General features: G+C 45.8%; 2 protein-coding genes across 2 annotated transcripts in view; one reads left to right on the top strand and one right to left on the bottom strand.

The window, feature by feature from the left end:
* LOC121277725 (dynein heavy chain) overlaps window positions 1-12,495 on the bottom strand; it is a gene marked incomplete at its 5' end in the record, with an annotated part of 12,518 nt that extends 23 nt beyond the window's left edge. Inside the window, 5 exon segments of the mRNA XM_041187361.1 lie at window positions 1-103; window positions 6,186-6,688; window positions 6,753-6,825; window positions 11,940-12,190; window positions 12,276-12,495. The exon segment at window positions 1-103 is cut by the window's left edge and continues 23 nt beyond it. Of these exon segments, the coding sequence (XP_041043295.1) occupies window positions 1-103; window positions 6,186-6,688; window positions 6,753-6,825; window positions 11,940-12,190; window positions 12,276-12,495 (1,150 nt within the window).
* A 218,976-nt stretch (window positions 12,496-231,471) lies between these two features.
* LOC121278230 (regulating synaptic membrane exocytosis protein 1-like) lies at window positions 231,472-564,242 on the top strand. Its single transcript, XM_041188450.1, has 7 exons — window positions 231,472-231,488; window positions 261,102-261,343; window positions 441,375-441,513; window positions 543,031-543,140; window positions 551,491-551,592; window positions 559,113-559,252; window positions 564,024-564,242. Exons 2-7 carry the CDS (start codon window positions 261,118-261,120, stop codon window positions 564,240-564,242), a joined length of 936 nt encoding a protein of 311 aa, XP_041044384.1. The 5' UTR covers window positions 231,472-231,488; window positions 261,102-261,117.
* The last annotated feature ends 12,474 nt before the right edge of the window (window positions 564,243-576,716 follow it).

Genomic DNA, 576,716 nt, shown 5'->3' with positions numbered 1-576,716 from the left:
GAGTCCAGTGTAGTGAGTAGTGAGTCCTGAGTCCTGTGTAGTGAGTCCTGAGTCCTGTTTCCTGAGTCCTGAGTCCTGTGTAGTGAGTCCTGAATCCTGAGTCCTGTGTAGTGAGTAGTGACTTCTGAGTTCTGAGTTCTGAGTCCTGAGTGCTGAGTCCTGTGTAGTGAGTACTATGTACTGAGTATTGAGTACTGTGTACTGAGTACTGTGTACTGTGTACTGAGTAGTGAGTAATGTGTACTGAGTAGTAAGTAGTCAGTACTGTGCACTGAGTCCTGAGTCCTGTGTAGTGAGTAGTGAGTCCTGAGTCCTGTGTAGTGAGTACTGAGTACTGAGTACTGAGTCCTGTGTACTGTGTACTGTGTACTGAGTCCTGTGTAGTGGCTATTGAATACTGTGTACTGAGTAGTGAGAACTGTGTAATGAGTAGTGAGTTCTGTGTCCTGAGTGGTGAGTACTGTGCACTGTGTACTGTGTACTGAGTAGTGAGTTGTGAGTAATGTGTACTGTGCACTGTGTACTGTGTACTGAGTGGTGAGTTGTGAGTACTGTGTACTGAGTAGTGAGTACTGTGTACTGATTATTGCGTACTGTGTACTGAGTACTGTGTAGTGCGTATTGTGTACTATGTACTGAGTGCTGTGCACTGAGTACTGAGTAGTGAGTAATATGTACTGAGTAGTGAGTTGGGTGTAGTGGGTACTGTGTATTGAGTAGTGAGTACTGTGTAATGAGTAGTGAGTACTGAGTAATGAGTAGTGAGTAGCGAGTACTGTGTACTGAGTACTGTGTACTGAGTACTGTGTACTGAGTATTGAGTGCTGTGTAATGAGTACTGAGTACTGTGTACTGAGTACTGTGTACTGTGTACTGAGTACTGTGTACTGAGTACTGTGTACTGAGTAGTGAGTACTGTGTACTGAGTAGTGAGTACTGCCTACTGAGTAGTGAGTAGTGAGTACTGTGTACTGAGTATTGAGTTCTGTGTACTGAGTAGTGAGTACTATGTACTGAGTAGTGAATACTGTGTACTGAGTACTGTGTACTGAGTAGTGAGTACTGTGTCCTGAGTATTGAGTTCTGTGTACTGTGTGGTGAGTACTATGTGCTGAGTAGTGAGTACTGTGTACTGAGTAGTGAGCAGTGAGTAATGTGTACTGAGTAGTGAATAGTGAGTACTGTGTAGTGCAGAGTGAAGACTGTGTACTGAGTAGTGAGTACTGTGTACTGAGTTCTGTGTACTGAGTACTGAGTAGTGAGTAATGTGTACTGAGTAGTGAGTTGTGAGTACTGTGTTGTGAGTAGTGAGTACTGTGTACTCAGTATTGACTACTGTTTACTGAGTACTGAGCATTGAGTTTGTGTACTGAGTGCTGTGTACTGAGTATTTAGTACTGTGTACTGAGTATTGAGTACTGTGTACCGATTACTGTGTACTGTGTACTGTGTACTGTGTACTGTGTAGTTAGTAATGTGTACTGAGTAGTGAGTAGTCAGTACTGTGCACTGAGTCCTGAGTCCTAAGTCCTGAGTCCTGAGTCGTGAGTCCAGTGTAGTGAGTAGTGAGTCCTGAGTCCTGTGTAGTGAGTACTGAGTACTGAGTCCAGAGTACTGAGTCCTGTGTAGTGAGTCCTGAGTCCTGTTTCCTGAGTCCTGAGTCCTGTGTAGTGAGTCCTGAATCCTGAGTCCTGTGTAGTGAGCAGTGACTTCTGAGTTCTGAGTTCTGAGTCCTGAGTGCTGAGTCCTGTGTAGTGAGTACTATGTACTGAGTATTGAGTACTGTGTACTGAGTACTGTGTACTGTGTACTGAGTAGTGAGTTATGTGTACTGAGTAGTAAGTAGTCAGTACTGTGCACTGAGCCCTGAGTCCTGTGTAGTGAGTAGTGAGTCCTGAGTCCTGTGTAGTGAGTACTGAGTACTGAGTACTGAGTACTGAGTCCTGTGTACTGTGTACTGTGTACTGAGTCCTGTGTAGTGACTATTGAATACTGTGTACTGAGTAGTGAGAACTGTGTAATGAGTAGTGAGTTCTGTGTCCTGAGTGGTGAGTACTGTGCACTGTGTACTGTGTACTGAGTAGTGAGTTGTGAGTAATGTGTACTGAGTAGTGAGTAGTGAGTACTGTGTACTGAGTAGTGAGTACTGTGTACTGAGTAGTGAGTACTGTGTACTGAGTATTGCGTACTGTGTACTGAGTACTGTGTACTGCGTATTGAGTATTATGTACTGAGTGCTGTGCACTGAGTACTGAGTAGTGAGTAATATGTACTGAGTAGTGAGTTGGGTGTAGTGGGTACTGTATACTGAGTAGTGAGTACTGAGTAATGAGTAGTGAGTAGCGAGTACTGTGTACTGAGTACTGAGTAGTGAGTACTGTGTACTGAGTATTGAGTATTGAGTACTGTGTACTGGGTAGTGAGTTCTGTGTACCGAGTAGTGAGTACTGTGCACTGTGTACTGTGTACTGAGTGGTGAGTTGTGAGTACTGTGTACTGAGTAGTGAGTACTGTGTACTGATTATTGCGTACTGTGTACTGAGTACTGTGTAGTGCGTATTGAGTACTATGTACTGAGTGCTGTGCACTGAGTACTGAGTAGTGAGTAATATGTACTGAGTAGTGAGTTGCGTGTAGTGGGTACTGTGTATTGAGTATTGAGTGCTGTGTAATGAGTAGTGAGTACTGTGTAATGAGTAGTGAGTAGCGAGTACTGTGTACTGAGTACTGTGTACTGAGTAGTGAGTACTGTGTATTGAGTACTGTGTACTGAGTATTGAGTACTGTGTACTGAGTACTGTGTACTGAGTAGTGAGTAATGTGTACTGAGTAGTGAGTAGTGAGTACTGTGTTGTGCATAGTGAATACTGTGTACTGTTTGCTGAGTATTGTATACTGAGTGTTGAGTTCTGTGTACTGACTACTGTGTACTGAGCCGTGAGTAGTGAGTACTGTGTACTGAGTAGTTAGTAGTGAGTAGTGAGTACTGAGTAGTGAGTAGTGAGTACTGTGTAGTGCGTAGTGAATACTGTGTACTGAGTACTGATTACTGTGTATTTTGAAGTGAGTCCTGTTTCATGTGTAATGAGTCCTGAGTCCTGAGTAGTGAGTACTGTGTACTGAGTAGTTAGTAGTGAGTACTGAGTAGTGAGTACTGTCTACTGAGTAGTGAGTAATGATTACTGTGTACTGAGCATTGAATCATGAGTTCTGTGTAGTGAGTACTGTGTTCTGAGTTGAGAGTACTGTGTTCTGAGTAGTGATTACTGTTTTCTGAGTAGTGAGTACTGTGTAGTGAGTAGTGAGTATTGTGTACTGAGTAGTGAGTACTGCCTACTGAGTAGTGAGTAGTGAGTACTGTGTACTGAGAATTGAGTTCTGTGTACTGAATAGTGAGTACTATGTACTGAGTAGTGAGTACTGTGTACTGAGTAGTGAGTACTGAGTAGTGAGTACTTTGTCCTGAGTATTGAGTTCTGTGTACTGTGTAGTGTGTACTATGTACTGAGTAGTGAGTACTGTGTACTGAGTACTGTGTACTGAGTATTGAGTATTGAGTACTGTGTACTGGGTAGTGAGTTCTGTGTACCGAGTAGTGAGTACTGTGCACTGTGTACTGTGTACTGAGTGGTGAGTTGTGAGTACTGTGTACTGAGTAGTGAGTACTGTGTACTGATTATTGCGTACTGTGTACTGAGTACTGTGTAGTGCGTATTGAGTACTATGTACTGAGTGCTGTGCACTGAGTACTGAGTAGTGAGTAATATGTACTGAGTAGTGAGTTGGGTGTAGTGGGTACTGTGTATTGAGTAGTGAGTACTGTGTAATGAGTAGTGAGTACTGAGTAATGAGTAGTGAGTAGCGAGTACTGTGTACTGAGTACTGTGTACTGAGTACTGTGTACTGAGTATTGAGTGCTGTGTAATGAGTAGTGAGTACTGTGTAATGAGTAGTGAGTAGCGAGTACTGTGTACTGAGTACTGTGTACTGAGTAGTGAGTAGTGAGTACTGTGTTGTGCATAGTGAATACTGTGTACTGTTTGCTGAGTATTGTATACTGAGTGTTGAGTTCTGTGTACTGACTACTGTGTACTGAGCCGTGAGTAGTGAGTACTGTGTACTGAGTAGTTAGTAGTGAGTAGTGAGTACTGAGTAGTGAGTAGTGAGTACTGTGTAGTGCGTAGTGAATACTGTGTACTGAGTACTGATTACTGTGTATTTTGAAGTGAGTCCTGTTTCATGTGTAATGAGTCCTGAGTCCTGAGTAGTGAGTACTGTGTACTGAATAGTTAGTAGTGAGTACTGAGTAGTGAGTACTCTCTACTGAGTAGTGAGTAATGATTACTGTGTACTGAGCATTGAGTCGTGAGTTCTGTGTAGTGAGTACTGTGTTCTGAGTAGAGAGTACTGTGTTCTGAGTAGTGATTACTGTGTTCTGAGTAGTGAGTACTGTGTAGTGAGTAGTGAGTATTGTGTACTGAGTAGTGAGTACTGCCTACTGAGTAGTGAGTAGTGAGTACTGTGTACTGAGACTTGAGTTCTGTGTACTGAATAGTGAGTACTATGTACTGAGTAGTGAGTACTGTGTACTGAGTAGTGAGTACTGAGTAGTGAGTACTTTGTCCTGAGTATTGAGTTCTGTGTACTGTGTAGTGAGTACTATGTACTGAGTAGTGAGTACTGTGTACTGAGTACTGTGTACTGAGTAGTGAGCAGTGAGTAATGTGTACTGTGTAGTGCAGAGTGAAGACTGTGTACTGAGTAGTGAGTACTGTGTACTGAGTTCTGTGTACTGTGTACTGAGTACTGTGTACTGGGTACTGTGTACTGTCTACTTAGCACTGTGTACTGAGTACTGTGTACTGAGTGCTGAGTGCTGAGTGCTGAGTGCTGTGTACTGAGTGCTGAGTACTGAGTACTGTGTACTGAGTACTGTGTACTGAGTACTGAGTACTGTGTACTGAGTACTGAGTACTGAGTACTGTTTACTGAGTACTGTGTACTGACGCTGAGTAATGTGTACTGAGTACTGTGTACTGAATACTGAGTACTGTGTACTGTGTACTGAGTACTGTTTACTGACTACTGAGTACTGTGTATTGAGTGCTGAGTACTCTGTAATGTCTAGTGAGTAATGTGTACTCAGTATTGAGTAGTGAGTACTGTGTACTGAGTAGTGATTATTGCGTACTGTGTACTGAGTAGTGAGTAATGTGTAGTGCATTGTGAATACTGTGTACTGTTTGCTGAGTATTGTATACTGAGTGTTGAGTTCTGTGTACTGACTACTGTGTACTGAGCAGTGAGTAGTGAGTACTGTGTACTGAGTAGTTAGTAGTGAGTACTGAGTAGTGAGTAGTGAGGACTGTGTAGTGCGTAGTGAATACTGTGTACTGAGTGCTGTTTATTTTGAGGTGAGTCCTGTGCCCTGTGTAATGAGTCCTGAATCCTGAGTAGTTAGTACTGTTTACTGAGTAGTTAGTAGTGAGTACTGAGTACTGACTAGTGAGTACTGTCTACTGAGTAGTGAGTAGTGATTACTTTGTACTGAGCATTGAATAGTGAGTTCTGTGTAGTGAGTACTGTGTTCTGAGTAGTGAGTACTGTGTTCTGAGTAGTTATTACTGTGTTCTGAGTAGTGAGTACTGTGTATTGAGTAGTGAGTACTGTGTACTGAGCAGTGAGTACTGTGTACTGTGTACTGAGTACTGTGTACTGAGTAGTTAGTACTGTGTACTGAGTACTGTGTACTGTGTACTGAGTACTGTGTACTGTGTACTGGGTGCTGAGTACTGAGTACTGAGTACTGAGTACTGAATACTGTGTACTGTGTACTGGGAACTGGGTACTGTGTACTGAGTACTGTGTACTGTATACTGAGTACTGATTACTGAGTTCTGAGTACTGTGTACTGTATACTGAGTACTGATTACTGAGTTCTGAGTACTGTGTACTGAGTACTGTGTACTGAGTGCTGACTACTGTGTACTGAGTACTGTGTACTGTGTACTGAGTACTGTGTACTGAGTACTGAGTGCTGTGTACTGTTTACTGTGTACTGGGTACTGAGTACTGTGTACTGAGTACTGTGTACTGAGTAGTGAGCAGTGAGTAATGTGTACTGAGTAGTGAATAGTGAGTACTGTGTAGTGCAGAGTGAAGACTGTGTACTGAGAACTTAGTACTGTGTACTGAGTACTGTGTACTGAGTGCTGAGTACTGTGTACTGAGTACTGTGTACTGTGTACAGTGTACTGTGTACTGAGTACTGAGTACTGAGTACTGTGTCCTGAGTACTGTGTACTGAGTGCTGATTACTGTGTACTGAGTACTGAGTACTGAGTACTGTGTACTGAGTACTGAGTACTGTGTACTGGGTACTGTGTACTGAGTACTGTGTACTGAGTACTGAGTACTGAGTACTGTGTCCTGAGTACTGTGTACTGAGTGCTGAGTACTGTGTACTGAGTACTGTGTACTGAGTACTGTGTACTGAGTATTGTGCACTGAATACTGTGTACTGAGTACTGAGTACTGTGTCCTGAGTGCTGTGTACTGAGTGCTGAGTACTGTGTACTGAGTACAGTGTACTGAATACTGTGTACTGAGTACTGTGTACTGAGTATTGTGTACTGAGTACTGTGTACTGAGTACTGTGTACTGTGTACTGAGTACTGAGTACTGTGTCCTGAATACTGTGTACTGAGTGCTGAGTACTGTGTACTGAGTACTGAGTACTGTGTACTGAGTACTGAGCACTGAGTACTGAGTACTGAGTACTGTGTACTGGGTACTGTGTACTGAGTACTGTGTACTGTGTACTGGGTACTGTGTACTGTGTACTCTGTACTGAGTACTGTGTACTGAGTACTGAGTGCTGTGTACTGAGTACTGTGTACTGAGTGCTGAGTACTGTGTACTGAGTACTGTGTACTGCGTACTGTGTACTGAGTACTGTGTACTGTGTACTGTGTACTGAGTACTGAGTACTGAGTACTGTGTACTGTGTACTGAGTACGGTTTACTGAGTACTGCTTACTGTGTACTGAGTTTTGAGTACTCTGTACTGTCTAGTGAGTAATGTGTACTCAGTATTGAGTAGTGAGTACTGTGTACTGAGTAGTGAGTATTGCGTACTGTGTTCTGTGTAGTGAGTAATGTATACTGAGTAGTGAGTAGTGAGTACTGTGTAGTGCATTGTGAATACTGTGTACTGTTTGCTGAGTATTGTATACTGAGTGTTGAGTTCTGTGTACTGACTACTGTGTACTGAGCCGTGAGTATTGAGTACTGAGTAGTGAGTATTGAGTACTGTGTAGTGCGTAGTGAATACTGTGTACTGAGTACAGTGTATTTTGAGGTGAGTCCTGTGCCCTGTGTAATGAGTCCTGAATCCTGAGTAGTGAGTACTGTGTACTGAGTAGTTTAGTAGTGAGTACTGAGTACTGAGTAGTGAGTACTGTCTACTGAGTAGTGAGTAGTGATTACTTTGTACTGAGCATTGAGTAGTGAGTTCTGTGTAGTGAGTACTGTGTTCTGAGTAGTGAGTACTGTGTTCTGAGTAGTTATTACTGTGTTCTGAGTAGTGAGTACTGTGTATTGAGTAGTGAGTACTGTGTACTGAGTAGTGAGTACTGCCTACTGAGTAGTGAGTAATGTGTACTGAGTAGTGAGTAGTGAGTACTGTGTACTGAGTAGTGAGTACTGTGCACTGAGTAGTGAGTACTGTGTACTGAGTATTGCGTACTGTGTACTGAGTACTGTGTACTGCGTATTGAGTATTATGTACTGAGTGCTGTGCACTGAGTACTGAGTAGTGAGTAATATGTACTGAGTAGTGAGTTGGGTGTAGTGGGTACTGTGTACTGAGTAGTGAGTACTGTGTAATGAGTAGTGAGTACTGAGTAATGAGTAGTGAGTAGCGAGTACTGTGTACTGAGTACTGTGTACTGAGTATTGAGTATTGAGTACTGTGTACTGGGTAGTGAGTTCTGTGTACCGAGTAGTGAGTACTGTGCTCTGTGTACTGTGTACTGAGTGGTGAGTTGTTAGTACTGTGTACTGAGTAGTGAGTACTGTGTACTGATTATTGCGTACTGTGTACTGAGTACTGTGTAGTGCGTATTGAGTACTATGTACTGAGTGCTGTGCACTGAGTACTGAGTAGTGAGTAATATGTACTGAGTAGTGAGTTGGGTGTAGTGGGTACTGTGTATTGAGTAGTGAGTACTGTGTAATGAGTAGTGAGTACTGAGTAATGAGTAGTGTTTAGCGAGTACTGTGTACTGAGTACTGCGTACTGAGTACTGTGTACTGAGTATTGAGTGCTGTGTACTGAGTAGTGAGTAGTGAGTACTGTGTTGTGCATAGTGAATACTGTGTACTGTTTGCTGAGTATTGTATACTGAGTGTTGAGTTCTGTGTACTGACTACTGTGTACTGAGCCGTGAGTAGTGAGTACTGTGTACTGAGTAGTTAGTAGTGAGTAGTGAGTAGTGAGTACTGTGTAGTGCGTAGTGAATACTGTGTACTGAGTACTGATTACTGTGTATTTTGAAGTGAGTCCTGTTTCATGTGTAATGAGTCCTGAGTCCTGAGTAGTGAGTACTGTGTACTGAGTAGTTAGTAGTGAGTACTGAGTAGTGAGTACTGTCTACTGAGTAGTGAGTAATGATTACTGTGTACTGAGCATTGAATCATGAGTTCTGTGTAGTGAGTACTGTGTTCTGAGTTGAGAGTACTGTGTTCTGAGTAGTGATTACTGTTTTCTGAGTAGTGAGTACTGTGTAGTGAGTAGTGAGTATTGTGTACTGAGTAGTGAGTACTGCCTACTGAGTAGTGAGTAGTGAGTACTGTGTACTGAGAATTGAGTTCTGTGTACTGAATAGTGAGTACTATGTACTGAGTAGTGAGTACTGTGTACTGAGTAGTGAGTACTGAGTAGTGAGTACTTTGTCCTGAGTATTGAGTTCTGTGTACTGTGTAGTGTGTACTATGTACTGAGTAGTGAGTACTGTGTACTGAGTACTGTGTACTGAGTATTGAGTATTGAGTACTGTGTACTGGGTAGTGAGTTCTGTGTACCGAGTAGTGAGTACTGTGCACTGTGTACTGTGTACTGAGTGGTGAGTTGTGAGTACTGTGTACTGAGTAGTGAGTACTGTGTACTGATTATTGCGTACTGTGTACTGAGTACTGTGTAGTGCGTATTGAGTACTATGTACTGAGTGCTGTGCACTGAGTACTGAGTAGTGAGTAATATGTACTGAGTAGTGAGTTGGGTGTAGTGGGTACTGTGTATTGAGTAGTGAGTACTGTGTAATGAGTAGTGAGTACTGAGTAATGAGTAGTGAGTAGCGAGTACTGTGTACTGAGTACTGTGTACTGAGTACTGTGTACTGAGTATTGAGTGCTGTGTAATGAGTAGTGAGTACTGTGTAATGAGTAGTGAGTAGCGAGTACTGTGTACTGAGTACTGTGTACTGAGTAGTGAGTAGTGAGTACTGTGTTGTGCATAGTGAATACTGTGTACTGTTTGCTGAGTATTGTATACTGAGTGTTGAGTTCTGTGTACTGACTACTGTGTACTGAGCCGTGAGTAGTGAGTACTGTGTACTGAGTAGTTAGTAGTGAGTAGTGAGTACTGAGTAGTGAGTAGTGAGTACTGTGTAGTGCGTAGTGAATACTGTGTACTGAGTACTGATTACTGTGTATTTTGAAGTGAGTCCTGTTTCATGTGTAATGAGTCCTGAGTCCTGAGTAGTGAGTACTGTGTACTGAATAGTTAGTAGTGAGTACTGAGTAGTGAGTACTCTCTACTGAGTAGTGAGTAATGATTACTGTGTACTGAGCATTGAGTCGTGAGTTCTGTGTAGTGAGTACTGTGTTCTGAGTAGAGAGTACTGTGTTCTGAGTAGTGATTACTGTGTTCTGAGTAGTGAGTACTGTGTAGTGAGTAGTGAGTATTGTGTACTGAGTAGTGAGTACTGCCTACTGAGTAGTGAGTAGTGAGTACTGTGTACTGAGACTTGCGTTCTGTGTACTGAATAGTGAGTACTATGTACTGAGTAGTGAGTACTGTGTACTGAGTAGTGAGTACTGAGTAGTGAGTACTTTGTCCTGAGTATTGAGTTCTGTGTACTGTGTAGTGAGTACTATGTACTGAGTAGTGAGTACTGTGTACTGAGTACTGTGTACTGAGTAGTGAGCAGTGAGTAATGTGTACTGTGTAGTGCAGAGTGAAGACTGTGTACTGAGTAGTGAGTACTGTGTACTGAGTTCTGTGTACTGTGTACTGAGTACTGTGTACTGGGTACTGTGTACTGTCTACTTAGCACTGTGTACTGAGTACTGTGTACTGAGTGCTGAGTGCTGAGTGCTGAGTGCTGTGTACTGAGTGCTGAGTACTGAGTACTGTGTACTGAGTACTGTGTACTGAGTACTGAGTACTGTGTACTGAGTACTGAGTACTGAGTACTGTTTACTGAGTACTGTGTACTGACGCTGAGTAATGTGTACTGAGTACTGTGTACTGAATACTGAGTACTGTGTACTGTGTACTGAGTACTGTTTACTGACTACTGAGTACTGTGTATTGAGTGCTGAGTACTCTGTAATGTCTAGTGAGTAATGTGTACTCAGTATTGAGTAGTGAGTACTGTGTACTGAGTAGTGATTATTGCGTACTGTGTACTGAGTAGTGAGTAATGTGTAGTGCATTGTGAATACTGTGTACTGTTTGCTGAGTATTGTATACTGAGTGTTGAGTTCTGTGTACTGACTACTGTGTACTGAGCAGTGAGCAGTGAGTAGTGAGTACTGTGTACTGAGTAGTTAGTAGTGAGTACTGAGTAGTGAGTAGTGAGGACTGTGTAGTGCGTAGTGAATACTGTGTACTGAGTGCTGTTTATTTTGAGGTGAGTCCTGTGCCCTGTGTAATGAGTCCTGAATCCTGAGTAGTTAGTACTGTTTACTGAGTAGTTAGTAGTGAGTACTGAGTACTGACTAGTGAGTACTGTCTACTGAGTAGTGAGTAGTGATTACTTTGTACTGAGCATTGAATAGTGAGTTCTGTGTAGTGAGTACTGTGTTCTGAGTAGTGAGTACTGTGTTCTGAGTAGTTATTACTGTGTTCTGAGTAGTGAGTACTGTGTATTGAGTAGTGAGTACTGAGTACTGAGCAGTGAGTACTGTGTACTGTGTACTGAGTACTGTGTACTGAGTAGTTAGTACTGTGTACTGAGTACTGTGTACTGTGTACTGAGTACTGTGTACTGTGTACTGGGTGCTGAGTACTGAGTACTGAGTACTGAGTACTGAATACTGTGTACTGTGTACTGGGAACTGGGTACTGTGTACTGAGTACTGTGTACTGTATACTGAGTACTGATTACTGAGTTCTGAGTACTGTGTACTGTATACTGAGTACTGATTACTGAGTTCTGAGTACTGTGTACTGAGTACTGTGTACTGAGTGCTGACTACTGTGTACTGAGTACTGTGTACTGTGTACTGAGTACTGTGTACTGAGTACTGAGTGCTGTGTACTGTTTACTGTGTACTGGGTACTGAGTACTGTGTACTGAGTACTGTGTACTGAGTAGTGAGCAGTGAGTAATGTGTACTGAGTAGTGAATAGTGAGTACTGTGTAGTGCAGAGTGAAGATTGTGTACTGAGAACTTAGTACTGTGTACTGAGTACTGTGTACTGAGTGCTGAGTACTGTGTACTGAGTACTGTGTACTGTGTACAGTGTACTGTGTACTGAGTACTGAGTACTGAGTACTGTGTCCTGAGTACTGTGTACTGAGTGCTGATTACTGTGTACTGAGTACTGAGTACTGAGTACTGTGTACTGAGTACTGAGTACTGTGTACTGGGTACTGTGTACTGAGTACTGTGTACTGAGTACTGAGTACTGAGTACTGTGTCCTGAGTACTGTGTACTGAGTGCTGAGTACTGTGTACTGAGTACTGTGTACTGAGTACTGTGTACTGAGTATTGTGCACTGAATACTGTGTACTGAGTACTGAGTACTGTGTCCTGAGTGCTGTGTACTGAGTGCTGAGTACTGTGTACTGAGTACAGTGTACTGAATACTGTGTACTGAGTACTGTGTACTGAGTATTGTGTACTGAGTACTGTGTACTGAGTACTGTGTACTGTGTACTGAGTACTGAGTACTGTGTCCTGAATACTGTGTACTGAGTGCTGAGTACTGTGTACTGAGTACTGAGTACTGTGTACTGAGTACTGAGCACTGAGTACTGAGTACTGAGTACTGTGTACTGGGTACTGTGTACTGAGTACTGTGTACTGTGTACTGGGTACTGTGTACTGTGTACTCTGTACTGAGTACTGTGTACTGAGTACTGAGTGCTGTGTACTGAGTACTGTGTACTGAGTGCTGAGTACTGTGTACTGAGTACTGTGTACTGCGTACTGTGTACTGAGTACTGTGTACTGTGTACTGTGTACTGAGTACTGAGTACTGAGTACTGTGTACTGTGTACTGAGTACGGTTTACTGAGTACTGCTTACTGTGTACTGAGTTTTGAGTACTCTGTACTGTCTAGTGAGTAATGTGTACTCAGTATTGAGTAGTGAGTACTGTGTACTGAGTAGTGAGTATTGCGTACTGTGTTCTGTGTAGTGAGTAATGTATACTGAGTAGTGAGTAGTGAGTACTGTGTAGTGCATTGTGAATACTGTGTACTGTTTGCTGAGTATTGTATACTGAGTGTTGAGTTCTGTGTACTGACTACTGTGTACTGAGCCGTGAGTATTGAGTACTGAGTAGTGAGTATTGAGTACTGTGTAGTGCGTAGTGAATACTGTGTACTGAGTACAGTGTATTTTGAGGTGAGTCCTGTGCCCTGTGTAATGAGTCCTGAATCCTGAGTAGTGAGTACTGTGTACTGAGTAGTTTAGTAGTGAGTACTGAGTACTGAGTAGTGAGTACTGTCTACTGAGTAGTGAGTAGTGATTACTTTGTACTGAGCATTGAGTAGTGAGTTCTGTGTAGTGAGTACTGTGTTCTGAGTAGTGAGTACTGTGTTCTGAGTAGTTATTACTGTGTTCTGAGTAGTGAGTACTGTGTATTGAGTAGTGAGTACTGTGTACTGAGTAGTGAGTACTGCCTACTGAGTAGTGAGTAATGTGTACTGAGTAGTGAGTAGTGAGTACTGTGTACTGAGTAGTGAGTACTGTGCACTGAGTAGTGAGTACTGTGTACTGAGTATTGCGTACTGTGTACTGAGTACTGTGTACTGCGTATTGAGTATTATGTACTGAGTGCTGTGCACTGAGTACTGAGTAGTGAGTAATATGTACTGAGTAGTGAGTTGGGTGTAGTGGGTACTGTGTACTGAGTAGTGAGTACTGTGTAATGAGTAGTGAGTACTGAGTAATGAGTAGTGAGTAGCGAGTACTGTGTACTGAGTACTGTGTACTGAGTATTGAGTATTGAGTACTGTGTACTGGGTAGTGAGTTCTGTGTACCGAGTAGTGAGTACTGTGCTCTGTGTACTGTGTACTGAGTGGTGAGTTGTTAGTACTGTGTACTGAGTAGTGAGTACTGTGTACTGATTATTGCGTACTGTGTACTGAGTACTGTGTAGTGCGTATTGAGTACTATGTACTGAGTGCTGTGCACTGAGTACTGAGTAGTGAGTAATATGTACTGAGTAGTGAGTTGGGTGTAGTGGGTACTGTGTATTGAGTAGTGAGTACTGTGTAATGAGTAGTGAGTACTGAGTAATGAGTAGTGTTTAGCGAGTACTGTGTACTGAGTACTGCGTACTGAGTACTGTGTACTGAGTATTGAGTGCTGTGTAATGAGTAGTGAGTACTGTGTAATGAGTAGTGAGTAGCGAGTACTGTGTACTGCGTACTGTGTACTGAGTAGTGAGTACTATGTACTGAGTAGTGAGTACTGCCTACTGAGTACTGTGTACTGAGTAGTGAGTACTGTGTCCTGAGTATTGAGTTTTGTGTACTGTGTAGTGAGTACTATGTGCTGAGTAGTGAGTACTGTGTACTGAGTAGTGAGCAGTGAGTAATGTGTACTTAGTGAATAGTGAGTACTGTGTAGTGCAGAGTGAAGACTGTGTACTGAGTAGTGAGTACTGTGTACTGAGTTCTGTGTACTGAGTACTGAGTAGTGAGTTGTGAGTACTGTGTTGTGAGTAGTGAGTACTGTGTACTCAGTATTGACTACTGTTTACTGAGTACTGAGCATTGAGTTTGTGTACTGAGTGCTGTGTACTGAGTATTGAGTACTGTGTACCGATTACTGTGTACTGTGTACTGTGTAGTGAGTAATGTGTACTGAGTAGTGAGTAGTCAGTACTGTGCACTGAGTCCTGAGTCCTGAGTCCTAAGTCCTGAGTCCTGAGTCCTGAGTCGTGAGTCCAGTGTAGTGAGTAGTGAGTCCTGAGTCCTGTGTAGTGAGTACTGAGTACTGAGTCCAGAGTACTGAGTCCTGAGTCCTGTGTAGTGAGTCCTGAGTCCTGTTTCCTGAGTCCTGAGTCCTGTGTAGTGAGTCCTGAATCCTGAGTCCTGTGTAGTGAGTAGTGACTTCTGAGTTCTGAGTTCTGAGTCCTGAGTGCTGAGTCCTGTGTAGTGAGTACTATGTACTGAGTATTGAGTACTGTGTACTGTGTACTGAGTAGTGAGTAATGTGTACTGAGTAGTAAGTAGTCAGTACTGTGCACTGAGTCCTGAGTCCTGTGTAGTGAGTAGTGAGTCCTGAGTCCTGTGTAGTGAGTACTGAGTACTGAGTACTGAGTCCTGTGTACTGTGTACTGTGTACTGAGTCCTGTGTAGTGACTATTGAATACTGTGTACTGAGTAGTGAGAACTGTGTAATGAGTAGTGAGTTCTGTGTCCTGAGTGGTGAGTACTGTGCACTGTGTACTGTGTACTGAGTAGTGAGTTGTGAGTAATGTGTACTGAGTAGCGAGTAGTGAGTACTGTGTACTGAGTAGTGAGTACTGTGTACTGAGTATTGCGTACTGTGTACTGAGTACTGTGTACTGCGTATTGAGTATTATGTACTGAGTGCTGTGCACTGAGTACTGAGTAGTGAGTAATATGTACTGAGTAGTGAGTTGGGTGTAGTGGGTACTGTGTACTGAGTAGTGAGTACTGTGTAATGAGTAGTGAGTACTGAGTAATGAGTAGTGAGTAGCGAGTACTGTGTACTGAGTACTGTGTACTGAGTATTGAGTACTGTGTACTGGGTAGTGAGTTCTGTGTACCGAGTAGTGAGTACTGTGCACTGTGTACTGTGTACTGAGTGGTGAGCTGTGAGTACTGTGTACTGAGTAGTGAGTACTGTGTACTGATTATTGCGTACTGTGTACTGAGTACTGTGTACTGCGTATTGAGTACTATGTACTGAGTGCTGTGCACTGAGTACTGAGTAGTGAGTAATATGTACTGAGTAGTGAGTTGGGTGTAGTGGGTACTGTGTATTGAGTAGCGAGTACTGTGTAATGAGTAGTGAGTACTGAGTAATGAGTAGTGAGTAGCGAGTACTGTGTACTGAGTACTGTGTACTGAGTACTGTGTACTGAGTATTGAGTGCTGTGTAATGAGTAGTGAGTACTGTGTAATGAGTAGTGAGTACTGAGTAATGAGTAGTGAGTAGCGAGTACTGTGTACTGAGTACTGTGTACTGAGTACTGTGTACTGAGTATTGAGTGCTGTGTAATGAGTAGTGAGTACTGTGTAATGAGTAGTGAGTAGCGAGTACTGTGTACTGAGTACTGTGTACTGAGTAGTGAGTACTGTGTATTGAGTACTGTGTACTGAGTATTGAGTACTGTGTACTGAGTACTGTGTACTGAGTAGTGAGTAATGTGTACTGAGTAGTGAGTAGTGAGTACTGTGTACTGGGTAGTGAGTAGTGAGTAGTGAGTACTGTGTTGTGCATAGTGAATACTGTGTACTGTTTGCTGAGTATTGTATACTGAGTGTTGAGTTCTGTGTACTGACTACTGTGTACTGAGCCGTGAGTAGTGAGTACTGTGTACTGAGTAGTTAGTAGTGAGTAGTGAGTACTGAGTAGTGAGTAGTGAGTACTGTGTAGTGCGTAGTGAATACTGTGTACTGAGTACTGATTGCTGTGTATTTTGAAGTGAGTCCTGTTTCATGTGTAATGAGTCCTGAGTCCTGAGTAGTAAGTACTGTGTACTGAGTAGTTAGTAGTGAGTACTGAGTAGTGAGTACTGTCTACTGAGTAGTGAGTAATGATTACTGTGTACTGAGCATTGAATCATGAGTTCTGTGTAGTGAGTACTGTGTTCTGAGTTGAGAGTACTGTGTTCTGAGTAGTGATTACTGTGTTCTGAGTAGTGAGTACTGTGTAGTGAGTAGTGAGTATTGTGTACTGAGTAGTGAGTACTGCCTACTGAGTAGTGAGTAGTGAGTACTGTGTACTGAGAATTGAGTTCTGTGTACTGAATAGTGAGTACTATGTACTGAGTAGTGAGTACTGTGTACTGAGTAGTGAGTACTGAGTAGTGAGTACTTTGTCCTGAGTATTGAGTTCTGTGTACTGTGTAGTGAGTACTATGTACTGAGTAGTGAGTACTGTGTACTGAGTACTGTGTACTGAGTAGTGAGCAGTGAGTAATGTGTACTGTATAGTGCAGAGTGAAGACTGTGTACTGAGTAGTGAGTACTGTGTACTGAGTACTGTGTACTGAGTACTGAGTAGTGAGTAATGTGTTCTGAGTAGTGAGTACTGTGTACTCAGTATTGACTACTGTGTACTGAGTACTGAGCATTGAGTATTGTGTACTGAGTGCTGTGTACTGCGTATTGAGTACTGTGCACTTGTACTGAGTATTGAGTACTGTGTACCGATTACTGTGTACTGTGTAGTGAGTAATGTGTACTGAGTAGTGAGCAGTGAGTAGTCAGTACTGTGCACTGAGTCCTGAGTCCTGAGTCCTGTGTAGTGATTAGTGAGTCCTGAGTCCTGAGTCCTGTGTAGTGAGTACTGAGTACTGAGTACTGAGTCCAGAGTCCTGTGTAGTGAGTCCTGAGTCCTGAGTCCTGTGTACTGAGTCCTGTGTACTGTGAGGTGAGTCCTGAGTCCTGTGTCCTGAGTCCTGAGTCCTGAGTCCTGTGTCCTGAGTCCTGAGTCCTGTGTAGTGAGTCCTGTGTAGTGAGTAGTAAATTCTGAGTTCTGAGTTCTGAGTCCTGAGTCCTGTGTAGTGAGTACTATGTACTGAGTATTGAGTACTGTGTACTGAGTACTGTGTACTGTGTACTGAGTAGTGAGTAATGTGTACTGAGTAGTGAGTAGTCAGTACTGTGCACTGAGTCCTGAGTCCTGTGTAGTGAGTACTGAGTACTGAGTACTGAGTACTGAGTACTGAGTACTGAGTAATGAGTACTGAGTCCTGTGTACTGTGTACTGTGTACTGAGTCCTGTGTACTGTGTACTGAGTCCTGTGTAGTGACTAGTGAATACTGTGTACTGTAGTGAGAACTGTGCAATGAGTAGTGAGTTCTCTGTCCTGAGCACTGTGTACTGAGTAGTGAGTACTGTGCGCTGAGTACTGTGTACTGAGTAGTGAGTTGTGAGTAATGTGTACTGAGTATGAGTACTGTGTACTGAGTAGTGAGTACTGTGTACTGAGTATTGCATTCAGTGTACTGTGTACTGTGTACTGCGTATTGAGTACTATGTACTGAGCGCTGTGCACTGAGTACTGAGTAGTGAGTAATATGTACTGAGTAGTGAGTGAGTAGGGTGTAGTGGGTACTATGTACTGAGTAGTGAGTACTGTGTAATGAGTAGTGAGTACTGTGTAATGCGTAGTGTGTAGCGAGTACTGTGTACTGAGTACTGTGTACTGAGTATTGAGTACTGTGTAATGAGTAGTGAGTACTGTGTAATGCATAGTGAGTAGCGAGTACTGTGTACTGAGTACTGTGTACTGAGCACTGTGTACTGAGTATTGAGTACTGTGTACTGAGTAGTGAGTACTGTGTATTGAGTACTGTGCACTGAGTATTGAATACTGTGTACTGAGTAGTGAGTAATGTGTACTGAGTAGTGAGTAATGTGTACTGAGTAGTGAGTACTGTGTACTGAGTAGTGAGTAGTGAGTACTGTGTAGTGCGTAGTGTATACTGTGTACTGAGTAGTGAGTACTGTGTCCTGAGTAGTGAGTACTGTCTACTAAGTAGTGAGTAGTGAGTACTGTGTACTGAGTATTGAGTAATGAGTTCTGTGTAGTGAGTACTGTGTTCTGAGTAGTGAGTACTGTGTTCTGAGTAGAGAGTACTGTGTTCTGAGTAGTGAGCACTGTGTTCTGAGTAGTGAGTAACTTGTAGTGAGTAGTGAGTTCTGTATACTGAGTATTGAGTTCTGTGTACTGAGTAGTGAGCACTGTGTACTAAGTACTGTCTACTGAGTATTGAGTACTGTGTACTGGGTATTGAGTACTGGGTACTGAGTATTCTGTACTGAGTAGTGAGTAATGTGTACTCAGTATTTTGTAGTGAGTACTATGTACTGAGCAGTGAGTACTGTGTACTGAGTTGTGAGTGCTGTGTACTGAGTACTGTTTACTGAGTACTGAGTATTGAGTACTGAGTACTGAGTACTCTGTACTGACTAGTGAGTAGTCAGTACTGAGCACTGTGTCTTGAGTAGTGAATTCTGTGTACTGAGTACTGTATTCTGAGAAGTGAGTACTGTGTAGTGAGAAATGAGTACTCTGTACTGAGTAGAGAGTACTGTGTACTGAGTAGTGAGTACTGTGTACTGAGTACTTTGTACTGCATATTCAGTAATGTGTACTGAGTTCTGTGTCCTTTGTACTGGGTACTGTGTACTGAGTATTGAGTACTGTGTACTGAGTATAGAGTACTTTGTATTGAGTACTCTGTACTGAGTATTGAGTAATGTGTACTCAGTAGTGAGTAGTGAGTACTGTGTACTGGGTAGTGAGTAGAGAGTACTGTGTAATGAGTTGTGAGTACTGTGTACTGAGTAGTGAGTACTGTTTGCTGACTACTGTGTACTTAGTGTTGAGTTCTGTGTATTGAGTGCCGTGTACTGAGTAGTGACTAGTGAGTATTGTGTACTGAGTAGTGAGTACTGAGTAGTGAGTAGTGAATACTGTGTAGTGCATAGTGAATACTGTGTACTGTGTAGTGAGTACTGTGTACTGAGTACTGTGTACTGAGTAGTGAGTACTGTGTACTGAGTACTGTGTACTGAGTAGTGAGTAGTGAGTACTGTGTACTGAGTAGTGAGTACTGTGTACTGAGTACTGTGTACTGAGTAGTGAGTAGTGAGTACTGTGTACTGAGTAGTGAGTAATGTGTAGTGAGTAGTGAGTAGTGAGTATTGTGTACTGAGTAGTGAGTACTGTTTGCTGAGTGCTGTGTACTGAGTGTTGAGTTCTGTGTACTGACTACTGTGTACTGAGCCGTGAGTAGTGAGTACTGTGTACTGAGTAGTGAGTACTGAGTACTGAGTACTGAGTAGTGAGTAGTGAGTACTGTGTACTGAGTATTGAGTAGTGAGTTCTCTGAAGTGAGTACTGTGTACTGAGTAGTGAGTACTGTGTAGTGAGTAGTGTGTACTGAGTAGTGAGTGCTGTGTACTGAGTAGATTAGTGAGTAATGAGTACTGTGAAATGAGTAGTGAGTACTGTGTACTGAGTAGTGAGTACTGTGTACTGAGTACTTTGTACTGCGTATTGAGTAATGTGTACTGAGTACTGTGACCTGAGTACTGAGTCGTGAGTACTGTGTACTGAGTATTGAGTACTGTGTACTGCGTACCGTGTACTGAGTACTGAGTATTGAGTACTGTGTACTGAGTACTCTGTACTTAGTAGTGAGTAACATGTACTCAGTAGTGTGTAGTGAGTACTGTGTACTGGGTAGTGAGTAGTGAGTACTGTGTAGTGAGTAGTGATTACTGTGTACTGAGTAGTGAGTACTGTTTGCTGACTACTGTGTACTGAGTGTTGAGTTCTGTGTAGTTAGTAGTGAGTACTGTGTACTGTAGTTAGTACTGTGTAATGAGTAGTGAGTAGCGAGTACTGTGCACTGAGTATTGAGTACTGTTTACTGAGTAGTGAGTACTGTTTGCTGACTACTGTGTACTGAGTGTTGAGTGCTGTGTACTGAGTACTGTGTACTGAGAAGTGAGCAAGTTAGTAATGTGTACTGAGTAGTGAGTAGTGAGTACTGTGTACTGAATAGTGAGTAATTAGTACTTTGTACTGAGTACTGTGTACTGAGTAGTGAGTAGAGAGTACTGTGTACTAAGTACTGTGTACTGAGTACTGAGTAGCGAGTACTGTGTACTGAGTACTGTGTATTGTGTACTGAGTACTGTGTACTGAGTACTGTGTATTGAGTAGAGATTAATGTGTACTGAGTAGTGAGTAATGAGTACTGAGTAGTGAGTAATGAGTACTGAGTAGTGAGTAGTGAGTACTGTGTACTGAGTAGTGAGTACTGTGTACTGTGTATTGAGTACTGTGTACTGAGTATTGAGTACTGTGTATTGCGTACTGTGTACTGAGTAGTGAGTAGTGAGTAATGTGTACTGAGTATTGAGTAGTGAGTAGTGTGTACTGAGTAGTGAGTAGTGAGTACTGTTTAGTGAGTAGTGAATACTGTTTACTGAATATTGTGTACTGTGTACTGAGTAGTGAGTACTGTGTACTGAGTACTGTGTACTGCGTATTGAGTACTGTGTACTGAGTATTGTGTACTGAGTAGTGAGTAATGTGTAGTGTGTAGTGAGTACTGTTTACTGAGTACTGTGTACTGATTATTGTGTACCGTGTACTGAGTACTGTGTACTGAGTAGTGAGTAATGTGTACTGAGTAGTGAGTAATGTGTTCTGAGTAGTGAGTACTGTGTATTGAGTACTGTGTACTTAGTATTGAATACTGTGCACTTAGTACTGTGTACTGAGTAGTGAGTTGTGAGTAATGTGTACAGAGTAGTGACTAGTGAGTTCTGTGTACTGAGTATTGAGTATTGTGTAATGAGTATTGAGTATTGTGTACTGCGTATTGAGTACTGTGTACTGAGTATTGTGTACTGAGTAGTGAGTAATGTGTAGTGTGTAGTGAGTACTGTTTACTGAGTACTGTGTACTGATTATTGTGTACCGTGTACTGAGTACTGTGTACTGAGTAGTGAGTAATGTGTACTGAGTAGTGAGTAATGTGTTCTGAGTAGTGAGTACTGTGTATGAGTACTGTGTACTTAGTATTGAATACTGTGCACTTAGTACTGTGTACTGAGTAGTGAGTTGTGAGTAATGTGTACAGAGTAGTGACTAGTGAGTTCTGTGTACTGAGTATTGAGTATTGTGTAATGAGTATTGAGTATTGTGTACTGAGTATTGAGTACTGTGTACTGATTATTTAGTAATGTGTATTGTGTCCTGAGTACTGTGTACTGAGTACTGAGTACTGTGTACTGAGTACTGTGTACTGAGTAGTGAGTAATGTGTACTGAGTAGTGAGTAATGTGTACTGAGTAGTGAGTACTGTGTACTGAGTTGTGAGTACTGTGTACTGAGTATTGATTACTGTGTACTGAGTACTGTGTACTGAGTAGTGAGTAGTGAGTAATGTGTACTGAGTATTGAGTAGTGTGTACTGTGTAGTGAGTAGTGAGTACTGTGTAGTGAGTAGTGAATACTGTTTACTGAATATTGTGTACTGTGTACTGCGTATTGAGTACTGTGTACTGAGTATTGTGTACTGAGTACTGAGTAGTGAGTAATGTGTAGTGAGTAGTGAGTACTGTTTACTGAGTACTGTGTACTGATTATTGAGTACCGTGTGCTGAGTACTGTGTACTGAGTAGTGAGTAATGTGTACTGAGTAGTGAGTAATGTGTTCTGAGTATTGAGTACTGTGTATTGAGTACTGTGTACTTAGTATTGAATACTGTGCACTTAGTACTGTGTACTGAGTAGTGAGTTGTGAGTAATGTGTACAGAGTAGTGACTAGTGAGATCTGTGTACTGAGTATTGAGTATTGTGTACTGAGTATTGAATATTGTGTACTGATTATTGAGTATTGTGTACTGAGTATTGAGTACTGTGTACTGCGTATTGTTTACTGTTTACTGTGTACTGTGTACTGAGTAGTGAGTAATGTGTAGTGAGTAGTCAGTAGTCAGTACTGTGCAGAGTATTGAGTAGTCAGTTCTGTGTACTGAGTACTGTGTTCTGAGTAGTGAGTACTGTGTACTGAGTAGTGAGTAGTGAGTACTGTGTACTGAGTAGTGAGTGGTGAGTACTGTGTACTGAGTAATGAGTACTGTATACTGAGTAGTGAGTACTGTGCACTCAGTATTGAGAACTGTGTACTGAGTACTGTGTACTGCGTATTGAGTACCGTGTACTGAGTACTGAGTAGTGAGTAATGTGTACTGAGTAGTGAGTACTGAGTAGTGAGTACTGAGTAGTGAGTAGCGAGTACTGTGTACTGAGTATTGAGTACTGAATAGTGAGTAATGTGTACTGAATAGTGAGTACTGAGTCCTGAGTATTGAGCACTGAGTACTGTGTACTGTGTACTGAGTAGTGAGTAGCGAGTACTTTGTACTGAGTACTGTGTACTGAGTACTGAGTACTGTGTACTGAGTAGCGAGTACTGTGTACTGAGTACTGTGTACTGAGTACTGAGTAGCGAGTACTGTGTACTGAGTACTGTGTACTGAGTACTGAGTAGCGAGTACTGTGTACTGAGTACTGAGTAGCGAGTACTGTGTACTGAGTACTGTGTACTGAGTACTGAGTACTGAGTACTGTGTACTGAGTACTGAGTACTGTGTACTGAGTAGTGAGTAATGTGTACTGAGTTATGAGTAATGTGTACTGAGTAGTGAGTAGTTAGAACTGTGTACTGAGTAGTGAGTACTGTGTACTGAGTATTGAGTAGTGTGTACTGAGTAGTGAGTAGTGAATACTGTGTCGTGAGTAGTGAATACTGTTTACTGAATAGTGTGTACTGTGTACTGAGTAGTGAGTAGTGAGTACTGTGTACTGAGTATTGAGTAGTGAGTTCTGTGTATTGAATACTGTGTTCTGAGTAGTGAGTATTGTCTACTGAGTAGTGAGTAGTGAGTACTGTGTCCTGTGTAGTGAGTACTGTGTACTGAGTAGTGAGTACTGTGTACTGAGCGCTGTGAAATGTGTACTCTGTACTGCGAACTGCATACTGAGAACTGTGTGCTGAGTACTGAGTGCTGTGTACTTTGTGCTGAGTACAGAATACTGAGTAGTGTTTTGTTCTGCATATCGAATACCTTCTGGAAGTCAATGTACCTAATATCTTCAGACATTCCCTGATCAACAAATTCAACAAGGCCTGTTAAACACAATTTAGTCTTCACAAATCCATGGTTGTCCTCTCTGATCAGATCATATTTGTTCAAATGCCATTCTGTCCCAATGACAATTCCTGAATACTTAACTACAACAAATGATAGATGATAGAATTCTACTTTTCTAGTTTATCTTTCTTTCCCTTCTTAAATAGTGGAGTTCACAATTGTGTCTGTGCATCCAGCAATCTCCTTTTATTGGATGATCTCTAAGGGTTCAGCATCCCTGAACAGCTGATAAGACATGGCATCCTCTGATGGAGACAGTTGTGCCTTCTACCATTCTCTGTACTTACTTGTGTCTTGCTATTCACCAGGTGACACCCACCTGACTTCCTGAAAGAATGCCTGTATTTGCGTTGCTGTCTTTGCTGCATGTGTCCTGCAGTGATGTCTCCTGTAATGGTGTGGCCTTAGCCAGAGTAAGTTGTTCTGGGTAGGGACTTGATATCTTTGCATGATGGTACTGAAGGAGGGAGGAGACTGATAAGTTTTAGGCATGGAACTTTACAAATGTTGAAATACACGTGATTAATAAGTCATCATATGCGAAAAAGTGCCAACGGCAATTTAAGATGACTATGTTGGAGATGTGGGCCTAAAAGATTAATGCTGTCACACTGCTGCAATGCACTATCAATCTCACTATCTCAGATACATATAGGGAGGCTGATATGTCACTTTAGTCCAAATTCGGGTAAAATTTGCCAATAAAGCTCTACAACCTGGAGATGTCCAGTTCCAGTTCTTACCCTCTCCCTAGCATTCTGTGCTCTCTTCTGAACGAGGGCACAACAGACCAGCGAGTGGCAGTAAGCCAAGTGTAATCAAATGGGCAGTGACAATCAAGCGTGAGCATCACGAGGAGCACTGGTATGCATTGAGGAACATGTTGACAGTACCATTTGAGGATGTGTGCTGAGAATTGAGGGAAATCACCGAGGTGTTATCAGATTACATGGACAGCTATGTATGGAGAAAAGGGGATGTAAGGATGTGCATTGAAGGAGATGGGTGCTGCTGACAGTGAATTCAGAGTGAGAAGTGGTGGGACTGGAGTGTGGTTGACGAGAGTGAGAGGCGTTACACAGTAACATATAGATGAATCTGGCAACAACTTTATTCATTTCTCTAGACCTGGTTGGACATTGAATCACTTCCTGCACTGATCCACACTCCAGCTACTCATTTCTTGGTCCACCTCCAACCACGCTGCCTTATTTGTAGCTGCCAATTTCTTTTTTTACCTTACTGAGAAAGAGGATTTCCTGTCTAGCTCTTAATGTACCCAGCAGAGCATCCACAGATAAGCCACTGAACTTGAGTACAGCTTTTTCCCTCTTGGTAGAAACATCCCTCAGTTTGCTCCTTCAAATATCTCATTGTCTATCTCCAGACACCCTCCTCCATTGCACCTGCAAATCGGGTCTTTAAATAGTTGAGGTGAAATGGTGTCATGGGGATCCAATTATTCACAATGGAGACATAAAACCAGGAAGTGTATGATAATAGGGCAATCCTGTTAGAATTAAACATTCTTTCATATCCCACAATATTGTGCATTCGTTACCCCCACAGCTTCAATCCCGTCTTTCCGTTCAGGACCTAGGAACTTCACTGTTTAGTTTAATGGAACTTAATACCTTGAAAATATGCATTTAATTGTACAAATTTTAAAGATAAAATAGGAAAAATAGCATATCAACAGGATTTAAGTATGCCAAACTGTAATTCAATCTGCATCATTGCTGATATCATACTGATATCACATGAAAGCAAATGTTTTTTCTGAAGACTCCCTTTGGCCAGCTAAAGATGCAAAAAAGTTTAAGGCAATAGATTTCCTTGGCAGATTATGGGAATTAAGGCTGGATCAGTGCCAGGGAAATACTATATCCAGTTGATTGGAATTTTTGTATAAGGATTTATTTTTTTCATTGAAATAGAAAAATTAGTTCCTTATGAGATTAGACATTTCCTCTAGATAGGAATCTCTTCATGTGTATACAATTTACATCATTCCATTTAGTTATGCATCAGTGTCAGATTTTATTACTGTTCTTGTTAGTATTTTAGAGTTATCCATTAGTTTCTATAACTTGGTATGTTAAAATATTGCTTTCTGCATATGCAAACTATCAGCTAGCTCAAATGGAGATAGAAGGTAATGCAGAAGAACGTACCAGAAATCAACTTTAATGTCAAGCAAAGTTCAGGGAGCATTGCTAGTACCAGATATGCTCATGTGTAAGTCGATCTCGTGTAAAAGTCAACCACATGACTTTTGGCCGACAAAGCATGATTTTTTCATATACCCCATATAAAAGTCAAATCTAGTTTTTCAGGGATTAATCCACATTTTGATTATTTATTACTTACTGGTAATTACTACAGTTCATTAAAGGTATACGCAGGAACCTTTTGATTTTCCCTCCCATTATTTCTAGTGGCAATCACCCAGCCAAGACTAGGCTAGTGCCACATCATTGTATCATGATGCCTTTGAGAAAGAATCACAAGTATGCTGCTTGATTTAAACCGGAGAAAAAAAGTTTCATAATGTGTTAACGAGCATTGGCAAAATGGTGATGTTATCACCTCCGGAGCCATCTGACTCTATGCCCTCAGAGAAATTAAAAAAGATGGTTTTCACAATTCAAGGCTAGTGCCAGGTGGCTCTTTAGATTCATGAAAAGGCACAACTTAGTACACAAAACAAAAGCTTCACAGCATCTGTCACCTGACCTCAACAAGAAAATCATCAAATTCCACTGTTTTATCATCCAATATTGAGAAAAGAATGCATATCAATTGGCTTGCATTGGACAGCTGGATGAACCACCGATGAACTTCGACATGGTGACCAACAAGATAGTTACATAGAAAACATACATAGAAAATAGGAACAGGAGTAGACCCTTCGGCCCTTCGAACCGTTCTGCCATTCATCATGATCATGGCTGATCATCCAACTCAATAGCCTGCTCCCACTTTCTCCCCATATCCTTTCATCCCTTTCACCCCAAGAGCTATATCTAACTCCTTCTTGAAAACATGCTGAGTGAGATTGGTAGAAAAACTGTCCTTGGAAAGATGACTCACCATGAGAAGATGGGGTTTACAATGGTTCCATCTTGTATGACAGATGGCTGAAAATTAAAATTGATGATGATAATCAAGTGCAAAACTCTCCCCGAAGAGAAATTTCAGAAAAACATTATCGTCCATGTTCACGATGCTGGATGGATGAAAGGGGTTTCAAGAAACGGATCAAAGAACTGTGGAATTTGAGACCAGGAAGACTATTTTGAAGAAAAAGGTTTGCTCAGCTGGGACATGTTCAAATCCCACCTTGTCGACTATGTAATCAGTGATGTGAGATTGATCAACTCCGGCATGTTAGTTATTCACGGCGATCATGCGAGTGTTTAGCCTTGGATGTCTAAATAAACCTCTCAAGGACAGTATCTGAAAGATGTGGAGCAACTAGGCATTGGAAGGCAAAAAAACATTCACTAAAGGTGTAAATATGCCTCACTCGCAGCATTGTGTCAATGGGTCAGAGACACATGGCACAAACTTGATCCCAATATTGTCAAAAAATCATTTCTAAAATGTGGAATATTAAATACACTGGACAGTACAAGGACGATTACTTATGGAATGATGCCGAAGTTACTGGTACTACCGAAAATGATGAAGAAGGTGAGGAAGATCCAAATGATGATGATATTATCCAACCAGGCTATTGGGATGAATTGTTCGGTAATTCAGATAATGATCAGAATGATTTTGAAGGACTTCAAAGTGAAGTGTTGTAATTAATTCAGTTATATTTTTACATTGTATTGGATGAACTGTAAATAGCTTGTTATGTTATAAAATAAATAAGTGTTAAAGAAAATGAATTATTTTGTGTTGTTGGTTTTTACTTTATTCCATTGTGACAGCTTTTTTCAGGCCCAAATCAAGGACACGTGTCAATTCTCAAAAACATTACCATGTGACAGTCGACCCCATTATTTTTGTCCCAAAAAGTTGGTCTCAAAAAATTTGACTTTTATACAAGCATCTACAGTATGCAATATTTTAAGTGTTATAAAGGAAAACCCTCTCCATTGAATGGCCTGAATTTTCTGCTCCCAGTAGCACGGGCGTCATGGCGGGCTTGAGCGGACAATATGGCGAGAACAAAGATCGGTGAAACCAGATTGCAATTGTCCACTACACCTATCAACGGCAGGCTGCATTTCCCACTACCACAAGGAACCTAATTTCAATACTTGAGCATCTCATTATAAGCTCTGCTCACCAGAATCAGCCATGCACGCTGGACCATCCGGGCAAGTAGGCGTGATTGCACACCAACACATTTCACAGCTATACGGAAGCGACCTGCACTTGTGGAGCTGCACTTCGAGATTTGTTTGCCTACCTTGCTTCGGACAGCACTCCGGTCATCAGCGCCAGGCTTCGCAGACAGCACCACATCAATTTTAGGGGGGGCTTCCATACAGAGCAGCCATAAGGTGAGGGTGGCTTTTCAATGGCTGCAGGGCTAGGGCTTGTTTGGGGAATTGGGAGAAGTGGCCTGAGGCAAGGGAAGAGGCTGCAGAGCGAGGGCTGTACTGGGGAAGTGGGGTATCCTAGGGTGTGTGTGGGGGCATGTGTTGATCTGTGTAAGTGATCTCAAGATGATGAGGGCTGAGGACGAAGTCTCCAGAGGAGATGAAGCCAGATGGACATGTGAGGATAAAAACAAAAAAACTGCGGATGCTGTAAATCCAAAAGAAAAACAGAATTACCTGGAAAAACTCAGCAGGTCTGGCAGCATCGGCGGAGAAGAAAAGAGTTGACGTTTCGAGTCCTCATGACCCTTCGACAGAACTTGAGTTCGAGTCCAAGAAAGAGTTGAAATATAAGCTGGTTTAAGGTGTGTGGGGGGTGCGGAGAGAGAGAGAGAGAGAGAGAGAAGTGTGGGGGGGGGTGTGTGGTTGTAGGGACAAACAAGCAATGATATCACTGCTTATTTGTCCCTACAACCACACACCCCCCCCCACTTCTCTCTCTCTCTCTCTCTCCGCACCCCCCACACACCTTAAACCAGCTTATATTTCAACTCTTTCTTGGACTCGAACTCAAGTTCTGTCGAAGGGTCATGAGGACTCGAAACGTCAACTCTTTTCTTCTCCGCCGATGCTGCCAGACCTGCTGAGTTTTTCCAGGTAATTCTGTTTCTCTTTTGGACATTTGAGGATGTGTGTGAGAGAGTGAGTGGTGATATCCCTTGAGCTGGCAGTGAGTGAGATGCCAGTGAATGTGTGATGGACTTGTGAGTTTAAAGTAATAAGATGGTTGCTTTACCCTAACGGCATGGATGAGATCATTCATCCTCTTTCTGCACTGGATGGCCAACCTCTCCTGTGCAGCATTGGCACTGACCATCACTGCTACTGACTCCCAAGCTGTAGTGGCGCGATTGCTGGATCTCCTGTGGCCAGAGCAGTGATGGAGGACATCATGGCAGGCCTCCAAAAGCCATTCCAATGACAGGTCACTGAACTCTTCTTGGTTTTCAGGGCCATGTCTTCACTGGAACAGTCCTGGGCTGCAAGCATTGAGAACTGTGTGCACAGTTGCAGTTTAGTTCTGGCATCCGGAGTGAGAAAGCGGTATGGTAACAGCGTGGTGGGCTATTCAGAGGCTGCCCGCCAGCGAGAAAGCGTGTTTCCTGTGGCTGCATAATTAATGAGGCGGGAAGCAGACAATACAGTACGAAAACCCGCCATTGTGGCCAACGGGTAAAACTTGTAAGTATTATGACCCATGAGTTGTTAAACCATTTTTTTAAACCTCATAAGGACATAGACAGGCTGGTGGAATGGGCAGGCAAGTAGCAGATGAAATTTAATGTAGAGAAGTGGCTAGTGATTCATTTTGGTAGGAAGAACATTTTTTTAAATTCATTCATGGGATGAGGGCATCGCTAGCTAAGACAGCATGAATTGCCCAGCCCTAATTGTCCTTGAGAACTGAGTGCCTTGCTAGACCATTTTAGAGGGCATTTAAGAGCCAAACACATTGCTGTGGGTCTAGAGTAATATGTAGGCCAGTCCAGGTAAGGATGAAAGATTTCCTTTACTAAAGGACATTAGTGAACCCAATGGGTTTTTTCAGCAGTCGACAATGCTTTCATGGTCATCATTTAACTTTTAATTCCAGATTTTTATTGAATTCAAATTTCACCATTTGTCATAGTGGCATTTGAATCCAGGTCCCCAGAGCATTACCCTGGGTCTCTAGATTACTAGTCCCATGACAATAGAAATGGAGATACAATACAAAATAAAGGGCACAGTTCTAAATGGGGTGCAGAAGCAGTGTGACCTGGGAGTATATGTGCACAAAGTTGGCATGACAGGTTGAGTGCAGTTAAAAAAGCAAATGGTATTCTAGACTTTATTAATAGGGGCTTGAGAATAAAATGTTGTTTTTCTGCAGATATGAGTGTCTCACATTCAGAGAGAAGTGCTTTGGTCAAGTCTGTGCTCTTGGAGAAATCCCGGAGGGCACTGAGGCATCATATAAGCCCATCTGAGACAGAATTTAATTCAGGAAATTTGATATATTACAAAAGACAGAATCATAGGAAACCATAAGACTTAGGGCAGAATTTTGCTGTCGGCAAGCAGGGGGCGGGGCCAACGCTTAAAATGACGTGAGATGATGTCGGCCGGAACCATTGATGTCACCCTGCCCCATTTAAATTTTCAGGAAGGCGGGGGCGCAGCAAAATTAGCTGTGTGTCCGCCAACCTGTCAATGGCGGCAAATAAAGAAAACATGAAACCTCATCCACAGATGGGATGAGGTTTCATGCAGGGTTTTAAAAAATTTAATAAAGTTACAGTGTAAATTATGAACATGTCCCATCTCATTTTCACATGAGGGGGACGTGTTGGGGATTTTTTTTTTCTATTTTTAATCTTTTTCAAAGTGTAAGCAATCTCCCTGAGGCTGCACTTAGCCTCAGGGAGATGTGCGCTCTTTAGTGCGCATGCACGAAAGAACGCACTCTCGCTTTTGGGGAATCCCCCCTGCCCACACAGGAAGCGCATAGTGCTTCCCGCCGGGCATCACGCTGGGTGGGCCTTAATTGGCCCGCCCACATATACTGGCGGTGCGGCCTGTTTCTTCGGCGGGGATCATCTCCCCATCCACCGAAGATTGGGTCGGACCTGCCCGCCCGACAGGCAGAGAATTCTGCCCAATGGGATGTGATGGTAAGACAACACTTAAACATGACAATAAAATTAGTAAGGTTCATTCTTCATGATTAGTTAGAGTCAATTACACTGTCTCATACAGGGCAGCTAATAGAAGTAAATGAGACATCTTGCACCTCAAATACTCTGTTTTGTGATGAAGATGCTGAAGAACAGAGTACAGTAGATTAAGATCTGGATAGTGATCGTGACACACAGGACAGAGTTATCATATCCAAATATACATATCACCCAATTACCCTCTCTGGACAAGAAAGCAGAGAGCAAGGATGATAATGAACCCAGAAGTGGTTTTTGTTTCAGAAAACGGTGACGTACCAGAGGAAAACTCTCCAATAGTGCAAGAGGAAGGTCTCGCAGTAGTCGATCTGGAAGACACAGAATTGCATTTCGAGGCTCTGGTTTGAATAGATTAGTCAATGAAATGGATGAAGACCACAGAACCATCTCAAAAGAGAACCAGAAGCAGAAGTCCTCATGATGGTGAAGATTTGTTAACTTCCAATAAACTTGAGGATAAATTAATAAGAAAGGCAAAACAACGGGAATGAGACAGTTGGAAAGAGCGTGGAGTTTATTCTGAAGTACCAGATAGGTGGAAACCAACTTTGTCCTGAAGTTGTTCCTGCAGATGGGACATATAAAACTAAAATCATGCTAGTTACTAGGGATTTTGAAAACTTATTAGATGACACAGATGCTGGAAAAATAACCTTGAAAATCGTGTTAGCTCTTTTGGCTGCACATTCAGGGAAGTGGGAAGGTATTAATGTAAAAGCCAGGTTTCTGCAGGGTGATCACATCAATAATCCTATTTAGAGTGTGCTACCCCCATCTCAGTTAATCATACCAAGTCACCAGAGAAAGATAATGTTATACCTGAAGAAGAATCAGAGCAATTGTGAAGTTGATTTGTCATTTGATCTGGTTGTGCACCCAGACTTGACCAGATGCTAGTTTTAATTTGTTGGAGTTAAGTATTATGATGAAAAACCCAAAATCAAGAATGTTTTAATGGCAAATAAAATATTTTAAAAAATTAAATCGAGAGAAATGCATGCGTAAATCCTCATCCTTAAGTGACCCAAAGAAAATGTGATGCTTTACATGTTAATCTTTCTGATGAGTATTTGAGTGCAGCTGGTTTCATCATATTTTTGATGGGTGAGAATAGGAAATGTTGTCCTTTCGCTTGGGAAGCTGAGAAAGTAAAAAGGGTTGCTCAAAGTACTTTAGCTGCAGAAACACTTGCTTCTCATTATTTATTTAAAATTTGACTGGAGGTACATACAGATATCACTCCTTAAGCTGTTCAATTCAAACCATGAAATCTAACTAGAAGCAATAGTCAGTGATCGAATCTCCAGGTAGGGAAACTAGCTTCTTGATTCTGCTATAAACTGGGTGGCATCACAGCACAGAATATTGAAACATTCATGCGGTGTGGCTGATCAGGATTCCCCTTTCCCCACCCCTGGCAGGACCACTGCTGGCCAATGATTCCCAGCTGCTATGCACAGATGACAATGGGGGAGCATGACATGTGTTACAGCAGATTTCCTATCCTAATCACCATTTCCTGTGCCCCCAGGGAATTGTGCTAAGGTTCAGTGTCATCCTGCTAATGTGGGGAGGACTTCAGCAGACTCTTCACCCTCTAAGCTGCATCAACACTTAGCTCCAAGGTCATGTGTTTGGCTTCCTATCTAGCTGCAATACAAGAGAATCTGCAGAAATTTGCAGTGGAAAACAGAGGAGAGAACCTCTTTCCTTTGGTTAGAGATCACCAGTTAATGGGTAGTACGGCATAGTTTGCTATATTTCAAAGAACATTAAATTAGACTGGCAAACACAAAATCATGGAAAACTGTGCTCTGGCTAGTCAGATCACAGAATCACAGGGTTATAATGGTGAAGAAGGAGGCCATTTGGCCTATTGTGTTTGCACGATGATTAAGAAGGTAAAATAAACCTGCTTGTTGCTTTAAAATGGCATTACCTCAGTAGTATGCTCATCACTTTACCTTCCAGCAAATAAACGAAAGACTTGTGAGTGCACATGCACAATGACAATTTCCAGTGTAGGCTACAATAGGCAACAATAGATTTCATTGTCAAGACTCCCAGTAATTGAGCGTAAAAGGTAAACTTGTTACTGGTGGAGATTCATGTCCATGTGGTGAGACACCATCTGAAAATACATTTCACCATAAAATTTGTAACAGGCCGACTATTGAAATAGAAGGGGGATGTTTATGTTTAAAGAAAAGCAAAATACTGTGGATGCTGAAAATCCATAAGCAAAATAGAAAATGCTGGAATACTCAGTCTGGTAGCATCTGTGGAGAGAGAAACAGCTAATGCTTCAGGTCTGTGATCTTTCATCAGAAGTGAGAAAAGTTAGAAATGTAATAGGTTTTGAGCTAGTGAGGGGGTGGGTAGGAATAAGAACAAAATAAAAGGTCTGTGATAGGGTAGTGGGCAGAAGAGATTAAATGATAAAAGCTGCAAAAGACATGGTGCAAAGCCAAAGGGAATGCACATGGAGTAAGGAAACAAAAGATGTGTCCAGAGAAGGTGTGAATGGCAGGATAGTTTCCATCCAAATGCAAAGCAAAGGAATTCAGAGAGAAATGAGAAATAAAAACAAGGCAGCAAAGGGAGACAAACAAAATAGTTATGATATAAAATGTTTGAGCTCAGTGTTGAGTCTGGAAGGCTGTAATGTGCCTAGTCAAAAGATGAGACAACTATAGCAGATGAAGGACTAAGAGATCAGAGTTGGAGCAAGGTGGAGAATTAAAATGACATGCAACTGGAAGCTTGGGGTCATGTTTGCACACTGAACAGAGGTGTTCCACAAAGAATCACCCAGTCTACATCTGGTCTGTCCTGTGTAGAGGAGACTTAGGGGTTGCCTATTCACAAATCTTTGTCAGGATTTGGTGTTAAGAAAGTGTATGGGATAATTGGCTTTGTGAATATTGGCGTTGAATTCAAAATCAAAAAAAATCAGGCTAAACCTTCACAAATCACTAGCTTGGCCTTAGCCAGGGTGTTGTGTACAATTATGGGCACCTGTCTTTAGGGAAGATATGAAGCCTTTAGAAAGGGTAAAGAGGAAGTTTACCAGGATGGTGCTAGGTTTGAGAAACTTCAGTGAATATGCAGAGGCTGGAGAAGCTGGTGTTGCTCTCCATAGAAGAGATTTAATTACGATGTTGAAAATTGACGGGTTTTCATAGTGTAATTAGGAAGATACTGCTTTCTCTTGTAAGTGGGTCAGCAATCGGAGGGCATAAGTTTAAAATAATTGCCGAAAGAGCTATTGAGGAAATTAGAAGAAATTGCTTCACACAAAATGGGGCCTGGAATTAACAATCTACAATGCTGGTGGAATCAGATTCCATAGGAACTTTTAAAAAGCCATTGGGCATTTACTTGAAGAGAACTAATTTATAGGGTTATGGGGGAAAAGTCAGTGTGTGCAACTGAATTGGACAACTCTTTCAAAGAGCTGACCCAGGCACAATGGGCTGAATTGCTTCATTCTCTCCTGTAAATTGTATGATTCTATAACAGTTCAGACTATAGAAAATACTTCCCAAATGATGTAGTGCAAAGAAAAAAAACTTTCCTATTGGAGAGTTGCTGCAGATCTGGATATTTCACCCCTGAATTCGCCAGCCCTGTGGTTGGTAGATTGCATGGTAGCACCTTGTATGGTAAGTTCTGCTCTGGAAGATTCATCTAGGTCAGCATTAGAAACAAAGAAACATAGGAAATAGGAGTAGGAGTATACCATTCGGCCCTTCGAGTCTGCACCATCATTCATTATGATCTTGGCTGATCATCCAACTCAATAGCCTGTTCCTGTTTTCTCCCCATATCCTTTTTTTCCCTTTTGCCCCAAGAGCTATATCTAACTCCTTCTTGAAAACATACAATGTTTTGGCCTCAACTACTTTCTGTAGTAACGAATTCCACAGGCTCATCACTCTCTGGGGGAAGAAATTTCTCCTCATCTCATTCCTAAATGGTCTACCCCGTATCCTCAGACTGTGACCCCTGGTTCTGGACTCCCCCACCATCGGGAACATCCTTCCTGCATCTACCCTGTCTAGTCCTGTTAGAATTTTGTAGGTTTCTATGAGATCCCCCCTCCTTCTTCTGAACTCCAGTGAATATAATCCTAACCAACTCAATCTCTCCTCATATGTCAGTCCCACCATCCCAGGAATCAGTTTGGTAAACTTTCGATGCACTCCCTCGACAACAAGAACATCCTTCCTCAGATAAGGAGACCAAAACTACACACAACAGTCCAGGTGTGGTCTCACCAAGGCCCTGTAGAATTGCAGCAAAACATCCCTGCTCTTGTACTCGAATCCTCTGGCTGTGAAGGCCAACATACCATTTGCCTTCTTTACCGCCTGCTACACCTGCATACTTACCTTCAGTGGCTGGTGTACGAGGACACCCAGGCCTTGTTGCACATTCCCCTCTCTCAATTTATAGCCATTCAGATAATAATCTGCATTCCTGTTTTTTGCTACCAAAGTTGATGACCTCACATTTATCCACATTATACTGCATCTGCCATGCATTTGCCCACTCACTCAGCTTGTCCAAATCACACTGAAGCATCTCTGAATCCTCCTCACAGCTCACCCTCCCACCCAGCTTTGAGTCATCTGCAAATTTGGAGATATTACATTTAGTTCCCGCATCTAAATCATTAATATATATTGTGAATAGCTGGGGTCCCAGCACCGATCCCTGCGGTACCCCACAAGTCACTGCCTGCCATTCGGAAAAAGATCCGTCTATTCCTACTCTTTGTTCCCTGTCTACCAACCAGTTTTCTATTCATCTCACACTACCCCCAATCCCATGTGCTTTAATTTTACACACTCATCTCTTACGTGGGACTTTTTGAAAGCCTTCTGAAAGTCCAAATCAACCATATCCACTGGCCCCCCCTCATGAACTCTACTAGTTACATCCTCAAAAAATTCCAGTAGATTTGTGAAGCATGATTTCCCTTTCGTAAATCCATGCTGACTCTGTCCAATTCTGCCACTGTTTTCCAAGTGCTCAGCTATTAAATCTTTTATAATGGACTCTAGAATTTTCCCCACTACCGACATCAGGCTGACTGGTCTATAATTCAGTTTTCTCTCTCCCTCCCTTTTTAAATAGTGGGGTTACATTAGCTACCCTCCAATCTGTAGGAACTGTTTCAGAGTCTATAGAATCTCAGAAGATGACCACCAATGCATCCACTATTTCTAGGGCCACTTCCTTAAGTACTCTGGGATGTAGATTATCAGGCCCTGGGGATTTATCGGCCTTTAATCCCATCAATTTCTCCAACACCATTTCCCTACTAATACTGATTTCTTTCAGTTCCTCCCTCTCACAAAACCCTGTGTTCCCCAACATTTCTGGTATGCCATTTGTGTCCTCCTTTGTGAAGACAGAACCAAAGCATGTATTTAGTTGGTCTTTGTTCCTCATTATAAATTCCCCTGTTTCTGACTGTAAGGGACCTACATTTGTCTTCACCAATCTTTTTCTCCACATACCTATAGAAACGTTTACAGTCAGTTTTTATGTTCCCCACAAGCTTATTCTCGCACTCTATTTCCCCTTCTTAATCAATCCCTTGGTCCTCCTTTGCTGAATTCTAAACTGCTTCCAATCCTCAGGTCTGTTGTTTTTTCTGGCCAATTTGTATGCCTCTTCCTTGCATCTAATACTATCTAATTTCCCTTGTAAGCCATGATTTGGCCACCTTTCCTGTTTTACTTTTGCGCCAGACAGGAATAAACAATTGCTGCAGTTCACCCATGCGTTCTTTGAATGTTTGCCATTGCCTATCCACCATCATCCCTTTAAGTAACGTTTCCTAATCCATCATAGCCAACTCGCGCCTCATACCATCGTAGTTTCCTTTTTTAAATTCGGACCCTAGTCTCAAAATCAACTACGTCACTTTCCATCTTGATGAAGAATTCTATCATATTATGGTCGCTCATCCCCAAGGGGATTCGCGCAACTAGATTGCCAATTATTCCTTTCTCATTACACAATACCCAGTCTAAGGTGGCCTGTTCTTTAGTTGGTTCCTCAACGTATTGGTCCAGAAAACCATCCCGGAATTCCTCCTCTACGGTATTGTTACTAATTTAATTTGCCCAATCTATATGCAGATTAAAGTCACCCATAATTACAGATGTTCCTTTATTGCATGCGTCTCTAATTTCCTGTTTAATGCCATTCCCAACATCAGCACTACAGTTTGGGGGTTTATATACAACGTCCACTAACATTTTTTGTCCCTTAGTGTTTCTCAGCTCTACCCAAACAGATTTCACGTTGTCAGAGCTAATATCTTTCCTCACTACTGCGTTAATTTCCTCTTTAACCAGTAATGTAACTCCACCACCTTTTGCTTTTTGCCTGTCCTTCCTAAATACTGAATACCCCTGGATGTTCCGTTCCCATCCCTGGTCACCCTGCAGCCATGTCTCCAGAATCCCAACTATATCATACCTGTTTACATCTTTTTGTGCGGTTAATTAATCCACTTTATTGCAAATGCTCCTCACATTAAGGCACAAAGCCTTAAGGCTTGTCTTTTTAACATTACTTGTCCTGTTCCCAGTATTTTTCACTGAGGCCTTGTTTGATTCTGGCCCTTGATTTCTCTGCCTATCACTTTTCTTATTCCCCTTTCTGTCTTTTGTTCTTGTCCTTGATTCCCCCTCCTCTGACTCCCTGCATTGGTTCCCATCCCCCTTGCCATTTTAGTTTAAACGCTCCCCAACCACTCTAACAAATATTCCCCCAGGGCATCAGTCCCAGTTCTGCCCAGGTGTAACCTGTCCAGTTTGTATTGGGTCCACCTCCCCGAGAACCGGTCCCAATAACCAAGGAATTTGAAACCGTCCCCCTCACATCATCTCTTCAGCCACGTATTCATCTGGTATACTCTGCTATTTCTACTCTGACTAACATGTGGCACTGGTAGTAATCCTGAGATCACTACCTTTGGGATCCTACTTTTCAACTTACTTCCTAACTCCCTATATTCCGCCTTTAGGACCTCATCCTGTTTTTTTACCTATGTCGTTTGTACCAATGTGTACCACGACCACTGGCTGTTCACCCTCCCCCTTCAGAATGTCCTGTAGCCGCTCTGAGACATCCTTGACCCTAGCACCAGGGAGGCAACATACCATCCTGGAGTCTCATTTGCAACCACAGAACCGCCTATCTATTCCTCTTATAATTGAATCCCCTATAACTATTACATTCCCACACTTTTTACTCCTGCCCTGTGCAGCACAGCCAACTGTCGTGCAATGAATTTGGCTGTTCCTGCTTTCCCCGAGTGGCCATTCCCGCCTACAGTATCCAAAGTGGTAAATCTGTTTTGCAAGGGAATAGCCACAGAAGATTCCTGCACTGCATGCCTAGGCTTCTTGCTCTGCCTGGTGGCCACCCATTCCCTTCCTGCCTGTGGACCCATAGCCTGCGGTGTGATCACCTCTCTATACGTGCTATCCACGATACTCTTCGCCTCGCGGATGCTCCAAAGTGTCCCCGGCCACCGCACCAGCTCCGAAACCCGGGTTTCCAGGAGTTGCAGCTGGAGACACCTCCCACACACTTGCTGGCCCCAGGCATTGGAAATGTTCCTGGCTTTCCACATCTATGTGCTCTAGCAGGAGGAGCACACCACGGCTTTGAGTTCTCCTGCCTTTAAATTAAAGTAAACCTTTTGGAAGATACTTAATATCAAATAATATCAATTACTCTAGGGCTTTTCTTCCCTGCTCCTCATTGTTACAGAATATAGCCGTTACAAACGATGAACCTCAAAATAAGACCTTAAAAACTATAAGCAATAAAAGTAGTAAATACTTACCTAACCGTACTCATGGTTCTCAAAGGATCACCTTGTTCCCTTTTCACCGAACTCCCTCAGTCACTAAACCCCGACTTAAGCTCTCTACGGCAGCCCAAAGCAGCACTCCAGTGCAGACAAAACGAGCACTGTAAGATGGCCAGTTTTTATACTCTCTGAATCTAGCCTCTGAAAACCTGTTTAAGCCAGTTATCTAATTAACTAGTTGTAGCTGCAAGCAGAGTCTGTATAAACCCTGATTTAAAGCTGGCCTAAAACTCACCTTCCAACCCAAACAGCAACTTTTAGTTAATTACTAATTTAAAGAAAGACTAGACTTTAGATAGAAATTAACGCTTAAATTTCGTCTGTCAGCAAAATCCAACTTAAGCACTCTACTGCAGCCCAAAGCAGCACTCCAGTGCAGTGCATTGCACAGCTTGGACAGACGGGAAAGTTGCATTACAGCATTCCATTTGTACCTGCAGCCATGATTGAAAATCTTGTGAAACTAGTCACTATCAGACTGTTAAAGAACAGATTTTGAAAGGAAAGAAGGATTTAAGAACATAAGGTGAAATTGCTCTCTTCAATTTTAGTAAAGTTCACGTGAATGGAAGTGGCCAAATGCAGCTCCTAACTCGTGTTACCATGTTTGATAAAATAGTAAATGCAGAAATTTCAAGCTGACTGTACCTGATAGGATTGGGGGTGGGGGGGTGGGGGGGTGGGGTGCAGGGAGTTGGGTTGGGGGTGGCGCTGGGTGGATGTTGGGTGCACATATGATCATTCATAAACCTGTCTAAAACAAAGTGAATGACAAAGACATTACCTAAAGCTGATACTACTGTTCAATGGATCAGAACAGAATCTCAATGTATAAATGTATGGTCTATTTGGATCTGTGAGCCTTCTCTATACTTTTGATCTAGATTTAATGTGAGCTGATTGTGTTATGAAGATGTGTGTATCAGGAGAATTAATTTTACTGTTTTCATGATCTGGAATACATTGCCTGAAGAAGATTAATAATAACTTTCAGAAGGGAATTGGATATATAATTGAAAAGAAAAATCATTTCAGGGCTATGGGGAAAAGAAGAGAATGGAATTAATCCAATTTCTCTTTCAAAGAGCCAGCAGAGAAGATGGGCCTAATGGCCTCCTCTGGGCTGTATATGTATTTGCTTTGTTAAGTATTACAATGCAACAGTATTGAGGCCTGTAAACAACAGTTTCCGCCAATCGTTTGTGCCAATGCTTCTCATTAAAATCCTTCGGGTCTCCCATTTAGATTGTATGGGTGAAGAGACAATATTACAAAGGTTAGCTGATCATATGCTAAGCTTTTTTGAAAGCAGACATATTAATTTAAAATTAATAACAGAACAACATCAGGTTCACACATCCCTCCATCAAACCCAGTCCATTTTCACCTCTAATCATATTTTGTTCTTAACAAGTATGAAGGGGGCAGAAGGGAGTGATCTGTGAGGCACTGAAAGTCTTCTCTTTAAAAGTCAGATTTCAGATTCTCTGGCTTGGCTTGATGGCCACTGTGCTGGTGCTAGATTTCAAATTCTTCACAGTGAGTGCTTCTCTAGTTAACCAGGCAAAGTGACAGAAAACTCCTGATGTAATCCAAATAGCAAACGATTTATAGACTGGATTTGACAGATTTTCTGAAATACAACCTTATTGTCACCAGGTTTATTTCAAATAAAAGGAGGAATAGTTGCTTTTGAAGGTTGAGCTACAATTTATAGCTGAACTTTAATTTTAGTACTGGGATTGAATAAGTGCTGTCCTTTCAAGTCACACCTCTAATATCCGTGTTTCTTTTTCTCAAGTAGAAAACGTAAGGACCAAATTTTATGAATAATGTTTATTCGGCAAATATTGTTTTTTATTATTGTAGGTAAATTGCAATTATGTTACAGTCCATCATCTCAACAGACAAAAGAGGCAAACCATATACTGTAACTGATCTGTTGCCTTGGTGAGGGCATCGGATATTTACACAGCTCCTGTTGAGAGGATGGACTGGTTTAAATGTAGACCTGCGGGTGAATTTACATCAGTGCATTAACTCCTTGCTGTCTCCACACTTACACTGCTGCACTATGTTAGTGATTATTATTTTATTTAAAATTGTTAGGAAATAAATTAACATGCACAATTCTGAGCCTAATGGTTTCCAAAGTGGGACATCCTTTTATTTTGCCCTTGCTTTCTGACCTGGGATGAAAGGTTCCTATAACGTTGGGCCATTTGATTCTTCTGCATGGGAATGGAATGGCTCTAGATGAGCAGTTAAATTAAACAGAACGTTAACTCTTGTTGCTGTTCTGTACTTGGAGCCATGATGCATTTAAATGCATTTTCTCTAGAGCATTAATAAATGTTGGCCTGTTAGTTTTCAGATTTTAAGTGCTTGTATCATATAAAATGAAAAGGTTTTGATTTGTTCACTATCAGTAGCATCTTCATCAGATCTCACTTTCTTTTTCATTGCTCCATCTTTTCTCCTCACTGTATTGCTCCCCACTCATCATGTCTGTGCAGCGAGTTCCTTATGCTGCCCAAGGCAAAGCGAGGAAGGAGTGCAGAGTGCCTGTATACTGCCAGGTAAATATAGCAGCCTAACGACATTCAAGACATTCTTCTCATTCTGTAAGTGAAGGTAATCTGTGAATGAGCTTTTTAACATTGGTTTAGTATTCTTATTGTAATAATGGTTTTCAGTTGCAAAATATGTACAGTTTATTGACGGACATCCTGTTATGTTATAAAAACAGCTACAATTTATGTTTCTGCTATTGTCTTTCATCTTCATGGTGAATAATATTGAGTGGCAATCATTTTCATAGTTTGTATTTGGTGTGCTCAATAGCTTTTACTACTAAGATATAAATTAAGTTTACGAAAACAAAATTTCTGCTACATGATCCACCCTAATCAGCTGTTAGTTTATCACAACATGTACCTGTGATCACCTTCCTGGCATTGCTTCACGTTTAAAGCATTTCCCTGTAAGATGTTAGATCTGACCCTTTATTTAAAAAATCACTGCAATGTAAACACACCATGGCATGCTATGTCCTCTTACATTTAACCCACTGTTAATGGTATCTTCATTAATACAGAATCAGCTGGGCATCGCTGAAAACTGTACTTATGAGTAATTCACAAAAAAGGATGTTTATCTCAAAGTATTTTTATTGAGAAAGTAATCAATTTTCTCTGAACTGTTTCCCTTTAAAAGCAAGATTGATTCCCTTTAAACCAAATAGCTGTTTTGAAAATGTGCAGCAAGAAATAAGTTTTTCTGTTCATGTCATAGACTAAACCAGCTCCTTGCATCAATTCTCAGCCTCTCCGAGCATTGCCATTTGACATTAGTCCTCCCTTTTGGATCTTACCAGGCTGAGTTGAGTTTGTGGCCCATCTGTACAAACTAGAAATGCATCTACAACAGGGCTGAGCTGTACAAGACCTTTATGAATATCAAGGAAGATCATGGCCAGATCCACAAAGCAGCAAGTGTGACTTTACTGGGGCATTTTACTATATTGCATTTAGGGATTGTTCATTATTTGGTCCAAAAGGTATTTTCTTATAATTCTGTTTTGATGTGAAGTTAGGAGTTTTAATTCACAAATAACTGCAATTGCTGAAGCAGTGGTTACAGCAGCTAGGTACTAGGTGCCAACACTGAAAATAGCAACCTACAGTGCCACCTCATATGTGGCACTTGTGGCAGAATCTGCCTCTCGTGGATTAGTCTCTTATGTTTTAAGTCAGATACTATTTCTGGTAAGTCTACACTGCCTTCCCTCCAAGTTCAATATACCCTCCCAATATCAGTTTTCTTGCTGCCATGCCAATCTCTCCCTCTATAGTAACAATTCCATGGAAGGATCAAGGGTGACTAGAGCTAGGTGTCATCAGCAGTCATGTAGAAACTGACTGCATTTTTGCAAATGACATTGTCAAGAGACAAATGATGAGGAACAAGAATGAAAGGTGACTCCAAGACTTTGAAGATCTTGGTTCCCAAAGAGGAGCAGTTTGTAGAAATGTTTTGGCTATAGTTGGTCAATTAGTAAATGTGGAAAAGGCTGTTGAACTGGACAATTGAGGAGAAACCTTCAAGATGGATGATGTGGTCAACCATGTCAGAGGTTGCACAGAAGTGACTGAGGACAGGGAACCATATGCAACATCAACAACAGCAACTTTTATTTGCATAGCACCCTTAGGATGATAAAATGTCCCCAGGAGCATTATCATACAAAATTTGACACTGAACCACATAAGGAGATGACCAAAAACTTGCATAAAGAGGTAGGTTTTAAGAAACATTTTAAAGGAGGAAAGCAAAGCAGAGAGGTTTAGAGAGGGAATTTCAGAGCTTGGGGCCCAGACAGCTGAAGGCAATAACTGAAGGAGCACTGATATCCCAGAGTGGGACTGGAGGAGATTACAGAAATAGGGAGGGGCACGGTCATGGAGGAATTTGAAAACAAGAATGAGAGGCCTCTCACTTTTCTGTGGTTCTAAATTGACCTATTGTTTAATCAAGAGCCAATGTAGGTCAGGAAGAATGGGGGTGATAGGTCAACAGGATTTGGTGTGATTTAGGTCATGGGCAGCAGAGTTTTGGATGTTGGAGGGTAGAACGGGGGATGCCAGCTAGAAGTGTGTTGGAATAGTCAGCTAGTATCAGGACCAGGAATTGAAGTTGGGTGGTCAACAGCTTACTAATAATGGAATCATGGGAGCAGGCAATACTTGAGCTTTCAATGGGCATGGCGAAAAGCTAGAGACAGGGGAACTGAGATTATGACATACAGTTCACATTAGGGATTTTCCTTGTTATTGTCCCTCATATTGTATGACTAGTAATGGACAGTAAAGGCAGACTCCTGATGGTAATTGACAGTGAGCTCACTAACAGGGGAGATTGATGATGGTGAATCTAGGATGGAGTCTCATGCTGACCCAAAATCTGTAAAGGTGGATGAAAATAACAAGGCGCTTTAAGGTTATGCAAAATTTACCCTGTGAAACATGCTGGTAGTTCTTCACATCTCTCCTGTCTCTAGTCTCTGTGCCCTCCAATCTCTCTCTCCGGAACAACTCATTTAGATCCATAAAAACAAAAAATTGCGGATGCTGGAAATCCAAAACAAAAACAGAATTACCTGGAAAAACTCAGCAGGTCTGGCAGCATTGGTGGAGAAGAAAAAAGTTGACGTTTCGAGTCCTCATGATCCTTCCCCAGGACTCGAAACATCAACTCTTTTCTTCATTTAGATCCATCTCATTTAGAATGGGTTTTTCCGTGACTAGGGACCTCCACTGGTGTGATGCTGATTCATGCTGTTTTGTGTGACTGTTTGTATTAAACATATTGATTTGATTCCTGAAAGTTGTTTCCTGCAGTTTATTCTCTCTCTTTCCCTCATGACTTTACAATATAATTAGAATACCCCCGTTATTTCAAATTCAAGCTCATTCTCTTTCTGTATCTTTGCTAATGTTTTTGTCTTGGTACAGTGTTTTAGGTATTTGTAACAACCACAACTCTCCTTTTGTTCACACATGTCCTATGCTTTTCCAATGTTTTTAAACAACTTTTCACATATTTTAACCTAGTATCTGAGGTTAATTCTTTTACATATATGGAAGCTGTTCTCCCTCATACAATGTGCTTGGTTTCTCCATGACTGAGGTCACTGACAAGTGGAAGGCCTTACCATAAATTAATATTGGTATTTTTCCATTGCAATTCAGCCATCAAAATTACACCTGCCACAGTCAAGACAATAAACCTTTTCAAATGTATGCCAATGAAGTAGATTCTACATTGTTTGAAAAGAGTTAAAAGTATTGTTATTGCAGTTACATTCTAATGGGTTGCTAGCGTTATTGTTAACAAAGCTGCAGTCTTAAGAAAAGCACGCTCTAACCCATGTACTCCTGTGATTTCACTAGCTTGTGTGAACTGTAGCAATGAACAAATATTTCCCCAAATCCTGAGAAAAGAGCAGTGTTAGACAAATGGTTTTTATCATATTCCTGTATCATGTCTTAATTTGCATGTATGCTTTCAGCATGATTTCTATGAACGTACATAATAGAGCTTCATGTCTGTTATTAATTCATGTCTATAACTGGTGCAAAAATACATATTTTCACCAGTTGTTAAATCATCCTATTCCATCAGAATCCTGCTGACTGAGAAAGAGACACAAAGCAAGGCTAATATTCAGTCCATCAATTGTATTTTCTTCTACAGAGGTTGCTCTTTCTCTCCCAACTCCAAGTAAGCTGTAGCCAGTCAGCTAATGTTGCTTTGCCACACTGCAGTTCTTGACTTATCTGTAATACTCTTTTGGTGCTTCCTTATGTAAATGCTCCTACCTGTCATGAGCCAACGTTTATTAAGTTTATCCTAGTTACACCTTCACGTCTCCAAGCTCGCTATCCAAACTGTGTGTATTAAGGGGCAAAATAGAGCTTAGTTAAACAAATGGCTGCGACAACATCATTAATTGTCTTTAATTAACATTGTCTCTGGTTAACATAGACTAGGATGCAGAATAAATTAGGTTGCTGCAAGTTACATCCTGTCTCATGATGGATCCTCCACACCGAAGATGTAACCTAGCAAAGGTTAATGCCCAGTTTCTGTAGACATTCCATTAGTCAGGCAGTCGACCATCATTAAAGAAAGAGCTTAGGGAACAATGGGCAGAATTTTCCCAGCCGCATGGAGATGGCTTTGGAGATTGGAGGGAAGGGAATTTGTGAAAGTTGTGAATGTTCTTGCTGGAGGCAGGTTCAGAACGGCAACAGCTACCCAAATGGCAGGGGCGAGCAGCCAATTATTGGTTATTAGTTATTAAATCTTCCCAGTGTTGGACAGGCTCCCCACTGAGGCCATGGATGTCAGATGGCTCCATCTTGAGGCACGTGTCTCTTTCCTACATTGACAGTGTCTAGATCTCTTAGTGGTCATAGAGTCATAGAGGTCTATAGCACAGAGACTCGGCCCATCGAGTCTGCACCGGTCATACAAGTACCAAACTATTCTAATCCCATTTTCCAGCACTAGGCCCATAGCCTTGTTTGCCATGGCATTGCAAGTGCACATCCAAATACTTCTTAAATGTTATGAGGGTTTCTGCCTCTACCACCCTTTCATGCAATGAAAGTGGTGATGCCAGCCGCTCATAGCTTCGGTCGCTCCCACCTGCTTTGTTATTATTCTGATCTGGATGTTTACATGGAACAATATTCCTATTCTGATCGGGATAGTTCACACAGAGCAAGTCTAGCTGTGCCAAGATGAACTTTATTGTGTTCCTCCTGCACCAATCCAAACTACTCTGTTATTCCTTTTGATAAATAAATTATGGAATGGATTACAATAATAACTTACTCAGCTTACGTTGTGTTCTTCACTTTTGTTATATGTTTGATAGGGTTTTTGGTTCTCTTTACACTTTCTGTTTGTTTCTGTCTATTGATATATTCTGCTCGCACCAGAAGGTCAATTAACACCAGTAAAACTTTGCCTCCCAAGATGCCATTACTTGTAAATGGTTTTCACCAAGATACATCCAGGTAAGAAGTTTAGATCACAAATATGACATTGCTCTGCAACAGAGGATTGTGATTCATGTTGTTTCAGTTGGTTTTCAGCCTAGCCTTGCCACAGTACAATAATTCCATATATACTAATAGTTCTGAACATTTTCCTATGGGGGGAAAAGGAAGGCCATCCAAAGATATAGCTCCCTGGGTGATATTGAGATTAAGATGAATCAACAAATGGAGACATGATAAATCAGGTTCATAGTACAATTGAGAGTCAAGCTGCAGGAAGGGCAGAGGAGGACTGAAACAGGAAATAAAAGGGCAAAGAGAGTGTATGGCAGAAGATTATCAGGTAACATAAAAGGGAACACTAGATTCTTTTATAAATATATAACTAGTAAGAGTATAATTAAGGGAAAAGTGGAGCATTTAAGGAGCAAAGAGGAGATAAAATTTGGAGGCAGAGAGCATGACTATGTTAATAAATGAGCACTTTGCATTACAGAAACCAAAATGAATCTGACAAAGGAAGCAATAATATAGAAATGAGGTAGGATAATGATAGATGAGGAAAACATGAGGAAAAGCTTTTTTATGCAGTGAGTGGTTAGAATTTGCAATGCATTGCTTTAGACTGTGGTGGAGGCAGATTCAGTGGTGCCTTTCAAAAACCATTCCCTGAAGACTCCGGGGGAAAGGATGGGCTGTGGGGCTAAATGAGTTGCTCTTATGACAGCCAGCATGATATGACTGCCTACACAGCCCTCCATTTGTGCTGTAACCGTTCTGATCTTATGGACTGGATTTTTCCTACAGAGGCAGGTAGCTAGAATTGGGAAATTCCCAACTCATTGGGCCGGGCTTGGTAGAAAGAATGTCAAGATCTTCACTATAGGGTGTGGCAGTAGTCAGGGAGCAGTTGCCGGTGGAGTTAGGCCTGGAAGCAGAGCATTAGCAGCCAAGGAGGTGGCCCAAGTGCCAAGGTGGGCTGATTACAAGGCTCGCCTCAGTTCTGTGGGACTTCCTTCCAGTTGTATTGAAAGCTGATTGGCCCTTTAGCCTTTCCCTCTCACATCCCCTCTCCCCTCACAACCCACCCACTCCCCATGCTAACTCATGATCCTCTTGGCCACTTTTGCCCCTTTGCCAATTCATGGGGAGCATGAAAGGGACATGGGGTAAGACCTTTTGACCTTACCTTTCAAAAGGTTACTGAATCCAGTTTTTGCTTTATGACACCTCTGAGAGGCTGTGAACCATGTGTCTTCCAGAAGCTAGACTGACTCCACAAAAATTGTGAGGGGCTAGGAGATGCCTACCCTGCAGTGGAGCCGGCCAGTTCAGGAATGCATGGTGCAAGCTCACTACCCAAACCCTTGGGCTCTTCCCAGCAAAAATTAGGGGGCAGGAATTCCAGAATTGGGTCTCGCCCACCATTTTTCAAAGGCTTAAGGCTCTTTGTGAGTCTGCGAAAATCAAGGCTTAGGATGATTCTATCTTATCCACTTGTCCTACTACTTTCAGGGGTCTGTAGATCCTTGAACTTCAAGGTTTCTCTACACTTCTCAGTATCCCACCATTTGTTGTGCATTCTCTTGTCTTGTTAGCCTTCCCCAAATGCATGACCTCACACTTTTCCAGTTTCAACTTTGTCCTTTTTCTGCCCAACTTATAATTCCATTGATAGCTGCCTGCAGTCTGCAGATTTCTTTCTCACTATCAACCGCATGGTCAATTTTTGTATCATCAGCAGACTTCTTAATCATATCCCTTAAATTTCAGTCTAAATCATTGATATAGACCACAAACAGCAGTGACCTCGTAATGAACCCTGCAGAATTCCACTGGAAACAGCCTTCCAGTCACAAACTCACCCATCCACCATTTGCCTTTGCTTCATGCTACTCAGACAATTTTAGATCCAACTTGCCACTTCTCCTTGGATTACATGAGTTTTTAGTTTTCTGATCAGTCTGTAATGTAGGAACTTATCAAAGGCCTTGCTAAAATCCATGTCGACTACATCAAACGTGCAACTTCATCAATTCTTGTGATCCCAGCCTGATTAGTTATGCGTGACTTTCCATTAACAAATTGTTGACTGTCTTTGGTTAATTTGAGAATTTCTCAATCATGATACATACTGTCCCTCAGAATGTTTTCCTGTAACTATGCCCACCACCTACGTTAGGTATTCAGCCTATTTCTTTCTCCCTTTGTAAACAATGGTACGTTGTTAATTAGCTGCTCCCCAGTCCTCTGGCATCATGCCTGTAGCCAGAGCTTGGCCTAACTAGCCAAGTGGTTATGGTACTGGGTTTGTAACCCCAAGATCAAGAGTTCAAATCTCACAATGGTAAACTATGAAACAATGCCTGTAACCAGAGAGGATTGGAAAATGATGGTTAGAGCCTTGGTTATTTCTTCTCTTGGGAGCATATGGTACATTTTGCCCAGGTCTGGGGATTTATCTGCTTTCAAAGATACCAAACACTCTAATATTTCCTCTTATTATGTTTATCTCATCCTATATTTCACACTCCTCCTCTTTAAATACAATATCTGCATCAACCCCCTCTATTGTGAAAACAGACTCAAAGTATTCATTATGAACCATACCAACATCCTCCACTTCCATATATAGGTTTCCCTCATGCTCCCTAATAGACCCCACTCTTTCTTTAGTTATCCTCTTGTTCTTTCTGTATTTATAAGACATAACTAGGATCTATTTGATTTTACATACCAATATTTTTCCTGATATCTGGCTTATCCCACCCTGGAAATAGATGAAGAAAATTACAATAAGATCCAACTGTTAAATTTGGCAGGATCTCTATCTCCCCAGTGCTGCCAGGTTTTTCCTGCACTATCATGCTCTCCCTGTAAATTTTGGGGGACATTTTTCTGTGCTGCTGTACTGCATAGGATGAACATGACACAAGCACCATTTTGAGAATGTTGCACTTTAATGTAGAAAAATCCTTTAAGGTGCTTCACAAGGAAAGAAAATGGAAAGCAAGGAGATATTAGAGGTTAAGCGAGTTGGCCAAATGTCTGGTCAGAGTGGGGCGGGGTGGGGGGGATTGCTTTAAAGGAAGTGGAGAGGCTCTGGAGATTAGGGAGGGAATTCCAGAGTGTGCAGCCTATGGTGCTTGTGGTACAGCCATAATGCTAATGTGAAAGGGTGAGGAATGCCCAGTATGTCAGCATCAGACAGATAAAGAATTCATGGGGATGGGGTGGAGAGGGCTGTCGCACAGGAGGTGGTTACAGAAATTGGGACAAACCATGGAGGGCTCTAAACAACAGCATTAGGCAACATAAGATCCACAACTATTGTTCACCATTTCCCAGCTCCTTACTCCCTCAATCTTTACTTTCTGTTGGAATGCACCATTTTTAAGTGTCAGTTAGTTTACTTTTTGATGTGGCCTGCCTTGCCCTGGGAACTTTTCTTACATTTCTTCATAATTAATAAAAATACTCAGCCCATTTGTATAAGAGGGGCACAGCTGTTAACTATCAATATATCACCATTCCTTCACTGTTACTGGGTCAAAATCCTGGAACTCCCTCCCTAACAGCACTGTGGATGTACCTACACCACAGGGACTGCAGCGGTTCAAGAAGGCAGGTCACCACCACCACACCGATGGCAATTAGAATGGGCAATAAATGCTGACCCAGCCAGTGACACCCACATCCCGTAAATTAATTTTTAAAATCACTTCCTGTTTTATGCTTCAGTTTTATCAGAGTGGAACTATTTCTGATACTCACTTGAAATGAAGCACAGGTTTTATTCCCGGTGAGCTCAGAATTCAAATGATATTTGGTTATTTTAATTTAATGCTTTGTTTTCTGCTGAAATATATTTAAATTTTTTATTACTTTTCTAGATGTTATCATAATTGTTGGTTAATTTTTAAAATTCATTTGATTTTAATTTATGTAACATTATTAAATGTATCTGCATGAATTAATAATTTGCTTGTAACATTTAATTTTCAAACTGCTTCTGAAGTTCTACTTTGCCTGCCCGCAATACATCCAGCATTAGACAGGACAGTTCTCAGACACGGGAATCACGGATACTGTCATTTACAGAACTCTTGGTTAGGTAAGAAGGGTTCCAAAGTGTCTGGATGTCTGTCCAGTCACTTTCCTGGTGCTGCTCTGCAGAATGAAAAACAGAACTTTGTTAGGTTTCTGATAGCTGGGTTTAACTAGAAGATGCCTCTTCAAAGAAATACTACCATCAGTTGATGCATGAACCATCTAATTTATGTTGTATGTCACTCAACTGCACAGACCAAGAAGCTCTATCTTGAAACAGGGAATAGGCCATTCATCCCTTGATCATGGCTTATCTATATCTTAACACCATTTCCATGCCTTGGTTCTGTCAATCTCAGTTTTGAAATTTTTAATTGATACACAGCCTCAACAGCTTTTTGGAGGGGAGAGTTCCAGATTTCCACTCCCCTTTGTGAAGAAGTGCTTCCTGACATCACTCCTAAACACTTGGCTTTAATTTTAAGGTTTTGTCCTCATGTCTGGACTCTCCCACCAGAGGAAACAGTTTGTCTATTCACCCCATCAGCTCCTTTAATCACTAATTATATTAACTCCTTAATCATCGATACTCAAGGGAATGCAAGCCTTGTTTATGCAACTTCTCATCATACTTTAACCCTTTTGGTACCAATATCATTCTGGTTAATCTATGCTGCACCCTCATGAAGAGCAATATATCCTTCCTGAGATACAGTACCCAGAGATGAAAAGGTTCCAGGTAAGGTCAGATCAGAGTTCTGTGCCACTCTAGTGTAACCTCCACCCCATATATTTCAGTCCCTATACGATGAAGACTAAAAAAATCAATTAGACTTTTAAATTATTTTTTGTACCTGTACATTAACTTTTAGTAATTCTGCACTCGGGCACTTAAAGATTTCTGTACATCCTTCTCACCAATTAGAGGAACTCTCAGTCTATGTTGATTTAGTTGATCAATGATGTTAGATTCTGCAACTGATTTCACATACCTTACTTGGAGAAAGAGGAAAATCAGCCAGAAATCCTGATTTCTTATTGCCTAGTGTCTGTTGTTGGGAAACATTGTTGGGCCAGGATTCTATAACAGGTAATTCTATAAATACTCAGCAGGTCTGGCAACATTAGTGGAGAGAAACAAAGTTTATGGGCTTAATTTTCACTCCTGAGGCAGATAGTGTTAGTTAGGAAATTTCCTGACTTGCCGCCCCCGTCTCAGGAAAAAGTGCTTGGTCAGACCCAATTTTCATTCTGGGTAGACGGGTGTGGGATAGACTCAGGCACGCCGCCCCTGCAGGCAGATTGAAGACCACATGCTGCCAGTTGCTGAGGTGAGCTATGTAAAAGGCCCTTGTCGGTTCTCTGGGACTTCATCCCAGTTGTTTTGTTAAATATCGGGCCCACCGACCTCACGCTTCACGTGCCATCATCCTCCCCTTCAATTCTCCAAGCCCCATCCATGCCAACTCACACCAACCCTTGCCTCCCAACGACCACCCTTTGCCTTTACTCGCTCCATGCCAACTCATCCAGTATCTACTATGTGGAAACCTCAGGAGCCATGTTGAGATGGGATAAAACAAAGATCTAAATATGTATTACAACTTTTACTATAGTCAGAAAAAACACTCCCATTCAAGGAAGCCCATTCAAAAATTAAAAAACCCTTCTAGTACTTAATCCTCTATCAAAACAAACTTGTATTAATAAACCCATATCAAAGACAGCTAATCCTTTACTAAACTTTTTAAAGCAAAATACTGCAGATGTTGGAAATCTGAAATAAAAACAGAAAATGCTGGAAAAACTCTGCAGGTCTGGCAGCATCTCTGGAGGGAGGAACAGAGTTGATGTTTCAAGTCCATATGACTTCTTCAAGGCTTTAGTTTTTTGATTTTTAAAGGACTGGGCATTTAAATAACTTAGCTTGAGTTATTTTTAAACCCTCACTGACACTGGCTGGCTATTTTATTTTAATTCTTAAATAGCTGGGGATTTGACTAACTGCACATTTTGGCAGTTCTCCATACCTAACCCACCATTTACAAGCCCTTACATCTCTCCATAAATTTGAACTCACACACTGTGGGTTAAGGCCCTAGCTACAGCAAAATTTAAATCTGTTGGAAATGAGGGCAGGTCATCCGGATCTGGGTCCTGCCCGCCATTTTTAATGATCTGCGGAGTTTCCATGATTCTGTGAAAAACCTGCCCAGTGTTTCATATCGATTGAAAGGGCATCAATAGGAAATATGAACTCTGGTCCTCTCTCCACAGATGCTGAGTATTTTCAGTGTTTTACTGTTTTAGTTTCAGATTTCCAGTTTCAGCAGTGCTTGCTGTTGTAAGGAAATCATAAGGCTCAGTTGCATGTGAGGGTGAATAGCCAACTGAAATTCATTAACCAAACTCACTCAACAATACTGAAAATGTTAGGGCCCTTCAGGGCTGTGGCGAACTCCAAATGACTGATGCTTTTCAGTTGGGGTAACTGTGGAAGAAAATAACTTTGCCAACTTTCATTTTTAACAATATTTTTATTTTATAAGTGTTTTTCCTTAAGTCCAGACTAAGGGAGTTAGACAAGTAATGCTCTATGAGCTATCTGAAATACTACACCTGCTTATATAATACTTAACCTAAACTATTTTGTTAGCTTTGCCATTCTGTGAGTCTCTTAACCCTCGCAAAGTCCAGGCAACCCCTTTCAACCAATTTCCCAATGACTTTAGCAACATGGGCCAGGCTCTTCAAGTCTGTGTGTGGGGGTGGGCCACGCTCACCAACATGTAAAATGACGGTTGGCGATGTCGGGTGTGCGTCCCAACATCACCGTGCGTCATTCAGGTCTTCAGTTCAGCGGGTGCGCACCGGAGTCAGCTGCGCACCCGCCAAACTGTCAATGGCCTGTTAAGGCTATTTAAAAACTAATTAAACTATTTAACTGAGCTGCCCGTCCAACCTTAAGGTGGGCGGGGGGCAGGCGAAGAGCCCAGGCAACTTTCACATTTATCATGAAACCTCATCCACGGGCGGGATGAGGTTTCATGAAGGTTTTTATAAATTGAATAAAACATTTTATTGCAGTTCATTGACATATCCCAGCTCATGTGACACTGTCACATGAGGGGACATATCTTAAAATTTTTTTCTTCATTAAAATTTTTGACAGTTAAACTTATCTCGCTGAGGCAGCTCTGTGCCTCAGGGAGATTTCTGTGCTCTTTTGCGCACATGCATGGAAGAGCACAGGCCCTGACTCAACCTGCTCCCCCCGTCCGCACAGGGAGAGCTCAGCGCTTCCGGATGCGCATCATGCTGGGTGGGCCTTAATTGGCCCGCCCAAGTAAAATAGCGGCGCCCAGCTGATCGCCAGCGGCGATCGGCTGCGCGCCCACTTCCGCTCAGCACCCTAGACAGGGAGAAAATTTTCCCCATGGAATATTTATTAAAGATAAAATAAAAGGTTGAATGTAGAATGCAGACTAGCTCAGTGTCACTCAGAAGGAGGCCATTCAGCCCATTGAGTCTGCGCTAGATCTTTCGAAGAACAATCCAATTAGTTCCTCTCCCCCGATCTTCCCCATATCTCTATGACTTTTTTTCTCCTTCAAATATTTATCTAATTTCCTTTTGAAAGCTACAAGTTAATCTGCTTCCACCATCTGACCAGGAAATGCATTTCAAATCCTAACCACATGCTATAAAAAAAATCGCTGAAAAAAGAGACATGTTGAAGCTTTTCTCCTTGCACTCATCAGGACACTTTGCAAGACTACCAATATAAGAGGAAAACATATGAATGGGCCTAAAGCCATCACTTTTGGCCTAGTCTACCTCAGATTACCCTGGAAAGGCAAGGTGTCTCAAACATTTGAGCAACAGGTGAAGTTAACTGTTTCAGGCTACTACTATGTAATAGTAACACTAGTGATATTCTCCACGAACAGGATGTTGTCATCAAGCCAAAAGAAGTTCTGCCTATCACACAAATGAGTAAGTTGGTATATACTTTCAGTGCCAGTGTGATGCTAGCTTTGTAGGCCATATGTCCTGAAGACTGGAGGATCGTATCAAACAGCATGACCCAGTCTCTATTTGCAACAGGTAAGGTATAGACCATATCCAACCAGCCCGTGCTTGCAAAACTCAAAACACAGTGTCCAACATTAGATGTGATTCCATAATTTGATGACATTTGTTAAATAATCCTCAGTGTGCTGAGAATTACACTGACAACCAAGTTAATATTGTCAGTTGACCTCACAGTGTGGCACATTTGCCTTTACTGGAAGCTACATATATTAATACACAGGGCTCCGTTCTTTGCAGACAGAAAGAACATGTACATACATTATACCAGTTTCAGCTAAACAGAATAAGCGACAGTCATTCACTGGCTCATTTCTTAGGACAATGCCTTAACTAATCAGGGTCAAGCTGCCTGGTTTAAATTTCGAACAATGCTTGGCAGTTAACTGTCGGTCACCATCACTGGTGGATTCCCCATGGCAAGGCCTTTACCAATCAGAGTCCACTTGCCAACCAATCAGCACTCTCTTCTTATACTGTATAAGTTGTTGTTCTCCCCTTATGTTGATATTCTTGTGAAGTATCCTGATGAGTGCAAGACGAAAAGCTTCAACCTGTCTCTTTTTTCAGCAATACTAAAGTTCTGTATTACTAAATGACTAAAACGTCGATCTGGTTTTTCAGCCTATCACATTAAAACTCTGACCCTTCAGCCTTTAGAAGCTGTTTCTCTTTATTTACTCTGTCAAAACTCTCCATGATTTTAAAGTCCTCTATCAAATCTCCACATAACCTTTTTTTTCTCAGAAGAACAATCCAGCTTCTCTATATTTGGAGCCAATTTTCAATCGGATTGTGAAAGTGAAACTCCTTCAAACATTGGGTAGAATCTTCCCCCGTTGGGTGGATTGTGTGTGGGTGGGCACGGACCCAATTGGGTCTGCATCATCATTTTACATGGCCAAGCCAATTAAGGCCTGCCCAGCGCTCCCTGTGTGGGCAGGGGTGCAGGGCTCTCTAAGATGGGGCTTGCGCACTTTCACACATGTGTGCACAGAGCTGCCTCAGGGAGATTAGTTTAAGTGCCAAAAATTTTAATAAAGAAAAATAATTTTTTAAGATGTGTCCCCTCATGTGACAGTGTCACATGAGCTGGGACATGTCAATGAACTTTAATGAAAAAGTTTATTTAATTTATAAGCCCTCCATGAAACCTCATCTCACCCGTGGATGAGGTTCCATGAAAAATGCGAAGGCCCCCTGGGCTTTTCGCCTGCCCGCAAACCTTAAGGTTGGACAGGTAGCTCAGTTAATTACTTTAATTTGTTTTTAAATGGCCTAAATAGGCCTTTGACAGTTTGGCAGGCACGCAGCCGAACTGAAAATCTGAATGACGCTCGCCGAGCCGAAGATTCAGCCCATTGTCATAATTGGTTCTACAGGATGTTTCATCAAATTTGTACTCCCATAAACCTAAATGGTTCAGAATTATTTCCTTCATAAAATGAAGAGGCAATCAGTCATATATGTGACTAGAAAGTAAGTGTGTATTCACAAGGTGTCAGTTAAATATATTTCCTAAATCATTGTTTGAAAGATGATGGGCTGAATCTTCCATGGAGTAATAATCACCATCAGGTTCCCACTCCACTCCCTTTTACTTACCCTACGCTGGAGCTGCCCATTTCTCGCACAGACCTCTGACCCAGGGCTGCTGGGAAATGTGTAGCACAGCTGCTCCTGGAGTCCAGTCAATGCAGGGCAGGATCATTGGGGGGAGTGAAGATATGACCCATTTTTACAGCATGAGCTGCTGTAAAGCAGTAAGTTTAAAGGTCACAGCCACTTTGACAGGAGAGATGGTAAGGGTGTTATGTAAGTGGGTAAGATGGTCGTTGGGAGGGGGTGTGGTCAGGATCAGATGGTTGGGTGTGGAGGGCATGATGGGTGGGGGCTTCACTGGGGAGTCAGGAAGGTAGTTGGCCGTGGGGAGAATTAGTCAGGTGATTAGGGTAGCCGGGTTGGGAGTATTCGGGTGGTCGGGGGCAATTGGGGGATGCTTGGGTGGTGGTCAGGGTGATAATCAGGGGGGTAGTCAGGGAGGTAGCTGAGGGGGGGGGTGGTTAGTTGCATGGTCAGGGGGTAGTCTGGGGTGGGGGCAGTTGGGTGGTCAGCGGGTAGTGGGGATAGGGGTGCAGTCTGGTGGTCGGCAGGTAGAAGGATTGGGGCGCAGTCGGGTGGTTATGGCTGGGTGGACAGGGGGGCAGTAGTATCATTAGTGTCGGATAACTGTTCTGGTAAGAGCTGAAACCATCCAAAGTCCATGGTTTAAATTGGACTATGTGATGATACCCAGTATATGGTAATGCTCAATGGAAGGTGACACTTCCCGAGCAATTCCCATGCTTGGGGACTTCCGTGGTCCCCCAGTACATCTTCCAGGTACCACCAGGGTACAACCCTCCGGAGTGTAGAGAATCTGGGCCCGTGGACCAAAGAAGTTTGCTGAAAGCATTTTTGAGAGAGAAAGAAAGAAGAATGAAAGTTTTTGCATTTATATTGTACCTTTCCCATCCTCAGTGTATCCTGAAGCACTTTCCAGCCACATGACTAGCATTTGAAATATAATCACTGTTGTGATACAGGAACAGAAGTAGACAATCTGAGCTCAGTAAATGGCAGTGAAATGCTGTGTCTTAGTGATGTACATTAAGGGGTAAATAGTTGGACAGTTTGCAGGAGAACTTCATTGCTTTCCTTTGAATTCTGTTGCAGTATCATTTACATCCACCTGAGAAGCTGCTCACAGTTTTGCATCAAGAAGACAGTATCTCCAGCAGGGCCACAATGAAAGGCCAGCCTAGTTTATGCATTAAGGTCCTTGCTGTCAGACATATGCCCATGGCCTTCAGGCTCAGGGACAAAAGTTATGCCACCACATAGTGAGTGATGCAGAGAATACAGTCAGAGTGCGGCCGCTGCACAGTGAGTGACAGAGAGAATACAGTCAGAGTGCTGCCGCTGCACAGTGAGTGACAGAGAGAATACAGTCAGAGTGCTGCCACTGCACAGTGAGTGACGGAGAAAATACAGGCAGAGTGCTACCGCTGCACGGTGAGTGACTGAGAGAATGCAGTCAGAGTGCTGCCACTGCACAGTGAGTGATGGAGAGAATACAGTCACAGTGCTGTGCAACAAAGTGAGTGATGGAGAGAATACAATCAGAGTGCTGCTGCCTCATAGTGAGTGACAGAGAGAATACAGTCAGACAGAATACAGCCAGATTGTTGCCACTGTACAGTGAGTGACGGAGAAAATACAGTCAGAGTGCTGCTGACGCATAGTGAGTAATGGAGGGAATACAGTCATAGAGCTGCCGCTGCATAGTGATTGATGGAGAGAATACTGTCAGAGTGCTGCCACTGCACAGTGAGTGACGTAGAGAATACAGTCAGAGTGCTGCTGCTGTACAGTGAGTGATGGAGAGAATACAGGCAAAGTGCTGCTGCTGCGCAGGGAGTGACAGAGAGAATAAAATTAGTGTGCTGCTGCTGTACAGTGAGTGACAGAGAGAATACAGCCAGAGTGCTGCCGGTGCACAGCGAGTGACAGAGAGAATGTTGTCAGAGTGCTGTTGCTGCACAGTGAGTAACGGTGAGAATACAGTCAGAGTGCTGCCGATGCAAAGTGAGTGATGGAGGCAATACAGTCAGAGTGCTGCTGCTGCATAGTGAGTGATGGAAAGAATACTGACAGAGTGCTGCCACTGCACAGTGAGTGCCGTAGAGAACACCGTCTGTGTGCTGCTCCTGCACAGTGAGTGATGGAAAGAATACAGTAAGAGCGCTGTTGCTGCATAGCGTGTGACGGAGAGAATACAGTCAGAGTGCTGCTGCTGCACAGTGAGTGATGGAGAGAATACATTCAGAGTGCTGCTGCTGCACAGTGAGTGACAGACAGAATACAGTTACAGTGCTGCTGCTGCACAGTGAGTGATGGAGAGAATAAAGTCAGAGTGCTGCCGCTGCATGGTGAGTGACAGAGAGAATACAGTCAGAGTGCTGCTGCTGCACAGTGAGTGACAGACAGAATACAGTTATAGTCCTGCTGCTGCACAGCGCTTGACAGAGAAAATACAGTTAGAGTGCTGCTGCTGCACAGCGAATGACAGAGAGAATGCAGTTAGAGTGCTGCTGCTGCACAGTGAGTAACGGTGAGAATTCAGTCAGAGTGCTGCTATTGCACAGTGAGTGACGCGGAGAATACAGTCAGAGTGCAGCCACTGCATAATGAGTGAAAGACAGAATACCGTCAGAGTGCTGCCACTGCACAGATAGTGACAGAGAGAATACAGTCAGAGTACTGCCACTGCACACTGAGTGACAGGAAGAATCCAGTAAGAGTGCTGCTGCTGTACATAGAGGACAGAGAGAATACAGTCAGAGTGTTGCCACTGCACAGCAAGTGACAGAGAGAATACAGTCAGAGAGCTGCTGCTGCACAGTGAGTAATGGTGAGAATACAGTCAGTGTGGAGCCACTGCACAGTGAGTGAAACACAGAATACAGTCAGAGTGCTGCTGCTGTACAGTGAGTGATGGAGAGAATACAGGCAAAGCGCTGCTGCCGCACAGGGAGTGACAGAGAGAATACAGTCCGAGCGCTGACGCTGCACAGTGAGTGACAGAGAGAATAAAATTAGTGTGCTGCTGCTGTACAGTGAGTGACGGAGAGAATACAGTTAGAGTGCTGCTGCTGTACAGTGAGTGTTGGAGAGAATACAGGCAAAGCACTGCCGCTGCATAATGAGTGATGGAGAGAATACTGACAGAGTGCTATAAAAGCACAGTGAGTGTCAGAGAGAATGCAATTAGTGTGCTGCTGCTGTACAGTGAGTGACTGAGAGAATACAGTCAGAGTGCTGCCACTGCACAGCGATTGACAGAGAAAATACAGTCCGAGTGCTGCCGCTGCACAGTGAGTGATGCAGATAATAGTCAGAGTGCTGCCACTGCACAGTGAAAGAAAGAGATAATACAGTCAAAGTGCTGCTGCTGCACAGTGAGTGATGCAGAGAATACAGTCAGAGTGCTGCCACTGCACAGTGAGTGACAGGGAGAATACAGTAAGAGTGCTGCTGCTGTACATAGAGGACAGAGAGAATACAGTCAGAGTGTTGCCACTGCACAGCAAGTGACAGAGAGAATACAGTTAGAGTGCTGCTGCTGTACAGTAAGTGACAGAGAGAATACAGGCAAAGCGCTGCTGCTGCACAGGGAGTGACAGAGAGAATGCAGTCCGAGTGCTGTCACTGCACAGTGAGTGACAGAGAGAATAAAATTAGTGTGCTGCTGCTGTACAGTGAGTGACAGAGAGAATACCGTCAGAGTGCTGCCACTGCACAGCGATTGACAGAGAAAATACAGTCAGAGTGCTGCCGGTGCACAGCGAGTGACAGAGAGAATATTGTCAGAGTGCTGTTGCTGCACAGTGAGTAAAGGTGAGAATACAGTCAGAGTGCTGCCGATGCAAAGTGAGTGATGGAAGCAATACAGTCAGAGTGCTGCCGCTGCATAGTGATTGATGGAGAAAATGCTGACAGAATGCTGTAAAAGCACAGTGAGTGTCAGAGAGAATACAATTAGTATGCTGCTGCTGTACAGTGATTGACTGAGAGAATACAGTCAGAGTGCTGCCACTGCACGGCGATTGACAGTGAAAATACAGTCCGAGTGCTGCCGCTGCACAGTGAGTGATGCAGATAATAGTCAGAGTGCTGCCACTGCACAGTGAAAGAAAGAGTTAATACAGTCAAAGTGCTGCTGCTGCACAGTGAGTGATGCAGAGAATACAGTCAGAGTGCTGCCACTGCACAGTGAGTGACAGGGAGAATAGAGTAAGAGTGCTGCTGCTGTACATAGAGGACAGAGAGAATACAGTCAGAGTGTTGCCACTGCACAGCAAGTGACAGAGAGAATACAGTTAGAGTGCTGCTGTTGCACAGTAAGTGACAGAGAGAATACAGGCAAAGCGCTGCTGCTGCACAGGGAGTGACAGAGAGAATGCAGTCCGAGTGCTGTTGCTGCACAGTGAGTGACAGAGAGAATAAAATTAGTGTGCTGCTGCTGTACAGTGAGTGACAGAGAGAATACCGTCAGAGTGCTGCCACTGCACAGCGATTGACAGAGAAAGTACAGTCAGAGTGCTGCCGGTGCACAGCGAGTGACAGAGAGAATATTGTCAGAGTGCTGTTGCTGCACAGTGAGTAAAGGTGAGAATACAGTCAGAGTGCTGCCGATGCAAAGTGAGTGATGGAAGCAATACAGTCAGAGTGCTGCCGCTGCATAGTGAGTGATGGAGAGAATGCTGACAGAGTGCTGTAAAAGCACAGTGAGTGTCAGAGAGAATACAATTAGTATGCTGCTGCTGTACAGTGATTGACTGAGAGAATACAGTCAGAGTGCTGCCACTGCACGGCGATTGACAGTGAAAATACAGTCCGAGTGCTGCCACTGCACAGTGAGTGATGCAGCTAATACAGTCAGAGTGCTGTCACTGCACAGTGAAAGAAAGAGATAATACTGTCAGAGTGCTGCTGCTGTACAGTGAGTGATGCAGAGAATACAGTCAGTGTGCTGCCACTGCACAGTGAGTGACAGGGAGAATACAGTAAGAGTGCTGCTGCTGTACATAGAGGACAGAGAGAATACAGTGAGAGTGTTGCCACTGCACAGCAAGTGACAGAGGGAATACAGTTAGAGTGCTGCTGCTGTACAGTGAGTGACGGAGAGAATACAGGCAAAGTGCTGCTGCTGCACAGGGAGTGACAGCGAGAATAATAATTAGTGTGCTGCTGCTGTACAGTGAGTGACAGAGAGAATATAGTCAGAGTGCTGCCGCTGCACAGCGATTGACTGAGAAAATACAGTCAGAGTGCTGCCGGTGCACAGCGAGTGATAGACAAATACTGTCAGAGTGCTGTTGCTGCACAGTAACGGTGAGAATACAGTCAGAGTGCTACCGCTGCATAGTGAGTGATGGAGAGAATACTGACAGAGTGCTGTAAAAGCACAGTGAGTGACAAAGAGAATACAATTAGTGTGCTGCTGCTGTACAGTGAGTGACTGAGTGAATACAGTCAGAGTGCTGCCACTGCATGGCGATTGACAGAGAAAATACAGTCCGAGTGCTGCTGCTGCACAGTGAGTGATGCAGAGAATACAGTCAGAGTGCTGCCACTGCACAGTGAAAGGAAGAGATAATCCAGTCAGATTGCTGCTGGTGCACTGTGAGTGACGGAGTGAACACAGTCAGAGTGTTGCTGCTGCACAGTGAGTGATGGAGAGAATACAGTCAGAGTGCTGCTGCTGCACAGTGAGTGACAGACAGAATACAGTTACAGTGCTGCTGCTGCACAGTGAGTGACGGAGAGAATACAATCAGAGTGCTGCCGCTGCATAGTGAGTGACAGAGAGAATATAGTTTGAGTCCTGTTGCTGCACGGCGCTTGACAGAGAAAATACAGTCAGAGTGCTGGCACTGCAAAGCGAATGACAGAGAGAATGCAGTTAGAGTGCTGCTGCTGCACAGTGAGTAACGGTGAGAATTCAGTCAGAGTGCTGGTGTTGCACAGTGAGTGACGCAGAGAAAACAGTCAGAGTGCTGCCACAGCATAATGAGTGAAAGACAGAATACAGTCAGAGTGCTGCCGCTGCACAGAGAGAATACAGTCAGAGTGCTGCCACTGCACAGTTAGTGACAGGGAGATTCCAGTAAGAGTGCTGCTGCTGTACATTGAGAACAGAGGGAATACAGTCAGATTGTTGCCGCTGCACAGCAACTGACAGAGAGAATAAAGTCAGAGTGCTGCCGCTGCACAGTGAGTGACAGGGAGATTACAGTAGGAGTGCTGCTGCTGTACATAGAGGACAGAGAGAATACAGTCAGAGTGCTGCTGCTGCACAGTAAAGGTGAGAATACAGTCAGAGTGCAGCCGCTGCACAGTGAGTGAAAGAGAGAATACAGTCAGAGTGCTGCTGCTGTACAGTGAGTGATGGAAAGAATACAGGCAAAGCGCTGCCGCTGCACAGGGAGTGATGGAGAGAATACAGTCTGAGTGCTGTAAAAGTACAGTGACTGACAGAGAGAATACAATTAGTGTGCTGCTGCTGTACATTGAGTGACTGAGGGACTACGGTCAGATTGCTGCCACTGCACAGCGATTGACAGAGAAAATACAGTCAGAGTGCTGCAGCTGCACAGCGAGTGACAGACAAAATACTGTCAGAGTGCTGTTGCTGCACAGTAACGATGAGAATACAGTCAGAGTGCTGCCGATGCAAATTGAGTGATGGAGGCAATACAGTCAGAGTGCTGCCGCTGCATAGTGAGTGATGGAGAGAATACAGTCAGAGTGCTGTAAAAGCACAGTGAGTGACAGAGAGGATACAATTAGTGTGCTGCTGCTGTACAGTGAGTGACTGAGAGAATACAGTCAGAGTGCTGCCACTGCATGGCGACTGACAGAGAAAATACAGTCCGAGTGCTGCTGCTGCACAGTGAAAGAAAGAGATAATACAGTCAGAGTGCTGCTGGTGCACAGTGAGTGACGGAGTGAACACAGTCAGAGTGTTGCTGCTGCACAGTGAGTGATGGAGGGAATACTGTCAGAGTGCTGCTGCTGCACAGTGAGTGACAGACAGGATACAGTTACAGTGCTGCTGCTGCACAGTGAGTGACAGAGAGAATACAATCAGAGTGCTGCCACTGCACAGCGAATGACAGAGAGAATGCAGTTAGAGTGCTGCTGCTGCACAGTGAGTAATGGTGAGAATTCAGTCAGAGTGCTGGTGTTGCACAGTGAGTGACGCGGAGAATACAGTCAGAGTGCTGCCACTGCATAATGAGTGAAAGACAGAATAAAGTCAGAGTGCTGCCGCTGCACAGAGAGTGACAGAGAGAATACAGTCAGAGTTCTGCCACTTCACAGTGAGTGACAGGGAGAATCCAGTAAGAGTGCTGCTGCAGTACATAGAGGACAGAGGGAATACAGTCAGAGTGTTGCCAATGCACAGCAACTGACAGAGAGAATACAGTCAGAGTGCTGCTGCTGCACAGTGAGTGACGGACAGATTACAGTCAGAGTGCTGCCACTGCACAGTGAGTGACAGGGAGATTACAGTAAGAGTGCTGCTGATGTACATAGAGGACAGACAGAATACAGTCAGAGTGCTGCTGCGGCACAGTAAAGGTGAGAATACAGTCAGAGTGCAGCCGCTGCACAGTGAGTGAAAGAGAGAATAAAGTCAGAGTGCTGCCACTGCATGGTGAGTGACAGAGAGAATACAGTCAGAGTGCTGCTGCTGCACAGTGAGTGACAGACAGAATACAGTTATAGTCCTGCTGCTGCACAGCGCTTGACAGAGAAAATACAGTTAGAGTGCTGCTGCTGCACAGTGAATGACAGAGAGAATACAGTCAGAGTGCTGCTATTGCACAGTGAGTGACGCGGAGAATACAGTCAGAGTGCAGCCACTGCATAATGAGTGAAAGACAGAATACTGTCAGAGTGCTGCCACTGCACAGATAGTGACAGAGAGAATACAGTCAGAGTACTGCCACTGCACACTGAGTGACAGGGAGAATCCAGTAAGAGTGCTGCTGCTGTACATAGAGGACAGAGAGAATACAGTCAGAGTGCTGCTGCTGCACAGTGAGTGACAGACAGAATACAGTTATAGTCCTGCTGCTGCACAGCGCTTGACAGAGAAAATACAGTTAGAGTGCTGCTGCTGCACAGTGAATGACAGAGAGAATACAGTCAGAGTGCTGCTATTGCACAGTGAGTGACGCGGAGAATACAGTCAGAGTGCAGCCACTGCATAATGAGTGAAAGACAGAATACCGTCAGAGTGCTGCCACTGCACAGATAGTGACAGAGAGAATACAGTCAGAGTACTGCCACTGCACACTGAGTGACAGGGAGAATCCAGTAAGAGTGCTGCTGCTGTACATAGAGGACAGAGAGAATACAGTCAGAGTGTTGCCACTGTACAGCAAGTGACAGAGAGAATACAGTCAGAGAGCTGCTGCTGCACAGTGAGTAATGGTGAGAATACAGTCAGTGTGCAGCCGCTGCACAGTGAGGGAAACACAGAATACAGTCAGAGTGCTGCTGCTGCACAGTGAGTGACGGAGAGAATAGAGTTAGAGTGCTGCCACTGCACAGTGAGTGACGTAGAGAATACAGTCAGAGTGCTGCTGCTGTACAGTGAGTGATGGAGAGAATACAGGCAAAGCGCTGCTGCCGCACAGGGAGTGACGGAGAGAATACAGTCAGAGTGCTGCCGCTGCACAGCGATTGACAGAGAAAATACAGTCAGCGTGCTGCCGGTGCACAGCGAGTGACAGAGAGAATATTGTCAGAGTGCAGTTGCTGCACAGTGAATAACGGTGAGAATACAGTCAGAGTGCTGTCGATGCAAAGTGAGTGATGGAGGCAATACAGTCAGAGTGCTGCCGCTGCATAGTGAGTGATGGAGAGAATACAGTCAGAGTGCTGCTGCTGTACAGTGAGTGATGGAGATAATACAGGCAAAGCGCTGCTGCCGCACAGGGAGTGACAGAGAGAATACAGTCCGAGTGCTGACGCTGCACAGTGAGTGACAGAGAGAATAAAATTAGTGTGCTGCTGCTGTACAGTGAGTGACGGAGAGAATACAGTCAGAGTGCTACCACTGCATAGTGAGTGACAGAGAGAATACAGTTAGAGTGCTGCTGCTGTACAGTGAGTGATGGAGAGAATACAGGCAAAGCACTGCCGCTGCACAGGGAGTGACGGAGAGAATACAGTCAGTGCTGCCGCTGCACAGCGATTGACAGAGAAAATACAGTCAGCGTGCTGCCGGTGCACAGCGAGTGACAGAGAGAATATTGTCAGAGTGCAGTTGCTGCACAGTGAGTAACGGTGAGAATACAGTCAGAGTGCTGTCGATGCAAAGTGAGTGATGGAGGCAATACAGTCAGCGTGCTGCCGCTGCATAGTGAGTGATGGAGAGAATACTGACAGAGTGCTGTAAAAGCACACTGAGTGTCAGAGAGAATGCAATTAGTGTGCTGCTGCTGTACAGTGAGTGACTGAGAGAATACAGTCAGAGTGCTGCCACTGCACAGCGATTGACAGAGAAAATACAGTCCGAGTGCTGCCGCTGCACAGTGAGTGATGCAGAGAATACAGTCAGAGTGCTGCCACTGTACAGTGAAAGAAAGAGATAATACAGTCAAAGTGCTGCTGCTGCACAGTGAGTGATGCAGAGAATACAGTCAGAGTGCTGCCACTGCACAGTGAGTGACAGGGAGAATACAGTAAGAGTGCTGCTGCTGTACATAGAGGACAGAGAGAATACAGTCAGAGTGTTGCCACTGCACAGCAAGTGACAGAGAGAATACAGTTAGAGTGCTGCTGCTGTACAGTAAGTGACAGAGAGAATACAGGCAAAGCACTGCTGCTGCACAGGGAGTGACAGAGAGAATGCAGTCCGAGTGCTGTCGCTGCACAGTGAGTGACGGAGAGAATACAGTTAGTGTGCTGCTGCTGTACAGTGAGTGATGGAGAGAATACAGGCAAAGCACTGCCGCTGCACAGGGAGTGACGGAGAGAATACAGTCAGAGTGCTGCCTTTGCACAACAAGTGACAGAGAGAATATTGTCAGAGTGCTGTTGCTGCACAGTGAGTAAAGGTGAGAATACAGTCAGAGTGCTGCAGCTGCACAGCGATTGACAGAGAGAATACAGTCAGAGTGCTGCCACTGCACCGTGATTGACGGAGAAAATACAGTCAGAGTGCTGCTGCTGCACAGTGAGTGACAGACAGAATACAGTTACAGTGCTGCTGCTGCACAGTGAGTGATGGAGAGAATAAAGTCAGAGTGCTGCCGCTGCATGGTGAGTGACAGAGAGAATACAGTCAGAGTGCTGCTGCTGCACAGTGAGTGACAGACAGAATACAGTTATAGTCCTGCTGCTGCACAGCGCTTGACAGAGAAAATACAGTTAGAGTGCTGCCGCTGCACAGCGAATGACAGAGAGAATGCAGTTAGAGTGCTGCTGCTGCACAGTGAGTAACGGTGAGAATTCAGTCAGAGTGCTGCTATTGCACAGTGAGTGACGCGGAGAATACAGTCAGAGTGCAGCCACTGCATAATGAGTGAAAGACAGAATACCGTCAGAGTGCTGCCGCTGCACAGTGAGTGACAGGGAGAATCCAGTAAGAGTGCTGCTGCTGTACATAGAGGACAGAGAGAATACAGTCAGAGTGTTGCCGCTGCACAGCAACTGACAGAGAGAATACAGTCAGAGTGCTGCTGCTGCATAGTGAGTGACAGACAGAATACAATTAGTTTGCTGTTGCTGCACAGTGAGTGACGGACAGATTACAGTGCTGTTGCTGCACAGTGAGTGACGGAGAGAATACAGTCAGAGTTTTGCTGTTGCACAGAGAGTGACAGACAGAATTCAATTAGTTTGCTGTTGCTGCACAGTGAGTGACGGACAGATTACAGTCAGAGTGCTGCCACTGCACAGTGAGTGACAGGGAGAATACAGTAACAGTGCTGCTGCTGTACATAGAGGACAGAGCGAATACAGTCAGAGTGTTGCCGCTGCACAGCAACTGACAGAGAGAATACAGTCAGAGTGCTGCTGCTGCTGCACAGTGAGTGACAGACAGAATACCGTTACAGTGCTGTTGCTGCACAGTGAGTGACGGACAGATTACAGTCACAGTGCTGCCACTGCACAGTGAGTGACAGGGAGAATACAGTAACAGTGCTGCTGCTGTACATAGAGGACAGAGAGAATACAGTCAGAGTGCTGCTGCTGCAGAGTAAAGGTGAGAATAGAGTCAGAGTGCAGCTGCTGCACATTGAGTGAAAGACAGAATACAGTCAGAGTGCTGCTGCTGTACAGTGAGTGACGGAGAGAATACAGGCAAAGCGCTGCCGCTGCACAGAGTGTGACAGAGAGAATAAAGTCTGAGTGCTGTAAAAGTAGAGTGAGTGTCAGAGAGAATACAATTAGTGTGCTGCTGCTGTACAGTGAGTGACTGAGAGAATACAGTCAGAGTGCTGCCTCTGCACAGCGAGTGACAGGCAAAATACTGTCTGAGTGCTGTTGCTGCACAATAACGGTGAGAATACAGTCGGAGTGCTGCCGACGCATAGTGAGTGATGGAGAGAATACAGTCAGAGTACTGCCACTGCACAGTGAGTGACGTAGAGAATACCGTCAGTGTGCTGCTGCTGTACAGTGAGTGACAGACAGAATACAGTTACAGTGCTGCTGCTGTACAGTGAGTGATAGAGAGAATACAGACAAAGCGCTGCCACTGCACAGCGAGTGACAGAGAGTATACAGTCTGTGTGCTGCTGCTGCATATTGAGTAACGGTGAGAATACAGTCAGAGTGCTGCCGATGCAAAGTGAATGATGGAGGCAATACAGTCAGAGTGCTGCCGCTGCATAGTGAGTGATGGAGAGAATACTGACAGAGTGCTGTAAAAGCACAGTGAGTGACAGAGAGAATACAATTAGTGTGATGCTGCTGTACAGTGAGTGACTGAGAGAATACAGTCAGAGTGCTGCAGCTGCACAGTGAGTGATGCAGATAATACAGTCAGAGTGCTGCCACTGCACAGTGAAAGAAAGAAATAATGCAGTCAGAGTGCTGCTGCTTCGCAGTGAGTGATGCAGAGAATACAGTCAGAGTGCTGCCACTGCATAGTGAGTGACAGAGAGAATACAGTTAGAGTGCTGCTGCTGCACAGTGAGTAACGGTGAGAATTCAGTCAAAGTGCTGCTGCTGCACAGTGAGTGACGCGGAGCATACAGTCAGAGTGCAGCTACTGCATAGTGAGTGAAAGACAGAATACAGACAGAGTGCTGCTGCTGCACATAGAGTGACAGAGAGAATACAGTCAGAGTGCTGCCACTGCATATTGAGTGACAGGGAGAATACGTTAAGAGTGCTGCTGCTGTACATAGAGGACAGAGAGAATACAGTCAGAGTGTTGCCGTTGCACAGCAAGTGACAGAGTGAATACAATCAGAGTGCAGCCGCTGCACAGTGAGTGAAAGACAGAATACAGTCAGAGTGCTGCTGCTGTACAGTGAGTGACAGAGAGAATACAGGCAAAGCGCTGCCGCTGCACTGGGAGTGACAGAGAGAATACGGTCTGAGTGCTGTAAAAGTACAGTGAGTGACAGAGAGAATACAATTAGTGTGCTGCTGCTGTACAGTGAGTGTCTGAGAGCATACAGTCAGAGTGCTGCCACTGCACAGCGAGTGACAGACAGAATACTGTCAGAGTGCTGTTGCTGCACAGTAACATTGAGAATACAGTCAGAGTACTGCCGACGCATAGTGTGTGATGGAGAGAATACAGTCAGAGTGCTGCTGCTACATACTGAGTGATGGAGAGAATACTGTCAGAGTGCTGCCACTGCACAGTGTGTGACATAGAGAATACCGTCAGTGTGCTGCTGCTGCATAGTGATTGACAGACAGAATACAGGCAAAGTGCTGCAACTGCACAGCGAGTGACAGGGATAATGCAGTCAGAGTGCTGCCACTGCATAGTGAGTGACAGAGAGAGTACAGTTAGAGTGCTGCTGCTGCACAGTGAGTAACGGTGAAAATTCAGTCAGAGTGCTGCTGCTGCACAGTGAGTGACGCGGAGCATACAGTCAGAGTGCAGCCAGTGCATAGTGAGTGAAAGACAGAATATAGAAGAGTGCTGCCGCTGCACAGAGAGTGACAGAGAGAATACATTCAGAGTGCTGCCACTGCACAGTGAGTGACAGGGAGAATCCAGTAAGAGTGCTGCTGCTGTACATAGAGGACATAGAGAATACAGTCAGAGTGTTGCCGCTGCACAGCAACTGACATAGAGAATACAGTCAGAGTGCTGCTGCTGCACGGTGAGTGACAGAGAGAATACATTCAGAGTGCTGCCACTGCACAGTGAAAGAAAGACATAATACAGTCAGAGTGCTGCTGCTGCACAGTAAGTGAAGGATTGAATACAGTCAGAGTGTTGCTACTGCACTGTGAGTGATGGAGAGAATACAGTAAGAATGCTACTGCTGCATAGTGAGGGACGGAGAGAATACAGTGAGAGTGCTGCTGCTGCACAGTGAGTGATGGAGAGAATACAGTCAGAGTGCTGCTGCTGCTCAGTGAGTGACAGAGAGAATACAGTGAGAGTGCTGCTGCTGCACAGTGAGTGATGGAGAGAATACAGTCAGAGTGCTGCTGCTGCTCAGTGAGTGACAGAGAGAATACAGTGAGAGTTCTGCTGCTGCACAGTCAGTGACGTAGAGAATACAGTCAGACTGTTGCCGCTGCACAGTGAGTGACATAAGAAATGCCATCAGAGTGCTGCTACTGCACAGTGAGTGACGGAGAGAATACAGTCAGAGTGCTGCTGCTGCACATTGAGTGACAGAGAGAATATAGTCAGAGTGCAGCCGCTGCACAGTGAGTGAAAGACAGAAGACAGTGAGAGTGCAGCCGCTGCACAGTCAGTGATGGAGAGTATACAGTCAGAGTGCTGCCGCTGCATAATGAATCACAGAGAGGATATAGTCAGAGTGCTGCCACTGCACAGTGATTGACGGAGAAAATAGAGTCAGAGTGCTTCCGCTACACACCGAGTGACAGAGGAAATCCTGTCAGAGTGCTGCTGCCGCACAGTGAGTAACGGTGAGAATACAGTCAGAGTGCTGCCGCTGCACAGTGAGTGATGCAGAGAATACAGTCAGAGTGCTGCCACTGCACAGTGAGTGACAGAGAGAATATTGTCAGAGTGCTGTTGCAGCACAGTGAGTAATTTTGAGAATACAGTCAGAGTGCTGCTGATGCAAAGTGAGTGATGGAGAATACAGTCAGAGTGCTGCCACTGCACAGTGAAAGAAAGAGATAATACAGTCAGAGTGTTGCCGCTGTACAGTGAGTGACAGAGAAAATACTGTCAGAGTGCTGCTGCTGCACAGTGAGTAACAGTGAGAATACAGTCAGAGTGCTGCCGACGCATAGTGAGTGATGGAGAGAACACAGAGTGCTGCCGCTGCATAGCAAGTGACAGAGAGAATACTCTCAGAGTGCTGCTGCTGCACAGTGAGTGATGCAGAGAATACAGTCAGAGTGCTGCCACTGCACAGTGAAAGAAAGACATAATACAGTCAGAGTGCTGCTGCTGCACAGTGAGTGAAGGAGTGAATACAGTCAGAGTGTTGCTACTGCACAGTGAGTGACAGAGAGAGTACAGTTAGTGTGCTACTGCTGCATAGTGAGGGACGGAGAGAATACAGTGAGAGTGCTGCTGCTGCACAGTGAGTGATGGAGAGAATACAGTCAGAGTGCTGCTGCTGCACAGTGAGTGACGTAGAGAATACAGTCAGAATGCTGCTGCTGCACAGTGAGTGACATAAGAAATGCCATCAGAGTGCTGCTACTGCACAGTGAGTGACAGAGAGAATATAGTCAGAGTGCAGCCGCTGCACAGTGAGTGAAAGACAGAATACAGTGAGAGTGCAGCCGCTGCACAGTCAATGATGGAGAGTATACAGTCAGAGTGCTGCCGCTGCATAATGAATCACAAAGAGGATATAGTCAGAGTGCTGCTACTGCACAGTGAATGACGGAGTGAATACAGTCAGAGTGCTGGTGCTGCACAGTGAATGAAAGACATAATACAGTCAGAACGCTGCTTCTGCACATGGAGTGTCAGAGAGAATACAGTCAGAGTGCTGCCGACCCATAGTGAGTAATGGAGGGTATACTGTCAGAATGCTGCCACTGCAAAGTGAGTGATGTAGAGAATACAGTAAGAGTGCTGCTGCTGTACAGTGAGTCACGGAGTGAATACAGTCAGAGTGTTGCTACTGCACAGTGAGTGACAGAGAGAGTACAGTTAGTGTGCTACTGCTGCATAGTGAGGGACGGAGAGAATACAGTGAGAGTGCTGCTGCTGCACAGTGAGTGATGGAGAGAATACAGTCAGAGTGCTGCTGCTGCACAGTGAGTGACGTAGAGAATACAGTCAGACTGCTGCTGCTGCACAGTGAGTGACATAAGAAATGCCATCAGAGTGCTGCTACTGCACAGTGAGTGACAGAGAGAATATAGTCAGAGTGCAGCCGCTGCACAGTGAGTGAAAGACAGAATACAGTGAGAGTGCAGCCGCTGCACAGTCAATGATGGAGAGTATACAGTCAGAGTGCTGCCGCTGCATAATGAATCACAAAGAGGATATAGTCAGAGTGCTGCTACTGCACAGTGAATGACGGAGTGAATACAGTCAGAGTGCTGGTGCTGCACAGTGAATGAAAGACATAATACAGTCAGAACGCTGCTTCTGCACATGGAGTGTCAGAGAGAATACAGTCAGAGTGCTGCCGACACATAGTGAGTAATGGAGGGTATACTGTCAGAATGCTGCCACTGCAAAGTGAGTGATGTAGAGAATACAGTAAGAGTGCTGCTGCTGTACAGTGAGTCACGGAGAGAATACAGTTAGAGTGCTGCCGCTGCACATTGAGTGATAGAGAGAATGCAGTAAGAGCGCTGCTGCTGTACAGTGGGAAACAGAGAGAATAGAGTCAGAGTCCTGCCGCTGCACAGCGCTTGACAGAGAAAATACAGCCAGAATGCTGCTGCTGCACAGCGAGTGACAGAGAGAATACAGTCAGCGTGCTGCTGCTGCACAGTGAGTAACGGTGAGAATACAGTCAGAGTGTGTGCCACTGCACAGCGACTATCGCGGAGAATACAGTCAGAGTGTAACTACTGTATAGTGAGTGAAGGTCAGAATACAGTCAGAGTGCTGCTGCTGCACAGTGAGTAATGGTGAGAATACAGTCAGAGTGCAGCCGCTGCACAGTGAGTCAAAGACAGAATACATTCAGAGTGCTGCCAATTCACAGTGAGTGACAGAAAGTATATAGTTAGGGTGCTGCTGCTGCAGAGTGAGTGACGGAGAGAATACAGTCAGAGTGCTGATGCTGCACTGTGAATGACAGAGAGAATGCAGTCAGAGTGCTGCCACTGCATAGTGAGTGACAGAGAGAATAAAGTAAGAGTGCTGCCGCTGCACAGCGCTTGACAGAGAAAATACAGTCAGAGTGCTGCCGCTGAACAGCTGTGACAGAGAGAATACAGTCAGAGTACTGCTGCTGCACAGTGCGTAATGGTGAGAATACAGTCAGAGTGCAGCCGCTTCACAGTGATTCAAAGACAGAATACATTCAGAGTGCTGCCAATTGACAGTGAGTGACAGAAGGTATATAGTTAGGTTGCTGCTGCTGCATAGTGATTGATGGAGAGAATACAATTAGAGTGCTGCTGCTGCACAGTGACTGACAGAGAGAATATAGTAAAAGTGCTGCTGCTGCGCAGTGAATGATGGAGAGAATACAGTCAGAGTGCTGCTGCTGCACATTGAGTGACAGGGAGAATACAGTAAAACTGCTGCTGCTGTACAGAGAGGACAGAGAGAAACAGTCAGAGTGCTTGCCGCTGCACAGTGGTGACAGAGAGAATACTGTCAGTGTGCTGCCGCTACACAGTGAGTGACGGAGAGAATACAGAGTGCTGCCGCTGCACAGTAAATGAAAGACATAATACAGTCCTAGTTCTGCTGCTGCACATTGAGTGTCAGAGGGAATACAGTCAGAGTGCTGCCGACGCATAGTGAGTAATGGAGGGAATACAGTCAGAGTGCTGCCTCTGCATAGTAAGTGATGTAGAAAATACAATAAGAGTGCTGCCGCTGCACAATGAGTGACGGAGAGAATACAGAGTGCTGCCGCTGCACATGGAGTGACAGAGAGAATACAGTAAGAGCGCTGCTGCTGTACAGTGATTGACGGAGAGAATACAGCCAAAGAGCTGCTGCTGCACAGTGAGTAATGGTGATAATACAGTCAGAGTGCTGCCGCTGCCCATGAGTGACAGAGAGTATAAAGTAAGAGTGCTGCTGCTGCACAATGGGAGACGGAGAGAATAGAGTCAGAGTCCTGCCGCTGCACAGCGCTTGACAGAGAAAATACAGTCAGAGTGGTGCTGCTGCACAGTGAGTGACAGAGAGAATACATCAGAGTGCTGGCGCTGCATACTGAGTGACGGAGAGAATACAGTCAGAGTGCTGCTGCTGTACAATGAGTGATGGAGAGAATACAGGCAAAGCGCTGCTGCTGCACAGCGAGTGACAGAGAGAATACAGTCCGAGTGCTGTCGCTCCACAGTGAGTGACAGAGAAAATAAAATTATTGTGCTGCTGCTGTACAGTGAGTGACAAAGAGAATACAGTCAGAGTGCTGCCACTGCACAGCGATTGACAGAGAAAATAAAGTCAGAGTGCTGCTGCTGCACAGTGAGTGACAGACAGAATACAGTTACAGTGCTGCTGCTGTACAGAGTGATGGAGAGAATACAGGCAAAATGCTGCCACTGCATAGTGAGTGACAGAGAGAATACAGTTAGAGTGCTGCTGCTGCACAGTGAGTAACGGTGAGAATTCAGTCAGAGTACTGCTGCTGCACAGTGAGTGACGCGGAGAATACAGTTAGAGTGCAGCCACTGCATAGTGAGTGAAAGACAGAATACAGACAGAGTGCTGCCGCTGCACAGAGTGACAGAGAGAATACAGTCAGAGTGCTGTTGCTGCACAGTAACGGTGAGAATACACTCAGAGTGCTGCCAACACAAAGTGAGTGATGGAGGCAATACAGTCAGAGTGCTGCCGCTGCATAGTGACTGATAGAGAGAATACTGACCGGGTGCTGCCACTGCACTGTGAGTGCCATAGAGAATACCGTCAGTGTGCTGCCACTGTATACTGACTGACTGAGAGTATACAGTCAGAATGTTGCCGCTGTACAGTGAGTGACAGAGAGAATGAAGTCAGAGTGCCATCGACGCATAGTGAGTGATGGAGAGAATACAGTCAGAATGCTGCCACTGCACAGTGAGTGACGTAGGGAATATTTTCAGAGTGCTGCTACTGCACAGTGAGTGAAAGACATAATACAGTGAGAGTGCAGCTGCTGCACAGTGAGTGACGGAGAGTATACAGTCAGAGTGCTGCCACTGCATAATGAGTGACAGAGAGAATATAGTCAGAGTGCTGCTGCTGCAGAGTGAATGACAGAGAGAATACATTCAGAGTGCTGCCGTTGCACAGTGAGTGACAGAGAGAATACAGTTAGACTGCTGCTGCTGTACAGTGAGTGACGTAGAGAATACTGTCAGAGTGCTGCCGCTGCACAGCGAGTGACAGAAAGAATACAGTCAGAGTGCTGCCGCTGCACAGGGAGTGTCAGAAAGAATACAGTCAGAGTGCTGCCGCTACACAGCTAGTGACAGAGAGAATATTCTCAGAGTGCTGCTGCTGCACAGTGAGTGATGCAGAGAATACAGTCAGAGTGCTGCCACTGCACAGTGAAAGAAAGACATAATACAGTCAGAGTGCTGCTGCTGCACAGTGAGTGAAGGATTAAATACAGTCAGAGTGTTGCTATTGCACAGTGAGTGACGGAGAGAATACAGTAAGAGCGCTACTGCTGCATAGTGAGGGACGGAGAGAATACAGTGAGAGTGCTGCTGCTGCACAGTGCCTGATGGAGAGAATACAGTCAGAGTGCTGCCACTGCACAGTGAGTGACAGAGAGAATATTGTCAGAGTGCTGTTGCTGCACAGAGTAATTTTGAGAATACAGTCAGAGTGCTGCTGATGCAAAGTGAGTGATGGAGAATACAGTCAGAGTGCTGCCACTGCACAGTGAAAGAAAGAGATAATACAGTCAGAGTGTTGCCGCTGTACAGTGAGTGACAGAGAAAATACGGTCAGAAAGCTGCTGCTGCACAGTGAAAGAAAGAGATAATACAGTCAGACTGCTGCTGCTGCACAGTGAGTGACATAAGAAATGCCATCAGAGTGCTGCTACTGCACAGTGAGTGACAGAGAGAATATAGTCAGAGTGCAGCCGCTGCACAGTGAGTGAAAGACAGAATACAGTGAGAGTGCAGCCGCTGCACAGTCAATGATGGAGAGTATACAGTCAGAGTGCTGCCGCTGCATAATGAATCACAAAGAGGATATAGTCAGAGTGCTGCTACTGCACAGTGAATGACGGAGTGAATACAGTCAGAGTGCTGGTGCTGCACAGTGAATGAAAGACATAATACAGTCAGAACGCTGCTTCTGCACATGGAGTGTCAGAGAGAATACAGTCAGAGTGCTGCCGACCCATAGTGAGTAATGGAGGGTATACTGTCAGAATGCTGCCACTGCAAAGTGAGTGATGTAGAGAATACAGTAAGAGTGCTGCTGCTGTACAGTGAGTCACGGAGTGAATACAGTCAGAGTGTTGCTACTGCACAGTGAGTGACAGAGAGAGTACAGTTAGTGTGCTACTGCTGCATAGTGAGGGACGGAGAGAATACAGTGAGAGTGCTGCTGCTGCACAGTGAGTGATGGAGAGAATACAGTCAGAGTGCTGCTGCTGCACAGTGAGTGACGTAGAGAATACAGTCAGACTGCTGCTGCTGCACAGTGAGTGACATAAGAAATGCCATCAGAGTGCTGCTACTGCACAGTGAGTGACAGAGAGAATATAGTCAGAGTGCAGCCGCTGCACAGTGAGTGAAAGACAGAATACAGTGAGAGTGCAGCCGCTGCACAGTCAATGATGGAGAGTATACAGTCAGAGTGCTGCCGCTGCATAATGAATCACAAAGAGGATATAGTCAGAGTGCTGCTACTGCACAGTGAATGACGGAGTGAATACAGTCAGAGTGCTGGTGCTGCACAGTGAATGAAAGACATAATACAGTCAGAACGCTGCTTCTGCACATGGAGTGTCAGAGAGAATACAGTCAGAGTGCTGCCGACACATAGTGAGTAATGGAGGGTATACTGTCAGAATGCTGCCACTGCAAAGTGAGTGATGTAGAGAATACAGTAAGAGTGCTGCTGCTGTACAGTGAGTCACGGAGAGAATACAGTTAGAGTGCTGCCGCTGCACATTGAGTGATAGAGAGAATGCAGTAAGAGCGCTGCTGCTGTACAGTGGGAAACAGAGAGAATAGAGTCAGAGTCCTGCCGCTGCACAGCGCTTGACAGAGAAAATACAGCCAGAATGCTGCTGCTGCACAGTGAGTGACAGAGAGAATACAGTCAGCGTGCTGCTGCTGCACAGTGAGTAACGGTGAGAATACAGTCAGAGTGTGTGCCACTGCACAGCGACTATCGCGGAGAATACAGTCAGAGTGTAACTACTGTATAGTGAGTGAAGGTCAGAATACAGTCAGAGTGCTGCTGCTGCACAGTGAGTAATGGTGAGAATACAGTCAGAGTGCAGCCGCTGCACAGTGAGTCAAAGACAGAATACATTCAGAGTGCTGCCAATTCACAGTGAGTGACAGAAAGTATATAGTTAGGGTGCTGCTGCTGCAGAGTGAGTGACGGAGAGAATACAGTCAGAGTGCTGATGCTGCACTGTGAATGACAGAGAGAATGCAGTCAGAGTGCTGCCACTGCATAGTGAGTGACAGAGAGAATAAAGTAAGAGTGCTGCCGCTGCACAGCGCTTGACAGAGAAAATACAGTCAGAGTGCTGCCGCTGAACAGCTGTGACAGAGAGAATACAGTCAGAGTACTGCTGCTGCACAGTGCGTAATGGTGAGAATACAGTCAGAGTGCAGCCGCTTCACAGTGATTCAAAGACAGAATACATTCAGAGTGCTGCCAATTGACAGTGAGTGACAGAAGGTATATAGTTAGGTTGCTGCTGCTGCATAGTGATTGATGGAGAGAATACAATTAGAGTGCTGCTGCTGCACAGTGACTGACAGAGAGAATATAGTAAAAGTGCTGCTGCTGCGCAGTGAATGATGGAGAGAATACAGTCAGAGTGCTGCTGCTGCACATTGAGTGACAGGGAGAATACAGTAAAACTGCTGCTGCTGTACAGAGAGGACAGAGAGAAACAGTCAGAGTGCTTGCCGCTGCACAGTGGTGACAGAGAGAATACTGTCAGTGTGCTGCCGCTACACAGTGAGTGACGGAGAGAATACAGAGTGCTGCCGCTGCACAGTAAATGAAAGACATAATACAGTCCTAGTTCTGCTGCTGCACATTGAGTGTCAGAGGGAATACAGTCAGAGTGCTGCCGACGCATAGTGAGTAATGGAGGGAATACAGTCAGAGTGCTGCCTCTGCATAGTAAGTGATGTAGAAAATACAATAAGAGTGCTGCCGCTGCACAATGAGTGACGGAGAGAATACAGAGTGCTGCCGCTGCACATGGAGTGACAGAGAGAATACAGTAAGAGCGCTGCTGCTGTACAGTGATTGACGGAGAGAATACAGCCAAAGAGCTGCTGCTGCACAGTGAGTAATGGTGATAATACAGTCAGAGTGCTGCCGCTGCCCATGAGTGACAGAGAGTATAAAGTAAGAGTGCTGCTGCTGCACAATGGGAGACGGAGAGAATAGAGTCAGAGTCCTGCCGCTGCACAGCGCTTGACAGAGAAAATACAGTCAGAGTGGTGCTGCTGCACAGTGAGTGACAGAGAGAATACATCAGAGTGCTGGCGCTGCATACTGAGTGACGGAGAGAATACAGTCAGAGTGCTGCTGCTGTACAATGAGTGATGGAGAGAATACAGGCAAAGCGCTGCTGCTGCACAGCGAGTGACAGAGAGAATACAGTCCGAGTGCTGTCGCTCCACAGTGAGTGACAGAGAAAATAAAATTATTGTGCTGCTGCTGTACAGTGAGTGACAAAGAGAATACAGTCAGAGTGCTGCCACTGCACAGCGATTGACAGAGAAAATAAAGTCAGAGTGCTGCTGCTGCACAGTGAGTGACAGACAGAATACAGTTACAGTGCTGCTGCTGTACAGAGTGATGGAGAGAATACAGGCAAAATGCTGCCACTGCATAGTGAGTGACAGAGAGAATACAGTTAGAGTGCTGCTGCTGCACAGTGAGTAACGGTGAGAATTCAGTCAGAGTACTGCTGCTGCACAGTGAGTGACGCGGAGAATACAGTTAGAGTGCAGCCACTGCATAGTGAGTGAAAGACAGAATACAGACAGAGTGCTGCCGCTGCACAGAGTGACAGAGAGAATACAGTCAGAGTGCTGTTGCTGCACAGTAACGGTGAGAATACACTCAGAGTGCTGCCAACACAAAGTGAGTGATGGAGGCAATACAGTCAGAGTGCTGCCGCTGCATAGTGACTGATAGAGAGAATACTGACCGGGTGCTGCCACTGCACTGTGAGTGCCATAGAGAATACCGTCAGTGTGCTGCCACTGTATACTGACTGACTGAGAGTATACAGTCAGAATGTTGCCGCTGTACAGTGAGTGACAGAGAGAATGAAGTCAGAGTGCCATCGACGCATAGTGAGTGATGGAGAGAATACAGTCAGAATGCTGCCACTGCACAGTGAGTGACGTAGGGAATATTTTCAGAGTGCTGCTACTGCACAGTGAGTGAAAGACATAATACAGTGAGAGTGCAGCTGCTGCACAGTGAGTGACGGAGAGTATACAGTCAGAGTGCTGCCACTGCATAATGAGTGACAGAGAGAATATAGTCAGAGTGCTGCTGCTGCAGAGTGAATGACAGAGAGAATACATTCAGAGTGCTGCCGTTGCACAGTGAGTGACAGAGAGAATACAGTTAGACTGCTGCTGCTGTACAGTGAGTGACGTAGAGAATACTGTCAGAGTGCTGCCGCTGCACAGCGAGTGACAGAAAGAATACAGTCAGAGTGCTGCCGCTGCACAGGGAGTGTCAGAAAGAATACAGTCAGAGTGCTGCCGCTACACAGCTAGTGACAGAGAGAATATTCTCAGAGTGCTGCTGCTGCACAGTGAGTGATGCAGAGAATACAGTCAGAGTGCTGCCACTGCACAGTGAAAGAAAGACATAATACAGTCAGAGTGCTGCTGCTGCACAGTGAGTGAAGGATTAAATACAGTCAGAGTGTTGCTATTGCACAGTGAGTGACGGAGAGAATACAGTAAGAGCGCTACTGCTGCATAGTGAGGGACGGAGAGAATACAGTGAGAGTGCTGCTGCTGCACAGTGCCTGATGGAGAGAATACAGTCAGAGTGCTGCCACTGCACAGTGAGTGACAGAGAGAATATTGTCAGAGTGCTGTTGCTGCACAGAGTAATTTTGAGAATACAGTCAGAGTGCTGCTGATGCAAAGTGAGTGATGGAGAATACAGTCAGAGTGCTGCCACTGCACAGTGAAAGAAAGAGATAATACAGTCAGAGTGTTGCCGCTGTACAGTGAGTGACAGAGAAAATACGGTCAGAAAGCTGCTGCTGCACAGTGAAAGAAAGAGATAATACAGTCAGACTGCTGCTGCTGCACAGTGAGTGACATAAGAAATGCCATCAGAGTGCTGCTACTGCACAGTGAGTGACAGAGAGAATATAGTCAGAGTGCAGCCGCTGCACAGTGAGTGAAAGACAGAATACAGTGAGAGTGCAGCCGCTGCACAGTCAATGATGGAGAGTATACAGTCAGAGTGCTGCCGCTGCATAATGAATCACAAAGAGGATATAGTCAGAGTGCTGCTACTGCACAGTGAATGACGGAGTGAATACAGTCAGAGTGCTGGTGCTGCACAGTGAATGAAAGACATAATACAGTCAGAACGCTGCTTCTGCACATGGAGTGTCAGAGAGAATACAGTCAGAGTGCTGCCGACCCATAGTGAGTAATGGAGGGTATACTGTCAGAATGCTGCCACTGCAAAGTGAGTGATGTAGAGAATACAGTAAGAGTGCTGCTGCTGTACAGTGAGTCACGGAGTGAATACAGTCAGAGTGTTGCTACTGCACAGTGAGTGACAGAGAGAGTACAGTTAGTGTGCTACTGCTGCATAGTGAGGGACGGAGAGAATACAGTGAGAGTGCTGCTGCTGCACAGTGAGTGATGGAGAGAATACAGTCAGAGTGCTGCTGCTGCACAGTGAGTGACGTAGAGAATACAGTCAGACTGCTGCTGCTGCACAGTGAGTGACATAAGAAATGCCATCAGAGTGCTGCTACTGCACAGTGAGTGACAGAGAGAATATAGTCAGAGTGCAGCCGCTGCACAGTGAGTGAAAGACAGAATACAGTGAGAGTGCAGCCGCTGCACAGTCAATGATGGAGAGTATACAGTCAGAGTGCTGCCGCTGCATAATGAATCACAAAGAGGATATAGTCAGAGTGCTGCTACTGCACAGTGAATGACGGAGTGAATACAGTCAGAGTGCTGGTGCTGCACAGTGAATGAAAGACATAATACAGTCAGAACGCTGCTTCTGCACATGGAGTGTCAGAGAGAATACAGTCAGAGTGCTGCCGACACATAGTGAGTAATGGAGGGTATACTGTCAGAATGCTGCCACTGCAAAGTGAGTGATGTAGAGAATACAGTAAGAGTGCTGCTGCTGTACAGTGAGTCACGGAGAGAATACAGTTAGAGTGCTGCCGCTGCACATTGAGTGATAGAGAGAATGCAGTAAGAGCGCTGCTGCTGTACAGTGGGAAACAGAGAGAATAGAGTCAGAGTCCTGCCGCTGCACAGCGCTTGACAGAGAAAATACAGCCAGAATGCTGCTGCTGCACAGTGAGTGACAGAGAGAATACAGTCAGCGTGCTGCTGCTGCACAGTGAGTAACGGTGAGAATACAGTCAGAGTGTGTGCCACTGCACAGCGACTATCGCGGAGAATACAGTCAGAGTGTAACTACTGTATAGTGAGTGAAGGTCAGAATACAGTCAGAGTGCTGCTGCTGCACAGTGAGTAATGGTGAGAATAAAGTCAGAGTGCAGCCGCTGCACAGTGAGTCAAAGACAGAATACATTCAGAGTGCTGCCAATTCACAGTGAGTGACAGAAAGTATATAGTTAGGGTGCTGCTGCTGCAGAGTGAGTGACGGAGAGAATACAGTCAGAGTGCTGATGCTGCACTGTGAATGACAGAGAGAATGCAGTCAGAGTGCTGCCACTGCATAGTGAGTGACAGAGAGAATAAAGTAAGAGTGCTGCCGCTGCACAGCGCTTGACAGAGAAAATACAGTCAGAGTGCTGCCGCTGAACAGCTGTGACAGAGAGAATACAGTCAGAGTACTGCTGCTGCACAGTGCGTAATGGTGAGAATACAGTCAGAGTGCAGCCGCTTCACAGTGATTCAAAGACAGAATACATTCAGAGTGCTGCCAATTGACAGTGAGTGACAGAAGGTATATAGTTAGGTTGCTGCTGCTGCATAGTGATTGATGGAGAGAATACAATTAGAGTGCTGCTGCTGCACAGTGACTGACAGAGAGAATATAGTAAAAGTGCTGCTGCTGCGCAGTGAATGATGGAGAGAATACAGTCAGAGTGCTGCTGCTGCACATTGAGTGACAGGGAGAATACAGTAAAACTGCTGCTGCTGTACAGAGAGGACAGAGAGAAACAGTCAGAGTGCTTGCCGCTGCACAGTGGTGACAGAGAGAATACTGTCAGTGTGCTGCCGCTACACAGTGAGTGACGGAGAGAATACAGAGTGCTGCCGCTGCACAGTAAATGAAAGACATAATACAGTCCTAGTTCTGCTGCTGCACATTGAGTGTCAGAGGGAATACAGTCAGAGTGCTGCCGACGCATAGTGAGTAATGGAGGGAATACAGTCAGAGTGCTGCCTCTGCATAGTAAGTGATGTAGAAAATACAATAAGAGTGCTGCCGCTGCACAATGAGTGACGGAGAGAATACAGAGTGCTGCCGCTGCACATGGAGTGACAGAGAGAATACAGTAAGAGCGCTGCTGCTGTACAGTGATTGACGGAGAGAATACAGCCAAAGAGCTGCTGCTGCACAGTGAGTAATGGTGATAATACAGTCAGAGTGCTGCCGCTGCCCATGAGTGACAGAGAGTATAAAGTAAGAGTGCTGCTGCTGCACAATGGGAGACGGAGAGAATAGAGTCAGAGTCCTGCCGCTGCACAGCGCTTGACAGAGAAAATACAGTCAGAGTGGTGCTGCTGCACAGTGAGTGACAGAGAGAATACAGTAAGCGTGCAGCTGCTGCACAGTGAGTAACGGTGAGAATACAGTCAGAGTGCTGCCGCTGCACAGCGAGTGACGCGGAGAATAGTCAGAGTGTAGCAACTGTATAGTGGGTGAAGGTCAGAATACAGTCAGAGTGCTGCCGCTGCATAGTGAGTGACAGAGAGAATAAAGTAAGAGTGCTGCTGCTGCACAGTGGGGGACAGCAAGAATAGAGTCAGAGTGCTGCCGCTGCACAGCACTTGACAGAGAAAATACAGTCAGAGTGCTGCTGCTGAACAGCGAGTGACAGAGAGAATACAGTTAGAGTGCTGCTGCTGCACTGTGAGCAATGGTGAGAATACAGTCAGAGTGCAGCCGCTGCACAGTGATTCAAAGACAGAATACATTCAGAGTGCTGCCAATTCACAGTGAGTGACAGAAAGTATACAGTTATGGTGCTGCTGCTGCAGAGTGAGTGACAGAGAGAATACAGTCAGAGTGCTGCCACTGCACAGTGAGTGAAAGACATAATACAGTCAGAGTGCTGGTGCTGCAAGTGAGTGAGGGAGTGAATACAGTTAGAGTGCTGCCGCTGCACTGTGAGTGATGGAGAGAATACAGTCAGAGTACTGCTGCTTTACAGTGAGTGATGGAGAGAATACAGTCGGAGTGCTGCCGCTGCACAATGAGTGACACAGAAAAAACAGAGTGCTGCCGCTGCACATTGAGTGACAGAGAGAATACAATTAGAGCGCTGCTGCTGTACAGTGATTGACGGAGAGAATACAGCCAAAGTGCTCCTGCTGCACAGTGAGTAACGGTGAGAGTACAGTCAGAGTGCTGCCGCTGCACAGCGAGTGACGCGGAGAATACAGTAAGAGTGCAGCCACTGCATAGTGAGTGACAGAGAGAATATAGTTAGAGAGCTGCTGCTGCACAGTGAATGACGGTGAGAATACAGTCACAGTACTGCTGCTGCACAGTGAGTGACAGAGAGAATAAAGTAAGAGTGCTGCTGTTGCACAGTGGGAGACAGCGAGAATACAGTCAGAGTACTGCCGCTGCACAGTGAGTGACAGAGAGAATACAGTCAGAGTCCTGCTGCTGCACAGTGAGTAATGGTGAGAATACAGTCAGAGTGCTGCCGCTGCACAGCGAGTGACGCACAGAAGACAGTCAGAATGCCGCTGCTGCACAGTGAATGACGGAGAGAATGCACTCAGAGTGCTGCCGCTGCATAGCGAGTGACAGAGAGAATAAATTAGAGTGCTGCTGCTGCACAATGGGGGACAGAGAGAATACAGTCAGCGTGCAGCTGCTGCACACTGAGTCAAAGACAGAATACAGTCAGAGTGCTGCCAATTCACTGTGAGTGAAAGAGAAAATACTGTCAGAGTGCTGCTGCTGCACAGTGTGTGACAGAGAGAATATAGTCAGAGTGCTGCCGCTGCATAGCGAGTTACAGAGAGAATACAGAGTGCTGCCACTGTATACTGACTGACTGAGAGTATACAGTCATAGTGTTGCCGCTGCACAGTGAGTGACAGAGAAAATGAAGTCAGAGTGCCGCCGACGCATAGTGAGTGACGGAGAGAATACAGTCAGAGTGCTGCCCTGCATAGTGATTGATGGAGAGAATACAGTCAGAGTGCTGCCACTGCACAGTGAGTGACAGGGAGAATACAGTCAGAGTGCTGCTGCTGCACAGTGAGTGACAGAGAGAATATAGTCAGAGTGCTGCCACTGCACAGTGAGTGAAAGGCAGAATGCAGTTAGAGCGCAGCCGCTGCGCAGTCAGTGACAGGGAGTATACAGTCAGAGTGCTGCCGCTGCATAATGAGTGACAGAGAGGATATAGTTAGAGTGCTGCTGCTGTACAGTGAAAGATGGAGAGAATACATGCAGAGTGCTGCCCCTGCACAGTGGGTGACAGAGAGAATACAGTCAGAGTACTGGTGCTGCACAGTGAATGAAAGACATAATGCAGTCAGAGTGCTGCTGCTGCTCAGTGAGTGATGGAGAGAATGCAGTTAGTGTGCTGCTGCTGCAGAGCGCTTGACAGAGAAAATACAGTCAGAGTGCTGCCGCTGCACAGTGATTGACAGAGAGAATACAGTCAGAGTGCTGCCGGTGCAGAGTGAGTGTCAGAGAGAATACAGTTAGAGTGCTGCTGCTGCACAGTGATTGACGGAGAGAATACAGTCAGAGTGCTGCCGCTGCATAGTGAGTGACGTAGAGAATACCGTCAGTGTGCTGCTACTGTACAGTGAGTGACAGAGAATACAGTAAGAGCGCTGCTGCTGCATAGTGCGTGATGGAGAGAATAAAGTCAGAGTGCTGCTGCTGCCCACTGAGTGACAGAGAGAATACAATCAGAGTGCTGCCGCAGCACAGCACGTGACAGAGAGAATACAGAGTGCTGCCACTGTATACTGACTGACTGAGAGTATACAGTCATAGTGTTGCCGCTGCACAGTGAGTGACAGAGAAAATGAAGTCAGAGTGCCGCCGACGCATAGTGAGTGACGGAGAGAATACAGTCAGAGTGCTGCCCTGCATAGTGATTGATGGAGAGAATACAGTCAGAGTGCTGCTGCTGCACAGTGATTGACGGAGAGAATACAGTCAGAGTGCTGCCGCTGCATAGTGAGTGACGTAGAGAATACCGTCAGTGTGCTGCTACTGTACAGTGAGTGACAGAGAATACAGTAAGAGCGCTGCTGCTGCATAGTGCGTGATGGAGAGAATAAAGTCAGAGTGCTGCTGCTGCCCACTGAGTGACAGAGAGAATACAATCAGAGTGCTGCCGCAGCACAGCACGTGACAGAGAGAATACAGAGTGCTGCCACTGTATACTGACTGACTGAGAGTATACAGTCATAGTGTTGCCGCTGCACAGTGAGTGACAGAGAAAATGAAGTCAGAGTGCCGCCGACGCATAGTGAGTGACGGAGAGAATACATTCAGAGTGCTGCCCTGCATAGTGATTGATGGAGAGAATACAGTCAGAGTGCTGCTGCTGCACAGTGAGTGACAGAGAGAATATAGTCAGAGTGCTGCGGCGGCACAGTGAGTAACGGTGAGAATACAGTCAGAGTGCTGCCACTGCACAGTGAGTGAAAGGCAGAATGCAGTTAGAGCGCAGCCGCTGCGCAGTCAGTGACGGGGAGTATACAGTCAGAGTGCTGCCGCTGCATAATGAGTGACAGAGAGGATATAGTTAGAGTGCTGCTGCTGTACAGTGAAAGATGGAGAGAATACATGCAGAGTGCTGCCCCTGCACAGTGGGTGACAGAGAGAATACAGTCAGAGTACTGGTGCTGCACAGTGAATGAAAGACATAATGCAGTCAGAGTGCTGCTGCTGCTCAGTGAGTGATGGAGAGAATGCAGTTAGTGTGCTGCTGCTGCAGAGCGCTTGACAGAGAAAATACAGTCAGAGTGCTGCCGCTGCACAGTGATTGACGGAGAGAATACAGTCAGAGTGCTGCCGGTGCAGAGTGAGTGTCAGAGAGAATACAGTTAGAGTGCTGCTGCTGCACAGTGATTGACGGAGAGAATACAGTCAGAGTGCTGCCGGTGCACAGTGAGTGTCAGAGAGAATACAGTCAGAGTGCTGCTACTGCACAGTGAGTGACGGAGAGAATACCCTCAGAGTGCTGCTGCTGCACAGTGAATGATGGAGAGAATACGGTCAGAGAGCTGCTGCTGCATAGTGAGTGACAGAGAAAATAAAGTAAGTGTGGTGCTGCTGCACAGTGGGGGACAGAGACAATAGAGTCAGAGTGCTGCCGCTGCACAGCGCTTGACAGAGAAAATACAGTCAGAGTGCTGCTGCTGCACAGGGAGTGAAAGACAGAATACAGTCAGAGTGCTGCTGCTGCACAGTGAGTGACAGAGAGAATACAGTCAGAGTGCTGCTGCTGCACAGTGAGTAACGGTGAGAATACAGTCAGAGTGCAGCCGCTGCACAGTGAGTGAAAGACAGAATACAGTCATAGTGCTGCCAATGCACAGTGAGTGACAGAGAGATTATAGTTGGTGTGCTACAGCTGCAGAGTGAGTGACGGTGAGAATACAGGCGGAGTGCTGCTGCTGCCCAGTGAGTGACAGAGAGAATACAGTCAGAGTGCTGCCGCTGCACAGAGAGTGACAGAGGGAATACAGTCAGAGTGCTGCTGCTGCACATTGAGTGACGCTGAGAATACAGTCAGAGTGCTGCCGTTGCACAGTGAGTGACAGAGAGAATATAGTTAGAGTGCTGCGGCTGCACAGTGATTGACAGAGAAAATAGAGTCAGAATGCTACTGCTGCGCAGTGGAAGACATAGAGAATAGAGTCAGAGTGCTGCCGCTGCACAGCGCTTGACAGAGAGAATACAGTCAAAGTGTTGCCGCTGCACAGGGAGTGACAGAGAGAATACAGTCAGAGTGCTGCCGCTGCATAGTGAGTGACGTAGAGAATACCGTCAGTGTGCTGCTACTGTACAGTGAGTGACAGAGAATACAGTAAGAGCGCTGCCGCAGCACAGCACGTGACAGAGAGAATAAAGTCAGAGTGCTGCTGCTGCAGAGTGAGTGACGGTGAGAATACAGGCAGAATGCTGCTGCTGCCCAGTGAGTGACAGAAATAATACAGTCAGAGTGCTGCCGCTGCACAGCGCTTGACAGAGAGAATACAGTCAGAGTGCTGCCGCTGCATAGTGAGTGACGTAGAGAATACCGTCAGTGTGCTGCTACTGTACAGTGAGTGACAGAGAATACAGTAAGAGCGCTGCTGCTGCATAGTGCGTGATGGAGAGAATAAAGTCAGAGTGCTGCTGCTGCCCACTGAGTGACAGAGAGAATACAATCAGAGTGCTGCCGCAGCACAGCACGTGACAGAGAGAATACAGAGTGCTGCCACTGTATACTGACTGACTGAGAGTATACAGTCATAGTGTTGCCGCTGCACAGTGAGTGACAGAGAAAATGAAGTCAGAGTGCCGCCGACGCATAGTGAGTGACGGAGAGAATACAGTCAGAGTGCTGCCCTGCATAGTGATTGATGGAGAGAATACAGTCAGAGTGCTGCCACTGCACAGTGAGTGACAGGGAGAATACAGTCAGAGTGCTGCTGCTGCACAGTGAGTGACAGAGAGAATATAGTCAGAGTGCTGCAGCGGCACAGTGAGTAATGGTGAGAATACAGTCAGAGTGCTGCCACTGCACAGTGAGTGAAAGGCAGAATGCAGTTAGAGCGCAGCCGCTGCACAGTCAGTGACGGGGAGTATACAGTCAGAGTGCTGCCGCTGCATAATGAGTGACAGAGAGGATATAGTTAGAGTGCTGCTGCTGTACAGTGAAAGATGGAGAGAATACATTCAGAGTGCTGCCCCTGCACAGTGGGTGACAGAGAGAATACAGTCAGAGTACTGGTGCTGCACAGTGAATGAAAGACATAATGCAGTCAGAGTGCTGCTGCTGCTCAGTGAGTGATGGAGAGAATGCAGTTAGTGTGCTGCTGCTGCAGAGCGCTTGACAGAGAAAATACAGTCAGAGTGCTGCCGCTGCACAGTGATTGACGGAGAGAATACAGTCAGAGTGCTGCCGGTGCAGAGTGAGTGTCAGAGAGAATACAGTTAGAGTGCTGCTGTTGCGCAGTGATTGACGGAGAGAATACAGTCAGAGTGCTGCCGGTGCAGAGTGAGTGTCAGAGAGAATACAGTCAGAGTGCTGCTGCTGCTGCACAGTGATTGACGGAGAGAATACAGTCAGAGTGCTGCCGGTGCACAGTGAGTGTCAGAGAGAATACAGTCAGAGTGCTGCTGCTGCACAGTGAGTGACGGAGAGAATACACTCAGAGTGCTGCTGCTGCACAGTGAATGATGGAGAGAATACGGTCAGAGAGCTGCTGCTGCATAGTGAGTGACAGAGAAAATAAAGTAAGAGTGCTGCTGCTGCACAGTGAGGGACAGAGACAATAGAGTCAGAGTGCTGCCGCTGCACAGCGCTTGACAGAGAAAATACAGTCAGAGTGCTGCTGCTGCACAGGGAGTGAAAGACAGAATACAGTCAGAGTGCTGCTGCTGCACAGTGATTGACAGAGAGAATACAGTCAGAGTGCTGCTGCGGAACAGAGAATGATGGAGAGAATACGGTCAGAGAGCTGCTGCTGCATAGTGAGTGACAGAGAAAATAAAGTAAGAGTGCTGCTGCTGCACAGTGGGGGACAGAGACAATAGAGTCAGAGTGCTGCCGCTGCACAGCGCTTGACAGAGAAAATACAGTCAGAGTGCTGCCGCTGCACAGGGAGTGAAAGACAGAATACAGTCAGAGTGCTGCTGCTGCACAGTGAGTGACAGAGAGAATACAGTCAGAGTGCAGCCGCTGCACAGTGAGTGAAAGACAGAATACAGTCAGAGTGCTGCCGCTGCATAGTGAGTGACAGAGAGAATAAAGTAAGAGTGCTGCTGCTGCACAATGGGAGACAGAGAGAATAGAGTCAGAGTCCTGCTGCTGCACAGCGTTTGACAGAGAAAATACAGTCAGAGTGGTGCTGCTGCACAGTGAGTGACAGAGAGAATACAGTAAGCGTGCAGCTGCTGCACAGTGAGTAACGGTGAGAAAACAGTCAGAGTGCTGCCGCTGCACAGCGAGTGACGCGGAGAATAGTCAGAGTGTAGCAACTGTATAGTGAGTGAAGGTCAGAATACAGTCAGAGTGCTGCCGCTGCATAGTGAGTGACAGAGAGAATAAAGTAGAGTGCTGCTGCTGCACAGTGGGGGACAGCAAGAATAGAGTCAGAGTGCTGCCGCTGCACAGCACTTGACAGAGAAAATACAGTCAGAGTGCTGCCGCTGAACAGCGAGTGACAGAGAGAATACAGTCAGAGTGCTGCTGCGGAACAGAGAATGATGGAGAGAATACGGTCAGAGAGCTGCTGCTGCATAGTGAGTGACAGAGAAAATAAAGTAAGAGTGCTGCTGCTGCACCGTGGGGGACAGAGACAATAGAGTCAGAGTGCTGCCGCTGCACAGCGCTTGACAGAGAAAATACAGTCAGAGTGCTGCCGCTGCACAGGGAGTGAAAGACAGAATACAGTCAGAGTGCTGCTGCTGCACAGTGAGTGACAGAGAGAATACAGTCAGAGTGCAGCCGCTGCACAGTGAGTGAAAGACAGAATACAGTCAGAGTGCTGCCAATGCACAGTGAGTGACAGAGAGATTAAAGTTGGTGTGCTACAGCTGCAGAGTGAGTGATGGTGAGAATACAGGCGGAGTGCTGCTGCTGCCCAGTGAGTGACAGAGAGAATACAGTCAGAGTGCTGCTGCTGCACTGTGAGCAATGGTGAGAATACAGTCAGAGTGCAGCCGCTGCACAGTGATTCAAAGACAGAATACATTCAGAGTGCTGCCAATTCACAGTGAGTGACAGAAAGTATATAGTTATGGTGCTGCTGCTGCAGAGTGAGTGACAGAGAGAATACAGTCAGAGTGCTGCCACTGCACAGTGAGTGAAAGACATAATACAGTCAGAGTGCTGGTGCTGCAAGTGAGTGAGGGAGTGAATACAGTTAGAGTGCTGCCGCTGCACTGTGAGTGACGGAGAGAATACAGTCAGAGTACTGCTGCTTTACAGTGAGTGATGGAGAGAATACAGTCGGAGTGCTGCCGCTGCACAATGAGTGAGACAGAAAAAACAGAGTGCTGCCGCTGCACATTGAGTGACAGAGAAAATACAGTCAGAGTGCTGCTGCTGCACAGGGAGTGAAAGACAGAATACAGTCAGAGTGCTGCTGCTGCACAGTGACTGACAGAGAGAATACAGTCAGAGTGCTGCTGCTGCACAGTGAGTAACGGTGAGAATACAGTCAGAGTGCAGCCGCTGCACAGTGAGTGAAAGACAGAATACAGTCAGAGTGCTGCCAATGCACAGTGAGTGACAGAGAGATTATAGTTGGTGTGCTACAGCTGCAGAGTGAGTGACGGTGAGAATACAGGCGGAGTGCTGCTGCTGCCCAGTGAGTGACAGAGAGAATACAGTCAGAGTGCTGCCGCTGCACAGAGAGTGACAGAGAGAATACAGTTAGAGTGCTGCTGCTGCACAGTGATTGACGGAGAGAATACAGTCAGAGTGCTGCCGGTGCACAGTGAGTGTCAGAGAGAATACAGTCAGAGTGCTGCTGCTGCACAGTGAATGATGGCGAGAATACGGTCAGAGAGCTGCTGCTGCATAGTGAGTGACAGAGAAAATAAAGTAAGAGTGGTGCTGCTGCACAGTGGTGGACAGAGACAATAGAGTCAGAGTGCTGCCGCTGCACAGCGCTTGACAGAGAAAATACAGTCAGAGTGCTGCTGCTGCACAGGGAGTGAAAGACAGAATACAGTCAGAGTGCTGCTGCTGCACAGTGAGTGACAGAGAGAATACAGTCAGAGTGCTGCTGCTGCACAGTGAGTAACGGTGAGAATACAGTCAGAGTGCAGCCGCTGCACAGTGAGTGAAAGACAGAATACAGTCAGAGTGCTGCCAATGCACAGTGAGTGACAGAGAGATTATAGTTGGTGTGCTACAGCTGCAGAGTGAGTGACGGTGAGAATACAGGCGGAGTGCTGCTGCTGCCCAGTGAGTGACAGAGAGAATACAGTCAGAGTGCTGCCGCTGCACAGAGAGTGACAGAGAGAATACAGTCAGAGTGCTGCCGTTGCACAGTGAATGACAGAGAAAATAGTGTCAGAATGCTACTGCTGCGCAGTGGAAGACATAGAGAATAGAGTCAGAGTGCTGCCGCTGCACAGCGCTTGACAGAGAGAATACAGTCAGAGTGTTGCCGCTGCACAGGGAGTGACAGAGAGAATACAGTCAGAGTGCTGCCGCTGCATAGTGAGTGACGTAGAGAATACCGTCAGTGTGCTGCCACTGTACAGTGAGTGACAGAGAATACAGTAAGAGTGCTGCCGCAGCACAGCACGTGACAGAGAGAATAAAGTCAGAGTGATGCTGCTGCAGAGTGAGTGACGGTGAGAATACAGGCAGAATGCTGCTGCTGCCCAGTGAGTGACAGAGAGAATACAGTCAGTGTGCTGCCGCTGCATAGTGAGTGACGTAGAGAATACCGTCAGTGTGCTGCTACTGTACAGTGAGTGACAGAGAATACAGTAAGAGCGCTGCTGCTGCATAGTGCGTGATGGAGAGAATAAAGTCAGAGTGCTGCTGCTGCCCACTGAGTGACAGAGAGATTCCAATCAGAGTGCTGCCGCAGCACAGCACGTGACAGAGAGAATAAAGTCAGAGTGCTGCTGCTGCACAGTGAGTGACGGAGAGAATACATTCAGAGTGCTGCCGCTGCACAGCGATTGATGGAGAGAATACAGTCAGAGTGCAGCTGGTGCACAGTGAGTGTCAGAGAGAATACAGTCAGAGAGCTGCCGCTGCATAGAAAGTGACAGAGAGAAGAAAATAAGAGTGCTGCTGCTGCACAGTGGGGGACAGAGACAATAGAGTCTGAGTGCTGCTGCTGCAGAGCGCTTGACATAGAAAATACAGTCAGAGTGCTGCCGGTGCAGAGTGAGTGTCAGAGAGAATACAGTTAGAGTGCTGCTGCTGCACAGTGATTGACGGAGAGAATACAGTCAGAGTGCTGCCGGTGCACAGTGAGTGTCAGAGAGAATACAGTCAGAGTGCTGCTGCTGCACAGTGAGTGACGGAGAGAATACCCTCAGAGTGCTGCTGCTGCACAGTGAATGATGGAGAGAATACGGTCAGAGAGCTGCTGCTGCATAGTGAGTCACAGAGAAAATAAAGTAAGAGTGCTGCTGCTGCACAGTGGGGGACAGAGACAATAGAGTCAGAGTGCTGCCGCTGCACAGCGCTTGACAGAGAAAATACAGTCAGAGTGCTGCTGCTGCACAGGGAGTGAAAGACAGAATACAGTCAGAGTGCTGCTGCTGCACAGTGAGTGGCAGAGAGAATACAGTCAGAGTGCTGCTGCTGCACAGTGAGTAACGGTGAGAATACAGTCAGAGTGCAGCCGCTGCACAGTGAGTGAAAGACAGAATACAGTCAGAGTGCTGCCAATGCACAGTGAGTGACAGAGAGATTAAAGTTGGTGTGCTACAGCTGCAGAGTGAGTGACGGTGAGAATACAGGCAGAATGCTGCTGCTGCCCAGTGAGTGACAGAGAGAATACAGTCAGAGTGCTGCCGCTGCACAGTGAGTGACAGAGAGAATACAGTCAGAGTGCTGCTGCTGCACAGTGAATGACAGAGAAAATAGATTCAGAATGCTACTGCTGCGCACTGGAAGACATAGAGAATAGAGTCAGAGTGCTGCCGCTGCACAGCGCTTGACAGAGAGAATACAGTCAGAGTGCTGCCGCTGCATAGTGAGTGACGTAGAGAATACCGTCAGTGTGCTGCTACTGTACAGTGAGTGACAGAGAATACAGTAAGAGCGCTGCTGCTGCATAGTGCGTGACGGAGAGAATAAAGTCAGAGTGCTGCTGCTGCCCACTGAGTGACAGAGAGAATACAATCAGAGTGCTGCCGCAGCACAGCACGTGACAGAGAGAATAAAGTCAGAGTGTTGCTGCTGCACAGTGAGTGACGGAGAGAATACATTCAGAGTGCTGCCGCTGCACAGCGATTGTTGGAGAGAATACAGTCAGAGTGCTGCTGGTGCACAGCGCTTGACAGAGAAAATACAGTCAGAGTGCTGCTGCTGTACAGGGAGTGAAAGACAGAATACAGTCAGAGTGCTGCTGCTGCACAGTGAGTGTCAGAGAGAATACAGTCAGAGAGCTGCCACTGCATAGAGAGTGACAGAGAGAAGAAAGTTAGAGTGCTGCTGCTGCACAGTGGGGGACAGAGACAATAGAGTCTGAGTGCTGCTGCTGCAGAGCGCTTGACAGAGAAAATACAGTCAGAGTGCTGCCGCTGCACAGTGATTGACGGAGAGAATACAGTCAGAGTGCTGCCGGTGCAGAGTGAGTGTCAGAGAGAATACAGTTAGAGTGCTGCTGCTGTACAGTGATTGATGAAGTGAATACTGGCAAAATGCTGCTACTGCACAGTGAATGCCGAAGAGAATACAGTCAGAGAGCTGCCGCTGCAGAGTGAGTGACAGAGAAAATAAAGTAAGAGTGCTGCTGCTGCACAGTGGGGGACAGAGACAATATAGTCAGAGTGCTGCTGCTGCACAGTGAGTAACGGTGAGAATACAGTCAGCGTCCTGCCGATGCATAGTGAGTGACCTAGAGAATACCGTCAGTGAGCTGCTACTGTACAGTGAGTGACAGAGAGAATACAGTAAGAGTGCTGCTGCTGCATAGTGAGTGACGGAGAGAATAAAGTCAGAGTGCTGCTGCTGCACAGTGAGTGAAGAAGAGAGTACAGTCAGAATGCTGCTGCTGCACAGTGATTGAGGGGGAGAATACAGTCAGAGTGCTGCCGGTGCACTGTGAGTGACAGAGAGAATACGGTCAGAGCGCTGCCGTTGCACAGGGAGTGATGGAGAGAATAGACTCAGAGTGCTGCTGCTGCACAGTGAATGACAGAGAGAATAGAGTCAGAAAACTGCCCCTGGATATTGAGTGACAGAGAGAATAAAGGAAGAGTGCTGCTGCTGCACAGTGGGGGACAGAGACAATAGAGTCAGAGTACTGCTGCTGCACAGCACATGACAGAGAAAATGCAGACAGAGTTCTGCCACTGCACAGCGAGTGACAGAGAGAATACAGTCAGACTGCTGCTGCTGCACCGTGAGTACTGGTGAGAATACAGTCAGAGTGCAGCCGCTGCACAGTGAGTAAAAGACAGAATACAGTCAGAGTGCTGCCAATGCACAGTGTGTGACAGAGAGATTATAGTTGGGGTGCTACAGCTGCAGAGTGAGTGACGGTGAGAATACAGGCAGATGCCGCCTGCTGCACAATGAATGACAGAGATAATATAGATAGAGTGCTGCTGCTGCACAGAGAGGACAGAGAGAATACAGTCAGAGTGCTGCTTCTGCACAGTGAGTAATGGTGAGAATACAGTCAAAGTGCTCGCTGCACAGTGAATGATGAAGAGAATACAGTCAGAGAACTGCCGCTGCACAGTGAGTGACAGAGAGTATGAAGTAAGAGTGCTGCTGCTGCACCATGAGTAACGGTGAGAATACAGTCAGAGTGCTGCCGATGCACAGTGAGTGTCACGGAGAATACAGTCAGAGCGCAGCCATTGCATAATGAGTGAAAGACAGAATACAGTCAGAGTGCTGCCGCTGAACAGCGAGTGACAGAGAGAATACATTCAGACTGCGGCTGCTGCACCGTGAGTAATGGTGAGAATACAGTCAGAGTGCTGCCGCTGCACAGTGAGTGAAAGACAGAATACAGTCAGAGTGCTGCCGATGCACAGTGTGTGACAGAGAGATTATAGTTGGGGTGCTACAGCTGCAGAGTGAGTGATGGTGAGAATACAGGCAGACTGCCACCTGCTGCACAATGAGTGACAGAGATAATATAGTTAGAGTGCTGCTGCTGCACAGTGAGGACAGAGAGAATACAGTCAGAGTGCTGCTTCTGCACACTGAGTAATGGTGAGAATACAGTCAAAGTGCTCGCTGCACAGTGAATGATGAAGAGAATACAGTCAGAGTACTGCCGCTACACAGTGAGTGACAGAGCGAATGCACTCAGAGTGCTACTACTGCCCAGTGGAAGACAGAGAGAATAGAGTCAGAGTTCTGCCGCTCCACAGTGAATAACGGTGAGAATACAGTCAGAGAATTGCCGACGCATAGTGAGTGATGGAGAGAATACAGTCAGAGTGCTGCCACTGCACAGTGAGTGACAGGGAGAATACAGTAAGAGTGCTGCTGATGCACAGTGAGTGACGGAGAGAATACAGTCAGAGTGCTGCTGCTGCACAGTGAGTGACAGAGAGAATATAGTCAGAGTGCTGCGGCGGCACAGTGAGTAACGGTGAGAATACAGTCAGAGTGCTGCCACTTCACAGTGAGTGAAAGGCAGAATACAGTTAGAGCGCAGCCACTGCGCAGTCAGTGACGGGGAGTATACAGTCAGAGTGCTGCCGCTGCATAATGAGTGACAGAGAGGATATAGTTAGAGTGCTGCTGCTGTACAGTGAAAGATGGAGAGAATACATTCAGAGTGCTGCCCCTGCACAGTGGGTGACAGAGAGAATACAGTCAGAGTACTGGTGCTGCACAGTGAATGAAAGACATAATGCAGTCAGAGTGCTGCTGCTGCTCAGTGAGTAATGGAGAGATTGCAGTTAGTTTGCTGCTGCTGCACAGTGAGTGACATAGCGAATACAGTAAGAGTGCTGCTTCTGCGCAGTGAGTGAGGGAGAGAATACAGTCAGAGTGCTGCCGGTGCACAGTGAATGATGGAGAAAAAACAGTTAGAGTGCAGCCGCTGCACAGTAAGTGACAGAGAGAATACAGTTATAGCGCTGCTGCTGTACAGTGATTAACGGAGAGAATACAGGCAAAGTGCTGCTGCTGCACATTGAGTGACCGAGAGAATACAGTCAGAGTGCTGCCGCTGCACGTGGATGACGGAGAGAATACAGTGAGAGTACTGCCGCTGCACAGTGAGTGACAGGGAGAATACAGTCAGAGTGCTGCTGCTGCACAGCAAGTGACAGAGAGAATACAGTCAGAGTGCTGCTACTGCACAGTGAGTGATGGAGAGAATACTGTAAGAGTGCTGCTGCTGCATAGTGAGTGACAAAGAGAATACAGTCAGAGTGCTGCCATTGCACAGTGTGTGACGGAGAGAATACAGTCAGAGTGCTGGAGCTGCACAGAGAATGACGGAGATAATACATTCAGTGTGCTGCCGCTGCACACTGAGTGACAGAGATAATACTGTCAGTGTGCTGCCGCTACACAGTGAATCACGGAGTGAATGCAGTTAGAGTGCTGGTTCTGCACAGTGAATGAAAGACATAATACAGTCAGAGTGCTGCTGCTGCACATGGAGTGTCAGAGAGAATACAGTCAGAGTGTTGCCGCTGTACAATGAGTGACGGAGAAAATACAGTCAGAGTGGTGCCGATGCATAGTGAGTAATGGCGGGAATACAGTCAGAGTGCTGCTGCTGCACAATGAATGATGGAGAGAATACAGTCTGAGTGCAGCCACTGCATAGTGAGTGAAAGCCAGAATACAGTCGGGCTGCTGCCGATGCACAGGGAGTGACAGGGAGAATACAGTAAGAGTGCTGCTGCTGCACAGTGGGAGAGGAAGAGAGTAGAGTCATAGTGCTGCCACTGCACAGCAATTGACAGAGAAAATACAGTCAGAGTGCTGCTGCTTCATAGCGAGTGAAAGAGAGAAAACAGTCAGAGTCTTGCCGCTCCACAGTGAGTGACGGAGAAAATACAATCAGAGTGCTGCTGATGCACAGTGAGCAATGGAGAGAATTCAGGCAGACTGGTGCCTTGCACGGAGTGACGTAGAGAATACCGTCAGAGTGCTGCTACAGCACAGTGAGTGACAGAGAGATAACAGTAAGAGTGCTGCTTTTGCAAAGTGACTGACAGAGAGAATACAGTTAGAGTACTGCTGCTGTGCAGTGAGTGATGGAGAGAATACAGTCAGAGTGCTGCTGCTGCAAAGTGAGTTACAGAGAGAATACAGTCAGAGTGCTGCTGCTGCACAATGAGTAACAGTGAGAATACAGTCAGAGTCCTGTCGACGCAGAGTGAGCGATTGAGAGAATACAGTCAAAGTGCTGCCACTGCATTGTGAGTGAAATAGAGAATACTGTCAGTGTGCTGCTACTGTACAGTGAGTGACAGAGAGAATTCCGTAAGAGCACTGCTGCTGCATAGTGAGTGACGGAGAGAATAAAGTCATAGTGCTGCTGCTGCACAGTAAGTGACGGAGAGAATCCAGTCAGAGTGCTGCTGCTGCACAGTGATTGACGGAGAGAATACAGTCAGAGTGCTGCCGGTGCACTGTGAGTGACAGAGAGAATACAGTTAGAGTGCTGCTGCTGTACAGTGAGTGACATAGCGAGTACAGTCAGAGTGCTGCTGCTGCACAGTGATTGACAGAGAGAATAGTCAGTGTGCTGCTGCTGCACAGTGAGTGACGGAGAGAATACACTCAGAGTGCTGCTGCTGCACAGTGAATGATGGAGAGAATACGGTCAGAGAGCTGCTGCTGCATAGTGAGTGACAGAGAAAATAAAGTAAGAGTGGTGCTCCTGCACAGTGGGGGACAGAGACAATAGAGTCAGAGTGCTGCCGCTGCACAGCGCTTGACAGAGAAAATACAGTCAGAGTGCTGCTGCTGCACAGGGAGTGAAAGACAGAATACAGTCAGAGTGCTGCTGCTGCACAGTGAGTGACAGAGAGAATACAGTCAGAGTGCTGCTGCTGCACAGTGAGTAACGGTGAGAATACAGTCAGAGTGCAGCCGCTGCACAGTGAGTGAAAGACAGAATACAGTCATAGTGCTGCCAATGCACAGTGAGTGACAGAGAGATTATAGTTGGTGTGCTACAGCTGCAGAGTGAGTGACGGTGAGAATACAGGCGGAGTGCTGCTGCTGCCCAGTGAGTGATAGAGAGAATACAGTCAGAGTGCTGCCGCTGCACAGAGAGTGACAGAGAGAATACAGTCAGAGTGCTGCTGCTGCACATTGAGTGACGCTGAGAATACAGTCAGAGTGCTGCTGCTGCACAGTGAATGACAGAGAAAATAGAGTCAGAATGCTACTGCTGCGCAGTGGAAGACATAGAGAATAGAGTCAGAGTGCTGCCGCTGCATAGTGAGTGACGTAGAGAATACCGTCAGTGTGCTGCTACTGTACAGTGAGTGACAGAGAATACAGTAAGAGTGCTGCTGCAGCACAGCACGTGACAGAGAGAATAAAGTCAGAGTGCTGCTGCTGCATAGTGAGTGACGGAGAGAATACATTCAGAGTGCTGCCGCTGCACAGTGATTGATGGAGAGAATACAGTCAGAGTGCTGCTGGTGCACAGTGAGTGTCAGAGAGAATACAGTCAGAGAGCTGCCGCTACATAGAGAGTGACAGAGAGAAGAAAGTAAGAGTGCCGCTTCTGCACAGTGGGGGACAGAGACAATAGAGTCAGAGTGCTGCTGCTGCACAGCGCTTGACAGAGAAAATACAGTCAGTGTGCTGCCGCTGCACAGTGATTGACGGAGAGAATACAGTCAGAGTGCTGCCGGTGCAGAGTGAGTGTCAGAGAGAATACAGTTAGAGTGCTGCTGCTGTACAGTGAGTGATGAAGTGAATACTGGCAAAATGCTGCTACTGCACAGTGAATGCCGAAGAGAATACAGTCAGAGAGCTGCCGCTGCAGAGTGAGTGACAGAGAAAATAAAGTAATAGTGCTGCTGCTGCACAGTGGGGGACAGAGACAATATAGTCAGAGTGCTGCTGCTGCACAGTGAGTAACGGTGAGAATACAGTCAGCGTCCTGCTGATGCATAGTGAGCGATTGCGAGAATACAGTCAGAATGCTGCCGCTGCATAGTGAGTGACCTAGAGAATACCATCAGTGAGCTGCTACTGTACAGTGAGTGACAGAGAGAATACAGTAAGAGTGCTGCTGCTGCATAGTGAGTGACGGAGAGAATAAAGTCAGAGTGCTGCTGCTGCACAGTGATTGAGGGAGAGAATACAGTCAGAGTGCTGCCGGTGCACTGTGAGTGACAGAGAGAATACGGTCAGAGTGCTGCCGTTGCACAGGGAGTGATGGAGAGAATAGACTCAGAGTGCTACTTCTGCACAGTGAATGACAGAGAGAATAGAGTCAGAAAGTTGCCACTGGATATTGAGTGACAGAGAGAATAAAGGAAGAGTGCTGCTGCTGCACAGTGGGGGACAGAGACAATAGAGTCAGAGTACTGCTGCTGCACAGCACATGACAGAGAAAATGCAGACAGAGTTCTGTCACTGCACAGCGAGTGACAGAGAGAATACAGTCAGACTGCTGCTGCTGCACCGTGAGTGATGGAGAGAATACAGGCAAAGTGCTGCTACTGCACAGCGAGTGACAGATAGAATACAGTCAGAGCGCTGCCGCTGCACAGTGAGTGACAGAGAGAATACAGTCAGAGTGCTGCTGCTGCAAAGTGAGTAACGGTGAGAATACAGTCAGAGTCCTGCCGACGCATAGTGAGCAATTGAGAGAATACAATTAGAGTGCTGCCGTTGCAGAGTGAGGGACGTAGAGAATACCGTCAGTGGGCTGCTACTGTACAGTGAGTGACAGAGAGAATACAGTCAGAGCACTGCTGCTGCACAGTGGGGGACAGAGACAATAGAGTCAGAGTACCTCTGCTGCCCAGCACATGACAGAGAAAATACAGACAGAGTTCTGCCTCTACACAGCGAGTGACAGAGAGAATACAGTCAGAGTACAGCCACTGCATAGTGAGTAAAAGACAGAATAAAGTCAGAGTGCTGCCGCTGCATAGTGAGTGACAGTGAGTATAAAGTAAGAGTGCTGCCGCTGCACAGTGAGTGTCACGGAGAATACAGTCAGAGCGCAGCCACTGCATAGTGAGTGAAAGACAGAATACAGTCAGAGTGCTGCCTCTGAACAGCGAGTGACAGAGAGAATACAGTCAGACTGCTGCTGCTGCACCGTGAATAATGGTGAGAATACAGGGCTTGATAGAGAAAATACAGTCAGAGTGCTGCCGCTGCACAGCGAGTGACAGAGTATAAAGTAAGAGTGCTGCCGCTGCACCATGAGTAACGGTGAGAATGCAGTCATAGTGCTGCCGCTGAACATTGAGTGATGCGGAAAATACAGTCAGAGTGCAGCCACTGCATAGTGAGTGAAAGACAGAATACAGTCAGTGTGCTGCCGCTGAACAGCGAGTGACAGAGAGAATACAGTCAGACTGCTGCTACTGCACAGTGAGTAACGGTGAGAATACAGTCAGAGAGCAGCCGCTGCACAGTGAGTGACAGAGCCAATACAGTAAGAGTGCTGCAGCTGCAGAGTGAGTGACGGAGAGAATACAGTCAGTGTGATGCCACTGCGCAGTGAGTGTCAGACATAATATTGTTAGATTGCTGCTGCTGCACAGTGAGTGACAGAGAGAATATACTGAGAGTGCTGCTGCTGCACAGTGAGTGACAGAGCCAATACAGTAAGAGTGCTGCTGCTGCACAGTGAGTGACAGTGAGAATACAGTCAGAGTTCTGCCGCTGCACAGGGAGTGTCAGAGAGAATACAGTCAGAGCACTGCCGCTGCACAGTGAGTGACGGAGAGGATACAGTCAGAGTGCTGCTGCTGCACAGTGAGAAACAGTGAGAATAGAGTCAGAGTGCTGCCGCTGCATAGCGCTTGACAGAGAAAATATAGTCAGAGTGCTGCCGCTGTGCAGCGAGGGACAGATTGAATACAGTCAGCGTGTTGCTGCTGCACAGCGAGTGACGGAGAGAATACAGTCAGTGTGATGCCACTGCGCAGTGAGTGTCAGACATAATATTGTTAGATTGCTGCTGCTGCACAGTGAGTGACAGAGAGAATATACTGAGAGTGCTGCTGCTGCACAGTGAGTGACAGAGCCAATACAGTAAGAGTGCTGCTGCTGCTGCACAGTGAGTGACAGTGAGAATACAGTCAGAGTTCTGCCGCTGCACAGGGAGTGTCAGAGAGAATACAGTCAGAGCACTGCCGCTGCACAGTGAGTGACGGAGAGGATACAGTCAGAGTGCTGCTGCTGCACAGTGAGAAACAGTGAGAATAGAGTCAGAGTGCTGCCGCTGCATAGCGCTTGACAGAGAAAATATAGTCAGAGTGCTGCCGCTGTGCAGCGAGGGACAGATTGAATACAGTCAGCGTGTTGCTGCTGCACAGCGAGTGACAGAGAGAATACAGTTAGCGTGCTGCTGCTGCACAGTGAGTAACGGTGAGAATACAGTCAGAGAGCTGCCAGTGCACAGTGAGTGACAGGGAGAATTCAGTAGAGTGCTGCTGCTGCACAGAGAGGACAGAGAGAATACAGTCAGAGTGCTGCCACTGCATAATGAGTGAAAGACAGAATACAGTCAGAGTGCTGCCGCTGCATAATGAGTGACAGAGAGTATAAAGTAAGAGTGCTGCCACTACACCGTGAGTAATGGTGAGAATACAGTCAGAGTGCAGCCGCTGCAGATTGAATGACGCGGAGAATACAGTCAGAGCGCAACCACTGCATAGTGAGTGAAAGACAGAATACAGTCAGATTGCTGCCGCTGAACAGCGAGTGACAGAGAGAATACAGTCAGACTGCTGCTGCTGCTGCACAGTGAGTAACGGTGAGAATAGAGAATGCAGCCGCTGCACAGTGAGTGAAAGACAGAATACAGTCAGAGTGCTGCCACTGCACAGCGAGTGACAGAGAGAATACAGTCAGCGTGCTGCCGCTGCACAGGGAGTGACAGAGAGAATACTGTCAGCATGCTGCCACTGCACAGGGGGTGTCAGAGAGAATAACTTCAGAGTGCTGCTGCTGCACAGTGGGAGACAGAGAGAATAGAGTCAGAGTGCTGCTGCTGCACAGTGGGAGACAGAGAAAATACATTCAGAGTGCTCCGCTGCATAGTGAGTGAAAGACAGAATAAAGTCAGAGTGCTGCCGCTGCATAGTGAATGAAAGACAGAATAAAGTCAGAGTGCTGCCACTGCATAGTGAGTGATAGAGAGTATAAAGTAAGAGTGCTGCCGCTGCACCGTGAGTAATGGTGAGAATACAGTCAGAGTGCAGCCGCTGCACATTGAATAACGGTGAGAATACAGTCAGAGTCCTGCCGACACATAGTGAGCGATTGAGAGAATACAGTCGGAGTGCTGCTGCTGCGCAGTGAGTGATGGAGAGAATACAGTCAGAGTGCTGCTGCTGCTGCACAGTGATTGAGGGAGAGAATAAAGTCAGAGTGCTGCCGGTGCACTGTGAGTGACAGAGAGAATACAGTTAGAGTGCTGCTGCTGTACCAGTGAGTGATGGAGAGAATACGGGCAAAGTGCTGCTTCTGCACAGCGAGTGACAGATAGAATACAGTCAGAGCGCTGCCGCTGCACAGGGAGTGATGGAGAGAATAGACTCAGAGTACTGCTGCTGCACAGCACATGACAGAGAAAATACAGACAGAGTTCTGCCTCTGCACAGCGAGTGACAGAGAGAATACAGTCAGAGTACAGCCACTGCATAGTGAGTGAAAGACAGAATACAGTCAGAGTGCTGCTGCTGCACAGTGAGTGATGCAGAGAATATAGTCAGAGTGCTGCCATTGCACAGTGAGGGACAGAGAGAATATAGTTAGAATTTTGCCGCTGCACAGCAAGTGACAGAGAGAATACAGTCAGAGTACAGCCACTGCATAGTGAGTGAAACACAGAATACAGTCAGAATGCTGCCGCTGCATAGTGATTGACAGAGAGTCTGAAGTAAGAGTGCTGCTGCTGCACCATGAGTAACGGTGAGAATACAGTCAGAGTGCTGCCGCTGCACAGTGAGTGTCACGGAGAATACAGTCACAGCGCAGCCTCTGCATAGTGAGTGAAAGACAGAATACAGTCAGGGTGCTGCTGCTCAAAAGCGAGTGACAGAGAGAATACAGTCAGACTGCTGTTGCTGCACCATGAGTACTGGTGAGAATACAGTCAGAGTGCAGCCACAGCACAGTTATTGAAAGACAGAGTACAGTCAGAGTGCTGCCAATGCACAGTAAGTGACAGAGAGAACATAGTTGGGGTGCTACAGCTGCAGAGTGAGTGACGGTGAGAATACAGACAGAGTCCTGCTGCTGCCCAGTGAGTGACAGAGATAATACAGTCAGAGTGCTGCCTCTGCACAGCGAGTGACAGAGAGAATACAGTCAGAGTACAGCCACTGCATAGTGAGTGAAAGACAGAATGCAGTCAGAGTGCTGCTGCTGCATAGTGAGTGACAGAGAGTATAAAGTAAGAGTGCTGCCGCTGCACCATGAGTAACGGTGAAAATGCAGTCATAGTGCTGCCGCTGAACATTGAGTGATGCGGAGAATACAGTCAGAGTGCAGCCACTGCATAGTGAGTGAAAGACAGAATGCAGTCAGTGTGCTGCCGCTGAACAGCGAGTGACAGAGAGAATACAGTCAGACTGCTGCTACTGCACAGTGAGTAACGGTGAGAATACAGTCAGAGAGCAGCCGCTGCACAGTGAGTGACAGAGCCAATACAGTAAGAGTGCTGCAGCTGCAGAGTGAGTGACGGAGAGAATACAGTCAGTGTGATGCCACTGCACATTGAGTGTCAGACATAATATTGTTAGATTGCTGCTGCTGCACAGTGAGTGACAGAGAGAATATACTGAGAGTGCTGCTGCTGCACAGTGAGTGACAGAGCCAATACAGTAAGAGTGCTGCTGCTGCACAGTGAGTGACAGTGAGAATACAGTCAGAGTTCTGCCGCTGCACAGGGAGTGTCAGAGAGAATACAGTCAGAGCACTGCCGCTGAACAGTGAGTGACGGAGAGGATACAGTCAGAGTGCTGCTGCTGCACAGTGAGAAATAGTGAGAATAGAGTCAGAGTGCTGCCGCTGCATAGCGCTTGACAGAGAAAATATAGTCAGAGTGCTGCCGCTGTGCAGCGAGGGACAGATTGAATACAGTCAGCGTGCTGCTGCTGCACAGCGAGTGACAGGGAGAATACAGTTGAGTGCTGCCGCTGAACAGTGAATTACAGATAGAATACAGTCAGGGTGCTGGTGCTTCACAGTGAGTAATGGTGAGAATACAGTCAGAGTGCAGCCGCTGCACAGTGAGTTAAAGACAGAATACAGTCAGAGTACTGCCAATGCAGAGTGAGTGATGGAGAGAATACAGTCAGAGTGCTGCCACTGCACAGTGAGTGACCAGGAGAATAATGTCAGAGTGCTGCACTTCACAGCGAGTGACAGAGAGAATACAGTTAGCGTGCTGCTGCTGCACAGTGAGTAACGGTGAGAATACAGTCAGAGAGCTGCCAGTGCACAGTGAGTGACAGGGAGAATTCAGTAGAGTGCTGCTGCTGCACAGAGAGGACAGAGAGAATACAGTCAGAGTGCTGCCACTGCATAATGAGTGAAAGACAGAATACAGTCAGAGTGCTGCCGCTGCATAATGAGTGACAGAGATTATAAAGTAAGAGTGCTGCCACTGCACCATGAGTAATGGTGGGAATACAGTCAGAGTGCAGCCGCTGCAGATTGAATGACGCGGAGAATACAGTCAGAGCGCAACCACTGCATAGTGAGTGAAAGACAGAATACAGTCAGATTGCTGCCGCTGAACAGCGAGTGACAGAGAGAATACAGTCAGACTGCTGCTGCTGCTGCACAGTGAGTAACGGTGAGAATAGAGAATGCAGCCACTGCACAGTGAGTGAAAGACAGAATACAGTCAGAGTGCTGCCACTGCACAGCGAGTGACAGAGAGAATACAGTCAGCGTGCTGCCGCTGCACAGGGAGTGACAGAGAAAATACTGTCAGCATGCTGCCACTGCACAGGGGGTGTCAGAGAGAATACAGTCAGAGTGCTGCTGCTGCACAGTGGGAGACAGAGAGAATAGAGTCAGAGTGCTGCTGCTGCACCGTGCTTGACAGAGAAAATACATTCAGAGTGCTGCCGCTGCATAGTGAGTGAAAGACAGAATAAAGTCAGAGTGCTGCCGCTGTATAGTGAATGAAAGACAGAATAAAGTCAGAGTGCTGCCACTGCATAGTGAGTGACAAAGAGTATAAAGTAAGAGTGCTGCCGCTAAACCGTGAGTAATGGTGAGAATACAGTCAGAGTTCAGCCGCTGCACATTGAATAACGGTGAGAATACAGTCAGAGTCCTGCCGACACATAGTGAGCGATTGAGAGAATACAGTCGGAGTGCTGCTGCTGCACAGTGAGTGATGGAGAGAATACAGTCAGAGTGCTGCTGCTGCTGCACAGTGATTGAGGGAGAGAATAAAGTCAGAGTGCTGCTGGTGCACTGTGAGTGACAGAGAGAATACAGTTAGAGTGCTGCTGCTGTACCAGTGAGTGATGGAGAGAATACGGGCAAAGTGCTGCTTCTGCACAGCGAGTGACAGATAGAATACAGTCAGAGCGCTGCCGCTGCACAGGGAGTGATGGAGAGAATAGACTCAGAGTACTGCTGCTGCACAGCACATGACAGAGAAAATATAGACAGAGTTCTGCCTCTGCACAGCGAGTGACAGAGAGAATACAGTCAGAGTACAGCCACTGCATAGTGAGTGAAAGACAGAATGAAGTAAGAGTGCTGCCACTGCACCATGAGTAATGGTGAGAATACAGTCAGAGTGCTGCCGCTGCAGATTGAATGACGCGGAGAATACAGTCAGAGCGCAGCCACTGCACAGTGAGTGAAAGGCAGAATACAGTCAGATTGCTGCCGCTGATCAGCGAGTGACAGAGAGAATACAGTCAGACTGCTGCTGCTGCTGCACAGTGACTAACAGTGAGAATACTGAGTGCAGCTGCGGCACAGTGAGTGAAAGACAGAATACAGTCAGATTGCAGCCACTTCACAGGGAGTGACAGAGAGAATACAGTCAGAGTGCTGCTGCTGCACAGTGGGAGACAGGGAGAATAGATTCAGAGTGCTGCTGCTGCACAGTGCTTGACAGAGAAAATACATTCAGAGTGCTGCCGCTGCACAACGAGTGACAGAGAGAATACAGTCAGAGTGCAGCCACTGCATAGCGAGTGAAAGACAGAATAAAGTCAGAGTGCTGCCGCTGCATAGTGAGTGACAGAGAGTATAAAGTAAGAGTGCTGCCGCTGCACAGTGATTAACGGTGAGAATGCAGTCAGAGTGCTGCCACTGCACAGCGAGTGACAGAGAGAATACAGTCAGCGTGCTGCCGCTGCACAGTAAGTGTCAGAGAGAATACTGTCAGAGTGCTGCCGCTGCACTGCGATTGACACATAAAATTCAGTCAGAGTGCTGCCGCTGAACAGCGAGTGACGGAGAGAATACAGTCAGAGTGCTGCTGCTGCACAGTGAGAAACAGTGAGAATAGAGTCAGAGTGCTGCCGCTGCATAGCGCTTGACAGAGAAAATATAGTCAGAGTGCTGCCACTGCGCAGCGAGGGACAGAGTGAATACAGTCAGCGTGCTGCTGCTGCACAGAGAGTGACAGAGAGAATACAGTCGAGTCCTGCCGCTGAACAGTGAATTACAGATAGAATACAGTCAGGGTGCTGGTGCTGCACAGTGAGTAATGCAGAGAATACAGTCAGAGTGCAGCCGCTGCAGAGTGAGTGAAAGACAGAATACAGTCAGAGTACTGCCAATGCAGAGTGAGTGATGGAGAGAATGCCGCCACTGCACAGTGAGTGACAGAGAGAATAAAGTCAGAGTGATGCCACTTCACAGCGAGTGACAGAGAGAATACAGTTAGCGTACTGCTGCTGCACAGTGAGTAATGGTGAGAATACAGTCAGAGAGCTGCCACTGCACAGTGAGTGACAGGGAGAATACAGTAAGTTTGCTGCTGCTGCATCATGAATGAAAGACAGAATACAGTCAGAGTGCTGACACTGTATAATGAGTGAAAGACAGAATACAGTCAGAGTACTGCTGCTGCATAATGAGTGACAGAGAGTATAAAGTAAGAGTGCTGCCGCTGCACCGTGAGTAATGGTGAGAATACAGTCAGAGTGCAGCCACTGCACATTGAATGACGCGGAGAATACAGTCAGAGCGCAGCCACTGCATAGTGAGTGAAAGACAGAAACAGTCAGCTTGCTGCCGCTGAACAGCGAGTGACAGAGAGAATACTGTCAGACTGCTGCGTCTGCTGCACACTGAGTAACAGTGAGAATAAAGAGTGCAGCCACTGCACAGTGAGTGAAAGACAGAATACAGTCAGAGTGCTGCCACTGCACAGCGAGTGACAAAGAGAATACAGTCAGCATGCTGCCGCTGCACAGGGAGTGTCAGAGAGAATACTGTCAGCGTGCTGCCACTGCACAGGGGATGTCAGAGAGAATACAGTCAGAGTGCTGCTGCTGCACAGCGATTGACAGAAAAAATACAGCCAGAGTGCTGCCACTTCACAGCGAGTGACAGAGAGAATACAGTCAGAGTGCTGCTGCTGCACAGTGGGAGACAGAGAGAATAGAGTCAAGGTGCTGCTGCTGAACAGTGAGTGACAGAGAGAATACAGTCGAGTGCAGCCGCAGAACAGTGAATTACAGATAGAATACAGTCAGGGTGCTGATGCTGCACAGTGAGTAACGGTGAGAATACAGTCAGAGTGCAGCCACTGCAGAGTGAGTGAAAGACAGAATACAGTCAGAGTACTGCCACTGCAGAGTGAGAGATGGAGAGAATACAGTCTGAGTGCAGCCGCTGCACATTGAATGACGCGGAGAATACAGTCAGAGCGCAACCACTGCATAGTGAGTGAAAGACAGAATACAGTCAGATTGCTGCCGCTGAACAGCGAGTGACAGAGATAATACAGTCAGACTGCTGCTGCTGCTGCACAGTGAGTAACGATGAGAATAGCGAATGCAGCCGCTGCACAATGAGTGAAAGACAGAATACAGTCAGAGTGCTGCCACTGCATAGCGAGTGACAGAGAGAATACAGTCAGCGTGCTGCCGCTGCACAGGGAGTGACAGAGAGAATACTGTCAGCATGCTGCCACTGCACAGGGGGTGTCAGAGAGAATACAGTCAGAGTGCTGCTGCTGCACAGTGGGAGACAGAGAGAATAGAGTCAGAGTGCTGCTGCTGCACAGTGCTTGACAGAGAAAATACATTCAGAGTGCTGCCGCTGCATAGTGAGTAAAAGACAGAATACAGTCAGAGTGCAGCCGCTGCACATTGAATAACGGTGAGAATACAGTCAGAGTCCTGCCGACACATAGTGAGCGATTGAGAGAATACAGTCGGAGTGCTGCTGCTGCTGCACAGTGATTGAGGGAGAGAATAAAGTCAGAGTGCTGCCGGTGCACTGTGAGTGACAGAGAGAATACATTTAGAGTGCTGCTGCTGTACCAGTGAGTGATGGAGAGAATACGGGCAAAGTGCTGCTTCTGCACAGCGAGTGACAGATAGAATACAGTCAGAGCGCTGCCGCTGCACAGGGAGTGATGGAGAGAATAGACTCAGAGTACTGCTGCTGCACAGCACATGACAGAGAAAATACAGACAGAGTTCTGCCTCTGCACAGCGAGTGACAGAGAGAATACAGTCAGAGTACAGCCACTGCATAGTGAGTGAAAGACAGAATGCAGTCAGAGTGCTGCCGCTGCATAGTGAGTGACAGAGACTATAAAGTAAGAGTGCTGACACTGCACCATGAGTTATGGTGAGAATGCAGTTAGAGTGCTGCCGCTGCACATTGAGTGAAAGACAGAATACAGTCAGATTGCAGCCACTTCACAGGGAGTGACAGAGAGAATACAGTCAGAGTGCTGCTGCTGCACAGTGGGAGACAGGGAGAATAGATTCAGAGTGCTGCTGCTGCACAGTGCTTGACAGAGAAAATACATTCAGAGTGCTGCCGCTGCACAACGAGTGACAGAGAGAATACAGTCAGAGTGCAGCCACTGCATAGCGAGTGAAAGACAGAATAAAGTCAGAGTGCTGCCGCTGCATAGTGAGTGACAGAGAGTATAAAGTAAGAGTGCTGCCGCTGCACAGTGATTAACGGTGAGAATGCAGTCAGAGTGCTGCCACTGCACAGCGAGTGACAGAGAGAATACAGTCAGCGTGCTGCCGCTGCACAGTAAGTGTCAGAGAGAATACTGTCAGAGTGCTGCCACTGCACAGCGATTGACACAAAAAATTCAGTCAGAGTGCTGCCGCTGAACAGCGAGTGACGGAGAGAATACAGTCAGAGTGCTGCTGCTGCACAGTGAGAAACAGTGAGAATAGAGTCAGAGTGCTGCCGCTGCATAGCGCTTGACAGAGAAAATATAGTCAGAGTGCTGCCACTGCGCAGCGAGGGACAGAGAGAATACAGTCGAGTGCTGCCGCTGAACAGTGAATTACAGATAGAATACAGTCAGGGTGCTGGTGCTGCACAGTGAGTGACGGAGAATACAGTAGGTTTGCTGCTGCTGCATAATGAGTGAAAGACAGAATGCAGTCAGAGTGCTGACACTGTATAATGAGTGAAAGACAGAATACAGTCAGAGTGCTGCCACTGCATAATGAGTGACAGAGAGTATAAAGTAAGAGTGCTGCCGCTGCACCGTGAGTAATGGTGAGAATACAGTCAGAGTGCAGCCACTGCACATTGAATGACGCGGAGAATACAGTCAGAGCGCAGCCACTGCATAGTGAGTGAAAGACAGAAACAGTCAGCTTGCTGCCGCTGAACAGCGAGTGACAGAGAGAATACTGTCAGACTGCTGCGGCTGCTGCACACTGAGTAACAGTGAGAATAAAGAGTGCAGCCGCTGCACAGTGAGTGAAAGACAGAATACAGTCAGAGTGCTGCCACTGCACAGCGAGTGACAGAGAGAATACAGTCAGCATGCTGCCGCTGCACAGGGAGTGTCAGAGAGAATACTGTCAGCGTGCTGCCACTGCACAGGGGGTGTCAGAGAGAATACAGTCAGAGTGCTGCTGCTGCACAGCGATTGACAGAAAAAATACAGCCAGAGTGCTGCCACTTCACAGCGAGTGACAGAGAGAATACAGTCAGAGTGCTGCTGCTGCACAGTGGGAGACAGAGAGAATAGAGTCAGAGTGCTGCTGCTGCACAATGCTTGACAGAGAAAATACAGTCAGAGTGCTGCCGCTGCATAGTGAGTGAAAGACAGAATAAAGACAGAGTGCTGATGCTGCATAGTTAGTGAAAGACAGAATAAAGTCAGAGGGCTGCCACTGCATAGTGAGTGACAGAGAGTATAAAGTAAGAGTGCTGCAGCTGCACCGTGAGTAATGGTGAGAATACAGTCAGAGTCCTGCCGACGCATAGTGAGCGATTGAGAGAATACAGTCGGAGTGCTGCTGCGGCGCAGTGAGTGATGGAGAGAATACAGTCAGAGTGCTGCTGCTGCTGCACAGTGATTGAGGGAGAGAATACAGTCAGAGTGCTGCCGGTGCACTGTGAGTGACAGAGAATACAGTTAGAGTGCTGCTGCTGTACAGTGAGTGATGGAGAGAATACGGGCAAAGTGCTGCTACTGCACAGCGAGTGACAGATAGAATACAGACAGAGTTCTGCCTCTGCACAGCGAGTGACAGAGAGAATACAGTCAGAGTACAGCCACTGCATAGTGAGTGAAAGACAGAATGCAGTCAGAGTGCTGCCGCTGCATAGTGAGTGACAGAGAGTATAAAGTAAGAGTGCTGCCACTGCACCATGAGTAACGGTGAGAATACAGTCAGAGTGCTGCCGCTGCAGATTGAATGACGCGGAGAATACAGTCAGAGCGCAGCCACTGCACAGTGAGTGAAAGGCAGAATACAGTCAGATTGCTGCCGCTGATCAGCGAGTGACAGAGAGAATACAGTCAGACTGCTGCTGCTGCTGCACAGTGACTAACAGTGAGAATACTGAGTGCAGCTGCTGCACAGTGAGTGAAAGACAGAATACAGTCAGATTGCAGCCACTTCACAGGGAGTGACAGAGAGAATACAGTCAGAGTGCTGCTCCTGCACAGTGGGAGACAGGGAGAATAGATTCAGAGTGCTGCTGCTGCACAGTGCTTGACAGAGAAAATACATTCAGACTGCTGCCGCTGCACAGCGAGTGACAGAGAGAATACAGCCAGAGTGCAGCCACTGCATAGCGAGTGAAAGACAGAATAAAGTCAGAGTGCTGCCGCTGCATAGTGAGTGACAGAGAGTATAAAGTAAGAGTGCTGCCGCTGCACAGTGATTAACGGTGAGAATGCAGTCAGAGTGCTGCCACTGCACAGCGAGTGACAGAGAGAATACAGTCAGCGTGCTGCCGCTGCACAGTAAGTGTCAGAGAGAATACTGTCAGAGTGCTGCCACTGCACAGCGATTGACACAAAAAATTCAGTCAGAGTGCTGCCGCTGAACAGCGAGTGACGGAGAGAATACAGTCAGAGTGCTGCTGCTGCACAGTGAGAAACAGTGAGAATAGAGTCAGAGTGCTGCCGCTGCATAGCGCTTGACAGAGAAAATATAGTCAGAGTGCTGCCACTGCGCAGCGAGTGACAGAGTGAATACAGTCAGCGTGCTGCTGCTGCACAGCGAGTGACAGAGAGAATACAGTCGAGTGCTGCCGCTGAACAGTGAATTACAGATAGAATACAGTCAGGGTGCTGGTGCTGCACAGTGAGTAATGGAGAGAATACAGTCAGAGTGCAGCCGCTGCAGAGTGAGTGAAAGACAGAATACAGTCAGAGTACTGCCAATGCAGAGTGAGTGATGGAGAGAATACAGTCAGAGTGCCGCCACCGCACAGTGAGTGACAGAGAGAATAAAGTCAGAGTGATGCCACTTCACAGCGAGTGACAGAGAGAATACAGTTAGTGTACTGCTTCTGCACAGTGAGTAATGGTGAGAATACAGTCAGAGAGCTGCCACTGCACAGTGAGTGACAGGGAGAATACAGTAAGTTTGCTGCTGCTGCATAATGAGTGAAAGACAGAATACAGTCAGAGTGCTGACACTGTATAATGAGTGAAAGACAGAATACAGTCAGAGTGCTGCTGCTGCATAATGAGTGACAGAGAGTATAAAGTAAGAGTGCTGCCGCTGCACCGTGAGTAATGGTGAGAATACAGTCAGAGTGCAGCCACTGCACATTGAATGACGCGGAGAATACAGTCAGAGCGCAGCCACTGCATAGTGAGTGAAAGACAGAAACAGTCAGCTTGCTGCCGCTGAACAGCGAGTGACAGAGAGAATACTGTCAGACTGCTGCTGCTGCTGCACACTGAGTAACAGTGAGAATAAAGAGTGCAGCCGCTGCACAGTGAGTGAAAGACAGAATACAGTCAGAGTGCTGCCACTGCACAGCGAGTGACAGAGAAAATACAGTCAGCATGCTGCCGCTGCACAGGGAGTGTCAGAGAGAATACTGTCAGCGTGCTGCCACTGCACAGGGGATGTCAGAGAGAATACAGTCAGAGTGCTGCTGCTGCACAGCGATTGACAGAAAAAATACAGCCAGAGTGCTGCCACTTCACAGCGAGTGACAGAGAGAATACAGTCAGAGTGCTGCTGCTGCACAGTGGGAGACAGAGAGAATAGAGTCAAAGTGCTGCTGCTGAACAGTGAGTGACAGAGAGAATACAGTCGAGTGCAGCCGCAGAACAGTGAATTACAGATAGAATACAGTCAGGGTGCTGATGCTGCACAGTGAGTAACGGTGAGAATACAGTCAGAGTGCAGCCACTGCAGAGTGAGTGAAAGACAGAATACAGTCAGAGTACTGCCACTGCAGAGTGAGAGATGGAGAGAATACAGTCTGAGTGCTGCCACTGCACAGTGAGTGACAGAGAGAATAAAGTCAGAGTGCTGGCACTTCACAGTGAGTGACAGAGAGAATACAGTTAGCGTGCTGCTGCTGCACAGTGAGTAACGGTGAGAATACAGTCAGAGAGCTGCCACTGCACAGTGAGTGACAGGGAGAATACAGTAAGAGTGCTGCTGCTGCACAGAGAGGACAGAGAGAATACAGTCAGAGTGCTGCCACTGCATAATGAGTGAAAGACAGAATACAGTCAGAGTGCTGCTGCTGCATAATGAGTGACAGAGTATAAAGTAAGAGTGCTGCCGCTGCACTGTGAGTAATGGTGAGAATACAGTCAGAGTGCAGCCGCTGCACATTGAATGACGCGGAGAATACAGTCAGAGCGCAGCCACTGCATAGTGAGTGAAAGACAGAATACAGTCAGACTGCTGCTGCTGCTGCACAGTGAGTAACGGTGAGAATAGAGAATGCAGCCGCTGCACAGTGAGTGAAAGACAGAATACAGTCAGAGTGCTGCCACTGCACAGCGAGTGTCAGAGAGAATACAGTTGACTGCTGCCACTGAACAGCGATTTACAGATAGAATACAGTCAGAGTTCTGCTGCTGCACAATGAGTGAGAGAAATAATATAGCTAGCCTGCTGCTGCTGCACATTGAGTGACTGTGAGAATACAGTAAGAGTGCTGCTGCTGCACAGTGAGTGACAGTGAGAATACAGTCAGAGCACTGCCGCTGAACAGCGAGTGACGGAGAGAATACAGTCAGAGTGCTGCTGCTGCACAGTGAGAAACGGTGAGAAAAGAGTCAGAGTGCTGCCGCTGCATAGCGCTTGACAGAGAAAATATAGTCAGAGTGCTGCCGCAGCACAGCGAGGGACAGAGTGAATACAGTTGAGTGCTGCCGCTGAACAGTGAATTACAGATAGAATACAGTCAGGGTGCTGGTGCTGCACAGTGAGTAATGGTGTGAATACAGTCAGAGTGCAGCCGCTGCACAGTGAGTTAAAGACAGAATACAGTCAGAGTACTGCCAATGCAGAGTGAGTGATGGAGAGAATACAGTCAGAGAGCTGCCACTTCACAGTGAGTGACAGAGAGAATAAAGTCAGAGTGCTGCACTTCACAGCGAGTGACAGAGAGAATACAGTTAGCGTGCTGCTGCTGCACAGTGAGTGACAGGGAGAATACAGTAAGAGTGCTGCTGCTGCACAGAGCGGACAGAGAGAATACAGTCAGAGTGCTGCCACTGCATAATGAGTGAAAGACAGAATACAGTCAGAGTGCTGTCCTGCATAATGAGTGACAGAGAGTATAAAGTAAGAGTTCTGCCGCTGCACCATGAGTAACGGTGAGAATACAGTCAGAGTGCTGCCGCTGCAGCGTGAGTAACGGTGAGAATACAGTCAGAGTGCAGCCGCTGCACATTGAATGACGTGGAGAATACCGTCAGAGCGCAGCCACTGCATAGTGAGTGAAAGACAGAATACAGTCAGATTGCTGCTGCTGAACAGCGAGTGACAGAGAGAATACAGTCAGACTGCTGCTGCTGCTGCACAGTGAATAACAGTGAGAATACAGAGTGCAGCCACTGCACAGTGAGTGAAAGACAGAATACAGTCAGAGTGCTGTCCTGCATAATGAGTGACAGAGAGTATAAAGTAAGAGTTCTGCTGCTGCACCATGAGTAACGGTGAGAATACAGTCAGAGTGCTGCCGCTGCAGCATGAGTAACGGTGAGAATACAGTCAGAGTGCAGCCGCTGCACATTGAATGACGTGGAGAATACCGTCAGAGCGCAGCCACTGCATAGTGAGTGAAAGACAGAATACAGTCAGATTGCTGCTGCTGAACAGCGAGTGACAGAGAGAATACAGTCAGACTGCTGCTGCTGCTGCACAGTGAATAACAGTGAGAATACAGAGTGCAGCCACTGCACAGTGAGTGAAAGACAGAATACAGTCAGAGTGCAGCCATTGCACAGCGAGTGACAGAGAGAATACAGTCAGTGTGCTGCCACTGCATAGTGAGTGAAAGACAGAATAAAGTCAGAGTGCTGCCGCTGCACCGTGAGTAACTGTGAGAATGCAGTCAGAGTGCTACCACAGCACAGCGAGTGACTGTGAGAATACAGTCAGCGTGCTGCCACTGCACAGGAAGTGACAGAGAGAATACAGTCAGAGTGCTGCCGCTGCACAGCGATTGATGCAAAAAATTCAGTCAGGGTGCTGCCACTGAACAGCGAGTGACAGTGAGAATACAGTCAGAGTTCTGCCGCTGCAAAGGGAGTGTCAGAGAGAATACAGTCAGAGTGCTGCCGCTGAACAGCGAGTGACGGAGAGAATACAGTCAGAGTGCTGCTGCTGCACAGTGAGAAATGGTGAGAATAGAGTCAGAGTGCTGCCGCTGCATAGCGCTTGACAGAGAAAATACAGTCAGAGTGCTGCCGCTGCACAGCGAGGGACAGAGAGAATACAGTCAGCGTGCTGCTGCTGCACAGCGAGTGACAGAGAGAATACAGTCGAGTGCTGCCGCTGAACAGTGAATTACAGATAGAATACAGTCAGGGTGCTGGTGCTGCACAGTGAGTAATGGTGAGAATACAGTCAGAGTGCAGCCGCTGCACAGTGAGTTAAAGACAGAATACAGTCAGAGTGCTGCCAATGCAGAATGAGTGATGGAGAGAATACAGTCAGAGTGCTGCCACTGCACAGTGAGTGACAGAGAGAATAAAGTCAGAGTGCTGCCACTTCACAGTGAGAATACAGTTAGCGTGCTGCATCTGCACAGTGAGTAATGGTGAGAATACAGTCAGAGAGCTGCCACTGCACAGTGAGTGACAGGGAGAATACAGTAAGAATGCTGCTGCTGCACAGAGAGGACAGAGAGAATACAGTCAGAGTACTGCCACTGCATAATGAGTGAAAGACAGAATACAGTTAGAGTGTTGCCACTGCATAATGAGTGACAGAGAGTATAAAGTAAGAGTGCTGCCGCTGCACCGTGAGTAATGGTGAGAATACAGTCAGAGTGCAGCCGCTGCACATTGAATGACGCAGAGAATACAGTCAGAGCGCAGCCACTGCAGAGTGAGTGAAAGACAGAATACAGTCAGACTGCTGCCGCTGAACAGCGAGTGAAAGAGAGAATACAGTGAGACTGCTGCTGCTGCACATCGATCGACGCAAAAAATACAGTCAGAGAGCTGCCACTTCACAGCCAGTGACAGAGAGAATACAGTCAGAGAGCTGCCACTGCACAGTGAGTGACGCAGAGAATACAGTCAGAGTGCTGCTGCAAAGTTGGAGACGGAGAGAATAGAGTCAGAGTGCTGCTGCTGCACAGAGCTTGACAGAGAAAATACAGTCAGATTGCTGCCGCTGCACAGCGAGTGACAGAGAGAATACAGTCAGAGTGCAGCCACTACATAGTGAGTGAAAGACAGAATATAGTCAGAGTGCTGCCGCTGCATAGTGAGTGACAGAGAGTATAAAGTGAGAGACCTGCCACTGCACCATGAGTAATAGTGAGAATGCAGTCAGAGTGCTGCCGCTGCAGATTGAGTGAGGCGGAGAATACAGTCAGAGTGCAGCCACTGCATAGTGATTGACAGAATACTGTCAGAGTGCTGCCACTGAACAGCGAGTGACAGAGAGAATACAGTCGGACTGCTGCTGCTGCACAGTGAATAACAGTGAGAATACAGTCAGAGTTCAGCTGCGACACAGTGAGTGAAAGACAGAATACAGTCAGAGTGATGCCGCTGCACAGCGAGTGACAGAGAGAATGCAATAAGAGTGCAGCCACTGCATAGTGAGTGAAAGACAGAATACAGGCAGAGCACTACCGCTGCATAGTGAGTGACAGGGAGTATAAAGTAAGAGTGCTGCCGCTGCACCATGAGTAACTGTGAGAATACAGTCAGAGTGCTGCCGCTGCACATTGAATGACGCAGAGAATACAGTCAGACCGCAGCCCTTGAATAGCAAGTGAAAGACAGAATACAGTCAGAGTGCTGCTGCTGAACAGCGAATGACAGAGAGAATACAGTCAGACTGCTGCTGCTGCTGCACAGTGAGTAACAGTGAGAATACAGAGTGCAGCCGCTGCACAGTGAGTGAGAGACAGAATACAGTCAGAGTGCTGCCACTGCACAGTGAGTGTCAGAGAGAGTACAGTCGAGTGCTGCCACTGAACAGCGATTTTAGATAGAATACAGTCAGAGTGCTGCCGCTGCACAATGAGTGAGAGAAATAATATAGCTAGCCTGCTGCAGCTGCACATTGAGTGACTGTGAGAATACACTAAGAGTGCTGCTGCTGCACCGAGAGAATACAGTCAGAGTGCTGCAGCTGCATAGCAATTGAAGGAGAAAATACAGTCAGAGTGCTGCCACTGCACAGCAGGTGACAGAGAGAATACTCTCTGAGTGCTGCTGCTGCACAGTGAATAATGGTGAGAATACAGCCAGAGAGCTGCCGCTGCACAGTGAGTGCAGCAGAGAATACAATCAGAGTGTCGCCACTGCACAGAGAGTGACAGGGAGAATACTATCAGAATGCAGCCACTGCATAGTGAGTGAAAGACAGAATACAGTCAGAGTGCTGCTGCTGAACAGCGAGTGACAGAGAGAATAAAGTTAGAGTGCTGCTGCTGCACAGTGGGAGACAGAGAGAATAGAGTCAGATTGTTGCTGCTGCACAGGGCTTGATAGAGAAAATACAGTCAGAGTGCTGCCACTGCACAGCGAGTGACAGAGAGAATACAGTCAGAATGCAGCCACGGTATAGTGAGTGAAAGACAGAATAAAGTCAGAGTGTTGCCGCTCAACAGTGAGTGAAAGACAGAATACAGTCAGAGTGCTGCCAATATCCAGTGTGTGACAGAGAGAATATAGTTAGTGTGCTGCAGCTGCAGAGTGAGTGATGGAGAGAATACAGTCAGGGTGCTGCCGCTGCGCAGTGACTGTCAGACATAATATTGTTAGATTGCTGCTGCTGCACAGTGAGTGAGAGAGAGAATAGAGGCAGAATGCTGCTGCTGCCCAGTGAGTGACAGAGAGAATACAGGCAGATTGCTGCTCCTGCACAGTGAGTGACAGAGCAAATACAGTAAGAGTGCTGCTGCTGCACAGTGAGTGACAGTGAGAATACAGTCAGAGTTCTGCCGCTGCAAAGGGAGTGTCAGAGAGAATACAGTCAGAGTACTGCCGCTGATCATCGAGTGACAGAGAGAATACAGTCAGAGTGCTGCTGCTGCACAGTGAGAAATGGTGAGAATAGAGTCAGAGTGGTGTCGCTGCATAGCGCTTGACAGAGAAAATACAGTCAGAGTGCTGCCGCTGCACAGCAAGGGACAGAGAGAATACAGTCAGCATGCTGCTGCTGCACAGCGAGTGACAGAGAGAATACAGTCGAGTGCTGCCGCTGAACAGTGAATTACAGATAGAATACAGTCAGGGTGTTGGTGCTGCACAGTGAGTAACGGTGAGAATACAGTCAGAGTGCTGCCGCTGCAGAGTGAGTGACAGAGAGTATACAGTCAGAGTGCTGCTGCTGCATAGTGAGTGACGGAGAGAATACAGTCTGGGTATCTGCCACTGCACAGTGAGTGACAGAGAGAGAATACAGTCAGAGTGCTGCTGCTGCACAGAGTGACAGAGAGAATACTGTCGGAGTGCTGTTACTGCACAGTGAGCAATGGTGAGAATACGGTCAGAGTGCTGCCGCTGCACAGTGAGTGATGCAGAGAATGCGGTCAGAGAGCAGCCGCTGCACAGTGAGTGAAAGACAGAACACAGTCAGAGTGCTGCCGCTGCACAGTGAGCGAAAGAGAGAATACAGTCAGAGTGCTGCCTCTGCTCAGTGAATGACAGAGAGAATACAATTAGTGTGCTGCTGCTGTACAGTGAGTGACGGAGAGAATACCGTCAGAGTGCTGCTGCTGCATAGTGAGTGACAGAGAGAATAGAGGAAGAGTGCTGCTGCTGCTTAGTGATGACAGAGAGAATACAGTCAGAGTGCTGCTGACGCATAGTGAGTGATGGAAAGAATACAGTCAATGTTGTGCCATGCACAGTGAGTAACATAGAGAATACAGTCAGAGTGCTGCTGCTGCACAGTGAGTGACGGAAAGAATAGAGTAAGAGTGCTGCTGCATAGTGAGTGACGAGGAGAATACAATCAGAGTGCTGCCGCTGCACAGTGAGTGAAAGAGAAAATACAGTCCGAGTGCAGTCGCTGCACAATGAGTGACAGAGACTATTTAGTTAGAGTGCTGCTGCTGCACCGTGAGTGATGGGGTGAATACAGTCAGACTGCTGCCACTGGGCAGTGAGTGTCAGAGATAATATATTTAGAGTGCTGCTGCTGCACAGTGAGTGACGGTGAGAATACAGGCAGAATGCTGCTGCTGCACAGTGAGTGATGGAGAGAATAGAGTAAGAGTGCTGCTGCTGCACAGTGGGTGATGGAGGGAATACAGTCAGAGTGCTGCCACTGTATAGTGATTGTCAGAGAGTTTATAGTCAGAATGTTGCAACTATAAATTGTGTGAGAGAGAAAATACAGTCAGAGCACTGCCGTTGCATAGCGAGTGACAGAGGAAATACAATCAGAGTGCTGCCACTGTATAGTGAGTGTCAGAGAGTTTACAGTCAGAATGTTGCCACTATACAGTGCGTGAGAGAGAAAATACATTCAGAGTGCTGACGACGCATGGTGGGGGATGGAGAGAATACAGTCAGAGCGCTGCCGCTGCATACTGAGTGATGGAGAGAATACTGTCAGAGTGCTGCCACTGCTCAGTGAGTGACGTAGAGAATACTGTCAGAGTGCTGCTACTGCACAGTGAGTGACGGAGAGAATACAGTAAGAGCATTGCTGCCGAATAGTGAGTGACAGAGAGAGAACACAGTCAGAGTGCTGCCTCTGCACAGTGAGTGACAGAGAGAATACAATTAGTGTGCTGCTGCTGTACAGTGAGTGACGGAGAGAATACAGTCAGTGTGCTGCCGCTGCATAACGATTGACAGAGAGAATACTGTCAGAGTGCTGCTACTGCACAGTGAGTGACGGAGAGAATACAGTAAGAGCACTGCTGCCGAATAGTGAGTGACAGAGAGAGAACACAGTCAGAGTGCTGCCTCTGCACAGTGAGTGACAGAGTGAATACAATTAGTGTGCTGCTGCTGTACAGTGAGTGACGGAGAGAATACAGTCAGTGTGCTGCCGCTGCATAACGATTGACAGAGAGAATACTGTCAGAGTGCTGCTGCTGCACAGTGAGTGACAGACAGAATAGAGTAAGAGTGCTGCTGCTGCATAGTGTGTGATGGAGAGAATACAGTCAATGTTGCACCCTGCACAGTGAGTGATGTAGAGAATACTGTCAGGGGGCTGCTGCTGCACAGTGAGTGACGGAGAGAATAAGTAAGAGTGCTGCTGCTGCATAGTGTGTGATGGAGAGAATACAGTCAATGTTGCACCCTGCACACTGAGTGATGTAGAGAATACTGTCAGGGGGCTGCTGCTGCACAGTAAGTGACGGAGAGAATAAGTAAGAGTGCTGCTGCTGCATAGTGATTGATGGAGAGATTACAGTCAGAGTGCTGCTGCTGCACATTGAGTGTTGGAGAGAATACAGTCAGAGTGCTGCCGCTGCATAGTGAGTGACAGAGAGAATACAGTCAGTGTGCTGCCGTGCACAGGGAGTGTCAGAGAGAATACAGTCAGAGTGCTGCCACTGCACAGTGAGTGACAGAGTGAATACAGTCAGAGTGCTGCCACGGCACAGTTAATGAAAGAGAGAATTGAGTCAGAGTGCTGCTGATGCACAGGGAGTGTCAGAGAGAAAAGAGTCAGAGTGCTGCCACTGCACGGTAAGTGACGGAGAGAAGACAGAGTGCTACGGCTGCACAGTGGGATACAGACAGAATACAGTCAGAGTGATGACGCTGCACAGTGAGTGACAGAGAGAATACAGTCAGAGTGCTGCCACTGCATAGCGAGTGACAGAGAGAATAAAGTAAGAGTGCTGCCGCTGCACAGGGAGTGTCAGAGAGAATACAGTCAGAGTGCTGCCACGGCACAGTTAAAGACAGAGAGAATACAGTCAGAGTGCTGCTGCTGCACAGGGAGTGTCAGAGAGAATACAGTCAGAGTGCTGCCACAGCACAGTGAGTGACAGCGAGAATACAGCGTGCTGCTGCTGCACAGTGGGATACAGAGAGAACACAGTCAGAGTGATGCCGCTGCACAGTGATTGACAGAGAGAATACAGTCAGAGTGCTGCCACGGCACAGTGAATGACAGAGAGAATACAGTCAGAGTGCTGCTGCTGCACAGTGATTGACAGAGAGAATACAATTAGAGTGCTGCTGCTGAACAGTGAGTGACAGAAAGTATACAGTTATAGTGCTGCTGCTGCACAGTTATTGACAGAGAGAATACAGTTACAGTGCTGCCGCTGCACAATGAATGACAGAGAGAATACAGTCAGAGTACTGCCGCTGCACAATGAATGACAGAGAGGATACATTCAGAGTACTGCCGCTGCACAGTGAGTGACAGAGTGTATATAATGTGTTCCTGCTGCAAAGTGGGTGACAGAGAGATTACAGTTAGAGTTCTGCCACTGCACAGTGAGTGACGGAGAGAATACAGTCACAGTACTGCCACTGCATAGTGATTGATGGAGAGAATACAGTCAGAGTGCTGCTGCTGCACAGTTATTGACAGAGAGAATACAGTTACAGTGCCGCCGCTGCATTTTGAGTGACAGAAAGAATACTCTTAGAGTGCTGCTGCAGCACAGTGAGTGATGGTGAATATAGAGTCAGAGTGTTGCCGCTGCACATTGAGTGACTGAGAGAATACAGTTAGAGTTTTCCACTGCACAGTGTGTCACGGGAAGAATACAGTGATAGTGCTGCCGTGGCACGGTGTGAGACAGAGAGAATACAGTCAGAGTACTGCCTCTGCACAGCGAGTGACGGAGAGAATACAGTTAGAGTCCTGCCACTGCACCGTGAGTGAGGGAGAGAATACGGTCAGAGTGCTGCTGCAGCACAATGAATGACAGAGAGAATACAGTCAGAGTACTGCTGCTGCACATCAAGTAATGGAGAAAATACTGTTAGAGTGCTGCCACTGCACAGTGAGTGACAGAGCCTATACAATCAATGTGCTCCTGCTGCACAGTGGCTGACAGAGAGATTAGTTAGAACACTGATGCTGCACAATGAGTGACGAAGAGAATACATTCAGAGTGCTGCTGCTGCAAAGTGTGTGACAGAGAGAATAAAGACAGAGTGCAGCCGCTGCACAGTGAGTGACAGAAAGAATACAGTCAGAGTGCTACTGCTGCACAGTGTGTGATGGAGAGAATACAGTCAGGGTGCTGCCGCGGCACAGTGAGTGACAGAGAGTATACAGTCAGAGTGCTGCCGCTGCATAGTGAGTGACGGAGAGAATACAGTCTGGGTATCTGCCACTGCACAGTGAGTGACAGAGAGAATAGAGTCAGAGTGCTGCCTCTGCATAGTGAGTGACAGAGAGAATACAGTTAGAGCGCTGCAGCTGCACAGTGAGTGACGCGGAGAATACAGTCAGAGCACTGCTGCTGCACAGTGAGTGACGGGGAGAATACAGTCAGAGTGCTGCCACGGCACAGTGATTGACGGAGAGAATACAGTCAGTGTGCATACACCTCATAGTGAGTGATGGAGAGAATACAGTCAGAGTGCTGCCACTGCACAGTTATTGACAGAGAGAATACAGTCAGAGTGCTGCTGCTGTACTGGGAGTGTCAGAGAGAATACAGTCAGAGTGCTGCCACAGCCCAGTGAATGACAGAGAGAATACAGTCAGAGGGCTGCTGCTGCACAGTGAGTGACAGAGAGTATACAGTTATAGTGCCGCTGCTGCACACAGAGTAATGGAGAGAATACAGTCAGCGTGCTGCTGCTGCACATTGAGTGACGGAAAGACTACAGTTAGTGTTTTCCACTGCACAGTGTGTGACAGGAAGAATACAGTCAGAGTGCTGCCGCTGCATTGTGAGTGACAGAGAGAATACAGTCTGGGTATCTGACACTGCGCAGTGAGTGACGGAGAGAATTGAGTCAGAGTGCTGCCACGGCATAGTGATTGAGGAACAGAATACAGTCAGAGTGCTGCCGCTGCATAGTGAGTGTCAGAGAGAATACAATCAGAGTGCTACCACTGCACAGTGAGTAATGTAGAGAATACAGTCAGAGTGCTGCCACGGCACAGTTATTGACAGAGAGAATACAGTCAGAGTGCTGCTGCTGCACAGGAAGTGCCAGAGAGAATACAGTCAGAGTGCTGCTGCTGCACAGTGAATGACAGAGAGAATACAGTCAGAGTGCTGCCACTGCATAGCGAGTGACAGAGAGAATACAGTCAGAGTGCTGCCGCTGCACAGGGCGTGTCAGAGAGAATACAATCAGAGTGCTACCACTGCACAGTGAGTAACGGAGAGAATACAGTCAGAGTGCTGCCACAGCACAGTTATTGACAGAGAGAATACAGTCAGAGTGCTGCTGCTGCACAGGGAGTGTCAGAGTGAATACACTCAGAGTGCTGCCATGGCACAGTGAATGACAGAGAGAATACAGTCAGAGAGCTGCTGCTGCACAGTGATTGACAGAGAGAATACAATTTGAGTGCTGCTGCTGAACAGTGAGTGACAGAAAGTATACAGTTATAGTGCCGCTGCTGCACACAGAGTAATGGAGAGAAAACAGTCAGACTGCTGCTGCTGCACATTGAGTGACGGAAAGAATACGGTTAGAGTTTTCCACTGCACAGTGTGTGACAGGAAGAATACAGTCAGAGTGCTGCCGCTTCACAGTGTGTGACAGAGAGAATACAGTCGAGTACTGCCGATGCACAGCGAGTGACGGAGAGAACACAGTTAGAGTGCTGCTGCTGCACAGTGAGTGATAGAGAGAATACAGTTAGAGTGCTGCTGCTGAACAGTGAATGACAGAAAGTGTACAGTTTAGTGCTGCTGCTGCTGCACACTGAGTAACGGAGAGTATACAGTCAGAGTGCTACTGCTGCACAGTGGGCGACAGAGAGAATAAAGTTAGAGTGCTGCTGCTGCACATTGAGTGACACGGTGAATACAGTCAGAGTGCTGCCACTGCACAATGAGTGATGGAAAATATACAATCAGAGTGCTGCCTCTGCACGCTGAGTGACGGAGAGAATACAGTTAGAGTTTTGTTGCTGTACAGTGAATGACAGGAAGAATACAGTCAGAGTGAGGCCGCTGCACAGTGTGTGAAAGGGAGAACACAGTCAGAGTGCTGCCGCTGCACAATGAATGACAGAGAGAATACAGTCAGAGTACTGCCGCTGCACAGTGAGTGACAGAGTGCATATAATCAGTGTGTTCCTGCTGCACAGTGGGCGACAGAGAGATTACAGTTAGAGTTCTGCCACTGCACAGTGAGTGACGGAGAGAATACAGTCACAGTACTGCCACTGCATAGTGATCGATGGAGAGAATACAGTCAGAGTGCTGCTGCAGCACAGTTATTGACAGAGAGAATACAGTTACAGTGCCGCCGCTGCATTTTGAGTGACAGAGAGAATACTCTTAGAGTGCTGCTGCAGCACAGTGAGTGATGGTGAATATAGAGTCAGAGTGTTGCCGCTGCACATTGAGTGACTGAGAGAATACAGTTAGAGTTTTCCACTGCACAGTGTGTCACGGGAAGAATACAGTGATAGTGCTGCCGCGGCACGGTGTGAGACAGAGAGAATACAGTCAGAGTACTGCCTCTGCACAGCGAGTGACGGAGAGAATACAGTTAGAGTGCTGCCACTGCACCGTGAGTGAGGGAGAGAATACGGTCAGAGTGCTGCTGCAGCACAATGAATGACAGAGAGAATACAGTCAGAGTACTGCTGCTGCACATCAAGTAATGGAGAAAATACTGTTAGAGTGCTGCCACTGCACAGTGAGTGACAGAGCCTATACAATCAATGTGCTCCTGCTGCACAGTGGCTGACAGAGAGATTAGTTAGAACACTGATGCTGCACAATGAGTGATGAAGAGAATACATTATGAGTGCTGCTGCTGAACAGTGGGTGACAGAGGGAATAAAGTCTGAGTGCAGCCGCTGCACAGTGAGTGACAGAAAGAATACAGACAGAGTGCTGCCACTGCACCGTGAGTGACGGAGAGAATACGGTCAGAGTGCTGCTGCAGCACAATGAATGACAGAGAGAATACAGTCAGAGTACTGCCGCTTCACAGCAAGTAATGGACAAAATACTGTTAGAGTGCTGCCACTGCACAGTGAGTGACAGAGCTTATACAATCAATGTGCTCCTGCTGCACAGTGGCTGAAAGAGAGATTAGTTAGAACACTGATGCTGCACAATGAGTGACGAAGAGAATGCAGTCAGAGTGCTGCTGCTGCAAAGTGTGTGACAGAGAGAATAAAGACAGAGTGCAGCCGCTGCACAGTGAGTGACAGAAAGAATACAGTCAGAGTGCTGCTGCTGCACAGTGTGTGATGGAGAGAATACAGTCAGGGTGCTGCCGCTGCACAGTGAGTGACAGAGAGTATACAGTCAGAGTGCTGCTGCTGCATAGTGAGTGACGGAGAGAATACAGTCTGGGTATCTGCCACTGCACAGTGAGTGACAGAGAGAATACAGTCAGTGTGCTGCTGCTGCACAGTGGGTGAGAGAGAGAATACAGTTAGAGCGCTGCAGCTGCACAGTGAGTGACACGGAGAATACAGTTAGAGCACTGCTGCTGCACAGTGAGTGACGGGGAGAATACAGTCAGAGTGCTGCCACGGCACAGTGATTGACGGAGAGAATACAGTCAGTGTGCTGCCACCTCATAGTGAGTGATGGAGAGAATACAGTCAGAGTGCTGCCACTGCACAGTGAATGATGGCGGATATACAGTCAGAGTGTTGCAACTTCATAGTGAGTGACAGAGAGAATACAGTCAGAGTGCTGCCGTTGCAGCGTGAGTGACATAGAGTAATCAATCAGTGTGCTCCTGCTGCACAGTGGGTGACAGTGAGATTACAGTTAGAGCACTGCTGCTGCACAGTGAGTGACGGAGAGAATACAGAGTGCTGCTGCTGCACAGTGAGATACAGAGAGAACACAGTCAGAGTGCTGCCGCTGCACAGTGAGTGACAGAGAGAATACAGTTAGAGTGCTGCTGCTGCACAGTGAATGATAGAGAGAATACAGTTAGAGTGCTGCTGCTTAACAGTGAATGACAGAAAGTGTACAGTTAATAGTGCTGCTGCTGCACACTGAGTAACGGAGAGTATACAGTCAGAGTGCTGCTGCTGCACAGTGGGCGACAGAGAGAATAAAGTTAGAGTGCTGCAACTGCACATTGAGTGACACGGTGAATACAGTCAGAGTGCTGCCACTGCACAGTGAGTGATGGAAAATATACAATCAGAGTGCTGCCACTGCACGGTGAGTGACGGAGAGAATACAGTTAGAGTTTTGTTGCTGTACAGTGAATGACAGGAAGAATACAGTCAGAGTGAGGCCGCTGCACGGTGTGTGAAAGAGAGATTACAATCAGAGTACTGCCGCTGCACAGTGAGTGACAGAGTGTATATAATCAGTGTGCTCCTGCTGCAAAGTGGGTGGCAGAGAGATTACAGTTAGAGTTCTGCCACTGCACAGTGAGTGACGGAGAGAATACAGTCACAATACTGCCACTGCATAGTGATTGATGGAGAGATTACAGTCAGAGTGCTGCTGCTGCACAGTTATTGACAGAGAGAATACAGTTACAGTGCTGCCGCTGCATATTGAGTGACAGAGAGAATACTATTAGAGTGCTGCTGCAGCTCAGTGAGTGATGGAGAATATAGAGTCAGAGTGTTGCCGCTGCACATTGAGTAACTGACAGAATACAGTTAGAGTTTTCCACTGCACAGTGTGTCACGGCAACAATACAGAGATAGTGCTGCCGCGGCACGGTGTGAGACAAAGAGAATACAGTCAGAGTACTGCCTCTGCACAGCGAGTGACGGAGAGAATACAGTTAGAGTGCTGCCACTGCACCATGAGTGACGGAGAGAATACGGTCAGAGTGCTGCTGCAGCACAATGAATGACAGAGAGAATATTGTCAGACTACTGCTGCTGCACATCAAGTAATGGTGAAAATACTGTTAGAGTGCTGCCACTGCACAGTGAGTGACAGAGCCTATACAATCAATGTGCTCCTGCTGCACAGTGGCTGACAGAGAGATTAGTTAGAACACTGATGCTGCACAATGAGTGACAAAGAGAATACAGTCAGAGTGCTGCTGCTGCACAGTGGGTGACAGAGTAAAGTCTGAGTGCAGCCGCTGCACAGTGAGTGACAGAAAGAATACAGACAGAGTGCTGCTGCTGCAGAGTGAGTGATGGAGAGAATTCAGTCAGAGTGCTGCCGCTGCATAGTGAGTGACAGAGAGAATACAGTCTGGGTATCTGCCACTGCACAGTGAGTGACAGAGAGAATACAGTCAGTGTGCTGCTGCTGCACAGTGGGTGAGAGAGAGAATACAGTTAGAGCGCTGCAGCTGCACAGTGAGTGACGCGGAGAATACAGTCAGAACACTGCTGCTGCACAGTGAGTGACGGGGAGAATACAGTCAGAGTGCTGCCACGGCACAGTGATTGACGGAGAGAATACAGTCAGAGTGCTGCCTCCTCATAGTGAGTGACAGAGAGAATACAGTCAGAGTGCTGCCGTTGCAGAGTGAGTGACATAGAGCAATCAATCAGTGTGCTCCTGCTGCACAGTGGGTGACAGTGAGATTACAGTTAGAGCACTGCTGCTGCACAGTAAGTGACGGAGAGAATACAGAGCGCTGCTGCTGCACAGTGGGATACAGAGAGAACACAGTCAGAGTGCTGCCGCTGCACAGTGAGTGACAGAGAGAACACAGTCAGAGTGCTGAACTGCATTGCGAGTGACAGAGAGAATACAGTCAGAGTGCTGCCGCTACACAGTGAGTGTCAGAGAGAATACAGTCAGAGTGCTGCCACGGCACAATTAATGACAGCGAGAATACAGTCAGAGTGCTGCCGCTGCACATTGATTGACAGAGAGAATACAGTTAGAGTGCTGCTGCTGAACAGTGAGTGACAGAAAGTATACAGTTATAGTGCCGCTGCTGCACACAGAGTAATGGAGAGAATACAGCCAGGGTGCTGCTGCTGCACATTCAGTGACGGAAAGAATACAGTTAGAGTGTTCCACTGCACAGTGTGTGACAGGAAGAAAACAGTCAGATATCTGCCGCTGCACTGTGAGTGATAGAGAGAATACAGTTAGAGTGCTGCTGCTGCACAGGGAGTGATAGAGAGAATACAGTTTAGAGTGCAGCTGCTGAACAGTGAGTGACAGAAAGTGTACTGTTCTACTGCTGCTGCTGCACACTGAGTAACGGAGAGTATACAGTCAGAGTGCTGCTGCTGCACAGTGGGCGACAGAGAGAATAAAGTTAGAGTGCTGCTGCTGCACAGTGAGTGACACGGTCAATACAGTCAGAGTGCTGCCACTGCACAGTAAGTGATAGAAAATATACAATAAGAATAGAGCTAGAGTTTTGCTGCTGTACAGTGAATGACGGGAAGAATACATTCAGAGTGAGGCCGCTGCACGGTGTGTGAAAGAGAGAACACAGTCAGAGTGCTGCCGCTGCACAATGAATGACAGAGAGAATACAGTCAGAGTACTGCCGCTGCACAATGAATGACAGAGAGAATACAGTCAGAGTTCTGCCACTGCACAGTGAGTGACGGAGAGAATACAGTCACAGTACTGCCACTGCATAGTGATTGATGGAGAGAATACAGTCAGAGTGCTGCTGCTGCACAGTTATTGACAGAGAGAATACAGTTACAGTGCCGCCGCTGCATGTTGAGTGACAGAGAGAATACTCTTAGAGTGCTGCTGCAGCACAGTGAGTGATGGTGAATATAGAGTCAGAGTGTTGCCGCTGCACATTGAGTGACTGAGAGAATACAGTTAAATTTTTCCGCTGCACAGTGTGTCACGGGAAGAATACAGTGATAGTGCTGCCGCTGCACGGTGTGTGACAGAAAGAATATAGTCAGAGTACTGCCTCTGCACAGCGAGTGACTTAGAAAATACAGTTAGGGTGCTGCCACTGCACTGTGAGTGACGGAGAGAATACGGTCAGAGTGCTGCTACAGCACAATGAATGACAGAGAGAAGACAGTCAGTGTACTGCCGCTGCACAGCAAGTGATGGACCAAATACAGTTAGAGTGCTGCCACTGCACAGTGAATGACAGAGCCTATACAATCAATGTGCTCCTGCTGCACAGTGGCTGACAGAGAGATTACAGTAAGAGCACTGCTGCTGCACAGTGAGTGACAGAGAGAATACAGTCAGAGTGCTGCTGCTGGACAGTGGGTGACAGAGAGAATACGGTCAGAGTGCTGCCGCTGCACAGTGAGTGACAGAAAGAATACAGTCAGAGTGCTGCTGCTGCAGAGTGAGTGATGGAGAGAATTCAGTCGGAGTGCTGCCGCTGCACAGTGAGTGACAGAGATTATACAGTAAGAGTGCTGCCGCTGCATAGTGAGTGACGGAGAGAATACAGTCTGGGTATCTGCCACTGCACAGTGAGTGATGGAGAGAATAGAGTCAGAGTGCTGCCACTGCATAGTGATTGATGGACAGAATACAGTCAGAGTGCTGATGCTGCATGGTGAGTGACAGAGAGAATACAGTCAGTGTGCTGCTGCACAGTGGGTGACAGAGAGAATACAGTTAGAGCACTGCAGCTGCACAGTGAGTGACGCGGAGAATACAGTCAGAGCACTGCTGCTTCACAGTGAGTGACGGGGAGAATACAGTCAGAATGCTGCCACGGCACAGTGATTGACGGAGAGAATACAGTCAGAGTGCTGCCAGCTCATAGTGAGTGATAGAGAGAAGACAGTCAGCGTGCTGCCAATGCACAGTGAGTGATGGCGAATATACAGTCAGAGTGCTGCCACCTCATAGTGAGTGACAGAGAGAATACAGTCAGAGTGCTGCCGTTGCAGAGTGAGTGACACAGAGTAATCAATCAGTGTGCTCCTGCTGCACAGTGGGTGACAGAGAGATTACAGTTAGAACACTGCTGCTGCACAGTAAATGTCGGAGAGAATACAGAGTGCTGCTGCTGCACAGTGGGATACAGAGAGAACACAGTCAGAGTGCTGCCGCTGCACAGTGAGTGACAGAGAGAATACAGTCAGAGTGCTGGCACTGCATAGCGAGTGACAGAGAGAATGCAGTCAGAGTGCTGCCGCTGCACAGGGAGTGTCAGAGAGAATACAGTCAGTGTGTTGCCACTGCACAGTGAGTGACGGAAAGAATACAGTCAGAGTGCTGCTGCTGCACATTGATTGACAGAGAGAATACAGTTAGAGTGCTGCTGCTGAACAGTGAGTGAAAGAAAGTATACAGTTATAGTGCCGATCCTGCACACAGAGTAATGGAGAGAATACAGCCAGAGTGCTGCTGCTGCACATTGAGTGATGGACAGGATACAGTTAGAGTTTTCCACTGCACAGTGTGTGACAGGTAGAATACAGTCAGAGTGCTGCTGCTGCACGGTGTGTGACAGAGAGAATACAGTTAGAATGCTGCTGCTGCACAGTGAGTGATAGAGAGAATACAGTTAGTGTGCTGCTGCTGAACAGTGAGTGACAGAAAGTGTACAGTTATAGTGCTGCTGCTGCACACTGAGTAATGGAGAGTATACAGTCAGAGTGCTGCTGCTGCACAGTGGGCAAGAGAGAGAATAAAGTTAGAGTGCTGCTGCTGCACAGTGAGTGACACGGTCAATACATTCAGAGTGCTGCCACTGCACAGTGAGTGATGGAAAATATACAATCAGAGTGCTGCCACTGCACGGTGAGTGACGGAGAGAATACAGTTAGACTTTTGTTGCTGTACAGTGAATGACAGGAAGAATACAGTCAGAGTGAGGCCGCTGCACGGTGTGTGAAAGAGAGAACACAGTCAGAGTGCTGCCGCTGCACAATGAATGACAGAGAGAATACAGTCAGAGTACTGCCACTGCACAGTGAGTGACAGAGTGTATATAATCAGTGTGCTCCTGCTGCACAGTGGGGGACAGAGAGATTACAATTAGAGTTCAGCTACTGCACAGTGAGTGACGGAGAAAATACAGTCACAGTACCGCCACTGCATAGTGATTGATGGAGAGTACACAGTCAGAGTGCTGCTGCTGCACAGTTATTGACAGAGAGAATACAGTTACAGTGCTGCCGCTGCATATTGAGTGACAGAGAGAATCCTATTAGAGTGCTGCTGCAGCTCAGTGAGTGATCGAGAATATAGAGTCAGAGTGTTGCCGCTGCACATTGAGTGATTGAGAGAATACAGTTAGAGTTTTCCGCTGCACAGTGTGTCACAGGAAGAATACAGTGATAGTGCTGCCGCTGCACGGTGTGTGACAGAAAGAATACAGTGAGAGTACTGCCTCTGCACAGCGAGTAACGGAGAGAATAAAGTTAGAGTGCTGCCATTGCACTGTGAGTGAGGGAGAGAATATGGTCAGAGTGCTGCTGCAGCACAATTAATGACAGAGAGAATACAGTCAGAGTACTGCCGCTGCACAGCAAGTGATGGAGGTAATATAATTAGAGTGCTGCCACTGCACAGTGAGTGACAGAGCCTATACAATCAATGTGCTCCTGCTGCACAGTGGCTGACAGAGAGATTACAGTTGGAGCACTGCTGCTGCACAGTGAATGACGGAGAGAATACAGTCAGAGTGCTGCTGCTGCACAGTGAGTGATGGTGAATATACAGTCAGAGTGCTGCCTCCTCATAGTGAGTGACACAGAGAATACAGTCAGAGTGCTGCCGTTTCAGAGTGAGTGACATAGAGCAATCAATCAGTGTGCTCCTGCTGCACAGTGGGTGACAGTGAGATTACAGTTAGAGCACTACTGCTGCACAGTAAGTGACGGAGAGAATACAGAGTGCTGCTGCTGCACAGTGGGATACAGAGAGAACACAGTCAGAGTGCTGCTGCTGCACAGTGAGTGACAGAGAGAACCCAGTCAGAGTGCTGAACTGCATAGCGAGTGACAGAGAGAATATAGTCAGAGTGCTGCCGCTGCACAGTGAGTGTCAGAGAGAATACAGTCAGAGTGCTGCCACTGCACAGTGAGTGACGGAGAGAATACAGTCAGAGTGCTGCCACGGCACAGTTAATGACAGCGAGAATGCAGTCAGAGTGCTGCTGCTGCACAGTGATTGACAGAGAGAATACAGTTAGAGTGCTGCTGCTGAACAGTGAGTGACAGAAAGTATACAGTTATAGTGCCGCTGCTGCACACAGAGTAATGGAGAGAATACAGCCAGAGTGCTGCTGCTGCACATTGAGTGACGGAAAGAATATAGTTAGAGTGTTCCACTGCACAGTGCGTGACAGGAAGAATACAGTCAGAGAACTGCCGCTGCACAGTGAGTGACAGAGAGAATACAGTTAGAGTGCTGCTGCTGAACAGTGGGCGACACAGAGAATAAAGTTAGAGTGCTGCTGCTGCACAGTGAGTGACACGGTCAATACAGTCAGAGTGCTGCCACGGCACAGTAAGTGATAGAAAATATACAATAAGAATAGAGCTAGAGTTTTGCTGCTGTACAGTGAATGACGGGAAGAATACATTCAGAGTGAGGCCGCTGCACGGTGTGTGAAAGAGAGAACACAGTCAGAGTGCTGCCGCTGCACAATGAATGACAGAGAGAATGCAGTCAGAGTACTGCCGCTGCACAATGAATGACAGAGAGGATACATTCAGAGTACTGCCGCTGCACAGTGAGTGACAGAGTGTATATAATGTGTGCTCCTGCTGCAAAGTGGGTGACAGACAGTTAGAGTTCTGCCACTGCACAGTGAGTGACGGAGAGAATACAGTCACAGTACTGCCACTGCATAGTGATTGATGGAGAGAATACAGTCAGAGTGCTGCTGCTGCACAGTTATTGACAGAGAGAATACAGTTACAGTGCCGCCGCTGCATGTTGAGTGACAGAGAGAATACTCTTAGAGTGCTGCTGCAGCACAGTGAGTGATGGTGAATATAGAGTCAGAGTGTTGCCGCTGCACATTTAGTGACTGAGAGGATACAGTTAAATTTTACCGCTGCACAGTGTGTCACGGGAAGAATACAGTGATAGTGCTGCCGCTGCACGGTGTGTGACAGAAAGAATATAGTCAGAGTACTGCCTCTGCACAGCGAGTGACTTAGAAAATACAGTTAGGGTGCTGCCACTGCACTGTGAGTGACGGAGAGAATACGGTCAGATGCTGCTGCAGCACAATGAATGACAGAGAGAAGACAGTCAGTGTACTGCCACTGCACAGTGAGTGACAGAGCCTATACAATCATTGTGCTCCTGCTGCACAGTGGCTGACAGAGAGATTACAGTAAGAGCACTGCTGCTGCACAGTGAGTGACAGAGAGAATACAGTCAGAGTGCTGCTGCTGGACAGTGGGTGACAGAGAGAATACGGTCAGAGTGCTGCCGCTGCACAGTGAGTGACAGAAAGAATACAGTCAGAGTGCTGCTGCTGCAGAGTGAGTGATGGAGAGAATTCAGTCGGAGTGCTGCCGCTGCACAGTGAGTGACAGAGATTATACAGTCAGAGTGCTGCCGCTGCATAGTGAGTGACGGAGAGAATACAGTCTGGGTATCTGCCACTGCACAGTGAGCGATGGAGAGAATAGAGTCAGAGTGCTGCCACTGCATAGTGATTGATGGACAGAATACAGTCAGAGTGCTGATGCTGCATGGTGAGTGACAGAGAGAATACAGTCAGTGTGCTGCTGCACAGTGGGTGACAGAGAGAATACAGTCAGAGCACTGCTGCTTCACAGTGAGTGACGGGGAGAATACAGTCAGAATGCTGCCACGGCACAGTGATTGACGGAGAGAATACAGAGTGCTGCTGCTACACAGTGGGTGACAGACAGAATTCAGTCAGAGTGCTGCCGAAGCACAGTGAGTGACAGAAACAATACAGTCAGAGTGCTGCTGCTGCAGAGTGAGTGATGGAGAGAATTCAGTCTGGGTATCTGCCACTGCACAGTGAGTGACGGAGAGAATAGAGTCAGAGTGCTGCCACTGCATAGTGATTGTGGAACAGAATACAGGCAGAGTGCTGCTGCTGCATAGTGAGTGACAGAGAGAATACAGTCAGTGTGCTGCTGCACAGTGGGTGACAGAGAGAATACAATTAGAGCGCTGCAGCTGCACAGTTAGTGATGCGGAGAATACAATCAGAGCACTGCTGCTGCACAGTGAGTGACGGGGAGAATACAGTCAGATTGCTGCCACCTCATAGTGAGTGATGGAGAGAATAAAGTCAGAGTGCTGCCACTGCACAGTGAGTGATGGTGAATATACAGTCAGAGTGCTGCCACCTCATAGTGAGTGACAGAGAGAATACAGTCAGAGTGCTGCCGTTGCAGAGTGAGTGACACAGAGTAATCAATCAGTGTGCTCCTGCTGCACAGTGGGTGACAGAGAGATTACATTTAGAGCACTGCTGCTGCACAGTAAGTGATGGAGAGAATACAGAGTTCTGCTGCTGCACAGTGGGATACAGAGAGAACACAGTCAGAGTGCTGTCGCTGCACAGTGAGTGACAGAGAGAACACAGTCAGAGTGCTGAACTGCATAGCGAGTGACAGAGAGAATATAGTCAGAGTGCTGCTGCTACACAGTGAGTGTCAGAGAGAATACAGTCAGAGTGCTGCCACTGCACAGTGAGTGACGGAGAGAATACAGTCAGAGTGCTGCCACGGCACAGTTAATGACAGCGAGAATACAGTCAGAGTGCTGCTGCTGCACAGTGATTGACAGAGAGAATACAGTTAGAGTGCTGCTGCTGAACAGTGAGTGACAGAAAATATACAGTTATAGTGCCGCTGCTGCACACAGAGTAATGGAGAGAATACAGCCAGAGTGCTGCTGCTGCACATTGAGTGACGGAAAGAATACAGTTAGAGTGTTCCACTGCACAGTGCGTGACAGGAAGAATACAGTCAGAGAACTGCCGCTGCACAGTGAGTGACAGAGAGAATACAGTTAGAGTGCTGCTGCTGAACAGTGGGCGACACAGAGAATAAAGTTAGAGTGCTGCTGCTGCACAGTGAGTGACACGGTCAATACAGTCAGAGTGCTGCCACTGCACAGTAAGTGATAGAAAATATACAATAAGAATAGAGCTAGAGTTTTGCTGCTGTACAGTGAATGACGGGAAGAATACATTCAGAGTGAGGCCGCTGCACGGTGTGTGAAAGAGAGAACACAGTCAGAGTGCTGCCGCTGCACAATGAATGACAGAGAGAATGCAGTCAGAGTACTGCCGCTGCACAATGAATGACAAAGAGGATACATTCAGAGTACTGCCGCTGCACAGTGAGTGACAGAGTGTATATAATGTGTGCTCCTGCTGCAAAGTGGGTGACAGAGAGATTACAGTTAGAGTTCTGCCACTGCACAGTGAGTGACGGAGAGAATACAGTCACAGTACTGCCACTGCATAGTGATTGATGGAGAGAATACAGTCAGAGTGCTGCTGCTGCACAGTTATTGACAGAGAGAATACAGTTACAGTGCCGCCGCTGCATGTTGAGTGACAGAGAGAATACTCTTAGAGTGCTGCTGCAGCACAGTGAGTGATGGTGAATATAGAGTCAGAGTGTTGCCGCTGCACATTTAGTGACTGAGAGGATACAGTTAAATTTTTCCGCTGCACAGTGTGTCACGGGAAGAATACAGTGATAGTGCTGCCGCTGCACGGTGTGTGACAGAAAGAATATAGTCAGAGTACTGCCTCTGCACAGCGAGTGACTTAGAAAATACAGTTAGGGTGCTGCCACTGCACTGTGAGTGACGGAGAGAATACGGTCAGATGCTGCTGCAGCACAATGAATGACAGAGAGAAGACAGTCAGTGTACTGCCGCTGCACAGCAAGTGATGGAGCAAATACAGTTAGAGTGCTGCCACTGCACAGTGAGTGACAGAGCCTATACAATCATTGTGCTCCTGCTGCACAGTGGCTGACAGAGAGATTACAGTAAGAGCACTGCTGCTGCACAGTGAGTGACAGAGAGAATACAGTCAGAGTGCTGCTGCTGGACAGTGGGTGACAGAGAGAAACGGTCAGAGTGCTGCCGCTGCACAGTGAGTGACAGAAAGAATACAGTCAGAGTGCTGCTGCTGCAGAGTGAGTGATAGAGAGAATTCAGTCGGAGTGCTGCCGCTGCACAGTGAGTGACAGAGATTATACAGTCAGAGTGCTGCCGCTGCATAGTGAGTGACGGAGAGAATACAGTCAGAGTGCTGCCACTGCATAGCGAGTGACAGAGAGAATAGAGACAGAGTGCTGCCTCTGCACAGGGAGTGTCAGAGAGAATACAGTCAGTGTGCTGCCACTGCACAGTGAGTGACGGAAAGAATACAGTCAGAGTGCTGCTGCTGCATATCGATTGACAGAGAGAATACAGTTAGAGTGCTGCTGCTGAACAGTGAGTGAAAGAAAGTATACAGTTATAGTGCCGATCCTGCACACAGAGTAATGGAGAGAATACAGCCAGAGTGCTGCTGCTGCACATTGAGTGATGGACAGGATACAGTTAGAGTTTTCCACTGCACAGTGTGTGACAGGTAGAATACAGTCAGAGTGCTGCTGCTGCACGGTGTGTGACAGAGAGAATACAGTTAGAGTGCTGCTTTTGCACAGTGAGTGATAGAGAGAATACAGTTAGTGTGCTGCTGCTGAACAGTGAGTGACAGAAAGTGTACAGTTATAGTGCTGCTGCTGCACACTGAGTAATGGAGAGTATACAGTCAGAGTGCTGCTGCTGCACAGTGGGCAAGAGAGAGAATAAAGTTAGAGTGCTGCTGCTGCACAGTGAGTGACACGGTCAATACATTCAGAGTGCTGCCACTGCACAGTGAGTGATGGAAAATATACAATCAGAGTGCTGCCACTGCACGGTGAGTGACGGAGAGAATACAGTTAGAGTTTTGCTGCTGTACGGTGAATGACAGGAAGAATACAGTCAGAGTGAGGCCGCTGCACGGTGTGTGAATGAGAGAACACAGTCAGAGTGCTGCCGCTGCACAATGAATGACAGAGAGAATACAGTCAGAGTACTGCCACTGCACAGTGAGTGACAGAGTGTATATAATCAGTGTGCTCCTGCTGCACAGTGGGGGACAGAGAGATTACAGTTAGAGTTCAGCTACTGCACAGTGAGTGACGGAGAAAATACAGTCACAGTACCGCCACTGCATAGTGATTGATGGAGAGAACACAGTCAGAGTGCTGCTGCTGCACAGTTATTGACAGAGAGAATACAGTTACAGTGCTGCCGCTGCATATTGAGTGACAGAGAGAATACAGTTAGAGTGCAGCTGCTGAACAGTGAGTGATGGAGAATATAGAGTCAGAGTGTTGCCACTGCACATTGAGTGACTGAGAGGATACAGTTAGAGTTTTCCGCTGCACAGTGTGTCACGGGAAGAATACAGTGATAGTGCTGCCGCTGCACGGTGTGTGACAGAAAGAATACAGTGAGAGTACTGCCTCTGCACAACGAGTGATGTAGAGAATACAGTTAGAGTGCTGCCACTGCACCGTGAGTGAGGGAGAGAATATGGTCAGAGTGCTGCTGCAGCACAATTAATGACAGAGAGAATACAGTCAGAGTACTGCCGCTGCACAGCAAGTGATGGAGGTAATATAATTAGAGTGCTGCCACTGCACAGTGAGTGACAGAGCCTATACAATCAATGTGCTCCTGCTGCACAGTGGCTGACAGAGAGATTACAGTTGGAGCACTGCTGCTGCACAGTGAATGACGGAGAGAATACAGTCAGAGTGCTGCTGCTGCACAGTGGGTGACAGACAGACTTCAGTCAGAGTGCTGCCGCTGCACAGTGAGTGACAGAAACAATACAGTCAGAGTGCTGCTGCTGCAGAGTGAGTGATGGAGAGAATTCAGTCTGGGTATCTGCCACTGCACAGTGAGTGACGGAGAGAATAGAGTCAGAGTGCTGCCACTGCATAGTGATTGATGGACAGAATACAGTCAGAGTGCTGCTGCTGCATAGTGAGTGACAGAGAGAATACAATTAGAGCGCTGCAGCTGCACAGTTAGTGACGCGGAGAATACAGTCAGATTGCTGCCACCTCATAGTGAGTGATGGAGAGAATAAAATCAGAGTGCTGCCACTGCACAGTGAGTGATGGCGAATATACAGTCAGAGTGCTGCCACCTCATAGTGAGTGACAGAGAGAATACAGTCAGAGTGCTGCCGTTGCAGAGTGAGTGACACAGAGTAATCAATCAGTGTGCTCCTGCTGCACAGTGGGTGACAGAGAGATTACATTTAGAGCACTGCTGCTGCACAGTAAGTGACGGAGAGAATACAGAGTTCTGCTGCTGCACAGTGGGATACAGAGAGAACACAGTCAGAGTGCTGTCGCTGCACAGTGAGTGACAGAGCGAATACAGTCAGAGTGCTGACACTGCATAGCGAGTGACAGAGAGAATACAATCGGAGTGCTGCTGCTGCACAGGGAGTGTCAGAGAGAATACAGTCAGAGTGCTGCCGCTGCACAGTGAGTGACAGAGAGAATACAGTCAGAGTGCTGCCAATGCATAGCGAGTGACAAAGAGAATACAGTCAGAGTGCTGCCGCTGCACAGGGAGTGTCAGAGAGAATACAGTCAGAGTGCTGCCGTTGCAGAGTGAGTGACACAGAGTAATCAATCAGTGTGCTCTTGCTGCACAGTGGGTGACAGAGAGATTACATTTAGAGCACTGCTGCTGCACAGTAAGTGACGGAGAGAATACAGAGTTCTGCTGCTGCACAGTGGGATACAGAGAGAACACAGTCAGAGTGCTGTCGCTGCACAGTGAGTGACAGAGCGAATACAGTCAGAGTGCTGACACTGCATAGCGAGTGACAGAGAGAATATAATCGGAGTGCTGCTGCTGCACAGGGAGTGTCAGAGAGAATACAGTCAGAGTGCTGCCGCTGCACAGTGAGTGACAGAGAGAATACAGTCAGAGTGCTGCCAATGAATAGCGAGTGACAAAGAGAATACAGTCAGAGTGCTGCCGCTGCACAGGGAGTGTCAGAGAGAATACAGTCAGAGTGCTGCCCCGGCAGAGTGAATGGCAGAGAGAATACAGTCATAATGCTACTGCTGAACAGTGAGTGACAGAAAGTATACATTTATAGTGCCGCTGCTGCACACAGAGTAATGGAGAGAATACAGTCAGAGTGCTGCTGCTGCACATTGAGTGATGGAAAGAATACAGTTAGTGTTTTCCACTGCACAGTGTGTGACAGGAAGAATACAGTCAGAGTGCTGCCGCTGCGCAGTGTATGATAGAGGGAATACAGTCAGATTGCTGCCGCTGCACAGTGAGTGACAGAGAGTATACATTCAGAGTGCTGCCGCTGCACAGTGAGTGACAGAGAGAATACAGTCTGGGTATCTGCCACTGCACAGTGAGTGACGGAGAGAATAGAGTCAGAGTGCTGCCACTGCATAGTGATTGTGGAACAGAATACAGTCAGAGTGCTGCCGCTGCATAGTGAGTGACAGAGAGAATACAGTCAGTGTGCTGCTGCTGCACAGTGAGTGACAGAGAGAATACAGTTAGAGCGCTGCAGCTGCACAGTGAGTGACTCGGAGAATACAGTCAGAGCACTGCTGCTGCACAGTGAGTGATGGGGAGAATGCAGTCAGAGAGCTGCCACGGCACAGTGATTAATGGAGAGAATACAGTAAGAGTGCTGCCACCTCATAGTGAGTGATGGAGAGAATAAAGTCAGAGTGCTGCCACTGCACAGTGAGTGATGGCGAATATACAGTCAGAGTGCTGCCACCTCATAGTGAGTGACAGAGAGAATACAGTCAGAGTGCTGCCGTTGCAGAGTGAGTGACACAGAGTAATCAATCAGTGTGGTCCTGCTGCACAGTGGGTGACAGAGAGATTACATTTAGAGCACTGCTGCTGCACAGTAAGTGACGGAGAGAATACAGAGTTCTGCTGCTGCACAGTGGGATACAGAGAGAACACAGTCAGAGTGCTGTCGCTGCACAGTGAGTGACAGAGCGAATACAGTCAGAGTGCTGACACTGCATAGCGAGTGACAGAGGGAATACAATCGGAGTGCTGCTGCTGCACAGGGAGTGTCAGAGAGAATACAGTCAGAGTGCTGCCGCTGCACAGTGAGTGACAGAGAGAATACAGTCAGAGTGCTGCCAATGCATAGCGAGTGACAAAGATAATACAGTCAGAGTGCTGCCGCTGCACAGGGAGTGTCAGAGAGAATACAGTCAGAGTGCTGCACTGCACAGTCAGTGACGGAGAGAATACAGTCAGAGTGCTGCCCCGGCAGAGTGAATGGCAGAGAGAATACAGTCATAATGCTACTGCTGAACAGTGAGTGACAGAAAGTATACAGTTATAGTGCCGCTGCTGCACACAGAGTAATGGAGAGAATACAGTCAGAGTGCTGCTGCTGCACATTGAGTGACGGAAAGAATACAGTTAGTGTTTTCCACTGCACAGTGTGTGACAGGAAGAATACAGTCAGAGTGCTGCCGCTGCGCAGTGTATGATGGAGGGAATACAGTCAGATTGCTGCCGCTGCACAGTGAGTGACAGAGAGTATACATTCAGAGTGCTGCCGCTGCATAGTGAGTGACAGAGAGAATACAGTCTGGGTATCTGCCACTGCACAGTGAGTGACGGAGAGAATAGAGTCAGAGTGCTGCCACTGCATAGTGATTGTGGAACAGAATACAGTCAGAGTGCTACCGCTGCATAGTGAGTGACAGAGAGAATACAGTCAGTGTGCTGCTGCTGCACAGTGAGTGACAGAGAGAATACAGTTAGAGCACTGCTGCTGCACAGTGAGTGATGGGGAGAATGCAGTCAGAAAGCTGCCACGGCACAGTGATTAATGTAGAGAATACAGTAAGAGTGCTGCCACCTCATAGTGAGTGATGGAGAGAATAAAGTCAGAGTGCTGCCACTGCACAGTGAGTGATGGCGAATATACAGTCAGAGTGCTGCCACCTCATAGTGAGTGACAGAGAGAATACAGTCAGAGTGCTGCCGTTGCAGAGTGAGTGACACAGAGTAATCAATCAGTGTGCTCCTGCTGCACAGTGGGTGACAGAGAGATTACATTTAGAGCACTGCTGCTGCACAGTAAGTGACGGAGAGAATACAGAGTTCTGCTGCTGAATAGTGGGATACAGAGAGAAAACAGTCAGAGTGCTGTCGCTGCACAGTGAGTGACAGAGCGAATACAGTCAGAGTGCTGACACTGCATAGCGAGTGACAGAGAGAATACAATCGGAGTGCTGCTGCTGCACAGGGAGTGTCAGAGAGAATACAGTCAGAGTGCTGCACTGCACAGTCAGTGACGGAGAGAATACAGTCAGAGTGCTGCCCCGGCAGAGTGAATGACAGAGAGAATACAGTCATAATGCTACTGCTGAACAGTGAGTGACAGAAAGTATACAGTTATAGTGCCGCTGCTGCACACAGAGTAATGGAGAGAATACAGTCAGAGTGCTGCTGCTGCACATTGAGTGACGGAAAGAATACAGTTAGTGTTTTCCACTGCACAGTGTGTGACAGGAAGAATACAGTCAGAGTGCTGCCGCTGCGCAGTGTATGATGGAGGGAATACAGTCAGATTGCTGCCGCTGCACAGTGAGTGACAGAGAGTATACAGTCAGAGTGCTGCTGCTGCATAGTGAGTGACAGAGAGAATACAGTCTGGGTATCTGCCACTGCACAGTGAGTGACGGAGAGAATAGAGTCAGAGTGCTGCCACTGCATTGTGATTGTGGAACAGAATACAGTCAGAGTGCTGCCGCTGCATAGTGAGTGACAGAGAGAATACAGTCAGTGTGCTGCTGCTGCACAGTGAGTGACAGAGAGAATACAGTTAGAGCGCTGCAGCTGCACAGTGAGTGACTCAGAGAATACACTCAGAGCACTGCTGCTGCACAGTGAGTGATGGGGAGAATGCAGTCAGAGTGCTGCCACGGCACAGTGATTAATGGAGAGAATACAGTAAGAGTGCTGCCACCTCATAGTGAGTGAGAGAGAGAATACAGTCAGAGTGCTGCCATTGCAGCATGAGTGACATAGAGTAATCAATCAGTGTGCTCCTGCTGCACAGTGGGTGACAGAGAGATTACAGTTAGAGCACTGCTGCTGCACAGTAAGTGACGGAGAGAATACAGAGTGCTGCTGCTGCACAGTGGGATACAGAGAGAACACAGTAAGAGTGCTGCCGCTGCACAGTGAGTGACAGAGTGAATACAGTCAGAGTGCTGCCGCTGCACAGGGAGTGTCAGAGAGAACACAGTCAGAGTGCTGCCACTGCACAGTGAGTGACGGAGAGAATAGAGTCAGAGTGCTGCCACAGCACAGTTAATGACAGAGAGAATACAGTCAGAGTGCTGCTGCTGCACAGGGAGTGTCAGAGAGACTACAGTCAGAGTGCTGCCACTGCACAGTAAGTGACGGAGAGAACACAGAGTGCTGCTGATGCACAGTGGATACAGAGAGAACACAACCAGAGTGCTGCCGTTGCACAGTGGGTGACAGAGCGAATACAATTAGAGCGCTGCAGTTGCACAGTGAGTGACTCAGAGAATACAGTCAGCACGCTGCTGCTGCACAGTGCATGAGGGGGAGAATACAGTCAGAGTGCTGCCACGGCACAGTGATTGATGGAGAGAATACAGTAAGAGTGCTGTCACCTCAAAGTGAGTGATGGAGAGAATACAGTCAGAGTGCTGCCGTTGCAGAGTGAGTGACACAGAGTAATCAATCAGTGTGCTCCTGCTGCACAGTGGGTGACAGTGAGTTACAGTTAGAGCACTGCTGCTGCACAGTAAGTGACGGAGAGAATACAGAGTGCTGTTGCTGCACAGTGGGATACAGAGAGAATACAGTCAGAGTGCTGCCACTGCATAGCGAGTGACAGAGAGAATACAGTAAGAGTGCTGCCGCTGCACAGTGGGATACAGAGAGAACACAGTCAGAGTGCTGCTGCTGCACAGTGAGTGATGGAGAGAATACAGTTAGAGCGCTGCAGCTGCACAGTGAGTGACTCGGAGAATACAGTCAGAGCACAGCTGCTGCACAGTGAGTGATGGGGAGAATACAGTCAGAGTGAGGCCACGGCACAGTGATTGATGGAGAGAATAGAGTAAGAGTGCTGCCGCTGCACAGGGAGTTTCAGAGAGAATAGAGTCAGAGTGCTGCCACGACACAGTTAATGACAGAGAGAATACAGTCAGAGTGCTGCTGCTGCACAGGGGGTGTCAGAGAGAATACAGTCAAAGTGCTGCCACTGCACAGTAAGTGACGGAGAGAATACAGAGTGCTGCTGCTGCACAGTTGGATACAGAGAGAACACAACCAGAGTGCTGCCGCTGCAGAGTGGGTGACAGAGAGAATACAATTAGAGCGCTGCAGCTGCACAGTGAGTGACTCAGAGAATACAGTTAGAGCACTGCTGCTGCACAGTAAGTGACGGAGAGAATACAGAGTGCTGCTGCTGCACAGTGGGATACAGAGAGAACACAGTCAGAGTGCTGCCGCTGCACAGTGAGTGACAGAGAGAATACAGTCAGAGTGCTGCCACTGCATAGCGAGTGACAGAGAGAATACATTCAGAGTGCTGCCTCTGCACAGGGAGTGTCAGAGAGAATACAGTCGGTGTGCTGCCACTGCACAGTGAGTGACGGAAAGAATACAGTCAGAGTGCTGCTGCTGCATATCGATTGACAGAGAGAATAAAGTTAGAGTGCTGCTGCTGAACAGTGAGTGAAAGAAAGTATACGGTTATAGTGCCGATCCTGCACACAGAGTAATGGAGGGAATACAGCCAGAGTGCTGCTGCTGCACTTTGAGTGATGGACAGGATACAGTTAGAGTTTTCCACCGCACAGTGTGTGACAGGTAGAATACAGTCAGAGTGCTGCTGCTGCACGGTGTGTGACAGAGAGAATACAGTTAGAGTGCTGCTGCTGCACAGTGAGTGATAGAGAGAATACAGTTAGTGTGCTGCTGCTGAACAGTGAGTGACAGAAAGTGTACAGTTATAGTGCTGCTGCACACTGAGTAATGGAGAGTATACAGTCAGAGTGCTGCTGCTGCACAGTGAGTGATAGAGAGAATACAGTTAGTGTGCTGCTGCTGAACAGTGAGTGACAGAAAGTGTACAGTTATAGTGCTGCTGCTGCACACTGAGTAATGGAGAGTATACAGTCAGAGTGCTGCTGCTGCACAGTGGGCAAGAGAGAGAATAAAGTTAGAGTGCTGCTGCTGCACAGTGAGTGACACGGTCAATACATTCAGAGTGCTGCCACTGCACAGTGAGTGATGGAAAATATACAATCAGACTGCTGCCACTGCACGGTGAGTGACGGAGAGAATACAGTTAGAGTTTTGCTGCTGTACAGTGAATGACAGGAAGAATACAGTCAGAGTGAGGCCGCTGCACGGTGTGTGAATAAGAGAACACAGTCAGAGTGCTGCCGCTGCACAATGAATGACAGAGAGAATACAGTCAGAGTACTGCCACTGCACAGTGAGTGACAGAGTGTATATAATCAGTGTGCTCCTGCTGCACAGTGGGGGACAGAGAGATTACAGTTAGAGTTCAGCTACTGCACAGTGAGTGACGGAGAAAATACAGTCACAGTACCGCCACTGCATAGTGATTGATGGAGAGAACACAGTCAGAGTGCTGCTGCTGCACAGTTATTGACAGAGAGAATACAGTTACAGTGCTGCCGCTGCATATTGAGTGACAGAGAGAATACAGTTAGAATGCAGCTGCTGAACAGTGAGTGATGGAGAATATAGAGTCAGAGTGTTGCCGCTGCACATTGAGTGACTGAGAGAATACAGTTAGAGTTTTCCGCTGCACAGTGTGTCACGGGAAGAATACAGTGATAGTGCTGCCGCTGCACGGTGTGTGACAGAAAGAATACAGTGAGAGTACTGCCTCTGCACAGCGAGTGATGTAGAGAATACAGTTAGAGTGCTGCCACTGCACCGTGAGTGAGGGAGAGAATATGGTCAGAGTGCTGCTGCAGCACAATTAATGACAGAGAGAATACAGTCAGAGTACTGCCGCTGCACAGCAAGTGATGGAGGTAATATAATTAGAGTGCTGCCACTGCACAGTGAGTGACAGAGCCTATACAATCAATGTGCTCCTGCTGCACAGTGGCTGACAGAGAGATTACAGTTGGAGCACTGCTGCTGCACAGTGAATGACGGAGAGAATACAGTCAGAGTGCTGCTGCTGCACAGTGGGTGACAGACAGAATTCAGTCAGAGTGCTGCCGCTGCACAGTGAGTGACAGAAACAATACAGTCAGAGTGCTGCTGCTGCAGAGTGAGTGATGGAGAGAATTCAGTCTGGGTATCTGCCACTGCACAGTGAGTGACGGAGAGAATAGAGTCAGAGTGCTGCCACTGCATAGTGATTGTGGAACAGAATACAGTCAGAGTGCTGCTGCTGCACAGTGGGTGACAGAGAGAATACAATTAGAGCGCTGCAGCTGCACAGTTAGTGACGCGGAGAATACAATCAGAGCACTGCTGCTGCACAGTGAGTGACGGGGAGAATACAGTCAGATTGCTGCCACCTCATAGTGAGTGATGGAGAGAATAAAGTCAGAGTGCTGCCACTGCACAGTGAGTGATGGCGAATATACAGTCAGAGTGCTGCCACCTCATAGTGAGTGACAGAGAGAATACAGTCAGAGTGCTGCCGTTGCAGAGTGAGTGACACAGAGTAATCAATCAGTGTGTTGCTGCTGCACAGTGGGTGACAGAGAGATTACATTTAGAGCACTGCTGCTGCACAGTAAGTGACGGAGAGAATACAGAGTTCTGCTGCTGCACAGTGGGATACAGAGAGAACACAGTCAGAGTGCTGTCGCTGCACAGTGAGTGACAGAGCGAATACAGTCAGAGTGCTGACACTGCATAGCGAGTGACAGAGAGAATACAATCGGAGTGCTGCTGCTGCACAGGGAGTGTCAGAGAGAATACAGTCAGAGTGCTGCCGCTGCACAGTGAGTGACAGAGAGAATACAGTCAGAGTGCTGCCAATGCATAGCGAGTGACAAAGAGAATACAGTCAGAGTGCTGCCGCTGCACAGGGAGTGTCAGAGAGAATACAGTCAGAGTGCTGCACTGCACAGTCAGTGACGGAGAGAATACAGTCAGAGTGCTGCCCCGGCAGAGTGAATGGCAGAGAGAATACAGTCATAATGCTACTGCTGAACAGTGAGTGACAGAAAGTATACAGTTATAGTGCCGCTGCTGCACACAGAGTAATGGAGAGAATACAGTCAGAGTGCTGCTGCTGCACATTGAGTGACGGAAAGAATACAGTTAGTCTTTTCCACTGCACAGTGTGTGATAGGAAGAATACAGTCAGAGTGCTGCCGCTGCGCAGTGTATGATGGAGGGAATACAGTCAGAGTGCTGCCGCTGCACAGTGAGTGACAGAGAGTATACAGTCAGAGTGCTGCCGCTGCATAGTGAGTGACAGAGAGAATACAGTCTGGGTATCTGCCACTGCACAGTGAGTGACGGAGAGAATAGAATCAGAGTGCTGCCACTGCATAGTGATTGTGGAACAGAATACAGTCAGAGTGCTGCCGCTGCATAGTGAGTGACAGAGAGAATACATTTAGAGCGCTGCTGCTGCACAGTGAGTGACCCGGAGAATACAGTCAGAGCACTGCTGCTGCGCAGTGAGTGATGGGGAGAATGCAGTCAGAGTGCTGCCACGGCACAGTGATTAATGGAGAGAATACAGTAAGAGTGCTGCCACCTCATAGTGAGTGACAGAGAGAATACAGTCAGAGTGCTGCCGTTGCAGAGTGAGTGACATAGAGTAATCAATCAGTGTGCTCCTGCTGCACAGTGGGTGACAGAGAGAGTACAGTTAGAGCACTGCTGCTGCACAGTAAGTGACGGAGAGAATACAGAGTGCTGCTGCTGCACAGTGGGATACAGAGAGAACACAGTAAGAGTGCTGCCGCTGCACAGTGAGTGACAGAGAGAATACAGTCAGAGTGCTGCCACTGCATAGCAAGTGACAGAGAGAATACAGTAAGAGTGCTGCCGCTGCACAGGGAGTGTCAGAGAGAATACAGTCAGAGTGCTGCCACTGCACAGTGAGTGATGGAGAGAATAGAGTCAGAGTGCTGCCACTGCACAGTGCGTGATGGGGAGAATACAGTCAGAGTGCTGCCACGGCACAGTGATTGATGGAGAGAATACAGTAAGAGTGCTGCCACCTCATAGTGAGTGATGGAGAGAATACAGTCAGAGTGCTGCCAAGGCAGAGTGATTGGCAGAGAGAATACAGTCAGAGTGCTGCCATTGCAGAGTGAGTGACACAGAGTAATCAATCAGTGTGCTCCTGCTGCACAGTGGGTGACAGTGAGATTACAGTTAGAGCACTGCTGCTTCACAGTAAGTGACGGAGAGAATACAGAGTGCTGTTGCTGCACAGAGGGATACAGAGAGAATACAGTCAGAGTGCTGCCACTGCATAGCGAGTGACAGAGATAATACAGTAAGAGTGCTGCCGCTGCACAGTGGGATACAGAGAGAACACAGTCAGAGTGCTGCTGCTGCACAGTGAGTGATGGAGAGAATACAGTTAGAGAGCTGCAGCTGCTCAGTGAGTGACTCGGAGAATACAGTCAGAGCACTGCTGCTGCACAGTGAGTGATGGGGAGAATACAGTCAGAGTGAGGCCACGGCACAGTGATTGATGGAGAGAATACAGTCAGAGTGCTGCCACCTCATAGTGAGTGATGGAGAGAATACAGTCAGAGTGCTGCCACTGCACAGTGAGTGATGGCGAATATACAGTCAGAGTGCTGCCACCTCATATTGAGTGACAGAGAGAATACAGTCAGAGTGCTGCCGTTGCAGAGTGAGTGACATAGAGTAATCAATCAGTGTGCTCCTGCTGCACAGTGAGTGACAGAGAGATTACAGTTAGAGCACTGCTGCTGTACAGTAAGTGACGGAGAGAATACAGAGTGCTGCTGCTGCACAGTGGGATACAGAGAGAACACAGTCAGAGTGCTGTTGCTGCACAGTAAGTCACGGAGAGAATACAGAGTGCTACTGCTGCACAGTGGGATACAGAGAGAACACAGTCAGAGTGCTGCTGCTGCAAAGTCAGTGATGGAGAGAATACAGTCAGAGAACTGCTGCTGCACAGTGACTAATGGGGAGAATCAAGTCAGAGTGAGGCCATGGCACAGTGATTGATGGAGAGAATACAGTAAGAGTGCTGCCACCTCATAGTGGGTGACAGAGAGAATACAGTCAGAGTGCTGCTGTTGCAGAGTGAGTGACATAGAGTAATCAATCAGTGTGCTCCTGCTGCAGAGAGACAGAGAGAATACAGTTAGAGTGCTGCCACTGCATAGCAAGTGACATGGAGAATACAGTAAGAGTGCTGCCGCTGCACAGTGAGTGACGGAGAGAATAGAGTCAGAGTGCTGCCACGGCACAGTTAATGACAGAGAGAATACAGTCAGAGTGCTGCCACTGCACAGTGAGTGACGGAGAGAATAGAGTCAGAGTGCTGCCACGGCACAGTTAATGACAGAGAGAATACAGTCAGAGTGCTGCTGCTGCACAGGGAGTGTCAGAGAGAATAGAGCCAGAGCGCTGCCACTGCACAGTAAGTGACGGAGAGAATACAGAGTGCTGCTGCTGCACAGTGGGATACAGAGAGAACACAGCCAGAGTGATGCCGCTGCACAGTGGGTGACAGAGAGAATACAATTAGAGCGCTGCAGCTGCACAGTGAGTGACTCGGAGAATACAACCAGAGCGCTGCTGCTGCACAGTGATTGATGGAGAGAATACAGTAAGAGTGCTGCCACCTCATAGTGAGTGATGGAGAGAATACAGTCAGTGTGCTGCTGCTGCACAGTGGGTGACAGTGAGATTACAGTTAGAGCACTGCTGCTGCACAGTAAGTGACGGAGAGAAGACAGAGTGCTGTTGCTGCACAGTGGGATACAGAGAGAATACAGTCAGAGTGCTGCCACTGCATAGCGAGTGACAGAGAGAATACAGTAAGAGTGCTGCTGCTGCACAGTGGGATACAGAGAGAACACAACCAGAGTGCTGCCACTGCATAGCGAGTGACAGAGAGGATACAGTCAGAGTGCTGCCGCTGCACAGGGTGTTTCAGAGAGAATACAGTTAGAGTGCTGCCACTGCACAGTGATTGACGGAGAGAATACAGTCAGAGTGCTGCCACGGCACAGTGAATGACAGAGAGAATACAGTCAGAGTGCTGCACAGTTATTGACAGAGAGAATACAGTTAGAGTGCAGCTGCTGAACAGTGAGTGATGGAGAATATAGAGTCAGAGTGTTGCCGCTGCACATTGAGTGACTGAGAGAATACAGTTAGAGTTTTCCACTGCACAGTGTGTCACCGGAAGAATGCAGTGATAGTGCTGCCACTGCACGGTGTGTGACAGAAAGAATACAGTGAGGGTACTGCCTCTGCACAGCGAGTGATGTAGAGAATACAGTTAGAGTCCTGCCACTGCACCGTGAGTGAGGGAGAGAATACGGTCAGAGTGCTGCTGCAGCACAATGAATGACAGAGAGAATACAGTCAGAGTACTGCCACTGCTTAGCAAGTGATGGAAGTAATACAGTTAGAGTGCTGCAACTGCACAGTGAGTGACAGAGCCTATACAATCAATGTGCTCCTGCTGCACAGTGGCTGACAGAGAGATTACAGTTGGAGCACTGCTGCTGCACAGTGAGTGACGGAGAGAATACAGTCAGAGTGCTGCTGCTGCATAGTGAGTGATGGAGGGAATTCAGTCTGGGTATCTGCCAATGCACAGTGAGTGACGGAGAGAATACAGTCAGAGTGCTGCCACTGCATAGTGATTGTGGAACAGAATACAGTCAGTGTGCTGCTGCTGCACAGTGGGTGACAGAGAGAATACAGTTAGAGCACTGCAGCTGCACAGTTAGTGACGCGGAGAATACAGTCAAAGCACTGCTGCTGCACAGTGAGTGACGGGGAGAATACAGTCAGAGTGCTGCCACGGCACAGTGATTGACAGAGAGAATACAGACAGAGTGCTGCCACCTCATAGTGAGTGATGGAGAGAATACAGTCAGAGTGCTGCCACTGCACAGTTAGTGATGGCGAATATACAGTCAGAGTGCTGCCGTTGCAGAGTGAGTGAAATAGAGTAATCAATCAGTGTGCTCCTGCTGCACAGTGGGTGACAGAGAGATTACAGTTAGAGCACTGCTGCTGCACAGTAAGTGACGGAGAGAATACAGAGTGCTGCTGCTGCACAATGGGATACAGAGAGAAGACAGTCAGAGTGCTGCCGCTGAACAGTGAGTGTCAGAGAAAATACAGTCAGAGTGCTGCCACCGCACAGCGAGTGACAGAGAGAATACAGTCAGAGTGCTGCTGCTGCACAGTGATTGACAGAGAGAATACAATTTGAGTGCTGCTGCTGAACAGTGAGTGACAGAAAGTGTACAGTTATAGTGCTGCTGCTGCACACTGAGTAATGGAGAGTATACAGTCAGAGTGCTGCTGCTGCACATTGAGTGACGGAAAGAATACAGTTAGAGTTTTCCACTGCACAGTGTGTGACAGGAAGAATACAGTCAGCGTGCTGCCGCTGCACAGTGTGTGACAGAGAGAATACAGTCAGAGTACTGCCGATGCACAGCGAATGACCGGGAGAATACAGTTAGAGTGCTGCTGCTGCACAGTGAGTGATAGAGAGAATACAGTTAGAGTGCTGCTGCTGAACAGTGAGTGACAGAAAGTGTACAGTTATAGTGCTGCTGCTGCACACTGAGTAATGGAGAGTATACAGTCAGAGTGCTGCTGCTGCACAGAGTGACACGGTGAATACAGTCAGAGTACTGCCACTGCACAGTGAGTGATGGAAAATATACAATCAGAGTGCTGCCACTGCACAGTGAGTGACGGAGAGAATACAGTTAGAATTTTGCTGCTGTACAGTGAATGACGGGAAGAATACAGTCAGAGTGAGGCCGCTGCATGGTGTGTGAAAGAGAGAACACAGTCAGAGTGCTGCCGCTGCACAATGAATGACAGAGAGTAAACAATCAGAGTACTGCCGCTGCACAGCGAGTGACAGAGTGTATATAATCAGGATGCCCCTGCTGCACAGTGGGTGACAGAGAGATTACAGTTAGAGTTCTGCCACTGCACAGTGAGTGACGAAGAAAATACAGTCACAGTACTGCCACTGCATAGTGATTGATGGAGAGAATAAAGTCAGAGTGCTGCTGCTGCACAGTTATTGACTGAGAGAATACAGTTAGAGTGCTGCCGCTGCAGAGTGACTGACGGAGAGAATTCCGTCAGAGTGCTGCCGCTGCACAGTGTGTGATGGAGAGAATACAGTCAGGGTGCTGCTGCTACACAGTGAGCCACAGAGAGTTTACAGTCAGAGTGCTGCCGCTGCATAATGAGTGACAGAGAGAATACAGTCTGGGTGTCTGCCACTGCAGAGTGATGATGGACAGAATACAGTCAGAGTGCTGCCGCTACATAGTGAGTGACAGAGAAAATACAGTCAGTGTGCTGCTGCTGCACAGTGGGTGACACAGAGAATACAGTTAGAGCGCTGCAGCTGGACAGTGAGTGACGCGGAGAATACAATCAGAGCACGGCTGCTGCACAGTGAGTGACGGGGAGAATACAGTCAGAGTGCTGCCGCTGCATAGCGAGTGACAGAGAGAATACAGTCAGAGTGCTGCCACTGCACAGTGATTGACAGAGAGAATACAGTCAGACTGCTGCCACGGCACAGTTAATGACAGAGAGAATGCAGTCAGAGTGCTGCTGCTGCACAGGGAGTGTCAGAGAGAATACAGTCAGAGTGCTGCCACTGCACAGTAAGTGACGGAGAGAATACAGAGTGCTGCTGCTGCACAGTGGGATACAGAGAGAACATGGTCAGAGTGATGCCGCTGCACAGTGAGTGACAAAGAGAATACAATTAGAGTGCTGCTGCTGAACAGTGAGTGACAGAAAGTATACAGTTATGGTGCTGCTGCTGCACACAGAGTAATGGAGAGAATACAGTCAGAGTGCTGCTGCTGCACATTGAGTGACGGAAAGAATACAGTTAGAGTTTTCCACTACACAGTGTGTGACAGGAAGAATACAGTCAGAGTGCTGCTGCTGCAATGTGTGTGACAGAGAGAATGCAGTCAGAGTACTGCCGCTGCACAGCAAGTGACGGAGAGAATACAGTCAGATTGCTGCTGCAGCACAATGGGCGACAGAGAGAATAAAGTTAGATTGCTGCTGCTGCACATTGAGTGACACGGTGAATACAGTCAGAGTGCTGCCACTGCACAGTGAGTGATGGAAAATATACAATCAGAGTGCTGCCACTGCATGGTGAGTGATGGAGAGAATACAGTTAGAGTTTTGCTGCTGTACAGTGAATGACGGGAAGAATACAGTCAGAGTGAGGCCGCTGCACAGTGTGTGAAAGTGAGAACACAGTCAGAGTGCTGCCGCTGCACAATGAATGACAGAGAGAATACAGTCAGAGTACTGCCGCTGCACAGAGTGACAGAGAGATTACAGTTAGAGTTCTGCCACTGCACCGTGAGTGACAGAGAGAATACAGTCAGAGTACTGCCGCTGCACAGCAAGTGATGGAGAAAATACTGTTTGTGTGCTGCCGCTGCATAGTGAGTGACAGAGAGAATACAGTCAGAGCACTGCTGCTGCACAGTGAGTGATGTGGAGAATGCAGTCAGAGTGCTGCCACGGCACAGTGATTAATGGAGAGAATACAGTAAGAGTGCTGCCACCTCATAGTGAGTGAGAGAGAGAATACAGTCAGAGTGCTGCCATTGCAGCGTGAGTGACACAGAGTAATCAATCAGTGTGCTCCTGCTGCACAGTGGGTGACAGAGAGATTACAGTTAGAGCACTGCTGCTGCACAGTAAGTGACGGAGAGAATACAGAGTGCTGCTGCTGCACAGTGGGATACAGAGAGAACACAGTAAGAGTGCTGCCGCTGCACAGAGTGACAGAGAGAATACAGTCAGAGTGCTGCCACTGCATAGCAAGTGACAGAGAGAATACAGTAAGAGTGCTGCCGCTGCACAGGGAGTGTCAGAGAGAATACAGTCAGAGTGCTGCCACTGCACAGTGAGTGACGGAGAGAATAGAGTCAGAGTGCTGCCACGGCACAGTTAATGACAGAGAGAATACAGTCAGAGTGCTGCTGCTGCACAGGGAGTGTCAGAGAGAATACAGTCAGAGTGCTGCCACTGCACAGTAAGTGATGGAGAGAACACAGAGTGCTGCTGCTGCACAGTGGATACAGAGAGAACACAACCAGAGTGCTGCCGTTGCACAGTGGGTGACAGAGAGAATACAATTAGAGCGCTGCAGTTGCACAGTGAGTGACTCAGAGAATACAGTCAGCACGCTGCTGCTGCACAGTGCGTGATGGGGAGAATACAGTCAGAGTGCTGCCACGGCACAGTGATTGATGGAGAGAATACAGTAAGAGTGCTGTCACCACATAGTGAGTGATGGAGAGAATACAGTCAGAGTGCTGCCACTGCACAGAGTGATGGCGAATATACAGTCAGAGTGCTGTCACCTCATAGTGAGTGACAGAGAGAATACAGTCAGAGTGCTGCCGTTGCAGAGTGAGTGACACAGAGTAATCAATCAGCGTGCTCCTGCTGCACAGTGGGTGACAGTGAGTTACAGTTAGAGCACTGCTGCTGCACAGTAAGTGACGGAGAGAATACAGTGTGCTGTTGCTGCACAGTGGGATACAGAGAGAATACAGTCAGAGTGCTGCTGCTGCACAGTGAGTGATGGAGAGAATACAGTTAGAGAGCTGCAGCTGCACAGTGAGTGACTCGGAGAATACAGTCAGAGCACTGCTGCTGCACAGTGAGTGATGGGGAGAATACAGTCAGAGTGAGGCCACGGCACAGTGATTGATGGAGAGAATAGAGTAAGAGTGCTGCCGCTGCACAGGGAGTTTCAGAGAGAATACAGTGAGAGTGCTGCCACTGCACAGTTAATGACAGAGAGAATACAGTCAGAGTGCTGCTGCTGCTGCACAGAGAGTGTCAGAGAGAATACAGTCAAAGTGCTGCCACTGCACAGTAAGTGACGGAGAGAATACAGAGTGCTGCTGCTGCACAGTTGGATACAGAGAGAACACAACCAGAGTGCTGCCGCTGCAGAGTGGGTGACAGAGAGAATACAATTAGAGCGCTGCAGCTGCACAGTGAGTGACTCGGTGAATACAGTCAGAGCGCTGCTGCTGCACAGTGAGTGATGGGGAGAATACAGTCAGAGTGCTGCCACGGCACAGTGATTGATGGAGAGAATACAGTAAGAGTGCTGCCACCTCATAGTGAGTGATGGAGAGAATACAGTCAGAGTGCTGCCACCTCATAGTGAGTGACAGAGAGAATACAGTCAGAGTGCTGCCGTTGCAGAGTGAGTGACACGGATTAATCAATCAGCGTACTCCTGCTGCACAGTGGGTGACAGAGAGAGTACAGTTAGAGCACTGCTGCTGCACAGTAAGTGACGGAGAGAATACAGAGTGCTGCTGCTGCACAGTGGGATACAGAGAGAACACAGTCAGAGTGCTGCTGCTGCACAGTGAGTGATGGAGAGAATACAGTTAGAGCACTGCAGCTGCACAGTGAGTGACTCGGAGAATACAGTCAGAGCACTGCGGCTGCAAAGTGAGTGATGGGGAGAATACAGTCAGAGTGAGGCCACTGCACAGTGATTAATGGAGAGAATAGAGTAAGAGTGCTGACGCTGCACAGGGAGTGTCAGAGAGAATACAATCAGAGTGCTGCCACTGCACAGTGAGTGACAGAGAGAATAGAGTCAGAGTGCTGCCACGACACAGTTAATGACAGAGAGAATACAGTCAGAGTGCTGCTGCTGTACAGGGAGTGTCAGAGAGAATACAGTCAGAGTGCTGCCACTGCACAGTAAGTGACGGAGAGAATAGAGAGTGCTGCTGCTGCACAGTGGGATACAGAGAGAACACAACCAGAGTGCTGCCGCTGCACAGTGGGTGACAGAGAGAATACAATTAGAGCGCTGCAGCTGCACAGTGAGTGACTCAGAGAATACAGTTAGAGCACTGCTGCTGCACAGTAAGTGACGGAGAGAATACAGAGTGCTGCTGCTGCACAGTGGGATACAGAGAGAACACAGTCAGAGTGCTGCCGCTGCACAGTGAGTGACAGAGAGAATACAGTCAGAGTGCTGCCACTGCATAGCGAGTGACAGAGAGAATACATTCAGAATGCTGCCTCTGCACAGGGAGTGTCAGAGAGAATACAGTCGGTGTGCTGCCACTGCACAGTGAGTGACGGAAAGAATACAGTCAGAGTGCTGCTGCTGCATATCGATTGACAGAGAGAATAAAGTTAGAGTACTGCTGCTGAACAGTGAGTGAAAGAAAGTATACGGTTATAGTGCCGATCCTGCACACAGAGTAATGGAGGGAATACAGCCAGAGTGCTGCTGCTGCACTTTGAGTGATGGACAGGATACAGTTAGAGTTTTCCACCGCACAGTGTGTGACAGGTAGAATACAGTCAGAGTGCTGCTGCTGCACGGTGTGTGACAGAGAGAATACAGTTAGAGTGCTGCTGCTGCACAGTGAGTGATAGAGAGAATACAGTTAGTGTGCTGCTGCTGAACAGTGAGTGACAGAAAGTGTACAGTTATAGTGCTGCTGCACACTGAGTAATGGAGAGTATACAGTCAGAGTGCTGCTGCTGCACAGTGAGTGATAGAGAGAATACAGTTAGTGTGCTGCTGCTGAACAGTGAGTGACAGAAAGTGTACAGTTATAGTGCTGCTGCTGCACACTGAGTAATGGAGAGTATACAGTCAGAGTGCTGCTGCTGCACAGTGGGCAAGAGAGAGAATAAAGTTAGAGTGCTGCTGCTGCACAGTGAGTGACACGGTCAATACATTCAGAGTGCTGCCACTGCACAGTGAGTGATGGAAAATATACAATCAGAGTGCTGCCACTGCACGGTGAGTGACGGAGAGAATACAGTTAGAGTTTTGCTGCTGTACAGTGAATGACAGGAAGAATACAGTCAGAGTGAGGCCGCTGCACGGTGTGTGAATGAGAGAACACAGTCAGAGTGCTGCCGCTGCACAATGAATGACAGAGAGAATACAGTCAGAGTACTGCCACTGCACAGTGAGTGACAGAGTGTATATAATCAGTGTGCTCCTGCTGCACAGTGGGGGACAGAGAGATTACAGTTAGAGTTCAGCTACTGCACAGTGAGTGACGGAGAAAATACAGTCACAGTACCGCCACTGCATAGTGATTGATGGAGAGAACACAGTCAGAGTGCTGCTGCTGCACAGTTATTGACAGAGAGAATACAGTTACAGTGCTGCCGCTGCATATTGAGTGACAGAGAGAATACAGTTAGAGTGCAGCTGCTGAACAGTGAGTGATGGAGAATATAGAGTCAGAGTGTTGCCGCTGCACATTGAGTGACTGAGAGAATACAGTTAGAGTTTTCCGCTGCACAGTGTGTCACGGGAAGAATACAGTGATAGTGCTGCCGCTGCACGGTGTGTGACAGAAAGAATACAGTGAGAGTACTGCCTCTGCACAGCGAGTGATGTAGAGAATACAGTTAGAGTGCTGCCACTGCACCGTGAGTGAGGGAGAGAATATGGTCAGAGTGCTGCTGCAGCACAATTAATGACAGAGAGAATACAGTCAGAGTACTGCCGCTGCACAGCAAGTGATGGAGGTAATATAATTAGAGTGCTGCCACTGCACAGTGAGTGACAGAGCCTATACAATCAATGTGCTCCTGCTGCACAGTGGCTGACAGAGAGATTACAGTTGGAGCACTGCTGCTGCACAGTGAATGACGGAGAGAATACAGTCAGAGTGCTGCTGCTGCACAGTGGGTGACAGACAGAATTCAGTCAGAGTGCTGCCGCTGCACAGTGAGTGACAGAAACAATACAGTCAGAGTGCTGCTGCTGCAGAGTGAGTGATGGAGAGAATTCAGTCTGGGTATCTGCCACTGCACAGTGAGTGACGGAGAGAATAGAGTCAGAGTGCTGCCACTGCATAGTGATTGTGGAACAGAATACAGTCAGAGTGCTGCTGCTGCACAGTGGGTGACAGAGAGAATACAATTAGAGCGCTGCAGCTGCACAGTTAGTGACGCGGAGAATACAATCAGAGCACTGCTGCTGCACAGTGAGTGACGGGGAGAATACAGTCAGATTGCTGCCACCTCATAGTGAGTGATGGAGAGAATAAAGTCAGAGTGCTGCCACTGCAGAGTAATCAATCAGTGTGGTGCTGCTGCACAGTGAGTGACAGAGAGAATACAGTTAGAGCGCTGCTGCTGCACAGTGAGTGACCCGGAGAATACAGCACAGTGAGTGACGGGGAGAATACAGTCAGATTGCTGCCACCTCATAGTGAGTGATGGAGAGAATAAAGTCAGAGTGCTGCCACTGCAGAGTAATCAATCAGTGTGGTGCTGCTGCACAGTGAGTGACAGAGAGAATACAGTTAGAGCGCTGCTGCTGCACAGTGAGTGACCCGGAGAATACAGTCAGAGCACTGCTGCTGCGCAGTGAGTGATGGGGAGAATGCAGTCAGAGTGCTGCCACGGCACAGTGATTAATGGAGAGAATACAGTAAGAGTGCTGCCACCTCATAGTGAGTGACAGAGAGAATACAGTCAGAGTGCTGCCGTTGCAGAGTGAGTGACATAGAGTAATCAATCAATGTGCTCCTGCTGCACAGTGGGTGACAGAGAGAGTACAGTTAGAGCACTGCTGCTGCACAGTAAGTGACGGAGAGAATACAGAGTGCTGCTGCTGCACAGTGGGATACAGAGAGAACACAGTAAGAGTGCTGCCGCTGCACAGTGAGTGACAGAGAGAATACAGTCAGAGTGCTGCCACTGCACAGGGAGTGTCAGAGAGAATACAGTCAGAGTGCTGCCACTGCACAGTGAGTGACGGAGAGAATAGAGTCAGAGTGCTGCCACTGCACAGTGCGTGATGGGGAGAATACAGTCAGAGTGCTGCCACGGCACAGTGATTGATGGAGAGAATACAGTAAGAGTGCTGCCACCTCATAGTGAGTGATGGAGAGAATACAGTCAGAGTGCTGCCACGGCAGAGTGATTGACAGAGAGAATACAGTTAGAGCACTGCAGCTGCACAGTGAGTGACGCGGAGAATACAGTCAGAGCACTGCTGCTGCACAGTGAGTGATGGGGAGAATACAGTAAGTGTTCTGCCACGGCACAGTGATTGACGGAGAGAATACAGAGTGCTGCCACCTCATAGTGAGTGATGGAGAGAATACAGTCAGAGTGCTGCCACTGCACAGTGAGTGATGGCGTATATACAGTCAGATTGCTGCCGCCTCATAGTGAGTGACAGAGAGAATACAGTCAGAGTGCTGCCGTTGCAGAGTGTGACATAGAGTAATCAATCAGTGTGCTCCTGCTGCACCGTGGGTGACAGAGAGATTACAGTTAGAGCACTGCTGCTGCACAGTAAGTGACGGAGAGAATACAGAGCGCTGCCGCTGCACAGTGAGTGTCAGAGAGAATACAGTCAGAGTGCTGCCACTGCACAGTGAGTGACGGAGAGAATACAGTCAGAGTGCTGCCACGGTACAATGATTGACAGAGAGAATACAGTTAGAGTGCTGCCGCTGCACAGTGAGTGATGGAGAGAATACAGTCAGAGTTGGAAACTGTTTTGCAGTTAGTTATGGGTGGCACAGTCAGTTGTGGAGTGTGTGCAGTCAGGAACGGATCGAATAGTGTCAGGGTCAGAGGCTTCGCCACCACAGTCAGAGGTGTCACTGTCAGGCTGGAGGGGGCGCGGTCAGGGCTGGAGCCGGCACGGTCAGGGTCAGAGGGGGCGCGATCAGGGTCAGAGTGGGCGCGATCAGGGCCAGATGTGCTGCTGTCAGGTTCAGAAGTGGCACGGTCAGTGTCAGAGGTGACGCGGTCAAGGCTGGAGGGTCGCGGTCAGGAGCGGGCGCGGTCATTGTCAGAGGTGACGCGGTCAAGGTCGGAGGGGACGCGGTCAAGGCTGGAGGGGACGCGATCAGGGTCGGAGGGGACGCGGTCAAGGCTGGAGGGGACGCGATCAGGGTCGGAGGGGACGCGGTCAAGGCTGGAGGGGACGCGGTCAGGGTCGGAGGGGGCGCGGTCAGTGTAGGAGGGGGTGTGGTCAGGGTCGGAGGGGGCGCGGTCTGGGTCAGATATGCCGTCAGTGTCGGAGGGGGCGCGGTCTGGGACGGAAGAGCTGCGGTTATTTATAAAGTATGTGTTTCCTTTGAAACTCAATCACAAGATTACATCTTTGTTATGGGACAGTCTGAAGAATTATTCGACTGTCAGTTTCAGGACTAGCATTTGCTATTTTCTTCAATTTGCTATCAGCCATTTGGTTGTGTTATTCACCTGTCATTGCAGTGTTTCATTAGAAAAGGGGTTGACCTAATATAATCAATTCATTTGTTAATCCACAGATCTGGGTGAGCAGAAATTTACTCCAAATATATATTGGGAAGACTGAAGGCACAAATTTCTGTCCACATCACCAACTGCATTGCATAGCTATCGATTCCATTCCTCTCCCTGGCAACAGACTGAGATTAAGGCATTCTATCTGCAACCTTGTTGTCACATTTGATCCTAGGGTTTGTTTCCGACCATCTGCTTCCAGCTCTGTAACATCTCCTGACCTTGCCCTGTCTCAGCTTATCTGATGCTGAAACCTTCATGCATGACTTTGTTATCTCTAGACTTGACTATTCCAACGCACTCCTGGCTGCTCTCCCACACACTACTCTCTGTCATTTTGAGGTCATCCAAAACTCTACTGTCCATGTGTTAACTCACAGCAAGTCCCATTCATCTATCACCCCTGTGCTCACTGACCTACATTAGCTCCTGGTCAAGCAACGTCTTGATTTTAAAATCCTTGTTTTCAAATCCCTCCATGGCCTTGTCTCTCTCTATCTCTGTAATTTCCTCCAGCCCCACAATCCTCCAAGATATATGTGCTCCTCCAATTCTGGTCCCTTGAACCTCCGTGATTTTAATGTTGTCCGTGTTGTCCCCAAGCCTTGGAATTCCCTCCCTACACCTCTCTGCCTCTCTACCTCACTTTCCTCCTTTAAGACACTCATTAAACTCATTTGACTAAGCTTTTGGTCACCTGCCCTATCTCCTTATGTGACTCACTGGCATACTTTGTTTTATAATGTTCCTCTGAAGTTCCCTGGGACATTTCGTTATGTTTAAGGTGTTATATAAATAAGCTGTTGTTGTTGAAAGAATAGGCTTCAGATTGTGTGCTCATCTTAGGACACTGTTCGTTAACCCATTGTAAGCTGTGTTATAGTGAAGTTGATGGCCTGTTTTAAAGTAAATGCGTTAATGATGCTCAAATGGGAACACATTAACTACTGTGCCTGGGAGATTTGCCTTGAGAGAAATTATGCAAACAATAGTTCTATAAAGGATGAATGTAAAATGCAGGTACAATACCTACACATGACAAAATTGATACTCGAACGAAAAGCAAGATGCGTGAATACTGTAATGTTTTTAATACATAAAGCATAAAGATGTTGTTGATGTTTAAATCTTGATGCTTGATATTTTGCAGTAATCTGTTCAATTGATACGTTGATGAACAAATTGTACAAACTATATTTAACTTTCCAAATGCCTGGCTGAATTGGTTCTGCCCTCTCAGCAGACCCTGTGTTTCTGTAACTCCCAAGAAGGTCAGCAGCCTGATACTCAGCATGTCTTGAAATAGGGGTTGAACAAAGACTGACATTTTTCAACATTAAAATCACCCAAATCAAACTTTGATGATTTGCTCCTGCAGCTTGCGCAGTCACACACAGAAATCATCAGCATGTCGATCATTAACCATGTAACCATGCCAACACTTTCACACTCCACCAAACACAGACCATCTCCTGCTTGTTATATTGATCTGTGCTAATGAAAGCGTTTATCCTGCTGTGTATAACATTAGTAAATAATTGTAAAATATTTAATATTTAACAGTATCATGGCTTTTTTTTGGTTGAATTGTTTTAACATTCATCCAGCCAACTTTCCAGCATTTTTGAATGGTTGAAATCATTAACTGTTTTCTGATTCATGTTTTTAAGAATGCATTGCTCTTATGATTTACAATCTAACATTATATTCCTTCTTTGTTTTCCTTTTCTGTCCTCTTTCTCTTCCACCATTGGATACCATGTACTGGCATTAGTGAAATACAGCACTCTCTTGACAGGGCTAGGAGTGCTAGCACCAACTGTTTGAGACCAGATACTAGTTTACAGTCACCAGAACGAGACAGGTATATCCAACCCTTTATTATCGTTGTCACCTGTGCTGATGATTCCATGTTTCTTTCGATATGACCCTGTAGGATTCTGGATTTGTGTCATGTTCACACGATAACAGTGTTTGCAATGTTTTCTGCCCTGTTGCTTAGACCAATCCTCAGGCCTGAACCATTTAACCTCTTGCCGTTTGTTTGTATTGAATGCTTGTCATTCCAGTAGTTTGACTTTCCTTGCTCACCCTTCCTTCTTCCAGTTCTGTGATTGTGCCTTTGGAGAGCCTTTCATATGTTGACAGTGCTACTGTTTATCATATCTCAATGACTGGAGTTTAAAAATCAAAATAGGAATTGGAAATTGAATCTTATTTTTAACCATGTTCTATCATCTTATTACCCTGATAGTTCTCTTAAAAGAGAAAGTAAATCCTTCCTGTTACTGCCCCAACATATTTAACCAACTTTCTGAGACATGTTTTGAAAAGATTTGATGTATAATTGTTCTTAGGCTCATTGAGTTAACTAGCCACTGTGTTACTGAACTAAACAAAGTCCCAGCTCCATTCTCGGTCTGTACTTAGCTGACCTCAGCTGAGGCAACACAGGGAAATAGTCAGGTTTCCAGCTCCTGATTATTATCTGTTCACCCCTGCTGGAGAGTGTTTGTGTGCCTGGGGATCAGGTGAAGACAGAATAGGAGTGTGCAGAATGTGCAGTCGTTCAATTTCGCACAACCACTCATGGTGATTGTGTAGCCTCGCAAATTCAGAATGGCCATTTAGTTGTCACACCAGAGAGTGTTTAGTACCATGACCGGGGCCCAGTGACAGGCACAAACCCTGCAGAAATAGCATAAAAGTTTGATGATGCAACTGGCTGTTTCCCAACTGTGGGTAGGATCACTATTTCTTGTTGGATGTAATCCAGGAGATTTTATCACATGATCTCCCACTGTCTTGCCCCCATATTCCTGCCATTGGTTGCTTAATATGTCCATTCTCATCGTTTTCCACCTGCACAAGCCAATTGGAAAGCAAGCATACACTTCCTTAGCCAGTAGGATGATCCGGGAATGTCCCATCTGCAACATTTTTGTATAAACAACAACGTTCATAAAATGCTACTGCCAAAAAAGATGATGTTGTTTAAGAATTAATCTTTAATTGCTGGGGCTGGACATGAATCCTGAAGGATTGGCAATCTTACTGAATGGGATAGGTCAGAAGTACCCTTACATACTCAATTATCTAGAAGAATCATTAAAACATTTCTGTCTTTCTGCTGATTGGTGGAAATACTGCAATTTTGTGAATACTTCCAATATTTAAACACTGCAACTTAAACACCTTAACAGCCATCCAGTATTTTGAAACACAAAGAGGGTCATGAATAAAATCACTTTGTCAAGAATCCCCCCTTACGCTGAAGATGAAACACAAAATTGACTTTGTTTCGCATGTCACGTTTATTTGAGGGAATGTTTGTATATTGAGGAGTTTTTTCAGTTGATTCTCTTTGGGGATTGACTTTTGTACATTGACCTTTCACCTTGTGTGGTGTGAGTTTGATTCCAGCTTTGTTTAATGATCCAGTGGTCTCCGTTCCCCAATCCCTGGGAATGTTTAATGATCCAGTGGTCTCTGTTTCCTGATCCCTGGGAATGTTTAATGATCCAATGATCTTTGTTCCCTAATCCCTGGGAATGTTCCATGTAAAATAATTTTGGGCAGCCTGATTCCAGGGTCAAGATTTTTGGACCCCAACAAGATTAGGAATGGAGGCAGACAGGGCGTGAAAATACGGGCACTAGTAGGCATGTCGATTTCCTGCCTCCTACAGGGTGGGCAGTAAGGCTCATGAGAAGCCTTAAGTTAAGGAGGCCAACTGGGGTTTCCAATTGGCCTCCAGTTTGCCAATGCAGCAAGAGGCAGTTCAGCTGCTTGGGTGTGGGTGCTCAGCAGCGGGCTGGTGTGGGGAGGGGGCATTGTTCTTGGCAGGTCCTCTTTGCCTGCTTGGGTAGGGGTGTACCAAGAGCCTCCCTTTTCAGTAGTTCCACCCCCATCTACTCCACAGTGGTGGCCTGGCAGTTTTTTTTTAAATTAAATGCTTTTAAAAAGTTGCTGAGCGGGCACTCTCATGCTGAAGTACTCTGTCAGTTACTTGCAGCCAGCTGCTCCTCTCAAGCTGAAGGACAGGGTAGAGGGAGTTTTTTTCGGATCTAATACTGCGCTGTAGCTGGTTTGGGAGTGTTTGACAGGGACAGTATAGAAGGAGCTTTATCCTGTATCTAACCCTGTGCTGCGGCTTATTCCAGCAGAAGGCAGCTGGTTCCTGTAAGTTTCAAATAGTTGAAGTGAACTGGGAAAGTGGAATCACAATTGGTTTTCCACTGTAGGTGCCAGTTATTCCAGTTATATTCAGTTTAACTAGTAAACCAGTCATAAAAACAAAAAACTGCGGATGCTGGAAATCCAAGAACAAAATTTCTTCTCCGCCGATGCTGCTGAGTTTTTCCAGGTATTTCTGTTTTTGTTGTAGTAAACCAGTCAACTGGTTCCACTAAGATTCCAGTGCCCCTACCAAAGCCAGCTGGGCGAGTGGGGATGCCAACTGGTTCCCAGTTATAATCTTCAGTTATCCCAGCTGCATTCAATTAAAGCCAGTTGTGACCTGTTATTTCCAGTGGGACCAGCTGGTATTCATGACTGGCTCCAACTGATTTTTCCTTGAGGGAGATCTCTGATTGACCCTCCAGCTTCCAGAGCCTACCCACCACCCTTAAATGGACAGGGAACCTGTCTCCATGACAGTTAACTCAACACCTCAATCAAAATTCCAGATCAGTGACTGGAGGAGAGTTTGAGTTCCAGAAAGAGTCTCAGCTCCTATTTCTGCCCCACCTCTTCAATTACCGCCTCCCACCCCAAAGTGAAAGTTCAGCTCCAGAGGTCAGAGTAGGCTTGTATTCCAACACAATGCACGTAAGGGCAGTTATTACATTTGCAGCTGTCAGGATTGGTGTTCTGAAGTTGAGGTGATCACAAGTCTTCATTGCGCATTGAGTCACCATATCCTAATGTCAACTCAGTTCCCAAAACACACAACATTTTCCAGCTCTTATCACTCATCATCTTGCCGATCACAATGGTTTAAGTATTTTGACCCACAACACCTAGATCAAACTTGGAAATAAGCCCAGTGGATCCAGATTAGTCTAATTTGAAATTTTTCAAACTTTGGTAGTCTTCCTCCTCCCAGAAATTCTCAAGCAATGTCCAATAAATCTATGTTACTCCCTCAGATTGCTTCAAGTGGCTGAAATTTCAGTCTCGAAAGTCAGCATATTTGTGCTCATGGTATGGAACATGGCGTGGTATTTGTACAGCACAGTTTGAAGACACGGGTATGGGGCTGTTAGCATTGATTGTTATTCGTACTGTACGAACAGACTGATTTCACTATCTGTACTCAAACAAAGGGTAGAGTGGCTGCACATGTCAGCAGGAGTGCAAACAGTGATTATCTTCAGCCTGTATCCACTAATTTGGAATTTTAAAAATGGTACAAAAGCCACTTGATCCCCAAGCGTATGCACGTTTCAATAAAGTGAATGAAAATGTTAAAAGAGCATTACCAGCTGAGCATCACTATGATTAAAATTCAGTGGAATGTCATTAATGGTGATTACCATCTCTTCATCATTGATTATTTTAATCAGGCTGCCCAAACTTATTTTACATGGAACATGCCCAGGAATTAGGGAACAAAGATCATTGGATCATTAAACATTCCCAGGAACTGCTGCTGTGTAACAGAACGAATCAGAGGGAGGTATCCCTTGTTCAACATTTCTCAACTTTGACAGTGCTGCATGTAATTTTCAAATCATAGGTCAGGTTTAATCTTCCGGATTCATGTATGGTGGTACACACATGTATCTTAAATCTGTATCATGCATCATGATGCCAAATCCAAATTAAGACCAGATAGGTAACAAGTTAAATAATCAATGATACATAACCCTACATAGCAGGATAATTTCTCGTTGGGACTTGGAAAAATTTATTAATTTTGCTTCCAATCTCCACCCCTCCATCATTTTCATGTGGTCCATCTCTGACACTTCCCTTCCCTTCCTTGACCTCTCTGTCTCAATCTCTGGTGAAAGACTGTCCACCAATATCCATTACAAGCCTACCAACTCCCACAGCTACCTCGACTACAACTCCTCACACCCCGCTTCCTGTAAGGACTCCATCCCATTCTCTCAGTTCCTTTGCCTCCGTTGCATCTGTTCTGATGATGCTACCTTCAAAAACAGTTCCTCTGACATGTCCTCCTTTCCCTTAACCGAGGTTTTCCACCCACGGTCGTTGACAGGGCCCTCAACTGTGTCCCGCCCATCTCCCGCGCATCCGCCCTCAAGCCTTCTCCTCCCTCCCAGAAACATGATAGGGTCCACCTTGTCCTCACTTATCACCCCACCAGCCTCCGCATTCAAAGAATCATCCTCCGCCATTTCCGCCAACTCCAGCATGATGCCACCACCAAACACATCTTCCCTTCACCCCCCCGGCGGCATTCCGTAGGGATCGTTCCCTCCGGGACACCCTGGTCCACTCCTCCATCACCCCCTACTCCTCAACCCCCACCTATGGCACCTCCCCATGCCCACGCAAAAGATGTAACACCTGCCCCTTCACTTCCTCTCTCCTCACCGTCCAAGAGCCCAAACACTCCTTTCAAGTGAAGCAGTATTTCACTTGCATTTCCCCCAACTTAGTCTACTGCATTCGTTGCTCCCAATGCGGTCTCCTCTACATTGGAGAGACCAAACGTAAACTGGGCGACCGCTTTGCAGAACACCTGCGGTCTGTCCGCAAGAATGACCCAAACCTCCCTGTCGCTTGCCATTTTAACACTCCACCCTGCTCTCTTGCCCACATGTCTGTCCTTGGCTTGCTGCATTGTTCCAGTGAAGCCCAACGCAAACTGGAGGAACAGCACCTCATCTTCCGACTAGGCACTTTACAGCCTTCCGGACTGAATATTGAATTCAACAACTTTAGGTCTTGAACTCCTTCCTCCATCCCCACCCCCTTTCTGTTTCTCCCCCCTTCCTTTTGTTTTTTCCAATAATTTATATAGATTTTTCTTTTCCCACCTATTTCCATTATTTTTAAATCTTTTATGCCCCCTGACCCCCCACTAGAGCTATACCTTGAGTGCCCTATCATCCATTCTTAATTAGCACATTCATTTAGATAATATCATCAACTTCAACACCTGTGTTCTTTTGTTCTTTTGTCTGTGACATCTTTTGATTATCTGCTCCTATCACTGCTTGCTTGTCCCTACACCCACACCCACCCCTCCACTTCTCTCCCCCCACCCACCTCCCTCCCACCTCCCCCCACCCACCTTAAACCAGCTTATATTTCACTCCTCTCCTTGGATTCACCTAGTTCTGTTGAAGGGTCATGAGGATTCGAAACATCAACTCTTTTCTTTGCCGATGCTGCCAGACCTGCTGAGTTTTTCCAGGTAATTCTGTTTTTGTTGTAGCAGGATAATCCCTTGTGGTGGATCTGGCTCAGGGCAGACTTAGAGGACTGCAGTTAACTTTTTTTTAATTTATCCATGGGATATGGGCGTTGCTGGCTAGGCCAGCATTTATTGCCCATCCCTAATTGCCCTTGTTCAGAGGGCATTCAAGAGTCAACCACATTGCTGTGGGTCTGGAGTCACCTGTAGGCCAGACCAGATAAGGACGGCAGATTTCCTTTCATCAAGGACATTATGAAAGGGTTAGAGGAAGAATCAAAAAGGTATTACCTATTGCACTGAACAGCATCAGACTCCACCATGATACCTTCCCATTGTTAAATAGACAGCTGACACTTATTGCCATAGAATGAGGCACTGGAAGAGCAATATCCTGTGCCCAGCAACCTCAAGATACAAGGGGAAGTAATTATCAAAAATAAATTCAAATCGGTATTTACTTTGTGACATGTAAGTACAGTGATATCTTCCAAAAGTAACAAACTCTAATCTCCTTGTACAGGAGAATAATGTCACCAAGAGATAAGCAAAATATGCATTGAAAATATAAGTAAGTTCCCATGAATGCATTAATTGCAATCTGTCATCATAGTAAAGGCTTCTCTTCCTCCATGTTCTGTGGAGTTTTTATTCTACGTTGGCTGTGCTTGATCCTTGAACAGAGCAATTCAGAAGCAATGAGCATTTGAAGGGCAACATTTGGCTTTAATCTGAACAGGTGAAATGCATGGAAGCCATCCAGCACTTTCTGAGCACTGAACAAGGTACAGGCACCATGGCAGCTTCCTCCTCCCTCACTCTCAGCTGCTTTAACTTGATCACTATTATTATGCTTTGCAAGGTTGACAGCACCTTGATGTTTTCTTGTATCGCTCAGCGGTAAACAGCCAACTGGAACAATGCCCCAGCTAGAGAGTGGTTTTGTAACATGTGTTGGTGATCTGTTTAGACGCAATCTATCTACTGACAAGAACAACTCAATGTTAAACAATAACAATGCCAAGCTAACAGTTCCATTCTGAATGTTTTCCTTGTTACTTGACTGCATTCCCTGGCATCTGTTACTTTTGGCCAGCCAGTATTTTTGGGCCAATTTTTGCTGCCAGCCTGACCCAGGACCTTGACTTGCTCAGAGTGGTTACCAGTAGAACCAAGTTTTCCAAGACCTTTTCTATTGCATAACCCATAGTCTCCTTTAATCCTTATATTCTTGCCCAGTAACCATTGAACACAAGACCAAATTCCCACTGATTTACTCACCCAACAATCACACTTACATTCTTTCAATACAGACAAACAGGTACCTACACAACATAGGTTAGGCATAGTTTATTTGAAGGAATAACAATTATATTTGCATTTGAAAAAAAGTAAAACAGAATCTGGCGATGGAAAAAGCTGCTGTAGTGGAATTGAATCCCTGTTGCCAGCTTGGGCCTCTGGGTTACTAATCCAATGACATTACAACTTTGCCACTGTCTTCCCTCTGGAGCTACACACCATAACTAAAGAACTGCTGGGAGGCTTCTGCGGTTGGGCAGAGTGGTGGGACCCTTACTCTGTATCTAACTGGGTTGAATGTTGACATTGGGTGATAGAAATAAAAAGTGCTTCATCCCGTATCATTGGCATCCTTGGTCAAATTTCAGAACAAAAAGCTTTAGGATACCAATAGTTCATTGTGCTGTCCCTTCCTGAAATGTCAGAACCTTAACTAGGATCACAATATTGGAATCCAAATTCCAAGCAGTGCTACGATTTATAGACACTTTAAAGCAAATTCAGATTCTCTTATGGCTAAGCTGATTAAGGCAGTGAATAGCTGAATCACGTGAAGCTGGAAACATAGGTGCGTCATCTCCAGCCTGTGCTGATGATGCTGATTTGTTATTGGGTTAGTTGTAAAAATCTTCAGCAGGGTTTAGGATTCCTGAGAGCGAGATAGGAGATCAGCAAGAGACCTATTCCTGATCTCTCTCGAGTGGCCTGCTTGGTATGTGTGTGTGTGTGTGCATGTGAATTGCAGGGAGAAACGGGATCAGGTTCAACTGTGACGCCCACGTGTTAGAATAGCTGCTCACATCCATATCAAGATATCATGATGGATCATGATTTGTGTGAGATAATGAACAATGATTGACCCCAGCAAGGAATCAATGGCCCTGAATATCCTTGAGATCTGAGAGGGTGGGATGATAAAAGTCCTGGCAAGGGAGGAAATTCCAAGTTTCCAAGTGAAAGAGTGCCTTCTGGCAGTACTGGATGGAGCCAGAGGCTGTTGCAGCTTCTGTTTGCCTCATAACAGGTCACAAGAAGACAGGGCTGGAATTCCCAATTCCCGCTCCCACTCCACCACACATCCACCGCTGAACACAATGAAAGAGCATGAAGGGAGAGAAATGTGCAGGCTTTATTTTAAAAACAGCATTCCAATAATTCATTTAGCTTTGATTTCTTGTAATTCTTTTATGAGATGTGTGCATCACTGGCAAGGCCAGTATTTGTTGCCCTTGAACTGAGTGACTTGCTAGACCATTTTAAAGGGCAGTTAAGAGTCATCCACATTGCTGTGGGTCTAGAGTCACATGTGGGCCAAACATGGCAGATTTCCTTCCCGAACAGGCTATCAGTGGACCAGATGGGTTTTTACAATAATCAATGTTATTGACTATTTTTATATTTCAGATCTATTAACTGAATTTAAATCCCACCAGCTGCTGTGTTGGGATTTGAACCCATGTCCCCAGGGCATTAGCCTGGGCCTCAGGCCCAGCCTAGGCCTCTGGCCTAGCCTGGGCCTCAGGATTACTAAGCCAGTGACATTACCACTATGCCATCATCATTTCTGGCATTCTTCATGGGAAACCATAGCTTTGCAGAGATTCTGCATGTCCTGTAAATTTATAACCCTAGCTAATTAATCTGCATAGTTGGTAGAAATATATATATAATATGTATATATATATAAATATATGATATATGCACCAAGTGGAACCAGTTCTGTGAGCACAGGTGCACTGACTCACCTATCCAACTTGCATGCCACTGCTAAAGAAAAGTTGTAGCCGTCAATTGTTTTTTTTACCCCATTTACACATTAAGTGTTTATATTCAGAAGGATTTCAACAGTTTCCATACCACATTTCAAACTCGCTTCATTCCTGTTCCGTCACTATTGTTTTCACCAGCATCACACATAGCTGACTCGCAATGGCGACAGCAATGGCAATTCCACAGATCATTATTCTGAAATGAGATTAATCCTGAGCATGTGCTGGCAAATTGATTAAAAAGATTGGAAGTTTGCAGTTGTGACCTGTGTCACTGGGCAGGCATGGAAGGTTAATTCTACCACTGGTAGCACAATAAAACACTTTAAAAATAGTACACAGGTCTCTTCAACCTCTCACTGGTAAACTGCCCCAATTTACATGATTCTGTGTTCAATAGAGCAGAGGATTCTCATGTTTCATCCTTGGTCTATGAAGAGTCAGGTCCACAGAAGGAGTTTAATAGGTGGCCTCACCATACATCAGACAAGCAACATTGTGCATGTGCAGTGGGTAACACAGAGATAGATCAGGCAAATCATACCTTACATGTGGAGGAGATAACACAGATATACTGGACAAACATCTTCAGACATGTGCAGCTCACCAGCTTTTCCCCTACTGTGTACTGAAACTTTGACCTTTGACCCTAAAACAATATAGATTTGAACAAAACATGTTCAGGATATTATATTACAAATGTTCAATAGTGCAAGTGGATTTGCCATCACCATTCTCCAACTCTGGATCATTGTCACATGTGCAGCATTATCATTCTAAGATCTGGATCAAGTTAATCTCCCTGTTACTTGTGTTTAGACACCTGGGGTACACTCCGAGTCAGCCATCTACCGCTAAGCCAATTCTAGCAGTTCCTGGCTCCCAGTCTCTGCTTAACTTGTCTATGTATCTTCCTGTTTCATTGGTGGGACAGGTGGTTTCACTCCCTAGATAGGAAACGGCCTACTAGTCCCAGGATTCACATCCAGCATGCCTCTCCAGAGGATGACAGGTACTGACTAATTGAAAGAGTACGTGAAATTTTACAATGTGTGCAGGCTCAATTGGAACAGTTAAATATATTTAGCTTGAATAGTGTTTTCCAATAACAAATATATTTGGTTTTTCTGATACTTTTAGCATGATCCATAGTAATATTATTTCCAATTTACATACAGCTTTTTAGATGTCACAGTCTGTTTTAGCTTATGGTACCATAAAGATGGAATTTCATCATCAGTTTAAAAATTAAACTTCTGATATTAACATGCTTTTGGTTTGTTTCATATATTGCCGCTGATTTGAATATTGAATGCAAATCATCCCCGCAGCAGTTCAAATAAAGAGGAAACTGAGTCCAAAAAGCGAAAAAAAGCTGAATCTCTTGCAGGACTGTTCTGTCTTAAGCATTTTAATCCAAGGTTCAACATTAATTATCTCCCAGCAAAGGGCATAGCGTGCCCAGTGATTTCATCACTTGTGTAGAAACAAAATTATTTTGAAAAACACCAAGGGCAGAATTTTCTGTTTGGCGTGGGAGAGGGGGGGGTGCAAAGCAGGACTGGGCCTGGGCAGGCGCTGCCCATGATTGGGTCCGTGCTGCCATTTTACGCGGGCAGGCCAATTAAGGCTCGTCCAGCGCTTATCCCGACTCCCGAGGATAGGGGGAGTGCATGGGCGCGGGAGGGCATGCACAGACGACCAGGTCCAATGGCAACCCTGTGGTTTAAAAGAAGGCCTGGCAGATGCTCACAATGGGCAGGGCTAGGCCACAGCAGAGGGGTTCGGGTGAGCAGGCCGGGCTGGAGGGTAGGCCAGTGCGCCCCTCACTTTTGTGATGACTGCCTCACTGCCCTCCTAGAGGAGGTGGCAGCACAGCAGGAGGTGTTGGTCCCCGAGGATGAGAGGAGACCACCCCCCTCCCCACCACCACATGACGAAACGTGCCTGGGAGGAGGTGGCGGAGGTGGTGAGCTCTCGCGACGTGGTGCGGCGCACCTGGATCCAGTGTCGCAAGTGCTTCAAAGACTTGTTGCGCTCTGGCAGGGTGAGTACCATGTTGGCATTGGGCATTTAACCCAGCAGGTAGCCTTGCGGCCCCCCCCACCCCTCCAAGTCTAAGTGTCATGACTGCATTGAATCATTGATGGCATTTTCCCTTTGCTGGGTGGGCAAGCAGATAGTGCCCATGCTGAGGTCAGCCTGAGTGGGTCATGAGGAGATGAGTTATCCTCCGCAGCATGTGTTGATCTGAGTCCCACATGACTGGTTTGGGGGTAACCTGGAGGAGCTGCACCTAGGCGCAGCCTCAGAACTCCAGGACATGTCCTAGTCAGGGTGATGAGAGGGTGGAAGGGGAGCTTCAAGGTCGCATGGCAACAAACCATCTGCTGCCCTCTATGCTGCTCAAGCGTGCACACCCTTGCTATACCGTGTGATTCCTAATGTGATGCAGGCAGCATGTGTCCAAGGGTGGGTGAGTGGGGAGCAGGCCTAGCATCTTTGTCTGAGTGTTCGGCAGCAGCGTGGTGAGGAGGCACTGGAGGCCTGATATGTCCCACTCTGGTTGGCACTCATGCACAGAGTCCATGTACAATTTGCCCTAATCAATGCTCTTCTCTCTTTTTCAGGAGAAGAATGCCCATAACGCGGCCGAGTGTGAGGACTGGAGGCGGCCAGGCACAGCTTTCCATACTAACCTGCTTCAAGCAGGATGCCCTTGAACTGGAGAGGCACCAGGCACTCAGGTCTACTGGTGTCGGTGAGGCTGGGGTGCCACGGCCAGGTATTTAAGGCCAACAGTGAGGTCCGCATTGTCATCCCAACATCCATAGCACTGATGATTGTTAAATTAGTTATTGTTGCAGCATTGCTGGGCCATTGGTTATGGAAGGTTGAGCACATAATGAGCTGGGGGAACAGGGATGAATTTTGTAATTGCCTGCACGCTAACTGATCCATTGTCCTTGTTCTTCCTTTCAGCATCATCAGAGCACGGCTGGGAAGACAGACACCCCCCTCTCACACCTGAGGGGCCTGAAGTCTCACCAGCATCACACCATTTCTGCGAGGCAGGCACAAGCACAGATACTAGCACCTCGGTGGGAATTCAAACAACGGCTAGTGTCCCAGGGCACAGTGGTGAGGTGGCGAGGGCATTTCACAGTCACTGGAGGATCTGGCAGAGACAGAGTGCCCAGGGTGCCAGAAGTTGGAGGACTGCAAGGCTCAACCTCTGGAGTTATCTGCAATGCAGCAGGCGCAGGAAATGCGGCCAGGTGTCCAGGAGCATCTCGGGGAGATAAATGAGGCTATGCTTGGCTATGGTGGAGGAGTCCATGTGGACGCTTGCCAAAGCAATGAACCACATGTCCGAGCACCATGTTTCCTCCATGGAGAGAGTGGCATTCTCATGGAGAACCTACTCCAGGAGACCTGCCAGGGCTTCCTGGGGATGTGCTCTGACCAGCAAGCCCTCGCATCGGCAATGACCTCAGCTGGTCACTGCCAGTGTGGGAGATGGTGTGGACATCAAGTTTGCCAGCTCAGTGCCCATCCATCCATGGTGAACAGGGAGGTCCGAAGTGACCTCACACCGCTGCTCCTCCGCCTCTCTCCCAGTGACCGTAGCATCCAGTGAGGCCGTGACGACTGGGGAGACGACTGGCAGCTCCCTCCCAGGCGGGGCCAGCACAGGTTCCACAGGCCAGAAGACGACCACCAAGATCACCAAGGCCAACAGGACAGCAGAGTCAGCAGGCTGGTTCAGATGCCACTCCAAGCGATGGGGCAGCATCAAGATATAGCACCCATAAACAAAAGCATGGGGCATCTTAGGCACAGCACCGGTTTTTCACTGGTGTTTTTGTGTTGGCCCGAGATGAGGTCCTTATGATTTCTTTTTGATTGTTAACACTATTGTTTTCCTTTGTGGTAAGTTCTTTTGCTTCATTCATTAAATGCAGATGTGTGACCATGGCTAAGGGTGCCTCATTTCTTCTGCATGTGTATGGTTGACAAAAGTGTAATGAGTGATTTGTTGGACATTCAGCTTTATTTACAAGGCTCTTAGTTTAGTGCTGCTGACCTGGCAGATTTTGCACTTAGGTGTCACGTATCGAGGTGGCAGCCCAGGCTTGTCCTGGAGATCCATCTGCGTTGTGCTAGCTGAAGATTTGTTAGATTAAAGCATCCCGGGTGTCCCTACTTCCTAGGAGTAGTCCCGGGTCAGCGACTACCCCCTCAGCATCTCCTGGTGCATGCTCATCCTTGGACTCACTGCTGGACTCATCGTGTGCAGCTGCAGCCACTGCGTCGACGTCTTCAGCATCCACTGCGTCCCCCCTTTCCATTGCCAAATTGCAGAGAGCGCAGCATGCAACCACTATCAGTGACACCTGATCTGGGGGGGGCACTGGAGTGTGACCGCTAAATGGTCCAGGCACCGGAAGCGCATCTTGAGAAGACCGATGGCTCTCACAATGCAGAGATCACCCACCGACCCCTGGAAGGAGCCAGAGGCATAAAAGTCGAGGGCAGCTGTGACCTTCAGAGCTGGGATGGGATGTCCACCCACACAGTTAGGGGATATCTCAGGCCCAATCATCTGATATAGTTGACTGTCTCCCTTGAGAGACGGAGCCTCCTTTGGCACTGCACCTCAGCTTTGCTGCCTCTAAACCCTGGCAGCAGGATAGTGGTGTCTTCTGCAGCCCCTTGGACTACCTCTTGGCCCAGCGCCCCTTGTACCTGTGCCTGTACTCCCAAAGGAGTACTCCCTGGAGGCTGAATGTGCACTCCTGGCCTCCCCCTTATTCTAGCCCTCCCTTCCTCCTCAGAGGAGCTGCCTCCAGTGGACAGTTCAGCTCCCATTCCCAGGCAAAGGGAAGGCTTCCTGAAACCTGCAGGCCCAGAAAAGATTCCTCACTGTAGAGTGCTGACCTGATGGTTAAGAGTCCAGAAAAAGCTGCTGGGATGTGTTCTGAAGTACTGCAGATCACACAGGCAAGTTTGAAAAACTTTCATCAATAAATACTTCACAGAGTAGATTCACGACCCCATTGAGCCCCATTATCCTGCCCATGGATGAGGTTAATACAAACGTCTCCGACCCGCCTGCCCGTTATGCTGTTGCGCCTACCCGAAGATCACACGGGTGCCGAAAAATCGGTGTTAATTGAAGACTAAAGGGCCTTAAAGTGACCCGTTAATTAATGGTGGGTGCATGTCAGACTTTATTGCGCGCACGCCCAGCAAAATATTGCAATGGCGCACGGTGACGTCGGGACGCTCCTCTGACGTTACTGCGTGTCATTTTATGCGCGGATGTGCATGCATGCCAAACAGAAAATTCTGCCCCAAATTGGATTCACCATACACAAGGCAGTTCTCATTATTTATAATGGAATCTGACTATTTGATGTTTTGGGAGGGGTTATACCCTCCATGAAATAAGTGTTTGAATCCTTTTTTTTCATTTTGTTACACAGATGTACATCCCAAGAATTAATGCAAAAGATGAAATCCATCTGTGCTTCACCTACACATGAGTAGTAAGCACAGCGCCCCTTTATCTGCAAATAAAATGTTTTCAGGGCACTGTGGGGAATGTGGCTTTTACAGGAGGTTGTCCAGTAAGACATGCCCTTTCACTTCAGGTTCCTATAAAAGCTATTTTGTTTTAATAACCCAATCTAATGTTCCTAGAATCTGAATTTTAGTGATATACAATAAACAATTTTAATTAACATATCCTCAAGTCAAACATGGATTAAAGTGACCAGGTAAAGATGTGTTACATGTTTCAGAAGCACCTTTTTAAATCATTAAAACTATTGTCCTGACCTACTGTAAAATCATATCAGAAATGAAATCAGATTGAAATATCTTTTCACAATTATGGAAAAAGCTTTCTTGTAGAAGACAATTGTAGAAGATGATGGGGGAAGTAAGGGCTGAGTTAAGAGCTACTCTGTATTAACTGCCCCAGTACCTAGATGACATAGATTCATTACCTGATGCTTGCATTGCAATGTGCTTGCCACCAAAGAGACACTTACTCCATTGTCCATTTTCCTTGTGTGTTGTTTGTCTTTCTGTCCATCACTTATACAGATGCTTCTCTTAGCTTTCCATTCTATTCCAAAATTTTTTCCTCTGCAATATCTACACATTATTGTAATTCATGCATGGGCAGAGTAATTTTTAAAAAAGGGTTAATGTTGATGTGTTTAATGATGACACACTTTAATTTTAATTGTGTTTCTGCCTGCTCAGGGCATTTGGTCCCACAATGCTCTTTCGCTTCTGGGGCTGTTGGGCTGAATCCAAGACAGACTGATTGGATGACTGATCACATGAAAAACACTCCTGGAGCAGCTTTGTCCAATTCTCAGTGTGCGTGGATAACATTACACTTAAACTGGAAATTTCAGTTTGACCAATCTCAAAAATTGAAAGTGCCAAACAGTTACAGGTGCTATTCCCAGACAATGGTTCAAGCAAATTATTGAGGCAGAGTAGAGGGAGCTTTATTGTGCTTCAAACTGTGTTGTACCTCATCTGGGGAGAAATTGATACTGATATTGGTTGGGTTGCACTCTCATCCTGACCTTAATAAACAAAAGTCACAAATTTTTTTGAAATCTTACTTAGTAGATAATATTGACAAGTAAATAGTATTCACAAGTAGACAATATTCACGAGTAGGTAATATTCATGAGAACATGATGGGGGACATATTTATTTTTTTAACTGGATGAAAAAGATTTCATCATCCTTTTTCTAACCTGCCTGATTTTCTTTTCCATTGACGCCACTGGAAAAGAAGATGAGGGAAGATGTACAATGGGCGGCTGATTTTAACAACTGTTAAAATTCCCCCAGTGTCCCCAAATTACTGTGTTGCTTTCTGGTTTGTTGTAGCTACAATTCTGAGTCACACCTTTTCTCTGGAGCTTACTTCCTTTACTTTGTCAAACTTTGACCTACCCTTCGCTGCATGTGACTTTCTTTTTTCTCTCTCTTTTCTTCTGTCTGGTCACACTGTTCCTTCCCACTTCATGTGTCTCGTTGATTGTTATTTTGAAGAACCAGGACGCTGGAGTCTGTCATACCTAAACAGGACAGCAAAAACCATCTGAGTGCTAAAGCCAAAGCAGCACAGAGGTATTTGAATGAGAGACTGACAATTATCGATTAATACAGTGGAAACACAGTAAGAAATAAGTTAATGTTAAAATCGCAACCAGCAACTGATTGATGGCAATAAAGCAATTTTTTCTTCTTTGCCTACAGTTTAAATCTCTCAAGTGTAGGCAGGGGTAGATTTGGGGTGTTGTAAATTACAATGTCTGCACTTTATTCTGCAAAATATTTTTCTGATGTCTGTTGTATTTATGGCACGTTCCCATTACAGTGCCATTTCCTGATAGTTTAAAAACAAAAAACTGCGGATGCTGGAAATCCAAAACAAAAACAGAATTAACTGGAAAAACTCAGCAGGTCTGGCAGCATCGGCGGAGAAGAAAAGAGTTGACGTTTCGAGTCCTCATGACCATTCGACAGAACTAGGTGAATCCCAGGAAGGGGTGAAATATAAGCTGGTTTAAGGTGGTGGTGGTGGTGGGGTGGGGGGGGGTGGGGGGGGTGGGGGGGTGGGGGCGGTGGCGGGGGGCGGTTGGGTGGGGGGAGAGAAGTGGAGGGGGGGATGTGGTTGTAGGCAAAAGCAGTGCTAGAAGCAGATCATCAAAAGATGTCACAGACAACAGAACAAAAGAACACATAGGTGTCGAAGTTGGTGATATTATCTAAACGAATGTGCTAATTAAGAATGGATGGTAGGGCACTCAAGGTATAACTCTAGTCGGGGTGGGGGGAGCATAAAAGATCTAAAAATTTTTAAAACAATGGAAATAGGTGGGAAAAAGAAAAATCTATATAATTTATTGGAAAAAAACAAAAGGAAGGGGCAAGAAACAGAAAGGGGGTGGGGATGGAGGAGGGAGGTCAAGACCTACCTAAAGTTGTTGAATTCAATATTCAGTCCGGAAGGCTGTAAAGTGCCTAGTCGGAAGATGAGGTGTTGTTCCTCCATTTTGCGTTGGGCTTCACTGGAACAATGCAGCAAGCCAAGGACAGACATGTGGGCAAGAGAGCAGGGTGGAGTGTTGAAATGGCAAGCGACAGGGAGGTTTGGGTCATTCTTGCGGACAGACCGCAGGTGTTATGCAAAGCGGTCGCCCAGTTTACGTTTGGTCTCTCCAATGTAGAGGAGACCGCATTGGGAGCAATGAATGCAGTAGACTAAGTTGGGGGAAATGCAAGTGAAATGTTGCTTCAATTGAAAGGAGAGTTTGGGCCCTTGGACAGTGAGGAGAGAGGAAGCGAAGGGGCAGGTGTTACATCTTTTGCGTGGGCATGGGGTGGTGCCATAGGTGGGGGTTGGGGAGTAGGGGGTGATGGAGGAGTGGACCAGGGTGTCCCGGAGGGAACGATCCCTACGGAATGCCAACAGTGAGGGTGAAGGGAAGATGTGTTTGGTAGTGGCATCATGCTGGAGTTGGCGGAAATGGCGGAGGATGATCCTTTGAATGCGGAGGCTGGTGGGGTGATCAGTGAGGACAAGGAGGACCCTATCATGTTTTTGGGAGTGGGAGGAAGGTGTGAGGGCAGATGCGTGGGAGATGGGCCGGACACGGTTGAGGGTCCTGTCAACGACCGTGGGTGGAAAACCTCGATTAAGGAAGAAGGAGGACATGTCAGAGGAACTGTTTTTGAAGGTAGCATCATCAGAACAGATGCGACGGAACAGATGCTGACATGTCCTCCTTCTTCCTTAACCGAGGTTTTCCACCCACGGTCGTTGACAGGGCCCTCAACCGTGTCCGGCCCATCTCCCGCGCATCCGCCCTCACACCTTCCTCCCTCTCCCAGAAACATGATAGGGTCCCCCTTGTCCTCACTTATCACCCCACCAGCCTCAGCATTCAAAGGATCATCCTCCGCCATTTCCGCCAACTCCAGCATGATGCCACTACCAAACACATCTTCCCTTCACCCCCACTGTCGGCATTCCGTAGGGATCATTCCCTCCGGGACACCCTGGTCCACTCCTCCATCACCCCCTACTCCCCAACCCCCACCTATGGCACCACCCCATGCCCATGCAAAAGATGTAACACCTGCCCCTTCACTTCCTCTCTCCTCACCGTCCAAGGGCCCAAACAGTCCTTTCAAGTGAAGCAACATTTCACTTGCATTTCCCCCAACTTAGTCTACTGCATTCATTGCTCCCAATGCGGTCTCCTCTACATTGGAGAGACCAAACGTAAACTGGGCGACCGCTTTGCAGAACACCTGCGGTCTGTCCGCAAGAATGACCCAAACCTCCCTGTTGCTTGCCATTTTAACACTCCACCCTGCTCTCTTGTCCACTTGTCTGTCCTTGGCTTGCTGCATTGTTCCAGTGAAGCCCAACGCAAAATGGAGGAACAACACCTCATCTTCCGACTAGGCACTTTACAGCCTTCCGGACTGAATATTGAATTCAACAACTTTAGGTAGGTCTTGACCTCCCTCCTCCATCCCCACCCCCTTTCTGTTTCTTGCCCCTTTCTTTTGTTTTTTTCCAATAAATTATATAGATTTTTCTTTTTCCCACCTATTTCCATTGTTTTAAAATATTTTTAAATCTTTTATGCTCTCCCCACCCCCACCAGAGCTACACCTTGAGTGCCCTACCATCCATTCTTAATTAGCACATTCGTTTAGATAATATCACCAACTTCGACACCTATGTGTTCTTTTGTTCTGCTGTCTGTGACATCTTTTGATGATCTGCTTCTAGCACTGCTTTTGCCTACAACCACATCCCCCCCTCCACTTCTCTCCCCCCACCCAACCGCCCCCCGCCACCGCCCCCACCCCCCCACCCCCCCCACCCCCCCCCCCCCCACCCCCCCCCCCACCCCACCACCACCACCACCTTAAACCAGCTTATATTTCACCCCTTCCTGGGATTCACCTAGTTCTGTCGTAGGGTCATGAAGACTCGAAACGTCAACTTCTGATAGTTTATATGGTAGTGATATGGTTTATAAAAGCTGCTTTGTGCTTTCATTTATGTCTAGTATAGTATGCAGCCAGGATAATCCCTGGTTCAATCCTTGACCTATGCTGAGTTAGCCATGAGACACTGTAATTGCCCAGAGCTCCCCTGAACTAGAGAGGGCAATAATCAGCAAGGGCTCCAACTCCTGATTATTATCAGGTGGCTACGATTGTAAAGGATGCACATGTAGCTATCAGGTGAACACAGGTTGAACTTGACTGTGATCTTCCTAGTGCATAAGTTTGGTTTTCACAGAAAATGGCAGTAAAAAAATCACAGTTTCCCTGTAAATGTCCTCCAGCATTAAAGCAACTGAGTTCTGTTGAAGGGTCACGAGGACTCGAAACATCAACTGTACTTTTCTCCGCTGATGCTGCCAGACCTGCTGAGTTCCTCCAGCATTGGTTATGTTCTGCGAGTGCGGCAGAAAGTAATGCAATAAAGAACAATTAAAAGACTATTTCAAGCTCAATAGTGAATGTGAGACAGCCACCTCATCACAGACTTACACAACGTTAGATTAAAAACAAATGTTCAAATAACGAAAAAAATTATAAATTGCAACTCATAAATTACTGTTCTAACTGTCACATCTGAAATGAATGAGAGATGCTTAAAAGCCTGCCAAATGTCTCTTTTCAAAATGTGTTGCTTTTTTAATTTTAATGAATGTATAATAAAATAACAACTGCCAGGCAGTGGTGAATACTAGACTCATTTATGAGAAGGTCCTCAATATTCAGCCCTGTCTGGCAAAGATAAGAAGCTTTTTCACAATGAACTAAACTCAGCAAGCACTTCATCACCAATGCAATATCCTCCCTAAACCCATGTAATTTTCTCACTAAATCCAATGCAATTTCCTCACTAAATCCAATGCAATTTTCGCACTAAATCCATGTAATTTCCTCACTAATTCCATGCAATTTCCTCACTAATTCCATGCAATTTCCTCACTAATTCCAATGCAATTTCCTCACTAAATCATATAATTTCCTCACTAATTACAATGCAATTTCCTCACTAAATCCAATGCAATTTGCTCACTAAATCCAATACAATTTTCACACTAAATCCATGCAATTTCCTCACTATTCCAATGCAATTTACTCACTAAATCCATGCAATTTCCTCACTAATTCTAATGCAATTTCCTCACTAAATCCATGCAATTTCCCCACTAAATCCATGCAATTTCTTTACTAAATCCGTGCAATTTCCTCACTAAATCCGATGAAATTTCCTCACTAAATCCATGCAATTTCCTCTCTAAATCCAATGCAATTTCCTCAATAAAACCATGCAATTTCCTCACTAAATCCATGCATTGATTTGAATTCTCTCCTGTTAATGTACAGATTCATGAGGTTTCACTGCCCAAATGTGTCATTTCATTTTTATTAATTACCATTGCTCAATACAATTTTATTTTTTTATTCATTCATGGTATGTGGGCATCTCTGGCTCAGCTAGCATTTATTGCCCATCCCTAATTGCCCTTGAGAAGGTGGTGGTGAGCTGCCTTCTTGAACCACTGCATTCCATGTGCTGTGGGTACGATTGAGATGCCTTAGGTATTTGTGCCCTGAAATTCTTCTGTTCTCTTATTGTTTCTCCTTGTTGGTCCTTGTCTTTCAAATAAGATTTGATCACATAACTTTTTCTACTAAATCACTATAAGTTGCAATTTGAAAATCATTAACATCTTTCCAGAGGTATTGATTCTTTCAGTTGGTTTGTGACTTATTTTCTATTTCTACAGCTGTATTTGATGAATTACAGAAGATAGAAGGCCATGTGTATATATTTGGCCACCCAGCTGCTCTTGCCTGTAATTACTACAGGGTGATTCATAACTAATTAAAGACTTGTTCTCTACAGGAAACTTTGAAAACCTAGTCATCACCTTTTCCGTAATTTGTTGGAATGCTGCTTTTTCTAAGTTACAGAAAAAAAGCTTTTATCAAATTTAAGAAAACCTCAGAGTTTTGCACAGTCATAGGGCTTTTTTTAAAACAAAATGGCTATTAAGTAGAATTGCTTATTTAGAGTAACTTTCTTAACTGAGGACAGGGTAGATTTTTATCTTCACTTGGACAAAGCTGAATCTATCCAATTATAAAATATAAATCAGGTAGGTTTGATAAAAAGCAGGAAATCCTTTTCACTGGATTACAACCCAGATGGTGTAAGACAGATGTCTATCCTGTAGTGAAAGAGTACTACTATCAGTACCACTTCTCAATTTAATTTTCTCATGAGGCAACTTGGAATGCTTTCTATTGTTAAGGCACTATGTATATGCAAGTTGTTGTGAAGTTTTTTACTCACCCATATTTAAAGGTACTAACTGATTTTGAAGACCATGCACACAAGCAGTGGTTGGTCACCAAACTTCACCAAAAAGGGAAACTTCAACCTTGCCTATCTGACTGAACTTAAGTTAGTGCATAGTTAAAACTGATTTCCCCCTCCCACATTTCTGAGACTGATTTCCCCTGTCCCCACCTCTCCATTTTGCAGATTTCCTGAGGCCAATTGATCTCTTTCTGATGACATTCACATGAGTTCTGCTAACTCAGCATGGGTCAGGAAGCAAGCCATTCATCATGCCTCAGTAATACCCTCCATCATGCATTTATAATACAGGTCTATAATTTGTACCCCCTCCTCACCCAAAGCCCCACCTTTGATTAGAGTACACATCTGTTGGGGTGGCATTCCCACCTGCCCCGCACAAACCTAGGGCAGAATTTTCTCCCCATCAACGGGGTTGTGCGGGAGCGGGTGCGAGTGGGCAGGTTCCCAATTGGCACCCCCAGTCAGGGGCATGCTGCCATTTTACATGGGCGGGCCAATTAAGGCCCATCCAGCGTGACGTGCACCAGGAAGCGCTGAGCCCTCCCTGTGTGGGCGGGGGTGGGGAGATTCCCCACGCTCATATCTCCCTGAGGCAAAGTGCTGCCTCAGGGAGATCAGTGTTACTTTTAAAAAGATAATAAACAATGAGGAATGTTTTACTGACATGTCCCCTCATGTGACACTGTCACATGAGCTGGGACATGTCAATTACTTTTATTTAAAAATGTAACACAAATTTTAAATCCCCCATGAAACCTCATCCCGCCCGTGGATGAGGTTTCATGTTATTTTTGAAGGCCGCCTGGGCTCTTTGCCTGCCCGCCAACCTTAAGGTTGGACAGGCAGCTCCTTCAACTGTTAATTATTTTTCAGTAGGCCTTAATAGGCCTTTGACCGGCTGCACGCCTGCCGAACTGAAAATCTAAATGATGCACGGTAATGTTGGGACATCTGCTTGACGTCACCACACGTCATTTTGTGTGTCGGCAAGTGGGCCCCACCCCGCTCGCTGACGGGAGAATTCTGCCCATAGTCTTCAGGACAACAGCATTATGTAGTCAGATTCAATCAGACCTCGATATCTACTATTTCGAAAGAGCTGGTTTAAAACAGTGATTAGGTTTCTGTAAGTAAACTTTGTTAACTAATTTATACTTTATGGTGATTTTAAACATCATTACGGGGCTAATATTTGAAAACAGATAAAGCCATTTTGAACTTTGCCCTGGTTGATCTTTTAAACAGCTTGATGTGCTAAAACAGTGCTTTCAAAACACAAACAAAACAACCACTTCCTTTAACACTACTATCAGGAATATTATAAACTGAAGGGATATGGAGCTGTGGTTGCGATTCCCAAGACAGAGAGTTTCTGATTTCAATCCTTCAACTGTGGGCTCCTACCAAATGGAGGGCAGGCAATTTCCCACAGGAACTGAATAAAACTGCGACCAATAGTCCTGTTTAATTTCACTTGATAAGACCCTTTCATTTGGGATAACTGCAAGTTTAAGGGAGACTCTTATTAATATATGAAGCAAGCTAATAATTACATATGGCAGGGTCTGCCAGTTGGCAAGCGGGGGCGGGGCCCACTTGCCGACACATTAAATGATGCAGGATGATGACGGGTGGAACTCCCAACGTTACCCCGCATCATTTCCATTTTCAGATCGGCAGGGGCACAGCCAAGTCAGCTGTGTACCCACCGACCAGTCAATGGCCTATTGAGGCCATTGAGAAACTAATTAAAATCATTAATAGACCTTAAGGTTGGCGGGCAGGCCGGGAGCCCTGGCGGGCCTCAGAAAAAGCATGAAACCTGATCCACGAGAGGGATGAGGTTTCATGAGGGTATTTAAATTTTTAATAAAGGTTTCAATAAAAGTTATGGACATGTCCAAACTCATGTGACAGTGTCAGGGAAATTTTGCTATCATTTGTATTGCAAACTTTAATTTAGAGCCAATCTCTTTGAGGTAGCACTTAGCATCAGGAAGATCTGTGCGCTCTTTCACACACATGCATGAAAGAGCGCACTCCCGGCTGAGGGAATTCCCCCCGCCCACACAGGGAGCACATAGCGCTTCCTGGCAGATGTCACGCAGGGCTGGCATTAATGGGCCCTCCCACATAAAATGGCGGCGCACCCCTGATTGGATGTGCTGATCGGAGGCATGCCGGCTCCCGCACTTCACCCCCAATGGGGGGAAAATTTTTCCCATAAAATTCCTTTAACTGAAATAGCTAAAATTCTGCTTCATTGTTATTTTTAAAAATATTCAGACAAATTATTCTTTGTACAACAAACTCCAAATTTGTGTCTGGGGAATTCTTTACACAGGGTCATATTAATCAACATTTACACTCTTCCTGTAGCTATTCCATATGTGAGGGATAGTTTTACAAAGTTTTGCTCTCACGATTGAGTGTTTTATGAAAAATGATCCTCATGATGTGCACGTGGGTGAATTCAGTTTATTGCAAATAACAGATTAGAGGTTATATTGGGGTAAGGCTCAAAGGACCAGCACTTCTGGCACAAAGTCCTGAGCAGTAAAAGTGCTTATTGAGAAGTCAGGTGCAAATCTTTAAATTCATAAGCTGCATGGCTTCCTATCCATTAAAAGGAATAACCAGGACGTTGTGTAGATTGTAAATTGGGTGTACAAAGCTCCAGCCCAAATTTGTGATGTACCCTTCTATCACAGGATGATCTCTGCTGAGAGTATTAAGTCATAATGTACCTAGCTGATAAAGACATGTTGATTTTGCCATGTTATATTTAGATTTATAACAGAAGTCATTGAAGAAGTTAAACTAAAGCTTGTGGTGTCAACATTTTGCCTAATCTAAAACTGGCATTGTATCTAACATGTTGCATCATGATAGGCTACTAGTTGTAATATTTTAATCCCAATAGATTTGTTCTTTTTGTTTCATGATGAATTCATTCTATTTTCTCCCCATATCCCTGTTCTTTCTTTTCATTCTTGAATCATATTCAGGACCTTGGAGAGGTCTGGCAACCACAAGCAGGGTAGAAAAAACATTGCATCGGGGACTGAAAGGTAGGACAGAATCTGACCAATGTGATTCAAATCACAATCAGGATATGTTCCCCCACTGAAAACAAAGAAGGGCTTTGAAAAACAGCCAGTCTCCACCATAGACCCCCTACCACACTGCATACCCAACCTCTGCCAATCAACACCATCTCCCCAAGATAGTTTAATATTCACATCCCCTATCATACTCCTGTTGTTTTCAGTGGAAAATCAGTGGAACCTACAGCTTAATATACATTAATAATTTGAAGACATGTTTAAAGTATTAAATCAAGAAAACAAAATCCATAATGTATATTGCAAGCAGCTTTAAACTATGCCCTGCATTCAATGTTGTGATGTATCTTTCTATTGTAAGTTGCCTTTTTCTTGTGCTATAAGTGGCTAAGTAATTTGTATAATGCCACTAGAATATAATTTAGTAATAGCTGGATGGCCTGTGCCTAATGGGGATGTGTGTAATGTGACTGAAATTTAGGAGGTGTTTTGAGGATGGTGCTAAAATTAAAGGGTTGGGAAATTAAGCAATGAGAGCCATACTTCTTCTCATGAAGTAGAGTGTCACTTAACACATGAAATAGTGAATGAGATCAATAACAACAACTGCAGCTTACATTTATATAGATCATAAAGAGACGACAGAGTGATGCAAATTAGACATATAAGCAAGGGAAGTTGAAAATGGAAATGGTATAAAAGTTTATATAGGATTAAAATACACTTCAGACACCCTTCTGGTACTGTCTATGCACTGCAAGATCTCCAAGAAAAGGATATTGTTGAACAATGTATGATATCCCATGGCTAAATTCTAGCAGTTTATATTACAGTGTACAATGCAGGATCCTCCCAGACAAGACATTGTGCAGACAAACTTCCTGCTGCCCAGGCATTGTGTACAAAACAAGCAGATGTATATCCCTTGTCCTTTCACTCCTCTTTCTGCTCTGTACCCTCCCTCCTCCATCTCTCCAACCCTTCCATCTGGTCCCTCACTCTCATCTGCTCCCTCCCTCTCCCTCTCCCTCTCCCTCCCACTGCCTCACTCCTCCTGTTCTCATCCTCTCCCTCCCTCCCTCCCTTCCCATCCGCTCACTCCCTGCCTGATTCCCTCCACTCTGCTCCCTGCCTCCCTCCCTTCTGTTCCCTCCTGCCACTCTGTTTCCTCCATTCCCTCCCACTCCCTCCCACTCACTCCCGCACCCTCCCACTTGCTCCCATTCCCTCCCACCCTTCTACTCCCTCCTTCCCACTTCCTCCCATACATACCCTCTCTCCCGCTTCTTACCTCACTCGCTGGCCCCTCCTACCTCATGTTCCCTCCCCCTGATCAGCTCCCTCCTTCCCACCTGCCACTCCCTCCCACCCTTCCTCCTAAACCCTCCCGCTCCCTCCCATTGCTCCCTGTCTCTGTCCCTCCCATTTCCTCCAGCTCCTACCTCGCCTCCACTTCACGTCTCCCTCCCTCCATTTTGCTCCCTTCTCTGCCTCCCTCCCATCCTCTCCTTCCCCTTTCTCCCATCCTCCCACCCTCTCCCTACCTCCCTCCCTCCTGCTCCAACCCATCTTGTTCCTCCCTCCCTCCAATCCGCTCCTTCTCTCCCTCCCTTCCACTCCCATTTCCTCCGTCCTTCTGCCTTCCACTCCCGACCTTGCTTCAGCTCGCTCCCTCCCTCCTGTTCCTTCCTGCCCTTCTGCTCACTACCTTCCAACTCCCCCCTTCCCTGCCATTTGCTCCTGCTCCCTGCCTCGCTCGCTTCAGCTCCTCCTCCTGTCCTGCTCCGTCCTTTCCATTCCCTCCCTCTGTCCTTCCCTCACTCTCATCCTCTCCACCCCTCCCATATTCTCCCTCCTATCAGTTTCCTCCCTTCCTCTCCTTCCCATCAGCTTCCTCCCTCACTCCCATTCCCTTCTCCCAAATCCTCCCTCCCTCCTTCCCTTGGCCTCCCATCTGCTCCATCCTTCCATCGCTCCCTTCCCTCCCTGGCCCCTCCATCCTTCCAATTTGCTCCCGTTCCCTCGCACACTCCCTTCTGTTCCCCCGCTCCAGTACACACCCTCCTTCCCGCTCTCTCCCATCCACTACCCCTTCTCCTTCCCTTCCATTCTCTCCCTCCCTTGCATCCTTTGCCTCCATCACTCGCTCACTTCCATCCTTTCCAACACTCCCATCCTTTTCACCTCTCCCATCTTCTCCCTCCCATCTGCTCCCTCCCACCCGCTACCTTCCTCCCTCTCCCTCCCATCTGCTCCCTTCCATTCAATCCCTCCTATCCATTCCCTTCTATACACACTCTTCCTCCTGCTCCTTCCCATCTTTACCCCCGCTCCCTCCTACCCGCTCCCTCCCTCCCATCCTCTCCCTCCCTTTCCCACTCCCTCCCTTCCTACCTTACTCTCTCCCTCCCCTCCCGCTCACTCCCTTCTGCTCCCACTTTCCTTCCCACTCACACTCCCACTCCCTTCTTCCCCCTGCTCCCTCCATCTCATCCTCCCTCCCTCCCTTCCATTGTCTCCTTCCCATCCATCCCCTCCCTCCCATCCTCTCCCTACCTCCCTCCTCTCCATTCCCTGCCTCCCTCCATCTCTCCCATCCTCTCCCTCCTATCCACTCCTTCCCTCTCTCCGTTTCCCTCCCATCCTCCCTCTTTCACCTTCCCTCCCATCAAAATCCTCCCTCCCTTCAAAGTCCTCTCTCCCTTCCTCCCATCCTCTCCATCCCTCCCTCTCCCTCCCATCAACTCCCACCCACCCTTCCCCCTCCATACCACCATCGCCTTCCCCTCCCTCCCATAGAAACATAGAAAATAGGAGCAGGAGTCGGCCACTCGTCTCTTCGAGCCTGCTTGATAGAGACCATCAACAGTAAATGAGCGAATCTGCTAAAAGATCTGTGGGAGCATTTCAAAAATTATTTCCTATAATAAAGAATCAGCTTATAACCCTGAGAGCCAAGAGCTGATTTAAATGTAGGCAAATGTGGTCATCCACTTTGGACCTGAAAAGGTGGTAACAAGGACTTTGTAAATGGTGAAAAGCTAGAAACAGTGGAGATCCAAAGGGACATCACATACACAGATTGTTAAAATGCCGTGTAACTCTTTCGAGTACAAACCCGTTTCCATCTGTTTCAGATGAAGTTACATTGTTTCATAGTTTGCCATTGTGAGATTTGAACTCTTGATCTTGGGGTTACAAGCCCAGTACCATAACCACTTAGGTACAGAAAAGAATCAAAAAGTCTGATGGAATCCTGGCCTTTATATCGAGAGGACTAGAATACGACAGTGGGAGAAGTCAGGCTTCAATTATACAAAGATAAAAGCAAAAAACTGCGGATGCTGGAAATCTAAAACAAAAACAAAAATAAAAATACCTGGATAAACTCAGCAGGTCTGACAGCATCTGCAGAGGGGAACACAGTTAACGTTTCGAGTCTGTATGACTCTTCAACTGAACTAAGGAAAAATAGAAAAGAGGTGAAATATAAGCTGGTTTAAGGGGGGGTGGGACAGGTAGAGCTGGCCAGTGGTAGGTGGAGATTGCCAAAAGATGTCACAGACAAAAGGACAAAGAGGTGTTAACAGAGGCAATATTAGCTAAGAAATGTGCTAATGGTGACATTAAGGTTAGAAAGCAGGACGAGCAAGGTACAGATAGCCCTAGTGGGGGTGGGGTGGAGGGAAGGGATCGAAATAGGCTAAAAGGTAGAGATAAAACATTGGATGGAAATACATTTAAAAACAATGGAAACAGGTGGGAAAAGAAAAATATATATAAATTATTGGAAAAGTGGGGATCGGAAAGGGGGTGGGGATGGAGGAGAGAGTTCATGATCTAAAGTTGTTGAACTCAATATTCAGTCTGGAAGGCTGCAAAGTATCCATTGCATCTGTTCTGATGATGCCACTTCCCAAAACAGTTCTTCTGGCATATCTTCCTTCTTCCTTAACCGAGGTTTTCCACCCACGGTGGTTGACAGGGCCTTCAACCGTGTCCGGCCCATCTCCACATCCGCGCTCACACCTTCCTCTCCCTCCCAGAACTATGATAGGCTCCCCTTTGTCCTCACTTATTACCCCACCAGCCTCCTCATTCAAAGGATCATCCTCTGCCATTTCCGCCAACTCCAGCATGACGCAACCACCAAACACATCTTCCCTTTGCCCCCCCGGCGGCATTCTGCAGGGATCATTCCCTCCGGGATACCCTGGTCCACTCTTCCATCACCTCCTACACCTCAACCCCCTCCCACGGCACCTTCCCATGTAACACCTGCCCCTTTACTTCCACCATCCTCACTGTCCAAGGGCCCAAACACTCCTTTCAAATGAAGCAGCATTTCACTTGCAATTCCCTCAATTTAGTAACTGCATTTGCTGCTCCCAATGTGGTTTCCTCTACACTGGAGAGACCAAATGCAGACTGGGTGACCACTTTGCGGAACACCTTCGATCTGTCTACAAGCATGATCTTTCCTGTCGCTTGTTATTTCAACACAACACCCTGCTCTTATGTTCACAAGACCGTCCTTGGCCTGCTGCAATGTGCCAGTGAAGCTCAATGCAAACTGGCAGAACAGCATATCATCTTCTGACTAGGCACTTTACAGCCTTCCAGACTGAATATTGAGTTCAACAACGTTAGATCATGAACTCTCTCCTCCATCCCCAACCCCTTTCCGATCCCCCCTTTTCCAATAATTTATATATATTTTTCTTTTCCCACCTATTTCCATTATTTTTAAATGTATTTCCATCCATTGTTTTATCTCTACCCTTCAGCCTATTTCGATCCCTTCCCCCCACCCCACCCCACCCCACCGCCACTAGGGCTATCTGTACCTTGCTCGTCCTGCTTTCTACCCCTAATGTCACCATTAGCACATTTCTTAGATAATATCACCACCGTCAACACCTCTTTGTCCTTTTGTCTATGACATCTTTTGGCAATCTCCACCTATCACTGGCCCTCTATCCAGCTCTACCTGTCCCACCGCTCCCCCCTCTCCCCCCACCCCCCCAACCCTTAAACCAGCTTATATTTCACCTCTCTTCTATTTCTCCTTAGTTCTCTTGAAGAGTCATACGGACTCAAAATGTTAACTGTATTCCTCTCTGCAGATGCTGTCAGACCTGCTGAGTTTTTCCAGGTATTTTTGTTTTTGTTTTCAATTATACAAAGCCCTGGTTAGACCAACACCTGGAGACACTGAGGATTTCTGGGCACCACACCTTCGGAAGGATATGTTGGCCTTGGGGGTGGGGGTGCAGTGTAGAATCGCCAGAATGATAGCTGGACTGCAAAGGTTAAATCACAAGAAGGGATTACACAAACTTGGGTGGTATAATATGGAATTTAGAATGTTAAGGGTGATTTGATCAAATTTTTCAGAAAATTAAGGGGAATGAACAGGGTAGATAAAGAGAAACTATTTCTGCTGACTGCGGAGTTTGGGGTTTGGCAGCAATAGTCTATAAATTGAAACCAGATCTTTCAGGAGTGAAATTTGGAAACTCTTCGACACAAAAGACTGGTAGAAGTTTGGAACTCTTTTCAGCAGCAGCAATTGATGCTTGATCAATTGTCAATTTTAAATCACTGGTTGTTGGATTTTAGTTAACTCAGGACATTAAGGTATATGGGGAAAAGAAGAGTTCTCGGAGTTAGGTACCAGATCAGCCATGATCTAACCGAATGCAAAACAGATTTGAGGGACCAACTGGCTACTCCTGTTGCTATGTTTCTCACCCCCTCCCTTCCCTCTCCAACATCTCTTACATTTCCCCATTTCTACTTCCTTCTCCCCTTCTTCTCTCAGCCTCCTCCAAATGCCATTTTTGCTGACTGGCAGTTCATGGCCAGAATAAATTGCTTTTCTTATTTTGAGATGGAACTGCACAAGCATCTTATAAGATCTTTGTCTGTGAAGCGGCAATAATGTTAAAATCACTTCAGTACAGTCCCATAAATGTGAATGTTACACAAATTCAAGCTTTGTGCTTGTGTTTATTTGTTTATATAGAAAAGCAGTCTCAAGCAGCCCCATATGGACTTTTTCTTTTCAAAGTGAAACAGTTGCAGTCAACAACAACTTATATTTATGTAGTGCCATTAACATAATAAAACGCCCAGGGTAGAGGTATTAGGTCCGAGGTCCACCAGCCTGGTCAACAAGGTAATTTTTAAGGAGCTTTTTAAAGGAAGAAAGACGGGCAGAGATGGAGAGGTTTTGGGAGGGAATTCCAGAGTTTGGAGCCCAGGCACCTGAAGATATGGCCATCAAAATGAGTAAAATTGGAGATACTCCAATTAGAAGCCAAAATTAAAGGAGAACAATTATCTCAGAGAGTTGTGGTGTTTGAGGAGAATGGAGAGATAGAGGAATGGGCAAAGCCATGGAGGAATTTGAAAACAAGATTGAACATTTTAAATTCGGGATGTTGTTTAATTGGGAGTCAATGAGGTTCAGCAAGCAATGAAATATTATGGTCTTGTAAGGCAAAATTCAATGCAAAGCAGCAGGATTAGGATCAGTGGATAGTCATCTACACAGAGTGCTACAGCAATCTTTTAATTCAAAGATGCATGTTCATTCAATCAACTCACCCTTCAGTGTAATTAGCACTAACCATTTAAAATAAATAACCTTATTAATGAGTAAATTCACCAGGTGGTATAATAACAAACCATTGACTGGTCTCTGTTATATTAGCTGATCTCAATTTGGATGCATCTCTAATCCTGGAGAAGGACAATCAATGACTTTCCCAATCCTGACTACAATCTAATTGTTCCTACTAGAAGTTGCACATTATGGATGTTAGATGAGAACAGGATCCAGGTGTGACTCAAATGTCCTATTAGCAATCACTCTCTAAAGCTCATTCATGGACGATAGGCATATGGATGAGATCATGCAGGGGGTGAGAAAAACTGAAACTCTACCTTAGCAAGGAGAAGCAGATTCTGGTGGGAATGAAAGATAACTAGAATTAAACAACATCACTATCTATCTGCCTTTGTTTGCTGGTTTAACTTTGGTTTGTTCCCACCTAATTTTTTGATATTTGAAGATGCCTCAGACCTTTGGAAAAACGATGTGGTCTACACAGAGCTTTGATTGCGAGTCTGGTTCGGGAAGGAATGGGGATTGGGGTCTGTGACGCTGAAGTAATTTTCTTTTTCTCTGGTCAGATTTCAAGCATCAGCTTTTCTGTGGTGTGTAGAAAGCCTTAAGGCTGTAATCCTAGTGGAGGCAAGACTGCTGGTGAAATGTGGAGAGGGAAGGAATGGGTCTCTGTACTAGTAGCGTTAAAAGTTTGCTTTTAAATGAGGTGATCTTTGATTAGTCAAAAAGAAACCCAAAGTGGGGGAAAATAGTTTGCCTTTCCTTGACTGCTTTATTTATTCACTTTGAAAAATATGCTTTTAAAAAATATTTTGTGGTTGTGACCATGGCCTTGCGTGTAAGTGAGACTTGTTGTCTTTTGCCTCCCTGTGTTTTTTCTTTGGGTTTTGTTGTGGATTCGAGTGAAGTAATAATGCTGCCAAATGCTCAAATTGTGGAAATCAAGGTGTCCTTTTGCTTCTGGCTGCAGTCAGCTACTCGTTGCTTAATGTAGAAAGATGAAAAGTTCTGGCCATTCATTATATAATCGAAGACCTGGAAAGACTATCTCAGCAGGATAGCGACATGTTGACAAGCTACAGTTCTGTGACAGCATCCATCCAAGAATAAGTTATTTACTCTTTAATCAGTTTTGGGGGTGAGAGAATCTAGACAAGTTTTCTTTTCAGGTTTAAGAGCATTTTGCAACAATGAATCATGGACCAGCATTGGTGTCTGTCCCCCAGATATTTGACAGGATATCCTATTAATTAGCAAGAAATGAAAGTGTTTTTTAATTCAACATCAATACCAAAGATGCCATTCAGTGGTTCTCTGGCAATCTATATTCCTGAATGGTACCAAGTAACATAATTAATAGAGATATGCAGAAGGGCTTCAGGAATGGCATTAGGTAGAACAGTGTAGCAAGTTATGTTGTTGATTTACATCAAATTAAAATTTACATTTTTATACTAGCTGTGACCATTAATTTGTTTTTACTCTTTCATTCTGTTTCACTGGATCTATTTTTCAACTTAATCAACCCTCATGCCCCGACCCCTCAAAAGCTGAGGTACTTGTTTGTGATCTTTAACCTGTGCTCCCTGTGTTCTGTTTGTCACAGTATGCCAGAACTAAGCCGCACTGGAATTCGGGAAAGGAAAGCTGGACAACAAACATCAAGGTAATGTAAAGCTAGTCCTGCTTGCTGAAAGTTTGCTTTTCTCAGTGTGTACTGAATTATCGTATCATAGCAACAGGAGGAGGCCATTTAGTTCCTTCAGCCTGTTCCACCATTCAATGAGATAATTGCTGATCTGTTTCTTAACTCCATCTACCTGTTCTGACTTGGCTTGGCCTAAATAGCCAAGTGGTTATGGTACTGGGTTTGTAACCCTAAGATCAAGAGTTCAAATCTCACAATGGCAAACTATGAAACAATGTAACTTCATCTGAAACAGATGGAAACAGGTTTACTCAAAAAGAGTATCAAGAGTTCAAATCTCACAATGGCAAACTATGAAACAATGTAACTTCATCTGAAACAGATGGAAACAGGTTTACTCAAAAGAGTATCAAGAGTTCAAATCTCACAATGGCAAACTATGAAACAATGTAACTTCATCTGAAACAGATGGAAACAGGTTTACTCAAAAGAGTATCAAGAGTTCAAATCTCACAATGGCAAACTATGAAACAATGTAACTTCATCTGAAACAGATGGAAACAGGTTTACTCAAAAGAGTATCAAGAGTTCAAATCTCACAATGGCAGACTATGAAACAATGTAACATCATCTAAAACAGATGGAAACGGGTTTGTACCCAAAAGAGTATTGAAAAGATTATCAAGAGTTCAAATCTCACAATGGCAAACTATGAAACAATGTAACTTCATCTGAATAGGAACAGATAGAAACGGGTTTGTACAAGAAAGAGTTACCTGCTCTGACTCCCTTGCTGAACTGCAATTTATCAACCTCAGTTTGGAAATTTTCAATTGACACTCAGCCTCAACAGCTTCTTGTGGGGGAGAGAGTTTGAGATTTATTTTTTGTGACATTACCTCAAATTTTAAGGTGATGACCCCTTGCCCTGGACTCTGTAGCCACAGGAAATAGTTTCTCTTTATCTGCCCGATGAAATGTGTTTAAACACCTCAATTAGATCACTCTTTAATCTTAAATATTCCAGCCTGGTCTATGCAGTCACTTCAGAATTCACCCTTTCAGCTTTCATATCATTCTGGTGATATAGGCACTTGTATTCTCCAGTTTGGATTATGAGACTCACCCTTTTCAAACGTGCATATTCCTGTAATGGGTCAGTAAATCATGGGTGAAAAATAGATTCCCATCTGTTTTCACAAAAGGGGAAATTTCTGGCTGCATGAGACTAAATATTTTTTAAAAACCTTTGTTACCATAATGATGCTACTTTTTGATTCTTCAAATATATCAATATTTCATGTAAATTTAGATCTAAAAGTATGACAAATCCTTCACAAATGTGATACAGTAAATGCTATTTTATGATGCTTCATGCAGCATTATTCCACTTTAATGCTGTGGATATAATGTGGCCAGTACATGCACTTATCATCGGCAACTCTGTTCTTGGTGTTGTTTCCCTCTAGGGCCAACATGGCATCGGTGCCATTTTGGAGCGAGTGTGGGAAGAGCCATTCAATCACTCTGAAAGCAGCAATGACTTTTTCTGCACCACAATTTTGTGTGAAGAAAATGTATATACCAGTTGTTTTCATTACACCTGTCTTTCCTGTGAGCCCACCCCACTAGCTGAACCCCTCCACTTACCGAACCGCCCCTTGCTGAACACCTCCCCATTTGCTGAACATCCCCCCCCACCCCCCCGCCCCACTGGCCGAACACCCTGCCCCACCGGCTGAACCCCCCATCCCTGAACCTGCCCCCCTCCTTGAACCCCCCCCTACTCACAGAACCCAATCACTCACTGTGCCTGTCCTGCTCATCGGGCTCCTCCCGTGTGCTAAGCCCCTCTCATTCCCTGAGCCCCTTCCTCTCCCCTGGCTGTGATTTTCCACATGTGCTGCCTCTGCAATGTTCCCCTCTGCAAATGTCAGATTGTGAGCTCTATTATATCATAACTGTCAAAAATTATTTCATTTCTCCCCTGTGATACCCTCATTTCATGAATGCAAGTCTTAAAGTGTAAAATACAAAGTGTGAAGTGATTTGTTTAAAACGAAGCCTGGTTGCTGTTTATTGAGCTGCTCTCGATTATGAGACAATTTTCCAGATTGGCTTTACACAGAGCATGGCTGAAAAGTTCTCCCGCTCCCTCCAGGAACCTGGACTCAGCACAAAATATCAGCCATTCAAATCTTCCAGCAGTGTGCCTGAGACCCCTCCCACAGCATGACATCAACAAACCATCACCACAGAGTGACAATTCGCTGGAGGAGAGTGGAAGGTGTCCATGGTGGGGAGCGGGAGAGGGGTCTGTGCTGGTGGAAAGGGGAATCTGCTGGAGGGAATGGGGTCGTCTGCTGGTGATGGGGGAAGAGCAGGAGGACGGATCTGCTCTGGGATGGTGGAGGGGTGTGCTGTGGTCTGTAACAACACCTGCCAGAGCAATCCCCAAGGGATTACAGTTCTTTTAAAAATGTTTGAAAGAAATCTGTAAATTAAGACTTTCTGTTGGCAAAAACCCTGGTTGTGTAGTGAAAGGAATCTTTGGGGTGCCATACATCAGCTTGCATTTCTATAGTCCCTCCAGGAAAACATCACCAATCACCTCACTTCAGAGTTGGTCAGTCAGCAGCAGTGGGCATTCACATTCTGGAACTTTGCAGAAAGAGCAAAGTTTTGTCAAAAAAGGCCAACCAGAGCGAACAAACTTGGTGGATCTCAAGGAAGAATTGATGGCAGCATTTTTGGAAGCCAAGAATGGCATGGGAATCTTGAAAGGCGAAAGGTATGGCTGTGGGTGGAGAGAATCGGTGTTTAGCTGTTGTTCTATTTTGACAGAGTGCACCAACAAGGAAGCCCAGTTCAGTCATCACCAATAGGAATACCACTGTCTGGTCGGAGGGGTAGACAGCTTCCACAGGTCCCAGTTAAAAGCTACGGTGTGGAACAAGGTAGGAACATTGTCTGTATCTTGCTCAGTACCCGTGTTGCTGTGATTTAGTAATGAAGCTTGCATTGAACACCATCAGAAAGGAACATTTTTATTGTTTCTGTAAGTGGCAGTACCACCTCAAGCTGCTTCTGCCATCGAGTGTCTGAAATTTGTAGCTACATATTCTCGAATGTTTCTTGCTTTGTCTGTTAATTTTGCAAGTATTTGAGATTGGAACTTTGAAACTATGTTTGTTTTCTTGGTTCCCCAATGGATTATAAATGAACATATGGATGCCCAGGCTGAACTCACACGATGTGGCAAAATGCAATGATTGACCAGTCTTGCAGAATAATGATGTGTTGAATCTTCCTGGAATGAATGGAGAATTTACAAGACATGGTGTTATTAATACACAAACTGGCCTGCAAGCCTGAGGGGAAAAAGAGCTGTACCATGACCAGAATTTTCCTGTTGGCATGTGGGGGATGGGCCCCGCACATTGACATGTAAAATGACGCGGATGTCGGGCGAGTGTCCTGACGTCACCGCGCACCATCGTGATATTTAGGTGGGCGGGTGCGTGATGTTCTCTGATGTGCCCCGCCATTATTCATGTACTTAAGGCCATTGAAGCAGCAATTGACTGCAATTTTTCGAGGCCCATGCGATCTTCAGGACGTTGCACAAGTGCAATGGGCAGGCGGGTAGGAGACATTTGTGTAAACCTCACGTGGGTGGGATAAGAGGGGTCAGTGGGGTTGCAAATGTTATCTGCCAGATAATTAATTGTGGAAGTTACTGATATTTGCTTGTGTGAGCAGCAATACTTCAAAACTCTTCACAGCTGCTTGGACAGGAGTGAAAGCCTTGGTCAGGAATCTGCAATAAAGATCATTTTTGGGGCCTGCAGCTTTCATGAAGCCTTCCCTTAGCCTGGGAATGGGAGTTGTGCCCTCCACTGGAGGGGCCCTCTGCCTCCTCCTCCCAGCCCTGCTCTGGTGATGCTGAAAGGAAGGAAAAGGACATTCGATTAGTTGCAGTGCAGACAATGTCAACTTGCATGCCGCTCCCCCGGAGCATTATGCACTCATCCTTCAATGATCAATGGTCAACCTATGTTGCTAAGTTCAATCACGGAGCATTCAGCAGTGCCATGGCTTCTGGGACATACATGGTGTCCCAGAGTGCTCGCCAAACATACCTCCCTGTGGCACCCCAGCCTCACTGCCACTGATGGACCTGGGGGCATGACACCTCTCCAGATCCATGGCCTGCTGCTCAAATGGAGTCAAGATGGCCAACTGGGCCCATCGTATCTCTGCCAACCCAGCCAGAGTGGGACATTGCAGGACTTCAGTTCTTCATCACCCTGCAGCTGCTGCACACTCACCCAAACAAGCCAGGGCTGAGCAACCACTGCCCCCCGCCATTGCCCAAATGCTGCCGCCTTCACATGTGACACTTTGCTAAGCAAGGAGGGACAAGTGCATGGAGCGCAAACACCAGAGGATGGATTGGTGCCCCACCAACTGGAAGCTTCCCTCCCAGTATTTTAGCACCCTGATCCCAACATTCTGCTCAATTCCAGCACTCTGCCTGGTTGCAGAATCTTGACTTTCAACCCCGTTCTATACGCTGGGTGTTAGTGTCACACATGCTGCGGATGCAGAACACATCCTAGCTCAACCCTCTTCAGGGTGAACTGGACATGGGCAATCTCTGCAGGCCCACCCAGCGAGGGATGCATGCTATGAGGGATTCAATGACGTTACTGTACTCAGTTTCCCGGGTGTGGTGGTGGGGGTGTGGTTGGGGGGGAAAGGGTGACGGCTGCATTAAGTGACTTGAGGCAACATGGTACTCAACTTTCCCGAGCGCAGGAGATCATTGAATCTTTTGTGGCACTGGAGCCATGTGCACCACACCACATCATGGGAGCTCACACTCTCGGCCACTTCCTCCCACACACGTTTGGTCAGGTTGGGGGGCCGCCGCCTCCCGTCCCTCGGAATCAGGACCTCACACTGCCCTGCCACCTCCTCCAGGAGGGCAGCTAGGCACTCATTGGAGAAACATAGAAATACAGAAAATAGGAGCAGGAGTAGGCCATTCAGCCCTTTGAGCCTGCTCTGCCATGCATTATGATCATGGCTGATAATCTAACTCAACAGCCGACTCTCGCTTTCTCTCCATATCCTTTGATCCCTTTTGCTCCAAAAGCTATATCTAACTCCTTCTTGAAAACATACAATGTTTTTTCCTCAACTACTTTCTGTGGAAGCGAATTCCACAGCCTCATCACTCTCTGGGTGAAGAAATTTCTCTTCATCTCAGTCCTAAATGGTCTTCCCCATTTCTTCTACTGTGCTCCCTGGTTCTGGACTCCCCCCACCATCGGGAACATCCTTCCTGCATCTACCCTGTCTAGTCCTGTTAGAATTTTATAGGTTTCTGAGATCCCCCCTCATTTTTCTGAACTCCAATGAATATAATACCGACTCAATCTCTCCTCATATGTCAGTTCCGCCATTCCAGGAATCAGTCTGGAAACCTTCGCTGCACTCCCTCTATAGCAAGAACATCCTTCCTCAGATAAGGAGGCCAAAACTGCACACAATATTCCAGGTGTGATCTCACCAGGGCCCTGTATAATTGCAGCAAGGCATCCCTGCTCCTGTACTCGAATCCTCTGGCTATGAAGGCCAACATACCATTTGCCTTCTCCACTGCTTGCTGCTCTGCATGCTTACCTTCAGCGACTGGTGTACGAGGACACCCAGGTCTCGTACGTTCCCCTCTCTCAATTTATAGCCATTCAGATAATCTGCCTCAACAAAAATAAAAATATCTGGAAAAACTCAGATCTGACAGCATCTGTGGAGAGGAATACAGTTAGCGTTTCGCATCTGTATGACTCTTCAACAGAACTAACGAAAAATAAGAGAGGTGAAATATAAGCTGGTTTAAGGTGGGTGGGACAGGTAGAGCTGGATAGAGGGCCAGTGATAAGTGGAGATTGCCAAAAGGACAAAGATGTGTTGACGGTGTGATATTAGCTAAGAAATGTACTAATAGGTGACGTTAAAGGTAAGCAGGGCGAGCAAGGTACAGTGGGGGTGGGGCGAGGGGAAGGGATCAAAATAGGCCAGAAGGTAGAGATAAAACAATGGATGGAAATACCATTAAAAATAATGGAAGTAGGTGGGATCGGAAAGGGGGTGGGGATGTAGGATAGAGTTCATGGTCTAAAATTGTTGAACACAATATTCAGACTGGAAGGCTGTAAAGTGCCTAGTCGGAAGATGAGGTGCTGTTCCTCCAGTTTGTGTTGAGCTTCACTGGAACAATGCAGCAGGCCAAGGATGGACCTGTGGGCATGAGAGCAGGGTGGAGTGTTAAAATGGCAAGCGACAGGGAGGTCTGGGTAATGCTTGCGGATAGACCGAAGGTGTTTTACAAAGCAGTCACCCAGTCTGCGTTTGGTCTCTCCAATGTAGACGAGACCACATTGGGAACAGCGAATGCAGTAGACTAAGTTGAGGGAAGTGCAAGTGAAATGCTGCTTCACTTGAAAGGAATGTTTGGGCCCTTGGACTGTGAGGAGAGAGGAAGTAAAGGGGCAGGTGTTGCACCTTCTGTGGTTGCATGGGAAGGTGCCATGGGAGGGGTTTGAGGTGTAGGGGGTGGAGGAGTGGTCCAGGGTGACCCGGAGGGAACGATCTCTGCAGAACGCCGCCAGGAGAGGTGAAGGGAAGATGTGTTTGGTGGTGGCATCATGCTGGAGTTGGCAGAAATGGTGGAGGATGACCATTTAGGGACCCTATCATGGTTCTGGGAGGGAGAGGAAGGTGTGAGGGCGGATGAGCAGGAGATGGGCCGGACACGGTTGAGGGCCCTGTCAACCACCGTGAGTGGAAAACCACGGTTAAGGAAGAAAGAAGACATGAAGACCGAAGGAAGGAACTGTGTTGGAAAGTGGCATCATCGGAACAGATGCGACGGAGGTGAAGGATCTGAGAGAATGGGATGTAGTCCTTACAGGAAGCGGGGTGAGGAGCTGTAGTCGAGGTAGCTGTGGGAGTCGGTAGGCTTGTAATGAATATTGGTGAACAGTTTATCACCAGAAATTGAGACAAAGGTCAATGTAGGGAAAGGAAGTATCAGAGATGGACCATGTGAAAATGATGGAGGGGTGGAGATTAGAAGCAAAATTAATAAATGTTTCCAGGTCCAGCGAGAGTATGAAGCAGCACTGAAGCAGTCATCGACTTACCGGAGAAAGAGTTATGGGACAGGGCCGGAGTAGGACTGGAACAAGGAATGTTCCACATACCCCATAAAAAGACAGGCATAACTGGGACCCATGCGGGTACCCATAGGGTAATAATAATCTGTCTTCCTGTTCTTGCTACCAAAGTGGATAACCACACATTTATCCACATTATACTGCATCTGCTATGCATTTGTCCACTCACTCAGCTTGTCCAAATCACAATGAAGCATCTCTGCATCCTCCTCACAGCTCACCCTCCCACCCAGCTTTGTGTAATCTGCAAATTTAGAGATATTACATTTAATTCCCTCATCTAAATCATTAATATATATTGTAAATAGCTGGGGTCCCAGCACTAATCCCTGTGGTACCCCATTAGTCACTGCCTGCTATTCAGAAAAAGACCCGTTTATTCCGACACTTTGTTTCCGGTCTGTCAACCGGTTTTCTATCCATCTCAATACACTACCCCCAATCCCATGTGCTTTAATTTTACACGCTAATCTATGTGGGACTTTGTTGAAAGCCTTCTGAAAGTCCAAATAAACCATATCCACTGGCCGTCATCAATTCTACTAGTTACATCCTCAAAATTCCAGTAAATTTGTCAAACGTGATTTCCCTTTCCTAAATCCATGCTGACTTTGTCCGGTTCTGCCTCTATTTTCCAAGTGCTCAGCTATTAAATATTTTATAATGTACTCTAGAATTTTCTCCACTACTGACGTCAGGCTGAGTGGTCTATAATTCCCTGTTTTCTCTCTACTTGCCTTTTTAAATAGTGGGGTTACATTAGCTGTAGGAACTGTTCTTGAGTCTATAGAATCTCAAGACCACTATTTCTAGAGCCACTTCCTTAAGTACTCTGGGATGTAGATTATCAGGCCCTGGGGATTTATCGACCTTCAATCCCATCAATTTCTCCAACACCTTTTCCCTACTAATACTGATTTCTTTCAGTTCCTCCATCTCACTAAACCCTGTGATAAAAACAAAAAAACTGCGGATGCTGGAAATCCAAAACAAAAACAGAATTACCTGGAAAAACTCAGCAGGTCTGGCAGCATCGGCGGAGAAGAAAAGAGTTGACGTTTCGAGTCCTCATGACCCTTCGACAGAACTTGAACTCCGTCGAAGGGTCATGAGGACTCGAAACGTCAACTCTTTTTTTTCTCCGCCGATGCTGCCAGACCTGAGTTTTTCCAGGTAATTCTGTTTTTGTCACTAAACACTGTGTTCCCCAACATTTCTGGTATGTTATTTGTGTCCTCTTTTGTGAAGACAGAACCAAAGTATGCATTTAGTTGGTCAGCCATTTCCTTGTTCCCCATTACAAATTCCCCTGTTTCTGATGGTAAGAGACCTACATTTGTCTTCACCAATCTTTTTCTCCGAGGGGGATACTGCCCCGCTGGCCCTCCTTCCGGCCCAGCCTGCTCACCAGAAGCCCTCTGCTGTGTTCTTTTCCTGGCCATTGTGAGCAGCCTTGCAAAGGCTGCCAGTCCTTCTTTTAAACAGGCCTCTAGGTTGCCATTGGACCCGGCGGTCTGTACACGCCTGCCACCTGCCCACTCCCGCTATCCTCAGGAGTCGAGAAATATGCTGGACAGGCCTTAATTGGCCTGCCTGTGCAAAAATGGCGGTGAGGACCCAATCACGGGCGGCGATCGGGTCTGTGCTCGCCCACACCCACTCTCGCTCAGCCCACCCGACATGGAGAAAATTCTCCCCCATGAGTAGCAAATCTCCAAAGGTCACTGATGAGTAAGATAAGACAATAAGAAATATTAGCAGGAGTAGACCATTCAGCCCATCGAACCAGCTGTATCATTCAATAAAATTATGGCTGATCCTTCACCTCATTCCCCATATCCCTTGATTCTCTGAGACACCAAAAACTATTCCAGCCTTAGATATCTTCAACAATGAAGCATCCATAACCACTGGGGTAGTGAATTCCAAAGATTATCAATCCTCCAAGTGAAGAAATGTTTCCTCATCTGAATCCTAAAAGATCCGTCCCTTATCCAGAGACTGCCCCGTATTCTAAAATCTCCATAGAGTCATAGGCCAGAATTTTCCATGCCCTTTGGCGCAGGTGTCATGGTGGGTATGAGTGGACAATGTGGTGAGGTGGCCAAAAATTGGTTTCATAACATTGTGAAACCCGGTTTGCCATCGTCTGCTCCCCCTGTCAATGGTGGGCAATGTTTCCCACTGCTGCATGTCAGGAACTTAATATTAGATTCTCATTATAAGCCCAGCTCACCGGAATCGTTCCCCCATGCTAGGTTGCCTGAGCATGTCGCCGTGATTGTACACTGTTTCACAACTGTACATAAGTGACATGCACCTGGAGAGCTGCTCTTCGCTTGGGTCTTCAAGGTTTGTTTGCCTACCTTGCCTCAGTCAGCACTAACGGTCATCAGTGCCAGGATTTGTAGGCAGCAGCACATCACCTTTAGGGGGGGCTCATGGGCAGGTCTCTACCTACCAGACCAACCGTAAGGTGGTGACTTTTCAACAGTTGCAGGGCTAGGGCTTGCTTGGTGAAATGGGAGAAGAGGCTGCAGGGTGAGGGCTGTACTGGAGGAGAAGTGGCCTCAGGCAAGGGAAGAGGCTGCAGGGCAAGGGCTGTACTGGGGAAGGGGGGTATCCCAGGGCATGTGTGGGGGGGCACAAGTTGATCTATGCAAGTGGCCTCAAGATGGTGAAGACTGAGGAGGCAGTCCCTGGTGGAGATGAGGCCAAATGCAGAGGGTGTGTAAGAGAGAGTGAGTGGTAATGTCCTTTGACTGGCAGTGAGTGAGATGCCAATTAACATGTGATGGGCTTGTGTGAGAGTTTAGGATGATGAGATAGTCGCCTTACCCTGGAGGCACGGATGAGATCATTCATCCTCTATCTGCACTGGATGGCCAACCTCTTGTGTGCGTCATTGGCATGGACCACCACTGCCATTGCCTCCCAAGCTGGAGTGATGACACTGATGGGCCTCCTACAGCCAGGGCGGAGGTAGAGGACATTGTGGTGGGCATTCACAGCGTCCCAAGGCTGCATCACTAAATCGGGGAGGGGAGGGCTGCACACTTCTTGGCTTTTGGGGCCATGTCTTCACCGGAGCAGTCCTCGGCTGCAAGCACTGAGAAGTGTGCATGCGGCTGCCATTTAAATATGGCGACCTGCGTGAGGAAGCGGCGAGGTAATGCAGTGGCAGGCAATCGGAGGCTGCCTGCCAGCAAGATGGTGTGTTTCCTGTGGCTTCATGATTAATGAGGCAGAAATGGGATGATACAACGCCAAAACCTGCCCTTGCAGCCGGCGGGTGAAACAACCTTTTCGTGCCTGCTACTGCACTTTGGGCAGAATTGTCCCAGATTTGCACAGTCATTTTACAACACAGTATGAGGCCATTCGGCTCAGAGTCAATGCTGGCTGCCCATGGAGCAATCTAGTCAGTCCCAGACCCTGACTCAATTCCTGTAACCCTGCAAATTTACTTCAAGTGCCCATCAATTTCCTTTTTGAAGTCTTTGAGCTGGGGTAACAACCTCAGTGTCTATATTACAAGCAAAAAACTACAGATGCTGGAAATCCAAAACAAAAACAAAAATACCTGAAAAAACTCAGCAGGTCTGGCAGCATCTGCGGAGAGGAGCACAGTTAACATTTCGAGTCTGCATGACTCTTCAACAGAACTAAGCAAAAATAGAAAAGAAGTGAAATATAAGCTGGTTTAAGGGGGGTGGGGGGGGTGGGTTGGGTGGGACAAGAAGAGCTGGATAGAGGGCCAGTGATAGGTGGAGATAACCAAAAGATGTCAGACAAAAGGACAAAGGTGTTGAAGGTGGTGATATCTAAAGGAATGTGCTAATTAAAGGTAGAAAGCAGGACGAGCAAGGTACAGATAGCCCTAGTAGGGGTGGGGTGGAGTGAAGGAATCGAAAAAGGCTAAAAGGTAGAGATAAAACAATGGATGGAAATACATTTAAAAATAATGGAAATAGGTGGGAAAAGAAAAATATATATTGGAAAGGGGGGGATCGGAAAGGGGGTGGGGATGGAGGAGAGAGTTCATGATCTAACGTTGTTGAACTCAATATTCAGTCCGGAAGGCTGAAAAGTGCCTAGTCGGAAGATGAGGTTTTGTTCCTCCAGTTTGCATTGGGCTTCACTGGAACAATGCAGCAAGCCAAGGACAGACATGTGGGCATGAGAGCAGGGTGGAGTGTTGAAATGGCAAACGACAGGAAGGTCTGGGTAATGCTTGCAGATAGACTGAAGGTGTTCTGCAAAGCAGTCACCCCGTCTGTGTTTGGCCTCTCCAATGTAGAGGAAACCGCATTGGGAGCAACGAATGCAGTAGACTAAATTGAGCGAAGTGCAAGTGAAATGCTGCTTCACTTGAAAGGAGTGTTTGGGTCCTTGGACAGTGAGGAGAGGGGAAGTAAAGGGGCTGGTGTTGCACCTTCTGTGGTTGCATGGTAAGGTGCCTTGGGAGGGGTTTGAGGTGTAGAGGATGATGGAGGAGTGGACCAGGTTGTCACGGAGGGAACGATCCCTTCAGAATGCCGCCAGGGTGGGTCAAGGGCAGATGTGTTTGGTGGTGGCATCATGCTGGAGTTGGCTGACATGCTGACACCTCAGTGTCTACCTTGTCAAGCCTTTTCAGTATCTTAAATGCTTCAATGAGATCACCTCTTATTCTTCTAAACTCCAGAGAATATACACTCAATTTACTCAGCCTGTCATCACAGGGACAATTCTTTCATCCCAGGGACCAATCCAGTGAACCTTCTCTGTACTGCCTCCAATGCAAGTATATCCTTTCTTAAATATGGAGACCAAAACTGCACACAGTATTCCAGATGTGGTTTCACTAAAACCCCTGTACTATTGTAGTACGACTTCTTTATTCTTGTACCCCAATGCAATGAAGGTCAACATGCCATTTACCTTCCTAATTTTTTTGCTGCACCTGCATGCTAACTTTCTGTGCTCCTTGTACAGGCACACCCAACATCAAAATTTACAAGTTTCACACCTTTTGAAATATATTCTGCTTCACTTTTTTAACAAAAGTGAATAACCTCATGCTTCTCCACATTATACTCCATCTGCTATCTTGTTTCCCACTCACTTAACCTACCTGCATCTCTTTGCAGCTTCTGTGTCTCCTTCAAAGCTTGAATTTACATCAAGCTTTGTCTCATCAGTAAATGTAGGTACATTACTCTCTTTTGTCTAAGTCATTAATAAAGATTGTAAATAGCTGAGGCCCCGGCACCGATGTTTGCAACTCTTCATTAGTCACAGCCTCTCGACTTAAAAATGCCTCGTTTATGTCCACTTGCTGTTTCCTATCCATTAACCGATCCTCTTTTCCATGAGTCTTTATCTGTGTATTAGATTTTTGTGTGGGAATGAATGTCTTTTGGAAATGCAGGTGTCCTCTAAATACCGTTTCCCTTCTAACTAAATCCTCAAAAAACTCCTTGCATTCTTGAATAGTGGAGTAACATTTGCTAACTTCCAATCCACTGGGACTATTTTGGAGCCTAGGGAAGTTTAGCAAATCATAGCCTGTGTATCCATTCTCTCTGCAGATACCTCTTTTAGAACTCTAGGATGTCGACCATCAGGTCCTGGAGATTTGTTGGCGTTTAGTCCCTTAAGTTTCTGTAATACTTTTTCTCTGCTGATATCAATTACCTCCAGTTTCCTACTCTTATTAGCCCTTTGGTTACCCTCAATTTCTGGTATTTAATTCTATTAAAGGTGGACACAATATTTATTCAACGTCTGCCATTTCCTCATTCCCCATGATAATTTCTCCTCGCTCCTTCTCCAAGGGACCAATGTTTACTTTAGCTATTCTCTTTTTTACACACTGTATACTCTGAAGAAAACAACAAAATGACACACCCAGATGGCATCTTGCTCAGTCTCCGTCATTTTTAAGAACTTGGTGTCCATTTAACTCCCCACTGAACGTTAGGGTTCATAATTAACAGCATAAATACATCTTTGCTGACATCATTACTAATGTAATCTCTTTGGTCCAGAAAGGGAACAATTTAAACATTGACCCTCATGTTGCATGTTTGAGATTTTAAAATCTAAAAATTAATTTCCTTTTACTTTTCCATGCAGTCTCTTTGCTCCCTGAATCCAATTATTCTTTCCTCCTTTTTCATGTACTTGATTTGACTCTGCTTCACAACTTTATCCATCTTTCCCTCTCTTCTTGAGTTTTAAATCTTGTTTAGTTAAGGAGATAGATCGTTTGTCCCGTTGGTTACTCAGCTCCCAGATGCTCCATCCTCAGCTGTCCAGTTATTAGGACACACATTTCTGCTGCACACTTTATGGTGAAAATTAGTGTTGTAACTGAAGGATATAGAAAAAAATTAACAGCACTGGTAGAAGGAGCCTATTCTTGTAAGCTATGGTCTAATGCTGGAGTTTAGCACACTAGTATTGAGTGCTGCAGGCATAGGGGTTGAAAAATATAGCCAAATTTAGCTTGCTTCTGGTGAGCAGGATTGATGGAAGAAACTGTTACAAACATGCTGTGCTTTGAGGATTCAAAGACAATCTATTTAAATAGGGCAAAGAAGCACAATAGGAACTGTTACACTGCCAGGTGTTCACTAGAGATGAGGATAGATCTGATTCTGGGAAAAAATTGGGGCAAGTAGAGAATATTTCAGTGGGAGGGCATTTGGGAAACAGTGATCACTATCATTTAGTCATACAGAACAGGAGGCCATTTGGTTCATGGGACCTGTACTGGCTCTTTAAACAGGTTATCCAATTAGTCCCATTTCCCTACTCTTTTCTGATAGCCCTGCAGTTTGGTTCCTTGGAGGCTGTCACTGAGCCACATTGTGACCTGTGACAATCAAGGTCATTGTGATCCTTAACTTGTAAGAGTGTGTTTACAGGCTGCAGCAGATGATACCAGTCACATCTCATTTGCTGTATCAGAGAGGTCACCAAGGTTCCCCACACCAACAGTAAAAAGAACTTGCACTGACCACCAGAAGCCTTAGAGCACTTTACAGCCAAATGAAGTATTTTTGAAATGTCGTCACTGTTGCAGTGTAGAAAAACATGGCAGCCAATTTGTGTACAGCAAGCTCCACACAGCAATGTGAAAATGAGCCTTAATTGACCATTTAAGGATCTCAATTTGCAGCAGGGAGGGAAGGTTATCCACGGGCCTTCTCATCCCGGACTTAATGGGGGTGGATGCGATGAGATGCCCATCAGGCACCCTCCTATCTGGTTAACTGCTCCCTCCCCATGCCACCAAACCTGCCATGGGGGAGGGCACAAGATTCCACCCATTGTTAATGACATCTTTGAGAGGTGTTTGAACAATGTGCCCTGTCCAGGTTGAATAGCTTGTTTGAAGTGTACCAGATGTGAGCTGTGGGGAAATGAGTGAGCCAGTGAGCCAATCTGTGGAGTGGAAGTACCAAATGGTAAACAGGCTCAAGGAGTTGAAAGGCCTATTCCTTTTTCGAATGTTTCTAAGTGAAAACCAAATGAGAGAGAAGATGATAGAAGGTGAAGATGAGCTTGAAAAGAATGTGGAGTATCCAGAGTGGGGGAATGGAATAGTGAACCAGGCAGACCAAAATAGTTGAACCCAATAAAATAGCAATTGAAAGAATGCCTGGTCCCTGGGCGGAGATGATTTTCATTAGTAGAATAGGCAAGGACGTCTTGTAGTTCAGTGGGTAGTGTCCCCACCTCTGGGCCAGAAGCTCTTTTTGAGTCCCATTTCAGGATTTGAATGGCCACAGAAGATTAGTTCATAATGTGGCCAAATAGGTTAATTATCAGCCTGTAAATCCATCCAATACACCTGATGGCAGGTGGTAAGAGTGGGACAGTTTCCTGGTCAGCCATACTGCAGAAGGCAATGGCTAACTGCTGCAGTGCCTTGCCAAGTATAACCAAGTGGATTGTGTTTCGAAGTCAAAAGAGCACAATGACAAATTAACTCTGACATTAGTGTTTGTGAGAGGAAAGGAGCAGACTAAGGAACCTTCAGACAGTAGACCTCATAATTATCTCCTAACTAACAAATTTGATTGAATTTTTTGAACAGGTGACCAGGTGGGTAGATGAGGGTAAAGCGGTTGATGTAATTTATATAGATTTCAACAAAGCCTTTGACAAGGTCCCACATTGGTGACTTTTAAAGAAGACAAAGGCACATGGGAGACAGGGCAATTTGATAATGTGGATTCAAAATTGGCTTAGTTGTAGGAGGCAGAGGGTGATGACAGAAGGATGCTTTAGTGACTGGAAGCCAGTGTCCAGTGGCATACCACAGGGATCTGTGCTCGGTCCCCTATTATTTGTCATTTATATGAACGACCTAGATGGCTCTGGGGGGTAGGCTTAGTAAGTTGCAGATGACACCAAGATTGGCCGGGTGGTTAACAGTGAGGTTGAGTGTCTTGGGCTACAGGAAGACATCGGCGGGATGATCAAACAGGCAGATAAATGGCAGATGGAATTTAGCCCTGAAAAGTGTGAGGAGATGCACTTTGGAAGGAGTAATTTGACAAGGAAGTATTCAATGAATGGCATGGCACTAGGAAGTTCTGAGGAACAAAGGGACCTTGGCGTGTGTCCAGAGATCTCTGAAGGTGGAGAGGCATGTTAGTGGGACACTTGCCTTTAATAATTGAGGCATGGATTACAAAAGTAGGGCGATCATGTTGGAGTTGGAAAGAACCTTGGTGAGGCCACAGGAGGAGTACTGTGTGCAGTTTTGGTCGCCACATTATAGAAAGGATGTGATTGCACTGGAGGGGGTGTAGAGGAGATTTACTAGGATGTTGCCTGGGATGAAACATTGAAGTTCTGAAGAGAGGTTGGATAGACTTGGGTTGTTTTTGTTGGAGCAGAGAAGACTGAGGGGTGACCTGATCGAGGTGTACAAGATTGAGGGGCATGGACAGGGTGGATAGGCAGCAGCTGTTCCCCTTAGTTGAAGGGTCATTCACAAGGGGGCATAAGTTCAAGGTGAGGGGCAGGAGGTTTAGTGGGGATGTGAGGAAAAACCTTTTTACCCAGAGAGTGGTGATGGTCTGGAATGCACTGCCTGGGAGGGTGGTGGGGGCGGGTTGCCTCTCATCCTTTTAAAAAGTACCTGGATGAGCACTTGGCACGTCATAATATTCAAGGCTATGGGCCAAGTACTGGTAAATGGGATTAGGTAAGTAGGAAGGTAGGTCAGGTGTTTCTCACGTGTCGGTGCAGACTCAATGGGCCGAAGGGCCTCTTCTGCACTGATTCTGTGCACTCATTCAGAATGGATGATTAGAAGATGTTAATAATCTGCCATAGCAAAGGAAGTTATGATTTAAATCCTCTACGAATTCTGGCGGGTTGCTCCACTATTCGTTACCAACTTAATCCCACTGTTCAAGATGGGGGAGAGGGATAAACCAGGGAACTGCAGGACAGTCAGTTTAATGTCAACATCTTTTTCATTCGTTGATGGGATGTGGGCTTGGCTGGCAAGGCCAGCATTTATTGTCCATCCCTAATTGTCCTTCATTGAGGGCTGTTAAGAGTCAACCTTATTGTGGTTTGGAGTCACATGTAGGCCAAACCAGGTAAGGGCGGCAGATTTCCTTGCCTGAAGGACATTAGTGAACCAGATGGGTTTTTACAACACTTGATGGTCACCATTACTGAAACTAGCTTTATTTTCCAGATTTATTAATTGAATTTAAGTTCTACCAGCTGCTGTGGTAGGATTTGAACCCATGACCCCAGAGCATTAGCCTGGACCTCTGGATTACTAGGAAGTTAATAAACTTTCATTTGGAAAGGCATGGGTTAATCAAGAAGAGCCGGCATGGATTTAGTAAAGGAGAATCATGTCTGACTGACTTGAGTTGTTGGAGCAGAGAAGACTAAGGGGCGACCTGATCGAGGTGTACAAGATTGAGGGGCATGGACAGGGTGGATAGGGAGCAACTGTTCCCCTGAGTTGAAGGGTCAGTCACGAAGGGTCATAAGTTCAAGGGGAGGGGAAGGAGATTTAGTGGGGATGTAAGGAAAAACTTTTTTACCCAGAGGGTGGTGACGGTCTGGAATGCACTGCCTGGGAGGGTGGTGGAGGCAGGTTGCCTCACATCTTTTAAAAAGTACCTGGATGAGCACTTGGCGTGTCATAACATTCAAGGCTATGGGCCAAGTGCTGGCAAATGGGACTAGGTAGGTAGGTCAGGTGTTTCTCATGTGATGGTGCAGACTAAATGGGCTGAAGGGCCTCTTCTGCACTGATTCTGTGATTTAATTGATGTGGTACCAGAAAAGGTTGACCTAGATGGTGTAGTAGATATTGTATATATAGACTTTGGAAAGGTACTTGACACAGTACCATACTGAGACTTGTTAAGAAGTGGAGCAAATGGAATTAAGGGGAAATGGATATGGAATTGGTTCATTGACAGGAAGCAGAGGCTGGTGATAGATGAATGTTTTTCAGACTGGGACTGAGACCAGATTTATTAACTGAATTTAAATTCCACTAGCTGCCATGGTAGAATTTGAATCTGGGTCCCCAGAACATTACTCTGGGTCTCTGGATTATTGTTTGGTGACAATAACACTATACCACCCCTCCCCCAGGTGTCCAGCTGTACCTGGAATGCTCGACTTGAAAAGATGACAGAAGCTGATTCCATAAATAGTTTCTAAGGGAGCTGAACAGATTTGGAACAACATTATAAAATTTGTAGATAATATGAAACTAGACAGTGTTGTTGATAGTGACAATGATAGTTGTGGTTGTAAGGATAACATAGGATAGTTAAATGGGCAGATGGAGTTCAGTATGGTGAAGTTTGAAGTGGTTAATAAACCATGAATACCATGATTATAAGAAGTGTTGATGTGCAGACAGGCTTTTGTGTCCATATACACAAATCCTTAAAGGTGGCAGGACAAGGTGATAAGGTGGGGTAAACAAAACACAAATGTTGAGTTTATAAATAGAGGAGGAGAATACGAAAGCAAAAAGATCCTGCTAAAACTTTATAAATCACTGGTTAGGCCTCAGCCTGAGTATTGTGGACAATTCCGGGCACCACACTGCAGGAAAGATGTAAACAGGAGGCTTATCAGTTTGTTACCGGGGATGAGACTTTAGGAAAGGGTGGAAAGTTAAGCATGTTCTGCTTGGAAAAGGGAAGGTTAAGAGGTGACTGGTCGAGGTTTTCAAGATGATGACATGTTTTAATTTAGTATTTAGAAGAAAACGGGAAGCGGGTCAATAACCAAAGATTCAAAATCATTGGCAATTTTTTTTTATTCATTCATGGAATGTGGCTGTCACTGGCTAGGCCAGGATTTATTGCCCATCCCTAGTTGCCCTTGAGAAGGCGGTGGTGAGCTGCCTTCTTGAACCGCTGCTATCCATGTGGTGTAGGTATACCCACAGTGCTGTTAGGGAAGGAGTTCCAGGATTTTGACCCAGCAACAGTGAAGAAACGGCAATATATTTCCCATATCAGGATGGCGAGTGGCTTGGAGAGGACCTTCCAGGTGGTGGTGTTCCCATCTATCTGCTGCCCTTGTCCTTCTAGATGGTAGTGGTCATGGATTTGGAAGGTACTGTCGAAGGAACATTGGTCAGTTCCTGCAGTGCATCTTGTCAATGGTACACACTGCTGCCAAGTGATCTAGAGGGGAGCTGAGGAGATTTATTTTCCACTTGATTTGTCAGGATCAGAAATGCTCCACCTGAAAAGATGCTGGAAGCTGATTCCATAATTTTTAAGGGAGCTGGACAGACTCTTACATAAAACATAGAAACAAGGAGCAGGAGTAGGCCATTCGGCCCATCGAGCCTGCTGCACCATTCATTATGATCACGGCTGATCATCCAACTCAATAGCCTGCTCCCGCTTTCTCACCATATCTTTTGATCCCTTTCACCCCAGGAGCTATATCTAACTCCTTCTTGAAAGCATACAATGTTTTGGTCTCAACTACTTTCTGTGGTAACGAATTCCACAGGCTCACTGCACTCTGGGTGAAGAAATTTCTCCTCATCTTGGTCCTAAATGGTCTACCCCATATCCTCAGACTGTGACCCCTGGTTCTGGGCTCGCGCACCATCAGGAGCTTCCTTCCTGCATCTATCCCATCTAGTCCTGTTAGAATTTTATAGGTTTCTGAGATCCCCCTCATTCTTCTGAACTCCAGTGAATATAATCCTAACTCAATCTCTCCTCAAATGTCAGTCCCGCCATCCCAGGAATCAGTCCGATAAACCTTTGCTGCACTCCCTCTATAGCAAGAACATCTTTCCTCAGATAAGGAGACCAAAACTGCACACACTGTTCCAGGTGTGTTCTCACCAAGGCCCTGTACAATTGCAGCAAGACATCCCTGTTCCTGTACTCGAATCCTCTTGCTATGAAGGCCAACATGCCATTTGCCTTCTTTACTGCCTGCTGCACCTGCATGCTTACCTTCAGCGACTGGTATACAAGGATACCCAGGCCTTGTTGCACATTCCTCTCTCTCAACTTATAGCCATTCTGATAACCTGCCTTCCTGTTTTTGCTATCAAAATGGATAACCTCACATTTATTCACATTAGATTGCATCTGCCATGCATTTGCCCACTCACTCAGCTTGTCCAAATCACACTGAAGCATCTCTGCATCCTCCTCACAGCTCACCCTCCCACCCAGCTTTGTGTCATCTGCAAATTTGGAGATATTACATTTAATTCCCTCATTGAAATCATTAATATATATTGTGAATAACTGGGGTCCCAGCACCAATCCCTGCGGTACCCCACTCGTCACTGCCTGCCATTTGGAAAAAGACCCATTTCTTCCTACTGTGTTTCCTGTCTGCCAACCAGTTTTCTATCCATCTCAATACACTGCCACCTCCCCGCCCAAATCCCATATGCTTTAACTTTACACGCCCATCTCTTATGTGGGATTTTGTCGAAAGCCTTCTGAAAGTCCAAATAAACCACATCCACTGGCTCCCCCTCATCAACTCTACTAGTTACATCCTCTAAAAATTCCAGTAGATTTGTCAAGCATGATTTCCCTTTCACAAATCCATGATGACTCTGCCTGATTCTGCCACTGTTTTCCACCTGCTCAGCTATTAAATCTTTTATAATGGACTCTTGAGGAGGAGGAAGAACTTACAGGGTTACGGAAAAAAAAGTGATGTGGAATGAGCATGACTGATATTTCATTGAGACATGGATGGCCAAATTGCTGCCTCCTGTGTTCTAAGTTTCTGTAATTCTATAATCAAATAACCGAGAAAGTAATTTTAAGGCAGCTTTAATTTTGTTCAATATAACTTTTCCTTTGAATAGTCAAAAACATCTTGTTCCTACAGGAAGCCGAGCAGCGGAAGAGCGAACAAAACAGATGAAGGGAAAAGTGCACTCCAGCAAACAGTCTGTGGGATCAGTAACCAGTTTGGAACAGGAACGTGAGCAATATACAAAGGTAAGAATTATACAATGTATAGCACATGAGCCTCCTCCCACTGTTCATCCAATCTTATCAACGCCTGATCCAATTCTTGCTACGAGCAGAATAGTCTATGTCCTGAATACCAGGTGCTTACCCTGAGGTCTTTGTAAATATTCTTAAGTTGTTTGATAAACTATACCGACTGTCACAAGCCTGTCATAGGGAAGCAAAGCCTCATCAAGATTGGGTAACTCTAGAAAGCATGATATTAGTAACACCTCCGTAAAACTCGGCAATGACATTGAAACATAGTGGCAGCGCTCGAGGCCACAGTCTAGCAAGCTGTGGCCACAGATGACAAGTGAAGACCGGTGAAAGAAGAAAATTTGCTTCACGGCAATGACGATCGGACCCTGAAAGCACAACAGTGAGATATATCATGTTGATGACCAGTGAGCAGCCACTATCCCTTCCACAGCCTTTCCAACACATTGAGGATCCACAGCAAGGACAACGATAGGAGCTCTGGAAGGGACAGTTTGAAAGGTACTAAACGCCTTTGGGGTTACCAGGGAAAACTTAGAAACATCAGGTCTGTGCACTTCAATACCCTATGGGAGCCATGGATTTGCTACAGTCCAAAGAGGATCTAGAGAATGCTGAACAGAGCACCAGGCAGGCCGAGTTGAGATGCCAAAATCGGGTGTAATTTGGGGTGAAGTCGAGGCTTGGGAGGGGTTTGTCCAGCAAATTGGCCCAAGATCGGAATCTCCGACCACCAAAAGCTCCATGAAAAAGTCTGTCAAAACCATGAAAGGGGCTTCCATCTCCAGTCAGGCACTATAGATGTGGAACAAAAACAGAATTACCTGGAAAAACTCAGCAGGTCTGGCAGCATCGGCGAAGAAGAAAAGAGTTGACGTTTCGAGTCCTCATGACCCTTCGACAGAACTTGCGAAGATCGAAGGGTCATGAGGACTCGAAACGTCAACTCTTCTTCTCCGCCGATGCTGCCAGACCTGCTGAGTTTTTCCAGGTAATTCTGTTTTTACTATAGATGTGGTGCTAATAACAGTGCCGGGAAGATTTTCCAGCAGGGGAAGCTGAATGCATTCTCTCTAGCAGTACTAGTCATTTTAAACAGTTTTTTGTAAATCAAAAACAACATTCAAGGGAAGAAAATTAAAACATGTTCCCTGCAATTTTGAGGTCCAGAAAATAGGAGATATACATTTCCAATCTGATAATTGCCTAGGAGAGGTCAAAGAAGCCGATAAACACTTCTGCTCTGTGCAGTTGGAAGTACAAAGCTGCAGAATTCAGTTTAAACTGAACACTTGAGGCAGGAGTCTGTCTTACCAGGCAGATTGGACTGGCTTCCAAACTGACTTAAGCAGAGTCTTTGAATATTTTTAAGGCAAAGCTAGATAGATTCTTGATTAACAAGGGGTGAAAGGTTATTGGGGTAGGCAGGAACATGGGAGGGGGTGTTGATGTTACATTCAGATCCGCTGCGTTTGGCGCAGGCAGTGTTGTCGCTGCGTTTGGCGCAGGCAGTGTTGTCGCTGCGTTTGGCGCAGGCAGTGTTGTCGCTGCGTTTGGCGCAGGCAGTGTTGTCGCTGCGTTTGGCGCAGGCAGTGTTGTCGCTGCGTTTGGCGCAGGCAGTGTTGTCGCTGCGTTTGGCGCAGGCAGTGTTGTCGCTGCGTTTGGCGCAGGCAGTGTTGTCGCTGCGTTTGGCGCAGGCAGTGTTGTCGCTGCGTTTGGCGCAGGCAGTGTTGTCGCTGCGTTTGGCGCAGGCAGTGTTGTCGCTGCGTTTGGCGCAGGCAGTGTTGTCGCTGCGTTTGGCGCAGGCAGTGTTGTCGCTGCGTTTGGCGCAGGCAGTGTTGTCGCTGCGTTTGGCGCAGGCAGTGTTGTCGCGTGTCACTGGGAGCTTCTCAAAAGAAATAGTTTGAGCGTGTATTTATTTAGGAAAATAGACTGCTTTAACTGATACTGTATTACAGTGAAGCATAGAATCGAAAAACACTGGTAGATTTGAAATTAACAAAAAGATAGATTTCTATCTATATGTTGGAGCAATATTGCTGAGACAGTGGGATTTGTTTTCGTTGTACTGCTGGAAATGTAGCTTGGGATACCATTTGATCACCTTCGCTGCATCTGAAAATCCACCTATTACCAGAATTTCCTTCCCTATCCTTAATGAAAAGCCTTCATTTGAAGGCATTGCAATAGTTAGTATTTGACAGCAACTTGTCACAAGGGTTGTGTCATCGAGTCACTGCTTAAGTGATTCAATGTGATATTTTCCACTTTTTTTTGGTGAGCTTTCTGCTTGTTTAGGGACATTAGCACTGGGAAGTGAAATTTCCCCCTTTTCAATGTTACTTCAGTGTCGGAGTTTAAGTATTCCCAGGTCAGACATTAAATAGCTAATTGTACAAAACTGCTCCTACTTTTGATTAACATTCATTAACTCATTCACGATGCACACTTACTGTTCCAATCTCATTATTCCATTGCATTATTCCCCTCACTTCCAACCTTTCATCTATTAATTTCTGTTAGATTTGAACTGTATGAATCTCATCCCCAAGTTTACTTTTTTTGTTGTGAATATTTTATGAAGGAAATGCAAATCTGTCTCCGAATCACTGGCTTGGTGAGGGAATATGCAGCTTTCCGCTGCCTGCTCACAAGCCAACAAATCCTGTTGCACAGTGTAGTTGCTGGGTGAGAGCAGTGTTGGATGTAACGATTTGTACAGTTTCAGACATAAGCTAATGAAACTCACAACAAATGATCTTGATTAGCAGCATTGGGGAAAAGGATATTAGTACCTCCAATTTGGAGAGCAGAAGTGCAGTAGCTTCAACACATCATTTCAACAGCTGCCTGTACCTATCCTGAAGTCATTTACAACATTTGTGCCCCAACTTTGACTAAACCATAAACACAAACATCCGTGCAATATTCCAAGTTTGACCATCAGTTTTGTTATCATGCACAGGTACCCTTCTTTCTGGTCAATTTTAACAGACATGAGCAATAATTCCAATAATTGTATGTTGAGGGAGAATGAATCTGAAGCTAGCCTGTATCTTAAAACAGGTTTATTTCCAAGACAGTAAAATAAAGTCAGACTCTGTTTCCACCAACCCCTCAGTGTCCCAGCTGTCCCCATTTATTCTCTTTTGAGTAAACAATTAAAATAAATTAACAAATAAAGGATTAATTAAAAGGCAGCCCTATAAAGGGAGACTACAAAAATAAAGACAAAATGTTAAAGGAAACTTAAGAAACTCAAATCAAAATTTGATTAAGGGGGTTGATAGAGCACCCCAGCCCCTGTGGTGCCCACCGTGCACAGAAGGCCCCGATCGTGCCAGGAGACACCACTAGTCTAGCTTTAGCCTTATACGTGCCATCAGGAAGTACCATTTCTGTGCATAATCCACCTGTGTGCTGAGGCTGGCTGTTCCCTGTATGGTATTTCAGTGTATACACCAAATTCTTTCCAACTCTTTTTGTTATCTTTTATCAACTTCTAATTTGTTACCAGCTACTAAAACTTCTCGATCATGAGGACTTGTACTTCTAATGGGATTCCTAGCCTGCCCAATGCTCCGTGTTCTTGTCAAACTACGACCTCTACTCACCCTCCTCTCTCTTTCTGAACCACTGTTACAAGATCCCTCCCCCTTATGACCAGGGCTCCTTTTACAAGCCTTCCAAAGGCCATTACCACTTTCCATTCATTTTCAGAACTCACATTGCATTTTCTGGCCTTCCACATCTTTATCCCATTTTGCCAGTCCATGGGTCTTACCTCCTGTCCCTCATCCTGCACATTCAGCCAACATTTGTATTTGCCAGAGGCTTTTCCTGCACTCACTGTAAAGGTGGCATCCCTCCACATACTGGCCCCTACTGGCATATGTTACACTCATGTCAACTTTGGGTAATTGCCTTTTTGGATGAATAGCCTCCTGTGCTGCACTGTTACTTCATTCATATTCAGTCATCCCTCTATTTGCAGTAGTTTTTATTCATTCATGGGATGTGGGTGTCACTGGCTAGGATGGTGAATGACTTGGAGGGGAACTTTCAGGTGTTCCCATGTATCTGCTGCCCTTGCCCTTCTAGATGGTAGTGGCCGTGGGTTTGGAAGTTGCTGATTAAGCAGCCTTAGTGAGTTCCTGCAGTGCATCTCATAGATGGTGCACACTGCTGCCACTGAGAGTCGGTGGTGGAGGGAGTGAATGAGGTGGCAATCAAGCGGGCTGCTTTGTCCTGGACCTTGTCAAGCTTCTTGACTGTTGTTGGAGCTGCGCTTATCCAGGACAGTGTTTCATCACACTCCTGACTTGTGCCTTGTAGATGGTGGACAGGCTTTGGGGAATCAGGAGGTGAGTTACTCTCTGCCATATCCCCAGTGTCTGACCTGCTCTTGTAGCCACAATATTTATATGGCTAGTTTAGTTCAGTTTCTGCTCAATGGAAACCCCCAGGTTGTTGATAGTGGGGGATTCAGGGATTCAGTGATGGTAATGCCATTGAATGTCAAAGGGAGTTATGGCAATCACCATCATCGTTTTCAGCCTTGGCTGTTTCGTGTGTTCATTCAAAAACAGTTCTTTCACTGTGGCAATTCATTGTGTAATGATACTTATACCGATAACACAGATTAACCATGACTTGGGTTCAAGTGCCTACGGTCGCCATCCCTGACCTGCTTTTTGTCTCGACTCTCAAATTGGCTAAGAGTATGAGCAACTTCAGCAAACCGTCCTTGTATTGGAATCTGCATCTAATATTTTGTTGATCTCAGAATTCAGTCACCATGGAATCTTCCATCCTTTTGCTTTACTGTAGAATTGTCTTTTTTTGATAGAGTAGCTATTTTCCCAAAATTTTTTTAGGGCTGCAACCATTTGGTCTAAGAAAGTCTTTCCCATGGAATTGAACCCCCATCAATACTAAAGGTCTATCGACATGAGAAATGCATGCACAACTGAGGAACCTAAATGCCAGTAAAGACTCTAGGATTTCAAGTTTGAACTTTTCCAGTCTTTTGTACCATCTATCAAAGTCCATAACATATTCCTGCTTGGATTGATCACCTGTTTTCTTAAATTGATCAATGGTTGACCATATTTTGTAAGCTTCTAACAAATTTAGTGAGGGAGATGGTGGCATAGTGATATTGTCGCTAGACTGGTAATCCAGAGACTCAGGGTAATGCTCTGGGGACCTGGGTTTGAATCCCAGCACTACAGATGGTGGAATTTGAATTCAATAAAAATCTGGAATTAAAAGTCTACTGACCATGAAATCATTGCCGATTGTTGTAAAAACCCATCTGGTTCACTAATGTCCTTTAGGGGAGGAAATCTGCAGTCCTTACCTGGTCTGGCCTACACGTGACTCCAGGCCTACACGTGACTCCAGACCTACAGCAATGTGCTTAACTCTTGCCATCTGAACAAGGGCAATTAGAGAGAGGCAATAAATGTGATGCCCACTTCCCATTAATGAATAATAAATAAATACATAGTTCCTCAATAAAAAAACTATCACAAAATATAAAGTGTTGCTCTGCAATGACTTTCCTGAGTTGTGGTATTCAGTGACTTAATATGCCTAAGTTTGAAAATAAATCACATACTAAACAGCCAAGAATGTTTATTGAGGCTTTGCTGAAAACCCAGACATCCATTAGTGTTGAAACAGCTAAGCCCCAGGGAAAACATTGCTTGATTGACAGCTAATGAATCTTTCACAGGGAAGTCACAATTACACTAGCGTGGATTCTATGGGCCGAATGTCCTTCTTCTGCACTGTAAAGATACTGTGGAATGCGCATCCCTGACAAGGGAGAAATATGGCTGAGACCATCACTGTCATAACCATTGACTTCATTGCAAACACACAGCGTGAGAAGCCCTTCACAGCCTGGACCCTTCACTTAACCATTAGTGACTGACAATTAGTGTCCAAAGCTGCTACCTTGTGCCTACTCAAACCACGCCCGCAATGCTGAGCATGCCAATAGGAAGCATGACTTCACCCTCGATACCAGTTGATATGATTGTACTTTTAAGAGACATGTAGATAATGAGTGAGACATAATCGAGCCGGACCAGCTCTTTGAATTACCTTCAGCATTACCCATTTGCCCCAGTGGTTCAGAATGAGGACTTTGTGACATATGCAACATGCATTGCTCCCATTAACCTCGAATCCCTCAAAAGCCACAGCCTCTGCCACCTGGAATCCAAAGGCAGCCGAAGTGATGGGGACAGCAGACAAGCAATCTTCCCTGGAGCTCACATTGGCATCTCGACCTGTGTTGCCTACACTAAGGTCACTGAGGTGCAGGTGGCCGTCTCGCACCCAGTACTCATGCTTGAGATACGCTTCCATCTGATCGTGGAGTCTGAACATTGAGCCTCCTTTAACATCAAGCATGGATGGGCACTGAATGATGCAAGGAGCATCTCAGTCCTTGAACCTTTGTTCACTACTAGCTTATATGAAATACCAGAGAAGGGGGGAACCTTCCACTGCCTCACAAATGTGGTCACAGCCATGTTCCTGATGAACTCAATGTGAGATGGACCTCAGCATGCTGCCTTCAGTGTCACTGCCAAGAACATCCTTTTATTATGATAACATTTCCATTGAGATTTGAAGTGCACAAAGATACATCAAGGCAACTGAGTGTGTTTACACACATTCAAAAAGTACTCAAATGTGCTGTATACAATGTGAAAAGTGTAATCATGGTGAACCCATCAGTGCTGTAGGCGAGACAGCGCCTCTCTCTCTCTCTCTCTCCTACGAAGTGCCCCCATGTTGCCTCAGAGCAGGTGGGGGCAGGCTGCTCACCTCTCGGTCTAAACGGCAATGAGGAGCGTGCTGGCCTGCATCATTGTGCACACATGTTGGGACTTTCCTCAGAGTGTGGCCTCTGCATCTCTGCTTGGTCAGCTGTGGTCACTGGTACTTGTGCAGCAGACAAAGGGCTGGGGAGGTAGAGGAAGATGAGGGTGCTGAGGATATCTTGGTGCCTTCACCCTCAGCTATCTGCACAGCTCTGGGTTGGCCTTCAGGTGGGATTGATGGGGCTGGCTGCTGGTGAGCAGCAGTCGTCCATTCCAGAAACCACTGGACCAACAGTGTGACCGTCCTATTAAGGGTGCGCAGCTCCTCATGTACTCCATGGATGTCAGTCTTCACACTGAGTGGACTGATTAAGGTTACTGAAGGAGGCTTGCGCTCTTTCCTGGCCGACACAGTGCTCTTGCATCCATTCTGAGTGTTGCTGCATATGTGTCTCCATGAGATTGGCCAATCTCTCTTGGTCAAAGCTCATGCGGCTGATCCCCCATGACAATGTGGAGCTTATGTTAGTGATTGACTCCTCCGTTCACAATCCAAGAGCTCCCATTGCCTCAGGGAACTCTGTCAGATGTCCGCACATCTGCTCCTGATTGGCCCCAAAATGTGACTCCCTAGACTCCACATTCCTGCTCAGTGGAGCATCATCATGACTTTTCTGCCGCCTCTGAAGAGGGCAGTGCACAGATGTCTCTCACTCTGACACCTGCTCCTGCACTTTGGTGCGGAGACTTTCACCTTGTGCCACTGACTCTGCACACGTGCGACATCCCTCTGAAGTGCTTGTATCTGAGTTGGCAGAGTGTGGGCTGGACAGATGTGATGCTGCGCCCTCGTAGATCTCTTCCTCCTCTTGCTGCCTGAGAGATCATCTGGCCCGGGGTTGGGGGGAATTGGGGATGAGGGAGCAGAGCTGGGACCTGAGTGACTCACAGGAGTGTAAACCTTCTCATTGTGAAAGCACACCTTTAACCATGCTTGCGCTGCCCGTATGAGGCAACTGCATCCTTACACTCCCTATCGTCCCATTGTACTCAGTGAGCTGAGAGCATGACCTTCACCATACCACCATGTTCCAAAGTGCGTTTACCTCTGCTCCTATCACCTGCTACAGGCAATTTGCCATCAATTTCAGCCAGCTGGACAGGCACCCTGGCTACTTCTATGGCTGTCTGCTCCACAGAACCAATGGGCTGCAGCCTTGCTGAGCCAGGCCATTCCCCTGAAATATTAGCTTGATATATAGTGCATGTAAGAAAGCCAGACCAGGCAAGAACAGCAGATTTCCTTCCCTAAAAGACATTAGTGAATTAGATGGGTTTTTACAACGATCGACAATGATTTCATTGTCACCATTAGGCTTTTAATTCCAGATTTTTATTGAATTCAAATTCCACCATCTGCCATGGCAGGATTCGAACCCAGGTCTCCAGAGCATTACCCTGGGTCTCTGGATTACTAGTTCAACAACAATAATGTCGCCTCCCCCAAATTTATTAATTTTTTAATAAATTTATTAATGTAAATAAAACATATAAATTTTATTAGTAAAAACGAAAGTGCATGGAATTAGAGGCAGCCTATTCATGTGGGCAGAGGATTACTTCAGAGATTGGAAACAGAATAAGTAAATTAGGTATCTACTCAACTTGGCAGGATGTAACAGACAGTGTCCACAGGCATCTGTAGTGGGGCCACAGCTTTTGACTATTTATGAAGGAATGGTGAGCCATATATCTAAGTTTGCTGACAACACTTACTTAGGTGCTGCAGTACGTAGATGGGAGCAGAAAGTTGCAAAATGACACTGGCAGATTAAGTAAGTGGACAAAACAGTGGCAGTTGGAGTTCAACATGAGAAACATGCAAAGTCATCCACTTTGGATCTAAGAGGGATCAGGGCATTTTTCTATATAAGCTGGAAACTGTGGAGAGATTTAGAGTCCTATGGGCAGAAATCACTAAAAACCAGTGGAAAGGCACAAAAAATCAATTTAAAAAAAATAAATAAATAATGAAATTATGGCAGGCTAGAATACAAAGGGGTGGAATTTCTACAACTGCGTCTAGTCAGACTCTCATCTGGAGTAACTGTGTTTAGTTCTGAGCACTGCATCTCAGGAATGATATATTGGTCTTGAAGCGGGTGCAGTGCAGATTCATCAGAATGATAGTGGGGTTAAATCATGAGCAGGCTGTATTAACTTTTCTTTGAGTATGGAGTATCATAGTATAGTTAGTGCAAACGAGGATGGACCCAAAATGCTTTTCTAAACAAAAAGGCTGAAATGTTATGCCCATTCCTGGGCTAGGGTGACAGGTGGGGATTAGGAAGGGTGGGGAGCTGTAAAATTGGGTGCCATGACAGTGGCGTTGTGCCCACCACCTGCGATTTTACCAGCAGCAGGGGAGGAGTTGGGCAGCCTGCTTTGACCAATTAATGGCCACTTAAGGGCCACCTCCTATACTGCTGGAATTTGACATGGGATGGGGGAAGCCAGTGCTCAGTGTCCAGGGTGCCAAATGAAATTTGGTGGCCCAGTGGCCAGGAAAGAGGAAATGCCTCCTTTTCAGGACTCCACTCCCTATGGCCACTCTTGCCAAGCTATAACTCTTCATGCCTGTTCACCAATGGGTGGGGGAGCTTAACCTGGCATGAGGAGGACATTTTGAACTTACCTTTCAAAATGTTCCTTGTGCAGCCTCCTCTGAGGTGCCGAGAATCATGATTCTTTAAAAACCTAGCCTGAATCCAAGAAAACTGTGGAGGAGTAGGACATGCCTATTCTGGCAATGGAGCCAGGAATGAAGGATGTGGGCTCACCTTTAACTAGCCCGCACCTTTAAAAGGCACTCATGAAAATCAGAATCCCTGGGAATGGGGTGGGAATGCCAAAATCAGTTTGCAGCTACCATGTTCACCCATCCATAGTCTCCCCAGCTCCAAGCAAATCTAGCCCAAACTATTTGAGCTTTGGCATTTTAGCATCATTCTGACCTCTGAGGAGCTGATCACGTTTCGTCACCAACTTTCATTTAGCGAAGAAGAAAAATCTTTCCACTTAGATAGTTATAACAATTACGAAATAATTTCAAGGGACACAAGTCAGCATTAACATTAATGTAAACACCAGGGTGAAGTTTTCTGATTTAGGATGTAATCAGGCCTTTGTGCCTCACTAGAACATCAAATGGGAAAGAAAGGGGTTGCACCTTCCGTGGCTAACTAAGGAAGTCCAGAACGGTATCTAATTAAAAGAAAAGGTAAAGATTAGTGGTAGGGCAGAAGATTGGGAAAGTTTTAAAAGCCTGCAAAGGATGACTGGAAAAAATAATAAAGAGGGAGACATTGGAGTGTCAGAGAAAACTAGCAAGCAATATAAAAAATAAAAGCTTCTACAAGTATGTAAAATGGAAAAGAGGAGCTAAAATGAGCATTGATCCTTTAGAGGGTGAGACTGGGGAATTAATAATGGGAAACGAGGAGATGGCAGAGACTTTGAGACTATCTGTCTCCACAGTAGAAAACGCAAAAAGCATAGGGGGCAAGATGGAGAGAGGAACTTAAAACAATCTGGATCACTAGAGAAAAAGTACGGGGAAAACTAATGGAACTTCAGGCTGACAAGTCCCCTGGAACTGATGGGCTGGATCCTAGGGTCTTTTGCTGCAGAGATAGAGGATACATTATTTGTAATCTTCCAAAATTCCTTTAGGTTCTGGAAAGGTCCCAGCAGATTGGAAAACCACAAATGTAACACGTCTTCAAGGAGGGAGACAGAAAGCAGGAAACTATCGGCCAGTTAGCCTAATGTCTATTGGGAAAATACTAGAATCCATTATTAAGGAGGTAGAAAGAGGACATTTAGAAAATCATAATATAACCAGGCAGAGTCAACATGGTTTTGTGAAAAGAAAATCATGTTTGACAAATTTATCAGTTCTTTGAGGATGTCCCTCTTCAGGATGTGTCTCTTTGAGGATGTCCGACACTGGACGCCATGAAGTCTCATGGCATCAGGTCAGACATGGGCTGATTACCACATACCACAACATCCCCCGCACTCAGCTGATGAATCAGTACTCCTTCATGTTGAACACCACTTGGAGGAAGCACTGAGGGTGGCAAGGGTGCAGAATGTACTCTGGGTGGGGGACATCCATGTCCCATTACCAGGAGTGGCTCGAGCACGACCGCTGGCCGAGTCCTAAAGGACATAGCTACTAGACTGGGTCTGCAGCAGGTGGTGGGGGAACCAAGAAGAGGGGAAAGCATAATTGATCTCATCCTCACTGACCTGCCTGATCTGTCCATGACAGTATCAGTAGGAGTGACCACCGCAAGGTCCTTGTGAAAACGCTGTCCTGTCTTCACATTGAGGCTATGCTCCACCGTGCTAAATGGGATAGATTTCAAACAGATCTAGCAACTCAAGACTGGACAACCATGAGGCGATGTGGGGCATCAGCAGCAACAGAATTCTACTCAACCACAACCTGTAACCTCATATCCTGGCATAACCCCCACTCTACCATTAACACTAAGCCAGGGGATCAACCCTGGTTCAGTGAAGAGTGCAGGAGGGCATACCAGGAGCAGCACCAGGCAAACCTAAAAATGAGGTGTCAACCTGGTTGAAGCTGCAACACAGGACTATTTGCATGCTAACTAGCTTAAGCAGCAAGTGATACAGAGCTAAGCAATTCCACAACCAATTGATCAGATCTCAGCTCTGCAGTCCTGCCACATCCAGTTGTGAATGTTGGTGGACAATTAAACAACTCACTGCAGGAGGAGGCGCCACAATTATCCCCACCCTCAATGATGGAGGAGCCCAGCATACCAGTACAAAAAATAAGGCTGCAGCATTTGTAACAATCTTCAGCCAGAAGTGCTGAGTGGATGATCCATCTTGGCCTCCTCCTGAGGTCCCCAGTATCATGGATGCCAGTCTTCAGCCAATTCAATTCACTCCACCTGATATCAAACAGCTGAAGGCATTGGATACTACAAAGGCTATGGGTCCTGACAATATTCTGGCAATACTACTGAGGACTTGTGCTCCAGAACTTGCCGCACCCTTAGCCAAGCTGTTCCAGTACAACTACAACATTAGCATCAATGCAGCTATGTGGAAAATTGCTGTGGTATGTACTGCAACTCCCTCCCGACCCCATACCACTGTGATGCCACCTCTGCCAGGGCCACTCAGCTCCTGACCTCATTACAGCCTTGGTTCTAAAATGGACAAAAAGCTGAACTCGTGAGGTGAGAGTAACTGTCCTTGACATCAAGGCTGCATTTGACAGTGTGGCATCAAGGAGCCCTAGCAAAACTGAAGCCAATGGGAATCAGGTGGAAAACTCTCCACTGGTTGGAGTTATACCTAGCACAAAGGAAGATGATTGTGGCTGTTGGAGGTCAATCATCTCAGCTCCAGGATATCACTGCAGGAGTTCCTCAGGGTAGTGTCTGAGGCCCAACCATCTTCAGCTGCTTCATTAATGACCTTCCTTCCATCATTAGGTCAGAGGTGGGGATGTACAATCATCAGTGAACAATGTCCAGCACCCTTTGCGACCCCTCAGATACTGAAACAGTCCATGTCCAAATGCAGCAAGACCTGGACAATATCCAAGCTTGGGCAGACAAGTGACAAGTAACATTCACATCACACAAGTGCCAGGCAATGACCATTTTCAACAAGAGAGAATCTAAATATCACCCCATGACATTCAATGGCATTACCATCACTGAATCCCTCACTATCAACATCTTTGGGATTATCATTGACCAGAAACTGGACTAGTCAGAGGCTAGGAATCCTGTGGTGAGTATCTCACCTTCTGACTCCCGAAAGCCAGTCCACCATCTACAAGGCACAAGTCAGAAGTGTGATGGAATACTTTCCATTTGCCTGGAAGAGAGCAGCTCTAACAACACTCAAAAAGCTTGACACCATCCAGGATGAAGCAGTACGCTTGATTGTCATACCTTCCGCAACCATGTACAAGATGCACTGCAGGAGCTCACCAAGTCTCCTTAGCGCCTTCCAAACCCACGACCACTGCCATCTGGAAAGACAATGGCAGCAGATATATAGGAACACCACCACCTGCAAGTTCCCTCCAAGCCACTCACCATCCTGACTTGGAATATATTGCCGTTCCTTCATTGTCACTGGGTCAAAATCCTGGAACTCTCTCCCTAACAGCACTGTGGGTGTACCTACATCACATGGACTGCAGCAGTTCAACAAGGCAGCTCATCACCACCTTCTCGATGGGCAATAAGTGCTGGCTTAAAAAGTAACAAGTTGAGTGGGTAAAGGGGAACCTGTAGATGTAGTGTATATAGGTTTCCACAAGGCATTTGATAAGGTGTCATATAAAAGGTTACTGTACAAGATAAGAGAGCTCATGGTGTTGGTGGTGACATATTAGCATGGCTAGACAATTGACTAGCAGAGAGCTGAGATAAATGGGCCAATTTCAGGTTGTCAAATTGTAAGTAGTGCAGTGCTACAGAGATCAATGCTGAGGGTTCAACTATTTGATTTATATTAAAGACTTGGATGAAGGGACCGACTGTATTGTAGCCAAATTTGCTGCTGATATGAAGATAGCTGGAAAGCAGAGTGTGAGGATGAAACAAAGGAGTGGACAAAGGGATATAGGTAGGTTCAGTGACTGGGCAACAATTTGACAGGTGAAGTATAATGTGGGAAAATGTGAGGTTGTCCACTTTGCCAGGAAGAATAGAAAAGCAGAATATTATTTAAATGGAGAGAGACAGCAGAAAGCTGCCATACAGAGGGATCTGGGTGTCCTTGTACATGAATCACAAAACATTAGCATGCAAGTCCAGCAAGTAATTAGGAAAGCAAATAGAATGTTGGCCTTTATTGCAAGGGAGATGGAGTATGAAAGTAGGGAAATTTTTCTACAACTTTAGAGGCCATTGGTGAGACCGCACTTATGTATGACTGCGCAGTTTTGGCCTCCTTAGTTGAAGAACATACTTGCATTTGAGACAGTTCAGAGAAGGCTCACTCGGCTGATTCCTGGGATGAAGGGGTTTGTCTTATGATGAAAGGTTGAGCAAGATGGACCTCTACCCATTGGAGTTTACAAGAATGAGAGGTGATCTTATTGACACATAAGATTCTGAGGGGGCTTGACAGGGTGGATGCTGAGAGGATGTTTCCCCCTCATGGGGAATGTAGAACTAGGAGACACAGTTTAAAAATAAGGGGTTCCCCAGTTAATAGAGGTGAGGAGGAATTTCTTCTCAAAGGATCGTTAGTCTGTTTTGATTCCAGAGAGCTGTGGAGGCTGGGTCATTGAATTTATTCAACTCTGAGTTAGATAGGTTTTTGATCCACAAGGGAGCCAAGAGTTATGGGAGACAGGCAGGAAAGTGGAGCTTATAACGTGGCTCATTTACATTTGCCATAATCAAATCAACCATGACCTTATTGAATGGCAGAGCAGACTCAAGGGGCTGAATGGCCTACTCCAGTTCATATTCCCTATGTTCTTATGTTGTGCCCTTTTTGAGCAGTGTTCAATTTCCTTCCTGTTCAAACTTATATCACCAGATGCAAAATCTGCCATTGACGAGCACAATCAGGCAGAGTTTTAAAATGTCTTTTTTTTTAAACAAAATTTTTCTTTCAAAATATTCCTTGCTATAGTAAACAGTGATAATTTGGTGCAGCTGGTTAGATTCAGCTGAAAATAAGTTTAGCATTTTTCATCAGTCTCAATCCACCACCTATAATTTACCTGATTCCAAATTAGTGAAAATGGCTTTTCACACAACATACAGAACCATTTGTATTGGGGTTCAGTAGTCAGTTGGTTAGTTTATTTTAAAAGTTGCACTCAAAAGCTTTTAAAATGCACCTATTAGTATCCTTGCGTCAAACAAACCAGCTTCATTTGTACAGTCTTTGGAGAGCCTACATATGAGAGTAATGAGTGAAAAATCCCAATCGTGATTAACCTCTTCCAAGAGGTGTGGCCAGTCTTGTTGATGTGGCCAACTTCTTGCACAATGCTTTTTGAACTAGCTGAAAGGACCAAGCAAAGTATCATTGTCAAAAATGTTTCCATTCATCCTGAAGCTATAGTTCTGTAAAAGTTGGCAGAGCATCTTGAACATTGACACAGTGCAACCCCTAAAAGAACCATTTTAAAGATTCTCATTTGTTTGTAATAAGGAATACTGACCATTTGTTACAGTTACATTATCAAAACAAGCATGACAGTTGAGTAAATAATTATGCAGGTAACTGGTGAGGATAGTGCCAGGTTCTTGGAATTATGTAAAATATAGAGAGAATCAAAAGAAAAACCTGAATATTGCTGAAAAGAGAGACACGTTGCCAAAGCTTTTCATCTTGTACTCATCGGGACAGTGCAAGAATGCCGAATTTCAGAAGATCACAACAATTTGTACTACAGCAGAAAAGGGTGTTGGTTAGTTGGCAACTTAACTCTGGCTTAGGCATTGCCCTGGCGAATGCACAGGGAATTATAGCCTTCTCAACCTTCGGGTAATTCAAAAAAGGCACAAGGCTTGAACTTATTCCTTTTGTTTGCAGAGAACTGGCCCCTGCCAATGAATGTATGTCACTTCTAGCAAATGTCAATGAGCCACGTTATGAGCTCAACTTAAATTGGTTGTTAGTGTAGCTATTAGCACACTCAGGATATTTCAGCAAGTATTGCCTAATTGCAGAATCACATCTAACAGAGACATTTTGGGTTTTGCAAGCGCAGGCTGACTGAGTATGGTCAGTTCTCTGCTTATTCTGAAGAGCCAAAGGAACATGTTGTTTGATTCGATCAGCTAATTGTTGGGGCATAAGGCATACATACCTGACATTGCATCGGCACTGAAATTCAGACACAACGTTGCTCAATTGTGTGATAGTCAGAATGTTGTGTTGGTACTTTGCCAGAAGGGTTAATGATGTTCTACCACTTTCTTCATTTCCAGCATCTACCATACAAAGATCAGAATAGAAGCATTGATAATGTTTCAATCAAGTCATCGGACAGTGATGCCAGTGACGTTTCAGCCATCTCCCGAACCAGCAGTGCCTCACGCCTCAGCAGCACAAGCTACATGTCAGTACAGTCAGAGCGGCCGAGGGGCAGTCGCAAGATCAGGTGAGTTCCAGCTCTGGACAATGTACAATACAGTTTATGCAGCTTTAAATTTCATGCACAGTGGCATTTAATATCAGTCATCAGATGCAGTGCCCTGAAAATAAATAATCCTTGAATAACAAGTTGCACACAGAATTTCAGCAGGTAAAAGTCAAGAAACATATTTTGGAAAAGCCACTTCCTTTAAAAATCAAAAAGAGAAGGAAGAATCTATTTGACAGTGCTGTTGTCTTTGACAAAAACTGTTCAACCCTAACAATCTGATATTTGGTTATTCTGCAGTGTCTCAATACAGCTCCACTGGTTGTATTTTTATTTTTCGCTTCGTGTTGATGTTTGGGAACCCAATAAGAACATTTTTTCGGATTTTGGCAAAAAGAGCTGTTGTGTTCGCAGTATGAGCAGTGTTTTCAGTTCCATGTATACAGGCATTAAGCTGTGGTTAAACTTGCTTTTTTTGGATAAAATTAGCATGTGTATTAAGAGTTTAGAATGGGTAAGCAGAAGAAGTTCTTTCATCAGCTTGTGAAGTGAGCTGTTTATCATATTGTGCTCAATTAGTTAGGTTCCATTTAAGTTGTTTTAATTTTATTTTGCATGCTATGATTGTGGAAAAGGTCGAAATCCTTAGAAAACAACAGGGATGTGGCAAATAAAAAGGAGAGGAGGATATCGTGGGTGTTAGTAGACGAGGGAGAAAAAGAGACGGGGCATACTGAAAAGAAGCCAGGAAAAGAAGATCTGAAAAGGAGACGGCACTCAGCATCTGGTGACTTGAGGTAAAGCTCAGCTGCCTTACCCTGTTGCCTCTTCCCCGATACCCTTACTCCCCATAGTTCCATTGAAACATTGGCCCGCATCCTTTACATTTAGTAATTCCTGGTCTTCCTTGATGCTGTGTATCCTGTTACAATAATAGCCTATGGGAATTAGAAGCTCCACTTTGTGATACATGTTTCAATATAAATATTGCTCACCAATTAAACACTGTACCTCAAGAATGTGGGAACAAATTGGTCACATGGCTTTCATTTATCAATATGCAGATTATATTCTGCATATGAGTGACTCTTGTGTTAGAGTTATGTGCACCTTTGGACGAACTGGAGTGCAATGTGTGCCCGTACCAGTTTTAATGAGTGCGAATAATGTCCATGTAGTTCTTGAAGGGATAATAGCCAGGATTCTGTGACCATTCTCTTCTGGCAAAAATATATTAGGAAATCATTGGCCAGATGTTATCCCTGTTGAGTGGTGCTAACTACAGGGAGTTGAGATTACACAAACATTAGGTAATAAAAAAAACATGTTTAAGAGAAGCAGCAAGCCTCAGTGGTTGTAATACCAATAGAACACCCACAGCAAGCACAGATTTATTGAAGGCAAGCTGTATTTCATTAACTTGATCATATTTCTTTGATATGTAACGGAGATCATTGTTGACTGCTCTTCATGTTGTGCCTGTGAACTTTCAAAAGGCATTTGACAAAGTACCATCTCAATGACTTGGTAGTAAAATTAAAGCTCATGGTATTGAAGTGGACAGTGGCAGCATTGACCTAAAATTGGTTAAGGGACAGGAAGCAGAAGTGAAGAGTTAGCAGAGGGAAGTACATGATGGTGTTGAGACAAAGAGTAAGGTTAATGGGCAGGTACTCTGATTCACAGAATTTGACCAGTGACATCCCACAAAGTTGTTTGTTGGGACCTATTCACTGTATTCGCTGTATTTAATAATGATTTAGATGATGAGATAGAAAGCCACATACCCAAACTTGCCGATGACACAAAGAGAGGCAGCATGTAACAGCACTGGGAGTTTGTGGAGAAAATTGCAGTGCAGGGCAACTATATCCGCAGTAAGAGTTTGCAGCTTGAGCAACTTCTGCTTAGAATTGCTGAGCTGGAGTCTGAATTGTGACGCTGTGTGGCAATGGGGAGGGGGTAGGGTTACTTGGACATTTTGTTCTAGGAGGCAGTCACAACCCTTAGTTAAGCAAAACTTTAGAGTTGTTCAATTGTCAGGGCCAGGAGGCTGTCTGTGACTGAGAATCAGGTAGGTATGGGGATCCTGCATATAGTGATGGAGTAGTCTCAGCCCTTGACTTTGACTAACAGGTACAAGTTTTGTTAGCTGTGTGGATGAGAACAAAGTCTGCAGGGTGGATGGACGACCATGGCACCATGGTGCGGGGAGTGTGGTAAAGAATGAGTTAGTGTTAGAGGACAGTATATTCAGGGATAGACATTGTTCTTTTGTGGCCATCAACAGGAGCTCTGAAGATTGTGTTTCCTGTCTGGTGGTAGGGTTAAGGACATCTCACAGCTGGGTTGAAACTTGGAGGGGGAGGATCCAGTTGTCGTGGCCCACATAGGAACCAATGACAGTTAAAACTAGGAATGATATTCTGCTGAGAGAGTTTGAAGAGTTAGTCCAATTTAAAACACAGGACATCAAAAGATAATCATCTCGAGACTGTTACCTGAACCAAGCGCCAATTGGCATAGGATCAAGCAGATTAGAAAACTAAGTGTGTTGCTCAAAGAGTGGTGTGGGAAGAAGGGATTTTGATTCATGGGTCACTGGAACCAGGAATAGGCAAAGAGGGAGCTGTTCCCTTGGGATGTACTCCAAATAAACTGGGCTGGGACCAGTGTCCTGATCAATCATATAACTGTGGTTCTGAATAGGGTTTTAAACCCAGAGAAGGGGAAGGGTGCATTTGAGGGAAATTTAAAAATCTAAAAAGAAAGGTTGAGGCAATACATCATTGTAGCAATTTAGGTAAAGACAAGCAGAGTGGGACAGGTAGAGACATAAGTCTAACTAATAGTGCATCAGCAAATAAGTTCCATGCAAAGCATAGTGAGAAAAAAATGAAGCACCTGCAATAAGAAAGATGAACTGTTGGTACTGCTGACCTGGTCAATTCCATTGCAGGGATAGGCATCTAGTCTTCTATAATTTTCATGGAGCCAAGCCAGGTTTTATACCTCAGGTGTCATGAACCATACTTTGCATGAGAGGACCTTTTAAAAGGTAAGTTCAAAAGATGCTCCTCATGCCCCCATGTCAAGGTATGCACGCCCCCCAAACAACCCCTCATGGTCCCCATGCCAAGGTGTACCCCCACCACCCTCTATGGCCCTCATGCCAGATGTTTCAACAAGCTAATGAAATTCTGGGCTCTCAGCTAAGCCTTATGTATTTTTGCCTGAGAGCCAAGACATCCATTAGAGTACTAAAACACCTTAGCCCCAGAGAGAACATTGCTTGATTGATAGCTCTGGCTGATATCTGCTGTCAACTTCACAACGTGTATTTACACAAAGTTGAGGTTTCAAGTGCTTACAATTTCAACTATTGAAACTTCAAAGGGTCTGGATGATTGACACCTTTATTGCCCAGTGGTAAATATGGTTTTATTTTTGAAAGTGGAAAGTTATCAACAAATGATTTTTTTAAAAAAAGCTTTTTATGCACCCTATTGCCACAATAGGGTTCATTGGTTCTACACACTGTATAGTGGGTGAATGGGCATGGAGGTACCATTAGCTTGGCATGGGGGGCATTAGAAGCCATAGGGGTTTTGTGGGGGGCATGAGGTGGCTTGGATAGGACATGGGAAGTGTGTGGGGGATGAGGGGGTGTGAGTGTTGAGGGCTGGAGTGCCTTAATTTTTTCATTATAACTGGGATGAAGTCCCACAGCAGGGAGGTGGGCATTTTAACTAGTCCACCTTGGCACCCAGCATGCCCTCAAATTTTTCCCAAGTCAGCTCACCTGACTCCACCTCACATCAGCGCCCAGCACCCACCCCCAAATCAGAATGAAAATCAAGTCTTTCCTGCTGCTTTCTCAGTCCACCTGCCTGGTGAGACAGCAATTTCCCTGACTCCTGCTACCACATCAAGGATGAAAGTCCAGGCGAGCTTCTAAAAATTGGCAACCTCGGGACTGAGGCTTTGCTGGATTTTAGGCCAAGCAGCCCGGTCTATGGGTGGTTTGGGCCAAGCCTGACTGGTGGGGTCAAGAGTTGTTCAGAGAGTGGGAATAGATTTGCATGCAGGTGGTGAAGAGGATAATTAGTCCTGTGTCACACTGTACCAAGTTGTCCAGGTATATTTTTTTTATTTTATTCAATAATAATTGATACATGGTGCATTCTAAAAATATGCGGTTTTTGGACAGCTTAATTTGAGACACTGTGTTGTACAACTGAATTCCATTTTGAGTTATAAAGTGACCTAATCCAGTCCCAAACAAGAATCTGAAACTTAAAAGCTAATTACATATGTATATGGGGAGAACTGGCTAAGATTGATTGGGTAAATGTACTAAAAGATATTGCAGAAAATAAACAGTGGGAAACATTTTAAAAAATCAAAACCTGCATCAAAAATATATTCCATTAAACAACAAAAGCTCGGCAAGAAATCTTTGTGGCTTACGAGGTAAGTTAAGGATAATTTTAGATTCAAAGAAGAAGTTTAGAATGTTGCAAATAATAGCAGTAAGCCTGGGGATTTAGAGAATTTTCAAAACCAGCAAAGGATGGTCAAAATGTTGATTAAAACATGAAAAGAGAGCATACGAGAATAAGCCAGCCATGAATATAAAAACAGATTGTAAGAGCTTTGACAAGTATATAAAAAGAGGAGTGCAGGTAAAGTAAACATTGGTCTCTTAGAGGCAAAGACAGGAGAAATTATCTTTGGGGAATGAAGAAATGGCAGAGGCATTGAACATAAGTTACATACCAGGGATAGAGGGTAACTAAGGGGCTAACAAGAATGGAAGGTAATTGATATCAGAAAAATATTGGAGAAACTTTAGGGGCTAAAAGCCAACAAATCCCCAGAACCTGATGGTCTACATCCTAGAGTGCTAAAAGAGGTGGCTGCAGAGAGAGTGGATGCACTGGTTATGATTTTCCAAACTTCCCTAAACTCTAGAATGGCTCCAGTGAATCAGGAGTTAGCAAATGTAACTCTGCTACTCAAGAAGAAGGGAGAGACAAAATGGGGCACTACAGGCCAGTTAGCCTGACACCAGTTCATCAGGAAAATGCTGGAATCTATTATGAAGGAGATTGTAACAATGCACTTAGAAAAGCATAGTATTGTCAGAGAAAATCCAAAATTCCAAATTTCAAAAGGTGTTTGAAACGGTGTCACTCAAAAGGCTAATATGCAAATATGGGTGCATGGAGTTGGGGAGAATATATTAGCATGGAAAAGGCCACCATTGGTGAGAAGATCCAACACTGGATCAGCTGTGCCTATTCAGCCTCCTATAAACTACGATAGCGAGCGTTTGACTTACACTTCTGTAAGTCAACAAAATCTTAGTGTTTAGAGCAGTTTTCATCATCACGCTCCTGTAAGCAGTGAGTCCTAGACTGTGTATCAGTTACATAAAAGTGCTAGAGAAATTCCATCAGCAATATGTCTGCCACGTCCTCTGGGAGGACCATCAATCAAATGCTCGTCTCCTTCTTGAAGCCAGCTCCAAGCATTCAGGCAAAAGTCCTGTAAAATCAACCTCAGTAGACAGTGGGCGGTGTATGGCTGGGCAATAATCTGTCGGCCCCACTGGGTCCTATTCTCTAAACTCTCAAATGGCCAATGTTCCAGGGAAGGACAAAGGCAACACTTCACATAGACTCTGAAGCTCTCCCTGAGGTACGGCAGCATGGACATTAATAACTGGGAGGTGCTTGCTACCAGCTGTTCAAAATGGCAACAGCTTGTCCATCAAGCTCCATCACACTTTGAGTCTCAACGTCTTAATGATGAGGCAGAGTGACAGCAGAGAAGGAAAGAAAAGGAAACAAATCCTGCACTCTGGATCCCAATAACCCAGCTTGCCCCGTGTGCCCAAAGATCAGTGTGTCAAGAATCGGCCTATTCAGTCACATGAAGGCCCATGGCAGAAACTCGGGAACTCGAGTAGATGTCACCTTTGAAATGAGGGACAGCCGAAGATGATTGGTATAGATAGAAGATTAAATAACAGACATGCAGTTGGCAGTCTGAAAGCAGTGGAGTGCTGCAAGGAACAGTGCTGTGGCCTCAGCTATTTACAATCTATATTCATGACTTAGACAAAGAGACAGAGAATAATGTATCTAATGGCTGATTATACAAAGCCAGGTGGCAATGTAAATTGTAAATGGCATGTTAGCCTTTATTACAAGGGAATTGGAGGATAAGCATACCTAGCTACAATTGTACAGGGTTTTGGCGAGACCACACCTGGAATATTGTGTGTAGTTTTGATCTCCATATTTAAGGAATTATATACTTGCCTTGAGGTGGTACAGCGAAGGCTCACTAGATTAGTAACTGGGGTGAGAGGGTTGTCCTAGGATGAGATGCTGAGTAAATTGGGCTTATATTTTCTGGAGTGTAGTCGAATGAAAGGTGATCTCACTGAAACATGAAAGATTCTGAATGGGCTTGATAGGACAAACATGGACAGGTAGTTTCCCCTAGCTGTGGAATCTAGAGCACCACCACACAGCTTTAGAATAAGGGGTCAATCATTTAGAAATGAGATGAGTTCACTGAAAGGGTTGTGAATCTTTGGAATTCTCTATCCCAGAGGATTGTAGATGCTCCATCGTTGAACATGTCAAGGTGGGATAGACAGATTTTTTGTGTCTCAGGAAATCAAGAGATATGGGGAGTGGGTGGGAAAGTGAATTTGAGGCAGATTAACCATAATTATATTGAATTGTGGAGCAGGCTCAAGGGACCTTATGGTCCAGTCCTGCTCCTATTTCTTATGCTCTTATTGTAAGCAATGTAGATGGGAGCATAAGATTACAATAAAAAATATCACTGGATTAAGTGAATGGACAAAACTCTGGTGAATAGATTTCAGTGTTGGCAAAAGTGAAATCACCCACTTTGGAGTTGAAAAGGTGGTAACAAGGACTTTGTAAATGGTGAAAAGCTAGAAACAGTGGAGATCCAAAGGGACATCACATACACAGATTGTTAAAATGCTATGTATAGGTACAGAAAAGAATCAAAAAGGCCAATGGAATTCTGGCCTTTATATCTAGAGGACTAGAATACGACAGGGGAGAAGTCAGGCTTCAATTATACAAAGCCCTGGTTAGACCAACACCTGGAGACACTGTGAGCATTTCTGGGTACCACACCTTAGGAAGGATATGTTGGCCTTGGGGGGGAGTGCAGTGTAGAATCGCCAGAATGATAGCTGGACTGCAAAGGTTAAATCACAAGATTACGCAAATGAGGGTTGCATTCACAGGAATTTATAAGGATAAGGTGTGATTTACCAAAGCTGTCAAGATACTTATGAGAACAGATGAGGTAGATAGAGAGTAACTCTTTCCGCTGGTTGGTGAGCCTAAGACTTGGGGTTCCACCTACAAATGGGGCCAGTGAAATTAGGGGCAGAATTTAATGCCCTCCCCATGGCAAGTTGGTAGTGGGGGCATTTAATTGGACAAGAGGAAGATGGGTGGGGATGCTATCATGTTCCTGCCTCCACCCCAATTATGTCCATGATGGGAAGGCCTGTGGATGGCCTTATAATTGAAACACTTAAGTGGCAAATTAATGGACACTTAAGGGTTTCTTCGCACCACTGCTGTTATTAATCGAGTGACAGGTGGGGACTTGCCATATGGGAAGCCTGAAAAGTAAACACTGGCGTGTTTGATTGAGGGCTCCCGGGGGCTCCCTCATTCAAAGGCACTCAGCGCCTGATCGAGTGCATAGCATTGGGAAGGTGTGGGGTGAAATGAGGACTGCCTCCTGCCCTTGCTGCTGACCCTTCTCCATATGACACCTACTCCGCCACCCTGCTCCTGCCATCACTCACCTCTGGCCTGGGATTCAGTGACGATACTACTGGCAGCAGCTACCTTTTCCCTGGTGGTGTTACCATTCAATAGAGGCCAGCAGCTCTTGGCAGGCAGGAGTTCTGCCCTGGGATCCTTGATCCCTGTGCAATTATCAGGGCCCATAGCACTTGCAGTATCCAGTGCCAGAAGCCATTTCTTGATATCACATGGAGTGAATAGAAATGGCTGAAGACTGGCATCTGTGATGCTGGGGACTTCCAGAAGAGGCTGAGATGGATCATCCACTCTGCACCTCTGGCTGAAGATTGTAGGAAATGCTTTAGCCTTTTGCTCTGGTGCTGATATTTGGGGATATTTGTGGAGCCTCCTCCTCCTCCAGTGAGTTGGTTAATTGTCCAGCTCCGTTCACAACTGGATATGGCAGGACTGCAGAGCTTAGATAATTCCGTTGGTTGTGGAATCACCTAGCTCTCTCTATCATTTGCTGCTTCTGCTGTTTGGCATGCAAGTAGTCCTGTGTTGTAGCTTCACCAGGTTGACTGGTATGTATGCCTGGTGCTGCTCCTGGCATGCCTTCCTGCACTCTTCATTGAACCAGGGTTGATCCCCTGGCTTGATGGTGATGGTAGAGTGGGGGATATGCCGGGCCATGTGGTTACAATTGTGGTTCAATACAATGCTGCTGCTGATGGCCCACAGCGCCTCATGGATACCCAGTCTCAAGTTGCTTTATCTGTTCAAAATCTAACCCATTTAGCACGGTGGTAAATAACATGATGGAGGGTATTGTCAATGTGCAGATGGGAAATTGTCTCCAGAAGGAATATGCGGTAGTCACTCTGCTGAGACTGTCATGGACAGATGCATCTGCGGCAGGCAGGTTGGTGAGAATGAGGTCAAGTATGTTTTTCCCTCGTGTTGGTTCATTCCCTCATCATCTGCCACAGACCCTGTCTAGCAGCTGTGTCCTTTTGGACTCGGCCAGCTCAGTCTATAGTGGTGCTACCGGGCCACTCCTGGTGATGGACGTTGATGTCCCCCACCCAGAGAACATTCTGCACCCTTGCCACCCTCAGTGCTTCCTCCAAGAGGTGTTCAACATGGAGGAGCATTAATTCATCAGCTGAGGAAGGGTGGTACATGGTAATCAGCAGGAGGCTTCTTTGCCCATGTTTGACCTGATGCCATGAGACTTCATGGGGTCTGGAGACAATGTTGAGGACTCCCAGGGCAACTACTTCCTGACTATATACTACTGTGCTGCCACTTCTGCCAGGGCCACTCGGCTCCTGACCTCATTATAGCCTTGGTTCAAATATGGACAAAAGAGCTGAACTCCAGAGGTGAGGTGAGAGTGACTGCCCTTGACATCAAGGCAGCATTTAACTGAGTGTGGCATCAAGGAGCCCCAGCAAAACTGAAGTCAATGGAAATCAGGGTAAAAGCTCTCCACTGACTGGAGTCATACGTAGAACAAAGGAAAATAGTTGTGCTTGTTGAAGGTCAATCATTTCAGCTCCAGGACATCACTGCAGGAGTTCCTTACAGTGTCTTTGGCCCAATCATTTTCAGCTGCTTCATCAATGACCTTTCTTCCATCATAAGGTCGGAAGTGGGGATGGTCACTGATGATTGCGCAATGTTCAGCACCATTCGCGACTCCTCAGATACTGAAGCAGTCCATGTCCAAATGCAGCAAGACCTGGACATTATCCAAACTGATAAGTGACGAGTAACATTTGCGCCACACAAACACCAGACAATGATCATCTCCAACAAGAGAGAATCTCACCATCGTCCCTTGGCGTTCAATGGCATTACCATCACTGAATGCCCCACTATCAACCTCCTGGTGGTTACCATTGACCAGAAACTGAACTGGACTAGCCATATAAATACTGTGGCTACAAGAGCAGGCCAGAGGCTGGGAATTCTGCAGCAAGTAACTCACCACCTAACTCCCCAAAGTCTGTCCACCGTCTACAAGGCACAAGTCAGGAGTGTGATGGAATGCTTGCCAATTGCCTGGATGAGTGCAGTCCAACAACACTCAAGAAGCTTGACACCATTCAGGACAAAGCAGCCTGCTTGATTGGCGGCCCTGCCACAAACATTCACTCCCATTACCTCTGATTAACAATAGCAGCTGTGTGTACTATCTACAAGATGTACTGCACAGCCTCACCTAGGCTCCTTAGCACCTTTCAAATCCATGACCTCTACCAACTAGAAGGACTAGTGCAGCAGATGCATGGGAACACCACCACCTCTAAGTCACTCGCATCCCAACTTTGAAATATACCACCGTTCTTTCACTGTCGCTAGGTCAAAATACTGGAACTCCTCCCGAACAGTGGGTCTACCTACACCACATGGACTGACACAGCTCATCACCACCTTCTCGAGGGCAATAAGGGATGGGCAATAACTGCTGGCCTAGCCAGTGATGATCACATCCCATGAAAGAATTCTTAAAAACAACCGCGGCTGTCCAGTTAAGTGCCTGAGGGGCACCAGTGGATCTTCCATAAAAGAGGCAACGCAGGGTCGAGACCAATGTCAACTCCATTAAATACCACCTTGAGAAACATGTCAATATGCAAAAGCTGGTAGAAGTCTAGAACTCTCCTTTGGCAATCAGAGTAGAATCATAGAAGTACCACAGCGCAAAAGGAAGCCATTCTAGCCGACATGTCCATTGGAATCCCTGGAAGAGCAGCTCACCAAGCCTCACTCCTCACCTTTTCACTGTGGCTCTGCAACTTTCCCGCCCACAATCTTAGTGCTTACAAATCCTAACCACTCGATTGAGCCTGTCTCCACCACACTCTCAGGCAGTGCATTCCAGACCCAAACCACTTGATTGACTCTGTCTGCCCACAATCTTAGGCAGTGCATTCCAGACACTAAACACTCGATTGATCCTGTCTCCACCACACTTCAGGAAGTTCATTCCAGATCCTAACCACTTGATTGACCGTGTCTCCACCACATGATCACGCTGTGCATTCCAGACCCTAACAATTCAATTGACCCTGTCTCCACCACATTGTCAGCGCATTCCAGACCGTAACCACTCTTCTGACCCTGTCTCCACCACACTCTCAGGGAGTGCATTCCTGATCCTAAACACTTGATTGACCCTGTCTCCACCACACTCTCAGGCAGTGCATTCCATATCCTGACCACAAGATTGACCATGTCTCCAACACATTGTCAGTGCATTCCAGATTGTAACCACTCTACTGACCCTGTCTCCTCCACACTCTTAGGGAGTGCATTCGAGACCCCAACCAGTTGATTGACCCTGTCTCCACCACGCTCTCAGGGAGTGCATTCCTGATCCTAAACACTCGATTGACCCTGTCTCCACCACACTCTCAGGCAGTGCATGCCAGATCCTAACCACTCAATTGACCCTGTCTCCACCACACACTCAGTGCATTCTAAACCCTAACCAATCGTTTTACCCTGCCTTCACCACATTCTCATGAAGTAGAATATAGATCCTTACCATTTGTTTCACCCAGTCTCCTCCATAATTTCAGGCAGTGCATTACAAATCCTAACCGCTCGACAGATCCTGTCTCCACCACACTCTCGGTGCATTTCAGATCCTAACCACTCGATTGACCCTGCCACCACCTCATTCTCAGGCAGTGCATTCCATGTCCTATTAGATTGACCTTCTCTCCTCCACACGTTATGTATTCCAGACATTAACCACTTGATTGACCCTATCTCCACAACACAGTCAGTGCATACCAGCCACTCAATTGGAGCAGGTGAAGCTGCATAGAAGGCCAGCAATAAACTGGGATAAAGGAGAGATTGCCAGTGATGTCATGAGCAAAAGGACAAAGGAGTGTTAATGGTAGTGGCACTTTCTAAAGGAATTGCTGATGATGACCTTTTTTCAATATTCATTTTAATTTTTGTATTTTGTCCACTTTATTTTTATTTATTTTCAACTTTATTCATTGTTTTATCCCCACCTTATATCCTGTTTCTATATTTTTTTCCACCATTGCCCGCTCCCCCCGCCCCATCCCTACAAGGGCCATCTGTTCACGTTGTTCTTTTCAGAGCGCTTACCCTTGTCCTGTTGTTATCACGTTTTGCTTTCTGACCTTAGTGCCACCATCAGCACCTCCTCTAGCCAGCACCACTATCATTAACACCCCTTTGTTCTTTTATCCATGACATATTTGTCAATCTTTCCTTTGCCCCCACCTATCGCTGGCCTTCTATTGAGCTTCAGCTGGTCCACCCCGCTTAAACAGTATAAACTTCATCACATTTTTACTTCTCTTTAGCTGTGAAGGAGAGTCATATGTACTCAAAACGTTAACTCTTTCTTTCAGACCTGATGAGTTTTTCCAGCATTTTCTGTTTTTGTTTCAGATTTCCAGCATCCGCAGTATTTTGCTTTTAACCTTTGGTATGGATGGGTAGTGGTGGGAATTAAGATTGAACACGATTCAATAGGTTCCCATTCCTTTTTAGCTAGCTGATACTCAGCGTTTAATGTATTAAACATTACCTCTTTGCTTTGTTTCGTGCTAGCCAGTCAACATTTCCTCCCCACTCGGGGTGGGGAGTGGATGATACGACCTAAGCAGTGTTGAGCGCAAAGCAGGCAGGATAATTGTGGTAATTGCTGTACAGAAAGCAGCTCAAAAGTAAGAGGCATCTTTACATTTGTAACTTCAGGTGAGTGCTTTTTGCCTATAACAAGGCCCCAATGGATATTTTGTGAGGCATGTCTCCTATTATTGTGTTAATACTGCAGGTACTCATTTCATGCGTACAAATACCCTGACTGAAACAAAGGGGATCAGTCATTTCAATTAATTTGCACAGAACTGTAAATCATGCGAACAACTCCAACTCCAAGGGAATAGTCTAGGAACTTCCTGTACCTATCTAGAAAGTTACAGGCATTATACCTGGAAACTAATGGCACAGAAATGGATGGAAGAAATGAGCCTTCATTTTCAAAGGCAAAGGAATGCCTTTTGGTTTGCATTTGAGAAATTTCCAGACAACTCTTTCAAAAATCACATTGTCTTCCTCCTGGCTTTGAAGTTGACAATTCTACATGATATGTTTCTCATTCCAGATAACAAACAATATATTTATTATATACACTTAAGAAAGAAAGGGAAGCAATCTAAAATAGAGACATGCCGTCAAAGCTTTTCATCTTGTACTCATCAGGACAGAAAAAAGAATACCAGAATACCAGAACAACCATTTATACTGCATGAGAAATTGTGGTTCCCTTTGAGTTTTAATATTCTTGTGATTCTGTCCTGATGAGTGCAAGACGAAACACTTCGACAGCATGTCTCTTTTTTCAGCAATACTCAGGTTCTGTATTACCAAACAACTAAAAGAATTAATGTTCCCCGTCACTCCTGTACTCCCTGCCTACAGTGCCTTCCAGCTGAGCAGTGCCTCGACTTTTAAAATTCTCATCCTTGTTTGCAAGTCCCTCCATGGCCTCACCCCACTGTATCTCTGTGATCTCCACTAGCCCCACAACCCTCCAAGATCTTTGCACTCACCTAATACCACCTCTTCAGAACTCCCAATTTTAATCACTCCAACACTGGTGGCCATGCTTTCAGCATCCTGAGCCCTAAGCTCTGGAATTCTCCCCTAAACCTCGCTGCCTCGCTTGTCCTATTTAAGACACTGCTTAAAATCTACCTCTTGGACCGGGCTTTTGGTCACCTGGTCTTTTTATGTGGCTGTGTCATATTTAGTTTGATAGCAGTCCTGTGAAATGTCTTCGGGCGTTTTATTCTGTTAAAGCTGTTATATAAATACAGGTTGTTTTTATTGTACCAGTAGAGGCATTACCAGCTGTTGATCATAGGTCTCTGATATGCTATGTGGTGTGAACGTCCTCCCATTTCAGCTGAATCCCTCAGATAAGTCCATTTCTGTGTCCTTTTTCCCATCTGGTTGCAGCTTATCAGTCTGAACATTTCAGCATGGGCACAAATATTTCCCACATGCTATGCTGCACGAAAACGTTTGCACTCATCACTGAAGGAGATCAAATAAAATTCACTAATATGAACACCATTTTGTTCAAAGTTATCTGGATTTCTTTGAATACCGAATATCAAATTAAGTAAAGGCTGAATAATCCTTTCAAAATGATGTTCAGTTGCCAGCATACTTCTGGCTCATATTGGTTTTATGTTAGTCTTATTTGCATCTAACCATGGTTTTCATTTGTTTTGTTAACCTTCATGTGTGAAACATTTATTTCTTTCCCTTCATTGGCCTTTTTGTGTTGCTTGCATTTACATTAATTTCCTGTCAGTATTATTTGGATTTTCTTTTACTTTGCACCTCTCCCGTTTATGTTTTAGTTAATCATTCATTCGCGAGCTTGTGTGTGTCAGCTGTATGAATGGGGAGGATGAGGAGGAACAGAGATCTAAAGCTAAGCCTGTGAAACCCAAAAACCTGCCTAACCAACAGATCATAGTTACAGACACACGACCACTGCCTAAGACCATTGAGAAGGAGGTCAATGATTACTGCACCTTTGACATAGTGCACTCTGAGAGAGTTGGAAGCATAGAAACTGTTAGCATCACAAGTACATGCAGTGATGCACTTTCAGAAAAGAAGGGTAAAAAAGGTTAAAAAGGTTAATCAAAAGACAACATAAAGTACCTAAAACATTTTAAAAGCTTTTCAGATTTCAATGTATCTATAGTTTCATAATAAAATTTAAATTGCTTAGTAAAAAGCAACTTTTTTTAAAGTCTGAAAGTTTGTTTTGTGACAAACTGAGGTTACTGTGGCATTAAAAGGGGCACTGTCATCACACGACTTTGCAGTTCATTAACAAAGAAATGCACATCATTGGGACAATTACCTGACCATGATATTAGTCCTATCCGCCACCAAAAAATGATTTCTATAGATCGACATACCAACCTGGAAAATCACACTGCAAGGGCAGCAATGGGAGTGTGCAGGCTATGGTTGAAAACTAATCTGGATTTTAGATCTATCCTTTTGGGCAAAACAGTTTACATAACAAAATTAAATGTCCCAAATGCAGCAACAGTGCCCCTTGGAACAATGTGAGCATTTTCCTTCAAGTAAATATGTTTTTAAAGAAAGCTGTATGTAGTTTCTTTCTCTCTCAGACTTGGAAATCTGTTTTTCAACATCCATTAATTTAGATAAACTTCACATGTTTCAACATAGTTTGCATTGTTGGTTCACCTTTTATATTGGATTGCACACTTCAATATCCAAGTAAAATAGTTTTCCTATCCATTGCCATTGCAATTTGTGAGGGGCATTTATTTCACAGTTTGACGGTTATTCATTTGACATTCAACTCCCTTTAGTATATTCTCCTGAAACTGGTTGTAAGCATCAATAATACTTTTTATATTGGTTGATTTGTAAATTGGCTCACCTATATTTATAAACATTTTGAACTTTCTCCATTTGTACATTGTGAAAAAATCTAATCAAATGTGTTAATACCGTTTTCCTTACCCTGCTTATTTTTGGTGAATTTTGTATTCTGTTATGATAAAGAATTTTAGCATTGAGAAATGGATCATGTTCTTACAGGCACCCTGTGTCAGCACCAAGTAAGGCAAGGTTAGATGAAGAATAGAGTTTGGTTACAACTCCAGGCCTCTTAATCCAGCAGTGTGACATTTTTCTGCCCCAAACCTGTAATTCTGTGGCATTTTTACTCCAGTGGAAGTGCTTGTTATTCAAAATCCTCCACTTTCCATTGAGAATACATACATTGATTAAAATGAGGGATTTAAAAGAAAAAAAAAACAAATCCTGTAACTAAAGGAAGCTCTGAATCAGATTTTCTCATGATTTCACCAGCCCTGTAAGTACAATGAGGGAGGCGTACCATATAATAACTCCATTGAAAGAAATGGACTCATGACAGACCAGCTGAACTGGAATCATCCAGTCTAAACAAAGCATGACTTGACATTAACTGCTTTTCTGCCAAAAATATGTGAAAATATGAATTATATTTTAATGTGAGCTTTCTTTGAAGCAAAAGCGTAGCCTGACCAGAACAAAACACTGCAGATGCTGGAAATCTGAAAGAAAAATGGAGAGTGCTGGAAACACTCAGCAATTCTGGCAGTGTTTGTGGGGAGAGAAACAGAGGTAACAGCCAGAATCTTCTGTTCTGGAGCTTAAGTTCAGTAGGGAGTGTGGAAATGCAGTGATTTCTGCTGGGGGATGGATAGCTGACCATGCGCGATCTTGCGCTGTTCAGCTCATTAATTAGGTATCCGTGAAGTGCTCGCCGATTCTCACAGGGTTAGGCAGGATGTCGCTGTCCCTGCCACTACCTCATGGGGTCGCAGGTCTGGCCACCAATTTAAAGGACACCTGGACAGCCTGCATTATCCCTTCTAGCTTTGCCTGGCCTCTGCTCTACCCTTCCCCACTAACCCTTGGTCACTCTCCATGCAACCTCTCTCATGTCTTAATAAAAATGGCACCAGAGCCCTGTTTCCAGAAATTCTTCCCCTCCCCATCGAACCTGGCACCCACCATTTTTGCCGGGGTTAGGGGAAATCGGGTGTGGGTTGCAGTTTCCATATATCCATAATTCATGGAGGCAGCTGCACGTGTAAATGTTCAGCTGCCTTCAAACAAATCCAATTTTCATTAGTGGGATGTACAAAACACAATTTGTGGGATTTTACTTTTCGGGTGAATGTCTAAGCTTACTGGAGATCTTTGGAAACTTAGGGTACCTTTTTGGTTGGGTCCAGGGACACCTTTGGGAGAGATCAGGTGCCCTTTGGAATTATTAATGAATTTTTACACACATGAATGTGCGTAAATTGTTAATGAATTCTTACACAAACTCATTGGAGCTGTCAAGTTGTCAAGGCATTAAATCTCATTGGAATCGTCAAGCTGCCAAGACATCTCCTGCCCTTTAAATTTAAAGAAACTGAATCAGCAGTTTAAAAAAAAATTGTACTTAATATTTTGAATATTAAAAAAAACTCCAATTACTTAATCCCTTATAGAACAGACATTTCCTTCAAATACTATCTGCTGACATAAGCCAAGCCAGGGGGTTATCATTATGGGATTTATGCTGTTTGACTGATGCAACTTATCATTATCAGAGTAGGGTCCCTGTCAGTTCACAGTTTGACAGCTCCAAGCTGTTATAAAGTCTTTGATGTGGGGTTGTGAATACAAATGTTTGTATTTATAAGAGTTTAAGTAGTTGAAAGAAATGTTTGTTTTTTTAAGAAATTAAGTACTTGAAGGAGTTTTAAAAAATATATTCAATCATGGGATGTGGGCACCGCTGGCCAGGTCAGCATTTATTGCCTATCCTTAATTGCTCTTGAGAAGGCGAAGGTGTGGTGCTGCCTTGAACTGCTATAGTCCATGTGGTGTCAGAACATCCATAGTAGTAAGGGAGTTCCAGGTTTTGGAAGCAGTGATAGTGAAGGAACGGCAATATATTGCCATGTCAGGATGATGTGTGACTTTAAGTAGAACTTGCAAGTGGTGGTGTTCCCATGTGTCTGCTGCCCTTGTCCTTTTGAGTGGTACAGGTTGTGGGTTCAGAAGGTGCTATCAGAAGATAAGTGATTAAGTAGTTCACGGAATTGAAATGTAGTGAATGGGCTTTTATTCAACGGAGTGTTTTATTTTTATATAATGAAGTCATCAATAGACATACATTTAATTTATTTCATCTCAGCATGGCTTCAGAGGTCTGCCCCTGGTGAGTTGGAGGGTATAAGGTCAAAGGGTGATGGGTGTGGGGGGCATGGGTTGGCATGAGTTTACACTAAATTGACATAGGGGCTATAAAGGGTCATGGGGGTGGGTAGAGGGGCATAGGTTGTCATGGAGGGTACATGGGGTGGGTTTGGGGCATGAGTTGGCATGGAAAGGGCATGGGGAGTGTCTGAAGGGGTAAGGGGGTGTGAGGGGTGAAGGCTAAAAGGCTGTTTTGTTTTATTTTTTCTTCCAAATCCTGGAACACTGAGGTGGGCCTTTCATGCACGCTGCCTCTGCACTGTTTCTGGGGGGTGGTGGGCCAGACCCTTGTTAATCCCATCCCCCAGCCCCCTAGAATAAAAATTAGAGACATCTGGGGCAGTTTTTCAGGAGTCATGTTTGCAGAGTCAGCACTTCCTGAACTCTGAGCTCCTGGCGCAAGAGTGTTTGTTTTCATTTTGAATCTTTGAAATTAATTATCATTGAATAATCTGATTCTATAGTTTAATAAATCCAGGAATGAATAAATTAAATTAAAGTTTTGATGTCCAGAATTCTCAGTTTCTAAGTCTTTCTCAAAACCTCATAACTGTGGATATTACTTGCCTCACTTACTCTTCTGTTCCCTCTACAATGTGCAGCTTTTGCAAAGTTGATCCATTGTCTAACCTTTTCAACCTTGACACTTTGTAGCATGAACTTTCACATTGGCTTTTTTTTTTGCAAAAAGAGATTATCTCATTTCCTCTTCCCCAAACCCCTCTTGACTTGGTCATGAACAACAATAACCATTGAATTGCAATCCATTAAACTCAGGAATGGAAAGTAAAGATATTGTGAGATACTTGGTACTTGAACCAGAATTATGTTTTGAGGTATTTGTAAGTATAACTCAGCTGGGCAGCTGGAGTGAAATTTCTATCGCAAAGCCAGATCAAACACTTGGGGCAATGTTTAATTATATAGCTGTTGATGTTTTTGCACAGAGACATTTTCCACTAACTAGTTAAAACAGCACTAATAACTTTAAAGTATCAGCGACAGAACTTTACCCGAATATAATGCTAGTTTTTGCAATAAGGCATTTATGATCAACAATTTTACATTCTTAGTGATTCGTTTTGCAATATGTAATTAATGAAAAGTATTAAAGGTGGTACATTGGGCCATGATCTGAGGAGGAATTTACCATAGTTAATATTCACAACACATTTTTGAAAACAAAACATTGCTGCCATGAATTTGCTTGTATTCTCCTAGCTGGTCACTATAGCTTTGTATCATTTACAAAGCATAAACAGGGTTTTTACCTATCTTGCACTGGAATCAGCCAGTTTGGAGAACTTGAGAGGAAATTTGTAATGGTTGCATTAGTCCTAAATTATTGAGTTAATGGAATAAAAGGCCTCCAATTTCATTCTTACCTGGAGTCAAGGGAGCAGCTCGCATTTGGGCTGCTACAATTGGATTCAGCACATGTCGATGAGAGAAAGGAAAACTCAGCCAGGGATCCGAGTCCTAGTCAGATTCTTCATCTTCGTTGTCATTTTTGTCGTCTTCATCTTCTTCCATCTGCAGCTTTATAACTCTAAGTCTAAGTTGAACAGCCAAGTCAAGGATTGCCATGAATCCTGTGACAAATTTTCATCGGCCACATCCATTTAGAATGTGTGAACAGCCTGATCTGGGTGAACACAATCACAAGCTGGGCTGTCCTTGAAATTCCACTTGTGGAGGAAATCTGTTGTCCTCACTTACAGAGTGCAGATCCTAGTGAGGATGAACCACTGTTTTTGAGGGAGGTCAAACCCTGGAGGCTGTACTGTCGAATTACTCACCAGATCTTTATTGGTGATATAGGTGTCAGCCCAGAGGTTATACCATTTGAACATTTTTTTTTGACAAAATCTGCATTGCAGAAAGCACTCATGGGCTCCAGATAGGTTAGCATGATTTGAAATGCTGATTCAATGGGTTCCAAAGGTCTTCATGGATTGGCAGTTCTGGGTTGGCTTCAATGTGGACACATTCTTTCAGCATTCCTGTCCTCCAGAACTTGCTGAGAGGTGGAATATTTGACAGGACTGGGAGCCATTGTACGGATGTTGATTGATGTGTTGAGGGCAGTGACTTCTGCTGCAAAGTGTATTTATGTAAACATTGGGAGGGGGCAGGGTTAAGCCTCATACTGATAGCTTTCAAAGTTGAATAGTTTACTGAAGAAATAGTCCAGAATTACACATTGAGAACTGCCATATGGATGAGTTACGAGAATCCTGTTAGTACCAGTGGCACTGGATCCCATGAAGTGTTACTATCTTCAGGAAAGAGGAAAAACAAATCACCAATTTTAGAAGACAGAAAATGTGATCCATCATGCTACACAGCCAAATGCCATTAACTTCAGCAGATGCTCAATTCTCCCTGGTCAGAGTGAGTCTGTTGAATTCATGAGATATAGGAAATTCAGATTACAAAGGAAGTGATTGTTAACTTTCCCATCATTCATTCATTTTAGTGAAAAATAGACACGTAAAGGAGGCCTTGTGATGCTGTGGGTAGTGTCCCTGCCTCTAAGCCAGAAGCTCTGGGTTCAAGTCCCACTCCAGGAATTGATGGGTGAGGAAGGTACTTCATAATGTGGTCAGCCAGAGCCTCCTGAGGGCAACAGCACTCCCTTGCCAAGTGTAACCCTGTACCGACACAGAAATCAGCACCCTCTTAGGGCATAGTACCTAAAGAGAGCGACACATATTAAATTAATAGAAGTTGACTAAAATATTAACTAAAAACATGGTTTCAATATGTTTCATAAAGTGATCTTGGATCAAGGCACTTGAAAATGCTTCAGATTTCAAGCAATTCTCCATCTCCCATCTGAACAGAAAATTTGCTACAATATTTATTATGTTAATGAAATAACTGCAAAATATATTAATCTTTTTCTGTAGTAACTGCTGTGTAGTTTTGTAGAAGTTCTTAATTACATTCCTAGCTCATGACAATTCTAAGCAGTATAACAAAACTGCAATAATAGAGTAGCAGGCCACAAAATATTAGTCCAGAACAGTAAATAAAAACAGAAAATGCTGGAGACACTTAGCAGCTCTGGCAGCGTCTGTGGAGAGAGAAACAGAATTAACATTTCAGGTCAATGACCTTCAGAACTAGAAGATGTTAAGAGATTTAAGGCCATGGAGCTTGATAAGGCCTGAAAACAGGCATGAGTTAATTGTGCAGTGCTTATTGCTTCCCATGTAAGCAACTTCATGCTGCCATCTTGTTCACAATGCTCTCTGTGTGCAACTATCCCTATGCATGCTGCTGAGTAGCTGCACTCCAAAGCAGAGAATGCAAAATCATGAGAGGCTAGTACTTAAAGCTGGCCTATAGAACTTAGCATCAGCCTGCACCACTTAAAGAGGAGGTGCTAGAACTTGCAAAAGGGAGTGTGAACTTGAAGAACAACATGGCAGAGAGTGGGCTCCAAGATTTTCAGATACTGCACTGGAAGTGTTCAGGAGGAGAGATGTCATTCTCAGCAGGAGGCCACAAGAACCTTCAGACGTATGCACAGAAGGCAGTGGGATAGGTAACTGTGATGCTCAATGCCACAAGTGTAGCCCCAAGGCCCTGGATGCAGTGCTGCCAAAAGTTCAATGACCTCACACAAGTGGTCAAGATCATCTTCAAATGCCACATGCACCAACTGCACTATAGCCTCAGACACTGCGTGATTCACCACACCCCCATCGCTCACCTACCAGCAACTCTATCAATCACAACCCATACCTAACATTCATAGTTTCAAAACAAAAACAGAATTACCTGGAAAAACTCAGCAGGTCTGGCAGCATCGGCGGAGAAGAAAAGAGTTGACATTTCGAGTCCTCATGACCATTCGACAGAACTTGAGTTCGTTGGACTCGAACTTGAAATTATGGCCAGCCCAGCCAGAACGAGGCCATGTTTGTTGTCTCTATGTTCTCTTTTTCTTAGTCCTCAGCTGATTGTCATTTCCCTGGGGATAAGGGCTGTGCTCTCATGATGGCGAGGTTATGCAGGATACAGAAAAACATGAATCATGACATACACCGATAGAGAGAACTGCAGGGCTCCTCTAGAGTGGTCCACACAGCAAACATGATGCTTAACCACCTCAGTGAGCTACTCAGTAACGTTTTTTGCTGCAGCATGGCTGTCATTATATGTAAGCTGCCCATGTGTGTGTGTGAGTTGTTATTGATATTAGGGGACAGGTGGTCAGTGGATAGCCTGTGTTGCCCAGTCGTTGCCCTCTGGTTTGTCGTGGTGCTTCAAATATTGATGGGACAGAAGCCCTCCACTGGCATATTTGCTGCCAGGACAGTGGACACTGATGTGTTACAGCACTGGCATCTACCTGACAATATGAGCAGCTATGTCTTGTCCACAAAAAGCAAGCCAAATCCAACCCAGCCAATTACCACCCTATCAGTCTACTCTTGATCATCATTAAACTGATAGAAGGTGTCAACAGTGCTGCCAAGTTACTACACGACAATCGCCTGCTCGCTGAGGTTCAGTTTGGGTTCTGCCTGGGCCATTCACCTCTGGACCTTATTACAGCCTTGGTGGAAACATGGACAAAGGAGCTGAACTCAAGAAATGAGATGAGAGTGGCTGCCGTTTGCATCAAGGCAGTATTTGCCACCACAAAACAAACATTCCAACTTTAATCAATGACCCATCCAATATTCCAGACAAAAGTCAACTAATCAGCCAAATGCATTCCTTTAGTATGTCTCCTGGGTGCAAACTCCTTTTCATTACAACATACTTTCCTACCTATCTTTGTATCATCTACAATTTTAGCTACCATGCCTTCACTCCCCTCATCTAAGTCATTGATGTAAATTGTAAAATGTTGAGGCCCCAGCACAGACCCTTGTGGGACTCTACTTGTCACATCCTGCCAATCCGAAAAAGACCCATTTTTGCATGCTCTGTTTTCTGCCTGCCAGCTAGCCAACCTTCCATCCATGCTAATATGTCACCCTCTACACTATGAGCTTTCATTTTGCACAATAACCCCCTATTCTGCTATCACCCCTCTGCCTACTCACCCCCATGGCCTCTCATGCCATCAATGTGCCCCACATGCTTTGAAAGTTTTTTGACAGCTTTTTGGCAGCTCTGACTGTTCTTTGGCAACTTTGACAACTTTGACAGTACTTTGGCACTTTTGACAGTTTTATGACAGCTTTGGTAGTTCTATGACAGACTTGACTGTTCTCTGACAGCTTTGATAGATATTTGACAGTGCGTCAGTTCTTAGATAGCTTTGACAGTTCCAATGAGTTTATGCACCTTTTACACACAATCATGTTTTCTTTTAACAATCCCAAAATGTGCCTTACCTCTTCCAAAGGTGTCTCAGGACCATATCCAAAAGTGTACCTTACCTCTCCAAAGGGGTTATCCTAATGAATCCACCAAGTTTGGACCAGCTCTTACCTGGTCTATTCATCAAAATGGGTTTCACACTCCTGGCCTACAAGAATCTCATGTCATTGGAGGAGCTGGTGATTTAAATGGCCAGCTGCCTTCATAAAACACGCATGCATGATCCACAGCCCGAGTCCAGTCCCACCCCAGTGAAAATAGGAGAGGCTGTTTTCAGGGAGAGGATTTTGTCCAGAGGCAGTCTATCGTGCTGAAAGTCTGGGGCATTAACTCTGTTTCTCTCTCCCCAAAATATGCCTAACTGCTGAGTATTTCCAACATTTTGTGTTTTTATTTCAGATTTCCAGTATCTGCTATATTTTGCTTCTGTGTGCCATTTATAGCCTTGCTAATCTATAGATCCCATTCTAAACTGTTGTCCCAAACATCAGAGTGGTCTTTTATTTATCTTTTGTTTCTTATTGGTCATCACTCCTTTACTGGACACAAACTTCTTACATGTAACAACTTTTTATAAACTGTCGCATAAAAACATATTGCAAACTTATTTCCACGGTATCCCCTTTGCCTAAATCTCATCATTAAGCAACAATATTGAGCGGAAATTTGTGCTGATGTGAATTTTCATCATTACCTGAGTAATTCATCTATGTTTTCACCGCTCCACTCCTCCAGTTGCAAGACCTCATTTTCCCTTCGACTGACTCGAGCCTCTTGTGCATCCCCCCTCCTCTCATTGGCAGAGCACCCTCAACTACACAGGCCCTATTCCCTGGAGCTCCTTCCCTGAACCTGTCCAACTCTGCAGTTCCCTCTCCTCAGTTAAAATCCTCTGCTCAACCCATCTCTTTCACTAAGCTTTTCATCATCCCTTCTCATGTCTCTTTGGACTTGTTTTCGGAACACAAAGCTATAGGGCTATGCCACACCTGGAGAACTGTGAGCAGTTCAGAGCACTGACATTAAGATGGATATATTGGTGTTGAAGGGAGTGCTACACAGATTTACCAGAATGATAGCTGAACTCCAAGGGTGAACATATGGGGAGAAATTAAACAAGCTAGGGATGCATTCCCCAGGATTTAGAAGGTTAAGGGGTGATCTGATAAAAGTTTTCCATATATTAAGGGGACATAATGGGGAGATAGAGATAAATTATTTCCACTGGTTGGAGAGGTGGATTAGGGTGTATAGTCCAAAGGTTAGATCCGGACATTTGAGGAGTAAAATTAAGAAACACTTGTACACACAAAGTGTGGTAGAAGTCTGCAACTCTCTCTGCAAATGGAAATTAATGCTAGATTAATTATTAATCAGAGATTGATATTTCTGTTAATCCAAGATATTAATGTGTGTGCACGACACACTCGATCATAAAATAGCGCGTGATGACGTCGAGTGAGGGCCTCGACGTCATTACACATTCGCGTGATATTTCAGTCAGTGGGCACGCGCAGGTACCGGAGCTGTACCCATCATTAATTAAAAGCCCATTTAAGGCCATTGAAAAGGCAATTGAAGGTGATTTTTCATTGCCTGTGCAATTTCGTGCTCATCACACAGACAAAACGGGCAGGTGGGCAGCCGACATTTTCAGAGACCTCATCCATGGGCGGGATAAAAAGGGTTAGCAGCATTGCTAGTGTGAGTAGAGAGGAGTTTGGTAGGTAGTTTGCTGTTGGTGACATATTGGTATATGGCAGCTACATCTCTGTTTAGGGCTTCATTGTTAGCTTTTCCAGGCTTCATTTCAGAACTCCTTGGTGTCTTCAAGGACCCTGGAGAATCCAAACCGTGTGGAACCTTCCATATATCAGAGAGCCTTCCCTTACCCTGGTATTGGGGATTGTGGTCTTTGCTGGTGGCACCTCCACTTTGGAGGAAGAGAGGGGCAGGAGGAAGAGGAGGCCATGTGTCCCACTGCAGCTTCCATGGGAGGAGAGGCGCAGGTGTAGGGCCAGCAGGTAGTCCAAAACGCAAGGGGTCACTGAAGACGCCACTATCCTGTCAGGATTTACAGGTAGCGATGCAGCTGCCTCAATATGTCCAAGGTGCAATGCCGAAGGAGGCTCTGCCTCTCAAGGGAGACCGTGACCTACAGTTGTCAGATGCTTGGGCCTGAAATCACCTCAGATTGTGTGCATGGGCTCCCTTTGCCAGTGGCTCTGAAGGTCATAACGGCCCTCAACTTCTCTTTCTTGGGGTCAATGGGGTATCGGTATGGAGCCTCCCAATCACTGTCCACAGTTGCGTCAAGCTGGTGACAGAAGCTCTGTTCAGGTGGGCATTGACTTTCATTCATTTTCGTACAGACGAGACCAGCCATGCTGAGTGAGCCAGAAGCTATGCAGCGATTGCTGGGTTCCCCCACATCCAGGGTGCCATCGACTGCACACATGTGGCCATCAAGGGGCCAGTGGGTCAGCTGGGTGCCTTTGTCAACAGGAAGGGATTCCACTCCATGAATGTGCATTTACTGTGTGACCATAGGATGCCGATTCTGCAAGTCTGTGCAAGGTACCCTGGCAGGTCCCATGACACTTACATCCTGAGACACTCCCAGGTGCCAAGGCTATTCAGTGCTCCAGCCCAACTTGATGGATGGCTGCTGGGTGACAAGGGCTATCCCTTGAAAAGGTGGCTCATGACGCCTCTCTGCCATCCAAGAACAGAAGCAGAACAGCGGTACAACAGGAGCCATGCCTCCACGAGGGCGGTGACAGAGAGGACCACAGGTCTTCTGAAGATGTGCTTCCGATGCCTGGACCGTTCAGGGGGAACACTACAATACCCCCCAGAGTGGGTGTCACTGATAGTGGTCACAGGCTGCGTTTTCCACAATCTGGCACAGGCAAGGGGGGACCCACTGGAGGAAGAGGATGCAGCTTCACAGGCCAATGATGATGAGTCCAGTAGGGAGTCCAAAGAGGAGCACAATGAGCAGAATGCTGAAGGCATAGAGTTAGACCTCGGTAACCTCCAGGGAGGCAGGGACACCAGAGATGCCTTGATCCAATATTCCTTAAGCTAGGCCGTCAAATAACCGCGACCACCTCATGCCAGGGCTGTTGCCTCCATCCTGGATGTCTGAAATGATCCTTTCCTTTGACCCCAAAGTCCACTCAGTGCCTGTGCAATTAAGTTTCGAGCCCACGTCCAGCATTACATACTGGCATACCCTGCACCACATTAAATAAAAAAGATGAAGCATACTCAGGCCATTGTGACAAAAGAAAATATATCTCATGTTGACATTCAAAACAAATTAACAGAAACTTCTCTGGTCTTCAACCCCAGACCAGTTGAACATAAACAAAATATTACAGACCAGAAGACCACCTGACCAGCCCCTCTTGTGCTCATGGTCCCTTAAACGTACCTTTATGGGTGCTACATCTTTGTGCCCCCTGCACCCACCCCCCCTTCGCTGGTACCGGCAATGGGGACAGCCTACTGACTCTTCTGTCTTGTTGACCTTGATGACCTTTGCGGTCATCCGCTGGAGCCTGTGCTGGCCCCGCCTGAGAGGGAGCAGCCAGCTCCACAGCTGGAATCTCCCCAGTCACCGTAGCCTCATTGGATGCAACGGTCATTGGCAGAGGGGCAGAGAAGCTGCTGCTATCATCCAGAGCGCCTTGACAGCAGCCCGCAGAGACGACAAGCAGCTCGCGGATATGAGGTCACTCTGGATCTCCCTGCTCACCATTGATGGATGGTCACCTAGCTGGGATACTGGGTGCCTCATCCATCTCCCACACATACACTGACCACCAGAGGTTCGTGCCTGTGTGAGGGCTTATAGGTCCAAGCACAATCCCAGGAACCCCTGATTCTGTTCCTGGAGCTGCCTCTCCATGAGAGTTGCCACTCTCTCAATGGAGGAGCCAGTGTGCTTGGCCTTGAGGGTCAACGCAGTGCTTGTGCTCCACATGGACTCCACAACAGATATCATGGCACGCATACCCTCATACCCACATGGATCTCCACCAGATTCTCCCGGACATCCCTCTGGACATCCAGCATCTGTTGCCTAATGGACGACTCCAGAGGTTCATCGTCAGCATTCGAGTGAGTATCATCCTGGTCTCCAGCAGTCCTCCCACTACCGGCGCCCTGGGCGGTCTCTGCCTGCTCCTGCTCACCAAAGCGCACCAAGATACTAGCTGCCGATCTAATGCCCACCAAGGTGCTGGTATCTGTGCTGGTTCCTGGTTCAGAGAGCGGTTGTGATGCAGGTGCATCTGGAGCCTGGCGGTCCTCTTGTGTCAGGGGTGGGTCTTTGGGATGCTGCAATTGGGTGCATGGTGGCAAACCTAAGGGAGAACCACAACATGTCATTAGTTTAAGTCATCACACTGTTACTGTGCCTGCCAGGCACCCTGGTGAGACAATAGAGATCTGCATCATGGTGCCATTGTCTTCCAATGATCAATGGGGACCCAGTTTTGAGGCTCTTATCAATGATGAGACTACACAAGAATGACTGCAGCATCCGACTTTTTCACCTCTGTGCACTGCACTTCGTCTGACACAACAGTCTCTACACGGTCGGTTGATCGAGGTGCATGGTGCCTCCAGCTCCAAGGTGATCTGCCCGTATCTGGATAAGATCTGGAGGTTCCACCAGTCCATGGCCTTTCAATGTTGTTATGGGTCGTCTTTTCCTGAAAGGACAGAGAAGCATTGATTAGTCCACTCTGTACCTGCAGCGCCATTGTAGCCCGGCCAACCCCAGTTCAGGAGCACCTTGCAGGGCACATCCAAGTCGTGGCCCTCGAGCCACAAGGCACTCAGCCCAAGCAGCCAGGGCTCACCCCCTGGATCAGCTCCGGCCTCAATGACTCAGATTCAAACACCCTGAGCTCCACGGGGAGACAGCCAGCCCTTATCATTTCAACACACTGACCCATGCCGGCACGGTACTCATCCTTCCTGAATGCCGCAGGTCCTTAAACCTCTTGTGGCACTGGACCCAGGTGCGCTGCACAACATCATGGCTGCTGACCAGCGCTGCCATCTCTTCCCAAGCTCTTTCTGTCAGGTGCAGTGGCTCCTCCTTCCATCTCTGGGGACAAGGGTGTCCCTCCTGGCAGCCACCTCCTCCAGGAGCATGTGAGGCACTCATCAGAAAGCCGGGGGCCAAGTGCCCACCTGACCTGTCCTCCTGCCTGGTGTTAGCACCCGCATTTTTCGCCATAATTTTCACTCACCTGCTGAAAACACTGGAGCTGTCCTTGTCACTGGTAGCCTTCCAGGGCCTGACTGTGCCGGTTTTAAACCAGCTGCCGGGTTACCATTGGACCTGGCATTCAACAGGCCCCTGCCCACCATTCCCCAACCATTGGAACACTGCCTTTCACACTCGGTGGGCCTTAATTGGCCTGCCAGTGTGAAACTACCGTTTCCTGGCTGCTCCCGCCCACCACGCCCGCCCAACAACCTCAAAATCCTGCCTATGGAGTGAGGCCACAGATCAGCCATGATCTTACTGAATGGTGGAACAGGCTCGAGAAGCTAAATAGCTTCCTCCTGTTCACATGTTCCAATGTATACTGGGTGATGGAAGTAGATTCTATGATAACTGTCAAAAGAGAATTGGATAATACTCGAAAAGGAAAAAAAAATTACATGGCGAATCATAGAAAGTTTACGGCTCAGAAAGAGGCCACTTGGCCCATCGTGTCTGTGCCGGCTGAAAAATGAACCACCCAGCTTGATCCCACATTCCAGCATTTGGTCTGTAGCCCTGCAGTTTACGGCACTTCAGGCGCATATCCAGGCACCTTTATAATGAGTTGAGGGTTTCTGCCTCTACTGCCCTTTCAGACAGTGAGTTTCAGATCCCCACAACCCTCTGGGTGTAAAATGTTTTCCTCATTTCCCCTCTAATCTTTCTACCAATCACTTTAAATCTACACCCCTGAGCTCTCTCTTAAAGTAAATTGGCCCTTCCCATCCACTCCAATCGGGTGCCTCACAATTTTGTACATCTCAGTCAAATAGTTAGTTAACTCTTTTAAAGAGCCAGCACGAATACAATGGCTGGATCCCCCCCTTCTGTGATGTATTATTCAATGATTCTCTGTAGTCTTCATTATGTCAAAGTTACAGAATGGGAAATCATAATCCGCACAGGGATGAGTAACAAACTACCCATAATGACAATTTCATATTTACACTTCTAGAATTGCATGAACTCCATTACATAGCTTATTTTTGGTCCATTACCCTAACTAGACAGGGTAGACATCTAAAATTAAAGAGTGTAAGATTTTCCACGATGTCAATTTTGGAAATGAAATCACTGACCCATTTCCAGTTGGACTAAACAGTAACTGTCACAGGTTGGAATAAACTTATTTCCTCTTTTTTCATGAGAAATCTGGGCCATACTGTTTAGTATTAGGTCATTGACTAGAAAGTTAGATATCACGATCACAGTGCACAGTCACCTTTTCATCCTTAATACTGGTTCCAATATATAGAGAATATTCCCTATTATTGATGTCTAGATGAACAAAGTATGGAGTCAGATAGAAATATTGAAGTAGTGTATTTGGTCAAATGGTCATTCCAACACCTGACAATTGCTTTTGTCATCACCAATTTCCAGAAAATATCTCAACAGTAATTGAGTTAATGTAATCGTGGTTTCAAGCTGTTGATGAGTTGTGGATGTTACATTTGAATGTGCCACCTGTGAAGTTGTTCTCTACTCTCCTGAGGGAGCTGATTCATGCTGGGTATGGTTCTCATATACCTGCTGATGCCAGTCTTTGAGCCTTGGCAGAGTACCCAACATGAGGAACATCACAGCCATGCCTAATCCTCACCCACTGTCCAAGGCTCCTGTTGGAGGCATTAATAGTGATCTGGAGTGGGAACCTTGACACTGTTTTTCCCTTCCCAGTCTGAGTAACACTGCAAGCCAGCTGGGAGCAACTAACTCACTCAGCATAGACTTGGGTTGAATGGAGAAACTGGCTCATCTGTGTGGCTACATCCCAGAATGAGCAACATTTCAACCTTTCAAATAGAGGGCGTCTTGAAGTGTCTTTCAGTTTTATTATCAGGCTGTAAATTCAGAATCAAGACTCATTGAGTTAAAACTCTCCATCCCATCAAACTCAGTGTTAATAAGAAATCTCAGCAAATCAGACCCATGCAGAACCAAGGTCCACAGAAACTTGGGGGTATAAAAGCTTTGTTTTTATTTCAATGCAGGATTATGATTTAAGGCAAAGTGTACCAATTTATTTTTAATTTGTTTTTTTCCCTTTTCATGTTTTCCCATGATGAATTGGTTGTGGAAAAAAGTGCATTTACCTCTAAAATGCAAAGCAGACAAATGGGGACGTCAGGGCGAAATATTATGAAGAGCACAAGTGTAAGTGAGGAGATGTATAGCCTGGAAAATAACGATGGCAGTCAGTCGGATACTGCTGTGGGAACAATAGGATCAGGAGGCAAAAAGCGAAGGTCAAGCCTGGGTGCCAAAATGGTAGCTATTGTTGGATTGACAAGAAGGAGTAGAAGCACATCTCAGCTCAGCCAGACTGGTGAGTGTTCAATTTTGTGGTCACACATTATTATTTCCCATTTTACAAGCTGAAAAGTAACAGCTGAAAACAGTCACATTGTAAATTACAATGTTTTATTCATCTGAATACATTTTTTGAAGGTGATAGTTATGTCTGATTTTAGCAGAGCTTGTGTGTAACACAAGTTCATATTTGAATTGTTATGTCTACTTCTATAATGTTACAATGGAAATAAACTGAAAACTTTGTCAGATCACATCTTTAGGGCAGGTTAAGCTGAAAGTCATTGTGTTGATCCTCCATTGATACCCCTGTTTTAATTGATTAACTAAATAAGCACAGGGATCTAACCTGGATCACCTGCCTTGGTCTGTATCATTGAATTCCAATTGAGTTCTAATCTTTATAGTCTAAAGCCCTAATCTCTCTGATAGTGCATGAGACCTCCCTGGTTTTAATGAATAGTTCTTTAGTTTGGCAATGAACTGTCCTCTTATGCATTTAACAGTAAAATGGATTTATTACAAAAGAAATGTTATGCCTCAGGATTTATATTTTGAAACCTGAAAAGTGATGAAGGGAAATTTTTGTGATGTAGCCTCGTTAGATAGGAGTGCAGATTGCAGAGCAGCATAATGAGAACACAAACCAGGAAAGGAGCATAGCAAAATATTATAAGCAAGATCTAGTTGTAGCCTTTTATTTAGTAGTAATATTCATGCAACCAAACCCATTCATCATTTTTACAATAAGTATGTTTTGAAAGAATCTCCAAGTTGGCACCTTTTAATTTCATTTTACAAACACGATTTTCTGTCTTGTGAGCCATAACATGGCAATCAAGTACAGGACATGATCAGGGTCCACTGTAATCCCTTTCATAATCTTCTAAATGTTGGAAAGCTAGAAACAATGGAGGTCAAGGTTCACAGATCATTTAAAATATCATGAACAGGCACGGGAAGTAACCAAGAAGGCTAATGGAATGCTGCCCTTTATATTTAGAAAACTAGAATACAGGGCCATGGTTTTCATGCTTCAGCCTTATAGCTGTGGTTAGACCACACCTGGAGCACTGGGAGCTCTTGAGAGGCCTCGCTTTAATTTTTAGACTACACCCCCAATTTGTAGACTCCCCAACTAGAAGGCCACATTTTAGGGAGGATGTATTGGCCTCAGAGTGAACACAGCATAGATTTCCCAGAAAGGCTGAAGCATGTATTTCTTTTGTTGCTTCAGTCTTTCATGAATAACATAGTATCACAGAATCTTTACAGAGCAGAAGGAGGCATTTCAGCCCATTGAGTCTGCACTGGCTCTCTGAAACAGCCTTCTACCTAGCCCCACTCCCCTGCCTTATCCCTATAACCTTGCCCATTCTCTCTTTTCAGATAGCAATCCACTTCCCTTTTGAACAGCTTGATTGGACCTGCCTCCACCACCCTTTCAGGAAGTTTGTTCCAGATTCCAACCACCCTCTGGCTGAAAAGATTTTTCCTCACATCACGTGTACTCCTTTTGCCAATTATTTTGAATCTGTGCCCTCTAGTTCTCTTGAGTGGGAAAAGTTTCTCACTATTTACCCTGGCAATAACCCTCAGGACCTTGAATACCTCTATCAAGTCTCTCCTCAGCCCCCTTTTCTCAGAGGAAAAGAGTCCCAACCTCTCCAATCTATACTCATAGCTATAGGTCTTGATCTCTGAAATCGTTCTTGTGAATTTTTTCTGTACTCTCTCCAGTGCCTTCACATCCTTCCTCAATTATGGCGCCCAGAGCTGTATGCAGTACTCCAGATGAGGCCTAACTAGTGTCTTATACAAGTTCAACATGACCTCCTTACTCTTGTACTAAATGCCCCTATTAATAAAGCCTAAGATACTATATGTTTTATTAACTGCTCTCTCAACATGCCCTGCCACCTTCAAAGACCTATGCACATACACACTGAGGTACCTCTATTTCTGCACCTCCTCTGGAGGCTCTCGCTTTATTTTATACTGTCTCATCATATCTTTCCTGCCAAAGCAAATCACTTCACACTTCTCTGCATTGAATTTCATCTGCCACTTATCTGCCCAATCCACCAACATGTCTATGTTCTTTTGAAGTTCAAGAATATCCCCATCACAGTTGACAACATTTTCAATCTTCCTATCATCTGCAAATTTTGAAATCATGTTCTGCACACCACAGTCAAGGCCATTAATATATATCAGGAAGAGCCAAGGTCCCAACACTGACCCCTGGGGAACTCCATTTCAAACCTTCTTCCAATCTGAAAAAACAACCATTTATCACTATTCTCTGTTTCCTGTCATTCAGCCAATTTCTTCTCTAAGTGCCGACTTTCCCTTTTATTCCATGACCTAGAATTTTGCTCACAAATTTGTTGTTTGGCACTGTATCAAAAGCCTTTTGAAAATCCATATACACCGCATCAACAGTGTTTCCCTTATCAACCTTCTCTGTTACCTCCTCAAAAGACTCCAGCAAGTTAGTTAAACATTATTTTCCTTGATGAATCCATGCTGGCTTTCCTTAATTATCCTGCACTTGTCTAAGTGGTTACTGATTTTATCCCATACTATAGTTTCCAGAAGTTTCACTACCACTGAGGTCAAACTGACTGGTCTGTAGTTGCCGGCTTTATCCTTGCATCCCTTTCTCCAGCCCTCTGGTACTGCCACTGTGTTTGAGGAAGATTGGAAGATTATCATGAGTGCTGCTGCAATTTCCACTCTCATTTCCCTCAGTACTCTTGGATGCATCTCATCCGGTACTGGTACCTCATCTATTTTAAGGAAAGATAGCCTTTCTAAAATCTCCGCCATCTCAATTGCATATTCTCTGAGTGTACCAGTTACCTTCTCCCTCACCTCGGCCTGGGTAGCATCTTCTTCCTTTTTAAAGACGGATCCAAAGTTCTCGTTCAATACCTCTGCTATTTCTCCAGCCTCCACATGCAAGTCCCCTTTTTTGGCCCTAATCGGCCCTACTCTTTCTTTACCACCCTTTTATTTTTTACATGCTTATAGAAGATATTGGGATTCCCTTTTATATTAGCTGCCAGCCTCTCTTCATGCTCTCTCCTTGCTTTTCTTATTAATTTCTTCACTTCCCCTCTGGTCCTTCTATATACAGTCTGATTTTCCATTGTATTTTCTACTTGACATTGTACACATACTTCTTCCTTTTCATCTTTACCTCTATTTCTCTCCTGATCCAGGGTGCTCTGGATTTATGTGTCCAACCTTTCCCCTTCAAGGGAATATACCTTGACATTGCCTGCAATACTTTATCTTTGAAGGTAGCCCATTGTTCAGCCACTGTCTTTTCTGCCAACATTTGATTCCCACTCACTCGACTCAGATGCATTCTCATCCCGTAGAAGTTGGCTTTCCCCCAATTAATTATCCCTGTTCTGGACTGTTTCTTGTCCTTTTCCATAGCCAACCTAAACCTGATGATATAATGGCCACTGTTCCCTAGAGCCTCTCCCACTGATATTTGATCCACTTGGACCAACTTATTCCCCAGAACCAGGTCCAAAAGTGCATGTCCTCTCGTTGGACTGGAACCACAGGGCAGGATTTTCCCATCAGTGAGAAGGGCCAGGTTCTGCTCGCCGACACATAAAATGATGTGCAGTGATGTCGGGTGGAACTCCTGACGTCACCACGCCCCGTTTAAATTTTCAGCTCAGCGGGGGCTCAGCAAAATCAACCAACTGAGGCCATTGACAGAGTCATAGAACTAATTAATGGACCTGCCCGTCCAACCTTAACTGGGGCAGGCAGGCCAGGAGCTCTGGCAGGAATTAGAAAAAGCATGAAACCTCATCCACGGTAGGTTTTAAAAAATTTAATTAAAGTTTTTAAAAAAGTTATGGACATGCCCCAACTCATGTGACAGTGTCAGGGAATTTTTTTGTCTTTTTTAAATAATTTGTACATTAGAGCTGATCTCCCTGAGCCTCAGGGAAATGAGTTCGCTCTTCCTTGTGCATACTCAAAAAAGCACACTCTCAGGTTTAGGGATTCCCCCCACCCCCGTCACCCGCACAGGGAGCAGGGAGCATGTAGCGCTCTTGTGCAGACATCACGCTGGGTGGGTCTTAATTGACCTGCCCACATAAAATGGCGGCATGCCCCCAATTCGGGGTGCCGATACTGCTGCAGAAAATTATCTCAAACACATTCCAGGAAGCCTTGTCCCTCTTGTTCTTTGGCACTATCCCTATCCCAGTCTGTATTTGGATTATTGAAGTCCTCCGTTATGATTATTCTATAATTCCTGCACTTCACCGTAATTTCTTTGCAAATTTGTTTCTCTACATACACCAATCAATGTTATTGCACCTTTCTCATTCCTTGCCTCCAGCAAGTTCTCACAGTGATAACTGCTGATCCTAAATGGGTTCAACATTGTCTCTGCCCTTTAATTACTTACTATACTGTCTGCTGTAAATGATTTATTACACAAACTGGTCCTGATGGGACTCCTACAGGAAGGGAACTCCAGAATATTGACTCAATGCTGATGGAGGAACTGTAATTATATATGAAGGATGATAAATGTGTTTCACTTTCTGATTTGCAGTCTGTGAGAATTCTTTAATATTATTGGCTGCTCAGCCTGCTTGATGATTTCACTCTTCCGGGACACCTGAGAACCCCAGTTTGGAACTGATGTTGTAAGAGGGGAATCAATGCTATAAAGTTCACTAGACCTTTGTGAACAGCTTTCTTCGAGGCCAGTGGCTGGCTCATAAATTTTGGGCTAAAGCTTTTACTTTGTGGTATACTAGTTTTTCTTCAAATTGGGGTATTTTCCCTGTTTTTTGCACATTTTTTTTTTAATGAAATTTCATATTGAGGTATGATGAAACTTTTTGAGGAACGCAACAACAGGAGGAGGCTCTTCAGCCCCTTAAGCCTGTATTGCCACTTAATGAGATCATGGCTGACCTGTGACCTAACTCCATACACCTTTGTGGCACATCCATTAGTACTTTTGATTAACAAACCTCTATTAATCTCGGATTTAAAATTAACTATTGATCTAACATCAATTGCTGCGTGTGCAGAAGAGAGTTCCAAACTTCTGTCAACCTGTAGAAGTGTTTCCTCATTTTATTCTTGAGCGGCCTGGATCTTATTTTTAAACTATAGCCCCTAGTTCTTGATTCACCAACTAGTGAAAAGGTTTCCCCTTATCTATTCTATCTGTTCCCCTAACATCTTGAAAACTTCAATCAACTTATCCCTTAACTTCTGTATTCTAGGGAAAACATTCCTAGTTGGTGTAATCCCTGTACAAAGGGCAAAATTTTTAGCTTGGCAGGCGAGCGCGCGCCCGACCCGCTCGAGCGTGGAATGACACGTGTTGACGTCGGGCAAGCGTCCGACATCAATGCACAGTTACGCGATAGTTTGGTCAGCAGGTGCCCATCAGAGTTGGCAGCGCACCCACTGACAATTGAAAGGCCTGTTAAGACCCTTAAAGGATCAATTAAGTTAAATTTTTCACAGCCCGTCCATCCTTTGCATTTTTTTGGAAATCTTGTTCATGGACGGGATGAGGTTTCCAAAAGCAAATAAAAATCAAATAAATGTTTTAAAATTTAATTCATAACATGTCCCTGCTCATGTGACAAAGTCACAGGGGGGAACATGTTTTGTTACGTTTTTCAATTCTTAATTTTTATTTTAAAAACACGTGCAGCATAGAGCTGCCTCAGGGAGATTCTGCAGCACGCACTTGTGAAGCTCGCACTCACCCTTTCGTCCAACCCCCCCAGCCCTCATGTGTTTCATGCTGGGTGGGCCTTAATTGGCTTGCCAGCATGAAATTGCGTTCTGGCCCTGATCGTGGGCGGCGGTTGGCTTGCCGACCCACCCGACATGGGCTAAATTCTGCCCATAATTTAACCTTGGAGTCCAGGTATCATTTTGGTAAATCTAAGCTGCACGCTTCCCCGAGGTCCTTCAGAAAATATGGTGCTCTAGTTGGGGAGTCCAGAACTAGGGGGTATAATTTTAAAATTAGACCCAGGCTACTAAAGAGCTCCAAAAGCTCCTGGTGTGGTCTAACCAGTACTTTGAATTGTGAAGGATAAAATTGTATTGCAGAAGCATTCAAGTCCTCTGGAAATAAAGGCCAGCATTCCATTAGCCTTTTTGATATTTTTCTGTACCTGTTCAGGACATTTTAATAATCTATGCACCTGTGCCTCTAAGTCTCTTTGGGCCTCCACTATTTCTAGCTTTTCACCATTTCAAAAGTTCCTTGTTTAACCTTTTTAGGTTCAAACTGGATGACCTTACATTTGCCTACATTGAAATCCATTTGCTACAGTTTTGCTCATTCACTCAACCATCAATATTTTTGTAATTTTACACTTCTACCTCCACTATTTACGATGTCACCTATCTTTGTGTCATGGACAAATTTAGATATGTGTCTTTCTAATCCAACATCTAAGTTGTTAGTAAATAGTTGGGGGCCCCAACACAGATCATTGGGGGAGCTATTTGTCTCAACCTGCCAATTAGAGTACCTGCCCATTATCTTTACTTTGTCTCATGCCGCTCAGCCCATTTCCTAATCAGGCCAATAATTTACCTAAATCCCATGAAATTTAGCTAATAGTCTCTTATGAGGAATTTTATCAAATGCCGACTGAAAGTCCATATAAATTACGTGTAGAAATTCTTTAGTCCAATGCTTAGTCACCTCTTCAAAATAAAGCTACCCTTTATAAATCCATGCTGGGCCTCTCTATTGAATAAGGGCAACATTTTCCCCCTGTTGGGGGTGGTGGGGGGGAGTGCCGGAGCGGGCACGAGCGGGCGGGCTTCCGATCGGCGCCCCCCCCCAGTTGGGGCGCACCACCATTTTACAAGGGTGGGCCAATTAAACATGACGTGCAGCAGAAAGCGCTATGCACTCCCGGGGCGGGGTGGGATTCCCTCAGCCGGGAGTGCGCTCTTCTGCGCGTGCACGCAAAAAAGCGCGCAGATCTCCCTGAGGCTAAGTGCTACCTCAGCGAGATCGGCTTTGATTTAAAACTTTGAATAAAGATTAAGATAAAATTTCCCCTGCCATGTCCATAACTTCATGCCCGTGGATGAGGTTTCATGTTTCTTCACAAGTCCGCCTGGGCTCCCAGCTTGCCCGCCAACCTTAAGGTTGGATCGGCAGGTCCATTAATGAGCCCAGTTGGTTTTTTAATGGCCATAATAGACCATTGACAGGTTGGCGGGCCTGCAGCTGAGTCAGATGCGTGCCTGCCAAACTGACAATCTAAGTGACATCAAGGAGCATGCCCGACGTATCCCCGTGTCATTTTATGCATCAGTGAGCAGGACCCGCCCCTGCTTGCCGAACGGAAGATGCTGGCCTAAAAATTTTCAAGAGGTTCTATTAATTCTAGTCTAGTGAGTTTTTGACAAAGATTAACGTCTATAATTCTCTATTTTCCCCTGTTCTCACCTCTCTAAAATAGCAAAGTAACATGGCACAGCTTTTGAATCTAATTGCTGAATCAGGAGAACTTTGGAATATTAAATTTAGAGCATCTGCAATGCTCTCACTCTACGTCCTTTGAAATTTTCTTCATTGCTAGTACTGCTCAGAGGTTTTGGTCAAATTCTGATTATTTTGAAGAAAACCATATTACACCGACGACACACAAAGTATCATTATAAATCTTCCCACTGTTCTTATTGCACTGATGACACACAATGACCAGACAAAATATTCCCTCTGTGTGTGTTACACTGACGACTCATACAGTGACCAGTGTAAATCTTTCCGCTGTGTTTTTTACACCGACGACACACACACAGTGACCAGAAGAAATCTTCCTGCTGTGTTTGTTACACTGGTGACACATATAGTGACCAGCGTAAATCTTCCCGCTGTGTTCATTATACTGATGACACACACAGTGACCAGAGGAAATCTTTCCTTGTTTTTGTTACACTGACGACTCACACATTGACCAGAGGAAATCATCCAGCTGTGGTTGTAATGCTGATGACACACACTGACCAGAGGAAATCCTCCCGCCGTGTTTTTTTTCCTTGACGACACACACAGTGACAAAATGAAATGTTCCCTCAGTGTTTATTACACTGATGCCATATACAGTGACCATAGGAAATATTCCCACTGTGTTTGTTAGACTGACGACACATGTAGGGACCAGCAGAAATGTTCCCATTGTGTTTGTAATGCTGCCGACACACACATTGACGAAATGAAATGTTCCCTCTGTGTTTGGTAAAGTGATGCCATATACAGTGACCAGAGGAAATCTTCCCGCTGTGTTTGTTGCACTGATTTCAAACACAGTGACCAGTGTAAATCTTCCCACTGTGTTTATTACACTGACGGCACGTACAGTGGCCAGAGGAAATCTTCCCACTGTGTTTGTTACACTGACGACACACATAGAGACCAGAGGAAATCTTCCCACTGTGTTTGTTACGCTGACGACACACACATGACACAATGAAATCTTCCTGCTGTGTGTTTTACACTGAAGACACACACAGTGAGCAGATGAAATCTTCCCCCTGTGTTTATTACAGTGACGACTCACGCAGTGACCAGATGAAAACTTCCCACTGTATGTTACAGTGATACCACACACGGTGACCAGACGAAATCTTCCCACTGTGTTGTACACTGATCACAGACACATTGACCAGAGGAAATCTACCCCCCTGTGTTTGTTACACTGATAACAGACACAGTGTCCATCGGAAATCTTCCAGCTGTGTTTGTTACAATGACAACACACACAGTGACCAGAGGAAATCTTCCCACTGTATTTGTTTTGCTGACGACATATACAGAAACCAGTGGAAATATTCTTCCTACGTTTGTTGCAGTGACGACTCACACGGTGACCAGTGGAATACTTCCCGCTGTGTTTGTAACACTGATGATAGAGCCCGTGGTCAGAGGAAAGCTTCCCGCAGTTTGTTACACTAATGTAACATACAATGACCAGAGGAAATTTTTGCACTGTGTTTATTGACTGACGACACATACAGTGAGCAGAGGGAATCTTCCCGCTCTGTTTGTTATGATTATGACACACACAGAGACCAGATGAAAACTTCCCCCTGTATTTGTAACAGTGATACCCCACACAGTGACGAGAGGAAATCTTTCCGCTGTGTTTGTTATGCTGACAACACACACAGATACCAGAGGAAATCTTCCCCTTTTGTTTGCTACACTGACAACATACACAATGACCAGAGGAAATCCTCCCGCTGTGTTTGTTACACTGCCGACACATACAGTGACCAGCGGAAATCTTCCCGCTGTGTTTCTTACACTGACGACACACACAGATACCAGAGGAAATCTTCCCCTTGTGTTTGTTACACTGACAATACACATGGAGACCAGGGGAAATCTTCCCGCTCTGTTTGTTACACTGACCACACATACAGTGACCAGAGAAAATCTTCCCGCTGTGTTTGTCATGCTGATGTCCGATACAGTGACCAGAGGAAATCTTCTCACTGTGCTTGTTCCACTGACAATAAACCCCGTGGCCAGAGGAAAGCTTCGCACTGTGTTTATTGACTGACGACACATACAGTGAGCAGAGGGAATCTTTCCACTGTGTTTGTTACGATTACGACACACACAGTGACCAGATGAAAACTTCCCCTTGTGTTTGTAACTGTGATACCACACACAGTGAGCAGAGAAAATCTTCCCGCTGTGTTTGTTATGCTGACAACATACACAGATACCAGAGGACATCTTCCCCTTGTGTTTGTTACACTGCCGACACAAACAGTGACCAGCGGAAATCTTCCCGCTGTGTTTCTTACGCTGACAACACACACAGTGACCAGAGGAAATCTTTCTTCTGTTTTTGTTACCTTGACAACACACAAAGTGACAAGGTGAAATCTTCCTTCTGTGTTTGTTACAGTGATGCCACATACAATGACCAGAGGAAATCTTCCCTCTGTGTTTGTTACACTGGTGACACATATAGTGACCAGTGTAAATCTTCCCACTGTGTTTATTACACTGACGACACATACAGTGGACAGAGGAAATCTTCCTGTTGTATTTGTTACATTGATGACATACACAATTACCAGAGGAAATCGTCCTGTTTTGTTTGTTGCACTGATGAATCACACAGTGACCTTCCCACTATGTTTGTTAGACTGACGACACATACAGTGACCAATGTAAACCTACCACCGTGTTTGTTGCACTAACAGCACATAGAATGACCTGAGGAAATCTTCCCCCGTGTTTGTTGCAGTAACGACTCACGCAATGACTAGAGGAAATCTTCCCGCTGTGTACGTTACACTGACGACACAAACAGTGATGAGAGGAAATCTTTCCGCTCTGTTTGTAACATGACCACACATACAGTGAGCAGAGGAATCCTTCACACTGTGTTTGTTATACTGACGTTACATACAGTGACCAGAGGAAATCTTCCCGCTGTGTTCGTTACACTGACGACACACACAGAGACCAGAGGAAATCTTTCCACTGTGTTTGTTACACTGACCACACATACACTGACCAAATGATACCTTCCCGCTGTGTTTGTAATGCTGACGACAGATACAGTGACCAGAGGAAATCTCCCCACTGTGTTTGTCATGCTGACATCCGATACAATGACCAGAGGAAATCTTCCCGCTATGTTTGTTACACTGACGACATGTACAGTGACCAGTGTAAATCTACCGCTTTGCTTATTGCACTGACGACACACAGAGTGAACAGAGGAAATCTTCCCCATGTGTTTGTTTTGCTGATGACATACACAGAAACCAGTGGAAATATTTTTGCTACATTTGTTGCAGTGACGACACACACAGTGACCAGTGGAATACTTCCCGCTGTGTTAGTTACACTGCTGGCACATACAGTGACCAGCTGAAATCTTCCCGCTGTGTTTCTTACACTGATGACACACACAGAGACCAGAGGAAATCTTCCCTCTATTTTTGTGACACTGACGATTCGCACAGTGACCAGAGGAAATCCTCCAGCTGTGTTTGTTATCTTGACGACAGACACAGCGACCAGAGGAAATCCTCCCGCTGTGTTTGTTACCTAGACGACACACACAGTGACGTGATGAAATCTTCCTTCTGTGTTTGTAATGCTGACTGCACACACAGTGACCGGAGGAAATCCTCCTGCTGTGTTTGTTAACTTGACGACACACACAGTGACGAGATGAAATCTTCCTTCTGTGTTTGTAATGCTGACTGCACACACAGTGACCGGAGGAAATCCTCCTGTTGTGTTTGTTACCTTGATGACGGACACAGTGATGAGATGAAATCTTCCTTCTGAGTTTGTTACAGTGATGTCACATACAGTGACCAGAGGATATCTTCCCTCTCTGTTTGTTACACTGACGACACATATCAGTGACTAGTGTAAACCTACCACCATGTTTATTGCACTGACATCACACAGAATGACCAGAGGAAATCTGCCCTCTGTGTTTGTTGCAGTAACGACTCACGCAGTGACCAGAGGAAATCTTCCCGCTGCGTTCGTTAAACTGACCACACACACAGTGACCAGAGGAAATCTGTCCGCTGTGTTTTTCATGCTGATGACAGATATAGTGACGAGAGGAAACCTTCCCATTGTGTTTGTTACACTGACGACACAAACAGTGATCAGAGGAAATCTTCCCACTCTGTTTGTAACATGACCACACATACAGTGGCCAGAGGATAGCTGCCCGCTGTGTTTGTAATGCTGACGACATATACAGTGACCAGAGGAAATCTTCTCACTGTGTTTGTTACATTGACGATACACCCCGTGGCCAGAGGAAAGCTTCCTGCCGTTTGTTACACTAATGTAACATACAATGACCAGAGGAAATTTTCGCACTGTGTTTATTGACTGACGACACAGAAACCACTGGAAATATTCTCGCTATGTTTGTTGCAGTGACGACACACACAGTGACCAGTGGACTACTTCCTGCTGTGTTTTTTACACTGGCGATAAAGACCGCGGCCAGAGGAAAGCTTCCCGCTGTTTGTTACACTAATGTAACATAGAATGACCAGTGGAAATTTTCGCACAGTGTTTATTGACTGACAACACGTACAGTGAGCAGAGGGAATCCCCTCGCTGTGTTTGTTGTGATTACGACACACACAGTGACCAGATGAAAACTTCCCCTTGTGTTTGTAACTGTGATACCACACACAGTGAGCAGAGGAAATCTTCCTGCTGTGTTTGTTATGCTGACAACACGCATAGATACCAGAGGACATCTTCCTCTTGTGTTTGTTACACTGCCGACACAAACAGTGACCAGCGGAAATCTTCCCTCTGTGTTCGTTACACTGACGACTCGCACAGTGACCCCAGGAAATCCTCCTGCTGTGCTTGTTACCTTGAAGACTCACACAGTGACGAGATGAAATCTTCCTTCTGTGTTTGTTACAGTGATGCCACATACAGTGACCAGAGGAAATCTTCCCTGTGTTTGTTACACTGGCGACACATATCGGGACCAGCGGAAATATTCCTGTTATGTTTGTTGGAATGATTACAAACACAGTGACCAGAGGATATCTTCCCGCTGTGTTTGTTAAACTAACGACACATACAGTGACCAGTGTAAATCTTCCCACTGTGTTTATTACACTGACGACACATACAGTGGACAGAGGAAATCCTCCTGTTGTGTTTGTTACATTGCCGACATACACCATTACCAGAGGATATCTTCCCGCTGTGTTTGTAATGCTGACGTCAGATACAGTGACCAGAGGAAATCTCCCCACTGTGTTTGTCATGCTGCTGACACAAACAGTGACCAGAGGAAACCTTCCCGCTGTGCTTATTACAATGACGACACTTAACGAGACCAGTGTAAATCTACCGCTGTGGTTTTGCACTGCCGACACATAGAGTGACCAGAGGAATTCTTGCCCCTTTGTTTGTTACAGTGACGACTCACGCAGTGACCAGAGGAAATCTTCTCACTGTGTTGTTACACTGATGACAGACACACTGACCAGAGGAAATCTTCCGTCTGTGTTTGTTACACTGATGACAGACAAAGTGTTCATTGGAAATCTTCCAGCTGTGCTTGTTACAATGACAACACACACAGTGACCAGAGGAAATCTTCCCACTGCATTTGTTTTGCTGACGACATACACAGAAACCAGTGGAAATATTCTTGTTATGTTTGTTGCAGTGACGACACACACAGTGACCAGAGAAAATCTTCCCACTGTGTTTGTTAAACTAACGACACATACAGTGACTAGTGTAAATCTTCCCACTGTGTTTATTACACTGACGACACCTACAGTGGACAGAGGAAATCCTCCTGTTGTGTTTGTTACATTGCCGACATACACCATTACCAGAGGATATCTTCCCCCTGTGTTTGTAATGCTGACAACAGATACAGTGACCAGAGGAAATCTCCCCACTGTGTTTGTCATGCTGATGTCCGATACAGTGACCAGAAGAAATCTTCTTGCTGTGTTTGTTACATGACCACACATACATTTAGAAGAGGAAATCTTCCCGCTTTGTTTGTAGTGCTGATGGCACACATAGTGACCGGAGGAAATCTTTGCACTGTGTTTATTGCACTGATGACACATAGAGTGACCAGACAAAATCTTCCCCCTGTGTTTGTTATGCTGCCGACACAAACAGTGACCAGAGGAAACCTTCCCGCTGTGCTTATTACAATGACGACACTTAACGAGACCAGTGTAAATCTACCGCTGTGGTTATTGCACTGCCGACACATAGAGTGACCAGAGGAATTCTTGCCCCTTTGTTTGTTACAGTGACGACTCACGCAGTGCCAGGGGAAATCTTCCCTCTGTGTTGTTACACTGATGACAGACACATTGACAAGAGGGAATCTTCCGTCTGTGTTTGTTACACTGATGACAGACAAAGTGTCCATTGGAAATCTTCCAGCTGTGCTTGTTACAATGACAACACACACAGTGACCAGAGGAAATCTTCCCACTGCATTTGTTTTGCTGACGACATACACAGAAACCAGTGGAAATATTCTCGCTATGTTTGTTGCAGTGACGACACACACAGTGACCAGAGAAAATCTTCCCACTGTGTTTGCTACACTGACAACACACACAGAGAACAGAGGAAATCTTCCCGTTCTGTTTGTTACACTGATGACACACACAGAGACCAGAGGAAATCTTCCTGCTGTGTTTGTGACATGACCACACATACAGTGACCAGAGGAAATCTTCCTGCCACGTTTGTTACACTGACGACACACGCAGTGACCAGAGGAAATCCTCCCTCTGTGTTTGTTACTCTGACGACACACAGTAACCAGAGGAAATCTTCCTGCCATGTTTGTTGCACTGACAAAACCCGCGATGACCAGAGGAAATCCTCCCTCTGTGTTTGTTACACTGATGACACACACACAAAACAGAGGAAATCTTCCCTGTGTGTTTGTTACACTGACGACACATACAGTGACCAGCGTAAATCTTCCTGCTGGGTTTCGTACACTGACGACACATACAGTGACCAGATAAAATCATCTCCACGTGTTTGTTGCAGTGATGGCACATAACAGTGTCCAGTGGAAATCATCCCGCTGTGTTTTTTACACTGATGACACACACAATGAAAAGAGGAAACCTTACCTCTGTGTTTGTTACAGTGATGACACATACAGTGACCCAATGAAATCTTCCCAATGTGTTTGTTTCACTGATAATACGTACAGTGACCAGAGGAAATCTTCCCGCTATGTTTGTTACATGACCACACAGACAATTAGTAGAGGAAATCTACCCGCTGTGTTTGTAGTGCTGACGGCACACACAGTGACTGGAGGAAATCTTTGCACAGTGTTTATTGCACTGACAACACAAACAGTGAGCAGAGGAAATCTTGCCGCCGTGTTTGTTACGCTGATGACACACACAGTGACCAGAGGAAACCTTCCTGCTATGTTTGTTACACTGACAACACTTACAGTGACCAGTGTAAATCTACCACTGTGGTTATTGCACTGACGACACATAGAGTGAGCAGAGGATATCTTCCCCCTGTGTTTGCTACAGTGACGACTCACACAGTGACCAGAGAAAATCTTCCCGCTGTGTTGTTACACTGATGATAGACACAGTGACCAGAGGAAATCTTCCCACTGTATTTGTTTTGCTGACGACATACTCAGAAACCACTGGAAATATTCTCGCTATGTTTGTTGCAGTGACGACACACACAGTGACCAGTGGAATACTTCCTGCTGTGTTTTTTACACTGGCGATAAAGACCGCGGCCAGAGGAAAGCTTCCCGCTGTTTGTTACACTAATGTAACATAGAATGACCAGAGGAAATTTTCGCACAGTGTTTATTGACTGACAACACGTACAGTGAGCAGAGGGAATATCCTCGCTGTGTTTGTTATGATTACGACACACACAGTGACCAGATGAAAACTTCCCCCTGTGTTTGTTACAGTGATGACACACACAGTGACCAGTGCAATAGTTCCCGCTGTGTTTGTTACTCTGACGATACACCCGGTGGCCAGCGGAAACCTTCACGCTGTTTGTTACACTAATGTAACATACAATAACCAGAGGAAATTTTTGCACTGTGTTTATTGACTGACGACACATACAGTAAGCAGAGGGAACCTTCCCGCTGTGTTTGTTACACTGACAACACTTACAGTGACCAGTGTAAATCTACCACTGTGGTTATTGCACTGACGACACATAGAGTGAGCAGAGGATATCTTCCCCCTGTGTTTGCTACAGTGACGACTCACACAGTGACCAGAGAAAATCTTCCCGCTGTGTTGTTACACTGATGATAGACACAGTGAACAGAGGAAATCTTCCCACTGTATTTGTTTTGCTGACGACATACTCAGAAACCACTGGAAATATTCTCGCTATGTTTGTTGCAGTGACGACACACACAGTGACCAGTGGAATACTTCCTGCTGTGTTTTTTACACTGGCGATAAAGACCGCGGCCAGAGGAAAGCTTCCCGCTGTTTGTTACACTAATGTAACATAGAATGACCAGAGGAAATTTTCGCACAGTGTTTATTGACTGACAACACGTACAGTGAGCAGAGGGAATATCCTCGCTGTGTTTGTCATGATTACGACACACACAGTGACCAGATGAAAACTTCCCCCTGTGTTTGTTACAGTGACGACACACACAGTGACCAGTGCAATAGTTCCCGCTGTGTTTGTTACTCTGACGATACACCCGGTGGCCAGCGGAAACCTTCACGCTGTTTGTTACACTAATGTAACATACAATAACCAGAGGAAATTTTTGCATTGTGTTTATTGACTGACGACACATACAGTAAGCAGAGGGAACCTTCCCGCTGTGTTTGTTACGATTATGACACACACACAGACCAGATGAAAACTTCCCCCTGTGTTTGTTACAGTGATACCACACACAGTGACCAGAGGAAATCTTCCTACTGTGTTTGTTACACTGACGACACACACAATGACCTGAGAAAATCCTACCGCTGTGTTTGTTACACTGCCGACACATAATGACCAGGGGAAATCTTCCCGCTGTGTTTCTTACATTCACGACACACCCAGTGACCAGAGGAAATCTTTCCACTGTTTTTGTAACACTGACGACTCACACAGTGACCAGAGGAAATTCTCCTGCTGTGTTTGTTACCTTGACGACACACAGAGTGACCAGAGGAAATCCTCCTGCTGTTTTTGTTACCTTGATGACACACACAGTGACAAGATGAAATCTTCCTTCTGTGTTTGTTACAGTGATGTCGCACATAGTGAACAGAGGAAATCTTACCTCTGTGTTTGTTACACTGGCGACACATATATCGGGACCAGAGGAAATGTTCCTATTATGTTTATTGCACTGATTACAAACACAGTGACCAGAGGATATCTTCCCACTGTGTTTATTACGCTGATGACACATACAGTGGACAGTGGAAATCTTCCTGTTGTATTTGTTACAATGATGACATACACAATTACCAGAGGAAATCGTCCCGTTGTGTTTGTTGCACTGGTGAATCACACAGTGACCAGAGGAAATCTTCTTGCTCTGTTTGTTAGACTGACGACACATACAGAGACCAGTGTAAACCTATCACTGCGTTTATTGGACTGACATTACATAGAATGACCAGAGGAAATCTTGCCCCTGTGGTTGTTGCAGCAACGACTCACGCAATGACTAGAGGAAATCTTTCCGCTGTGTTCGTTACACTGACCACATGCACAGTGACCAGAGGAATTCTGTGTGCTGTGTTTTTCAGGCTGACGACAGATACAGTGACCAGATGAAAGCTTCCCATGTGCTTGTTACACTGACAACATACACAGTGACCAGAGGAAATCTTCCCTCTGTGTTTGTTACACTGACGACACATGTTGGGACCAGAGGCAATGTTCCCGTTATGTTTGTTGCACTGATTACACACATACTGACCTGAGGAAATCTGTCCGCTGTGTCTGTCATGCTGACGACAGATACAGTGACCAGAGGAAACCTTCCCATTGTGTTTGTTATGCTGATGACACAAAGAGTGACCAGAGGAAATCTTCCCACTCTGTTTGTAACATGACCACTCATACAGTGAGCAGAGGAATCCTTCCCACTGTGTTCGATACACTGACGACACACACAGAGACCAGAGGAAATCTTCGCCCTCTGTTTGTTACACTGACCAGGCGTACAGTGACCAGAGGATATCTGCCCGCTGTGTTTGTAATGCTGATGATAGATACAGTGACTAGAGGAAATCTTCTCGCTGTGCTTGTTACACTGACGATACACCACGTTACCAGAGGAAAGCTTCCCACCGTTTGTTACACTAATGTAACATACAATGATGAGGAAATTTTCGCACTGTGTTTATTGACTGACGACACATACAGTGTCTTCCCTCTGTGTTTGTTACGATTACGACCACAGAGTGACCAGATGAAAACCTCCCCCTATATTTGTTAGGGTGATACCACACACAGTGACCTGAGGAAATCTCCCTGCTGTGTTTGTTACTCTGGCGACACATATCGGGACCAGAGGAAATGTTCCCGTTATGCTTGTGGCACTGATTACAAACACAGTGACCAGAGGATATCTTCCCACTGTGTTTATTACACTGACAACACTTAGAGTGTACAGAGGAAATCGTCTCGTTGTGTTTGTTGCACTGATGAATCACACAGTGACTAGAGGAAACCTTCCCGCTATGTTTGTTATACTGACGACACATACAGTGACCAGTGTAAACCTACCACTGTGTTTATTGCACTGACATCACATAGAATGACCAGAGGAAATCTTCCCCCTGTGTTTGTTGCAGTAGCGACTCACGCAATGAGTCGAGGAAATCTTCCCACTGTGTTCGTTACACTCACTACACGCTGTGTTTTTCATGCTGATGACTGATACAGTGACCAGAGGAAACATTCCCATGTGTTTGTTACACTGACAACATACACAGTGACCAGAGGAAATCTTCCCGCTGTGTTACACTGATGACTGACACATTGACCAGAGGAAATCTTCCCCCTGTGTTCGTTATACTGATGACAGACACAGTGTCGATCGGAACTCTTCCATCTGTGCTTGTTACAATGACAACATACACATTGACCAGAGGAAATCTTCCCATTGTGAGTAGAGGGAATCTTCCCGCTATGTTTGTTACGATTACGACACGCACAGTGACCAGATGAAAACTTCCCCCTGTGTTTGTTAGTGATACCACACACATGAGCAGAGGAAATCTTCCCGCTGTGTTTGTTACACCAGCGGCACATACAGTGACCAGCGGAAATCTTCCCACTGTGTTTCTTACACTGACGATTCGCACGGTGACCATAGGAAATCCTCCTGCTGTGTTTGTCACCTTGACGACACACACAGTGACCGGAGGAAAGCCTGCTGCTGTGTTTGTTACCTTGACGACACACAGTGATGAGATGAAATCTTCCTTCTGTGTTTGTTACAGTGATGCCACCTACAGAGACCAGAGGAAATTTTCCCTGTGTGTTTGTTACTCTGGCGACACATATCGGGACCAGAGGAAATTTTCCCGTTATGCTTGTTGCACTGATTACAAACACAGTGACCAGAGGATATCTTCCTGCTGTGTTTGTTACACTGACGACACATACAGTGACCAGTGTAAATCTTTCCACTGTGTTTATTACACTGACGACACATAGAGTGGACAGAGGAAATCATCCCGTTGTGTTTGTTGCACTGATGAATCACACAGTGACCAGAGGAAACCTTCCCGCTATGTTTGTTAGACTGACGACATACAGTGACCAGTGTAAACCTACCACGGTGTTTATTGCACTGACATCACATAGAATGACCAGAGGAAAACTTGCCCCTGTGTTTGTTGCAATAACAACTCACGCAATGACTAGAGGAAATCTTCCTGCTGTGTTCGTTACACTGACCACAAGCACAGTAACCAGAGAAATTCTGGCCGCTGTGTTTTTCATGGTGATGACAGATACAGTGACCAGAGGAAACCTTCCCATGTGCTTGTTACACTGACAACATATACAGTGACCAGAGGAAATCTTCCCGCTGTGTTGTTACACTGATGACAGACACAGTGTCCATCGGAAATCTTCCAGCTGTGCTTGTTACAATGACAACATACACAGTGACCAGAGGAACTCTTCCCACTGTATTTGTTTTGCTGACGACATACACAGAAACCAGTGGAAATATTCTCGCTATGTTTGTTGCAGTGTCGACATACACAGTGACCAGTGGAATACTTCCTGCTGTGTTTGTTACACTGACGGTACAGCCCGTGGGCCGAGGAAAGCTTCTCGCCGTTTGTTACACTAATGTAATATACAATGACCAGAGGAAATTTTCTCACAGTGTTTATTGACTGATGACACATACAGTGAGCAGAGGGAATCTTCCAGCTATGTTTGTTACGATTACGACACACACAGTGACCAGATGAAAACTTCCCCCTGTGTTTGTTACAGTGATACCACACACATGAGCAGAGGAAATCTTCCCGCTGTGTTTGTTACACCAGCGACACATAGAGTGACCAGAGGAAATCTTCCCACTGTATTTGTTTTGCTGGCGACACACACATAGAAACCAGTGGAAATATTCACACTATGTTTGTTGCAGTGACGACACACACAGTGACCAGTGGAATACTTCCTGCTGTGTTTGTTACACTGACGATACAGCCCATGGCCAGAGGAAAGCTTTCTGCCGTTTGTAACACTAATGTAACATACATTGACCAGAAGAAATTTTCACACGGTGTTTATTGACTGACGACACATCCAGTGAGTAGCGGGAATCTTCCCGCTGTGTTTGTTACGATTGCGACACGCACAGTGACCAGATGAAAACTTTCCCCTCTATTTGTTACATTGATACCACACACAGTGATGAGAGGAAATCTCCCCACTGTGTTTGTCATGCTTCCGTCCAATACAGTGACGAGAGGAAATCTTCTCGTTGTGTTTGTTACACTGACAACACACACACTGACCAGAGGAAATTTTCCTGCTCTGTTTGTTATTTGCCCACACATACAATGAGCAGAGGAAATCTTCCCGCTTTGTTTGTAGTGCTGACAGCACACATAGCGACCGGAGGAAATCCTCCCGCTGTGTTTGTAACATGACCACACACACAGTGACCAGAGGAAACCTTCCCACTATGTTTCTTACACTGACGACAGTTACAGTGACTTGTGTAAATCTACCGCTGTGGTTATTGCACTGACAACACATAGAGTGACCAGACGAAATCTTCCCCCTGTGTTTGTTATGCTGACGACACAAACAGAGACCAGAGGAAACCTTCCCGCTATTTTTGTTACATTGACAACACTTACAGTGACCAGTGTAAATCTACTGCTGTGGTTATTGCAATGACGACACATAGAGTGACCAGGGGAAATCTTGCCCCTGTGTTTGTTACACTGATGGCAGACACAGTGTCCATCGGAAATCTTCCAGCTGTGCTTGTTACAATGACAACACACACAGTGACCAGAGGAAATCTTCCCACTGTATTTGTTTTGCTGATGACATACTCAGTGACCAGAGGAAATTCTCCTGCTGTATTTGTCTCCTTGACGCCACACACAGTGACGAGATGAAATCTTCCCACTGTGTTTGTAATGCTGACGGCACACACAGTGACTGGAGGAAATCCTCCTGCTGTGTTATTTACCTTGACGATGTGATGAGATGAAATCTTCCTTCTGAGTTTGTTACAGTGATGTCACATACAGTGACCAGGGGAAATCTTCCCTCTGTGTTTATTACACTGACGACACATACAGTGGACAGAGGAAATCTTCCTGTTGTGTTTGTTACATTGACAACATACAAATTTACCAGAGGAAATCGTCCCGTAGTGTTTGTTGCACTGATCGCTCACTCAGTGACCAGAGGAAACCTTCCCGCTATGTTTGTTAGACTGACGACACATACAGTGACCAGTGTAAACCTACCACGGTGTTTATTGCACTGACATCACATAGAATGACCAGAGGAAATCTTCCCCCTGTGTTAGTTGCAGTAACAACTCAAGCAATGACTGGAGGAAATCTTCCTGCTGTGTTCGTTACACTGACCACACGCACAGTGACCAGAGGAATTCTGTCCGCTGTGTTTTTCATGGTGATGACAGATACAGTGACCAGAGGAATCCTTCCCATGTGCTTTTTACACTGACAACATACACAGTGACCAGAGGAAATCTTCCCGCTGTGTTGTTACACTGATGACAGACACAGTGTCCATCGGAAATCTTCCAGCTGTGCTTGTTACAATGACAACATACACAGTGACCAGAGGAAATCTTCCCACTTTATTTGTAAACCTCCTGCTGTCTTTGTTACCTTGACGACACACACAGTGATGAGATGAAATCTTCCTTCTGTGTTTGTTACAGTGATGCCACCTATAGTGACCAGAGGAAATTTTCCCTCTGTGTTTGTTACTCTGGCGACACATATCAGGACCAGAGGAAATTTTCCCGTTATGCTTGTTGCACTGATTACAAACACAGTGACCAGAGGAAATCTTCCTGCTGTGTTTGTTACACTGACGACACACACAACGACGAGAGGAAATCCAACCGCTGTGTTTGTTACACTGCCGACACATAAAGTGACCAGCAGAAATCTTCCTGCTGTGTTTGTTACACTGATAAATCACACAGTGACCAGAGGAAACCTTCCCGCTATGTTTGTTAGACTGATGACCCATACAGTGACCAGTGTAAACCAGTGTTTATTGCCCTGACATCACATAGAATGACCAGACGAAATCTTCCCCCTGTGTTTGTTGCAGTAACGACTCACGCAATGACTAGAGGAAATCTGCCCGCTGTGTTCATTATACTGACCACACGCACAGTGACCAGAGGAAACCTTCCCATGTGTTTGTTACATTGACAACATACGCAGTGACCAGAGGAAATCTTCCCCCTGTGTTTGTTACACTGATGACAGACGTGTCCATCGGAAATCTTCCAGCTGTGCTTGTTACAATGACAACATACACAGTGACCAGAGGAAATCTTCCCACTGTATTTGTTTTGCTGGCGACACACATAGAAACCAGTGGAAATATTCACACTATGTTTGTTGCAGTGACGACACACACAGTGACCAGTGGAATACTTCCTGCTGTGTTTGTTACACTGACGATACAGCCCATGGCCAGAGGAAAGCTTTCTGCCGTTTGTAACACTAATGTAACATACATTGACCAGAAGAAATTTTCACACGGTGTTTATTGACTGACGACACATCCAGTGAGTAGAGGGAATCTTCCCGCTGTGTTTGTTACGATTGCGACACGCACAGTGACCAGATGAAAACTTCCCCCTCTATTTGTTACAGTGATACCACACACAGTGACGAGAGGAAATCTCCCCCCTGTGTTTGTCATGCTTCCGTCCAATACAGTGATGAGAGGAAATCTTCTCGTTGTGTTTGTTACACTGACAACACACACACTGACCAGAGGAAATTTTCCTGCTCTGTTTGTTGTATGCCCACACATACAATGAGCAGAGGAAATCTTCCCGCTTTGTTTGTAGTGCTGACGGCACACATAGTGACCGGAGGAAATCCTCCCGCTGTGTTTGTAACATGACCACACACACAGTGACCAGAGGAAATCTTTCCTCTGTTGTTGTTACACTGACGACTCGCACAGTGACCAGAGGAAATCCTCCTGCAGTGTTTGTTATCTTGACGACACATACAGTGACCGGAGGAAATCCTCCTGCTGTGTTTGTTACCTTGACGACACACACAGTGACGTGATGAAATCTTCCTTCTGTGTTTGTTACAGTGATGCCACATACAGTGACCAGAGGAAATCTTCCCGCTGTGTTGTTACACTGATGACAGACACATTGACCAGAGGAAATCTTCCCCCTGTGTTTGTTACACTGATGACACATACAGTGACCAGTATAAATCTTCCTACTGTGTTTATTACACTGACGACACATACAGTGGACAGAGGAAATCTTCCTGTTGTGTTTGTTACATTGACAACACACATACTAACCAGAGGAAATTTTCCTGCTCTGTTTGTTACATGACCACACATACAATGAGCAGAGGAAATCTTCCCGCTTTGTTTGTGGTGCTGAAGGCACACATAGTGACCGTAGGAAATCTTTGCACTGTGTTTATTGCAATGATGACACAAACAGTGACTAGAGGAAACCTTCCCACTATGTTTGATACACTGACGACACTTACAGTGATCAGTGTAAATCTACTGCTCTGGCTATTGCACTGACGACACATAAAGTGACAAGGGGAAATCGTGCCCCTGTGTTTGTTACCGTGACGACTCACACAGTGACCAGAGGAAATCTTCCTGCTGTGTTGTCTCACTGATGACAGACACATTGACCAGAGGAAATCTTCCAGCTGCGTTTGTTACACTGATGACAGACAGAGTGCCCAAAGGAAATCTTCCAGCTGTGCTTGTTACAATGACAACGCACACAGTGACCAGAGGAAATCTTCCCACTGTATTTGTTTTGCTGACGACATACACAGAAACCAGTGGAAATATTCTCGCTATGTTTGTTGCAGTGACGACACACAGTGACCAGAGGAAATCTTCCCACTGTGTTTGTTACACTGACGACACATACAGTGACCAGAGGAAATCTTCCCGCTGTGTTAGTTACTCTGACCACACACACAGTGACCAGAGGGAATCTGTCCACTGTGTCTGTCATGCTGACAACAGATACAGTGACCAGAGGAAACCTTCCTATTGTGTTTGTTACACTGACGACACAAACATTGTCCAGAGGAAATCTTCCCGCTCTGTTTGTAACATGACCGCACATGCAGTGAGCAGAGGAATCCTTCCCACTGTGTTTGTTATACTGAAGACATACACAGTGAGCAGAGGAAATCTTCCCACTGTGTTCGTTACACTGACGACACACACATTGTCCAGAGGAAATCTTCCCGCTCTGTTTGTAACATGACCACACATACAGTGAGCAGAGGAAATCTTCCCACTGTGTTCATTACACTGACAACACACACAGAAACCAGATGAAATCTTCCCGCTCTGTTTGTTACTCTGACCACACATACAGTGACCAGAGGATATCTTCCCGCTGTGTTTGTCATGCTGACGTCCGATACAGTGACCAGAGGAAATCTTCCCGCTGTGTTAGTTACTCTGACCACACACACAGTGACCAGAGGGAATCTGTCCACTGTGTCTGTCATGCTGACAACAGATACAGTGACCAGAGGAAACCTTCCTATTGTGTTTGTTACACTGACGACACAAACATTGTCCAGAGGAAATCTTCCCGCTCTGTTTGTAACATGACCACACATACAGTGAGCAGAGGAAATCTTCCCACTGTGTTCGTTACACTGACAACACACACAGAAACCAGAGGATATCTTCCCGCTGTGTTTGTCATGCTGACGTCCGATACAGTGACCAGAGCAAATCATCTCGCTGTGTTTGTTACACTGACGATACACCCCGTGGCCAGAGGAAAGTTTCCCGCCTTTTGTTACACTAATGTAACATACAATGACCAGTGGAAATTTTTGCACTGCGTTTATTGTCTGACGACACATACAGTGAGCAGATGGAATCTTTCTGCTGTGCTTGTTATGCTGACAACACACACGGATACCAGAGGACATCTTCCCCTTGTGTTTGTTACACTGCCGACAGAAACAGTAACCAGCAGAAATCTTTCCCCTGTTTTTGTTACACTGACGACTCGCACAGTGACCAGAGGAAATCCTCCTGCTTTATTTGTTGCCTTGACGACACAGTGACTGGAGGAAATCCTCCTGTTGTGTTTGTTAACTTGACACACAGAGTGATGAGATGAAATCTTCCTTCTGTGTTTGTTACAGTGATGCCACATACAGTGACCAGAGGAAATCTGCCCTCTGTGTTTGTTACACTGGCGACACATATTGGGACCAGAGGAATTGTTCCTGTTATGTTTGTTGCACTGATTACAAACACAGTGACCAGAAGAAAACTTCCCGCTGTGTTTGTTACACTGATGCCACATACAGCGACCAGTGTAAATCTTCCCACTGTGTTTAATACACTGATGACACACACAGTGGACAGAGGAATTCTTCCTGTTGTGTTTGTTACATTGACGACATGCACAATTACCAGAGGAAATCGTCTCGTTCTGTTTGTTGCACTGATGAATCACACAGTGACCAGCTGAAACCATCCCACTGTTTGTTATACTGACGACACACACAGTGACCAGTGTAAAGCTACCACCATGTTTATTGCACTGACATCACATAGAATGACCAGAGGAAACCTCCCCCTGTGTTTGTTGCAGTAACGACTCACGCAGTGACTAGTGGAAACTTCCCGCTGTGTTCGTTACACTGACCACACGCACAGTGACCAGAGGAAATCTATCCGCTGTGTTTTTCATGCGGATGACTGATACAGCGACCAGAGGAAACCTTCCCACTATGTTTGTTACACTGACAACACAAACAGTGACCAGAGGAAATCTTCCCGCTGTGTTCGTTATACTGACGATACATATAGCGACCAGAGGAAATCTTCCCCCCGTGTTTGTTACACTGACCACACATACAGCGACCAGAGGAAACCTCACCACTGTGTTTGTCATGCTGACGTCCAACACAGTGACCAGAGGAAACCTTCTCACTCTGTTTGTTACACTGACAACACACACACGTACCAGGGAAAATCTTCCCGGTGTTTGTTACATGACCACACATACAATTAGCAGAGAAAATCTTCCCGCTTTGTTTGTAGTGCTGACGGCACACATAGTAACTGGAGGAAATCTTTGCACTGTGTTTATTGCATTGACGACACAAACAGTGACCAGAGGAAACCTTCCCGCTATGTTTGTTACACTGACGACACTTACAGTGACCAGTGTAAATCTACTGCTGTGGTTATTGCACTGACGACACATAGAGTGACCAGAGGAAATCTTGCCCCTGTGTTTGTTACAGTGACGACTCACGCAGTGACCAGAGGAAATCTTCCAGCTGTGTTTGTTACACTGATAACAGACACAGTGTCCATCTGAAATCTTCCAGCTGTGCTTGTTACAATGACAACACACACAGTGACCAGAGGAAATCTTCCCGCTGTGTTTGTTACACTGACGACACACACAGAGAGCAGAGGAAATCTTCCCGCTCTTTTCGTAACATGACCACACATACAGTGACCAGAAGAAATCATCCTACTGTGTTTGTTACACAGACGACACACATAGTGATCAGAGGAAATCCTCCCGCTGTGTTTGTTACAATGACGACACACACAGAGAGCAGAGGAAATCTTCCCGCTCTTTTCGTAACATGACCACACATACAGTGACCAGAAGAAATCATCCTACTGTGTTTGTTACACAGACGACACACATAGTGATCAGAGGAAATCCTCCCGCTGTGTTTGTTACAATGACGACAGACACAGAGACCAGAGGAAATCTTCCCTCTGTATTTGTTACACTGACGACACACACAGAGACCAGAGGAAATATTTCTGCCGTGTTTGTTACACTGACGACACACGCAATGACCTGAGGAAATCCTCCCTCTGTGTTTGTTACACTGACGAACACACAGAAAGCAGAGGAAATCTTCCCCTTGTGTTTGTTACACTGACGACACATACAGTGAACAGCGTAAATCTTCCTGCTGTGTTTCTTACAATGACGACACACACAGTGACCAGTGGAAATCTTTCCACTGTTTTTGTTACACTGACGACTCATACAGTGACCAGAGGAAATCTTCCTGCTGTGTTTGTAATGCTGACGACACATACGGTGTCTGGAGGAAATCCTCCCGCTGTGCTTGTTACCTTGACGACACACACATTGACAAGATGAAATCTTCCCTCTGTGTTTGTTACAGTGATGCCTCGTACAGTGACGAGAGGATATCTTCCCACTGTGTTTGTTACACTGACGACACATATCGGGACCAGCAGAAATGTTCCTGTTGTGTTTATTACACAGAGGCTACACACAGTGGCCAGTGGAAATCTTCCCACTGTGTTTGTTACACTGAGGACACACACAATAAAAAGAGGAAACCTTCTCCCTGTGTTTGTTGCAGTGATGACACATACATTGACCCAATGAAATCTTCCCAATGTTTTAGTTACACTGACAATACATACAGTGACCAGAGGAAATATTCCCATTGTTTTTGTTGCACTGATGACACAGGAAGTGACCAGATTGAATCTTCCTGCTGCGTTTGTTACACTGACAATACACACAGTGACCAGAAGAAGTCTTCCCTCTGTGTTTGTTACACTGACGCACAGTGACTAGAGGAAATCTTCCCGTTGTATTTGTTACACTGACGACACACACTGTGACCAGAGGAAATCTTCCCACTGTGTTTATTACACTGACGACACATATGGTGACCGGTGTAAATCTTCCCACTGTGTTTATTACACTGACAACACAGTCACCAGATGAAATCTCCTCTGTGTTTGGTAGACTGACAACTCACACAGTGACCAGAGGAAATATTCCAATGTGTTTGAAACACTGACAACACACACAGTGACCAGAGGAAATCTTTGCACTGTGTTAGTTGCACTGACGACGCACACAGTGAGCAGAGGAAATCTTTCTTCTGTTTTTGTTACCCTGACGACTCGCACAGTAACCAGAGGAAATCCTCCTGCTGTGTTTGTTACCTTGACAACACACAAAGTGATGAGGTCAAATCTTCCTTCTGAGTTTGTTACAGTGATGCCACATACAGTGACGAGAGGAAATCTTCCCTCTGTGTTTGTTACACTGGCGACTCGCACAGTGACCAGAGGAAATCCTCCTGCTGTGTTTGTTACCTTGACGGCACACAAAGTGATGAGATCAAATCTTCCTTCTGAGTTTGTTACAGTGATGCCACATACAGTGACCAGAGGAAACCTTCCCACTGTATTTGTTACACTGATAACATACACAGAGACCAGAGGAAATCTTCCCGCTGTGCTTCTTACACTGACGACACACACAGTGATCAGAGGAAATCTTTCCTCTGTTTTTGTTACACTGACGACTCGCACAGTGGCCAGAGGCCTCCTGCTGTGCTTGTTATCTTGACGACACACACAGTGACCGGAGGAAATCTTTCTGCTGTGTTTGTTACCTTGACGACACGCACAGTGACGAGATGAAATCTTCCTTCTGTGTTTGTTACAGTGATGCCACATACAGTGACCAGAGGAAATCTTCCCTCTGTGTTTGTTACACTGGCGACACATATTGGGACCAGAGGAATTGTTCCCGTTATGTTTGTTGCACTGATTACAAACACAGTGACCAGCGGATATCTTCCTGCTGTGTTTGTTACACTGACGACACATACAATGACCAGTGTAAATCTTCCCACTGTGTTTATTACACTGACGACACATACAGTGGACGGAGGAAATCTTCCTGTTGTGTTTGTTACATTGCCGACATACACAATTACTTGAGGAAATCATCCCGTTGTGTTTGTTGCACTGATGAATCACACAGTGACCAGAGGAAACCTTCCCGCTATGTTTGTTAGACTGATGACACATACAGTGACCAGTGTAAACCTACCACTGTGTTTATTGCACTGACATCACATAGAATGACCAGAGGAAATCTTCCCCCTGTGTTAGTTGCAGTAACGACTCACGCAATGACAAGAGGAAATCTTCCCGCTGTGTCCGTTACATGGACCACACGCACAGTGACCAGAGGAAATCTGTCCGCTGTATTTTTCATGCTGACGACAGATAGAGTGACCAGAGGAAACCTTCCCACTGTGTTGGTTACACTGACAAAATACACAGATACCAGAGGAAATATTCCCGCTGTGTTTGTTACACTGACCACACATACACTGACTAGAGGATATCTTCCCGCTGTACTTGTAATGCTGACGACAGAAACAGTGACCAGAGGAAATCTCCCCACTGTGTTTGTCATGCTGACGTCCGATACAGTGACCAGAAGAAATCTTTTCGCTGTGTTTGTTACACTGACAACACACACACTGACCAGAGGAAATCTACCTGCTGTGTTTGTTACATGACCACACATACAATTAGCAGAGGAAATCTTCCCGCTTTGTTTGTAGTGCTGACGGCACACATAGTGACCGGAGGAAATCTTTGCACTGTGTTTATTGCACTGACGACATAAACAGTGACCAGAGGAAACCTTCCCGCTATGTTTGTTGCACTGATGACACTTACAGTGACCAGTGTAAATCTACTGCTGTTGTTATTGCATTGATGACACATAGAGTGACCAGATGAAATCTTCCCCCTGTGTTTGTTACAGTGACGACTCATGCAGTGACCAGAGGAAATCTTCCCGCTGTGTTGTTTCACTGATAACAGACACATTGACCAGAGTAAATCTTCCAGCTGTGTTTTTGACACTGATGACAGACACAGTGACCATTGGAAATCTTCCAGCTCTGCTTGTTACAATGACAACACACACAGTGACCAGAGGAAATCTTCTCACTGTATTTGTTTTGCTGACGACATACACAGATACCAGTGGAAATATTCTCGCTATGTTTGTTGCAGTGACGACACCACAGTGACCAGAGGAAATCTTCCCGCTGTGTTTGTTACACTTTCGACACACACAGAGAGCAGAGGAAATCTTCCCGCTGTGATTGTTACACTGACGACACACACAGAGAGCAGAGGAAATCTTCCCGCTGCGTCTGTTACACTGATGACACACAGAGCAGAGGTAATCTTCCCACTGTTTTTATAACATGACCACACATACAGTGACCAGAGGAAATCCTCCTACTGTGTTTGTTACACAGACGACACACATAGTGATCAGAGGAAATCCTCCCGTTTGTTACAATGACGACAACACAGAGACCAGAGGAAATCTTCCTGCCATGTTTGTTACACTGACGACACACAGTGACCCTAGGAAATCCTCCCGCTTTGTTTGTAACATGACCACACATACCGTGACCAGAGGAAATCTTCCCGCCGTGTTTGATAAAATGACGACACCCGCAGTGACCAGCGGAAATCTTCCTGCTGTGTTTCTTAAACTGACGACACACACAGTGACCAGCGGAAATCTTTCCTCTGTTTTTGTTACACTGACGACTCAGACAGTGACCAGAGGAAATCCTCCCGCTGTGCTTGTTACCTTGACAACACACACATTGACGAGATGAAATCGTCCCTCTGTGTTTGTTACACTGGCGACACATATCAGGACCAGAGGAAATGTTCCCGTTAAGTTTGTTGCACTGATTACAAACTCAGTGACCAGTGTAAATCTTCCCACTGTGTTTATTACACTGACGACACATACAGTGGACAGAGGAGATCTTCCTGTTGTGTTTGTTACATTGACGACATACACAGTTACTTGAGGAAATCGTCCCATTTTGTTTGTTGCACTGATGAAACACACAGTGACCAGAGGAAATCTTCCTGCTGTGTTTGTTACACTGACAACGCACACAGTGACCAGAAGTCTTCCGCCTGTGTTTGTTACACTGACGGCACATGTAGGGAGCAGAGGAAATGTTCCCGTTGTGTTTCTTGCACTGATGAAACACACAATGACCAGAGGAAATCTTTTCGCTATGTTTGTTGCAGTGATGGCACATACAGTGACCAGAGGAAATCTTCCCACTGTGTTTATTACCCTGACGACACATACAGTTACCAGATGAAATCTCCTCTCTGTGTTTGGTAGACTGACGGCTCATACAGTGAACAGTGGAAATATTCCCGTTGTGTTTATGACACTGACAACACACACAGTGACCAGAGGAAAATCTTTGCACTGTGTTAATTGCACTGATGACACACAGTGACCAGAGGAAATACTCCCGTTGTGTTTATAACACTGACAACACACACACACACACAGTGTTTATTATATTGACAACACACACAGTGACCAGAAGAAATCTTCCCTCTGTGTTTGCTACACTGATGAGTCACACAATGACCAGCGGAAATCTTCCTGCTGTGTTTGTTACGCTGACAGCACACACAGTGATCAGAGGAAATTTTCCTGTTTTGTTTGTTACACTGATGACACACACGGTGACCACAGGATATCTTCCTGCTGTGTTTGTCACACTGACCACACATACAGTGACCAGAGGAAATCTACCCACTGTATTTGTTATGCTCATGACATAACAGAGAGCTGAGAAAATCTTCCTTCTGTGTATGTTACACTGGCTACGCAGTGACCAGAGGAAATCTTCCCCTGTGTTTGTTATGCTGACAAGACACACAGAGACCAGAGGAAATCTTTTTGCTATGTTTGTTGCACTGATGACACACATTGTCACCAGAGCAAATCTTCCCGCTGTGTTTGTTACACTGATGATACACACAGTGACCAGAGACAATCTTCCCGCTGTTTTTGATATGCTGATGACACACACGATGACCCGATAAAGTCTTCCCAATGTGTTTGTTACACTGATGACACACACAATGAACAGGGGAAACATTTCCACTGTGTTTGTTACAGTGTTGACACATACGTTGACCCAATGTAATCTTCCCGATGTGTTTGTTACACTGACTGCACATGTAAGGACCAGAGGAAATGTTCCCGTTGTGCTTCCTGCACTGATGACAAACGCAGTGACTAGAGAATATCTTCCCGCAGTTTTTGTTACACTGAAGACACATACAGTGACCAGTGTAAATCTTCCCACTGTGTTTATTACACTGACGACAAATACAGTTACCAGATGAAATCTCCTCTCTGTGTTTGGTAGACTGACGACTCACACAGTGAACAGTGGAAATATTCCCGTTGTGTTTATAACACTGACAACACACACAGTGACCAGAGGAAATCTTTGCACTGTGTTAATTGCCTGACGACGCACACAGTGTGCAGAGGAAATCATCCCACTGTGTTTGTTACGCTGACGACACACACAGTGACCCAATGAAATCTTCCCGCTGTGTTTTTTCCACTGACGACAAACACAATTACCAGATGAAATCTTCTCCATGTGTTTGTTGCACTGATGGCACATACAGTGACCAGAGGAAATCTTCCCTCTGCGTTTGTTGCACTGATGACACATACTGTGACCAGAGGAAATCTTCCTGTTGTGTTTGTTACACTGACGACACACACAATGACCAGTGGAAATCTTACTGCTGTGTTTATTATATTGACAACACACACAGTGACCAGAAGAAATCTTCCCTCTGCGTTTGTTGCACTGATGACACATACTGTGACCAGAGGAAATCTTCCTGCTGTGTTTGTTACACTGACGACACACACAATGACCAGAGGAAATTTTCCTGTTTTGTTTGTTACACTGATAACACACGCAGAGACCAGAGGAAATGTTCCCGTTTTGTTTGTTTCCCTGACCACACATACAGTGACCAGAGGAAATCTACCCACTGTGCTTGTTACTTCATGACATACACAGTGAGCTGAGAAAATCTTCCCGCTGTGTATGTTACACTGGCAACACAGTGACCAGAGGAAATCGTCCCGTGTTTGTTATGCTGACAAGACACACAGAGACCAGAGAAATCTTTTCGCTATGCTTGTTGCACTGATGACACACATTGTCACCAGAGCAAAACTTGCCGCTGTGTTTGTTACACTGACGATACACAGTGACCAGAGGCAATCTTCCCGCTGTTTTTGATATGCTGATGACACACACGATGACCCGATAAACTCTTCCCAATGTGTTTGTTACACTGATGACACACAATGAACAGAGGAAACCTTCGCCCTGTGTTTGTTACCGTGATGACACATACAGTGACCCAATGAAATCTCCTCGTGTTTGGTAGACTTACGACTCATACAGTGAACAGTGGAAATATTCCCGTTGTGTTTATAACACTCACAACACACACAGTGACCAGAGGAAAATCTTTGCACTGTGTTAATTGCACTGATGACACACAGTGACCAGAGGAAATACTCCCGTTGTGTTTATAACACTGACAACACACACACACACAGTGTTTATTATATTGACAACCCACAAAATGACCGGCGGAAACCTTCCTGCTGTGTTTGTTATGCTGACAGCACACACAGTGATCAGAGGAAATTTTCCCGTTTTGTTTGTTACACTGATGGCACACACGGTGACCAGAGGAAATCTTCCTGCTGTGTTGTCACACTGACCACACATACAGTGACCAGAGGAAATCTACCCACTGTATTTGTTATGCTCATGACATACACAGTGAGCTGAGGAAATCTTCCTGCTGTGTATGTTACACTGGCAACACACACAGTGACCAGAGGAAATCTTCCCCTGTGTTTGTTATGCTGACAACACACACACAGACCAGAGGAAATCTTTTCGCTATGTTTGTTGCAGTGATGGCACATACAGTGACCAGAGCAAATCTTCCCTCTGTACTTGTTACATTGACAACTCACACAATGACCAGCGGAAATCTTCCTGCTGTGCTTGTTACACTGATGACACACACAGTGACCAGAGGAAATTTTACTGTTTTGTTTGTTACACTGACCACACAGACAGTGACCAGAGGAAATCTACCCACTGTGCTTGTTACTTCATGACATACACAGTGAGCTGAGAAAATCTTCCCGCTGTGTATGTTACACTGGCAACACAAACAGTGACCAAAGGAAATCGTCCCCTGTGTTTGTTATGCTGACAAGACACACAGAGACCAGAGGAAATCTTTTCGCTATGTTTGTTGCACTGATGACACACATTGTCACCAGAGCAAAACTTCCCGCTGTGTTTGTTAGACTGACGATACACACAGTGACCAGAGGCAATCTTCCTGCTGTTTTTGATATGCTGACGACACACACGATGACCCGATAAACTCTTCCCGATGTGTCCGTTACACTGATGACACGCACAATGAGCAGAGGAAATCTTCCCACCGTGTTTGTTACAGTGTTGACACATACAGCGACCCAATGAAATCTTCCCGATGTGTTTGTTACCCTGACGATACATACAATGCCCAGAGGAAATCTTCCCACTGTGTTTGTTACACTGACGACACATATCGGGACCAGTGGAAATGTTCCTCTTGAGTTTGTTACACTGAGGCCACACACAGTGACCAGACGATATCTTCCCGCTGACTTTGTTACACTGACGATACGTACAGTGGCCAGTGGAAATTGTCCTGCTGTGTTTGTTACACTGACGACACACACAATGTAATGAGGAAACATTCCCCCTGTGTTTGTTACCATGATGACACATACAGTGACCCAATCAAATTTTCTCAATGTGTTTGTTACACTGACGATACATACAGTGACCAGAGGAAACATTCCCGTTGTTTTTGTTGCACTGATGACACACACAGTAACCAGAAGTCTTCTCCCTGTGTTTGTTACACTGACGGCACATCTAGGGACCAGAGGAAATGTTCCTGTTGTGCTTCCTGCACTGATGACACACACAGTGACCAGAGAATATCTTCCCGCAGTTTTTGTTACACTGACGACACATACAGTGGCCAGTGTAAATCTTCACACTGTGTTTATGACACTGACGACACACACAATGTAATGATGAAACCTTCGCCCTGTGTTTGTTACCATGATGACACATACAGTGACCCAATGAAATCTCCTCTCTGTGTTTGGTAGACTGACGACTCATACAGTGAACAGTGGAAATATTCCCGTCGTGTTTATAACACTGACAACACACTCAGTGACCAGAGGAAAATCTTTGCACTGTGTTAATTGCCCTAATGACACACAGTGACCAGAGGAAATACTCCCGTTGTGTTTATAACACTGACAACACACGCACACACACAGTGTTTATTATATTGACAACACACAGAATGACCAGCGGAAATCTTCCTGCTGTGTTTGTTACGCTGACAGCACACACAGTGATCAGAGGAAATTTTCCCGTTTTGTTTGTTACACTGACCACGCATACAGTGACCAGAGGAAATCTACCCACTGTGCTTGTTACGCTCATGATATACACGGTGAGCTGAGAAAATCTTCCCGCTGTGTTTGTTACACTAGCAACACACACAGTGACCAGAGGAAATCGTCCTCTGTGTTTGTTATGCTGACAAGACACACAGAGACCAGAGGAAATCTTTTCGCGATGTTTGTTGCACTGATGACACACATTGTCACCAGAGCAAAACTTGCCGCTGTGTTTGTTAGACTGACGATACACACAGTGATCAGAGGCAATCTTCCCGCTGTTTTTGATAAGCTGATGACACACACGATGACCCGATAAAGTCTTCCCAATGTGTTTGTTACAGTGATGACACATACAGTGACCCAATGAAATCTTCTCAATGTGTTTGTTACCCTGACGATACATACAGTGCCCAGAGGAAATATTACCGTTGTGTTTGTTGCACTGATGACACACACGGTGACCAGAGGAAATCTTCCCACTGTGTTTGTTACACTGACGACACATGTAGGGACCAGAGGAAATGTTCCCGTTGTGTTTATTACACTGATGACACACACAGTGACCAGAGGAAATCTTTTCGCTGTTTTTGTTACACTGATGACACAAACAGTGACCAGTGTAAATCTTCCCACTGTGTTTATTACACTGACAACACATACAATTACCTGATGAAATCTCCTCTCTGTGTTTGGTAGACTGACGACTCACACAGTGAACAGACCAAATATTCCCATTGTGTTTATAACACTGACAACACACAGTGTCCAGAGGAAATCTTTGCACTGTGTTAATTGCACTGATGACACACACAGTGACCAGAGGAAATCTTCCCGCTGTGTATATTGCACTGACAACACACACAGTTACCAGATGACATCTTCTCCACGTGTTTGTTGCAGTGCTGGCACATACAGTGACCAGAGGAAATCTTCCCACTGCATTTGTTGCACTGATGACACATACTGTGACCAAAGGAAATCTTCCTGCTGTGTTTGTTACACTGACGACACATACAATGACCAGTGGAAATCTTCCTGCTGTGTTTATTATATTGACAACACACACAGTGACCAGAAGAAATCTTCCCTCTGTGTTTGCTACACTGACGACTCACACAATGACCAGCGGAAATCTTCCTGCTGTGTTTGTTACGCTGACAGCACACACAGTGATCAGAGGAAATTTTCCCGTTTTGTTTGTTACACTGATGACACACACGGTGACCACAGGAAATCTTCCCGCTGTGTTTGTCACACTGACCACACATACAGTGACCAGAGGAAATCTACCCACTGTATTTGTTATGCTCATGACATACACAGTGAGTTGAGGAAATCTTCCTGCTGTGTATGTTACACTGGCAACACACACAGTGACCAGAGGAAATCTTCCCCTGTGTTTGTTATGCTGACAACACACACACAGACCAGAGGAAATCTTTTCGCTATGTTTGTTGCAGTGATGGCACATACAGTGACCAGAGCAAATCTTCCCTCTGTACTTGTTACATTGACAACTCACACAATGACCAGCGGGAACCTTCCTGCTGTGCTTGTTACACTGACGACACACACAGTGACCAGAGTAAATCTTTTCGCTATGTTTGTTGCAGTGATGGCACATACAGTGACCAGAGGAAATCTTCCCACTGTGTTTATTACACTGACGACACATACGGTTACCAGATGAAATCTCCTCTCTGTGTTTGGTAGACTGATGACACACACAGTGACCAGAGGAAATTTTCCCGTTTTGTTTGTTACACTGACCACGCATACAGTGACCAGAGGAAATCTACCCACTGTGCTTGTTATGCTCATGACATACACAGTGAGCTGAGAAAATCTTCCCGCTGTGTATGTTACACTGGCAACACACACAGTGACCAGAGGAAATCTTCCCCTGTGTTTGTTATGCTGACAACACACACAGTGACCAGAGGAAATCTTTTCGCTATGTTTGATGCACTGACAACACACTTTGTGACCAGAGCAAAACTTCCCGCTGTGTTTGTTACACTGACGATACACACAGTGACTAGAGGCAATCTTCCTGCTGTTTTTGATATGCTGACGACACACACAATGACCCGATAAACTCTTCCTGATGTGTTCGTTACACTGACGACACACACAATGAACAGAGGAAACCTTCCCACTGTGTTTGTTACAGTGTTGACACCTACAGTGACCCAATGAAATCTTCCCGATGTGTTTGTTACACTGACGACTCACACAGTGACTAGAGGAAAACTTCCCATTGTGATTGTTACACTGATGACACACACGGTGACCAGAGGAAATTTTCCCCCTGTGTTTGTTACCTGATGGCACATACAGTGAGCAGACGTAATCTTCCCACTGTGTTTGTTGCACTGAGGCGACACACACAGCGACCAGAGGAAATCTTCCCGTCATGTTTGTTACACTTGTGACACAGACATTAACCAATGGGAATCCTCCCATTGTGTTTGATATTGTCACAAACAGAGACCAGAGGAAGTATGAGCACATCGACAATAATGTACTGGCAAATATGCTCTGGTCATCTCGCCCATCGCGCACAATTGCCTTCCACAGTATTGCAATGTACTAGCTCATAAGACATAAGACCATAAGACGTAGGAGCAGAAATTAGGCCATTCGGCCCATCGAGTCTGCTCCAGCATTCAATCATGGCTGATAGGTTTCTCAATCCCATTCTCCCGCCATATCCCCATAAACTTTGATCCCCTTCCCAATCAAGAACCTATCTATCTCACCTTTAAATACACTCAATGACCTGGCCTCCACAGCCTTCTGTGGCAATGAATTCCATAGATTCATCACTCTCTGGCTAAAGATGTTTCTCCTCACCTCTGTTCTAAAAGGTCTTCCCTTTACTCTGAGGCTGTGCCCTCGGGACCTCGTCTCTCCTACTAATGGAAACATCTTCCCCACGTCCACTCTATCCAGGCCTTTGAGTATTCTGTAACTTTCAATCAGATCCCCCCTCATCCTTCTAAACTCCATTGAGTATAGACCCAGAGCCCTCAAACGTTCCTTATATGTTAAGTCTCACTCTCAGGTGAAACCATGTCATTGCCTGGGTTGGGTGAGAGCCACAAAGTCTGGGAAAACCTACCTGGAACCAATCCATCCAGACAATCGAAACTAGCCCAGGAGTTCGGCCTTGTTCTGAACTCCTTGAAGTAGCTCACTTTATTGTTCAATCTGTTCACAGAATATGGGAGTCACTAACTGGGCCAGCATTTATTTCCCATCCTTAATTGCCCTTGAGAAGCTTTCTTGAGTCGCTGCAGTGCATGTGGTGTCGATACACCCACAGTGCTGTTTGGGAAGGAGTTCCAGGATTTTGACCTTTTGTAAGGGATGATCTCCACCCCAACCAGGAACTGATCCAGCTTTCACTTGAAGGAACTTAGCGAGTTAGTGTTCACTGAATTAACCCCCACCCTGTTCCAGAGGTCCTGATTTATATTCTGTGGAAAAAAACAGCTCCAGACATCTAACTTTAGCTTTAGCCTTAGAAACTTAAAATTCTGCTTATAACCATGTGCCTCCCCAACCTATTTAATTGGGAACAAACTCACAACTGGAACTGAACCTACTCCCTGCATCATCTTCTCAACCTTAATCAGATTACTCCTAAGTCTACACTTCTCTAAAGAGTAGAATTCCAACTCTTTTACATTACCTTGTTAAATAAAGTGCTTCAGTCTGGGAGTTAGTGTACTGGCCCCCTCCCTCTACACTCACTTCGAAGCCTCAGTATCACGCACCATGTGAGGAGACAGAAACTGGGCACAGTATTCCAAGTGAAGCATGACAAAGGTCTTGTAGAAGGATCAGCTGGTTGTCTTAAACTCAATTCAGGGGGAGGTGATGGAATAGTGTTATCGCTAGTAATCCAGAGACCCACGGTACTGCTCTGCAGACCTGGGTTCAAATCCTGCCTTGGGATCTTGAATTCAATAAAAATCTGGAATTACAAATATAAGGATGACCATGAAACTGTTTTTGATTGTTCCAAAAACCCATCTGGTTCACTAATGTCCTGTAAGGAAGGAAATCTTTTGTCCTTACCTGGTCTGGCCTACATGTGACTCCAGATCCACAGCAGTGTGGTTGACTCTCTAATGCCCTCTGAAATGGCCTTTCAAGCCACTCAGTGGTAACAAACCGCTAGAAAGTGACAAAAAAGAATTAGAACTGGATGGACCACCTGGCCTCAATCTAGGCACTGGAAGCGACAATGGCAATCGCAGCCCTGTCGACCCTGCAAAGTCCTCCTGACTAACATCTGGGGGCTAATACCAAAATTGGGAGAGATGTCTCACAGACTAGTCAAGCAACAGCCTGAGATAGTAATCATCGCGGAATCATACCTTATAAATAATATTCCAGACACCACCATCACCATCCCAGCAGAGGTGGCGGCACAGTGGTATACAATCGGGAGAGAATTTCCCTGGGAGTCCTCAACATTGATTCCAGACCCCATGAAGCCTCAGGACAACAGATCAAACATGGGCAAGGAAACCTCCTGCTGATTACCACGTACCGCCCTCCCTCAGAATCACAGAATCACAGTCCAGAAGAGGCCCTTTGGCCCATCGAGTCTGCACCGACATGTGAGAAACACCTGACCTACCTACCTAATCCCACTTACCAGCACTTGGCCCATAGTCTTGAATGTTATGAAGTGCCAAGTGCTCATCCAGGCATTTTTTAAAGGATGTGAGGCAACCCGCCTCCACCACCCTCCTGGGCAGCGCATTCCAGACCGTCACCATCCTCTGGGTAAAAAAGTTTTTCCTCACATCCCCCCTCAACCTCCTACCGCTCACCTTGAACTTATGCCCCCTTGTGACTGAACCTTCAACTAAGGGGAACAGCTGCTCCCTATCCACCCTGTCCATGCCTCTCGTAATCTTGTACGCCTCGATCAGGTCACACCTCAAGTCTTCTCTGCTCCAACGAAAACAACCCAAGTCTATCCAACCTCTCTTCATAACTTAAATGTTTCATCCCAGGCAACATCCTGGTGAATCTCCTCTGCACCCCCTCCAGTGCAGTCACATCCTTCCTTTAATGTGGCGACCAGAACTGCACACAGTACTCCAGCTGTGGCCTCACTAAGGTTCAATACAACTTCAACATGACCTCTAAGATAAAAGCAAAAAACTGCGGATGCTGGAAATCCAAAACAAAAACAAAATTACCTGGAAAAACTCAGCAGGTCTGACAGCATCTGCAGAGAGGAACACAGTTAACGTTTCGAGTCCGAATGACCCTTCAACAGAACTAAGTAAAAATAGAAGAGAGGTGAAATATAAGCTGTTTTAAGCGGTGGTAGGATAAGTAGAGCTGGATAGAGGACCAGTGATAGGTGGAGGTAACCAAAAGATGTCACAGACAAAAGGACAAAGAAGTGTTGAAGGTGGTGATATTATCTAAGGAAAGTGCTAATTAAGGGTAGAAAGCAGGACAAGCAAGGTACAGATAGCCAAAGTGGGGGTGGGGTGGGGTGAAGGAATCAAAAAAGGCTAAAAGGTAGAGATAAAACAATGGATGGAAATACATTTAAAAATAATGGAAATAGGTGGGAAAAGAAAAATCTATATAAATTATTGGGGAAAAAAAGAGGGGGGAATCGGAAAGGGGGTGGGGATGGAGGAGAGAGTTCATGATCTAAAATTGTTGAACTCAACATTCAGTCCGGAAGGCTGTAAAGTGCCTAGTCGGAAGATGAAGTGCTGTTCATCCAGTTTGCGTTGAGCTTCACTGGAACAATGCAGCAAGCCAAGGATGGACATGTGGGCATGAGAGCAAGGTGGAGTGTTGAAATGGCAAGTGACAGGGAGGTCTGCCTTGTGGACAGACCGACGGTGTTCTGCAAAGTGGTCACCCAGTTTGCGTTTGGTCTCTCCAATGTAGAGGAAACCGCATTGGAAGCAACGAATGCAGTAGACTAAATTGAGGGAAGTGCAAGTGAAATGCCGCTTCACTTGAAAGGCATGTTTGGGCCCTTGGACAGTGAGGAGAGGGGAAGTAAAAGGGCAGGTGTTGCACCTTTTGCGATTGCATGGGAAGGTGCCTTGGGAGAGGGTTGAGGTGTAGGGGGTGATGGAGAAGTGGACCAGGGTGTCCTGGAGGGAATGATCCCTGTGGAATGCCACCGGGGGGGGTGAAGGGAAGATGTGTTTGGTGGTGGCATCATGCTGAAGTTGGCGGAAATGGCGGAGAATGATCCTTTGATTGCGGAGGCTGGTGGACAAGGGGGACCCTATCATGTTTCTGGGAGGGAGAAGGTATGAGGACGGATGCGCGAGAGATGGGCCGCACACAGTTGAGGGCCCTGTCAACCACCGTGGGTGGAAAACCTCGGTTAAGGAAGAAGGAAAACATGCCAGAGGAACTGTTTTGAAAGTGGCATCATCAGAACAGATGCGACGGAGGCGAAGGAACTGAGAGAATGGGATGGAGTCCTTACAGGAAGTGGGGTGTGAGGCGCTGTAGTCGAGGTAGCTGTGGGAGTTGGTAGGCTTGTAATGGATATTAGTTGGCAGTCTATCACCAGAAATTGAGACAGAGAGGTCAAGGAAGGGAAGGGAAGTGTCAGAGATGGACCAAGTGAAAATGATGGAGGGATGGAAATTGGAGGCAATTTTTCCAGGTCCAGATGAGAGCATGAAGCAACACTGAAGTAATCATTGATGTACCGGAGAAAGAGTTATGGGAGTAGGACTGGAACAAGAAATGTTCCACATACCCCATAAAGAGACAGGCATAGCTTGGGCCCATGCGGGTACCTATAGCCACACCTTTTATTTGGAGGAAGTGAGAGGAGTTTAAAGAGAAATTGTTCAGTGTGAGAACAAGTTCAGCCAGACGGAGGAGAGTAGTGGTGAATGGGGATTGTTTGGGCCTCTGTTCGAGGAAGAAGCAGACCATCCCGGTGGGGAATGGAGGTGTAGAGGGATTGGATGTCCATGGTGAAGAGGAGGCGGTTGGAGCCAGGGAACTGGAAATTATTGATATGATGTAGGGTGTCAGAGGAATCACGGATGTAGGTGGGAAGGGACTGGGCAAGAGGAGAGAGAATGGAGTCAAGATAGCAAGAAATGAGTTCCGTGGGACAGGAACAGGCTGACACGATCGGTCTGCTGGGACAGTCCTGTTTGTGGATTTTGGGTAGGAGGTAGAAGCGGGCCGTCCGATGTTGGGAGACTATCAGGTTGGAAACTGTGGAAGGAAGATCTCCAGAGGAGATGAGGTCAGTAACAGTCCTGGAAACAATGGGTTAATGTTCAGTGGTGGGGTCATGGTCCGGGGGAAGTCAGAGGAAATATCTGCGAGTTGATATTCAGCCTCTGCGAGGTAGTCGTCAGTTGGTCAGTAGGTCGCAGAGGCTGAGCGTCAACTCGCAGGCACTTCCTCCGACCTCCCCCTGGACCATGACCCCTCCACTGACCTCCCTACTTTTGTAATCTATGCCTTGATTGATAAAGGCAAGTGTCTCATATGCCTTTTTCACCACCCCACTAACTGCCTTCAGAGATCTATGGACACACATACCAAGGTCCCTTTGGTCCTCAGAACTTACTAGTGTCATGCCATCATTGCCTATTTCCTTGTCAAATTACTCCTTCCAAAGTGTATCACCTCACACTTTTCAGGGTTAAATTTCATTTGCCACTTATCTGCCTCAGCTGATGAATCAGTGCTCCTCCATGTTGAACATCACTTGGAGGAAGCACTGAGGGTGGCAAGGACGCATAATGTACTCTGGGTGGGGGACTTCAATGTTCATCAGCAAGAGTGGCTAGGTAGCACCACTACTGACTGAGCTGGCAGAGTCTTAAAGGACATAGCTGCTAGACTGGGTCTGCGGCAGGTGGTGAGGGAACCAATAAGAGGGAAAAACATACTTGACCTCATTCTCACCAACCTGCTTGCCGCAGATGCATCTGTCCATGATAGTTTCGGGAGGAGTGATCACTGTGCAGTTGTTGTGGAAACGAAGTCCCGCATTCACATTGAGGATACCCTCCATTGTGTTGTGTGGTACTACAAATGATATAGATTTCGAACGTTCCTGTGGTCCTTAGTAACATGTAGGCCTGACCAGGTAAGAACAGCAGATTTCCTTCCCTAATGGGCATTTGTGAATCAGATGGGTTTTTCCAATAATCCTCAATGGTTTCATGGTTTCGAGCAACTCAAGACTGGGCATCCATGAGGCTCTGTGGGCCATTAGCAGCAGCAGAATTGTACTCGAACACAATTTCTAACGTCATGGCCCGGCATATCCCCCATTCTATAATTACCATCAAGCCAGGGATTGACCCTGGTTAATGAAGAGTGCAGGAGGGCATGCCAGGAGCAGCAGCAAGCATACCTAAAAATGAGGTGACAACCTGGTGAAGCTATTTCACAGGATTACTTGTGTGCCAAACAACATAAACAGCGAGGGATAGATAGAGCTAAGCGATCCCACAATCAATGGATCAGATCTAAGCTCTGTAGTCCTGCCACATCCAGTCATGAACGGTGGTGGAAAATTAAACAACTCACCGGAGAAGGAGGTTCCACAAATATCCTCATCTTAAAAGATGGGGGAGCCCAGCACATCAGTGCGAAAGATAAGGCTGAAGCATTTGCAACAATCTTCAGCCAGAGGTGCCGAGTGGATGACCCAGCTCAGCCTCCTTCAGAGGTCCCCAGCATCACAGATGCCGGACTCCAGCCAATTCGATTCACTCCACATGATCTCAAGAAATGGCTGGAGGCAATGGATAGTGCAAAGGCTATGGGCCCTGACAATATTCCGGCGATATTGCTGAAGACTTGTGCTCCAGAACTTGCTGCGCCCCTAGCCAAGCTGTTCCAGTACAGCTACAACCCTGGCATCTACCCAGCTATGTCCTGTACATAAAAAGCAGGACAAATCTAACCCAACCAACTGCCACCCCAACAGTCTACTCTCCATCATCAGTAAAGTAATGGAAGGGGTAATCAACAGTCCCATCAAGCAGCACTTGCTTAGCAATAACCAGCTCATTGACGCCCAGTTTGGGTTCCGCCAGGGCTACTCAGCTCCTGACCTCATTACAGCCTTGGTTCAAACATGGACAAAAGAGCTGAGCTCCCAAGGTGAGGTGACAGTGTCTGCCCTTGACATCAAGGCCGCCTTTGATGGAGTGTGGCATCAAGGAGCTCTAGCAAAACTGGAGTCAATGGGAATCAGGGGGAAACTCTTTGCTGGTTGGAGTCATACCTAGCATTAGGAAGATGGTTGTGGTTGTTGGAGGCCAATTATCTCAGCTCCAGGACATCACTGCAGGAGTTCCTCAGGGTAGTGTCCTTGTCCAAACATCTTCAGCTGCTTCATCAATGACCTTCCGTCCACCATAAGGTCAGAAGTGGGGATGTTCGTTGATGATTGCACAATGTTCAGCACCATTCACGACTTCTCAGATGCTGAAGCAGTTCATGTCCAAATGCAGCAAGACCTGGACAATATCCAGGTTTGGGCTGACAAGTGGCAAGTAACATTTGCGCCACACAAGTGCCAGGCAATGACCATCTCCAACAAGAGAGAATCTAACCATCACCCCTTGACATTCAATAGCATTACCATCGCTGAATCCCCCACTATTAACATCCTGGGAGTTACCATTGACCAGAAGCTGAACTGGACCAGCCATAGACTCTGGAACAGTTCCTACAGATTGGAGGGTAGCTAATGTAGCCCTGCTATTTAAAAAGGGAGGTAGAGAGAAAACAGGGAATTATAGACCAGTCAGCCTGATGTCGGTAGTGGGGAAAATTCTAGAGTCCATTATAAAAGATTTAATAGCTGAGCACATGGAAAACAGTGGCAGAATCGGACAGAGTCAGCATAGATTTATGAAAGGGAAATCATGCTTGACAAACCCACTGGAATTTTTCGAGGATGTAACTAGTAGACTTGATGAGGGGGAGCCGGTGGATGTGGTTTCTTTGGACTTTCAGAAGGCTTTGGATAAAGCCCCTCATAGGAGATTGGTGTGTAAAATTAAAGCACATGGGATTGGGGGTAGTGTATTAAGATGGATAGAAAACTGGTTGGCAGACAGGAGACAAAAAGTAGGAATAAACGGGTCTTTTTCCGAATGGCAGGCAGTGACTAGTTGGGTAGCGAGTGGGTTCAGTGCTGGGACCAGTTATTCACAATATATATTAATTATTTGGATGAAGGAATTAAATGTAATATCTCCAAATTTGCAGATGACACAAAGCTGGGTGGGAGGGTGATCTGTGAGGAGGATGCAGAGATGTTTCAGTATGATTTGGACAAGCTAAGTGAGTGGGCAAATGAATGGCAGATGCAGTATAATGTGAGGTTATCCATTTTGGTTGCAAAAACAGGAAGACAGATTATTATCTGAATGGCTATAAATTGAGATAGGGGAATGTACAATGAGACCTGGGTGACCTTGTACACCAGATGCTGAAGGTAAGCAAGCAGGTGCAGCAGGCGGTAAAGAAGGCAAATGGCCTTCAGAGCCAGAGGATTCGAGCACTGGAACAGGGATGTCTTGTAATTCCTTGGTGAGACCACACCTGGAATATTGTGTGAAGTTTTGGTCTCCTTATCTGAGGAAGGATGTACTTGCTAGAGAGGGAGTGCAGCGAAGGTTTACCCGACTGATTCCTGGGATGGCGGGACTGACACATGAGAAGAGATTGAGTCGGTTAGCATTATATTCGCTGGAGTTTAGAAGAATGAGGGGGGAATCTCATAGAAATCGAAAAATTCTAACAGGACTAGACAAAGTAGATGCAGGAAGGATGTTCCTGATGGTGGGGGAGTCCAGAACCAGGGGTCACAGTCTGAGGAGTTTAGGACTGAGATGAGGAGAAATTTCTTCATCCAGAGAGTGGTGAGCCTGTGGAATTCATTACCACAGAAAGTAGTCGAGACCAAAACATTGTATGTTTTCCAGAATGAGTTAGGTATAGCTCTTGGGGCGAAAGGGATCAAAGGTTATGGGGAGAAAGTGGGAGCAGGCCATTGAGTTGGATGATCAGCCATGATCATAATGAATGGCGGAGCAGGCATGAAGGGCCTAATGGCCTACTCCTGCTCCTAGTTTCTATGTTTCTATATAAATACTGTGGCTACAAGAGCAGGTCAGAGGCTAGGAATCCTGCAATGAGTAACTCACCTCCTGACTCCCCAGAGCCTGTCCACCATCTACAAGGCACAAGTCAGGAGTTGTGATGGAATACTCCTCACTTGCCTGAATGAGTGCAGCTCCCACAACACTCATGAAGCTTGACACCATCCAGGATAAAGCAGCCGGCTTGATCGGCACCACATCCACAAACATTCATTCCCTCCACCGCCAACGCACAGTGTGTACCATCTACAAGATGCACTGCAGAAATACACCAAGGCTGCTTCGACAGCACCTTCCAAACCCACAGCTGCTACCACCTAGAAGGACAAGGGCAGCAGATACATGGGAACATCACCACCTGGAAGCTCCCCTCCAAGCCACATGTCATCCTGACTTGGAAATATATCGCTGTTCCTTCACTGTCGCTGGGTCAAAATCCTGGAACTGCCTTCCTAACAGCACTGTAGGTCTATCTACACCAAATGGACTGCAACGATTCAAGAAGGCAGCTCACCACCACCTTCTCAAAGGCAATTAGGGATGGGCAAGAAATACTGGCCTAGCCAGTGATGACACATCCCGTAAATTAATAAAACACAATAGCCAGACCTTTCTCTCTCCACCTTATTGAATGAGTATCCCTGAAATGTGTATGAATTTTTAACAATTAATCTGACCACCTGTACAACACTGCATTTATCCCAGTTAGATATCATTTACCAGTCATTAACCCCATGAGCCCAAAATACTAAGATCTGCCAGAAACAGACAAGAGTCATCTGCACTCACCTAACTATCATCTGCAAATTTGCAGTTCACACCCTCAACACCTAAATCCCTAGATCATTCATAAAAATCATAAAGAGCAACATTCCCAACAATCTTCCCACTCTATTTGTTGGTGCCACTGATGTAGACAGTGACCAGGAGCAATCTTTAGACAGTCCCCATGACGTCCCAAGAACAAATAGAAAAGATGCCTGTGCCACACCTGACTGAAATATGGGCTGTTGTGGGGAGTTAATTCTGGAATGCAGATCTTCAGTGCAATAGCTGGGATGTTGTCAAAGCCCGTAGCCTTCACCAAGACGAGTGAAGTGAACTAAATTAGGTAGGTACAGGCAGCTGTAATGGCAGAGATCCTGGAAAGATGCTAAGTGAGATTTTCCATTCGGTATTTTCAGGTGAGCTGCTCCTACTACCCCCTCTAAACATTTCTCTCCTGCAAAGGATGTTAGCAGTCTCCAAGTGCTTGGATAAAGTATTTTGCCTGAACCCGTATATTAAGTATTAAGAGCAAAAGAATTGAGAGCAGGAGAAGACCAAATGGCCCTTGAGCCTACTCCACCATTCAGTATATTCATGGCTGAACGTCTGCATGTTCTTGCATGTTCCCCATAACCTTCGATTCCTCAAAAGAGCTAAAACCTATCGATCTCACCCTTAAACTGGAGTGACCATCTACAACCATTCAGGGGAGAGAATTCAAAAGATTCACAACCCTGAATGAGGAAATTTCTCCTCCTCTGTGCCCTAATGGCTGACTCCTTATCCAGAGACTCCGACCCTGGTTTTAGATTCTCTAGCTCAGGGAAACAGCCTCTTAGCATCTATTCCATCAAATGCTCCTATCTTAAAGTTCCAGGTAGTATAGGCTCATTTAACTCAATCATCCCTGATTAATGGAATATTCATTGAGAATTAATAATTAATTTTTGATATGTTTTCCATTGCTCAGCGACTATCATATCTTTTTAAATAATTTCCCAATTTACCTTAAGTAACTCCTACCTTCAAAATTGACATTTGTTTAATTTTAAGAACCTAGTTTCTGACTTAACATCATCACTCTCACTTAATTTATAATGCCTTCATATTATGCCTCCCCAAAGGATCCTTTACTACTAATTAACTCTGCCTCCTTACAAAATATTGGATCTAAAATCTTGTTCTCTCGTTGGTTTCTCAACAAATTGTTTCATTAAACTGTCTTGCAGTTATTCTATGAACTTGCCATAGGAACAGGAGGAGGCTATTCAGTGCTGTTCTGCCATTCACTATGATCATGACTGATCTATTGCCTAACTCCATGTACTGAACTTTGCTCTACACCCTTTCATTAATAAAAATCTAGCTCAGATTTAAAACTAGCAATTATTCTAGCATCCATTGCCATTTAAGAAAGAGAGTTCCAAAATTCTACTTTATGTGTAAAAGTATTTCCTAATGTCGCTCCTGAAATGTCTGACTCTAGCTTTTAGACTATGCCCCCTCTATTTTTCCTCTATCTCGCCTAACTGTTCTGCTTCATATCTTGTCCTCCAAGCTACTTTTGCCAATTTTGATTTGCCCAGTCTATAAGAAGATTAAATTTTTTCATAAATATTGCATGACTCTTGATACATGTTTCCCTAATTTCCTAATCCATACTCTGTTCAAGGGCATGTAAACTATTCCCAGTGTTTTCTGACTTCATTGTTTCTTGGCTATATATATACTAATTCTACATTCTAATTTTCTAAGCTACGACCCTTTCTCAAGACTGCCTTTATCCCATCCTTTCTAATCTGGGATACCCTCTTTCCCATTTTGCTTATCTCTTCTAAAAGTCAAGTATCCTGGGAAATTTGGTTCTCAACCTGGGTACAAATTGGCAATGATAAGAATGGTTCATTCAGCCAAACAGAGAGGCAGAGCGAAGCATGATCTGCCAGCACCCAGCATCGGTTCACAGGTGTTCTAACAGGGGTAACTAGCTAGACTTAAAGATAAGAAAAACAGGCTAATTCCCTTCTCATGTGCACACCTCCAGACAAGCTCACTCACTCTCACAGACACACACTCACACACACGCATGGGAAATATGAAATAAAAACAGAAAATGCTGGAAAAACTCAGCAGGCCCAATAGCATTGGTGGAAAGAGAAACAGAGTTAATGTTTTGGGTCCTTATGACTGCTTCAGAGCTAAAGAGAAGTAGAAATGTGATGTAATCTATACCGTTTAAGGTTAGTGGGGGGGTGCGGGGTGGAGCAGGTGAAGCTGGATAGAAGGTCAGCGATAAGTGAGGGCTAAGGAGAGATTGACAGAATTGTCTTGGACACAAGACAAAGGGAGTGTTAATGGCACTGTTAAAGACTAAAAAAGGTGCTGATAATGACTTTTTCTGCTATTAACAGATCCTGCCTTCTTAGCTTATGCCACCTTAAGCACACGCGCGCACAGACATACAAATGCACACACAAATGCACACAGACATAAATGTGCACACGCGCACACACTCTCTCATGCACACACACACCACACACATGCACTCTAACACACACACAGAAAACACGCACACACACACAAAACACGCACACACACACTCTCTCTCTCTAACACACGCGCACTAACCCACATACATTAATACACACACACTAACCCGCATACACTAACACACACACACACACTAACCCACATACACTAACATACACAAACTAACCCACATACACTAACACACACTAACCCACATACACTAACACACACACAAACACGCACACACTCTCTCACACACACACAAACACAAATATCCTCTCTATTCTAGGAGAAGCTTAGCCAATAGTAGCTTTTAAAAATGTTTTTGAAAAAATAAATATTTTGTATTTTTATACCTTGCTGGATAGTTCCAGATTAACAGAACAATTGCTGCTCGGATAATGATATTGTGGTAAACTGTGGTAAACTAAAGAATGAATCTTGAGCAGTCCAGTAACTGTCAGCAGGAATACAATAGTGAATTCTTGTGTAAATTTCATCTTCTTCTAACTAGGGCAAGTGGCAACAACTTTTTCTAATATTGCCCATGTGTCTCAGTTGATTAAAAACCCCTGAATACAGTGTAAATGGCAATGTTTAGTCAGTAGTACCCTCTTATTAAAGGGGATATGTGTGAAGTTGCCAGAGGCATACATTGCAGGATTATGAAGAGAGTAAATGTGTCTTTAACATCAGCACACCCATCATGCAGAGTCAGTAGAGAGCAAGAAAAAAAGGCAAGCATGAGTTGTGCATGGTTAGATTAAAGAACAGAAATAAGCTTCAAAAAACACTGCTATCCATCCTGGAGACTCTTGGTATTTTGGCTACAACAAATTATTAATGGTTAAAAGAAAAATATTCTTTTATTTAAGAATTATTTTTATGGTTTCTCACTTATTTATTAGATGTATTTGTCATAGGAGACAGAGGTTACGTGCTGTTGAAGACCCCTCCTCCTCCTTCTCCAGATACCATGCCCTAAGAGGGTGTTGGCCACCATGGACTTCCATTGGATTGGTCCATGATTATGCTGGCAAAATACTGCAGTGGCCGCTGTTGCCTCCTGCAGGCTGATTGATCAGGAGACTTTCCCACACTTACCGCCTGCCATCAGGCATATTGGAAGGATTTACAGGCTGATAATCAACCTGTTTGGCCACATTATGTACACATCTTCTGTGGCCATCAAGCCCTAAAGTGGGACTTGAAGCCAGAACTTCTGGCCCAGAGGAAGGGAAACTACTCATTGAACTACAAGGTGTCTTTGTGTGATGAAAATTGCAGCCATTGATAATGTCTGGAAAGATGCCATGTTCACAGAAGGTCATAAAAGTTTCTGCAATGTCGTTCCTTTTCAAGAAAGAGGAGAGAAAAGACCCCAAAACTACAGGCAGTCAGCTTAAGACACTATCAGCGATGAGGAAACTTTTAGAAACAATAATCCAGGACAAAATCAATTGGCATATAGAAAAATATGGGATAATAAATGAAAGTCAGCATGTTTGACTAATTTAATTATTTAATGCAGTATCATAGAGGGTTGATGGAGCTAGATGTTTTGTATATGGACATTCAAAAGGTTTTTGATAACATACAACATAATAGACTTGTTGGCAAAATGGAAGCTATTACAGATCACAGAGCCTGTGGTCGCGTGGATAGGAAATATGCTACTGCAACAACAAAACAACAACTTATATTTATATAGCCCCTTTCACATAATAAAGCATCACAAGGTGTTTCACAGAAGCTTTATAAAACACAATGCAACTCTAAGCCACATAAGGAGGTATTTGGTCAGATAACCAAAGGCTTGGTCAAAATGGTAGGTTTTATGGAGTTGTTAAAGGAGCAAAGTGAGGTAAAGAGGCGGAGGGGTTTAGGAAGGGTATTCCTGAGTTTGGGCTGAGCTGAAGAAACTGAAGACATAATCACCAGTGAATGCCACAAAAGCAGAGTGGAGTGACAAGTGGTTGTTTTTCAGACCGGAGAGAGTACAGTGATGTTCCCTAGCGGTCGGTCTTAGGACTACTGGTACTTTTCATATATACCAATTGTTATGGCACAGCAAATGGTGAATGCCGAGCTGCTCAAATCCCAGAGGGAAACTTAGAACAGCTGCCACAACTGTTCTGCAATTTGTATTTTATATTGAGATGCATGTCTTGAGTTCAAAAGTAATAAGACTAACACGACTTCAGTGGTTTTTAGAAAACTAAATTAAACATTTATTAACAAAAGCAAAGATTTCAAGCACATACATAGGTCTACAAATTACTATTATAACAACTCGTAAAACCCCTGATTAATCTGCCTCCCAGTTACACCTCCTTTAAGGCAATAGTAAAAACAAATAGGTTTAAAAGGACCCAGGCAAAGCAACACAATATTCTGGACAGTAGAATTCAAAATAAGTTTTCTCAGCTTCGGTTCCTTGAGGCACGGAGGCTGGAGGCTTTTTACACTTGTGTTGGATCTTAGAATTCCTTCTCCTCTTACACATAACCTCATCTGCTTTATACATGTTTCTCCCTTTTAATGCAAATTCCATTTTTCCAATATGTCTTTGTAACTTTGCTTTTCTCATAATATAAATCCTTCCATAATACTAATTTTATCAGTAACCTTTGGGAAAAATAAACACATTGTTTGGCTTAGCTTCTTCTGGCTAGGTGTAACATCTTATCATCTCTTTGAAATTCAAACTACTCTGGTTTATCTAAAAATGCAATTTTTCCTCACATTCTAAAACTTCAGCCATGTTTACATATTTAGCATTTCAAACCAAGCTTCTTTTTGAGATGTCAAAGCCTCCAGACCAGCCGTCTCCAATTCAATTCAATCCCTTACACATACACAGACAGACATTATCCAAACCCTATTGTTAACTCGCTTTTACAATAAATCACAATAATATTGTGATGAAAATTATTATATTTTCATGCCACCGATGATCTGGGCTTGAGGTATCCAGGACGTTATTTCAAAGTTTGCAGATGACACACAATTTGGAAATCTTGTAAGCAATAAGGAAGATAGTAACTGACTTCAGGAGGGCATAGGCATTGTTTTTATCCTCTATGTCCCTTTTAATAAAGCCCAGGATCCCATATTATTTGCTTTCCCAACCTGCCAACTTCAGTGATTTGTGCACATATTCCGCCAGGCCCCTCTGCTCCTGTATCCCCTTTAGAGTTGCACCCTTTGTTTTATATTGCCTCCTATCTAAATATATCATCCTGCACTTCCCTGCATTAAATTTCATTTGTCACGTGTGTGTTCATTCCAGCAGCCTGTCTATGAATTCTTGAAGTCCCCATCACTATCCTTCTCATAGTTCATTACAGTTCCAACTTTTGTGCCATCTGAAAAATTTGAAGTTGTGCGCTATCCACCCAAGTCTAGGTCATTAATATCGATTAAGAAAAGCAGGGTTGCTAACAGTGACCTCTTGGAAATCCCACTGTATCTCTTCCCAGTCCAAGAAACAACTGTTCACCACCACTCTCTTTTCAGCCAATTTTGTATCCACTCTGCCGCTGTCCCTTGTATTCTATGGATTTCAATGCCCATTATGTGGCACTTTATTAGACATCTTTTGGAAGACCATGTAGACCACATCAAATACATGACCCTCATCAACCCGCTCTGTTACCTTGTCAAAACAGTCAATCATTAGTTAAACATTATAAGCCAAATGGCTTCCTTCTGTGCAGCGTCATGCATGATTTTCTAGACAATCTCTATTAGATGGTGCCTGTGTCAGTCATATCCAGATTTGATACCAAGACTATAGATATAGAAAATCCCAGATTCTGTCCCTGGTCTATGCTGAATGTCCCTGAGGTTGAGGAGAGGAAAGATCAGATTGTTGTCCAACAGCTTTATTCATCACTATCCAGTGGCCCTTGCTGGAAGATTCATGCGTGTGCACTGAAGTGAGAAGAGGATGGTAATTGGCCATGGTGTCTTCCACATTCGATTAGTTTGCCAACAATGACTGTCTGTGCTCACTGCCTAGGATCACACATGAAGAATAGCCATTTGGGCGAGGTACCGGAGGGTGCCCAGTACCCTTGGACCTGTACCGAAACAGGAGTCAGCACCTTAAGGAGAGAAGGTGAGGAAATAAGAAACAGGAAGAAAATAGCTCTGTGTTTCTTGAACCTTCAATATAGTGTGGGCAGTTATGGCAACAGAACTACACAGGCCTGCAAACTGAAATTTATTGAAATGTTGAAGGGTTTATAACAATGTTCTGCAACTTTAAACATTAATAACTGGATGATCACATGATAGAAGCTAACTGTTAATGGCACCTGAGAGCATAATTCATCAAGATTTTTTCATGTGAAGATTGTTAGCAATGCTGAAATGGATTGAAAATTATATCAGAAAATGAGAAGGTGAATGGATGGAATATCAGATTGAATAATGTGTCACAAAAGATGACATATATGTTGAAACCTAGAAACTTGAACTGGTATGAACTGTGCTTTCATATGCAATTTACATTTCTTCACAATGTCTTCTATCATGTGGATGTCCAAAATTATTCATGTTTTAAGTTTTACAAGGCCTTTATAAACACACTGTATTTTAGGATGAGCCTGTAGCAGTCTTCTGTCTCGTATGACAATGGTTTGTGCTGTGATGGTGAACTCTGTGTTAAGCGTAGCCTGGTGAGGCTCAGGAGCTCCACTCTGGCATGGCAGTCTCTGCTGCATTTGCTGCAGAGGAAGACCTGGGCTGAGAAGGTGCACCACTCGCTGGCCTATGTTTTGAACTGAGTGAAGTGTGCTGTTCTATAGCACAACAGATCCCAGTTCCCCTACCCTGCACACCACCCTACATACTAGAAAACCTACTGGCTTCTGTGCTGTCTTGTTTCTAGGTTATTATGAGATGTTGTCAAAGATCCATTATCTCTCCAAGGACTGGACCTTCCACCCCTTGTAATTTCAAATACAACTTTTCCTATTAGCTTTGCAGCTCTTGCGAGCTGTGTGTGCAGACTGCATCTTCTTCCTGAATTTGTAGCCTGCCAATATTAGATTGAAACCCTGAGCTGTCAATCACAGAGGGTACCAGCCCTACATGGGTCCCAGCCTTCTTCTCAGAAACAGCTGTCAGGCAACGTCACTGGCCCAGCTTGGAGCTTCCCCTTTAAACTTGGACCAGTGGTTGTATGAAAACACCCACTCATCCTGAAGTCAATACAGTTTCTACTAATATTGAATACTTCCTGATCATGGTTTAAAATGTTTTCATTGAATGTGAGAACTTTGATTAGTTGACAGCTGCATTTCAGTTTATCAAGTTCTCTTTATGAAATGTCACAGCTGATTGTTTAGAACTGAAGTAATATGTTTTTCTTAGAGAGATAGCTACAAACTGTGCTGATTTAATCCTGTACTGGCATTTCCTAACACAAAAATACAAGTTTAAAAATTCAATACAGGCAAAATCCATTTTACCATTTTACCTTGGCTTAATCTTTAGACCAAGGTGGGGTTAAAATAAAAAATCAGAGCATAATCCCAAGCATTATACAATCCTGCAACTCAAAGAATGCCTTCAGGATCCTTGTCTTTATATAGGTTCCAGATTCTTCTTGGGTTTGACAAAATCACCAGAGCAGTTTGACTTGTGTTGTCTATTGTTGTATAATTGTCATACATTTTACTATGACTACATTCCCAACCATCAGTTCAGCACTGGGCCAAATAATTAAGATAAAGTTAGGTTCAAATCACTGCTGCATGCCTGTACTTCTTAGTTTAATTTGATTTAATCTTTATGAATCTGGAAAATTAAGGAAAAAGGGCAATTTGACATTCTTGATGTGAAGTGTTTCTCACAGTTTTCTGTCCTGCAGTGTCTGATTTTCCATTCAATTAATTAAATGAACAAAAAGTCAATTTAAAAATGATACACTGAATTCATCAATATTCTCATTCATTGCAATTAATCTTGAAACAGCCCAGCATTGTGACTTTTGACATGCAATGTACAGAAGTATTACCTATAAATTTGCATTGTACCCTCTTCCTCCCTCTCCCATCTCACTTCCCCTTCCTCACCCAATCCCTCATATTTCTCTCTTTCTCTGTCATGCATTTCTCCTTCTTCCTTTCTCTACACTATCATTCAGCTTGCATTTCTCCTTTCTCTCTTATTCTCATTATGCCATGTCATTCTCTTTTCCCTCTCCTTTATTTCACTTTCTCTTGTTGTCCTGTTATTTTCATTACCTTTTATCTCCTGTGTCCCTCATTATTTTGCTTGCAGAATCATGGAAGTAGCTGTGAACATGTTATTGTATGAATCGTGAATCAGCTTGCATCAGATTTCTCTTCCAGCTATTTTAATAGAAGCTTTAGCCCAAGAACAGAGAGTATTGATATGCGCATGCCAGATGTTCCAATCACAGCATCACTTACAGTATTTTCCAGGCAATGGCTGCCAGCAGTGTCTCATTATCTCACAACATCGGCAGTGCCTCCATTCCAATTCGAATTTGAAGCCTCTGGTTTCTTTTCTTTAGTGGTGCACACAGTGCATCTGACATCAGTGCTGCTGCTTCTTGTATAGGCAAATCTTATCTTTTGTGAGGATATTGCTGCATTGGGTTACTTTTCTTATACACCTGGGAAAGAGTGGCACACTCTTTTCTAACTGACAGATGTTTATCCTCTTGTTGCAGAGATGTGTTGTGTGGGCTCCAGGTGAAGTTCCATATTTCATCTGCCTGAATATATCTCACAAGTACTTAATCAATATGCTTATGCTGGGTTAGGTAGGCATTTAGAGAGCTGCGTTCACACATGTATCATCTCCATGGCCAGCAGTGAAAACTGTGATGGTAAAATGTAACTTAGCTGGTGTGTGAAATATGTGTGGGGATCAGTCGATTGTTACTCGTTCAGCTCCTTGAGCCTGTACCTACACCCTGTGAGGTCATTGCAGATCTGCATCATAAGACCATTTACCTGGCCTTGTTTCTAATGCTTTGTCCATCAAAAGCCTGTCAATTTGAGTTTCAACATTTTCAAATGATCTAATCTCAGCAGCTTTTTTGGGGGAGAGAGTTCCCGATTCCCACTCCCCTATGTGTGATGAAGTGCTTCCTGACATCACCCCTGAATGGCCTGGCTCCAATTTTAAGATAATGCCTTTTGGTTCTGGACTCCCCGCCAGAGGAAATAGTTTCTTTCTATCTGTGCTATTAAATTCTTTAATCTGCTTAAACGCCTCAATTAGATTGCCACCCCCTCACCGCCCCTTCCTAAATCTTCTATACTTGACAAAATACATGGCTTTGACTATGTAACCTGTCATCATATTTCAACCCTCTAAGCTGCAGTATCAATCTGGTGAATCTGCATGCTCTCCAAGGCCCAGAACTGAAGGCAGTGCTTCAGATGGGTCAAACTACATTTTTATATAACTTGCACCCCTTTGGACTCCAACTATCTTGAAATGAAAGCTAATATTGCATTATCCTTTTCAATTATTATTGTACTTGTCCACTAGTCTTTAATGATTTCTGAACTTCGTCTCTGCTCCTCCACTGTTTCTCGTTTCTTGCCAATACTCTAGATGACCTTACGACCACTCCCCTCCTCCCCGACATCCATCTGGAACATAAAAACAAAAAACTGCGGATGCTGGAAATCCAAAACAAAACCAGAATTACCTGGAAAAACTCAGCAGGTCTGGCAGCATCAGCAGAGAAGAAAAGAGTTGATGTTTCAAGCCCTTCAGCAGAACTGAGTAATATTAGGAGAGGGGTGAAATATAAAACAAAAACAGAATTACCTGGAAAAACTCAGCAGGTCTGGCAGCATCGGCGGAGAAGAAAAGAGTTGACGTTTCAAGTCCTCAAGACCCTTCGACAAGCTCGTTTAAGGTGGCGGGGGGGAGTGGGGGGTGGGGGGCGGTTGTAGGGACAAGCAAGCAGTGATAGGAGCAGATAATCAAAAGATGTCACAGACAAAACAGATGTTTACTCTGCCACCTCCCTTATGTTACCAGTGCAATTGGAAATAAGGCTCTCCATACCTTCATCAAAGTCATTGGTAGATAAAGTGAAAAAGCAGAATGCACAGTTGTGGTCCCTGGGGGACGTCATTAGTCATCACAGCAATTGGAGTAGGTATCCATTAGCCCTTCTCTCTATTTCACACCTTCTTACTAACACCCATAAACACTCCCTTATCTAGTAAGTTAGTGACCTCTGCAAAAAATTCAACAAAGTTAGTTAGATATAACTCAACTATTTCTGGCTCTCTCTGATCAGCTCAAAACTGCCCAAATTCTAAGTCAATCTGCCTAATAGAATCTGGTAATCACCTCACAACGTATATTAGACTAATAGGTCTAGAATTTCCCAATATTTCTTAAGTAATGGTGATTTTGACAGATGCCCAATTCCATGGGGACAATCCCTGAGGGATTTTTGTCAGAACGTGACTAATCATTTCATTTCTTCTCCTAGTTTTTTTAACCCCAGGAGGTGGAAGCTATTGGGTCCTAGGTATTTGTCTATTTTTAGTCACCTTGTTTTCTCCACCAATAGTTTTATATTTACACTTGTCATATCTTTCCTGATGATATTACTTGTGTACGATACGGAGGTCAGGTAAAAGAGACTGGTTTAATCTGTTTTGTTTTATACTCATGAATGGTCACAAAAATGTATTTTAAACTTAAGTAAGGGCAATTATGAGGGCATGAAAGCTGAGCTAGCGAAAGTGAACTGGCAATTTAGATTAAGTGATAGATCAAGAGAGGTTTGTGGTGGACATTTAAGGGGATATTTCAGAATACACAGAACAACGTGGTTAACTAAAAAAATTAAAGATAGTATCAAACTTAAAGAAAAAGCATATAATTACACAAAGACGGGTGGCAGGTCAGAAGATTGGACAGAATATAAAAAACATCAAAAAAGACTATAAGGAGGGAAAAACTAGAATATGAGAGAAAGCTAGCAAAAAATATAAACAGGTAGTAAGAGTTTCTATAGATATTTTAAAAAGAGTTAACAAAGTGAGTCTGGGGAATTAATAATGGAAAATAAGGATGAATTGAACAGGTATTTTTGCATCAATCTTCACTGTAGAGGATACAAGTAACATCCCAGAAATACCTGAAAATCAGGAAATGGAAGGTAGGGAGGAACTCAGGAAAATTACAATCACCAGAGGAGTGACACTGAGAAAATTGTTGGGGCTGTGGGCTGACAAGTCCCCGGGTCCTGATGGACTTCATCCTGTAGTCTTAAAGGAAGTGACAAGTTGATGCACTGGTTTTAATTTTCCAAATTTAACTAGTTTTGGGGAAGGTTCCATTGGATTGGTAAATAGCAAATGTAACTCATTTATTCAAAAAGGGAGGGGGACAGAAAGCAGGGAACTACAGGCCAATTAGCCTAACATCTGTCATAGGGAAAACATTAGAAGCTATTATTAAAGATATTTTAGTAGGGCACTTAGAAAAATTCAAGGCAGTCAGGCAGAGTCAATATGGTTTTGTAAAAAGGAAATCATGTTTAACGAATTTATTGGAGCTCTTTGAAAGAGTCACGTGAAACTGGTGGATGCACGGTGCTTAGATTTCTGAAAGACACTTGATAAAGTGTCCAATCAAAAGTTATTGTGGAAAATGAAAGCTTAACGTGTGAGGGGTAATATATTAATATAGATTGGTTAGCTAAAAGGAAACAGAGTAGGCATAAATGGCTCATTTTCTGGTTGTATTGAGTGGTGTGCCACAGGGATCAGTACTGGGACCTCAACTCTTTACAATATGTATAAATGTCTTGGATGAAGGGACCAAAGGAATGGTTGCTTAAATTTGCTGATGACAGAAAGGGCAGAATTTTCTCAGATTTGCACTAAGTGCAATAGTGCGCTGGTAACGGCCACGATGGTGGGTTGTCATGCCATATCGTCCCGAACCTACCTCATTATTTATGCATTCCCGGGAAACACGCCATTTCCATGGCGGGCAGGCTCTCATTCACCCGCCTGCCATCACCCTGCCACTGCATCATGCTGGATGCCATGTTTAAAGTCCAGCCACGTGCACCATATCTCAGTGCTTCCTGCTCGCCACTACTGCATGAGAAACATGGCCCTGAAACTGAAGAAGACTGCAGCCCTCTAGTTCAGCGACATGTCTCTTGAGCGCTTTTTGGATGCCACAGACATTCCCCGGGATGTCCTCTACCCCCAATCTGGCTGCAGGATGGGCAGCAACAGCATTAACCTGGCTTGGGTGGCCAAGGCAATGGTGGTCAGCGCCAATGCCCTGCAAATGAGGACAGCGACCCAGTGCCACAGGATGAATGATCTCCTTCATTCTACCAGGTAAGTCACTCTTCTCATCACTGTCAAGTCACACTCACAAACCCATCACACATCCACAGGGCCCTCACCTACTGCCAATTCAAGGGACATCACCATTAACTCTCTCACACACAACTTCACAATTCTTATCTTGTCCTTGGGACCACCCAACACCCACACAAGCCAGGCGTACTTATCATCTGGCCTGGCAGGCATCCTGTTTACACTCTCTCCATATGTATTCATGCAGGACAAGCTGGCACACAAGGGGGAGAGGTTGCAGACTGGTGGAGGGATGCCTGAAATCATGGTTCTCACGGACTTTAAAAACAGAGCCATCCAGCTGGTCAGCGATAACCAAGACCAGTCCTGTGCTGATGGTGAGGTTGGCGGTGCTCACAAGTGAGGATCCAGTAGCGCAACATCCATCAGACAACTATGCTGTGAGTGATGTGTCCTGTTTCACAGGCCACTGCCATGTACTAATTATATCTCCTTGCTTTCGCAGGCATATCTGGGAAACAGCCGTTGGAGTCCACAACCCAGGGCCTCCAATCATATCCCGAAGAAACCCCTGAAGAAGAATCTGAAGGTACCTTCCCAGAAGTCGCATCACAGCGCTCACCCACACCCTCCACCAGTACATCGCTCTTCCTGATCCGCAGCAGGTAGCGGCAGGGATTTCCCAGGTGTCTGGCACTCAAAGGGCTGCTGGAGAACAGAAATCTGCTGAATCCAAGACAGATGACAAGATTCTGGACTCGGTCATGTCACAGTTGCTGGAGTTGCAAAGACAAGCTCGGGAACATCAGGAAGGGATGTCCACTGCATTTCTCAGATTGCAAGGCACGATGGAGTAGTCTGTCCACCTTCAGTTTGAGGCGATAGTGCTGGCATGCCAACACACTGAAGTCAACACTGGTATTTTGGCAGTTGCCATGGAGACCTTGGTCCAGGGCTTTGCTCCTGCACAGCTGCGCGGGCTCAACTCCATCGCTGATGCCACAGTTGGCCTCCAGCAGTGTGTACACGGGAGGGTGCAGGGCAGCTCGATCACACTCCATCTACCCCTGCTCCTCAAGGGGTCAGCGTGGGGCCCCTGGGCAGCTGTAGGGTGGAGGATCCGCAGGTGCCCACTCCAGGCCCATCTACCCAGGTGACTCCGGGAGTGACCAGCCCATCTGATTCCCCTCTTCCTGTGATCCCAGCAGCTCCAGCTCCACAGGCTGAGGAGGATGCCACTGCCACACAGCAGGACCCCGAAAGCCGGCCAGGGCCCTCCAGAGGATGCCTGCCAAAGTCATCACAGACAGTCATATTCAGCAGGCTGCCTCCACCTCCACTGTGGATGTTGGGGGAGCACTAAGATGTAAAGGCAGGGTTAGGAAAATTGAGAATTAACTCTTTTGGAGTCAATCTAATAAACTAAATTAACAAAATCAGGGACGAAATAATCACAGCCCCTAAATTAGGGAACTGTAAAACAAAAGACAAATTTTAAAGGAAGCTTACAAACATAAAATCAAAATGTGATTAAGGGGTCAGTAAAACACTCCAGTCTCTGACGAGCATGGAAGGCCTCGACCGTGCTGGCAGATACCGCGTGCTCCATCTCCAGGGAACACGACTGCAAATGTAGCCACGAAAGACGGGCAGACAGTCGGGTCGGACAACACCCTCAGTTGCCCAGTGCCTGGACCTGTTAAAGGCCAACTTGGCCAGGCCCAGGAGCACGTTCACAAGGAGGTCCTCTTCCACCCACCCCCGCATGGGGTGCCCGTAGATCAGGAGTGTAGGGCTGAAGTGCGAACAAAACATCAATAAAACATTTCTTAAATAACTGAAAAGGGAGTGCAGCCGACAACACCCTATGTAAACATGGTCCACGAACTCCACAAGGCCACAAAAGGCACAGGTATCATGGGAGTCCATGAACCGACACATCCTGCAGTTGTACGGAACTGCTGTATGCAACACCCTCCACCCCAGGTCCCCAATGGAAGTGGGAGGACATCTCCGTAGAGGGCCCCCCAACGGGGATCTCCGCCACTGGACGGCAACAAGGCATGCCAGGGCGTGTCCGGGCGGCAAGTGAGGGCAAGGAATTCACTTCATTCTTGGGTGTGCAGCAGCAGCCCACACAGAAAACCCCTCTACGCCGTGCTAAAGGTCATGGAGGGCATTTCTGCGAGGTGACTCAGGTTACAGGACACCGGCTCCCAAGGGAGGGTTCGGGGCTTAGAGCCAATGTGGAGTTCCATCTGAACAGGGGTACACTCAGATGGAAGACCACCACGCACCTGCATCACCTTGAGACCCAGTATGACGTCGGGGTCGAGCACAACCGTCCTAAGGTCTTGAATGGCATTGGCTGCGAGCCAGACGTCCACTGACATACGATGCCCCAGGAGAATTAGTTGCACAGCCTGAGCACAGGTCTTAGTCACTATTGTCAATAAACCCTCAAGAATGTCTCCCTACCTATGGCTCCTTGTTCTGATGAGCAGTGTTCTTGTCACTCAAATGCACAAGATAAAAGCAGAGGTCTCAGTCCAGGGCCTCTTCCCTGTGCTTTGTGCAGCCTTCAGACCACAGTGCTGGTCCGGCCTCACATGGACACATTAGTGATGCCTGAACCTCAAAGGTGCTTGTCATTGCTGACAGAATGTAGTGTGCAGGCACCACAGAGTTCTTTTAGTCTCTCTGTGTGCTCTTGGCACCTTTAAAGAGGGACTGGCCCCATCTCATCAGCACCTGGCTTTTAAAAAAATAAACACCTTGTTTCTGAACTTCACCTGGTTAGGTGTAATATTTCACCCACTCTTTTGAATGGTCTATTTAAAAATGCAAATTACCCCCTTTACACCTTATCTCCTATTTCCTTTTGTGTATGTAATGACCATTTCAAACCTGCCTCTCTTCTATACATCAAAGCCTCTAGACCAGCTGACTTTAATCCAATTAAGACACAAATACACAGACACAACTAAACTATTTTAAAATGATTTTCAACAACATTATAGACATTATTATATCTTCTTGACAGACTTGACAGGGTGGATGTGGAGAGGATATTTCCTCTGAGGGGAGAATCTAGAACTTGGGGTCACTGATTAAAAATAAGGGGTCGCCCATTGTAGACAGAGATGAGGAAAATTTTTCTCCCTCAGAGAGTTATGACACTTCGGAATTCTGTTCCTTAAAAGGTGATTGAGGCAGAGTCTTTGAATATTTTTAAGGCAGAGCTAGATAAATTCTTGATTACCAAGGGGGTGAAAGTTTATTGGTGGTAGCCAGGAACGTGAGGTTAAAATCAGATCAGCCATGATCTTATTGAATGGCGGAACAGGCGAGATGAGCCAAGCAGCCTACTCAGCTCCTAGTTCATATGTTCGTCTGTTCGTAAAATGGCACAACACTAAATGGAGAACATGAAATATGGGCAAAGAAACCTCCTGCTAATTCCCACCTACTGCATCATACCACCACTCCAACCCATCCCACCTCCCCCTGTCAGCTGGTAAATCAGTGTTCCTTCATGTTGAACACCACTTGAAGGAAGCACTGAGAGTGACAAGCATGCAGAATATACTCTGGGTGGGGGACTCCAATGTCCGTCACCAAGAGTGGCTTGGTAGCACCACTACTGACTGTGCTGGCCAAGTCCTAAAGGACATAGTTACTAGACTGGGTTTGTGGCAGGTGGTGAGGGAACCAAGAGGGAAAAACATACTTGACCTCATCATCACCAACCTGCCTGCCGCAGATGCATCTGTCCATGACAGTATCGGTAGGAGTGACCACCACACAGTCATTGTGGAGACGAAGTCCCGCCTTCGTGCTGTGTGGCACTATCACCTGCTAAATGGGATAGATTTCGAACAGATCTAGCAACTCAAGACTGGGCATCCATGAGGCTCTGTGGGCCATCAGCAGCAACAGAATTGTACTCAAACACACTCTGTTACCTCATGGCCCGGCATATCCTCCACTCTACCATTACCATGAAGCTAGGGGATCAACCATGGTTCAATGAAGAGTGCAAGAGGGCATGCCAGGAGCGTGGCATGCCTGAAAACGAGGTGTTAACTTGGTGAAGCTATAACACAGGACTACTTGCATGCCAAACAGCAGAAGCAGCAAGTGATAGACAGAGCTAAGTGACCCCACAACCAATGTATCAGATCTAAGCTCTGCAGTCCTGCCACATCCAGTCGTGAATGATGGTGGACAATTAAACAACTCACTGGAGGAGGAGGCCCCACAAATATCCCCATCTTCAATGATGGAGGATCCCAGCACATCAGTGAAAAGATAAGGCTGAAGCATTCGCAACAATCTTCTGCCAGAAGTGCCGAGTCATGATCCATCTTGGGTTCCTCTGGAGGTCCCCAACCTCACAGATGTCAGTTGTCAGCCAATTTGATTCACTCCATGTGATATCAAGGAATGGTTGAACACACTAGATACTGAAAAGGCTATGGTCCCTGACAATATTCCAGCAACAGGACTGAAGATTTGTGCTCCAGGACTTGCCTAGCCAATCTGTTCCAGTATGTGTACAACACTGGCATCTGCCAGGCAATGTGGAAAATTGCCCAGGTATGCCCTGTACACTAAAAGCAGTACAAATGCAACCCAGCCAATTGCCAAACTGTCAGTCTAGTCTACACGCTAATAAGTAAATGAAACAGCAAGAAAGAGAGAGAGTGGGCAGCCAGTCCAGAAACAGCGAGAAAGAGAGAGAGAGCGGGACAGCGCTACAAAAGCAGAGAGAGAAAGCTCGATGACAGCAGATTCAGAAACAGCAAGAGAAAGAGAGGTAATGGGGACAGCAGATTCAGAAACAGTGAGAGAAAGAGAGAACAAGGACAGCAGATTCAGAAACAGTGAAAGAAAGAAAGGAGTGGGGGTAGCAGATTCAGGAACTACGAGAGAGGGAGGGGGAGCGGACAGCAGTTAAGAAACTGCAAGAGAGAGAGAGGACAGGGACAGCAGATTCAGAAACAGTGGGCAAAAAAGAGGAGTGGGGACAGCAGATTCAGAAACAGAGAGAGAGTGGGGACAGTAGATTCAGAAACAATGAGAGAGAGAGGCAGTGGAGAAAGCAGATTCAAAAACAGCGTGAGAGAGAGAGAGAGGGAACAGCAGATTCAGAAACAGCAAGAGAGAGGGTGGGGACAACAGATTCAGAAACAGTGAGAGAGAGAGTGAGAGAGGGCGCAGCAGATTCAGAAACAGCAAGAGAGAGTGAGAGAGAGAAGGAGAGCATGGACAGCAGATTCAGAAACAGCGAGAGAAAGAAAGAGTGGGGAAAGCAGATTCAGAAACAGTGAGAGAGAGAGGGGACAGCAGATTCAGTAACCGTGAGAGAAAGAAGGACAGCAGATTCAGAAACCACGAGAGAAAGAGAGAGGGGACAGCAGATTCAGAAACAGCAAGAGAAAGAGAGCGTGGGGAAAGCAGATTCAGAAACAGTGAGAGAGAGAGGGGACAGCAGATTCAGTAACAAGAGAAAGAGGGACAGCAGATTCAGAAACCACGAGAGAAAGAGAGAGGGGACAGCAGATTCAGAAACAGCAAGAGAAAGAGAGTGTGGGGAAAGCAGATTCAGAAATAGCGACAGAGAGAGAGATGGTGGGGACAGCTGATTCAGAAACAGTGATAGAGAGAGAGAGAACGGGGACAGCAAATGCAGAAACTGCAATAGAGGGAGAGAGAGAGAGTGGAGACAACAGATTCGGAAATAGTGAGAGGAAGAGAGAGAGAGTGGGAACAGCAGATTCAGAACAGCGAGAGAGAGAAAGAGTGGGTACAGAATATTCAGAATCAGTGAGAGTGAGAACGAGCAAGGAGAGCAGATTCAGAAACAGTGAGAGACAGAGCGGGGACAGCAGATTCAGAATGAGTTAGAGACAGAGAGAGAGTGCGGACACCAGATTCAGAAACCGCGAGAGAGATAGAGCAGGAACAGCAGATTCAGAAACCACAAGAGAGAGAGAGGGGACAGCAGATTCATTAACCATGAGAGAAAGAGACGGGACAGCAGATTCAGAAACCATGGGAGAAAGAGAGAGGAGACAGCAGATTTAGATACAATGAGAGGAACAGAGGGGGGACAGCAGATTCAGAGACAGTGAGAGAGAGAGAGAGAGAGACCGACAGCAGTTTCATACCAGTAGGGTACAGGGAGAGAGTGACAGCAGATTCTGAAACAGTGGGAGAGAGAGAACAGGGTAGCAGATTGAGAAACAGTGTGATAGAGAGGGAGAGAGAGAGAGACTGACAGCAGTTTCATAAACAGTGAGAGAGAGGGAGAGAGAGAGAGAGAAGGAGAGCAGGGACAGCATATTCAGACACAGTGAGAGAGAGAGCATGGACAGCAGATTCAGAAAGAGTGAGAGAGAGGGAGAGGACACAGCAGATTCAGAAGCAATGAGAGGGAGAGAAATGAGAACAACGATAGCTGATTCAGAAGCAGTGAGATACTGAGAGCAGGGACAGTAAATTGAGAAACCTTGATAGAGAGAGAGAGAGCAGTGACAATGGATTCAGAAATAGTGGGAGGGAGAGAGAGGGAGCGATGTTAATCGATTCATAAACAGTGAGAGAGAGCAGCGATAGCAGACTCAAACAGTGAGAGAGAGAGAGTGGGGACAGCAGAGTCAGAAACAGTGAGAGGGAGAGTGGGGTAGTAGATTCAGAAACTGTATAGAGAGAGGGAGAGAGAGAGCAACAGCAGTTTCATAAGCAGTGAGAGAGAGCAGGGATAGCAGATTCAGAAACCGCAAGAGAGAGGGGACAGCATATTCAGTAACCACGAGAGAGAGAGGGGACAGTAGATTCAGAAACCACGAGAGAAAGAGAGGGTGGGGAAAGCAGATTCAGAAACAGCAACAGAGAGAGAGAGATGGTGGGGGCAGCAGATTCAGAAATCGTGAGAGAGAGAGGGAACAGCAGATTCAGAAGCAGCAAGAGAGAGAAAGTGGGGACAGAGAGCGAGAAAGATGGGCAGCAGATTCAGAAACAGCAAGAGAGAGAGGGAGAGAGTGACAGCAGATTCAGAAACCATGAGAGAGAGAGTGGGGAAAGCAGATTCAGAAACAGCAAGAGAGTGAAGGAGAGCATGGACAGCAGATTCAGAAACAGTGAGAGAAAAAGAGAATGGGGAAAGCAAATTCAAAAATAGTGCGTGTGAGAGAGAGAGAGAGCAGGCACAGCAGATTCAGAAACAGTGAGAGAGAGAGAGAATGAGCTCAGCAGAATCAGAAACAGTGAGAGGCAGAAAGCGAGGACAGCAGATTCAGAAATTGTGAGAGAGGGCGAGAGAACAGGAACAGCAGATTCAGAAACAGCGAGAGATAGTGGGGACGTTAAATTCAGAAACTGCGATACAGAGAGAGAACAGGGACAACAGGATCAGTAACATTGTGACAGAGAGAGTGGAGACAGCAGGTTTAGAAACAGCAATAGAGAGAGAGAGAGAGTGGGGTAACAATTTCGCAAACAGTGAGAGAGAGAGAGTGACAGCAGATTAAGAATGAGTGAGATACAGAGAGTGGGGAAAGCAGATTTGGAAACAGTGAGAGAGAGAGAGATAGAGTGAGTGCGTGGATAGCAGATTCAGAAACAGCGAGAGAGAGAGAGATGGTGGGGACATCAGATTCAGAAAACACAAGAGAGGGAGGGGACAGTAGATTCAGTAACCGTGAGAGAGAGAGAGGGAACAGCAGATTCAGAAGCAGCAAGAGAGAGGGAGTGGGGACAGAGCGAGAAAGACGGACAGCAGATTCAGAAACAGCAAGAGAGAGAGGGAGAGAGTGACAGCAGATTCAGAAACCATGAGAGAAAGAGAGAGCAGGGAAAGCAGATTCAGAAACAACAAGAGAGAGAAGGAGAGCATGGACAGCAGATTCAGAAACAGCGAGAGAAAAAGAGAATGAGGAAAGCAAATTCAAAAACAATGCGTGTGAGAGAGAGAGCGGGCACAGCAGATTCAGAAACAGTGAGAGAGAGAATGAGCTCAGCAAAATCAGAAACAGTGAGAGGCAGAAAGTGAGGACAGCAGAATCAGAAACTGTGAGAGAGGGTGAGAGAACAGGAACAGCAGATTCAGAAACAGCGAGAGAGATGGTGGGGACATTAAATTCAGAAACTGCGATACAGAGAGAACGGGGACAACAGGTTCAGTAACATTGTGACAGAGAGAGAGAGAGTGGAGACAGCAGGTTTAGAAACAGCAATAGAGAGAGATAGAGAGTGGGGTAACAAATTCGCAAACAGTGAGAGAGAGAAAGTGACAGCAGATTAAGAATGAGTGAGATACAGAGAGTGGGGAAAGCAGATTCGGAAACAGTGAGAGAGAGAGAGATAGAGTGAGTGCGTGGACAGCAGATTCAGAAACAGCGAGAAAGAGAGAGAGAGAGAGAGATGGTGGGGACATCAGATTCAGAAAACACGAGAGAGGGAGGGGACAGCAGATTCAGTAACCGTGAGAGAAAGAGACAGGGGACAGCAGATTCAGAAACCACGAGAGAAAGAGAGAGAGGACAGCAGATTCAGAAACCATGAGAGAAAAAGAGAGTGGGGAAAGCAGATTCAGAAACAGCAACACATAGAGAGATATTGGGGACAGCAGATTCAGAAACTACGAGAGAGAGAGAGCGGGGACAGCAGATTCTGAAACAGTCAAAGAGAGAGTGCGTGGGGACAGCAAGTTCAGGAACAGTAAGAGAGAGGACGGACAGCAGATTCATAAACAGTGTGAGTGGTTACAGAGAGAGAGTGACAGCAGTTTCATAAACAGTAAGAGATGAGCGACAACAGATTCAGAAACTGAGAGAGAGAGCAGGGACAGCAGATTCAGAAACAGTGAGAGAAAGAGACAGGGGACAGCAGATTCAGAAAGAGTGTGTGAGAGAGAGAGCAGGGACAGCAGATTCAGAAACATTGTGAGAGAGAGAGGGAGAGGTCAGCAGAAACAAACAGTGAGAGGCAGAAAGCGAAGACAGCAGAATCAAATAGAGTGAGAGAGGGCGAGAGAACAGGAACAGCGATACAGAAACTGTGAGAGTAGACAGCACATTCAGAAGCAGTGAGAGAGAGAGCGTAGACAGCAGATTCAGAAACAGCAAGAGAGAGAAGGAGAGCGTGGATAGCAGATTCAGAAACAGTGAGAGAAAAAGAGCGCGGGGAAAGATTCAGAAACAGCAACAGATAGAGAGATATTGGGGACCGCAGATTCAGAAACTACGAGAGAGAGAGAGAGCGGGGACAGCAGATTCTGAAACGGTCAAGGAGAGAGAGCGTGGGGACAGCAGGTCCAGGAACAGTGAGAGAGAGAGCAGGGACAGCAGATTCATAAACTGTGAGAGAGTAGACAGCACATTCAGAAGCAGTGAGAGAGAGAGCGTAGACATCAGATTCAGGAACAGCGAGAGAGGTGTCAGCACTTTTAGACACAGTGTGAGACAGAGAGAGGCTAGGACAGCAGATTCCGAAACAGTGAGAGAGATAGTGGGGACAGTAAATTCAGAAACTGTGATACAGAGAGAGAGAACGGGGACAACAGATTCAGTAACATTGTGACAGAGAGAGAGAGAAGGGACAGCAGATTCAGAAACAGTGAGAGGGAGAGAGAGAGAGCAGGGACAGTAGATTCAGAAAGCGAGAGGGAGAGCGGGGAATGTGGAGCCAGAAACTGAATGAGAGAGGGAGAGAGTGAGAACAGCAAATTCAGAAACAGCGATAGAGCGAAATAGAGAGGTAACAGATTCGCAAAGAGTGAGAGAGAGAGTGACAGCAGATTAAGAAACAGTGAGATACAGAGAGTGGGGAAAGCAGATTCAGAAACAGAGAGAAGGAGAGAGAGAGCGGGGGCAGCAGCTTCAGAAACAGTGAGTGAGAGGGAGGGAACAGCAGATTCAGAAACAGCAAGAGAGAGAGTGGGGACAACCGATTCACATACAGTGAGCGAGAGAGAGATGGACAGCAGATTCAGAAATAGCGAGAGAGAGAGATAGGGAGAGATGGTGGGGACAGCAGATTCAGAAACCGCACAAGAGAGAGAGAGATGGTGAGGACAGCAGATTCAGAAACAGCAAGAGAGAGAGCGGGAACAACAGATTCATAAACCGCAAGAGAGAGACTGGGGACAACTGATTCAGAAACAGTGAGAGAGAGTGAGGGAGAGTGAGTTCAGCAGAATCAGAAACTGAGAGGCAGAAAGTGAGGACAGCAGATTCAGAAACAGTGACAGAGGGGGAGAGAACAGGAACAGCATATTCAGAAATTGTGAGAAAGTAGACAGCACATTCAGAAGCAGTGAGAGAGAGAGAGCGGAGACAGCAGATTCAGGAAAAGCAAGAGGTGTAGAGAGAGGTGTCAGCACATTCAGACACAGTGTGAGAGAGAGAGGCCATGACAGCAGATTCAGAAACAGTGAGAGAGATAGTGGGGACAGTAAATTCAGAAACTGCGATACAGGGAGAGAGAACGGAGATAACAGATTCAGTAACATTGTGACAGAGAGAGAGAGAGAGAGAGTGGAGACAGCAGGTTTAGAAACAGCAAGAGAGAGAGGGGGAACAGCAGATTCAGAAACCGAGAGGGAGAGCGGGGAATGTAGAGCCAGAATCTGAATGAGAGAGAGAGTGAGAAAAGCAAATTCAGAAACAGCGATAGAGAGAGAGAGAGAGAGAGTGACAGCAGATTAAGAAACAGTGAGATACAGAGAGTGGGGAAAGCAGATTCAGAAACAGTGAGAGAGACAGAGAGTGGGGACAGCAGCTTCAGAAACAGTGAGTGAGAGAGAGAGAGACTATGATCAATACAAGCAAGAGAAAGAGAGACAGAAGGACAGCAGATTCAGACACCGCAAGAGAGAGAGAAAGTGAACAGCGGATTCAGAAGCAGCCAGAGAGAGAGTGGGGACAACCAATTCAGAAACAGTGAGAGAGAGGGGCAGCAGATCCAGAAGCAGCAAGAGAGAGAGAGATAGTGGGAGAATGTGGAGAGCCGATTAACAAAACGGTGAGAGAGAGATGGTGGGGACACCAGATTGAGAAACCACACGAGAGAGAGGGAGAGGGAACAACAGATTCAGAAACCGTGAGAGAGAGAGGGGACAGCAGACTTATTAACCGTGAGAGAAAGAGGCAGGGGACAGCAGATTCAGAAACGGCGAGAGAGATAGAGGGGAAAGCAGATTCAGAAACCATGAGAGAGAGAGGAGGCAGCAGATTCAGAAACAGCAAGAGAGAGGGAGCGGTGAAAGCAGATTCAGACACAGAAACAGAGAGAGCGAGATATTGGAGACAGCAGATTCAGAAACTGCGAGAGATAGAGGAGGCAGCAGATTCAGAAACAGCAAGAGAGAGGGAGCGGTGAAAGCAGATTCAGACACAGAAACAGAGAGAGCGAGATATTGGAGACAGCAGATTCAGAAACTGCGAGAGATAGAGAGAGAAAGAACGGTATCAGCAGATTCAGAAACTGAGAGAGAGAGTGGGGACAACCGATTCAGAAACAGTGAGAGAGCGAGGGGGCAGCAGATTCAGAAACAGCAAGAGAGAGTGTGGGGACAACTGATTCAGAAACAGTGAGAGAGAGAGGGGGCAGCAGATTCAGAAACAGCAAGATAGAGAGAGAGAGGGAGAGCGTGGATTGCAGATTCAAAAACAGAGAGAGAGAGAGAGAGAGAGATGGTGGGGACAGCAGATTCAGAAACCGCAAGAGAGAGGGGACAGCAGATTCAGTAACCATGAGAGGAAGAGACGGGACAGCAGACTCAGAAACCACGAGAGAAAGAGATCGTGGACAGCAGATTCACAAACCATGAGGGAAAGAGAGAGCAGGGAGAGCAGATTCAGAAACAGCAAGAGAGAGAAGGAGAGCATGGACAGCAGATTCAGTAACAGCGAGAGAAAAAGAGAACTAGGAAATCAGATTCAGAAACAGCAACAGATAGAGAAATATTGGGGACAGCAGATTCAGAAACTCCGAGAGAGAGAGCAAGGACAGCAGATTCAGAAACAGTGACAGAGGAGGAGAGAACAGGAACAGCAGATTCAGAAATTGTGAGAGAGTAGACAGCACATTCAGAAGCAGTGAGAGAGAGAGCAGATTCAGGAACAGCAAGAGATGTAGAGAGAGGTGTCAACACATTCAGACACAGTGTGAGAGAGAGAGAGGCCATGACAGCAGATTCAGAAACAGTGAGAGAGATAGTGGGGACAGTAAATTCAGAAACTGCGATACAGGGAGAGCGAATGTGGACAACAGATTTAGTCACATTGTGACAGAGATAGAGTGGAGACAGCAGGTTTAGAAACAGCAAGAGAGAGAGGGGGAACAGCAGATTCAGAAACCGAGAGGGAGAGCGGGGAATGTAGAGCCAGAATCTGAATGAGAGAGAGAGTGAGAAAAGCAAATTCAGAAACAGCGATAGAGAGAGAGAGAGAGAGAGTGACAGCAGATTAAGAAACAGTGAGATACAGAGAGTGGGGAAAGCAGATTCAGAAACAGTGAGAGAGACAGAGAGTGGGGACAGCAGCTTCAGAAACAGTGAGTGAGAGAGAGAGACTATGATCAATACAAGCAAGAGAAAGAGAGACAGAAGGACAGCAGATTCAGACACCGCAAGAGAGAGAGAAAGTGAACAGCGGATTCAGAAGCAGCCAGAGAGAGAGTGGGGACAACCAATTCAGAAACAGTGAGAGAGAGGGGCAGCAGATCCAGAAGCAGCAAGAGAGAGAGAGATAGTGGGAGAATGTGGAGAGCCGATTAACAAAACGGTGAGAGAGAGAGATGGTGGGGACACCAGATTGAGAAACCGCACGAGAGAGAGGGAGAGGGAACAACAGATTCAGAAACCGTGAGAGAGAGAGGGGACAGCAGACTTATTAACCGTGAGAGAAAGAGGCAGGGGACAGCAGATTCAGAAACGGCGAGAGAGATAGAGGGGAAAGCAGATTCAGAAACCATGAGAGAGAGAGGAGGCAGCAGATTCAGAAACAGCAAGAGAGAGGGAGCGGTGAAAGCAGATTCAGACACAGAAACAGAGAGAGCGAGATATTGGAGACAGCAGATTCAGAAACTGCGAGAGAGAGAGATATAGAGGGAGAGCATGGACATCAGATTCAGAAACAGCGAGAGAGAGAGAGAGATGGTGGGGACAGTAGATTCAAAAACTGCAAGAGAGAGAGACATGGTGGGAACAACAGATTCAGAAACCATGAGAGAGAGAGGGAGAGGGCAGCAGATTCAGTAATTGTGAGAGAAAGAGACAGTGGACAGCAGATTCAGAAACCATGAGAGAAAGAGAGAGGTGACCGCTGATTCAGAAACTACGAGAGAGAGAGAGCATGGACAGCAGATTCAGAAACAGTCAGAGAGAGAGAGAGAGCGGGAAGAGCAGATTCTGAAACAGAGTGTGAGAGTGGGCACGGCAGCTTCATAAACAGTGAGTGAGAGAGAGACTGTGGTCAGTACATTCAGAAACAGTGAGAGAAAGAGAGCCAGAGGGACAGCAGATTCAGAAACAGTGAGATGGCAAGAGAGAGCGAGGACTGCAGATTCAGCAACTGCAAGAGAGAGAGTGAGGTCAGCAGAATCAGAAACAGTGAGAGGCAGAAAGTGAGGACAGCAGATTCAAACAGTGACAGAGGGGGAGAGAACAGGAACAGCAGATTCAGAAATTGCGAGAGATTAGACAGCACATTCAGAAGCAGTGAGAGAGAGAGCCGAGACTGCAGATTCAAAAACAGTCAGAGAGAGAGTGTGGGGACAGCAGGTTCAGAAACAGTGAGAGAGAGAGAGAGAGAGTGCAGGGACAGCAGATTCATAAACAGTGTGAGTGTTTACAGAGAGAGAGTGACAGCCGTTTCATAAACAGTAAGAGATGAGTGACAGCAGATTTAGAAACAGTGAGAGAGAGAGAGAGCGGGGCCAGCAGATTCAGAAAAGTGTGAGAGAGAGCAGGGACAGCAGATTCAGAAACAGTGAAAGAAAGAGACAGGGGACAGCAGATTCAGAAACAGTGAGAGAGAGAGAGAGAGAGATGTCAGCAGAATCAGAAACAGTGAGAGGCAAAAAGCAAGGGCAGCAGATTCAGAAACAGTGACAGAGGGGGAGAGAACAGGAACAGCAGATTCAGAAATTGTGAGAGAGTAGACAACACATTCAGAAGCAGTGAGAGAGAGAGAGCGGAAACAGCAGATTCAGGAACAGCAAAAGATGTAGAGAGAGGTGTCAGCGTATACAGACACAGTGTGAGAGAGAGAGAGGCCATGACAGCAGATTCAGAAACAGAGAGAGAGATAGTGGGGACAGTAAATTCAGAAACTGCAATGCACGGAGAGAGAACGGAGACAACAGATTCAGTAACATTGTGACAGAGAGAGAGAGAGAGAGAGAGAGAGAGTGGAGCCAGCAGGTTTAAAAATGGCAAGAAATATAGAGGGGGAACAGCAGATTCAGAAACCGAGAGGGAGAGCGGGGAATGTGAAGCCAGAAGCTGAATGAGAGAGAGAGAGAGAGTGAGAACAGCAAATTCAGAAACAGCGATAGAGAGAGAGAATGACAGCAGATTAAGAAACAGTGAGATACAGAGAGTGGGGAAAGCAGATTCAGAATCAGTGAGTGAGAGAGAGAGACTATGGTCAGTACATGCAGAAACAGCAAGAGAAAGAGACAGAGGGGCAGCAGATTCAGACACCGCAAGAGAGAGAGAAAGTGAACAGCAGATTCAGAAGCAGCCCGACAGAGAGTGGGGACAACCGATTCAGAAACAGTGAGAGAGAGGGGGCAGCAGATCCAGAAGCAGCAAGAGAGAGAGAGATAATGAGAGAGTGTGGATAGCAGATTCAGAAATGGTCAGAGAGAGAGAGATGGTGGGGACACCAGATTCAGAAACCGCACAAGAGAGAGAGCGCGAACAACAGATTCAGAAACCGTGAGAGAGAGAGGCGAGAGCAGATTCACTAACCGTGAGAGAAAGAGGCAGGGGACATTACATTCAGAAACGGCGAGAGAGAGAGAGAGCGGGAAGAGCAGATTCAGAAACAGCAAGAGAGAAAAGGAGAGCATGGACAGCAGATTCAGAAACAGCGAGAGAAAAAGTGAGCGGGGAAAGCAGATTCAGAAACAGCAACAGATAGAGAGATATTGGGGACAGCAGATTCAGAAACTACGAGAGAGAGAGAGCGGGGACAGTAGATTCAGAAACAGAGAGAGTGTGTGGGGACAGCAGGTTCAGAAACAGAGAGAGAGAGCAGGGACAGCAAATTCATAAACAGTGTGAGTGGTTACAGAGAGAGATTGACAGCTGTTTCATAAACAGTAAGAGATGAGCGACAGCAGATTCAGAAACAGTGAGAGAGAGAGAGCGAGGACAGCAGATTCAGAAAGTGAGAGGTAGAGCGGGGAATGTTGAGCCAGAAACTGAGAAAGAGTGAGAGAGTGATAACAGCAAATTCAGAAACAGATAGAGAGAAGGGGCAGCAGATCCAGAAGCAGCAAATGAGAGAGAGATAGTGGGAGAGTATGGACAGCAGATTCAGAAACGGCGAGAGAGAGAGAGATGGTGGGGACACCAGATTCAGAAACTGCAAGAGGGAGAGAGCGGGAACAACAGATTCAGAAACCTTGAGAGAGAGATAGAGGGGACAGCAGATTCACTAACCATGAGAGAAAGAGGCAGGGGACATTAGATTCAGAAACAGCGAGAGAGAGAGAGCAGGAAGATTCAGAAACAGTCAGAGAGAGTGTGTGGGGACAGCAGGTTCAGAAACAGAGAGAGAGAGAGCAGGGACAGCAAATTCATGAACAGTGTGAGTGGTTACAGAGAGAGATTGACAGCAGTTTCATAAACAGTAAGAGATGAGCGACAGCAGATTCAGAAACAGTCAGAGAGAAAGCGAGGACAGCAGATTCAGAAACCGAGAGGTAGACCGGGGAATGTTGAGCCAGAAACTGAATGAGAGAGAGTGAGAGAGTGAGAACAGGAAATTCAGAAACAGCGATAGAGAGAGAGAGACAGCAGATTAAGAAACAGTGAGATACAGAGAGCGGGAAGAGCAGATTCGGAAACATAGAGAGAGAGCGGGGACAGCAGCTTCAGAAACAGTGAGTGAGAGAGAGACTGTTGTCAGTACACTCAGAAACAGCGAGGGAAAGAGAGCCAGAGGGGCAGCAGATTCAGAAACCGCAAGAGAGAGAGTGAATAGCGGATTCAGAAACAGCAAGAGAGAGAGTGGGGACAACCGATTCAGAAACAGTGAGAGAGAGAGAGAAGGGGCAGCAGATCCAGAAGCAGCAAGAGAGAGAGAGAAAGTGGGAGAGTGTGGACAGCATATTCAGAACCGGTGAGAGAGAGAGAGATGGTGGGGACACCAGATTCAGAAACTGCAAGAGGGAGAGAGCGGGAACAACAGATTCAGAAACCATGAGAGAGAGAGAGAGAGAGGGGACAGCAGATTCACTAACCATGAGAGAAAGAGGCAGCGGACATTAGATTCAGAAACAGCGAGAGAGAGAGCGGGAAGAGCAGATTCAGAAACAGCAAGAGAGAAAAGGAGAGCGTGGACAGCAGATTCAGAACCAGCGAGAGAAAAAGTGAGCGGGGACAGCAGATTCAGAAACTACAAGAGAGAGAGCGGGGACAGTAGATTCAGAAACAGTCAGAGAGAGAGAGCAGGGACAGCAAATTCATAAACATTGTGAGTGATTACAGAAAGAGAGTGACAGCAGTTTCATAAACAGTAAGAGATGAGTGACAGCAGATTCGGAAACAGTGAGAGAGAGAGAGCGAGGACAGCAGATTCAGAAACCGAGAGGGAGAGCAGGGAATGTTGAGCCAGAAACTGAATGAGAGAGAGTGAGAGAGTGAGAACAGCAAGTTCAGAAACAACGATAGAGAGAGAGAGAGAGAGTGACAGCAGATTAAGAAACAGTGAGATACAGAGAGTGGGGAAAGCAGATTCAGAAACAGTGAGAGAGACAGAGAGCGGGAAGAGCAGATTCGGAAACATAGAGAGAGAGTGGGGACAGCACCTTCAGAAACAGTGAGTGAGAGAGACTGTTGTCAGTACATTCAGAAACAGTGAGAGAAAGAGAGCCAGAGGGGCAGCAGATTCAGAAACTGCAAGAGAGAGAGTGAATAGCAGATTCAGAAACAGCAAGAGAGAGAGTGGGGACAACCGATTCAGAAACAGTGAGAGAGAGAGAGAGGGGGCAGCAGATCCAGAAGCAGCAAGAGAGCGAGAGATAGTGGGAGAGTGTGGACAGCATATTCAGAACCGGTGAGAGAGAGAGAGATGGTGGGGACACCAGATTCAGAAACTGCAAGAGGGAGAGAGCGGGAACAACAGATTCAGAAACCATGAGTGAGAGAGGGGACAGCAGATTCATTAGCCATGAGAGAAAGAGGCAGGGGACAGCAGATTCAGAAATGGTGAGAGAGAGAGAGAGAGAGTGGAAAGCAGATTCAGAACCTATGAGAGAAAGAGAGAGGGGGCAGCAGATTCAGAAACAGCAAGAGAGAAAATGAGAGTGTGGACAGCAGATTCAGAAACAGCGAAAGAAAAAGTGAGCAGGGAAAGCAGATTCAGAAACAGCAACAGATAGAGAGATATTGGGGACAGCAGATAAGAAACTATGAGAGAGCGAGAGAGCGGGGAAATTAGATTCAGAAACCATCAGAGAGAGAGCGTGGGGACAGCAGGTTCAGAAACAGTAAGAGAGAGAGAGAGCAGGGGCAGCAGATTCATAAACAGTGTGAGTGGTTACAGAGAGAGATTGACAGCAGTTTCATAAACAGTAAGAGATGAGCGACAGCAGATTCAGAAACAGTCAGAGAGAGAGCGAGGACAGCAGATTCAGAAACCGAGAGGTAGACCGGGGAATGTTGAGCCAGAAACTGAATGAGAGAGAGTGAGAGAGTGAGAACAGGAAATTCAGAAACAGCGATAGAGAGAGAGAGAGAGAGAGACAGCAGATTAAGAAACAGTGAGATACAGAGAGTGGGGAAAGCAGATTCAGAAACAGTGAGAGAGACAGAGAGCGGCAAGAGCAGATTCGGAAACATAGAGAGAGAGCGGGGACAGCAGCTTCAGAAACAGTGAGTGAGAGAGAGACTGTTGTCAGTACACTCAGAAACAGCGAGGGAAAGAGAGCCAGAGGGGCAGCAGATTCAGAAACCGCAAGAGAGAGTGAATAGCGGATTCAGAAACAGCAAGAGAGAGAGTGGGGACAACTGATTCAGAAACAGTGAGAGAGAGAGAGAGGGGGCAGCAGATCCAGAAGCAGCAAGAGAGCGAGAGATAGTGGGAGAGTGTGGACAGCATATTCAGAACCGGTGAGAGAGAGAGAGATGGTGGGGACACCAGATTCAGAAACTGCAAGAGGGAGAGAGCGGGAACAACAGATTCAGAAACCATGAGTGAGAGAGGGGACAGCAGATTCATTAGCCATGAGAGAAAGAGGCAGGGGACAGCAGATTCAGAAATGGTGAGAGAGAGAGAGAGAGAGTGGAAAGCAGATTCAGAACCTATGAGAGAAAGAGAGAGGGGGCAGCAGATTCAGAAACAGCGAGAGAGAGAGAGAGCAGGAACAGCAGATTCAGAAACAGCAAGAGAGAAAATGAGAGTGTGGACAGCAGATTCAGAAACAGCGAAAGAAAAAGTGAGCAGGGAAAGCAGATTCAGAAACAGCAACAGATAGAGAGATATTGGGGACAGCAGATTCAGAAACTACGAGAGAGCGAGAGAGCGGGGAAATTAGATTCAGAAACCATCAGAGAGAGAGCGTGGGGACAGCTGGTTCAGAAACAGTAAGAGAGAGAGAGAGCAGGGACAGCAGATTCATAAACAGTGTGAGTGGTTACAGAGAGAGATTGACAGCAGTTTCATAAACAGTAAGGGATGAGCGACAGCGGATTCAGAAACAGAGAGAGAGAGAGAGCTAGGACAGCAGATTCAGAAACAGTGTGAGAGAGAGCAGGGACAGCAGATTCAGAAACAGTGAGAGAAAGAGACAGGGGACAGCAGATTCAGAAACAGTGTGTGTGAGAGAGAGAGAGCGGGGACAGCAGATTCAGAAACAGTGAGGCAGAAAGCGAGGACAGCAGATTCAGAAACAGTGAGGGGGGGAGAGAACAGGAACAGCAGATTCAGAAACTGTGAGAGAGTAGACAGCACATTCATAAGCAGTGAGAGAGAGCGGAGACAGTGGACTCAGGAACAGCAAGAGATGTAGAGAGAGGTCTCAGCACATTCAGACACAGTGTGAGAGAAAGAGAGGCCAGGACAGCAGATTCAGAATTAGCGATAGAGAGAGAGAGTGAGGCAACAGCTTCGGAAACCAAAAGGGAGAGCGGGGAATGTAGAGCCAGAATCTGAATGAGAGAGAGAGAGAGCAAGAGAGAGTGAGAACTGCAAATTCAGAAACAGCGATAGAGAGAGAGAGAGAGGAGTGACAACAGATTAAGAAACAGTGAGATACAGAGAGTGGGGAAAGCACATTCAGAAACAGTGAGAGAGATAGAGAGCGGGGAGAGCAGATTCAGAAACTGAGAGAGTAGACAGCACATTCAGCAGCAGTGAGAGAGAGAGACCGGAGACAGCAGATTCAGGAACAGCAAGAGCTGTAGAGAGAGGTGTCAGCACATTCAGACACAGTGTGAGAGAGAGAGGCCAGGACAGCTGATTCAGAAACAGTGAGAGAGATAGTGGGGACAGTAAATTCAGAAACTGCAAGACAGAGAGAGAGAGAACGGGGACAACAGATACAGTAACATTGTGACAGATAGAGAGAGATAGGGAAACAGCAGGTTTAGAAACAGCGAGAGAGAGAGAGAGAGAGAGTGGGAACAGCAGATTCAGAAACCAAAAGAGGGAGAGCAGGGAGTGTGGAGCCAGAAACTGAATGAGAGAGAGAGAGAGAGTGGGAACAGCAAATTCAGAAACAGGGAGAGAGAGAGAGAGTGGGGTAACAGATTCACAAACACTGAGAGAGAGAGGGACAGCAGATTAAGAAACAGTGAGATACGGAGAGTGGGGAAAGCAGATTCAGAAACAGTGAGAGAGACAGAGAGTGGGGAGAGCAGATTCAGAAACAGAGAGCGGGGACAGCAGCTTCAGAAACAGTGAGTGAGAGAGTGACACTGGGGTCAGTACATTCAGAAACAGCAAGATTAAGAGAGCCAGTGGGGACAGCTGATTCAGAAACCGCAAGAGAGAGTGAGGTCAGCAGAATCAGAAACAGTGAGATGCAGAAAGTGAGGACAGCAGATTCAAACAGTGACAGAGGGGGAGAGAACAGGAACAGCAGATTCAGAAATTGTGAGAGATTAGACAGCACATTCAGAAGCAGTGAGAGAGAGAGCCGAGACTGCAGATTCAAAAACAGTCAGAGAGAGAGTGTGGGGACAGCAGGTTCAGAAACAATGAGAGAGAGAGAGAGTGCGGGGACAGCAGATTCATAAACAGTGTGAGTGGTTACAGAGGGATGAGTGACAGCAGATTTAGAAACAGTGAGAGAGAGCGGGGACAGCAGATTCAGAAACAGTGAGAGAGAGAGAGCAGGGACAGCAGATTCAGAAACAGTGAGAGAAAGGGACAGGGGACAGCAGATTCAGAAACATTGTGTAAGAGTGAGAGAGTGTGGGGACAGCAGATTCAGAAACAGTGAGAGAGACAGAGAGCAGATTCAGAAACCGAGAGGGAGAGCAGGGAATGTGGAACCAGAAACTGAAAGAGGGAGAGAGAGAGAGAGAGAGTGACAGCAGATTAAGAAACAGTGAGATACAGAGAGTGGGGAAAGCAGATTCAGAAACAGTGAGAGAGACAGATAGCGGGAAGAGCAGATTTGGAAACAGAGAGAGAGCGGGGACAGCAGCTTCAGAAACAGTGAGTGAGAGAGAGAGACTATGGTCAGTACATTCAGAAACAGTGAGAGAAAGAGAGCCAGAGGGGCAGCAGATTCAGAAACCGCAAGGGAGAGAGAAAGTGAACAGCAGATTCAGAAACAGCAAGAGAGAGTGGGGACAATCGATTCAGAAACAGGGAGAGAGAGAGAGAGGGGGGGCAGCAGATCCAGTAGCAGCAAGAGAGAGAGAGATAGTGGGAGAGTGTGGATAGCAGATTCAGAAACGGCGAGAGAGAGAGAGAGAGAGATGGTGGGAACACCAGATTCAGAAACCGCAAGAGAGAGAGAGCAGGAACAACAGATTCAGAAACCGTGAGAGAGAGAGGGGACAGCAGATGCATTAACCCTGAGAGAAAGAGGCAGGGGAGAGCAGATTCAGAAATGGCGAGAGAGAGAGAGGGGAACAGCAGATTCAGAACCTATGAGAGAAAGAGAGAGGGAGCAGCAGATTCAGAAACAGCAAGAGGGAAAATGAGAGCATGGACACCAGATTCAGAAACAGCGAAAGAAAAAGTGAGCGGGGACAGCAGATTCAGAAACAGCAACAGATAGAGAGATATTGGGGACAGCAGATTCAGAAACTAAGAGAGAGAGAGAGAGCGGGGAAATTAGATTCAGAAACAGTCAGAGAGAGAGCGTGGGGACAGCAGGTGCAGAAATAGTGAGAGAGAGAGAGAGCAGGGACAGCAGATTCATAAACAGTGTGAGTGGTTACAGAGAGAGGGTGACAGCAGTTTCATAAACAGTAAGAGATGCACGACAGCAGATTCAGAAACAGTGAGAGAAAGAGACAGGGGACAGCAGATTCATAAACCACGGAAGAAAGAGAGAGGGGACACCAGATTCAGAAACCATGAGAGAAAGAGAGAAGTGGCCGCAGATTCGGAAACAGCAAGAGAGAGAGTGAGAGAGAGAGAGAGAAGGAGAGCGTGGACAGCAGATTTTGAAGCAGCGAGAGAAAGAGAGTGGAGGAAATAGAATCAGAAACAGCAACTGAGAGAGAGATTTGGGGACAGCAGATTCAGAAACTGCGAGAGAGAGAGTGAGCGCGGGGACAGCAGGTTCAGAAACAGTGAGAGAGAGAGCAGGGACAGCAGATTCATAAACAGTGTGAGAGAGAGAATGAGGTTAGCAGATTCAGAAATTGTGGGAGAGGGAGAGAGAGAGTGAGAGCGGGGTCAGCAGATTAAGTAACAGTGTGTGTGAGAGAGAGAGACTGGAGTCAGCCGATTCAGAAACAGCAAGAGAGAATGACAGAGAGAGGGAGTGGGACCAGCAGATTCAGAGACAGTGGGAGAGACAGAGATCGGGAACAGCAGATTCAGAAACAGTGTGAGTGAGAGGGAGAGAGAGAGAGAGTGACTGCAGTTACATAAAAAGTAAGAGAGTGAGCGACAGCAGATTCAGAAACAGTGAGAGAGGGAGATAGAGCAGGGACAGCAGATTCAATAACAGAGAGAGAGAGCGGCGGACAGCAGATTCAGAAGCAGTGAGAGCGAGAGAAATGAGAGCAATGATAGCTGATTCAGAAACAGTGAGATATTGAGAGCAGGGACAGTAAATTGAGAAACGTCGATAGAGAGAGAGAGAGCAGTGACAACAGATTCAGAAATAGTGGGAGGGAGGGAGAGCGAGTGGTGTTAGCCAATTCATAAACACTGAGAGGGAGAGAGAGGGAGAGCAGCAATAGCAGACTCAGAAACAGTAAGAGAGAGAGAGTGGGGACAGCAAAGTCAGAAACAGTGAGAGAGAGTGAGAGAACGGGTACAGCAGATTCAGAAACAGTAAGAGAGAGAGAGAGAGAGAGTGACAGCAGTTTCATAAACAGTGAGAGAGAGAGAGAGAAGGGACAGCAGATACCGAAACCGCGAGAGAGAGAAAGGGGACAGCAGATTCAGGAACCGCGAGAGAAAGAGACGGGGACAGCAGATTCAGAAACCATGAGAGAAAGAGAGAGGGGAAAGCAGATTCAGAAACCATGGGAGAGAGAGAGAGAGGAGGCAGTAGATACATAAACAGCAACAGAGAGAGAGATGGTGGGGACAGCAGATTCAGAAACTGCGAGAGAGAGAGAGAGAGAACAGGGAGAGCAGATTCAACAAGAGAAAGAGAGAGCAGGACAGCAGATTCAGAAACAGTGGGAAAGGGAGAATTGGGACAGCAGGTTCAGAAACAGTGAGAGAGAGAGGGAGAGCGGGGACAGCAGATTCAGAACCAGTATGAGGGAGGAAAAAGTGCAGGGACAGCATATTCAGAAACAGTGAGAGAGAGAGAATGTTTGAGGAAAAGAGAGGGCTGGGACAGCAGATTCAGAAACAGCAAGAGAAAGAGAGTGGGGACAGCAGATTCAGAAACAGAGCGAGAGAGCGAGGAGAACAGATTCAGAAACAGTATGAGAGAGTGAGAGGGGGGACAGCAGATTTAGAAACAGTGTGACAGAGAGAATGGCCACAGCAGATTCAGAAATAGTGAGAGAGAGAATGATTGAGGAAAAGAGAGGGCAGGGACAGCAGATTCAGAAACAGCAAGAGAGAGAGAGTGGGGACAGCAGATTTGGAAACAGTATGAGAGAGAGGAAAAAGAGCGGGGACAGCATATTCAGAAACAGTGAGAGAGAGAGCGAGGAGAACAGATTCAGAAACAGTATGAGAGAGAGATAGGGGTGACAGCAGATTCAGAAACAGTGAGAGAGAGAGAGAAGGAGAGCAGCGATAGCAGACTCAGAAAAAGTAAGAGAGAGAGAGTGGGGACAGCGAAGTCAGAAACAGAGAGAGTGAGAGAACGTGTACAGCAGATTCAGAAACGGTATGAGAGAGAGGAAAAAGAGCGGGGACAGCATATTCAGAAACAGTGAGAGAGAGAGAGCAGGGACAGCAGATTCAGAAGCAGAAAGAGAGAGAGCGAGGAGAACAGATTCAGAAACAGTATGAGAGAGAGAGGGGTGACAGCAGATTCAGAAACAGTGAGAGAGAGAGAGGGAGAGCAGCGATAGCAGACTCAGAAACAGTAAGAGAGAGAGAGTGGGGACAGCAAAGTCAGAAATAGAGAGAGAGTGAGAGAACGTGTACAGCAGATTCAGAAACAGTATGAGAGGGAGGGAGAGAGATCGACAGCAGTTTCATAAACAGTGAGAGAGAGAGAGAGAGCAGCGACAGCAGATTCAGCTACCACGAGAGAGAGAAAGGGGACAGCAGATTCAGTAACTGTGAGAGAAAGAGACGGGGACAGCAGATTCATAAACAGTGAGAGAGGGAGAGTGGGGACAGCAGGTTCAGGAACAGTGAGAGAGAGAGGGAGAGCGGGGACAGCTGATTCAGTCACAGTGAGAGAGAGAGAGCGTGGTCAGTAGATTCTGAAACAGTGAGAGGCAGAGAGCGAGGACAGCAGATTCAGAAACAGTGAGAGAGGTGAGAGAAGATGAACAGCAGATTCAGAAACAGCAACAGAGAGAGAGATATTGGGGACAGCAGATTCAGAAACAGTGAGAGAGAGAGAGTGGGGGCAGCCGATTCAGAAACTGTGAGAGAGGGAGAGCGGGGACAGCAGATTCAGAAACAGTATGAGAGAGAGGGAGAGAGCAGGGACAGCATATTTAGAAACAGAGAGAGAGAGAGAGAGCGAGGTCAGTAGATTCAGAAACAGTGAGAGGCAGAGAGCGAGGACAGCAAATTCAGAAACAGTGAGAGAGGGGAGAGAACAGGAACAGCAGATTCAGAAACTGTGAGAGAGAGAGAGGCCTGGACAGCAGTCAGAAAACATGAGAAAGTGAGAGGTGACAGCAGATTCAGTAACCATGAGAGAAAGAGACAGGGGACAGCAGATTCAGAAACCACGAGTGAGAGAGTGAGGATGCAGTAGATTCAGAAACAGCAGGAGAAAGAGAGTCATGAAAGCAGATTCCTAAGCAGCAACAGAGAGAGAGATGGTGGGGACAGCTGATTCAGAAACTGCAAGAGAGTGAGAGAGCGGGGAGAGCAGATTCAGCAAAAGAGAAAGAAAGAGCAGGGACAGCAGGTTCAGAAACAAGGAGAGAGAGAGAGAGCAGTACAGCAAATTCATAAACAGCGTGAGAGATAGAGTGGTGTTAGCCGATTCATAAACAGAGAGAGGGAGAGAGAGGGAGAGCAGCAAAAGCAGACTCAGAAACATTAAGAGAGAGAGAGAGAGAGAGAGAGACTGGGATCAGCAGATTCAGAAACAGTGTGAGAGAGAGAGAGTGGCCACAGGCGATTCAGAAAGAGTGAGAGAGAGAATGAGGGCAGCAGATTTAGAAATAGTAAAAGAGAGAGGGAGAGAGAGAGCATGGACAGCTGATTCAGAAACAGTGTGAGTAAGAGGGAGAGAGAGAGAGTGACTGCAGTTTCATAAGAAGTAAGAGAGAGAGCAACAGCAGATTCAGAAACAGTGAGAGAGGGAGAGAGAGCAGGGACAGCAGATTCAGTAACAGAGAGAGAGAGCGGGAACAGCAGATTCATAAACAGTGAGAGAGAGAGCAGGGGACAGCAGATTCAGAAGCAGTGAGAGGGAGAGAAATGTGAGCAACAATAGCTGATTCAGAAACAGTGAGATATTGAGAGCGGGGACAGTAAATTGAGAAACGTTGATAGAGAGAGCAGCGTCAACCAATTCAGAAATAGTGGGAGGGAGAGAGATAGAGTGGTGTTAGCCAATTCATAAACAGCGAGAGGGAGAGAGAGGGAGAGCAGCAATAGCAGACTCAGAAACATTAAGAGAGAGAGAGAGAGAATGGGGACAGCAAATTCAGAAACAGTGAGAGAGAGTGAGAGAACGGGGACAGCAGATTCAGAAACAGTATGAGAGAGAGGGAGAGAGTGTGACAGCAGTTTCATAAACAGTGAGAGGGAGAGAGAGAGAGCAGGGACAGCAGATTCAGAAACCACGGGAGAGAGAAAGGGGACTGCAGATTCAGTAACTGTGAGAGAAAGGGACTGGGACAGCAGATTCAGAAACCACGAGTGAAAGGGAGAGGGAAAAGCAGATTCAGAAACTATGAGAGAGAGAGAGAGGAGGCAGTAGATTCAGAAACAGCAAGAGAGAGAGAGCAGTGAAAGCAGATTCATAAACAGCAACAGAGGGAGAGATGGTGGGGACAGCTGATTCAGACACTGCAAGAGAGTGAGAGAGCGGGGAGAACAGATTCAGCAAAAGAGACAGAGAGAGTAGGGACAGCAGGTTCAGAAACAGTAAGAGAGAGAGGAAAAAGAGCGGGGACAGCATATTCAGAAACAGTGTGAGAGAGAGAGAGAGCAGGGACAGCAGATTCACAAACAGTGTGTGAGAGAGAATGAGGTTAGCAGATTCAGAAAGTTTGCGAGAGGGAGAGAGAGTGTGAGAACGGGGTCAGCAGATTAAGTAACAGTGTCTGAGAGAGAGAGAGACTGGAGTCAGCAGATTCAGAAACAGCAAGAGAGAATCATAGAGAGATGGAGTGGGAACAGCAGATTCAGAGACAGTGGGAGAAAGAAAGAGCGGGGACAGTGGATTCAGAAACAGTGTGAGTGAGAGGCAGAGAGAGAGAGAGAGTGACTGCAGTTTCATAAAAAAGTAAGAGAGTGAGCGACAACAGATTCAGAAACAGTGAGAGAGAGAGTGGGTACAGCAGATTTAGAAACGGTATGAGAGAGAGGAAAAAGAGCGGGGACAGCATATTCAGAAACAGTGAGAGAGAGAGAGCAGGGACAGCAGATTCAGAAACAGAAAAAGAGAGAGCGAGGAGAACAGATTCAGAAACAGTATGAGAGAGAGGGGGCACAGCAGATGCAGAAACAGTGTGACAGAGAGAGCGGCCGCAGCAGATTCAGAAATAGTGAGAAAGAGAATGATTGAGGAAAAGAGAGGGCAGGGACAGCAGATTCAGAAACAGTATGAGAGAGAGGAAAAAGAGCGGGGACAGAATATTCAGAAACGGTGAGAGAGAGAGAGAGAGAGAGAGGGAGAGCAGCAATAGCAGCCTCAGAAACAGTTAGAAAGAGAGAGAGAGTGGGGACAGCAAAGTCAGAAACAGAGAGAGAGTGAGAGAACGGGTACAGCAGATTCAGAAACAGTATGAGAGGGAGGGAGAGATAGCGACAGCAGTTTCATAAACAGTGAGAGAGGGCGAGAGAGAGCCGGGACAGCAGATTCAGATACCGCGAGAGAGAGAGAGGGGACAGCAGATTGAGAAACCATGAGAGAAAGAGAGAGGTGGCCGCAGATTCGGAAACAGCAAGAGAGAGAGTGAGAGAGAGAGAAGGAGAGCATGGACAGCAGATTTTGAAACAGCGAGAGAGAGAGAGAGTGGAGAAAATAGAACCAGAAACAACAACTGAGAGAGAGATTTTGGGGACAGCAGATCCAGAAACTGCGAGAGAGAGAGAGAGAGCGGGGAAAGCAGATTCAGAAACAGTGAGAGAGAGCATGGGGACAGCAGGTTCAGAAACAGTGAGAGAGAGCAGGAGAGCGGGGACATCAGATTCAGAAACAGTATGAGAGTGAGGAAAAAGAGCGAGGACAGCATATTCAGAAACAGTGAAAGAGAGAGAGAGAGGGAGAGCAGCGATAGCAGACTCAGAAACAGTAAGAGAGAGAGAGTGGGGACAGCAAAGTCAGAAACAGAGAGAGAGTGAGAGAACGGGTACAGCAGATTCAGAAACAGTATGAGAGGGAGGGAGAGCAACAGCAGTTTCATAAAAAGTGAGAGAGAGAGAGAGAGAGATCAGGGACAGCAGATTCAGATACTATGAGAGAGAGAAAGGGGACAGCAGATTCAGTAACTGTGAGAGAAAGAGACGAGGTCAGTAGATTCAGAAACAATGAGAGGCAGGGAGCGAGGACAGCAGATTCAGAAATAGTGAGAGAGGGGAGAGAAGATGAACAGCAAATTCAGAAACAGCAACAGAGAGAGAGATATTGGGGACAGGAGATTCAGAAATTGCGAGAGCGAGAGAGTGGGGATAGCAGATTCAGAAACAGTGAGATAGGGTGTGTTGGGACAGCAGGTTCAGAAACAGTGAGAGAGAGGGAGAGCAGGGACAGCAGATTCAATAACCGTGAGAGAAAGAGACAGGGGACAGCAGATTCAGAAACCACGGAAGAAAGAGAGAGGGGACATCAGATTCAGAAACCATGAGAGAAAGAGAGAAGTGGCCGCAGATTCGGAAACAGCAAGAGAGAGAGTGAGAGAGAGAGAGAGAAGGAGAGCGTGGACAGCAGATTTTGAAGCAGCGAGAGAAAGAGAGTGGAGGAAATAGAATCAGAAACAGCAACTGAGAGAGAGATTTTGGGGACAGCAGATTCAGAAACTGCGAGAGAGAGAGTGAGCGCGGGGACAGCAGGTTCAGAAACAGTGAGAGAGAGAGGGAGTGCAGGGACAGCAGATTCAGAAACAGTTTGAGAGAGAGGAAAAAGAGCGGGGACAGAATATTCAGAAATGGTGAGAAACAGAGAGTGGGGACAGCAAAGTCAGAAACAGAGAGAGAGTGAGAGAACGGATACAGCAGTTGCATAAACAGTGAGAGAGAGAGAGAGCCGGGACCGCAGATTCAGATACCATGAGAGAGAGACAGGTAGAGCGGTGAAAGCAGATTCAGTACCAGTGAGAGAGAGAGCGAGGTCAGTAGATTCAGAAAAAGTGAGAGGCAGAGAGCGAGGACAGCAGATTCAGAAACAGTGAGAGAGGGGAGACAAGAGGAACAGTAGATTCAGAAACAGCAACAGAGAGAGAGAGATTGGGAACAGCAGATTCAGAAACTGAGAGAGAGTGAGTGGGGACAGCAGATTCAGAAACAGTGAGAGAGGGAGTGTTGGGACAGCAGGTTCAGAAACAGTGAGAGAGAGAGGGAGAGCGGGGACAGCAGATTCAGAAACAGTATGAGAGAGAGGGAGAGAGCGGGGACAGCATATTCAGAAACAGTATGAGAGAGAGCGAGAGAGCGGGGACAGCATATTCAGAAACAGTGAGCGAGAGAGAGCGAGGTCAGTAGATTCAGAAACAGTGAGAGGCAGAGAGTGAGGACAGCAGATTCAGAAACAGTGAGAGAGGGGAGAGAGAACAGGAATAGCAGATTCAGAATCTGTGAGAGATGATACAGCACATTCAGAAGCAGTGAGAGAGAGAGAGAGAGAGGGGAGACAGCAGATTCAGGAACAGCAATAGAGGTAGAGAGAGGGGTCAGCACATTTAGACACAGTGAGAGAGAGAGAGGCCTGGACAGCAGAGTCAGAAAATGCGAGACAGGGAGAGGGGACAGCAGAATCAGTAACCATGAGAGAAAGAGACAGAGGACAGCAGATTCAGAAACCATGAGAGAAAGAGAGAGGTGGCCGCAGATTCGGAAACAGCAAGAGAGAGAGTGAGAGAGAGAGGAGAGCATGGACAGCTGATTTTGAAACAGCGAGAGAGAGAGAGAGTGGAGAAAGTAGAATCAGAAACAGCAACTGAGAGAGAGATTTTGGGGACAGCAGATTCAGAAACAGTGAGAGAGAGAGCGCGGGGAAAGCAGGTTCATAAACAGTGAGAGAGAGAGCAGGGACAGCAGATTGATAAACAGTGTGAGAGAGAGAGAGTGAGGTTAGCACATTCAGAAAGTGTGCGAGAGGGAGAGAGAGAGTGAGAGCGGTGTCAACAGATTCAGTAACAGTGTGTGTGTGAGAGAGAGAGAGACTGGAGTCAGCAGAATCAGAAACAGCAAGAGAATGACAGCGAGAGAGAGTGGGAACAGCAGATTCAGAAACAGTGGGAGAGAGAGAGCGGGGACAGCAGATTGAGAAACAGTGTGAGTGAGAGGGAAAGAGAGAGAGATTGACTGCAGTTTCATAAGAAGTAAGAGAGTGAGCGACAGCAGATTCAGAAACAGTGAGAGAGAGAGATAGAGCCGGGACAGCAGATTCAGTAACAGAGAGAGAGAGCGGGGACAGCAGATTCATAAACAGTGAGAGAGAGAGAGCGGGGGACAGCAGATTCATAGGCAGTGAGAGGGAGAGAGCAGATTCATAAGCAGTGAGAGGGAGAGAAATGAGAGCTACGATAGCTGATTTAGAAACAGTGAAATATTGAGAGTGGGGACAGTAAATTGAGAAACGTCGATAGAGAGAGCAGCAAAAACGGATTCAGAAATAGTGGGAGGGAGAGAGCGAGCGGTGTTAGCCAATGCATAAACGGTGAGAGGGAGAGCAGCGATAGCAGACTCAGAAACAGTAAGAGAGAGAGAGAGTGGGGACAGCAAAGTCAGAAACAGAGAGAGAGAGTGAGAAAACGGGTACAGCAGATTCAGAAACAGTATGAGAGAGAGAGAGGGAGTGACAGCAGTTTCATAAACAGTGAGAGAGAGAGAGAGCAGGGACAGCAGATTCAGGAACCATGAGAGACAGGATAAAGAGTGGTAACCGCATATTCAGAAACAGTGAGAGAGAGAGAGGGAGAGCAGCGATAGCAGACTCAGAAACAGTAAGAGAGAGAGAGTGGGACAGCAAAGTCAGAAACAGCGAGAGAGTGAGAGAACGGGTGCAGCAGATTCAGAAACATTATGAGAGGGAAGGAGAGAGAGCTACAGCAGTTTCATAAAAAGTGAGAGAGAGAGAGAACAGGGACAGCAGATTCAGATACCGCGCGAGAGAGAGAAAGGGGCAGCAGATTCAGTAACTGAGAGAAAGAGACGTGGACAGCAGGTTCAGAAACAGTGAGAGAGGGAGTCAGGGTACAGCAGGTTCAGAAACAGTGAAAGAGAGAGAGCGAGGTCAGTAGATTCAGAAAAAATGAGAGGCAGAGAGAGGACAGCAGATTCAGAAACAGTGAGAGAGGGGAGAGAAGAGTAACAGCAAATTCAGAATTAGCAACAGAGAGAGAGATATTGGGGACAGCAGATTCAGTAACTGTGAGAGAAAGAGACGAGGACAGCAGATTCAGAAACAGTGAGAGAGGGAGAGTGGGGACAGCAGATTCAGAAACAGCGAGAGAGAGAATGGGGACAGCAGATTCAAAACCAGAGAGAGAGGGAGAATTGGGACAGCAGGTTCAGAAACAGTGAGAGAGAGCGGGAGAGCGGGGACATCAGATTCAGAAACAGTATGAGAGTGAGGAAAAAGAGCGAGGACAGCATATTCAGAAACAGTGAAAGAGAGAGAGAGAGAGAGGGAGAGCAGCGATAGCAGACTCAGAAACAGTAAGAGAGAGAGAGTGGGGACAGCAAAGTCAGAAACAGAGAGAGAGTGAGAGAACGGGTACAGCAGAAAATGCGAGACAGGGAGAGGGGACAGCAGAATCAGTAACCATGAGAGAAAGAGACAGAGGACAGCAGATTCAGAAACCACGGAAGAAAGAGAGAGGGGACACCAGATTCAGAAACCATGAGAGAAAGAGAGAAGTGGCCGCAGATTCGGAAACAGCAAGGGAGAGAATGAGAGAGAGAAAGAGATAAGGAGAGCATGGACAGCAGATATTGAAGCAGCGAGAGAAAGAGAGTGGAGGAAATAGAATCAGAAACAGCAACTGAGAGAGAGATTTGGGGACAGCAGATTCAGAAACTGCGAGAGAGAGAGTGAGCGCGGGGACAGCAGGTTCAGAAACAGTGAGAGAGAGAGCAGGGACAGCAGATTCATAAACAGTGTGAGAGAGAGAATGAGGTTAGCAGATTCAGAAATTGTGGGAGAGGGAGAGAGAGAGTGAGAGCGGGGTCAGCAGATTAAGTAACAGTGTGTGTGAGAGAGAGAGACTGGAGTCAGCCGATTCAGAAACAGCAAGAGAGAATGACAGAGAGAGGGAGTGGGACCAGCAGATTCAGAGACAGTGGGAGAGACAGAGATCGGGAACAGCAGATTCAGAAACAGTGTGAGTGAGAGGGAGAGAGAGAGAGAGTGATTGCAGTTACATAAAAAGAGAGTGAGTGACAGCAGATTCAGAAACAGTGAGAGAGGGAGATAGAGCAAGGACAGCAGATTCAGTAACAGAGAGAGAGAGCGGCGGACAGCTGATTCAGAAGCTGTGAGAGCGAGAGAAATGAGAGCAATGATAGCTGATTCAGAAACAGTGAGATATTGAGAGCAGGGACAGTAAATTGAGAAACGTCGATAGAGAGAGAGAGCAGTGACAACGGATTAAGAAATAGTGGGAGGGAGAGAGAGCGAGCGGTGTTAGCCAATTCATAAACACTGAGAGGGAGAGAGAGGGAGAGCAGCGATAGACTCAGAAACAGTAAGAGAGAGAGAGTGGGGACAGCAAAGTCAGAAACAGTGAGAGAGAGAGTGAGAGAACGGGTACATCAGATTCAGAAACAGTAAGAGAGAGAGAGAGAGAGCGACAGCAGTTTCATAAACAGTGAGAGAGAGAGAGAGAAGGGACAGCAGATACCGAAACCGCGAGAGAGAGAAAGGGGACAGCAGATTCAGGAACCGCGAGAGAAAGAGACGGGGACAGCAGGTTCAGAAACAGTGAGAGAGAGAGCAGGGACAGCAGATTCATAAATAATGTGAGAGAGAGAATGAGGTTAGCAGATTCAGAAAGTTTGCGAGAGGGAGAGAGTGAGAACGGGGTCAGCAGATTAAGTAACAGTGTCTGAGTGAGAGAGAGACTGGAGTCAGCAGATTCAGAAACAGCAAGAGAGAATCATAGAGAGATGGAGTGGGAACAGCAGATTCAGAGACAGTGGGAGAAAGAGAGAGCGGGGACAGCGGATTCAGAAACAGTGTGAGTGAGAGGGAGAGAGAGAGAGAGTGACTGCAGTTTCATAAAAAGTAAGAGAGTGAGCGACAACAGATTCAGAAACAGTGAGAGAGAGAGAGAGAGTGGGGACAGCAGATTCAGAAGCAGAAAGAGAGAGAGCGAGGAGAACAGATTCAGAAACAGTATGAGAGAGAGAGGGGTGACAGCAGATTCAGAAACAGTGAGAGAGAGAGAGGGAGAGCAGCGATAGCAGACTCAGAAACAGTAAGAGAGAGAGAGTGGGGACAGCAAAGTCAGAAATAGAGAGAGAGTGAGAGAACGTGTACAGCAGATTCAGAAACAGTATGAGAGGGAGGGAGAGAGAGATCGACAGCAGTTTCATAAACAGAGAGAGAGAGAGAGCAGGGACAGCAGATTCAGCTACCGCGAGAGAGAGAAAGGGGATAGCAGATTCAGTAACTATGAGAGAAAGAGATGGGGACAGCAGATTGATAAACAGTGAGAGAGGGATAGTCGGCTCAGCAGGTTCAGAAACAGTGAGAGAGAGAGGGAGAGCGGGGACAGCAGATTCAGTAACAGTGTGAGAGAGAGAGCGAGGTCAGTAGATTCTGAAACAGTGAGAGGCAGGGAGCGAGGACAGCAGATTCAGAAACAGTGAGAGAGGGGAGAGAAGAGGAACAGCAGATTCAGGAACAGCAACAGAGAGAGAGAGATTGGGGACAGCAGATTCAGAAACAGTATGAGAGAGAGGGAGAGAGCAGGGACAGCATATTCAGAAATAGTGAGAGGGGGGAGCGAGGTCAGTAGATTCAGAAACAGTGATAGGGGGAGAGAATAGGAACAGCAGATTTAGAAACTGTGAGAGATGATACAGCACATTCAGAAGCAGTGAGAGAGAGAGAGAGGAGACAGCAGAGTGAGGAACAGCAAGAGAGGTAGAGAGAGGGGTCAGCACATTCAGACACAGTGAGAGAGAGAGAGGCCTGGACAGCAGAGTCAGAAAACACGAGAAAGAGAGAGGGGACAGCAGATTCAGTAACCATGAGAGAAAGAGACAGGGGACAGCAGATTCAGAAACCACGAGAGAAAGAGAGAGGGGACAGCAGATTCAGAAGCCATGGGAGAAAGAGATTGGTTACCGCAGATTCAGAAACAGTAAGATCGAGAGTGAGAGAGAGAGAAGGAGAGCGTGGACAGCAGGATCAGAAACAACAATTGAGAGTGAGATTTTGGGGACAGCAGATTCAGAAACTGCGAGAGAGAGCGGGGAAAGCAGATTCAGAAATGGTGAGAGTGCGGGGACAGCAGGTTCAGAAACAGTGAGAGAGAGAGAACAGGGACAGCAGATTCATAAACAGTGTGAGAGAGAGAGAGTGAGGTCAGCAGATTCAGAAAGTGTGCGAGAGGGAGAGAGACTGAGAGTGGGGTCAGCAGATTCTGTAACAGTGTGTGAGAGAGAGGGAGACTGGAGTCAGCAGATTCAGAAACAGCAAGAGAGAATGACAGAGGGAGGGAGTGGGAACAGCAGATTCAGAAACAGTGGGAGAGAGGGAGTGGGGACAGCAGATTCAGAAACTGTGTGAGTGAGAGGTAGAGAGTGTGAGAGTGACTGCAGTTTCATAAAATGTAAGAAAGAGAGCGACAGCAGATTCAGTAACAGAGAGAGATAGTGGGGACAGCAGATTTATAAACAGTGAGAGAGAGAGCGGCGGACAGCAGATTCAGAAGCAGTGAGAGGGAGAGAAATGAGAGCAACGATATCTGATTCAGAAACAGTGAGATATTGAGAGCGGGGACAGTAAATTGAGAAACGTCAATAGAGAGAGAGAGAAGCGACAACGGATTAAGAAATAGTGGGAGGGAGAGAGAGTGAGCGGTGTTAGCCAATTCATAAACAGTGTGAGGGAGAGAGAGGGAGAGCAGCGATAGCAGACTCAGAAACAGTAAGAGAGAGAGAGTGGGGACAGCAAAGTCAGAAACAGTGAGAGAAAGTGAGAGAATGGGTACAGCAGATTCAGAAACAGTAAGAGAGAGAGAGAGACAGTTGGTTCATAAACAATGAGAGAGAGAAAGACAGAGAGCAGGGACAGCAGATTCAGAAACCGCGGGAGAGAGAAAGGGGACAGCAGATTCAGGAACCACGAGAGAAAGAGAGAGGGGAAAGCAGATTCAGAAACCATGAGAGAGATAGGAGGCAGTAGATTTATAAACAGCAACAGAGAGAGAGTTAGTGGGGACAGCTGATTCAGAAACTGCAAAAGAGAGAGAGAGCGGGGAGAGCAGATTCAACAAGAGTAAGAGAAAGATAGAGCAGGGACAGCAGGTTCAGAAACAATGAGAGAGAGAGAGAGAGAGAGCAGGACAGCAGATTCAGAAACAGTGTGAGAGAGATAGAGACTGGGATCAGTAGATTCAGAAAGAGTGTGAGAGACGGAGCGGCCACAGCAGATTCAGAAATAGTGAGAGAGAGAATGAGGGCAGCAGATTTAGTAATAGTAAGAGAAAGAGGGAGAGAGAGAGCATGGACAGCAGATTCAGAAACAACGAGAGAAAGAGAGAACAGGGAAAGCAGATTCAGAAAGAGCAACAGAGAGATAGATATTGGGGACAGCAGATTCAGAAACTGCGAGAGAGAAAGAGTGGGGACAGTAGATTCAGAATAAGTGAGAGAGGGAGAGTTGGGACAGCTGGAACAGAAACTGAGCGAGAGAGCGATGACAACAGATTCAGAAAAAGTATGAGAGAGAGAGGGGACAGCAGATCCTGAAACAGTGTGACAGAGAGAGCAGCCACAGCAGATTCAGAAATAGTGAGAGAGAGAATGATTGAGGAAAAGAGAGGGCGGGGACAGCAAATTCAGGAACAGTGAGAGAAAGAGAGAGTGAGGACAAGATAATTCAGAATCAGTGAGAGTGAGTGTGAACGTGGTCAGCAGATTCAGCAAGTGTGCGAGAGGGTGAGAGTGAGAGCGGGGTCAGCAGATTCAGTAACAGTGTACGAGAGAGAGAGACGAGTCAGCAGATTCAGAAACAGCAAGAGAGAAAGACAGAGAGAGGGAGTGGGAGCAGCAGATTCAAAAACTGTGGGAGAGAGAGTGGGGGCAGCAGATTCAGAAACAGTGTGAGTGGAGAGAGAGAGAATGACTGCAGTTTTATAAAAAGTAAGAGAGAGATTCTGAAACAGTGAGAGAGGGAGAGAGAGCAGGGACAGCAGATTCAGTAGCAGAGAGAGAGAGAGCGGAGGACAGCAGATTCAGAAGCAGTGAGAGGGAGAGAAATGTGAGCAATGATAGCTGATTCAGAAACATTGAGATATTGAGAGTGGGGATAGTAAATTGAGAAACCTCGATAGAGAGAGAGCAGTGAAAATGGATTCAGAAATAGTGGGAGGGAGAGAGAGAGAGCGCTGTTAGCCAATTCATAAACAGTGAGAGGGAGAGAGAGGGAAAGCGTGATAGTAGACGGAAAAACAGTAAGAGAGAAAGAGAGAGAGAGTGGGGACAGCAAAGTCTGAAACAGTGAGAGAGTGAGAGAACGGGGATAGCAGATTCAGAAACAGTATGAGAGAGAAGGAGAGAGAGTGACAGCAGTTTCATAAACAGTGAGAGAGAGAGAGCAGGCATAGCAGATTCAGAAATCGTGAGAGAGAGAAGGGGGACAGCAGATTCAGTAACAGTGAGAGAAAGGGATGGGGAGAGCAGATTCAGAAACCACAAGAGCAAAGAGTCGGGGACAGCAGATTCAGAAACCACGAGAGAAGGAGAGAGGGGAAAGCAGATTTAGAAACCATGAGAGACAGAGAGAGGATGCAGTAGATTCAGAAACAGCAACAGAGAGAGAGAGTGATGAAAGCAGATTCATAAACAGCAACAGAGAGAGAGATGGTGGGGACAGCTGATTCAGAAACTGCGAGAGAGAGAGAATGGGGAGAGCAGATTCAACAAGAGTAAGAGAAAGACAGAGCAGGGACAGCAGGTTCCGAAACAGTGAGAGAGAGAGAGCAGGACAGCAGATTGATAAACAGTGTGGGAGAGAGAGAGAGACTGGGATCAGCAGATTCAGAACTGTGAGAGAGAGAGCGAGTAGAGCAGATTCAACAAGAGTAAGAGAAAGACAGAGCAGGGACAGCAGGTTCCGAAACAATGAGAGAGAAAGAGCAGGAAAGCAGATTGATAAACAGTGTGGGAGAGAGAGAGACTGGGATCAGCAGATTCAGAAACTGCAAGAGAGAGAGAGTGGGCACAGCAGATTCAGAAACAGTAAGAGAGAGATGGAGAGCGGAGACAGCATATTCAGAAACAGTGAGAGACAGAGAGAGAGCAGGAACTGCAGATTCAGAAACAGAGAGAGCGAGGAGAACAGATTCAGCAACAGTATGAGAGAGGGGACAGCAGATTCAGAAACAGTGTGACAGAGAGAATGGCTACAGCAGATTCAGAAATAGTGAGAGAGAGAATGATTGAGGAAAAGAGAGGGCGGGGAAAGCTGATTCAGAAACAGTGAGAGAATGAAAGAGCGAGGACAAGATAATTCAGAATCAGTGAGAGTGAGAGTGAACGCGATCAGCAGATTCAGAAAGAGTGCGAGAGGGAGAGAGAGTGAGAGCATATTCAGCAGATTCATAACAGTGTGTGAGAGAGAGAGAGACTGGAGTCAGCAGATTCACAAACAGCAAGAGAGAAAGACAGAGAGAGGGAGTGGGAACAGCAGATTCAGAAACAGTGGGAGAGAGAGCGGGGACAGCAGATTCAGAAACAGTGTGAGTGAGATGGAGAGAGAGAGAGTGACTGCACTTTCATAAAACGTAAGAGAGCGAACGACAGATTCAGAACAGTGAGAGAGGGAGATAGAGCAGGGACAGCAGATTCAGTAACAGAGAGAGAGAGCGGGGACAGCAGATTCAGAAGCAGTGAGAGCGAGAAAATGAGTTCAACGATAGCTGATTCAGAAACCAGTGAGATATTGAGAGTGGGGACAGTAAATTGAGAAACGTCAATAGAGAGAGAGAGCAACGACAACGGATTCAGAAATAGTGGGAGGGAGAGAGAGCGAGTGGTGTTAGCCAATTCATAAACAGTGAGAGGGAGAGCAGCGATAGCAGACTCAGAAACAGTAAGAGAGAGAGAGAGTGGGGACAGCAAAGTCAGAAACAGTGAGAGAGAGTGAGAGAACGGGTACAGCAGATTCAGAAACAGTATGAGAGAGAGAGAGAGAGAGCAACAGCAGTTTCATAAACAGTGAGAGAGAGAGAGAGCAGGGACAGCAGATTCAGAAACGACGAGAGAAAGAGACGGGGACAGCAGATTCAGAAACCACGAGAGAAAGAGTCGGGGACAGCAGATTCAGAAACCACAAGAGAAAGAGAGAGGGGAAAGCAGATTCAGAAACCATTAGAGAGAAAGAGAGAGGAGGCAGTAGATTCATAAAGAGCAACAGAGAGAGAGATGGTGGGGACTGCAGATTCAGAAACTGCGGGAGAGAGAGAGAGCGGGGAGGGCAGATTCATAAACAGTGTGAGAGGGAGAGTGGGAACAGCAGATTCAGAAACAGTGTGAGAGAGAGAGAGACTGGGATCAACAGATTCAGAAACAGAATGAGATAGAGAGCGGCCACAGCAGATTCTGAAATAGTGAGAGAGAGAATGAGGGCAGCAGATATAGAAATAGTAAGAGAGAGGGAGAGAGAGAGCATATACTGCAGATTCAGAAACAGCGAGAGAAAGAGAGAGCAGGGAAGGCAGATTCAGAAACAGCAAGAGATAGAGAGATATTGGGGACAGCAGATTCAGAAACTGCGAGAGAGTGGGGACAGCAGATTGAGAAATAGTGAGAGAGAGAATGAAGGCAGCAGATTTAGAAATAGTAAGAGAGAGAGGGAGAGAGAGAGCATGGACAGCAGATTCAGAAACAATGAGAGAAAGAGAGAGCAGGGAAGGCAGATTCAGAAACAGCAACAGAGAGAGAGATATTAGGAACAGCAGATTCAGAAACTGCGAGAGAGAGAGAATGTGGACAGCAGATTCAGAAACAGTGGGAGAGGGAGAATTGGGACAGCAGATTCAGAACCGGTATGAGAGAGGAAAAAGAGCAGGGACAGCATATTCAGAAACAGTGAGAGGTAGAGAACAGGGACAACAGATTCAGAAACAGAGCGAGAGAGCAAGGAGAACAGATTCAGAAACAGTATGAGAGAGTGAGAGGGGGGACAGCAGATTGAGAAACAGTGTGACAGAGAGAGTGGCCACAGCAGATTCAGAAATAGTGAGAGAGAGAATGATTGAGGAAAAGAGAGGGCGGGGACAGCAGATTCAGAAACAGCAAGAGAGAGAGAGTGGGGACAGCAGATTTGGAAACAATATGAGAGAGAGGAAAAAGAGCATATTCAGAAACAGTGAGAGAGAGAGGGAGCAGAGACTGCAGATTCAGAAACAGAGAGAGTGAGGAGAACAGTTTCAGAAGCAGTATGAGAGAGAGAGTGGGGACAGCAAAGTCAGAAACCGAGAGAGAGTGAGAGAATGGGTACAGCAGATTCAGAAACAGTATGAGAGGGAGGGAGAGAGAGCGACAGCGGTTTCATAAACAGTGAGAGAGAGAGAGCAGGGATAGCAGATTCAGAAACCGTGAGAGAGAGAAAGGGGACAGCAGATTCAGTAACTGTGAGAGAAAGAGACAGGGACAGCAGATTCATAAACAGTGAGAGAGGGATAGTGGGGTCAGCAGGTTCAGAAACAGTGAGAGAGAGAGGGAGAGCGGGAACAGCAGATTCAGTAACAGTGAGTGAGAGAGAGCGAGGTCAGTAGATCCTGAAACAATGAGAGGCTGAGAGCGAGGACAGCAGATTCAGAAACAGTGAGAGAGGGGAGAGAAGAGGAACAGCAGATTCAGAAACAGCAACAGAGAGAGAGAGAGTGGGGACAGCAGATTCAGAAACAGTGAGAGAGGGAGTGTTGGGACAGCAGGTTCAGAAACAGTGAAAGAGAGAGAGAGAGCAGGGACAGCAGATTCAGAAACAGTATGAGAGGGAGAGATCAGGGACAGCATATTCAGAAACAGTGAGAGAGAGAGCGAGGTCAGTAGATTCATAAACAGTGAGGGGGGAGAGAACAGGAACAGCAGATTCAGAAACTGTGAGAGATGATACAGCACATTCAGAAGCAGTGAGAGGGAGAGAGAGTGGAGACAACAGATTCAGGAACAGCAAGAGAGGTAGAGAGAGGTGTCAGCACATTCAGACACAGTGAGAGAGAGAGGCCTGTCAGCAGAGTCAGAAAACACGGAAAGAGAGAGGGGACAGCAGATTCAGTAACCATGAGAGAAAGAGACAGGGGACAGCAGATTCAGGAACCACGAGAGAAAGAGGGATGGGACAGCAGATTCAGAAGCCGTGAGAGAAAGATAGAGGTGGCCGCAGATTCGGAAACAGCAAGAGAGAGAGTGAGAGAGAGAGAAGGAGAGCATGGACAGCAGATTTTGAAACAGCAAGAGAGAGAAAGAGTGGAGAAAGTAGAATCAGAAACAGCAACTGAGAGAGAGATTTTGGGGACAGCAGATTCAGAAACTGCGAGAGAGAGAGAGAGCGGGGAAAGCAGATTCAGAAAAGGAGAGAGAGAGAGCGCGGCGACGGCAGGTTCAGAAACAGTGAGAGAGAGAGAGCAGGGACAGCAGATTCATAAACAGTGTGAGAGAGAGAGTGAGGTCAGCAGATTCAGAAAGTGTGCGAGAGGGAGAGAGAGAGTGAGAACGGGGTCAGCAGATTCAGTAACAGTGTGTGAGAGAGATACTGGAGTCAGCAGATTCAGAAACAGCAAGAGAGAATGACAGAGACAGGGAGTGGGAACAGCAGTTTCAGAAACAGTGTGAGTGAGAGGGAGAGAGTGAGAGAGTAACTGCAGTTTCATAAAAAGTAAGAGAGAGAGCGACAGCAGATTCAGAATCAGTGAGAGAGGGAGATAGAGCAGGGACAGCAGATTCAGTAACAGAGAGAGAGAGCGGCGGACAGCAGATTCAGAAGCAGTGAGAGCGAGAGAAATGAGAGCAATGATAGCTGATTCAGAAACAAGAAGAGAGAGAGTAGGGCATCTCAGAAACAGTGAGAGAGAGTGAGAGAACGGGTACAGCAGATTCAGAAACAGTAAGAGAGAGAGAGTGACAGCAGATTCATAAACAGTGACAGAGAGAGAGACAGAGAGCAGGGACAGCAGATTCAGAAACCGCGAGAGAGAGAAAGGCGAGTGCAGATTCAGAAACCACGAGAGAAAGAGAGAGGGGAAAGCATATTTAGAAACCATGAGAGAGAGAGAGGATGCAGTAGATTCAGAAACAGGAACAGAGAGAGAGAGTGGTAAAAGGAGATTCATAAACAGCAACAGAGAGAGAGATGGTGTGGACAGCTGATTCAGAAACTGCGAGAGAGAGAGCTGGGAGAACAGATTCAGCAAGAGTAAGAGAAAGAGAGAGCAGGGACAGGTTCAGAAACAGTGAGAGAGAGAGACAGCAGTACAGCAGATTCATAAACAGTGTGAGAGGGAGAGCGGGGACAGCAGATTCAGAAACAGTGTGAGAGAGAGAGAGAGACTGGGATCAGTAGATTCAGAAACAGTGTGAGAGAGAGACTGGGATCAGCAGATTCAGAAACAGTATGAGAGAGAGAGAGACTGGGATCAGCAGATTCAGAAACAGTGTGAGAGAGAGAGCAGCCACAGCAGATTCAGAAATAGTGAGAGAGCAAATGAGGGCAGCAGATTTAGAAATAATAAGAGAGAGAGGAAGAGGGAGAGCATGGACAGCAGATTCAGAAACAGCGAGAGAAAGAAAGAGCAGGGAAGGCAGATTCAGAAACAGCAAGAGAGAGAGAGATATTGGGACAGCAGATTTAAAAACTGCGAGAGAGAGAGAGAGTGGGCACAGCAGATTCAGAAACAGTGAGAGAGCGAGAGTTGGGACAGCAGGTTCAGAAACAGTGAGAGACAGAGAGAGAGAGAGAGCAGGGACTGCAGATTCAGAAACAGAGAGAGCGAGGAGAACAGATTCAGAAACATTATGAGAGAGAGAGGGGACAGCAGATTCAGAAACAGTGTGACAGAGAGAGCGGCCACAGCAGATTCAGAAATAGTGAGAGAAAGAATGATTGAGGAAAAGAGAGTGCGGGGACAGCTGATTCAGAAACAGTGAAAGAGAGGGCGAGGACAAGATAATTCAGAATCAGTGAGAGTGAGAGGGAATGCGATCAGATTCAGAAAGAGTGCGAGAGGGAGAGAGAGTGAGAGCATATTCAGCAGATTCATAGCAGTGTGTGAGAGAGAGCGAGACTGGAGTCAGCAGATTCAGAAACAGCAAGAGAGAAAGACAGAGAGAGGGAGTGGGAACAGCAGATTCAGAAACAGTGGGAGAGAGAGCGGGGACAGCAGACTCAGAAAAAGTGTGAGTGAGAGGGGGAGAGAGAGAGTGACTGCACTTTCATAAAAAGTAAGAGAGCGAGCGACAGCAGATTCAGAAAGAGTGAGAGAGAGAGATAGAGCAGGGAGAGCAGATTCAGTAACAGAGAGAGAAAGCGGGGACAGCAGATTCAGAAGCAGTGAGAGCGAGAAATGAGAGCAACGATAGCTGATTCAGAAACAGTGAGATATTGAGAGTGGGGACCGTAAACTGAGAAACGTCGATAGAGAGAGAGAGAGAGAGCAGCGACCACAGATTCAGAAGTAGTGGGAGGGAGAGAGAGCGAGCGGTGTTAGCCAATTAATAAACAGCAGATTCAGAAACCACAAGAGAAAGAGAGAGGGGAAAGCAGATTCAGAAACCATGAGAGAGAGACAGAGAGAGGAGGCAGTAGATTCATACACAGCAACAGAGAGAGAGATGGTGGGGACTGCAGATTCAGAAACTGCAAGAGAGAGAGAGACCGGGGAGAGCAGATTTAACAAGAGTAAGAGAAAGAGAGAGCAGGACAGCAGATTCATAAACATTGTGAGAGGGAGAGCTCGAACAGCAGATTCAGAAATAGTGTGAGAGAGAGAGAGACTGGGATCAGCAGATTCAGAAACAGTGTGTGATAGAGAGTGGCCACAGCAGATTCCGAAATAGTGAGAGAGAGAATGAGGGCAGCAGATTTAGAAATAGTAAAAGAGAGGGGGAGAGAGACCATGGACAGCAGATTCAGAAAAAGTGAGAGAAAGAGAGAGCAGGGAAGGCAGATTCAGAAACAGCGAGAGATAGAGAGATATTGGGGACAGCAGATTCAGAAACAGCGAGAGAGAGAGAGTGGGGACAGCAGATTGAGAAATTGTGAGAGAGAGAATGAGGGCAGCAGATTTAGAAATAGTAAGAGAGAGAGGGATAGAGAGAGCATGGACAGCAGGTTCCGAAAGAGAGAGAGAAGGAGAGAGCAGGGAAGGCAGATTCAGAAACAGCAACAGAGAGAGAGATATTGGGGACAGCAGATTCAGAAACTGCGGGAGAGAGAGAATGGGGACAGCAGATTCAGAAACAGTGGGAGAGGGAGAATTGGGACAGCAGGTTCAGAAACAGTGAGAGAGAGAGGGAGAGCGGGGAGAGCAGATTCATAACCAGTATGAGAGAGGAAAAAGTGCAGGGACAGCATATTCAGAAACAGTGAGAGAGAGAGAGAGTACAGAGACAGCAGATTCAGAAACACAGAAAGAGAGCGAGGAGAACAGTTTCAGAAACAGTATGAGAGAGAGAGAGGGAGGGACAGCAGATTCAGAAACAGGGAGAGAGAGAGAATGGGGACAGCAGATTTGGAAACAGTATGAGAGAGAGGAAAAAGAGCGTGGACAGCATATTCAGAAACAGTGAGAGAGAGAGCAGGGACAGCAGATTCAGAAACAGTATGACAGAGAGAGAGAGCGAGGAGAACAGATTCAGAAACAGTGAGAGAGAGAGAGGGGTGACAGCATATTCAGAAACATTGAGAGAGAGAGAGGAGAACAGTGATAGCAGACTTAGAAACAGTAAGAGAGAGATTGGGGACAGCAAAGTCAGAAACAGAGAGAGAGTGAAAGAATGGGTACAGCAGATTCAGAAACAGTATGAGAGGGAGGGAGAGAGAGCGACAGCCGTTTCATAAACAGTGAGAGAGAGAGAGCAGGGATAGCAGATTCAGAAACCGTGAGAGAGAGAAAGGGGACAGCAGATTCAGTAACTGTGAGAGAAAGAGACGGGGACAGCAGATTCATAAACAGTGAGAGAGGGAGAGTGGGGACAGCAGGTTCAGAAACAGTGAGAGAGAGAGGGAGAGCGGGAACAGCAGATTCAGTAACAGTGAGTGAGAGAGAGCAAGGTCAATAGATCCTGAAACAGTGAGAGGCAGAGAGCGAGGACAGAAAATTCAGAAACAGTGAGAGAGGGGAGAGAAGAGGAACAGCAGATTCAGAAACAGTGAGAGAGACAGCAGGACAGCAGATTCATAAACAGTGTGAGAGGGAGAGCGGGTACAGCAGATTAAGAAACAGTGTGAGAGAGAGAGTGGCCACATCAGATTCATAAGTAGTGAGAGAGAGAATGAGGGCAGCAGATTTAGGAATAGTAAGAGAGAGGGAGAGAGAGAGCATGGACAGCAGATTCAGAAACAATGAGAGAAAGAGAGAGCAGGGAAGGCAGATTCAGAAACAGCAACAGAGAAAGAGATGGTGGGGACAGCTGATTCAGAAACTGCAAGATAGAGAGCCGGGAGAACAGATTCAGCAAGTGTAAGAGAAAGAGAGAGCAGGGACAGGTTCAGAAACAGTGAGAGAGAGAGCAGTACAGCAGATTCATAAACAGTGTGAGAGGGAGAGCGGGGACAGCAGATTCAGAAACAGTGTGAGAGAGAGAGACTGGGATCAGCAGATTCAGAAACAGTGTGAGAGAGAGAGAGCGGCCACAGCAGATTCAGAAATAGTGAGAGAGAGAATGAGGGCAGCAGATTTAGAAATAGTAAGAGAGAGAGGGAGGGAGCATGGACAGCAGATTCAGAAACAGAGAAAGAGAGAGCAGGGAAGTCAGATTCAGAAACAGCAAGAGAGAGAGAGAGATTGGGGACAGCAGATTCAGAAACTGCGAGAGAGAGAGAGTGGGCACAGCAGATTCAGAAACGGTGAGAGAGGGAGAGTTAGGACAGCAGGTTCAGTGAGGGAGAAGGAGAGCAGGGACAGCAGATTTAGAAACAGTGAGAGGGAGAGAAATGAAAGCAATGGTAGCTGATTCAGAAACAGTGAGATATTGAGAGCGGGGATAGTCAATTGAGAAACGTCGATAGAGAGAGAGAGCAGTGACAATGGATTCAGAAATAGTATGAGAGAGGAAAAAGAGCAAGTACAGCATATTCAGAAGCAGTGAGAGAGAGAGAGAGAGCAGGGACAGCGGATTCAGAAACAGAGAGAGCGAGCCAGGACAATAAATTCAGAAACAGTATGGGAGAGAGAGAGGGGGCACAGCAGATTCAGAAACTGTGTGAAATAGAGAGCGGCCACAGCAGATTCAGAAATAGTGAGAGAGAGAATGATTGAAGAAAAGAGAGGGCGGGGACAGCTGATTCAGAAACAGCGAGTGAGCAAGCGGGGACAGCAGATTCAGAAACAGTATGAGAGAGAGGAAAAAGAGCGGGCACAGCATATTCAGAAACCGTGAGAGAGAGAGGGCAGGGACAGTAGATTCAGAAAGACAGAGAGAGAGAGCATGACAACAGATTCAGAAACATTACGAGAGAGAGAGGGGACAGCAGATTCAGAAACAGTGTGAGAGAGAGAGCAGCCACAGCAGATTCAGAAGCAGTGAGAGGGAGAGAAATGAGATCAATGATACCTGATTCAGAAACAGTGATATATTGAGAGCGGGGATAGTAAATTGAGAAACGTCGATAGAGAGAGAGCAGTGACAATGGATTCAGAAATAGTGGGAGGGAGAGAGAGAGCGGTGTTAGCCAATTCATAAACAGTGAGAGGGAGAGGGAGGGAGAGCGTTATAGTAGACTGAAAATCCGTAAGAGAGAGAGAGAGAGTGGGGACAGCAAAGTCAGAAACAGTGAGAGAGAGTGAGAGAACGGGGATAGCAGATTCAGAAACAGTATGACAGAGAGGGAGAGAAAGTGACAGCAGTTTCATAAACAGTGAGAGAGAGAGCGAGCAGGCACAGGAGATTCAGAAACAGTAAGAGAGAGAAAGGGGACAGCAGATTCAGTAACTGTGAGATAAAGAGACGGGGACAGCAGATTCAGAAACGACGAGAGATAAAGTCGGGGACAGCAGATTCAGAAACCATGAGAGAAGGAGAGAGGAGAAAGCAGATTCAGAAACCATGAGAGAGAGAGAGAGATAGGAGGCAGTAGATTCAGAAACAGCAACAGAGAGAGAGATGGTGGGGACAGCTGATTCAGAAACTTCGAGAGAGAGAGAGAGAGCGGGGAGAGCAGATTCAACAAGGGTAAGAGAAAGAAAGAGCAGGGACAGGAGGTTCAGAAACAGTGAGAGAGAGAGAGCAGGACAGCAGATTCATAAACAGTGTGAGAGGGAGAGCGGGGACAGCAGATTCAGAAACAGTGTGAGAGAAAGAGAGACTGGGATCAGCAGATTCAGAAACAGTGTGAGAGAGCGAGCGGCCACAACAGATTCATAAGTAGTGAGAGAGAGAATGAGGGCAGCAGATTTAGAAATAATAAGAGAGAGAGGGAGAGAGAGAGCATGGACAGCAGATTCAGAAACAATGAGAGAAAGAGAGAGCAGGGAAAGCAGATTCAGAAACAGTGTGAATGAGTGGGAGAGAGAGAGAGTGACTGCAGTTTCATAAAAAGTAAGAGTGAGAGCAACAGCAGATTCAGAAACAGTGAGAAAGGGAGAGAGAGCAGGGACAGCAGATTCAGTAACAGGGAGATAGAGCGGGAACAGCAGATTCATAAACAGTGAGAGAGAGAGAGTAGGGGCAGCAGATTCAGAAGCAGTGAGAGGGAGAGAAATGAGAGCAACAATAGCTGATTCAGAAACAGTGAGATATTGAGAGCATGAACAGTAACTTGAGAAACGTCAAAAGAGAGAGAAAGCAGCGACAACAGATTCAGAAATAGTGGGAATGAGAGAGAGAGAGTGGTGTTAGCCAATTCATAAACAGTGAGAGGGAGAGAGAGGGAGAGCAGTGATAGCAGACTCAGAAACAGTAAGAGAGAGAGAGAGAGAGAGAGGGCACAGCAAAGTCTGAAACAGTGAGAGAGAGTGAGAGAACGGGGACAGCAGATTCAGAAACATTATGAGAGAGAGGGAGAGAGAGTGACAGCATTTTCATAAACAGTGAGAGAGAGCAGGGACAGCAGATTCAGAAACAGCAACAGAGAGAGAGATATTGGGGACAGCAGATTCAGAAACAGTGAGAGAGGGAGTATTGGGACAGCAGGTTCAGAAACAGTGAAAGAGAGAGGGAGAGCAGGGACAGCAGATTCAGAAACATTTTGAGAGAGAGGGAGAGAGCAGGGAGAGCATATTCAGAAACAGTGAGAGAGTGCGAGGTCAGTAGATTCAGAAACAGTGAGAGGCAGAGACCGAGGACAGCAGATTCAGAAACAGTGTGAGGGGGAGAGAACAGGAACAGCAGATTCAGAAACTGTGAGAGATGATACAGCACATTCAGAAGCAGTGAGAGAGAGAGCGGAGACAGCAGATTCAGGAACAGCAAGAGAGGTAGAGACAGGTGTCAGCACATTCAGACACAGTGAGAGAGAGAGAGAGGCCTCGACAGCAGAGTCAGAAAACACGATAAAGAGAGAGGGGACAGCAGATTCAGTAACCATGAGAGAAAGAGACAGGGGACAGCAGATTCAGAAACCATGAGAGAAAGAGAGAGGGGACAGCATATTCAGAAGTCATAAGGGAAAGAGAGAGGTGGCTGCAGATTTGGAAAAATCAAGAGAGAGAGTGAGAGAGAGAGAAGGAGAGCATGGACAGCAGATTTTGAAACAGCGAGAGAGAGAAAAAGTGGAGAAAGTAGAATCAGAAACAGCAACTGAGAGAGAGATTTTGGGACAGCAGATTCAGAAACTGCGAGAGAGAGAGAGAGCGGGGAAAGCAGATTCAGAAATGGTGAGGGAGAGAGTGCGGGGACAGCAGATTCAGAAACTGTGAGAGAGAGAGAGACTTGGTTCAGCAGATTCAGAAACAGTGTGAGAGAGAGCGGCCACAGCAGTTTCAAAAATAGAGAGAGAATGAGGGCAGCAGATTTAGAAATAGTAAGAGAGAGAGGGAGAGAGCATGGACAGCAGATTCAGCAACAGAGAGAGAAAGAGAGAGCAAGGAAGTCAGATTCAGAAACAGCAACAGAGAGAGAAATATTGGGGACAGCAGATTCAGAAACTGCGAGAGAGAGAGAATGGGGACAGCAGATTTAGAAACAGTGGGAGAGGGAGAGTTGGGACAGCAGGTTCAGAAACAGTGAGAGGAAGAGCGGGGACAGCAGAGTTAGAAACAGTATGAGAGAGGAAAAAGAGCAGGGACAGTAGATTCAGAAACAGAGAGAGAGAGCAAGGACAACAAATTCAGAAACAGTATGAGAGAGAGAGAGCAGCCACAGCAGATTCAGAAATAGTGAGAGAGATGATTGAAGAAAAGAGAGGGTGGGGACAACAGATTCAGAAACAACGAGGGAGAGAGCGGGGACAGCAGACGTAGAAACAGTGGGAGAGGGAGAATTGGGACAGCAGCTTCAGAAACAGTGAGAGAGCGAGAGAAAGAGGGAAAGCGGAGACAGCATATTCAGAAACACTGAGAGAGAGAGCAGGGACAGCAGATTCAGAAACAGAGAGAGAGAGAGCGGTGACAACAGATTCAGAAACAGTATGAGAGAGAGAGGGGAAAGCAGATTCAGAAACAGTGTGACAGAGAGCGCGGCTACAGCAGATTCAGAAGCAGTGAGAGGGATAGAAATGAGAGCAATGGTAGCTGATTCAGAAACAAAGATATTGAGAGCGGGTATAGTAAATTGAGAAACATCAATAGAGAGAGAGAGCAGTGACAGCGGATTCAGGAATAATGGGAGGGAGAGAGAGAGAGGTGTTAGCCAATTCATAAACAGTGAGAGGGAGAGAGAGGGAGAGCATGATAGTAGACTGAAAAACCATAAGAGAGAGAGAGAGAGTGGGGACAGCAAAGTCACAAACAGTGAGAGTGAGAGAACGAGGATAGCAGATTCAGAAACAGTATGAGAGAGAGGGAGAGAAAGTGACAGCAGTTTCATAAACAGTGAGAGAGAGAGAGAGAGAGCAGGCACAGCAGATTCATATATCGTGAGAGAGAGAAAGGGGACAGCAGATTCAGTAACTGTGAGAGAAAGAGACGGGCACAGCAGATTCAGAAACCACGAGAGAAGGAGAGAGGGGAAAGCAGATCCAGAAACCATGAGAGAGAGAGAGAGAGAGGAGGCAGTAGATTCAGAAACAGCAAGAGAGAGAGAGATGGTGGGGACAGCTGATTCAGAAACTTCGAGAGAGAGAGAGCGGGGAGAGCAGATTCAATAAGAATAAGAGAAAGAGAGAGCAGAGACAGAAGGTTCAGAAACAGTGAGAGAGAGAGCAGGACAGTAGATTCATAAACAGTGTGAGAGAGGGAGAGTGGCCATAGCAGATTCATAAGAAGTGAGAGAGAGAATGAGGGCAGCAGATTTAGAAATAGAGAGAGAGGGAGAGAGAGTGCATGGACAGCACATTCAGAAGCAATGAGAGAATGAGAGAGCAGGGAAGGCAGATTCAGAAACAGCAACAGAGAGAGATATTGGGGACAGCAGATTCAGAAACTGAGTGAGAGAGAGAGATGGGGAGAGCGGGGACAGCAGATTCAGAAACAGAAATACAGAGGGTGTGGGAACAGCAGATTCAGAATCAGTGGGAGAGAGAGAGCAGGGACAGCAGATTCAGAATCAGTGGGAGAGAGAGAGAGCAGGGACAGCAGATTCAGAAACAGTGAGGGAGAGGAAGAGCGGGGACAGCATATTCAGAAACAGTGAGAGAGAAGGAGAGAGGGGAAAGCAGATCCAGAAACCATCAGAGAGAAAGAGAGAGAGGAGGCAGTAGATTCAGAAACAGCAAGAGAGAGAGAGATGGTGGGGACAGTTGATTCAGAAACTTTGAGAGAGAGAGCGGGGAGAGCAGATTCAACAAGAATAAGAGAAAGAGAGAGCAGAGACAGAAGGTTCAGAAACTTCGAGAGAGAGAGAGCGGGGAGAGTAGATTCAACAAGAATAAGAGAAAGAGAGAGCAGAGACAGAAGGTTCAGAAACAATGAGGGAGAGAGCAGGACAGTAGATTCATAAACAGTGTGAGAGGGAGAGTGGGGTCAGCAGATTCAGAAACAGTGTGAGAGAAAGAGACATTGGGATCAGCAGATTCGGAAACAGTGTGAGAGAGAGAGCGGCCACAGCAGATTCATAAGTAGTGAGACAGAGAATGAGGGCAGCAGATTTAGAAATTGTAAGAGAGAGAGGGAGAGCGAGAGAGAGTGCATGGACAGCAGATTCAGAAGCAATGAGAGAATGAGAGAGCAGGGAAGGCAGATTCAGAAACAGCAACAGAGAGAGATATTGGGGACAGCAGATTCAGAAACTGAGTGAGAGAGAGAGATGGGGAGAGCGGGGACAGCAGATTCAGAAACAGAAATACAGAGGGTGTGGGAACAGCAGATTCAGAATCAGTGGGAGAGAGAGAGCAGGGACAGCAGATTCAGTAACAGTGAGGGAGAGGAAGAGCAGGGACAGCATATTCAGAAACAGTGAGAGAGAGCAAGGACAGCAGATTCAGAAACAGAGAGCGGGGACAACAGATTCAGAAACAGTATGACAGAGAGCGGGGACAACAGATTCAGAAACAGTATGAGAGAGAGAGTGGCCACAGCAGATTCAGAAATAGTGAGAGGGAGAATGATTGAGGAAAAGAGAGGGCGGGGACAGCAGATTCAAAACAGCTAGAGAAAGAGAGATCGAGGACAAGAAAATTCAGAATCAGTGAGAGTGAGAGTGAGCGATGTCAGCAGAATCAGAAAGTGTGCGAGAGGGAGAGAGAGTGAGAGCATGTTCAGCAGATTCAGTAACAGTGTGTGAGAGAGAGAGAGACTGGAGTCAGCAGATTCAGAAACAGCAAGAGAGAAAGACAGAGAGAGGGAGTGGGAACAGCAGATTCAGAAACAGTGGGGGAGAGAGCGGGGCCAGCAGATTCAGAAACACTGTGAGTGAGTGGGAGAGAGAGTGAGTGACTGCATTTGCATAAAAAGTAAGACAGAGAGAGCGACAGCAGATTCAGAAACAGTGAGAGAGGGAGAGAGAGCAGGGACAGCAGATTCAGTAGCATAGAGAGAGTGCGGGGACCGCAGATTCATAAACAGTGAGAGAGAGTGCGGGGGACAGCAGATTCAGAAACCATGAGAGAAAGAGAGAGGTGGCCGCAGATTCGGAAACAGCAAGAGAGAGAGTGAGAGAGAGAGGAGAACGTGGACAGTTGATTTTGAAACAGTGAGAGAGAGAGAGAGAGTAGAGAAAGTAGAATCAGAAACTGCAACTGAGAGAGAGATTTTGGGGAGAGCAGATTCAGAAACTGCGAGAGAGAGAGAGAGAGAGACAGTGGGGAAAGCAGATTCAGAAACAGTGAGACAGAGAGCGCTGGGACAGCAGATTCAGAAACAGTGAAAGAGAGAGCAGGGAAAGCAGATTCATAAATAGTGTGAGAGAGAGAGTGAGGTCAGCAGATTCAGAAACAGCAAGAGAGAAAGACCGAGGGAGTGGGAACAGCAGATTCAGAATCGGTGGGAGAGAGAGAGAGGGGACCGCAGGTTCAGAAATAGTGAGGGAGAAAGACAGAGACAGGGAGTGGGAACAGCAGATTCAGAATCAGTGGGAGATAGAGAGCAGGGACAGCAGATTCAGAAACAGTGTGAATGAGTGGGTGAAAGAGAGAGTGACTGCAGTTTCATAAAAAGTAAGAGAGACTGCAACAGCAGATTCAGAAACAGTGAGAAAGGGAGAGAGAGCAGGGACAGCAGATTCAGTAACAGAGAGAGAGAGAGCGGAAAACAGCAGATTCATAAACAGTGAGAGAGAGAGAGGAGGGGAAGCAGATTCAGAAGCAGTAAGAGGGAGAGAAATGAGAGCAATGACAGCTGATTCAGAAACAGTGAGATATTGAGAGCGTGCACAGTAACTTGAGAAACGTCAAAAGAGAGAGAGGGAGCAGCGACAACAGATTCAGAAATAGTGAGAGGAAGAGAGCGAGAGTGGTGTTAGCCAATTCATAAACATTGAGAGGGAGAGAGAGGGAGAGCAGTGATAGCAGACTCAGAAACAGTAAGAGAGAGAGAGAGAGGGCACAGCAAAGTCTGAAACAGTGAGAGAGAGTGAGAGAACGGGGACAGCAGATTCAGAAACAGTATGAGAGAGAGGGAGAGAGAGTGACAGCATTTTCATAAACAGTGAGAGAGAGAGAACAGGGACAGCAGATTCAGAAACAGCAACAGAGAGAGAGATATTGGGGACAGCAGATTCAGAAACTGTGAGAGAGAGAGAGTGGGGACCGCAGGTTCAGAAACAGTGAGAGAGGGAGTGTTGGGACAGCAGGTTCAGAAACAGTGAAAGAGAGAGGGAGAGCGGGGAGTGCCGATTCAGAAACCACAAGAGAAAGAGAGAGGGAAAGCAGATTTAGAAACCATGAGAGAGAGAGAGAGGATGCAGTAGATTCAGAAACAGCAGCAGAGAGAGAGAGTGGTAAAAGCAGATTCAAAAACAGCAACAGAGAGAGAAATAGTGGGGACAGCTGATTCAGAAACTGCGAGAGAGAGAGAGTGGGGAGAACAGATTCAGCAAGAGTAAGAGAAAGAGAGAGCAGGGACAGCAGGTTCAGAAACAGTGAGAGAGAGAGAGCAGTACAGCAGATTCATAAACATTGTGAGAGCGAGAGCGGGGACAGCAGATTCAGAATCAGTGTGAGAGAGAGAGAGAGACTGGGATCAGCAGATTCAGAAACAGTGTGAGAGAGAGAGCGCCCACAGCAGATTCAGAAATAGTGAGAGAGAGAATGAGGGCAACAGATTTAGAAATAGTAAGAGAGAGAGGGAGAGAGCATGGACAGAAGATTCAGAAACAGAGAGAGAAAGAGAGAGCAGGGAAGTCAGATTCAGAAACAGCAAGAGAGAGAGAGATATTGGGGACAGCAGATTCAGAAACTGCGAGAGAGAGACAATGGGGACAGCAGATTTAGAAACAGTGGGTGAGGGAGAATTGGGACAGCAGGTTCAGAAACAGTGAGAGGAAGAGCGGGGACAGCAGAGTTAGAAACAGTAAGAGAGAGGAAAAAGAGCAGGGACAGCAGATTCAGAAACAGAGTGAGAGAGCAAGGATAACATATTCAGAAACAGTATGACAGAGAGAGAGGGGGGTCAGCAGATTCAGAAAGACTGTGAAATAGAGAGCGGCCACAGCAGATTCAGAAATAGTGAGAGAGAGAATGATTGAAAAAAAGAGAGGGTGGGGACAGCAGATTCAGAAATAGTGGGAGAGGGAGAATTGTGACAGCAGGTTCAGAAACAGTGAGAGGAAGAGTGGGGACAGCAGAGTTAGAAACAGTATGAGAGAGGAAAAAGAGCAGGCACAGCAGATTCAGAAACAGAGTGAGAGAGCAAGGACAACAAATTCAGAAACAGTATGACAGAGAGGGGGGACAGCAGCTTCAGAAAGAGTGTGAAATAGAGAGCGGCCACAGCAGATTCAGAAAGAGTGAGAGAGAGAATGATTGAAGAAAAGAGGGGGTGGGGACAGCAGATTCAGAAACAGCGAGAGAGAGAGAGAGTGGGGACAGCAGACTTAGAAACAGTGGGAGAGGGAGAATTGGGACAGCAGGTTCAGAAGCAGTGTGACAGAGAGAGCTGCCACAGCAGATTCAGAAGCAGTGAGAGGGAGAGAAATGAGAGCAATGGTAGCTGATTCAGAAACAAAGATATTGAGAGCGGGGATAGTAAATTGAGAAACGTTGATAGAGAGAGAGCAGTGACAACGGATTCAGAAATAGTGAGAGGGAGAGAGAGAACGGCGTTAGCCAATTCATAAACAGTGAGAGGGAGAGAGAGGGAGAGCATGATAGTAGACTGAAAATTCGTAAGAGAGAGAGAGAGACAGAGAGAGAGAGTGGGGACAGCAAAGTCAGAAACAGTGAGAGAGAGTGAGAGAACGAGGATAGGAGATTCAGAAACAGTATGAGAGAGAGGGAGAGAAAGTGACAGCAGTTTCATAAACAGTGAGAGAGAGAGAGAGCAGGCACAGCAGATTCATATACCATGAGAGAGAGAAAGGGGACAGCAGATTCAGTAACTGTGAGAGAAAGAGACGGGCACAGCAGATTCAGAAACCATGAGAGAAGGAGAGAGGGGAAAGCAGATCCAGAAACCATGAGAGAGAGAGAGAGAGGAGGCAGTAGATTCAGAAACAGCAAGAGAGAGAGAGATGGTGGGGACAGCTGATTCAGAAACTTCGAGAGAGAGAGAGCGGGGAGAGCAGATTCAACAAGAATAAGAGAAAGAGAGAGCAGAGACAGAGACAGAAGGTTCAGAAACAATGAGGGAGAGAGCAGGACAGTAGAGAGCGGGGACAGCAGATTCGGAAACAGTGTGAGAGAAAGAGACATTGGGATCAGCAGATTCAGAAACAGTGTGAGAGAGAGAGCGGCCACAGCAGATTCATAAGTAGTGAGAGAGAGAATGAGGGCAGCAGATTTAAAAATAGTAAGAGAGAGAGGGAGAGAGAGTGCATGGACAGCAGATTCAGAAGCAATGAGAGAATGTGAGAGCAGGGAAGGCAGATTCAGAAACAGCAACAGAGAGAGATATTGGGGACAGCAGATTCAGAAACAGAGAGAGAGTGGGGACAGCAGATTCAGAAACAGTCAGAGAAAGAGAGGAAAAAGGGTGGGGACAACTTTTCAGAAACAGTGACAGAGAGAGAGATCGAGGTCAGCAGATTCAGAAACGGTGAGAGCTATTGATCGAGGACAGCTGATTCAGAAACAGTGAGAGAGGGAAGGGAACAGGAACAGCAGATTCAGAAACTGTGAGAGAGGAGACAGCACATTCAGAAATGGTGAGAGAGAGAGAGAGCAGAGACTTCAGTTTCAGGAACAGCAAGAGAGGTAGAGAGAGGGGTCAGCACATTCCGACACAGTGAGAGAGAGAGAGGCCTGGACAGCAGAGTCAGAAAACGCGAGAGAGAGCGAGCGTACAGCAGATTCAGTAACCATGAGAGAAAGAGACGGAGGACAGCAGATTCAGAAACCACGAGAGAAAGATAGAGGTGGCCGGAGATTCGGAAACAGCAAGAGAGAGAGTGAGAGAGAGAGAAGGGGAGCGTGGACAGCTGATTTTGAAACAGCAAGAGAGAGAGAGAGCGTGGAGAAAGTAGAATCAGAAACTGCAACTGAGAGAGAGATTTTGGGGACAGCAGATTCACAAACTGCAAGAGAGAGAGAGAGAGACAGCGGGGAAAGCAGATACAGAAACAGTGAAAGAGAGAGCGCCGGGACAGCAGGTTCAGAAACAGTGAGAGACTGAGCACGGACAGCAGATTCATAAACAGTGTGAGAGAGAGAGTGAAGTCAGCAGATTCAGAAACAGCAAGAGAGAAAGACATAGGGTGTGGGAACAGCAGATTCAGAATCAGTGGGAGAGAGAGAGCAGGGACAGCAGATTCAGAAACAGTGAGCGAGAGGAAGAGCGGGGACAGCAGAGTTAGAAACAGCATGAGAGAGGAAAAAGAGCAGGGACAGCAGATTCCGAAAAAGTGAGAGAGCGGGGACAGCAGATTCAGAAACAGTGAGGGAGAGGAAGAGCGGGGACAGCAGAGTTAGAAACAGCATGAGAGAGGAAAAAGAGCAGGGACAGCAGATTCCGAAAAAGTGAGAGAGCAGTGACAGCAGATTCAGAAACTGAGAGAGAGAGAGCAAGGACAACAAATTCAGAAAAAGTATGACAGGGAGAGAGGTGGGACAGCTGATTCAGAAACAGTGTGAAATAGAGAGCGGCCACAGCAGATTCAGAAATAGTGAGAGAGAGAATGATTGATGAAAAGAGAGGGCGTGGACAGCAGATTCAGAAACAGCGAGAGAGAGAGTGTGGACAGCAGACTTAGAAACAGTGGGAGAGGAAGAATTGGGACAGCAGATTCAGAAACAGTATGAGAGAGAGGAAAAAGAGGGGGGCAGCATATTCAGAAACAGAGAGAGAGCAAGGACAGCAGATTCAGAAACAGTGAGAGAGCGGGGACAACAGATTCAGAAACAGTATGAGAGAGAGAGTGGCCACAGCAGATTCTGAAATAGTGAGAGGGAGAATGATTGAGGAAAAGAGAGGGCGGGGACAGCAGATTCAAAACAGCGAGAGAAAGAGAGATCGAGGACAAGAAAATTCAGAATCAGTGAGAGTGAGAGTGAGCGACGTCAGCAGATCAGAAAGTGTGCGAGAGGGAGAGAGAGTGAGAGCATGTTCAGCAGATTCAGTAACAGTGTGTGTGAGAGAGAGACTGGAGTCAGCAGATTCAGAAACAGCAAGAGAGAAAGACAGAGAGAGGGAGTGGGAACAGCAGATTCAGAAACAGTGGGAGAGAGAGCGGGGACAGCAGATTCAGAAACAGTGTGAGTGAGTGGGAGAGAGAGAGAGTGACTGCATTTTCATGAAAAGTAAGACAGAGAGAGCGACAGCAGATTCAGAAACGGAGAGGGCGAGAGAGCAGGGACAGCAGATGCAGTAGCAGAGAGAGAGTGCGGGGACAGCAGATTCATAAACAGTGAGAGAGAGTGCGGGGGACAGCAGATTCAGAAACCATGAGAGAAAGAGAGAGGTGGCTGCAGATTCGGAAACAGCAAGAGAGAGAGAGAGAGAGAGAAGGAGAGCGTGGACAGCTGATTTTGAAACACCGAGAGAGAGAGAGAGAGTGGAGAAAGTAGAATCAGAAACTGCAACTGAGAGAGAGATTTTGGGGAGAGCAGATTCAGAAACTGCGAGAGAGAGAGAGAGAGACAGTGGGGAAAGCAGAATCAGAAACAGTGAGACAGAGAGCGCCGGGACAGCAGATTCAGAAACAGTGAAAGAGAGAGCAGGGACAGCAGATTCATAAACAGTGTGAGAGAGAGAATGAGGTCAGCAGATTCAGAAAAAGCAAGAGAGAAAGACAGAGGGAGTGGGAACAGCAGATTCTGAATCAGTGGGAGAGAGAGAGCGGTGACAGCAGATTCAGAAACAGTGTGAATGAGTGGGAGAAAGAGAAAGTGACTGCAGTTTCATAAAAAGTAAGCGAAAGAGCAACAGCAGATTCAGAAACAGTGAGAAAGGGAGAGAGAGCAGGGACAGCAGATTCAGTAACAGAGAGAGAGAGAGCGGAAAACAGCAGATTCATAAACAGTGAGAGAGAGAGAGGAGGGGAAGCAGATTCAGAAGCAGTAAGAGGGAGAGAAATGAGAGCAATGACAGCTGATTCAGAAACAGTGAGATATTGAGAGCGTGCACAGTAGTTGAATTGGTGTTAGCCAATTCATAAACATTGAGAGGGAGAGCAGCGATAGCAGACTCAGAAACAGTAAGAGAGAGAGAGAGAGAGAGACAGGGCACAGCAAAGTCTGAAACAGTGAGAGAGAGTGAGAGAACGGGGACAGCAGATTCAGAAACAGTATGAGAGAGAGGGAGAGAGAGTGACAGCATTTTCATAAACAGTGAGAGAGAGCAGGGACAGCAGATTCAGAAACAGCAACAGAGAGTGAGATATTGGGGACAGCAGATTCAGAAACTGTGAGAGAGAGAGAGTGGGGACAGCAGATTCAGAAACAGTGAGAGAGGGAGTGTTGGGAGAGCAGGTTCAGAAACAGTGAAAGAGAGAGGGAGAGCAGGGACAGCAGATTCAGAAACAGTATGAGAGAGAGGGAGAGAGCAGGGAGAGCATATTCAGAAACAGTGAGAGAGAGAGGGAGAGAGAGTGACGGCATTTTCATAAACAGTGAGAGAGAGAGAGCAGGGACAGCAGATTCAGAAACAGGAACAGAGAGAGAGATATTGGGGACAGCACATTCAGGAACTCTGAGAGAGAGGGAATGGGGACAGCAGGCTCAGAAACAGTGAGAGAGAGAGAGCGAGGTCAGTAGATTCAGAAACAGTGAAAGAGAGAGGGAGAGCGGGGAGTGCCGATTCAGAAACCACGAGAGAAAGAGAGAGGGGAAAGCAGATGTAGAAACCATGAGAGAGAGAGAGAGAGAGAGAGGATGCAGTAGATTCAGAAACAGCAGCAGACAGAGTGGTAAAAGCAGATTCATAAACAGCAACAGAGAGAGAGATAGTGGGGACAGCTGATTCAGAAACTGCGAGAGAGAGAGAGCGGGGAGAACAGATTCAGCAAGAGTAAGAGAAAAAGAGAGCAGGGACAGCAGGTTCAGAAACAGTGAGAGAGAGAGAGAGAAAGAGAGACTGGGATCAGCAGATTCAGAAACAGTGTGAGAGAGAGCGGCCACAGCAGATTCAGAAATAGTGAGAGAGAGAATGAGGGCAACAGATTTAGAAATAGTAAGAGAGAGAGGGAGAGAGCATGGACAGCAGATTCAGAAACAGAGAGAGAAAGAGAGAGCAGGGAAGTCAGATTCAGAAACAGCAACAGAGAGAGAGATATTGGGGACAGCAGATTCAGAAACTGTGAGACAGAGAGAATGGGGACAGCAGATTTAGAAACAGTGGGAGAGGGAGAATTGGGACAGCAGGTTCAGAAACAGTGAGAGGAAGAGTGGGGACAGCAGAGTTAGAAAAAGTATGAGAGAGGAAAAAGAGCACGGACAGCAGATTCAGAAACAGAGTGAGAGAGCAAGGACCACAAATTCAGAAACAGTATGATAGAGAGAGAGGAGAGTCAGCAGATTCAGAAACAGTGTGAAATAGAGAGCGGCCACAGCAGATTCAGAAATAGTGAGAGAGAGAATGATTGAAGAAAAGAGAGGGTGGGGACAGCAGATTCAGAAACAGTGGGAGAGGGAGAATTGGGACAGGAGGTTCAGAAACAGTGAGAGGAAGAGCGGGGACAGCAGAGTTAGAAACAGTATGAGAGAGGAAAAAGAGCAGGGACAGCAGATTCAGAAACAGTGTGAAATAGAGAGCGGCCACAGCAGATTCAGAAATAGTGAGAGAGAGAATGATTGAAGAAAAAAGAGGGCGGGGACAACAGATTCAGAGACAGCGAGAGAGAGAGTGGGGACAGCAGACTTAGAAACAGTGGGAGAGGAAGAATTGGGACAGCAGGTTCAGAAACAGTGAGAGAGGGGGAGAGCGGGGACAGCAGATTCAGAAACAGAAAGAGAGACAGACGGAGAGGGAACAGCAGATTCAGAATCAGTGGGAGAGAGTGAGCAGGGACAGCAGATTCAGAAACAGTGAGGGAGAGGAAGAGCGGGGACAGCAGATTCAGAAACAGTGTGAATGAGTGGGTGAAAGAGAGAGTGACTGCAGTTTCATAAAAAGTAAGAGAAAGTGCAACAGCAGATTCAGAAACAGTGAGAAAGGGAGAGAGCAGCGACAGCAGATTCAGTAACAGAGAGAGAGAGCGGGAACAGCAGATTCATAAACAGTGAGAGATAGAGGAGGGGCAGCACATTCAGAAGCAGTAAGAGGGAGAGATTTGAGAGCAATGACAGCTGATTCAGAAACAGTGAGATATTGAGACCGTGCACAGTAGTTGATTTGGTGTTAACCAATTCATAAACATTGAGAGGGAGAGCAGAGATAGCAGACTCAGAAACAGTAAGAGAGAGAGAGAGAGGGCACAGCAAAGTCTGAAACAGTGAGAGAGAGTGAGAGAACGGGGACATCAGATTCAGAAGCAGTATGAGAGAGAGGGAGAGAGAGTGACAGCATTTTCATAAACAGTGAGAGAGAGAGAACAGGGACAGCAGATTCAGAAACAGTATGAGAGAGAGGGAGAGAGAGTGACAGCATTTTCATAAACAGTGAGAGAGAGAGAACAGGGACAGCAGATTCAGAAACAGCAATGGAGAGAGAGATATTGGGGACAGCAGATTCAGAAACTGTGAGAGAGAGAGTGGGGACAGCAGGTTCAGAAAGAGTGAAAGAGGGAGTGTTGGGACAGCAGGTTGAGAAACAGCGAAAGAGAGAGGGATAGCGGGGAGTGCCGATTCAGAAACCACGAGAGAAAGAGAGAGGGGAAAGCAGATTTCGAAACCATGAGAGAGAGAGAGAGCATGCAGTAGATTCAGAAACAGCAGCAGAGAGAGAGAGTGGTAAAAGCAGATTCAAAAACAGCAACAGAGAGAGAGATAGTGGGGACAGCTGATTCAGAAACTGCGAGAGAGAGGGAGTGGGGAGAACAGATTCAGCAAGAGTAAGAGAAAGAGAGAGCAGGGACAGCAGGTTCAGAAACAGTGAGAGAGAGAGCAGTACAGCAGATTCATAAACAGTGTGAGAGCGAGAGCGGGGACAGCAGATTCAGAATCAGTGTGAGAGAGAGAGAGAGACTGGGATCAGCAGATTCAGAAATAGTGAGAGAGAGAATGAGGACAACAGATTTAGAAATAGTAAGAGAGAGAGGGAGAGAGCATGGACAGCAGATTCAGAAACAGAGAGAGAAAGAGAGAGCAGGGAAGTCAGATTCAGAAACAGCAACAGAGAGAGAGATATTGGGGACAGCAGATTCAGAAACTGTGAGAGAGAGACAATGGGGACAGCAGATTTAGAAACAGAGGGAGAGGGAGAATTGGGACAGCAGGTTCAGAATCAGTGAGAGGAAGAGCTAAGACAGCAGAGTTAGAAACAGTAAGAGAGAGGAAAAAGAGCAGGGACAGCAGATTCAGAAACAGAGTGAGAGAGCAAGGACCACAAATTCAGAAACAGTATGACAGAGAGAGAGAGGGGGGTCAGCAGATTCAGAAACAGTGTGAAATAGAGAGCGGCCACAGCAGATTCAGAAATAGTGAGAGAGAGAATGATTGAAGAAAAGAGAGGGTGGGGACAGCAGATTCAGAAACAGCGAGAGAGAGAGAGTGGGGACAGCAGACTTAGAAACAGTGGGAGAGGAAGAATTGTGACAGCAGGTTCAGAAACAGTGAGAGGAAGAGCGGGGACAGCAGAGTTAGAAACAGTATGAGAGAGGAAAAAGAGCAGGGACAGCAGATTCAGAAACAGAGTGAGAGAGCAAGGACAACAAATTCAGAAACAGTATGACAGAGAGAGAGGGGGGACAGCAGATTCAGAAACAGTGTGAAATAGAGAGCGGCCACAGCAGATTCAGAAATAGTGAGAGAGAGAATGATTGAAGAAAAGAGAAGGCGGGGACAACTGATTCAGAAACAGCGAGAGAGAGAGTGGGGACGGCAGACTTAGAAACAGTGGGAGAGGAAGAATTGGGACAGCAGGTTCAGAAACAGTGAGAGAGAGAGAGAGGGGGAGAGCGGGGACAGCAGATTCAGAAACAGCGAGAGAGAGAGTGGGGACAGCAGACTTAGAAACAGCGGGAGAGGAAAATTTGGAACAGCAGGTTCAGAAACAGTGAGAGGAAGAGCGGGGACAGCAGAGATAGAAACAGTATGAGAGAGGAAAAAGAGCAGGGACAGCAGATTCAGAAACAGAGTGAGAGAGCAAGGACAACAAATTCAGAAACAGTATGACAGAGAGAGAGAGGGGGGTCAGCAGATTCAGAAACAGTGTGAAATAGAGAGCGGCCACAGCAGATTCAGAAATAGTGAGAGAGAGAATGATTGAAGAAAAGAGGGTGGGGACAGCAGATTCAGAAACAGCGAGAGAGAGAGTGGGGACAGCAGACTTAGAAACAGTGGGAGAGGAAGAATTGTGACAGCAGGTTCAGAAACAGTGAGAGGAAGAGCGGGGACAGCAGAGTTAGAAACAGTATGAGAGAGGAAAAAGAGCAGGGACAGCAGATTCAGAAACAGAGTGAGAGAGCAAGGACAACAAATTCAGAAACAGTATGACAGAGAGAGAGGGGGGACAGCAGATTCAGAAAGAGTGTGAAATAGAGAGCGGCCACAGCAGATTCAGAAAGAGTGAGAGAGAGAATGATTGAAGAAAAGAGAGGGCGGGGACAACTGATTCAGAAACAGCGAGAGAGAGAGTGGGGACGGCAGACTTAGAAACAGTGGGAGAGGAAGAATTGGGACAGCAGGTTCAGAAACAGTGAGAGAGAGAGAGAGGGGGAGAGCGGGGACAGCAGATTCAGAAACAGCGAGAGAGAGAGTGGGGACAGCAGACTTAGAAACAGCGGGAGAGGAAAATTTGTAACAGCAGGTTCAGAAACAGTGAGAGGAAGAGCGGGGACAGCAGAGATAGAAACAGTATGAGAGAGGAAAAAGAGCAGGGACAGCAGATTCAGAAACAGAGTGAGAGAGCAAGGACAACAAATTCAGAAACAGTATGACAGAGAGAGAGGGGGGACAGCAGATTCAGAAACAGTGAAATAGAGAGCGGCCACAGCAGATTCAGAAATAGTGAGAGAGAGAATGATTGAAGAAAAGAGAGGGTGGGGACAACTGATTCAGAAACAGCGAGAGAGAGAGTGGGGACAGCAGACTTAGAAACAGTGGGAGAGGAAGAATTGGGACAGCAGGTTCAGAAACAGTGAGAGAGAGAGGGAGAGGGGGAGAGCGGGGACAGCAGATTCAGAAACAGAAAGACAGAGGGTGTGGGAACAGCAGATTCAGAATCTGTGGGAGAGAGAGAGCAGGGACAGCAGATTCAGAAACAGTGAGGGAGAGGAAGAGCGGGGACAGCATATTCAGAAACAGTGAGAGAGAGCAAGGACAGCAGATTCAGAAACCGAGAGAGGGCGGGGACAGCAGATTCAAAACAGCGAGAGAAAGAGAGATCGAGGACAAGAAAATTCAGAATTATTGATAGTGAGAGTAAGCGATGTCAGCAGATTCAGAAAGTGTGCGAGAGGGAGAGAGAGTGAGAGCATGTTCAGCAGATTCAGTAACAGTGTGTGAGAGAGAGAGATAGAGACTGGAGTTAGCAGATTCAGAAACAGCAAGAGAGAAAGACAGAGAGAGGGAGTGGGAACAGCAGATTCAGAAACAGTGTGAGTGACTGGGAGAGAGAGAGAGTGACTGCATTTGCATAAAAAGTAAGACAGAGAGAGCGACAGCAGTTTCAGAAACAGTGAGAGAGGGAGAGAGAGCAGGGACAGCAGATTCAGTAGCACAGAGAGAGTGCGGGGACAGCAGATTCACAAACAGTGAGAGAGAGTGCAGGGGACAGCAGATTCAGAAAACATGAGAGAATGAGAGAGGTGGCCGCAGATTCGTAAACAGCATGAGACAGATTTAGAGAGAGAGAAGGAGAATGTGGACAGCTGATTTTGAAACAACGAGAGAGAGAGAGAAAGTAGAGAAAGTAGAATCAGAAACTGCAACTGAGGAGAGATTTTGGGGACGGCAGATTCAGAAACTGTGAGAGAGGCAGCGGGGAAAGCAGACTCAGAAACAGTGAGACAGAGAGCGCTGGGACAACAGATTCAGAAACAGTGAAAGAGAGAGCAGGGACAGCAGATTCATAAATAGTGTGAGAGAGAGAGTGAGGTCAGCAGATTCAGAAACAGCAAGAGAGGAAGACCAAGGGAGTGGGAACAGCAGATTCTGAATCAGTGGGAGAGAGAGAGAGGGGATCGCAGGTTCAGAAACAATGAGAGAGGGAGTGTTGGGACAGCAGGTTCAGAAACAGTGAAAGAGAGAGTGAGAGCAGGGAGTGCCGATTCAGAAACCACGAGAGAAAGAGAGAGGGGAAAGCAGATTTAGAAACCATGAGAGACAGAGAGAGAGAGGATGCAGTAGATTCAGAAACAGCAGCAGAGAGAGAGAGTGGTAAAAGCAGATTCAATAACAGCAATAGAGAGAGAGATAGTGGGGACAGCTGATTCAGAAACTGCGAGAGAGAGAGAGAGCGGGGAGAACAGATTCAGCAAGAGTAAGAGAAAGAGAGAGCAGGGACAGCAGGTTCAGAAACAGTTAGAAGCATTGAGTGAGGACAGCCGATTCAGAAGCAGTGAGAGAGGGAAGAGAACAGGAACAGCAGTTTCAGAAACTGTGAGAGAGGAGACAGCACATTCAGAAACGGTGAGAGAGAGAGAGAGCAGAGACCGCAGTTTCAGGAACAGCAAGAGAGGTAGAGAGAGGGGTCAGCACATTCAGACACAGTGAGAGAGAGAGAGGCCTGGACAGCAGAGTCAGAAAACGCGAGACAGAGATAGGGTACAGCAGATTCAGTAACCGTGAGAGAAAGAGACGGAGGACAGCAAATTCAGAAACCATGAGAGAAAGAGATAGGGGACAGCAGATTCAGAAACCATGAGAGAAAGAGAGAGGTGGCCGCAGATTCGGAAACAGCAAGAGAGAGAGTGAGAGAGAGTGAAGGAGAGCGTGGACAGCTGATTTTGAAACAGCGAGAGAGAGAGTGGAGAAAGTAGCATCAGAAACTGCAACTGAGAGAGAGATTTTGGGAACAGCAGATTTAGAAACTGCAAGAGAGAGAGAGAGACAGAGGGGAAAGCAGATTCAGAAACAGTGAAAGAGAGAGCGCCGGGACAGCAGGTTCAGAAACAGTGAGAGAGAGAGAGTGAGGTCAGCAGATTCAGAAACAGCAAGAGAGAAAGACAGAGGGTTTGGGAACAGCAGATTCAGAATCAGTGGGAGAGAGAGAGCGGGGACAGCAGATTCAGAAACAGTATGAGAGAGAGGAAAAAGAGGGGGACAGCATATTCAGAAACAGTGAGAGAGTGGGGACAACAGATTCAGAAACAGTATGAGAGCGAGAGTGGCCACAGCAGATTCAGAAGTAGTGAGAGGGAGAATGACTGAGGAAAAGAGAGGTCGGGGACAGCAGATTCAAAACAGTGAGAGAAAGAGAGATCGAGGACAAGAAAATTCAGAATCAGTGAGAGTGAGAGTGAGCGATGTCAGCAGATTCAGAAAGTGTGCGAGAGGGAGAGAGAGTGAGAGCATGTTCAGCAGATTCAGTAACAGTGTGTGAGAGAGAGAGAGACTGGAGTCAGCAGATTCAGAAACAGCAAGAGAGAAAGACAGAGAGAGGGAGTGGGAACAGCAGATTCAGAAACAGTGGGAGAGAGAGCGGGGACAGCAGATTCAGAAACAGTGTGAGTGAGTGGGAGAGAGAGAGAGTGACTGCATTTGCATAAAAAGTAAGACAGAGAGAGCGACAGCAGATTCAGAAACAGTGAGAGAGGGAGAGAGAGCAGGGACAGCAGATTCAGTAGCAGAGAGAGAGTGCGGGGACCGCAGATTCATAAACAGTGAGAGAGAGTGCGGGGGACAGCAGATTCAGAAACCATGAGAGAAAGAGAGAGGTGGCCGCAGATTCAGAAACAGCAAGAGAGAGAGTGAGAGAGAGAGAAGGAGAACGTGGACAGTTGATTTTGAAACAGTGAGAGAGAGAGAGAGAGAGTAGAGAAAGTAGAATCAGAAACTGCAACTGAGAGAGAGATTTTGGGGAGAGCAGATTCAGAAACTGCGAGAGAGAGAGAGACAGTGGGGAAAGCAGATTCAGAAACAGTGAGACAGAGAGCGCTGGGACAGCAGATTCAGAAACAGTGAAAGAGAGAGCAGGGAAAGCAGATTCATAAATAGTGTGAGAGAGAGAGTGAGGTCAGCAGATTCAGAAACAGCAAGAGAGAAAGACCGAGGGAGTGGGAACAGCAGATTCAGAATCGGTGGGAGAGAGAGAGAGGGGACCGCAGGTTCAGAAATAGTGAGAGAGAAAGACAGAGAGAGGGAGTGGGAACAGCAGATTCAGAATCAGTGGGAGAGAGAGAGCAGGGAAAGCAGATTCAGAAACAGTGTGAATGAGTGGGTGAAAGAGAGAGTGACTGCAGTTTCATAAAAAGTAAGAGAGACTGCAACAGCAGATTCAGAAACAGTGAGAAAGGGAGAGAGAGCAGGGACAGCAGATTCAGTAACAAAGAGAGAGAGAGCGGGAACAGCAGATTCATAAACAGTGAGAGAGAGAGAGGAGGGGAAGCAGATTCAGAAGCAGTAAGAGGGAGAGAAATGAGAGCAATGACAGCTGATTCAGAAACAGTGAGATATTGAGAGCGTGCACAGTAACTTGAGAAACGTCAAAAGAGAGAGAGGGAGCAGCGACAACAGATTCAGAAATAGTGAGAGGAAGAGAGCAAGAGTGGTGTTAGCCAATTCATAAGCATTGAGAGGGAGAGAGAGGGAGAGCAGTGATAGCAGACTCAGAAACAGTAAGAGAGAGAGAGAGGGCACAGCAAAGTCTGAAACAGTGAGAGAGAGTGAGAGAACGGGGACAGCAGATTCAGAAACAGTATGAGAGAGAGGGAGAGAGAGTGACAGCATTTTCATAAACAGTGAGAGAGAGAGAACAGGGACAGCAGATTCAGAAACAGCAACAGAGAGAGAGATATTGGGGACAGCAGATTCAGAAACTGTGAGAGAGAGAGAGTGGGGACCGCAGGTTCAGAAACAGTGAGAGAGGGAGTGTTGGGACAGCAGGTTCAGAAACAGTGAAAGAGAGAGGGAGAGCGGGGAGTGCCGATTCAGAAACACAAGAGAAAGAGAGAGGGAAAGCAGATTTAGAAACCATGAGAGAGAGAGAGAGGATGCAGTAGATTCAGAAACAGCAGCAGAGAGAGAGAGTGGTAAAAGCAGATTCAAAAACAGCAACCGAGAGAGAAATAGTGGGGACAGCTGATTCAGAAACTGCGAGAGAGAGAGAGTGGGGAGAACAGATTCAGCAAGAGTAAGAGAATGAGAGAGCAGGGACAGCAGGTTCAGAAACAGTGAGAGAGAGAGAGAGAGCAGTACAGCAGATTCATAAACAGTGTGAGAGCGAGAGCGGGGACAGCAGATTCAGAATCAGTGTGAGAGAGAGAGACTGGGATCAGCAGATTCAGAAACAGTGTGAGAGAGAGAGAGCGGCCACAGCAGATTCAGAAATAGTGAGAGAGAGAATGAGGGCAACAGATTTAGAAATAGTAAGAGAGAGAGGGAGAGAGCATGGACAGAAGATTCAGAAACAGAGAGAGAAAGAGAGAGCAGGGAAGTCAGATTCAGAAACAGCAAGAGAGAGAGAGATATTGGGGACAGCAGATTCAGAAACTGCGAGAGAGAGACAATGGGGACAGCAGATTTAGAAACAGTGGGTGAGGGAGAATTGGGACAGCAGGTTCAGAAACAGTGAGAGGAAGAGCAGGGACAGCAGAGTTAGAAACAGTAAGAGAGAGGAAAAAGAGCAGGGACAGCAGATTCAGAAACAGAGTGAGAGAGCAAGGACCACAAATTCAGAAACAGTATGACAGAGAGAGAGGGGGGTCAGCAGATTCAGAAAGACTGTGAAATAGAGAGCGGCCACAGCAGATTCAGAAATAGTGAGAGAGAGAATGATTGAAGAAAAGAGAGGGTGGGGACAGCAAATTCAGAAACAGTGGGAGAGGGAGAATTGGGACAGCAGGTTCAGAAACAGTGAGAGGAAGAGCAGGGACAGCAGAGTTAGAAACAGTATGAGAGAGGAAAAAGAGCAGGGACAGCAGATTCAGAAACAGTGTGAAATAGAGAGCGGCCACAGCAGATTCAGAAATAGAGAGAGAATGATTGAAGAAAAGAGAAGGCGGGGACAACAGATTCAGAGACAGCGAGAGAGAGAGTGGGGACAGCAGACTTAGAAACAGTGGGAGAGGAAGAATTGGGACAGCAGCTTCAGAAACAGTGAGAGAGGGGGAGAGCAGTGACAGCAGATTCAGAAACAGAAAGAGAGACAGACGGTGTGGGAACAACAGATTCAGAATCAGTGGGAGAGAGTGAGCAGGGACAGCAGATTCAGAAACAGTGAGGGAGAGGAAGAGCGGCGACAGCAGATTCAGAAACAGCAAGAGAGAAAGACAGAGGGACATGGAACAGCAGATTCAGAATCAGTGGGAGAGAGAGAGCGGGGACAGCAGATTCAGAAACAGTGTGAATGAGTGGGTGAAAGAGAGAGTGACTGCAGTTTCATAAAAAGTAAGAGAAAGTACAACAGCAGATTCAGAAACAGTGAGAAAGGGAGAGAGAGCAGCGACAGCAGATTCAGTAACAGAGAGAGAGAGAGAGCGGGAACAGCATTTTCATAAACAGTGAGAGATAGAGGAGGGGCAGCAGATTCAGAAGCAGTAAGAGGGAGAGAAATGAGAGCAATGACAGCTGATTCAGAAACAGTGAGATATTGAGAGCGTGCACAGTAGTTGATTTGGTGTTAAACAATTCATAAACATTGAGAGGGAGAGCAGCGATAGCAGACTCAGAAACAGTAAGAGAGAGAGAGACAGGGCACAGCAAAGTCTGAAACAGTGAGAGAGAGTGAGAGAAAGGGGACAGCAGATTCAGAAACAGTATGAGAGAGAGGGAGAGAGAGTGACAGCATTTTCATAAACAGTGAGAGAGAGAGAACAGGGACAGCAGATTCAGAAACAGCAACGGAGAGAGAGATATTGGGGACAGCAGATTCAGAAACTGTGAGAGAGAGAGAGTGGGGGCAGCAGGTTCAGAAAGAGTGACAGAGGGAGTGTTGGGACAGCAGGTTGAGAAACAGCGAAAGAGAGAGGGAGAGCGGGGAGTGCCGATTCAGAAACCACGAGAGAAAGAGAGAGGGGAAAGCAGATTTCGAAACCATGAGAGAGAGAGAGAGCATGCAGTAGATTCAGAAACAGCAGCAGAGAGAGAGAGTGGTAAAAGCAGATTCAAAAACAGCAACAGAGAGAGAGATAGTGGGGACAGCTGATTCAGAAACTGCGAGAGAGAGAGTGGGGACGGCAGACTTAGAAACTGTGGGAGAGGAAGAATTGGGACAGCAGGTTCAGAAACAGTGAGAGGAAGAGCGGGGACAGCAGAGTTAGAAACAGTATGAGAGAGGAAAAAGAGCAGGGACAGCAGATTCAGAAACAGATTGAGAGAGCAAGGACAACAAATTCAGAAACAGTATGACAGAGAGAGAGGGGGGACAGCAGATTCAGAAAGAGTGTGAAATAGAGAGCGGCCACAGCAGATTCAGAAAGAGTGAGAGAGAGAATGATTGAAGAAAAGAGAGGGCGGGGACAACTGATTCAGAAACAGCGAGAGAGAGAGTGGGGACGGCAGACTTAGAAACAGTGGGAGAGGAAGAATTGGGACAGCAGGTTCAGAAACAGTGAGAGAGAGAGAGAGGGGGAGAGCGGGGACAGCAGATTCAGAAACAGCGAGAGAGAGAGTGGGGACAGCAGACTTAGAAACAGCGGGAGAGGAAAATTTGGAACAGCAGGTTCAGAAACAGTGAGAGGAAGAGCGGGGACAGCAGAGATAGAAACAGTATGAGAGAGGAAAAAGAGCAGGGACAGCAGATTCAGAAACAGAGTGAGAGAGCAAGGACAACAAATTCAGAAACAGTATGACAGAGAGAGAGGGGGGACAGCAGATTCAGAAACAGTGAAATAGAGAGCGGCCACAGCAGATTCAGAAATAGTGAGAGAGAGAATGATTGAAGAAAAGAGAGGGTGGGGACAACTGATTCAGAAACAGCGAGAGAGAGAGTGGGGACAGCAGACTTAGAAACAGTGGGAGAGGAAGAATTGGGACAGCAGGTTCAGAAACAGTGAGAGAGAGAGGGAGAGGGGGAGAGCGGGGACAGCAGATTCAGAAACAGAAAGACAGAGGGTGTGGGAACAGCAGATTCAGAATCTGTGGGAGAGAGAGAGCAGGGACAGCAGATTCAGAAACAGTGAGGGAGAGGAAGAGCGGGGACAGCATATTCAGAAACAGTGAGAGAGAGCAAGGACAGCAGATTCAGAAACCGAGAGAGGGCGGGGACAGCAGATTCAAAACAGCAAGAGAAAGAGAGATCGAGGACAAGAAAATTCAGAATTATTGATAGTGAGAGTAAGCGATGTCAGCAGATTCAGAAAGTGTGCGAGAGGGAGAGAGAGTGAGAGCATGTTCAGCAGATTCAGTAACAGTGTGTGAGAGAGAGAGATAGAGACTGGAGTTAGCAGATTCAGAAACAGCAAGAGAGAAAGACAGAGAGAGGGAGTGGGAACAGCAGATTCAGAAACAGTGTGAGTGACTGGGAGAGAGAGAGAGTGACTGCATTTGCATAAAAAGTAAGACAGAGAGAGCGACAGCAGTTTCAGAAACAGTGAGAGAGGGAGAGAGAGCAGGGACAGCAGATTCAGTAGCACAGAGAGAGTGCGGGGACAGCAGATTCAGAAAACATGAGAGAAAGAGAGAGGTGGCCGCAGATTCGTAAACAGCATGAGACAGATTTAGAGAGAGAGAAGGAGAATGTGGACAGCTGATTTTGAAACAACGAGAGAGAGAGAGAAAGTAGAGAAAGTAGAATCAGAAACTGCAACTGAGGAGAGATTTTGGGGACGGCAGATTCAGAAACTGTGAGAGAGGCAGCGGGGAAAGCAGATTCAGAAACAGTGAGACAGAGAGCGCTGGGACAACAGATTCAGAAACAGTGAAAGAGAGAGCAGGGACAGCAGATTCATAAATAGTGTGAGAGAGAGAGTGAGGTCAGCAGATTCAGAAACAGCAAGAGAGGAAGACCAAGGGAGTGGGAACAGCAGATTCTGAATCAGTGGGAGAGAGAGAGAGGGGACCGCAGGTTCAGAAACAATGAGAGAGGGAGTGTTGGGACAGCAGGTTCAGAAACAGTGAAAGAGAGAGTGAGAGCGGGGAGTGCCGATTCAGAAACCACGAGAGAAAGAGAGAGGGGAAAGCAGATTTAGAAACCATGAGAGACAGAGAGAGAGAGGATGCAGTAGATTCAGAAACAGCAGCAGAGAGAGAGAGTGGTAAAAGCAGATTCAATAACAGCAATAGAGACGGAGATAGTGGGGACAGCTGATTCAGAAACTGCGAGAGAGAGAGAGCGGGGAGAACAGATTCAGCAAGAGTAAGAGAAAGAGAGAGCAGGGACAGCAGGTTCAGAAACAGTTAGAAGCATTGAGTGAGGACAGCCGATTCAGAAGCAGTGAGAGAGGGAAGAGAACAGGAACAGCAGTTTCAGAAACTGTGAGAGAGGAGACAGCACATTCAGAAACGGTGAGAGAGAGAGAGAGCAGAGACCGCAGTTTCAGGAACAGCAAGAGAGGTAGAGAGAGGGGTCAGCACATTCAGACACAGTGAGAGAGAGAGAGGCCTGGACAGCAGAGTCAGAAAACGCAAGACAGAGATAGGGTACAGCAGATTCAGTAACCGTGAGAGAAAGAGACGGAGGACAGCAAATTCAGAAACCATGAGAGAAAGAGATAGGGGACAGCAGATTCAGAAACCATGAGAGAAAGAGAGAGGTGGCCGCAGATTCGGAAACAGCAAGAGAGAGAGTGAGAGAGAGTGAAGGAGAGCGTGGACAGCTGATTTTGAAACAGCGAGAGAGAGAGAGTGGAGAAAGTAGCATCAGAAACTGCAACTGAGAGAGAGATTTTGGGAACAGCAGATTTAGAAACTGCAAGAGAGAGAGAGAGACAGCGGGGAAAGCAGATTCAGAAACAGTGAAAGAGAGAGCGCCGGGACAGCAGGTTCAGAAACAGTGAGAGAGAGAGAGTGAGGTCAGCAGATTCAGAAACAGCAAGAGAGAAAGACAGAGGGTTTGGGAACAGCAGATTCAGAATCAGTGGGAGAGAGAGAGCGGGGACAGCAGATTCAGAAACAGTATGAGAGAGAGGAAAAAGAGGGGGACAGCATATTCAGAAAAAGTGAGAGAGTGGGGACAACAGATTCAGAAACAGTATGAGAGCGAGAGTGGCCACAGCAGATTCAGAAGTAGTGAGAGGGAGAATGACTGAGGAAAAGAGAGGTCGGGGACAGCAGATTCAAAACAGTGAGAGAAAGAGAGATCGAGGACAAGAAAATTCAGAATCAGTGAGAATGAGAGTGAGCGATGTCAGCAGATTCAGAAAGTGTGCGAGAGGGAGAGAGAGTGAGAGCATGTTCAGCAGATTCAGTAACAGTGTGTGAGAGAGAGAGAGACTGGAGTCAGCAGATTCAGAAACAGCAAGAGAGAAAGACAGAGAGAGGGAGTGGGAACAGCAGATTCAGAAACAGTGGGAGAGAGAGCGGGGACAGCAGATTCAGAAACAGTGTGAGTGAGTGGGAGAGAGAGAGAGTGACTGCATTTGCATAAAAAGTAAGACAGAGAGAGCGACAGCAGATTCAGAAACAGTGAGAGAGGGAGAGAGAGCAGAGACAGCAGATTCAGTAGCAGAGAGAGAGTGCGGGGACCGCAGATTCATAAACAGTGAGAGAGAGTGCGGGGGACAGCAGATTCAGAAACCATGAGAGAAAGAGAGAGGTGGCCGCAGATTCGGAAACAGCAAGAGAGAGAGTGAGAGAGAGAGAAGGAGAACGTGGACAGTTGATTTTGAAACAGTGAGAGAGAGAGAGAGAGAGAGTAGAGAAAGTAGAATCAGAAACTGCAACTGAGAGAGAGATTTTGGGGAGAGCAGATTCAGAAACTGCGAGAGAGAGAGAGAGAGACAGTGGGGAAAGCAGATTCAGAAACAGTGAGACAGAGAACGCTGGGACAGCAGATTCAGAAACAGTGAAAGAGAGAGCAGGGAAAGCAGATTCATAAATAGTGTGAGAGAGAGAGTGAGGTCAGCAGATTCAGAAACAGCAAGAGAGAAAGACCGAGGGAGTGGGAACAGCAGATTCAGAATCGGTGGGAGAGAGAGAGAGGGGACCGCAGGTTCAGAAATAGTGAGAGAGAAAGACAGAGAGAGGGAGTGGGAACAGCAGATTCAGAATCAGTGGGAGAGAGAGAGCAGGGACAGCAGATTCAGAAACAGTGTGAATGAGTGGGTGAAAGAGAGAGTGACTGCAGTTTCATAAAAAGTAAGAGAGACTGCAACAGCAGATTCAGAAACAGTGAGAAAGGGAGAGAGAGCAGGGACAGCAGATTCATAAACAGTGAGAGAGAGAGAGGAGGGGAAGCAGATTCAGAAGCAGTAAGAGGGAGAGAAATGAGAGCAATGACAGCTGATTCAGAAACAGTGAGATATTGAGAGCGTGCACAGTAACTTGAGAAACGTCAAAAGAGAGAGAGGGAGCAGCGACAACAGATTCAGAAATAGTGAGAGGAAGAGAGCAAGAGTGGTGTTAGCCAATTCATAAACATTGAGAGGGAGAGAGAGGGAGAGCAGTGATAGCAGACTCAGAAACAGTAAGAGAGAGAGAGAGAGGGCACAGCAAAGTCTGAAACAGTGAGAGAGAGTGAGAGAACGGGGACAGCAGATTCAGAAACAGTATGAGAGAGAGGGAGAGAGAGTGACAGCATTTTCATAAACAGTGAGAGAGAGAGAACAGGGACAGCAGATTCAGAAACAGCAACAGAGAGAGAGATATTGGGGACAGCAGATTCAGAAACTGTGAGAGAGAGAGAGTGGGGACCGCAGGTTCAGAAACAGTGAGAGAGGGAGTGTTGGGACAGCAGGTTCAGAAACAGTGAAAGAGAGAGGGAGAGCGGGGAGTGCCGATTCAGAAACCACACGAGAAAGAGAGAGGGAAAGCAGATTTAGAAACCATGAGAGAGAGAGAGAGGATGCAGTAGATTCAGAAACAGCAGCAGAGAGAGAGAATGGTAAAAGCAGATTCAAAAACAGCAACCGAGAGAGAAATAGTGGGGACAGCTGATTCAGAAACTGCGAGAGAGAGAGAGTGGGGAGAACAGATTCAGCAAGAGTAAGAGAAAGAGAGAGCAGGGACAGCAGGTACAGAAACAGTGAGAGAGAGAGAGAGAGGGCAGTACAGCAGATTCATAAACAGTGTGAGAAGGAGAGTGGGGACAGCAGATTCAGAATCAGTGTGAGAGAGAGAGCGGCCACAGCAGATTCAGAAATAGTGAGAGAGAGAATGAGGGCAACAGATTTAGAAATAGTAAGAGAGAGAGGGAGAGAGCATGGACAGCAGATTCAGAAACAGAGAGAGCAGGGAAGTCAGATTCAGAAACAGCAACAGAGAGAGAGATATTGGGGACAGCAGATTCAGAAACTGCGAGAGAGAGACAATGGGGACAGCAGATTTAGAAACAGTGGGAGAGGGAGAATTGGGACAGCAGGTTCAGAAACAGTGAGAGGAAGAGCGGGGACAGCAGAGTTAGAAACAGTATGAGAGAGGAAAAAGAGCAGGCACAGCAGATTCAGAAACAGAGTGAGAGAGCAAGGACCACAAATTCAGAAACAGTATGACAGAGAGAGAGGGCGGACAGCAGATTCAGAAACAGTGTGAAATAGAGAGCGGCCACAGCAGATTCAGAAATAGTGAGAGAGAGAATGATTGAAGAAAAGAGGGGGTGGGGACAGCAGATTCAGAAACAGTGGGAGAGGGAGAATTTGGACAGCAGTTCAAAAACATTGTGAGAGAGGGAGAGACTGGGATCAGCAGATTCAGAAACAGTGTGAGAGAGAGAGCGGCCACAGCAGATTCAGAAATACTGAGAGAGAGAATGAGGGCAACAGATTTAGAAATAGTAAGAGAGAGAGGGAGAGAGCATGGACAGCAGATTCAGAAACAGAGAGAGAAAGAGAGAGTAGGGACAGCAGACTTAGCAACAGTGGGAGGGATAGAATTGGGACAGCAGTTTCAGAAGCAGTGAGAGAGAGAGAGGGAGAGCGGTCACATCATATTCACAAACAGAGAGAGAGAGCGGTGACAACAGATTCAGAAACAGTATGAGAGAGAGAAGGGACAGCAGATTCAGAAACAGTGTGACAGAGAGAGCTGCCACAGCAGATTCAGAAGCAGTGAGAGGGAGAGAAATGAGAGCAATGGTAGCTGATTCAGAAACAAAGATATTGAGAGCGGGGATAGTAAATTGAGAAACGTCGATAGAGAGAGAGAGAGCAGTGACAACAGACTCAGAAATTGTGGGAGGGAGAGAGAGAGCGGCGTTAGCCAATTCATAAACAGTGAGAGGGAGATAGAGGGAGAGCATGATAGTAGACTGAAAAACTGTAAGAGAGAGAGAGTGGGGACAGCAAAGTCAGAAACAGTGAGAGAGAGTGAGAGAACGAGGATAGCAGATTCAGAAACAGTATGAGAGAGAGGGAGAGAAAGTGACAGCAGTTTCATAAACAGTGAGAGAGAGAGAGAGAGAGAGAGCAGGCACAGCAGATTCATATACCGTGAGAGTGAGAAAAGGGACAGCAGATTCAGTAACTGTGAGAGAAAGAGACGGGCACAGCAGATTCAGAAACCACGAGAGAAGGAGAGAGGGGAAAGCAGATCCAGAAACCATGAGAGAGAGAGAGAGAGGAAGCAGTAGATTCAGAAACAGCAACAGAGAGAGAGATGGTGGGGACAGCAGATTCAGAAACTGTGAGAGAGGAGACAGCACATTCAGAAACGGTGAGAGAGAGAGCAGAGACTGCAGTTTCAGGAACAGCAAGAGAGGTAGAGAGAGGGGTCAGCACTTTCCGACACAGTGAGAGAGAGAGAGGCCTGGACAGCAGAGTCAGAAAACGCGAGACAGAGCGAGGGTACAGCAGATTCAGTAACCATGAGAGAAAGAGACGGAGGACAGCAGATTCAGAAACCACGAGAGAAAGAGATAGGTGACAGCAGATTCAGAAACCATGAGTGAAAGAGAGAGGTGGCAGCAGATTCGGAAACAGCAAGAGAGAGTGAGAGAGAGAGAGAAGGGGAGCGTGGAGAGCTGATTTTGAAACAGGGAGAAAGCGTGGAGAAAGTAGAATCAGAAACTGCAACTGAGAGAGAGATTTTGGGAACAGCAGATTCAGAAACTGCGAGAGAGAGAGAGAGAGAGATAGAGACAGCGGGGAAAGCAGATTCAGAAACAGTGAAAAAAAGAGCGCCGGGACAGCAGGTTCAGAAACAGTGAGAGAGAGAGAGCAGAGACAGCAGATTCATAAACAGTGTGAGAGAGAGAGCGGGGACAGCAGATTCGGAAACAGTCAGAGAAAGAGAGGAAAAAGGGCGGGGACAACTTTTCAGAAACAGTGACAGAGAGAGAGATCGAGGTCAGCAGATTCAGAAACGGTGAGAGCTATTGATCGAGGACAGCTGATTCAGAAACAGTGAGAGAGGGAAGGGAACAGGAACAGCAGATTCAGAAACTGTGAGAGAGGAGACAGCACATTCAGAAACGGTGAGAGAGAGAGAGCAGCGACTGCAGTTTCAGGAACAGCAAGAGAGGTAGAGACAGGGGTCAGCACATTCCGACACAGTGAGACAGAGAGACGCCTGGACAGCAGAGTCAGAAAACGTGAGACAGAGCGAGGGTACAGCAGATTCAGTAACCATGAGAGAAAGAGACGGAGGACAGCAGATTCAGAAACCACGAGAGAAAGATATAAGTGACAGCAGATTCAGAAACCATGAGAGAAAGAGAGAGGTGGCCGGAGATTCGGAAACAGCAAGAGAGAGAGTGGGAGAGAGAGAAGGGGAGCGTGGACAGCTGATTTTGAAACAGCGAGAGAGAGAGAGCGCGTGGAGAAAGTAGAATCAGAAACTGCAACTGAGAGAGAGATTTTGGGGACAGCAGATTCAGAAACTGCGAGAGAGAGAGAGAGAGACAGCAGGGAAAGCAGATTCAGAAACAGTGAAAGAGAGAGCGCCGGGACAGCAGGTTTCGAAACAGTGAGAGAGAGGGCAGGGACAGCAGATTCATAAACAGTGTGAGAGAGAGAGAGAGTGAGGTCAGCAGATTCAGAAACAGCAAGAGAGAAAGACAGAGGGAGTGAGAACAGCAGATTCAGAATCAGTGGGAGAGAGAGAGCGGGAACAGCAGATTCATTAATAGTGAGAGAGAGAGAGTAGGGGCAGCAGATTCAGAAGCAGTGAGAGCGAGAGAAATGAGAGCAACGATTGCTGATTCAGAAACAGTGAGATATTGAGAGCATGCACAGTAACTTGAGAAACGTCAAAAGAGAGAGAGAGCAGCAACAACGGATTCAGAAATAGTGGGAGGGAGAGAGAGAGAGTGGTGTTAGCCAATTCATAAACAGTGAGAGGGAGAGAGAGGGAGAGCAGTGATAGCAGACTCAGAAACAGTAAGAGAGAGAGAGAGAGAGAGGGCACAGCAAAGTCTGAAACAGTGAGAGACAGTGAGAGAATGAGGATAGCAGATCCAGAAACAGTATGAGAGAGAGGGAGAGAGAGTGACAGCATTTTCATAAACAGAGAGAGAGAGAGATCAGGGACAGCAGATTCAGAAACCACGAGAGAAAGAGACAGGGAGTGCAGATTCAGAAACCACGAGAGAAAGAGAGAGGGGAAAGCAGATTTAGAAACCATGACAGAGAGAGAGAGAGGATTCAGTAGATTCAGAAACAGCAACAGAGAGAGAGAGTGGTAAAAGCAGATTCATAAACAGCAACAGGGAGAGAGGTAGTGGGGACAGCTGATTCAGCAACTGCGAGAGAGAGAGAGCGGGGAGAACAGATTCAGCAAGAGTAAGAGAAAGAGAGAGCAGGGACAGGTTTACAAATAGTGAGAGAGAGAGAGAGCAATACAGCAGATTCATAAACAGTGTGAGAGGGAGAGAGACTGGGATCTGCAGATTCAGAAACAGTGTGAGAGATAGAGCGGCCACAGCAAATTCAGAACAGTGTGACATAGAGAGCGGCCACAGCAGATTCAGAAATAGTGACAGAATGATTGAAGAAAAGAGAGGGCTGGGACAGCAGATTCAGAAACAGTGAGAGAGAGAGAGAGTGGGGACAGCAGACTGAGGAACAGTGGGAGAGGAAGAATTGGGACAGCAGGTTCAGAAACAGTGAGAGAGAGAGAGAGAGGGAGAGCGGGGACAGCAGATTCAGAAACAGTATGAGAGAGAGGAAAAAGAGGGGGGACAACATATTCAGAAACAGTGAGAGAGAGCCAGGACAGCAGATTCAGAAACAGAGAGAGAGCTGGGACAACAGGTTCAGAAACAGTATGAGAGAGAGAGGGGACAGCAGATTCAAAACAGCGAGAGAAAGAGAGATCGAGGACAAGATAATTCAGAATCTGAGAGTGAGAGTGAGCGACGTCAGCAGGTTCAGAAAGTGTGCGAGAGGGAGAGACAGTGAGAGCATGTTCAGCTGATTCAGTAACAGTGTGTGAGAGAGAGAGAGACTGGAGTCAGCAGATTCAGAAACAGCAAGAGAGAAAGACAGAGAGAGGGAGTGGGAACAGCAGATTCAGAAACAGTGGGAGAGAGAGCAGGGACAGCAGATTCAGAAACAGTGTGAGTGAGTGGGAGAGAGAGAGAGTGACTGCATTTGCATAAAAAGTAAGACAGAGAGAGCGACAGCAGATTCAGAAACAGCGAGAGAGGGAGATAGAGCAGGGACCGCAGATTCAGTAGCAGAGAGAGAGTGCGGGGACAGCAGATTCATAAACAGTGAGAGTGCAGGGGACAGCAGATTCAGAAACCACGAGAGAAAGAGAGAGGTGGCCGTAGATTCGGAAACAGCAAGAGAGAGAGTGAGAGAGAGAAGGAGAGCGTGGACAGCTGATTTTGAAACAGCAGGAGAGAGAGAGTGGAGAAAGTAGAATCAGAAACTGCAACTGAGAGAGAGATTTTGGGGACAGCAGATTCAGAAACTGCGAGAGAGAGAGAGACAGCGGGGAAAGCAGATTCAGAAAGAGTGAGAGAGAGAGTGCCGGGACAGCAGACTCAGAAACAGTGAAAGAGAGAGCAGGGACAGCAGATTCATAAACAGTGTGAGTGAGAGAGTGAGGTCAGCAGATTCAGAAACATCAAGAGAGAAAGACAGAGGGAGTTGGAACATCAGATTCAGAATCAGTGGGAGAGAGAATGGGGACAGCAGATTCAGAAACAGTGTGAATGAGTGGGAGAGAGAGAAAGTGACTGCAGTTTCATAAAAAGTAAGAGAGGGAGCAACAGCAGATTCAGTAACAGAGAGAGAGTGGGAACAGCAGATTCATAAACAGTGAGAGATAGAGTAGGGGCAGCAGATTCAGAAACAGTGTGAAGGAGTGGGAGAGTGAGAGAGTGACTGCAGTTTCATAAAAAGTAAGAGAGAGAGCAACAGCAGATTCAGTAACAGAGAGAGAGAGCAGGAACAGCAGATTCATAAACAGTGAGAGAGAGAGAGTAGGGGCAGCAGATTCAGAAGCAGTAAGAGGGAGAGAAATGAGAGCAACGATAGCTGATTCAGAAACAGTGAGATATTGAGAGCGTGCACAGTAACTTGAGAAATGTCAAAAGAGAGAGAGAGCAGCGACAACAGATTCAGAAATAGCGGGAGGGAGAGAAAGAGAGTGGTGTTAGCCAATTCATAAACATTGAGAGGGAGAGAGCGATAGCAGACTCAGAAACAGTAAGAGAGAGAGAGGGCACAGCAAAGTCTGAAACAGTGAGAGAGTGTGAGAGAACGGGGACAGCAGATTCAGAAACAATACGAGAGAGAGGGAGAGAGAGTGACAGCATTTTCATAAACAGAGAGAGAGCAGGGACAGCAGATTCAGAAACAGCAACAGAGAGAAAGATATTGGGGACAGCAGATTCAGAAACAGTGAGAGAGGGAGTGTTGGGACAGCAGGTTCAGAAACAGTGAGAGAGGGAGTGTTGGGACAGCAGGTTCAGAAACAGTGAAAGAGAGAGGGAGAGCGGGGAGTGCTGAATCAGAAACCATGAGAGAAAGAGAGAGGAGAAAGCAGATTTAGAAACCATGACAGAGAGAGAGAGAGGATGCAGTAGATTCAGAAACAGCAGCAGAGAGAGAGAATGTTAAAAGCAGATTCATAAACAGCAACAGAGAGGGAGATAGTGGGGACAGCTGATTCAGAAACTGCGAGAGAGAGCGAGAGAGCGGGGAGAACAGATTCAGCAAGAGTAAGAGAAAGAGAGAGCAGGGACAGCAGGTTCAGAAACAGTGAGAGAGAGAGCAGTACAGCAGATTCATAAACAGTGTGAGAGGGAGAGCGGGGACAGCAGATTCAGAAACAGTGTGAGAGAGAGAGAGAGCAGTACAGCAGATTCATAAACAGTGTGAGAGGGAGAGCAAGGACAGCAGATTTTGCAACAGTGTGAGAGAGAGAGCCTGGGATCAGCAGATTCAGAAACAGTGTGAGAGTGAGAGCGGCCGCAGCAGATTCAGAAATAGTGAGAGAGAGAATGAGGGCAGCAGATTTAGAAATAGTAAGAGAGAGAGGGAGAGAGCATGGACAGCAGATTCAGAAACAGAGAGAGAAAGAGAGAGCAGGGAAGTCAGATCCAGAAACAGCAACAGGAAGAGAGATATTGGGGACAGCAGATTCAGAAACTGCGAGAGAGAGAGAATGGGGACAGCAGATTTAGAAACAGTGGGAAAGGGAGAATTGGGACAGCAGGTTCAGAAACAGTGAGAGGAAGAGTGGGGAGAGCAGTGTTAGAAACAGTATGAGAGAGGAAAAAGAGCAGGGACAGCAGATTCAGAAACAGAGAGAGAGACTGATTGAAGAAAAGAGAGGGTGGGGACAGCAGATTCAGAAACAGCGAGAGAGAGAGAGAGTGGGGACAGCAGACTTAGAAACAGTGGGAGAGGGAGAATTGGGACAGCATATTCAGAAACAGTGAGAGAGAGAGAGCAGGGACAGCAGATTCAGAAACCGAGAGAGAGAGCGGTGACAACAGATTCAGAAACAGTGAGAGAAAGAGAAAGCAGGGAAGGCAGATTCAGAAACAGCAAGAGAAACAGTGAGAGAGAGAGAAAAAAGAGCGGGGACAGCATATTCAAAAACAGTGAAAGTGAGTGAAAGAGCAGGGACAGCAGATTCAGAAACAGAGAGAGAGCGAGGACAACAGATTCAGAAACAGTATGAGAGAGAGAGAGAGGGGACAGCAGATTCAGAAACAGTGTGACAGAGCGCGGCCACAGCAGATTCAGAAATAGTGAGAGAGAGAATGATTAAGGAAAAGATAGGGCGGGGACAGCAGATTCAGAAACAGCGAGAGAAAGAAAGAGTGAGGACAAGATAATTCAGAATCAGTGAGAGTGAGATTGAGCGAGTTCAGCAGATTCAGAAAGTGTGTGAGAGGGAGAGAGAGTGAAAGCGGGATCAGCAGATTCAGTAACAGTGTGTGAGAGACAGAGGGACTGGAGTCAGCAGATTCAGAAACAGCAAGAGAGAAAGACAGAGACAGCGAGTGGGAACAGCAGATTCAGAAACAGTGTGAGTGAGTGGGAGAGAGAGAGAGTGACTGCATTTGCATAAAAAGTAAGACAGAGAGAGCGACAGCAGATTCAGAAACAGTGAGAGAGGGAGAGAGAGAGAGTGACAGCAGTTTCATGAACAGTAAGAGAAGAGCGACAGCAGATTCAGAAACAATGAGAGAGAGAGTGAGGTCAGCAGATTCAGAAACAGTGAGATGCGTAGAGCAAGGACAACAGATTCAGAAACAGTGAGAGAGGGGGAGAGAACAGGAACAGCAGATTGAGAAACTGTGAGAGAGGAGTCAGTACATTCAGAAGCAGTGAGAGTGAGAGAGATAGCAGAGACAGCAGATTCAGGAACCGCAAGAGAGGTAGAGAGAGGGGTCAGCGCATTCAGACAAAGTGTGAGAGAGAGAGGCCAGGACAGCAGATTCAGAAACAGCGAGAGAGAGAGGGGACAGTGGTTTCAGAAACAGTGAGAGAGAGAGCAGTAACAGCAGAGTCAGAAACAGTGAGAGATAGACAGAGAGAACAGGAGATTAGAAACAGTGAGAGACAGAGAGAGAGCCGGGACAGCAGATTCTGAAATAGTGAAAGAGAGAATGAGGACAGCAGGTTCAGAAAAATTGTGAGAGAGAGGTTGTGGGGACAGGATGTTCAGAAAGAGCGAGAAAAAGAGAGCGTGGACAGCAGATTCAGAAAAATTGAGAGAAAGAGAGCGCGAGGACACCAGATTCTGAAACAGTGAGAATGGTGGAGAGAGCTGAGACAGCAGAATCAGAAGCAGTGAGAGAAAGGAGACAGCACATTCAGAAGCAATGAGAGAGCAGAGCCAGCAGATTCAGGAACAGCAAGAGAGGGAGAGAGAGAGCGGTGTTGGAAGATACAGAAACAGCGAGAGAGAGAGAGGCCAGGAGAGCAGATTCAGAAATAGCGATAGAGAGAGAGAAAGGGGATCGCAGATTCACACACAGTGAGAGAGAGAGTGAGAGATGGGACAGCAGATTCAGAAGCAGCAAGAGAGATAGTGGAGACAACAGATTCAGAAACAGTGAGAGACAGAGAGTGAGAGAGAGCGGGCAGCAGATTCAGAAACATAGCGAGAGAGAGCGGGCACACGATAATTCAGAATCAGTGAGTGTGAGATTGAGAGTGAGCAGGGACAGCAGATTCAGAAACCATGAAAGAGAGAGAGAGAGTGATACGGGGACAGCCAATTCAGTAACAGTGAGAGAGAGAGAGAGAGAGAGCAAGGACAGCAGATTCAGAAGCAGTGAGAGAGAGGGAGACAGAGGGGGACAGCAGATACAGTAACAGTGTGAGAAAGGAAGAAATTGGAGTCAGCGGATTCAGAAACAGCAAGTGAGAAAGAGAGAGTGAGTGGGATCAGCAGATTCAGAAATCAAGAGAGAGAGCAGGGACAGCAGATTCAGAAACCACGAAAGAGAGAGAGAGAGTGATACGGGGATAGCCAATTCAGTAACAGCGAGAGAGAGAGAGAAAGCAAGGACAGCAGATTCAGAAACAGTGAGAGAGGGGCAGAGAACAGGGACAGCAGATTCAAAAGCAGTGAGAGAGAGGGAGAGAGAGAGGGGACAGCACATACCGTAACAGTGTGAGAAAGGAAGAGATTGGAGTCAGCAGATTCAGAAACAGCAAGTGAGAGAGAGAGAGGGAGTGGGATCAGCAGATTCAGAAACCAAGAGAGAGAGCAGGGACAGCAGAGCCAGAAACAGAATGAGAGAGAGAGAGAGAGCAGGGACAGCATATTCAGAAACAATGAGAGAGAGATCGAGGTCAGCAGATTCAGAAACAGAGAGGCAGAGAGCGAGGACAGCAGATTCAGAAGCAGTGGGAAAGGGGAGAGAACAGGAACAGCAGATTCAGAAACTGTGAGAGAGGAGACAGCATGTTCAGAAGCAGTGAGAGAGAGAGAGAGAGCAGAGACAGCAGATTCAGGAACAGCAAGAGAGGTACAGGGAGGGGTCAGCACATTCAGGCACAGTAAGAGAGAGAGAGGCCAGGAGAGCAGATTCAGAAACTCCAAGAGAGAGAGAGAGGGGAAAGCGGTTTCAGAAACACAGAGAGAGAGAGCAGTAACAGCAGAGTCAGAAACAGCATGGGAGAGATAGTGGGGACAGTAAATTAAGAAACTGTGATAGAGAGAGAGAGAATGGAGACAACAGATTCAGTAATATTGTGTCTTCGAGAGAGAGTGGAGTCAGCAGGTTTAGAAACAGCAGAAGAGAGAGAGAGGGAGTGGGAACAGCAGATTCAGAAACAGAGAGGGAGAGCGGGGATAGTATAGCCAGAAACTGAATGAGAGAGAGAATGGGAACAGCGATAGAGAGAACAGAGGGGGGCAACAGATTTGGAAACAGTGAGAGAGAGAGAGTGACAGCAGATTAAGAAACAGTGAGATACAGAGAGTGGGGAAAGCAGATTCAGAAATACTGAGAGAGAAAGAGCGGGTACAGCAGCTTCAGAAACAGTGAGAGAGAGAGAGAGCGGGGACAGCAGATTCAGAAAGAGTGAGAAAGAGAGAGAGTGGAGACAGCGGATTCAGAAACAGTAAGGGGCAGACAGTGAGTACGGTAGATTCAGAAACTGCGAGAGAGAGTGAGAGCGGGGACAGCAGATTCAGTAACAGTGTGAGAGAGAGAGACTGGGGACAGTGGATTCAGAAAGAGCGAGAGAGAGAGAGAGGCAGTGGGGACAGCAGATTCAGAAACCGTGAGAGAGAGGGGGCAGCAGATTCAGAAAGCAAAAGCGAGAGGGCAGGGACAGAGGAGCCAGATACGGAATGAGTTGGAGAGAGAGAGTGAGAGCCGGGTCAGCAGATTTAGTGACAGTGTGAGAGAGAGAGAGACTGGGGTCAGCAGATTCAGAAACAGCAAGAGAGAAAGACAGAGAGTGGGAGTGGGATCAGCAGATTCAGAAACCAAGAGAGAGAGAGCAGGGACAGAGGAGCCAGAAACAGAATGAGAGAGAAAGAGAGTGGGAATAGCAAATTTAGAAACAGCAAGAGAGAAAGATAGAGCAGGGCAACAGATTCAGAAGCAGTGCGAGGGAGAGAGAGACAGAGCGAGGTCAGCAGATTCTGAATCAGTGAGAGAGAGAGAGCGACAGCAGTTTCATAATCAGTAAGATAGCAAGAGAGAGAGCAACAGCAGATTCAGAAACAGTGAGAGAGAGAGACAGAGAGCGGGGACAGCAGATTCAGAAACAGTGTGAGTGAGAGGGAGAGAGAGAGTAACCGCAGTTTCAGAAACAGTGAGAGAGAGAGAGCAGGGACAGCAGATTCAGTAACAGAGAGAGAGAGCAGGGACAGCAGATTCATAAAGAGTGAGAGAGAGTGAGCGGGCACAGCAGATTCAGAATCCACGAGAGAAAGAGAGAGGGGAAAGCAGATTCAGAAACCATGAGAGAAAGAGAGAGGGGGCAGCAAATTCAGAAACAGTAAGTGAGATAGAGTGGTGATAGCAGATTCAAAAACAGCAACAGAGTGATGGTGGGGACAGCAGATTCAGATACTGTGAGAGAGAGAGCGGGGTCAGCAGAATCTGAAATAGTGAGAGAGAGAATGAGGACAGCAGATTCAGAAAAATTGTGAGAGAGAGGTTGTGGGGACAGGATGTTCAGAAAGAGCGAGAAAAAGAGAACATAGACAGCAGATTCAGAAAAAGTGACAGAAAGAGAGAGCGAGGACAGCAGATTCAGAAACAGTGAGAAAGGTGGAGAGAGCTGAGACAGCAGATTCAGAAGCAGTGAGAGAAAGGAGACAGCACATTCAGAAGCAATAGAGAGCGGAGCCAGCAGATTCAGGAACAGCAAGAGAGGGAGAGAGAGAGAGCAGCGATGGTAGACACAGAAACAGCGAGCGAGAGACAGAGAGGCCAGGAGAGCAGATTCAGAAATAGCCATAGAGAGAGAGAAAGGGGAGAGCAGATTCACACACAGTGAGAGGGAGTGAGAGAGGAAACATTACATTCAGAAGCAGTGAGAGAGAGAGAGAGAGTGGAGACAGCAGATTCAGAAACAGTGAAAGGAAGAGATTGGAGTCAGCAGATTCAGAAACAGCAAATGAGAGAGAGGGAGTGGGATCAGCAGATTCAGAAACTGAGAGAGAGAGCAGGGAGAGCAGAGCCAGAAACAGAATGAGAGAGAGAGAGCGGGGACAGCATATTCAGAAACAATGAGAGAGAGAGCAAGGTCAGCAGATTCAGAAACAGTGAGAGGCAGAGAACGAGGACAGCAGACTCAGAAACATTGGGAGAGGGGAGAGAACAGGAACAGCAGATTCAGAAACTATGAGAGAGGAGACAGCACATTCAGAAGCAGTGAGAGAGAGAGAGAGAGAGAGCGGAGGCAGCAGATTCAGGAACAGCAAGAGAGGTAGAGAGAGAGGTCAGCACATTCAGGCACAATAAGAGAGAGAGAGGCCAGGACAGCAGATTCAGAAACACCAAGAGAGAAAGAGAGGGGAAAGCAGTTTCAGAAACAGTGAGAGAGAGAGAGCGGTAACAGTAGAGTCAGAAACAGCATGAGAGAGAGAGAGAGAGAGAGGGAGCGGGAGCATCAGGTTCAGAAACATCAAGAGAGATAGCGGGGACAGTAAATTCAGAAACTGTGATAGAGAGAGAGAGAATGGAGACAACAGATTCAGTAACATTGTGTCATAGAGAGACAGTGGAGACAGCAGGTTTAGAAACAGCAAAAAAGAGAGAGGGGGAGTGGGAACAGCAGATTCAGGAACTGAGAGAGAGAGCAGGGACAGCAGAGCCAGAAACAGAATGAAAGAGAGAGAGCAGGGACAGCATATTCGGAAACAATGAGAGAGAGAGTGAGGTCAGCAGATTCAGAAACAGTGAGAGGCAGAGAGTGAGGACAGCAGATTCAGAAACAGTGGGAGAGTTTAGAGAACAGGAACAGCAGATTCAGAAACTGTGAGAGAGGAGACAGCACATTCAGAAGTAATGAGAGAGAGAGAGAGAGTGGAGACAGCAGATTGAGGAACAGCAAGAGAGGTAGAGAAGAGGGGTCAGCACATTCAGACACAGTAAGAGAGAGAGAGGCCAGGACAGCAGATTCAGAAACACCAAGAGAAAGAGAGAGGGGAAAGCATTTTCAGAAACAGTGAGAGAGAGAGAATGGTAACAGCAGAGTCAGAAACAGCATGAGAGAGAGAGGGAGCGGGAGCATCAGGTTCAGAAACAGCAAGAGAGAAAGACAGAGAGGGAGTGGGAACGGCGGATTCAGAAACTGAGAGAGAGAGAGCAGGGACAGAGGAGCCAGAAACAGAATGAGAGAGAAAGAGAGTGGGAATAGCAAATTTAGAAACAGCAAGAGAGAAAGATAGAGCAGGGCAACAGATTCAGAAGCAGTGCGAGGGAGAGAGAGACAAAGCGAGGTCAGCAGATTCTGAATCAGTGAGAGAGAGCGACAGCAGTTTCATAATCAGTAAGATAGAAAGAGAGAGAGCAACAGCAGATTCAGAAACAGTGGGGGAGAGAGAGAACGGCGTCAGCAGTGTATGGTACAGTGAGAGAGTGAGCGAGGACAGCAATTCAGAAACAGTGAGAGACAGAGACAGGGGACAGCAGATTCAGAAACAGTGTGAGTGAGAGGGAGAGAGAGAGTAACTGCAGTTTCAGAAACAGTGAGAGAGAGAGCAGGGACAGCAGATTCAGTAACAGAGAGAGAGAGCAGGGACAGCAGATTCATAAGCAGTGAGATGGAGAGAAATGAGAGCAATGATAGCTGATTCAGAAACAGTGAGATATTGAGAGCGGGGAATGTAAATTGAGAAACCTCGATAGAGAGAGAGAGCAGCGACTACAGATTCAGAAAAAGTGGGAGGGAGAGAGAGAGAACAGTGTTAGCTGATTGAAAAACAGTGAGAGGGAGAGAGAGGGAGAGTGGTGATAGCAGACTCAGAAACAGTAAGAGAGAGAGCCATGACAGCAGAGTCAGAAACATTATGAGAGAGAGGGAGAGAGATCGACAAGCAGTTTCATAAACAGTGGGAGAGAGAGAGCAGGGACAGCAGATTCAGAAACCGCCAGAGAGAGAGAGAGGGGACAACAGATTCAGTAACCGTGATAGAAAGAGACGGGGACAGCAGATTCAGAAACCACGAGAGAAATAAAGAGGGGAAAGCAGATTCAGAAACAGCAAGTGAGATAGAGCGGTGATAGCAGATTCAAAAACAGCAACAGAGAGAAACTGTGAGAGAGAGAGAGAGAGTGGGGACAGCAGGTTCTGAAATAGTGAGAGAGAGAATGAGGACAGCAGGTTCAGAAAAATTGTGAGAGAGAGAGATTGTGGGGACAGGATGTTCAGAAAGACCGAGAAAAAGAGAGCGTGGACAGCAGATTCAGAAAAATTGAGAGAATGGGAGCACGAGGACAGCAGATTCAGAAACAGTGAGAAAGGTGGAGAGAGCTGAGACTACAGATTCAGAAGCAGTGGGAGAAAGGAGACAGCACATTCAGAAGCAATGAGAGAGCGGAGCCAGCAGATTTAGGAACAGCAAGAGAGGGAGAGAGAGAGCGGCGATGATAGATACAGAAACAGCGAGAGTGAGAGAGATAGGCCAGGAGAGCAGATTCAGAAATAACGATAGAGAGTGAGAGAGAAAGGGGATCACAGATTCACACACAGTGGGAGAGAGTGAGAGAGGGGACAGCAGATTCAGAAGAAGCAAGAGAGATAGTGGGGACAACAGATTCACAAACAGTGAGAGAGAGAGTGAGAGAGAGTGGGCTGCAGCTTCAGAAACATAGCGAGAGAGAGCGGGCACACGATAATTCAGAATCAATGAGTGTGAGGTTGAGAGTGAGCAGGGACAGCAGATTCAGAAACCACGAGAGAGAGTGATACGGGGACAGCCGATTTAGTAACAGCGAGAGAGAGAGAGAGAAAGCAAAGACAGCAAATTCAGAAACAGTGAGAGAGGGGGAGAGAACAGGGACAGCAGATTCAAAAGCAGTAATAGAGAGGGAGAGAGAGAGGGGGGACAGTAGATTCAGTAACACTGTAAGAAAGGAAGAGATTGGAGTCAACAGACTCAGAAACAGCAAGTGAGAGAGAGAGGGAGTGGGATCTGCAGATTCAGAAACCGAGAGAGCGAGCGGGACAGCAGAGCCAGAAACAGAATGAGAGAGAGAGAGAGACTGGGGAAAGCAGATTCAGAAACAGTGAGAGAGGGAGAGTTGGGACAGCAGGTTCAGAAACAGTGAGAGAGAGAGGGAGAGCGGGGACAGCAGATTCAGAAACAGTGGGAGAGAGGAGACAGCACATTCAGAAGGAGAGGGAGAGAGAGCGGCGATAATAGATTCAGAAACAATGAGATAGAGCGTGGGGACTGCAGATTCAGAAACAGTGTGTGAGAGGGAGAGAAAGGGGACAGCAGATTCAGAATTAGCAAGAGAGATAGTGAGGACAACATATTCTGAAACAGTGAGAGAGAGAGAGTGAGAGAGAGTGGGCAGCAGATTCAGAAACAGAGCCAGAGAGAGTGGGGAAAGGATAATTGAGAATCATTGAGAGTGAGATTGAGAGTGAGCGGTTGCAGCAGATTCAGAAACTGCAAGCGAGAGAGAGAGTGATATGGGCATAGCAGAATCAGTAACAGTGAGAGAGAGAGAGAAAGCAGGGACAGCAAATTGAAAAACAGTGAGAGTGAGAGAGAGAGTGGGGACAGCAGATTCAGAAACGGAGAGAGAGAGCAGGGTCAGCAAATTCAGAAACAGTGAGAGAGAGAGGGAGAGCGGGGACAGCAGATTAAGAAACAGTGGGAGAGAGAGAGAGCATGGACAGCAAATTTAGAAACAGCGATCAAGAGAGATGGAGAGAGTGGAGCAACAGATTCGGAAACAGTGAGAGGGAGAGAGCGGGGAAAGCAGATTCAGAAACAGTAAGAGAGAGAGCAGGGACTGCATATTCAGAAATAGTGAGAGAAAGAATGAGGACAGCAGATTCAGAAAAAGTGAGAGAATGAGAGCGCGAGGACAGCAGATTCAGAAACAGTGAGAAAGGTGGAGAGAGCTGAGACGGCAGATTCAGAAGCAGTGAGAGAAAGGAGACAGCACATTCAGAAGCAATGAGAGAGCGGAGCCAGCAGATTCAGGAACAGCAAGAGAGGGAGAGAGAGAGCGGCGATGATAGATACAGAAACAGCGAGAGTGAGAGAGAGAGGCCAGGCGAGCAGATTCAGAAATAGCGATAGAGAGAGAGAGAGAAAGAGGATCGCAGATTCACACACAGTGAGAGAGAGTGACAGAGGAGACAGCAGATTCAGAAGCAGTAAGAAAGATAGTGGGGACAATAGATTCAGAAACAGTGAGAGAGAGAGTGAGAGAGAGTGGGCTGCAGCTTCAGAAACATAGTGATAGAGAGCGGGCACACAATAATTCAGAATCAATGAGTGTGAGATTGAGAGTGAGCAGTGACAGCAGATTCAGAAACCACGAGAGAGAGAGAGTGATACGGGGACAGCTGATTCAGTAACAGCGAGAGAGAGAGAGCAAGGACAGCAGATTCAGAAACAGTGAGAGAGGGGGAGAGAACAGGGACAGCAGATTCAAAAGCAGTAATAGAGAGGGAGAGAGAGAGAGAGGGGACAGTAGATTCACTGTGAGAAAGGAAGAGATTGGAGTCAGCAGATTCAGAAACAGCAAGTGAGAGAGGGAGAGGGAGTGGGATCTGCAGATTCAGAAACCGAGAGAGAGAGCGGGACAGCAGAGCCAGAAACAGAATGAGAGAGAGAGAGAGACTGGGAAAAGCAGATTCAGAAACAGTGAGAGAGGGAGAGTTGGGACAGCAGGTTCAGAAACAGTGAGAGAGAGAGGGAGAGCGGGGACAGCAGATTCAGAAACAGTGGGAGAGAGAGCATGGACAGCAAATTTAGAAACAGCGATCAAGAGAGAGGGAGAGAGTAGAGCAACAGATTCGGAAACAGTGAGAGGGAGAGAGCGGGGAAAGCAGATTCAGAAACAGTAAGAGAGAGAGCAGGGACTGCATATTCAGAAATAGTGAGAGAAAGAATGAGGACAGCAGATTCAGAAAAAGTGAGAGAAAGAGAGCATGAATACAGCAGATTCAGAAAGAGTGAGAGACAGATAGGGAGGACAGCAGATTCAGAAACAACTGAGAGGGAGAGAATGGTCAGTAGATTCAGAAACAGTGACAGACAGAGAACGAGGACGTCAGATTCAGAAGCAGTGAGAAAGAGAGAGATAGCACAAAAGATTCAGAAACAGAGAGGGGAGAGAACAGCGACAGCAGATTCAGAAACAGTGAGAGAGAGGAGACAGCACATTCAGAAGCAGTGAGAGAGGGAGAGGGGAGACAGCAGATTCAGGAACTGCAAAAAGGGAGAGAGAGAGAGAGCAGCGATAGTAGATTCAGAAACAGCGAGAGAGTGAGAGGCCAGGACAGTAGATGCAGAAAGTGCAAAAGAGAGAGTGGGAAGGGTAGAATCCAAAACAGCAAGAGGTTGGGGACAGCATATTCAGAAGCAGTGGGAGGGGGAGAGAGAGAATGGGGACAGCAGAATCAAAATCTGTGAGAGAAAGAGCAGGGAGGGCAGAATCAGAAACAGCGAGAGAGAGAGAGAGAGCGGGGACAGCAGAATCTGAAATATTGAGAGAGAGAATGAGGACAACAGGTTCAGAAAAAGTGTGAGAGAGAGGTTGTGGGGACAGGATGTTCAGAAAGACCGAGAAAAAGAGAGCGTGGACAGCAGATTCAGAAAAATTGAGTGAATGAGAGCACGAGGACAGCAGATTCAGAAACAGTGAGAAAGGTGGAGAGAGCTGAGACAGCAGATTCAGAAGCAGTGAGAGAAAGGAGACAGCACATTCAGAAGCGGTGAGAGAGCGGAGCCAGCAGATTCAGGAACAGCAAGAGAGGGAGAGAGAGAGCGGCGATGATAGATACAGAAACAGCGAGAGTGAGAGAGAGAGGCCAGGCGAGCAGATTCAGAAATAGCGATAGAGAGAGAGAGAGAAAGGGGATCGCAGATTCACACACAGTGAGAGAGAGTGAGAGAGGGGACAGCAGATTCAGAAGCAGCAAGAGAGATAGTGGGGACAATAGATTCAGAAACAGTGAGAGAGAGAGAGAGAGTGGGCTGCAGCTTCAGAAACGTAGCGAGAGAGAGCGGGCACACAATAATTCAGAATCAGTGAGTGTGAGATTGAGAGTGAGTAGTGACAGCAGATTCAGAAACCACGAGAGAGAGAGCGTGATACGGGGACAGCCGATTCAGTAACAGCGAGAGAGAGAGCAAGGACAGCAGATTCAGAAACAGTGAGAGAGGGGGAGAGAACAGGGACAGCAGATTCAAAAGCAGTAATAGAGAGGGAGAGAGAGAGAGAGGGGACAGTAGATTCAGTAACACGGTGAGAAAGGAAGAGATTGGAGTCAGCAGATTCAGAAACAGCAAGTGAGAGAGGGAGAGGGAGTGGGATCTGCAGATTCAGAAACCGAGAGAGAGAGCGGGACAGCAGAGCCAGAAACAGAATGAGAGAGAGAGAGAGACTGGGGAAAGCAGATTCAGAAACAGTGAGAGAGAGGAGACAGCACATTCAGAAGGAGAGGGAGAGAGAGCGGCGATAATAGATTCAGAAACAGCGAGATAGAGCGTGGGGACTGCAGATTCAGAAACAGTGTGTGAGAGGGAGAGAAAGGGGACAGCAGATTCAGAATTAGCAAGAGAGATAGTGAGGACAATATATTCTGAAACAGTGAGAGAGAGAGAGTGAGAGAGTTTGGGCAGCAGATTCAGAAACAGAGCCAGAGAGAGTGGGGACAGAATAATTGAGAATCATTGAGAGTGAGATTGAGAGTGAGCGGTGGCAGCAGATTCAGAAACTGCAAGCGAGAGAGAGAGTGATATGGGCATAGCAGAATCAGTAACAGTGAGATAGAGAGAGATAGCAGGGACAGCAAATTGAAAAACAGCGAGAGTGAGAGAGAGAGTGGGGACAGCAGATTCAGAAACAGAGAGAGAGCAGGGACAGCAAATTCAGAAACAGTGGGAGAGAGAGAGAGCATGGACAGCAAATTTAGAAACAGCAATCAAGAGAGAGGGAGAGAGTGGAGCAACAGATTCGGAAACAGTGAGAGGGAGAGAGCGGGGAAAGCAGATTCAGAAACAGTAAGAGAGAGAGCAGGGACTGCATATTCAGAAATAGAGAATGAGGACAGCAGATTCAGAAAAAGTGAGAGAAAGAGAGCATGAATACCGCAGATTCAGAAAGAGTGAGAGACAGATAGGGAGGACAGCAGATTCAGAAACAACTGAGAGAGAGACAATGGTCAGTAGATTCAGAAACAGTGACAGACAGAGAACGAGGACATAAGATTCAGAAACAGTGAGAAAGAGAGAGAGAGAGCACAGAAGATTCAGAAACAGAGAGGGGAGAGAATAGCGACAGCAGATTCAGAAACAGTGAGAGAAAGGAGGCAGCACATTCAGAAGCAGTGGGAGGGGGAGAGAGAGAATGGGGACAGCAGAATCAAAATCTGTGAGAGAAAGAGCAGGGAGGGCAGAATCAGAAACAGCGAGAGAGAGAGAGCAAGGACAGCAGAATCAGAAACAGCGAGAGAGAGAGAGTGGGGATTGCAGGATCAGAAACAGTGAGAGAGAGAGAGCCGGGACAGTAGACTCGGAAACAGTTTGAGAGAGAGAGAGAGGGGGGGGACAGCAGCTTCAGGAACAGCAAGAGAGAGTGTGAGCAGGGAGGGCAGATTCAGATCCAGCGAGAGAGAGAGGTTACAGCACATTCAGAAGCAGTGAGAGAGAGAGCAGATTCAGAACCAGAGAGAGTGAGAGAGAGCAGGGTCAGCAGATTCAGGAACAGAGAGAGGGAGAGAGCGGATAGCGGATTCAGAAACAGGGAGAGAGAGAGCGAGGATAGTGGATTCACAAACAGTGAGAGAGGGAGAGAAGGGACAGTGGATTCAGAAACAGTGAGAGAGAGAGGGATAGCCGATTCAGGAAAAGAGAGAGGGAGTGAGAGAGCAACAGCAGTGAGAGAGAGTGTGGAGACAGCAGATTCAGAAACACAGAGAGAGCGGAGAGAGAAGAATCTGAAGCAGTCAGAGAGAGAACGAGAGAGTGAGAGAGTGGGGACCAGATTCAGAAACAGTGAGAGAGCGTGGATCAGATTAAGAAACAGCGAGAGAGAGAGAGTGGGGACAGCAGATTTAGAAGCAGAGAGAGAGAGAGAGAGAGAGCAAGTGGGAACAGCAGACTCAGAAACAGTGAGAGAGAGAGATTGGAGACAGCAGATTCAGAAACAGTGAAATAGTGTGGGGACAGCAGATTCAGAAACAGAGAGAGAGAGAGTGGGGACAGCAGATTCTGAAACAGCAAGAGAGAGAGAGAGAGCAAGGACAGCAGAATCAGAAACAGCGAGAGAGAGAGTGAGAGCAAGGACAGCAGAATCAGAAACAGCGAGAGAGAGAGAGCAGGGACTGCAGGATCAGAAACAGTGAGAGAGAGAGAGAGCCGGGACAGCAGACTCAGAAACAGCTTGAGAGAGAGAGAAGGGGGGACAGCAGCTTCAGGAACTGCAAAAAGGGAGAGAGAGCGAGTGGCGATTGTAGATTCAGAAACAGCGAGAGAGTGAGAGGCCAGGACAGTAGATGCAGAAAGTGCGAGAGAGAGAGTAGGAAGGGTAGAATCCAAAACGGCAAGAGGAAGGGGCAGCACATTCAGAAGTAGTGGGAGGTGGAGAGGGAGAATGGGGACAGCAGAATCAAAATCTGTGAGAGAAAGAGCAGGAAGGGCAGAATCAGAAACAGTGAGAGAGAGAGCAAGGACAGCAGAATCAGAAACAGCGAGAGAGAGAGCAAGCAGGGACAGCAGAATCAGAAACAGCAAGAGAGAGAGAGAGTGGGGATTGCAGGATCAGAAACAGTGAGAGAGAGAGAGCCGGGACAGTAGACTCGGAAACAGTTTGAAAGAGAGAGGGGGGGGGGACAGCAGCTTCAGGAACAGCAAGACAGAGTGTGAGCAGGGAGGGCAGATTCAGATCCAGCGAGAGAGAGAGGTTACAGCACATTCAGAAGCAGTGAGAGAGAGAGCAGATTCAGAACCAGAGAGAGTGAGAGAGAGCAGCGTCAGCAGATTCAGGAACAGAGAGAGGGAGAGAGTGGATAGCAGATTCAGAAACAGGGAGAGAGAGAGAGCGAGGATAGTGGATTCACAAACAGTGAGAGAGGGAGAGAAGGGACAGTGGATTCGGAAACAGTGAGAGAGAGAGAGGGATAGCCAATTCAGGAAAAGAGAGAGGGAGTGAGAGAGTAACAGCAGGTTCATAAGCAGTGAGAGAGAGAGTGGAGACAGCAGATTCAGAAACACAGAGCGGAGAGAGAAGATTCTGAAGCAGTCAGAGAGAGAACGAGAGAGTGAGAGAGTGGGGACCAGATTCAGAAACAGTGAGAAAGCGGGGACCAGATTTGGAAACAGCGAGAGAGAGAGTGGGGACAGCAGATTCACAAGCAAAGAGAGAGAGAGAGCAGGGACAGCAGATTCAGAAACAATGAGAGAGAGAGAGGGAGAGAGAGATTGGAGACAGCAGATTCAGAAACAGTGAGAGAGAAAGAGACAGTGGGGACAGCAGATTCAGAAACCATGAGAGATAGAGAGGGTGGGGACAGCATATCCAGAGAGAAAGAGAGAGAAAGCGGGGACCGCAGATTCGGAAGCAGAGAGAGAGAGCAAGGGCAGCAGGTTCAGAAATGGTGAGAGAGCGCAGTGACAGCAGATTCAGAAACAGAGAGAGAGAGGAAAAGAGAGAGGGAGTGAGAAACCAACAGCAGGTTCATAAGCAGTGAGAGAGAGAGAGTGGAGACAGCAGATTCAGAAACACAGAGAGCAGGGGGAGCAGATTCAGAAGCAGTGAGCGAGAGAGAGAGAGAGAGTGGGGACCAGATTCAGAAACAGTGAGAGAGAGAGAGTGGGGACAGCAGATTTAGAAGCAGAGAGTGAGAGGGAGAGCAAGTGGGAACAGCAGACTCAGAAACAGTGAGAGATAGAGATTGGAGACAGCAGATTCAGAAACAGTGAAATAGTGTGGCGACAGCAGATTCAGAAACAGAGAGAGAGAGCGGGGACAGCAGATTCTGAAACAACGAGAAAGAGAGAGAGCAAGGACAGCAGATCCGGAAAGAGAGAGAGAGAAAGTGGGGACAGCAGATTCAGAAACTTAGAAAGAGGGATAGCAGATTCAGGAAAAGTGAGATGGAGTGAGAGAGCAACAGCAGGTTCATAAGCAGTGAGAGAGTGGAGACAGCAGATTCAGAAACACAGAGAGAGCAGGGGGAGCAGATTCAGAAGCAGTGAGCGAGAGAGAGAGAGAGTGGGGACCAGATTCAGAAACAGAGAGAGAGAGAGCGTCGACCAGATTCAGAAACAGCGAGAGAGAGTGGGGACAGCAGATTTAGAAGCAGAGAGGGAGAGAGAGAGCAAGTGGGAACAGCAGACTCAAACAGTGAGAGAGAGAGATTGGAGACAGCAGATTCAGAAACAGTGAAATAGTGTGGGGACAGCAGATTCAGAAACAGAGAGAGAGAGAGTGGGGACAACAGATCTGGAAAGAGAGAGAGAGAAAGCGAGGACAGCAGATTCAGAAACAGAGAGAGAGAGACGGAGACTAACTTCTTACTAACTTATTTGGGCTAGTGCCAAAACGTGGAGAGATGTCTCACAGATTAATCAAGCAACAGCCTGACATAGCCATCCTCACGGAATCATACCGGAGAAATAATGTCCCAAACACCACCATCACCACTCCTGGGTATGTCCTATCCTACCGGCAGGACAGACATGGCAGAGGTGGTGGCACAGTGGTGTACAGTAAGGAGGGAGTTACCCTGGGAGTCCTCAACATCGCCTCCGGACCCCATGAAATCTCATGGCATCAGGTCAAACATGGGCAAGGAAACCTCCTGCTCATTACCATGTACCGCACTCCCTCGGCTGATGAATCAGTGCTCCTCCATGCTGAACATCACTTGGAGGAAGCACTGAGGGTGGCAAGGGTAAAGAATGTACTCTGGGTGAGGGATTTCAATGGCCATCACCAAGAATGGCTCGGTAGCACCACTGCTGACCGAGCTGGCTGAGTCCTAACGGATCCAGCTGCTAGACTGGGTCTGCCACAGGTGGTGAGGGAACCAACAAGAGGGAAAAGCACACTTGGCCTCATCCTCACCAGCCTGCCTGCCACAGGTGCATCTGTCCAAGACAGTAATGGTAGGAATGACCACTGCACAATGAAATAAAGTCCCGTCTTTACATTGACGATACCGTCAATCGTGTTGTTTGGTACTATCACCGTGCTAAATGGGATAGATTTCAAGCAACACAAGACTGGGCATCCATGAGGCGCTGTGGGCCATCAGCAGCAGCAGAATTGTACTCGAGCACAAACTGTAACCTTATGGCCCGGCATATCCCCCAGTCTACCATTACCATCAAGCCAGTGGATTAATCCTGGTTCAATGAAGAGTGCAGGAGGGCATGCCAGGAGCAGCACCAGGCATACCTAAAAATAAGGTGTCAATTTTGGTGAAGCAGGACTACTTGCATGCCTAACAACATGAGCAGCAAGTGATAGACAGAGCTAAGCAATTCCACAACCAATGGATCAGATCTAAGCTCTGCAGTCCTGTCACATCCAGTTGTGAATGGTGGTGGACAATTAAACAACTCACTGGGCGAGGATGCTTCACAAATATCCCCATCCCCAATGATGGAGGGGCCCAGCACATCAGTTCAAAAGATAAAGCTGAAACATTTGCATCAATCTTGAACTCCGAATGGGTGATCCATCTCTGCCTCCTCTGGGGACCCCCAGCATCACAGATGCCAGTCTTCAGCCAATTCGATTCACGCCACCTGTTATCAAGAAACAGCTGAAGGCACTGGATAGTACAAAGGTTATGGGCCCTGACAATATTCCGGCAATAGTACTGAAGATTTGTGCTCCAAAACTAGCCGCGCCCTAGCCAAGCTGTTCTAGTACAGCTACAACACTGGCATCTACCTGGCTATGTGGAAAATTGCCCGGGTATGTCCTTTACACAAATAGCAGTGGTAGGGAAACTATTGGAGAAAGTTCTGAAGGAGAGTATCTATCTCCATTTGGAGAGGCAAGGTTTGATCAGGGATAGTCAGCATGGCTTTGTCAAAGGGAGGTCATGCCTAACAAATTTGATTGAATTTTTTGAGGAGGTGACCAGGTGAGTAGATGAGGGTAGTACAGCTGATGTCGTTTATATGGATTTCAGCAAAGCCCTTGATAATGTCCCACATGGGAGACTTATAGAGAAGGCAAATGCACATGGGATACAGGGTAATTTGATAAGGTGGATTCAAAATTGGCTTAGTTGTGGGAAGCAGAGGGTGATGACAGATGGATGCTTTAGTAACTGGAAGCCAGTGTCCAGGGGTGTACCACAGGGATCTGTACTCGGTCCCCTATTATTTGTCATTTATATAAATGACCTATATGACTATGTGGGGGGTAGGATTAGTAAGTTTGTGGATGACACAAAGATTGGCCTGGTGGTTAACAGTGAGATTGAGTGTCTTGGGTTATAGGAAGATATAGATGGGATGGTCAAACGGGCAGATAAGTGGCAGATGGAATTTAACCCTGAAAAGTGTGAGGTGATACACTTTGGTGGGAGTAATTTGACAAGGAAGTATTCAATGAACAGCATGACACTAGGAAGTTCTGAGGAACAAAGGGACCTTGGCGTGTGTGTCCATAGATCTCTGAAGACAGAGGGGCATGTTAGTGGGGTGGTGAAAAAGGCATATGGGACACTTGCCTTTATCAATCGAGGCATAGTTTACAAAAGTAGGGAGGTCATGTTGAAGTTGTATAGAACATTGGTGAGGCCACAGCTGAAGTATTGTGTGCAGTTCTGGTCAGGAAGGATGTGATTGCACTGGAGGTGGTGCAGAGGAGATTCACCAGAATGTTGCCTGGGATGAAACATTTAAAACAAAAACAGAATTACCTGGAAAAACTCAGCAGGTCTGGCAGCATCGGCGGAGAAGAAAAGAGTTGACGTTTCGAGTCCTCATGACCCTTCGACAGAACTTGCGTTCGAGTCCAAGAAAGAGTTGAAATATAAGCTGGTTTAAGGTGTGTGTGTGGGGGGCGGAGAGATAGAGAGACAAAGAGGTGGAGGGGGGGGGTTGGGGGGGTGTGGTTGTAGGGACAAACAAGCAGTGATAGAAGCAGATCATCAAAAGATGTCAACGACAATAGTACAATAGAACACATAGGTGTTAAAATTAAAGTTGGTGATATTATCTAAACGAATGTGCTAATTAAGAATGGATGGTAGGGCACTCAAGGTATAGCTCTAGTGGGTTTTTTTTTTATATAATGGAAATAGGTGAAATAGGTGGGAAAAGGAAAATCTTTATAATTTATTGGAATAAAAAAAAAAGGGGAAGGGGGAAACAGAAATGGGATGGGGATGGGGGAGGGAGCTTACGACCTAAAGTTGTTGAATTCAATATTCAGTCCAGAAGGCTGTAAAGTCCCTAGTCGGAAGATGAGGTGTTGTTCCTCCAGTTTGCGTTGGGCTTCACTGGAACAATGCAGCAAGCCAAGGACAGACATGTGGGCAAGAGAGCAGGGTGGAGTGTTGAAATGGCAAGCGACAGGGAGGTTTGGGTCATTCTTGCGGACAGACCGCAGGTGTTCTGCAAAGCGGTCGCCCAGTTTACGTTTGGTCTCTCCAATGTAGAGGAGACCACATTGGGAGCAACGGATGCAGTAGACTAAGTTGGGGGAAATGCAAGTGAAATGCTGCTTCACTTGAAAGGAGTGTTTGGGTCCTTGGACGGTGAGGAGAGAGGAAGTGAAGGGGCAGGTATTGCATTTTTTGCGTGGGCATGGGGTGGTGCCATAGGAGGGGGTTGAGGAGTAGGGGGTGATGGAGGAATGGACCAGGGTGTCCCGGAGGGAGCGATCCCTACGGAATGCCGATAAGGGGGGTGAAGGGAAGATGTGTTTGGTGGTGGCATCATGCTGGAGTTGGCGGAAATGGCGGAGGATGATCCTTTGAATGCGGAGGCTGGTGGGGTGATAAGTGAGGACAAGGGGGACCCTATCATGTTTCTGGGAGGGAGGAGAAGGCGTGAGGGCGGATGCGCGGGAGATGGGCCGGACACGGTTGAGGGCCCTGTCAACGACCGTGGGTGGAAAACCTCGGTTAAGGAAGAAGGAGGACATGTCAGAGGAACTGTTTTTGAATGTAGCATCATCGGAACAGATGCGACGGAGGCGAAGGAACTGAGAGAATGGGATGGAGTCCTTACAGGAAGCAGGGTGTGAGGAGCTGTAGTCGAGATAGCTGTGGGAGTCGGTGGGTTTGTAATGGATATTGGTGGACAGTCTATCACCAGAGATTGAGACAGAGAGGTCAAGGAAGGGAAGGGAAGTGTCAGAGATGGACCACGTGAAAATGATGGAGGGGTGGAGATTGGAAGCAAAATTAATAAATTTTTCCAAGTCCTGACGAGAGCATGAAGCAGCACCGAAGTAATCATCGATGTACCGGAGAAAGAGTTGTGGAAGGGGGCCGGAGTAGGACTGCAACAAGGAATGTTCCACATACCCCATAAAGAGACAGGCATTTAAGTTGTGAAGAGAGGTTGGATAGACTTGGGTTGTTTTCATTGGAGCAGAGAAGACCTGATCGAGGTGTACAAGATTATGAGAGGCATGGACAGGGTGGATAGGGAGCAGCTGTTCCCCTTAGTTGAAGGATCAGTCATAAGGGGGCAAGGTGAGGGGCAGGAAGTTTAGGGGAATGTGAGGAAAAACCTTTTAACCCAGAGGTTGGTGACGGTCTGGAATGCACTGCCTGAGAGGGTGGTGGAGGCCTCACATCCTTTAAGAAGTACCTGGATGAGCACTTGGCACATCATAACATTCAAGGCTATGGGCCAAGTGCTGGTAAATGGGATTAGGTAGGTAGATCAGGTGTTTCTCACATGTCGGTGCAGACTCAATGGGCTGAAGGGCCTCTTCTGCACTGTGATTCTGTGAAATCCAACCTGACCAATCTCGATCATCAGTAAAGTGATGGAAGGGTCTATCAGTGCTATCAAGTGGCTCTTGCTTAGCAATAACCTGCTCACTGACATTCAGTTTTGATTCTGCCAGGGAATATATAAATAAATAAATGATATATATACATTTTATAAGCATGTAGTGTCAGGGGTTAGCCATGTTACAATTAGCCGAGGCAAAGACTATAAGGGCAGGGAGGTTATGCTGGAACTATATAAAATATTGGGCCACAACTCGAGTACTGTGTCACCTCATTACAGAAAGGATGTAATTGCACTAGAGAGGGTATAGAGGCGATTTACGAGGATGTTGCCAGGACTGCAAAATTGCAGCAGTGAGGAAAGATTGGAAAGGCTGGGGTTTCTCTCCTTGGAACAGAGGAGGATGAGAGGAGAATTATTTAATATGTAAAAAATTGTGAGGGTCCTGGATAGAGTGGATAGGAAGGAGTTATTTCCCTCAGCAGAGAGGTCAGTGACTAAGGGGCAAGATTTAAAGTGATTGGCAGAAAAATTAGAGGGGAGCTGAGCAATGTCTTTTAAACCCAGAGGGTTGTGGGGACCTGGAACTCTCTGCCTGAAAGGGGAGTAGAGGCAGGAACCCTCAACTCATTATAAAGCTGTCTGGACACGCACCTCAAGTGCCGTAACCTGCAAGGCTGGTGCAGATATGATGGGCAGAGTGGCTTCCTTCTGTGCAAGTATTTTGTACATTTTTCTAAATAGCTGGAAAAGAGGAATGTGGGGAGATGGTGGGGGAGTGACAGTAAATGAATTGCCCCTTAGGAGAGCCAGCATCGACACAATGGGCCTAATGGCCTTCTTCTGTACTGTAATGATGCTATGATTCTAAATGAGGAAGAGGTGATCAACACTGTAAAGCAACACTTGCTTTGCAGTAACCTTCTCACTGATGTGTAATTTGGGTTGTGCCAGGGCCACTGAGCTCATTCTCACGCTGAACAATTTCTCCTTCAACTCCTCTCATTTCCTCCAAATAAAAGGTGTGGCTATTGGTACCCGCATGGGCCCCAGCTATGCCTGTCTCTTTATGGGGTATGTGGAACATTCCTTGTTGCAGTCCTACTCCGGCCCCCTTCCACAACTCTTTCTCCGGTACATCGATGATTACTTCGGTGCTGCTTCATGCTCTCGTCAGGACTTGGAAAAATTTATTAATTTTGCTTCCAATCTCCACCCCTCCATCATTTTCACGTGGTCCATCTCTGACACTTCCCTTCCCTTCCTTGACCTCTCTGTCTCAATCTCTGGTGATAGACTGTCCACCAATATCCATTACAAACCCACCGACTCCCACAGCTATCTCGACTACAGCTCCTCACACCCCACTTCCTGTAAGGACTCCATCCCATTCTCTCAGTTCCTTCGCCTCCGTCGCATCTGTTCCGATGATGCTACATTCAAAAACAGTTCCTCTGACATGTCCTCCTTCTTCCTTAACCGAGGTTTTCCACCCACGGTCGTTGACAGGGCCCTCAACCGTGTCCGGCCCATCTCCCGCGCATCCGCCCTCACTCCTTCTCCTCCCTCCCAGAAACATGATAGGGTCCCCCTTGTCCTCACTTATCACCCCACCAGCCTCCGCATTCAAAGGATCATCCTCCGCCATTTCCGCCAACTCCAGCATGATGCCACTACCAAACACATCTTCCCTTCACCCCCCTTATCGGCATTCCGTAGGGATCGCTCCCTCCGGGACACCCTGGTCCACTCCTCCATCACCCCCTACTATGGCACAACCCCATGCCCACGCAAAAAATGCAATACCTGCCCCTTCACTTCCTCTCTCCTCACCGTCCAAGGACCCAAACACTCCTTTCAAGTGAAGCAGCATTTCACTTGCATTTCCCCCAACTTAGTCTACTGCATTCGTTGCTCCCAATGTGGTCTCCTCTACATTGGAGAGACCAAACGTAAACTGGGCGACCGCTTTGCAGAACACCTGCGGTCTGTCCGCAAGAATGACCCAAACCTCCCTGTCGCTTGCCATTTTAACACTCCACCCTGCTCTCTTGCCCACATGTCTGTCCTTGGCTTGCTGCATTGTTCCAGTGAAGCCCAACGCAAACTGGAGGAACAACACCTCATCTTCCGACTAGGGACTTTACAGCCTTCCGGACTGAATATTGAATTCAACAACTTTAGGTCGTGAGCTCCCTCCCCCATCCCCACCCCCTTTCTGTTTCCCCCTTCTCTTTTTTTTCCCAATAAATTATAAAGATTTTCCTTTTCCCACCTATTTCCATTATATAAAAAAAAACCCACTAGAGCTATACCTTGAGTGCCCTACCATCCATTCTTAATTAGCACATTCGTTTAGATAATATCACCAACTTTAACTTTAACACCTATGTGTTCTATTGTACTATTGTGGTTGACATCTTTTGATGATCTGCTTCTATCACTGCTTGTTTGTCCCTACAACCACACCAACCCCCTCCACCTCTCTGTCTCTCTATCTCTCCGCCCCCCACACACACACCTTAAACCAGCTTATATTTCAGCTCTTTCCTGGACTCGAACTCAAGTTCTGTCGAAGGGTCATGAGGACTCGAAACGTCAACTCTTTTCTTCTCCGCCGATGCTGCCAGACCTGCTGAGTTTTTCCAGGTAATTCTGTTTTTGTTTTGGATTTCCAGCATCCGCAGTTTTTTTGTTTTTTGTTTTTATTTCAGCTCATTACAGCCTTGGCTCAAACATTCACAAAAGAGCTGAACTCCAGAGGTGGGGTGAGAGTGACTGCCCTTGACATCAAGGCAGCATTTGATCAAGTGTGGCATCAAGGAGCCTTAGCAAAATTGGAGTCAATGGGGATCAGGGGGAAAAATCTCAGCTGGCTGAAGTCATAGTCATAGAGATCTACAGCAGAGAAAAAGGCCCTTCGGCCCATCGAGTCTGCACCGGTCAAACAAATACATAACTATTCTAATCCCATTTTCCAGCACTAGACCCATAGCCTTGTATTCTAAGGCATCACAAGTGCACATCTCCAAATACTCCTTAAATGTTATGAGGGTTTCTGCCTCCATCACCCTTTCAGGCAGAGTTCCAGATTCCCACAACCCTCTGGGTCAAAGAATTCTTCCTCACATCCCCTCCAAACCTCCTGCCCCTTAAATCTATGCCCCCTGGTTATTGATCCCTCCACCAAGGGAAAAAGTTCCTTCCTGTCTGCCCCATCTATGCCCCTCATATTTTTATACACCTCAATCATGTGCCCCCTCAATCTCTTCTGCTCCAGGGAAAATAACCACAGTCAATCCAATCTCTCCTCATAACTAAAACTCTCCAGCCCAGGCAACATCCTGGTAAATCTCCTCTGCACTCTCTCTTGTGCAATCACATCCTTCCTATAATGAGGATTCCAGAACTACATGCAATACTCTAGCTGTGGCCTAACCAGCATTTTATACAGTTCCACCATAACCTCCCTGCTCTTATATTCTATGCCTTGGCTAATAAGGGCAGGTATCCCATTTGCCTTCTTAACCACCTTATCTACGTGTGCTGCTACCTTAAGGGACTGGTGGATATGCACACCAAGGTCTCTCTGATCCTTGGTACTTCCCAGGGTCCTACCATTCATCGTATATTCCCGTGCCCAAGTGCATCATCTCACATTCAAACAGATTAAATTCCATTTGCCACTGATCAGCCTATCTGACCAGCCCGTCTATATCCTCCTGTAATCTAAGGCTATCCTCCTCACTATTTACCACCCCACCAAGTTTCGTGTCATCCGCAAACTTACTGATCAACCCTCCTACATTCAAGTCTAAATCATTTATATATACCACAAACAGCAAGGGACCCAACACCGATCCCCGTGGACACAGGTATCCAGTCACAAAAGCACCCCTCAACCATCACCCTCTGCTTCCTGCCACTCAGCCAATTCTAGATCCAATTTGCCAAATTGCCTTGGATCCCATGGGCTCTTATCTTTGTTATCAATCTCCCGGGACCTTATCAAAAACCTTGCTGAAGTCCAAGTAGACTATGTCAAATGCATTGCCCTCATCTACACACCTGGTCACCTCTCCGAAAAATGCAATCAAATTGGTCAGACGTGACCTCCCATTAACAAAACTATGTTGACTGTCCTTGATTAATTCCTGCCTCACCAAATGTAGATTAATTCTGTCCCTCAGAATTGCTTCCAATAGCTTCCCCGCCACTGAGGTTAGACTGACTGGCCTGTAGTTCCCTGGTTTAGCCCTTCCTCCCTTCTTGAATAACAGTACCACAGTGGCTGTCCTCCAGACCTCTGGCACCTCTCCCGTGGCCAGAGAGGGATTTAAAATTATTGCCAGGGCCTCTGCTCTCTCCTCCCTAGCCTCACTCAACAGCCTGGGATACATTTCATCCGGGCCTGGAGATTTATCTACTTTTAAGCCTGCCAGAGCACTTAGAATCTCTTCCCTTTCTATGCTAATTTCTTTCATTATATCACAGTCCTGCCTGATTTCCATACCCACATCATCCCTCTCACTTGTGAACACCAACACAAAGTATTCATTTAGAACCCTACCTACGTCTTCCGGCTCCATAAACAAGTTAGCACCATGGTCCTTAATGGGCCCTACTCTTTCCCTCGTTATCCTCTTACTCTTAACGTACTTTTAAAATAACTTTGGACTTTCCTTTATTTTACATGCCAATGTTTTTTCATGTCCCCTTTTTGCTCTCCTAATTTCCTTTTGAAGTTCCCCCCTACACATTCTATGCTCCTCTAGAGCTTCCACTGTTTTGAGCCCTCAGTATATGCCATAAGCCTCCCTTTTTCTCTTTATCCAATCCTGTATATCCCTCGACATCCAGGGTTCCCTGGATTTGTTGGTTCCACCCTTTATCTTCACTGGAATATGTTGGCCCTGTACACTTACTATTTCCTTCTTGAATGAGTCCCCCTACTCTGATGCAGATTTACCTAAAAGTGGCTGCTCCCTGTCCACTCTGGCAAAATCACATCTAATCTTATTAAAATCGGCCTTCCCCCAATTTAGAACTCTGATTTCTGACCCATGCTTGTCCTTTTCCATAACAACCTTGAATCTAACGGAGTTATGATCACTATCTGCAAAACGCTCCCCCATTGATATCTCTACCACTTACCTGGCTTCATTCTCTAAAATTAAGCCCACGACCACCCTTTTCTTGTAGGACCTTCTACATACTGGCTTAAAAAGCTCTTCTGGATGCATTTTAAGAATTCCGCTCCCTCTAAACCTATCACACTATGACTAACCCAGTTAATGTAGGAAAGTTGAAATCCCCCACTATTACTACCCTATTATTTTTATACTTCTCTGAAATTTGCCTACATATCTGCTCTTCTATTTCTCTCTGACTGTTTGGGGACCTACAGTACACTCCCAGCAATGTGATTACTCCTTTTTTTGTTTTTAAGTTCTATCCATATGGTTTCATTTGAGGAGCCTTCTAAGATGTCATCCCTCCTTACTGCTGTAATTGATTCCTTGATCAATATTGCGATACCCCTCCTCTTTTATCTCCTTCCCTGTCTCGCCAGAAGACCCTATATCCTGGAATATTCAGCTGCCAATCCTGCCCATCTCTCAACCATGTCTCTGTGACAGCAATTACATCATACTTCCATGTGTTAATTTGTGCCCTCAACTCATCTGCCTTATTTGTCAGACTCCTTGCATTAAAATAAATACCATCCAACCTTGCCAAACTCCCTTGTGCCTTAACTGGCCTTCCAGGCTCACTTGCTCTCTCTTCTAATTTTGGTTGTGCATCTCCCCCTGCTGAACCTCCTCTCGGGATCCCATCCCCCTGCAAAAGTTAGTTTAAACCCTCCTCAACAGCACTAGTAAACCTCCCCGCAAGGATGTTGGTCCCATTCCATTTTAGGTGCCTTGTACAGGTACCACTGCTGCCAGAAATGGTCCCAATGTCCTAGAAATCTAAAGCCCTCTCTCCTGTACCACCTCTCCAGCCACGCATTCATCTGGACTAACCTTCTATTTCTGTACTCACTGGTGTGTGGCACTGGAAGTAATCCAGAGATTACTACCTTTGAGGTCCTGTGTCCGGTTTTTTAATCTGTTTCCTAGCTCTCTAAATTCTGCTTGCAAGACCTCATTCCTCTTTCTACCTATGCCGTTGGTACCACAATCTCTGTCGGCTTGCCTCCCCCTTTAGAATGACCTGCAGCCGTTCAGTGACAGCCTTGACCCTGGCAACAGGGAGGCAACATACCATCCTGGAGTCATGTCTACGGCCGCAGAAACGCCTCTCTGTTCCCCTTACTATCAAGTCTCCTACCAGTATTGCTCATCCACTCACAGTGCCATGAGCATGGCTGCACTCCCCAGAGGAACCGCCACTCTCACCATTTTCCAAAACAGAAAAATAGTTCTCGAGCGAGATGCACCCTGGAGATTTCCTGACTACCTGCCTGACACCTTTCTTCTGACTGATGGTCACCCATTCCCTCTCTGTCTGCACTTCCATAAGCTGTGGGGTGACCATGTCTAAAAACATGCTATCAATGAAACTCTCAGCCTCGCAGATGCACCTCAATGTCTCCAGCTGCTGCTCAAGCTCCGAAACTCGTATCTGCAGCTGGTGGCACTTCCTGCACACGTGGTCAGTCAGAGCGCAAGAAGCTTCTAGGACTTCCCACATGTTGCAGGCGGTACACAACATGGGACTGAGATGACCTGCCATGCCTCTAGTTGAAAAAAAACCCCTTACTTTAAGTTAAGTACAGTGAAACGTTAAATTATTTATGTACTTTGAATAAAAACTAGAACTCTTATCTTTCCTTAGCTTAATCTATTTTAAACTGGAGAAAAAAACTGGAGAAAATCACTTACCCACTACTCACAAATCAGCTCTCACCTTTGCGCTCTCGTCACTTTTTGAAGCTTCCCTGCAATCGCGCTGGTTCTGATCTCTCTGCTGCTCTTTCACGCTGTCTTGTGATGTCACTCTTTAGCACAAATGAAGATGGTTGTGGTTGTTGGAGGTCAGTCACCTCAGTCCCTGGACATCACTGCAGGAGTTCCTCAGGGTAGTGTCCTTGGCCCAACCATCTTCAGCTGCTTCATCAATGACCCTCCTTTAAGTTAGAAATGGGGATGTTAGCTGACAATTGCACAATGTTCAGTGCCATTTGCGACTCCTCAGATACTGAAGCAATCCACGTCCAAATGCAGCAAGATCTGGACAATATCCAGGCTTGGGCTGGCAAGCGGCAAGTAACATTTATGCCACACGAATGCCAGGCTATGACCATCTCAACAAGAAAGAATCCAACCTTGATGTTCAATGGCATTACCATCACTGAATCCCCGCTACCTACATCCTGGGGGTTACCACTGACCAGTACCTGAACTGGACCAGTCATATAAATACTGTGGCTACAAGAGGCTAGGAATCCTGCGGCGAGTAACTCGCTTCCTGACTCTCCAAAGTCTGTCCACCATCTACAAGGCACAAGTCAATAGTGTGATGAAATACTCCCCACTTGCCTGGAGAGTGCCGCTCCCACAACACTCAAGAAGCTCAGCACCATACAGGACAAACAACATGCTTGATTTGTTCCCCATCCACTGCCTTAAACATTTACACCTTCCACAACAGGCACACAGTGGCAGTAGTGTGGCATCTACAAGCAGCTCATCAAGCTTCCTTCCACAGAGGGACAGATTCAGAATAATTAGCAAAAGGAGTAAATGTAATGTGAGGAAATTTTTTTTCATCCAGAGGGTGGTTGGAATCTGAAACAGACTTCCTGAGAGGGTGGTGGAGGCAGATTCGATCGAGGTATTCAAAAGGATATTGGATTGCTACCTGAAAAAAGCGAATGTGCAAGGTTAAGGCAGGGGAGTGGGACTAGGTAGAATGTTCTTTCAGAGAGCCAGTGCAGACTCGATGGGCCAAATGGTCTTCTTCTACACGGTAAAGATTCTGTGATTCTGGACAGTCCCTTCCTAACCCACAACCACTACCATCTAGAAGGACAAGGGCAACAGGTAGCTGGGAACTCTACTGCCTGGAAGTTCCCTCCAAGCCATTCACCATCCTGACTTGGAAATATATCACCGTTCCTTCACGGTCACTGGATCAAAATCCTGGAGCTCCCTTTCTAACAGTACTGTGGATGAGCCTACACTACATGGACTGCAGTGGTTCAAGAAGGTAATTTTCTCAAGGGCAGTTAGGGATGGGCAATAAATGTTGGCCCAGCCATTGAAGCCCACATCCTGTAAACAAATAAATGAACAATTATTTTTCTTTTGGTTCATTTGTACTTCTGGTACTTTATCCTTATCCTGTGTTGAAGACTGACACATAGCTATTTAGTAAGTCTGCTGACACCTGATTTGCAATTAAAATATCTCTGTGCCTTTGAGCAGCCCACAATACTCTTAGCTACCCTCTTTTTCCCAAATATATCTGCAAGTTGTTGTTCCTAACATCCCTTGCAAGAATTTCCTCATATTCCCTTTTTGCAGCTCTAACTACTTCAATTATGCCACAATGTTCCAAATATAGTGTGTGTTTTTCCTTAAAAATTATCTGGAAATTAGGGTGCATTTGTGGTGCAAATTAAAATGTGTTTTTTTTGCAGCTGTTCAGGAACATTATTTGCAGTTGCATTGTAAATGATAATGCATATTGACCAGAAATGTTGCATTTCAATGGTATTTTTAAGGCATAAGTGGAAATTGTCTCCTGTTTTCATTACTTAATTAGCAAACAAACTCAGCTAAACTGATTGGTTTGATAGGTGCTACGCTTCACATGTTTCCTCTGGTCCTGGAATGCAATGAGGCAGTGTTAATTAGTAACCTCAGAGTGTAAGATCCTCTGGGAAGAAGTGATCATACTACATCTGAATTCCATATTGAGTTTGAAGGTGACATACTCCAATCACAAAAAAGAATCTTAAAATTAAACAAAGCTAACTACATGGGTATGAAGGGAGAGCTAACTAAGGATAATTGGATAAATAGACTAGAGGTTATGATGATAAATAAATAGTGGGAAACATTTAAAGAAAGCAATTCAATATGTGCAACAAAAATTTATTCCATTAAACGACATAAACTCAGCAAGATCAATCAATCCGTGGCTTACTCAAGAGATTGAGGATGTTATTGTATTGAAATTAAACTGAGGTTTATAATGTTGCAAAGAATATTCATAAGTCTGAGGATTGGCAATATTTTAGAAACCATCAAAGGAAAAAATAGATTGAGAGTAAACTAGCCAGGAATATAAAAAACAGATTGTAAGAGTTTTACAGTGTATAAGAAGGAAGAGAGTAGCTAAAGTAAATATTGGTCCTTCAGAGGCAGATACAGGGGAACTTATCGTGGGGCATGAGGAAATGGTAGATGTTGAACAAACATTTTGTGTCTGTCTTCGTAGTAAAAAACACAATTATATACCAGAAATAGAGGGTGACCTGGGGGCTAATAAGAGTGAAGAGGCTAAATAAATTAATATCAGAAGAGAAGAAGCATTAGAGAAACTTAGGACAAGAAATTGAGGTCAGTGAGCAGGGGGGTGGGGCCCGCTCACTGATGCATAAAATGATGCAAGATGACATCGGGCAGAACTCCCAACATCACCCCGCGTCATTTCAATTTTCAGGTCAGTGGGGGCACAGCCAAAACAGCTGTGTGCCCGCCGACCTGTCAGCGGCCAATTAAGGCCATTTAAAAAGTAATTGAACTCGTTTAAGGACCGGCCCATCCAATCTTAAGGGTGGCAGGCTTCAGAAAAAGCATGAAACCTCATCCATGGGCAGGATGAGGTTTCATGTAGGTTTTTAAAAATTTAATAACAGTTTAATTAAAAGTGATGGACATGTCCCAACACATGAGATAGTGTCACATGAGGGGACATGTCAGGGAATTTTTATTTTTCTACATTTCACATTTTTGAATTTGGCACCATTCTCCCTGAGGCAGCACTTCGCCTCAGGGAGATGAGTTAGGGAATCCCGCCCCGCCCGCACAGGGAGCACATAGCGCTTCCTGGCGGACGTCACGCTAGGTGGGCCTTAATTGGCCCGCCTACTTAAAATAGCAGCGCATCCCCAATTGGGGGCGCAGATCGGAGGCGTGACTGCATCTGCCTGATCCTGAGCCTCCCCCCAACAGGGGGAAAATTCTGCCCTTAAAGGCATAAAATCCAGCAAACTCTCTAACCAGCTACCCACTCCCCTGACTCCCAGGATGACCTACATCCTAGTGTTCTAAAAGAAATAGTTGCAGTGATAGTGGATATACTGATTATGAATTTCCAAAATTCCATATATTTTGAGCAGACCCAGTGAATTAGAAGTTAGCAAATAAAACACAAATAATTATTCAAGAAAGGAAGGAGAGAGAAAATAGAAAATTATAGGTCAGTTACCCTGACATCAATCATTGGGAAAATGCTGGAATCTCTTATTAAGAAAGTTGTAACAGTGTACTAAGAAAGTCATGCTACAATCAGTCAAAGTCAACATGGTTTTACGAAAAGAAATTGTGTTTGACAAACTTATTGGAGTTCTTTTAAGGATGTGATTAGTAGGGTAGATATAAGTACTCTGTTAAATCACCATTTAATTGGTTATGCTGGGATGCTTACATTAAGCAACCAGACAGAAATTCTTCAGTGATTGGTCTCTTGCCTAATTTTGTGGAATCCATTGGCCTGGATTTCCTGGTGGCAATGATGGCTGAACGGTCAGTGTTCGCCTCATTACCCCAATAAAACTGACGGTAACTGTGCAGAATAACTTAGAAATCCAGAAGTTGCTGTCATTGATTCTACTTTTGAGATTTTCCATAGTGTAATTATAGGAAAAATCAATGTAATTGATAAGAACTTCCACTCTTACACTGTTAGCTGGGTTGCTTTGATCCAATGCTCCTTCAGCTAGCCTACCAAATAAGAACCACCGCCACATGCCAGGGCTGCAGACTCCATACTCGATCCCTGACAGGAACAGTTCCTGGGTCAAAAACATACACTCTGTGCCAGTACAATAAAATTTAAGGAGTCACGCATCCATCATAACATCATAGCTTACCCTCCACCAACAGAGTAAATGAAGCATCCAGAGACCAGTTGCAAAAATAAATCTCAATTACTTCTGAGTGACAAACATAGCAGAAAATAACATTGACCAGTGTTTTCCATCACATCATTAAAAAAACACAGAAAACTGGGACAAACAAATATCACCAGTGATAAGCCCATGTTGTGCTTAAGGTGCTTTAAGCTTTTGCTTGCAGGTGCTCTGTCTTGGTGCTCCCCCAACACTGGCACTGGCATTGGAGACAACCTGCTCACTCTGCTGTCCTGTTGGCCTTGATGACCTTGGCGGGCATCCTCTGGTCCATGGAGTCTGTGCTGGGCCCACCTGGGAGGGAGCAGCCAGTGCCACGACTGGCATCTCCCCAGTAATTGCAACCTCATTGGATGCCACGGTCAGTGGCTGAGAGGCAGAGGAGCTGCTGCCATAACCCAGAGCCCTCTGAGAGGAGCCCACAGAGACGGCAAGTGGCTCGTGGGCCAACATGAGGTCATTCTGGACCTCCCTGCTCGCCACTGATGGATGGACACCTAGCTGGGATACTGGGTGCCCAATCCATCTCCCACATTGACAGTGTCCCCCTGAGGTCAGTGCCTGTGTGGGGGCTTGCAGGTCCAAGCGCAATCCCAGGAACCCCTGATTCTGTTTCTGGAGCTGCCACTCCATGAGAGTTGCCACTGTCTCAATGGAGGAGTCAGTGCGCTCAGCCATGAAGGCCACAGTGCTCATGTTCCACATGGACTCCTCCACAATGGAGACCATGGCATGCAGACCCACATGGACCTCCACCAGATCCTCCCTCACACCCTGCTGGACATCCAGAATCTGCTGCCTCAGAGATGACTTATCAGCTTTCAACTGAGCATTGTCCTGGTCCCCAGCAGTCCCCAACTGCCAGCATCCTGGGTGCTCTCTGCCTCCGCCTGCACCCCAAGTGAGTATGAAGTGCCCTCACCAATGTGCACCAAGATACTAGATGGCCCTCACCCCTTAGCCAGCTCCTGCCTCATTGACATCTGTCATTCACACTCTAACCCCTCAGAGGTGCACAGGGGGATGGGCAGCTCTTACCTGTTCTGCACACTGACCCATGCCAACATGGTACTCACCCTTCCCAATCGCAGGAGATTGAAAAAGCAGCTTCTGGCACAGCACCCGTGTTGTGACTGCTTACCCTGGATGCCACCTCCTCCAGGCCTTTTTGGTGAGGTGAGGGGCGTCGGGTTGGGGGGCGGGGTGTTCTCCTCCTCCTGTCCTTGGGAACAAGTGTTTCTCTCCTGGCTGCTGCCTTCTCCAGGAGGGCACCGAGACATTCGTATGAAAAATGCGAGGCTGAATGCCCCACTGACCTGCCCTCCCGCCTGCCATGTCCACCTGCTGCGGTATCCATACCGTGTCCACCCACTGCAAAACCCATACCGTGTCTACCCACTGCGAAACCCATACCGTGTCCACCCACTGCGAAACCCATACCGTGTCCGCCCGCTGCGAAACCCATACTGTGTCAGCCCGCTGTAGATCCCATACCATGTCCGCCCGCTGGGACATCCATACCGTGTTCACCCGCTGGGACATCCATACCGTGTCCGCCCGTTGGGACATCCATACCGTGTCCGCCCATTGCGAAACCCATACTGCGTCAGCCGTCTGCGAAACCCATACCGTGTCCGCCCGCTGCGAAGCCCATACCGTGTCCGCCTGCTGTGGAACCCATACCGTGACCGTCCGTTGCGAAACCCATACCGCGTCAGCTGTCTGCAAAACCCATACCGTGACCGCCCGCTGTGAAGCCCATACCATGACCGCCCGCTGCGAAACCCATACCGTGTCCACCCGTTGCGAAACCCATACCGTGTCCGCCCGCTGTGGATCCCATACCGTGACTGCCCGCTGCGGATCCCATACCGTGTCCGCCCGCTGCGGATCTCATACAGTGTCTGCCCGCTGCAGTACCGATACCGTGTCCGCCCACTGTGGATCCCATATCGTGTCCGCCCGCTGCGAAACCCATACCGTGTCCGGCTGCTGTGGTATCCATACCGTGTCCGCCTGCTGCGGATCCCATACCGTGTCCACCCGCTGCGGATCTCATACTGTGTCTGCCCGCTGTGGTACTGATACCGTGTCCACCCGCTCTGGATCCCATATCGTGTCCGCCCGCTGTGAAACCCATACTGTGTGCGTCCACTGCGAATCCCAGACCATGTCCGCCTGTTGCGGTACCCATACTGTGTCCTCCCGCTGTGGTACCCAGACCGTGTCTTCCCGCTGCGGTACCCAGACTATGTCCGCCCGCTGCGGATCCCAGACTCTGTCCGCCCACTGCGAAACCCATATCGTGTCAGCCCGCTGCGGATCCCATTCCACATCCGCCCGCTGTGAAACCCATACTGTGTCCGCCCGCTGCTGAACCCATACCTTGTCCGCCCGCTGTGGATCCCATACCGTGTCCGCCCACTGCGAAACCCATACCATGTCCGCCCGCTGCTGAACCCATACCGTGTCCAGCCGCTGCAGATCCCAGACCATGTCTGCCCGCTGCGAAACCAATACCGTGTCCACCCACTGCTGAATCCATACCGTGTCCAGCTGTTGCAGTATCCATACCGTGTCCGCCTGCTGCAGATCCCATACCGTGTCCGCCCGCTGTGGATCCCATATCGTGTCCGCCCGCTGTGAAACCCATACTGTGTGCGTCCGCTGCGAATCCCAGACCTTATCCGCCCGCTGCGGATCCTAGACCGTGTCCGCCCGCTGCGGTACCCATACTGTGTCCTCCCGCTGCGGTATCCAGACCATGTCCGCCCGCTGTGAAACCCATACTGTGTCCGCCCGCTGCGGATCCCATTCCATGACCACCTGCTGCGAAACCCATACCGTGTCCAGCCGCTGTGGATCCCAGACCATGTCCGCCCGCTGCAAAACCCATACCGTGTCCGCCCGCTGCGGATCCCAGACTGTGTCCGCCCACTGCTGAACCCATACCGTGTCTGCCCTCTGTGGATCCTATTCCATGTCCAGCTGCTGCGGATCCCATTCTGTGTCCACCCGCTGCGGATCCCAGACCATGTCCGCCTGCTGTTGAACCCATACCATGTCCTCTCGCTGTGGATCCCATTCCGTGTCTGCCCACTGTGGATCCCAGACCGTGTCCGCCCGCTGTTGAACCCATACCATGTCCGCCCGCTGCGGATCCCATTCAGTGTCTTCCCGCTGCGGATCCCATTCCGTGTACGCCCGCTGTTGAACCCATACCATGTCCTCCCGCTGCAGATCCCAGACCGTGTCCACCTACTGCGGAACCAAAGTTCGGACAGACAATCTGCCCTCATGCCCTGGCCTTGGTCAACTCTGAAATGTCTTCGAAAGCCACCACATGCACTTCCAGAACATGCTCAAAGGCTCCATTGACTGCAACGCATCAGCATTTGGATTTATCATCACTGCCCTTGGCAAGGGTATAGGTGAGGGGACGCTATTCAGAATGTATGGCTCAGCTATGCATCCCTATATTGTGACAAGAGCCTTGTGGCCGCAATGCAGGCAGCTACAAGGTGAAAGAGGCTGAAGGTTGTAGGGTTGAGTGTCAGCACAATAATGTGCCTTCGATGGTCAGAGCTGCAGAGCTTTATTATGGGAAGGTGCTCACACTTATTGCTGAGCATAGCAAATATTCCCTCGGAGAGTCGGCAACACAGAAGGCAGACAGGAACGCACGCGAACTCTGAGTAAGATTGGAAATCCTGCTAAAGACAGTGACTTGATGGAATTCCTGGATATATGACCCTTCTCCATGTGTTTACACATCTATCCATGGGCATGAGACCTTCATCTTTCAATAATGCAGAACATCTCAACCTCAATCTTAAACAACCAGGAATGAAGATGACATGAACCAGCATGTCATGTGAACGAGGTTCCTCACACAAGCAGACTTGACATTAAGGATGAGATATCAATGATGTTCAAAATGATCTGAGAGTGGATACATTGTGGGGTCTGGAAGCTGACAACATCTGCCAGATGCACATGGTTTCAACATCTGCAATAAGTGGGGGGGAGGGACCATGGCGTCACACCTGATGAACAGCTACATAATTCATCGTAATGAGGAGCCATACACAAGAAGAGATGTGAAATGGGTGAGATTTACATACACCTGGTTAACACCTGTGCCACCATCATACTCATAATATTTCTTAATTTTCCTAACCCTGCTGCTATGTCTTGGTGCATCCCCAACATCCACAGCGGAGGTGGAGGCAGCCTGCTGACTGTGACGCCCTGTTGTCTGTGATGACTTTGACAGGTATACTCTGGAGGGCAGAGACCTGAAGGGCCCCAGACTACTTTGGGTCTCCTGCTGTGGGGCAGGTGTGCCCTCCTTGCCCTGTGGTGCTAGAGATAATCGGGTCACAGGTAGAGGGGATTGGGATCAGCCAGACACTCCCAGAGATACCTGGGTGGATGGCCCCAGGGTGTCCAGGTGCTCATCCCCCTCCCTAGGGTTGCCCAAGGGCCCCTGGCTGACTCCTTGGGGAGAAGGGGGAGCTGGAGTGGGAGCAAGTTGCCCCACCCCCCTCTCACATCGCCATTGATGGATTCCACCAATGTCTACACTGATGAAGTGCAGCTTCTGGCAGGACTGATGTCCTGGACCAAGGTCTCCATGGTGGCTGCCATTCTACCACTACTGACTTCAGGTGTTGGCATTACCTCAGACTGAACATGGACAGACTCCTCCATTATACTTTGCAATCTGTTGAAAGCAGCTGACAACCCTTCCTGATGTTCCCCTGACTTTCACTGAAGCTCCACCAACTGAGTTAGGACTGAGTCTGGAAGCTTGTCATCTGACTTGGACTCAGCAGAATCCTGGCGTTCAATCCTCCAAGTGCTGGCTACCTTGGATGCCCCTGCCTCTGCCTGCTGTGGATCAGACAGTGCGATATGCTCGCCAGATGGTGACCCCGGGGCTACTCTAGAAATAGGTCCCACCAATGTGTGTGTGTCTGCGCTGTTGGAGAGTGTGGGTGAGTTCTGTGACAGGTCTCCAAAGGTGCTGTCCTCTGCTTCCTCATCCAAGATGCCGTCAGGGCTGGAGCTGAGGGCTTCGTTGGTAGATGCTTTTATGCATTTTCCAAAGGTGTCTATGAAAGAAAGTCACAATTAGTTAAACATGGCAAGCAGCTGGAAGATAGAGGAATGGACTCAGAGTATAGTTGTCTGGGGGATGAGCTGGACTCTGGGGGATGAGCTTGGTGCAGGGTCCTCACTTGGGGCTGCACCACCTATCCCGTCATCGCCAGGGGCAGCATGCTCCTTGTCCTCTCTGGCCATCATGATGGCACGCATATGGAGCAAGGGCCTTGATTTCGGCCACTCCACCCCTGGTCTGGGACCTCCTCCTCCTATTCTGTGTGAACTTGTCCTGCATAAAGACAAATGGAGAGACTGTGAACAGGATACATGTCAAGGCAGAGGACTAGGATGCCTGCCTTGTGTGGGTGGTGAGTGGAGCAGTGCAAGGGATGATCTACACAGGATATGAGTCCAGATGGAGATGTGAAGGTATGTGTGGGAGACCGAGTGATGATATCCCTTGAGCTGGCAGTGTGAAAGATCCCTGTGGAGTGTCATCCTGCAAATGGCTGATGGTCTTATGACTGAGAGAGTTGAGAGTGATGATGGTTGACTCACCCTGGCAGAACAGATGAGATTATTCATCCTCTCCCTGCATTGGCTAGCAGACCTTTTCTGCATGGCAGTTGCACTGACCGCCAAAGACAATGCCTCCCAAGCTGGAGTGGTGGCATTGGAGGGCCTCCTCCAGCAATCACTGGGATACAGCGGGCCTCGACAGCATTCAGCAGGTGGCCCAGCAAAGTGTCACTAAATCTGGGAGCAGCAGTCTTCTTGCCTTTTGGAGTCATATCTTCCCTGGGACTATCCTGGCCTAGAGGCGAGGCATTGAGAAAGCCGTGTGCGGGAGCAGTTTAAATATGGCATCCGGAGGAAAAAACTGCTGAGGTCATGGCAAAGCGGGTCAATCAGAGGCTGCCCCCTGTCCATGATTTGATGTTTTTCCTGTTGTTGCGTAATTAATGAGGCGGGAAGCCTCATGAAAAGCTGCTGTTGTGCCCGATGGGAAAAAAGCCGCTTTTCCCACCCACTACCAGCACTTGGAGCACGGATGGGAAAATCCCAATCATTGAATTGGCGTAAATGACTGTTTTTCTTAGTTAATTTTTTTGATATAATAAAACTTTTAACATATGCTTACTCATGCCTGTGGGCCTGAGAAGATGAGCTCAGCTGGGTTCTGCTGCAAGCACATCCTGTTGTGGGAGCTTCACGGATAACATGTATGCAGGAACTGCCACCAATTTCTTGAGCTCAGAGCTTGAGTTTTGGAACTTGAGAGGTGGCTAGAGTCCCTGCATGTGTCTAGGAGATTCCTCGAATGTAAATTCCAGGATGTGGTCAACCCACAGGTCCAGGAGAGGAAGGAAGTGAGAGAATGGGTGATCATCAGACAAGGGAAAGAGGAAGACACAGGTAATGCAGGAATCCCTAAGCCAGCAGTCCTCACAAACTGGTTTAAGCTCACACCCTCAGCACTACAGGAGATTTAATGGTACACAGAGGATAAAAGAAATGCAGTATTCATAGAGAAATGGATAGTTAGGAGCATAGGTGATTCTGTAACTGCAAACCTGATTCCCAAATGTAATGCCACCTCCCTGATACCAAGGTAAAGGGTGTCACTGAGGACATATTGGAATTTTGTTTTAGATGGAGTTTCATGAACGTGGAAAAGGGTTAAAAACAGAACATCAAATGTAGCAATCTCAGGCTTACTCCCAGTCCACCTGCTGTTGAGTACAGAAACAGGAAATAGTGCATGTGTGGCTTGGGAAGTGGTGCAGGAGGGAGGGTTTCAGATTCTTGGGACATTGGGTCTGGCTCTAGGGAAGAGATACATGCACAAGATTGAAGAAAGGGTTGTCTTATGAGGAAAGGTTGAGCGGATTGAGCCCATGCCCATTGGAGTTCAGAAGAATGAGAGGTGATCTTATTGAAACATATAAGAATCTGAAGGGAGCTTGACAGGGCAGTCACTGAGAGGATATTTCCCTTCATAGGGGAATCTGGACCGGGGACACAGTTTCAAAGTAGGGGGTCCCCCATTTAATGTGGAGATGAGGAGAAATTTCTTCTCTCCGACAGTCATGAGTCTTGTCCAGAGAGCAGTGGAGGCTGCGACATTGATTATATTCAAGGTTCAGTTGGATCTTTGACAAATGAGTCAAGGGTTATGGAGGGCAGACAGGAAAATGGAGTTAAAGGGACAATCAGATCAGCCATGATCTTATTAAATGGTGGAGCTGGCTCAAGGGGCAGAATGGCCTACTCCTGCTCCTATTTTGTATGATCTTGATATCACTTGCACAGAGCAGGGGACACTGCTGCCTTCTCACCACTGTCCTCAATACATTTGAGGCCCACCTAATGACCTCACCCTGCTGCTACTGCTTGTATTCACCCAGAGGTATGAGATTGGCTCAGCAGGAGGAAACAGAGGCTGGCGTTGGATGAATGGTTTTCAGGTGGGGAGGTGTTTTGCAGTGGAGTTCCCCAAGCGTCCAATACTCTTCAAATTTTATAAATGATTTAGACTCAGATTTAGGGAGCAGCATGATAAATTTTGTAGATGAAATTTTGCAAAGTACTTTTGGCTTCAGGATAACAGGCAGGATGTTCACCTTGGAAGAGAGAAGGTTAAGAGATGAGCACATTGCCACTTTCAAGATGATAGAGTAGATAGAAACTTTTATAGGTTGAAAATCATTGGCAGGAGATTTAGAATGGAGATGAGAATCTTTTTTTCATTTAAATACTCTGGAATGATCTACCTGAAATGGTGGAGGAAGCTGATTCCGTTAATAATTTTAAAAGGAAGTTGATTTGGATACTTAATGATGAGTAACTTACAGGTTTATGGACGACAAATGGAGATTTGCGGCCAAGCAAAGCTGCTCTGTCAAAGAGCTAGCACAGGCAGGAAGACTTCCATCTGGGCTGTAAGTTAACCGATGAATTTGAAGAGCCTTTCAGAACCACCAGAATCTCCCAAAATTGAAGTTATGGCCTGTCCAATTTTGTGGAGAGAGCCTGATTTGGTGAATTGAATCATAAACCAGAATATAACATTAAGCCAATTTTGTTGAAATTGCTCTGATCTTCTGCACTTGTTTGTCTGGTTCTGCAATGATGATGCTTTTATTACCCTGGAGTTAATATGTGGAAACTCCAGTCCTGAAGAGAAATCCAGCCCCTCAGTGTCTTGTATGTATACAAAGCATCAGGACTTGGTCAAAGTACCCACAGGATGTTAATACCTGTGAGACTGCAGCACAGCATCTCAAAAAGAGAAGATTGTATTTGTAATAATAAAAATAAAGTTACAGAGAGGGTGGTAGATACAGGAAGAGGATCAGCTATCAATATTTTAACTGCGTTTTTGCAACAGGCTGTTTGTCTGAATTTGGCCTGAAACTTAACAATGTGACAACTTTCAAACTTAATAAATGTACAAAGCAGCAGTTGGCTTATCAAAAATCTTTCACCATCTCATTCCTATTTTGGTGTTGTTGCTGGATGAAGCTGACATTGAAATGTTGCCCAACTATTTCAAAGTTGTGTTTGTTCACAGAAGCTGGAGGAAGGAAATCCAGAAATGCCATCCAAAGAAGCACAGAGACTGGCCTGGCAGTGGAAATGCGCCGCATGACTCGACAGGCCAGCCGGGAGTCCACGGACGGGAGTATGAACAGCTACAGTTCTGAGGGAAAGTAAGTACGCTGCTGAACTGCATGGGTATGCTCTGTGATAATTGAGATCCACAATGTCAGATCCTGGCTCACAGGGTATGTCTATCACCAAAATCTCCAGTCTCTGAATAATCTAGGAAGATGACTTAACAAAAGGGAGGAGATAAACCTCCAAACTACCTGAGAACTACAGTCTGAGGAAAGTTTAAAAGACGATTAAATGGAACAAAATTAACTGTTATTTGGAAAAAAAAATAAGAATATCAAATAAATGCCAGCATGGACTTGTTAAAGACAAATGGTGTTTGACAAACTTCGTTGAGTTCTTTAATGAAAGACCCTGATTAAAGTGTTTGGTAAAGAAGAAACAGCCACATGAGGAAAAGCTTTTTTAAGCACCAAGTGGTTAGGATGTACCTGAGAATGTGATGGGGGCAGAATCAATCGTGGCTTCAATAGGGAATTGGATCGTCATGTGAAGAGAAAACATTTGCAGGACTATGGGGAATGGACAGGTGGGTGAGATTAGGTGAATTGCTCTTGCAAAGAGCTGGCACAGATATGACAGGCCAGATGAGCTCCTTCTGTGTTGTACCCATTGTAACAGTTCTGTGGCTCTAAGTAACAAGAGGGTTCATGGGGGTAGCGTGGTTCATGTGTATATGGACTTTCTGAATGCGCTTGATAAAGTACCACAGAATAGACTTGGTAGCAAAATAAAACCCAAGGGATTAAAGGGACAATGGTAACATGGATATAAAATTGGCTAAGGGACAGAAAGTAGAGAGTAGTAGTGGGAGCTCCTATTCAGACGAGAGGGTAGTATACAGTAGTGTTCCCCAGGAGCTGGTGTTAGCATCACTAATCTTTTTGGAGGAAATGTTTTGCAGTAGCAGAAGGATTAGATAGTCAGAGGTCACATTTGAGGTCATTGGCAAAAGAAAAAGAGGCAACATGAGGATAAGTTGTTGTGATCTGGAATGCACTGGCTGAAAGGCTGTTATCCTGTACCAATAGGAGCTACTCAAGAGTGATACCCTGTACCAACAGGAGTTATCCAGGAGCGATACCCTGTATCAATAGGAGTTATGCAAGAGTGATACCCTGTACCAATAGGAGTTACCCAGAAGTGATATCCTGTACCAATAGGTTTATGCATGAGTGATACCCTGTACCAATAGGAGTTACGCAGGAGTGATGCCCTGTACCAATAGAACAAAGAACAAAGAAAAGTACAGCACAGGAACAGGCCCTTTGGCCCTCCAAGCCTGCGCCGATCATATTACCTATCAACTAAAGCATTTTGCACTTTCGGGGTCCGTATCCGTCTATTCCCATCCTATTCATGTACTTGTCAAGCTGCTTCTTAAACACCACTTTCGTACCTGCTTCCACCACCTCCTCTGGCAGCGAATTCCAGACAATCACTACCCTCTGCGTAAAAAACTGCCCCGCACATTTCCTCTATAGATTTTTCCTTTCAACTTAAATCTATGCCCCCTAGTAATTGACTCTTCCACCCTGGGAAAAAGCTTCTGACTATCTACTCTGTCCATGCCACTCATAATTTTGTAAACTTCTATTAAGTCGCCCCTCAATCTCCATCGCTCTAGTGAGAACAATCCGAGTTTCTCCAACCTCTCCTCATAGCTAATAACCTCCAGACTAGGCAGCATCCTGGTAAAGCTCCTCTGCATGCGCTCCAATGCCTCCATATCCTTCTGGCAATGTGGCGACCAGAATTGCATGCAATTTTCCAAGTGTGGCCTAACCAAGGTTCTATATAGCTGCAGCATGACTTCCCAGCTTTTATACTCAATACCCCTGCCAATGAAGGCAAGCATGCCATATGCCTTCCTGACTACCTTATCAACCTGCGTTACCACTTTCAGTGACCTGTGGACCTGTACACCCAGGTCCCTCTGCCCGTCAATACCATTTACTGTATAATTCCTGCCTGTATTAGACCTTCCAAAATGCATTACCTCGCATTTGTCCAGATTAAACTCCATCTACCATTTCGTCTGCAAACTTACTAATTAGCCCAGTTACATTTTCCTCCAAATCATTTATGTATACTACAGACAGCAAAGGTCCCAGCACTGATCCCTGCGGAACTCCACTAGTCACAGCTCTCCATTCAGAAAAGCACCCTTCCCCTGCTACTCTCTGTCTTCTATGACCAAGCCAATTCTGTATCCATCTTGCCAGCTCACCTCTGATCCCGTGCGACTTTACCTTCTGTACCAGTCTGCCATGAGGGACCTTGTCAAAGGCCTTACTGAAATCCATGGATATAACATCCACTGCCTTTCCATCGTCAATCATCTTTGTCACTTCCTCGAAAAACCTTATCAAGTTAGTGATACTCGACCTCCCCTTCACAAAACCATGCTGCCTCTCACTAATACGCCCATTTGCTTCCAAATGGTAGTAAATCCTATCACGAAGAATCTTCTCCAATAATTTCCCTACCATTGAGGTAAGGCTCACTGGCCCGTAATTTCCTGGATTATCCCTGCTACCCTTCTTAAACAATGGAACAACATTGGCCATTCTCCAATCCTCTGGGACCTCACCCGTAGCCAGTGAGGATACAAAGATTTCTGTCAAGGCTCCAGCAATCTCCTCCCTTGCCTCCCTCAATACTCTGGGGTAGATCCCATCTGGCCCTGGGACTTATCCACCTTAATATTTTTCAAGGTGCTGAACACCTCTTTTTTGATCTCAACATGATCCAGGCTATCTACACACTCTTCCCTAAACAAATCGACAGCTAAGTCCTTCTCTTTGGTGAATACTGATGAGAAGTATTCATTTAGTATCTCTCCCATTTCTTTTGGCTCCACACACAGATTCCCATCTCTGTCCCTGAGTGGGCCTACCCTTTCCCTGGCTACTCTCAAACTTTTTACATATGTATAAAAGGCCTTGGGATTTTCCTTAATCCTGGTTGCCAGTGACTTTTCATGACCCCTTTTAGCCCCACTGACTCCTTGCTTAAGTTTCTTCCTACTTTCTTTATATTGTTCACGGGCTTCATCTGTTCCCAGCCTTCTAGCCCTTACGAATGCTTCTCTTTTCTTTTTGACTAATCTCACAATATCCTTCGTTATCCAAGGTTCCTGAAATTTGCCATGCTTATCCTTCATCCTAGCAGGAACATGCTGGTCCTGAATTCTTATTAACTGATGTTTGAAAGCCCCCCACATGTCAGTTGTTGATTTGCTCTCAAACATCCGCCTCCAGTCTAGATTCCTCAGTTCCTACCTAATATTGTTATCATTAGTCTTCCCCCAATTAAGCACCTTAACCCAAGGGCTCCTGTTATCCCTATCCACCAGTACCTCGAAACTGACTGAATTATGGCCACTTTTCCCGAAATGATCCCCTACTGAAACTTCGACCACCACCAATAGGAGAGTCATCCAACGGTGATGCCCTGTACAAATATGAGAGTCACCCAGGAGTGATGCACTGCACAAGTAGGAGCCACCAAGTACTGATATGCTGTACCAATAGGAGATCCACCCAGGAGCGATGCCCTGTACCAATAGGAGTTACCCAGGAGTGATACCCTGTACCAATTGGAGAGTCACCCAGGAGTGATGCCCTGCATCAATTGGAGCCACTCAGGAGTGATGCCCTATAGCAATAGGAAAGTCACCCAGGAGTATGCCCTGTACCGATAAGAGAGCCATTGAGGAGTGATACGCTGTCCCAATAGGAGTTACACAGGAGTCATACCCTGTACCAATAAGATTTTTCCAGGAGTAATACTCTGTAGCAATAGGAGAGTTACCCAGGAGTGAGACCCTGTACCAATAGAAGAGTTACCCCGAAGTGATACCCTGTACCAATTGCAGTTACCCAGGAATGATACCCTGTCTCATTAAGAGCCACCCAGGAGTGATACCCTGTACCAATAGGGGTTACCCAGGAGAGATACCCTGTACCAATTGGAGTTACCCAGGAGTGATATCCTGTACCAATAGCAGTTACGCAAGATTAATGCCCTCTACAACAGGAGTTATTCAGGAGCGCTACACTGTACCAATATGATTTTCCCAGGAGTAACACCTGTACCAATAGGAATTTTGGAAGAGTGATGCCCTGTACCAACAGGAGTTATCTAGGAGGGATATCCTGTACCAATAGGAGAGTCACTGAGGAGTGACACCCTGGACCAATAGGAGACGCATCCAGGAGTGCTACACTGTAGCAATAGGAGAGTCACCCACGAGTGATACCCTGTACCAATAGGAGCTTCACAGGAGTTACACACGAGTGTAACAACAGGAGATCCGTAGGCTGATCCCCTGTACCAATAGGAGTTACACAGGAGTTACAGAAGACTGTAACAATAGGAGATACACAGGAGTGATCCCCTGTACTGATAGGAGTTACACAGGAGTTAAACAAGAGTGATGCCCTGTACCAATTGGAGTTACCCAGAAGTGATGCGCTGTACCAATAGGAGAGTCACAAAGTAGTGATGCCTGTACCAATAAGAGAGTGACCCAGGAGTGATACAATGTATAAATAGCAGAGTCAACCAGGAATGATGCCCTGTACCAATAAGAGTTAGCCAGGAGTGATGGCCTGTACCAATATCATTTACGCAAGAGTGATACCCTCTACCAGTAGGAGTTACCCAGGAGTAAGTCCTGTACCAATAGGAATTATGCAAGAGTGATGCCCTGTACCAATATGAGTTATCCAGGAGTGATATCGTGTACCAATAGGAGAGTCATCCAGGAGTGATACCTTGTACCTATAGGTGAATGACGCAGGAGGGATACTCAGTAGGAATAGGAGAGTCGCTCAGAAGTGATGCCCTATACCAATAGGAGCCACACAAAAGAGATACCCTGTACCAATAAGAGTTACCCAGGAGTGATACCCTGTACCAATAGGAGAGTTACCCAGGAGTGTGACCCTGTACCAGTTGAAGTTATACAGGAATGATACCCTGTACCAGTAGCACCAGCCAGGAGTTATACCCGGTACTAATAGCAGTTACCAAGGAGTGATGCCCTGTACCAATAGGAGTTACACAGGACTTACACAAGAGTGTAACAATAGGAGATATGCAGGAGTGATCCCTTGTACCAATAGGAGTTACACAGGAGTTACACAAGAGTGATGCCCTGTACCAATAGGAGTTACCCAGTAGTGATGCCCTGTACCAACAGGAGAGCCACCCAGGACTGATGCGCTGTACCAATAGGAGAGTCACCTAGGTGTGATGCCCGGTAATAATAGGAGCCACGCAGGAGTGAAACACGGTACCAATAGGAAAGTCACCCAGGAGTAATGCCCTGTATCAATAGGAGGGTCAAACAGGAGTGATGCCCTGTACCAAAAGGAGCCACCTAGGAGTGGTACACTGTACCAATAACAAAGTCACCCAGGAATGATACCCTGTATCAAAAGGAGAGTCACACAAGAGTGACGCCCTGTACCAATAGGAGAGTAACCCAAGACTGATGCCCTCTACCAATATGAACCAACCAGGAGACATACCCTGTACCAATAGGAGTTGCCCAGGAAGGATACCCTGTACCAATAGGAGAGTTACCCAGGAGTGATACCCTCTACCAATAGGAGCCACCCAAAAGTTATACCCAGTACCAATAGGAGTTACCAAGGAGTGATACCCTGTACCAATAGGAGAGCTACCCAGGCGTGATGTCCTGTACTAATCGGTAATTCCTGTTCAGGGGCGATACCCTGTACCAATAAGAGATACGCAGGAGTGGTCCCCTGTACCAATAGGAGCCACCCAGGAGTGATACCCTGTACTAATAGGGGTTACACAGGAGTGATGCCCTGTACCAATAAGAGAGCCACCCAGGACTGATGCACTGCACCAATATGAGAGTCACCCTGGAGTGATGCTCTATACCAATAGGAGCCACCCAGGAGTGTTTCCCTGTACCAACAGGAGAGTCACCCAATTGTGATGCCCTGTACTAATAGGAGCCACCCAGGAGTGGTACACTGTACCAATAGGAAAGCCATCCAAGAGTGATGCCCTGTACAAATATGAGAATCACCCAGGAGTGATACCATGTATCAATAGGAGCCAGCCAGGAGTGATACATTGTACCAATAGGAATGTCATCCAGGAGTAATGCCCTGTTCCAATAGGAGCAACTCAGGAGTGATACTATGTACCAATAGGAGCCACACAGGAGTGATACATTGTACCAATAGGAATGTCATCCAGGAGTAATGCCCTGTTCCAATAGGAGCCACTCAGGAGTGGTACACTGTATCAATAGTAGAGTCACCCAGGAGTGATGCCCTGTACCAATAGGAGTTAGCCAGGAGTGATACCCTGTACCAATTCGAGTTATCCAGGAGTGATACCCTGTACCAATATCATTTACGCAAGAGTGATTCCCTCTACCAATAGGAGTTATCCGGGAGTGAAATCCTGTACCAAATGAGGGTCACCCAGGAGTGATACCTTGTACCTATAGGTGAATGACGCAGGAGTGATACGCTGTAGCAATAGGAGAGTCGCTCAGAAGTGATTCCCTATACCAATAGGAGCCACCCAGGAGAGATACCCTGTACCAATAGCAGTTACCCAGGAGTGATACTCCTGGGTAACTCTCCTATTGGTACAGTGTATCACTCCTGGGTAACTGCTATTGGTACAGGGTATCTCTCCTGGGTGGCTCCTATTGGTATAGGGAATCACTTCTGAGCGACTCTCCTATTGCTACAGCGTATCACTCCTGCGTCATTCACCTATAGGTACAAGGTATCACTCCTGGGTGACTCTCCTTTGGTACAGGATTTCGCTCCCAGATAACTCATATTGGTACAAGGCATCACTCTTCCATAATTCCTATTGGTACAGGGCATCACTCCTCGGTGACTCTCCTATTGGCACAGGATATCCCTCCTAGAAAAGTCCTGTTGGTACAGTGCATCACTCTTCCATAATTCCTATCGGTACAGGTGTTACTCCTGGTTAAATCCTATTGGTACAGGGTATCGCTCCTGAATAACTCCTGTTGGTACAGGGTATCACTCCTTGGTAACTGCTTTTTGTACCGCGTATATCTCCTGGCTGGTGCTATTGGTACAGGGTATCATTCCTGTATAAATCCTACTGGCACAGGGTATCACTCCTGCGTAACTCTCCTATTGGTACAGTGTGATACCCTGTGCCAGTAGGATTTATACAGGAATGATACCCTGTACCAATAGCACCAGCCAGGAGATATACGCGGTACAAAAAGCAGTTACCAAGGAGTGATACCCTGTACCAACAGGAGTTATTCAGGAGCGATACCCTGTACCAATAGGATTTAACCAGGAGTAACACCTGTACCGATAGGAATTATGGAAGAGTGATGCACTGTTCCAACAGGACTTTTCTAGGAGGGATATCCTGTGCCAATAGGAGAGTCACCGAGGAGTGATGCCCTGTACCAATAGGAGTTACACAGAAGTTACACAAGAGTGATGCCCTGTACCAAGAGGAGTTACCCAAAAGTGATGCCCTGTACCAACAGGAGAGCCACCCAGGACTGATGCACTGTACCAATAGCAGAGTCACCCAGGAGTGATGCCCTATACCTCTCGGAGCCAGCCAGGAGTAGTACCCTGTACCAATAGGAAAGTCACCCAGGAGTGATGCCCTGTACCAAAAGGAGCCACCCAGGTGTGATACACTGTTCCAATAGCATAGTCACCCAGGAGTGATACAATGTACCAATAAGAGAGTAACACAAGAGTGATGCCCTGTACCAAATGGAGAGACACCCAGGACTGATGCCCTGTACCAATAGGAGCCACCCAGCACTGATACGATGTACCAATAGAAAAGTCACCCAGGAGTGATGTCCTGTGTCAATAGGAGCCACCCAGGAGAGATACCCTGTACCAATAGAAGTTACCAAGGAGTGATACCCTGTACCAGAAGGAGAGCTAATCAGGTATGATTACCAATTACCAATAGGTAATTCCTATTTAGGGGCGACACACTGTACCAATAGGAGATACGCAGGAGTGAGCCCCTGTACCAATAGGAGTAACACAGGAGTTACACAAGAGTGTAACGATAGGAGATACGCAGGCGGGATCCCCTGCAGCAATATGACTTACACAGGAGCTACCCAGGAGTGATGCCCTGTACCAATATGAGTGTCATCCAAGAGTTATGCCCTGTACAAATATGAGAGTCACCCAGGAGTGATGCACTGTACAAATAGGAGCCACCAAGTACAGATGTGCTGTACCAATAGGAGAGTCACCCAGGAGTGATGCCTTGTACCAATAGGAGCCACTCAGGAGTGATACCCTGTAGCAATAGGAAAGTCACCCAGGGGTGATGCCCTGTACCAATAGGAGAGCCACCCAGGATTGATACTTTGTACCAACAGGAGTTACTTAGGAGTGATACACTGTACCAATAGGAGTTACCCCGATGTGATACCAAATACCAATAGGAGTTATACAGGGGTATTACCCGGTACCAATAAGAGTTATCCAGGAGAGATACTCTGTAGCAATAGAAGAGTTACCCAGGAGTGAGACTATGTACCAATTGGAGTTACACGGGAATGATACCCTGTCCCATTAAGAGCCACACAGGAGTGATACCCTGTACCAATAGGAGAGCTACCCAGGAGTGATATGCTGTACCTATAGGTAATTCCTGTTCAGGGGCGATACCCTGTACCAATAGGAGATACGTAGGAGTGATCCACCCAGGAGTGGTTCCCTGTACCAATAGGAAAGTCATCCAAAAGTGATGCCCTGTGCAAAAATGAGAATCACCCAGGAGTGATACAATGTATCAATAGGAGCCAGCCAGGAGTGATACATTGTACCAATAGGAATGTCATCCAGGAGTAATGCCCTGTTCCAATAGGAGCAACTCAGGAGTGATACCATGTACCAATAGGAGCCACATAGGAGTGATACATTGTACCAATAGGAATGTCATCCAGGAGTAATGCCCTGTTCCAATAGGAGCCACTCAGGAGTGGTACACTGTATCAATAGCAGAGTCACCCAGGAGTGATGCCCTGTACCAATAGGAGTTAGCCAGGAGTGATACCCTGTACCAATTCGAGTTATCCAGGAGTGATACCCTGTACCAATTTCATTTACGCAAGAGTGATTCCCTCTACCAATAGGAGTTATCCGGGAGTGAAATCCTGTACCAAATGAGGGTCACCCAGGAGTGATACCTTGTACCTATAGGTGAATGGCGCAGGAGTGACACTCTGTAGCAATAGGAGAGTCGCTCAGAAGTGATTCCCTATACCAATAGGAGCCACCCAGGAGAGATACCCTGTACCAATTGCAGTTACCCAGGAGTGATACACTGTACCAATAGGAGAGTTACCCAGGAGTGATACCCTGTGCCAGTAGGATTTATACAGGAATGATACCCTGTACCAATAGCACCAACCAGGAGATATAAGCGGTACAGAAAGCAGTTACCAAGGAGTGATACCCTGTACCAACAGGAGTTATTCAGGTGCGATACCCTGTACCAATAGGATTTACCCAGGAATAACACCTGTACCAATAGGAATTATGGAAGAGTGATGCCCTGTACCAATATGAGTTATCTTGGAGTGATATCCTGTGCCAATAGGAGAGTCACCGAGGAGTGATGCCCTGTACCAATAGGAGTTACACAGGGTTTACACAAGAGTGATGCCCTGTACCAAAAGGAGTTACCCAAAAGTGATGCCCTGTACCAACAGGAGAGCCACCCAAGACTGATGCGCTGTACCAATTGCAGAGTCACCCAGGAGTGATGCCCTATACCAATAGGAGCCAGCCAGGAGTAGTACCCTGTACCAATAGGAAAGTCACCCAGTAGTAATGCCCTGTACCAATAGGAGAGTCACACAGGAGTGATGCCCTGTACCAAAATGAGCCACCCAGGTGTGATACACTGTTCCAATAGCATAGTCACCCAGGAGTGATACAATGTACCAATAAGAGAGTCACACAAGAGTGATGCCCTGTACCAAATCGAGAGACACCCAGGACTGATGCCCTGTACCAATAGGAGCCACCCAGTACTGATACGATGTACCAATAGGAAAGTCACCCAGGAGTGATGTCCTGTGCCAATAGGAGCCACTCAGGAGAGATACCCTGTACCAATAGGAGTTATTCAGGTGCGATACCCTGTACCAATAGGATTTACCCAGGAATAACACCTGTACCAATAGGAATTATGGAAGAGTGATGCCCTGTACCAATATGAGTTATCTTGGAGTGATATCCTGTGCCAATAGGGGAGTCACCGAGGAGTGATGCCCTGTACCAATAGGAGTTACACAGGGTTTACACAAGAGTGATGCCCTGTACCAATATGAGTGTCATCCAAGACTTATGCCCTGTACAAATATGAGAGTCACCCAGGAGTGATGCACTGTACAAATAGGAGCCACCAAGTACAGATGTGCTGTACCAATAGGAGAGTCACGCAGGAGTGATGCCCTGTACCAATAGGAGACTCACCCAGGAGTGATGCCGTTTACCAATGGGAGACAGACAGGAGTGGTTCCATGTACCAAAAGGAGAGTTACCCAGAAGTCATACCCTGTACCAATTGGAGTTACACATGAGTGATACCCTGTTGCAATAGGTGAGTTACCCAGGACAGATATTTTGTACCCACAGCACTTCCGCAAGTGTGATACTCTCGACCAACAGGAGTTATCCAGAAGCGATACCCTGCATCAATAGGATTTACGCAAGAGTGATACCCTGTAGCAATAGGAGTTAGCCAGGAGTAATAATTGTAGCAGTAGGAATTATGAAAGCGTGATGCCCTCTACCAATAGGAGCTTTCCAGTAGTGATCTCCTGTACCAATAGGAGAGTCACCCAAGAGTGATACCCTGTATCAACAGGAGAATCACCCAGGAGTGATACTCTGTAGAAATAGGAGGGGCACCCAGGGGTGGTGCCCCATACCAATAGGTGCCACCCAGGCGTGGTACCCTATACCAATAGGAGAGTCACACAGGTGCCATGCGCTGTTCAAATAGGTGTGTCACACAGAAGTGTTGCCGTGTACCAATAGGAGATTCACCCAGGAGTGTTACCCTGTACCAATAGGAGAATCATACAGGAGTGAAATTCTGTAGCAATAGGAGAGTCACCCAGGAGTGATTCCCTGTACCAATAGGAGCCACCCTGGAGAGATACCCTGTATCAATAGGAGTTACACAGGAGTGATTCCCTTTACCAATGGGAGAGTTACCCACGACTGATACCCTGTACCAATAGGAGCCACTCAGGAGTTATACCCGGTACCAATAGGGGTTACCAAGTAGTGATGCCCTGTACCAATAGCTAATTCCTATTCAGGGGCGATATCCTATACAAATTGGTGATATGCACGAGTGATCCCCTGTACCAATAGGATTTACACAGTAGGTATTATGAAAGAGTGATGCCCTCTACCAATAGGAGCTTTCCAGTAGTGATCTCCTGTACCAATAGGACAGTCACCCAGGAGTGATACCCTATATCAACAGGAGAATCACCTAGGAGTGAAACTCTGTAGCAATAGGTGTTACACAGGAGTAATACCTGTAGCAGTAGGAATTATGAAAGCATGATGCCCTCTACCAATAGGAGCTTTCCAGTAGTGATCTCCTGTACCAATAGGAGAGTCACCCAGGAGTGATACCCTGTATCAACAGGAGAATCACCCAGGAGTGATACTCTGTAGCAATAGGAGTTACACAGGAGTGTAACAATAGGAGATATGTAGCAGTTATCCCCTGTACCAGTAGGAGTTATACAGGAGTGATGCCCTGCTCCAATACGAGTTACCCTGGAGTGATGGCCTGTACCAATAGGAGAGTCACCCAGGAGTGGTACACTATACCAATAGGAGAGTCACCCGGGTGTGATGCTCTGTAGAAATAGGAGCCATGCAGGAGTGATACCCTGTAACAAATGGAAAGTCACCCAGGAGTAATCCCCTGTACCAATAGGAAAGTCACACAGTAGTGATGCCCTGTACGAATAGGAGATTCTCCCAGGAGTGATACCCTGTACCAAAAGAAGGATCATGCAGGAGTGAAACTCTGTAGCAATAGGAGAGTCACCCAGGAGTGGTGCCCTGTACCAATAGGAGCCACCCTGGAGAGATACCCTGTATCATTAGGAGAGTTACCCAGAAGTTATGTCCTGTACCAATAGGTAATTCCTCTTAAGGGGCAATACCATGTACCAATAAGTGATATTCAGGATTGATCCCCTGTACCAATAGGAGTTACACAGGAGTGATACTCTGTAGCAATAGCTGCGTTACCCAGGAGTGATACCCTGTACCAATAGGAGAGTTACCCAGGAATGATATCCTGTACCAATAGGAGTGCTACCCAGTAGTGATGCCCTGTACCAATACGTAATTCCTATTCAGGGGTGCTGCCCTGTATCAATAGGTGATATGCGGGAGTAATCCCGTATACTAATAGGAGTTACACAGAAGTTACACAATAGTGATGCCCAGTTACAATAGGAGTTACCCAGGAGTGATGACCTGTACCAATAGGAGTGTCATCCAGGAGTGGCACCCAATACCAATAGGACAGTCACCCAGTTGTGATGCCCTGTACAAATAAGAGCCACGCAGGAGTGATACACTGTAACAATAGAAAAGTCACCCAGGAGTAATGCCCTGTACCAAAAGCAGAGTCACACAGGATTGATGCCCTGTACCAATAGGAGCCACCCTGGAGAGATACCCTGTATCAATAGGAGTTACCCAGGAGTGATACCCTGTACCAATAGGAGAGTTAGGTGTGATGCGCTGTTCAAATAGGAGCCATGCAGGAGTGATACTCTATACCAATAGGAAAGTCACCGAGGAGTAATGCCCTGTACCGATAGGAGTGTCACAAGGGAGTGTTGCCGTGTACCAATAGGAGATTCACCCAGGAGTGTTACCCTGTACCAATAGGAGAATCATACAGGAGTGAAACTCTGTAGCAACAGGAGCGTCACCCAGGAGTGATTCCCTGTACCAATAGGAGCCACCCTGGAGAGGTACCCTGTATCAATAGGAGTTACACAGGAGTGATTCGCTTTACCAATGGGAGAGTTACCCAGGACTGATACCCTGTACCAATAGGAGCCACCCAGGAGTTATACCCGGTACCAATAGGGGTTACCAAGTAGTGATGCCCTGTACCAATAGCTAATTCCTATTCAGGGGCGATATCCTATACCAATTGGTGAAATTGACGTGTGATCCCCTGTACCAATAGGATTTACACAGTAGGTATTATGAAAGAGTGATGCCCTCTACCAATAGGAGCTTTCCAGTAGTGATCTCCTGTACCAATAGCAGAGTCAGCCAGGAGTGATACCCTATACCAATAGGAGAGTTACACAGAAGTGATCCCCTGTGCCAATAGGAGTGTCACCCAGGAGTGATGCGCTGTACCAACAGGAGAATCACCAGGTGTGATAACCTGTAACAATAGGAGAACCACTCAGGAGTGATACCCTGCATAAATAGGAGTAACCCAGTTGGGATACTCTGAACCAAAAGGAGAGGTACCCAGGAGTATTACCCTGTTCCAATAGGAGTTACACAGAATGATGCCCTGCACTAATAGGAGTTACACAGGAATGATTCCCTGTACCAATAGGAGCCACCCAGGAGTTATACCCTGTACCAGTAGGATTTACCAAGGAGTGATACCCGGTACCAATAGGAGAGGTACCCAGTAGTGATGCCCTGTACCAATAGGTAATGCCTATTCAGAGCGATACCCTGTACCAATAGTTGATATGCAGGAGTGATCCCCTATACTAATAGGAGTTACACAGATGTTACACATTAGTGATGCCCTGTAACAATACGATTTACCCAGGAGTGATGCCCTGTACCAACAGGAGAGCCACCCAGAAGTGATACCCTGTACCAATAGGACAGTCACCCAGTTGTGATGCCCTGTACAAGTAAGAGCCACGCAGGAGTGATACACTGTACCAATAGAAAAGTCACCCAGGAGTAATGCCCTGTACCAAATGCAGCAGTAGGAATTATGAAAGCGTGATGCCCTCTACCAATAGGAGCTTTCAGTAGTGAACTCCTGTACCAATAGGAGAGTCACCCAGGAGTGATACCCTGTATCAACAGGAGAATCACCCAGGAGTGATACTCTGTATCAACAGGAGAATCACCCAGGAGTGAAACTCTGTAGAAATAGGAGGGGCACCCAGGGGTGATGCCCTATACCAATAGGTGCCACCCAGGAGTGGTACCCTATACCAATAGGAGAGTCACCCAGGTGTGAGGCTCTGTATAAATAGGAGCCACGCAGGAGTGATACACTGTACCAATAGGAAAGACACCCAGGAGTAATGCCCTGTACCAATAAGAGTGTCACACGGGAGTGTTGCCGTGTACCAATAGGAGATGCACCCAGGAGTGTTACCCTGTACCAATAGGAGAATCATACAGGAGTGAAACTCTGTACCAATAGGAGCCACCCTAGAGAGATACCCTATATCTTTAGGAGTTACATAGGAGTGATTCCCTGTACCAATGGGAGAGTCACCCAGGAGTGATACCCTGTACCATTAGGAGCCACCCAGGAGTTATACCCGGTACCAATAGGGGTTACCAAGTAGTGATGCCCTGTACCAATAGCTAATTCCTAATTAGGGGCGATATCCTATACCAATTGATGATATGCACGAGTGCTCCCCTGTACCAATAGGATTTACACAGTAGAAATTATGAAAGAGTGATGCCCTCTACCAATAGGAGCTTTCCAGCAGTGATCTCCTGTACCAATAGGAGAATCACCCAGGAGTGATACCCTGTATCAACAGGAGAATCACCCAGGAGTGATACTCTGTAGCAATAGGAGTTACACAGGAGTGTAACAATAGGAGATATGTAGCAGTTATCCCCTGTACCACTAGGAGTTATACAGGAGTGATGCCCTGTTTCAATATGAGTTACCAAGGCGTGATGGCTTGTACCAACAGAAGAGTCAGCCAGGAGTGATGACCTGTACCAATAGGAGAGTCACCCAGGAGTGGCACCCTATACCAATAAGAGAGTCACCCAGGTGTGATGCTCTGTATAAATAGGAGCCAGGCAGGAGTGATACACTGTACCAATAGGAAAGACACCCAGGAGTAATGCCCTGTACGAATAGGAGATTCACCCAGGAGTGATACTCTGTAGCAATAGGAGAGTCACCCAGGAGTGATACCCTGTACCAATAGGAGCCAGCCTGGAGAGATACCCTGTATCCATAGGAGTTACCCAGGAGTGATACCCTGTACCAATAGGAGAGTTACCCAGAAGTACCAAAGGTAATTCCTCTTCAGGGGCGATACCATGTACCAATAAGTGATATGCAGGAGTGATCCCCTGTACCAATAGGAGTTACACAGGAGTGATACTCTGTAGCAATAGGTGAGTTACCAAGGAGTGATACCCTGTACCAATAGGGGAGTTACCCAGCACTGATAGCCTGTTCCAACAGGAGTTGCACAGGAATAATACCCTGTACCAATCGGAGAGTCACTCACGAGTGATACCCTGTAGCAATAGGAGAGTTACCCAGGAATGATACCCTGTACCAATAGGAGTTACCAAGGAGAGATACCCTGTACCAATAGGATCGTTACCCAGGAGTGATGCCCTATACCAATAGGAGTCACACATGAGTGATACCCTGTACTAATAGGAGAGTTACCCAACCCTGATATCCTGTACCAATAGCAGTTACGCAAGAGTGATGTCCTTTACCAGCAGGAGTTATCCAGAAGTGATACCCTGTACCAGTAGGAGTTACCAAGGAATGATATCCTGTACCAATAGGAGTACTACCCAGTAGTGATGCCCTGTAACAATACGTAATTCCTCTTTAGGGGCGAAACCGTGTACCAATGGGTGATATGCAGGAGTAATCCCCTGTACCAATAGGAGTTACACAAGAGTGTAACAATAGGAGATACGCAGCAGTGAGCCGCTGTACCAATAGGAGTTACACAAGTGGGATGCCCTGTACCAATAGCAGTAATGCAGGTGCGATGCCCTGTACCAACAGGAGAATCACCCAGGAGTGATGCCCTGAACCAATAGGAGTGCCACCCAGGAGTGATGCCCTATACCAATAGGAGCCACCCAGTCATGGTACCCTGTACCAATAGGACAGTTACCCAGTTGTGATGCCCTGTAGAAATTGGAGCCACGCAGGTATGATACACTGTACCAATAGAAAAGTCACCCAGGAGTAATGCCCTGTACCATTAGGAGAGTCACACCAATTGGAGAGTCATGCAGGTGTGATGCCCTCTACCAATAGGAGACTTCCCCAGCGGTGATGTCCTATACCAATGGGAGACAGCCAGGAGTGGTACCCTCTACCAATAGGAGAGTTACCCATAAGTGATACCCTGTGCCAAAAGGAGTTACACAGGAATAATACCCTCTACCAATAGGAGACACACAGGAATGATACCGTGTACCCACAGGAGTTACGCAGGAGCGATACCCTATACCAGTTGGAATTACCCAGGAATGATACCCTCTACCAATAGGAGATTTACCCAGGACATATATCCTGTACCTATAGCAGTTACGGAAGAGTGATGCCCTCTACCAACAGGAGTTATCCAGAAGCGATACCCTGCATCAATAGGATTTACGCAAGAGTGATACCCTGTACAAATAGGAATTACCCAGGAGTAATACCTGTAGCAGTAGGAATTAGAGAGCGTTATGCCCTCTACCAATACGAGCTTTCCAGTAGTGATCTCCTGTACCAATAGGAGAATCACCCAGGAGTGATACACTGGAGCAATAGGAGGGGCACCCATGGGGTGATGCCCTATACCAATTGGAGCCACCCAGGAGTGGTACCCTGTCCCAATATGAGAGTCACCCAGGTGTGATGCCCTGTACAAATTGGAGCCACACAGGATTGATACACTATACCAAAAGGAAAGACACCCAGGAGTAATGCCCTGTATCAATAGGCGTGTCACACGGGAGTGATGCCCTGTACCAATAGGAGATTCACCCTGGAGTGTTACCCTGTGCCAATAGGAGAATCATACAGGAGTGAAACTCGGTAGCAATAGGAGAGTCACCCAGGAGTGGTTACCTGTACCAATAGGAGAGTTACCCAGAAGGGATACCCTGTTCCAATAGGAGTTACACAAGAATGATACCCTTTACCAGTAGGAGCTTCACAGGAATGATACCCTGTACCAATAGGAGTTACCCAGGAGTCATACCCTGTACCAATTGGAGTTATCCAGGAGTGATACCCTGTACCAATAGGAGAGTTACCCAGGACTGATATCCTGTACCAATAGCAGTAACGTAAGAGTGATGCCCTCTATCAACAGGAGTTATCCAGAAGCAATACCCTGCATCAATAGGATTTACACAAGAGTGATACCGTTACCAATAGCAGTTACCTAGGAGTAATACGTGTAGCAGTAGGAATTATGAAAGCGTGATTCCCTCTACCAATAGGAGCTTTCCAGTAGTGATCTCCTGTACCAATAGGAGAGTCACCCAGGGGTGATGCCCTATATCAATAGGAGGCACCCAGGAGTGGTACCCTGTACCAATAAGAGAATCACCCATGTGTGATGCCCCATACAGATAGGAGCCACGCAGGATTGATACACTATACCAATAGGAAAGTCACCCAGGAGTAATGCCCTGTATCAATAGGAGTGTCACACAGGATTGATGCCCTGTACCAATTGGAGAGTCACCCAGGAATGTTACCATGTACCAATAGGAGCCACCCTGGACAGATACCCTGTATCAATAGGAGTTACACAGGAGTGATTCCCTGTACCAATAGGAGAGTTACCCAGGAGTGATACCCTGTACCAATGGGAGCCACCCAGGATTTGTACCCGGTACCAATAGGTGTTACCAAGTAATGATGCCCTGTACCAATGGCTAATTCCTATTCAGGGGCGATACCCTGTACCAATAGGTGATATGCACGAGTGATCCCCTGTACCAATAGGATTTACACAAGAGGGACACAAGAGTGTAACAATAGGAGAAATGCAGGTGTGATCCCCTGTACCAATAGGAGTTACACAGTAGGAATTATGAAAGAGTGATGCCCTCTTCCAATAGGAGCTTTCCAGTAGTGATCTCCTGTACTAATAGGAGAGTCAACCAGGAGTGTTACCCTGTACCAATAGGAGTTTCACAAGAATGATACCCTGTACCAGTAGGAGCCACCCAGGTGTTATACCCAGTACCAATAGGAGTTACCCAGGAGTGATACCCTGTACCAATAGGAGAGCTAACCAGTAGTGATGCCCTGTACCAATAGGTAATACTTATTCAGTGGCGATACTCTGTACCAATACTTGATATGCAGGAGTGATCCCCTGTACTAATTGAAGTTAGACAGGAGTTACAGAATAGTGATGCCCTGTAATAATACGAGTTATCCAGGAATGATGCCCTGTACCAACAGGGGCATCACCCAGGAGTGATGCCCTATACCAATAGGAGAGTTACCTAAGAGTGATACACTGGACCATTAGGAGTTACACAGGAATGATGCCCTGTACCAATAGGAGTTACCCTGGAGTGATACCCTGTGCCAATAGGATTTACACAGGAGTTACCCAAGAGTGTAACAATAGAATATACGCAGGAGTGATCCCCTGTTCCATTAGGAGTTACACCAGAGTGTAACAATAGGAGCTACGCAGGAGTGATGCCCTGTACCAATAGGAGTTACGCAGGACTGATGCCCTCTCCCAACAGGGCAGTCACCCAGGAGTGGTACCTTGTACCAATAGGGGAGTCACTCAGGAATGATGCCCTGTACCATTAGGAGCCACCCGGGAGTGATACATGTACCAATAGGAAAGTCACCTCGGAGTGATGCCCTATACAAATAGGAAGTAACCAGGAGTGATGCCCTGTCCCAATAGGAGAATCACTGAGGAGTGATGCCCTGTACCAATTGGAGTCACCCTGGAATGATACCCTGTACCAATAAGAGAGTTACCCAGGACTGATAAACTGTACCAATAGCAGTTATGCAAGAGTGAGGCCCTCTACCAACAGGAGTTATCCAGAAGCGATACCCTGTATCAATAGGATTTACGCAAGAGTGATACCCTGTACCAACAGGAGGTACCCAGCACTGATACGCTGTACCAATAGGAGAGTGAACCAGGAGTGTTACCCTGTTCCAATAGGAGTTACACAGGAATGATGCTCTGCACTAAAAGGCGTTACACAGGAATGATACCCTGTACCAGTAGGAGCCTCCCAGGAGTTTTACCGGTACCAGTAGGAGTTACAAAGGAGTGATACACTGTACCAATAGAAGAGCTACCCGGTAGTGATGCCCTGAACCAATAGGTAATTCCTATTCAGGGGTGATACCCTGTACCAATAGTTGATATGCAGGAGTGATGCCCTCTGCTAATATGATATTACACAGGAGTTACAGAATAGTGATGCCCTGTAACAATACGAGTTATCCAGGAGTGATGCCCTGTACCAATGGGAGTGCCACCCAGGACTGATGCGCTGTACCAATAGGAGAGATACCAGGAGTGATGCCCTTTACCAATAGGAGACACCCAGAAGTGGTACCCTGTACCAATAGGACAGTCACCCAGTTGTGATGTCCTGTACAAATAGGAGCCACGCAGGAGTGATACACTGTACCAATAGAAAGGTCACGCAGGGGTAATGCCCTGTGCCAATCGGAGATTCACCCAGGAGTGATGCCCTATACCAATATAGCCAGCCAGGAGTCGTACCCTGTACCAATAGGAGAGTCACCCAGGTGTGATGCCATGTACCAATAGGAGCCATGCAGGAGTGAAACACTGTACCAATAAGAAAGTCACCCAGGAGTAATGCCCTGTACCAATAGGAGAGTCACACAGGAGTGATGCCCTGTACCAATAGGAGAGTCACCCAGGAGTCATACACTGTACCAATAGCAAAGTCACCCAAGAATGATACCCTGTATCAAAAGGAGAGTCACACAAGAGTGATGCCCTGTACCAGTATGAACCAAGCAGGAGACATACCCTGTACCAATAGGAGTTGCCCAGGAGGGATACCCTCTACCAATAGGAGCCACCCAGGAGTTATACCCGGTACCTATAGGAGTTACCAAGGAGTGATACCCTGTACCAATAGGAGAGCTACCCAGAAGTGATTTCCTGTACTAATCGATAATTCCTGTTCAGGGGCGATACCCTGTACCAATAAGAGATACACAGGAGTGATCCCCTGTACCAATAGGAGCCACCCAGTAGTGATACCCTGTACTAATAGGGTTACCCAGGAGTGATGCCCTGTACCAATATGAGAGCCACCCAGGACTTATACGCTGTACCAATAGGAGAGTCACCCAGGAGTGATGCTCCATACCAATAGGAGGCAGCCAGGAGTGGTTCCCTGTACAAACAGGAGAATCACCCAGTTGTGATGTCCTGTACCAATAGGAGCCACGCAGGAGTGATACACTGTACCAATAGGAAAGTCATTCAAGAGTGATGCCCAGTACAAATATGAGAATCACCCAGCAGTGATGTACTGTACAAATAGGAGCCACCAAGTGCAGATATGCTGTACCAATAGGAGAGTCACCCAGGAGTGATGCCCTGTACCAATAGGCGAGCCACCCAGGAGTGATACTCTGTACCAACAGGAGTTACTTAGGAGTGATACCCTGTACCAATAGGAGTTACACAGGAGTCATACCCTGTACCAATAAGAGTTATCCAGGAGTGATACTCTGTACCAATAGGAGAGTTACCCAGAAGTGATACCCTGTACCAATTGGAGTTACACAGGAATGATACCCTGTCTAATTAAGAGCCACCCAGGAGTGATACCCTGTGCCAATAGGAGTTACCCAGGAGAGATACCCTGTACCAATTGGAGTTACCCAGGAGTGATATCCTGTACCAATAGCAGTTACGCAAGAGTGATGCCTTCTACCAACCGGAGTTATTCAGGAGCGATACCCTGTACCAATAAGATTTACCCAGGAGTAATACATGTACCAATAGGAATTATGGAAGAGTAATGCCCTGTACCATTAGGAGTTATCCAGGAGTGATATCTTGTACCATTAGGAGAGTCACCCAGGAGTGCTACACTGTAGCAATAGGAGCTACACAGGAGTTACACACGAGTGTAACAACAAGAGATACGCAGGCTGATCCCCTGTATCAATATGAGTGCTAGCCAGTGGTGATGCCCGGTACCAATAGGAGTTACACAGGACTTGCACAAAAGTGTAACAATAGGAGATTTGCAGGAGTGGTCCCTTGTACCAATAAGAGTTACACAGGAGTTACACAAGAGTGATGCCCTGTACCAATAGGAGTTACCCAGAAGTGATGTGCTGTACCAATAGGAGAGTCACACAGTAGTGATGCCCTGTACCAATAGGAGAGTGACCCAGGAATGATACACTGTATCAATAGCAGAGTCACCCAGGAGTGATGCCCTGTACCAATAGGAGTTAGCCAGGAGTGATGCCCTGTACCAATTCGAGTTAGCCTGGAGTGATGCCCTGTACCAATATCATTTACGCAAGAGTGATACCCTCTACCAATAGGTGTTACCCAGGAGTAAGTCCTGTACCAATAGGAATTATGCAAGAGTGATGCCTTGTACCAATATGAGTTATCCGGGAGTGATATCCTGTACCAATAGGAGTGTCACCCAGGAGTGATACCTTGTACCTATAGGTGAATGACGCCGGAGGGATACTCTGTAGGAATAGGAGAGTCGCTCAGAAGTGATGCCCTATAGCAATAGGAGCCACACAGGAGTGTTACACTGTACCAATAGGAATGTCATCCAGGTTTAATGCCCTGTTCCAATAGGAGCCACTGAGGAGTGATACCCTGTACCAATAGGAGTTACACAGGAGTCATACCCTGTACCAATAAGAGTTAACCAGGAGTGATACTCTGTACCAATAGGAGAGTTACCCAGTTGTGATGCCCTGTACAAGTAGGAGCCACGCAGGAGTGATACACTGTACCAATAGAAAAGTCACCCAGGAGTAATGCCCTGTACTAATAGGAGAGTCACACAGGAGTAATGCCCTGTACCAATAGGAGAGTCACACAGGAGTGATGCCCTGTACCAATAGGAGACTCACCCAGTAGTGATGCACTGTACCAATAGGTAATTCCTATTCAGGGTCGATACCCTGTACCAATAGGAGAGTCACACAATGTACCAATAGATTTATCCAGGAGTGATGCCCTGTACCAACAGGACAGTCACCGAGAAATTATACTGTGTACCAATAGGAGCCACCCAAGATTTATACCCGGTACCAATAGGAGTTACCAAAAGGTGAGCTACCCAGTAATGATGCCCTGTACCAATAGGTAATTCCTATTCAGGGTCGATACCCTGTACCAATAGGTGATATGCAGGAGTGATCCCCTGTACCAATAGGTAATTCCTATTCAGGGTCGATACCCTGTACCAATAGGTGATATGCAGGAGTGATCCCCTGTACCAATAGGATTTACACTGGAGTTACACAAGAGTGATGCCCTGTACCAATAGGAGTTATGCAGGAGCGATGCCCTGTACCAATAGGAGAGTCACACAGGAGTGATGCACTGTGCCAAAATGAGTTCCATAGTAATGATACGCTGTACCAATAGGAGCTACACAGGAATGATACCCTGTACCCAGAGAAGTTACCCAGGAGCTATACCCTGTACCAATTGGTGTTACCCAGGAATGATACCCTGTACCAATAGGAGTTACACAGGAATCATACCCTGTACCAATAGGAGCCACCTAGGAGTTATACCCAGTACCAATAGGAGATACCAAGAAGTGATACCCTGTACCAATAGGAGTGCTACCCAGTAGTGATGCCCTGTACCAATAGGTAATTCCTATTCAGGGGCGGTCCCCTGTACCAATAGGATTTACACAGGAGTTACCCAAGAGTGTAACAATAGGAGAGACGCAGGAGTGATCCCCTGTGCCAATAGGAGTTACACAGGAGTTACACAAGAGTGATGCCCTGTACCAATAGGAGTTATGCAGGAGCAATGCCCTGTACCAATAGGAGAGTCACACAGGAGTGATGCCCTGTACCAGTAGGAGAGTCATGCAGGAATGATGCCCTGAGGCGATAGGAGAGTTACTCAGAAGTGATGCGCGGTACCAATGGGAGCCAGCCAGGAGTCGTACCCTGTACCAATAGGAGAGTCACCAGAAGTGATACCCTGTGCCAATAGGAGTTCAACAGGAATGATACCCTGTACCAATATGAGCCACACAGGAATGATATCCTGTACCCAGAGGAGTTACCCAGGAGCGATACCCTGTACCAATTGGTGTTATACGGGAATGATGCCCTGTACCAATAGGAGCCACCTAGGAGTTATACCCAGTACCAATAGGAGATACCAAGGAGTGATACCCTGTACCAATAGGAGAGCTACCCTGTAGTGATGCCCTGTACAAATTGGTAAATCCTATTCAGGGGCGAACCCCTGCAGCAGTAGGAGCTATACAGCAGTTATACAAGACTTTAACAATGGGAGATACGCAGGATTGATCCCGTGTACCAATAGGAGTTAGGAGTTACAAGAGAGTGATCCGCTGTACCAATAGATTTACCCAGGAGTGATGCCCTGTACCAACAGGACAGTCACCGAGGAATGATACTGTGTACCAATAGGAGCCACCCAAGAGTTGTACCCGGTACCAATAGGAGTTACCAAGGAGTGATGCCCTGTACCAAAAGGAGAGCTACCCAGTAATGATGCCCTGTACCAGTAGTTAATTCCTATTCAGGGGCGAAATACTGTACCAATAGGTGCTATGCAGGAGTGATCCCCTGTACTAATTGGGAGTTAAACATGAGTTACACAAGAATGTAACAATAGGTGATAAGCAGGAGTGATGCCCTGTACCAATAAGAAAGTTATCCAGGACTGATATCCTGTACCAATAGCCGTTACGCAAAAGTTATGCCCTGTACCAACAGGAGTTATCCAGAAGCGATAACCTGTATCGATGTGATTTGTGCATGAGTTTCCCAGAAGTGATACCCTGTGCCAGTAGGAGTTACACAGGAATAATACCCTGTAGCAATAGGAGAGTCACCCAGGAGTGCTCCCCTGTGCCAATAGGAGTTCCGCAGGAGTTACGCAAGAGTGATGCCCTATAGCAATAGCAGTTACCAAGGAGTGATACCCTGTCCCAGTAGGAGTGCTACCCAGTAGTGATGCCCTGTACCAATAGGTAATTCCTATTCAGTGGCGATACCCTATACCAATAGGAATTACACAGCAGTTACACTGGAGTGTAACAATAGGAGCTACACGGGAGTGATCCCCTATACCAATAGGAGTTACACAGGACTAATGCGCTGTTCCAACAGGGCAGTCACCCAGGAGTGGTACCTTGTACCAATAGAAAAGTCACCCCGGAGTGATGCCCTGTACCAATAGGATTTACCCAGGAGTGATGCCCTGTATGAACAGGAGAGTCACCCAGGAGTGATGCCCTGTCCCAATAGGAGAATCACCGAGGAGTGATGCCCTATACCAATAGGAGTTACCCTGGAGTGATACCCTGTGCCAATAGGATTTACACAGGAGTTACCCAAGAGTGTAACAATAGGAGAGACGCAGGAGTGATCCACTGTGCCAATAGGAGTTACACAGGAGTTACACAAGAGTGATGCCCTGTACCAATAGGAGTTATGCAAGAGCGATGCCCTGTACCAATAGAAGAGTCACACAGGAGTGATGCCCTGTACCAATAGGAGAGTCATGCAGGAATGATGCCCTGAGGCGATAGGAGAGTTACTCAGAAGTGATGCGCGGTACCAATGGGAGCCAGCCAGGAGTCATACCCTGTACCAGTAGGAGAGTCACAAGAAGTGATACCCTGTGCCAATAGGAGTTCCACAGTAATGATACCCTGTACAATAGGAGCCACACAGGAAAGATACCCAGTACCAATAGGACTTACCAAGGAGTGATACCCTGTACCAATAGGAAAGCTACCCTGTAGTGATGCTCTTTACCAATTGGTAATTCCTATTCAGGGGCAATCCCCTCTACCAATAGGAACTATACAGGAGTTACACAAGACTATAAAAATAGGAGATACGCAGGAGTGGTCCCGTGTACCAATAGGAGTTAGGAGTTACCAGAGGTTGATCCAATGTACCAATAGATTTACCCAGGAGTGATGCCCTGTACCAACAGGACAGTCACCGAGAAATGATACTGTGTACCAATAGGAGCTACCCAAGATTTATACCCAGTACCAATAGGAGTTACCAAAAGGTGAGCTACCCAGTAATGATGCCCTGTACCAATAGGTAATACCTATTCAGGGGCGAAATACTGTACCAATAGGTGCTATGCAGGAGTGATCCCCTGTACTAATTGGGAGTTAAACAGGAGTTACACAAGAGTGTAACAATAGGTGATAAGCAGGAGTGATCTCCTCTACTAATAGGAGTTACACAAGAGTGATGCCCTGTACCAACTGGAGAGTCACCCAGGAGTAATGCCCTGTACCAGTAGGAGAGTCACCGAGGAGTGATACCCTGTACCAATAGGAGTTATCCCGTCATGATATCCTTTACAAACAGCAGAGTCACCAAGGAGTGATACCCTGTACCAATAGGAGAGTTACCCAGAAGTGATACCCTGTGCCAATAGGAGTTACACAGGAATAATGCCCTGTACCAATTGGAGAGTCACCCAGGAGTGATACCCTGTACCAATAGGAGAGTCAGCCAGGAGTGATGCCCTATACCAATAGGAGTCACACAGGAGTGATACTCTGTACTAATAGGAGAGTTACCCAACACTTATATCCTGTACCAATAGCAGTTACGCAAGAGTGATGTCCTTTACCAGCAGGAGTTATCCAGAATCGAAACACTGTACCAATAGGAGTTACCAAGGAGTGATACCCTGTACCAATAGGTAATTCCTATTCAGGGTTGATACCCTGTACCAATAAGTGATATGCAGGAGTGATCCCCTGTACCAATAGGATTTACACAGGAGTTACCCATGAGTGTAACAATAGGAGATACGCGGGAGTGATCCCCTGTGCCAATAGGAGTTACACAGGAGTTACACAAGAGTGATGCCCTGTACCAATAGGAGTTATGCAGGAGCGATGCCCTGTACCAATAGGAGAGTCACACAGGAGCGATGCCCTTTGCCAGAATGAGTTCCACAGTAATGATACCCTGTACCAATAGGAGCCACACAGGAATGATACCCTGTACTCAGAGGAGTTACCCAGGAGCTATACCCTGTACCAATTGGTGTTACACAGGAATGATACCCTGTACCAATAGGAGTTACACAGGAATGATACCCTGTACCAATAGGAGCCACCTAGGAGTCATACCCAGTACCAATAGGAGATACCAAGGAGTGATACCCTGTATCAATAGGAGTGCTACCCAATAGTGATGCCCTGTACCAATAGGTAATTCCTATTCAGGGGCGATCCCCTGTACCAGTAGGTGATATGCAGGAGTGATCCCCTGTACCAATAGGATTTACACAGGAGTTACCCAAAAGTGTAACAATAGGACATACGCAGGAGTGATCCCCTGTGCCAATAGGAATTACACAGGAGTTACACAAGAGTGATGCCCTGTACCAATAGGATTTATGCAGGAGTGATCCCCTGTGCCAATAAGAGTTACACAGGAGTTACACAAGAGTGATGCCCTGTACCAATAGGAGTTATGCAGGAGCGATGCCCTGTACCAATAGGAGAGTCACACAGGAGTGATGCCCTTTGCCAAAATGAGTTCCACAGTAATGATACCCTGTACCAATAGGAGCCACACAGGAATGATACCCTGTACTCAGAGGAGTTGCCCAGGAGCTATACCCTGTACCAATTGGTGTTACACAGGAATGATACCCTGTACCAATAGGAGTTACACAGGAATGATACCCTGTACCAATAGGAGCCACCTAGGAGTCATACCCAGTACCAATGGGAGCCAGCCAGGAGTCGTACCCTGTACCAATAGGAGAGTTACCAGAAATAATACCCTGTGCCAAAATGAGTTCCACAGTATTGATACCCTGTACCAATAGGAGCCACACAGGAATGATACCCTGTACCCAGAGGAGTTACCCAAGAGCTATACCCTGTACCAATTGGTGTTACACAGGAATGATACCCCGTACCAATAGGAGCCACCTAGGGGTTATACCCAGTACCAATAGGAGATACCAAGGGGTGATACCCTGTACCAATATGAAAGCTACCCTGTAGTTATGCACTGTACCAGTTGGCAATTCCTATTCAGGGTCAATCCCCTGAACCAATAGGACTTATACAGGAGTTACACAAGACTGTAACAATAGGAGATATGCAGGAGTGATCACCTGTACCAATAGGAGTTAGGAGTTACAAGAAAGTGATCCGCTGTACCAATAGATTTACCCAGGAGTGATGCACTGTACCAACAGGACAGTCACCGGGGAATGATACTGAGTACCATTAGGAGCCACCCAAGAGTTTTACCCGGTACCAATAGGTGTTACCAAGGAGTGATACCCTGTACCAGTAGGAGAGCTACCCAGTAGTGATTCTCTGTACCAATAGGTAATTCCTATTCAGGGGCAAAATACTGTACCAATAGTTGCTATGCAGGAGTGATCCCCTGTACCAATAGGAGTTAAACAGGATTTACACAAGAGTGTAACAATAGTAGATAAGCAGGTGTGATCTCCTCTACTAATAGGAGTTACACAGGAGTTACACAAGAGTGATGCCCTGTACCAATAGGAGTTACCCAGAGGTGATGCCTGGTACCAACAGGAGAGTCACCCAGGAGTAATGCCCTGTACCAAGAGGAGAGTCACCTAGGAGTGATACCCTGTACCATTAGGAGTTATCCCGTCGTGATATCCTTTACCAACAGCAGAGTCACCCAGGAGTGATACCCTGTACCAATAGGAGAGTTACCCAGAAGTGATACCCTGTGCCAATATGAGTTACATAGGAATAATACCCTGTACCAATAGGAGATTCACCCAGGAGTGATGCCATATACCAATAGGAGCCACCCAGGTGTGGTATCCTGTACCAATAGGAGTTACCCAGGAGTGATACCCTGTACCAGTAGGTTATTGCTATTCAGGGGCGATTGCCTGAACCAATAGGTGATATGCAGGAGTGATCCCCTGTACCAATAGGAGTTACACAGGAGTTACACAAGAGTGTAACAATAGGAGATACGCGTGGAGTGATCCCCTGTGCCAATAGGAGTTACACAGGAGTTACACCAAGAGTGATGCCCAGTACCAACAGGAGTTACCAAGGAGTGATACCCTGTGACGATAGGAGAGGTACCAAGTAGTGATGCCCTGTACCAATAGGTAAGTCCTATTCAGGGGTGATACCGTGTACCAGTAGGAGTTACACAGCAGTTACACAAGAGTGTAACAATAGGAGATACGCGGGAGTGATACCCTGTACCAATAGGAGTTACCCAGGAGTGATGGCCTGTACCAACAGGGCAGTCACCCAGGAGTGCTATCTTGTACCAATAGGGTAGTCACTCAGCAATGATGCCCTGTACCATTAGGAGCCACCCAATAGGAGAGTAACCCAGGAGTGATACCCTGTAGCAATAGCAGTTAGGCAAGACTGATGTCCTCTACCAACAGGAGTTTTCCAGAAGCGATATCAAGTACCAGTAGGAGTTACCAAACAGTGATTCCCTGTACCAATAGAAGTGCTAACCAGTAGTGATGCCCTGTACCAATAGGTAATTCCTATTCAGGGTCGATACCCTGTACCAATAGGTGATATGCAGGAGTGATCCCCTGTACCAATAGGAGTCACACAGGAGGTACACAAGAGTGATGCCCTGTACCAATAGGAGTTATGCAGGAGCGATGCCCTGTACCAATAGGAGAGTCAGACAGGAGTTATGCCCAGTACCAATAGGAGAGTTACGTAGGAATGATGCCCTGTAGCAATAGGAGAGTCACTCAGGAGTGGTGCCCTATTCCAATGGGATCCAGCCAGAAGTCGTATCCTGTACCAATAGGAGAGCTACACAGAAATGAAACTCTAAGCCAATAGGCGTTCGACAGGCGTGATACCCTGTACCAATAGGAGCCACACAGGAATGATACCCTGTACCCAGAGGAGATACCCAGGAGCGATACCCTGTACCAATTGGAGTTACACAGGAATAATACCCTGTACCAATAGGAGTTACACAGAAATGATACCCTGTACCAATAGGAGACACCTAGGAGTTATACCCGGTTCCAATGGCAGATACCATGGATTGATACCCTGTACCAATAGGAGATATGCAGGAGTAATCCCCTGTACCAATAGGAGTTACGCAAGAGTATAACAATAGGAGATACGCAGCAGTGATCCCCTGTACCAATAGGAGTTACACAAGAGGGATGCCCTGTATCAGTAGGAGTTATGCAGGACCGATGCCCTGTACCAGTAGGAGAGTCACACAGGAGTGATGCCCTGTACCAATAGGAGAGTCAGGAAGGAATGATTCCCTGTAGCAATCGGAGACTTACCCAGGAGTGATGCCCTATGCCAATTGGAGCCAGCCAGGAGTGGTACCCTGTACCAATAGGAGAGTTACCCAGAAATGATACCCTGTGCAAATAGGAGTTACACAGGAATGACACCCTGTACCCAGAGGAGTTACCAAGGAGCGATACCCTGTACCAATTGGAGTTACCCAGGACTGATACCCTCTACCAATAGGAGAGCTACCCAAAAGTGACACCCTGTACCAATAGGTAATTCCTCTTCTGGGGTGATACCCTGTACCAATAGGTGATATGCAGGAGTGATCCCCTGCACCACTAGGATTTACACAGGAGTTACACAAGAGTGTAACAATAAGAGATAATTCGGAGTGAAATCCCTTTAGCAATAGGACTTACACAGGAGTTACTAAAGAGTGTAACAATAAGAGAAACACAGGAGTGATCCCCTGTACCAATGGGAGTTACACAGGAGTTACACAAGAGTGTTGCCCTTTACCAATAGTGGTTACCCGAGAGTTATGCCCTATTCCAACAGGTGCGTCACCCAGGAGTGATGCCCTATACCAATAGGAGTCACCCAGGAGTGGTACCTTGTACCAATTGGAGAGTCACCCATATGTGATACCCTGTACCAATAGGAGTTATCCAGTCGTGATATTCTTTACCAACAGCAGAGTCACCCAGGAGTGATACTCTGGAGCAATAGGTGTGTTACCCAGAAATGATATCCTGTGCCAATCGGAGTTACACAGGAATGATACCCTGTACTGATCGGAATTGCCCAGGTGCGATACCCTGTACCAATTGGTGTTACCCAGGAGTGATACCCTGTACCAAAAGCATTTACGCAAGAGTGATGCCCTCTACCAACAGGAGTTATCCAGAGGTGATACCCTGTATCTATAGGATTTATGCAAGAGTGATACCCTGTACCAATATGAGTTACCCAGAGTAATACCTGTACGTATAGGAATTATGCAAGAGTGATGCCCTGTACCAAAAGGAGTTCTCCAGTAGTGATCTCCTGCATCAATAGCAGAGTGACAACCTGTACCAACAGGAGAATCACCCAGGAGTGATTGCCTGTACCAATAGGAAAGTCACCTAGATGTGATGCCCTAATCCAATAGGAGTCACCCAGTAGTGATACCTTGTACCAGCAGGAGAGTCAGCCAGGTGTGATGCCCTGTACAAATAGGAGCCATCCTGGAGTGATACCCTGTACCAGTTGGTGTTCTCCAGTCGTGATATCCTTTACCTTCCGCAGAGTCACCCAGGAGTGATACTCTGTAACAATAGGTGAGTTACCCAGGAGTGATACCCTGTACCAATAGCAGAGTTACCCGGAAGTGATGCCCTGTACCAATAGGTAATTCCTCTTCAGGGGCGATACCCTGTACCAATAGGTGATATGCAGGAGTTACACAGGAGTTACACAAGAGTGTTGCCCTTTACCAATAGGGGTTACCCAGGAGTGATGCTCTGTACCAACAGGTGAGCCACCCAGGACTGATGCGCTGCACCAATAGCAGAGTCACCGAGGAGTGGTGCCATATACCAATAGGAGCCACCCAGATATGGTATCCTGTTGCATTAGGAGAGTTACCCATGAGTGATACACTGGACCAATGAGAGTTATCCAGTCGTGATATCCTTTACCAACAACAGAGTCACCCAGGAGTGATACCCTGTACCAATAGTTAATTCCTATTCAGGGGCGATACCCTGTACCAATAGGTGATATGCATGAGTGATCCCCTGTACCAATAGGAGTTACACAAGAGTGATGCCCTGTACCAATTGGAGAGTTACCCAGGAGTGATACCCTTGCCATTAGGAGTTACACAGGAATAATATCCTGTACAAATAGGAGTGTCAACCAGGAGTGATCCCCTGTGCCAATAGCAGTTACACAGGAGGTACAGAAGAGTGATGTTCTATACCAATAGGATTTGCCAAGGAGTGATACCCTGTACCAATAAGACAGCTATCCAGTAGTGATGCCCTGTACCACTAGGTAACTCCTATTCAGGAGCGATACCCTGTACCAATAGGTGATATGCAAGAGTTACACAGGAGTTACACAAGAGTGTAACAATAACAGATACGCAGGAGTGATCTCCTGTACCAATAGGAGTTACACAGGAGTTACACAAGATTGTTGCCCTTTACCAATAGGGGTTACCCAGGAGTGATACTCTGTACCAACAGGTGAGCCACCCAGGACTGATGCGCTGCACCAATAGCAGAGTCACCCAGGAGTGGTGCCATATACCAATAGGAGCCACACAGGTGTGGTATCCTGTTGCAGTAGGAGAGTTACCCACGAGTGATACACTGAACCAATAGGAGAGCTACCCAGGTGTGATGCCCTGTACCTATAGGTAATTCCTATTCATGTGCGAAATACTGTACCAATAGGTGCTATGCAGGAGTGATCCCCTGTACCAATAGGAGTTAAACAGGAGTTACACAAGAGTGATGCCCTGTACCAATAGGAGTTACCCAGGGATGATGCCCTGTACCAACAGGAGAGTGACCCAGGGGTAATGCCCTGTACCAATAGGAGAGTCACCTAGGAGTGATATCCTGTACTAATAGGAGTTATCCAATCGTGATATCCTTTACCAACAGCAGAGTCACCTAGAAGTGATGCTCTCTAGCAATACGTGAGTTACCCAGGGGTGATACCCTGTACCAATAGGAGAATTACCCAGAAGTGATATCCTGTGCCAATAGGAGTTACACAGGAATAATACCCTGTACCAATCGGGGAGTCACACAGGAGTGATACCCTGTACCAATAAGAGAATCACCCAGGAGTGATACTCTGTAGCAATAGGAGCCACCGAGGAGAGTTACCTTGTTTCAGTAGGAGAGTTACCCAGGAGTCATACCCTGTACCAATAGGAGAGTTACCCAGGAGTCATACCCTGTACTAATAGGAGTTACCATGAAGTGATACCCTGTAGCAATAAGTGAGTCACCCAGGTGTGATGCCCTATACTAATAGGAGTCACACAGGAGTGATTTCCTCTATCAGCAGGAGTTGTCCAGAAGTGATAACCAGTACCAGTAGGAGTTACCAAGGAGTGAAATCCTGTAGCAATAGGAGTGCTACCCAAAAGTAATGCCCTGTACCAATAGGTAATTCCTATTCAAGGGCGATACCCTGTACCAATAGGTGATATGCAGGAGTGATCCCCTTTACAAATAGGATTTACACAGGAGTTACACAAGCGTGTAACAATAGGAGATACGCAGGAGTGATCCCCTGTGCCAATAGGAATTACCCAGGAGGGATGCCCTGTACCAACAGGGCAGTCACCCAGGAGTGGTACCTTGTACCAATAGGGGAGTCAAGCAGAAATGATACCCCGTAGCATTAGGAGCCACCAAGGAGTTATGCACTGTACCAATAGGAAAGTCACCCTGGAGTGCTGCCATGTACCAATAGGAGTTATCCAGGAGTGTTAACCTGTACCAATTGGAGAGTCACCCAGGAGTGATACCCTGTGCCAATAGGGGTTACACAGGAATAATATCCTGTACAAATAGGAGTGTCAACCAAAAGTGATCCCCTGTGCCAAGAGGAGTTCCACAGGAGGTACAAAAGAGTGTTGTTCTATTTACAAAGGAGTGATACCCTCTACCAATAGGAGAGCTATCCAGTAGTGATGCACTGTACCACTAGGTAACTCCTATTCAGGAGCGATACGCAGTACCAATAGGTGATATGCAGGAGTTACACAGGAGTTACACAAGAGTGTAACAATAACAGATATGCAGGAGTGATCCCCTGTATCAATAGGAGTTACACAGGAGTTACACAAGAGTGTTGCCCTTTACCAATAGGGGTTACCCAAGAGTGATGCTCTGTACCAACAGGTGAGCCACCCAGGACTGATGCACTGCACCAATAGCAGAGTCGCCCAGGAGTGATGCCATATACCAATAGGAGCCACCCAGGTGTGGTATCCTGTTCCAATAGGAGAGTTACCCAGGAGTGATACCCTGGACCAATAGGAGTTATCCAGTCGTGATATCCTTTACCAACAACAGAGTCACCCAGGAGTGATACCCTGTACCAATAGTTAATTCCTATTCAGGGGCGATACCCTGTACCAATAGGTGATATGCAGGAGTGATCCCCTGTACCAATAGGAGTTACACAGGAGTTACACAAGTGTGTAACAATAGGAGACACGCAGGAGTGATACCCTGTACCAATAGCAGTTACATAGCAGTTACACAAGAGTGATGCCCTGTACCAATTGGAGTTACTCAGGATTGATGCCCTATACCAATATGAGCCCCTCTGGAGTGATACCCTGTACTAATAGGAGAGTTACCCAGGACTGATAGGCTGTACCAATAGCAGTTACGCAAGAGTGATGTCCTCTACCAACAGGAGCTATCCAGAAGCGATACCATGTACCAGTAGGAGTTACCAAGCAGTGATTCCCTGTACCAATAGAAGTGCTACCCAGTACTGATGCCCTGTACCAATAGATAATTCCTTTTCAGGGTCGATACCCTGTACCAATAGGTGATATGCAGGAGTGATCCCCTGTACCAATAGGAGTTACACAGGAGTTACACAAGAGTGTAACAATAGGAGACACGCAGGAGTGATACCCTGTACCAATAGCAGTTACATAGCAGTTACACAAGAGTGATGCCCTGTACCAATTGGAGTTACTCAGGATTGATGCCCTATACCAATATGAGCCCCCCTGGAGTGATACCCTGTACTAATAGGAGAGTTACCCAGGACTGATAGGCTGTACCAATAGCAGTTACGCAAGAGTGATGTCCTCTACCAACAGAAGCTATCCAGAAGCGATACCATGTACCAGTAGGAGTTACCAAGCAGTGATTCCCTGTACCAATAGAAGTGCTACCCAGTACTGATGCCCTGTACCAATAGATAATTCCTTTTCAGGGTCGATACCCTGTACCAATGGGTGATATGCAGGAGTGATCCCCTGTACCAATAGGAGTTACACAGGAGTTACACAAGAGTGTAACAATAGGAGATACGCAGTAGTGATCCCCTGTACCAATAGGAGTCACACAGGAGGTACACAAGTGTGTAACAATAGGAGACACGCAGGAGTGATACCCTGTACCAATAGGAGTTACATAGCAGTTACACAAGAGTGATGCCCTGTACCAATTGGAGTTACCCAGGATTGATGCCCTATACCAATATGAGCCACCCTGGAGTGATACCCTGTACTAATAGGAGAGTTACCCAGGACTGATAGGCTGTACCAATAGCAGTTACACAAGAGTGATGTCCTTTACCAACAGGAGCTATCCAGAAGCGTTACCATGTACCAGTAGGAGTTACCGAGCAGTACAGATTCCCTGTACCAATAGAAGTGCTACCCAGTATTGATGTCCTGTACCAATAGATAATTCCTCTTCAGGGTCGATACCCTGTACCAATAGGTGATATGCAGGAGTTATCCGCTGTACCAATAGGAGTCACACAGGAGGTACACAAGAGTGATGCCCTGTACCAATAGGAGAGTCACACAGGAATGATGCCCTGTAGCAATAGGAGAGTCACTCAGGAGTGATGCCCTATACCAATAGGAGTCGTACCCTGTACCAATAGGAGAGCTACCCAGAGGTGATACTCTGTGCCAATAGGAGTTCGACAGGAATGATACCCTGTACCAATAGGAGCCACACAGGAATGATACCCTGTACCAACAGGAGACACCTAGGAGTTATACCCGGTACCAATAGGAGATACCAAGGAGTGATACCCTGTACCAATAGGAGAGCTACCCATAGGTGATACACTGTACCAATAGGAGTTATACAGTTGTGATATTCTTTACCAACAGCAGGAGTGATACTCTGTAGCAATAGGTGAGTTACCCAGAAGTGATACCCTGTGCCAATCTGAGTTACACTGGAATGATACCCTGTACTAATAGGAATTACCCAGGAGTGATACCCTCTACCAATTGGAGAGTTACCCAGGACTGATATCCTGTACCAATAGCAGTTACGCAAGAATGATGCCCTCTACCAACAGGAGTTATCCAGAAGCGATACCCTGTATCTATAGGAGTTATGCAAGAGTGATGCCCTGTACCTTTAGGAGTTCTCCAGTAGTGATTTCCTGCACCAATAGCAGAGTGACCCAGGAGTGATACCCTGTACCAACAGGAGAATCACCCAGGAGTGATACTCTGTAACAATAGGAGAGTTACCCAGAAGTGATACCCTGTACCAATAGGTAATTCCTCTTCAGGGGTGATACCCTGTACCAATAGGTGATATGCAAGAGTGATCCCCTATACCAATAGGAGTTACACAAGAGTTACAGAAGAATGTTGCCCTTTACCAATAAAGGTTTCCCAGGAGTGATGCCCTATCCCAACAGGTGACTCACCCAGGAGTGGTGCCCTGTACCAATAGGTGATCCACCCCGGATTGATGCGCTGTACCAATAGGAGAGTCGCCCAGGAGTGATGCCCTATACCAATAGGAGACACTCAGGAGTGGTACCCTGTACCAATAGTAGAGTTAACCTGTAGTGATACCCTGTGCCAATAGGAGTTACACAGGAATAATACCCTGTACCAACAGGAGTTACCCAGGAGTGATACCCTCTACCAATTGGAGAGTTACCCAGGACTGATATCCTGTACCAAAAGCAGTTACGCAAGAGTGATGCCCTCTACCAACAGGAGTTATCCAGAAGCGATACCCTTTATCAATAGGATTTACGCAAGAGTGATACCCTGTACCAAAAGGAGAGTCACGCCGGTGTGATGCCCAGTACCGATAGGAGAGTCACGTAGGAATGATGCCCTGTAGTAATAGCAGAGTCACTCAGGATTTATGCCCTATACCAATGGGAGCCAGCCAGGAGTCGTACCCTGTACCAATCGGAGAGCTACCTAGAAGTGATACTCTGTACCAATAGGAGTTCAACAGGAATGATACCCTGTACCAATAGGAGCCACACAGGAATGATACCCTGTACCCAGAGGAGATACCCAGGAGCGATACCCTGTACCAATTGGAGTTACCCAGGAGTGATACCCTGTACCAGTAGGAGAGTTACCCATGACTGATATCCTGTACCAATAGCAGTTACGCAAGAGTGATGCCCTCTACCAACAGGGGTTATCCAGAAGCGATACCCTGTATCTATAGGAGTTATGCAAGAGTGATACTCTGTACCTTTAGGAGTACTCCAGTAGTGATCTCCTCCACCAGTAGCAGAGTGACCCAGGAATGATACCCTGTACCAACAGGAGAATCACCCAGGAGTGATACTCTGTAGCAATAGGAGAGTTACCCAGAAGTGATACCCTGTGCCAATATGAGTTATGCAAGAATAATACCCTGTACCAATAGGAGAGTCACCCAGGAGTGATCCCCTGTACCAACAGGAGAGTCAGCTAGGTGTGATGCCCTGTACAAGTAGGAGCCACCCAGGATTGATACCCTGTACCAATAGGAGTTATCCAGTCGTGATATCGTTTACCAACCCCAGAGTCACCCAGGAGTGATACTCTGTAGCAATAGGTGAGTTAGCCAGGAGTGATACCCTGTACCAATACCAGAGTTACCCAGAAGTGATGCCCTGTACCAATAGGTAATCCCTCTTCAGGGGCGATACCCTGTACAAATAGGTGATATGCAGGAGTGATCCGCTGTACCAATAGGAGTTACACCGGAGTTACAGAAGAATGTTGCCCTTTACCAATAGGGGTTAACCAGGAGTGATGTCCTATCCCAACAGGTGAGTCACCCAGGAGTGGTGCCCTGTACGATTAGGTGAGACACCCCGGACTGATGTGCTGTACCAATAGGAGAGTCACCCAGGAGTGATGCCCTGTACCAATAGGAGCTACTCAGGAGTGGTACCCTGTACCAAAAGGAGAGTTACCCTGAAGTGATACCCTGTGCCAATAGGAGTTACACAGCAGTGATACCCTGTACCAATAGTTGTTCCCAAGGAGCGATACCCTGTACCAATTGGAGTTACCCAGGAGAGATGCCCTCTACCAATAGGAGAGTTACCCAGGACTGATATCCTGTACCAATAGCAGTTACGCAAGAGTGTTGCCCTCTACCAACAGGAGTTATCCAGAAGCGATACCCTGTATCAATAGGATTTACGCAAGAGTGATGCCCTGTAACAATATGAGTTATCCAGTAGTGATCTCCTGTACCAAAAGCAGAGTCACCCAGGAGTGATACCCTGTACCAACAGGAGAATCACCCAGGAGTGTTACTCTGTAGCAATAGGAGAGTTATGCAGGAGTGATAGCCTGTACCAATAGGAGAGTTATCTAGGAGCGACGCCCTATACCAATAGGAGAGTTACCCAGAAGTGATACCCTGTGCCAGTAGGAGTTACACAGGAATAATACCCTGTACCTATAGGAGAGTCACCCAGGAGTGGTCCCCTGTACCAATAGGAGAGTCACCCAGGTGTGATGCCCTGTACATATTGGAGCCACTCAGGAGTGATACCCTGTACCAATAGGAGATACACAGGAGCTACACAAGAGTGTAACAATAAGAGATATGCCGGAGTGATCCCCTGCACCAATAGGAGATACACAAGAGCTACACAAGAGTGTAACAGTAAGAGATAGCAAGGAATGATCCCCTGTACCAATGGGAGTTACACAGGAGTTACACAAGAGCGTTGCCCTTTACCAATAGGGTTTAACCAGGAGTCCCAACAGGTGAGTCACCCAGGAGTGATGCCCTATACCAATAGGAGCCACCCAGGAGTGATACCCTGTACAAATAGCAGTTACACAGGAATGATATTCTTTACCAACAGCAGAGTCACCCAGGAGTGATACTCTGTAGCAATAGGAGAGTTACCCAGAAGTGAGGCCTTGTACCAATAGGTAATTCCTATTCAGGTGCAATGCCCTTTACCAATAGGTGATATGCAGGAGTGATCCCCTGTACCAATAGGAGTTACACAGGAGTTATACAAAAGTGTAACAATAAGAGATACGCAGAAGTGATCACCTATACCAATAGGAGTTACACAGGAATTACACAAGAGTGTTGCCCTTTACCAATACGAGTTACCCAGGAGTGATGGCTTATACCAATCGGAGAGTTACCCAGAAGTGATACTCTGTGCCAATAGGAGTTACTCAGGAATGATACCCTGTACCAATAGGAATTACCCAATAGTGATACCCTGTACCAATTGGAGTTACCCAGGAGTGATACACTGTACCAATAGGAGTGTTACCCAGGACTGATATCCTATACCAATAGCAGTTACGCAAGAGTGATGCCTCTACCAACAGGAGTTATCCAGAAGTGATACTCTGTATCAATAGGATTTACGCAAGTGTGATACCCTGTACCAATATAAGTTACCCAGGAGTAATACATGTACCTATCGGAATTATGCAAGAATGAGACCCTGTGCCAATAAGAGTTACGCAGGAATAATACCATGTACCAATAGGAGAGTCACCCAGGAGTGATCCCTTGTACCAACAGGAGAGTCACCTAGGAGTGATGCCCTATAGCAATAGGAGTCACCCAGGAGTGGTAGCTTGTACCAACAGGAGAGTCAGCCAGGTGTGGTGCCCTGTACAAATAGGAGCCACCCAGGAGTGATATCCTGTACCAATAAGAGCTATCCAGTCGTGATATCCTTTACCAACCGCAGAGTCACCCAGGAGTGATACTCTGTAGTAATCGGTGAGTTACCCAGGGTGATACCCTGTACCAATAGCAGAATTACCCAGAAGTGATGCCCTGTACCAATAGGTAATTCCTCTTCAGGGGCGATACCCGTACCAATAGGTGATATCCTTGAGTGATCCCCTGTACCAATAGGAGTTACACAGGAGTTACAGAAGAATGTTGCCCTTTACCAATAGAGGTTACCCAGGAGTGATGCCCTATCCCAACAGTTGAGTCACCCAGGAGTGGTGCCCTGTACCAATAGGTGAGCCACCCCAGACTGATTCGCTGTACCAATAAGAGAGACACCCAGGAGTGATGCCCTATATCAATAGGAGCCACTCAGGAGTGTTACTCTGTACCAATAGGATGGCTACCCTGAAGTGATACCCTGTGCCATTAGGAGTTACACAGGAGTGATACCATGTACCAATAGGATTTACCCAGGAGCGATACCCTGTACCAATTGGAGTTACCCAGGAGTAATGCCCTCTACCAATAGTAGAGTTACCCAGGACTGATATCCTGTACCAATAGCAGTTATGCAAGAGTGATGCCCTCTACCAACAGGAGTTATCCAGAAGCGATACCCTGTATCAATAGGATTTACGCAAGAATGATACCCTGTACCAATAGGAGCTACCCTGGAGTAATACCTGTAGCAGTAGGAATTATGAAAGCATGATCCCCTCTACCAATAGGAGTTATCCAGTAGTGATCTCCTGTACCAATAGGAGAGTCACCAAGAGTGATACCCTGCGTCAAAAAGAGAATCACCCAGGAGTGATGCTCTGTAGCAGTAGGAGTTATACAGGAGTTACACAAGAGTGTAACAATAGGAGATAGGCAGGAGTTATCCCCTGTACCAATAGGAGTTACACAGGAGGCACAGAGGAGTGATGCCCTGTACCAATACGAGTTACCCAGGAGTGATGGCTTGTACCAATCGGAGAGTTATCCAGAAGTGATGCCTTGTACCAATAGGTAATTCCTATTCAGGTGCAATGCCCTTTACCAATAGGTGATATGCAGGAGTGATCCCCTGTACCAATAGGAGCTACACAGGAGTTACACAAAAGTGTAACAATAAGAGATACGCAGAAGTGATCACCTATACCAATAGGAGTTACACAGGAATTACACAAGAGTGTTGCCCTTTACCAATACCTAGGGATGATGCCCTGTACCAATAGGTGAGTTGCCCAGGACTGATGCGCTGTACCAATAGGAGAGTTACCCAGAAGTGATAGCCTGTGCCAATAGGAGTTACTCAGGAATGATACCCTGTACCAATAGGAATTACCCAATAGTGATACCCTGTACCAATTGGAGTTTCCCAGGAGTGATACCCTGTACCAATAGGAGTGTTACCCAGGACTGATATCCTATACCAATAGCAGTTACGCAAGAGTGATGCCCTCTACCAAGAGGAGCTATCCAGAAGCAATACCCTGCATCAATAGGATTTACGCAAGAGTGATACCCTGTACCAATATGAGTTACTCACGTGTAATACATGTACCTATAGGAATTATGCAAGAATGAGACCCTGTGCCAATAAGAGTTACTCAGTAATAATACCACGTGCCAATAGAAGAGTCACCCAGGAGTCATCCCTTGTGCCAACAGGAGAGTTACCCAGGAGTGATGCCCTATAGCAATAGGAGTCACCCAGGAGTGGTACCCTTTACCAACCGCAGAGTCACCCAGGAATGATACTCTGTAGCAATCGGTGAGTTACCCAGGGTGATACCCTGTACTAATAGCAGAGTTACCCAGAAGTGATGCCCTGTACAAATAGGTAATTCCTCTTCAGGGGCGATACCCTGTACCAATAGGTGATATGCAGGAGTTACAGAAGAATGTTGCCCTTTACCAGTAGAGGTTACCCAGGAATGATGCCCTATCCCAACAGTTGAGTCACCCAGGAGTGGTGCCCTGTACCAATCGGTGAGCCACCCCGGACTGATTCGCTGTACCAATAAGAGAGTCACCCAGGAGCGATGCCCTATACCAATAGGAGCCACTCAGGAGTGTTACCCTTTACCAATAGGAGAGTTACCCAGGACTGATATTCTGTACCAATAGCAGTTACGCAAGAGTGATGCCCTCTACCAACAGGAGTTATCCAGAAGCAATACCCTGTATCAATAGGATTTACGCAAGAGTGATACCCTGTACCAATAGGAGTTACCCAGGAGTAATACCTGTAGCAGTAGGAATTATGAAAGCATGATGCCCTCTACCAATAGGAGTTATCCAGTAGTGATTTCTTGTACCAATAGGAGAGTCACCCAAGAGTGATACCCTGCATTAACAGGAGAATCACCCAGGAGTGATGCTCTGTAGCAGTAGGAGTTATACAGGAGTTACACAAGTGTGTAACAATAGGAGATAGGCAGGAGTTATCCCCTGTACCAATAGGAGTTACACAGGAGGCACAGAGGAGTGATGCCCTGTACCAATATGAGTTACCCAGGATTGATGGCTTGTACCAATAGGAGAGTTATCCAGAAGTGATGCCCTGTACCAATAGGTAATTCCTCTTCAGGGGCGATATCCTGTACCAGTAGATGATATGCAGGAGTGATCCCCTGTACCAATAGGAGTTACACAGGAGTCACAGAGGAGTGATGCCCTGTTCCAATACGAGTTACCCAGGAGTGATGGCTTGTACCACCATGGGAGTCACCCAGGAGTGATGCCCTGTACCAATTGGAGAGTCACACAGGAGCATTGCCCTGTACAAATAGGTGATTCACCCAGGAGTGATACCCTGTACCAGTTGAAGAATCATACAGTAGTGATACTCTCTCGCAAAAGGAAAGTCACCCAGGAGTGATTCCCTGTAGCAATAGGAGCCATCCTGGAGAGATAACCTGTACCAGTAGGAGTTACCAAGGGGTGATATTCTGTACCAATAGGAGTGCTACCCAGTATTGATGCCCTGTACCAGTAGGTAATTCCTATTCAGGGGCGATACCCTGTACCAATAGGTGATATGGAGGAGTAATCCCCTGAACCAATAGGAGTTACACAGGAGTGAAACAAGAGTATAACAATAGGAGATACACAGCAGTGATCCCCTGTACCAATAGGAGTTACACAAGTGGGATGCCCTGTACCAATAGGAGCTATGCAGGAGTGATGCCCTGTACCAATAGGAGAGTCACACAGGAGTGATGCCCTGTACCAATATGAGAGTCACGCAGGAGTGATCCCCTGTAGCAATAGGGGACTCACCCAGGAGTGATGCCCTAAACCAATTGGAGCCAGCCAGGAGTGGTACCCTGTACCAATAGGAGACTTTCCCAGAAGTGATACCCTGTGCAAATAGGTGTTAAACAGGAATGATACCCTGTACCCAGAAGAGTTACCCAGGAGCGATACACTGAACCAATTGGAATCACCCAGGAGTAATGCCCTGTACCAATAGGAGCCTCCCAGGAGTGATACCCGGTACAAAAAGGAGTTACACAGGAATGATATCCTTTGCCAACAGCAAAGTCACCCAGGATGATACGCTGTAGCAATAGGTGAGTTACCCAGAAGTGATGCCCTGTACCAATAGGTAATTCCTCTTCAGGGGCGATACCCTGTACCAGTAGATGATATGCAGGAGTGATCCCCTGTACCAATAGGAGTTACACAGGAGTTACAGCAAAGTGTAACAATAAGAGATATGCCGGAGTGATCCCCTGCACCAATAGGAGATACACAGGAGCTACACAAGAGTGTAACAATAAGTGATATGCAGGAGTGATCCCCTATATAAATGGGAGTTACACAGGAGACACCCAAGTGTGTTCCCCTTTACCAATAGGGGTTACCCAGGAGTGATGCCCTGTACCAACAGGTGAGTCCCCCAGGAGTGATGCCCTATACCAATAGGAGTCACCCAGGAGTGGTACCTTGTACCAATAGGAGAGTCACCCAGGTGTGATACCCTGTACCAACAGGAATTATCCAGTCCTGATATTCTTTAGCAACAGTGGAGTCACCCAGGAGCGATACTCTGTAGCAATAGCACAGTTACCCAAAAGTGATGTACTGAACCATTAGGTAATTCCTATTCAGGAGCAATGCCCTTTACCAATAGGTGATATGCAGTAGTGATCCCCTGTACCAATAGGAGTTAAACAGGAATTACACAAGAGTGTTGCCCTTTACCAATACGGGTTACCCAGGAGTGATGCACTGTCCCAACACTTGAGTCACCCAGGAGTGGTGCCCTGTACCAATAGGTGGGCCACCCTGGAGTGATGCTCTGTACCAATATGAGAGTTACCCAGGAGTGATGCCATAGACCAATAGGAGCCACTCAGGAGTGGTACCCTGTACCAATAGGAGTGTTAGCCTGAAATGATACCCTGTGCCTATAAGAGTTACATAGGAATGATACCCTATACCAGTAGGAGTTACCGAGGAGTGACACCCTGTACCAATTGGAGTTAAACATGAATGATACCCTCTACCAATAGGAGAGTTACCCAGGACTGATATCCTGCACCAATAGCAGTTACGCAAGAGTGATGCCCTCTACCAACAGGAGTTATCCAAAAGCGATACCCTGTTTTAAAAAGGATTTATGCAAGAGTGATACCCTGTACCAATAAGAGTTACCCAGGAGTAATACCTGTAGCAGTAGGAATTATGAAAGTGTGATGCCCTGTACCACTATGAGTTACCCAGGACTGATATGCTGTACCAACAGGAGTGTCAACGAGGAGTGTTAACCTGTACCAATTGGATTTACACAGGAATGATGCTCTGCACTAATAGGAGTTACACAGGAGTGATAACCCGTATCAGTAGGAGCCACCCAGGAGTTATACCCGGTACCAATAGGCGTTACAAAGCAGTGATACCCTATACTAATAGGGGAGCTACCCAGTAGTGATGCCCTGTACCAATAGCTACTTCCTATTCAGGGGTGATACCCTGTACCAATAGTTGATATGCAGGAGTGATTCCCTGTACTAATAGGAGTTACACAGGAGTTACAGAATAGTGATGCCCTGTAACAATACGAGTTATCCAGGAGTGATGCGCTGTACCAATAGGAGAGTCATCAGGAGTGATGCCCTATGCCAATAGGAGCCACCCAGAAGTGGTACCCTGTACCAATAGGACAGTCACCCAGTTGTGATGCCCTGTACAAATTGGAGCCACGCAGGAGTGATACATTGTACCAATAGAAAAGTCACCCAGGAGTAATGCCCTGTACAAATAGGTGAGTCACACAGGTGTGATGCCCTGTATCTTTAGGAGACTCCCGCAGGAGTGATGCTCTGTACCAATAGGAGAGTCACCCAGGAGTGATGCCCTGTACCAATAGGAGCCACCGAGTACTGATACACTGTACCAATAGCAGAGTCACCCAGGAGTGATACCCTGTAGCAATAGGAAAGTCCCCAGGAGTAATGCCCTGTACCAATAGGAGACTCCCCCAGGAGTGATGCACTATACCAATGGGAGACATCCAGGAGTGTTTCCCTGGACCAAGAGGAGAGTTACCCAGAAGTGATACCCTGTGCCAATAGGAGGTACAGAGGAATAATACCCTATACCAATACGAGACACACAGGAATGATACCCTGTACCCAAAGGAGTCACCCAGGAGAGATACCCTGTATGAATTGGTGATACCCAGGAGTGATACCCTGTACCAATAGGAGAGTTACCCAGGACTGATATCCTGTACCCAAAGCAGTTACGCAAGAGTGATGCCCTCTACCAACAGGAGTTATCCAGAAGTGATACCCTGCATCAATAGGATTTATACAAGAGTGATACCCTGTACCAATAGGAGTTACCCAGGAGTAATAGCTGGAGCAGTAGGAATTATGAAAGCGTGATGCCCTCTACCAATAGGTGTTATCCAGTAGTGATCTCCTGTACCAATAGGAGAGTCACCAAGGGGTGATACTCTGTAGCAATAGGAATTCCACAGGAGTTCCACAAGAGCGTAACAATAGGAGATAGGCAGGAGTTATCCCCTGTACCAATACAAGTTACACAGGTGTTACACAGGAGTGATGCCCTGTACCAATACGAGTTACCCAGGGTTGATGGCCTGTACCAGCATGAGTGTCACCCAGGAGTGATGCCCGGTACTAATAGGAGGGGCACCCAGGAGTGATGCACTATACCAATAGGAGCCACTCAGGAGTGGTACCCTGTACCAATAGGAAAGTCACCCAGGTGTGATGCTCTGTACAAATAGGAGCCACGCAGGAGTGGTACACTGTACCAATAGGAAAGTCACCCAGTTGTAAAGCCTTGTACCAATGAGAAAGTCACACAGGAGTGAGGCCCTGTACCAATCGGAGTTTCACCCAGGAGTGTTACCCTGTACCAATAGGAGAATCATACAGGAGTGATACTCTGTTGCAATAGGAGAGTCACCCAGGAGTGATGCCCTGTACCAACTGGAGCCACCCTGGAGAGATAGCCTGTATCAATAGGAGTTACCCAGGATTGATTCCCTGTACGAATTGTAGAATTACCCAGGAGTGATACCCTGTACCAATAGGAGAGCTATACAGTAGTGATGCCCTGTACCAATAACTAATTCCTATTCAGGGCCAATACCCTGTACCAATAGGTGATATGCACGAGTGATCCCCTGTACCAATAGGATTATTACAGGAGTAACACCAGAGTGTAACAATAGGATATACGTAGGTGTGATCCCCTGTACCAATAGGAGTTACACAGGAGTTACACAAGAGTGATGCCCTGTAGCCATACGAGTTATCCAGGAGTGATGGCCTGTACCAACAGAAGAGTCACCCAGGAGTGATGCCCTGTGCTAATAGGAGTGTCACCCAGGAGTGATGGCCTGTACCAACAGAAGGGTGAGCCAATTGTGATGCCCTGTACCAATAGGACAGTCACCAAGGAGTGATGCCCTATACCAATAGGAGACAGCCAGGAGTCATACCCTGTACCAATAGGAGAGTCACCCAGGAGTGATGCCCTGTACCAACAGGAGCCACCCAGGAGTGATACACTGTACCAATGAGAAAGGCACCCAGGAGTGATCCCCTGTAGCAATAGGTGTCACCCAGGCGTGATGTCCTATACCAGTAGGAACCATCCAGGAGCGGTACCCTTTTTCCAATAGGAGAGTTACCCAGAAGTGATACTCTGTGCCAATTGGTGTTACACAGATATGATACCCTGTACCAATGGGAGCCACACAGGAATGATACCCTGTACCAGTAGGAGTTACCCAGGAGCGATACCCTGCACCAATAGGAGTTACACAGGAATGATACCCTATACCAATAGTAGCCACCCAGGAGTTATACCCAGTACCAACAGTAGTTATCAAAGAGTAATACCCTGTACCAATAGCAGAGCTATTCAGTACTGAAGCCCTACTCCAATAGATAATTCCTATTCAGGAATGATACCCTGTACCAATAGGAGTTACCCAGGAGCGATACCCTGTACCAATAGGAGTTACACAGGAATTACATAAGAGTGATGCTCTGTATCAATAGGAGTTACCCAGCAGTGATGCCCTGTAGCAACAGGGGAGTCACCCAGGAGTGATGCCCTATACTAATAGGAGCCACCCAGGTATGGTACCCTGTACCTATAGGAGAGTCACCCAGATATGATGCCCTGTACAAATAGGAGCCACGCTGGATTGATACACTGTACCAATAGGAAAGTCACCAAGGAGGAATGCCCTGTAACAATAGGAGAGTCACCCAGGAGTGATCCCCTGTACAAAAAGGAGAGTCAACCAGGAGTGATGCCCAGGACCATTAGGAGCCACCCAGGAGTGATACACTGCACCATTAGGAAAGACACCCAGGAGTGATGCGCTGTATAAATAGAAGCCACCCAGGAGAGAAACCCTGTTTCAATAGGAGTTACCCAGGAGTGATACCCTGTACCAAAAGGAGAGTTACCAAGGAGTGATGCCCTGTACCAATAGGAGAGCTAACCAGTAGTGATGCCCTGTACGAATAGGTAATTCCTATTCAGGGTCTATACCCTGTACCAATAGGTGATATGCAAGAGTGATCCCCTGTACCAATAGGAGTTACCCAGGAGTGATGCCCTGTACCAACAGGAGAGTCACTCAGCAATGATGCCCTGTACCAATGGGAATCATGGAAGAGTGATGCTCTGTACCAATACAAGCCACCCAAGAGTGGTAACCTGTACCAGTAGGAGCCACCGAGTACTAATACGCTGCACCAATAGCAGAGTCACCCAGGAGTGATACCCTGTAGCAATAGGAAAGTCCCCAGGAGTCATGCCCTGTACCGATAGGAGAGGCACCCAGGAGTGATACTCTGTACCAACAGGAGTTAACTGAGAATGATACCATGTACCAATAGGAGTTTCCCTGATGTGATACCCTGTACCAATAGGAGTTATTCATGTGTAATACCCTGTACCAATAGGATTTACCCAGGAGAATTACCCTGTACCAATAGGAGAGCCAAACCAGGAGTGATATCCTGTACCAATACCAGAGTCACACAGGATTGTTAACCTGTATCAATAGGAGTTATCCAGTTGTGATATCCTTTAACAACAGCAGAGTCACCCAGGAGTGATACCCTGTACCAAGAGAAGAGTTACCCAGAAGTGATACCCTGTACCAATAGGAGTTACACAGGAGTGGTACCCTGTATCAATAGGAGAGTCACCCAGGAGTAAAGCCCTATACCAATAGGAATTACCAGGAGTGATATCCTGTACCAATAGGAAAGTCACCCATGAATGATTCCCTGTACAAATATGAGTTACACAAGAGTGATACCGTGTACCAATAGGAGTTATGCAAGATTGTTGCCCGGTACCAATAGGAGCTACCCAGGAATGATACCCTTTACACTAGGATTTACCCAGGAATGATACCAAGTGGCATTAGGAGGTACACAACAGTGATGCTCTGTACTAATAGGAGTTATGCAGGATTGATGCCCTGTACCAATAGGAGATATGCATGAGTGATTCCCTGTACCAATAGGAGTTACACAGGAGTGATGCCCTGTACTAATAAGAGAGTCATCAATGAATGATGCTCTGTACCAATAGGAGCCACCCAGGAGTGATACACTGTCTCAAAATGACAGTCACACAGGAGTGATGCCTTGTGCCTATAGGAGAGTCACCAAGGGTGATGCCCCGTACCAATAGGAGACACCCAGGAGCAATACCCTGTGCCAATAGGAGACTCACACGGGAGTGATGCCCTGTACCAATAGGACCCACTTAAGGCTCGTACCCTGTACCAATAGAAGAGTCACCCTGGAGTGATGCCCTGTAGCAATAGGAAAGTCACACAGGAGTGATGCCCTGTACCAATACGAGAGCCACCCAGAAGTGATACCCTGTACCAAAAGGAGTTATGCAGGAGTAATACCCTGTATCAAAAAGAGAGCCACACACCAGTTATACACTGTACCAAGAGCAGCCACCCAGGATTGTATCCCTGTACCAATAAGAGAATCACCCCGGCGTGATATCTTGTATCAATAGGAGTTACGCAGGAGTGATACAATGTACCAATAGGAGTTACCTAGGAAAGATACCCTGTTCCAGTAGGATTTACCCCGATGTAATACTCTGGACCAATACGAGGCACCCGGGAGTGGTACCCTGTACCAACAGGAAAGTGAACCAGGAGTGAAATCCTGTACAAATAGGAGCCACACAGGAGTGATGCACTTTACCAATAGCAGATTCACCCAGGAGGGATGCCCTGTACCAATAGGAGACTCACCCAAGAGTAATGCCCAGTATCAAGAGGAGCCACCTAGTAATGATACACTGTACCAATAGGAAAGTCACCCAGGAGTGATGCCCTGTACCAATAGAAGAGTCATCCAAGAGTGATGCCCTGTACAAATAGGAGAGTCACCCAGGAGTGATGCCCTGTACCAATAGGAGCCACCGAGTAGTGATACAATGTACCAATAGCAGGGTCACCCAGGAGTGATACCCTGTAGCAATAGGAAAGTCCCCAGGAGTGATGCCCTGTACCAATAGGAGAGCCACCCTGGAGTGATACTCTGTACCAACAGGAGTTACCTAAGAATGATACCATGTACCAATAGGAATTTTCCCAATGTGATACCCTGTACCAATAGGAGGTACACAGGAGTGGTACCCTGTATCAATAGGAGGGTCACCCAGGAGTGAAGACCTGTACCAATAGGAATTACTAGGAGTGATAGCCTGTACCGATAGGAAAGTCACCCAGGAATGATTCCCTGTACAAATAGGAGTTACACAGGAATGATACACTGTACCAATAGGAAAGTAACCCTAGGAGTGATGCCCTGTACCAATAGGACTCAACCAGGCGTGATACCCTGTACCAATTGGAGTTACCCAGGAGTGATACCCTGTAACGCTAGGAGTTACACAAGAGTAATACTGTGTACCAATAGAAGATACGCAAGATTGTTGCCCGGTAGCAATAGGAGATACGCAGGAGTGATACCCTGTACCAATAGGAGACTCACACAGGAGTGATGCCCTGTACCAACAGGTAATTCCTATACAGGGGTGATACCCTGCACTAGTAGGAGTTGCACAGGAGTGATGCCCTGTACTAATAGGAGAGTCAGCCAGGAGTGAAGCCCTATAGGAGCCACCCAGGAGTGATACACTGTAACAATAAGAGAGTCATCAATGAGTGATGCCCTGTACCAATAGGAGCCACCCAGGAGTGATACACGGTCTCAATAGGACAGTCACACAAGAGTGATGCCCTGTACCTATAGGTGAGTCACCAAGGAGTGATGCCCTGTACCAATAGGAGACTCACACAGGAGTGATGCCCTGTACCAATAGGACCCACTCAGGACTCGTACCCTGTACCAATAGAAGAGTCACCCTGGAGTGATGCCCTGTAGCAATAGGAAAGTCACACAGGAGTGATGCCCTGTACCAATACGAGAGCCACCCAGAAGTGATACCCTGTACCAAAAGGAGTTATGCAGGAGTAATACCCTGCAGCAAAAAGAGAGCCACCCAGCAGTTATACATGGTACCAAGTGCAGCCACCCAGGAGTATATCCCTGTACTAATAAGAGAAACACCCCGGTGTGGTACCTTGTATCAATAGGCGTTACCCAGGAGTGATGCTCTGTACCAATAGAAGTTACCGAGGAATGATACCCTGTACCAGTAGGAGACGCTCCTTAGAATGTTACCCTGTACCAATCGGAGTTATCCAGGTGTGATATCCTGTACCAATTGAAGAGTCACCCAGGAGTGATGCCCTGTACCAATAGGAGAGCCACCCAGGATTGATACTCTGTACCAACAGGAGTTACCTAGGAGTGATACCTTGTGCCAATAGGAGTTTCCCTGATGTGATACCCTGTACCAATAGGGGTTACCCATGAGTGATACCCTGTACCAAGCGGATTTAGCCAGGAGCGTAACCCTGTACCAATAGGAGTTATCCAGGAGTGATATCGTGTACCAATACGAGAGTTCCACAGGATTGATACCCTGTATCAATAGGAGATACCCAGGAGTGATACCCTGTACCAAGCGGATTTACCCAGGAGTGATAGCCTGTACCAATAGGAGAGTCACCCAGGAGTGATACCCTGTACCTATAGGAGAATCACCCAGGTGTGACACCCTGTATCAATAGGAGTTACCCAGGAGTGATACCCTGTACCAATAGGAGAGTTACCCAGGAGTGATACCTTGGACCAATAGGAGTTATCCAGTCATGATATCCTGTACCAACAGCAGAGTCACTCAGGAGTGATACTCCGCAGCAATAGGAGAGTTACCCAGGAGTGATACCCTGGACCAATTGGAGAGTTACCCAGAAGTGGTCCCCTATACCAATAGGAGTTACACAGGAGTGGTACCCTGTATCAATAGGATAGTCACCCAGGAGTGATGCCCTGTACTAATAGGAGTTACCCAGAAGTGATATCCTGAACCAGTAGGAGAGTCAGCAAGGAGTGATGCCCTGTAACAATAGAGCCACCCAGGAGTGATACCTTGTAGCAATTGGAAAGTCACCCAGGACTAATACCCTGTACCAATAGGAGTTACGCAGGAATAATACCCTGTACCAATAGGAGACTCAACTACGAATGTTACCCTGTACGAATCGGAGTTATCCAGGTGTGATATCCTGTACCAATAGGAGAGTCACCCAGGAGTGATTCCCTGTACCCATAGGAGAGCCACCCAGGATTGATACTCTTTACCAACAGGAGTTACCTAGGAGTGATACGGTGTGCCAGTGGAGTTTCCCTGATGTGGTACCCTGTACCAATAGGGGTTCCCATGAGTGATACCCTCTACCAAGTGGATTTAGCCAGGTGCGTACTCCTGTAACAATAGGAGTTATCCAGGAGTGATATCCTGTACCAGTATGAGAGTTCCACAGGATTGATACACTGTATCAACAGGAGATACCCAGGAGTGATACCCTGTACCAATAGGGGTTAGCCATGATTGATACCCTGTACCAATAGGATTTACCCAGGACCGTTACCAGGTACCAATAGGAGTTATCCAGAAGTGATGTCCTGTACCAATAGGCGATTCACCCAGGAGTGATACCCTGTATCAATAGGAGTTATCCAGTTGTGATCTCCTGTACCAATAGCAGTCACTCAGGAGTGATACTCTGTAGCAATCGGAGAGTTACCCAGGAGTGATAGCCCTGTACTAATAGTAGAGTTACACAGCAGTGATAACCTGTACCAATAGGAGTTACACAGGAATGTTACCCTGTACCAATAGGAGCCACCCAGGAGTGATACCCTGTACCAAAGGAGAGTTACCCAGGACTAATATCCTGTATCAATAGGAGTCACGCAAGAGTGATGCCCTCTACCAACAGGAGTTATTCAGGAGTGATACCCTGTACCAATAGGATTTACACATGAGTGAAACCATATACCAATAGGAGATACCTAGGAGTAATACCTGTAACAATAGGAATTATGCAAGAATGGTGCCCGGTACCAATAGGAGTACCGCAGGAGCAATACCCTTTACCAATAGCTTTACGCAGGAATGATGCCCTGAGCCAGTAGGAGTTATGCAAGAGTGATGCCCTGTACAAATAGGAGTTACCCGGGAGTTCTACCCGTGGCCAATAGGTGGCACGCAAGAGTGATGCCATGTACCAACAGGAGTTAGGCAGGATTGATACCCTGTTCCAATAGGAGATACCCGGGAGTGAGCCCTGTACTATTAGGCGTTACCCAGGAGTAATACCTGTGCCAATAGGTAATTCCTATTCAGGGATGATACCCTGTGCCATTAGGAGATACGCAGGAGTGATACCCTGTACCAATAGGAGTTACACAGGAGTGATGCCCTGTACCAATAGGAGAGTCAGCCAGGAAGTGATGCCTTGTACCAAGAGGTGGGTTACCCAAGAGTGAAGCCCTATACCAATAGGAGCCACACAGGAGTGATACACTGTAACAATAAGAGAGTAATCAATGAGTGATGTCCTGTACCAATAGGAGCCACCCAGGAGTGTATCCCTGTACCAATAAGAGAATCAACCCGGCGTGATACCTTGTATCAATAGGCATTACCCAGAAGTGATGCTCTGTACCAATAGGAGTTACCAAGGAATGATACCCTGTACCAATCGGAGTTATCCAGGTGTGATATCCTGTACCAATAGAAGAGTCACCCAGGAATGATGCCCTGTACCAAGCTGATTTAGCCAGGAGTGTAACCCTGTACCAATAGGAGTTACCCAGGAGTAATACCCTGTACCAGTAGGAGAGTTACCCAGGAGTGATAACTTGGACCAATAGGAGTTATCCAGTCATGATATCCTGTACCAACAGCAGAGTCACTCAGGAGTGATACTCTGTAGCAATAGGAGAGTTACACAGGAGTGATACCCTGGACCAATTGGAGAGTTAATCAGAAGTAGTACCCTGTACCAATAGGAGTTACACAGGAGTGGTACCCTGTATCAATAGGAGAGTCACGCAGGAGTGATGCCCTGTACTAATAGGAGTTACCCAGAAGTGATATCCTGAACCAATAGGAGAGTCGGCAAGGAATGATGCCCTGTAGCAATAGGAGCCACCCAGGAGTGATAACCTGTAGCAATTGGAAAGTCACCCAGGACTAATACCCTGTACCAATAGGAGATACACAGGAATGACACCCTGTACCACTAGGAGCCACGCAGGAGTTATACACTCTACCAATAAGCGATACCCAGGAGTGATACCCTCTACAATTATGATATACCCAGGAACGTTACCGTGTACCAGTAGGAGTTATCCAGAAGTGATATCCTGTACCAAAAGGAGTTATGCAGGAGTGATACCCTGTACCAAAAAGAGAGCCACCCAACAGTTATACACTGTACCAAGAGCAGCCACCCAGGAGTATATCCCTGTACCAATAAGAGAATCACCCTGGCGTGATACCTTGTATCAATAGGAGTTACCCAGGAGTGATACTCTGTATCAATAAGAGTTACCGAGAAATGATACCCTGTACCAGTAGGAGTTACCCCGATGTGATACTCTGTACCAATACGAGCCACCCAGGAGTGATACCCTGTACCAATAGGAGACTCAATCAGGAATGTTGCCCTGTACCAATCGGAGTTATCCAGGTGTGATATCCTGTACCAATAGAAGTGTCACCCAGGAGTGATGCCCTGTACCAATAGGAGAGCCACCCAGGATTGATACTCTGTACCAACAGGAGTTATCTAGGAGTGATACCTTGTGCATCTAGGAGTTTCCCTGATGTGATACCCTGTACCAATAGGGTTTCCCATGAGTGATACCCTGTACCAAGCGGATTTAGCCAGGTGCGTAACCCTGTACCAATAGGAGTTAGCCAGGAGTTATATCCTGTACAAGTACGAGAGTTCCACAGGATTGATACCCTGTAACAATAGGATTTACCCAGGACCGTTACCATGTACCAATAGGAGTTATCCAGAAGTGATATCCTGTACCAATAGGAGATTCACCCAGGAGTGATACCCTGTATCAATAGGAGTTATCCATTTGTGATCTCCTGTACCAACAGCAGAGTCACTCAGGAGTGATGCTTTGTAGCAATCGGAGGGTTACCCAGGAGTGACACCCTATACTAATAAGAGAGTTACACAGAAGTGATAACCTGTACCAATAGGAGTTACACAGGAATGTTACCCTGTACCAATAGGAGCCACCCAGGAGTGATACCCTGTACCAAAGGAGTTACCCAGGTGTGATGCCCTGTACCAATAGGAGAGTTACCCAGGACTGATATCCTGTATCAATAGGAGTCACGCAAGAGTGATGCCCTCTACCAACAGGAGTTATTCAGGAGTGATACCCTGTACCAATAGGATTTACACATGACTGAAACCCTATCCCAATACGAGAGACCTAGGAGTAATACCTGTAACAATAGGACTTATGCAAGTGTGGTGCCTGGTACCAATAGGAGTACCCCAGGATCAATGCCCTTTACCAATAGCTTTCTGCAGGAATGATGCCCTGAGCCAGTAGGAGTTATGCAAGAGTGATGCCCTGTACCAATAGGAGTTACTCACGAGTTATACCCATGGCCAATAGGTGGCACGCAAGAGTGATGCCATGTACCAACAGGAGTTAGGCAGGATTGATACCCTGTTCCAATAGGAGATACCCGAGAGTGAGGCCCTGTACTAATAGGAGTTACCCAGGAGTAATACCTGTGCCAATAGGTAATTCCTATTCAGGGGTGATACCCTGTGCCATTAGGAGATATGCAGGAATGATACCCTGTACCAATAGGAGTTACACAGGAGTGATAGCCCTGTACCAATAGGAGAGTCACCCAGGAGTGATACCCTGTGCCAATAGGATTTACCCAGGACCGTTACCATGTACCAATAGAAGTTATCCAGAAGTTATATCCTGTACCAATAGGAGATTCACCCAGGAGTGAAGCCCTATACCAATAGGTGCCACCCAGGAGTGATACATTGTAACAATAAGAGAGTAATCAATGAGTGATGCCCTGTACCAATAGGAGCCACCCAGGAGTGATACAATGTCCTAATAAGACAGTCACACAGGAGTGTTGCCCTGTACCAATAGGAGACTCATACAGGAGTGATGCCCTGTATCAATAGGACACACTCAGGACTCGTATCCTGTGCCAATAGAAGAGTCACCCTGGAGTGATGCCCCGTAGCTATAGGAAAGTCACAGAGGAGTGATGCCCTGTACCAATAGGAGTTACCTAGGAATGATACCCTGTACCAGTAGGAGTTACCCCGATGTGATACTCTGGACCAATACGAGCCACCCAGGAGTGAAATCCGGTACAAATAGGAGCCACGCAGGAGTGATGTCCTGTACCATTAGGAGGTTCACCCAGGAGGGATGCCCTGGACCAATAAGAGACTCACCCAAAAGTGGTTCCCAGTATCATGAGGAGCCACGCAGTAGTGATACACTGTACCAATAGGAAAGTCACTCAGGAGGGATGCCCCGTACCAATAGGAGAGTCATCCAGGAGTGATGCCCTGTACCAATAGGTGCTACCGAGTACTGATACACTGTACGAATAGCAGAGTCATCCAGGAGTGATACCCTGTAGCAATAGGAAAGTCCCCAGGAGTGATGCCCTGTACCAATAGGAGAGTCATCCAGGAGTGATGCCCTGTACCAATAGGTGCTACCGAGTACTGATACACTGTACGAATAGCAGAGTCATCCAGGAGTGATACCCTGTAGCAATAGGAAAGTCCCCAGGAGTGATGCCCTGTACCAATAGGAGAGCCACCCTGGAGTGATACTCTGTACCAACAGGAGTTACCTAAGAATGATACCATGTACCAATAGGAGTTTCCCTGATGTGATACCCTGTACTAATAGGAGTTATTCATGAGCGATACCCTGTACCAATAGGATTTACCCAGGTGCGTTACCCTGTACCAATAGGACAGCCAAACCAGGAGTGATATTCTGTACCAATAGGAGTTACCCTGTATCAATAGGAGTTATCCAGTCGTAATATCCTTTAACAATAGCAGTGTCACCCAGGAGTGATACCCTGTACCAAGAGAAGAGTTACCCAGATGTGATTCCCTGTACCAATAGGAGTTACACAGGTGTGGTACCCTGTATCAATAGGAGGGTCACCCAGGAGTGAAGCCCTGTACCAATAGGAATTGCTAGGAGTGATATCCTGTACCGATAGGAAAGTCACCCATGAATGATTCCCTGTACAAATAGGAGTTACACAGGAATGATACACTGTACCAATAGGAAAGTCACCCTCGGAGTGGTGCCCTGTACCAATAGGACTCACCCAGGCGTGATACCGTGTCCCAATTGGAGTTACCCAGGAGTGATACCCTGTAACGCTAGGAGTTACACGAGAGTGATACCGTGTACCAATAGGAGTTTCGCAAGAGTGATGCCCTATACTAACAGATAATTCCTATACAGGGGTGATACCCTGCACCAGTAGAGGTTACGCACATGTGATACCGTGTACCAGTAGGAGTTGTTCAGGAGTGATGCCCAGTACTAATAGGAGAGTCAGCCAGGAGTTATACCAATACCTATACCAATAGGAGCCACCCAGGAGTGATACACTGTAACAATAAGAGAGTCATCAATGAGTGATGCCCTGTACCAATAGGAGCCACCCAGGAGTGATACACTGTCCCAATAGGAGAGTCACACAAGAGTGATGCCCTGTACCTATCGGACAGTCACCAAGGAGTGATGCCCTGTACCAATAGGAGTCACCCAGGAGCCATACCCTGTACCAAGAGGAGACTCACACAGGAGAGATGCCCTATACCAATAGGAACCACTCAGGACTCGTACCCTGTACCAATAGAAGAGTCACACTGGAGTGATCCCCTGTAGCAATAGGAAAGTCACACAGGAGTGATACCCTGTACCAAAAGGAGATCCACCCAGAAGTGATACCCTGTACCAAAAGGAGTTTTGCAGGAGTGATACCCTGTAGCAAAATGAGAGCCACCCAGCAGTTATACACAGTACCAAGAGCAGCCACCCAGGAGTGTATCCCTGTATCAATAAGAGAATCACCCCGGCGTGATACCTTGTATCAATAGGAGTTACCCAGGAGTGATACTCTGTACCAATAGGAGTTACCTAGGAATGATGCGCTGTACCAGTAGGAGTTACCCTGATGTGATACGAGCCACCCAGGAGTGAAAGCCTGGACCAATAGGAGACTCAACTAGGAATGTTACCCTGTACCAATCGGAGTTATCCAGGTGTGATATCCTTTACCAATAGAAGAGTCACCCAGGAGTGATGCCCTGTACCAATAGGAGAGCCACCCAGGATTGATACTCTGTACCAACAGGGGTACCTAGGAGTGATACCTTGTGCCAATAGGAGTTTCCCTGATGTGATACCCTGTACCAATAGGGGTTACCCATGAGTGCTACCCTGTACCAAGCGGATTTACCCAGGAGTGTAACCCTGTACCAATAGGAGAATCACCCAGGTGTGACACCCTGTATCAATAGGAGTTACCCAGGAGTGATACCCTGTACCAATAGGAGAGTTACACAGGAGTGATGCCTTGGACCAATAGGAGTTATCCAGTCATGATATCCTGTACCAACAGCAGAGTCACTCAGGAGTGATACTCTGCAGCAATAAGAGAGTTACTCAGGAGTGATAGCCTGGTCAATTGGAGAGTTACCCAGAAGTGGTACCCTGTAGCAATAGGAGTTACACAGGAGTGGTACCCTGTATCAATAGGATAGTCACCCAGGAGTGATGCCCTGTACTAATAGGAGTTACCCAGAAGTGATATCCTGAACCAGTAGGAGAGTCAGTAAGGAGTGATGCCCTGTACCAATAGGAGCCACCCAGGAGTGATACCCTGTAGCAATTGGAACGTCACCCAGGACTAATACCCTGTACCAATAGGAGTTACACAGGAATGATACCTTGTACCAATAGGAGGCACACAGGAGTTATAACCTCTACCAATCAGAGTTACCCAGGAGTGATAGCCTCTACCAATAGGAATTACCCAGGAACGTTACCATGTACCAATAGGAGTTATCCAGAAGTGATATCCTGTATCAATAGGAGAGTCACCCAGGAGTGATACCCTGTATCAATAGGAGATACCCAGGAGTGATGCCCTGTACCAATTGGAGTTTCACAAGAGTGATGCCCTGTACCAATAGGGGTTAGCCATGAGTGATATCCTGTACCAAGTGGAATTACCCAGGAGTGCAACTCTGTACGAATAGGAGAGTACCCAGGACTGATACCCTGTACCAATAGGAGAATCACCCAGGTGTGACACCCTGTATCAATAGGAGTTACACAGGAAATATACCCTGTACCAATAGGAGCCAAGCAGGAGTTAAACCCTCTACCAATAAGAGTTACACAGGAGTGATACCCTCTACCAATAGGAATTACCTAGGACCATTACCATGTACCAATAGGAGTTATCCAGAAGAATATCCTGTACCAATAGGAGAGTCACCCAGGAGTGATACTCTGTATCAATAGGAGTTATCCAGTTGTGATATCCTGTACCAACAGCAGAGTCACTCAGGAGTGATACTCTGTACGAATAGGATAGTTATTCAGGAGTGATGCCCTGTACTAATAGGAATTTTATACAGAAGTGATACCCTGTACCAAAGGAGTTACCCAGGAGCGATACCCTGTACCAATTTGAGATTCCCAGGTTTGATACCCTGTACCAATAGGAGAGTTACCCAGGACTGATATCCTGTATCAACAGGAGTTACGCAGGACTGATGCCCTCTACCAACAGGAGCTATTCAGGAGTGATACCCGGTACTAATAGGATTTACACATGAGTGAAACCATATACCAATAGGAGATACCTAGGAGTAATACCAGTAACAATAGGAATTATGCAAGAGTGATGCCCGGTACCAATAGGAGTACCACAGGAGCAATACATTTTACCAATAGCTTTACGCAGGAGTGATACCCTGAGCAAGTAGGAGTTATGCAAGTGTGATGCCCTGTACCAATAGGAGTTACCCAGGAGTGATACCCGTGGCCAATAGGTGGCACGCAAGTGTGTTGCCATGTACCCACAGGAGTTAGGCATATTGATGCCCTGTTCCAATAGAAGATACCCGGGAGTGAGGCCCTGTACTAATAGGAGTTACCCAGGCGTAATACCTGTGCCAATTGGTAATTCCTATTCAGGAGTGATACCCTGTGCCATTAGGAGATACGCAGGAATGATACCCTGTACCAATAGGAGTTACACAGGAGTGATGCCCTGTAACCATAGGAGAGTCAGCCAGGAAGTGATGCCTTGTACCAATAGGAGGGTCACCCAGGAGTGATGCCCTATACTAGGAAGAGCCACCCAGAAGTGGTACCCTGTACCAATAGGCGAGTCACCCAGGAGTGATGCCCTGTACCAATAGGAGCCACCTCTTGTGATACTGTACCAACAGGAGTTACCTAAGAATGATACCATGTACCAATAGGAGTATCCCCGATGTGATACCCTGTACCAAAGGAGTTATTCATGAGTGATACCCTGTACCAATAGGATTTACCCAGCAGCGTTACCCTACACCAATAGGAGAGCCAAACCAGGAGTGATATCCTGTACCAATACGAGAGTCTCGTAGGATTGTTACCCTGTATCAATAGGAGGTAACCACGAGTGATACCCTGTACCAAGAGGAGATTCACCTTGGCTTGATACCCTGTATCAATAGGAGATAACCTGGAGTGATGCCCTGTACCAATAGGAGTTACATAGGATTGATACCCTGTACAAATAGGATTAATCCAGGAGTGATACCCTGTACCAATAGGAGTTACCCAGGAGTGATACCATGTACCAAAGTAGGTAACCAGGAGTGATGCCCTCTACCAATAGGAGTGCCACCCAGCAGTTATGCCCTGTTCCAAGACGAGCCACCCAGCAGTGATATCCTGTACTATTAGGTGACTCCCCTTGCCATGATTGGAGTAACCCAGAGGTGATACCCTGCAATAATAGGAGCCACCCAGGAGTGATACCCTGTACCAATTTATGTTACACAGGGGTGATACCCGGTATGAATAGGAGTTATGCAAGAGTGATACACTGTTCGAATAGGAGTTTCGCAAGAGTGAATCCCTGTACCAATTTGAGTTACCCAGCAGTGATGCGCTGTACCAGAAAGTGTCACCCAGGCGTGATACCCTGTACCAACAGGAGTTATCCAGTATCGATACCCTGTATCAATAGGAGTTAACCAGGAGTAATACCTGTACCAATAGGAATTATGTAAGAGCATTTCCATGTACCTATAGGAGCAACCCAGGATTATTACCCAGTACCACTAGGGGTTAGCCATGAGTGATATGCTGTACTAATAGGAGAGACACCCAGGAGTGATACCATGTACCTATAAGAGTTACACAAGACTGATGCCCTGTAGCAATAGGAGTTCCACAGCATTGATACCCTGTACCAATAGGAGTTACCCAGGAGTGATACACTGTACCAATAGGATTTACCCAGCAGTGATCCCCTGTACTAATAGGATTTACCCAGAAGTGATACCCTGTACAAATAGAAGAGTTACCCATGAGTGATACTCCGTACCAATAGGAGTTACCTAGGACTGATACCCTGTACCAATAGGGGGTAACCAGGAGTGATACACTGTACCAAGAGGAGATTCACCTTGGTGTGATACCCTGTATCTACAGGAATTAACCTTGATTGATACTCTGTACCAATAGGAGTTACCTAGGTGTGATACCCTGTACCAATAGGAGTTACGCTAGAGTGATGCACTGTACCTACAGGAGCTATCCAGTATTGATACCCTGTACCAATAGGAGTTAACCAGGAGTAATTCCTGTACCATAGGAATACTGTAAGAGTATTTCCATGTACCTATAGGAGCAATACAGGAGTATTACCCTGTACCAATAGGAGTTAACCAGGGGTGATATCCTGTACCAATAGGAGAGTCACCCAGGAGTGATACCATGTACCTGTAGGAGTTACACAAGACTGATGCCCTGTAACAATAGGAGTTACCTAGGAGTAATACCTTCTACCAATAGGCGTTAACGAGGAGTGATATCCTGTCTCAAGAGGAGATTCACCTTGGCGTGATACCCTGTATCAATAGGAGTTAACCTGGAGTGATACTCTGTACCAGTAGGAGTTACCGTGACCCTGTACCAATAGCAGTTACCCAGGATTGATAACATGTACCTATAGGAGTTACACAAGACTGATGCCCTGTAACAATAGGAGTTGCCCTGGAATAATGCCCTGTACCAATAAGAGTCACCCAGGTGTGATGACCTGTACTAATAGGAGTTACCCGGGAGCGCTACCCTGTACCAATAGGAGTTACACAGGAGTGATACCCTGTACAAATAAGAGTCACCCAGGCGTGACAACCTGTACTAATAGGAGTTACACGAGAGCGGTACCCTGTACCAATAGGAGTTACACAGGACTGATACCCTGTACCAATAGGATTTAACCAGGAGCATTACCCTGTACCAATAGGAGAATCACCCATGAGTGTTATTCTGTAGCAAAATGAGAGTCACCCAGGAGTGATGCCCTGTACCAATAGGGGAGTTCCTCCGCAGTGATACCCTGCACCAATTGGAGTTACCCAAGAGTGAAACCCTGTACCAATAGGATTTACCCAGCAGTGATCCCCTGTAATAATAGGATTTACCCAGAAGTGAAACCCTGTACAAATAGAAGAGTTACCCAGGAGTGATATTCCGTACCAATAGGAGTTACCTAGGAGTGATAAACTGTACCAATAGCATGTAACCAGGAGTGATACCCTATACCAAGCGGAGATTCACCTTGGCGTGATGCCCTGTGTCAATAGGAATTAACCTTGGTTGATACCTTGTACCAATAGGAGTTACCTAGGAGTGATACCATGTAAAAGTAGGAGTTAACCCAACGTGATACCCTGTACCAATAGCAGTTACCCAGGATTGATACCCTGTACCAATAGGTGTTACACAGGAGTGTTACCCTCCACCAATAGGAGTTATCCAGGTTGATATCCTGTACCAATAGGAGAGTCACCCAGGAGTGATGCCCTTTACCAATAGGAGAATCACCCAGGAGTGATAGTCTGTAGCAATAGGAAAATCCCAGGAGAGATAGGCAGTACCAATTGGATTTGTCCAGGAATGATTCCCTGTACCAACAGGAGCCAACCATGAATGATGCCCTGTACCAATAGGAGTTACCTAGGGTTGATACCCTGTACCAATAGGATTAACCCAGGAGTGATAGCCTATACCAATAGGAGTGCCACCCAGGAGTCATACCCTGTTCCAAGTGGAGCTACCCAGCAGTGATTTCCTGTACCATTAGGTGACACCCCCTGGCATGATTGGAGTAACCCAGATGTGATACCCTGCAATAATAGGAGCCACCCAGGAGTGATACCCTGTACCAATAGGAGTTATGCAAGAAGGATGCACTGTTTGAATAAGAGTTACGCAAGAGTGAATCCCGGTAACAATTTGAGTTACCTAGGAGTGATGCACTGTACCAGAAAGTGTACCAATAGGAGAAATGCCAGCGTAATTCGCTGTACCAACAGGAGTTATCCAGTATCAATACCCTGTACCTATAGAAGCTAACTAGGAGTAATACCTGTACCAATAGGAATTATGTAAGAGTATTTCCATGTACCTATAGGAGAAACCCAGTAGTAATATCCTGTGCCAATAGGAGAGTCACCCAGGTGTGATACCCTGTACGAATAGGATTTAACCAGGAGCATTACCCTGTACCAATAGGAGAATCACCCAGGAGTGATACTCTGTAGCAAAATGAGAGTCACCCAGGAGTGATGCTCGGTAGCAATAGGAAGAGTTACCAGGGAGTGACGCCCTGTACCAATAGGGGAGTTACCCAGCAGTGATACCCTGTACCAATTGGAGTTACACAGGATTGATACCCTGTACCAATAGGAAAGTTACCCAGGAGTGATACTCCGTAGCAATAGGAGTTACACAAGAGAAATGCCCTGTACCAACATGAGTTATCCAGGAGTCATACCCTGTACCAATAGGAGTTATGTAAGAGTGAAACCTGTACCAATAGGAGTTACCCAGCAGTGATACTCCGTACCAATAGGAATTACACAAGAGAGATGCCCTGTACAAACATGAATTATCCAGGAGTCATACCCTCTACCAATAGGAGTTACCCAGGAGCAATACCTCTACCAACAGAAATTATGCAAGAAATATGCCCTGTACGATTCGGAGTTACCAAGGAGCGTTAACCCTGTACCAATATGAGTTACTCAGGAGTGATACCCTGTACTAGTAGGAGAGTTACCAAAGAGTGATACCCTGTACCAATAGAAGTAACGCAAGAGTGTTACCCTGTACCAATTGGAGTTATCCAGCTTTATATCCCGTAGCAATGGGAACCACCCAGGAGAGATACCCAGTACCAATTGGATTTGTCCAGGAATGATTCCCTGTACCAACAGGAGCCACCCAGGAGTGATGCCCTGTACCAATAGGAGTTACCTAGGATTGATACCCTGTACCAATAGGATTAATCCAGGAGTGATACCCTGTACCAATAGGAGTGCCACCTAGGAGTTATACCCTGTTCCAAGGGGAGCTACCCAGCAGTGATTTCCCGTACCATTAGGTGACACCCCCGGCATGACTGGAGTTACCCAGATGTGATACCCTGCAATAATAGGAGCCACCCAGGAGTGATACCCTGTACCAATTTATGTTACACAGGGTTGATACCCTATATCAATAGGAGTTATGGAAGAGTGATACCCTGTAGAAGTAGGAGTTACATAAGGGTGATGCCCTGTACCGTTAGGAGTTACCCAGGAGTGATGCCTTGTACCAATAGGAGATTTAAGCAAGAATGATGCACTGTTCGAATAGGAGTTATGCAAAAGTGAATCCCGGTAACAATTTGAGTTACCCAGGAGTGATGCACTGTACCAGCAAGTGTCACCCAGGCGTGATATCCTGTATCAATAGGAGTTGCCCAAAAGTGATACCCTGTGCCATTAGGAGTTACGCTAGAGTGATGCACTGTACCAACAGGAGTTATCCAGTACCAATACCCTGTACCAATAGGAGGTAACGAGGAGTAATACCTGTACCAATAGGAATTATGTAAGAGTATTTCCATGTACCTATTGGAGAAACCCAGTAGTAATATCCTGTGCCAATAGGAGAGTCACCCAGGAATGATATCCTGTACGAATAGGATTTAACCAGGAGCATTACCCTGTAACAATAGGAGAATCAACCAGAAGTGATACTCTGTAGCAAAATGCATGTCACCTAGGAGTGATGCCTGGTAGCAATAGGAGTTACCAAGGAGTGAGGCCCTGTACCAATAGGGGAGTTACCCAGCAGTGATACCCTGTACCAATTGGAGTTACCCAGGATTGATACCCTGTACCAATAGGAGAGTTACCCAGGAGTGATACTCCGTAGCAATAGGAGTTACACAAGAGAAATGCCCTGTACCAACATGAGTTATCCAGGAGTCATACCCTGTACCAATAGGAGTTATGTAAGAGTGAAACCTGTACCAATAGGAGTTACCCAGGAGTAATACATGTACCAATAGGAAATATACAAGAGTGGTACCAATACTTTTTACACAGGGGTGATACCCTGTACCATTAGGAGTTACCCAGTAGCGAAGCCCCGTACCAATAGGAGATACCGAGGATAGATGCCTTGTACCAATAGGAGTTACACAGGAACAATACCCTCTACCAATAGGAACGACCCAGGAGGGATACGCTGTACCAATAGGAGTTACCCAGGAGTGATACTCCGTACCAATAGGAGTTGCCTAGGAGTGATACCCTGTAACAATAGGAGTTAACCAGGAGAGATACCCTGTACCAAGAGGTGATTCACCTTGGCGTGATACCTTGTATCAATAGCAGTTAACCTGGAGTGATACCCTGTACCAGTAGGAGTTACCCCGATATGATACCCTGTACCAATAGCAGTTACCCAGGATTGATACCCTGTACCAATTGGTGCTACACAGGAGTGTTACCCTGTACCAATAGGAGTTATCCAGGTTGATATCCTGTACCAATAGGAGAGTCACCCAGGAGTGATACCATGTACCTATAGCAGTTACACAAGACTGATGCCCTGTAGCAATAGGAGTTACTGAGGAATGATGCCCTGTACCAATAAGAGTCACCCAGGCATGATGACCTGTACTAATCGGAGTGACCATGGTGCGCAACCCAGTACCAAAAGGAGTTACGCAGGAGAGATGCCCTATACCAACATGGGTTATCCAGGAGTCATACCCTGTAACAATAGGAGTTCCATAAGAGTGAAACCTGTACCAATAGGAGTTACCCAGGAGTAATACCTCTACCAACAGAAATTATGCATCTGTTATGCCCTGTACGAATAAGAGTTACCAAGGAGCGTTGCCCTGTACCAATAGGAGTTACTCAGGAGTGATACCCTGTACCAACAGGAGTTATCCAGGAGTGATAACCTGTATCAATAGTTTTAAACAGGAGTGATGCCTGGTACCATTAGCAGTTATGCATTTTTGAAACCCTGTATCAATAGGTGTTACGCAAGAGTGATACTCTGTTACAAAACGAGTTGCCCAGGAATAATGCCCTCTACCAATCAGAGACACCCAGGCGTGACGATCTGTACCAATAGGTGTTACCCTGGAGCACTAACCTGTACCGATAGGAGTTACACAGGAGTGATACCCTGTACCAATAGGAGAATCACCCAGGAGTGATACTCTGTAGCAAAATGTGAGTCACTCAGGAGTGATGCCTGGTAGCAAAAGGAGTTACCAAGGAGTGATGCCCTGTACCAATAGTAGAATCACCCAGGAGTGATACTCTGTAGCAAAATGAGAGTCACCCAGGGGTGATGCACGGGAGCAATAGGAGAGTTGCAATGGAGTGATGCCCTGTACCAATAGGGGAGTTCCCCAGCAGTGATACCCTTTACCAATTGGAGTTACTCAGGAGTGATACCCTGTACCAATAGGATTTACCCAGCAGTGATCCCCTGTACTTATAGGATTTAGCCAGAGGTGATACCCTGTACCAATATTAGAGTTACCCAGGAGTGATACTCCGTACCAATAGGAGTTACCTAGGAGTGATACAACGTACCAGTAGGAGTTACCCCGACGTGATATCCTGTACCAATAGCAGTTACCCAGGATTGATACCCTGTACCAATAGGATTTACACAGGAGTGTTACCCTGTACCAATGGGAGTTATCCTAGTTGATATCCTGTACCAATTGGAGAGTCACCCAGGAGTGATGCCCTATACCAATAGGAAAATATTCCAGGAGTGATACTCTGTAGCAATAGGAACCACCCAGGAGAGATACCCAGTACCAATTGGATTTGTCCAGGAATGATTCCCTAATCCAACAGGAGCCAGCCATGAGTATTGCTCTGTACCAATAAGAGTTCCTAGGATTGATACCCTGCACCAATAGGATTAACCCAGGAGTGATACCCTGTACCAAGAGGAGGTAACCAGGAGTGATGCCCTCTACCAGTAGGAGTGCCACCCAGCAGTTATGCCCAGTTCCAAGACGAGCCACCCAGCAGTGATATCCTGTACCATTAGGTGACTCCCCTTGGCATTATTGGAGTAACCCAGTTGAGATACCCTGCAATAATATGAGCCACTCAGGAGTGATAACCTGTACCCATTTATGTTACACAGGGGTGATACCCGGTATCAATAAGAGTTATGCAAGAATGATGCACTGTTCGAATAGGAGTTATGCAAGAATGAATCCCGGTAACAATTTGAGTTACCCAGGAGTGATGCGCTGTACCAGAAGGAGTCACCCAGGCGTGATACCCTGTACCAATAGGAGTTACCCAGAAGTGATACCCTGTACCAATAGGAGTTAAGCTAGAGTGATGCACTATGCCAACAGGAGTTATCCAGTATCAATACCCTGTACCAATAAGAGTTAACCAGGAGTAATACCTGTACTAAATGGAATTATGTAAGAGCATTTCCATGTCCCTATAGGAGCAACCCATGAGTATTACCCTGTACCAATAGGAGTTAGCCAGGAGTGATATCCTGTACCAAATGGAACGTGACGCAGCAGTGTTACCATGTACCTAGAGGAGTTACACAAGACTGATGCCCTGTAACAATAGGAGTTGCCCAGGAATGATGCCCTGTACCAATAAGAGTCACCCAGGCATGACGACCTTTTCTCATAGGAGTTACCAGGGTGCGCTACCCTGTACCAATAGGAGTTACACAGGATTGATACCCTGTACCAATAGGAGAATCACCCAGGAGTGATACTCTGTAGCAAAATGAAAGTCACCCAGGGGTGATGCTCGGGAGCAATAGGAGAGTTACCATGGAGTGATGCCCTGTACCAATAGGGGAGTTCCCCAGCAGTGATACCCTTTACCAATTGGAGTTACCCAGGAGTGATACCCTGTACCAATAGGAGAGTTACCCAGCAGTGATCCCCTGTACTAATAGGATTTACCCAGAAGTGATACCCTGTATCAACAGAAGAGTTACCCATGAGTGACACCCTGTACCAGTAGCAGTTACCCAGGATTGATACCCTGTCCCAATAGGAGTTACATAGGAGATTTTTCCTGTACCAATAAGAGTTTTCCAGTTTGTAATCCTGTAGCAGTAGGGGAGTTTCCCAGCAGTGATACCCTGTACCAGCTGGAGTTACCCAGGTGTCCTGTACCAATAGGAGAGTTACCCAGCAGTGATCCCCTGTACTAATCGGATTTACCCAGAAGTGCTACCCTGTACCAATAGGAGTTACGCTAGAGTAATGCGCTGTACCAACAGGAGTTATCCAGTATCAATACCCATACCAATATGAGTTAACTAGGAGTAATTCTTGTACCAATAGGAGTTACCTAGGAGTGATACAATGTACCAGTAGGAGTTACCCCGACGTGATATCCTGTACCAATAGCAGTTACCCAGGATTGATACCCTGTACCAATAGGATTTACACAGGAGTGTTACCCTGTACCAATGGGAGTTATCCTAGTTGGTATCCTGTACCAATTGGAGAGTCACCCAGGAGTGATGCCCTATACCAATAGGAAAATATTCCAGGAGTAATACTCTGTGGCAATAGGAACCACCCAAGAGAGATACCCAGTACCAATTGGATTTGTCCAGGAATGATTCCCTAATCCAACAGGAGCCAGCTGTGAGTGATGCTCTGTACCAATAGGAGTTACCTAGGATTGATACCCTGCACCAATAGGATTAACCCAGGAGTGATACCCTGTACCAAGAGGAGGTAACCAGGAGTGATGCCCTCTACCAGTAGGAGTGCCACCCAGCAGTTATGCCCAGTTCCAAGACGAGCCACCCAGCAGTGATATCCTGTACCATTAGGTGACTCCTGCTGGCATGATTGGAGTAACCCAGATATGATACCCTGCAATAATAGGAGCCACCCAGGAGTGATAACCTGTACCCATTTATGTTACACAGGGGTGATACCCGGTATCAATAAGAGTTATGCAAGAATGATGCACTGTTCGAATAGGAGTTATGCAAGAATGAAACCCGGTAACAATTTGAGTTACCCAGGAGTGATGCGCTGTACCAGAAGGAGTCACCCAGGCGTGATACCCTGTACCAATAGGAGTTACCCAGAAGTGATACCCTGTACCAATAGGAGTTAAGCTAGAGTGATGCACTGTGCCAACAGGAGTTATCCAGTATCAATACCCTGTACCAATAAGAGTTAACCAGGAGTAATACCTGTACTAAATGGAATTATGTAAGAGCATTTCCATGTCCCTATAGGAGCAACCCATGAGTATTACCCTGTACCAATAGGAGTTAGCCAGGAGTGATATCCTGTACCAAATGGAACGTGACCCAGCAGTGTTACCATGTACCTAGAGGAGTTACACAAGACTGATGCCCTGTAACAATAGGAGTTGCCCAGGAATGATGCCCTGTACCAATAAGAGTCACCCAGGCATGACGACCTTTTCTCATAGGAGTTACCAGGGTGCGCTACCCTGTACCAATAGGAGTTACACAGGAGTGATACCCTGTACCAATAGGAGAATCACCCAGGAGTGATACTCTGTAGCAAAATGAAAGTCACCCAGGGGTGATGCTCGGGAGCAATAGGAGAGTTACCATGGAGTGATGCCCTGTACCAATAGGGGAGTTCCCCAGCAGTGATACCCTTTACCAATTGGAGTTACCCAGGAGTGATACCCTGTACCAATAGGAGAGTTACCCAGCAGTGATCCCCTGTACTAATAGGATTTACCCAGAAGTGATACCCTGTATCAACAGAAGAGTTACCCATGAGTGACACCCTGTACCAGTAGGAGTTACCGCGATGTGATACCCTGTACCAGTAGCAGTTACCCAGGATTGGTACCCTGTCCCAATAGGAGTTACATAGGAGATTTTTCCTGTACCAATAGGAGTTTTCCAGTTTGTTATCCTGTAGCAGTAGGGGAGTTCCCCAGCAGTGATACCCTGTACCAGCTGGAGTTACCCAGAAGTGCTACCCTGTACCAATAGGAGTTACGCTAGAGTAATGCGCTGTACCAACAGGAGTTATCCAGTATCAATACCCATACCAATAGGAGTTAACTAGGAGTAATTCTTGTACCAATAGAAGTTATGTAAGAGTATTTCCATGTACCAAAGGAGCAACCCAGGAGTATTACCCTGTACCAATAGGAGGTAGCCCGGAGTGATATCCTGTACCAATAGGAGAGTCACCCAGGAGTGAAACCCTGTACCTACAGGAGTTACACAAGGCTGATGCCCTGTAACAATAAGAGTCAACCAGGCGTGACGACCTGTACTAATAGCAGTTACCAGGGTGCGCTATCCTGTACCAATAGGAGTTACACAGGAGTGATACCCTGTACTAATAGGATTTAACCAGGAGCATTACCCTGTAACAATAGGAGAATCACCCAGGAGTGATACTCTGTAGCAAAATGAGAGTCACCCAGGGGTGATGCTCGGGTGCAGTAGGAGAGTTACCAAGGAGTGATGCCCTGTACCAATAGGGGAGTTCACCAACAGTGATACCCTGCACCAGTTGGAGTTACCCAGGAATGATACCATATACCAATAGGAGAGTTACCCAGCAGTGATCCCCTGAACAAATAAGATTTACCCAGAAATGAAACCCTGTACCAATAGAACAGTTTCCCAGGGTGATACTCCGTAACAATAGGAGTTACGCAAGAGAAATGCCCTGTACCAACATGAGCTATCTAGGAGTCATACCCTGTACCAATAGGAGTTCCATAAGAGTGAAAACTGTACCAGTAGGAGTTACCCAGGTGTAATACATGTACCAATAGGAAATATGCAAGGCTGATGCCCTGTTCCAATATTTTTTAAAGCATTGGTGATACCCTGTATCAATTGGTGTTACTCAAGAGTGATACCCTGTAGCAGTAGGAGTTACATAAGGGTGATGCCCTGTACCATTAGGAGTTACCCAGGAGTGCTGCCCTGTACCAATAGGAGGTACCCAGGAGAGATGCCTTGTACCAATAGGAGTTACACAGGAACAATACCCTGTACCAATAGGAGCCACCCAGGAGTGATACTCCGTACCAATAGGAGTTACGCAAGAGAGATGCCCTGTGCAAACATGAATTATCCAGGAGTCATTCCATGTACCAATATGAGTTCCATAAGAGTGAAACCTGTACCAATAGGAATTACCCAGGAGTAATACCTCTACCAACAGAAATTATGCAAGAGATAAGCCCTGTACGAATAGGAGTTACCAAGGAGCGTTACCCTGTACCAATGGGAGTTACTCAGGAGTGAAACCCTGTACTAGCAGGAGACTAATCAAAGAGTGATACCCTGTACCAATAGAAGTAACACAAGAGAAATGCCCTGTACCAACAGGAGGTATCCAGGTTCAATAACCTGTATCAATAGTTTTACACAGCAGTTACGCAGTTTTGAAACCCTGTATCAATAGGTGTTTTGCAAGAGTGATACCCTGTACCTATAGGAGTTACACAAGAGTGATGCTCTGTAATAATAGGAGTTGCCCAGGAATAATACCTTCTACCAATAAAAGTCTCCCAGGCATGATGTCCTGTACCAATAGGTGTTACCTGGGAGCGTTAACCTGTACCGATAGTAGTTACACAAGAGTGATACCCCGTACCAATAGGATTTAGCCAGGAGCATTACCCTGTACCAATAGGAGAATCTCCCAGGAGTGATACTCTGTAGCAAAATGAGAGTCACCCAGCAGTGATGCCCGTTAGCAATAGGAGAGTTACCAAGGGGTGATGCACTGTACCAATAGGGGAGTTCCCCAACAGTGATACCCTGTACCAATTGGAATTACCCAGGAGTGATACGTTGTACCAATAGGATTTACCCAGCAGTGATCCCCTGTACCAATAGGATTTACCCAGAAGTGATACCCTGTACCATTAGAAGAGTTACCCAGGATTGATACCCTGTACCAACAGGAGCTACACAGGAGTGTTACCCTGTACCAATAGGAGTTATCCAGGTTGATAGCAATAGGAACCACCCAAAAAGATATCCAGTATCATTTGGATTTGTCCAGGAGTGATTCCCTGATCCGCCAAGAGCCAGCCAGGAATGATGCCCTGTACCAATAGGAGTTACCTAGGATTGATACCCTCTACCAATAGGATTAACCCAGGAGTGATACCATGTACCAATAGGAGGTTACCAGGAGTGATGCCCTGTACCAATAGGAGTGCCACCCAGGAGTTATGCCCTGTTTCAAGAGGAGCCACCCAGCAGTGATATCCTGTAACATTAGGTGACTCCCCCTGTCATGATTGGAGTTACCCAGTTGTGATACCCTGCAATAATAGGAGCCACCGAGGAATGATACACTGTACCAATTTATGTTACACAGGGATGATACTCGGTATCAATTGCAGTTAAGCAAGAGCGATACACTGTTCGAATAGATGTTATGCAAGAGTGAGTCCCTGTACCAATTTGAGTTACCCAGGAGTGATGCGCTGAACCAGAAAGTGTCACCCAGGCATGATACCCTGTACCAATAGGAGTTACCCAGAAGTGATACCCTGTACCAATCGGAGAGTCACCCAGGAGTGATACCATGTACATATAGGAGTTACACAAGACTGATGCGCTTTAACAACAGGAGTTTCCCAGGAATGATGCCCTGTACCAATAAGAGTCACCCAGGCGTGATGACCTGTACTAATAGGAGTTTCCAGGGTGCGCTACCCAGTACCAATTGGAGTTACACAAGAGTAATATCTGTACCAATAGAAATTATGCAAGAGTGATGCCCTGTTCCAATATTAGTTAGGCAGGGGTGATACCCTGTATCAATAGGTTTTACGCAAAAGTGATGCCCTGTACCAATAAGAGTTACCCAGGATTGAAGCCCTGTACCATTAGGAGTTACCCAGGAGCGCTACCCTGTACCATTAGGAATTACATAGGAGCAATAGCTTGTATCAATAGGATTTAAGCAGGAGCATTACACTGTACCCGTAGGAAAATCACCCAGGCGTGATACTCTGTAGCAAAATGAGAGTCACCCAGGAGTGATGCCCGGTAGCAATAGGAGAGATCCAAGGAGTGATTCCTTGTACCAAAAGGGGAGTTACCCAGCAGTAATACCCTGTACCAATTGGAGTTAACCAGGAGTGATACCTGTACCAATAGGAGGGTTACCCAGCAGTGATCCCCTGTACTAATAGGATTTGCCCAGAAGTGATACCCTGAACCAATAGAATAGTTACCCAGGAGTGATAATCCATATCAATAGGATTTACACAAGAGAAATGCCCTGTACCAACATAAGCTATCTAGGAGTCATACCATGTACCAATAGGAGTTATGTAAGAGTGAAACCTGTACCAATAGGAGTTATCCAGGAGTAATACCCATACCAATATGAAATATGCAAGAGTGATGCCCTTTACACAGGGGTGATACCCTGTATCTATAGGAGTTACACAAGTGTGATACCCTGTAGCAGTAGGAGTTATTCAAGAGTGATGCCCTTTACCATTAGGAGTTACCCAGGAGTGATGCTCTGTATCAATAGGAGATACCCAGGAGAGATGCCTTGTGCCAATAGGAGTTACACAGGAACAATACCCTGTACCAATAGGAGACACCCAGGAGTTATACGTTGTACCAATAGGAGTTACCCAGTAGCAATACCCTATAGCAATTGGAGAGTTACCAAGGAGTGATACCCCGTACCAATAGGAGTTACAAAACAGAAATGCCCTGTACCAACATGAGTTATCCAGGAGTCATACCCTGTACCAATACTAGTTCCATAAGAGTGAAACTTGTACCAATAGGAAATATGCAAGAGTGATGCCCTGTACCAATACTTGTTATGCAGGGGTGATACCCTGTATCAATAAGAGTTAAGCAAGATTGATACCCTGTAGCAGCAGGAGTTACATATGGGTGATGCCCTGTACCATTAGGAATTACCCAGGAGTGATGCCCTGTACCAATAGGAGATACCCAGGAGAGATGCCTTGTACCTACAGGAGTTACACAGGGACAATTCCCTGTACCAATAGGAGCCACCTAGTAGTGTTACGCTGTACCAAAAGGAGTTACACAGGAACAATAGCCTGTGTCAATAAGAATTATGTAAGAGAGAAACTTGTACCAATAGGAGTTACCCAGGAGTAATGCCTCTACCAACAGAAATTATGCAAGAGTTATGCCCTGTACGAATAGGAGTTACTCAGGAGTGATACCCTGTACTAGTAGGAGAGTTAACAATGAGTGATACGCTGTACCAATAGAAGTTATCCAGGAGCAATACCCTTAAACATTAGGTGTTTGCAAGAGTGAAACCAATACCAATAGGAGTTACACAAGAGTAATACCTGTACCAATAGAAATTATGCAAGAGTGATGCTCTGTACCAATACTAGTTAGGCAGGGGTGACACCCTTTATCAATAGGAGTTATGCAAAAATGATGCCCTGTACCAATAGGAGTTACCCAGGAGCGATACCCTGTACCAATAGGTGTTATTCAGGAGTGATACCCTGTACCGTTAAGTGTTATACAAGAGTGAAACCTATACCAATAGGAGTTACACAAGAGTATTTACCTTGAAATTATAGAAATTTGCAAGAGTGATGCCCAGGAGTTACCCAGGAGCCATACTCTGTACCAATTGGAGATACCCAGCAGTGATACCCTGTCCCAGTAGGAGAGTTACACAGGAGTTGTACAATGTACCAATAGGAGTTACGCAGGAGTGATGCCCTGTGCCATTAGCAGTTACGCAGTTTTGAAACCCTGTATCAATAGGTGTTACGCAAGAGTGAGAACCTGTAACAATAGGAGTTGCCCAGGAATGATGTCCTGTACCAATAAGAGTCACTCAGGGGTGACGCACTGTACTAATAAGAGTTACCCGGGAGCGCTACCCTGTACCAATAGGAGTTAAACAGGAGTGATACTCTGTAGCAAAATGAGAGTCACCCAGGAGTGATGCCCGGTAGCAATAAGAGAGTTACCATGGAGTGATGCCCTGTACCAATAGGGGAGTTACTCAGCAGTGATACCCTGTACCAATTGGAGTTACCCAGGAGTGATATCCTGTACCAACAGGAGAGTTGCCCAGCAGTGATCCCCTGTACTGATAGGATTTACCCAGAAGTGATACTCTGTACCAATAGGAGAGTTACACAGGAGTGATACTCCGTACCAATAGGAGTTATACAAGAGAAATGCCCTGTACCAACACGAGTTATCCAGGAGTCATACCCTGTACCAATAGGAGTTACATCAGGGTGAAACCTGTACCAATAGGAGTTACCCATGGGTAGTACCTGTACCAGTAGGAAATATGCAAGAGTGAGGCCCTGTACCAATACTTGTTATGCAGGGGTGATACCCTGCATCAATAGGAGTTACGAAAGAGTGATACCCTGTACCACTAGGAGTTACCCAGGAGTGATGCCCTGTACCAATAGAGGTAACGCAAGAGTACTGCCCTATACCAACAGGAGTTATCCAGGAGCGATACCCTGTATCGATAGTTTTACACAGGAATGATGTCTGGTACCATTAGCAGTTATGTAGTTTTGAAACCCTGTATCAATAGGTGTTACGCAAGACTGATACCCTGTACCAATAGGAGATACGAAAGAGTGGTGCCCTGTACCAATAGGAGATATCCAGGAGCGATACTGTGTACCAATAGGATTTACGCAAGAGTCTTAGCCTGTACCAATAGTAGTTACGCGGGGGTGATTCCCTGTAACAATAGAATTCACCCAGGAGCATTACCCTGTACGAATTGGAGAATCACCCAGGAGTGATACTCTGGAGCAATAGGAGGGTCACCCAGGAGTGAGGCCCTGTACCAATAGGAGAATTACCCAGGAGAAATACGCGGTAACAATAGGAGAGTTTCCCAGCAGTGATACCCTCCACCAATTGGATTTACACTGGAGTGATACCCTGTACCAATAGGAGAGGTACACAGGAGGTATACCATTTACCGATAGGAGTTACAGAGGAGGAATGCCCTGTACCAATAGGAGTTACCCAGTAGTAATACTTGTACCAAAAGGAATTATGCAAGAGTGATGCCCTGATTCAATAGGAATAAACCAGGAGTACTAACCTGTACCAATAAGAGGGTTACCCAAGAGTGATACACTGTACCAATAGGAAAGTTACCCAGGAGTAATACCCTGTGCCAATAGGAGTCATCCAGGAGTGATATCCGGTACAAATAGGAGTTACCAAGGAGTGCAATGCTGTACCAATAGGAGAGTTACCTAGTAGTGATACCCTATGCCAATCGGATTTACGCAAAGTGATGCGCTGTACCAACAGGAGTTATCCAGGAGGGATACCCTGTACCAATAGGAGCCACCCAGCAGCGCCACCCTGTACCAATAGGAGTTACCCAAGTCTGATACCCTGTAGTAATAACTGAGTTACACTGGATGATACCCTGTACCAATAGTGGCCACGCTGAAGTGATACCAGGTACCAATGGGAGATACCAAGGAGTGATACCCTGTATCAATAGAAGATTTACCTAGGAGTGATACCCTATACCAATCGGATTTACCCAGTAGTGCTACCCTGCACCAATGAGAGAGTTACCCAGGAGTGATACCCTGTACCAATAGGAGTTACGCAAGAGTGATGCACTGTACCAACAGGAGTTAACCAGGAGTGATATCCTGTATCAGTAGGTCTACACAGGAGTGATGCCCTGTACCAATAGGAGTTACCAAGGAGCGATAGCCTGTACTATTAGACTATTAGGGGTTTCCCAAGAGTGATACCCTAGGAGAGTTACCCTGGAGTGATGGTCTGTATCATAGGAGTTAAGCAAGAGTGATGCCCTGTACCAACAGGAGTTATCCAGGGTTGATACCCTGTACCAATAGGAGAATCATCCAGGAGTGATACTCTGTAGCAATGGGAGCATCACCCAGGAGTGATGCCCTGTACCAATAGGAACCATCCTGGAGAGCTACCCTGTACCAATACGAGTTACCCAGGAGTGATACCCTCCACTAATAGGAGAGTTAACCAGGTGTATTACACTGTACCTATAGGAGTTACACAAGAGTGATTCCCTGTACCAATAGGAACAATCCTGGAGTGATACGCTTTACAAATCAGATTTACCCAGGAGTACTAACCTGTACCAATAAGAGAGTTACCCAAGAGTGATACACTGTATCAGTAGCAGTTACCCTGAAGTGATACCCTGTACCAATAGCAGTTACCCAGAATTGATACCCTGTACCAATAGGATTTACACAGGAGTGTTACCCTGTACCAATGGGAGTTATGCATGTTGATATCCTGTACCAATTAGAGAATCACCCAGGAGTGATGCCCTATACCAATAGGAAAATATTCCAGGAGTGATACTCTGTAGCAATAGGAACCACCCAGGAGAGATACCCAGTACCAATTAGATTTGTCCAGGAATGATTCCCTGATCCAACAGGAGCCAGCCATGAGTGATGCCCTGTACCAATAAGAGTTACCTAGGATTGATACCCTGCACCAATAGGATTAACCCAGGAGTGATACCCTGTACCAAGAGGAGGTAACCAGGAGTGATGCCCTCTACCAATAGGAGTGCCACCCAGGAGTTATGCCCTGTTTCAAGAGAAGCCACCCAGCAGTGATATCCTGTACCATTAGTTGACTCCCCCAGCATGATTGGAGTTACCCAGAAGTGATACCCTGCAATAATAGGAACCACCGAGGAGTGATACACTACCAATTTATGTTACACAGGGGTGATACCCGGTATCAATTGGAGTTAAGCAAGAGTGATACACTGTTTGAAAAGATGTTATGCAAGGGTGAATCCCTATACCAATTTGAGTTACCCAGGAGTGATGCGCTGTACCAGAAAGTGTCACCCAGGCGTGATACCCTGTACCAATAGGAGTTACCCAGAAGTGATACCCTGTACCAATCGGAGAGTCACCCAGGAGTGATACCATGTACATATAGGAGTTACAGAAGACTGATGCCCTTTAACAACAGGAGTTTCCCAGGAATGATGCCCTGTACCAATAAGAGTCACCCAGGCGTGATACCCTATACTAACTGGAGTTACCAGGGTGAGCTGGTACCAATTGGAGTTACACAAGAGTAATATCTGTACCAATAGAAATTATGCAAGAGTGATGCCCTGTACCAATACTAGTTAGGCAGGGGTGATACCCTGTATCAATAGGAGTTACGCAAAAGTGATGCCCTGTACCAATAGGAGTTACCCAGGATTGAAGCCCTGTACCATTAGGAGTTACACAGGAGCACTACCCTGTACCAGTAGGAATTACACAGGAGTGATACCCAGTATCAATAGGATTTAAGCAGGAGAATTACACTGTACCAATAGGAGAATCACCCAGGAGTGATACGCTGTAGCAAAATGAGAGTCACCCAGGAGTGATGCCCGGTAGCAATAGGAGAGGTCCAAGGAGTGATGCCTTGTACCAATAGGGGAGTTACCCAGCAGTGATACCCTGTACCAATTGGAGTTACCCAGGAGTGATACGCTGTACCAATAAGAGGCTTACCCAGCAGTGATCCCCTGTACTAATAGGATTTGCCCAGAAGTGATACCTTGTACCAACAGAAGAGTTACCCAGGAGTAATAATCCATATCAATAGGAGTTACACAAGAGAAATGCCCTGTACCAACATGAGCTATCTAGCAGTCACACCATGTACCAATAGGAGTTATGTAAGAGTGAAAACTGTACCAATAAGAATAACCCAGGAGTAATACCTGTACCAATAGGAAATATGCAAGAGTGATGCCCTTTACCAATAATAGTTACACAGGGGTGATACCCTGTATCTATAGGAGTTACGCAAGAGTGATGCCCTGTAGCAGTAGGAGTTACGCAAGAGTGATGCCCTTTACCATTAGAAGTTTCAAAAGAGAGATGCCCTGTACCAACATGAGTTATCCAGGAGTCATACCCTGTACCAATACTAGTTCCATAAGAATGAAACCTGTACCAATAGGAAATATGCAACAGTGATGCCCTGTACCAATACTTGTTATGCAGGGGTGATACCCTGTATCAATAAGAGTTAAGCAAGATTGATACCCTGTAGCAGTAGGAGTTACATATGGGTGATGCCCTGTACCAATAGGAGATACCCAGGAGAGATGCCTGTACCAATAGGAGTTACACAGGGACAATTCCCTGTACCAATAGGAGACACCCAGTAGTGTTGCGCTGTACCAAAAGGAGTTACACAGGAACAATAGCCTGTATCAATAGGAATTATGTAAGAGAGAAACTTGTACCCATAGGAGTTACCCAGGAGTAATACCTCTACCAACAGAAATTATGCAAGAGTTATGCCCCGTACGAATAGGAGTTACCAAGGAGCGTTACGCTGTACCAATAGGAGTTACTCAGGAGTGATACCCTGTACTAGTAGGAGAGTTACCAAAGAATGATACCCTGTACCAACAGAAGTTACCCAAGAGTGATGCCTTGTACCAACAGGAGTTATCCAGGAGCGATACCCTTAACCATTAGGTGTTATGCAAGAGTGAAACCAATACCAATAGGAGTTACACAAGAGTAATACCTGTAACAATAGAAATTATGCAAGAGTGATGCTCTGTACCAATACTAGTTAGGCAGGTGTGACACCCTTTATCAATAGGAGTTATGCAAAAGTGATGCCTGGTACCAATAGGGGTTACCCAGGAGCGATACCCTGTACCAATAGGTGTTATTCAGGAGTGATACCCTGTACCATTAGGTGTTACACAAGAGTGAAACCTATACCAATAGGAGTTACACAAGATTAATACCTTGAAATTATAGAAATTTGCAAGAGTGATGCCCAGGAGTTACCCAGGAGCGATACTCTGTACCAATTGGAGATACCCTGCAGTGATACCCTGTACCAGTAGGAGAGTTACACAGGAGTTGTACAATGTACCAATAGGAGTTACGCAGGAGTGATGCCCTGTGCCATTAGCAGTTACGCAATTTTGAAACCCTGTATCAATAGGTGTTACGCAAGAGTGATAACCTGTAACAATAGGAGTTGCCCAGGAATAATGCCCTGTACCAATAAGAGTCACTCAGGGGTGACGCACTGTACTAATAGGAGTTACCCGGGAGCGCTACCCTGTACCAATAGGAGTTAAACAGGAGTGATACCCTGTACCAATAAGATTTAACCAGGAGCATTACCCTGTACCAATAGGAGAATCACCTGTGATACTCTGTAGCAAAATGAGAGTCACCCAGGAATGATGCCCGGTAGCAATAGGAGAGTTACCATGGAGTGATGCCCTGTACCAATAGGGGAGTTACTCAGCAGTGATACCCTCTACCAATTGGAGTTACCCAGGAGTGATCCCCTGTACCAACAGGAGAGTTACCCAGCAGTGATCCCCTGTACTAATAGGATTTACCCAGAAGTGATACTCCGTACCAATAGGAGAGTTACACAGGAGTGATGCTCCGTACCGATAGGAGTTATACAAGAGAAATGCCCTGTACCAACATGAGTTATCCAGGAGTCATACCCTGTACCAATAGGAGTTCCATAAGAGTGAAACCTGTACCAATAAGAGTTACCCAGGTGTAATACCTCTACCAACAGCAATTATGCAAGAGTTATGCCCTGTACGAATAGGAGTTACCATGGAGCGTTAACCTGTACCAATAGGAGTGATACCCTGTACTAGTAGGAGAGTTACCAAAGAGTGATACCCTGTACCAATAGAGGTAACGCAAGAGTGCTGCCCTGTACCGACAGGAGTTATCCAGGAGCGATACCCTGTACCAATAGGAGTTACATAAGCGTGAAACCTGTACCAATAGGAGTTACCCATGGGTAATGCCTGTACCAGTAGGAAATATGCAAGAGTGAGGCCCTGTACCAATACTTGTTATGCAGGGGTGATACCCTGTATCAATAAGAGTTAAGCAAGATTGATACCCTGTAGCAGCAGGAGTTACATATGGGTGATGCCCTGTACCAATAGGAGATACCCTGGAGAGATGCCTTATACCAATAGGAGTTACACAGGGACAATTCCCTGTACCAATAGGAGCCACCCAGTAGTGTTACGCTGTACCAAAAGAAGTTACACAGGAACAATTGCCTGTATCAATAGGAATTATGTAAGAGAGAAACTTGTACCAATAGGAGTACCCAGGAGTAATACCTCTACCAACAGAAATGATGCAAGTGTTATGCCCTGTACGAATAGGAGTTACCAAGGAGCGGTACACTGTACCAATAGGAGTTACTCAGGAGTGATACCCTGTACTAGTAGGAGAGTTACCAAAGAGTGATACCCTGTACCAATAGAAGTTGCCCAAGAGTGATGCCTCGTACCAACAGGAGTTATCCAGGAGCGATACCCTTAACCATTAGGTGTTATGCAAGAGTGAAACCAATACCAATAGGAGTTACACAAGAGTAATACCTGTACCAATAGAAATTATGCAAGAGCGATGCTCTGTACCAATAGGTGTTATTCAGGAGTGATACCCTGTACCATTAGGTGTTACACAAGAGTGAAACCTATACCAATAGGAGTTACACAAGATTAATACCTTGAAATTATAGAAATTTGCAAGAGTGATGCCCAGGAGTTACCCAGGAGCCATACTCTGTTCCAATTGGCGATACCCAGCAGTGATACCCTGTACCAGTAGGAGAGTTACACAGGAGTTGTACAATGTACCAATAGGAGTTACGCAGGAGTGATGCCCTGTGCCATTAGCAGTTACACAGTTTTGAAACCCTGTATCAATAGGTGTTACGCAAGAGTGATAACCTGTGACAATAGGGGTTGCCCAGGAATGATGCCCTGTACCAATAAGAGTCACTCAGGGGTGACGCACTGTACTAATAGGAGTTACCCAGGAGCGCTACCCTGTACCAATAGGAGTTAAACAGGAGTGATACCCTGTACCAATAAGATTTAACCAGGAGCATTACCTTGTACCAATAGGAGAAGCACCCAGGAGTGATACTCTGTAGCAAAATGAGAGTCACCCAGAATTGATGCCCGGTAGCAATAGCAGAGTTACCATGGAGTGATGCCCTGTACCAATAGGGAAGTTACTCAGCAGTGATACCCTGTACCAACTGGAGTTACCCAGGAGTGATATCCTGTACCAACAGGAGAGTTACCCAGCAGTGATCCCCTGTACTAATAGGATTTACCCAGAAGTGATACTCCGTCCCAATAGGAGAGTTACACAGGAGTGATACTCCGTACCAATAGGAGTTATACAAGAGAAATGCCCTGTACCAACACGAGTTATCCAGGAGTCATACCCTGTCCCAATAGGAGTTACATAAGAGTGAAACCTGTACCAATAGGAGTTACCCATGGGTAATGCCTGTACCAGTAGGAAATATGCAAGAGTGAGGCCCTGTACCAATACTTGTTATGCAGGGGTGATACCCTGCATCAATAGGATTAAGCAAGAGTGATACCCTGTACCATTAGGAGTTACCCAGGAGTGATGCCCTGTACGAATAGGAGCTACCCAGGAGAGATGCCTTGTACCAATAGGATTTACACAGGAACAATACCCTGTACTAATAGGAGGCACCCAGGAGTGATACGCTGTACCAGTAGGAGTTACCCAGGAGTGATACCCTGTACCAATAGGAGTTACACAAGAGAGATGCCCTGTACCAACATGAGTTATCCAGGAGTCATACCCTGTACCAATAGGAGTTCCATAAGAGTGAAACCTGTACCAATAGGAGTTACCCAGGTGTAATACCTCTACCAACAGAAATTATGCAAGAGTTATGCCCTGTACGAATAGGAGTTACCAAGGAGCATTAACCTGTACCCAGAAGAGATGCCTTGTACCAATAGGAGTTACATAGGAACAATACCCTGTACCAATAGGAGACACCCAGGAGTTATACGTTGTACCAATAGGAGTTACCCAGTAGCAATACCCTACAGCAATTGGAGAGTTTCCAAAGAGTGATACCCCGTACCAATAGGAGTTACAAAAGAGAGTTGCCCTGTACCAACATGGGTTATCCAGGAGTCATACCCTGTACCAATACTAGTTCCATAAGAGTGAAACCTGTACCAATAGGAAATATGCAAGAGTGATGCCCTGTACCAATACTTGTTATGCAGGTGTGATACCCTGTATCAATAAGAGTTAAGCAAGATTGATACCCTGTAGCAGCAGGAGTTACATATGGGTGATGCCCTGTACCAATAGGAGATACCCTGGAGAGATGCCTTATACCAATAGGAGTTACACAGGGACAATTCCCTGTACCAATAGGAGCCACCCAGTAGTGTTACGCTGTACCAAAAGAAGTTACACAGGAACAATTGCCTGTATCAATAGGAATTATGTAAGAGAGAAACTTGTACCAATAGGAGTACCCAGGAGTAATACCTCTACCAACAGAAATGATGCAAGTGTTATGCCCTGTACGAATAGGAGTTACCAAGGAGCGGTACACTGTACCAATAGGAGTTACTCAGGAGTGATACCCTGTACTAGTAGGAGAGTTACCAAAGAGTGATACACTGTACCAATAGAAGTTACCCAAGAGTGATGCCTTGTACCAACAGGAGTTATCCAGGAGCGATACCCTTAACCATTAGGTGTTATGCAAGAGTGAAACCAATACCAATAGGAGTTACACAAGAGTAATACCTGTACCAATAGAAATTATGCAAGAGTGATGCTCTGTACCAATACTAGTTAGGCAGGTGTGACACCTTTTATCAATAGGAGTTATGCAAAAATGATGCCCTGTACCAATAGGTGTTATTCAGGAGTGATACCCTGTACCATTAGGTGTTACACAAGAGTGAAACCTATACCAATAGGAGTTACACAAGATTAATACCTTGAAATTATAGAAATTTGCAAGAGTGATGCCCAGGAGTTACCCAGGAGCCATACTCTGTTCCAATTGGCGATACCCAGCAGTGATACCCTGTACCAGTAGGAGAGTTACACAGGAGTTGTACAATGTACCAATAGGAGTTACGCAGGAGTGATGCCCTGTGCCATTAGCAGTTACGCAGTTTTGAAATCCTGTATCAATAGGTTTTACGCAAGAGTGATAACCTGTAACAATAGGAGTTGCCCAGGAATGATGCCCTGTACCAATAAGAGTCACTCAGGGGTGACGCACTGTACTAATAGGAGTTACCCAGGAGCGCTACCCTGTACCAATAGGAGTTAAACAGGAGTGATACCCTGTACCAATAAGATTTAACCAGGAGCATTACCCTGTACCAATAGGAGGATCACCCAGGAGTGATACTCTGTAGCAAAATGAGAGTCACGCAGGAATGATGCCCGGTAGCAATAGGAGAGTTACCATGAAGTGATGCCCTGTACCAATTGGAGTTACCCAGCAGTGATCCCCTGTACTAATAGGATTTACCCAGAAGTGATACTCCGTCCCAATAGGAGAGTTACACAGGAGTGATACGCCGTACCAATAGGAGTTATACAAGAGAAATGCCCTGTACCAACACGAGTTATCCAGGAGTCATACCCTGTACCAACAGGAGTTATATAAGAGTGAAACCTGTACCAATAGGAGTTACCCATGGGTAATACCTGTACCAGTAGGAAATATGCAAGAGTGAGGCCCTGTACCAATACTTTTTACGCAGGGGTGATACGCTGCATCAATAAGAGTTACGCAAGAGTGATATCCTGTACCATTAGGAGTTACCCAGGAGTGATGCCCTGTACGAATAGGAGCTACCCAGGAGAGATGCCTTGTACCAATAGGAGTTACACAGGAACAATACCCTGTACCCTGGAGGCACCGAGGAGTGATACGCTGTACCAGCATGAGTTATCCAGGATTCATACCCTGTACCAATAGGAGTTATGTAAGACAGAAACTTGTACCAATAGGAGTTACCCAGGAGTAATACTTCTACCAACAGAAATTATGCAAGAGTTATGCCCTGTACCAATAGGAGTTACCAAGGAGCGTTAACCTGTACCAATAGGAGTTACTCAGGAGTGATACCCTGTACTAGTAGGAGAGTTTCCAAAGAGTGATACCCTGTACCAATAGAAGTAATGCAAGAGTGATGCCCTGTACCAACAGGTGTTATCCAGGAGCGATACCCTGTATCGATAGTTTTACACAGGAATGATGCCTGGTACCATTAGCAGTTATGTAGTTTTGAAACCCTGTATCAATAGTTATTACGCATGAGTGATACCCTGTACCAACAGGAGATATGAAAGATTGATGCCCTGTACCAACAGGAGATATCCAGGAGCGATATCCTGTACCAATAGAATTTACGCAAGAGTCATAGCCTGTACCAATAGTAGTTACGTGGGGGTGATTCCCTGTAACAATAGAATTCACCCAGGAGCATTACCCTGTACCAATTGAAGAATCACCCAGGAGTGATACTCTGTAGCAATAGGAGGGTCACCCAGGAGTGATGCCCTGTTCCAATAGGAGAATTACCCAGGAGAAATACGCGATACCAATAGGAGAGTTTCCCAGCAGTGATACCCTCCACCAATTGGATTTACACTGGAGTGATACCCAGTACCAATAGGAGAGGTACACAGGAGGTATACCATTTACCAATAGGAGTTACAGAGGAGGAATGCCCTGTACCATTAGGAGTTACCCATTTGTAATACCTGTACCAAAAGGAATTATGCAAGAGTGATGCCCTGATTCAATAGGAATAAACCAGGAGTACTAACCTGTACCAATAAGAGAGTTACCTAAGAGTGATACACTGTACCAATGGCAGTTACCCATGAGTGATACCCTGTACCAATAGGAGTTACGCAAGCATGATGCCATGTACCAACAGGAGTTATCCAGGAGTGATATCCTGTATCAGTAGGTTTACACAGGAGTGATGCCCTGTACCAAAGGAGTGACCAAGGAGCGACAGCCTGTAATATTAGACTATTTGGAGTTTCCCAAGAGTGATACCCTATACCAGTAGGAGAGTTACCCTGGAGTGATGGTCTGTATCATAGGAGTTAAGCAAGAGTGATGCCCTGTACCAACAGGAGTTATCCAGGGTTGATACCCTGTACCAATAGGAGAAACATCCAGGAGTGATACTCTGTAGCAATGGGAGCATCACCCAGGAATGATGCCCTGTACCAATAGGAACCATCCTGGAGAGCTACCCTGTACCAATATGAGTTACCCAGGAGTGATACCCTGTACTAATAGGGGAGTTACCCAGAAGTATTACACTGTACCAAAGGAGCTACACAGGAGTGATACCCTGTACTAATAGGAGCCACTCTGGAATGATACCCTGTACCAATAGGAGTTATACTGGAGTGATACCCTATACCAATAGGAGTTACCCAGGAGTGATGGCCTGTACCAATAGGAGCTACCTAGGAGTAATACACTGTACAAATAGGAATTAACCAGGAGTGATAGCCTGTACCAACAGGAGAGCCACCCAGGAGTACTACCCTGTACCAATAAGAGTTACCCAGGAGTGATACACTGTAGCAGTAGGAGTTACGCAAGAGTGATGCCCTGTAGCAACAGGAGTTCTCCAGGCATGTTATCCTGCAGCAACAGGAGTTACGTAAGAGTGAAATCTGTACCAACAGGAGTTACCAAGGAGTGATTCCCTGTACCCATAGGAGATACCCAGGAGTGATATCCTGTACCAATAGTAGTTATGAAAGAGTCATACCCTGTACCAATTGTAGTTACGCGGGGGTGATTCCCTGTAACAATAGAATTTACCCAGGAGCATTACCCTGTATCAATAGGAGAATCACGCAGGAGTGATACTCTGTAGCAATAGGAGAGTCACCCAGCAGTGATGCCCTGTATCAATAGGAGAATTAACCAGCAGTGATACCCGGTACCAATAGGAGATTTACCCAGCAGTGATACCCTATACCGATTGGATTTACACCGGAGTGATACCCTGTACCAATGGGAGAGGTACCCAGGAATGATACCCTTTACCAATAGGAGTTACACAGGAGAGATGTGCTGTACAAACAGGAGTTATCCAGGAGTGATACCCTGTACCAATAGGGGCTACCTGAGAGTAAATCCAGTACCAATAGGAGTTACCAAGGAGTAATACCTGTACCAATAGGAATTATGCAAGTGTGATGCCCTGTACCAATAGGAGTATCCCAGGTGTAATACCCTCTACCAGTACATTTACGCAGGCATAATGCCCTTTACCAATAGGAGTTACGCAAGAGTCATGCCCTGTACCAGCAGCAATTATCCAGGGGAGATACCCTGTACCAATATGAGTTACTCAGGAATGAAACCTGGAGTTATCGAGGAATAATAACTGTATATTAATAACTGTAATAACCCTGTACTATTAGCTGTCCTGCGAGAGTGAAACATGTACCAACAGGTGTTATCCAGGAGCGATACCCTGTACTAGCAGGATTTATGCAAGAGTCATACCCTGTACCAATAGTAGTTACGCGCGGTTGATACCCTGTACCAATAGAACTTACCCAGGAGCATTACCCTGTACAAATAGGAGAATTTCCTAGGAGTGATACCCGGTACCAATAGGATAGTTACCCAGCAGTGATGCCCTCTACCAATTGGATTAACAGCAGAATGATACCCTGTACCAATGGGAGAGGTATACAGGAATGATCCCCTTTACCAATAGGAGTTACCTAAGCGTAAATCCAGTACCAATAGGATTTACCCAGGAGTAATACCTGTACCAATAGGAATTATGCAAGTGTGATGCCCTGTACCAATAAGAGTATCCCAGGTGTAATACTCTGTACCAGTACATTTACGCAGGTGTGATGCCCTGTACCCATAGGAGTTATGCAAGAGTGATGCCCTGTACCAGCAGAAATTATCCAGAAGCGATACCCTGTACCAATATGAGTTACACAAGAGTTTCCCTGGAAGAATAAATGTACCAATAGAAATTATGCAAGAGTGATGCCCTGTACGAATAGGAATATCCCCGGAGTAATAACCTGTACGAATAGGTTTACGCAGGAGTGATGCCCTGTACCAATACGAGTTACCCCGGAGTGATATCCTGTACCAATAAGATTTGCCCAGGAATGATACCCTATACCAATAGAATTTACCCAGGAGTGATTCCCCTTTGCCAATATGTGAGTCACCCAGGAGTAATGCCCTATACCAGTAGGAGTTACCTCGGAGTGATGCACTGTACCAATATATTTTCACAGGCGTGATGCTTTTTACCAATAGGAGTTACACAAGAATGAAGCCCTGTGCCAACAGGAATTTTCCAGGAGTGATCCCCTGTACCAATATGAGTTATGATTCCAAGTACGAATTGGAGTTACCCAGATGTGATACCCTGTACTAATAGGAGCTACGCAGGAGTGATACCCTGTGCTAATAGGAGTTATCCTGGAGTGATGCCCTGCACCAATAGGAGTTACCTTGGAGTGATACACTGTACGAATAGGAGTTACCCAGGGGTGATTCCCTTTACCCTTAGGAGATACCCAGGAGTGATGTCCTGTACCAATAGGTGTTATCCTGGAGTGATACCCTGTACCAATATGGGAATCACCCAGGAGTGATATCCTGTATAAATTGGAGTTATCCAGCAGTGATATCCTGTACCAACAGCAGAGCGAACGAGGCGAAATACCCTGCAGTAATAGAAGAGTCACCCAGGAGCGATACCCTGTGCCAATAGGAGAGTCACCCAGGTGTGATACCCTGTACCAGTATGAGTTATCCAGGAGTGATATCCTGTACCAATAGGAGAATCATCCAGGAGTGATACCCTATAGCAATGGGAGCGTCACCCAGGAGTGATACCTTGTACCAATGGGAATCATCCTGGAGAGCTACCCTGTACCAATAGGAATTACACAGGAGTGATACCCTGTAGCAATAGGAGTTACCAAGAAGTGATACCCCGTACCAATCGGATTTACCCAAGTGTGCATACCCTGTATGTAATTATGTAAGAGTGATGCCCTGTACCAATAGGAGTTACCAAGGAGCGATTCCCTTTACCCATAGGAGATACCCAGGAGTGATACCCTGTACCAACAGGAGATATCCAGGTGCGATACCCTGTACCTTTGGGTGTTAAGCAAGAATGTAACCTGTACCAATAGGAGTTACACAGGGGTGATACCCTGTACCAATAGGAGTTACACAGGGGTGATACCATGTACCAATAGGAGAATTATACAGGAGTTATACCATGTACCAATAGGAGTTAGACAAGGGTGATGCCCTGTACCAATAGGAGTGACGTAAGAGTGAAACCTGTACCAATAGGAGTTACCCAGGGGTAATACCTGTACCAATAGAAATTATGCAAGAGTGATGCCCTGTACCAATAGAAGTTACACAGGGGTGATACCCTGTATGAAGAGGAGTTACGCAAGAGTGATACCCTGTAACAGGAGGAGTTACACAAGAGTGATGCCCTGTACCAATAAGTGTTACCCAGGAGTGGTGCCCTGTACAAATAGGAGTTACCCAGGAGTGATACCCTGTACCATTAGGAGTTACCTTGGAGTGATACACTGTACGAATAGGAGTTACCCAGGGGTGATACCCTGTACCAATAGGAGAGTCACCCAGGAGTGATGTCTTTTACCAATATGTGTTATCCTGGGATGATACCCTGTAGCAATATGAGAATCATCCAGAAGTGATACCCTGTATAAATCGGAGTTATCCAGGCGTGATATCCTGTACCAACAGCAGAATCACCCAGGCGTAATACCCTGCAGCAATAGAAGAGTCACCCAGGCGTGATACGCTGTACCAATAGGATTTACACAGGACTGATACCCTGTGCCAAAAGAAGAGTCACCCAGGAGTGATACCCTGTACCAATAGGATTTACACAGGACTGATACCCTGTGCCAATAGGAGAGTCACCCAGGAGTGATACCCTGTGCCAATAGGAGAGTCACCCAGGAGTGATACCCTGTACCAATAGGAGTTATCCAGGAGTGATATCCTGTGCCAAAAGGAGAGTCACCCAGGAGTGATACCCTGTACCAATAGGAGAATCATCCAGGAGTGATACCCTGTAGCAATGGGAGCGTCACCCAGGAGTGATGCCTTGTACCAATAGGAGTCATCCTGGAGAGCTACCCTGTACCAATTGGAATTACACAGGAGTGATACCTGTAGCAATAGGGGCCACTCTGGAGTGATACCAGGTACGAATAGTAGTTACCAATAAGTGATGCGCTGTACCAATAGGAGAGTTACCCAGGGGTGATACCATGTACCAAGAGAAATTATGTAAGAGTGATGCCCTGTACCAATAGGAGTTACTAAGGAGCGATTCCCTTTACCCATAGGAGATACCCAGGAGTGATACCCTGTACCAATAGGAGAGTTACCCAGGAGTGATACCCTGTACCAATAGGAGAGTTACCCAGGAGTGATACCCTGTACCAATAGGAGTTACGAAAGAGTGATGCCCTGTACCAACAGGAGATATCCAGGAGCGATACCCTGTACCATTAGGTGTTACGCAAGAGTGTAACCTGTACCAATAGGAGTTACCCAGGAGTACCAATAGAAATTATGTAAGAGTGATGCCCTGTACCAATAGTAGTTACGCAGGGTGATACCCTGTATGAATAGGAGTTACGCAAGAGTGATACCCTGTAGCAGTAGTTGTTACACAAGAGTGATGCCCTGTACCAATAGGAGTTACCCAGCAGTGTTGCCCTGTACCAATAGGAGTTACCCAGGAGTGATGCCCTGTAGCAATAGGTGTCACACAGGCATGATGCCCTGTACCAATAGGAGATACCCAGGAAAGATACCCTGGACCAATAGGAGTTACACAGGAATGATACCTTTTACCTATAGGAGCCACCCAGGACTGATACCCTGTACCAATTAGAATTAGCCAGCAGTGATACCCTGTACCAAGAGGAGAATTACACAGGAGTTATACCCTGTACCAATATGAGTTAGACAAGAGTGATACCCTGTACCAATACGAGTAACCCAGGAGTAATACCCTGTACAAATACTGTTCCGCAGGGGTGATGCCCTGTACCAATAGTAGTTACGCAGGGGTGAAACCCTGTATCAATAGAAATTATGCAAGAGTGATACCCTGTACCAATCGGAGTTACACACGAGTAATGCCCTGTACCAGTAGAAGAGTTACCCAGGAGTGATACCCTGTACCAATAGGAGTTACGAAAGAGTGATGCCCTGTGCCAACAGGTGATATCCATGAGCGATACCCTGTACCATTAGGTGTTACACAAGAGTGATGTCCTGTACCAATAGGAGTTACGCAGGGGTGATACCCTGTATGAATAGGTGTTACGCAAGAGTGATACCCTGTCGCAGTAGGAGTTACACAACAGTGACGCCCTGTACCAATAGGAGTTACCCAGCAGTGATGCCCTGTACCAATAGGAGTTACCCAGGAGTGATGCCCTGTAGCAATAGGTGTCACACAGGCATGATGCCCTGTACCAATAGGAGATACCCAGGAAAGATACCCTGGACCAATAGGAGTTACACAGGAATGATACCCTTTACCTATAGGAGCCACCCAGGAGTGATACCCTGTATCAATAGGAGTTAGGCAAGAGTGATGCCCTGTACCAATAGGAGTTACCCAGGAGTAATACCCTGTACAAATACCTTTCCACAGGGGTGATGCCCTGTACCAATAGGAGTTACACAGGGGTGAAACCCTGTATCGAGAGAAATTACCCAAAAGCGATACCCTGTACCAATCGGAGTTACACAAGAGTGATGCCCTGTGCCAATAGGATTTGCCCAGGAATGATGCCCTGTACCAACAAGAGTCACCCAGGAGCATTGCCCTGTACCAATAGGAGAATTAGCCAGGAGTTATATTCTGTAGCAATAGGAGAGTCACCCAGGAGTGATGCCCTGTACCAATAGGAGTTACCCAGCAGTAATACACTGTTCCAATTGGATTTACCCAAGAGTGATACCCTGTACCAATAAGAGAGTTACCCAGGAGTGATACCCCGTACCAATAGGAGTTTTGCAAGGGTGATACCCTGTACCAACAGGAGTTATCCAGGAGTGATATCCTGTACCAATAGGAGTGACATAAGAGTGAAACCTGTACCAATAGGAGTTACCCAGGAGTAATACCTGTGCCAATTGAAATTATGCAACACTGATGTCCTGTATGAATAGGAGTTACCAAAGAGGGTTCCAGTGAAGCCCAACGCAAACTGGATGAACAGCACCTCATATTCTGACTAGGCACTTTACAGCCTTCCAGACTGAATATTGAATTCAACAACTTTAGGTCTTGAGCTCCCTCCTCCTTCCCCATGCCCTTTCTGTTGCTTCCCCCTTCCTTTTGTTTTTTTTTTGTTTTCCAATAATTTATATAGATTTTTCTTTTCCCACCTATTTCCATTATTTTTAAATCTTTTACGCCTCCCACCCCCACTAGAGCTATATCTTGAGTGCCTTACCATCCATTCTTAATTAGCACATTCGTTTAGATAATATCACCAACTTCAACACCTCTGTGTTCTTTTGTTCCTTTGTCTGTGACATCTTTTGCTGATCTGCTCCTATCACTGCTTGCTTGTCCCTACAACAACACCCCCCCTCTTCTCCCCCCCGCCCCCCCCCCCCAACCTTAAACCAGCTTTTATTTCACCCCTCTCATTGTAAAGAAAAATCAGTTCTGTTGAAGGGTCATGAGGACTCGAAACGTCAACTCTTTTCTTCTCCGCCAATGCTGCCAGACCTGCTGAGTTTTTCCTGGTAATTTTGTTTTTGTTTTGGATTTCCAGCATCCTTAGTTTTTTGTTTTTATTCTCTAGTCGTCCTCACCATACTGTTCCAAAAAACCATCATGTACACATTCCAGGAATTCATTCTCCCCATCATTAGTGCTCATTTGGTTTACCCAGTCTATATGCAGATTGAAGTTCCCATGATTACTGTATTACTCCTTATTACATGACCTCCAATTTCCTGATTTATACCATGCTCTATATTACGACTACTGTTTGGTAGCCTATAAATAACCAAGTTTGCCAGCTCTTGTTGTTTCTTTGCTCCACCCAAACTGATTCTACATCTCGATCACCTGATCTAAGATCCTCTTTCATTAATGTAGTGATCTCATTTTTATTAACAGCACTACCCCACCTCCTTTTCTTTTTTGTCTATCCTTCTTAAATGTCAAATGCCCTTGAACATTCAGTTCCCGGCCATTGTCACCCTGCAGCCATGTCTCCACAATGACAATTTGGTCGACCTGTTTACTTCCATTTGTGTCATCAATTCATCTACATTGTTGTGAATGCTGTGTGTTTCCAAATAATTCTTTAATTCTGTATTTTTATTATTTTCATAACCTCTACTTATCTGCTGGTGCATTCTTAAGTTTCAAAGCTTTGTCCCTCCTGCCACAGCCTTCTGGGATCTTGCTCTTGGCTGCAGAAAACTGTATCTATACCTCTCAATGTACTAGCACCAGCTACCACAACATTCCTTTTTGCTCCCCCATTTGAATGGCTTCCTGTACTACGTGCCATGGTCAGTTCACTCATCCACCCTGCAGCCCCCACTTTCATCCATACAAGCTGCAAGAACCATGAACTTGTTGGATAATTGCAAAGACCGAGGCTCCTCCACTTCTACTTTTTCGATCCCCTTACCCGCCTCCTGTCCCTTACAGGTTTCATATTTTTTCTCACTTGCTTAAAACCTAAATCTGATTTGTATACTTTTTATATCCTTTTGGAAACCTCCTTTCATACCTACCTTGTGTAATCAGCAAATTTATCTGGCATACATTCAGTCCCATGATCCAAATCATTAATATCAATTGTGAATAATTCAGGCCCCAGCACTGATCCCTGTGGCACTCCACCTATTACAAGTTGCCAAACTGAAAAAGACCCATTTAGCCCTGCTCTCTGTTTCCTGTCAGCTAACCAATACTGTTTCAATATTTTACTGCCTATACCATTTGTTCTAGTTTTGTGAAGTAAACTTTGATGTGGCACCTTATTGAAAGCCTTTTGGAAGTCCAAGTACATCAATGCTACAGGTTCCCCTTTATCCATCTTGCTTGTTACTCCCTCAAAGAACTCTAATAATTAGTCAAACGTGATTTCTCTTTCACAAAATCATGTTGACTTCGTCTGATTGTATTATGATTTTCTAAATGTCCTGCTATTAGCTCTTTAAATAATGGATTCCAGCATTTTCCCTGTGACAGATGTTAGGCTAACTGGCCTAGTTTCCTGCTTTCTGTCCCCCCCACTTTCTTGAATAGAGGTGTTACATTTGCTATTTTCCAACCTGCAGGGACCTTTCCAGAATCTCGGGAATTTGGGAAGGTTACAACCAATGACTATTTCTGCAGTTAACTTCTGTTAAGACCCTAGGATGCAGCCCATCAGGGACTTGCCAGCCTTTAATCCCCTTAGTATTCCCAGTAGTGTTTCCCTAGTGGTTGTGATTGTCTTAAGCTTGTCCATTCCTCTTACCTCTTGATTTTCAAGCATTCTAGGGATGTCTTAAACAGTGAAGATAGACTCAAAATACATCTTTAATATTTCCACCATTTCCTTGACTTCAATTTTTCAATTCTCCAGTCTTAGCCTCTAAGAACAAATACTCACTTTAAATGCTCTTATATTTTTTAAATACTTATTTAAAACTCTTACTATCAGTTTTTATAGTACTAGCTAGTTTTCTCTCATACTCTAATTCTTTCCTCATTATTTTTAGTCATTCTTTGCTGCTTTCTAAAATCTGTCCAACTTCTGACCTACTACTATTGTATGTTTTTTTTCAGTTGTTTCCTCAACTTCCTTAGTTAGCCATGGATGGTGTATCTGTTCTCAAAGAGTCTTTATTTCTTAATGGAATATATCTTTGCTGAAGTATCACCTTAAATGTCTGCCAAAGTTATTCTACTATCCTAAGCTTTTAACCTATTTTCTCAGTTCCCTTTAGCCAACTGTGTCTTTATACCATTGCAATTGCCTTTAAGACAGATTCCTCATCTTCAAACTGGACATGAAATTCTATCATGTTATGATCACTGTTGCCTAGAGGCTCTTTTACTATGAAGTCATTAATTAATCCTGTTTCATTGCACAATGCCAAGTCTGAAATAGCCCGCTCCCTGGTTGGCACTGGAACATAGTGCTGTAAAAAATTGTCCTGAATATGCTCTGTGAATTCATCTTCCAGACTACCTTTCCCAATCTGACTTGTCTGATCTATATGAAGATTAAAATTACCCATGATTATTGCAGTATCTTTTTTACAAGCCCCCATTATTTCTTTCTGTATACTCTGTCCTACAGTGTAGGTACTGTTAGGGGGCCTCCCACCAGTGACTTCTTACCTTTGCTATTCCTTATCTCTACCCAAGCTGATTCTACATCTTGAACTTCTGAAATAAGGTCATCATTCACTACTGTATTAATGTCATCCTGAATTAACAGAGCTACTCAACCATCTTTTTATAGCTTCCTTTCCTTCTGAAACGTCAAGTACACTTGAATATTCAGATCCGAGCTTTGGTCACCTAGCAACATGTCTCTGAAATGGCTATCAGGTCATACATATTTATTACTAGTTGTACTATTAATTCATCCATTTTGTTACAAATGCTGCATTCATTCATATACAGAACCTTTAATTCTGTCTTTTTATCATTCTTTCAAACTCTGGCCTTATCGGTGATGCACTTAAGCTTCCCACCACAAACCAGTTATCTTTACTCCTATTGCTATCCTGTTGTCCTGCCTTGCCCCTTCTCTTAAATTTATCACATCTCCTCTCACGTGATTCCCACCGCCCCCGCCCCCGCCCCCCCCCCCCCCCCCCACCCCCCACCCCCCACCACTACCATTTAGTTTAAAGCCCTCTCTACAGCCCTGGTTATATGACTCATCAGAACATTGGTCCCAGCATGGTTCAAGTGTAGATTTCCCAATGGTACAGCTCCCACTTTTCCCAGTACTGGTGCCAGTTCCCCATGAATCAAAACCCATTTCTCTTACTCCGGTCTTTGACTTACACATTCAACTGTCTGCTCTTATTTACCTTACACCAACTTACTTGTGGCTCAGGTGATAATCCACAGAGTTTATTACCTTTGAGGTTCTGCTTCCTAATTTAGCCCCTAACTGCTCATAATCACTAAGCGTTATGCTTTCCTAGCCCTTTATATGTCTTGGTATCCACATGGACCATGCCAACTGTACACTCCCACTGCAGGTTCCTCTCCAGCAGATGGCCCAAACCCTAGCATTGGGCTAGCAAGACCACTGTCTGGACTTGTGCTCTGGGCTGCAGAGAAATGTATCTAACTGTAAATAAGGCACAGGTCTAGTCTTGCAAAATGCCAGCTGTACATTGTCTTTTATCTTTACTTTGGCCTTTTGATGCCTAATTTTATATTTTGGCTCTTGGTGCTCAAAGATCACTTTGTGCTCTCTTTACACTTTCTCAATGTCAGATATACTCTTACTGATTCCCTTTTGTCAATAACTTGACCCGGTTTAATCCTAATTTCTTAAACCGATTTCTTCCCATCAGGGAGATTTTGTTCCCTCCAATGACTACAAATGGAAAGTGACAGGATACATCACCGCATTCCACCCTGACCCTAACTCCACCTAACACTGGAATACTGTTATTGGAATAACTAGTTAGTTCCACACCAGTTTTGTGGAAGAGAATGTGATGTAAGAGGCCTGGACTTTCACTCCCAGGTTGAGTGCACAAAGTCAGGACATTTTCGAGTCTGTGAACCCAACCCAGGAAAAAGAGAGAAAAGGTTGGGACTTTCTTTCCGTGGGGTGGGGAGGCGGGTGTGGGCTGGATTAGAAGTTGGGTCCACTGCCTCTGAAATGAGGAGGCTGCTATATGTGGAAGCAGGCAGGCCTCTGTGTTTTGGCACTATGTGAAAGATTTTTTAAAAATGAAACAACAAACATCCCTACATCCCTCACCCCCTGATCTACCCACACACTCCCCATGCCCCATCCATGCTGACCCATGCCAACCTATGCCCCTGTACCCACCCCCATGGCCCCCTTATACCACCTACCCCACCCTATCCCCCTCATACCCCACCTACCCAACCTCACAACCCCTCATACCTCACCATGCAAACCCATGTACCCACTCATCCCACAGCCCTTTATAGCCCCAATGCCAACTTAGTGCCAACCCATGCCCCCTACTCTTATGCCTCCCATGCTAACTCACCTATTATTCACCATGGGCAAACCTATGGAGCCATGCTGACTTACAATAACCTGTCTATTGAAGATGTCACTAATTTTAGAACACTCTCATTTATCAAAAATCATTCAATACATTGAAATTCTTTCAACTAGCCTCTTAGGAAAAGTACTTAATCTCTTATGAAACAAACATCTGTATTCTATAACCACTTGGAGCTGCCATTGAAACTGCCCACTTATCAGGTAAGCTACTGTGAGAATGTTAGGTTGTAAAGTCAGTCATGCAGCACAAATCCTATAATTATAGTACTCAGGCTTATGTAAACAGACAGGGTGAAATAGCAAGCACTGTTTTTTTAAATGCCACACTTTTTTAAATATAAAGCCCAATAGCCCAAATCCCTTGACAGCCTTATCAGTTCCAATGTGTTTTGACACTTCTTTTCCAGCTTCACAGTACTTTAACAGCTTGACAGTTGTTTCACAACTTTGACAGTTCCAATGAATTAATGCACTTTTTACACATATTCATGCCTAATTTTAACAATCTTAAGGGGAAATTTCCCTCTTCAAAAGAGGTACCTTACCTCTCCCTAAGTGTTTTGGCACTATGTCTAAAGACACATTATTTTATGTCACTTTACATCCACTAAAGGGCACTTGACCTATCCCAAAGGCAGTCCAGAACCACGTCCAAAGTGGGTTCCTTATCTCTCCAAAATGGTACCCTGGCTAGCCAAATGAATCCATAAGGTTCAGACCTGCTCCCACCAGACCTAATCTTCACATTTTGGCTTTCTGACAGTCCACAAAAATAGCGGAAGCTGGGTTCAGAATCAGGACCTCCAGGTTTGGGCCTCTACTAGCACAGGGCCCAACTAGTTACTCTGCTCAGTATTCACCCCTTCATTGCCACATGCTGCTGGACACTTCCCTGAATTGGAGTTGCTATCATATGCCAGCAGCTAGGCACATAGGCACATATCACATAGTGGCTGATCTTCTTGTGTTTCAATTTCCACATTCTCATCTAACCCTGATAACCTTTGATTTCCTTGCCCAACAAGAACATAATTACATGGAGATAAAAACAAAAAAGCTGCGGATGCTGGAAATCCAAAACAAAAACAAAAACAGAATTACCTGGAAAAACTCAGCAGGTCTGGCAGCATCGGCGGAGAAGAAAAGAGTTGACGTTTCGAGTCCTCATGACCCTTCGACAGATCAGTTCTGTCAAAGGGTCATGAGGACTCGAAACATCAACTCTTTTCTTCTCCGCCGATGCTGCCAGACCTGCTGAGTTTTTCCAGGTAATTCTGTTTTTGTTTTTGTTAAGAACATAATTACTTTTGCCCTAAAAAGTATTCAATTACCTCACCTCCACCAGAGAATTCGAAAGTGGCACAACAGTCTGAGAGAAAAAAATTCTCCTCAGCTCTGTAGGTAAGTTGTGATTCTCCAACCTTCATTTCTATAGTGGAATTTTATCTTCAGCCCTGTTACACTCATCTTCCATATGCTGTTTTTCTTGCTTTCTGGCTGAGCACAACACTTGATCTTCCTGCTTCATAACATAATCTTCCATTTTGACATCTATCATATGAGCATTTAAAGATTTCCAGACCCTTGAACCAGCTTTAGATCTACCATGACCTTAACCTAGTGCATGACTGTAACCTGGAACTTTACCACCGTCTGGAGCATAAGAGTTTCCGCTATTCCTTCATGTCATCTGGAAATCGGGTGGCACAAGTTAGAAGGGTGATGGAATACTCCCCACTCATCTTGATGAGTGCAACTCCCACAACACTCAAGAAGCTTGACACCGTCCAGCTGGATTGACACCACTTCCACAAATATTCATTCCCTCCACCACCGACGCACACTAGTAGCAGTGTGTACAATCTTCAAGATGCACTGCAGGAATTCACCAAGGCTTCTTAGATAGCACCTTCCAAACCCATGACCGCTACCACCTAGAAGGACAAGGGCAGCAGATAGATGGGAACACCACCAACTAGAAGTTCCCTCCAAGCCATTCCCCATCCTGACTTGGAAATATATTGCTGTTTCTTCACTGTTGCTGGGTCAAAATCCTGGAACACTCTCCCTAACAGCACTGTGGGTGTACCCACAGCACATGGACTGCAGCAGTTCAAGAAGGCAGCTCACAGCCACCTTCTCAAGGGCAACTATGGATGGGCAATAAATGCTGGCCCAGCCAGCGAAGCCCACATCTCATGAATGAATAATATGACCGACTTTTCCACAGGCATAACACTTAAACTGGAAATGGTGGCTACCATGGCAATGGTAACATCTAAATTTCTGACTCTGAGACTATGACTGCCATGGCCTGGATCTGGCTGAAGTCTGGTGGACCTCCCCTGTCACCTCAGGAAAAGAACTTCCTTACAATTTGCAACTATCCCTTTCTGTCATTTCCATTCCTGTGGGCTCATCACAGGCCTCCTTTCATGCCAGCTTATTGCCTTTACTCAAAAGCTTGGCCTGCATTTTATTGTCCTTTGAGCCTCCTACAAACGTGTCTCTAAAGTCGATTTCTAAGTTTGTACCATACCTACAGTGAGGAGAGAGTTTCTTTAATGCAAGTATGTATCTGCAACAACCTCACTTGGCAATGCTTTCTTTTATGGATTGCAGCTCTCAATGTAATCTCATTCTTAGTTGTGCTATAATATGAGTCCAGAATCTCATTACTTCCAGAATAGTCCATAGTACTGAGGTCTCATGGGTAACATTGGTTGGACACCACGTCAAAAGCTTCTCGTCCCATCATGGTGAGGAAAACATTGACTTTATTCTCATCTCCGATTTCATTCACTTTCAGTCAAATGTGTAACCTTCATTCATAATTAAACCAGTCCGCTGTGCCAGGGTTTAATTCCCCCATAGTCCCCAAATTTGTCTTCCGTGCCATTGTTTCAATTCCGTACCATACTGACTCACTGTGTACCTGAGTAAAATGTACACACGGAGCAACCTTTCAAATTGCCCAAACTTCCTTAAAATCAACTTTAGCAATTACAAAAATGTGTTACAAAGTTCTTGAGTACTTAATTACTCAAATGAAATGTTAAAAAAACATCCCATCCTCATTGCCATCTTTCTGTCGTGTGTTGCATTGACTAACCCATGCTCAATTGCAGGCAGCCATTATTGAACTAACTTTATTTACACCTCCCCAACAGAGAGGGCAACAATACATTTTGTAAAAAAAATAGTTAAAGGCTCTGATTTTAATGGGGTGGCTGGGACGGTGAGTGTGTAGATTTGCCCTGAAACAGATGCACGCTAATGCAACCCTAACTGAAGGTCATTTAGCACTTGATACGCAAACACTAAAGAGATGATGGCCTGCCATCATCTATGGCTCGTGCATGTACCTAGAATTCTGACTGCAGCCTCCTTGCTGCCTTGGGTTCACATTCAAGCTGCACTGTCAGCACAAAGACTACAAACGGTAGGGTACCCACCTAAGCCCTGACTTCAGCCCACATATTTAAGGAAAAGCTGGATGCATACATGAGGGAGCAGGGAATAGGAAGAGGCATTGAGATGTAGGAGGCTCATGTGGAACATGTTTCTGTGTTCGCCATCCCACGTAACTGAAATCCTCACACGTCTTTGTCACCTTGATTATTCCAATGCTCTCCTGGCCAACCTCCCGCTCTCCATAAGCTTCAGTACATTCTCATCCCCTGCCCTTGCTTCCTATTCAGCTCTGCATCATCAATTACTTATTGTTTTGACTCCTGGTCCCTCAATGTGTCAGATTTAAAGCCCTCTGTCACCTTGCACTTCCCTATCTCTGGATCCTCCTCCAGGTCTAATTATTACCAAACGGTCCATCCAGATTTTCTGTTCCTCTCACACCTCCTGACCTTCCTGTCCCTTGTCCCATCTTTCTGACTCTCCACCTCCTCCTCCTGCCCATCTTTTGACCAAGATTGTAATCACCCTATGCAATAAGTCTTTTTTGGTCTGTTTTCCTTGTGTGTGCAGCAAAGTGCCTTGAATCATTTTTTAACGTTAAAGGCACAGTGTAATGTAAGCTCCCACATGATCACTGGTGACTTTGGCATTGAATCCCAGTCAGTATCAATGGGGAGGAAAATTAAATGGAAAGAAAAGAGAATAACAGAAATTGTGAAAGGTGAACTTGCCATTGAAGTTGAACTGACCTTGAACTGACAGCTGCCACAACAGGATTGACTCCAGGGGAGGCAGCTGTAGATACTGGAGAATGTTGCCAATGGTTTTCACCCAGAAAGTTGCAATTTCCCAACCTGTGCTTCCTGTGAGCATTGTCCTTGCTCGCAGTGCTCAATGATCTGGCTAATTCTCAGCGGTCATTTAGTAGAATATTTCCATCAGTTCTAACTGTGCTATTGTCTGATTCAGTTTATTCCCTGGGATGAGACTGGGAGCTGACAGTCAGTTCAGCGACTTCCTCGATGGGCTGGGACCTGCACAACTTGTTGGGAGACAGACATTAGCAACTCCTGCCATGGGTAAGTGATGAGTTATCAGAATTATACTGAATATTTCTGAAACTTCCTAGCCAATATTGAACACAAGAGCATGGGAGAGCCAAATGTTTAACTCCACAAGTATTCCTGTAAAATCAAGAAAAATAGTCTTTCCATCTTTTCATCTTCCTCAGTGATACAATTTTTAAATGTCTTTTTAGAATGCAATTTTTGTTCCCTTTCATAATTTCTGTTTGAAGTTGAATTCCCTGATAATTGAAGGAGAGGATAATTAAATGAGTGATGCAAAGTGGACAGAGCGAAAGGAAATTCTTCATAAAATATTGGGTTCTCACTTAGTAACTTTCTCTGCTATTTTTCCCATGTTAAACAATTCCAATTTTTATCTTTATGTACTTACACTGAACATGGATTTTAGAGAGAACTTCTGTGGCATCCAATGTGAGCAAAAGTTTAAATGCTCCCATTGCATAAAAATCTTTATTTTTTGGACAGTAAGGAGAAGGTAGGAAGTGGAATGAGGCTGAAGATGAGCCATGATCTTACAGCAGGCTTAAGGGTCTTCTCCAGCTCCCATTTCTTATGTTCTTCCTCCAATCAAAAAAGCTGAGAATGCTGAGAATGAGACAGAAAAGGAAAATGTTGGGATCACACGGCACCTATGAGAATGCATAATGAACAGTTCAGACATATAGCTTCCTATCAGAGTGGAAAAAAGAATCAAAGGTAAGCAAGCATTTTTGTAGAATGAGCAGAAGAAGAAAAATACAAAAAAGGATGATGGATGGCCTGGAACCCACTTAAAAGGAAAACAGACAATGGATCGGTCTTTAAATTCAACAACAGAAAGAAACTGAATAAATTAAGGGCACCAGACTGACAAAGAAGTGGTGAAAAACTCAGGCAGATTGAGCTGACATGTGAAACAATGCAAAAAATTAGAGATATCGAAAATACTTCAGGTCTGAAATTAATATTGGATAAACCAGCAAAATATGTTGGGGCCCACCAAAAATAGAAGAAATGTTAGCCAGCAGTAAAGGTTTGCCATACCCTATGAAAAACCTTAATAAAATTCATGAAGGAAACATCAAATGCATGACCTTCATTAACCCCACCTTGTGATTTCCTCAAAAAAAAATCAATTATGTTATTCAGGCATGACCTTTCATTAATCAATCCATACCGACATTAATCTGTGTCTTTCTAAATGATATTTTGGGGAAGTTGAGACTGTTCTCCTTAGAAAAGGTTGAGAAGAAATTTAATAGAGATATTCAAATCATGAGGAGTCTGGACAGAGTAGATAGAGAAAAACTCTTCCCATTGGTGCAAGGATCCATAGGACACAAATTTACGGTGACTGGTGAAAGAACTAGAGGCAACATGAGGAAAATCTTTCACCTAGCGACTGGTTAGGACCTGGAATGCACTGCCTGTGAGTGTGGAGGAGACACGGTCAATCTAGTGGTTAGGCCCTGGAATGCACTGCCTGCAAGTGTGGAGGAAACAGGGTCAATCAAGTGGTTATGACCCAGAATGCACTACCTGCGAGTGTGGAGGAGATAGGGTCAATTGAGTGGCGAAGGTCTGGAATGCACTGTCTGAGAGTGTGGTGGAGACAAGGTCAATCGAGTGGTTAGGATCTGGAATGCACTGTCTGAGAGAGTGGTGGAGACAAGGTCAATTGAGTGGTTCGGATCTGGAATGCACTGTCTGAGAATATGGTGGAGACATGGTCAATTGAGGCTTTCAAAAGGAAATTGGATAGGGAAACTTGGTAAGAGAAAAAATGTTGTAGGTTACAGGGTTAGGGTTGGGGTATGCACTGGGTGAGTTGCTCTTGCAGAGAGCTGGCATGGACACGATGGGCTGAATGACCTCCTGTGCTGTACCATTCCATGAATCTATAATGCTATCTGTTCCTGGTTGCTGTGTCTGTTGGAATACCTTGTGTGATGGAGCATTTCCAGGATTTTCTGCTTTTTATTTTTATTTCAAATTTCCAACATCTGCAGTATTTTGTTTTTATTCCAATATTTTCCTCTGGTTATTTAATTTGATGAGGGTTTCTTTTGCTGAGACCTTCACTATCTTTATGACTTATTGCTTGACCTCTAGATGATGACATCCATTCATCTCGAGAGATGATGGACTGTGCCTGGCATGTATGTCACTCCTGAATTGAACATTGTCTGTTGTGACTATAGAGGCTGATTTGTAAGTGGCAGTCCCTTCCGCAGCTGGCACAGAAGAAAAGCATTGGCCTGAGGTTGACTGATGCTTTCTCCTTCCGGCAGACTCTCTTTTCTACCAACTGGCCATTTCTTTTGTCCTCTGCTTTTTCCACACTCTTCCTGACTGCTCGTCTCCAGGCACTCCGATCAGCAACAAGGACATCGCATGCATTGACTCCGATCCCTGTTAACTCCAAGTCTCACTTGCAGGAATCCTTGCATCACAGATGTGGGCAACCTGTTGGTCTCGTGCCAATAACAAGCTCACCATAAAGCATGTCTGCTGGCATGAGGCTGTCATCCATTCAGCTCACATAACCCAGCCAATAGAGTTGCTGCTGACTCAAGAGGGTAAACGTGTTGGGGATCCCTGCACACTGATGTAGTTCTGCACAGTTCTGCACTCTGTCTTGGCAGGAGCTGCCCAGTATTTGTCTGAAGCAGCGGAAGTGGAAGCTATTCAGCCGCTTTTCTTGGCTTGCATAAGTTGTCCATGCCTCGTTACTGTAAAGGAGAATGCTGAAAATACAAGCCTGGCACACACAGAGCTTTGTACTTTCGGTTAGTTTGCTGTTCGTCCACACTCGACTTCTCAATTTTGACATGACAGCTGCAGCTGTCCTAGTGCTGATTTCGGCATCAAGGGACAGGTTGCTGATAATTGTTGATCCAAGGTATGTGAAGCTGTTGACATCTTCTGGAGTGAGGCTATTGATGTTGATGGAAAGTGGGGTCTCTACATTCTGGCCCATAACTTTGGTTTTCCTGACATTGATTATCAGCCCAAACTCCTTGCGTGCCCAGGATAACCAATTTACAAGCTGTTGCAAGTGAAATTCTATATGGGATGCCAGTGCGGTGTCATCAATAAATAGCAACTCATAAACTAAGTCATTACGCACTTTGGTCTTGGCGTACTGTCTTACCAAGTTGAACAGCTTTCCTTCCAGCTCTGGCATGCAGGTAGACACCCTCATTTAAGTCACTAAGTGTACAATAGCAGCATGAAGAAAAAGATGCCACAGAGAGTTGGTGCCAGGACACAGCCTTGAAAGCCTCCAATGATGCTCCATTGTAACTGACAAAGAAATGATGCTCAAGAGTCCAGGCAGGCAGCCTGTTTTCCACAGAAGTTTAAAGAGTCTGTCTGCTCCCAAGTCGAAGGCCAGCACTCATGCAACAACTGCCAAAGTGAGAAAATCATGTTAACTGTTGATCTGCCAGTTCTGAAACTACACCAAGATCAGGGTAGATAATGAGATTCCAGGGTCTTCAATCTGAACAGAGCAATGTGAGTAAAGACCTTACCCACAATACTTAAGAAGTAAATGCCTCGGTCATAGTTGCAGGCACTATGATCCCCTCTGTTTTTGTACAAGGTCACTATATTTGCATCACACATGTCTTGAGGCACAAATTGTTCCTTCCAGAGGCAGAAAAGTTCATGGAGATGCTGCAGCAGTGCTGAGGATTTCAGGTGGAATGCTATCATATCTTGGGGTTTTACCACTGGCAGGACAGTCAATGGCCTTGTTGAGCTCTACTATGGTGGGCTCGCTGTCCATATTTTTCAGATATTGGGGTTCTTCTGAATATTGATGTGACTATGGTTGCATAGTATGTTCCCTTGAAAGGGAAGGGTAGGACAAACAAATCCAGAGCTCCCTGGATGACAAAGGGGATAGAAATTAAGTTAAAGAAGAAAAAGTGTGCTTATGACAGGTGTGAGGTAGCAAATACAATTGAGATCCAAGCTGAATACAGAAGGCTCAGAAGGGATGCAAAAAAGCAAATACAAGAAGCAAAGAGAAATTGTGAAAAAAGACTGGCAGCTAACATAAAAGGAAATCCCAGAGTATTCATCAATAGTAAAAGGTTGGTAAAAGGAGGAGTATGGCTAATTAGGAACCAAAAATGGGATTTACACAAAGAGGCAAGAGGCATGGATGATGTCTTAAATTAAAACTTTGCATCTGTCTTTACCCACGAGGCAGACACTGCCCAGGCCATGGTGACAGAGGAGGAAACTCAGTCAATGGAAGGGTTTAAAATTGATAAGGCACCAGGATCGGATGAGATACATCCAAGAATATTGAAGGAAGTAAGAGTGAAAATTGCAGAGGCACTGGCAATAATTTTGCAATGTTCCCTGGATTCAGGTGCTGGAGGAATGGAGAATTGCCAACATTATGCCCTTGTTCAAAAAAGGTTGTAAAGATCTGCCCTGCAATTACAGACCAGTCAGTTTAACTTCAGTAGTGGGGAACCTTCTAGAAACAATTATTCGGGATAGAATTAGTTGCATGGAAAAAGGTGGACTAATTGGGAAGAGTCAGCATGGATTTGTTAAAGGAAAATCCTGTATTGCTTGCCAGAGTTTTTTGAAGAGGTAACAGAGATGGTTGATGAGGGCAAGGCCATTGATGTGGTGTATATGAGATTCCAAAAGACGTTCAATACAGTGCCAGGCCACATATTTTTGAGGAAAGTTATAGGTCATGGAATAAAAGGGACAGTAGCAACAACGTGGATACAAAATTGGCTGAGGGATAGGAAACATGTGTATTTTTTGGACTGAAAGAAGATTTGTAATGGAGTTCCCCAGGGGTCAGTACTGGGACCCTTGCTTTTCCTGATATATATTAATTATTGAGATTTTAGTGTGCAGGGGACAATTTGAAACTTTGCAGATATTAAAAATTTGGAAGCATTGTAAACTGCAAGGAAGACAGTGTATAACTTCAAAAGGACATTGACCATTTGGTGGAATGGGCAGATAGGTGGCAGATAAAAACAAAAAAACTGCGGATGCTGGAAATCCAAAACAAAAACAGAATTACCTGGAAAAACTCAGCAGGTCTGGCAGCATCAGCGGAGAAGAAAAGAGTTGACGTTTCGAGTCCTCATGACCCTTCGCCAGTTCTGTCGAAGGGTCATGAGGACTCGAAACGTCAACTCTTTTCTTCTCCGCTGATGCTGCCAGACCTGCTGAGTTTTTCCAGGTAATTCTGTTTTTGTTGTAGGTGGCAGATAAAGTTCAATGAGGAGAAGTGTGAGGTGATTCATTTTGGCACAAAGAATATGGAGACTTAGTATAAAATAAAGGGTGCGCAGGAGCAGAGAGACCTGGGTCTCTCTGACAAAAGTCAGTAAAAGTGGCAGGACAGGTAGAAGGAGCTGTTATTAAAACATACTGTATTCCAGGCTTCATTAATAGGAGCATAGAGTACAAGAGCAGGGAGGTTATGATGAACTTACATAAGACACTCGTTAGACCTCAGCTAGAATATTGTGTACAATCCTGGGTGCCACACTATAGGAAGGATGTGCACACATTGGAGACAGTACAGAAGAGGTTTACAAGAATGGTTCCAGGGATGAGAAACTTCAGTTCTGAGGAAAGATTGGAGAAGTTGGGACTGTTTCCTTGGAGAGGAGAAGTTTTCAAAATCATGAGGGTTCTGGACAGAGTAGATAGGGAGAAACTGTTCCTACTCATAAATAGATTTATGGGCACAGTTTTAAAGTATTTTGCAAAAGAAGCAAATGTAAGGTGAGAAAAAACTTTTCCACACAGCGAGTAGTTAGGGTTTGGAATGCACTGCCTGGAAGTGTGATGGAGGCAGGTTCAGCTGAAGCATTCAAGAAGGCATTAGATGTTTATTTAAAGAGAAACAATGTGCAGGGTTATGGGGAAAAGAGAGGAGATTGGTACTAAGTTAAACTGCTCAGAGAGCTGGTGCAGAGATGATGGGCCAAATGGCCTCCTTCTACACCGTAACAATTCTGTGATTCTAAGACTGGAATGGTGCCCAGAGCTTCTTCAGTGACAACATTCTCCATTGCATAGAGTTCGAGACAGTGTCCTACCCACATTCCCATCTTGCAAGGTTCAGAGATGATCTTCCCCATCTTTGTCTTCAACAGGCTGATTTAATCGCTGCTGGGCCTTTCGTTTTCTTCATACATCCCTGCAGCATTCTCTGATTCAGCAGAAGACTGGATGCTGTTTCAGAGTTTGCAACATTAGACTGAAAATATGCTGCTGGAAAAATTGTTTGTACACGCTCTGGAAACATTTGCCCCTTTCTGCCCTTTATCCCATCTATGGTTGGGTAATTAAATCCCCCATTTTTAGTACTCCATAATTTTTGCACCTCTGTAATTTCCTTGCAAATTTGTACTTCTACATCTATGCCGCTAGTTGGTGGCCTATACGCTACACCAAGCAATGTAGTTGCACCTTTTTTGTTCCCTAGCTCTAGTCAAATAGATTTTGTCTTTGACCCCTCTATGACATCCTGTCTCCAGTACTGCAATGTTCTTCTTTATTAATGCTATCACCCCTCCCTCTTTCCTTCCTTTCCTAACTTGCCTGATTGTATCCAGGAATATTTAACACCCAGTCCTGCCTTTCTTTGAGCCAGGTCTCTGTTTTCACCACATCATATTGCCACATGGCAATCTGCACCTGTAGCTCTCCAATCTTATTTACTATACTCCGTGCATTCACAGTCATGCTAACTTAGACTTTATTACTTTCTCCCTTACTCTGACCTCACCTTATTCTCGTGCTATCTGTCTCTCCCAGTATTCTGTGCACCTTGGTATTCCTCCTTTATATTATCTCCTGATTCCTAGCTTTGTTCAGGTGTAACCAGCCAGCCTGCACCCAGAGCAGGTGCCAATGTCCCAAGAATGTAAAGCCTGCACCATCTTTCCAACCACACATTCACCTGCTTTATTGCAATATTCACTTGCATGTAGGATTGGGAATAATCAGGGGATTAATGTTTTTGAGGTTCTGCTTCATAATTTTCTACGTAGCTCCCTAAATTCTGACTGCAGGACCATTTCCTCTTTTCTGCATATGTTGTCTGTACCAATGTTGACCAGGACTGCTGGTTATTCATCCTTCCCCCTCAGGTGCTCTGCAGCCATATGGTAACATTCTTGATCCTGACACCAGGGAGGCAACGCACTGTCCAAGGTTCATGTCTGCAGCCACAGAAATGCCTATGTCTTCCCCTAACTATTGAATCACCAATCACTATCGTTCTTCCAGACTTCCTTGTGCCCCCCTGTACAGCTGAGCCACCATGTGGTGCCATGGACTTGGCTCTGGCTGCACTCCCCAGATGAGCCCTCACTATCATCAATATTCAGAACTGAATACTGGTTGGAGAATGGGATGCACTCAAGGGATGCCTGCACTACCTCTCTTTTTCTACTTGACTACTCTGGTGGTTATCCTCTTCCTGCATGTTTCTAAGCTGTGAGGTCTAAAAATGTACTATCCACAAAGCTGTCAACCTCACAAATGCATCACAGTAACACCAGCTGCTCCTTATGTTCCAAAATCTGGAGTTCAAGCTGCTGCAATGAAGACACTTCCTGCACAAATAGTTGTCCAGGACCCAGGATGCATCCTGGAGTTCCCACATAGCATGTAGAGGTACCATACCACATACCAATCCTTCAGTTATTAACCCTGTTACTGCTAATAAACCTTACTATTTGCTAATAAACCTATACCAATACTAAGCTTAATAAACCTTCCCAATCCTAATAAACTTTACTAATGTTGGATTTATTTATTTAATCAGTGCAAATCCCTGTAGCCAAGTGATATCCACAGCTACTTAATTTGTGGAGGGGACACTCTTTGGTAATGTGCAGCATTGTTTGTGTCTTTCCAGAAGTGCATGTGGGGTTTGTGCTGAGTTTGGCTGCACAGGGCCTGTCCTGAAGCTGTTTAACAAGGACCCCTTTCGCTGTGGTTATTCAAATCCTGTCATTCGACATATGGGGTTTGTCAGAAGAAACTTGTTAGTGACTTCCGTCATTCCCGTTCCTCAATCCAAAGGATAATGCTAACAAACCTTAACATACTTGACCAGTAGTAATAAAACTTACATTAAAACAAAAGAAAGATACGATTCACCAGTTTATTCCTAGTTTAGATAAGATAAATTTTGGTGTCTCTCAGGCTGCCTTGAAACAGCTCAATATTCCTGCCTTTCTCATCAAACTAATGCATTTTAGTGTTTGCTACATGTGAATGAGAACTGGGATCTCTTACATCAAAGGATTTTATATCTTTTTAAAACTTCAAATTTCCTTTGTTTCCTCAGGTGACATTCAGATCGGGATGATAGATCGGAAAGGGCAGCTGGAAGTTGAAGTAATTCGAGCCCGAGGCCTCAATCAAAAAACAGGCTCTAAATCACTCCCAGGTAAAGATGATGCACAACAGTTTAATCCTTTGAGCTTTGGGATGCTCCAAACTTAGGAAAGCTGGACACAGATGGAATGAAGCACATAATGTGCACATGTTAGTTACTTTCGTGAAATCTGGGGTGCATTTTTCATGAAAACACATGACAGATAACTGAAAACCTAGTAAATTTAGCAATTAATGACTTTATAAAGATTTTTCAAACAATAAATTCTCAAAATCTAAAGGATAGTTTATCGTTTATAGTTTAAGATATTTTTGTGGTTTATAGTTTGTATATTCTGTAGTAATGAGGATCAGGAAAGAAGGGCCCTAGACTAATTGATTTAAAAGGTTTAATTTAAAGGGATAAGTCATGGCAGGAGAGGTGGTGTGGTCCTCTCATGCTCTATTTGGGAAGCCAGGAACATTTCCATTACCCAGGACCAGCATATGTGCAGGAAGTGTGTCCAGCTGCAGCTGCCGGAAGGTCGGGTTTCAGAACTGGAACGGCAGCTGTGGAACATTCGCGAGTCTGAGAGAGGTGGTCACACCGCAGCTGAATGGACTTGAGGAAGGGAGGGAATGGGTGACCACCAGGCAGTCCAAGAGAAACAGGTAGGTAGTTCAGGAGTCCCCTGGGGTCCCACTCACAAATCGGTATTCCATTTCCAAGAATTCAGGGAGTTAGGCAGTGGACTAAAAAGCAGGACCTCTCGGGTTGTAATCTCTGGATTACTCCCAGTGCCACATGCTAGTGAGCACAGAAATAGGAGAATAGTGCAGATGAATACGTGGCTTAAGAGTTGGAACAGAAAGGAGGGTTTTAGATTCCTGGATCACTAGGACCGTTTCTGAGAAAGGTGGGACAGCAAGCTGACTGGCCTACATCTGAACCAGAGCGGGACTAACATCCTTGTGGGCGGGTTTGCTAATGCTTTTGGGAGGAGTTTAAACTAAGTCGGTAGGGGGAGGGGACACAGAATGTTAGCAGAATAGGGACACACCATAATACAGTAAAACAATCAAGCCAGAGGGAGCACAGTTGCATTAAGTTTCAAGGGAGTAAGGCAAGGCTGGATGGCCTCTACTTTAATGCCAGGAGTATTACAGGTAAAATGGATGAGTTAAGGGTGAGGATTGACACGTGGAATCGCAGGGATGTGGTTGAGGGAGGAACAGGATTGGCAGCTCAGCATTCCAGGATATAGAATCTTCAGGCAAGACAGGGGAGGAGGTAAAAGAGGAGGAGGCAATGCATTATTAGTTAAGGATTCAGTTACTGCAGTAAGGAGAGATGATATCTTGGAGGGGGCATTGAATGAAACTTTGTGGGTAGAGCTTAGGAATAAAAAAGGGGCAGCCACTTTGTTAGGTAAACACCCCCAGATAGTCAGTGGGAAATTGAGGAGCAAATATGTGCACAATTTGTGGAGGTATGTAAAAACAATAACAATAGGTGATTTCAACTTTCCCAACATTAAATGAGATAGACATACTGTCTTGGATGGAGTGGATTTCTTGAAATGTTGTCCACTTTTAAGTTCAGGAGAACTTTTTAGGTCAATATGTAGGGGGTTCAACAAGGGACGGCGCAGTGCTGATCTAATTCTGGGGATAGGTGGCTGAGGAGGTGGTGGTGGAACAGTTTAGTGATAGCGAACACAACATGGTACAATTAAGCTTGTTATGGACAAAGAAATAGACAAGTTACAAAAAATGCTTTGGATTGGGGGAGAGCGGATTTTAGTAAAATAAGGCAGGATCTGGCCAAGGTAGACTGAGAACAGCTACTTGTGGGGAAATCTACAGAAGAGTACAGAAATTGCAGGGTGGAGCTTAAGAAAGCAACTCGGAGAGTAAAGAGATCTCCTGAGAAAGCTCTGGCTGGTAAAAGTAGGGAAAATCCCAAGATATTCTATAAGTATATCAATGGGAAGAGGACATCCAGGGAAAGAGTAGGGCCCATTAGGGACCGGGGGGGGCAATCTATGGATGGAGCCAGAGGACATTGTTAGAGTGCTGAATGAATACTTCACATCAATCTTCACCCAAGAGAATGAGGATGAAAGTATGCAACTCGGGAAGAAAGACTGCGAGGTTCTTGAGCAAATTGATATAGGGAGTGACAAAGTATTGGAGGTGTTGGCAGGCTTAAGAGTGGACAAATCTCTAGGCCTGGATGCTTTGTGTCCCAGACTGCTGAGGGAGGCAAGAGAGGAGCTCGCAGGGACTCTGACCCAAATTTTTAATTCCTCTCTGGCCACGGGGGAGGTGCCAGAGGACTGGAGAGCAGCTAATGTGGTTCTGCTATTTAAGAAGTGTTGTAGAGGTAAGACAGGGAACGACAGGCCAGTGAGTCGCACGTCAGTGGTAGAGAAACTATTGGAGAAAATTCTGAAGGAGAGAATCTATCTCCACTTGGAAAGGCGAGGTTTGATCAGGGATAGTGAGCATGGCTTTGTCAGAGGCAGGTGATTGAATTTTTTGAGGAGGTGACCAGGTGTGTAGATGAGGGTAAAGCAATTCATGTAGTTTATATGGATTTCATCAAAGCCTTTGACAAGGTCCCAAATGTGAGACTTATAAAGAAGGCACATGGGATACAGGGTAATTTGATAAGGTCAATTCAAAATTGGCTTAGTTGTAGGAGACAGAGGGTGATGACAGAAGGCTGCTTTAGTACTGGAAGCCAGTGTCTAGTGGTGTCCCACAGGGATCTGTGTTCTGTCCCCTATTATTCATCATTTATATCGACAACATAGGTGACTATGTGGTGGGTAGGATTAGTAAGTTTGCGGATGACACAAAGAATGGCCAGGTGGTTAACAGTGAGGTTGAGTGTTTTGGGCTGCAGGAAGATATAGATGGATGGTCAAATGGGCAGATAAGTGGCAGATGGAATTTAACCCTGAAAAGTGTGAGGTGATGTACTTTGGAAGGAGTAATTTGACAAGGAAGTATTCAATGAACGACATGACACTAGGAAGTTCTGAGGAACAAAGGGACCTTGGCATGCGTGTGTCCCTAGATCTCTGAAGAAAGAGGGGCATGTTAGTGGGGTGGTGAAAAAGTCATATGGGACACTTGCCTTTATCAATCGAGGCATAGATTACAAAAGTAGAGAGGTCATGTTGGAGTTGTATAGAACCTTGGTGAGGTCACAGTTGGAGTATTGTGTGCAGTTCTGGTCACCACATTATAGGAAGGATGTGATTGCACTGGAGGGAAGTGCAGAGGAGATTCACCAGGATGTTGCCTGGGATGAAACATTTAAGTTACAAAGAAAGGTTGGATAGACTTGGATGTTTTCGTTGGAGCAGAGAAGACTGAGGAGCGACCTGATCGAGGTGCACAAGATTTTAAGGGGCATGGATAGGAAACAGCTGTTCCTCTTAGTTGAAGGGTCAGTCACAAGGGGTCACAAGTTCACGGTGAGGGACAGGAGGTTTAGGGGGATGTGAGGAAACACCTTTTTCCACAGATGGACTGGAATGCACTGCCTGGGAGGGTGGTGGAGGTGGGTTGCCTCATATCCTTTAAAAAGTACCTGGCTGAGCACTTGGCACATCATAACACCCAAGGCTATGGACCAAGTGCTGGTAAATGGGATTAGGTAGGTAGGTCAGGTGTTTCTCATGTGTCGGTGCAGACTCAATGAGCCGAAGGGCCTCTTCTGCACTGTGTGATTCTGTGAAGAGGGGCTGGTCACAGGTGGTCTTCTGTTCTGTAATGTTTTGTTTATGTTTAAGCAACTATACTTTTAAAGTATTCATTGGCTGTAAAGCAATGTTATTCTGTCGTTGCTCAAAGCAATTAAGTCAATCTTTTTCAAATTGGGTAGTCAGAGCTTTAGCAGGAATAGGGTCTTGTGCATGAGCTTAAGTGAGTGTGCAGGCAGGTGGAGGAAACCGGATGATGCCAAAGAAGCTCAGCAAGGGGAACACATTCAGATATGGTGCTTACTACTCACCAAATTACCAATCTCAGTCCTGCTACTGTGTTGAAACACGGGACCAATGGCCACATCCGACAGTGAGGAAAACTCAGTGAGACATTCTCAGCACCCTTCAGTGAGGTAAAAAACCATTAAGGCAAGGTATTAACTCTTGGCACAACACAATTCCAGCTGTTTGGGTTATCACAGTATGCTCAATCATCACTGACTTTAAATTTAATCTATAAAATAAGATGATTTCTCCTCCAAAGATCAGCTGTCCTCACAAGGTCATGTTGTACCTTTCATATATTGTTTTGCAAGCCTATCCTAATATAATATAGCCAAGCTTTTCCAGTACATCTGCAGCACTTATATCTACCTGACAATGTGGAAAATGTCCAGGTATGTCCTGTCCACAAAAAGCAGTACAGATCTAACCCAGCCAATTACTGCCCCATCAGTCTACTCTCCGTCATCGATGGAAGGGATCATTAACAGTGCTGTCAAATGGCACTTATTCAGCAATAACCTGCTCACTGATGCTCAGTTTGGGTTTTACCAGAACCACTTGGGTTCCATATCTTATTAAAGCCTTGGTCCAAATATAAATAAAAGAGCTGAACTCCAGGGGTGAGGTGAGAGTAACCGTCCTTGATGTTAAAGTATCAAGTATGGCATATAAGTTCATCACACAGACTGCAGAAATTCACAATGATGACTCACCACCACCTTCTTGAAGGCAACACCCATATCCCATGAATGAAGAAATAAGATAAACGTCAGTGGAATCCTTATTAAAATCCAGGATCTTTGTATTCACAAACATTGGAGCAATGGTCAACAGCTTAAATTTCGATCACACTTCATTAATGGTCCTGATCATTGTGAGAAGTGCTGATTTTGAATTATAAAGCTTTAAAACTGCAATTTTTAGACTTGAAAATGGGAGTCCATTATACATTGAGGAGCTTTAGAGGCAGGGTCACACCTGCCATTGGAAGTTTATGGTCTGTGTCTGATTGATGTGGAAGTGGAAGTGACGTTCTTCCTCACAGTGCACTCAAGCTGGGAATGGAAAGAAAATTGAACAGTATTGCTCATTGTTGCTCACAGCATTGCACTAATAGATTCTCGGCTTATTTCCAGTTCCATTGCCCAGGTGGCAGAGTGTCTCTCCCACTTGATCTTTCAAATCAATAGAACAAAAATGAGGTGGGGTCTAGAACAAGCAAATTTGCTCTAAAAGATTGCCATTTAGGTACTGTACTCTTTGGAACAGGAGGCATTGCCCCTTTATTTTAAGGGGCAAGGTGGTGGCATAGTGGTATTGTCACTGACTGTCCAGAGACCCAGGGTTCTGGGGTACCTGCATTCAAATCTCACCACAGCAGATGGTAGAATTTGAATTTTTTTAATAATCTGGAATTCAAAGTGTGATGATGACCATAAAACCATTGCCAATTGTCTAACAACCCATCTAGTTCACTAATGTCCTTTAAGGAAGGAGATCTGTCGTCCTACATGTGGTCTGGCCTTCATGGGACACCAGACCCACAGCAATGTGGTTGACTCTTAAATGGTTCCCTGAGCAAGGGTAATTAGGGATGGGCAATAAATGCTGGCCCAGCCAGTGAAGCCCACATCCCATGAATTAATAAAATAAAATTGAAAATATGATTTTTCAACTGATTGGAAATTTTCCAATTTCAAATGACCCAGAACAAACTACTTAAAAATGCAAGGCAATTCCTAGGTGAAGATGAAAACAAACGAATCACCCTAAGGAGAGTGTAAAGTGAGAAAGATTTCCCATAATTCAGAAACCCATCGAAACCTGTCACTTTTTGAGGAAATCCATTAAAATGCAAAGCGCTGAAATTGAAACAATGGCTGCCACAGACAGACCCACCCAAAACCCCTTGGAAATGCACAATGGGTGAAGTATTTCAGGCCAGGCTGCAGACACTGCAGAGAGACATTGCAAGAAAGTTTGCAGCTGAGGCAACAGGCTGAAAGTTGGGATCTCTCCCCCTCTCTCTTTTGGAACAAATGTATTACTCAGTTCAGAAGTCAATATTACTAGAAATCTACCAGCGAACTGAGATCTTGTAATAATAGCAACATCTTTTACATCTGCCTGCACCCAAGAAAGCAGCCAATCCAAATCAGCTGCAACATTTAAGAATTTATGCCTCAAGGACACTCAAACTAGCTATCCTTTTAACTTTTTTATTAGATTCTAACTTCCCTTATTTTTGATACCTGTGTATGCGTGTGTGGTGTGCATGTGTAGTGTGTGTATGCCCATATGATGATGAAGGCTGAATGCTTCATGTCACATTTTATCATTTTTTTCTTGGGTTTAGTGATTAATAAATTTGTTATTTGCCTCAGGTAATTGTTTGATTGGCTTCTTATTGCTCACTGCATAAATAGCTAAATGCATTCTAATTTGTATTATGAAATCCATTCATTTGTGTGCTATGTAAGCTGTGGAGATTGAAACATTTAAGGCAGAGGATGTTACACATCTTGTTACATTTAAGTAACACTCTAGTAACTAGAGTGGGACCCTCTTGGAATGTTGTGATAAGTCACCAGATCAGGTTGAGGGTAATTCTGAGGGAGTCCGTTTTTAGTCAGCCGGAAAATGGCTCAGAGGTGAGGGACAAAAGAGAAAAGGGACAAAAACAAGTCCCAGTTAAGTTATAAGAAAAGAACAAAGAAACTGGCTGCAAATTAACGAAATAGGTATGGGGAGCAGACTTTAATTGAAGTGAGCTCAAGAGAAGCCTAGAAGATCCACAAAGGTTGATGAGTCTGTGCTGTGGGCCGATGAGACAGTGACATCCCTTTGGAGCAGTGGTGTTCTGCTTGGCGTGGTCAAGGATCTGAAGCTGTTCTTGTAAGTTGATTCTTGAGCGTACTCGGAAATCCAAGGGAATGTAATCTCCAAAGGTGAGGTTGTGAGATGGACCATCATTGAAGCTATCTCAGCTGGAGTGATTTTTGGAGAGTATTCCAAGGTGAGATCTTCACAGATGAAGATTGAAAACCCTTGTGGTAAAGATGAAGTTTCAATGAGATTGGTTGCCTCACAATGTGACAAATGCCTGGCTGGGTTGTTGAGAAATCCATGGAATCGAGTTTGGTCGTCTTTGGCATTATTGTGTAGTCTGGTTTGCCTGTTTGTTCATACGTACCCTGAACATTTGAGCCTAAGATAGATATAGCAAATTGTTTTATCTTTTTGAACTTTTATAGTAAAGTTTATTTTTATTTGTTCAAAACCTTTTGAATCTTGTCACTTTATTCATTTAATAAGCATCTTAAACTTTATCTACTTTAAACAAGACGTTATTGGTTCCAAACTTGATCATCCCCACAACCCAGGATCTGGCCAAGGATCATAACATTTGGAAAAGGTATATCCTCATGAAAAAGAAACTTAAACTGAGGGTGTTAGTTCATCCCTTCTCACCTGGACATAACAGGATCATGTCATCTTTGATGCAGTGCAAAATAAATACTCCCAAAAAAGGAGAACTTTGGTTTTTAAATGGGTCATTTTTTTTTTTACATATTTCATCCTTTTACAGCTCCTTACGTCAAAGTGTATTTGTTGGAAAATGGTGTGTGCATAGCCAAAAAGAAGACAAAAATTGCACGGAAAACACTTGATCCACTCTATCAACAGTCATTACTGTTTGAAGAAAGCCCACAGGGTAAAGTTTTACAGGTCAGTATATTGTTTGCATACTTTGGTGGTGGCCACCCCTTCATCTCTATCACACACCCCTTTATCTCTATCACACACACTCATTTATCTCTATTACATAGCCCTTTATCTCTATTACACAATCCTTTATCTCTATTACACACTCTCCATTACAGACTCCTTTAGTCTATTACCACACAGTGTTATGTTTATTTGAAATGATTTCCCTAAAGCCACAGTAGGTAACTGGATCAGCCTTTGGTGCCTCCAATTTTGTAATCCTAAGCTGGACCTTTTCTCCCCAGTTGCTTATTATATTGTTAAAATATCCACATTATGTCATCACTGGATTTCTAATCTTAAAGCACACTTAGGGATGGACATGCAGATGATTCCTGACAATATGTGAACCCAACTGATGAGGAAATCTGATGCATTTCCCAGGTAGATTTTTTAGAAAACACCCCTCTCAGAAGCAACTTAAAGGATTGATTAAGAAGGGGAAAATAGAGTACGAGAGTAAACTTGTGGGGAACATATAAACTGACTGTAAATGTTTCTATAGGTATGTGAAGAGAAAAAGATTGGTGAAGTCAGAAACAGGGGAATTTATAATGAGGAACAAAATAATGGCAGACCAACTAAATACATACTTTGGTTCTGCCTTCACAAAGGAGGATACAAATAACACATCAGAAATGTTGGGGAACACAGGGTTTAGTGAGAGGGAGGAACTGAAAGAAATCAGTATTAGTAGGGAAATGGTGTTGGAGAAATTGATGGGATTGAAGGGATTGTGATCCCCAGGGCCTGATAATCTACATCCCAGGGTACTTAAGGAAGTGGCCCTAGAAATAGTGGATGCATTGGTGGTCATCTTCTGAGATTCTATAGACTTTGGAACAGTTCCCACAGATTGGAGGGTAGCTACTGTAATCCCACTATTTAAAGAGGGTGGTAGAGAGAAAACAGGGAATTATAGACCAGTCAGCCTGACCTCGGCAGTGGGGAAAATTCTAGAGTCCATTATAAAAAATTTAATAGCTGAGCACTTGGAAAACAGTGGCAGAATCGGACAGAGTCAGCATGGATTTACAAAAAGGATATCATGCTTGACAAATCTACTGGAATTTTTCGAGGATGTACTTGCTGTCACCAATCAGGCACCATTGAGATTGTCTCTGTGCCCTATGTTTTCTGATACTTTGTAGCTGAATTAGCAGCGACAAACATTAGTGTTCGACTCGACGTGAGATGACATGGCAGATTCATTTCAGTAGAGTTGATGAGTGGATGTGGTTTATTTGGACTTTCAGAAGGCTTTCGACAAAGTCCCACATAAGAGATGAGCGTGTAAAATTAAAGTGCATGGGATTGTGGATAGTGTATTGAGATGGATAGAAAACTGGTTGGCAGATGGAAAACAAAGAGTAGGAATAAACTGGTCTTTTTCCAAATGGCAGGCAGTGACTAGTGGGGTACCACAGGGTGCTGGGATCCCAGCTATTCACAATATGATTTAGATGAGGGAACCAAATGTAATATCTCCAAATTTGCAGATGACACAAAGCTGGGTGGGAGGGTGAGCTGTGAGAGGGATACAGAGATGCTTCAGTGTGATTTGGACAAGCTGAGTGAATGGACAAATGCATGGCAGATGCAGTATAATGTGGATAAATGTGAGGTTATCCACTTTGGTAGCAGGAAGAACAGGAAGGCAGATGATAATCTGAATGGCTATAAATTGAGGGAGGGGAATGTGCAACCAGACCTGGGTGTCCTCATACACCAATCACTGAAGATAAGCATGCAGGTGCAGCAGGCAGTAAAAAACGTAAATGGCATGTTGGCCTTCATAGCCAGATGATTTGAGTACAGGAACAGGGATGCCTTGCTTCAATTATACAGGGCCTTGGTGAGACCAACTGGCAGATGCAGTATAATGTGGATAAATGTGAGGTTATCCACTTTGTTAGCAGGAGGAACAGGAAGGCAGATTATTATGTGAATGGCTATAAATTGAGGGAGGGGAATGTGCAACCAGACCTGGGTATCCTCATACACCAGTCACTGAAGATAAGCATGCAGGTGCAGCAGGCAGTAAAAAAAGCAAATGGCATGTTGGCCTTCATAGCCAAATGATTTGAGTACAGGAACTTGCTCCAATTATACAGGGCCTTGGTGAGACCAACTGGTGTGCAGTATTGGTCTCCTAATCTGAGGAAGGATGTTCTTGCTATAGAGGGAGCACAGCGAAGGTTTACCCGACTGATTCCTGGAGTGGCCGGAGAGATTGAGTCGGTTAGGATTATATTCGCTGGGGTTCTGAAGAATGAGGGGGGATCTCATAGAAACCTGTATATTCTAACAGAACTAGGCAGGGTAGATGCAGGAAGGATGTTTCCAACGGTGTGGGATTCCCAGTCTGAGGATACGGGGTAGATCATTTAGGTCTGAGATGAGGAGAAATTTCTTCACCCAGGCTGTGGTGAGCCTGTGGAATTCCCTATCACAGAAAGTAATTGAGACCAAAACATTTTATGTTTTCAAGAAGGAGTTAGATATAGCTCTTGGGGCAAAGGGGATCAAGGGATATGGGGAGAAAGTGGGAGCAGGCTATTGAGTTGGATGATCAGCCATGATCATAGTGAATGGCGGTGCAGCTCGAAGGGCCGAATGGCCTACAGCTGCTCCTAATTTCTATGTTTCAGTATCTTGTTAATAGAGAGTAGGATTTAGTGAAATCATTCAGTTCTTCAGATTTCACTGTATATGCTTCACAACATTGACAAATCAGCATTTCAGCAGTAATAAAAAGAGAAAATACTGGAAAAACTCAGCAGGTCTGGCAGCATCTGCGGAGAGAGAAATAGAGTTAACATATCGAGTCCATATGACTTCTTCAGAGCTCATTAACTCTGCTCTTTCTCCGCAATTGCTGTCAGACCTGCTTTTCCAGCATTTTCTATTTTTATTTCAGAATTCCAGCATCCACAGTATTTTGCTTTTATTTTAGCAATTCCATCACCATTCCTGACTGCATTAGCAAACTAGATGCAGAACTAAGTATAAACTCCCCAGCAAGATTAAACTGACGACTGCATACTACTTAAGTGCACCTCTATCATTTTTTGTATGGAGTATATTAGAGATCTTAGAGAAACTACAGTATTGCAATTATATGGAATCATGTTGTGGCGGCTAGCCAAATTACTTCACAAAAAAATTACTACTTATAAACTGTTGTTTCATGTGTAAACATGGCAGATAACCTGTACACAGCCATGTTCAACAAAAAATTAGATAGGCAACCTGTTTTGTTTTTTGGTGGCACCTGAACAGTTTTAATATCACCTGCATTATTGCAGCATTCCCTCACTGAAGTGCCATATTCTGTTCAAGTGAGCCTTGAATCACAGAAGATCCACAGGCACATATTGTACAAACTGAAGCCATAATTGAAATGTTCTGGATTATATTGCTGGTTTATATTGTGCAGTATGAGAAGTTGAAATAAAAATAGAACATAACAAAAGCAATAATGATAACTTGCATTAATACAACACTTGTAACATATAAAAACTTACATAATCATACCCATCCAGTATCTTTTTTGCATTAAGATTCAAGCAAAATACTGCAGATGCTAGAAATCTTGAACAAAAACAAAAACACCTAGAAAAACTCATCAGGTCTGACTGCATCTGCGGAGAGGGATACTGTTGATGTTTCGAGTCCGTATGACCCTTCATCAGAACTAAGACATCAGAAATGAGATGAAATATAAGCTGGTAGAAGGGGGTGGGACGGGAGAGCTCGGCAGGGAGCCAGTGAGAGGTGGAGGCCAAGAAGAGACTGCCAAAGACTTCATAGACAAAAGGACAAAGGGGTGTTGACGGTGGTGATATTATCTAAAGGATGTGTTAATGGAGACATTAAGGGAAGCAAGCAAGTGGCAGATGGCCCTAGTGCGGGTGGGGTGGGGGAAGGGATCGAAATGGGCTAAAACAATAGATCAAAATAAATTTAAAATTAGGATAGAAAAGAAAAAATATAGTTGTAAAAAAATTATAAATTATTGGAAAAAGGAGAGGGGATTGGAAAGGGGGTGGGGATGGAGGAGAGAGTTCATGATCTAAAATTGTTGAAATTGATATTAAGTCTGGAAGATTGTACAGTGCCTAGTTGGAAGTTGAGATGCTGTTCCTCCAGTTTGTGTTGAGCTTCACTGGAACATTGCAGCAGGCCAAGGACAGACATGTGGGCAACATGTGTGTTGAAATGGCAAGCGACAGAGAGGTCTGGGCCATGCTGCAAGACAGACTGCAAAGCGGTCACCCAGTCTGCTGGTTCACTTAAAAAGAGCGTCTGGGCTCTTGGACAGTGAGGAGGGGCAGATGTTGCACCTTCTGCAGTTGCATAAGAAAGTGCCGTGGGAGGAGGTTGAGGTGTAGGGGGTAATGGAGGAATGGACCTGGGTGTGCCGGTGGGAATTATTTTGGCATTCTTTAAAAAATGCTTCCGGGTCACTCTTTGCCTCAAGTCCCCAATGTCCCTTCATTTGCAGCTGTGGTTGTTACTTGAATAATGCAAGCAGTAAATTAAACTATTTAAATTACATCCTTACTAAGCTAGTCATTGGAGTATTTGAAGCTGTTTCTGGCTTATTTATAATGATGGCAGGCTTTATGCACAACAGCAAAAATATAGGTCTGTGAATATATGATTACTGGAAAGTTATTCAAGTATGTCCACTGCACAGAATCTTCTCACTTTCTTCATTCTTTTACAGGTGATAGTCTGGGGAGATTATGGCCGAATGGACCACAAATGTTTTATGGGAGTGGCACAGATCCTGTTGGAAGAGCTTGATCTATCCAGCATGGTGATTGGCTGGTACAAACTGTTTCCAACGTCTTCATTGGTGGACCCCACCTTGACTCCACTTACTCGCAGAGCTTCCCAAACATCTCTTGAGAGTTCGACTGGACCTCCCTGTGTTCGGTCATAGTGAACTGTTGGGAGATCACAAACAGGACAAAAATCAGAAGCTGACCACAAATATGATCAATTCACTGCTGGAGCCAGACAATCACTCTTGTTTTGCCAATAGTACTGTTTCAAAAAATAATAGGGCTTCATAAATCCTAAAAAGTACATAGATATGTGTGTATGTATTTATGTATGTATGCTGGCATGAATTGGCAAACACGCACTACATTAAATACTGAATGGAAACTAGCAGCAATAGTCGCTGATTTTGTGTAAGAGGCTAAATGAATGAGACCAGTGCTCTGACCTAAAGAAGTTAAATATTTTCAAGTAGATAACAACAAACTGGAAAGATAATAAGACTCAGAAAAAATTGAATTGTTCATTAATGTTTCTGTAAAAACTATAAACAGTGTTACCTTACGGTGTTACATTTTCTCTGCACACACTTTGTCCACTGCTGTCTGTTGTACTGAAACCGAGTTAAACTTCTGCAACTGTTCCCCCACCCCGATGCTGGCAGACACCCTCCCTGTTGTTCTTTTATTAAAGGGTGCTGCATTACTCTGTGAGTCTCACAAAAGGTGTCAACAGCTACAGACTTGTGCAGAAAGTGTGGAAAATGCCAGTGTCTGGATATCACTGACTCTCAATTTAATAGCATCAAATTTGTTGTGAGTTAACTACAGAAAAAAACTCAAAAAATGTCAAATTTGAGCAGCACCCATTATATTTCTAAGCAAAGATTTTCAAATTGTTGTTTGCCATTTGCCACATAATTGCCATTGTTTTTCTCTTTGTAAAACAGGCACATGTTTGCATTATGAATTAATATTTTTTATGTTTTCTGATGTTTTGCATGAAAATAAAGTTTTGAAACTGCAATTGAAACAGCTGGGGACTGTTAAAAGCAGCTTCAGTCTTGACATACTGCAGAGATTGTGGCATTAAGATGTTCCTTGTAATGCAATTCTCTTCCTATAATTACAAACAGTTGAGATAACTTCTGTATAAAATTGTATATTTGACTTCTCAAAGTGTTGATCAATAATGGATATGCTGTTTGAGCTGTACCTGGGAATTTTCCTGATCGCGTGTCACATGGCACTCTGATTTGCCCCAGATAGAGCATGATGCTAGTTGTTTGATAATTGCTGGAAATTACAGATGAAGTTTCCTGCACACGTTAGTGTTTTTAACCTGACTTTAGTTTACATTATTTCGGAATTACTGCAAGCACAGTGCTTGATTTTTTTACAGTGAGATGTATTATTTTTTGAAAGAAAAGCAAACTTTCGATTTGCTTTTTTAAAAAAAAATCATTTTTCCTTAAGTCCCATTGGGCCTTGAAATCCCATGTGTATTTATGTCAATGCAGGTGGCGATTCTACTTCCTCCTCCACCTGCCCTCATGGGCCATTTTGATTTTTGGATCACTGATGTGGAGCAGCATGACTCTAGAACTGTTCAATTGCTGCATGCACGTTTTGTAGTGGGGGGGGGGGGGGAAACAACACAGGAGTTAAATTAATATGTGTGTTAGTTCCACATAGGCCAGCTTGTATGTTGCATGTACTTGTACAGTTTGCTTGTTATTAATATAAAGAAATAACTAAGAGATCAAAGCCATTAATTTATGTTAACAACATTTTTGCTGATTTGGACTAGGCTCAGGTCTGGTGATGAATGTTTATTGAAAGAATTTTTTGTACCCTCTCTTGAAAATAATTACTGATGTAGTACAGAAAAAGGACCCTTTTGATTTTGGTGTAAGTTCTTATTTGTTCTTACTAACAGATGTTACAAGCTTTGTGTATACACAAAAAATTGACTTCTAGGTATTCTGCACAGAGTGAATTGGCCAGTGAATTGTTGTCCTAAAGGGTGAAAAAGATTAATTACTGCCTGACCTGCTGAGCAGGAAGAATTGAAACAATGGTTTAATAAGGTCCTATTCCATTTATTGTGGCCAAATAAGCTGAGTACCTTCCTGCAGCAGTTGTCTGAACACACCCCTGTGCTTTTAAATGAATTTCAGACTCATACTATGTAAACATGTTTAATAAAATTTACTTTTCATGTCAGCTTTAGGTTTTTCTCTTTTTTTTCATTAACCTATTCATAATCTATAGTGACCTCACAGAGATATAGTCATCTACAGAGAGCTCACAATGATATTGGAATCAACTGAGATTTCACAGTGATATTGGAATCTACAGCCAGCTCAGCATGATATTGGAATCTACAGGGATCTCACAGTGACATAGGAATCTATGGAGAGCTCAGAGTGACAAGGTAATTGACAGTGAGCTCACAATGATATTGGAATCTTCAGACAGCTCAGAGTGAAAGTGTAACCTCCAGAGTGCTCACAGTGATATTGGAATGTATAGAGAACTCACAGTGAGATTGGAACCTACAGAGAGCTCAGAGCGTTACTGTAATCTACAGAGAGCTCAGAATGATGTTGGAACATTCAGAGAGCACAGAGTAAAATTGGAATCTTCAGAGGGCTGAGGCTGATGTTGCAATCTACATGGAGTTCACAGTGATATTAGAATCTACAGAGAGCTCAGAGTGATATTGGAATCTTCAGAAAGCTCAGAGTGATGTTGGAACATTCAGAGAGCACATAGTAAAATTGGAATCTTCAAAGGGCTGAGGGTGATGTTGCAATCTAAATGGAGTTCACAGTGATATTAGAATCTACAGAGAGCTCAGAGTGATATTGGAATCTTCAGAAAGCTCAGAGTGATGATGGAACCTACAGGAAGTTCACAGTGACATTGGAATCTACAGAGACCTCACAGTGATATTGGAATCTACACAGACTTCACAATGATTTTGCAATCTACCACGAAATCACATTGAAATTGAATGTACAGAGAGCTCACAATGATATTGGAATCTACAGAGAGTTAACAGTGACATAGGAATCCTCAGATGGCTCAGCGTGATACTGCAATCTACAGGGAGCTCACAGTTATATTGCTGTCTATGTGAAACTCAAAGTGATACTGAAATCCACAGAGAATTAACACTGATTTTGGAATCCACTGAGATTGAAATCTATATAGAGGTGACTGTGATATTGGAATTGACAAAGAGTTCACACAGATCTTGGAATGAAAAGAAAACAGAAAGTGATAATAGAATCTGCAAAATGCTTACAGTGATATTGTAATACATGGAAAGCTCGCAGTGATATTAAAATCTACAGAGAGCTCACAGTAACATTGGCATCTACACAGAGCACAGAGTGATACCATAATCTACAGAGAGTTCAGAGTGATGTTGGAACATTAAGAGAGCTCAGAGTGATATTGGAATCTTCAGTGAGCTCAGAGTGATGATGGAACCTACAGGAAGTTAATAGTGATATTGGAATCGACATAGACCTCACACTGATACAGTCATAACAGAGAGCTCACAATGATATTGGAATCAACCGAGAGCTCACAGTGATATTGGAATATATACGGAGCTCACAGTGATATTGGAATCTACAGCCAACTCAACAAGATTTTGGAATCTACAGGGATCTCACTGTGACATAGGAATCTATGGAGAGCTCAGTGTGACACTGTAATCGACAGTGAGCTCACAATGATATTGGAATCTACAGAGAGCTCAGAGTGAAACTGTAACCTCCAGAGAGCTCAGAGTGATGTTGGAACATTCAGAGAGCACATAGTAAAATTGAATTCTTCAGAAAGCTGAGGGTGATGTTGCAATCTACAATGAGTTCACAATGATATTAGAATCTACAGAGAGCTCAGAGCGATTTTGGAATCTTCAGAGAGCTCAGAGTGATGATGGAACCTACAGAGAGCTCACAATGATATTGGAATCTACAGAGAGTCAACAGTGATATTGGAATCCTCAGATGGCTCAGCGTGATGTTGGAATCTTCCGAGAGCTCAGTGTGATACTGCAATCTACAGGGAGCTCACAGTTATATTGCAATCTACATGGAACTCAAAGTGATACTGAAATCCACAGAGAATTAACACTGATTTTGGAATCCACTGAGATTGGAATCTATATAGAGTGATATTGGAATTGGCAGAGAGTTCACACAGATCTTGGAATGAAAAGAAAACACAAAGTGATATTAGAATCTGCAAACTGCTTACAGTGATATTGTAATACATGGAAAGCTCACAGTGATATAAGAAACTACAGAGAACTGACAGTAACATTGGCATCTACATGGGACTCAGAGCAATACTGTAATCTACAGAGAGCTCAGAGTGATGTTGGAACATTCAGAGAGCTCAGAGTGATATTGGAATCTTCAGTGAGCTCAGAGTGACGATGGAATCTACAGGAAGTTAACAGTGATATTGGAATCAACATTGACCTCACAGTGATACAGTCATCTACAGAGTGCTCACAGTGATATTGGAATGTATAGAGAGCTCACATTGATATTGGAATTTTCAGAGAGCTCAGAGGTATTATGGTATCCCATAACCTACAGGGAGTTTGCAGTGATATTAGAATCCACAGAGAGCTCATAGTGATTTTGGAATCTTTAGAGAGCTCAGACTGATGCTGGAATCTACAGGGAGTTTACGTTGATATTGGAATCTACAGAGAGCTCACAGTGATATTGGAATCTTCCATGAGCTCAGGGTGCTGTTGGAATCTACAGTGTGTTCACAGTGATATTGGAATCTACATGGAGTTCGCAGTAGTGTTGGAATATACAGGGAGGTTACAGTGATTTTAGAATCTTCAGGGAGCTCAGCATGATACTTCAATCTACAGGGAGCTCCCAGTTATATTGGCATGTACATGGAGATCAAAGTGATACTGAAATCCACAGAGAGCTTACAGTGATAACTGAATCGACACAGTGCTCATACTGATATTGCAAGATACACAGAACCCACTGTGATCTTAGAATCAACACAGAATTAACACTGATTTTGTAATCCACTGAGATTGGAATCTCGCTAGAGCTCACCATGATGTTGGAATTGACAGAGTTCACACAGATATTGAAATGAGAAGAAAACACACACTGATATTGGAATCTGCAAATTGCTCACAGTGATATTGTAATACATGGAGAGCTCACAGTGATATTAGAATCAACAGAGAGAATCTGCAAAATGATCACAGTGATATTGTAATACATGGAGAGGTCACAAAGATATTAGAATCAATAGAGACAGCAGAGTGATATTGGAATCTGCAGCCTGCTAAGCATGATGTTCGAATCTACAGCGAGCTCAGAGTGATATTGGAATCTGCAGAGCGCTCACAGTGATATTGGAACTACAGAGAGCTCAGTGAAATTGGAATGTACAGAGAGCTCACATTGATATTCGAATTTTCAGAGAGCTCAGAGCGATACTGTAATCTACAGGGAGTTCGCCATGCTACTGGAATCCATAGAGAGCTCATAGTGATTTTGGAATCTTCAGAGAGCTCAGAGTGATGCTGGAATCTACAGGGAGTTTATATTGATATTGGAATCTACAGAGAGCTCACAGTGATATTGGATTCTTCCATGAGCTCAGGGTGCTGTTGGAATCTACAGGGAGTTTGCAGTGATATTGGAATCTACAGGGAGTTTGCAATGATATTGGAATATACAGGGAGGTTACAGTGATTTTAGAATCTTCAGAGAGCTCAGCGTAATACTTTAATCTACAGAGAGCTCGCAGTTATATTGGCATGCACATGGAGCTCAAAGGGATATTGAAATCCACAGAGAGCTTACAGTGATAACTGAATCGACACAGTGCTCACACTGATATTCAAAATACACAGAACTCACTGTGATATTAGAATCAAGAGAGAGTTAACATTGATTTTGGAATCCACTGAGATTGAACAGTGACATTGGAAACTAGCTAGAGCTCACCATGATTGGAATTGCCAGAAAGTTCACAGAGATATTGGAATGCAAAGAATACACACAGTGATATTGGAATCTGCAAAATGCTCACAGTGATATTGTAATACAAGGAGAGTTCACAGTGATATTAGAATCTACCGAGACCTCAGAGTAAGATTGGCATCTGCAGAGAGCTCACAATGATATTGGAATCTACAGAGACCTCACAGTGATGTTGGAATCTACAGTGAGGTGACAGTGAGATTGGAATCTACAGACAGCTCACAGTGGTATTGGAATGCTCAGCTAGCTCAGCCTGATACTGTATTCTACAGAGAGTTCACAGTGAGATTGGAACCTTCAGAGAGCTCAGTGATGTTGGTATCAACAGATAGCTCAGTGTGATACTGTAATCTACAGGGAGCTCACAATTATATTCCAATCTACATGGAAATCAAAGTGATACTGAAATCCAGAGAGAGCTCACAATGATATTGGAATCTACAGAGACCTCACAGTGATATGGGTATCTTGAGAGCGTTCACAGTGATATTGGAACTACAGAGAGCTCACAGTGATATTGGAAACTAAAGATGGCACACAATGATATTGGAATCTATAGAGACCTCACAGAGGTATACTCATCTAGAGAGAGCTCACAATGATATTGGAAACAACCGACACCTCACAGATATATTGGAATCTACAGCCAGATCAGCATGATATTGAAATCTACAGGGATCTCACAGTGATACAGGAATCTATGGAGAGCTCAGAGTGACTCTGTAATGGAGAGTGAGCTCACATTGATATTTGAATCTTCAGAGAGCTCACAGTGATATTGGAATCTGCAGAGAGCTCATAGTGATATTGGAATCTTTAGAGAGCTCAGAGCGATATTTAAACATTCAGAGAGCTAATAGTGAAATTGGAATCTTCAGAGAGCTGAGGGTGATGTTGCAATCTACAGGGAGTTCACTGCGATATTAGAATCTACAGAGAGCTCAGTGATATTGGAAACTTCAGAGAGCTCAGTGTGGTGATGGAACCTGCAGGAAGTTAACAGTGATATTGGAATCTGCAGAGAGCTCACAGTGATATTGGAACTACTGAGAGCTCACAGTGGTATTCGAATGTATAGAGAGCTCACATTGATATTGGAATTTTCAGAGAGCTCAGAGCGATACCGTTATCTACATGGAATTCGCAGTGATATTGGAATCTATATGCAGTTCACAATAATATTGGAATATACAGGGAGGTTACAGTGATTTTAGAATCTTCAGGGAGCTCAGCATGATACTTTAATCTACACGGAGCTCGCAGTTATATTGGCATGTACATGGGGCTCAAAGTGATACTGAAATCCACAGAGAGCTTACAGTGATAACTGCATCGACACACTGATATTGCAAAATACACAGAACACACTGTGATCTTAGAATAAACACAGAATTAACACTGATTTTGGAATTTAGCTGGAGATCACCATGATATTGGAATTGACAGAGAGTTCACACAGATATTGGAATGAGAAGAAAACACACACTGATATTAGAATCTGCAAAATGCCCACAGTGATATTGTAATACACGGAGAGCTCACAGTGATATTAGAATCAACAGAGACATTCCAGTAATATTGGCATCTGCAAAGAGCTCACAATGATATTGGAATCTACAGAGACCTCAGAGTGTTGTTGGAATCAACAGGGAGGTAACAGTGAGATTGGAATCTACAGAGAGCTCATAGTGATATTGGAATCTACAGACAGCTCACAGTGATATTGGCATCAACACACGGCTCACATTGGTATTGGAATTCTCAGATATCTCAGCATGATACTTTATTCTACAGAGAGTTCACAGTGATATTGGAACCTTCAGAGAGCTCACAGAGATATTGGTATCGACAGAGAGCTCACAGTGATATTGGAATCTTCAGACAGTTCAGCGTGATACTGTAATCTACAGGGAGCTCGCAATTACATTGCACTCTACATGGAAGTCAAAGTGATACTGAAACCCACAGAGAGCTTACAGTGATAACTGACTCAACACAGTGCTCACACTAATATTGCAAAATACACAGTACTAACTGTTTATATTGAATCCGCAGAATCAACACAGATTTTGGAATCCACAGAGATTGGACAGCGATATTAGAATCTAGTAGAGCTCAGCATGATATTGGAATTGACAGAGAGTTCACAGGGATCTTGGAATGAAGAGAAAACACACAGTGATATTAGAATCTGCAAAATGCTCACACTGATATTGTAATACACGGATAGCTCACAAAGATATTGGAATCAACAGAGACATCAGAGTGATATTGGTATCTACAAAGAGCTCACAGTGATATTGGAACTACAGAGAGCTCACAGTGATATTGGAATGTATAGAGAGCTCACATTGATATTGGAACTTTCAGAGAGCTCAGAGCAATACTGTAATCTACAGGGAGTTCGCAGTGATATTGGAATCCACAGAGAGCTCATAGTGATTTTGGAATCTTCAGAGAGCTCAGAGTGATGCTAGAATCTACAGGGATTTATTGGAATCTAGAGGGTGCTCACAGTGGTATTGGAATCTTCCATGAGCTCAGGGTGCTGTTAGAATCTACAGGGTGTTCGCAGTGATATTGGAAGCTATATGGAGTTTTCAGTAATATTGGAATATACAGGGAGGTTACGGTGATTTTAGCATCTTCAGAGAGCTACAGGGAGGTCACATATATATTGGCATGGACATGGAGTGATACTAAAAATCCACAGAGAGCTTACAGTGATAATTGAATCGACACAGTGCTCACACTGATATTGCAAAATATACAGAACCCACTGTGATCTTAGAATCATTACAGAATTAACACTGATTTTGGAATCCACTGAGATTGGAATCCAGCTAGAGCTCACCATGATATTGGAATTGACAAAGAGTTCACACAGATATTGGAATGAGAAGAAAACACACACTGATATGAGAATCTGCAAACAGCTCACAGTGATATTGTAATACATGGAGAGCTCACAACGATATTGGAATCAACATAGACATCAGAGTGATATTGCAATCTGCAGCCAGCTAAGCATGATGTTTGAATCTACAGCGAACTCAGAGTGATATTGGAATCTGCAGAGAGCTCAGAATGATACTGGAATCTGCAGAGAGCTCACAGTGATATTGGAACTATAGAGAGCTCAGAGTGATATTGGAATGTATAGAGAGCTCACATTGATATTGGAATTTTCAAAGAGCTCAGAGCGATACTGTAATCTAGAGGAAGTTCGCAGTGATATTAGAATCTACAGAGAGCTCATAGTGATTTTTGGATATTCAGAGAGCTCAGAGTGATGCTGGAATCTACAGGGAGTTTATTCGAATCTACAGAGATCTCAGAGTGATATTGGAATCTCCGTGAGCTCAGAGCGATGATGGAACCTACAGGAAGTTCACAGTGACATTGGAATCTACAGACACCTCACAGTGATATTGGAATCGCCACACACTTCACAATGATTATGCAATCTACCGGGAGCTCTCAGTGAAATTGGAATCTACAGAGACCTCAGAGTGTTGTTGGAATCTACAAGGAGGTAACAATGAGATTGCAATCTACAGAGAGCCCACAGTGATATTGGCATCAACATATAGCTCATGTGGAATCCTCAGATAGCTCAGCTTGATACTTTATTCTACAGTGATATTGGAACCTTCAGAGAGCTCACAGTGATCTGGGTATCGACAGAGAGCTCACAGTGATATTGGAATCTTCAGATAGCTCAGCGTGATACTGTAATCTACAGGGACCTCATAATTATATTACAATCTACAGGGACCTCACAATTATATTGCAATCTACAGAGAAATCAAAGTGATATTGAAATCCACAGAGAGAGCTTACAGTGATAACTGACTGGTCACACTGCTCACACAGATATTTCAAAATACAAAGAACTCACTGTGATATTAGAATCAACAGAGTTAACACTTATTTTGTAATCCACTGAGATTGATCAGATGCCAATCTAGCTAGAGTTCACCGTGATTGGAATTGACAGAGAGTTCAAAGAGATATTGGAATGAAAAGAAAACAGAGTGATATTAGAACCTGCAAAATGTTCACACTTATACTTTAATACACGGAGAGCTCACAAAGATATTGGAATCTACAGGGACCTGACAGTGATATAGGTATCTCGAGCATGTTCACAGTGAAATTAGAATCTGCAGAGAACTCGCAGTGACATTGGAATCTCCAGAGTGCTCACAATGATATTGGATCTACAGAGAGATTACCCTCAGATTGGAATCCACAGAGAGCTCACAGTTATATTGTTTTCTACGGAGAGCTCAAAATGATTTTGAAATCAACAGAGACATCAGAGTGGTAATGGAATCTGCAGCCAGCTAAGCATGATGTTTGAATCTACAGTGAGCTCACAGTGATATTGGAATCTGCAGAGAGCTCACATTGATATTGGAACTACAGAGGGCTCACAGTCATAAAGGAATTTTCAGAGAGGTCATAGTGATTTTGGAATCTTCAGAGAGCTCAGAGTGATGCTGGAATCTACAGGGAGTTCGCAGTGATATTGGAACCTACAGAGAGCTCACAGTGATATTAGAATCTTCCATGAGCTCAGGGTGCTGTTGGAATCTACAGGGAGTTTGCAGTGATATTGGAATATACAGGCAGGTTACTGTGATTTTAGAATCTTCAGAGAACTCAGCGTAATACTTTAATCTACAGCGAGCTTGCAGTTATATTGGCATGTACATGGAGCTCAAAGTAATACTGAAATCCACAGAGAGCTTACAGTGATAACTGAATCGACACAATGCTCACACTGATATTGCAGAACACACTGTGATCTTAGAATCAACACAGAATTAACACTGATTTTGGCATCCACTGATATTGGAATCTAGCTAGAGATCACTATGATATTGGAATTGACAGAGTTCACACAGATATTGGAATGAGAAGAGAACACACACTGATATTAGAATCTGCAAAATGATCACAGTGATATTGTAATATATGGAGAGCTCACAGTGATATTAGAATCAACAGGGACCTGGCAGTGATATTGGTACCTCAAACGCATTCACAGTGAAATTGGAATCTTCAGAGAACTCACAGTGACGTTGGAATCTCCAGAGGGCTCACAATGATATTGGAATCTATAGAGAGGTTACACTCAGATTGGAATCCACAGAGAGCTCACAGTGATATTGTTTTCTACGGAGAGCTTAAGATGATTTTGAAATCAACAGAGACATCAGAGTGATATTGGAATCTGCAGCCAGCTAAGCATAATGTTTGAATCTACAGTGAGCTCACAGTGATATTGGAATCTGCAGAGAGCTCACATTGATATTGGAACTACAGAGGGCTCACAGTGATATTGGAATGTATTCATATTCATATTGGAAATTTCAGAGACATCATAGTAATTTTGGAATCTTCACAGAGCTCAGGGAGATGCTGGAATCTACAGGGAGTTTACATTGATATTGGAATCCACAGAGAGATCTGAGTGATGATAGAATTTACAGGGAGTTTACCTTGATATTGGAATCTACAGAGAGCACACAGTGATATTGGAATCTTCCATGAGCTCAGGGTGCTGTTGGAATCTACAGGGAGTTTGCAGTGATATTGGAATCTACATGGAGTTGACAGTGATATTGGAATATACAGGGAGGTTACAGTGATTAGAATCTTCAGGGAGCTCAGCGTGATACTTCAATCTACAGGGAGCTCGCAGTTATATTGGCATGTACATGGAGCTCAAAGTCATACTGAAATCCCCAGAGAGCTAACAGTGATATTGCAAAATACACAGAACAAACTGTGATCTTAGAATCAACACAGAATTAACACTGATTTTGGAATCCACTGAGATTGAAATCTAGAAAGAGATCACCATGATTTTGGAGTTGACAGAGAGAGCACACAGATATTGGAATGAGAAGAAAACACACACTGATATTAGAATCTGCAAAATGCCCACAGTGATATTGTAATACATGGAGAGCTCACAGTGATATTAGAATCAACAGAGAGATCCCAGTAATATTAGCATCTGCAGAGAGCTCACAATGATATTGGAATCTACAGTGACTTCAGAGTGTTGCTGGAATCTCCAGGGAGCTAACAGTGAGATTGCAACCTACAGAGAGGTCATAGTGATATTGGAATCTACAGAGAGTTAACAGTGATGTTAGAATCTACAGACAGCTCACAGTGAGATTGGCATGAACACACAGCTAACATTGGTGTTGGAATCCTCAGATTGCTCAGCATGATACTTTATTCCACAGAGAGTTCACAGTGATATTGGAACATTCAGAGAGCTCACAGTGATATTGGTATTGACAGAGAGATCACAGTGATATTGGAATCTTCAGATAGCTCAGCGTGATACTGTAATCTACAGGGAGCTCACAATTATATTGCTATCTATATGGAAATCAAATTGATAGTGAAATCCACAGAGAGCTTACAGTGATAACTGACTGGTCACACTGCTCACACTGACATTTCAAATTACAAAGAACTCACTGTGATATTAGAATCAACAGAGTTAACACTGATTTTGTAATCCACTGAGATTGAACAGTGACACAGATG

Source organism: Carcharodon carcharias, chromosome 5 (genome assembly GCF_017639515.1).
Source record: "Carcharodon carcharias isolate sCarCar2 chromosome 5, sCarCar2.pri, whole genome shotgun sequence".
Lineage (NCBI taxonomy): Eukaryota > Metazoa > Chordata > Chondrichthyes > Lamniformes > Lamnidae > Carcharodon > Carcharodon carcharias.
Note: the sequence above shows the minus strand (reverse complement) of the source record. Positions and strands in the feature narration are given on the sequence as shown.

Bases quoted from the DNA above. Each gene is read 5' to 3' on its own strand.
- LOC121278230 (XM_041188450.1), top strand. From the start codon at position 261,118: ATGCAAAGCAGACAAATGGGGACGTCAGGGCGAAATATTATGAAGAGC. The intron at 543,141-551,490 runs GTAAGTGATGAG...TTGTTTCCTCAG, and splicing joins ATTAGCAACTCCTGCCATGG to GTGACATTCAGATCGGGATG. The intron at 551,593-559,112 runs GTAAAGATGATG...ATCCTTTTACAG, and splicing joins AGGCTCTAAATCACTCCCAG to CTCCTTACGTCAAAGTGTAT.